Here is a 576716-nt window from a genome sequence, read left to right on the forward strand (position 1 = left end):
TATACTTAGGAGAATGGTGTAAAAATAAAATTATAATTTATTGCAATCATGACAGTACTTTTTTATGTGATAATAATCTACCCTGTTCCTTAGCAAATTTAAAATACTTTCAAAAGGATTGACTACTACATATTTAAGTCACTACACTTGCTCTAACATTAAGGAACTCTTGCAGAAATATATCTCCTATGTATGCACACATAATTACAAGATTCAGGAACTAAGGTACATATAATTATTTGAATCAAATAGAATTTTAAAATTTCTTACATGAAAAGCATAATTCAAAAGTGATGGCCAAGTCTACGTCTCAAATCTTAAAATATTTTCTTTCTACACAAAATATCATAAAAAATAAAGCAAAAACAATGCTGTTACATAACTTATCCCAAACTATACTGGAATGTCTTTTTGAGGATTTTTTATATAGGGCTCATCCTTCAGAGATACAGGCAAATTTTCACTCTAGAGCAAAGGGCAATCCTGTCTACTGTCCATTATAAAAGCTTTGGTGGGAACTTCCTGGTGGCCCAGTGGTTGGGAGTCTCTGCGTTCATCGCCAAAGGTGCAGGTGAAAAATTAAAATACAAGGTGTGAGAGCTCTAAGGTCACGTTTTCCCTCCTGCAGTAGTAAGTGCAGAGGTCCCTGGCTCTCTTTGAATTACCTTTGAGAACTAGGATTTGGGAAAATAATAAATCAGAATGTTATTATTCTGTCTACTGTTATTATTGCAAATAATAAAGTCCTTTTTCTTTGATCCTGGATGGTCTTCTACCAGAACCCATGAAATGCAGTGGGCTAACTTGTTAGCATGCAAATAGAGTGATATTCCAGATTCATCACAGTTTTTGACAACTCATATTAATAATTTTGTATGTGTGTCTATATGTGTGGGTGTCAGTCACTCAGTTGCATCTGACTTTTTCAGACCCTGTGGACTGTAGACTGCCAGGCTCCACTCTCCATGGGATTTCCCACTGGAGGGGGTTGCCAGTTCCTCCTCCAGAGGATCTTCTCAACTCAGGGATCGAACTTGCATCCCTATCAGTAGACGGATTCTTTACCACTGAGTCACTTGGAAAGCCCCATGTGTATACATACACACACACACATACATATATATGAAATGCAATGCAGCCATAGATTATGCTAATATTCTGGGGAAGGGAGGAGAGAAAAGGGAATGGGATCAAGGAAAATTATGTTAGGCCCTCCAGTAGTATCTGTAATGCTTTATCTCTTTTAAATGGTATATTTAAAATGGTATATTTCTGAATAAAATGGTATATTATTAACTACCCATTGGGTAAGTGCTTATTTGTTGTATTCTTTATCTTTTTGCATATATTTTAAATATATTTTCATAATGAAAACTAGGAAATGTGATGAACTCTTATATAACTATTGAATTCCATGATTGAGCAGAAGGATCTAGTTACCTAGTAATGCAGTTACTCTCTATTTAATTCTCTTTTTTCTAAGATAGCCCTTCCAAGGGCCCATCAAACTTATAACTAAACCACTAGAATTACAAAAGCCTTTTTATTTTTCTGAGAAAATGCACTGTATCTTTAGGAAATAGTCATCACTGTTGGAAAGACCCTCTTTAATTTTACCCCAAATCTTGCATTTTCTAATAGGGGGCATCTGGAGGGTCATACACACATGCACACAGACACATACACACATGTAGGATCTGGAGTCAGATCTCAGTTCAAACGTAGAACTTGCCACTTTGACCATTGTGTCACAGTACCAAGGGACCAGAACCCTTTCGACTTTAGTGGTTTCACATATAAGGGCTTCCCTGGTGGTTCAGCGGTCAAGAATCTGCCTGTCCATGCCAAATGCGGGTTTGATCTCTGGGTCAGGAAGATCCTCTGGAGAAGGAAATGGGAACCCACTCCAGGATTCTTGTCTGGGAAATCTCACATACGGAGGAGCCTGGTGGGCTACAGTCCATGGGATTGCAAAGAGTCAGATATGACTGAGCATGCACAGTTCGCTTATAATCCTGGAATGACAATATCTGTCCTTCTGTGACTCCTGCAGTTGTTTTGAGGCTTGAGGTCATTTATGTGAAGATTCTTCGTGAGTGTTGTGAAATATAGTGCTTTTAAAGATGGTAGTCACGCTCTCTTGCTTTTATCATCTGCTCAATTTTGTTTTATTCCAGGCAAACAAATTCAGTTTCACTAACCATTCAGTGTAAAGACTGCTTCAGTCACCTCCCACCATCTTGATCTTTCTCCCCTGAATGTGCTGAGCACAGGACTGCCTCCTCCCTAAAACTACTTAAAATACAAACTCAAAACTATTCAAGGACAAAAAAGGCAATATAGTGTGAACAACTACGTTTAAATCTAAGATGATCAATCATAAAAGGACAAGTGCATTTTCTCGCTACTTTTCTAATTACAAAGAATAGAATGTTATTTTAAAACATATCAAAGTGGTTTTAGTCTTGATGTAAAGCCAAAGATTTAAAGAATTTATTTTTAGGATAAAGATAAGATGTAAAGCATGACTGTAAATGTAAGTCAACAAAAATAGAGTACAGCTGAGATTCATGGCTTTGGAATCAAATCTGGGTTCCAATTCTGACCTAAGTTTTAACCAGTCTAAATATTGGTTTTCTTCTATATGAGGAAATATTATGAATATTACCATATTCATACTGTAATGATAGCAATATTGCAACATTTCAAATTATTAAGCCCAATGATTTCCAAGTAAGCAGTCAAGAAATAATGATATTATTATAAACTAATTCACACATGTTGCAGTCATATAGACATATTTCAACGCTGCACAACATGTGGGTATTCTTACATCCTCTATCTTAACATTGAAAAATTATGGAGAATTTTACAATTTATTCACAATTTCTGAGAATTAGCTTTTCAACACTTTCTCATTTTCCTTCCATTTTATTTTGAACAGTTGTAAAACTGTGCTTCAAAGTTTCTAGTGTTTAGAAGATTTAGTTTCTTCTTTCTATGGAAATTCTTTCCCTTCTTAATACCAAATAATCTGTTATCTGATGAACCCTCAGACTCTAGGCTACAATTTAGCAGGCAATTTAATATTGAATTAGATTTTTTTTAAATGTGAACAAAAATTTCAGGTTTCAGTTTTGATAACATTTTCATGATGTTTTAGAGGTAGTGAAGTCTGAGATATATACCGTTTCTCTACATAATTTCCAGAAAGCCCCTTTCCTTTAATATTCTGAAGTATATTCTATGCACAACAAAGGTTTCAAGTATAATAACTCCATCAGTGACAATTGGTTTTATAGTTCAGCACATTAATGAACTGTATTTCTATATCATATCTTAGGTTAAAAGTAATCTAGGTTTAAAAATTCTTAAATTCATCTCTTTAAAAATGTTTTTATCTTGATAGCCATTTTCCCCCCTTCCCTTTGATATAAGGTAATTTTGAGTTCTTTTTGGAAAGTAGGCACAGGAGACCTATGCAATGATAAAAGTTCCTGCTCTATAAAAATCTAAATTGTCTGATAGGGTTAGAAGGAGAACCCATGGAACATTATTCTCTATAATAAAACCTGGTATGATGTTGATGCACATCAGTAAGTTTTCAAAGTAATTAGGCCTGGATCCTGATCTTGGGTAAGCGACATCTTTTTTCAAGGACTTTGATTTCCCCTGTGTGAAAGAAAGATATTGAACTATACTGGTGCTTCCCAAACCTGAGTTACTCATGTACTGCCCTTATAATTGTTGGACATCCACAAATTATTTATCTTATTTAATTTAAATAATTCACTTGAATCACATATATGCCTACAATCTATTATACCATAAGTGGAAACTGTAATATTCTGCCATCAATGAAAGCCTGTATTACATTTTATTAATTGAAGGTAATCATAAAATTATAATTAAAATAGAGCTGAGTAGTCTTACACAGGCAAGACTCATTCTGTTGTTTGATTTCTCTTTGGGGAAAAGGAAGATTAGTTCCTGTTAGAGCAATGTCAAAGACAACTTGACTCAAATTATCTCTTTCCTAAACATAATCCAAATACTCAAAAGGGAGTTAAAAGGGGGATAAACCTCTTTTGTGTTTATTTAATGCAGCATCTATCAGCTGTAAGCATCTCACCAGGCTCAGCGATGTCTCACAAGTTCTCTCCTTAATGGCCGATGCTCCTATGATTTAATTGCAGGGAAAATTTAGGTGTACTAATTATAATGATGTTAGTACTGATAATTACTTAGCTAAATGTATTGAGCTCTTATTGCATGTCAGGTAATGATCAAAGGACCTCATATGTTTCTCCCACTTACTCCTCGTGACAACTCTCTGAGATGAGTGGTATTACAATCTGTATGATTTTAAAAAGGAAGACAGACTAGGATTGCAGTGCCTCACCAGTGAGTGGGCAGGGAGTTTAATGGAAATGAAATTGAAGACAATAAAGTCTGAAAAATATAATGTGCTGAGAAAAGCTACACATGAATCTGGTAGTAAAGACATTTCTGATCATATTTCTCAAATCACCTTGGAATTATTTTGTATTGTTTCGAGGACACATAAAAGGCACAAACATCATAATATCACCAGTGCCTAGCATAATGCATGACATCGTTGGAAAGCAGGTAGGTGGAAAGGAAGGAAAGAATTAAGAAAGTGAAAACAGCAACAAGAAAACAGAACAAAGGGCTGAGTAGATCTGAAAAACTTGACAAGGAATATCAGGACATTTAGGGCCTGGAATTAATTCTGGTAACATCTGAACTATGCTAAGTGCACTAAGGCCTTGGATAATCAGCTTCCCAAGACTTTTTCAATCTTTCCCCCAAGTGTTGGGTCTGCCAAGCCAATGGGAATTCTTTATATCAGTGATACAGGCGGAGAATTCTGGATGGTTCTGGAGAAGTAGGCACAAATCTGTAGTCTAAAAGAATATTTTATTTTAGATTACATGTCTACTATTATTCTTATATTGAGCCAAATAATACTTTGAATTTATACGCTGTGGGTGAATTGTTAATAGGAACATGAGATGAAGTTGATTTAATTTGCCTGGAATAAGAATGCTATAACAACAATAGAAATAGGGTTTCTGGATCTTAGCCAAACAATAAAACAAATTGATGGAAATTTATTTTTCATTATGTTTTGGATTCATTTATATTGACATGACTATAGATATAGATCTCTGTGAGTAGACGAATCACAATTCAGTGAAAGGCTATTTGGTCCAAAAACAAAAATTAAAATACAGATGAGCTCTGGAATCCCCAATTGCTTTCTTTCTGAAGACTTCAGAACTCTTTTTTAGTTTTCCAACTAAAATATAAGTTGGAACTGTTTGTAAAATTTTGTATGTTGAGTAAAAAAGGGAAACTGTGTGGTTTCTTTCATCTCTAAACTATCAATCATTAGATCCAGGAATAAAATACACTTCTGTAATTTTAATTAACTTGGATTTCTTGCCAAGTTATGCTAATTATCATTGCTTTAAATACAGTGAGACAATTTTTCTAGATATCGCTTATCTGTCATTAAATATCTGGAATTTAGACAAAAACTCAGAGATAAGAAATAAAGTTTCTCATGAACTAGAAAGGAAGTAGGAAATGAAATCACTAAAAGCCCTACATATTATTCACAAAACACTCTAAAGTTTCTCCTTTTTTCAGCCTTTTTTTTTTTTTCTTATTTTAGACTTGAATCTAATGAGACTGTTCAATTGGTTTCTTAAGCCACAATAAAAACAGAAAATTAGAAGAGGGTAATTTTGTGAGAAGCTGGCAAATTAACAGTTCTAAGACTTGGCAGCTGAAAAATTAGAAGAAACAGTTAAAAAAAAAAAATACTGCTCAAGTAGAGAGAAGATATTAGAACATGACAGTCCAGGTATTTATTGAACAGGTATTATTGGGAACTTGCTAAAATCAAGAGAGAGTACATATCCCAATTAATCAAAGCAGAAGTCTATAACACCAAGAGCCAATGTGTTTCATATTCCCTATGTATATTCAAGGTAATTATATTAACTAACTTGAAAGTAGTACTTATACTGAGACAGTGACTGGTGAGACTGTTTTTTTTTTTTTTTTAGAAAAATCTGAACAGATCTAGAACATTCATTTCTGGGTGACAATTTGTGACAGACAGAAGGTCATTGCAGCCACAAAATCAAAAGACACTTGCTCCTTGGAAGAAAAGCTATGACAAACCTAGACAGCATGTTAGAAAGAAGAGACATCACTTTGCTGACAAAGGTCCACATAGTAAAAACTATGATTTTCCAGTAGTTATATACAGATGTGAGAGCTGGACCATGAAGAAAGCTGAACATTGAAGAATTGATGCTTTCTAATTGTGGTGTTAAAGAAGACTCGAGAATCCGTTGGACTGCAAAGAGATCCAGTCAGTCCATCCTAAAGGAAAGCTGAATGTTCATTGAAAGGACTGATGTTGAAACTGAAGCTCCACTACTTTGGCCACCTGATGTGAAGAGCTGACTCTTCGGGAAAGATGCTGATGCTGGGAAAGATTAAGAGCAGGAGAAGAAGGGGACGACAGAGGATGAGATGGTTGGATGGCATCACTGACTCAATGGACATGAGTTTGAGCAAACTCCAGGATAGTGAAGGACAGGGAAGACTGGCATGTTACAGTCCATGGGGTCGCAAAGAGTTGGACACAACAGAGTGACTGAACAATCTCAAGAAGGTCACAGCCAGAAGGCCACTTCAAAGGGGTAGAAGCCTATTATGACTTTATCTGAGGCATATTCACAACAAATACTAATTTTATTACCTTATTTGAGGCATAGTCCATGGGAAAGCACCTCTCAGTAGTATCAATGTTACACCCATTTGTCCAAGGATCACATGTTTGAATTGTTACAAAGGATGTACATTGTTTTGGTAAAATCTTGCTATATAAACTGCAATCTTTGTACCAAGTGGTTGAACTTCAACTGAATGTTTGAAAAGTAGAATCCTAGTCCTTAGCTCAAATTTCCTGAACCAGAATCATAAAGCAACATTTAACAAGCTCCCAGATGATTTATATCTGTGTTAACATTAAAGAGGCACTGTCAAAAACAGTGGCATGCTGATTTTGTGATAATTTGATTAAAACTTACTGTTTATTTCAACATTTTCCTAGGAGGTTAATTGTATGTCACTTCCTTGAAAACTTTAGGACTATGGAGCAGAACTTTACAATGAATGTTCTGAAACAAAAGCATGTCTTCATAATTTAAGGGATGCCATTCTATTAAAACACAATCAATTTTCACAGAGGCTATGTAGAGTCATGTGAGTAAATCTTAGTTAAATTATATTAACTGAATTTAACATGGTTTAAACATTTATACTGAAATAGTTCTATTTAAAATGGTTAAAATAATCATCTTTGTATCCATGTTGTATTTTACATTGCTTTCTAACTTGCTTAATAACCAACGTGATACTTTATGTCATGCAGGTTTTGAGCACCAAAAAGGAGAGATGTATTTTTTGTTCTCAAACACTTAGCCAGGTTTCGGCTCAGTTTAGTTTAGTTGCTCAGCCATGTCTGCCTCTTTGTGATCCCATGGACTGCAGCACGTCCAGCTTCTGTGTCCATCTCCATCTCCCTGCGCTTGCTCAAACTCATGTCCATTGGGTTGGTGATGTCATCCAATCATCTCACCCTCTGTCGTCCCCTTCTGCTCCCACCTTCAGTCATTCCCAGCATCAGGGTCTTTTCCAATGAGCCAGTTCTTCACATCAGGTGGCCAAATATTGGAGTTTCAGCTTCAGCATCAGACCTTCCAATGAACACCCAGGACTTATCTCCTTTAGGATGGACTGGTTGGTTCTCCTTGCAGTCCAAGGGACTCTCAAGAGGCTTCTCCAACACTGCAGTACAAAAGCCTCAATTCTTCATCAGCCTTCTTTATGGTCCAACTGTCACATCCATATGTGACTACTGGAAAAACCATAGCCTTGACTAGATGGACCTTTGTTGGCAAAGTAATGTCTCTGCTTTTTCATACACTGTTTAGATTTGTCATAGCTTTTCTTCCAAGAAGTAAGTGTCTTTTAATTTCCTGGCTAAAGTCACCATCTGCAGTGATTTTGGAGCCCAAGAAAATAAAGTCTCCCACTGTTAAGGTTTACCCATCTCAAAATACTATTAATTTGTTCAGATATGACATGGATCATTAGCTTTCTAAGTTGAAGACATATTGGAGAAAATAAAGCAAAGCGAAAGGAAGAGGGAGATATTAGAATAGAGTTCTTGAGAAATCCTATTATCGCATTCTCAAGAATCTGAAAACTAAAGCTTGACAGATCTATATTTGTTCTTTTTCTGCTTTTTGTAAATGCCACAGTCAAATGTTTTAACACTGGAATACTGTGACACGTATATTTAAGTATCTATATTTTATGCCTGCATCTGCATGTGTTTTAGTTGCTTAGTCATGTCCGACTCTTGCAAACCCATGGACTGTATGTAGCTTGCCAGGCTCCTCTGTCCATGGAATTCTCCAGGCAAGAATACTGGATTGGGTTGCCATTCCCTTCTCCAAGAGACCTTCCCCATTCAGGAATCAAACCTGGGTCTTCTGCCTTGCAGGAGAATCACTGTCTCAGCCACCAGGGAAGCCCGTGATTTAAAATATGGTAGTTTACATTTCTTTACCATATTGCTGAGGCTCTGCAAACAGGCAGAATCAAATGATCAGCAAGTATTTAGTGGGTATTTAAATTACCCGTTAAATATCCAGTTGATATTCTGCTGTATGCTAAACAACTTGGTAAAGTTTATAAGACATATATTTCGATTTTTATGTTCTTTCTTATTAGGTACTGTAGAACCTAGTTTCAATTCTGAAAGCAGGGATAAGTTTATTTGCCAATAAGATGACATTAATGTTATATAAAGTAATAGATTAATGGAAGGTTAACTTGCAAAGGAACTAAATTTTTCACTATATCATTAAGAACTTAATGATATTTCAATAAAATCCATTCACATCTTGGTAAGTACAAGATTAACAATGTATAAGAACAGAGAAAAGGAAAAGATGTATTTAGTCAGCAAAAGATTATTATACACAAGTATTTTGCAAGTTTGCATACAGCTATTGCATTTCAACTCACCATTAGTCCTAATCTATTAAAATTTTTACCATAAATATCAACACTTAAGACCTCTAGTATGATACTATATACTATTTTAAGTTCTTTGGCTCTCAATTAGAAAGCATTTTTTTTGCAATTAACTTCCACGAATGGTTAAATTGTAATTATTAAATTGCACTTCTCATTAAGAGTGTACCAATTTCTGAGGAGATGTAGTTTAGATTTGGTTTCACTTGATAAGATTTAATTCAAAAACACTGATTGGTAATTAAAGACATTACTCTCTATATGGAGCAGAACACTGTAACTGAAGCTTTTCTGTCTTCTTTCACTTTCTAATTTCCTTTCCCTCTCCTTAGAGAGAATTGTTTTTTTTTTTTTCCTCTATTTAAAACAGATCCACATAAAAATGTTTGTAGATATTGATGGAAATCAAATCATACTATACAGAAAATAAACATGTTGGGCAATGTTTGCACCACATATGAAATATACCTCTTTTTTAGTGAATTAGTATTTGCTTTGGTCCTTATTGAAACACTGTAATTTTGACCATGAAGTGCCCAGGTGTTTGAAAAACATTATTTGAAGGAACAGAAAAGAGTTAAAAAGCCTATTCCAGCACTGATTTTAACTTTATAACTTTTCCATTTTTGCAAAGGTAGTTGGGGAAAGGGAGTTAAAGTGGTTTTAGCTAGGCACTGGAGTCATTCACTGAATCATAGTTTACAGTTTTCAAGAGCGCACTTAAATCCCTAAAGTAGCTCATGGCATGTATAGTCTAAAGAATGGTTCTGCATATTAAGTGATCATTATCTGAACAGCAAATAAATAGCTGGTGTACTTAAATGAAATCACAGTATCATTGAAATATACATTCCCTAAATGTATTTACCAATTGTAAGAAACTAGCATTTATAAAAATTGAATTTAGGTAAAAATGGTGTTTTGGGAGCAAACCACATGTTTTCTCACATACATTTAATATACAATATCTGACATTATATCTTGAAGAGAATGCTATTTTATTTGCATATTTGAAACCTGTTTTGGATGTTAACTCAAAGATCACCTAGGTGGGATCTACTCTGATCATATTATTTTAAACTGCAGAGGACTGGCATTACCAATATGTTGGAATAAAACCCTGAGGTCTTCCCTCCCTACAACATCCCCAACACATCAATTCAAAAGCAACACGAAGATCAGTGCCCTTTGTGAGATATGCAGAAACTAGCCAAGAGGAGTGCTCCAGAGGAGTGTGAAAGAGCAACAGTGAAAGGGCAGCAGAAGGGAGACACTCACTCACCAAAACCGGCACCCTGGCACGGTGCTGTATGATTGGCAGGGGACCATCCACCCCTAGCTTCTACCAAAATCCCAACTGCATTGCTTATGAAAATAGAAAAAGCAATTCTGAAATTCATACAGAACCAGAAAGAACCTCAAATAGCTAAAACAGTCTTGAAAAAGAGCCAAGCTTGAATCAAACTTGACTTAGTAACTAAACCACTAAGCTTCATTCTTGATTATAAAATACATGACAAAGCCACAGCAATTTAAAAAGTATGGTATTGGCATAATGAGAGGTATACGTATCAGTGTAACACAGCAAGAAGTCCAGAAATAAATCCACACAAATAAGGCCAACTGATTGATAAGGTACCAGGAATACACAATGGGGAAAGGATAATATCTTTAGCCAATACTGCAAAAGAATGAAATTGGATCCTTCTCTTTCACCATATATAAAAATCAACACAAATGGATTAAAGACCATAAAACAATTGTATAGATCATGAAATCTGAAACTGTACAACTTCTAGAAGAAACAGTAGGGAAAACTTCATGACATTAATCTTAGTAATGATTTCATGGATTTTAAACCCAAAACACAGGCAACAAAAGCAAAATAAACAAGTAGAACTACATAAAACTAAAAAGCTTCTACACTGAAAAGCAAATAGTGCAAATAGTGAAGGTAATCTTCAGAATGAAAGAAAATATTTGCAAATCATATATTAGACAAGGGAGTCATTTACAAAATATATTAAAAACTTCTACAACTCAATAGCAATATAATAATAATAATAATCTGATTTTAAAATGGGCTAAGGAGCTGAATGGCTCAGTGGGTAAAGAATCCACCTGCAATGCAGGAGATGAAGGAAATGTGGGCTCAATCCCTGGGTCGGAAAGATCCCCTGGAGGAGGAAATGGCATCCCATCCAGCATTCTTACCTGGGAAATCCCATGGAGAGAAGAGCCCAGAAGGCTACAGTGCATGAGGTCCCAAAGAGTCAGACACGCTGAGCAACTATCACTTTCAAACTTGACCTACAATGGCCAACAGGCATGTGAAAAGTTGCTAAACATTACTAATCATCACGTCAATATCCCCTCATACCATTTAGGATGTCTGTTATTTAAAAAAAGACACCTAGTGTGGGCAAAGTTGTGGCGACGTTTGAGCCCTTAAACACACAGAGCAGAGGAGGTGATATGAAGACAAAGCAGAAATTAGAATTATGCGACCACAAGCCAAGGAATGTTAAGAATTGCCAGCAGTCCCCAGGACCTAGGAGAGGTGGAGGAGATTCTTCCTGACCATGTCAACACCCTGTTTGAACTTCTGACCTCCATAAAGAGCAGAAATACATTTCTATTGTTCTAAGTTACCAGGTTTGTGGTAATGCTATGGCATTCTTAGATATACACCTTTTATATATGGGATAAATTTTTCAATAATAGTAGAAGTTATCCACAAAGTTCAAAATCTTTTAAAATGCTGCTACTTCTTTCCCCCACCCCAGTCAATATTAAAGCCTTTGTTGTTTTGGTACTTAAAAAATATGCTCTAATAGTGACCAGAACTGAGCAGTAACAACAATGTTGACGGTCAAAACTGCCACCTTCATGTGTTGAAGAGAAAAAATACGTTAGCTCCTCATGAAGTTCATGTCTACATTAACTAATGATGCTGTGTACAGTGACAATTGGCACAGAGGAAAACAATTTCTCATTGTGTGTGTGTGTGTGTGTGTGTGTGTGTGTGTAGACAGGATATTTAGTAACTCCATAAATTTATATGGAGTTTATTAGGGATTATCTGTAGGGCTGTTTTCCACCTTTCTCTCTAAGTTCCTTGACTGAGAACCTTAGCAGAAGTTCTAAAACTTTATTAACTTTTGTTGTGTAAAATGACTTCTTCCTCAGAGCTCCTACCACACATATGCTTTATCTAGAAATGTATCCTAACTTTTCTTATGTCAACCCCTCATTTATTTCCATAAATGGCCATGCAGATATTTTATTAGTATTTAATATCTCTCAAGTATGTATAATTTTCCCTCAAACAAAGCACATTTGTGGAAGCAAAGGCCCTATTTTTCACAGCATGTAGCACAGTGTTTTGTATAAACAAAGTGCTGAAACAGGGTTGGTTTGTTTTTATTAAAAAGGAATTCTGAGCTCTTATTTGCACAACAAAAGTATTTTTTGTAGCAACATTCTCCATGACTGTCCTTGTGTCAATTATTTTCTACTATTATTATTAACGCATTTACCTCTGCCTTGTATCTTTGGAGGGTATTAGATTAGTTTGGAAAATCGGAATTTCAAGAATTGAGAAGGGAAATTTCAAGAATTGGAGCTGCAAAATAAGGTGCTCCAGTTTTATTTCTAGAGAAGATTATCACTGCAAATAAGAAAAAACCAGGCTGCTTGCTAGGCAGCAGGGCTCATTCCTCTTACATACTCCAGAACACCCTCTAGCAATTCTTTCACCACCCAAATATAAATAGTAAAATCATCAAACAGAGAAACAAATATATACACAGACAACAGTAGAAATCTATTTTTGCTGACTCTACATGTATGTCTTAAGGAAATCCCATTGGCTCAAATTTCAAAATGCAATCAGAACTGGATTTTTCTTTATCACTATATCATTACCATACTGGTCTGAACACCATCATTTCTTGCCGAGATATTCGCTGCCAGTGATACTTCGTCAACATGATAGCCAAGGTAATCCTTTAAAAAAAAATTATGTGAAATCAAATCTTCTGTCATGGGGCCTCTTTTTCCTCTGAGTAAAAGTCTAAGCCTTTACAGTATGGAAGTCTTATAGTAGGAGATGTAAACATTTTATTCCAAGGGTGCTTTCTGAAGTCTGGTTAAGCCTATGAACCTTACTTCAAGTTAATGTTTCCAAATGCAAACTATTTCAAGATTGCAAAGGAACTCAACTATATTGAAGTGTTGCTATCAAAACATTCAGTATATGAAGAAATTTATGGTACAGCAATGATATGCTTTTTTGGTAAGGTATTACATAAAGTTAGTTTTCCCAAGTGCTGGACCTGATAACTACTGCAGTTTTGAAGTGATCATGGCCATAAACAATAGTTTTAGATACTTTCATAAACTGACACACTTTCACATGACATAAAAATATCCATAATTTATTGTCATGATAAAGTCACATATACTATTAATTCTCCTATATTAACATAATTCATTTCAGTTAGAAATGTATGTGTGCATGCTGAGTCATGTTTGATTCTTTGTGATCACTTGGACAGTAGCCAGCCAGGTTCTTCAGTCCAAGGGATTTTCCAGACAAGAATACTGGAGTGGGTTGCCATTTCCTCCTCCAGAGGATCTACCCAACCAAGGAGGCCAGCTGCATTCTCCTCTGCCTCCTGCTTGGCAGGAGGCCTCTTTCCCCAGCCACCTGGGAAGCCTGTTAAGCTGCTTCACTTGCGGTAATTTGTTACAGCAACAGGAGAAACCACTATATGTTTCTATGGCTTCCCCAGTGGCACAGGCACTAAAGAATCTGCCTGCAATGTGGGAGACCTAGGTTCGATCCCTGGGTTGAGAACATTCCCCTGGAGAAGGACGTGGCAACTCACTCCAATATTCTTGCCTGGAGAATCCCATGGACAGAGAAGTCTAGCGGGCTATGGTCCAGGGACTCGGGAAGAGTTGGACATTACTTAGAAACTGAAAAGCGTCAACAGATTCAAGGTGTTGGTGAGGCTCTGCTTCTTTTGGAGGCCCTAGGGGAGGATCTGTTCCCTTGCCTTTTCAGCTTCTAGAGGTCACATACATTCCTGGGCTAGTGGTCCCTTCCTTCATCTTCAAAGCGTATCTTTTCTATTTCTGCTCCTTCCTCTAATTTTTTTTCTCTAACTTTGATCCTTCTGCCTCCCTCTTTTATACACCCCTGTGATTACATTGAACTCACCAGGCAATCAAGGATAATCCCCATGTCAAGATCCTTAATAACATTTGTAAAGCACTTGCCAAGTTGTAAGATAAAACATCCATAAAAGTTATGGAGATTAGGATGTGCATATCTTGAGGGGGGATCCCCTCTCCAGACCACCATAGTGAGACTGAAAATAATGTTTCCCATCACAATTCATGAATACTCTCTCGGTTTTTTTCCCATGCTAGGGTTAAGAAATCTTGCCCTGTAAAGCGTTTGCAACTAAAATCTCTGACTTCATCTTCTATTACCTTCTTTCTTTGACAAGACTGCCAAAGTGGAAGTGAAAGTCACTCAGTCATGTCCAACTCTTTGAGACCCCACGGACTATGGGATTCTCCAGGCCAGAATACTGCAGTGGGGAGCCTTTCCCTTCTCCAGGGATCTTCCCGACCCAGGAATCAAACTGGGGTCTCCTCCATTGCAGGCAGGTTCTTTATCAGTTGAGTTACCAGGGAATCCCCTGACAATACTGCCCGTGTGTACTCAATATTTTATTATGTTCTCATTTTTCCATTCCATGTATCACTCTCTAGCATACAATTTGATTCATTTATTTTTTTATTGTGTGTCCCATGTGATTTCCCTCTGAAACAAAAGCTCAGCAATAACAGGATTCTTAGTTTTAGTCATTTATTTATCCCAAATTTCTTGGCAGGATCCCAGCATTTAATAGATACTCAATAAGTATGCCCTAGAAATCATCTGAATTAACCATAGACTCTTACAATGTTGAGGACACTATCATATAAGAAAATGCTAGACTTTCGCCTCTATTTCTAGCTTTATTTCTTCAGTGAATAAATATGCATGAGACGAGAGGCACAGAAAACAATAAGATACACTAGAAAACATCAATCATAACAACAAGTTGACTAGAAAAAAGGTTAAGGCAGGAAAAGCCATTACTCTCTCCTGCATGCTGCCTTTGTTTCAAAAATATAGTATCAGCCTGCTCAGGCTACCACAGCAAAATATCACAGTGAGTGACGTACGCAATGGACATTTCCTTTCTCCGAGTCCTGGAGTCTGAAAGTCTAAGGTTAGGGTGACGGCATGCCTGGGTCCTGGTGAGGACTCCGCAGTCAGCACGGCCTTCTCACCGGTGCTCGTGGGGGCCTTCCTCGGTGTGTGCATGCGCGGAGATTGCGCTCTGCGCTCTGCTTTTTCCCATACCAAAGAATTCTCCGGGATCGGGGCCGTACACTTACGACTGTATTAACCTTAATTACTTCTATAAGGGCCCTATATTCAGACAGTTGCTGGAAGGGTGGAGCTCCGACACGTTCACTTGAGGAGGGAGCACAAACTTGCAGTCCATCCATTTGGTGTAACCAGCGTGTTAGCAGCAAGACCACGTGAGGGCTTCATATTGATCACACTACCATCTAACACAAATCAAGCTTTCAAGTGGAAGATGGATCCCTTCATGTTAAATATGAATTCTTCTCAGGGGAATAAAAGGTGATGGTAGACGGGGACAAAGCTATTAATAACTGTAGAAACGTTAGCGAGAATTTCAGATGCCTCTGTCAATAACAACGACGGCATGGCTCCTATCAGGAGAAAATTGTGCCTGACAAATCTATCGGCTTTCTTTGCAGGATAAATATTCTTGGATAATGAGGAAAATAGATAATACAATTTCTTCAAACTTTTAAAATGTCTTGAATGAGTTATCATACCTAAAGGTACACAAAAATTACAGGAACGGTAAAATGCAAGGTTACTGGCTTGTCATAGATAGGAAACTAGCTTAGAGACAGGACACAAAGATGAGTAAGTATTGGGAAAGTCCGATTCAACACTTTAATGAATTATTTAGATGGTGGAGTACACAGTGAACAGCAAAGCAAGAATAAAAAATTGAATACTTTCTTGGAATACGGAGAGATATTTCATAGACTCTTAAATATGACAGATGCAAAACAATGATTTTAATAGAAAATGATGCATATTTTATTTATACAAACTTTAAGTTGAATGTTAAAACTCAAGACTTGCCTTACTCATTAAGTGAGCTGTTACTCAAAACCAGTATCATTGTGAAGTTACTTTTAGCACTTTCCTCTCTGTATCCTTCTTAAATTAGAACAAGAGTGTTTGTGTCACCCAGTCATTTCTCACTCTGTGACCCCATGGACTGTAGTCCACCAGGCTCCTCTGTCCATGAAATTTTCCAGCAGGAATACTGGAATGGGTTACCATTTCCTTCTCCAGAGTATCTTCCCAACCCAGGGATCAAACCTCGGTCTGCACTGCAGGCAGATGCTTTACCATATGAGTTACTAGGGAGGCCCAAATTAGGGCAAGAGGGGATGTAAAATAAAATTTTAACAATATTTTTATATAATAAAATTCTAAAAAGCACATCACATGGAATAGCATATGAACTTTTGAATACAGAAAATAGGTGTGTTTATAAAAAACACCAACTGTTTCATTTTCTGTGACTTGACATTTGAAAATGACTGCATTAAGATTGCTCTTTTTGCAGATGATAGCAACATTTCAGCTTGTGTAACAATCAGCTTTGTAACAATTTAAAAGGGAATTATTAACTCATCTAACTAAGAATCCAAGGGATTCCTTTCTTCACTGATTAGATGGTTAAAATTCCCTGTAGCAGGAAATATACTTCTATCAGCCTCCAGACCCCCAGCTTTGAATTGGCCAGAAACAGCCTGTCCTTCATCGTTATCATGGGCATGTGTTGGGTGATGGGCCCAACGTCACACCAGCCACCTAGATGGACCAATTATCTAGAATATTCTATTTAGCTGGGCCCAGGTCTCCTTGCCACATTCCAGAAAGGGATCAATCCCACCCAAACTGCATATAATCGTTTCCCCTCTGAGAAAAGCATCCATCTGTTACCAGAGTAAAGGGTGGTAGAGAGAACTTTTCAAATAAACAAACAAAACAAGTAGCGAATCATTAGAATGAAATTTCCAATGTGAGCAAGGGGAAAGCAGTAGAAGGTGGGCAGTCTTGAAGTAAAGGAAGGCCCCCCACACTTTACAAGGGCTTTGCAAAAGTAAAGCAAGATTTGAAGCCAATCATGTCAGAGAATGTGGCCCAGGAAGCCTTGAAGAGGGAAAATGTTACAAACTGCTTTCTCTGCAATTATGGATACTCCATAAGAGGGGTGGGGAATGCCCTCCTTGGCCACATTGTTATATGACTTTCCAGAGATCAGCTTATTGATCACCTTCTCAAAAAATTTTGCTTCTTGACACCCCAAATATTTCTATGGTTGCTTAATATCATATCTTCATATTATTTAATTATCTCAATAAGTAAAACAAAATAAAGTGTCTTCAATTACCATCTGCTCTCACTTTAAAGATACAAACATAATACAATTAGGGACTGTCTCCTCTTGCTTTTTACTTTCTTTCCAGAACTGAACAACATAGTTTAAAAATACTAGGTGGAAAAAAATTTGCATCCATATGCGCCCGAGAACCCACGCTTCAAAATGCTGAGCCTCAAAACCAAGCTTCAAAACCACAGAGCCTCCAAAGTGATCCTCTGGACAGCAGCTCCTTCTTGTATATCGAATAGCTTTGGTTTAATGTGGAGGTTAGAGTTGGACCATAGTCTTTAAAAGGCAACATAGATAAGTTATTTACAGACACCTGGTGTTGGAGTTGTATTTCAGAGGAACCTTAGAGGTGCATTCCCAGAACAAGTCCCTCGTGTATATCACCTGAGCTGAGAATTGGAACTCTCATCCTTGTTGAATAAGAATCTCCAGAAGCCCAAGTACAGAATGCTCACAACGCATCACCTATAATAAAGCATTGCTTGAGGAATTATGATTTACTAAACGATGTACTTAAAACAATGATCCGCCGGTCTGGTTCATATTTATACTCCTGATATTTCATAGAGGCATCCATGTGCTACAGACTTAATCCTCACAACATCTGAACCGCCTATGGATGGAGAATACTTCTGCACAAACTTAATTTTTACTTGAATATCAGTTTCCTTAGATTTGTTTAAAGCTAGAGTAATTTACTTAGGACAATATGAACAGCAATTTTAAGTGACGCCAACTTTGGAATGTGTATTAAAATAACATACAATTACACGATTTACCTGGGAGATAATTTAGAGAAGAGTTTACAGACCCAGCTACCCATTGGAATAGAGGAAAGAAGAGAAAGGAGGGAGAGAGAAAAAGAAAATTAGGGGAAGAGGGTGGGGGAAGGGAGAGGAAAGGGAGCATGTGTTACTCTAACACCTCACTGAAGACCTGTAGAGCCTATCTGGGTGCAATATAAGACATAAATATTGTTATAAATCTCCCTGAGTTATTGTGATAAAGCCAGGTAGCCAGTTTGGCAGCACTTCATGAAGTGTTGTTAACATACTAGAGATGGAGACATTCATTCATTAAAATTGACACTGGGGGAAAAAAAAAAAGCAAAACAAAAAAACCCTGACACTGAACACAACAATGTAATACACACATCAAATGAAATCACCCAAGATTAAAAGTGTCTTCAAGCCTGCCATCCTTTCATCCCCATTGCTGACCGCAGTAAGCTTGCCTGCCAGAATCACTCTTCCAAACAGCCAGCTCGATGAATGGCAGTCAAGGGCGGGTAACGATTGCTTTAAGTTTGATATATGTGTTGACAAAAATGGCTTTCTTAATACTCTTTGGATGAAAAAAAATACTGAAGTAAAAAATTCATACATAAACAAAGCAGATGTAAGTCATTAACTCATTTATCATTTGCCTTTATGTGTGAATTATAACCGAAACTCACTGCATTTTTTTATTATGCAAAGCTACTGAGATGCAAGCCTTCTGTTCTTTGTCTGCAAGACTCAGGGAGAGCATCACGTCACCGCGCCACCAAGCGTGCCCAACCAGTATCTGGGCATCAGTTTCTGCTCCCTCTCAACCTTGCTCACCACCCTCTAACCCACTGCGGTAATTGTCAATATCCAGTCAGAAGGAACAACAATAACAACAGAAGAAAAACGGCCCAAACATTTTCTCTTTTTGAAAAAGAAAAGTCTTTAAAGGATGGAAATTTGCATTTTGAAGTCTCCAAAATTTCAGGGTATATTCCGCTGATTGAGAATCTACCCTACGGTCATTCTCTTACATAGGATAGCCCTCAGCAGATAATATAGTTTGTGAAAGTGAAAGTCACTCAAAGTGTCCGACTCTTTGTGACCCCATGGACTTAGTTCATGGGATTCTCCAGGCCAGAATACTGGAGTGAACAGCCTTTCCCTTCTCCAGGGGATCTTCCCAACCCAGGGTTCGAAGGCAGGTCTCCTCCAATGCAGGCAGATTCTTTACCAGCTGAGCCACTTAAAGCTCAGTTTGTAAAGAATCATAAAGCATAGGATTTTATAATAAATGTAAGCTCAGGACCTGGTTTATATCTTCTGGGGGTTGATATTACACTAGGGAGCATAAGGACAGGAGAGACTGCAATAAGGGGGTTTAACACAGATGGAAAAGCTGACATGTATCAGTCAGAATTTCTTTTGGATACAAGTATGAAAATACTTCAAGTGGCACAAATTCGAGGTTTTTTTTTTTCCCCTCAGATACTAAATAGTCTGTGGATAAGAAAGGGTTGGCCTAGGTTCTTCACATAAAGATTCAAAGATTTTGTCCAACTTATGCATCCGTGATCCACTCTCTTCTTCATGGCCATCCCTGGGTTTTCCTTCCCATATTCCAAGCATGAACTGGCTGTGCTGAGAATGAGGACAGCCTCAACCCCTTCTGTTTCTCATAAGTAGGTGACTCCAGCAGGTTTCCATGTCCAGGCCCTCAGTTCGTGTTGAGTCACGTGTTCCCTCCTGCAGTGGAGGTGGCAAGAAAATAAATATTTAGCTTTTCTAGTCCTTGGGGTGGAAATGACAAGGAAACCTTCAGTGAGCTAGGTCTTGAGTCACCCAGACTGATGGTAGGTACATGTGACAGAAAGCTTATTAAAATCCTTAATATGATTCCTTCTGTTCCTGAAAGACTGTGAAAAAAAAAAAAAAAACAACAGGTAAGAGAGAGAAAATTAGGAAAGCTGATACCAGGGCCTAACTCTGGTAGATGAAAACAGTCCTGTAGATATAATATTTAGACCTCTATGGAGAAATTAAAGACTTTAGGCTAACAACTTTTTGTCTTGGACTTAACTTGAGAAAGATGTCTGCGCTTAGGAGAATTTGAAATATTGGCTTGGCATCATGTCCAAATTATGTGGGAGAAATAAGAAAGCACCAGTGGAGGGAAAGAGGTAGAAAGAAGGTGATTAAGACAGTGTTCTTGATTCCCAATGTCTTTTTCTGGATACTGTGAATATCCTGGCTACAGAAGCTTGTGAATGAATGTGAAGGTGATTGTGTAATGTCATTCACATTGTGCAATGAATGTGAATGCTAATAGGAAGAAGTGAATGCCACAGATGGGAACATTGAGGCCAGGCAAATTGCTGGGGCCAGCTGGTCCAGTGATGAGACCAGTCACACCTGAATGGACACCAGCAACAGTCAATTAAAATGCAAAAATATGGGGCAACCTGGGGTTCCCTCTCTTCTCTTCTTGAAAACACAGTAAATCTGTCCCTCTTCCTTATACTCAGATACCACTTTAGTGGGGGAAAAAAAAATGAAATCTAGTATACTAAGCTATTCAAAGGAGCCTAAACCAACTTTGATGGTAAATTCAGTCTGAAATGGAAAGATATTTTTTTCTTTCTGTTTTGTTTTTTAAACTATGGAAGTATAATAATGCATTTACAGACTTCAAAAATACAGAACAAAGGTACACATAGTTCCACTATATATTACAATTATTATTATTTTTTTTAAGTAGGCAAATCAAGATTTTTAGTTTGGAGTTTCAACATCAAACTCTCAAAAATGAATAGAATGAATAGACACAAAAGGAGAAGGATATAGTAGACTTGAAAACACTATGAATGAAATTAACAGAAATTTTAAATTGAAAAGATATTGTTTAAGCCTAAAAAGAATGGAAAACAATTTTGATTGGAAAAGATTAGTGTATCAGCTACAGAACAACAGGACTTTAAGTAATCAGATCAGTTAGAAGCAAAGAAACTATATTCTCTACTCACCGAAGTACAGGGTGAACAAATGGATTACTTCACTATTCCTCATCTGTCTTTACCCTCTCTTGTTCATTCAAGCTTTGCTCTCCCTTTGCTGAAATCAGCATATGATATGTGCTGTTAACACTAATATATTTATACTGCATTTCTGCCCAAAGTCCTCTGCCACCCTCTCCACGGAAGAGCTGTTCACAACTCATCTGCTCTTTGTGGATCCAACACTTCACTTCCCGTTTGCTCTGCAAACCATTCCATCAATGGACCTAGCTTCCTCTCTAGAACTTTGATGAAATTGCTCTTGCCAAAGTCACAAAGACCTCATATTGCCAAATTCTCTGGAACCTGAATTCCTATCAGTTTAATCAGAACTAGAGAGAGCTCGAGAGAGAGCTCATGGGGCGGCTGGGGAGAGGGAAAGAGGAACAGGAAGACAGAGTGGGGAGGTTGGGGTGGGAGGGATAGAGATTAGCATGAGGGGCCATTCCATTGTTCCTAAACTTCTCTCTTTTCTGAGCTTCTTTAATAATGTACTTTCTCACATGATTCATTGCTTTAGGCAGCACTCCATAAACCTGATCATTATACGTGAAATGGCTTGGGGCTGCGTGAGAGACTAGATGCTCTTTCATTTTTCTATTCCTTTCCATCAATTTCAGCGGCATTAAATCCCAAATGTCTTCTGCATCAGATCCTAGACTTACATTTCTAACTGCTCACATGTCCCTTGAGTGGGCTCTTATGCATGTCTATGGGCAAGTGCTCCAGACTGTATATTCCCATACTGCTTTAGGTCTTGCCACTTTCACTGCAACATGTTAAATTGGACCTTGTCCACCTTTAATTATCACCTATTTTCTCAAGATTCTCTGGTAAGTTTCCCTTAAAAGCCCAGGCAGATCTTCTCCCACCATCCCTTAAGCATCCGTATCATACACTACCTCCATATGCCTATCCAAGAATTCAAATTCACCAGAACAAATGATTTAAATATTTTCAATGATAATATTTTAAAATATTATTAATAATTAGCTATAATAGAAAAATGACCTTTTTTTGTTTGTTTGTTTAGGAAGACATTTTTATCTTAATGCATTCCTGGCTACTATTTTTAAACCAAAACCAAGAATAAAAATAATTTAAAAATTGCAACATCCAAACATAAAATACTAAAACAAGATTAAGAAAGCAATTATTAGTTAAAATGAGATATTAAAAGAAAAACATGACAACAGAATTTGCAATTTAACTTCATTCTATAAATGAAACATCATTGGATGCTTACTAAGGGCCAAGATTCAATAGTTTTGTAAGTATTTTATATGTATCTAATTTAATCTTCACAACAATGTTATTAAAACTGTTGAGTGTTTATCCTTATTTTACAAGTTAAGACATTGAAATACAGGGTAAAATAAAGTGTCCACATATGAACAACTAGTTAGTGGTGGAATGGAACTGAATTTGAAAACCAGGATTTTTTAATCCAAGACACACACTTAATTTTTTTTCCAATATGCTATATTGATTATAAGATTATATTATTATTTGTTATTTTGCAATTTTAATTTTTAAATCTATTATTGAATTTATTTACATATTTTATCATTTAAACATGTCTTTTTAACATTGTTTACCACATATTTAGCTTTCTTAAGTCAGATTATTTTATAACTTATGTTCAGGAGAAATATCAAAATTGTTTACACAAGACAGGTGTTTATTACTCTTTCACATAAAATAAGCTGAGGTAAGAGGTTCTGAGCTTGAAAGAAGCTGCATGCTTATTCAGAGACCTAGATTTCTTCCCAGCTTCTGCTCCACCATCTTGGAGAACAGAGGTCAACTCAGCTTGGACAGTAACTATCAGACCTCCAGTTCCAAACCTCAGGTGAGAGGGGATAGAAGGGCAAAGGGGCAGAGTCTTAGCGGAATAATTTTCACAAATTTCTATCACCTTGGTGGGGACAAGTCAGGCTGGGAAATTCACTTTTTATGTAAGTATGCTGTTACCCAGAAGTCAAGAGATGCCTGGAGTAATAGACACATTTGGCCTTTGAGTACAGAATGAAGCAGGTCAAAGGCTCATGGAGTTTTGTCAAGAGAATGCAGTGGTCATAGCAAACACCCTCTTCCAACAACACAAGAGATGACTCTACACATGAACATCACTAGATGGTCAATATTGAAATGATTGATTATATTCTTTGCAGCCAAAGATGGAGAGATGCTATACAGTCAGCAAAAACAAGACTGGGTGCTGACTGTGGCTCAGATCATGATCTTCTAATTGTAAAACTCAGACTTAAACTGAAGAAAGTAGGTAAAACCACTAGACCACTCGGGTATGACCTAAACCAAATCCCTTATGATTATACAGTGGAAGTGAGAAATAGATTCAAGGGATCAGATCTGATAGAGTGTCTGCAGAGCTACAGACGGAGGCTCCTAGCATTGGACAGGACATCCTGGCTGAAATCATCTCAAAGAAAGGGAAAAGCACGAAGGCAAAATGCTTATCTGAGGGGCCTCACAAATACCGTAGAAAATAAGAGAAGTGAAAGGCAAAGGAGAAAGAGAAAGATATATACAACTGAATGCAGACCAAGGAATAGCAAGGAGAAATAAGAAAGCCTTCTTAAATGAACAATGCAAAGAAATAGAGGAAAACAATATAATGGGAAAAAGACTGCTACTGCTAAGTCGCTTCAGTCGTGTCTGACTCTGTGCGACCCCATAGACGGCAGCCCACCAGGCTCCCTCGTCCCTGGGATTCTCCAGGCAAGAACACTGGAGTGGGTTGCCATTTCCTTCTCCAATGCGTGAAAGTGAAAATGAAAGTGAAGTCGCTCAGTCGTGTCTGACTCTTAGCGACCCCGTGGACCACAGCCTACCAGGCTCCTCCATCTATGGGATTCTCCAGGCAAGAGCACTGGAGTGGGGTACCATTGCCTTCTCCAATGGGAAAGACTAGAGATCTCGTAAACAAAATTAGAGACACCAACGGGACATATCATGAAGGATGGGCACCATAAAAGACAGAAACAGCAAGAACCTAACAGAAGCAGAAGATATTAAGAAGAGCTGGCAAGAATACTCAGAAGGACTATACAAAAAAGGTCTTAGTGACCCAGAAAAGCCACAATGGTATGATCACTCATCTAGAGCCAGACATCCTTGACTGCGAGGTCAACTGGGCCTGAGGAAGCATTACTATGAACAAAGTCAGTGGAGGTGATGGACATCCAGGTGATCTCATTCAAATTCTAAAGATGATGCTGTTAAAGTGCCGCACTAAATACGGCAACAACTTTGGAAGACTCAGCAGCGGCCGCAGGACTGGAAAAGGTCAGTTTTCATTCCAGTTCCAAAGAAAGGCAATGCCAAAGAATGTTCAAACTACTGCACAATTGTGCTCATTTCACCTGCTAGCAAGGTAATGCTCAACATCCTTCAAGCTAGACTTCAACTATATGTGAACTCAGAGGTTCAAGTTGGATTTAGAAAAAGCAGAGGAACCAGAGGCCAAATTATAATATACAATGGAGCATAGAAAAAGCAAGAGAATTCCTAAAATAAACCCCAGAAAATCTACCTCTGCTTCATGGACTACACTAAAGAATTTGACTGTGGATCACAACAAACTGGGAAATTCTTAAAGAAATGGGAATACTAGACTACCTTACCTGCCTCCTGAGAAACCTGTATGCAGTTCAAGAAGCAACAGTTAGAACTGGACATGGAACAAAGGACTGGTTCACAATTGGAGATGGGGTATGTCAAAGCAGTATATAGTCACTCTTACATGTTTAACTTACATTCATGCATGCCAAGTTACCTCAGTCATGTATGACCCTTTGTGACCTTATGGACTGTAGCCCAGCAGACTCCTCTGTCCATAGGATTCTCCAGGTAAGAATATTGGAGTGGGTTGTCATGCCCTCCTCCAGGGGATCTTTCTGACCCAGGGATTGAACCCATGTCTCTTGAGTCTCCTGCATTGGCAGGCAGGTTCTTTATCACTGGCTTACATGCAGACTACATTATGTGAAATGCCAGGCTGTATAAATCAAGCTGAAATCAAGATTGCTAATATCTGCTGGGTCACAGAAAAAGCAAGAGATTTCCAGATAAGTATCTACTTCTGCTTTATTGACTATGCCAAAGCCTTTGACTGTGTGAATCACGACAAACTGGAAAATTCTTAAAGAGATGGAAATACCAGACCACCTGACCTGCCTCCTGAGAAACCTGTATGCAGTTCAAGAAGCAACAGTTAGAACCGGACATGGACAATGGACTGGTTCCAAACTGTGAAAGGACTATGTCAAGGATGTACATTGTAACCCTGCTTATTTAGTTTATATGCAGAGTACATCACATGACATGACAGACTGGATGAGGGACAAACTGGAATCAAGATTGCTGGGAGAAATAACAATAATCTCAGATGTGCAGATGACACCACCCTTATGGCAGAAAGCAAAGAAGAGCTAAAGAGGCTCTTGATGACATTGAAAGAGGTGAGTGAAAAAGCTGGCTTAAAACTCAACATTCAGAAAACTAAGATCATGGCATCTGGTCCCATCACTTCATGGCAAATAGATGGGGAAACAGTGACAGACTGCATTTTCTTGGGCTCCAACACCACTGCAGGTGATTGTAGCCATGAAATTAAAAGACACCTGCTCCTTGGAAGAAAATCTATGACAACCATAGACAGCATATTAAAAAGCACAGACATCACTCTCCTGAAAAAAGTCATTATAGTCAAAGCTATGGTTTTTCCAGTAGTCATGTATGGATGTAAGAGTTGGACCATGAAGAGGACTGAACGCTGAAGAACTGATGCTTTCAAACTGTGGTGCTGGAGAAGACTCTTGAGAGCCGCTTGAATAGCAAGTCAGTAGAAATGAAAAAGAAATCGCTAAGATACTGTCAATCCATCAGGATCAAGAATAAGTTCATTTAATTATTCTCCTGCTTTTCAGCTGAGTTAATATTCACTGTTGCAGAAGTGTTTGATTTCATATAGTTACAAAAAGAATGTTGAATGTCAATCGTACAACAATTGTGGTAAATTATTATACATAACCCATTTGTTAATTCATAATAAATTTTACCATATTGCAATAGTCTTTAGGGCATGATTAGATAAATATCACTCTCTAGGGTAAAATATCTTTTCTGAGGCAATGTACTCTTTGGAATATAGTTTTGAATCTTTGAAAAACTGTATTATTTTTCCTTTTCTCTGTTATGATCGATCCTTAAGGAGAACAGACATAATTTCAGCTAAGGAACTATTAATACTTTATAACGGTTTAATCATTAATTATACCCACCAGCCCCTTGATCACATAAAACAATTCTAGTTTTACAAATGAGACTGCTGAAGTAAAATAAGGACCCATTCCTTGCTGGAAAATTCACTCCGCTATTATTAATCCTGAAAATGTTCTTGTTAGTAGATGAACTGCATAAGAGACTTTCTAATTACCCTAAGTTCCATTAAAGTATTTTAATGCTTCATTAAAGCTGATGGATGGTACACACCTTTGATTATTCAGGTGCTGATTACTTGTGAAAAACACTTACACCACCAAAGTGTCAGCTAAATAGAGTTCACATCTTATGATATGTTAAGGCTGTGCCTGCAAGGAATAGATAAAGTCAGTCTTAGGAGCTCTCTCGGGAATTATTTAAGAACTATTTTTATCGTCATATTTTGTTTTAGTATTTCCATTAACGTCTGGAAGTTTAAACTAGGGAAACTGTAAAAAGGCAGACTTTAAACTTGCCAAATGTGTGAATAATAATAAAAAAGATTAAAAACAAAGAAACAAAAGATCATAGGGTTATTTCTCTACCCATTATAACACTCTAAAATATGCATTTGGCATGTCTTTACCTGAACACTGATTTTACTTTTAAGAGAAAATAACTCCTTATGTGAATTGGGAACATGACCAAAATAAAACAGAGGAAGGAAGAATAACACAGTTGTGAAATTCGTTTATAATAGCAAAATCTTTTCATAATTATTTTCTCCAGAGTCTGATAATTTAAAACTCTATGCCAACTAGCAATCAATGAATTATATACAATCAAAAACCAGCTTTTGAAATATCTCTAGTTTCAATGAGCAGTGGGCTTCCCTAGTGTTTTTCTCTTCTTGAAATACATAGACGGCTCCTTTGCCTTTGTTATATTTTATCTGTTGGTCAATTCAAATATTGATTGTTTTTTTCCAATATGTGTTGCACAGCTTTAAATGTTCAAATTTATCCATGATATATATATATATATATATACACATATATATATACACACACACACACACACACATACATACATAAAATAGATTAATGCTTTAAGAATAGAGTATATTATCACTTTAGGGAGGAACTTGTGTCAGAATGGGTCAAAATGTCTTGTAGACATTAAAGATTTTGAGAATTGTCTCTACTCTTTTTGATCTCAGGAAGAGCTTAATGTCTCTGCATTGTTCATGATGTTTTCTGCATTGTTCATGATGTTTGCTCCATTGAAAGGACTTCTTAAATTGCTCATTTATAGTGGCTTATGGTAGCATATTGGGAGTTGACTTAGATTAAGTTCCTCATGACACCATATTTACAAACAGTTTCTGTTCAAACAATCCTTTCATTGCTTTGGAACCCACAGAAGAAGGGATGTCCCTAAACTATATATTTCTATGGCAGCCTGGAATTTAATTGATGTCCTTACTTTACTCTATAAGCATAATATGCTGTAAAACCATTAAGATGTAATTTGAGAGAACAGTTTCTGTCAGAAAGAATTAGTGGTTTAGAGTATAGATTCTGGATCCAGGCTGCCTAGGTTTGAAACCCAGCTCCAGCTTTTATTAGCTTTGCAAAATGTCTTTTTTATTCAGCTTTATTAAGGTGTAATTGGAAAAAAATGTAATATATTTGAAGTGTTCAATGTGATGATTTGATATATGTATATATTGTGAAAGGATTTCCCCCATCCAGTTAAATATTAATAACATTTATCACCTCACTTATTCTTTCTTTTTCTAGTGAGGACATTTAAGTTACACTCTCTTTCAACAAATTTCAATTATACAATACATTGTTATCAACCATATTCTCCAGTGATATATGTTAGATCCTCAGACCTTACTCATATTATAGCCACAGTTTGAACCCTTTTACCAACTTCTTTTTCCATCACCTACCATTCCCTGGAAAGCATCAGTCTGCTCTTTACTATGAATTTGTCTTTCCCCCTCTCCACCAGATTTCAAATATAAATGATAATACAGGCGGTATTTGTCATTCTCTGTCTGACTTATTTCATCTGGCACAATATCCTCCATCTTCATTTATGGTATCACAAATGACATGGTTTCCTTTCTTTTTAAAGCAGAATAATATTCCATTGTGTGTGTGTGTGTGTGTGTCCACTGACAGTTTCCGTGATTTGGCTACTGTGAAGAATGCTGCAATGAATATGGGAGTTCAGATATCTCCTCAAGATAATGGTTTAGTTTCCTTTGCATATATATCTGTAAGTGAGATTATTGGATCATATGGTAGTTTTATTTTAAATTTATTGATGCGCCTACATACTGCTTTCCTGATTTATTGAACACCCAATGGTGCATTTCCTGACAGATACTTTCCTAACCCTGTCCATGAATTTTAAGTCACTATTCTTGAGATTTTAAAAAGTGCTTCCTCTTTGAAATACCTAAAATGCTTTTGTTTTCCTAACTGAATTCCACTTGAAAGTCATAATGTACAATGCTAAGAATATGGACAAAAATATATGGATGTAAAATACTATAATGTGTTGGAGACATCTGAAACTTGAATGACAAAAATGCCATTTCATAGTCAAATAAAATTCTAAAGAGCACCCTCCGCTATTCATAAAAGAGAAATTTGTGTTGACATTTCTAGTTATTCAATATTTTATGATAATTAGAACACTGATACCCAAACTGAGATTAGAAAAGATATTCTACTATAGCCAATGTTAATAGAGTTCATATCTGAATTACATTTAAGATGCTATCTGGGCTTCTCCATTGGAGCTAAACACTCATCAGGTGGCCAACTCACTACCAAAACATAGGTGCTTATATCAAGAAGATATTTCACCTCAATCACTGGTACCATAATTTGTCTAAGGAAAATAACTGCATATGTGTATGAATATATATATGCATACATAAATATGTATTTAAAAAGATACATATATATATGCACACATAAATTATTATGTATGCATACATATACTGCTTCATATGATTGTTATTCATTAATATAATAGATAAATGTTTATCCATTCAATATATGTAATATGGAAGATGAAAACTCTGACCATGATCAAAAATATGTTGGTCTGCAAGAGAATGGAATCTAGGGGATAAAATTAAGATGAGGGAAAAGAAAAAGAGAGGAAGTGTCCAGCTGTGTGTAGCATGAATCATATGTGCAATCTATAAAGATTCATCTTATTTTATACCAGAATACTTGATGTGATTGGAGTGTGTGTTGTATATGCCAAAGAACAGCAGAAGGAAACTTTGCTTGCAGGATGATGTAGGCAAAAAAGAGTTAGCTTGTGAGAGCACAGATGCCATGAGCAATCAATAGTTTGAAACTATCCCCTTGGCAATTTTCAAATACTTGAAAATGCTTTGGGCTTTGCCAGATCATGGATCTAAAGTTTGAGATAAATTTTACCTGGACTTTTGAGGTGCATATTTTACAAATGTCTTGGCTACATAGCTCCAAGCTAATCCTGAAAGATGTCAGAAGGGCACAAGATCAAGCAACAATAAATACTTTTCCACCTGCATCATGTTAGTAGGCACAAACATTGTTGCTGTTATTCTTTTAAATAATTATAGAAGCATCAATAGTAATTTTAACACTGATATCAATAGCTTATAACTAGATTTCATATATTTTTCCTTTAAGTTACTGAATAATTCTATAATAAAGTTTAACCTCATTACTATTTTTAAAGGAATTACACGGTGTTTTAATTGTTAAACTGTCTGCTTCAGGTTAAAAATGTTGAGTAGAAGAACTGGAATTAGCATGCTCTTTTTATTATGACTCTCTAAGTGATTCATTGTTCTGGATTAAGAAAGGGAAGAATTGAATGATTTTTTTACTTCTAAAAAATACGGTGGATGTAAATTCACAACTTATATTTTCACTGTGCTGTCAAAAATGACTCTGATAGGAATCATTTAAGTTACTGACAACCAGGTTGATATTTTTGCTTTATTATATTTCATGGTCACTTATTATTAAAATTGTTTCTGAAAACAGGGTTTTTAATATAATTCCATTTTTTTTTTGTCTCATGCAACAAAAATTCCATCTCAAAATCTGACACTAACATTTCTCTTTTCAAAAAACTGGAAAATCAAACCCTAGAGCCTAATATCAAGTATGCAGCATGATTTTTGAAATTTGCAAGTGGTTAGTTGAATACTTTCTGTTCTCATTTTTTTTTAGGCTTTTAGAGTAAATATTCCTGCAAGGCTATTTTTTAAAATCAATTCATAACTGCTACTTTTATATATTGCTCTTTCCCCAAATGAAAGTATTTTAGTCAGAAGATTTGTACTTTTGCAAATAGTGCTTTTAACTTATATATTAACAAAGATGATTCAGTATTAAGACAGTCAGCTCTGATAGTTGTCGATTTTTAGTTTTCTATTTAAAAATAATTTTTGATTGAAAGAATTGCTCATAGAGTTTACATCATATAATTTCACTCATCTTCAAATGTTAATAACTTACATAGCCATAGAACAATAATTAAAAATCTATGAGTTTGTATCTCTTGATACTAGAGAAATATAAAGCCACTCTAAACTTTAAATGAATATGAACCTTGGGAACTTATTAAACATAATAGCAGAAAAATATAAAGTTTAAGTCAAGTTGTTTATTTGGTTGTTTTTCTTTTAACCTTTGACTTACAACTAATTTATTTAGAGCACAACATCTGATGGGAAACAGAATAAGGATGAAGATATGAATTTATCTTTTTGTGCAAAATTAAAAATATATTTCACATTCTCTTCATTTAAGATGCTATTAAAATATTTAACATAATTTGGGCAAGGAGATAATTTAAGTGTTCTGCTCTTTTTGATCATCTGATTCTCTTGGATTAGACACGTTTGTGTAATTCCTTCTGAAGAATTCCCAAAGCTGAGTGACCACTATCAAAGTCTTTGAAGCAATGAAAAGACTTACCTTGTGTGGGATTATTTTCCTTCACTGTGTGAAGTTTATCAGTTCATCACTAAACATATACTCTGAATATTCTTACCCAGTAATACATAGTTGTAAACAAATATGAATATGCTGAATAACTATAATAAAAGTTAAACTCATCATAATTTCATTTTAAACTTGGTCCATAAATTGCCTGAGTGTTGTGAAAAAGCTGTTGATAATATTCATTCATTTGAGTCACTACATTGTACCTGTTACCTCTCATTTGCTCCTCTAGACCTCCTTCTAAGATTCTCGTCCTACTTGGCGACTCTATGGGTTATGTCATTGGGATCTGTTGCTCTATCATTTCTGGGGGCTGGTAAGCAGTCAATGGCAAACGCAGGCAGGAAATGAGAGATAGGAAAGTATGATCAAAGGAATCGTTCCCTCGACTTCTTCTCTGAAGGGTCACCACAAACCAGCTCCTTTTATCTGAAGGGTCGCCCTGACTCAGCTCTCCCTTCAGCTGCCAGTAACCAGTACTGCTGTCTCCCACCTCTGCTCTGGCTTGAGATGTCAAAGCTGCCCATTCATAGTAACCCCGTGACTCTGCACTGTTCTCTGAGATTCACCTAGACTTTGCGCTTCGTGTATGCGTGTGTGTGTGTAGGGGGAGAGAGAGATACAGGAAAACAGAGAGGGAGAGGGAGAGAGACGAGACAAAGACATACAAGAGGAGCTAAAGATAGACAGAGGGACACAGACAGATTTCAGAAATCAAAGCTCTAAGTTTCATGACTTTTGATAATGCAAATAAAAGAGTATATACAACATAGACCAAGAAAGGAAGAAAGCCTGGTCAAATCCAGAGGCTCCTGAGCTAGTTTAAAATCTTAACCGTAAAGAAAGGTGCACAGACCAGGTACAGGATCTAAAAAATAGGCTAATTTACTGATACTAATTTTTGATTCCTGCCTCTGTTTCCTTGTTTCGGTGCATCTCCTGCAGACCAGATTCTGTTCCCCTCCCCCCTCTCTACCTCCAGGAATACAGGACTTGCCACATGAGGGGGTACCATTCCAAAAAGTAACCTGGGTAAATCCCATTCTCAGCATTTCCATTCTTTCCCGAGTTAAGTTATTCATCTCATCTCACCCGTATATGTCAATATCACATATTTTTCACTTCTATTTCCAAGTTTAAGAACATATTACGGCAGTTTGACCTGGAACTAAAATTGTCTTATGCTAGAACGCTTAGTGTCTAAGATATCAATAATTTAAAGCCCCCAATTAATATGGTTGCACTTCAATAATAATTTTCTATAGACCTAAGCTCATGGATGATGAAAATATCAGATCTTGGGTATAAATTAGTTGCAATGCTTGAGGGGCAGAGTTCTATAATCAAAATGGAAATGATCTAGGGCACAAAGTCCTGGGTGTGTATCTTCACTGGGTGAGTATCCTGGATAAATCCTCCCCTATTTAATAAAAGCAAATATTCTCTAGTTACTATAGCCTTATTAAATTCTATGCGGAATGTTCTGTCATCCTTTAAATCACCCATCTGTTCCCTTACTATCACATCTGTCCTTGAGAATCTCTGCCCTCAGATGATTCTGTATCATGGAAAATAATTTTCCATGTGAAAAAGTGATGATAAAGCTGAAAGTTATGTAACTAAGGAAGACGTGTAAAATCAGGTTAAAAAATACATTTCAGTACAAATTCCCAGGTAGCTCAGTGGTAAAGAATCTGCCTGCCAGTGTAGAAGCCGCAGGAGACATGGGTTCTATCTCTGGGTCACGAAGATCCCCTGGAGGAGAAAATCACACCTCTCTCTAGTATTCTTGACAGGAGAATCCCATTAACAGAGGATCCTGGCAGGTACAGTCCATGGGGTTGCAAAGACTTGGACATGACTGACTCACAGAGAAAGCACACATGCAATAATACCCAAGAGACTAAACCAATAATAAAATAGTTAACAGTGAATGCTCAGGATATGATGTCTAGACAGTTCAGGAACAATTTGAATCATTGTATACAGTAAGTACTTAATAAACATTGGTTGAATAGGTTGAGAAACATCATGGGGACCTGTAACATGCAAGTGATAATCCTTGAGGCCTCATCATGGTATAATCTAGAGGAGTATATTGAGAAAACCTATTTTCATATCTGGCTTGAATATTTATCATTTGGGATTATCAGTGCCAACATCGGTCTATCTCTTCCTTGAAGAGGGGAAATTTCACAGTCTATTATTCCAAGAAAATGACTGAGTTCTCTTTCTTACCTGTTTATTTTATCTGCTAGAGGATATGTGCTTCCTGAAAGAACTCACCTTGTTCCCAAGAACCAGACTATCTTTTGTGCTGCTTATCTGGGTTTCTTGCTTCTTGACCAAAAGAAAAGAGTCAACACTCAATACGTGTTTGTAGAAAGCAACCCTATCCTTTGTCGTATGTCTGCCTATCACACACTTTACATGCAAAGCACTAGCTAAATACCTATGTATACATTTTGGACTGTAAGGAAATCAAACCAGTCAATTATAAAAGAAATCAACCCTGAATACTCATTTGAATGCCTGATGCTGAAGTTCCAATATTTTGGCCACAAGATGTGAAGATCCAACTCATTGGAAAAGACCCTGCTGGTAAAGTTGGGGCAGGAGGAGAAGGGGGCTTCAAAGGATGAGATGGTTGGATGGCATCACCAACTCAAAGGACATAAGTTTGAGCAAACTCCTGGGAGACAGTGAAGGACGGGGATGTCTGGTGTTCTCTAGTCTATGGGGTCACAAAGAGTTGGACATGACTTAGTGAATAACAACAACAATGAATCTAAATACACAGGCATACTCTGCTCCCTAATCTACTCTTCTCCCATCACATACATTTATTTTACTCTTCATTGCAAATCAATGCATGATTCAGAAGTATGGTGATTTGTCTAATGCTTCTAACTAGGAAATATGGAGCTAGGATTTAAATTTAGATTCTTCACAGCACATTAGTAATAGGAAATTAGAATACAAATTGCGTGTTCTTAATCTAATGCATAACTTTCTTTTTAATAAGCTCTGCTTCTTGTATGTTCGTGTATTTGTGTGTGCTCAACTGCTTAGCCGTGTCATACTCTTTGGGACCCTGTGGACTGGAGCTCGTATTTTCAGCAGTATCTATAATTTTCTTATTGACACTTTTATTTATTTCAGCCATTCAACATTGGTCCTACTATTACATTCCACACTTAAGTTTTTTTTTTTTTTAATTAATTCATGTGTTTGGATCTGGATAAAGCTGAAAAGAAAAAAATAGGGATTTGTGGATAGAATACAGGCTGAACATTTGCATGAGGCAGTTAGAAAGACAAATGGCCCAATGCTAAGTTCTACTGGAAAAAAAAAAAAGGAAAAGGGGGAAAAGGTGGAAGGAACCAGCTCAGTGTGAATATTTGAGCCTGCTGTCCTAGCTGGCAGAATATCCATGTGTGGGCAGTTCTTATAGCTTAAAAGCATTCATTTACTCCAGGTAATAAATGCTTAATCATACATTTGCTTTACTTTAAAAGTTCAATATTTTTAACTTCCAATGAGTTTCAAAAATGTAATCCTTAACATAAATCAACACTTTGACTGGGAAAATCTGTGAAACGCTTTTCTCACCACGCTGAAGATGATTTCATTTATAAAATAAATGACATGCCATCAATAAGTAGGGTTGAGCTGACAAAGACAAGCCTTACTCTCTATAAATTATATATATATATGCAACTTCTTTATTGCACAATTCATCAAAATGAATTGATTTTAATTTTTGTCTCCAATCATTGCCTTCTATTATGCTTCCTTGCATCTTTTTCTTTCCCTTAATTACATTTTGTACAGCTCCCATTACTTTGTGTTCACGTTCAAGTAAGTAAGATGCCTAGTCAAATTAAAAGAATATCCTCCACGTTCACTTACTGTAAGCTGTTCCCTCTCCCATCAGCACTGGGTAGCCTTTAGGAGGCGGGATTGGGGAGAAAAAGCAGACTGTATTCTTTTCCTGAAACTGCCCCCTCTGTCACTCTTCTTTGTCCCACTCCCCCACCTTTTTTTTTTTCTGGGTTTCCATTTCCCTATCAAGTTCATGTGGAAAGAGCAATAGGTCTGAGATGCAAGTACCTTGTGCATATCTAGTTGTCCACTATTGAAGACCCTGGCTTGCTCCCATTTCTTTTCTGGTTAAGACAGAGTATGTGTGTTCTGTGTGAGAGAGGGAACAAAAAGTTGTTTATCGAGAGGATGCCATGTGTGAGTGAATACTTGAGGGAACCCTGCAGGGGAAGAACCTTCCACAAAATTTCCCAAGGTAAGAAAAGTAATAAAGCATGGTCCACAACGACCTACAAGACAGCATTTTGTTCAGCTGCCAGCCTTCTAAGTGGTGAATCTGAAGTGGCTTCAAAGTGGAGTCTTTGCACAGGGTTCACTTGAGCCCTTGGACATTTCCTTTATCTTCAGCATTCTAAGACAGTGCAATGCTGGCTGTTCCCCTGGCTTTCCCATGTCTACATTCTCCTTTTCAATGATACTCTCTTTTCCAGGTTCAAATAATAAGCCCAGGGTATAGATCCGTCAGTGAGTGCATAAGTAGACATCTAAAGGGAAAGATGCCAGTCAACACAATTGCTTCAGTCCTTATTTATAACAGAATAATGATTGTATATTTAAATCCAGTTGCAAGTTCTAGTAGCCAATTTCAGTAGGATAAGAAAAATACCAGTTAACATGACATAAAACATAAAAGCAAATAAAATCATGTTTTAAAAGAGATGAAAGAACCTATTGATTCTGGAAAGCAAGTGAAACAAGAAAGTTGAATTGGATGGATGTGTTTAAATTTTGTGGTCTATGGAGACATGATTAGAAACTTACAGGTCAGGGTGTTAAGCGCTACCTGTAGGAGAAGATAGCATTAGGCTTAGTAGAAACAGGCAGCTAGAACCAAGGCCGGCTTTGCTCACAGACTAGAAAACTGAGACCATCTGATCCACACGTGAAGTCAAGGGAGGAGAATCAGTCATGAGAAATTGGACACAGAGTCTGTCACTCATGGATGTGAGATCTGGAGTCGTATTGCAACCTGAGAATAGAAGGAAACTCCAAAATTAGATAATGGCCAACAGCATGTTCAAATTCAGTTGCTACTTTAAAACAATATAAGCCAGAGTGACAAAATGATTTTGAAGGAAATGTTTTTAGAATGAACTCATATGGAACCCTCTACAGGGGGGAGCAAAAAGGTATCACTCTTCAAAGATGAACCAAAAATTGACAAAGCCATCTCTTAAGCCAATAATCTATCATGAAGGAGAGTTAATTCTATAAACAGGAGATTTAGCAGTCCCAGGAAATAGCTAAAGAGATTATAAAAGCACTATAAAATTATGAAAAATATTAAAGACATAGAATGATAAATGCTGCTTATTCATTGATAGGTAGTACAGAATATTTGAAAAATAACTCAATATAACTTCTAAAATGGAAAATTTAGTAATTAAATTTTAAATAGCATTTAAAAGATATATACTATTATATAACAGATTTGCAGTAATAACTCAGGTAACGTAGTGTAGGAATTTTGAAGGTGGAGAATACTGAGGGGATGTTAAAAGTGCTAAGGATACACTGAGACAATCCAGATGGAGGAAAAAAAAAAGAAGTGCCAGCAATACTGCAAGATAATATTCAGTGTTTTCTAGGGGCATAGAGATTACTGAATCCTTACACTGACTGTACATCAATTTCAAACATAAAAATCTAATCCTTACCCTATATACATTATAGAGAGAATGCAGAACATTAAATTTAGAGAAAATCAAAAGCACTTCAATAGACTGACAGAATACTTCTCACTAATAAGAATAGATGCCTGAAGACAAATGATTAACATGTTCAAATAGCTGAGGGAACATCAAGCAGTCACTAGACTTCTATGTCCATTTAGATTATCATACAGTAATAAGAAAAGAAATAGCTTTTAGATTACATTAAGAATTTCATAAATAAAAAAATACTAACAATGAATTTCACAGGAATAAAAAAGGAAGAAGTTTCATACAAGGGAAAGAAACAGTAAATCGAGGAATCAGTAAATATATTAGCTAACTTGTTACTCATTTTCTGAAAAATTTCAGATAATTTAAAACAGGTCAGAAATAATATTAATACTATGTAAAAATAATATGAAATACCAAAGGAGAAGATCTGAGATAAAACATTTTATGTTTCCTGTACTGTGCGGTAACTTCTATTTTGTCATAGTCAAGAGTGCATATTAATAATTTATAAAGACAAATAAAATTCAAACTAGAGTGTCTTTAAAAAGAAGAGTAATGAAGAAAACACGATGCATCCAGAGGGAAAGCAAGATTGGAAAATATAAACTAAAATGGTATACAAAGAAACAAAATAACATAGAAAATGTCCAGACATATCAGAAATACCATGTAAGTGACTTGAGGCCTTCCCATGTGGCTCAGCTGGTAAAGAATCTGCCCGCAGTGCGGGAGACCTGGGTTCTGTCCCTGGGTTGGGAAGATCGCCTGGAGAGGGGAAAGGCTGCCCACTCCAGTACTTAGACTTCCCTGGTCGCTCAGGTGGTCAAGCATCTCCCTACAGTGTGGGAGACCCGGGTTTGATCCCTGGGTCGGGGAGATCCCCTGGAGAAGGAAACGGCAACCCACTCCAGTACTCTTGCCTGGAGAATCCCATGGACAGAGGAGCCTGGTAGGCTACGGTCCATGGGGTTGCAAAGAGTCAGACACGACTGAGAGGCTAAACTTTCAACTTTCAGCAGACTTAAGGGCTTCTCTTGTGGCTCAGCTGGTAAAGAATCTGCCTGCAGAGCAGGAGACCTGAGTTGGATCCTTGGGTTGGGAAGATCCCCTGGAGAAGAGAAAGGCTACCCACTCCAGTGTTCTTGGTAAGGGCTGGAGCAGTGGCTTCATGGTGCTTCAGCAACTTTGAGGATATGCCAGGCCCAAGAACAAAGGAGAAGTCGCTGCAAGACAGTAGGAGGGGCGAAGTTACATTAAGAATCAAATGCCACTCCCACCAGAGACATTCAGAGGGCTCAAACAAACCTGTGTGCACCAAGACCCGGAGACCCCACAGGGACTGAGCCAGACTGTGCGTGACTGTCTCCTGTGGAGGCACGGGACACCAGCGCACTGCGGCAGGGGCAGGGGCTCTGGGCGCAGCAGACCTGGGCATGGCATAAGCCCTCTTGAAGAAGGCTGCCATTAACCCCACCATCAGTTCAGTTCCGTTCAGTCTCAGTCATACTGACTGCGACCCCATGGACTGCAGCATGCCAGGCCTCCCTCTCCATCACCAACTCCCAGAGTTTACTCAAACTCATGGCCATTGAGGTGGTGATGCCATCCAGCCATCTCATTCTCTGTCATCCCCTTCTCCTCCCACCTTCAATCTTTCCCAGCATCAGGGTCTTTCCAGTGAGTCAGTTCTTTGCATTAGGTGGCCAAGCCACAAGAACTTACACAGGTCTGGGGAAACAGATTCTTGGAAGGCACAAACAGAACCTTGTGTGCACCAGGACCCAGGAGAAAGGAGCAGTGACCCCACAAGAGACTGACCCAGACTTGCCACAAGAGTCCAGGAGTCTCCAGCAGAGGCGTGGGTCAGCGGTGGTCTGCCGCAGGGCTGGGGGCATTGAGCGCAGCAGTGCCTGCATGGGAACATTTGAAGGAGGTTGCCGTAATCTTCATTACGTTTGGCCCCAGGTAAATAACAGGGAGGGAACACAGCCCCATTCACCAACAGAAAATTGGATGACCCATTTTCCCTCTTGCTCAGTCTCTCCCATCAGGAAGATTCCATAAGCTTCTTATCTTCTCCAACAGAGGGAGACAGAATGAAAGCCACAATCACAGGAAACTAACCAACCTGATCCCATGGACCACAGACTTGTCTGATACAATGAAATATCAGCCAAGATGTGTAGGGCCACCCAGATAGGTCATACTGGAGAGTTCTGACAAAACGTGGTCCACTGGAAAAGGGAATGGCAAATCACTTCAGCATTCTGGCCTTGAGAACCTTATGAACAGTATGAAAGGCAAAAAGATAGGACACTGAAAGATGAACCCCCCAGGTCGGTATGTGCCCCATATGCTACTGGAGATCAGTGGAGAAATAACTCCAGAAAGAATGAAGGGATGGAGCCAAAACAAAAACAACACCCAGTTGTAGATGTGACTGGTGATAGAAGCAAGGTCTGATGCTGTAAGAACAATATTGCATAGGAACCTGGAATGTTAGGTCCATGAATCAAGGCAAATTGGAAGTGGTCAAACAGGAGATGGCAAGAATGAACATTGACATTTTAGGAATCAATGAACTAAGATGGACTGGAATGGGTGAATTTAACTCAGATGACCATTATATATTCTACTTGTGGGCAAGGACCCCTTAGAAGAAATGGAGCAGCCTTCATAGTCAACAACAGAGTCCAAAATGCGGTACTTGAATGCAATCTCAAAAATGACAAAATGATCTCTGTTCGATTCCAAGGCAAACCATTCAATATCATGGTAATCCAAGTCTATGCCCCAAACAGTAACACTGAAGAAGCTGAAGTTGAATGGTTCTATGAAGACCTACAAGACCTTTTAGAACTAACAACCAAAAAAGATGTCCTTTTCATTATAGGGGACTGGAATGCAAAAGTAGTAAGTCAAAAAACACCTGGAGTAACAGGCAAATTTGGCCCTGGAGTACAGAGTGAAGCAGGGCAAAGGCTAATAGAGTTTTGCCAAGAGAACGCACTGGTCATAGCAAACACCCTCTTCCAACAACACAAGAGAAGACTCTACACATGGACATCACCAGATGGTCAACACCAAAATCAGATTGATTATATCCTGTGCAGCCGAAGATGGAGAAGCACATTAGAAAGCAGAGACATTATGTTGTCAACAAAGGTCCATCTAGTCAAGGCGATGGTTTTTCCAGTGGTCATGTATGGATGTGAGAATTGGATTCTAAAGAAAGCTGAACACCAAAGAATTGATGCTTTTGAACTGTGGTGTTGGAGAAGACTTGAGAGTCCCTTGGACTGGAAGGAGATCCAACCAGTCCATCCTAAAGGAGATCAGTCCTGGGTGTTCATTGGAAGGATTGATGTTGAAGCTAAAACTCCAATACTTTGGCCACCTGATGTGAAGAACTAACTTATTGGAAAAGACCCTGATGCTGGTAAAGTCTGTAGGCAGGAGGAGAAGGAAACGACAGAGGATGAGATGGTTGGATGGCATCTTCGACACAATGGACATGAGTTTGAGTAAATTCCAGGAGTTGGCGATGAACAGGGAGGCCTGGTGTGTTATAGTCCATGGGGTCGCAAAGAGTCAGACATGACTGAGTGACTGAACAATCCTGATCTGAACTGAAGTGATTTCAGGTTGCCTCTTTATAAAGTTATATTTAGATAAGATTCTTGAGTTTAAGACATCAGACTTGAATAGTTGCCATTGAAGCTAATGTTGAGATATGGCCATGGAAACTGAAGAACTGGAAGCAAGAAGTCAACTGTATGGGATACAGTAATTTTTGTCTACATGGAGCTTTAAATTCACGTGATGCTTAGAAGTGTTACTCACTCAGTCATTTCTGACTCTTTGAGACTGCATGGGCTGTAGCATGCAAGTCTCCTCCGTCCGTAGACTTCTACAACCAAGAACACTGGAGTGGGTAGCCATTTCCTTCTCCAGGGAATCTTCTCAACCCAGGGGTCAAACCCAGGTCTCTGGCATTACAGGAAGATTCTTTACCCTCGGAGTGACCAGGGCAGTCCTGAATTCACCCAGGTTTATACAAACTACAGTCTAGTAAGGCAGATTTTATCTTTAGGTGATGACATAACTATTTAAGTAAGAAGATCTTACCTAAATATTGATAAACAAAAAGAAGACAGACAGGTATCATGAATCTGAAGAAGGAGAAATTGGAAGATACTGAAGCACGAGATGGACATTGTCTTTACTTCAAAAAGGCTATGCTGGCTTTGGTTGAGAGCAAATGTAAACTGATTGCTGCAGGATTATGAAGGTATGGAAGAGTTTGTAGACTACATTTAGGAAGTGACTGCTGCAATTGAACTGTACGTAAGTTAATTTATGAAGTGTTGAGTCTAACAGTTAAAGAAGAGAGATGTGTTGTTTGTGGGTTATATCAAGCTGAAACACCACCCTATATGCTATCTGTGTTTCAGAAGTAATCTGTTTCACTTGTCTGCAGACAAGAGCATCAGCTGATGTGCAATGAAAAATGAAGCCCTTGGCAAAAAACCAAGATCAGTCGGTGCTTTGGGAGACAATAATAAAAGTATAGGTATTTACTAGATCTATTTTAATTTCAGTTGATTAAAAATGTAAAGCTCTCGCCATATACGTATTCATAAATTTTGCCTTCTCGGCAGACTTCAAAAATTACTTGTTATATATAGATGATCATTTCTGCTGATATCACATTGAATTTAATTGAACTTTGGCCTTCAAAATTCATGAAGCATATTATAAATCTTTTAAATAATTCATGCATGGAGCATAGCATAACACGCATGAGGCATACAAGTATTTTCAAGTCTAAAATTTACCTTACACCACTGGTTTTTGAGACATTAATAGATTACTTTTATTTTCCTTCACTTCACTTCATATGTCCCTATGCTTTATAACTGTTCATCTAATTAAGTGGTGCTTACTCTTTTCACACATATGAAGGCCTCACACTTAATCTGTCAAGGATAAAGAAACTTGTCTATTTTGATCTAGAAGTGTTTCCTTTTATGTGAATTTTCTAGTGGTAGTATTTCAGTGATAATGAATGCAACTGGCTTAAAGACAGGCAGAAAAAAAATTCCTTAGCAAATATTACTAGGAAATGGTAAAATGTATATCATAAAGAGGAGCATATACTTTATGTTCTGAACTCCTGCCCTATGAAGTACTGATATAAGTAATTTTGATTAAATACATCAGAAGACTTGGGAAAAGCTCCAGGATCTATTTGCCACTGACAGCAAAGATGAGGGATGAGTATTACATAATACTCAATGTGATATATAAAACTTCATAATAATAAGCTGATACTCTTCAATCATCTTGAAGAATCTTTAAGGTCCTTCTAGAATAGTATCATAAAAAATAAACGGTGGGCAGGGAGAATAGGCAATTGTGTTGTTGTGGATAAAAGGAAAGCACCACCCATGAGTATTAAAGAAGACAACTCAAATCAACAATCTTTATGTATAGTGACTCTATTTAGGCTGTGATTTTCCTCCCACTCTTTAGGAAAGAAGAATCAGGATTAAGAAAGTCTCCAAAGGAGAATGAAAGGGTCAATGAGAAAGCCTGTGGAAGTGACTAACAATACAGTGAAATTATAAAAATGGAAAATACTGAGTATGTGAGTTATTTGAATTTTTGTTATATTTTTTTGTTATTATCTAGCATATTCAAATGAAAAGGGTAAGTCAGAGAATTTCGTCAAATATTTCCATCACTGATATAAATAAAAGTGGAAAAAGAAAATACAAAACGAGCATAGAAATAATTCAACGTAATCTTGTAGGGGAAAAAGATGGAAATATAGAGGACATTAAACAATAAAACTAGTATAATAGAAAACTAGACAAATCCACCAGTGAGTGAAGACATAATTGGAAACTGAAAAAAACCTAGAGAAACATAACATCTTTTTTCATCTCAATCATATACCATTATGCTTCAATTCAATATGTAATTAACACTGCTCTTGTAAATATACCATTTAGTAACTTATTCGCCAAGAATGTTTTCTAAAACCTGTGGAAAGGCCAATAAAAGTAATTTAAAAAGTTGAATGCTAGCTATAGTTAACATTCACCTCTTTCCACATAGGAGTCTGCTGAAAATGGGAGTATGGAAAATGGATTGTGTCACTATTCTTTCCTTTTGAACTGTGGTATGTTGCTATAAATTTATTGCAAGAAAATAAAAATCACATGACTTGGAAGTATTAATATATACATATTTTGATTATTTTTATCATATTCTACATTTTTTAAAATAAATTTACCAAATAAAAGGCATTTTGTTGACCCAAACTACATAAACTTGTATGTATATGAAAGTACTAACATATGTATATATACATGTTCATATCCATACACAAGTTAATGAAGTCCAGGCCAACAAAATGCCTGTTCTTCAGCAAATTAAAAACATAACTATGCATGTTTTATATATGTTAAATATATGGTGATCTTGTCTTACATCTATTTAGTTATGTGTTTTTCTTTTTTGTTTATGCTATTGGAGGCTCATAAGGAGTTAATAAATGATTCTAATTACCTGCCTAATATTTTATAGCACGTAAATTAATATGGCTTTGTACCAAAAATTTTATTTGAGACAAATATTGTTTTTGGAGGTAAAATATTTGAAGGTTTTACTACAACAGTCTTACAACTACTGAGTTTTTAATGGGAGAACTGCTCAATGGAGTAAATTATAATTGGCAGTTAAAGCTGCAAATATTCACAGAGGGAATCAGCATATAATTTTAAATGGTCAGTTGTCCGGTTTAACATTTTGGTTCTCACATTCTCAACACAGGTGCCCAGCAGAAGCATTGTAGGGACTCTGGAGAAGAGGGCTGGTCAATATTCTATAGTTTAATTTTCAATTGGTTCACCAGACATAAATGCCATCTTTTGTTTTAGTGAGCTTTGCTGACCATGCAAATGCATGTGTGTGTGTGCTAAGTGGCTTCAGTCAAGTCTGACTCTTTGCAACCCCATGGAATGTAAGCCCAACAGGTTCCTCTGGCCTTGGGGATTCTCCAGGCAAGAATACTGGAGTGGGTCGCCATGCCCTTCTTTGGGGGATCTTCCCAACCACGTGGGATGAAATCAGCATCTCACGTCTCCTGCGCTGGCAGGCAGGTTCTTTACTACTAGGCCACCTTTGAAGCCCCAAAATACAAATGGGATGTTTCAAATTACTTTGGCTTTCCTAATCATTAGTTTTTAATAAAACCATAAAAGCCATAATAATTTTATGGCCCTAAGGTAGAAGCAATTATTAAAAAGTGATATGCCTTATTAAGAAAATGTGAATGCTCTTTGATAAAAGTTAGAGGATAAAATTTAGAGGAGTGTATTTAGTCAAGTGTAACAGCAACATTTTAATTAAGTTAGTTTACTCATGAAGATTGAATTATTAATTGTAAAAAGTTTACTAGGTGGTATACTTTTCTATATAAAAATACTTTGTAAAATAAATGAGTAGGCTCATTGTGTTATTCTGGAATAATTATTTATGTAATCATTCAAATTTTATCAAGAGCAAGGTTACTGGCTCTAGAGCTAGTCTGCTGGTTCTTGAATCCTGCTGATCATGCTGACTGTCATTACTGCCTGTAGAACCACTGGCAAGCTATATAATCTCTCTGTGCTTCAGATTCCTTATCTATAAAATTGGGATAAAGATGCACCTAATAAGCATCAAAAATTACTTCACACAACAGCTTGAACAATAAATGTCAGTATATCATTATGATTACTATTGACGATTCTTATTCAGGAAAATTGAAAGAAACTATGGTCATAAAACATTTTCCATCATGAATTGTTTTAAGCAGCCTTTTAAAATGCTTAAGTGGTATTGATAATTCATTTGTTCACTGTCAAGATTCCCTTTCTTCAAAGGAAGGACACACATTTTTAAAGAAAAGAAAGAGAATATTTTCCTTAGGTGGAGATACTCAGTTGATAGTCACTCTTCTCTGTTCTAATTCACTACTTCCCAGACAAAACATGCTAAATGCATACTCATTTTCAATGATAAAGCTCACTAAGCATTGATGGGTGAATAAGAGATATGTTAAAAAAAGTGTTTTCACATAAGTGGATGTTAAGAAATCTCTTTCCAACTTCCATAGCTAAGATACACTAGCTGTAGAAGCTGATGACCTGCACAGTGCAAGAATAAAGTGAAACTAAAACAGCACTATAGCTATGAAATTCTTCTCTAGATTTTTCAATATCATCACTTCCCTTGTTCTTGCTTCTGTATATTTTCCAGTAAACTCTAACCTGCTTCCTTCCGATAAAGTTGAAAGTTACAGAAGTCTACTCAGTGATTTTGGCATCTCCTGTATTCTCAGAAATCATAGAATGCAATCACAGAGCGGGTAATTCAAGCTCACATTCTTTCAAAGCAAAAATAAGATTGAGCTGCATTTAGTATGAGATTCCTGTATTTTGAGAGCATGCATTTGACTGAATTGAGAAAAAAAAAAAAAAGCATCTCTCTGCATCTTTTTGCTCAATTCAGTCAACCATATGGCACATATTTAAGAGGTCATCTCTATGTTGGTTCTCTTCATAATTATTCAAATACCCGTATTTTAAAAACACATTTTTTTCAATTTACTGTAAATTCTTTTATTAGAGCAATGCATTAAATTTCATATATTGGTAACTGAAATTATGGAATCTATAAACACATTTTCTAGACTGACCAAGTATACTATTACATGGACCCCCAATATTGGATAAAAAGTTTCAGAGCCTAAACTTGCCCTGCTGCTGCTGCTGCTGAGTCGCTTCAGTCGTGTCTGACTCTGTGCGACCCCATAGACGGCAGCCCACCAGGCTCCCTGTCCCTGGGATTCTCCAGGCAAGAACCCTGGAGTGGGTTGCCATTTCCTTCTCCAATGCGTGAAAGTGTAAAGGGAAAGTGAAGTCTCTCAGTCGTGCCCAACTCTTCGCGACCACGTGGGCTGCAGCCTACCAGGCTCCTCCGTCCATGGGATTTTCCAGGCAAGAGGACTGGAGTGGGATGCCACCTTACAGGCCCTAGGAGCAGCAAATTCATTATTACAAACCCACAATACAGATATAATTCAACAAGATCATGCTCCAACATCTGAAGGGAAAAATTCATACTCGCAGCACATGAATAAGTTGGTACTTCTTTTTTTACCTAGAGGGAAAAGTCAAAGCAAGCTAAAACAAAACATATCCTTATAATGGTGCAGACAGATGCACACAAATGTGTTAGGGAAGTGCAGATAGCAATCGCAGCAAATTTCTAATAGATCCTTTTATTTTCAGCGTGACAGAGCAGATAGATCTGTTTTAGAATAGCTAAAGCCTTTTGCCTTCGCAGTGCCATCGTCTATATGGATCATATAGTAATAACAGATCCTAAAAATGAATATAAGCGTTATTATTTTATAGAAATATGCATGGTTGTGTGTGTGAGTGTGCGCACACATTATGGGAAAGGATATAGCTTTTCTATATAAGTGGTTTTAGTCCAGCTTCATTTTGAACACTGGCTTTCTTTGGGTGGTGTTTTTCTTTCTAGGTGATATCTTGAAATGTATTCTGTCCAAAACCCAAGACTTCAGGCTAATTTTAAGCAAATTTTTCAAATGTATAAAAAGCTTACAACGTCCTTTATTAAACAGTTTTTTACTTGTTTTTATTTATTTTTCTAATGATTGATAGGAAGATAGAAGCAAAGCAGTGGTTCTGATTTTACTCAGGATAAAGAAAGTACAGCTTTAATTCTACTAACAATGAAACTATGCATTCCAAAAAAACTAGGTTAATGATGATGAAATTATTTTGTATCTCAAATGTGTTGTAGTCACACCACTGTTTATACTAATCAAAACTCAGCCTGTACATCTAAAAAAGGTGAATTTTACTGTTAAGTAATGTCAATAAACCTAAAATAAGTAAATGAAAGAAAAATATTAAAAAATATTATTATATCTTTAGCATTTCTAGTGCTTATTCTAACATTTGTGAAATTAGTGTGATTATTGATACTTCGTTATAATTAAATCATCATTAATAGTCTATATGCATTAATTTTCCGTTGTTGTCTAACAAGTCACCACAAAGCCAGCAGCTTAAGACAACACCCTTGTTATTTCACAATTTTTGTGATTCCGCTTCTGTCTGAACACAACTTCAGCTGGGTCCTCTGCTTCAGACTCTGCAAAGATGTCATTAGGATTGAGGGCTAAGAGCTAGGGGGGATCCACGTCCACTTTTATGTGGTTATCAGAATTCAATTCCTCCTTGGTGTTAGAGTGAGGGTTTGGGTTCCTCCTGGCTGTTGGCCATGTGGGCCTCCCACTAAGGTAACCTCCTTATGTAAAGTAATGACAGAGTGACACCCGATCACCTTTGCCGTCAAGTACTAGCTAGAAGCAAGTCACAGATTCCACTCCCCAAGACTGTTAGCAACAGGAAGTGGAGAGCAGAGTGGCTAGAAGCTACCACACCAAGTTAACACAAATGCAATTAACATATGTGTATGCATAGCATTTAGAAAATCGGTGCCTAAGGCACATGAAGATGATTGGCGTGTTAGATAAAAAATAAAACGATTCCACATATTAATATTCTGTTCCATATTTTGTCAAAAATAAATGCTAGGAAATCAATAGTTTACCTATGCATTCCATTAGTCATTGAGATATTAATTTTCTTTAAACAAATATATGGCTCTGCTTCTGAATACTTAATTCTGTTCTGACTCAGGCATGAGGTATATCTAATTCATCTTAATTTCCCCTTTTGTTATGTATTATTAATGTATATCTAAAAGATTTTATATCTTAGAAAACTGTATCTTTGAAACCAATATCTATCATTGTATTTATATGCTTTCTTGTCATTAGTAATTTATCACATAATTTTAATTAGTATACGATCAAGCAAGTTGTCAAGAATTTTACTAGCTAATTTCATTAGTTAATCTCAATACATGCAATAACACATTAAGCTGACTATAAAACACTAATTCAAATTTGGTCCAAAAATTTTATAACATATGCTGAAAAGACTTTAGCTAAAATTTTTGAAATTATTTCTTAATGATATTTTATTTTGATTACTCTTTCTAAAAGATACAACTAAAAATACAGGAATTTATAAATCCCTATCAAAGAGTATATCTTCATTTATTTTAAAATTTTCTTTCTATTCAATTTATTATTTTATATGTACTACTTTACATTTACTGTTCTAACATTGCTCTTTTGATATCAGATCTATATTTTTACATTCTTTGCCACTTATTTATATGTATTGATACTTCTAGGTCTTTAGACATTCCTGACCACTGTTTCTTAATCTAAAATTTATTCTGCAATATTTACTTACAGTCTTTATAATATAAAAGACCATATTTTATATGAAGCTATAAAACTTTTTTCTCCAATTAAAAAGTTGTTTAATGTTTTATAGCATTTTTAGGCTTTTTTTTTACTATTTCACTACCAAATATTTTATCTTTGATTATTATAAAAATATAATTATATTAATAAATACTATATAATAAATATTATTATAAAATAAATAATAAAATATCATTATAAAATATTTTTATTTTATCATTACAAGATATTTATAGTTTTAACTAGATAGTCTATCTCTGGCAAGCTGAGGAAAACAAAAAAAAATTCTACTCCATTGTATTATTGAAAACAAGATTTTATTTTATTTTATTTTTGACCACACTACACAGCTTACAGGATCTCAGTTCCCCAACCAGGACTGAATGTAGGCCATGGCAGTGTAAATGCCACTAGACCACCAGGGAACTCATGGATGTATTTTAGTATGAATAATCATTTTGCTTCCTATCAAACTTGTGTCAACATATCAAGAGGATGGAAGTTGCTGCGCTGGAAGGACATTCTGTATTGTTTTCTGCACACTAAATTACTGTTTGACTTTTTGGACTCTGAAGTATTTATGTCTTTTAACTAGATACGACTAAAATGATATAATAACAGATATTTTTACTCTCGAAAAAGTGTTTCAGGATAAAGCAGGATGAGGCTGTTAGCTTTCACATATATATTACTTTTTCAAATCATTACATTGAAAGATATTTACAGATTTAGTCAATTATTCATTAAAGGATTACTTATTGAATGCGTATTACATGCCAGACATTGAGGATATAACAGTGATCAAAGAAAATTCTGCTCTTATGCAACTTTCATTCTACTGTCTGGGGAATATGTAAAATAAATATATACCTGTCAACTAATGGCATAATTCTTCAAAGATAAAAGAAGAACTGTGCACAAAAAGTAGAGGTTTGATAGGAAAGGGACTAACAATACTTAAAATTCCTCTCAACTTCTTTTAAAATTGTTATGGAATTTTAGGGGATACAGGGACATTCAGAGATCATGAAATCCAAGCTCTTCATTTCACACTGAAGATGCCCAAAACAGGTAGGGGAGTGATCCACCAACATCTTATTTAATCATATATCGATAAATTTGACATGGAAACTAAATCATGTGTCCCCAAATATAGCATCTGCATTACATTGCTAACCTGTTGCAGAATGTCCCAAGTTTGCTACCAAAAATTATGCCTGATGAAAGGCCAGGACCTTTTTCCTGTACTACCCTCCCGACATCAGGAAGAGTGTTGTCTACTTATTTTCAGGCTTTTTAATAGCATTTTTTCATATCATTTTTGTAGCTCCAATCACATTCTTCTTTCAGTTCAGTTCAGTTCAGTTGCTCAGTTGTGTCCGACTCTTTGCAACTCCATGGACTGCAGCAGGCCAGGCCTCCCTGTCCATCACCAACTCCTGGAGTCCACCCAAACCCACGTCCATTGAGTCGGTTATGCCACCCAACCATCTCATCCTCTGTCGTCGCCTTCTCCTCCCACCTTCAATATTTCCCAGCATCAGAGTCTTTTCAAATGAGCAGTTCTTCATATCAGGTGGCCAAAGTATTGGAGTTTCAGCTTCAGCATCAGTCCTTCCAATGAATATTCAGGACTGATCTCCCCTAGGATGGACTGGCTGGATCTCCTTGCTGTCCAAGAGACTTTCAAGAGTCTTCTTCAACACCACAGTTCAAAAGCATCAATTTTTTAGCGCTGAGCTTTCTTTATAGTCCAGCTCTCGCATCTCTACATGACCACTGGAAAAGCCATAGCCTTGACTAGACAGACCTTTATTGGCAAAGAATACTCTATATTAATTCATATGGACTCTTATCATGATTATAGAACAATGGAGGGTAAAACCTACATTAATGTGTGTGCAGGTGTAAATGTGTGTGTGTGTGTGTGTGTGTATGTGGCCCCAAAATAAAGCTGCTTAATAAGGATTATTCTTTTTATTCAGTGACTGAGTCATGTCCAACTCTTTGTGACCCCATGAACTGCAACACGCCAGTCTTTCCTGCCCTTCACTGTCTCCCCGAGTGTGCTCAAACTTGTGTCCATTGAATCATTGATGTCATCCAGCCAGGTCATCCTCTGTCTCTTCCTTCGCCTTTTGTGCTCAGTCTTTCCCAGCATAGTTGACACCTAGAACACACTTGCCATATTTATGAGGTACTTACTCAACTAGGATTATCGTAAGAAATGTTCCAAACATAAAATGACTTACATATATATTATGACTTGGGTCTCCTTCACTGCTTCCAATCGGGCCTCAGGAAGCACCTATTTACAAACCTGGGAAGACTTCAGGGAAAGATGAGTAGAGTTGAAATTGGCTCATTTCTTTGGGTTCTTAAAACATCAAGAGCAGCCGAGGCCACAAGTGAGGCTTAAAATCTCTGTTGCTTCAAGGGCACATCTGGCTTATAAGGCCTTCATGTGGGCTCAAATTTATCCTGCTCCATTTAAGTACAAATTGGAGCTCCCAGCCATGAGGAATAAAAATCTTTAGGGTAATTTAAGGATGTGATCAGTCAACTGGAAGTTTTTTATTGTGTAGTCAGTAGCCATCTGCAGTCAATAAAAAAGTATCGGTTGGCCTAAATATCCAGAAGCACACTGGCCACTTGTGTTTGAGGAGGAGATTTGGTCCTGTGCCCGCATGCACCTGTTTATCCATTTGCAAACCCGATCGTGTAGACTGGAAGAGGCCGTGAGGGCTACACTGCCACCGAGCTACACAATACACCTGCAAAGAAGCGTGTTTAGATTTTCCTCCACACTTGCTTCAGAAGAACGCTTCTCCTAGTCAATGAAGGCATACCAATAAGTTTACACCTGCCAGCCAAACTTCAGTTACAAAAATGAAATGTAGAAAAACACAGATGAATACGGTCTCCACATACCTTGATTTCATGAAAATATATGTTTAAATCAGGATTGCAAAAACAACTCCATAAATTGTTTCAGGAATTACAGTGATTCAATATAAATGAAGTCACAGCTGGCATTGATGTAAGACTGCTGTGAAGAACAGCTTTTCTTAAAGGTGCTTCCATATCTTGGTCAAGGGTTGTTTAAAAGCAGATAAAAGGGCTGTGGTATAAAAGCAATGAATACTGGAAATGAATAAAATAGAGAGAAAGCTATTGGTATAGCATGAAAAATATAAAATCCATTAAAGTAATAACAGTCCAATTTACTAAAATTTCTCAAAATATCTTGTAAAATAGCTCTGCGTGATTTCTCTTATTTTCAGCTATGATGCTCTGTATAAATGGGTTCAGGTTCTATTGCTTGTACGATAAAGTGAAAGCTCAACTTGCTGTCAGAAAACTTAAAATCAGAAAACAGGAGTTGTCACTGCTCAGGTGAATTTGAGAAATAGCTCAACTTCAGCGGTCAGTAGTGTGTTGATTATTAAAAGTAACATAACAAGTTTTTTTTTTTTTTAAAATAAATGAAAAGACTCAGCCCAGAGGCAAAGCAAGTTGCTTTAGGTCATCAGATGAATCTTCAGTGGTGAGACTAAAAGTTTACATGTCCAGACTCTGTGTTTAATGGGTTTATTCACAGCTTTGCTCTTCAAGGTAGGGCCCCTGGAGGAACAAAATTAGCATGACTGGGGAGCTTGTTGGACAGGCAAGCTGTCTAGATCCCAGACCCATTGGTCTATAATCTACATTTTAAACAGATCCCCAGGTAATTCCTCTGCACACTAGACTTGGAAAAGCAACACTTTACAATATGCTGTCTTCTCACTGCATGGTTGACATGGGGGAAGATGATCTGATACATGCAAAACATTAATTGGCATGCTCAATCAATGCAACATGTTGTTGTTCAGTCACCAAGTCATGTCCAACTCTTCGTGACATAATTTTTCTTAATGGTGGTTCTAGGAGTGCTTTTAATTAAAATTTAATTCAGTTCTAAGTGTGATTTTAATTCAAGATTTGGAATTAAAGAATGTCCTTGTAAAAATTTCAGTAGTAATAACCTCACATTTTTCAAACACACATATGCCAATGAATTAAAAGTTCTTACAAAGTTAAACTGAAAATCACTATTTCAATTAAATATTCCTAAAGTATGAAGCAATATTTAATTCACAAAAGATTCCATCCAAGGGTGCTAGAAGAATTTACAGACTGCATAGTTTATTCCCTCTCAAAATTTGTTTACGATTACATGGAAGCAAAGTTATAATCTGAGACAGCTTGCAAGTGGCAAAATTGTGTAAGAAGTTAGTAATAGAAATGAATTTTCACACATTCATTTCTGATATATTCACAATAATGTCTAGTTCTTAAAGTAACAAAAGGAGTCTATCAATCTTAACCTCTCTCTGTTTAGGCAACATAAGTATGGCCATTGTGTCTTTTGAACTATGAATTCCTAGTGTCAAACATGGTGCTTGGCTATACTAAGTGCCATATATATATATATATATGTACATATATATATAGTAAGAAACTAGCAGTGAGAGGGGGAGGTGCAGAATTTTGCAAAAATTTTTTTTTTCCTATTCACCTAAATAGAAGGAAGAAGGAAATGGGATCTGACTGCTATTACAACCAGAGGGAAACATGACAACCCTGAAAACAATTGAAGCTTAAGATTCTCATATATATATATATATATATATATATATATATATATGATTTTGAAAGGAAGAAACAGTAATTTGAGAAAACACTGCACTACCATGATTGAAAACAGTTTTATGCTCTTCTAGACACTGGCCAGAATAAACCCAAAAGTATACTAATCTCTACTGCTGAAATTAAAAATTGGAAACAAAATAAAACAAAACAACATGGAGTGTTAAAATAACAAATACTGAACAAGTTGATGCAAGTTGGACTCTGATAGCTTTAACAACAAATGCAAATATATGGAAATACAGTAAACCAAACATTTTAAATAATTTTGATTCCAGAGGGCGGTAAACAGGATCACGTCTGCCCAAAGACATCCACTTTAAAGTCTCTGAAACCTGTGATAGGATACTAACATGGCAAAAGGGACTTAACAGAATAATTAAATTTATGGATCTTAAAATAGGAGATTGCCATGCATTATACAATTTGGCCCAATGTAGTCACAAGAGTCCTTAAAAGCATAGAACTTTCTCCAGAAAAGTACTGAGATGTGGCAGAAGGTAAAGTCACATAAATTCCAAATATAAGCAGATTCAGCGTATTGCTGTTGACTCTGAAATGTTACCCAGAGGAACCAGAGACAAGACTCTAGGAGTTAAGAGTGGCTAAGGTAGGCAGGAAGCAGGTACTCAGTCCTACAGTCACACGGATTTAAATTATCCCAGCCTACTGAAAGGGTTTGGGAATGGATTCTTCCCCAGAATTTTCAGTAAACAAACAAACAAACAAAAAATGTATCCCTGTCTATACTTCAATTTCAGTCTTCTGGGATATGTTGCAGAGAAATAAGCTGAGTCACAATATGCCTAATGTGCACATTTTGTTTGTTTTTTTTCCAATTTCCACATGAATTATGAAATTTAGTTCAAAGGCAATTAACTTAGCATTAATAACTGGAGCTGGAAGGTAAAAATGACTCCATTTTTCTTAGATAACCTTAACTAGAAGTCATGGCAGTAGGTCTCAAACAAGATTACTGTGGGTATATATTAAGAGACTTACATGTCGGACTCAAATCAAGATGGTAGAATAGGACACAAACTCACATCCTCAACAAACACACCAAAATATGCATCTACCTGTGGGTCAACCTTCACTGAACACTGAGTGGAGACCAGCAGAAAGACTGTGCAACCACAGCAGTAAGTAAGACACGGGAAATTGAGGGAAGGGAAAATAAGTGATCAGGTCAGGACTGGTGCCCTGGGAGAGGTCTCAGAGGAAAGGGGGAGCTACATGAGGGGAGAACCACCCTGGGGAGTGAGCTGTTCAAGCCACAGATTAGGTAGCTCAGCTCTGGGGTCCAATGGGAAGATGAGCCCCTTTGGCTGATTGGAGGGCTGGTGGGGCTAATAGAAGGGCTGTAGAAAGTGTGGACTAGGCTTACGAGGAACACACAAATGTTTGCTTGCTCCTGAATCAGGGTAAAAGGGTGGAATGAAACCACATGATTGTCTGACTCTTTGCTGTCCAGACAGAACCCACAAATTATCTCCATGCACACCTCAGCTTGAGTCAAGCAGACACTCCTGAACCACTTACTTCTCATCTCAGCTCCACGTGGTAGTGAGGACAACCATGACCCAGGACAAAGCTCGGCCTTGAGATGCTGTGACAGCGCGTACCCAAGGGGTACCTGAGCAGGCAGGGAGAAGCCATTCCTGGTGATTGCTCTGTGTCTCAGAGGCAGACCAGATGTCTGGCCGTGATCAGACCACCATCCCCTACGTGCGACCTTCACTGAATGCCCACGCCAGCCACTCTTACTCCAGCGTTGCTCCCCTCCGAGGCTGAGGATCCTAGGAGCGGAATAAGGGAGAGCACACACTTAAAGAGAACTGAGTCTGCTGACGTCTTCCCCTTACGGCTTCTGCTCGAGCAGTTGGGGACTTGACACTGCTCCTGACAGGGGGTGATGGCCCTGGGCGTGGGGAAGCCCTGCCTCCAACTTGGCTCCAAACCTAGTCCCTCTGCCTCTAGCGTGGCCACCTGCTACCAAGGTGATAGCTGCCAGAAAACTCTGAGGGAAGACATGACGTGCTCATACCAAGTCCAGCTCTCTCACTGCAGCCTCTGGGCACACAGATAATGTATAGGGATGCTCCCACTTAAGGGTGCCTCTTCAAGACTACCAGAGGGAACTGTTTCACCTAACCTCATAAAGATAGAAAAGATAACATGAGAAGACAGAAGAATGTGTCTCAATTGAAGAACAAGAGAAAACCCTCCAAAGAACAACTAGTGAAACAGAAGTAAGCGTTTTACTAGGTAAAGAAGTCAAAGCATTATTAGTAAGAATGCTAACTGAATTAGGGGAAATAATAGATGAACACAGTGAAAATTTTAATGAGAAACAAGAAAGTATAAAAAAAAAAGGCCAGTCAGAACTGAAAAATGCAGCAATTGAAATAAAAAACATAACTGGAGAAATGAAAAATGGACCAGGTAATACAGATGATTGCATAAATGATCTGGAAGATAGACAAGCAGAAATAACTCAGAATAGAAAAAATAAGAGAAAATTAAAAAAAATAATAGTACTATAAAGGATGTTTGGGATAATATCAAGCATATCAATGTTCCCATTGCAGGAGTCTCAGAAGGAGATAAGAGAGAGGGAAGGGATTGAAAACATATTTAATTCAATTGTAGTTGAAATATTCTCAATCTTGAAGTAGAAACAGACATATGTACAGCATGCCAAACAAAATGAACCAAATAGATCTACATCAAGACATATTATACTGAAAATGGGAAATGTGAAAGATAGAGAATTCTAAAAGCAGACATAAAAACATCCATATACAAAAGAATTCCCATAAGGTTATCATCTGATTTTCTTATAAAGACCTTACAGATCATAAGAGAGTGATGATATATTTAGAGTGCTAAAAGGGGAAAAAAACCTGCAAATCAGGGCTTTCTACCCAGGAAGATCATTATTTAAAATCAAAAGAGAGACAAAGAGCATTTCAAACTAGGAAAAGCTAAAACCATTCATCAATACTAAACAGATCCACCCAAAATGTTAAAGGGCCTTCTCAAAGTAGAAAATAAAAGGCTATAGCAAAATTTAAGTATCCGTAGAAAAGGTAAATACCACTACTCATGACAAGTATGTAGTAAAGACTGGAGATCAACAACTTGAATAAGGTAAGATTTAAAGTAAAAGACAAAGAAAATGTAATCAGGAAAGAGATAAACATGAAGATTAAAATATGACATAAAAAACACAAAGTGTGGGGGAAGGGGGCAAAACTATACTCTTTTAGAGCATGTTTGAACTTAAAGGACAATCTATTTAAAATAAATAGATATAGTTATAGATAAAATAATACAATCCCCATGCTAAACACAAGTCAAAAACCACAAACAGAGAAATAACAAAACTACAAAACAGAGAAAGAACAAAAGTATAGTACTAAAAATATCAAACTAGAGCAAAGAAACTAAAGTGTGATGGGGGGAGGAGAACAAAGAAGAACTAACAAGGGAAAAAAACTGGAAAAAAAGAAATAAAATGGCATTAAGTACAAACCAATCAATAATTACTTTAAATGTCAACAGGCTAAATGTTCCAATAAAAATATATAGGTGGCTGATTACGTAAAAAATAAGACTTCAATATTCTGCCTACAAGAGACTCACTAGACACACTCAGATTGAAAGTGAGGGAATGGAAAAAGATATGTCAGGCAAATGGAAGCAAGATGGCTGTAGCAGAACTCATATCAGAAAACATATCTGTTAACATATGCTGCTGCTAAGTAACTTCAGTCGTGTCCAACTCTGTGCGACCCCATAGATGGCAGCCCACCAGGCTCCCCCATCCCTGGGATTCTCCAGGCAAGAACACTGGAGGGTTCTTGCTATTTCCTTCTCCAGCTCATGAAAGTGAAAAGTGAAAGTGAAGTAGCTCAGTCGTGTCCGACTCTTAGCGACCTCATGGACTGCAGCTTACCAGGCTCCTCTGTCCATGGGATTTTCCAGGTAAGAGGACTGGAGTGGGATGCCATTGCCTTCTCCACTGTTAACATATATACATCCAATAAAGGAGCACCTAACTATATAAACTGACAAAGATCCATCTAGTCAGAGCTTTGGTTTTTCCAGTAGTCATTTCCGAATGTGAGATTTGGACCATAAAGAAAGCTGAGCACCAAAGACTTGATGCTTTTGAACTGTGGTGTTGGAGAAGACTCTTGAGAGTCCCTTGGACTGCAAGGAGATCAACCAGTCCATCCTAAAGGAAAGCATTCCTGAATATTTATTGGAAGGACTGATGCTGAAGCAACTCCAATACTTTGTCCACCTGATGTGAAGAATTGACTCATTGGAAAAGACTGATGCTGAGAAAGATAGAAGTCAGGAGGAGAGGGGGACAACAGAGGATGAGATGGCTGGATGGCATCACCAACTCAATGGACATGAGTTTGAGCAAACTCCAGGAATTGGTGATGGACAGGGTAGCCTGGCATGCTGCAGTCCATGGGGTCACAAATAGTCAGACACAACTGAGTGACTGAACTGAAATATATAAAGAAAATACTAACAAATATAAAGGGAGAGAGTAACAGCAGTGCAGTAATAGCAGCTACCTTTACCATCCCACTTACTTCAATGGCCAGAATATACAAACAGAATACCAATAAAGCTATACTGGTCTTAAATGACACAATGGACTTGTTGGACTTAATAGGTATCTGGACAACATGTGTGTGCATGTGATCAGTTGCTCAGATTGTCAGCTCATTGCAACACCATGGATTGCAGTCTGCTAGTCTATTTTGTCCATGGAATTTCTTTTGAAAAACAGCAGAATATACCTTCAAGTTCACATGGCACATTCTCTAGGAAAGATCACATTCTAGGCCAGGAAACAAATCTGATCCAGTTTAAGAAGATAGAAATTTTATAAAACAGTTATGAGACCACAATAATATGACACTACAAATCAATTATGGGAAGAAACATGGGTTAAGCACAAATTCATGGACACCAAAAAACATGACACTAAAAAGAAAATCACTGGGTAAATAAAGAATTCAAAGAGGGATTCACAAAATACTTCAAGACTAATGAAAATACAGACTTTCCAAATGTCTGTGAGATGTAGAAAAAGCACTTCCAAGAGGGAGTTGATGTAATACAAGCATACCTTGAAAACAAAACTCTCAACAAATGACCTAAACTTTCATCTAAAGGAATTACTAAAAGCAAATGAAAGACAAAAGCCAGCAGAAGAAATAATAAGGATCAGAGAGTAAATAAATGATACAGGACAAAAAAAATAGAAAAGGTCAATGAAACCCAAAGCTGATTCTCTGAAAAGATCAACAAAATTGCTAGACTTAAGCAAGGCTCATTAAGGAGAAAAGAGAGAGGACCCAAATAAAAAGCAAAAACTAAAGGATAAGGAATAACAATTTATACAAAAAAACACATGATCGCCTTAATAGAGAGATAAAGAAAAAGGATTTAACAAAATTTAACATTCATTTAAGGTAAAAACTTTCATCAAAATAGGTACAGAAGGAACATACCTCAATATAATGAAGAACATGTGTGAGAAGTTCCGAGTCACTTAGTTATGTTCGAATCTTTGCAACCCCATGGACTGAAACATGCCAGGCTTCCCTGTCCATCGCCAACTTGTGAAGCTTGCTCAAACTCATGTCCATAGAGTCAGTGATGCCATCCAACCATCTCATCCTCTGTCATCCCCTTCCCCTCAGGCCTTCAATCTTTCCCAGCTTCAGGGTCTTTTCAAATGAGTCAGCTCAGCATCAGCTGGCCAAAGTATTGGAGTTTCAGCTTCAGCATCAGTCCTTCCAATAAACATTCAGCACTGATTTCCTTTAGGATGGACTGGTTTGATCTCCTTGCTGTCTGAGAGACTTTCAAGTGTTTTCTATAACACCACAGTTCAAAAGCCTCAATTCTTTGACACTCCAATTTCTTTATAGTCCAACTCTCACATCCATACATGACTATTGGAAAAACCATAGCTTTGTCTAGATGGACCTTTGTCAGCAAAGGAATGCCTCTGCTTTTTAATGTGCTGCCTAGATTGATCATAGGTTTTCCTCCAAGGAGTAAGTGTCTTTTAAATTCATCACTGCAGTCACCATCTGCAGTGATTTTGGAGACCAGAAAAATAAAGTCTCACACAGTCTCCTCTTGTTCCCCATCTATTTGTCATGAAGTGAAGGGACCAAATGCCATGATCTTCTTTTTCTGAATGTTGAGTTTTAAGCCAGCTTTTTCCCTTTACTCTTACACTTTCATCAAGAGGCTCTTTATTTCTTCTTCACTTTCTGCCATAAGGGTGTTCTCATCTGTGTATCTGAGGTTATTGATATTTCTCCCAGAAATCTTGATTGCAGCATGTGCTTCATCCAGCCTGGCATTTTGCATGATGTACTCTGCAAAGAAGTTGAATAGGGTGACAATATACAGCCCTGACATTCTGTTTTCTTGATTTGGAACCAGTCTGTTGTTCCTTGTCCAGCTCTAACTGTTGCTTCTTGACCTGCATACAGATTTCTCATTCAGAGGTAAGGTGGTATGGTATTCCCATCTCTTGAAGAATTTTCCACAGTTTGTTGTGATCCACACAGTCACAGTCATGGCATAATCAATAAAGCAGACATAGATTTTTTTCTGGTATTCTCTAACATTTTCAATGATCCAATAGATGTTGGCAATTTGATCTCTGGTTCCTCTGCCTTTTCTAAATCCAGCTTGAACATCTGGACATTCACGGTTTATATACTGTTGAAACCTGGCTTGGAGAACTAGCATACTCAAAATTTTGAGCTAGAATACTTTCCTAGCATCTGAAATAAGTGAAATTGTGTGGTAGTTTTAACATTCTTTGGTATTGCCTTTCTTTGGGATTGGAATGAAAACTGACCTTTTCCAGTCCTGTGGCTATTACTAAGTTTTTCAAATTTCCTGGCATATTGAGTGCAGCACTTTCACAGCATCATCTTTTAGGATTTTAAATAGCTTAACTGGAATTCTATCTCTTCCACTAGCTTTGTTTGTAGTGATGCTTCCTAAGGCCCAATTGACTTTGCTTTCCAGGATGTCTGGCTCTAGGTTGGTGATCACACCACCGTGATTATCTGGGTCATGAAGATCTGTTTTGTATTGTTCTTCTGTGTATTCTGTCCACCTCTTAATATCTTCTGCTTCTGTTTGGTCCATATTGTTTCTGCTGTTTATTGTGCCCATCTTTGCATGAAATTGTCCCTTGGTATCTCTAATTTTCTTAAAAAGATCTGTAGCCTTTCCCATTCTATTGTTTTCCTCTATTTCTTTGCACTGTTCACTGATGAAGGCTTTCTAATCTCTCCTTGCTATTCTTTTTATACTCTGCATTCAAATGTATATGCCCTTCCTTTCCCCCTTTGCCTTTAGCTTCTCTTCTTTTCACAGCTATTTGTAAGGTGTTCTCTGACAACCATTTTGCATTTTTGCATTTCTTTTTCTTGGGGATGTTCTTGATCACTGCATCCTGTACAATGTCATGAACCTCTGTCCATATTTATTCAGGTATTCTGTCTATCAGAGCTAATCCCATGAATCTATTTGTCAACTCCACTATATAATCATAAGGAATTTCATTTAGGTCATAACTGAATGGCCTAGTGATTTTCCCTACTTTCTTCAACTGAAGTCTGAGTTTGACAATAAGAAGTTCATGATCTGAACCACAGTCAGCTCCTGGTCTTGTTTTTGCTGGCTGTATAGAGCTTCTCTATATTTCTCTGCAAAGAATATAATCAATCTGATTTCAGTGTTGACCAGCTGGTGTTGTCCATGTGTAGTCTCCTCTTGTGTTGTTTCAAGAGGGTGTTTGCTATGACCAGTGTGTTTTCTTGGCAAAACTCGTTAGCCTTTGCCCTGCTTCATTTTGTACTCCAACACCAAATTTGCCTGTTATTCCAGGTATCTCTTGACTTCCTACTTTGCATTCCGGTCCCCTATAATGAAAAGGACATCTGTTTTGTGTGTTAGTTCTAGAAGGTATTGTAGGTCTTCATAGAACTGTTTAATGTCAGCTTCTTCCGCATTACTGGACTTGGATTTCTGAGACATTGAATGGTTTGCCTTGGAAATGAACAGAGACCATTCTGTGTGTTTTGGGACTGCACCCAAGCACTGCATTTTGAATTCCTTTGTGGCTATGACGGCTACTCCATTTCTTCTAAGGGACTCTTGCTCACAGTGGTAGATAGAATTGTCATCCTCGTTGAGTTCTCCCCTTCCAGTCCATTTTAGTTCACTGATTCCTAGGATGTCGATGTTCACTCTTGCCGTCTCCTTGTCCATGTGTGACAAGCCCACAACTAATAGCTAATATCATGCTCGATGGTGATAAACAGAGAAGATTTCCTCTAAAATCAGGAACAAGACAGACACGACCCTCTTATCACTTCTATTTAAGATAGTATTAGAATAACTAATCACAGCAATCAGACAAGGAAAAGAAACAAAAGGCATTCAAATTGGAAGGGAACAGGTAAAACTGTCACTTTTGCAAATGACATGGTATTACATGTAAAAAAGATATCCAAGTGTCTGACAAAATCTATTATATTAGAACTAATGCATGAATTAAGCTGCAGGATACAAGATTAATATACAGGTATCTTTGCCATTTTCATACATTAATATTGAACTATCAGAAAGAAAAATTAAGGAAACCATCTCATTTACAATCACATCAAGGAGAATAAGATACCAGCAATAAACTCTATCAAGGAGGTGAAAGATCTATAATCTGAGAACTATAAAACACTGATGAAAGAAGTTGAGAATATTGCAAAGAAACGGAAAGATATTCCACGATCTGAGATTGGAAGAATTAATAGTGTCAAAATGTCCGTACTACCCAAAGTGATTTACAGATTCAGCTGAAACTCTATCAAAATACTCATGACATTTTTTTCCCCACAAATTAGAACCAACAATCCTAAACTTTATACAGAGCTACAAAATACCGCATGGTCAAAGCAATCTCGTGAACGAAGAACAAAGATTAAAGTATCAAGCTCCCTGACTTCAGCCTGTAATACAAAGCTACAGTAATCAAAACAGAACTGTACTGCAACAAAAACAAAAGCACAGACCAATGAAACAGAAGAGAGAACCCAGAGAGATCCACCACGCTGTGGTCCATCTAAGAAGGGAGGCAAGAATTTTCAAAGGAGAAAATTCTCTTCCATAAGCGGTGCTGCTTGGAAGGCTGGACTGGTACAAGCAGAAGAGTGAGATTGGAATCCTTCCTCACAACTATATAAAAAAACCAAATTCAAAGTGGATTAGAAATGGAAACATTAGACCAGAAACTATGAAACTCCTAAAAGACATGGGAAGTACACTATGACATAAATCATACTAATGTTTAGGTCTGCCTAAGGCAAAAAATATAAGAGCAGATAATAAACAATGGAGCCTAACTAAACATAAAAGCTTTTACAAAGCAAAGGGAACCGTCAGCAAAAACAAAAATACAATCGACAGACTGGGAGAAAATATTTGCAAAAGATATGACTGATAAAAGTTAATATTTGAACTTATAAACAGCTCATTCAACTAATAATAAAGGACCTAATAAAAAAGGGACAGGAAACCTAAATAGTCATGTTTCCAAAATAGATATGCAGATGGTCCAGAGGCACATGAAAAAATGCTCAACATTATTTATCATTAGAGCAATGCAAATCAAAACCGCAATGAGATAGCGTCTCACACCTTTTAAAATGCTATAATAAGAATGCTTACAACTAACAAATATTGCCTAGGATATGGGAAAAAAAAGGAACAGTAGTACACTGCTGTTGGAATTGCAGATTGTTTCAGTCACTGTAGAAAGCAATATGTAGGTTGCTCAAAATCTAAAAATAGAACTGTCATTTAATCTAGCAATTAGCCTTCTGGTTACATAGCCAAAGAAACCAAAAACACTAATTCTAAAAGATAAGAAGATTGTGTGCTTCGGTGTTCACAGAAGCATTATTTACAGTAGACAAGATATGGAAGACACCTAAGTGTTCATCAGCATATGAATGGATAAAAAAATATATGGAGTGTGTGTATATATATATATATATATATATATACATACACAATGGAATAATATTCAGTCATAAAAAGAAATTCTGCTATTTGCAACAACTGGCTGCCTACAGAGCATTATGTTTAGTGAAATAATTCTGACAGGGAAAGACAGATACTCTATATTATCACCTATATGTGGGATCTAAAAATATCACAAAAATCTATATCACAAAACAGTAACAGACTTGCCAATATAGACAACAAACTAGTAGCTACCAGTGGGGAGAGGGAATAGGGGAGGGGTGAGATAAGGGTAGGAGATTAATAGATACAAACTACTAAGAATAGAATAAGTAAGCAACACGGACATACTTTATACACAGGGAAATATAGACACTGCCTTGTAATAAATTTAAATGGAGTAGAATATCTAAAAATACTGAATCATCACATTGTACACTTAAAGCTAATATAGTATTATAAATTATCTATACTTCTTTTTAAAAGCTGAATTATAAAAAAAGGAAAGAACCTTACAATACCAGACCTTAGTTCCACAAGCTGAGTTAATAGATCTAATGAGAGTAGGGAAGTTGAATTTTGAAATGGGTAAATTTTTTCTTATATATGCTTATCTACCCTTTCATTGACACTACACTGTAGTTTAAATATATAATCAATAAATTACCAGAAAACTTAATTAGAATTTACTATATATATATATATATATATATATATATATAGTACAAAGCATTTTGCAATTTTGATTATTAATTTTGTAGTAAGATGTGAATGAAAGCTTTATTTAATATAAATCTATTTATTTCTAAGGCTTGTAATAACAATGAATCTGGACCTAAACAGTGTACTTGATGGAACAATGGATACCATTGGATTAAAAAAAAAAAACAGTGCCTATATCCATAATCCAGGAGAGAAAGCAAAAAGAAAATAGAGAACTCTAGGATTCTATTTAGTGGAAACAGAAAAACACAAGTCTTTAGGTAATAGATGAAACAAATTCCTTAATGTATATAGTTTTTACAATAAAATAAGATAAAACTGAATGTTCACAGCTAAACGATCCTTGGATTGGCTTGAAGAATTGAATTAGCTTATTGCCGTCACATGAAAAGACGTACGCATCATTGTTAAGAACAACTGATCTTGAGAACATATTTTGACTTAAATTACAATAGCAGGGCTTCCCTGGGGGCTCACTGGTAGACTCCACTAGCCAATGCTGGAGACACGGTTTCCATCCCTGACCTGGGAAGATCCACATGGTGTGGGACAGCCAAGCCTGTGAGTTGCAAGTACTGAGCCTGTGTTCTAGAGCCCAGGAGCCACAACTCCTGAGCTCACGCACCACGGCTCCTGAGGCCTGGGTGTCCCGAGTCTGTGCTCCACAACAGGAGGAGCCACCGCAAGCAGAAAGTCGTGCACCACACCTGGAGGGTAGCTCCTGCTCGCTGCAACTCGGGAAAAGCTCACTCGGTAAAGAGGACCCAGCACAGCCAAAGGACATAAAAGGAAACGTTTATTAAAATTGGTAACAGTAAATGAAATGCTGAATCCACACACACTGTGCACATCCCTTGTCTGAAATTCTGTGATCCTAAACTCATAAACGATGCCTTTGTTTGTTTCTCTTTTGTTACAACCAGATAAGAGTAAAAACTACCTTTCAAGAGGCAAACATGGTGTGTGCAGCAGATCTCACAGATGTTTTCTTTGCACTGAAATGTCTTTACTGGGAGCATTTCAGAACACCAGGATTTCCCAGCTCATCACCCTATTACTATCACAAAGGAGAGACCAAGAGGTCAACAAAGAGAAAATTTGAATACAAATTTAGGATACATGCCTTCCTAGTTACGACCTATACTACAAGTGAACTCTATCTATAAAGTATTAAAAATAGCAGTAAATATATCAAATGTACATAGGGGGTTGTGCCTTTTAAAGCACATTAGGGAATTTTACATTCTTTTTATTTGAACTTCATTACTTTCTCTTCAGTTCAGTTCAGTTCAGTTGCTTAGTGGTGTCCGACTCTTTGCGACCCCATGAACCGCAGCAGGCCAGGCCTCCCTGTCAATCACCAACTCCCAGAGTTTACCCAAACTTATGTCCATCAAGTCTCAAATTAATAATTTGTTATTTAATCCTCTCAATGCAGTTTAAATACATTTTTCCTCATGCTATTATTTCTTGTTAAATAAAGGAAAAATGACAGCACACTAACCAGCAATGAGTGCAGCATATCAAGAGTTCACTTAGGCCTATCTGAAATTCCATTTGGCATTTTTTGTATCCAATTTGTGTTATATTATTTTATTTAACTTCTCCTCATACATAATGAAAAGGGATCCAAATTGGAAAAGAAGAAAAAATGTCACTCTTTGCAGATGGTATAATACCAGGCATAGAAAATCCTAAGGATGCTATCAGAAAATTATTAGAGAATATTAATGACTTCAGTAACATTGCAGGATACCAAATTAATATACAACAATATCTTGCATTCCTAAACATTGATAACAAAAGACCAGAAGGAGCAATTCAGGAAACAATCCCATCTGTCATTGCATCAAAAATAATAAGATAATTAGGAATAACCCTACTTAAGAAGGCGAAAAACTTGCACTCCAAAAACTAAGCTGCTGATGAAAGAAACTGAAGATGACAAGATATACTATGACAAACAGAAATATATATCTTGTTCTTGGAGTGGAAGAATTGACATTATGAAAATGAACATACTACCCAAGGCAATCTACAAATTCAAAGTATTTACCAAGGGTATTTTTCACAGTAATACATTTTTAAAAAATTTTTATGGTAACACAAAGATTCTGAACATCCAAACAACTTTGAGAAGGAAAAACAGAGATGGGGGAATCAAGATCCCTGACTTCAGACTATATCACAAAGCTACAGTCATAAAACCAGTATGGTACTGGCACACAGACATATAGATCAATGGAACAGGACAGAAAACCCAGAAATAAACTCACACTCTTATGGTCAATTCATCTGTGACAAAGGGGCAAGACTATACGATGTAGAAAAGACAGTCTCTTCGAAAGTGGTGCTGGGCAAACCAGTCAGCTACATGTAAAAGAGTGAAATTAAAGCATTCTCAAAACCATACACAAAATAAACTCAAAATGTATTAAAGACCTAAATGTAAGACCAGATACTCCTAGAGTAAATCATAAGCAGAACCCTGACATAAATCACAGCATCAACTTTTTGGATCTGTCTCCTACAGAAAGGGAAATAAAAACAAAAATAAACAAATGGGACCTAATTAAACTTAAAAGCTTTTGCACAGGAAAGGAAATGATAAACAAAATAAAAAGCCAACCTAAAGTATAGGAGAAAATATTTGCAAATGGCAAGGAATTAATTTCCAAAATACACAAACTGCTTTTCTAGTACTATAGAGCCAAACAATCCAATCAAAAAATGGGCAGAAGATCTAAATATACATTTCTCCAAAGAAGATATACAGATTACCAACAGACACTGGAAAACATGTTCAACATCACTAATAATTAGAGAAATGCAAATCAAAATTATAATGAGGTAACACTTCACACCAATAAGAATAGTCATCATCATAATGTGTACAGATAATATATATTGGAGAGGATGTGGAGAAAAAACAACTTTCTTACACTAATGTAAATTAGTGTATGGGGAACATACACATACTATGGGGAACAGTATGGAGGTCTCTTAAAAGCCAAAAAATGTAGTTCCATATGATCCTGCAAATCCCATTCTTTGACATATATCAGAGGAAAAGTATGATTAGAAAAAAATATGTGTACCTCAATGTTCATTGCAGCATTATTTAAAATAACCAAGATATGGAAGCCACCTAAATGTCCATGACAGATGAATGGATAAAGAAGGTACAGTATATGTACATATGGATATAAAGAGACTCACAGATAGAAAAAACAAGCATTGTTATCAAAGGGGAAAGAGAGTGGACTGATAAATTAGGAGGTTTGGATTAAAATTCACACACTACTGTATATAAATATATAACCAACAAGGACGTGTTGTATAACAAAGAGAAGTATACTCAATATTTTGTAATAACCTATAAGAGAAAAGAATTGAAAAAGGAATATATATATATATATATATATATATATATAGGCAACTGAATTACTATTATGTACACCTGAAACTAACACAATGTTAAAAAAATAATGAAAAGGGAAAATAATCAAAAGAATTGGAAAGCAGTTTCCTTCTGTTTTACTTTCTAATACATGGTTTAAAATGATTATACACCTTCATAACTCCTCCTAATAATTTTATTTTTTCTCAGGGCCAGCATCATCCACAATATAAATATTAATGACCCTTTTCTACATAATAGAGATTTTTCTATAATACATAATACAAAGTGGCTCCTTATGGAATTTGATAAAATCATTGACAATGACCAAAAAAAAGATGAGAATTATTATAATGAGCACAATAAAAATGACCATAGTTACTATTTTTGAATACTATTGATTATGAACTTGGTAGATAATTAGTAGATACATCCATACATAGGTAATTTGGTTAATATTTACTTTCATATGTAATACTCATGGCAATCTGTAATTTATACACTATTAATATCCCCATTAGGCAATTAAGAAAATAGATTAGAAATGCTTATTAAATTAAAATGTCAACTATTTTTAGATATATTAACTTCTACATTATCTTATAATGTAGATATCTTACCTAATTAATTTATAAATTAATCAGTTTCCTTAACAAGACTGATGACCATTGTTGTACTCCCAAGCATACAATTTTTTTAGTACTGATTATATTCTCAATACTACAATAATTTTTTTCAAATCTATCTCAGATGATCTTTAAAATATTATAAAATTCATTTTATTCTTTTCCTGTTTAATAGACAATGAAACAAATTCAGAGATATTCAGTTACTTAAAACAAGGACCAGGGGTCCAATTCAATTCTGACTCTAAAATTTAAAGCTCTGTTTATTACTATAATGTTTCCTAGCAGTGTACACTACTTTGGTTTTATAAGTATTTCATGGGATTTTGTTATGTCAAAATATTGAAAAATTCTGTTATCTTTGAAAGACCTTAATAAACAAGAGTTTTTGCCGTTTATGTGAATAATTGTTAGTTTTGTTTTGATTTAAGGCACTAAATGATAAATAAGAGCAAATGACATCTGAGATATGATGACAGGTTATTCCAAATACTCTAAATATATACAGCGATATTTCAGAGAAACACTTATAGATCATATTTTGTTAAAAGTGGTAGTGAAAACTGCAGGAGCATGCTGGTTCTATACTTTCCAAGTGTGATGTTCTGCCACATAATGCTCTATTACCCAATATGACTCAAATCTCTAAATGATTGGGAGTAGCTTTCATTTCCTGGTGGATAAAAAAATATAATGATTGTCAAAATTAATTATCCATACAGCATAATTCTGTATACCCTGCTCAGAACTAAGTGTGACAGCCAGGAAAATATAGTTCCGGGTTACCATACTGATGCTTTTGAACTGTGGTGTTGGAGAAGACTCTTGAGAGTCCCTTGGACTGCAAGGAGATCCAACCAGTCCATCCTAAAGGAGATCAATCCTGGGTGTTCATTGGAAGGACTGACGCTGAAGCTGAAACTCCAATACTTTGGCCAGTTCATGCGAGGAGTTGACTTATTGGAAAAGACCCTGATCCTGGGAGGGATTGGGGGCAGGAGGAGAAGGGGACGGCAGAGGATGAGATGGTTAGATGGCATCACTGACTCAATGGACATGAGTTTGAGTAAACTCTGAGAGTTGGTGATGGACAGGGAGGCCTGGCGTGCTGCAGTCCATGGGGTCGCAGAGAGTCAGACACGACTGAGTGACTGAACTGAACTGAGCCATGCTAGACAGGCAGGTTCAGCTGCCACCTGAGGGTCCACCGCCATGTCTGCACCGAGGCCATATTTCTACCTGTCAATTTCCAAATATGGTGAAGATACTGTACTCTAATAGGAGCCTTTGGCTTAAGGAATTCACATCAGACTGACTGAAATTTTCACCGTGCTGCGCGGGAGTCTGGCTCCACCTGTGCATTCTGCCTCCCCCTGCCCTCTACTCTCACCGGTGTCAGACCTGCTGATGGTCAATGGGCTCTCTCTGGCCACTCTTGCCCCTTTATTCTTCACAAATATATATTGTCCTATCCCATTCTGTGTCTGCATGGCAGAGCCCCAGGCTGATACACGAGTCAATAAATCCTTACCTAGGAGGAGGACTGAAAATGAATCAAACGTGAACTACTGAAGTTTATTTTGAACCTCATTTCTAAGACCGTTTGTTGCAGATAGGCACTTGGAAGTAACTTGAAAAAAGAATCTGTTAAATTGCCTGATGAATAAAGTGTTCACCTCCAACCTTGAGAAAATATGTGATTCTTACAGGTCAATCCTCTTTAAGGAGAAAAAAACCTGGCTTTCCAAGTTCATAGCTACTCAGGTTAAGGGTGGCAGCGAGGGTTAAGGGAGAGCAAAGTGATTGAAAATGCCCTTCACAGGGCATACTGCACTGTTCGCTGGAAAGAGATACTGCTCAAAACTGATTTCACATGGAAGCTTTGTGAGTTAAACTCCTTTTGCTAAGAAAAAGAAAGGTATGAAGTGGGTTTTGGTTCAGGGATCTACGTGGAAAAGTATCTTTTTATGTGCTTCAAAATCAAGAAGGCTATATAAGCAGACACTTTAGAGATTTCTACAACCAAATTAATTTATCTGTGCACTCATTCGTTCATTCATTCAACAAATATTGAGCTTTTTAAAATTAATTTATGTTAATTGGAGGATAGTTACTTTACAATATTGTGATGGTTTTTGCCATACATCAGCATGAATCAGCCGCAGGGGCACGTGTCCCTCCGACCTGAACCCCCTCCCCACCTCCCTCCCCACCCCATCCCTCTGGGTTGTCCCAGAACACAGGCTTTGTGTCCCTTGCTTCACGCATCAAACTTTCACTCTTCATCTATTTTACATACGGTAATATACATGTGTCAATTCTAGTCTCTCAAATCCTCCCACCCTCACCTTCTCCCGCAGAGTCCAAAACTCTGTTCTTTTGACATATAGTGAATAAAACACAATCCTTTCCATAGATTGATTAAAATGTGAGGCAACCAAGTGAACATTTTAAATAGTGTGCAAGCATTTGTGATAAGTAAGTAAAAATGTGAATGCAACATAAAAGAAGATCACCTATTTCATTGTGCAAGTATTAGGAAAGATATGCCTTAGGAAGCAATGCTTCTGATGAATTCTGAAAGATAAACAGAGCTAGTCAAGGAGGCAAGGTAGTACAGTCTTATCACTGACATCATGGGTGTGAGAGAGAGTGCTGGTAGAAATGACTCTGAAACCATAGAAGTACAAAGTAAGTGTTAATTCAACTGAGAAGAAAATGTGTGTTGCAGATAGATAAAAACTAGAAAGGAGCCTGCATGCTTTATAATGTTGAATATTACACTTTGGTCAGGGTAGAGCCTTTTGTGCATTTCAAGAAGGGGTTTGAGAATAACCCCTTTTCTCACAGAGAAAGCATAACACACTACTGCAAGAATCCAGGTGATTAAGAATGAGTATCTGAATCAAGATGGTAGGATCAGAGAACAGTCAATGGCTGAAGGTAATATATTTATGGGAAACGATGGAATTTAATGACTGCTAGATTTATAGGAATTACGAAAGAGAAAACTCAAAGATGATTTCCCAAGTATCTAGCTAAACTAAATGGTGGATGATGCTATTAAATGAGGTAAAGAACCAGAAAAGGAAAAGAATTTTGAAAGAAAGATAAGGGCATTTTTGGAGATACTGAGTTTATCTAATGCACACATTGGGATTTTAATTTGGACCATCTTACAATCAATGAATAGCCATGAAACAATTTTTCCTGAGGTTAATTATGTTTTTTAATAACTAAAACTTTTATCATAATTCCCTGCATAATGGAAAGATGGTGCAATGCAAAAGGTGATTATATATTTTCCCTAGTAGGTTAAATCTAGTCCAGAATCTTGTGAGACAGCTCCACAGATAATAAAACTTCATAAATAACAAAATGTTTTATGAAGTCTGCTCGCTGTGAAATTTAAGAGTGTGTGATCATTCAATGATATTATCCTGAAATCTTCAAATTATCAATATGACACCCAAAACTTCTTCAGCTGCATAAAATTTCATTTAGATTTTTAATATTTAAAAAAATTTTTGAGATAATTGTATATTCATATGCAATTATAAGAAATAATACAGAAATGTGGTACATATTGTAATAGAATATTAGTCATAAAAAGAATGAAATTTTGCCATTTAAATGAACATGGATAGATCTAGAGATTATCATAATAAGTGGAGTAAGTTCGACAGAGAGACAAATATCATGATGTCATTCATAAGTGAAATTGCAAGTCGTTCAGTCATGTCCGACTCTCTGCGACCCCACAGACTACAGAGTCCATGGAATTCTCCAGGCCAGAATACTGGAGTGGGTTGCCATTCCCTTCTCCAGGAGATATTCCCAACCCAGGGATCGAACCTAAGTCTCCCGCATTGCGGGCAGATTCTTTACCAACTGAGCCACAAGGGAAGCCCCAGTGGAGGTCACTATAGAGCTGAAATTCCCATCCTTGCCCAGTAGTGACAGGAGTCTCCCTTTAATAGATATTAATGGAGGCTGAGTGGAGACCTGGACCTCTATCCCCAGTTGTCACCCACAAGGCAGAGCAGTCTACTTCCCTTGCTGGAGGACTCTCAGGAAAAGCAAACTAAAACGGAAGACTCAAATAAGCCACCGAGCATTACAACATAATACTCAAAACGTCAACGTTTCCATTTAAGAAAATATCATTCAACAAATCAAGAACCAGGACAATCTCACATTGAATGTGAAAAGATACTGAATAGATGCCAACACTGAGGGGAAAGAGATGTTAGAATTATCTGAGGAATACCTTAAATTTAAATACTTTAATCATCATAAAAATACTTGAAGAAGCAATTATAAACAAGCATTGAGAATTAAAAATAGAGATTCTAAGCAAAGAAACAAAGATGTCGGAAAAATAAATAAAGGAGAGCCAAATATAAATTTTATAAAATAAAATAGTACAATAACCAGAACAAATAATTATTGGCTGCTCTCAACAATAGTATGCAGAGGAAAGAGAAAAGAATTAGTGAACTTGAAAATGGATTAATAGAAATTGCTCTGTAGAAAAACAGAGTAAACAGACAATAACAAAACAAACAAAAACACCAGATATGTTAGTACAGGAATGTGTGGGATTATTAACAGAAGACTAACCTGTGTCAGTGGAGACTGAGGATGGGAAAAAGAAGACATGGCTGAAAAACTATTCAAATGGATGAAATTTTGGATGAAATAATGGATGAAAATTTACATTTGCAAAATATATAAATCTACAGATTCAAGAATCTAAGCAAATCCAAATAGGAAACCTGAATTAAGGATATATCAAGGCATATATCACAAATTTCCCCCTCCAAAAATATATCATACAAATATTAAATCAATGAGAAGAGGTTTTATTCATATCAGGTAAGGTAGACTTCAGAACTAAGTCTTAGGGACATCAATTAATAAAAAATAGTTAAAGAAGAATGAGGTTAATTTTACATAATTTCTTCTAGAAAATTCAAGAGGGGGAAAAGATATATAAATTTTTCTTTTTTATAGTATTACTCTGATGCCAAAGCCAGACAAAAATAGAAAAAAAAAATTAAAGAGAAAATCACAGATTTGTCTCCCATGAATATAGATCGATATCTCACAAGCAAAAATCTTTCACAGGAAATAATAATTGATATATATAATATATTTATATAATTTTATTTTTATATTATTTTATTTTTATATTTTTATTTATATATAAATATATTATTTTATATAAATATAGATATATATTTATTTGATTATATTATTATATTATATTTATATATAATACAAAATATATTATATTTTATAATAACTGAATGGGGTTTACTTTAGTGATGTAAGTCTGGTTAAATATTCAAGAATAGGTTAATATAACCCACCATATTAGCAGGATAAAGAAGCAAACTCATGATCATATCAGTCAATGCAGAAAAATCAAAATTCACCACCCACACATGTTAAAGCCTTCAGAAAAATAGGAAAGAGGGGTGGCATTCTCAATGTGATATGTAGCAACCACAGAATATCTATAGCTTTTGTTAAACTTATTGAGAAAAGACTGCTTTCACAGTAAGGTCAGTCCCAAGGCTAAGCTGGCTATTGATATTCTTATTTAATATAGTGCATCAGGGCAAAAATCAGAAACAAAAGTCATGGAAACTGAAAAGAAATAAATAACACTTTATTTGCAGATAGTATATTTGTCTAAACAGAAAAATCTCTCAAAATCTGTTAAAACAAACTCTCTTAGTTAATGAATGAATTCAGCAAAATTATTGGATGCAAGATAAACCTAGAACAATTAATTTCATTCAATATGCTATGAACGAACATCTGGGCACTGAAATGAAAAATTAAATATCTGTGTAATCCCTTAAAAGTAAAATGATTAGATGGCTAGCTAAAAAAAACTGGTACAGAACTTGCATGCTGAAAATTACATATGATGACAAAAGAATTAAAAGCATATATAAATAAAAGGAGAGATATGTATACAATGTTCATAGATTAGAAAGAACACAGTAAAGTCAATTTACCCATTGTTATATGTGTATAGCAGAATTCCTATAAATATTTCAGCAAGACTTTTTGGAGCTATAGACAAACTTATTCTAAAATTTGTATGAAAATTCAAACTAAAATGTTTAAATCAATTTTGCAAAATAATTATGAAAGAGAAATCAGCCTACACAGTTTAAAGGAGTATTATAATATATAATATAGCTAAAGTAATCAAAATGTGCAGTATTGGGTTATAGAAACACAGATCAATAGTACAAAATAGAAAACTCATAAATACACACCTACCAATATACCCAACTTATTTTTTTGGACAAGAATAAAAGACAATTTAATGGAGGAAACAGCATTTTCAATAAATGTTTTGGGAGCATCTGGACATCCATTGGAAACAAAAAGACCCTAAGTGCAAGATTCACACATTATGCAACACTTAGTTAGCCATGTGCTTAAACGTTACATAGTTTTACATTTTGAAAAACTAAAGGAAACCTTGGGGTCTAGAACCAAGCAAAGAGTAATTAGAACTAGACCCCTAAAGTAAAGTCCATAAGAGGAAAATTTATATATTGGACTTCATCAAAATTAAAAACTTTTATTCTGTTATAAAAGAACCTGGTAAGTGAATGAACATTCTGTCTACAGGCTTGGAGGAACCATATGCAAACCACATATCCAACAAAGGACTAGATCTTCAATACATAAAGTTCTTAGATCTAATCCTAGTTTCTCGAGCACAACATTCAAAAATAAATAGCATAGAATATAGGCAAAAGACACAAGCAAACATTTTACTACAGGAGATATGCAGACAGCAAGTATGAACTTGAAAGATTTTCAAAATCTTTAGCCATTAGTGAAATCAAATTAAAACCACAATAAGACATACACCTATCATAACAGCTAACTAAAAGTAGGGATAACACCAACTTCTAAGGAAAGAACTGGATCACTCATACATGGGTATTAAGGATGTAAAATTGGATAGCCACCTAGAAATCCAAGGAGCAAGCATCTTTTAATTTCATGGCTGCAATCACCATCTGCAGTGATTTTGGAGCCCAAAAAATAAAGTCTGACACTGTTTCCCCATCTATTTGCCATGAAGTGATGGGACCAGATGCCATCATGATAGTTAAGAGCAAATATTAATACAGTTATCTTTCAATAGATGCATAGTGAAACACGCTGGTACATCTTTACCATGGAATATTATTCAGTAATGAAAATAAACAGTAGCTAAGTAGATTATCAGAAAACTATACTGAGTGAAATCCCAATAGCTTATCTTCTATATGATTTCATTTATATAGCTTCTTAATAAGACAACATTATGGAACTAGGGCTTCCCTTATAGCTCAGTCAGTAAAGAATCTTCCCGCAATGCAGGAGACCCAGGTTCTATTCCTAGGTCGGGAATATCCCCTGGAGAAGGAAATGGCACCCACTCCAGTATTCTTGCCTGGAGAATCCCATGGACGGAGGGGCCTGGCTGGCTACAGTCATGGGGTCTCAAGAGTCGGACACGACGTAGTGACCTAACTACTACTATACTATGGAAATAGGGGCAGACAAGTGGTTGCCTGGGTTGGGTTAATGAAACTTGGGACCTGGAATGAAGTATGTGTGATTATAAAAGTGCAATCTAATTGATCCCTGCAGTGATGCAAATCTGTATCTTCACTCTGTCAAGATTCATATCCTGGTTATGATACTGTCTTTTAGTTTTTTAGGTCTTCCCTGGTGGCGCAGATGTTAAAGAATCTACCTGCAATGCAGGAGAATTCAGGTTCGATCCCTGGGTGGGGACGATCCCCTGGAGAAGCAAACGGCTACTCACTCCAGTACTCTTGCCTAGGAAATCTCATGGACATAGGAGCCTGGCAGGCTACAGTCCATGTGGTTGCAAGAATTGGACAAGACTTGGCAACTAAACTATATATGACCTCTCTGTATCATTCCTTTTTTTTAAATTTTAATTTTATTGGAGGGTAGTTAATATCCATTGTTGTGTTAGTTTCAGCTGTATAGTTTCAGGTGTACCAGCTGTACTGTACTATATTTCAGTTATACATAAGCAATAGTCATTCTTTCTTAAGATTCTTTTCCTATAAATGTTAGCACAGAGTATTGAGGAGAGTTCCCTGTGCTAGACAGTATGTCCTTTTTGGTTACCTATCTTATATATAGCAACGATTGTATTTCATCTGAAGCTCCTGATTTATCCTCCCCCACCTCCCACATTTCTACTTTGGTGACCATAAGTTTATTTTTGATACCTGTGAGTCTGTTTCTGTTTTATAAATAAGTTCACTTGTATCACTTTTTAAAATTATTTACATATATGAATGATATCAGCTTCCCTGATAGCTCAGTTGGGAAAGAATCTGCCTGCAAGGCAGGAGACCCTGGTTTGATTCTTGGGTCAGGAAGATCCGCTGGAGAAGGGATAGGCTACCCACTCCAGTATTCTTGGGCTTCCCTTGAGGCTCAGCTGGTAAAGAGTCTGCCTTCAATGTGGGAGACCTGGGTTCAATCTCTGGATTGAGACGATTCCCTGGAGAAGGGAAAGTTTACTGACTCCAGTATTCTGGCCTGGAGAATTCCAGAGACTGTAAAGTTTGCTGTGTCTTTGACCGAGGTGCTAAGTCACTTTAGCAATGTCCAACTCTTTGCCACCCCATGGGCAGTAGCCCACAAGGCTCCTCTGCCCATGGAATTTTTTAGACAAGAATACTGGAGCAGGTTAACTCAGGATTCTTATTTATTTTATCAGTATCTATGAAACTATGGCATGTTAATTGGTGAGATTGCAATTATAGACCCAAAGAACAATATGGTGATGAGTTCCCTGGGTTTTATGTTAGACAGGCTGTATATTATTACCCTGCTTATTTAACTCATATGCAGAATACATCATGAGAAGTGCTGGACAGGATGAAGCACAAGCTGAAATCAAGATTGCTGGGAGAAATATCAATAATTTCAGATATGCAGATGACACCACCCTAATAGCAGAAAGTGAAGAAGAACTAAAAAGCCTCTTGATAAAAGTGAAAGAGGAGAGTGAAAAAGTTGGCTGAAAGCTCAACATTCAGAAAACTAAGATCATGGCATCCGGTCCCATCACTTCATGGCAAATAGATGGAGAAACAGTGGACACAAGAAGTATAACTTTCCAAAACTGAACCAGGAAGAAATAGAAGATCTTAACAGACCCATCACAAACAAGGAAATCGAAACTGTAATCAGAAATCTTCCAGCAAACAAAAGCCCAGGACCAGATGGCTTCACAGCTGAATTCTACCAAAAATTTAGAGAAGAGCTAACACCTATCTTACTCAAACTCTTCCAGAAAATTGCAGAAGAAGGTAAACTTCCAAACTCATTCTATGACGCCACCATCACCCTAATTCCAAAACCAGACAAAGATGCCACAAAAAAAGAAAACTACAGGCCAATATCACTGATGAACATAGATGCAAAAATCCTTAACAAAATTCTAACAAACAGAATCCAACAACATATTAAAAATATCATACACCATGACCAAGTGGGCTTTATCCCAAGAATGCAAGGATTCTTTAATATCTGCAAATCAATCAATGTAATACACCACATAACAAGTTGAAAGATAAAAACCATATGATTATCTCAATAGATGCAGAAAAAGCCTTTGACAAAATTCAACATCCATTTATGATTAAAACTCTCCAGAAAGCAGGAATAGAAGGAACATACCTCAACATAATAAAAGCTATATATGACAAACCCACAGCAAGCATCACCCTCAATGGTGAAAAATTGAAAGCATTTCCCCTGAAATCAGGAACAAGACAAGGGTGCCCACTCTCACTACTACTATTCAACATAGTTTTGGAAGTGTTGGCCACAGCAATCAGGGCAGAAAAAGAAGTAAAATGAATCCAGATAGGAAAAGAAGAAGTGAAACTCTCTCTGTTTGCAGATGACATGATCCTCTACATAGAAAACCCTAAAGACTCTACCAGAAAATTGCTAGAGCTAATCAATGAATACAGTAAAGTTGCAGGATATAAAATTAACACACAGAAATCTCTTGCATTCCTATACACTAACAATGAGAAAACAGAAAGAGAAATTAAGGAAACAATACCATTCACCATTGCAACAAAAAGAATAAAATACTTAGGAGTATATCTACCTAAAGAAACAAAAGACCTATACATAGAAAACTATAAAACACTGATGAAAGAAATCAAAGAGGACACAAACAGATGGAGAAATATACCATGTTCATGGATTGGAAGAATCAATATTGTCAAAATGACTATACTACCCAAAGCAATCTATAGATTCAATGCAATCCCTATCAAACTACCAATGGTATTTTTCACAGAACTAGAACAAATAATTTCACAATTTGTATGGAAATACAAAAAACCTCGAATAGCCAAAGTAACCTTGAGAAAGAAGAATGGAACTGGAGGAATCAACCTGCCTGACTTCAGACTATACTACAAAGCCACAGTCATCAAGACAGTATGGTACTGGCACAAAGACAGAAATATAGATCAATGGAACAGAATAGAAAGCCCAGAGATAAATCCACGAACCTATGGTCACCTTATCTTCGACAAAGGAGGCAAGGGTATACAATGGAAAAAAGACAACCTCTTTAACAAGTGGTGCTGGGAAAACTGGTCAACCATCTGTAAAAGAATGAAACTAGAACACTTTCTAACACCATACACAAAAATAAACTCAAAATGGATTAAAGATCTAAATATAAGACCAGAAACTATAAAACTCCTAGAGGAGAACATAGGCAAAACACTCTCCGACATAAATCACAGCAGGATCCTCTATGACCCACATCCCAGAATTTTAGAAACAAAAGCAAAAATAAACAAATCGGACCTAATGAAACTTAAAAGCTTTTGCACAACAAAGGAAACTATAAGCAAGGTGAAAAGACAGCCCTCAGATTGGGAGAAAATAATAGCAAATGAAGCAACAGACAAAGGATTAATCTCAAAAATATACAAGCAACTCCTCCAGCTCAATTCCAGAAAAATAAATGACCCAATCAAAAAATGGGCCAAAGAACTAAACAGACATTTCTCCAAGGAAGACATACGGATGGCAAAAAAACACATGAAAAGATGCTCAACATCACTCATTATCAGAGAAATGCAAATCAAAACCACAATGAGGTACCACTACACGCCAGTCAGGATGGCTGCTATCCAAAAGTCTACAAGCAATAAATGCTGGAGAGGGTGTGGAGAAAAGGGAACCCTCTTTCACTGTTGGTGGGAATGCCAATTAGTACAGCCACTATGGAAAACAGTGTGGAGATTCCTTAAAAAGATGGAAATAGAACTGCCATATGACCCAGCAATACCACTTCTAGGCATACACACTGAGGAAACCAGATCTGAAAGAGACACGTGCACCCCAATGTTCATCGCAGCACTGTTTATAATAGCCAGGACATGGAAGCAACCCAGATGCCCATCAGCAGACGAATGGATGAGGAAGCTGTGGTACATATACACCATGGAATATTACTCAGTCATTAAAAAGAATTCATTTGAATCAGTTCTAATGAGATGGATGAAACTGGAGCCCGTTATACAGAGCGAAGTAAGCCAGAAAGATAAAGACCATTACAGTATACTAACACACATATATGGAATTTAGAAATATGGTAATGATAACCCTATATGCAAAACAGAAAAAGAGACTCAGATGTATTGAACAGACTTGTGGACTCTGTGGGAGAAGGCGAGGGTGGGTTGTTTCAAGAGAACAGCATTGAAACATGTATATTATCTAGGGTGAAACAGATCACCAGCCCAGGTTGGATGCATGAGACAAGTGCTCGGGCCTGGGGCACTGGGAAGACCCAGAGGGATGGGGTGGAGAGGGAGGTGGGAGGGGGGACCAGGATGGGGAATATATGTAAATTCATGGCTAATTCATTTCAGTGTATGACAAAAACCACTTCAATGTTGTAAAGTAATTAGCCTCCAACTAATAAAAATAAATGAAAAAAAAAAAAAAAACACAACAGTGGACACAGTGGCTGACTTTATTTTGGGGGGCTCCAAAATCACTGCAGATGGTGACTGCAGCCATGAAATTAAAAGACACTTGCTCCTTGGCAGGAAAGTTATGACCAACCTAGACAGCATATTAAAAAGCAGAGACATTACTTTGCCAACAAAGGTCCGTCTAGTCAAGGCTATGGTTTTTCCAATGGTCATATATGAATGTGATAGTTGGACTCTGAAGAAAGCTGAGCACCGAAGAATTGATGTTTTTGAACTGTGGTGTTGGAGAAGACTCTTGAGAGTCCCTTGGACTGCAAAGAGATCCAACCAGTCCATCCTAAAGGAGATTAGTCCTGGGTGTTCATTGGAAAGACTGATGCTGAAGCTGAATCTCCAATACTTTGGCCACCTGAAGCAAAGAGCTGACTCATTTGAAAGAACCCTGATGCTGGGAAAGATTGAAGGCAGGAAGAGAAGGGGATGACAGAGGATGAGATGGTTGGATGGCATCACTGACTCAGTGGACATGAGTCTGGATAAACCCCGGGAGTTGGTCATGGGAGGCCTGGCAGTCTATGGGGTCCAAAGTGGTGCAGTCTATGGGGTGGCAAAGAGTAGGGCATGGCTGAGTGACTGAATTGAACTGATGGATAGATGCTTGTACCTGCAGTGGTTAGAATTACAGAAAAGGAACCATAAGCTTAGGGCACCAGACAATCTGCATGCCTGCCCTTTGCTCTAGAAGGACATACTGCCTATATCATCTCCCAAGGAAATTAAAAATAGACTTACTGGAAAGGTTTATCTGGAGCAAAGGGCAATCAGCAGCATTGAATGATATCTGTGGTGCAGATTATATTACTAGTGTGTCTTCATTCTTTTTCATCAAATTTCTATGGCTACACTATTGGGACCAAAGTGCAAAATGAGTTTTTCTCTTTTTATTTATTTTAATTAAAATCAGTTTTTTCATTGTTTGGTTTTTGTTAATGGGAGTTTCTACTCTGACAAACTTTAGTGTGCTGGAAATCCAGTCTTAGACCTATTGATTTACAAGTCGTGTCTGTTTATTTCTACCATTTTAAGTATTCAACTTTATAAATGGGTTCACCTTTGCTAGTACACGTTTTGTTCTCCAGGTATCCTCTAGCTCCTTGCTTTTATTGACTGATACATACTATGGTCAACCATTATCTATGCCAACTTAGCTTCTATTAACTGGCATGAATCAAACTCCCTGAAAATGAAAGTCACTCAGTTGTGCCCAACTCTTTGCAACCCCATGGACTGTAGCCCGCCAGGCTCCTCTGTCCGTGGGATTCTCCAGGCAAGAAGACTGGAGTGGGTTGCCCTGCCCTCCTCCAGAGGATATTCCCAACCCAGAGTTTGAACCCGGGTCTCCTGCATTGCAGGCAACCCAGAGATTCTTCACCATGTGAGCCACCAGGAAAGCCCAAACTCCCTGAGGCCTGTGACTTATCATCTTGGAACCGTATAGTTCCTTTGTTTTAGTCCCAGGTTTCCTCCCTGTTTCTGCTGATTTTGTATTTGTTTCATTTTTCATTGTGGCTATGCCTTTAATTATTATAAAGTGTACCTCTCAAATGTCTTATTTGTGATGTTGAGATAAAACAGAATTTAAGATCAGTGCTGACAGTCCATTTTGACTAGAATTTTGTTTTACTACTTTAGGAAAAAAGCATAGTTTCCCACTTTGGGTGGAAAAAACTTAAGATCATCATCTCATTAGTCATGATGATGTAATTATTATAAATTGAGCATAAAATTATACATAAATAAATATGCTAACTAATCTCCTTCAGTAAAACACTATTGAAAGCACTATTTAATGAAATCCTTTCAAATGTTAAATATCATCCTTGCATTTCTTTTTATATTATTTGTGATTTTCCTTTGTTTAAAACAGAAACTCCATTGATTTAGGATTATCTATTCAAATGTTAATCCATAAGCAGATATATAGTGATTAATTTGCACATGGCTAGCAGCATGCTAAATGAGAGCAATTAACACATGCACACAACACACACTCAGATTACTCAAGAAACTTCAGAATTGCTTACATTAAAGCAATGTAAATTTCCTGGTTGTTACAAAATAGGCAGATCAGGAATATCATAATCGTGCATCATTTTTACAGATACCAATGGCTTTAATTTTCCCTTTGTCAAAATATCAACCGTGGTTATAAGACCCAAACTTTGAGGCTAAAATATTTCTATTTCTAGATAATACAAAAGACGAGCAAAGATAGGGTCATATAATTTCTGTATCATTTTGCAAAATATATATATATACATACATATATATGTGTGTGTTTATATATATATACATATATATATATACACTACAGCAACCCATCCTTCATTTTGAATCATTGGTCTCTGGATCCTTCACTATTTCCTTTTCCTCTTAAACCCATCAAATTTACTAAGTGTTAGCAATTCCCCCACAATACTGCCTTGAAAATGATTTTCAATCATTGAAACAAGTGACTTTTTCAATGAGTGTAAATTTTACTACAAATCTTGTCCCCTAAGGACTTGTTTTGTTTAATACTTTATAGGAATATTTAATTTGTCTAATAGGAAAATAAATGATGTGTCTCTTCTATTGAAATTTATATAGAAATACTTATAGTATGTTTTGATGTTCATTATCTCTGATGTGAGGCTATTATCAATGCAGAAAATCAGAGAAATATGCCAAATATAATTTTTCAAGCTTTTAGCTTGCTTTCCTTTGTTAGTGTCTATTCATGAAAGATCTCAGGCAACAAAAGACAGTATGTTCCAGAGACAATAAAAGATAATTCAACAGATTAGTTAACTTTATGTAGATGTGGGTACATCATGAAAAATTCTGCATCATGTCAAAGACTGCTGTCTATTTGCAAACATTACACCTGAAATCTTGAAAGTCCTCCATTTAAGTATGATTTCCTCAATCAAGCAAAATTGAGGTCTTTTAGGAGGAAAACAAATGAAAGAAAAGGTTTAGATGAGATTGGCATCACTTTTACCTAGAATGATTTGATTACATATGCTCACATATTCTGACAGGTTTTATCTAGAGGTACATGAGCATCATTTGACAGTTTAACATTATGAAACAATACAAAGTACAGGCATGCTCTTTATATTCAGCACACACACATGCAGATCTTGTTGGTGTAACACTTTAGGAATCTGAAATCATCAAGATATTGTTTTGTTGTCTTACTTCCTTGCAAGCAAGAATTCAAATTATGTGAAATAGCATTATCTATATAGTCCATGAATAATTTTAGAGCTCTTTGTTAGGCCTGTTGAACTTGAATCAGCTTTTTGTTGGTGTCTTACACAATCAAATACAATAAGTGCTTGTTTCCACACTAATCAATAAATGCTACATAGCATTATCTGGATACAAATGAGACCTCTCATAGTTTGCATGTGCTTTTAGGTACTCAAGTGTAGTAGATAATTGTTGAAATTTTAAAAAAACAAAAATAAAAACAACTATATATGATCTATCTATAGATGCAAACTATATAAATGTAATATTTAATAATACAAAAAGAAGAAATCAGAATTGGTCAGAACTGTGGTGGCCAGTTCATTTTATTATTTAGATGTACTACAGTCAAATTAGTTAAGTAAAATTCCAGAATAATAAAAATAGCAAGTGACTAATTATAAAAATAGCAATATTTAATGATCTCTTCATGCAGGGTTTGATATAGCACAGGCCAGAGAATAATGAAATGAAAGCAGAAACCATTAACTAATCAATTTGGAACAAATTCAGTTGGATTTCACAATATGTGGTTTATAACTACAGCTCTACATATATACTGGAAGCCAATTCTGTGTGTAGGTTTTTAATAATTAAGAAAATTTGAAGACATCAATTCAATACATTTCTGAAGCAAATATAAATTAATTTCTAGGTATCATCAAATGAGTATTACAGACTAAAAAGGCAGCATAACTGAGACAGATAATTTTATATGTCAACACAACTGAGTAATGTTGCCCAAATATGTGGTCAAAGATCATTGGAGATGGATGTTTCTATAAGGGTGATTTTGGGGGAATGAGAGTACCATTAAAATAGGTAAAGTAGATTACCCTCCATGTTATACGTGGGCCTTATCCAACCAATTGAAGGCTTTAATAGAAAAAAGACTGACCTACCTTGAGAAAGAACGAATTCTGCCAGGAGACTATATTTAGACTCAAGCTGTGACTATTCCTTGGGTCTCCAGCTTGCCAACCTACCCTACAGATTTTGGATTTCTTAAACTTGCACAATCTTATGAGCCAATTCCTCAAATAAATGTCTTACACACACACACACACACACACACACACACACACACACACATATCCTGTTGGCTCTGTTTTTTGGAAAACTAATAATGATTTTGGTTTGACTGATACAGGTCTGGAAAGACTAGGTTTAATACAGATGAGAAAGACCCAGAGGGATGGGGTGGAGAGGGAGGTGGGAGGGGGGACTGGGATGGGGAATACATGTAAATCCATGGCTAATTCATTTCAATGTATGACAAAAACCACTGGGGGAAAAAAAAAGTCCATTAACTTTTTCTAAAGCTGAAAAAAGAAATAAAATAAAATAAAGTGAATAAAGGATATAAAATTACAAAAAAAAAAAAAAAAAGAAAGAAAGAAGGGTGCTTCTGTAATGAATACCAAAATATGTGGAACTGGATAATGGGTAGGAGGTGGGAAGTGTTTTGAGGTGCACATTAGAAAAAAAAGCCTAGACTTGGAGAAGTTGTTAGTAGAAATGTGGATGTTAAAAGTTCTTATAGTGAGGTCTCAGATGGAAATGAGGAATATGTTATTTCACACTGGATGAAAAGTGAGCTTTGTTATAAAGTGACAAAAAATTGAATCGTGTTCTAGTGTTTTGTGGAAGGTAGAATTTGTAAGAGATGAACTTGGATAGTTAGCAATGTGAAATTTTAACAAGAAGAATTTAGTATGTGTTGAAGGTTCTGTCTGAGTTTTCCTTACTGCTTATATTAATAGTGAAATATGAGAGGAGAATTATAAATTCAAGAAAAAAAAATAAACTTAAGTGAAAGGGAGCCAGAACTGAAAACTTTTGGAAATTCTCAACTATCCATATTGCAAAAAATGAGAAACTGTGTTCTGGCAAGAATACCAAGGGGGTGGCTGCACAATCATTTAATATAGAAATCATAGATTTAATTAGCTATATCAGCAGAAATCAGGACTTCCCCGATGGCTCAGAGTGTAAAGCATCTGCTTACAATGTGGGAGACCCGGTTCAAGAAGATCCTTTGGAGAAAGAAATGACAACCTACTCCAGTACTCTTGCCTAGAAAATCCCATGGATGGAGGAGCCTGGTAGGTCCATGGGGTCACAAAGAGTCGGACATGACTGAGCAACTTCACTTTCACTTTCTTTAGCAGAAACCAAGAACAGAGATGGGAAATCAAGAACAGAGATGGGGTTATACCAGAACTAGAGGAAACACTGCCAGCTTGGATGGAAGGGGACAAGATAGGGCAAAATGAAGGAAGGTTGCTGGACTTTTGAGATTCTATGGTATGAGACTATAGAGCTATCCAAGAAAATGAAGACGACCCTTAAATTGATCTGTATTAGCAAGCCCGCTATTGCCACCACAGAACCAGAAGGCGTAGGTCCAACTCAAGGCTGAATCCTGAGTTCCTGAGAGCAGGGCCACCTCAGGAACAAATTTCAGCAGGCTGCTGCTCCAGTGGGTCTAGAAGTGGGAGTACCATTCTGGGGGCTGATAATTCTCCATCATTAAAATTGTATGGAACTCGCCTTATTGGGGTTTACATTTGTTTGATTCCTGTGACCCTTTTACTCTTTCCAGTTTATCCTTTTTGGAAAGGGAATATCTGTCTTAAGCCCTTCCTACCACTTATTTTGGAAGCAGATAAATTGCCTGGTTTTACAGGTTCACAGCTGAGACAGGAATTAATGCAGAATTGATGCTTTCAAACGGTGGTGCTGAGAAGACTCTTTAGAGTCCCTTAGACTATGAAGAGATCACACCAGTCCATCCTAAAGGAAATCAACCCTGAATCCTCTTTGGAAGGACTGAGGCTAAGCTCCAATACTTTGGCCACCTGATGCGTAGAGTTGATTCATTAGAAAAGACCCTGATGCTGGAAAAGATTGAAGGCAGAAGGAGAAGGGGATGACAGAGGATGAGATGGGATGGCATCACCGATGCAATGGACATGAACCTGGGCAAACTCCAGGAGATGGTGGGGGACAGGGAGGCCTGGTGTGCTGCAGTCCACGGGATTGTGAAGGGTCGGACACAGCTTGGTGACTGAACAACAGCAATTGGGAGAGACATTTTCCTCAGGGTGAAAGTAGTGAACGCTCAGTCATGTCCGACCCTCTGCGACCCCATGGACTATACAGTCCATGGAATTCTCCAGGCCAGAATACTGGAGTGGGCAGCTGTTTACTTTTCCAGGGGATCTTCCTGACCCATGAATCAAACTGGGATCTCCTGTATTGCAGGCAGACTCTTTACCCGCTGAGCTACCAGGGAAGCCTCAGAGTGAATCACATCTCAAATCTCAACTATACTTTGACTTAGATGAGATTTAGAACTTGGAGGTGATGCTGAATTAAGACATGAGTTGTTAGAGTGGGGGTAGATGTAACTGAGGAGGAGATAAATTTTGGAGCTCAAGACTCCAGAGTACTGTGGGTTATCACATCCCCCAAATCCAGAGTACTGTGAGCTAAACACCTCCCCAAAGGTATTAAGTTAATACCTTAATCCCCAGTACCTCAGAATGTAACCGTTTAGGAGAAGTATCCTTTAAAGTTACGTTAATAAATAAGGCTACTAAGATGAGCTCTTATTTCAACCTGGTGTTCTTCTAAGAGGAGATTTTGACATGCATAAACAGAGGCACCAGGAATATGAACCAAAAGAGAAAAGATCATGTGAGAACTCCACAAGGATGTAGCCGTCCGCAAGCTGAGGAGGGGGGGACCTTAGAAGAAGCCAAATCTGCCAGCTCCTTGATCTTGGACTTTTCTAGGCACGGAAACAGTACATAAATGTCTTTTAAACTACCAGTCTGTTATGTTTGGGGATAGCAACCCTAGAAAGCTAATAAAATCACCATAACATTACCTGATGGTCAATAGAAACTCAATAACTTTCAAAAGTGTCTTGATATCAGGATTCACTTGCTGGAAACAGTCAATGAGGAAGACTTAAAACTACAGACATGATTATATTAAAATTCTTCTGGTTGAGTCTCTGAACATGCTCATATACTTAAATCAGAAAGCTCTAAAATTAGCTTATACTCTCTAGGAATTTGAAGTAATGTAAGAAAGTATGCATTTACACAAATGATTGCAAGCTAAATAAAGTCATAGCCTTGAGTAGTAGCATTCACCGTGGGGGAGTGTAAGAAATTATTATAGAGGCATTGGCTTCACTGCAGTACACCCCTGACGTGTGAGACGGGCATTGCTGAGGAAAACAACGCTCTCTTCATAAAGCATCGCTTGAGAAGTGTACAAAAACATTAAAAAAGAGTGCATTACCCATTCACTCACACAGCACAGAATTTCTAAGATTCCTCAGAATAAGTTTTTTGTTAGAGGAAAATATTTCCTCTTCCCTTACCCTGTGAGTCACATAATTGGACAAGCTCTCTCTGTAAGTCTTCTAGGGGATACTCAAAAAGAATTATCTTCCTGTGGAATTTGCCACAGGGATTTTATATATCTCATCAAACTTTAAAATTATTTTGGCAGCTGATGGGGAGAGCGTGTAAATGAGAGCACAAAGTCGAATATTTCAAAAGATCAGGTCATTCTAGTCAGAAAGTAAGAAAACTGCAGATACTTAACTTCTTATGAGGCAGTTAGATAAATTCAGTTAAATAACTCTCCTAATGCAGTCTTCTTAATGTTCTTTAAATGCATTTCTTCTTTCTTATGTTGTTATTCCCCTAGTTCATGTTTTTATATCATAATCTTACTATTTCCATAGTCTCATTAATTTTATAATATTTACACAGACATATTTAAGACATCTTAATACTTACCCTATCAAATTTTACATTTATCACTGATCATATATATAATATATTGGAAACTACATAAAGTGAAGTGAAGTCGCTCAGTCGTGTCCGACTCTTTGCGACCCCATGGACTGTAGCCTACCAGGCTCCTCCATTCATGGGATTTTGCAGGCAAGAGGACTGGAATAGGTTGCCACTTCCTTCTCCAGGGGATCTTCCTGACCCAGGGATTGAACCCAGGTCTCCCGCATTGCAGGTAGACACTTTACCGTCTGAGCCACCATGGTAATTTTAAATGAGCTTTATCTTTCTCAAGCTCAGCTCCTCACTGGAGAAAATGTGAAAGAAAAGACTAGAGGGTGTGAGGTGGAACTAATACTTGTCAAATAAGACTAATATTCGAAAGGGGATATGTGGCATTTTACTGATGAGATTTATTTTAAGTGACTAAAAAATATTGGGGCTCAAAAATTGAGATAAATCATATTTCACGGATGATTAATAGAATCATGGATTTGTTTTGAAAGGGAAAATATGAAGTTATTTTTGTAGACTACTTGTGAAAATAAAAATGCTGTGGAGTTTTTTGTAGGGTTTTTCAGTAGGCAATTGAAATAGAACTCAGGAGGCCTATGGTGTAAAAGGAGACTCATTACTTTAAGGTTATAGTTGAAACACAAAGCCAATAAGCTCCCTAAAAGAAAAGACAAAAAAAAATTATCTGGACTTAAGGGCACATATGCATTAGTGATAGATTTTATTCTCTTGGGCTCCAAACTCAGTGCAGATGGTAATTGCGACCATGAAATTAAAATATGCTTGCTCCTTGGAAGAAAAACTATGACAGACCTAGACAGTGTATTAAAAAGCAGAGATATCACTTTGCCAACAAAAGTCCAGAGTGCCAAAGTTATGGTTTTTTCAGTAGTCATGTACAGATGTGAGAGTTGGACTATAAAGAAGGCTGTGTGTCAAAGAATTGATCCTTTTGAACTGTGGTGTTGGAGAAGACTCCTGAGAGTCCCTTGGATGGCAAGGAGATCCAACAAGTCAATCCTAAGGGAAATCAGCCCTGAATATTCATTGGAAGGACTGATGCTGAAGCTGAAACTGCAATACTTTGGCCACCTAATGAGAAGAGCTGACTCATTGGAAGAGACCCTGATGCTGGGAAAGATTGAAGGCAGAAGGAGTAGGGGGCGTAGAGGATGAGATGGTTGGATGGCATCAGCAACTCGATGGACATGAATTTGAGCAAACTCCTGGAGATAGTGAAGGACAGGGAAGTCTGGTGTGCTGCAGTCCATGGGGTCACGAAGGGTCTGACACAACTGTGTGACTGATCAACAATGCATTCGTGACTATCGAGGAAGAAGTGGAAGCATAGCCTGTACCATCTGCGTTTCTTTATCGTGTTTACAAAAGAAAAGCTCACTGAAATGGGGTAACAATATGATTATTCCCAACTTCCAGAAGCAGATAAACTACCAAAATTGTGTGATCAGTGCTATAATGTGCTGCAAAATTGTCTTAGAGTGGTAAATATTCCAATGGATTGTACAATTAACAGGAAAATGACAAAGTTCAAGAAAGCAGAAACTGTGTCTTTGTAGTGATCTATTTTTAAAAGAATAAAGCGAAATTCTTTAGTCTAATTTGCCGAAGTAGAAAGCAAAATAAGTTCGTAGATGATAAAATATTCAAGGTTTTCTGCTTTTCTTGGGAGATGAATTATACCCTCAAGGTTTAGAGAAGGAACACCCAATTAGCTACAAAATACAGTGTTTTATCTACAATTTTAAGGATGCACAAAGCCACCAGGCATATTAAAAAGCTGCACCTTTTTCTAGAATTTTCTCCACAGTTACATACATTTAAAAAATGTTTTGTTGTTAATAAAGCAACATATCCTTATTCAAAAATTTTCAAAAATTAAAGATAGTAAAACAAATACTATAATTTCTTATTATTCATTAAGAGTGTCCACTTAAAATAATTAGCAAAGTATGAATTAATGTGTACCTTTGAGTGATTTTGTAGCAGGACTCTAATGATTTGAATACTCTCTCAATTTATGAAAACAGTAACAGATCTTTGCTAAATGACTAAACAGATAATAAAAAAATAGCTATAAATTATTAAATATATATTATGCTTAGTGAGGGACTATGTTAGCTATAATATGTTTAGATATAAATATATTAATGTAAATTAAATAATGTAAACTAATGACATATATGGCAATTTTGGTATTTTAAAATTGCTTTATATAGATAATTTTAGAATTTACCTTAAATTATTTTATTCATAACTTTTTGGACAAAAATATAAAATCTTTAATAATTTATAAGACCTTCTGTCTAAAAAAAAATCCATGATTATTTAAGTTAGATTATCAGTGCTGTATTTCATGGGTTATTTTTGTTACCAGCTTCTGAAAATACTCATAGATCCTCTTATTCACATGAAATAACCTTGTGTTGACAGCCTAATAATACTGAAAAAAAAAAGCTTTTAAAATAATATCAATTTTCCATAATACATCATGCATGGTGCAAGATAATCAGTCACTCTACAAAACAATTTTTGATCATAATCTTTTCCCTCTCATACCTTTTCCAAGTTGATGCATCATCAAAGCATTATTTTTTTCTTGTAAGTTTCGAAAAAGAAGAATTAAAAAAATCTTGTGACCTTCTCTGCAATTGGCTGAAACTTTCAGGGGTTTCATTCAGGTCTCCATTAGTGGAAAGTGGTTTTAGCTAGCTGTTCTCAAGATTTCAGTCAATTACCAGCTTTTATCTTGTTGTTATCATAAAGGGCCATTTCTTTCCTTAAATGGTCAATTAAGTTCATGAAAATAAATGGTGAGGAATATACAATTTGTTAGCCGTTCTGTCAGGAGTACTGGTCTCGGGGAAAAAGATTTCAGAGGATTTCTTAATGAATAGAAATAGCTTTCATCAGACTAGATGTTTGTTCGCAGTTCTGTTTTCTCTGGCCACAATTCACAGTTAACAACGCAGTAATTGAGTATTTGAAAGCTCTTAAAATACCCACCATATACTTAAAGAAGAGTCCCATGTTTTTGCTTAACTACTCCACTTTTTTCCGTTTGTATAAAGTGCATTTTAGAATCAATGGAGGCAGTAGGTTTTACTTGAAAAGCATCAGGAAAGGTTCATTTTTCTTACCTGGGAAAATAGAATAAAAGGAACAAGGATTTGGAGAAAATTAATCAAGTAGGATACACTTTAAGTAGACAGAAATGGTACAGCAATGAATATAAAACTTGAAAATATAAGAGAAAATGATGGACAGCGGACTGAATTTCCATAATTATATAACATTGTTGGTGCTCAGAACAAGATTGCAGGCTTCAATAGTGCTGCATTCATTTCCTTATTTTTGATTAATTCCTACTTTGGTTCTTAAAGTAAAAGTTCTTACCATTTGCCACACCATTCTAGGCCCAATGGATATTGTAGTATTAATAATTAGGCAAAACCATGTAAGTTATTTCTGGTTATGTGGCATCTTCCAGTGTAGACTGGGAAATGCATCCTATAAAAGGGAATTTTGACTAGCATCTTTCTGGGTTATGAGTAAATGCTGAATGGTTAGTAGTAAATCCATAAAGAAAAAATAAACTGTGTATTTTTTGTTTGTTTCATTATTGCAAATATTTTCTCTACAAATATTTTAACTAAAGAAACTTGTGACACATTCTCTCTCCTAGCAAAAGTATTCAATGCAGTGTCAAAGAAAATTTATGGAAAGAATAAAATCACTTCACCAAAATGATTTTTCATCCCTCCCTTTGCATTTGAAAACCAGAAGTTAGGAGATTGCTCGGCCCCTGTGAGTGTTTCTGGGTGTCAGCTTGTCCAGGCCACCATACACAGATATAAATGTCACTCTGAAGATACCTTTTAGATGATAATTAACGTTTAAATCAGTACTTTGAGTAAAGCAGATCATCCTCCATATGGGTGGACCTCATTCAATCAGTTGATGACTTTAAAGGAATAAAGACTGACCTCTTCTGAGAAAGAAAGAATTCTGCCTTTGAGACTGAGCTACAACGTCAACTCCCCCCTGGATCTCTAGCCCACCAGCTGGCTCTGAAAACTTTGGACTTGCCAAACCCCACATGTAAGCCAATTGCATACATGTGTATATACACATACATATATACACACATACATTCACACAGGTCTCCTTGTCTCTGTTTCCCTGGAGAGTCCTAACAGATTTTTACAAAGGTGGTGGTACAACAACCAACGTTAAAAATATCACTGGGCGTGTGTGTGTATGTTAGCTGCGTAGCCATGTCCAACTCTTTGCGACCCCATGGACTATAGCACCACAGGTTCCTCTTCCATGGGATTTCCCAGGCAAGAATACTGGAGTGGTTTCCATTTCCTTCTCCAGGGGATCTTCCTGGCCCAGGGATGGAACCTGCGTCTCCTGCATTGCAGGCAGATTCTTTACCATCTGAGCTGTAGGGAAGTCCCCCCTTTCCTTCTCCAGGGGATCTTCCTGGCCCAGGGATGGAACCTGTGTCTCCTGCATTGCAGGCAGATTCTTTACCATCTGAGCTATAGGGAAGTCCCCCCTTTCCTTCTCCAGGGGATCTTCCTGACCCAGGGATCAAACCGTGTCTCTCAAGTCTCCTGCATTGGCAGGTGGACTCTACCACTATCACCATCTGGGAAGCCCTCTGAAACCACAGAGCTGTTTCCAAAGCAGACTCCTGCTCATGACACTCTTGGCTACAGAAGCAGACACACGCCAGGGCCCTCCAGCTCTGCACACTCCTCCAAGGCCACACAGGAGCAGGCATTTGATCCCTGCTCCGTGGGAGGGGGGCAGCCTGAGGGCTCCCAAGGGCAGACCTGGAGAGCGTGGCAGGAGGAGGGTCTCCTGGGGAGAGACCATGCATCCTGCCAAAGCAGGCCCAAGTGCAAAGCTTGCTGGCCTAGAGCCGTAGACCCGGGCTTCCAGAGCCGCCTCCCCAAAGCCGAGGGTCACTCTGAGGGCCCCACCTGGTGCATCCCCCTGTCGCCTCCCTCAGTAGACACAGGAGCCGGCTCTCCAGGGAGTCTTGATGCAAATAGACACTCAAGGTAATGAGACTCTGTTTGCAATTTATAGTAGAAAAGCATCTAACTCATATAAGTGCAATGAGTTCAAATACATATCAAGACATCTTTGATACCCTCACGTGAAGAGTATACAGATACATGTGAACATGTGTTACCAACTTTTGCAACAGTCTTGAAAAGTAGATAATCACTGGATGATATCACTCAATGAGTTTGTGTAACTAATACATTTGTTTAGAAGCACAAATACAGTAACAGCAGAAGGTGACTATTTTCTCCAAGGAAATTAAGTTAACTGCATCTTTCTTCTTTTAATTTTATTTTGGCTCCAATGACCTGGTCTTCTGAAGTATTCAGCTTTATACCAGATTTCTCATTTGTACATTCTCCTCATCATCTGCCAAATATTTCCCTGAGCAAAAAATGTGAAAATTTGTTCTGCATTAACTTTTCTCAAATGTGTAAAATGATCATGGCCACAACTACTGACACTTAGTCAACTGTAGACAAAATGCCAAAAATTCAACTCTTTATCTTTAAACGTGTTACTGTTGCAGAGATTTTCTCTCTCAAAGATATAAGGTTCCAATAAACAGCAATTGGTTGATTAATAATGGACCAACATAATCAATATAAATGGTTTCAAAGTAATGCAATTACACTTTTCATTGCAAATGTTGCCTACATTTCTTTTACAAACTAGTTTCATATCCTTTTATGAAATTTTGCCAACTAGGATATTTGTGTGGGTAAAACTGAGAGACAGAAAAATAAAAATAGGAGTCATAAGTGGAAGTTGACAAATATTATACGTAAAGTAGGGAATGATTCAATCTTCACCAGCAATGATATCTCTCCAAGTTGAAGATTGTGCCTTTAACTCTCCTTTTTATATTTAGGATCTAAAGGATTGCTTCAAATATCATGGAAAAATAATTATTTGTTAAATAAACTCATAGGAAGAATAATTAAGAAAAATCAAATTTACTACCACAACCCATAGTCTACTTTAAATTCAGAAGTTATTTAAGTAATCTAAATAACTTTTAGCTGAAAGTATAAGAGCCTTCCCATTTATTAAAGCATTTGCTCTTATATACAGAAAATAAAACATCCTTCTACAATATCCTGGTACAATACCACTAAATTATTCCCAGTCTGTTAAAGACTTAGCCTGGCAAAATGTAGAAAATGCTACAGTTTAGATATATGAACAGAAAGGGTAAAAGAAAAATAACAATATTTCATAAGTTGACTAGCCATCCAAAACTCAAAAATATCAAAATCTAAGTTTCAGAAGTAAACAATGACTGTCTTTCATTTATTCTTCTTCTAATTTAGATTGATTTTTATTATTGGCTTCACTTTAGTAAATCAATGTTAGTAGTTCTCAATAAAGTAAGACAGAGTCCTAAGAGAAAATAGATTTTTAAAATAAATTTTTATAAATTTTGCCATAAAGCCTAATGATTTTAATGTCTACTAGGAACTAAGTTTCTATTTTCTATTTGCCAAGCAGATTTAAAACAAGAGAATTAATATAATGGAAGCCAAGCATTCATTTCTGACATTTTTAATTTGGTTGCTTTGATTCATTTTTTAAAAATTGGTTTTCCTTATTTCACACACCCACAGAAAGATTTGAAGACACATATTCATGACCCAACAATATTAATTTAACTTTTGTTTTACAATGTTTATATTTTTGGTTTCATTCTATTTATTATTCTGTCTAAAAAGACTGAGGCTTTCATCTAGACACTTGTAGTATCCAGGTCAAATGATCTTGACAGTACTCTGAAGATGGGATTTTTGTATTTTAAAATATTTACATAAAAGCTTCTCATTACAGGCAAAACACATGGTACATTTTATACACAACAAAGGCTCACTAAATCTATATTCATAAACAATTGCAAATTAAAAGTGGAAAAGAAACATTTTAATGAGTTTAGTTACAAAGCTGTAATAACTAAAATAATAAATGTTTCCTTGTTTCTACTCATTTTTCTTTTTAATAATTTTTAATTATAAGGATGTTGATTTTTAAAAAGTGACAAACTTTTCCATGTGTGCTTTCTGTTAAAAATAAGGAATATTTTATATATATAAGGAATGTTTCATTATGTAAACACAGAACCTAAAAAGGGAGCTAAATATTTAGCTCCATTCCCACTCCATCACTCTAATCTGATGTTTCATTAAGGGAAAAATAATCACACTGAAAACTAAGGAAGGAGTTGAGGGAAAAGGACATTGAGGGAAAAAAAAAATATAAAGTTCAATACCTGGCAATGCAAATTTATGGAACAGAAATTAGCAAAACTGTAATATATTTATTCATTCAAAACATTATTTTCCAATAAAATATACATATTTTAGCTTAAAAAGTTACCTACCATAAAGCAAAATTAAAGATTTTTAAATGAGACCGAAGAAAAATGATAGAAAAATACAATGAATCAATGAACAAACATTTGGTTATTAAAAAATTGGTACTACTATATACTTGCTAGTGCTGGTTCAAAAATAAGGGTCAAATCTGGTTAGCAGCCAATACTAACTGAACGTTCTATAGCCAACGCTATAGAACATAATAGGATCATTTATTACTAAAAGTGAAAGTTATTCAGGCATGTCCAACTCTTTGCGACCCCATGCACTATATGGTCCATGGAGTTCCTCACACCGGAATACTGAAGTGGGTAGCCTTTCCCTTCTCCAGGGGATTTTCCTAACTCAGGGATGGAACCCAGGCCTCCCACATTGCAGGCTAATTCTGCACCAGCTGAGACACAAGGGAAGCCCATTTATTACTAATGCACCTGTTAATTAACAATAGACAAGAATCTCTGTGTTCCAAGATCCTTAATAGATTCTTTGATCCATAGTTAAAACATCTAGAACCATATCTTAAGAAAATAATAAGAAATGTGAAATGATACTAACATTTTAAAACTCTTTATCAATTTGTCCTTTGTCATAGTAAAATATTGGATAAAATGTTACATTTCGCAAAAAGAAAAAGGGCTAAATGCACTTTGGCTTAGCCACATGATGCAACATAATGAAAACATATTGATACATAAAGTACCAAAAGGTTTAGAAAAAAAAAAAAAGTGAAAAGTATATTGTTCAGGACCCCATGATTCCGGCTAGCTAAAGCGATTCACTTGAATGACTCAGACAACTCAATGAGTTACGTAAAGTTCATTACAAGGATACAATGATGCAACAGCAAGAATAATATTGCATTACCCTGCTACGACTGCAATAACAAAATGCTGTAAAGTAGCTGACTTAAACAACAGAAATTTATTTTCTCACAGCTCTGGAAGTCGAAAGTCCAAGATCAAAGTGCAGCCAAAGTTTGTTTTTCCTAGTCTCTTTCATTGCCTTGCCAATGGCTGTGTTCTCCAGATGCCCACATGGAGCTATTTTTCCTGTGTGCACACAGCCCTAGTGTCTATTTTACTTCTTATGTCCTTACATTGGCCTTACTGGATTAGGATACATTCCCATAACCTTAATTAATACGAGTTACACCTTTAAAGGCTCATCTGGATCATTTCATGAACAGAGGAGCCTGGTGGGCTTCAGTCTATGGGGTGACAAAGAGTTGGACACGAGTAAGGCACCCACGCACACACACACACACACACACACACACACACACACATCTTCAAGTGCAGCCGTATTCTGGGGTACTGAGGGTTAGGATTGTAACATGTGAATTGTGAGGGACATGATTCAGCTCACAAAACACATATGCGAGGTGAAGGTTTGAGAGGATAGGTTTGTGAAGCTTTTTCTTCACGTGGTTCACGTGCATTCACTTTTCCCTCCAGTTGTAAATCATCCCACTGGGGAAGTCCCTTGGCTCTTAGCGTGCTGAGTTTTTAAGAGACCCAAGAACACAGCTATGGGTGAACACCAAACCAAATACCGGTTGCCTATCATGACTCTTACTGTGTATTTTCAACAATGCTCAGAGCCTAGTACATCCTGGTCCACTGCTTCAGATACACAGAAACATTTCCTCATCAGTGGTTTTGTGAACATTCCAGAACTTTCTTTCTCAGAGTTCAGCCAAGGGTCTCTACCATGGTTTTAGACATTACCACTGATAGGCAGGAACTGGAAAAAGACAGACCTGCTCTCATAAAATGTACAGGTTTTTCTTTTTTTAATCTTAAATATAGAAAAGAGCTTTAAAATAGAGGATTAGAGAGAAGACTTAAATTTTATAAAATATCCACATGGTTTTCTATGGATGGTGAGATGATTTTTATGCTGCTATAATGTAATATCTAAATTTTGCATACAGAAGATAAATGACTGCTTATTCAGAAAATATTTACTTTTAAAATATTAAGTAAACATTCAAAAATGGTAAAATGTTAACATTCAACACCAAACTTCATAGATATTCTTTTTCTAGTCTTTACCTGTGTTTAAGGAATCTAGTATCTTTCTCTTCCTTACAAGTCCCTTCACCATTTTTTTTTTTCCCTTGACCTTTATCTGTATGGGTCCCAAGATGATGCCTGATCCTACATGTTTTCAACCTTTCCCTTTCATGTAAATCACAATCATGAGTAGCAACTGGTCTTATTTTCTTGATTTACATGAAGAGTTTTGCCTTCCCTAAAATGACTATTCTCACTAACGTACCAGTATGCCTGAATATGATTTAAAAACTATTTTTTGAGTGAGAAACATTATATGGAAACATGAATGTAATCAAAAGAGATAATTATTTGCTGCCCTAAAGAAATGTACATTGAAGAGTACATATTTGAGGAGATATGTGGACTCCAGGCTTATTTCTGCCACTTACCCTGTCCTAGCTAGGTGTAAATCATTGAGAAAAATAGAGCTGGTTTTGCCTCCTCTATTTCCTGTTATTTCAACAAGGACTGACTCTTAAAAGAGGAGACAGGGAGAAAAGTGAATCCGCTCTATTGACAGCGCCTGTGAATTGATTTGGCAATCAGGAAAGCCTGGTGCTTTTACTGACCTGGGTCTAGAAAAGTGTAGCGTTGCCACAGTGTTAAAGGACTTTCACAATCACACATCACCTGTGTGCTAACGGAGGGACCCTTCAATACAACACAGAGGTCAGTACAGGACACCTCCCTTGCCTGTCCATCCCCTTCACTCTCAATGCACATGGAGTGCTCCAGTCTTGACAGATCTCTGTTCTCTGTGTGTTTCATCCTTCTCTCAGTTCTATGGTTTGTACTATGTTGTCTAGAATTCCTTAGAATTCACTGGGTGCATTCTCAAGTTAGGCCAGATATTCTTTTCTCCCTGCAGACTTCTGCAGTATCTCCCATCCCTTGTCCCAGTGAAGATCATCTTTGTGCACGCTTAGAAGGCACTGTTCCACTGCACCATTAACTATAACACATTGCAAATCTATAGTTCAGTTCCTAATAATTACTCGAGGTCCAGGACCTTGTTTTAGTATTTCCCTATCTCCAATGCCCAACATGGAGTCAGCTGTATACACTACGTGCTGTAAGATGTTAGTTACTCCATGAATATATGGAAGCAGGTTTACTTATAAACATTCCATCATGACAACTAACAGATGTCAAGCAATAAGCAAATAAGGATTCTGATGTCAGGACCAGATGAGACAAAGGAGGCTTCTGAACTTCCCTCTTCCCATGGATACACTGAATGTTCAGCTACCGATAGAGCAGTTCCTTCTGAGAGAAAGCCCAGAAAACAGCTAAGTGCCTCCCCGACACTGGGCCAAAGAGAGAACATCCACACTGAAATGAATGGGAAAGGCTGAAGCACACTCTTGCCGTAAACCCTAACCCTGGCACAGCACTGTTAAATCAGAAGGGGAACCCCAACCCCCAACTGACCTCAGAGGGTTGAAGGGTGTGGACCACACACCCAGTACCTGAACTTTTAAGAACCCCACCCGAGAAATGGGGTCCCAAGCCATCAAGCTCTAAAAGCCAACAGGGCTTATGTTCTGAGCCCCGCAGAAGCAGCTCTTAATGGACATGTAAGTACTCACCATGGCCATTCCTATTTGTGCTTAGGAAAGAAGGAGCAGACACAAATGGCCACTCCCCGCTTTTTATTCCTGAAAGTGGTTTGACTGCATGCTTTATCAATTGTGGTCTGAGGTTCCGGCTTCCAAAGGCTGACTGATCCTCTCTAGCATCCTAGAGAGCTGATGGGCTCTTCCTCTGCCTTCTATCTTTGGCTCATATGACAGTAAAACCAAGCCACTAGTGTCTCCCTGGAAAAAGCTTGCCCACACATCTAGAACCCTAACCCCATTTTTCTGCCTTTAGAATATTTTATTTGAAAGTTTTACACAAATTCATTAAAATATATGTTAAATATTCCTCAATTTACTTTTTAATATGCTATAATTTGTTAATAATTTCATAATATATTTTGTACTATGTCCTATATACATGGCCTCCTATTTCCTCCAGTTTACTGAGTGTGCAACAAAAGTATTGTTTTTCATGTTCATGTGCTTATAATGTAAAAGAGGTTGGGAAGCACTGTTTTAGGAGGGAACAGTGAGGACATTGTGCATAAGTGCTAAGTCACTTCAGTCGTGCCTGACTCTTTGCGACCTTATGGACTGTAGCCCACCAGGTTCCTCTGTCCCTGGGGATTCTCCAGGCAAGAATACTGGAAGGGGGTTGCCATGCCCTCCTCCAGGGGATCTTCTCAACCCAGGGGTCAAACCCATGTGTCTTATGTCTCCTGCATTGGCAGATGGGTTCTTTACCACTAATGCCACCTGGGAAGCCTGGGAGAACATTATGCTAGGTGAAATGTGCCAGACACAGAGAGAAAAATACTGCACTATCTCACTTAAATGTGAAATCTAAATAAGTGAAACTCACATAAGCACAGAATTGAATGATGGTTGTTAGGGGTTGAGGGGTAGGAAAAATAGAGAGATACTGGTCATAGAGCAACAAATTTCATTATGCAAGACAAGTTTAGGAAATCTAATGCACAGTATGGTGACTATGTTGCAGAGAAGAACCAATCCTGGTTCCATGCTGGAACTGTTTCTTTTACTTGCTTTTTGTTGCTGTTATTACATATACATAATGGCCTGTCTCAGAGGACCCTGCCTCTCTGCCTGACTATTAGACTAACATGGCTTTTTTCAGCTCACAAGGAAATAATCTGACTCTGCCCACCTATGAAAAGAGATTAATGCCCCTTCTAAAATCTGGTCATTCCCAGAGATGGAGCTGTTTGGCAAGACTGATGGCCATTTTCGCTTTACTTCCTCACCACCTCTCCCTCTTTATTCTACCTTTTGACTTTAGTTCTTTGTCTTCCCCGACCTCTGCATTCTATAGAAGAAGCTGGCATCCAGGCACCACTGACAAGATGGTTATTTAGAGACATCAGTCTGCCATCTTTTTGGTCTGCTGGCTTTCCCAATAAAGTCATATCCCTTGCCTCAACATCTCATCTCTAGGATTCATTGACCTGTCCTGAGGTGAGCAGAGCAACTATAATGAAAGAATACTGGATGAGATACAGGGTCTCTAGATATCCATGAGGGACTGGTCCCAGGACCCTCTTAGAAAGTAAACTTTGAGTAATGCATATGATCAGTGCACATTTTCCTGTGTGTGTGTATGTATATATATAGGCTTTAATGTTTTTATTTTGCAAATGTGGAAAAACAATCACATGTTATTTGTATATGTGTGGAAGTGAACCACATATTTTGTTTTATAGTTTCCACTCTTACTTAATACACATTGACCAGTGTTCACATGGGCTTCCTTTATCTCCCTTTTATTTCTGTTATTGATCAACTTTCTCTGCATATGTGTTTTCCTGAAACAGTACCCCAACCTTTACAGTTGGCAACCAAGGCTCCAACTGCAAAATCACCTAGCTCTGAAAGGCAAGGAGGCTTAGATTAACAAATCCTGGGGGACATTATCAAACAAAGAAGCAGTTGTTAGTAGGTACAAAGCAACCCACATAGGTATATACCAGGAATTAGCACTGAAGGAGCAGGCAAAACTTCCATATTCCAGTTTCTCCCTAGAAAGGGCTTATTTTCCAAGCTTAACGATTAAATTTCTGACCTGTCTGCATCTAGGTGCTGACTACAGCTTTCCCCTTTGGGCCACTAGCCAAAGCACAGTTCAACTACTAGGAGTTACTAAGAAAAAGGATGCTTGGACAATCAAAAGATTTGAGAAATAATTAGGAGTTTGAACTGGGTCAACTAACAAGGACCGTTTCCTGTAAGGTACCAATCTGTCAGGATTGAGAATGGGGGCTGCTTCATCTGATGCACAGAAACAGAGGGCCATGGAAAATGAAGCAACTGGGAAATACAAGGCACGAAATCACTCCACAGAAGCTAACTTTAATGAACTGGGGATTAAGTGACTTACATTGTGAAACAGAATGCTCCCCATGTCAGCAAACAAGGAGGTCACAATCTTTAGTGACTGCAGCCCACCAGTGGGAGCTGCTGAGTGCTGAGGGAGCTCAGGAAGGAGAAGAATGCCTGCTTTTCAGCAGTCACTGGAGGACATCCACTCCCCTGAGCCCTGAGGCAAGGAAGCCCAGGAAGTGAAAACACAGGATGCTAGCCCCAGAGCTGAGCTGCATATGAAAAGAAGGACTTTAGTGAGCCAGACTCTTGCATCTCCTGTACACAGAAAAGCACTAAATTCCTTAATTTAGGTTATCTGGTTTTCTTTAATTAACAATAATCTTTTGATGTTCAGACTACCTGTTTATATTGGTCTAAAGTGTCACTGTACTTTGGACCAGATAGATATTCCATCCAATAGCAGCAGAAAAAAATAAATAAATAAGTATATATGAAGCAGGATGATATGTTAGGATACAAAATACATCAGAAAACTTAAAAACATTGAAATCATATCAGACACATTTCTGCCCACATGTTCATAGTGTGAAACTAGAAGTCAAATACAAGAAGGCAAACAGAAAATTCACAAAATATGTAATTTAAATAGCATGTTCCTGAACAACTAACAGGTCAAAGAAAAAAAAATTAAAAAATACCATTAGACAAATTAAATTGGAAACTCAACATACCAAATATTATTTTATGCAGCAAAAGTATACAATAGTTCTAAGAGGAAAGAAAAAGGAAAGATCACAACAAACAGCTTGTTTAAGAAACAAGAACGATGGGTTTGCCTTGGGCTCAGTGGTAAAGAATCTGTCTGTCAGTGCAGGGGATGCAGGTTTGACCCCTGATCCAGGAAGGTCCCCCGTGCTGTGGATCAGTTAAACTGGTGCGCCCCAACTTTTGAGCCTGTGTTCAAGAGCCCAGGATTCATGACCTGCGGAGCTTCAGCACCTGCAGCCTATGCTCGGGAACAGGAGAAGTCACAGCAACGAGAAGCCCACACACACAGCTAGAGAGGCACCCACGTAGCAACAGGGACCCAGCCCAGCCAAAACAAATACATAAGTAAAATTATTTCTTTTAATAAATTAGAAAGGGCATTCTTGACCCAAAATAAGAGAGAAGGGAATAACAAAGATCAAATGCAAAAAGAAATGAAATGGAGACAAGGAAATCAACAGAAAAGGTTAAGAAACCTAAGAGGTGCTATTTATTTTTTTTCACCTAAAAGATAATTCTAATAGACAAAACTTTAGATTTACCAGGGTGGGGGGGGGGGTGGCAGGAAGAGAAATCGTAAATTAATAAAATTTTAAATGAAAGAGGACCTTATATGAAAACTGCAGAAATGCCAAGGTTCCTAAAGAAAACTATGGACAATGACAGGACTTGCCTCAAGATTGGATAACCTAGAAGAACTGGATAAATTCTTTGAAATGTACAACTAAGGAGACTGAATGATGAAGAAATAGAAAATTTGAAAAGAACAATGAATGTAGAGAGATTGAATCAGTAAACAAAATTTCCCAACCAAGAAAAGCATAGGATCAGATGGACTCACTAGTGAGTAAACTGAATATTTAAAAAAACTGATATCAATCCTCTTCACAGATTCCCAAAAAAGTAGAAGAAATAGAAGTGGGAACACTTCCAAACTCGTTTCATGAGGCCAACGTTATAGTAACGCTAAAGCCAGCCAAGGACAATACAAGACAGACACAATTACAGTCCAGTATCCCAGATGGACACTGATGCAACATTCTTCAACAAGATATTAGCAAACAAAATTAACAATGAATTAAAATGATCATACACCATGATCAAGTGGAGTTTATTTCAGGGGCTAAGATGGTTCACAACCCACAAATCAGTAATTGTGACATACCACTTTAACAAAATGTAGGAAAATAATCATATAATCTGACTAAATACAGGAAAAAACAAACTTTTGACAGTATTCAATATCCTTTTACGATAAAAAAAAATCTTAGAGTGAGTACAGAGGGAACAAAGTTCAATGTAGTAGAGAACATATATGATAAGCCTAGAGCTAACAGCACATATAACAGTAAAACGATAAACACTTCTCTTATAAACTCAAAACAAGACAAGGATGTCCACTCTAACAACTTTTAATCAGCATAGTACTGAAAGATCTAGTCAAGCATATAATCAAGAATAAAACCAAAGAAACAGTCAAATAGGAAGAAGAAAGCAAAAGCTTTTGCATATGACATGATACTTTACATTGAAAACTAGAGTCCACCAAAACCTATTAGAACTAATAAATGAATTCAGTAAAGTTGCAGTATATAAAATCACCTTGTAAAAATCAGCTGTGTTTCTATTCACTAACAATAAACCATCTAAAACTCAAATTGTAAAAGCAATCTCATTTATAATAATTAAAAAAAAATAAATACTTAACAATAAATTTAATCAAGGAGGCTAAAGATCTAAACATGGAAAGCCATAAAATACTGATGAGCATAGCTGAAGAAAATACATACAAATGGAAAGATTTGTTTAGGGGGTTGTAAGAATTAACACTGTCAAAAGTCCATACTACCCAAATGATCTGCAGGTGAAATATAATTTCTGCCAAAATTCCAAACTCGTTTTCACAGAATAACTAATTCTGAAATTAATATGAACTACAGAGAACCTTGAATACCAAAAACAATCCTGAGAAAGAGCAAAGTTGGAGGTATCACATGTCTTGACTTCAAACTGTATTACAAAGCAATAGTAAACAAAACAGTATGGTACTAACATTAAATAGATATTTATAATAAAGCAATGGAATAGAATGAATAGCCTAGAAATATACTTATGAAAATATATTCAATTGGTTTTAGACAAAGGAGTCAAAAACATATAGTGGGGAAAAGATAGCCTCTTTATTAAATGGTGCTGGGAAAACTAGATAACCACATGGAAAGAACTAAGTTGGTTTCCTATCTTACATGTGAAAATGAACTCAATATGGATTAAAGGCTTGATTGTAAAACATGAGTGCATGCCTGCTAAATGCTTCATTTGTGTCTGACTCTTAGCAACCCAATGGACTGTAGTCTGCCCATGGGATTCTCCAGGCAAGAATACTGCTGTAGGTTTCTATGCTCTCCTCCAGGGCATCTTCCCGAGCCAGGGATTAAACCCGTATTTCCTGTAGTTTCTGCATTCCGGGTGGATTCTTAAACCATAGAGCCACTGGGAAGGCCCCTGAATTTAAGACATAAAGCCATAAATAGTGAAAGTCACTCAGACATGTCCAAGTCTTAGCGACCCGTGGCCTATACAGTCCATTGAATTCTCCAGGTTAGAATACTGGAGTGGGTAGATTTTTTCTTCTCTAGGGGATCTTCCCGTCCAGGGGATCAAACCCAGGTCTTCCACATTGCAGGTGGATTCTTTATCAGCTCAGCCACAAGGGAAACCCAAAGCCATAAATATAAAACCTCTCAAAAGAAACATGCGGGGTAAGTTCTGTGACCTTCTTGGCAATGATTTTTTGCATTTCCCACGAAGAAAAGTGAACACACGAAATTATAAACAAAAGATATTATCAAACCAAAATGCTTCTACACAGTGAAGAAAATCATTAATAACATTAAAGAAAACCTTTGCAATAAGGGGAAATATTTGCAAGTAAGATATTGATAAGCCATCAGAATATCTGACTTTGAAAAATCAGTGGGACTTGCATTCAGTAGAACCAGAGGTTGGAGACTCAGCTCTTAAAAGGTGCACACAAATTCTCACACACTCTGAGATGCAGGGCAGAAGCAATAATTTGAAAGAGCCTGGGTCAGACACTCCTGCTGATCTTGAGAGCTTCCTAGAGAGGCAGGAGGAAGTTAGAGTCACTCTGGGGACAAAGATGCTGGTGACAGCCATACGTGGGAGCTCAATGCGCCATGAGGACACTGGTGCTGGCAAGCACCCTTCTGGAATCTTCTTTCTATATTATTAGTCCTGGGCATGGCTTTCTCCTACTTGCAGCTGGCAGTCTCTACATTAGACACGACCTAGCAATCACTGGGTCAGGGACCAGTCACACCTTCCGGCACTTCTGCAGCGGTTGTTCCCACCAAAACAAAGGCTCACATAACTCACAAAAGGGAACCCCTAGAACATCAACTCTAGTGAACAGAAGGAATCAGAATAGAAATAATTGATGTGGGGGCTAAAAACAAAATAGAAAATATCATTGAAATGAAAAGCCAACTCTTTAAAAACTCAGCAACGGGTAAACCATTAGCCAGGCTCATCAAGCAAAAGAGAGAGGGCTCAAATGAAATAAAAAGAAATTAAAACTGATGCCACAGAAGTGGATCATAAGAGACTATTACAAGCAATCATATGTCAATAAAATGGACAACCTAGAAGAACTGGGCAAATTCCTAGAAATGTACAATCTCCCACAATGAATCAGGAAAAAATAGAAAATATGAGCAGGCCAATTACCTGTAATGAAATTAAATAATGAAGGAAAAAACTCCTAACAAAAAGAAGTTCAGAAGCAATTGTATCCCTGGTGAATTCTACAAAATGTTTAAAGAGTAGTTAAGTTTATCATTCTCAAGTTATTAAAAAAACAGTACAGGAAGCATCATTTCCAAACTCATTCCATGACTGCAGCATCACCCAGATTCTAAACTGGAAAAAGTGACCATGAAAAAAGAAAATTATGGGGCAAATTATTGATGAACAGAGAAACAATTATCCATAACAATTATCCAACATTATCCATAACAATTATCCATAACAAAATATTAGCAAACCAAATCCAACAATACATTAAAAGGACCATATACTATGATAAAATGCGATTTAATCTGAAAGATTCACGTATTGCTCAGTGGAAAAACAAAAGCAATGTGATACCCACATTAACTAGTTGAAGAATTAAAATCATATAAGCCACTGAATAGTTGTAGTAAAAACTTTTGACAAAATTTATGATTAATGTATATTAAAAAAAAAATTTTTCCCCACAAACCGGGTACAGAGGGAACATAATCAATGTAATAAAGGACATATATGACAAGCCCACCACAATATTACATTTAATGGTGAAAAACTGAAAGCATTTCCTCTAAAATAAGAATAAGACAACAAGGCTTACTTTCACCAGTCTTATTCAACATAGTACTAGGAGTTGTAGCCACAGCAATCAGATAAGGAAAAAAGGAATATAAGTTGTAAAGGAAGGAGTAAAACTACCATTATTTGTATATGATATTATACCATATCTAGAAAATTCTAAAGAGGCCACTCAAAATTATTAGTACTCACCAATGAATTTGTAATATTGCAGGATGCAAAATTAATATACACAAATACCTTTCACTTCTATACACTAATGACATACTATTTAAAAGAAAATTTAAGACAATAATCCCACTTAAAATCACATAATTAAGAATAAAGAGTCTAGGAATAAATCTAACTAAGTTGCTAAAAGATCTGCACTCAGAAAACTTTAAGACACTGATAAAAGAAATTGAAGACAACAAAATAAATGGAAAGATACATTGTGCTCATGGATTGGAATAATTAATACTGTTAAAATGACCATGCTACCCAAGATAATCTACAGATTCAACACCTATCAAAATATGACATTTTTTCACAGAATGAGAACTAATAATTCTAAAATTTGTATGGAGATACAAAAGACTCAAACTGCCAAAATAACCTTGAGGAAAAAAAAAAAAAAGAACAAATATGGATTTCTTAGGTACCCTCATTTCAAAATATACTGCAAAGCTACAATAGCCAAAATAACTGGCTCAAAAATAAACACAGAGATCAGTGGAACAGAAGAGAACCCAGAAATGAGCTTACACTTACACGGTCAATTGACTGATGATGAACAAGTGAACAACATACAATGGGGAAATGTTAGCCTCTTGAACAAATGATGTTGGAGAAATTGGACAGGTTCATATAAAATATTGATAATTAAAAATTAAATCAAAATGAATCAATGACTTAAATGAAAGACCTGAAACCACAAAACTTCTTAGAAGAAAACATAGGTGCAATGCTTTTTGACACAGATCTCAGCAGTGTTTTTCTGAATATGTCTACTCAGGCGAGGCAAACAACTATAAAAATAAGTAAATGAGATTACATCAAACTAAAAGCTTTTGCATAGTGAAGGAAATTATCAACAAAATGAAAATGCTGCCTACTTACTGAAGAAAGATATTTGCAAATGGTTTATCTAGAAAAAGGTTAATATCTAAAATATACAATGAACACATACAATGTAACATCAAAAAGAAAAACAGCCCAATTATAAAATGGTCATAGGATCTGAATAGAATTTTTTCCATAGAAGATATACAGGTGGCCAACAGACACACGAAAAAATACTCAACATCACTAATCATCAGGAAAATAAAAATCAAAGCCAAAATAAAGTATTATTGCACACCTGTCAGAACTGCTATTATCCAAAAGACAAGACATGCCACATCCTAGCACAGATGTGAGGAAAAGGGAACTCTCCTACACTATTTGTGGTAACTGGTTCAACCACTATGGGAAACAGCATGGAGTTTCCTCAGAAAATTAAAAATCGAACACCCATGCAATCCATCAATTCCACTCCTGGATATATATCTGAAAAAACAAAAGCACTAATTTGGAAAGGTGTTTGCCTCCCTTTGTAAATCTTAACATTACTTACAGTAACAAAGATATGTAAGCAATCTAAGTGTCTACTGATAGATGACAGGGTAAAGATGTGGGGTGTGTGTACACACACACTTGGTGATATTTCTTAGCCATATTACAAATATTCCTTAGCCATGAAATGAATAGGGCTCTGCCATTTGCAACAGTGATGAGCCTGGAGGGCACTAAGCCAAGTGAGATAAACCAGAGAGAAAGATACATGTCATGGTTTCACTTATATTTTATGTGGAATATAACAAACAAATGAACCAATATCATAGAACAGAAACAGTCCTAGACATAGAGAACAAACAAGAAATAGAGTGACACATATGTGAGGCAGATTAAGAGGTACTAACTTTGAGTTACAAAGTAAATGGGGGATAAAAATTAGAGTGTGGAGAACATAGTCAACAGTAACAGTATCTTGGTATGGTGACAGATGGTAACTCGAGTTGTAGTGGTGGTCATTTTGAAATGAATAGAAATATTGAATCACTCTGCTGTGTACCAGGAAAAACACAGTGTCTTGTGCCCATTATACTTCAAAAACAAGCTCAGAACAGTAGATAGATTTCTGGTTACTGCGGACAATGGGTAGGGAGAGGGGAAATTGCATGAAAGGGGTAAAATGCACAGCTTCCATTTTTTAGATGAATAAGCACTAGGGACATAATGTACAACAAAATAAATATAATTCACACTGCTCTGTGTTATAAGTGAAAGTTGTTAGGAAAGTATTAATAAATCCTAAGAATTCTCATCACAAGGAAAATATTCTCTTTTTTTTTTTTCCTTTTAAATCTATGTAAGAAGATTGATGTTCACTAAATTTATGGTGGGAACGGTGGCTATGTGCAAATTGGAACTAGTCAAATAGGAGATGGCAAGAAGGAACATCGACATTTTAGGAGTCAGCAAACTAAAATGGACTGCAATGGGTGAATTTAACTCAGATGACCATTATAACTACTACTGTGGGCAGGAATCCCTTAGAAGAAATGGAGTAGCCATCATAGTCAACAAGAGTCCGAAATGTAGTCCGTGGATGCAATCTCAAATATGACAGAATGATCTCTGTTCATTTCCAAGGCAAACCATTCAATATCACAGTAATTCAAGGCTATACCCCAACCAGTAACATGGAAGAAGCTGAAGTTGAATGGTTCTATGAAGACCTATAAGACCTCCTAGAACTAATACCCAAAAAAGATGTCCTTTTCAGTATAGGGGCCTGGAACGCAAAAGTAGGAAGTCAAGAAATACCTGGCTGCTGCTGCTAAGTTTGCTTCAGTCGTGTCTGACTCTGTGCGACCCTGTAAACAGCAGCCCATTAGGCTCTCCCGTCCCTGGGATTCTCCAGGCAAGGACACTGGAGTGGGTTGCCATTGCCTTCTCCAGTGCATGAAAGTGAAAAGTGAAAGCGAAGTCGCTCGGTCATGTCTGACTCTTCGCAACCCCATGGACTGCAGCCTACCAGGCTCCTCCGTCTATGGGATTTTCCAGGCAAGAGTACTGGAGTGGGGTGCCATTGCCTTCTCCAGAGATACCTGGAGTAACAGGCACATTTGGCCTTGGAGTACAGAATGAAGCAGGGCAAAATCTCAAAACGTTTTGCCAAGAGAACACACTGGGCATAGCAAACACCCTCTTCCAACAACGCAAGAAAAGACTCTACACTTGGACATCACCATATGGTCAATATCAAAATCAGATTGATTATATTCTTTTCAGCCAAAGATGGAGAAGTTCTATACAGTCAGCAAAAACAAGACTGGGATTTGACTGTGGCTCAGATCATGAACTCCTTATTGCCAAATTCAGACTGAAATTGAAGAAAGAAAGGAAAGTAGGGAAAACCACTAGACCATTCTAGTGATTGACCTAAATCAAATTTCCTTAGAATTATACAATGGAAGGGAGAAATAGATTCAAGGGATTAGATCTGATAGACAGACTGCCTGAAGAACTATGGACAGAGGTTCATGGTAGTTTACAGGAGGCAGTGATAAAGAGTATCCCCAAGAAAAAGAAATGTAAAAAGGCAAAATGGTTATCTGAGGAGGCCTTACAAATAGCTGAAAAAGAAGAGAAGCCAAAGGCAAAAGAGAAAAGAAAAGATATACCCATTTGAAGGCAGAGTCCCAAAGCATAGCAAAGAGGGAGAAGAAAGCCTTACTCAGTGATCAATGCAAAGAAATAGAGGATAGAATGGGACAGACTAGAGATCTCGTCAAGAAAATTAGAAATACCAAGGGAACGTTTCATGGAAAGATGGGCACAATAAAGGACAGAAAAGGTATGGACCTAACAGAAGCAGAAGATATTAAGAAGAGGTGGCAAGAATACACAGAACTGTACAGAAAGATCTTCATGACCCAGATAATCACAATGGTGTGATCACTCACATAGAGCCAGACATCCTGGAATGTGAAGTCAAGTGGGCCTTAGGGAGCATCACTACGAACAAAGCTAGTGGAGGTGATGGAATTCCAGTTGAGCTATTTCAAATCCTAAAAGATGATGCTTTGAAAATGCTGCACTCAATATGCCAGAAAATTTGGAAAACTCAGCAGTGGCCACAGGATTGAAAAAGTTCAGTTTCATTCCAATCCTTAAGAAAGGCAATGCCGAAGAATATTCAAACTACTGCACAATTGCACTCATCTCACACACTAACAAATTAAGGCTCAAAATTCTCAAGCCAGGCTTCAACAGTATGTGAACCACTAACTTCCAGATGTTCAAGCTGGATTTAGAAAAGGCAGAGGAACCAGAGAACAAATTGCTAACATCTGTTGGATCATAGACAAAGCGAGATAATTCCAGAAAAAAAAAAAACATTTATTTCTGCTTTATTGACTATGGCAAAACCTTTGACTGTGTAGATCAAAACAAACTGTGGATAATTCTTAAAGAGATGGGAATACCAGACCACCTGACCGGCCTCTTGAGAAGCCTGTATGCATGTCAGGAAGCAACAGTTAGAACTGGACATGGAACAACAGACTGGTTCCAAATCAGGAAAGGAATATGTCGAGGCTGTATATCGTCACCCTGCTTATTTAACTTATATGCAGAGTACATCATGAGAAATGCTGGGCTGGAAGAAGCACAAACTGGAATCAAGATTGCTGGGAGAAATATCAATAACCTCACATATGCGGATGACACCACCCTTATGGCAGAAAGTGAAGAAGAACTGAAGAGCCTCTTGGTGAAAGTGAAAGAGGAGAGTGAAAAAGTTGGCTTAAAGCTCAACATTCAGAAAACAAAGATCATGCCATCTGGAACCATCACTTCATGGCAAATAGTTGGGAAAACAATGGAAACAGTGACAGATTTATTTTCTGAAGCTCCAAAATAACTGCAGATGGTGATTGCAGCCATGAAATTAAAAGATGCTTGCTCCTTGGAAGAAAAGCTATGATCAACCTAAACAGCATATTAAAAATTAGAGACATTACTTTGCCAACAAAGGTCCGTCTGGTCAAGGCTATGGTTTTTCCAGTGGTCATGTATGGATGTGAGAGTTGGACTGTGAAGAAAGCTGAGCACTGAAGAATTGATGCTTTTGAACTGTGGTGTTGGAGAAGACTCTTGAGAGTCCCTTAGACTGCAAGGAGATCCAACCAGTCCATCCTAAAGGAAATCAGTCCTGGGTGTTCATTGGAAGGACTGATGCTGAAGCTGAAACTCCAATATTTGGCCACCTGATGTGAAGATTTGACTCATTGGAAAAGACCCTGATGCTGAGAGGGATTGGGGGCAGGAGGAGAAGGGGACGACAGAGGATGAGATGGCTGGATGGCATCACCAACTCGATGGACATGGGTTTGGGTGGACTCCAGGAGTTGGTGAGGGACAGGGAGTCCTGGCGTGCTGTGGTTCATGGGGTCACAAAGAGTCAGACACAACTGAGTGACTGAACTACATTGAACTTAAACTTAAGGTGGCTATCATTTCATGGTTTATGTAAGTCAATGTTATGTTGTACACCTTAAACTTATACAGTGGTATTTGTCAAATAGATTCTCAATAAAACTAGAAGCAGAAAATTTGAAATGTACAAGGAACTCAAGTGACTCAATATCATAAGAAACAAGCAACCATTAAAAATGGTACAGGACTTAAATACACATTTTTTTCAAAGCTGATATATACAAATGGTCAGTGAGTACATAAAAAAGTGGTTGACATTACTACTCATTGGGCAAATGTAGATCAAAGTCATGGTGAAGCATCACCTCATATTTGCTAGGATGGCAATTACAAAACAGACAATAGGCAAATGATTGTAAGGGTATCACGTAAGGGAAACACTTGTATACCATTAGTGGGAATCTAAACTTGTATAACGTTAGGGGAAACAATACAGAAAATGCCTGAAGAAATTTAAAAAACACAGCTACCATATGATTTAACAATCCCAATTCTCGGTATGTATCCAAAGGACATGAACCCAATATCTGTAAGAGATATCTGTACTACATCTATAATCACTGCAGGGCTGTTCACAATAGCGGGGGTACGTGAACCATCTAAGTGTTGGCCGAGAGGTGTTTGGATAACGGAAACGTGACACACACACATTCACACTATGGAGTATTTTCAGGTTTAAAAAAATAAGAACATTCTACCTTTGCCACAGCATGGCTGAATCTGGAGGACATTATGCTAAGTGCAGAAAAGCAAAGAATGATAAATACTGCATGAAATCACTTATAAGTGGAATCTTAAAAAAGAAGAAGAAGAAGAAGAAACCATAGGAACACAGCGTGGAATAGATGCCACAGTGGCTGGTGGGGGGTAGAAATAGGGAGAATTTGGGAAAACTATAGTTGTTAATATTGGACTGTATAACAAAATTGCCAAGAGAGTCAAACCTAAGTATTTTCACCATAAAGAAGTGTAAACATTTTAAATGAAAGAAATGTAAATATTTTAAATGAGCAATATAAAAAGAGATTTTTTTTTTTTAACTGAAGTCACTGGGGAAGCTGAAGTTCCTCAAAACATAGAATAACTATCTTCTTGCAACTTGCTAGGAGCCCGAATAAGCAAACAGAGCCCCAAACTTTGCTCATTTCACAGAATGAGGCCTCTGTCCTTCTTCATTAACTACCTCTTTTTCTCCTGTGAAACTCAAGTCCTTTTTTCTAAATCTCTTCAGAGAAGAGTGGAAGATGAGAAAGGAAACTGCTTTGGAGATCAGCTTCTGTGCCATTAGCCTTTTAGTTTTGGTAAAATATGTTCACTAAATAGTGCCTGCCTACCTTCCCTGCTCCTCTTCACTCCCCCAAAAAATATTAAACAAGTGAATGAAAATAATTTATCTTCTCAAAAAAACACTTCAGCTCTTAGAAAAATATTATAGACTGTTCATGGAAAATGTCAAGAAATAGCTAATAGTATTCAATCAATTTAATATATTTAAACAGATTGCTACTTCAAAAGGAAAATATGTTTAAAAATAAAATTGCTTTAGAAGAGGCAGAAATTATTAATATTTAAAAATTAATTTTTAAGCAGGCTATTCTACTGAAATAATTTTTCCATTATCACATTTCTTTAAATACATTTTTTCAAAATCTTATTCAATCTAGTAAAAATACCGCATTTTATTAAAACAGATGTGCATGCAGGTTAATAAATGAAACAATGAAAATTCTTCTCAAGAACTGAAAACAAAAGCAAGAGTCTACCTCTTATAAATAGGAAAGGAGTTTAATTGGTAAAAGAATATTCTGCTGTATTTTACAGATGTAAATCGCCACTTTTAAATTAATCAAACCTCTGAAAAAAAGATACAGTCTTTACCAACTAAATATGTGAGGTGTCATTTCTGTCTTAAATGCATAATGGAAACAACAATACAGATTCAAATTTAGGTGATTCCTTAAAAGTGTCAGACCCCAAATTTTGTCCCAGAAACTTGGAATTTTCCCAGTTCTTAAGTCATTATAGAATAATCTTACACATTATATTATAGTATTACTCTTTTCTACTAAAATGATGCAGTGTGTAATGACCAGGCAATTGGGGAGAAGAGTTTTTATTATTTAATCAAACAAATAATCCTAATGGCTTATAATGAAAATATAAAAAATATCTTAAAAGTAATTATATCTGGGTACTCAATTATCTTTTAGGTTTCTTCCAAACATAACTTATATTCTAAATTGTCAATCAATAATCAGAAAGTCTCTTTAGAATTAAATGTCTTATTATTTTTTCTTGGATGCATAATATTTGCCTACCTACATGCATTTATTTTTAAACCACTTAGTTGAGGTATTATACTTTGTATACCTAAGATTCACAGTCAGATTTCTTTAATCAAAAACAGAAGTTATACATTATGCCTGCTAAGGATTTTTTTTTAGCTAGAATAAAATTGGGACAAAATACTTTAAAAGGAGTACATCAAGGCTGTATATTGTCACCCTGCTCACTTATTTGCAGATTACATCATGAGAAACGCTGAGCTGGATGAAGCACAAGCTAGAATCAAGATTGTCAGGAGAAACATCAATAACCTCAGATATGCAGATGACACAACCCAATGGCAGAATGCAAACTTCATTTTTTGGCAGGGGTGAGGTGGGGTTGCTCCAAAGAATAGTGGTAAGTTTAGGCAAGCAAGTTTCAGCAAATGAATTCTGGAGACTGTAGAAATCCAATAACAATTCAAGGCATGTGGGATTTCTTGCAACAGAAGAGGGAAGACCAAATGTGAATGTGTTCTAGTTGTACTAAACTCTCTCACTGTTAGTAGGTTTTCTTAAAATTAGTCAGTTCATATACTAGTTTTATCTTTCAGACCTTAAATTAGCTTTTCTTTAATAAAGCACAAGCGATTCCAGAATATTTGCGTTGCCTTATCATTTACCATTAATACCTGTACACATATCTGAATGTTTCAATATTTTAAAATAATATGCTTTTAATGAGAAAATTCACATAATCATAATGTAAAATATACTATATAAAGAATATGCTGTACCATATACTATATAAAGGAAAAGAAAATTAATCTGCTCCCTTAAGTTGTCATCCCCCAATTTTCTCCATATTAGAAATAACAATGATTGAAACATCCTATCTGGTCCAAAAAAAGGCAAAGCTGGGTATTTTTTCCCCCGTGGCCCTTCATTATTATTTGACCAAGCAAGATAATGATGAAGCCTTTCAATCAAAACCCTATGGGGTAAACACTGCAAAGCTAGTTGGGATTTAACATTTTCCTCTAGGGTTCTCTTGCAATGATCTTACTCCTAAATCTGAATCTTCCCTTTCTACTTTGTAAAGGCATTCTCACATGTATATATTTTGGAAGCAATTTTATAAGCTAATATTCTATTATAGTTTTAAAATTTTATATTCTTTGTTAAATTGAAAGATTTAAGATGAACCAATTGTTTCATTAATTTAAAAATTAATCTCTTTTTTAAAATACCATACAGTGTCATATAAATATACTTACAGTCCAATGCCCAACATACAGTTGGTGATTTAGTCACTAAACCATGTCTGCCTCTTGCGACCCCATAGACTGTAGCCCACCAGCCTCCTCTGTCCATGGGATTCTCCAGGCAAGAATACTGGAGTGGGTTGCCATTTCCTTCTCCACAACATACAGTGGATGTCCAAAAAATATCCATTAACTGAATGAAGACTCACACTGCTAACACTTGGGCTTGCTTTTGCATTATGTGTGTTGCTGTTTGGTTTATTTGTTTGGATCTAGAGCACTTCAGTGCTTCACAAAATGCGGATTAAGTTAGGCCTCGGTGGCTCTAATCTTTGGCAATAGCCTCAGAGACTCAAGATGAAAAGTAACCATGAAGTCACATATTTCTCAAAAGCCCATATTTACTTTTTAATTGCCCATTTTTCTCAGTATTTATTCATATTTAAGGGTGTCGGAGAAAAAAATGTTGTAGATCAAATTTTTGTTTCAAACCATCATAACTGTTTATCCTTAACAATCCGTATGTGCTAAATAGCCTCATTCATGTCCAACTCTTTGCAACCCCATGGACTGTATGTAGCTCACCAGGCTCCTCTGTCCATGGAATTCTCCAGGCAAGAATAATGGAATGGACTGTCATTTCCTACTCCAGGGGATCTTTCCTGCCCAGGGATCAAACCTGCATCTCTTAATTCTTCTGCATTGGTAGGCAGATTCTTTGCCACTAGCACCATCTGGACTAGGACATACATTCAATATTTTATGAAGAAACTAAAGAACAGCAAATAAATATCTGTCAAAGGCATGCATGGCTCTGAACCATGTAGGAAGTTCTTATAATAACTTATCTTCCATATGGATATTATATTCCGTGTTATGATTATTGATGCTTCACACACAGGCCTTTAACAAAATAAGCACTAGAGAATATAAGCAAATATGTTTCTATTTCCTTTTTCCTAAATTTTGTTTCCATCCCTGCCTCTGTTAGCTTATCTTCTGAAACAGTTCCAAGATCAACTCAGTAGTAAATCAAGGGATTTCTTCTTTCCCTTCAGAAATAATGGGTGATTGATAATTTATTAAGTAACTATTTTAAAGTGTTTTGAAAATCTGAAAGCACTAAGAAGATACTGAGTCACTGGTTTTATTATGTATTCTCTTTCTTTTTAAACACAAAAGTGCTGAGTAACAACAGTTCATGCTCTTGCAGTAAAAATAATTAGACGCCCGCCTAGGACTGCTACCCATTATTTGACTTTGCTTTTGAAATGCAAAGTGACACAAAGGTTTAATATGTTCCTTCCTGAAAACATCCCCCCCCCCCCCCCAATTGTCTTCCCAGAGTCCTCACAGGCTACCTAAGATTGCATTAAAGTCCTGAGACAAAGATAAATGACGTTCCTGCTCAAGGTAATACAAGACCAATTAGCAACATATAAAATATAAATATGATCATAAATACATTAAAATAGAGCCTTTAGGAGAAGTAGGTCAATGGCAAATTTTGAAAATAAATGAGATTTACAAGGTTAAATACCCCAAAGGCTATGAAATAATAATTTAGAAGAAAGTACCATATATTATATTTTTAAAATTGTATTTTATAACAGAATTTGATCAACTACAAACAGATGCCCTCCAAATCCTAAAGTTCTAAATTAGGCTTATCATTTTTTAATTTTTTCATACCTCTCCACTGAAACCCAACGCAACTCTCAACACTCTTCAGTTTCAGAAATTTAACTTGCTAAAAAAATAATGTATAGTGTACTTCATTCCCTCTTAATGACACTTACTATTTTCACCTGTCTATTTTTCCTCCCCAGGGAAAAAATGTGTATGTATACATTCTCTCCCAGGTCATGTTCCTTTATGTACACATATTGCTGTCTAAGAGACGTTATCCAAGCTCTTAGAAGAATTAATCTTTTCCACTTTTTCTTCCTTTCCCACTCCTCTCCCTCTCATGCTTGTTTTAAATTTCTATTTCTTCCCATTATAAATACAAAAGGATGGTCCATACTTAATCTTCCCAATTCCTCATGTTATTAGCACCTCTGGTAGAACTATCACATAACTTAAAGCTATCACCTCTGCATTAACAGTGAGAATTAAAAGTACTCACCCTATTAAAAAAAAAAAAAAGGCTACTGTCAGCTTTGAAACAATGGAAACACTTCTTTCTGCCTCCAGGATTCAACCAACTCCTTTCAGGAATACTCCTGCATTAAAAGTGTTTTCATTGCTAAACTCAAAGGCTCCTAAAACCTTATATAAGAAGAGATCTATGCTTTGCACAGTAAAACTGTACCAGACAATTATGAGTCTTGATTCCGCAAGCAGTACTCTCACCTTTTATTTTCAGAACTTTGCACATTCTTACTTTCCTTGAATAAATATCTAGAATTTCAGTGTCTGGGTCACATGAAGAATGTATGGTTATATTCATAAGGAACATCTACTGGTTACAGCCTCCATCGTTAGTAACACTAACGTGCGTATCTCAGCTGCAGCATCTCCATCCCTTCCATCCTTGTCTCCCTGCTCTATGTGCTCCATGTTCAGCTGTGTCCAGCACTTTGCAAGCCCCTGGAAGGTAAGTTTCCAGGCTCCTCTGTCCATGGAAGTTTCCAAGCAAGAATACTGGAGTGGGTTGCATTTTCTATTCCAGGAGATCTTCCTGACTCAGGAGTTGAACTCAAGTCTCATGCATCTCCTGCATTGGCAAACTGATGCTTGGCCACTCAGCCACATGCGAAGATCCCTTGTCTCCCTGTTGGCCAAGAAAAACACAGTAGTGTTTGTTTGTTTTTTTTTTCAAATCAGAATCAGATTATGCCATCCCCCCATTCAGGACACTTCAATAAGTTTCCCCTATTCTTATAATAAAATCTGAGGTTGCCATCATAGGTCCTTGGTTATCTCTAAAAACTAGACGCAATATTCTCCAGTCACAATTGGTTGCTCTTCCTCAAACCTGTCAAGTATGTCACAAATTCAGGACTTTAACCTGCTGTTCCCTCTGCCTAAAAATTCTTCCTCAAGTATTCTTACAGCTTCTTTCTGACTTCCTCAAATTGCTTTTTAAATTAAACTTTTCAGATAGCTTGATGTAAACAAACCAACTTTAAGAACATACAGTGTAGTCTTTAGCTGTGTTTGTTTTCTTTTATTTATAGCATTTCCTGCTTGCTAACATATCATACATGAGTTTGTTTGTTTACTATCTGCCATTACCGCTAGGATTTGAGTTCCAGAAGGTGAAGGGTATTTTCTTTATTCTTTTTTTGCACTGTGTTTCTTTAGTACTTAGAATAATACTTTGTAAACAGTAGGAATTACATTTGTTGTGATAACCTATCCTATCTTTTCTCCCACGTGTTTCTGAATCACCACAGGCTTCACTGAAGGAGGTAGGAAAGAGAAAATGTATAAAATGCCATGATAAAACTCAATCCAGTACCTCAAAATATTTTTCCATTTTTTTCTTATCACGTCCTCATTTTCTCTTGTATTCAATGAATAGAAATTATAAATCAGCTTTGCAACTGGCTCAAGTCCTCAGTCTTTGTTTCTTTCAGTTAAATTACCTAATAAAGCCCAAATCACAATGAGCTCAATATATTGCATCTTCCATACTGACCTCTGATTGGGTGAGCCCTGCTTCTGAGAATCATATATTCATATTAGTGTCCAAAAAATGTTCAAGATCTTTAAGGTCAAACTGATACTTGCAAAATTTCCGTGCAAATCAATCATATTTGTCTTTTATTTCATCTTTGTTTGGCAAAAGCTATTCTCATGCAAGTTATAATGTCAAATATTAATTTGTTGTCAAACAGAATCTATCAGAATGGAGGGCTTTCCCTTCATTTCAATATGTGTTAAGATCTACCTGTTCAGTAAGCACATCTTCCTTTCAACCCTATTTCAATAGAAGAAATGCTCCTATTTCTCTCAGTATCAAAATCTCTCACTGCCCACTGAAAGTAAAATTGTTAGTCGTGTCTGACTCTTTGCAGTCAGACAAATGCAACTGACACTCAGTTGTGTCTGACTCTTTGCAACCTCATGCACTATAGCCCACGAGGCTCCTCTGTCCACTGAATTCTCCAGGCAAGAATACTGGAGTGAATTGTCATTCTCTCTTCCAGGGAATTTTCCTGACCCAGGGTTTGAACTTGGGTCCCCTTCATTGCAGGCAGATCTTTTATCATCTCAGCCACCAACCTCTTCTATTTCATTAAATATTTACCTCTCTTTGCATCTATGACAGGAGTACCAAATCCTAACTTTCCTCCTGATATTTGATTATCTTATCTCAGTCTCCAATTGGGCTTCCCTTGTGGCTCAGCTGGTAAAGAATCTGCCCGCAATGCGGGAGACCTAGGTTCGATCCCTGGGTTGGGAAGATCCCCTGGAGAAGGGGAAAGCTACCCACTCCAGTATTCTGGCCTGGAGAATTCCATGGACTGTATAGTCCATGGGATCGCAAAGAGTCGGACACGACTGAGTGACTTTCACTTTCATTTCAATGTGTCACACTCCCAGAATGGGAGCAAATATTCCTACAAAAGACACACACAGAATCACACTCTCAGATAGATATGTGAATTCACCTACAAAGACAGATGTGCACATCTCAATACTCATTCCTGTACACATATGTACTTCCCCACATAAACATACATCTTGCATACAAGCATGTGAATATCTCTGTAAATACATACTCATAGAAACTACCAAAATGTACTCTATAAATGTATGCACACCACTCCCCGACATATGCATTCTCCCACCCAAAGTGGCACACACACATTCGTCACACACATTTACTCACACACACACTCACACACACATATATGCACACCTGTATACCCCACCTCAACAACTTTCTATTCACACACATACACTCACGCAAAGATAAATTCACCTCACATACACATTCACACATATACATATGCAAGTCCCTCACTCAGACACTCACATGTACTTTCAAGCATACACACCACATTCTTTCAGACTTGGAATATATGCACATATACCCAAAATGAAATTGTGAGGATTCAAAACCTATCTTCAGATTCTGATTCATTTTCTAAAAGAAAAATTTAAGTCTGTTTTTTCCTCTCAATTCCATCCTAACTTTCTCACGTGATATGACAAATTCCTTCTCAAAACTGTGCCTATATATTTCCTTTTTTTTTTTACCACCTACCAAGAAAAACCATCATTGTTTACCTACCTCCTCACATTTTTCAAGCTACCTATTTTGCTCTACCCAATCTATTACAAATAACTTAAAATTGTAACTATTTCAGAACATGTATGGATTATGCAACTATTAACATTTAAATTCATTCACTGTCCATCAACTTCAATATTCATTATTAAAATTAGCCTATATTGAATATATAATGTTGGCAAAGACATGATAAAATAGGTACCATCTATTTTAGGAAGCACTCTAAATGATTTAACAATATATTTGCTAAAACTTTTGTAATATATTTCAAGATAAAAAATGGCAGTATAACATTTCACTTATAGTTCCATTTCAAAGACACAATGACAAAATTGTATTAAATGCTATGAAAGTATCATGAACAAAAACAAACATTATAGAACTTCCATAATACAGAATATTCAAGTAATATAAAAAGACATTAGGAAAATAAACCATGAAGCATACCCTCAATAGAATATTACATATTCATGAAAACATTTCAGAATAATTCTTACTTCCATAATCAATGCTTATCATAGGTTTATGGTATATGAAAGTGTTGGATTATTAAGTATATAAGTATGTTGACTCATGTCTGTAATACAGTCATAGTTCAATCAAAACTAAACCAAATACAAAAGGGATATATAAAAATATTAGAAGTGGTAATATTTCAGTGATTTAATCACTTTAGCTTCCCTCCTCTTTTGCCCTTACTAAGTCTAAATTTGTTGGACTTCCAAACAAATTGGTCTTACATACACACTCTCAGGATGGGATTAGGGTTAAAATTAGGGTTAGGGTTAGGGTGTAGGGTTAGGGTTTTTATATGTATTAGCCATTATGAGAATGTGTAAAAGAAAAAAAAAATTAACAAAAGAATTATCTTCCTCTTTTCTCTAACCTATGACAAATGGAATAAAATTAGTTAACGGCAATCTCTAGGATTTACATTCTTTTGTAGTCTTTTTTGTAAATTTCAGTCTTTTTTTTAAGTTAGGAAAATAAATCTCAGATGCATTCTCTATTTACTTGAAAGCATCCTTTAAATATTTATAGTATTATTTATTTATTTATTTATTTATTTATTTAAAAGCACCTTAATCAAAAGCCTGACTAGAATCAAAGTTCAGTTTGAATGATGGCATAATTAGGATGGATATCAATTTAAAAAGATAACTTTAAGATGTTACTGGGAGTACTAATAGCAAAATGTAAGTACATATGCCAGACAAAATTAAATGCATAACAAAACTTTTAAGATATTCTGTTATTCTTCCATTATTTCATTACATAGTGTATTATGAGAGCATGATATTGTCAGAGGTGGGTTCTGTGAGCAAAGACTCAGGTTCTGAGATTTGGGTGCAGGAGATTTATAGGGATGTACTCTAAAAATGCCACCAGTCAGGTGTGAAAACAGTGGGACTGGGCGGAGGAAGATTTTGAACTACAGAATATTTGCAACAGCAGATAAGGTTATCCTAAGAGTGGCCCTAGAACTGGCATAGCCCCTCAAAGCTGTCCCAGTTGAGGCAAGAGCAGTGGCTTTCCATAATGACCAACTCTCATTTACGGATTACCCCTGAAATCGGCTTCCCCGGTGGCTCAGACGGTACGGCGTCTGCCTGCAATGCAGGAGACCCGGGTTCAGTCCCCGGGTTGGGAAGACCTCCTGGAGAAGGAACTGACACCCCACTCCAGCACTCCTGCCTGGAAAATCCCCTGGACGGAGGAGCCTGGTGGGCTGCAGTCCATGGGGTTGCTAAGGGTGGGACACGACTGAGCGACTTCACTTTCACTTTTCACTTTCATGCACTGGAGAAGGAAATGGCAACCCACTCCAGTGTTCTTGCCCGGAGAATCCCAGGGACGGGGGAGCCTTGTGGTCTGTCGTCTATGGGGTTGCACAGAGTCGGACACGACTGAAGCGACTTAGCAGCAGCAGTAACCTTGGTCTAGGTAGCTCTTTTCAACAAGGGCATTTACCAGAAAGTACACAGACTCAGCTACCAACACCTGTAGCAGTTAGGGGAAAAAAATGCTTCCTTCTTGAAAGGGTGATTGGGGTGACATACAGAAGTGTGGCACAGAATCTGTTATATGTGTTCAAGCTTGTTAAACTTATTGTTCTCCTAAAGTTCATATTCTCCTAAAAATCATGTTCACCTATGCTAAAAATGGTGATTATTGTCTTAGATTTCCTAATATTTCACGAGGTCATGTTCCTACTTCACACATACCATCCCTGAAATAAAAATCAAAACATAATATTCTCTTTCTCTAAAGTAGGGTGGAGACTGATTTTTTCTAGGACTTTTTTTTAAATTTAACTTTTGAGGCCATAGAAATATCTTATAGAGTATGTGAACAATAGATATTTCTTTTCTATGCCTAGATACTCTGATTTAGCCTTTCATGGGCAGTAAGAGAATATAATAATTTAAGTAGTATGTTCTTATTTTGTGTACTTTTCCTGTACTCAAAAAGCACAATAATGTTTGCAGGAAAAATAAATCTGGGGTAGTAAAAATTGCATGGAGGCATAGTAGAGAATTTCTAGAACTAGAATAGAAACAAGTAAACCCAGTGACCATTGTTAGTTTCTACATGGCATTTTCCAATAAAAAGAACCAGTAATCCTTGGAGAAATGACTGTTTCTATGTTGGAGCAGAAAGTAAGTAAAAGCATAATAATAATAACAATAGCAACAACAACACTTGAAGAAAACTGAGGTCCTTCTGAAAGATTTCTCAGTGTCCAAAATTAGAACAATTTCTCAACAAAGTAATGCTAATTTCCAGTTTTGGCACAAATATAGAGAGCTTAGAGGTTGTCATTCTCAATCTTGCATGGAGAAAAAGCTGAACAGACTGAAAATAAATTATTTTTCTTGGATTTGTAAGGGAACTGAGATTTCAAGACAAACACTCACTCCCACATCCAGAGAGACAGCTTACTAGAGAGTCACAGCTGAGATCGGCTTCCAGGGCAAGGAGATACAGGAGCCATGAACTGGTGGTAGCCCTTGGTGGTGCCTTTTATGAACTGCTGGATGCTGAGTGTGGAGGATGAAGTGGAGAGTGATAAACTGGGGGTGCTCCAGTCTGGGGTGACAGGCCACATTTGGGAAACAGATCAAACTCTAGGAAACCTAGTAGGTTCCATAGTGCAGTTCCAAGAAAGATCTCCCGACTCTGGCAGAGGTAAGGGAAGAATAACCATCGTGAAATATACCTAGAATGTTCTCCATTCCAAAGTCCTGCTCTCCATGCGAAAATATTTTCCCTGCGCCTGACTCAGGTCGGTGTACGGCAAAAACCATCACAAAATTGTGAGGAGGTATCCAAGTAAAGAAAATTAATATATAAAAAGATTTTACTAGAAACTCAATCCAGCTGTAAAAGGACATACTTTTCACACCAGCAACCCCCTACATTTTCTAACAGGGAAAAACAGAAGTTCTGGCAGTGAAATAGCACTGATGGTGGACAATACCCAGACACTAATTGCTTGAGGCTTAAATATTAGATTACAAAATGCTTAGCTTACCTAATGACTAAAAAGCCAATGAAATGACTTTCAGGATAGCAGTAGATTACAGCTGGATAAACAGTCAGATACTGACTCTCTTTTAGGAAGGAAGACATGTCAAGAGCAGAAGCAAGGAAGCCTAAAAGAGGGGTGGTCTGTTTGCTTTAGTCACCCAGTCGTGTCCGACTCTTTGTGACCCCATGGACTGTAGCCCGCCAGGCTCCTCTGTCCATGGGATTTCCAGGCAAGAATACTGGAGTGGGTTGCTATTTCCTTCTCCAAAAAAGAGGGGTTAAATGGCTCCAAAAGGATAACAGATTTCTCTATTTCTCCTTTCAGTTCTATCCATTTCTTCAATTCAGTTCAGTCACTCAGTCATGTCTGACTCTGTGACCCCATGGACTGCAGCATGCCTGGCCTCCCTGTCCATCACCAATTCCAGGACCTTACTCAAACTCATGCCCATCGAGTTGGTGATGCCATCCAACCATCTCATCCTCTGTCATCCCCTTCTCCTCCCACCTTCAATCTTTCCCAGCATCAGGATATGTTCAAATGAGCCAGTTCTTCACATAAGGTAGCCAAAGTATTGGAGTTTCAGCTTCAGCATCAGTCCTTCCAATGAACACCCAGGACTGATCTCCTTTAGGATGGACTGGTTGGATCTCCTAGCAGTCCAAGCGTCTCTCAAGAGTCTTCACCAACACCACAGTTCAAAAGCATCAATTCTTTGGCACTCAGCTTTCTTTATAGTTCAACTCTCACATCCATATATGACCACTGGAAAAACCATAACTTTGACTGGACAGACCTTTGTTGGCAAAGTAATGTCTCTGCTTTTTAATATACTGTCTAAGTTGGTCATAACTTTTCTTCTAAAGAGCAAGTGTCTTTTAATTTCATGGCTGAAGTCACCATCTGCAGTGATTTTGGAGCCCCCCAAAATAAAGTCAGCCACTTTTTCTATTGTTTCCCCATCTATTTGTCATGACGTGATGTGACCGGATGCCATGATCTTAGTTTTCTGAATGTTGAGTTTTAAGCCAACTTTTTCACTCTCCTTTTTCACTTTCATTAAGAGGCTCTTTAGTTCCTCTTTGTTTTTTGCCATAAGGGTGGTGTCATCTGTATATCTGAGGTTATTGATATTTCTCCCTGAAATCTTGATTCGAGATTGTGCTTCATCCAGCCTGGAATTTCACATGATGTACTCTGCACAGAAGTTAAATAAGCAGGGTGACAGTATACAGCCTTGATGTACTCCTTTCTTGAATTGAAGCCAGTCTGTTTTTACATGTCCAGTAGTAATTGTTGCTTCTTGACCTGTATACAGGTCAAGGTTCAACCCAGGGACTGAACCCAGGTCTTCCACATTGCAGGCGGATTCTTCACCATCTGAGTCACCAGTTAAGCCTATCCATTTCTTACTATGCAATTTTTATTTCTGGCAATTTTCCATGTTCTGAAACCTTTTTGTTGAATTATTGCGGAGTAGACTCAACTATATGCTGTAAATAAGAAACCCTTTTTAAATATAAAGAATCAGATAAGCTAAAGGGAAAGTAAAATATACATTTGTTGTTCAGCTGCAAAATCATGTCCAACTCTTTTGGACCCCATGGACTGTAACCTGCTGGGCTCTTCCATCTATGGGGTTTCCCATGGAATGGGTTGTCATTTCTTTCTCCAGGGGATCTTCCCAACCCAGAGATTGAAACTGGGGCTCCTGCCACATCTTTTGCATTGCAGATGGATTCTTTACCTCTGAGCCACTGGGGAAGCCATAACATATACATTATGCTAACACTAACCAAAATAAGCTGGAGTAGCTATATTTGAGTTTTACACAAAGACCTCAAAACAAGGAAAATTGTCTGGAAAAAAGGGTAGCATTAAATAATGAGAGTCAAAAACTGACAGAACTGAAAGGAGAAAGAGAGATCAACTATCATTGTCAGAGACGTCATTATCTCTTCATTATTTAGATAAAAAGGGAAGAAAATATGAAAAGATAATGTTAACCCGAACAACATTATTGATCAACTTAATGTAAGTGATATTCATATAATATTCCACACCCAGTGAATAGACATTTTTCTCAAGCTCTCATAGAATATTCACCAGCATGGAACACACTGTGGGCAACAAAATAATATTTTCAGAGACTTAAAAGAACATAAACAATTTTTAAAAACTGTTCTCAGATACGAAAATTAAACTAGTGCAATGGTCTAAAACCTTTCAATGTGATGACCTTAGGAGGTAGGGGTTTTGGGAGGAACTTAGGTCAGACTTTATTTTTCTGGGCTCCAAAATCACTGCAGATGGTAATGCGGTCATGAAATTAAAAGACACTTACTCCTTGGGAGGAAAGTTATGACCAACCTAGATAACGTATTAAAAAGCCGAGACATTACTTTGCCAACAAAGGTCCATCTAGTCGAGACTACGGTTTTTCCAGTGGTCATGTATGGATGTGAGAGTTGGACTGTGAAGAAAGCTGAGCACCGGAGAATTGATGCTTTTGAACTGTGGTGTTGGAGGAGACTCTTGAGAGTCCCTTGGACTGCAAGGAGATCCAACCTGTCCATCCTAAAGGAGATCAGTCCTGGGTGTTCATTGGAAGGACTGATGTTGAAGCTGAAACTCCAACACTTTGGTCACCTCATGCAAAGAGTTGACTCATTGGAAAAGACCCTGATGCTGGGAGGGATTGGGGGCAGGAGGAGAAGGGGACGACAGAGGATGAGATGGCTGGATGGCATCACCGACTTGATGGATATCAGTTCAGTTCAGTTCAGCTCAGTCGCTCAGTCGTGTCTGACTCTTTGCGACCCCATGAACCGCAGCATGCCAGGCCTCCCTGTCCATCATCAACTCCCAGAGTTTACTCAAACTCATGTCCATTGAGGTTAATACTGAACATGAAAAGAAGAACTGGTTCCAAATTGGGAAAAGAGCACATCAAGGGTGTATATTGTCACCCTGCTTATTTAACTTCTATGTCAAGTACATCATGAGAAATGCCAGGCTAGATGAAGCACAAGCTGGAATATATATTTCTGGGAGAAATATCAATAAACTAAGATATACAGATGACACCACACTTATGGCAGAAAGTGAAGAGGAATTAAAGAGCCTCTTGGTAAAGGTAAAAGAGGAGAGTGAAAAAGCTGGCTTAAAACTCAACATTCAAAAACTAAGATCATGGTATCTGTTCCCATTATTTCATGGAAAATAGATGGAGAAACAATGGAAACAGTGACAGACTTTATTTTTTGGAGCTCCAGAATCACTGCAGTTGGTGACTGCAGCCATGGAATTAAAAGATGCTTGCTCCTTGGATGAAAAGTTATGGCCAATCTACAGAGCACATTAAAGGGCAGAGACATCACTGAGCTGTCAGATCCACCGAGTCAAAGTCTAGTCTCATCAAAAACTACTGGTTTTTCCAGGGGTCATGTGTGGATGTGAGAGTTAGACCATTAAGAAAGCTGAGCACAGAAGAATTGATGCCTTTGAACTGTGGAGTTGGAGAAGACTCTTGAGAGTCCCTTGGACTGCAAGGAGATCCAACCAGTCCATCCTAAAGGAAATCAGTCCTGAATAGTCCCTGGAAGGACTGATGCTGAAACTGAGGCTCCAATACTTTGGCTACCTGATGCAAAGAGCAGGCTCACTGAAAAGATCCTGATTCTGGGAAAGATTGAAGGCAAGAGGAGAGCTGAATGACAGAGGCTGAGATGGTTGGCTGGCATCACGGACTCAATGGACATGAGTTTGAGGAAGTTCCAGGAGATGGTGATGGACAGGGAAACCTGGCGTGCTGCAGTCCATGGGGTCACAAAGTGTCAGATACAACTGAACAACAACAAAATTTCTGTTGTTTATAAACTACCCTTACTCAGGTATTTTGTTATACCAGCCCAAAAGGATTAAGGCAACTAGAAATCAATAATGGAAAGATATCAGGAAAATTTCTAAATATTTCCTAAATTTCAAAGTTTCCAAATCTGAATATTAAACAATACACTCCTAAATAACAGTAGGTTAAAGATGAAATCTCAAAGAGAAAGTAAAATTATTTTAAACTAAATGAAATTGAGACTATAAAATCAACATTTGTATGGAGCTTGATAAAATTTACAACATTATATATATATATATATATATATATACAAATATTTTCATCACAAAATTAAACCTCTATTTTAGGAAAGTAGAAAAAGAAGAGCAATATAAATCTAGAGTAAATAGAAGAAGACAAATTAAAAATTAGATCAGAAGTTAGTGAAAATGAAAACAGAAAAATGACAGAAAATCAACAAAACCAAAAATAAAAATATTGTCTGAAAAGAACAACGAAGTTAAAACTTTCTAACCATGTTAAGAAAAATGAGAGATGACACAAATTACCAATATTAGGAATGAAACTGTCACTGTTGATTCCACAGACATTAGAAGAATACTAAAGAAAACTTAGGAACAATTCCATGGTCCAAAATTTGACAACTTAGAAAAAATGGACTGATCTCATAAAGATGAAAAAAAAAAAAAATCCCACAATAATGGATAAGTTAAATGGGCCTATTTTTGTTTAACTTGAACCAATAGAATCAATAATCAATTACCTTCCAAAACAGAAAGCTTTAGGCCCAGAAGTTTAATGGTGAGCTCTAATAAACTTTTAAATGAAAAATATTAATAATTATCTACAATCTTTTCTCAAAAATTTAAACACATGTTGTGAGGTTAAAATTCTAATACCAAAATAAGACAAAAAGATTACAAAATAGAAGAAAAAAACTACACAATCTCTCTCAGACAGAAATTTCCCTACTAACTATAGTTAATAAATCCAGCAATGTATAATAAAAAATAATACATGTTGACAAATGAGATTTATTTCAGGTATGTAAGGCCAACTAAACATTCAACAGATTTTACTGGAACAATTCAAAGTCAAATGCAAAGAATTTTTTTGGAAATTTCAAAACCGATGCCCAGTAATTTAGATACATGTTTTGTACTTTTCATAAAAGTGAATTCAAATCAGATCATATATGTAAATGTAAATAAAATATTGTAAAAGTTTCTAGAAGAAAACACAGGTGAAAATCTGTGTGTCCTGGGGTTTGATGAGTTTAGGTAGAAAATAAAATATGATCCATGAAAGAAAAGAATGATATACTGGATTCATTGCAATAAAAAGGTTTGTTTTGCAGAAGTTAGCGGAAAATGGAAAGACAAGCCAAGATTGAGATAAAGTATCTGTAAGATACAGATGTGATAAAGGAATTTTATCCAACATGTACAAATACTCTGTAAAGAAGACAGCAGCTCAATTAAAAATGGGCAAAATATAGAAGCTGATATTTAAGTTATTTGGCTAAAGAAGATGTAAAGATAGAAAACAAGCATATGAAAAGATGCTCAGAGTTGTTTGCCAAGAGACAATTGCAAATTAAACTACAGAGATACCATTTCATACCTAGTAGGACATTTGAATTAAAAAAACACTGATAATACCAATTGCTTGCAAAGTTGTGAAGCAACATGAATCCCCATTCATTGTTGCTGGGAATGCAAAATATCACAAGCACTTTGTAGCCTACATTCAAGCAATCACATTCCTGATTTTACACAACTGATTTGAGAACACAACAAATGCTTATACCATTTTTATTTTACAAAATTGGAACCAATTAAAATGTTCTTTTAGGTGAAGGTGATAAGTTGCAGTAGGTGAAGAGATAAGTAGTAGGTGAAGGGATAAATTGCAGTGCATACATATCATGGAACAATATTTAATGACCAAAAATGTTCTATCAAGCCATGAAAAGACATAGGTAGATTATAAATGCATATTAAGAAGTGAAAAGAACATATATTCAAAAGTTTCTATACTATGTGATTCCAATTATATTACATTTTGGAAAAACATCTGACTCAATGAACATGAGTTTGAGTAAACTCCGGGAGTTGGTGATGGACAGGGAGGCCTGTGTGCTGTGGTTCATGGGGTTGCAAAGAGTCAGACACGACTGAGCGACTGAACTGAACTGAAACATCAGATGAATCCTAATTGAGGGATAGTCTACAAAATACTTGAACTTTACTGCTTAAAACTGTGAGGGCCAATAAAGACAAAGTCTGAGAAATCAATCAGAGCCAACAAGGGCCAAAAGAGACTTGTCTACATCCTCAATGAGGGAAGTATGAAAAATTGTGCTGATCTAAGAAATCTTATCAGTAAGTGGAGCATGTAAGACTAAAGGCAAAAGAAACTATAGGTGACCTTGAACAACATGGGTTTGGACTGTGAAAGTCCACATATGTGGGGATTTTTTCCAACACACACGTGTCCCAGTACTACATGATCTGTAGATACAGAATTGCATATACAGAGGGCTGACTATAAATTATAGACACATTGTCCCATGTGTGGGATTGGCATCCCTAACCCAAGTTGTTCAAGGGTCAACTGTACAGATCAGTCACACAGTACACGTTAATTGTAGGTTTCTTCATGCTGGTACTAGTTAATATTTCTGATTTTATTAAGATATGTATACTAGAATCATACAATTAAATGAATGAAGAGTTAAAGGTGGTAGCCAGGTTTCTCAATGTTGGAGCGGGAAGTTAGAGATGAACAAGTGTATGTATACATATGCATATGTATTACACATATATACATGTGTGTGTGTGTGTATATTATGCATGTATATTATGGATTAGTATACATAAATACATACAACTCTATGCCGTGTCAGCTGAGAGGGCCTGGAAGCAACAACATGTCAGTAGCTATAAACACACTCGTTGCCTCGATCTCAGTTCTAATATCATTTTCTAATGAGAGAAAATGGGGCTTCTTGAATAAACAGCTGATTCTAGCACCAGGGAAAATGATATACAAGATGAACTTGAGAATCGTATAGGCCAGAAGGGAAGGGCTCTTTGTGTCTCTCACAAAAGCACACTTAATAATAGGGGTGTGCAAAGTAACAGAGGAGCCAATTAAAATCAATATGGCCAAAACGAGAATAATTTGAGGAAAACATAAAATGTGGCCGCATTATGACATCTATAGTACATGCACATATATACATGTGAACGCGAACGTATATGCAAACATAATAAACATGAGTCTATACCAAAATGTATCAATGCCTGAGTAAAGGAGAACATATACAAGTGGCTCAGGTAGAAAAGTTCCAAATAATGTATGTGGCTATTCTTTCCTTCACCAGGTGGAGTATAGCTCATTGCTTGTAAGTGTGAGTGCATCTGAGGAGTACGGTATTAAAGGTCAACAAAAAGAGTAACTTAGGGCCCCGCATTAGTAATGCCTCAAGGGTTACATCAACCGCGATAAGTCAAGATGCTACCCTTGATATGACACTTGTCAGGTCTTCCTTAAAAACCTCATCATAGTCTGTGTTTAGTTATAAAGTAAACATCAGATGAATCCTAACTGACGGGTAGTCTATGCAATACTTGACCTGTACGGTTTAAAACCTTGAGGGCCAATAAAAACAAAGTCTGAGAAATCAATCATAGCTAACAAGTGCCAAAAGAGACTTGTCTACAAGATTTAACACTGTATACTCTCGGGATAATGGAACAGAGAAATGGCCTTATGTAAAAGGCAGGAAAACTTGAATAAAGTATGTACTTTAGTTAATAATTTATGAATACTTATTCCTTAATAGTAACAAATATACCAAACAAGCATAAGTTTTTCATAATAATGGAAACTGGTACAGCATATTAAAATTCTGTGTACTATCTGGCAAGTGTTCTATAAGAAAGATACACTTTCTGTAAGAAAAATACACTTCCAATTTTTTTTTCCTGCTTTCACCACTTCCATTTATAATTGTATCAGAAGTTCTATACAGAACTTTTCTTTATTAAGGAAAAAAGAGAAAGCCATTTTCACTGGAAATGAAGTAAAAATATCTACATTCCTAGATGGCATGATTCTGTATTTTAAAAATCTGAAGAATTCAGAAGAAAAAAATACTAAAGATAATAAATTCAGCAATGTTGAAAAATTCAACATTGTGAAATCAAAACATGTTGTGTTTACATATATTTAGCAATGAACAATCTGAAAAGGAAACTAAGATAATAAGTCTGATAAGGTTTAAACACACAAAAAAGAAAAAATAATCCATATAGCTCAACAAAAAGATACAATCCAATTAAGTATCAGGCAAAGGACCAATCAGATATTTCCATAGATGACATATAAGTACATGAAAAGATTCTCCCAAGCATTAGGAAATGCAAATCAAGCCACAATAAAATAATGTTTAAACTCCTAAAATTAAGAAGTTTGAAAATAATAAAGTTATTAGAATAGAATTCAAATAATGAATTAAGTATACATGTTTCTATACTGCTATAAATAAATAAAGTAAGCTTCAAAATGCTTACTTTTGAAATGACAGCCACAGTAAATATAAAACATATTTTGTTTGAGAAAGCAATATTTATCTGATAGTGTTCAAATATGTATAACAAGAATGTTGGTAAAATTCATAATCCTTTGGTTAAGCTCATTGATACATAGTGAAAGACAATCTCTATAATAATTCATTTTGTTATAGGGTATTATTTTGAAGGAGTATGGCAGAAATTTCTGGAAAAGCATTACCAGTATCATAGATTTTTAATACTAATTCAGTGAAGAAACATAGTATTTCTTAATAAATTGGAAGCAATTTGGTTGAGGAAGAGAGAGTGGGGAGGGAAAAGATGTCAAAATAAAATAATGTAATATTCATATTCTCTTGCCTGGAGAATCCCAGGGACGGGGGATCCTGGTGGGCTGCTGTCTATGGGGTCGCACAGAGTTGGACACGACTGAAGCGACTTAGCAGCAGCAGCAATATTCATATTCATAGTTATATATTTTAAATACATCACAAGAATTTATATTTTGTCATGCATACACAATCTTAGCCAGCAGTAAATCGCAGTTTTCCTGGAATGACTGAGGTAACACAAAAATATGTGTAATAAAGGATAGAACAAATCCCACAAAGTAGATGAAAGTCATTTCCCATGATATAATAATAAAGAATAGTTGTTTACATACAGCATAAGCTCAATATCTCTTGAATTGAGCTGAGATTTGATTTATTTTCTAAGCATAATACTAGTTGTAATGATTTAAATTATTACTTGGCCATTTTTACTTATACTGCATCATAATAGCCATGTATGTCATTAAATGTTCCTCAGATTAACTTTTGATTTGATTACGACTTTAAGATCTACTAAGATATATCTAGGCTTCAGTCACACTATGTTAGGAACCACAGTGGTAAGCAGGTAGGACAGTGTGAAAAATGCCAGTGGTGTGGTCAAGATGCTGTAACAACTCAAGAAAGAGAGAAAAAACCACATTGATGTAACAAAATCTTTCTGATTCATCATTGTTTGTATGCATACCTTTTTAAGAGAAAAATCTAAAAGTGAAGTTGCTACATCACAAGATAGATGTTTTACAGATTTTTTTGACAGTTATTGACAAATCTCCCTCAAGTGTTTTATTTGCTCACATACGTACTAACAGTAGACATCAACATCACCATTTTTTTAATGTTTATAAACCTGAAAAACAAAAATATATCCCAAACTTTAAGCTTTTGGATTTTAAAGATTTCTACATGTTTCCTGCTTATTTGTATTTCTTTTTCTGTGATTTCTATATGCATCCCTATAAGTTCTATTGTTTTAACTCAGTCACATGAATGAGTAAAATGCACTAATATAATAATGGGATTAACTGTTTATGTGCACTGATAATGTTTTTTAAATATATGTTTTTAAAATTTAGTGTAGAAATATTCCACACAGATAGTTTAAATAATGCAATGAAGTCACAATCTTTACTTTTAAGGAATTTGCCCAAGTTGTAGCTCCTGAAAAGTATTCTTTAGCACAAATATTCACCTAATTAAGGATAAAGGGGTTAATCTAAATCTATCCCTTTCTAATTTCATATTTGTACTACTATAAAGTACTATCTTTATATAGAAGAAGTATTTATACTTCTATAAAATATTATCTTTATATAGCTTATATACATAGCAGAAATAATATCTGAATAAGTATTAGTATCTTGATACTTTTATATAATACAAAGCCTGACTCATTAATGTCATATGTGAAGTAGAAAAGCATTAAGTAATAATGTTGAAAATTAATATTGGTGAGTGCCACCCTTAGACACTTGATGATTATTTAGAATGTAAAAATGTAATCGTATTTTATGTGGAAAAACACATGGGCTTTTGAAGTTTTCAAATTTTATTCATCCCTAACAACTGACAGGTCTAAATTACAGTGTTCAACTGGTCTGATGCTTTCATTTAATGATGGGGAAAGTGCACTCAAGAGCGCTTACTTGGTACACAGAAGACCTCACAGCAACAGGGGCAGAGCAAGAATAGCATTTAAGACATCCTCTGTTCTTTGTTTTAGCTCATGTTTGCTAATATGCTCATAATAGAAAGAAAACCTGAAGTAATATTGGTATAAGCAGTAGGATACCAAGAAAATCAACACTTAATTAAATGGACTCAATGGAATGATTTCATTCCGCCCCCCTCCACCCAACAAACGCCTCTTTAGAATTCCCGAGCAACGCCTTTGATAGCACCCTGGAAATACGTAAGAATTTCATTTTGAAATAAAGTTACAAAGTTTTTATTTAGCTATTAAACATGTTTTCTTCAATTGATTTACATGTATCTAGAGATCTGATAAAACTGAATAGAATATTTTAAAACCTTTCAGAGGTAAAGAAGTATGTAAATGAAAGAATTGGGTTAAAAAATTCATAAAAAATGACATATATTTGTGAAAATAAAGAGCATCAAGCTTATCTTCTGAAGGCTTTTATAGTTTATACTTAATCCTATATGACTTCACAAAAATTTTTCAAGAAAGCTCATTTTAATATGTGAGATTAAATGCACCTTTTATGCATTCATAGTTCATGGTTTATCAGTGTTATTATCCAAGACTGTCATAATAGGCATCTTTTTATTGAAATCTATAAGAATCTAATAAACATAAAAGGAATTTTCATACAAACCTTTCAATATGAAATGACCCTTAGCAAACAAGAAACTCTGGAAGGAGAATATGCAAGTTGGATATGAAATAATCCATGCACACATATATAAGACATAAAGGCATATGTATCTACAGTAAATGTAATTACTTACATTTATATTATATAAATTCAGTAGTATATAAAGAAATATAGTGTGTATGTATTTGTATGTGTGTATGAGACAAAGAATAGAATACCGGCCTTTTTTTTTTAAATCAATTCCCAGACTATCTCTGAAAATAATTTGTAATTCATAAAGTTATTGCTCAGGAATAGTTTACAGTGTCTGATTAAACATGTAACATATTATTCAGAGAGAAATGTGTGTTGTATTTATTTAGAAAGCTTTACAGCATTACACCATTATCTAAATGAGTTAAATATCATTGAAACATACTTTGATTAATGTGGTTAGACTGTATTCACAGTAAGTTTATGTCAAGACAATATCTTCCTCATCTTGTCTTCCTCTTTCTTCTTTGAAATGTCTTAATTACCAACAACTTTCCAAACTTTAACTTTTATTGTCTCTACAACTATTATAAAAATCTGACAAAACTGGTAATTGGAAAAATGAGTATTTCTCTGGATATAAACTGCAGTTCCATTTTCAATCTAGAAATCATTTCACTGCTATCTCTAGCCTACCTTCTGAGTACGATGTAACACTTTCTCACTTCCATCAGGTGTCAATATCCCTGATTTAAGGATACAGAGAATTTGGAAGGGTAGGGAAGGGTTGAGAAGAGGCCCACACACTAGTATTTCTATTTCATTCATTTATTTTCCTTTACAAGAACTGTTTTTACTTATATACATCAGTGGAACTTATGTATATTATAAACAAACATATGTTTTATATAAAAAATTGTATTAAAACATTTTATAGATAAATATTCAAATTTGTTTACACATTTTAATAGTAACAATCCTTAATAATAGAATGATCTTTGTGCTTTTTGATCAAGGTTTTTATGCCATAATTAAGCAAGTTTAAGAGGACACTGTTAAAAAGTATAAAAAACAAAGCAAAGAGCAGCAGTAAGTAATAAAAAGAAAATACTCTCAGAGGATCAACTATAGTTTGTTTCTAAAGGGTCTTTCAATGCCAAGGGGAGTTTTATTGAAAGAAGCCTGTTCTTTACTTTTTAATAACATATTTACTGTAGTGTACAGTTTAATAAAAGTTTTTAGAGTTTCAAATCCTTTAAGCATACTTCGCAGTGTCTCAAGAACAAGGTGCACTGTGGCTAAGATAACTTTTGGTACAAAAATAACATTGTATAGATCTTTTATTTAGTTATTGACCCACTCCACACCTGCACATTTTTTTTTTTTTGTTTTCTGCCACAAGGCTAAAAGCAAAAACTATTCAATATATACAATTGAAATGAACAATTTTTATACCTGCTGATTAAGGATATTTTCAAAATAAAAAATTGTCTAACGTATTTCATAGATCATGGTTTCTCCAACTATTTTGTTCCAAATCATATTCAGCTTTTTGTTAATTTCATAGGCTGATGAAACGTTTCCAATAAGCAGTAAGTCCAAGCTATCAAATTCTCTGAATAGTTATCCAGTATTTGAGTTTCTTGCTGATAAAATATTACAGATATTAACATTCATTTTCAAGGCTAGCATTTTCCCTAATGTTTCAGTTTTGTTACACATTTAATTGCTCATATTCACTTGAAGTTCAGTTCAAGTCTGTGATACTACAGTAGCAATTTATTAAGAACTGGCACTTTAAAGGTTCAGTATTAAAAGATTAACAGTGAATTATAGCACTGAGTGCACATTAAACTACCATCTTGTGCAACAAATGTTGCAGATAATCTGCAACCTGAAATATTAATATTTTACTGCTTTGGAGATTACATTAATTACAGTCACTTTAAGAATGCAATAATTAGACTGTTTTATGGTAACCACTAAGGTCAGTTTATGTAAGTAATTATTCATCTGCTACAAAGCTTCATGAAAGTATTAAACAATCATATATGTACACTTGTATATTCTGTGTGTCTTAAAAATTGTGATGTTTATAAAGTATAACACTGGTGAATGGCATTCCTGTGACAAAGAAAAAAGCATTTGAGATAAAAATGAGTAATCTCTGGCATCAAATTTAAAAAACAAAACTTAATGCCTATACATGGATGACATAGGCTTGAATGTGCATAATTTACTCCTCATCAATGAAATTTTTACTGTGTATTAAAAGATTATGATGAATGGAAATCATTTTTAGCAAATATTCCTGGAAAATAACCCATTCCCATGGACAACCAAGGTTAAGTTGTTGTAATATTTATCTGAATAATTAGCCCATCAGTTCTGCAGAAAACTATCAATGCTACTTTTTTATTAATGTATATTACATTGTTAATATAATATTGACTGAATTATCTAATGTGATGTATGGAAACACCACTTATTAAAAAAAGAATCATAACACTGAGTGAATATAATAAGAGTTACAGATAGGAAGTTAATAGATGATAAATATAAAAGGGGAAATGTTGCTATTAATATGGGCTATAAAAGGCATTGTAAAGCTCAAGCTGAAATAACCATTAAGAAAATGGCCCAGGTGAGCAATGAGCCAGGCTAAATTCTGAAAGAATTATGAAATTGCCCTGTGTGTGTACTGTGTACGCTCCAGTTGTGTTTGACACTTTGCAACCGTGTGGACTGTAGCCCACCAGGCAGCCCTGTCCATGAGATTCCCAAGGCAAGAATACTGGAGTGCGTTACCATGCCCTCCTCCAGGGGAGTTTCCCAACACAGAGAATGAACACTCATCTGTTCTTTACCACTAACGCCACCTGGGAAGCGGGTTCTTTACCACTAACGCCACCTGGGAAGCCAACTGCTACAATATTTTATATTGTCTGACTACAGCTTTCAGGCAATTACCCCTAGGGACATAATAGAAAATATAGATTTCAGAATTTTACCCACAAATAATAAGTAAGAACCTGGTGACTTAATGGTAAAAATTTGCCTACCAGTGCAGCAGATGTAGGCTCAATCCCTGGGTCAGGAAGACACCCTGGAGAAGAAAATGCAACCCACTCCAGTATTCTTGCCTGGGAAATCCCATGGACAGAGGAGCCTGCTGGGCTACAGCCCATGGACTTGCAAAGAGTAGGACATGAGTTAGTAACTAAACAACAACAGCAATGTATCCCAGAACCTAAACAAAGTGTTTCATATGCACATAAAAGAATTGTTGAGATATATTTTCCACATGAGCTTGTCTTCTCCACTTCCTACTTTCTACCCTGCAAGAACATATTCCTATACTTAATGCTTCAACATAGAAGTATATTATTAGAATATACTACATGCACCATATGTTTATATGATAAACACTCCTCCTCAGAAACATGTGCAATTATACCATTTTTGTGTGTGCATGCTCAGTCATGTCCAACTCTTTGTGACCCCATCCATGGAATTTTCCTGGCAAGAATACTGGAGTGGGTTGCCACTTCCTATTCCAGTAGATCTTCCCAACCCAGGGACAAGCCTGCATCTCTTGCATCTTGTGCATCAGCAAGCAGATTCTTTACTACTGTGCCACCTGGGAAGCCCATACCATTCTTAATTAGGCTTAAAAATCAAAAGTGGAAAAGTAATTACCTAAACTCACTGTTTCCTGGTAATTTATATTCTCTGATATGGTTCTTTAAATTTTATAATCTAGGTTTTTTTTTTAATTAATGGACTGAGCTCTTTGATTAATTATCTTGTCTTTAAATGTATAGATATTATGCATTTTTCAACCTCCTCATTTTATTTACCTCCTGTCCTCATGAGCAAATATAGTGTATTTGATGCAGTCTGAAACATTTGACAAATTTATACATTAGAACCATCAGGAAAAGATCAATGATACCACAATTCAGGTATTTTTTTCTCAGATCTTATTGTGTCCTTTTTCAGGATATCATAGCCTCTTATGCCCATTGTGAACTCTCAAAGGTCAATTGAATAACTTTTCTATTTCAAAATTTTTAGCAATATGTATTTCAAGTTAGTCTTCCCCCCAACAATTTACGCTAATACCAAATATATGTCATTCTTTGTGGACAGAGAATCCATGATAAGACACTGTTTGACAGATAAAACTGAGAAATACTGAGAGCTGTGATAGCAAGGAACACTGGCAGAAACAAATTAGACAGGTGTCACTTACGGGCACAAACCAAATACCTCCTCCTGTTCTAAGAGAAGTAACTCCAAAGTAGCTATAATCAAACACAGTATTAAGTAAAAGAATGGGCAGAGGTATGAAATTGAGGCTCTTCCTATTTCCATAAACCGTATCTGACCAGGAGGGTAACATGACTGTTGTGTGAAAAGAGAAATACCACACCATGAAAGACAGGATATTTTCTGACAGAGTGAAAGAAGCACGCTACCATGGAGAGATTTCTGATTAAAATAAGAGTTTGTTGATTTTGACTTAAGTTCTGTGTACAAATAATTCGTCCACTATATTCAACTGCTTCATAACTGAATTTCTGAATTCAATCAAGCTAAAATAATTAATTTTTTCTCTGTAATGCAGAGATAACTAGCTATAGACTCCCCATATTATTTTGTGAGCATTCACAAAATCTTACAAGGGAAGAAAGGGTTTTTCATATCCATGAATACTCTGATCAGTTAAATGTTTTATTTACTGAGTCAAAAATTGTTCCTAAACTCATTCAAGTTAGCAACCATTCCATTATATGGTTGCTTTCAAAAATGATTGTGGAGAATTTCAGATGAAAAGAAAAAGTATTTTTTGATCAAAACTGTAACATTCTCATAAGTTAAAGAAAATAGGATTTCAGTTTTAAAAGAAATGCTCAAAGGGCACTATCATTATCATAACAGATTATTATAAACACCTTAAATTAAAAATGTTTCAATGAAATAATTATCACTGCAAGATTTTTCACAGATGTAATAATCAGAGGAAGGCCAATGGACTGAGATCATATGAAACACAGGTAGGATTATCAGTAGAAAACTCCCATAAATCAAATGATCATGTGTCATTGGATATATATATTTATGTATCATCTGGTTGAAATACATTTCATCTAAATTAAATTTGTATTTTGTATTTTATGCTTATATATATATAGCTACTTCTCATCATTAGAACTGTACATTTTATACTTAAGCTTGCACAAAACAGCTGCTTAGCTTTCAGTCACTTTCCTCTAATCAATTCTATAGTTCTTCCTAAGCCTTCTTCCTGAAGTACAATTAGATCACATTAATCCCTGGTTCAGAAAAAGGAAAAAAAAATCAATGATGCCCCATTGCCTGAGGAATTAAAATCTTACTCGTTAGGCTCAGATCTTCTTAAAGTCTGGTCTCAGCCTCAATTGGAAAAAAACATGCTCCATCTCTACTCATGCTGTGCTCTCTAGCAACAAAATCAAATACAAAAAAGCTCACATGTAGCAAATGATAAACTATTTGGTTTAGTAAAGCCATGCTTTTTTCGATCTGTGATTTAAGGATAATTAATGATCATTTCATACTACTACACAGGGGTAGGTTTGGGAGGCATAGTGAACATTAGGAATAATAAAGAGGCCACAGTGGCAATGATCCACATTCCTCACCCTGATTTGTTCATGGCTAACAGTTCTTTGCATACCCCCCTACTTTCAACTTTGTATAACTTTTTACATTTTACTTAGAGCATAAGCTCCTTACTCGTGTACATGGCAGTTCATATACAAAAATGTATATGTTTACATCTATACATTCAAAATGACTATTTATACACAAAATGCATCCCTTTAACTGAAAGTGAGTTTACAGAACTAAATGTTGACTTTCTGCATGTTTCTTTATGTCTTCAGCACGGTTTCTATACATGGATGAGAGTTGGAGATTCGTCACCTAGTTTAACCAAGGTGAAGACACAATAATTCTTCCTCTCTATGAAACTGTGAGCTGAAAAATATCTTCCTGCTTAAAAAAAAGAAAGAGCTTTCTCTCTGCCGAGTTGTAGCTGTATCATGGATAAGCCATAGTAGCTAATAGTTAATAAAACAACAAGCTGGGTCTGGTTTGGTTCCCATGTACAGGGCTTGGAACTTGCCACTCCATCCTAACAACTAGGAAACTGAACAAACTGAAAAAGTGAACACCTTTCCTTGGATTCATAAGAGAGGGGAGGACACACGGCAAACTGCTGTCCCCAAGACTGGAGACACAGGTGAACATGGCAAGTCAGGACTTGTCAAAACAGAAACTCATAAACAGAAATCAGTGCTGGGGAGGGAAAATCTCAACTGCAATTGTTGAGTTAATGGAGCTTCAGCATGAACAAGTCTGAGAGTGAAAAATTCCACTGGGATCTAGTCATGGAGGATGTGCGTGGGGTACTCACAGTTTTTATACTTTTGTGACTTACCACCAAGAGCCAGACTAGGTTTTCACAGTAAACGTTGAATAAAATCTCTTTATGTTTCTGGGGTGGGGCGAGGAAAAGGAGTAATTTTGAAATATTCCAGAGCACATTTTCTTCCTAACAAGGTAGGTGAAAGTGAAAGTGAAAGTGGAGTCGCTCAGTCGTGTCTGACTCTTTGCGACCCCTTGGACTGCAGCCCACCAGGCTCCTCCATCCGTGGAATTCTCCAGGCAAGAATACTGGGGTGGGTTGCCATTTCCGAGGTAGGTACTCAGGAAAAATGATTTAATCAGAGCCTAACTTGTTGTGGTTTTTGTAAAAGACTAACTGATCTAGGCAATGGGAAATATCCAGCTCCAGGCAGCTCTTAACATTCCATGTGAGAAAGGAGAAATACTCAAGTCTAGTCCCTCGAGTCATTTTGCCCAATTAAAGGAAGAGGAGGGAAAACTGAGATGCACTTATGAAGTTCACAGCCCAGGGGGTATAGGCCGATTGAAGACTAAGACCTAACCATAAGACTATAGAATACTTCCCCTCCCTCCGTCTCCTTGCCACCGCATTACTGTAGGTCTGTTTACAACAGATACTTTTATCTATTGCATCGCATCTACCTATCAAGAAAATAAACAAACAAACAACAACAACAAAAAAAAAACCCACTATAAGGCAAAAGGCAATAAGCACAATCTGAAGGGACAGGACAAACTTAAGAATCAGGCATGACAACAATGTTGGAATTATCTGATTGGAAATTTGAAACAACCATGAACAGAATGCTAAGAGCTCTAATGGATAAAGTAGTTGTTGTTCAGTCACTAAACTCTGTCTAACTTTCTGTGACTCCATGGACTGCAGTATGCCAGGCTTCCCAGTCCTTTAGTATCTCCCAGAGTTTGTTCAAACTCATGTCTATTAAGTTGGTAATGCTATCCAACCATCTTTTATCCTCTTTTGCTTACTTCTCTTCCTGCCCTCAAACTTTCCCAGCAACAGGACCTTTTGCAGTCAATTGGCTCCTCAAATCAGGTGACCAAAGTATGCATCACCCTCAATAGTGAAAAATTGAAAGCATTTCCCCTGAAATCAGGAACAAGACAAGGGTGTCCACTCTCACCACTACTATTCAACATAGTGTTGGAAGTTTTGGCCACAGCAATCAGAGCAGAAAAAGAAGTAAAAGGAATCTAGATAGAAAAAGAAGAAGTGAAACTCTCGCTGTTTGCACATGACATGATCCTCTACATAGAAAACCCTAAAGACTCTACCAGAAAATTACTAGAGCTAATCAATGAATATAGTAAAGTTGCAGGATATAAAATTAACACACAGAAATCCCTTGCATTCCTATACACTAACAATGAAAAAACAGAAAGAGAAATTAAGGAAACAATACCATTCACCATTGCAACAAAAAGAATAAAATACTTAGGAGTATATCTACCTAAAGAAACAAAAGACCTATACATAGAAAACTATAAAACACTGATGAAAGAAATCAAAGAGGACAGAAACAGATGGAGAAACATACCGTGTTCATGGATTGGAAGAATCAATATTGTCAAAATGGCTATTCTACCCAACGCAATCTATAGATTCAATGCAATCCCTATCAAACTACCAACAGTATCTTTCACAGAACTAGAACAAATAATTTCACAATTTGTATGGAAATACAAAAAACCTCGAATAACCAAAGCAGTCTTGAGAAAGAAGGATAGAACTGGAGGAATCAACCTGTCTGACTTCAGACTATACTACAAAGCCACAGTCATCAAGACAGTATGGTACTGGCACAAAGACAGAAATATAGATCAATGGAACAGAATAGAAAGCCCAGATGAACCCAAGAACCTATGCTCACCTTATCTTCGACAAAGGAGGCAAGGATATACAATGGAAAAAAGATAACCTCTTTAACAAGTGGTGCTGGGAAAGCTGGTCAACCACGTGTAAAAGAATGAAACTAGAACACTTTCTAACACCATACACAAAAATAAACTCAAAATGGATTAAAGATCTAAATGTAAGACCAGAAACTATAAAACTCCTAGAGGAGAACATAGGCAAAACACTCTCTGACATAAATCACAGCAGGATCCTCTATGACCCACCTCCCAGAATATAGGAAATAAAAGCAAAAATAAACAAATGGGACCTAATGAAACTTAAAAGCTTTTGCACAACAAGGGAAACTATAAGCAAGGTGAAAAGACAGCCCTCAGATTGGGAGAAAATAATAGCAAACGGAGCAACAGACAAAGGATTAATCTCAAAAATATGCAAGCAACTCCTCCAGCTCAACTCCAGAAAAATAAATGACCCAATCAAAAAATGGGCCAAAGAACTAAACAGACATTTCTCCAAAGAAGACATACAGATGGCTAACAAACACATGAAAAGATGCTCAACATCACTCATTATCAGAGAAATGCAAATCAAAACCACAATGAGGTACCATTATACACCAGTCAGGATGGCTGCTATCCAAAAGTCTACAAGAAATAAATGCTGGAGAGGGTGTGGAGAAAAGGGAACCCTCTTACACTATTGGTGGGAATGCAAACTAGTACAGCCACTATGGAAAACAGTGTGGAGATTTCTTTAAAAACTGGAAATAGAATTGCCATATGACCCAGCAATCCCACTCCTGGGCATACACACTGAGGAAACCAAATCTGAAAGAGACACATGCACCCCAATATTCATCACAGCACTGTTTATAATAGCCAGGACATGGAAGCAACCTAGATGCTCATCAGCAGACGAATGGATAAGGAAGCTGTGGTACATATACACCATGGAATATTACTCAGCCATTAAAAAGAATTCATTTGAATCAGTTCTAATGAGATGGATGAAACTGGAGCCCATTATACAGAGTGAAGTAAGCCAGAAAGATAAAGAACATTACCGCATACTAACACATATATATGGGATTTAGAAAGATGGTAATGGTAACCCTATATGCAAAACAGAAAAGGAGACACAGATATACAGAACAGACTTTTGGACTCTGTGGGAGAAGGCGAGGGTGGGATGTTTCGAAAGAACAGCTTGTATATTTTCTATAGTGAAACAGATCACCAGCCCAGGTGGGATGCATGAGACAAGTGCTCAGGCCGGGTGCACTGGGAAGACCCAGAGGAATCAGGTGGAGAGGGAGGTGGGAGGGGGGATGGGGATGGGGAACACATGTAACCCCATGGCTGATTCATGTCAATGTATGACAAAACCCACTGAACTGTGAAGTAATTAGCCTCCAACTAATAAAAATAAATGAAAATAAATAAATAAATAAATAAAACAGAACTAGATGTTTTTCTGGAAAAAAAAAAAAAAAGAAAGAAAGAACCAAAAAAAAAAAAAAATGCTGAAGATAGAAAACACTGTAACATAAATTAGAGATGTCTTTGATGAGCTTGGGCTTCCGTGGTGGCTCAGAGGGTAAAGCGTCTGCCTGAAATGCAGGAGACCTGAGTTCCATCCCTGGGTTGGAAAGATCCCCTGGAGAAGGAAATGGCAACCCACTCCAGTGTTCTTGCCTGGATAATCACAAGCACACAAGAGCCTCGTAGGCTACAGTCCAAATAGTCAGACACAACTGAGTAACTTCACTTCACTTTTGATGAGCTTATTATCGGAATGGCATAGTTGAATAAATAATCTCTGAGAATATATCAATAGAGGCCTCCAATACTGAAAAACAAAGAGAACAAGATTGGAAAAACAATGCAAAAATAGAACAAAGTATGCAAGAATGGGGAGACAATTCTAAAAGGTGCAAGATATACATTAATGGGAATAACAGAAGGAGAAGAAAGAGAGAAAGAAACAGAGAAATATTTGAAATAATAACGACGGAGAATTTATCCAAATTAATGTCAGAGACCTAACCACAGATCCAGGAACACCTCATGGGATGACTGCTAAAATAAATCTACCCATTGGCATATGCGCTTCCTAGGTGGAGCTTGTGGGAGAACCCACCTGCCAATGCAGCAGATGGAAGAGACTTGGGTTCGATCCCTGGCTCAGGAAGATCCCCTGGAGAAGGGTATGGCAACCCACTCCAGTATTCTTGCCTGGAGCATCCCATGGACAGAGGAGCCTGGCAGCCTATAGTCCACAGGGTCATAAAGAGTTGAACACAACTGAAGTGACTTAGCACAAATAGGACAACTTGGCATATCATTATCAAACCACAGGACATCAAAGTTTAAAAATTCCTGAAAGAAGTCAGAAAAAACAACAGTAGCAACAACAACAAATTACTTTAGAAAGCAAAGGTAGGAATTGCATCTGACTTCTCAAAACCTGTGCAGACTAGAGAGAGCGGGGTGGAACAATAAAAGTGGAGACAAACAGCAACCTACAGGTTTTTTTTGTTTTTACCCTGCAAAATTATTCCACAAAAGTGAAAGGGAAATAAAGATATTCTCAGGTAAACAAAAATAGAGGGAATTTATTGCCACCTGCCTTATAAGAAATGTTGAAAGAGCTTCATTAGAGAAAAGACGTGATATTGATTAGAAACTCAGATCTACATAAAAATGAAAAATATTGAAGAATAAGTGAAGGTAAAATAAAAACTTTTATTTTTCCATTTCATTATAATGTTCAGTTCAGTTCAGTCGCGCAGCCGTGTCCAACTCTCTGCAACCCCATGAACTGCAGCACGCCAGGCCTCCCTGTCCATCACCAACTCCCAGAGTTTACTCAAACTCATGTCCATCGAGTCGGTGATGCCATCCAACCATCTCATCCTCTGTCAACCCCTTCTCCTCCTGCCCCCAATCCCTCCCAGCATCTTTTCAAATGAGTCAAATCTTCACATCAGGTGGCCAAAGTACTGGAGTTTCAGCTTCAGCATCAGTCCTTCCAATGAAAACCCAGGACTGATCTCCTTTAGGATGGACTGCTTGGATCTCCTTGAAGTCCAAGGGACTCTCAAGAGTCTTCTCCAACACCACAGTTGAAAAGCATCAATTCTTCGGTGCTCAGCTTTCTTCACAGTCCAACTCTCACATCCATACATGACCACTGGAAAAACCATAGCCTTGACTAGATGGACCTTTGTTGGCAAAGTAATGTCTCTGCTTTTTAATATGCTGTCTAGGTTGGTCATAGCTTTCCTTCCAAGGAGTAAGTGTCTTTTAATTTCATAGCTGCAATCACCATCTGCAGTGATTTTGGAGCCCAGAAAAATAGTCATCCACTGTTTCCCCATCTATTTCCCATGAAGTGATGGGACAGGATGCCATAATCTTAGTTTTCTGAATGTTGAGCTTTAAGCCAACTTTTTCACTCTCCTCTTTTACTTTCATCAAGAGGCTTTTTAGTTCCTCTTCACTTTCTGCCATAAGCGTGGTGTCATCTACATATCTGATGTTATTGATATTTCTCCCGGCAATCTTGATTCCAGCTCGTGCTTCTTTCAGCCCAGCATTTCTCATGATGTACTCTGCATATAAGTTAAGTAAGCAGGGTGACAATATATAGCCTTGACGTACTCCTTTTCCTATTTGGAACCAGTCTGTTGTTCCATGTCCAGTTATAACTGTTGCTTCCTGACCTGCATACAGGTATCTCAAGAGGCAGGTCAGGTGATCTGGTATTCCCATCTCTTTCAGAATTTTCCACAGTTTATTGTGATCCACACAGTCAAAGGCTTTGGCATAGTCCATGAAACAGAAATAGATGTTTTTCTGGAATTCTCTTGCTTTTTTGATGATCCAGCAGATGTTGGCATATTGATCTCTGGTTCCTCTGCCTTTTCTAAAAACATCTGGAATTTCACAGTTCACATATTGCTGAAGCCCGGCTTGGAGAATTTTGAGCATTACTTTACTAGTGTGTGAGATGTAGGTTTTTCAAAATAATATAGAAAGACATTGAATTCTGTATGTTTATAGACACATCATACACACACACACACACACACACACACACACACACACACACAAAGCTTCCCCAATGGTTTTGTGGGTAAAGAATCCGCCTGCAATTCATGAGATACAAGAGACAAGGGTTCATTCCCTGGGTTGGGAAATCCCCAGTATTCTTGCCTGAAAAATCCCATGGATGGAAGAGCCTGGTAGGCTACAAACCAAAGGGTCTCAAAGAATCGGACATGACTGAGTGGCTCAGCACATCACATCACATATATATACACACACACACATACACACACACTTACATGCTTATATGAAAGTGAAATAAATGACAGCAATGATATAAGGTTTAGAAAGGATTAATTACGATTATTGTGTTATGTTCACATTACCATTGAAGGCTGTTTTTTCACAGCTTTAAAAAAATCTCATGGCTAGAGTTTTAAAACCTTGTGAGTTGATAAGAGAGTTTAGAAGATGGAATAAAGTATAGAATTTATATTCCTATGCTTAAAAATAATTTAATATGAAATTACCACAAAATAAATATGCTGTGATATTTCAGAACATGAAGAGTGAAATCAATGGTTTAACAAATTGTGTCATACCTCCAGCACCATGGGATGCCATCCAGCAGTGAAAAGGAACAGCTATCAATATCTAATGGTGGTCCTCATGGATCACAATTTAATTATGCCTAGCAATAAAAGCCAGTCTAACTATTAAATGCTGTATGATTCCATTCATACAACAATCACGAAATGACCAATGATAGAGACAGATAACAGATTAGCTGGTTCCGGGGCTAGGGAGGGGGCATGAAGGGAGGTGACTATGGCAAGTTCAGTAGCGCAAGGGGCTTGACTGAAGTGTGGCTGTTGTGACAGAAGTCTGCGTGCCTTGAAGTGGCACAGAACTAAATATGCATGCACAGTATGTAAAGCTAATTAAGTCTCAGTAAGATTGATGGACTTTATTAATGTACTTTTGTGAGGCATATGAGTTGTAATACTGTACTATAGCTATGGAAGATGTTGGGAACCGAATGAAGTGTACATGGAGTTTCTCTGTGTTATTTCTTACAAGTGTATGTGAATCTACAATTATCTCAGGAAAAAAAAATTAAACTAAAGGGCAAGATAAAGAGCATCTGAAGAAACACTAAAACATTAAATACCAATTCTGAAAATGAAACATAAATTCATTAAACAAATTCATTACAGTATTTTTTAGGTTGATGACAAGTTCTGGTTCTGAATCCAACTATTTCAGTTCCTATAAGCCATATTCAAAAACAAGTTGAATAGAAAAAACAAAAAACAAACAGAAGAAAACATAACATATTAATTGAAACTAGCTGGCAGGAAATATGTGATTGCTCTACTAATAACTGGTACAAAAAATACAACTTCAAGTGTTAATAATCCAAAATGAAATTGCAGCATGCATATAAAAGAATGTGAAAATAAGTATTAAATATTCTCAAAGAATAAAAAAAACAGACAAAATTCATCCTGAAATACAGGAATATTATGCCACAACAATCCTACATGAATTTGAAAAATTAATGAAGCAATTACAGTTACGATGATACAACTCAGAGCAAACACAGGAATTCAGATAGGCAAACAAGAGGTGGTGTGTAATACACAGAGGATGTGAAGCATGAACTGTAAGATTTTAGGAAAGAGATAGAAGGGAAACTTATTTCGGACATAAAAAATAGATTACAAGAACATGAGAAAGAACAGACCCCATAGAAGCTCAACAGTTAATATGGAGTATAGAATGAGAAGACAGATAAAGTGAAAAAGAAATAAAGGAATACCTGAAAAAATTCAGATAGGATAGAAGTGTAACAGACACTTACGGTGCCTTCCCTCGTCTCGTGCCTTACCATTTCAGAGCATCAGCCACACTTTCACTACCAGCATCTCTTTTCCTGAAAACTTTTTCAACTCCTGGAGCCCTCTCTGCCCGTGCAAATGTAAGCTGGATGTGTGATAAAGATATAAGTTCTGAAGAGCAGACCTTGATCCATGCCTGATAGAATTTCTTACCCCTCCACTGAGTTTATCCTGAGGCTTTTTTTTTTTTTTAACTACCTTTGCGTTCTTCAGTGGGTTGAGTTCATGCTGCCCATGATGGCAGTTGATGATAGATACCCTTTATTAACTGCCTTTCTTTTCCTGTTTTCCTTCCTCTTTCCCACTACTTGTGTTAACTATGGCCTTGCCCAAATGTTTCCTTCTAGCAAAACCCAAACTAGGAAAGGTACTAGCAGTCATGAACTTTTGAATCAGTTTTTCAGGATATAATTTGGACATTGAATCTTCATTGTCCAAATGACAACGATTACATTTCTGGTGCTAAGTGGATGGTGATAATCCTTGGTGGCTGAATCATCACAAGTAACATACTTCTCGCATGTGGTGCAGTGGGATAAGTCAGATCTGGAGAAAGCTCCGTGGCTTATGCAATAAGCCAGTGGAGAGATAGCAGGGCAGTCGGTGATTGTAAGGACTGTGGAGTTGGTTAAGCACCACTGAAGCTGTGTTTCGTGACTAACTCCTCAGCCGTGTCCAGCTCTTTGCGACCCCAGGGACTGTGGCCCACTGGACTTCTAGGATGGGGGTGCGGGTCAAGCTCAGGTCAGTCAGCTACTGACTCAAGTGTGGTATAAAATGTACAAAAGAGACCTCATCACATTGTAAAGAGAGCCCGATCTCTTGCATCAAAAGGCAAACCTGTGCTCAAATTCCTGCCGAAGTCCTAATTTTAAGGAGAGACATGCGACAAATAAGGCAGAGTATAGAGCACTGGCAGGCCTCTGAGACTAAATTAAGGATGAGGACGTGGATGGAGCAGGACCATGAGGCCTGAGGCAAGGGTACCTGCGCAGACATCCTTGAGCACTCAGACCCCCCAGAGTTCTCTGGGACCTCTGCTCTTATAGAAGTCATCAAGAAACCTACCCTTGACTATGACATGCAAAGACATCACATGATGTCTTGCAAGGCAATAATTCATCATATTCAAGGTCTGAAGTCACTACCCTTGATTGTTTCTAGATAAATAACTATGGCCAAATTTCACCATGGAGTAACTGGAGAAGCATTGTGCCCGACCCAGAAGGTAAGAGGTCAACCACGAAAGGAACTGAAATGACTGGTTAATGAATCCTGGAAGGTAGTTGAAAATATGCATGGGGAATTACCTTGAATGTAGTAGACCCCGAGGATGGAATATAAATCTGCATAAACAAGAGTTTAATGACAGTGGGGCCCTTTCTCCTTGTTCATTATTTAAAATTCTGGTAGGAATATGGCACAATGATATCCTATAGTTAATAAAGTGGAGGTTCTGCCACTGCCTTGACAAAGTACTGAGGAATATATTCTGAGATACAGGTATGCTAGAGCAGAGTTATTATGCAAGACTGGAAAACTCCACTCACCATGTGAATCTCATTCAAACAATAACAAATGCACTAGAGAAGGGGCCGCTAGTATCACTAAGAAGCTCAGCAGCAGGGCTCCTCTGTAGGGGAGCCCTGATTATACAGATAATTGCTGTTGAACTTGATTGGAAGGTGTCACTGCCAACTGCAGAGTTCTGGAACAGCTGTGACCTACTGTCAGCATTCTTAGAAAACTCAGCAGTGGCCACAGGACTGGAAAAGTCAGGTTTTATTCCAATCCCAAAGAAGGGTAATGCCAAAAAAGTTCAAACTATAGCTAAAACTGGGCTCATTTAACATGCTAGTAAGGTAATGCACAAAATCCTTCAATCTAGGCTTCAGCAGTACATGAAGTGTGAACTTCCAGATGTACAAGCTGAGTTTACGAAAGATAAAGGAATCAGAGATGAAATTGCCAATATTTGTTAGATCATGGAGATAGAGAATTCCAGGAAACATCTGCTTATGCTTCACTGACTACATTAAAATCTTTGACTGTGTGGATCACAACAAATTGTAGAAAATTCTTAAAGAGATGGGAATACCAGACCCCCTGACCTCCCTCCTGAGAAACCTGTGTGTCAGTCAAGAAGCAGCAGTCAGAACCAGACATGGAATGGACTAGTTCCAAATTAGGAAAGGAGTACATCAAGGTTGTATGCTGTCACCATGCTTATTTAATTTATACGTAGAGTACATCATACAAAATACCAGGCTGGATGAAGCACAAGCTGGAAGCAAGATTGCTGGGAGAAATATCAGCAACCTCAGATATGCAGATGACACCACTCTAACGGCAGAAGTAAACAGGCACTAAAGAACCTCTTAATGAAAGTGAAAGAGGAGAGTGAAAAAGATGGCTTGGGACTCAACATTCAAAAAACAAAGATCATGACATCGAGTCCCAACATTTCATGGCAAACAGAAGGGGAAAAAGTAGAAACAGTTACTGATTTTATTTTCTTTGCCTGCAAAATCACTGCAGGCAGACGGTGACTGTAACCATGAAATTTAAAGATATTTGCTCCTTGGAAGGAAAGCTATGATGAACCGGGACAACATATTAAAAAAGAGACATCACTTTGCCAACAAAGGTCCGTATAGTCAAACCTATGGTTTTTCCAGTGGTCATGTGCAATGTGAGAGCTGGACTATAAAGAAGGCTGAGTACTAAAGAATAGATGCTTTCAAATTGTGGTGCTGGAGAAAACTCTTGAGAGTCTCTGGGACAGCAAGGAGATCAAACCAGTCTATCCTAAAAGAAATGAACCCTGAATATTCATTGGAAGGACTGGTTCTGAAGCTCTAATACTTTGGCCACTTGATGAGAAGAGTCAAATCATTGGGAAAGACCCTGATTCTGGTAAAGATTGAGGGTAGGAGGAGAAGGGGGCAGCAGAAGATGAGATGTTTGGATGGCATCACCGACTCAATGGACGTGAATTTGAGCAAACTCTGGGAGATAGTGAAGGACAGAGAAGCCTGGCATGATGCAGTCCACGGGTGGCAAAAAGTTGAACATGACTTAACGAGTGGACTGCAACAGTTGACCACACTTCAGTATCAGAGGTTACACATAAATGGTACCATGAAGGATTTGGCAGAAGCTCCGCACAATGTAATTTCTACCACTGACTCTTCTAACAACATAAACTTGTTTCAATCATTCAGCCTAAAAAGCGTGCTCGTTACATAAGTGCATAATTTTCAATGCCAGATTTTGATCTGAGTGTCACGCAAGTGTTGCAGTCTTCCAAATTTTCCAATGAAAAAGCTGCAGTAGTATTTCCCTTTGTGGAGAACAGCATCTTCAAAACTCAAGCTGACCTACAAGTCACGTGCTCTTTCTTGGTGGTAGGAGATGGGAAATATAACAGCTTGCCCTTTGGGAAGATGACCCAGTGGATGGTTCCACTGGAAGCACTGTGTGTTTGAAGTGCTGCCTTACAGACCTGGCATACTCTTGAAAGAATTGATATCGGACCCCTGGTCAGTGTGATGGTGTGTCTTCAGCCAGGGAGTGGAAGGGGGAGATTCCCTGCTCATCATCCTTCCCAGTGATTCACCTGAGAAATGTGAGCTTCTCTTCTCCACAACTTTTCTCTCTGATGAATGAGAGTTCCAAGTTCCCAGGGAGGAATAATGCTCTGTGAGAAGCTATGGTATGGGGCTCCACTAAAATTAACCCTAATGCCACCTCCCATTTTGTGCTCCTCATACCTGTAGTCAAAGAAAGGAGTTATTGAAACTCTCAAGTGTTACTGATCATGGTTATCAGGAGGAAAATAGCATTTTTGCTGCCTAGTGAGGGCAGAAAGAATCGTCAAGGTATCCAGAAGACTCAATGATATGCCTATTAGTGTCAAACAATGACTATGTTAAACCTTATATAAGTCTTCCCAAAAGCTAATCATAAAAGGAGAACATAAAAACTAATGTGGATACCTATGTATAGATGACCAAAAAATACACATCAACTAGGATGCACCAGCTGCAAAAACCAGAATCATCACCCTGGTTTAAGCAATGAAGTGACTATGTATTTTCTATATGAGAACCAGAGTTAGGAAGTTCCAGGTTGTTTTAATAACTCAATATTAAGTCACTATAATTACATCTATTATTTTATCATCATTTTCTCCCCCTGATGGTTACAATGTAGCCACTTTGTATCCAAATGGCACAATCTTTATTCTAGCACTGGACGCAATAGAGGAGAGGCACGGTGTAACTTCTTTCTCAGTGTAAGGTATCCTCTTTACTTTCCTATCTTTTTTCCCAGAAAGGTGCCAACAAGTTATACTGCACATGGCCTCAACTTTGAAATTTGATAACATACTAAGATTGAGTGCCCAAGTAACCCCTGGCCTTGATTTGGAATACCTAGAGAATATTTCTTTGGCAGTTTGAATAAAGGTGGCCAAAACTAAGAAAAGTAAAAAAGAAATTAATCTCTCATGCAATCCAAATATTTTAGAATATGATCATACTGATGGAAAAATTGTGAGGCTGATGGGAATTGTCAACAAATCACCAATATAAATCCTAAATGTAATGAAGCTAAAAAAGATATATAGAGGCAAAAGAGGCTAGAGAATAGCTTTGTTAATGGATCTCTTTGGTTTACTTATAAATCAGGCAATGAAACAGTCACTTTATTAGCTAAACATTATAACTTGTAGAGCATGGTTGTGTGCCCTGATTATCAAATGTTATTAGATGTTTAAGGATAAAATTATGCATATATCTGTAATTTATGCAGAACAAATATCAAAATAAATCTATAATGAATGTTTACAACACCATCATATTTGATTTATTTAATATACACTTAAAATGAAATCATTTTAATTGCTTCTTCAAGCAGATTAGCTCTTCAAACAAACTAATAGAAGTCTTATGATTATATTTAAACATACACTTTTTGTGTAATTAAAACATCCCCTTTATGAAATTCTTTATGTAATAGCTTAAGCAATACCAAAACAACAAATTCATTTGTTGTTAAATGTAAAGCTTCTAACATAAATACCTATACAATTTTACTCTACAAGTTAGAAAAATAGCTATCAGCAGTTCTCTGAATCCATATCTGCTCTATTTTATGATATATGTATTTGCCTTTGCACTACAATTCACAGAACAGTATCAATTATCATCAAGTAAAAACAAATTCTAAATACTGAGGTAAGGACTATTAATATTACTTGGGAATTTATAAGATATTATGTGATTCAGTCAGTTTATTCATTTAATGAATATGTGTGGTATAAATGGGTAGTGTGCTGTATATGAACATGAATAATGCATCCTTTAAAATATAAAATTTTCACTATAATAAATAGTTATAGATGCAGTTGCATCATTTCTGATGGAAACTATAGAGACTCTCTGCCTTACTGAAAATGTATGTTTTTTCATTGTACTGGGCAAATGTTTAATGATAAATCATAGCATTTTAAAATCACTGGTAGCAAAAAAAAAAAAAAAAAAACCCAAAACTTCAGAATGTGATTTTAAAGCCAACTTAAATCTTGATTAAGGATAGCTGAAGTAGTTTTCTGTAGCCTGTGGACCTCACTTTCCATGTTGTCTCTGCCTAAATAAAAATTATGAGAGAAAATTCATGCACTGGTTATCTATTTTAAAAAATTGCAGATTTAGGAGATGATAAAAATGGTACCCCCCCCAAAAAAAAATGGTCCCTAGATTTTGTGAAACTAGAATACTGGTGATATTGTATTTTTCAAATTTTCAGCTTCTGCTAAAGTTGATGTAATGTAAAGAAATCACTCGGTCGTGTTGACTCTCTGTAACCCCATAGACTGTAGCCCACCAGGCTCCTCTGTCCATGGGATTCTCCAGGCAAGAATACTGGAGTGGGCTGCCATTTCCTTCTCCAGGGGATCTTCCCGACCCAGGGATTGAACCCAAATCTCCTGCATTCCAGGCAGATTCTTCACCATCTGAGTCACCAGGAAAGCCTAATTCCCTCAAAAGCTGTCTTTGCATGTCTTCTATTTTTCTCTGCCTATCAAAATTTAACCACTCTGCTCTGTTGGACCAGCCTATATTGACACACCACTTTTTTAGAATTTCTACATGATCTACTTTTCATTTAACTTCTCTGATTCACATCACCCAAGGGAGTGTTTCATGCTATAAAGACCCTGAGTGAAAATAGTGATAGAACAGACTTTTATCATTACTGGGATTCATCCAACCTCATGGGACAGATTAAGAAACACCAAAATATGATAAGAGAAAGATCTGGAAAAAGAATGAAAGATATCTCACTGTGAATTTCCTTAATTTTGACCAAGTCAAACTTTTGTCATTCAGATTTGTATTAGTAGCAAATGATCACCCCACCCAATGAAGATGTTCATGTTTAGATTATTTCTGGATTTTATTTCGGGATGGACTACAGCATAATTTTATTTTTATTTTTATTTTTTTAGCATAATTTTAAAAGAGGGAAAATTTGGACACACAATGGTGACACAATTAGAGAGCATACAATGAAGAATCCTTTGAACCATAAAGAAAAAAATGCATCTTTTAAATTAAATCATACACCCAAATACTTAAAAATCAAAAATACTATGTGAGAACTTCAGGTTACAGGGTGGGAAATTAAATATATCTCTTTACTGTTCATAGAATGCAGTACACAAGTTTCCATGCCTTTGGCCAGGGAAAGACGCCAGTCTTTGGCCAGGAATATCATAAATTAGTATGCTAGGACACAAGCCCACAGAAATCAAGCCATTCCTCTACCTTGCCTAACTGGCATTTGCCACCATTTACAATTAATTTTAGTTGGACTTTCAAGCGCTTGTATCTCTTTCAGTATATAAATGGATTTTTTACTTATATGTATTTGTTTAAATTCCACCCCCCAAATGCCACAAATTATGCAGACCAGTTTTCTACATTTGGGAAAATCACAAGGATTCCGGATCCACATCCAGAATGCAATGGATGAACCTCGCCCTGGGAAAACCATCTTCCTTATCATGGTATCTCCACTGTTGAGTATTCAGTATAATAAATACATTTTTTTAGATTCTTTATGATGTGGACCATTTTCATAGCCTTTATTGGATTTGTTGCAATATGGTTTCTATTTTACATTTTGGTTTTTTGGCCACAAGGTACATGGGATCTTAGCCCCTTGACCAGGGATCAGACCCACACCCCTGCACTGGAATGTGAAGTCTTAACCATTGGACTGCCACGGAAATCTCAATAAATGAATTTTTTAAAGTAAATTATTTTTTGAATAAAATACATACTCATAAAATTGCACAAATCATGAACACCCAGTTTAATGAATTTTTGCTAACTAAACATATTCATCCACCCGGTAAGCTGATCAGGAAATTGACTAAATTGACTAAAAGCAGCACATCTGAAACTCCCCACATATGCACGTTCAGGTGCTAAACCCAATAATCTGAAATCTGAGACAGAAACATTTAACTGAAAATAAAATTATCATAAATTTAAAAGAAATATTTTTAAATAAATATTTATTTTATTTGTTTAGAACTAGGTTAGTTGCTCAGTCGTGTCCAACTCTTTGCAACCATATGGACTGGGGGTCACCAGGATCCTCTGTCCATGGAATTCTCCAGGCAAGAACACTGGAGTGGGTTGCCATTCCCTTCTCCAGGGCATTTTCCTGACCCAGGGGTTGAATCCAGGTCTCCAGCATTGCAGGCAGATTCTTTACCATCTGAGCCACAAGGGAAGCCCTTTATTTATTTGTTTTATTATAAGTACAACAAAAACACAATCTAAAATGTTATACCATATATATAATAAAGCAACTCTTCTTACACAGCACATACTATATAACATATATAATATTAATTTTAAATTGTGATAATTTTATCAATAAGTTTTCTGTCACATTTGGTTTTAAATAATTGATGGACAGAAATTACATCTTATTCACTGTATAGTTCCTGAGAATTAGTAAAACACTTTGTAGAAAATAAATAAAAAAATATTGATTGAATTTTTATTTTCTCAATTTCATCTCTGTAGTATTTTTATTTTTTGAATTTGCTAAGCTGTCACATGCTTTATACTGCATTTAATGTGCTGCTACTGAAAACTGGTTAGTGAATAGGTTAATTTTATTCAGCTGCAAATTATCTCAAACTGTATAATTGTCTGATATAATTTTAAGATAAGATTTTTCTTTCTTTATTATCATTTACATTTGCATATTAAGTTTTGGTGAGCTGCTCATTTTTTTAATTATTAAATTTCAGCCCTATTATATTTTGTAATGTTATAACTTAACATCAAAATATTAATTTTTATCTTTTCTATCAAGATCTATGTTGAGTCCCTCAAATAATGCAATCTTAGAAATAATGCAATCAACTGAGTGCATTCCTGGTAAATTTTTCATGGTCAAATAAGATTTTTTAAATTATCTAAAATGAGATTTTTAAAAATAAATTATCAAAACAACCACTTTAGTGGGAACCTAATTAAAAAGATCATTAAAAGTGAAATAATTGCACTCAAATTTAATTATAAATCTGCTCTTTTTCCTTCCTCAACATATTGTGCTATAAATGTTTATAACTGGTTAACCTGTATTTAACAATGTTTATTATTGAACTGCTCTTATTTCAAATAATTACCATGGCAACGTTTTTATCAAAGATGGTTGAATTTAGAAGACTACAAGTTAAAATAGAGTAAACCACAAAAGACTGTATACTCTATCTCCAAAGAAGATATTTTCACCCAATTTTTATGTTAAACATTTTCTTTCAAACTTAGTCATATTTTGCATATTTTATATTTGCTCTTTGTGATATATGATTTAATGATCAAAGATTACCCTCATTCTACCATAAGACTGTCAAAATTTTAAGGCACAATTAAAGAATCCTGGGAATAACAGTACCCTATGATCCAGCAATCCCACTATTGGGCATATACCCTGAGGAAACCAAAGTTGAAAAAGATACAAGCACCCCAGTGTTTATTGCAGCAGTACTTTCAACAGCTAGGACACAGAAGCAACCTAGATGTCCCCTGACAAATGAATGGATAAAGACGCTGTAGTACATATACACAATGGAATATTACTCAGTCATAGGAAGGAAAGCATTTGACTCAGTTCTAATAAGGTGGATGAACCAAGAGCCTATTACACGGAGTGAAGTAAGTCAGAAAGAGAAAGAAAAATATCATATATTAATGCATATACATGGAATCTAGAAAGAGGATGCTGGTGAAGGTGTCTGCAGGGTAGCAGTGGAGACACAGATGTAGAGAACAGGCGTGTGGGTACGGGAGAGGAAGGAGAGGGAGAGACACATGGAGAGAGCAGCATTGAAACGTATGCATTACCATACGCAAAATTAAACAGCCAGAGGGTATTGGCTGTATGATGCAGGTGCTCTGTGACAACCTACCGGCTCCGATAGGGTGGGAGGTGGGAGGGGGTTTCAAGAGGACATACCTGTGGCTGACTCATCTTAAGAAGTGGTAGAAACCATCACAATTTTGTTAAGCAATTATCCTCCAGTTAAAAATAAATAAATTTAAAAAATGCATACACAAAGGAACAAATACAGATACATCAGGAAAAGTGGAAGAAAGTGGGAGATTTAAAAATGATACACAGAAAACACTTATTAGAAATAATAACAATAAAATAAATATGAATGGATTAAACAATGAAATTAGAAAGCAAAAATGACGATGTCAAGGGAGATCGTCTAGACGTTTGTAGGTGAAGACATAAGTCTAAACATTGCTATATAAAAAAAAAATCATAAACCAATTTATGAAATAAAGGGATGACAAAGCAACAGAATTATCATATATCAAAATGAAGTGAAGTTTATAGCCAAGTTTCTACTCTGTTATTCCCGATGGTGGAGACAGAACTCAGACATCATTGAGTGCACACTTTAAGTGCTCAAGAGATGGAAGCCAACTGCATGTCATATTATGAAATTTCGTCCGAGTTAGGACGTGGACAAGTGCCTGCCAGTATAACCACGAGGACGTGTTATGGTAGGACCGGAAACTGACTGAGTGTGTGGTTACCTTATGGACAAGAGCACCAGGCTATCAAGTCAGTCATGAGGAGTCAGCCTGCTACGACCACCCATTCCTCCTTACGGTCAGGAAGGTGGTACTTTCCTCTGGACAGTTCAGCCTGCTGAGTTAACACACTGTTAAGTTACCAGGGCAGTCACAGGGCGAGGGAGGCCGTAGGAAACAAACGGCTTATGTCTGTCCCCGTATACATTGTAGGAATTCGTTTCTTAAACAGTACATAAAGTGACTGAAGATAAAAGAACTATGCTATGGATCGCAGTCAAGAAAATATGCCATAAATAAACATAAAGTAAGTAGGAGAAAGGACCAACAAAGCCAAATAGGTTTAAAGAAACAATTTTAGAATAGTGATGAAATAAAAATTCATACTCTAAGTCAAGGAAAATCTGAACCTAGGCATGTGCTTTCTCTCCCCTCTGTGTGCATTGTATGGCTGCATTAGGCATCAGCCAAACTCCCCAAGGGCAGCGAAACCTGCTCAACTATAAAGAGCAACATTCCCCTAGCTTCAAGGAGACAACTCCTTCGGAGATAACCTTTTTTCATAATCTTTTAAGGGGCTATGATGACCCATGACCCACTACTCTGTGCATGTAGCCCTGGATTGTGTAAACTGTCAATAATATGTCATTTAAAGCACGATTCTCTGTCTCAAAGACTTAGGTAACTGTGCTTTGACCTTATTCGGTGGAACAGTTTCAGAGCTTTCTCTGAAGCTGACCCCAGGGTTATAAACCTCAATTTGGCTCAAATAAAGTTTTCCATATCTTTCTTAGGTGGCTGATTAAATTTGTTGTTAACAATAATACAGTAGTTGGAAATATTCTATGGGAAAATATTTTGCTACTCACACCTAGAATTTACAGAGAAACTATAAAAGCATCATTTAACTTGTGTGTCTGAACTCTCTTTCACACTGACACTCTCTCTGTATATATATATACATAGGTACCTTCAATGACACTGCTCTCTTATTTAACAATGGAGCCCACATTTTTTATTTGTACTGGGCCTCATATGTTACACAGTCAGCTATGATCCCTAAAAAAGAAATAAGCTCAGGGTTACTTCCTCTTGGTTGTTCACTAAGTTGCCAAATAGCAACAAAAGCAAGTATATTCTGGAAGGAAAATCCTCAACAATATTTCTCAGAATTAGAGTGGGGAGAACCCAGTCATGCACAAAGTGAAATGGCCCTTACCAAGTCTCTGCGCCCCTGGATTTAAAATCCTTCACTGTCAAAGTGGCAAAATCATGAAGTTTCTGGCAATATATGTGCATATACCTGGTATGAATCTACTAGATAAATATTACTTTAAAGACTGGACTCATACATACAGTTTTGTTTCATACATTTTTCATTTTAACCAGGAAACAATGAATTTTACCCTTTCACGGCAATTACTTGAGTAATAGTTTTAAGGACAGCACAATATACCATCTGATACATATGTCATAATTTATTTGTCCATATGTGTGAATGTGTAGTTTCAAAAATAAACAATCATATTTTAAAACTGCCTTCAATTCTGATTATTTCCTAAGAAAAATCCCTAAAATTAGAATTATTGCAACCTGTTGGTTGTTTTTTTAATTTTAAAAGCATTTCACAGATTGTGGATATTCAATATTCACTTAGACGTTTTATAATCACTACTATATTTGTCGTGATTTTGTTTTGATGAATTTATTGTCTTGATCATGTATTTGTAAAAACAATCTGCCTTTTCATTTGAATATTTTGAAAACTTATTAGTTATAAGAATATTTAAATATTTACAAGTTGTAATCTGTGAATCTCTTAGATTTGTGAGTGTGCACTTGATATGAGTTTGGCATTGGTTAGGAGTTGAAGATTATTCTTTCATTTCCTAGTTATTACTGGATTATTTACATTTATTATACATTATAAGATTATTACATTTATTATGGATTATTTCTTTTTATTACAGATTATTACATTTACTATAGATGTACAGATAATCCATATACATGGATTATTTACATTATTATTGGATGATATATGTATTCCTTATTTATAACTGGATTATCATATATTAAGGTGTTTCATTAAAGACTCTCTATTATGTTTCAGAGATTTGACTGCAGCAAATAAACAGCTGTTAAAATTATAATCTTCCCTCAGAGGGAGCTTGTACCCATTAACAATCAGTTTATATTCCTTAAACTACCAGTGTGCAGTGGTTTGGAGCACCAGATTATAGAGTTTGGCTGCTTGGTATCTGATCCCCAGAGCCACCACTTACAAGGTGTGAAGTGTTGGGTAGGTTCCCTAAGTATTTCTGTCTCAGCCTCATCATAGTCAAAGGTGCAAGAGCTAACTTTTAGTTCAGTTCAGTTCAGTCACTCAGTCATGTCCGGCTCTTTGTGATCCCATGAATAACAGCACACCAGGCCTCCAGTCCATCACCAACTCCCAGAGTCCACCCAAACCCATGTCCATTGAGTCAGTGATGCCATCCAACCACCTCATCCTCTGTCGTCCCCTTTTCCTCTTGCCCTCAATCTTTCCCAGCATCACGGCCTTTTCAAATGAGTCAGCTTGCCGCATCAGGTGGCCAAAGTATTGGAGTTTCAGCTTCAACATCAGTCCTTCCAATGAACACACAGGACTGACGTCCTTTAGGAAAGACTGGTTGGATCTCCTTGCAGTTCAAGGGACTCTCAAGAGTCTTCTCCAACACCACAGTTCAAAAGCATCAATTCTTCGGCACTCAGCTTTCTTTATAGTCCAATTATCATATCCATACATGACCACTGGAAAAACCATAGCTTTGACTAGATGGACTTATGTTGGCAAAGTAATGTCTCTGCTTTTTAATATGCCGTCTAGGTTGGTCATAACTTTCCTTTCAAGGAGTAAGTGTCTTTTAATTTCATGGCTGCAATCACCATCCTCAGTGATTTCGGAGCCCAGAAGAATAAAGTCAGCCACTGTTTCCACTGTTTCCCCATCTATTTGCCGTGAAGTGATGATGATCTTCAGCATCATAAAACCATCAAAACCATCTAAATACCATGATCTTAGTTTCCTGGCTGTTGAGCTTTAAGCCAAATTTTTCACTCTCTTCTTTCACTTTCATCAAGATGCTCTTTAGTTCTTCTTCACTTTCTTCACTTCTTCACTTCATCTGTATATCTGAGGTTATTGATATTTCTCCTGGCAATCTTGATTTGAGCTTGTGCATCCTACAGCCCAGCATTTCTCATGATGTACTCTGCATATAAGTTAAATAAGCAGGGTGACAATATACAGCCTTGACGTACTCCTTTTCCTATTTGGAACCTACTACTGTGGGCAGGACTCCCTTAGAAGAAATGGAGTAGCCATCATAGTCAACAAAAGACTCTGAAATGCAGTGCTTGGATGCAATCTCAAAAATGACAGAATGATCTCTGTTCATTTCCAAGGCAAAGCATTCAATATCACGGTAATCCAAGTCTATGCCCCAACCAGTAATGCTGAAGGCGCTGAAGTTGAACGGTTCTATGAAGACCTACAAGACCTGCTAGAACTGACACCCCAAAAAAGATGTCCTTTTCATTATAGGAGACTGGAATGCAAAAGTAGGAAGTCAAGAGACACCTGGAGTAACAGGCAAATTTCGCCTTGGAGTATGGAATGAAGCAGGGCAAAGGCTAACAGAGTTTTGCCAAGAGAACGCAGTGGTCATAGCAAACACCCTCTTTCAACAACACAAGAGAAGATCCTACACATGAACATCACCAGATGGTCAACACCGGAATCAGATTGATTATATCCTTTGCAGCCAAAGATGGAGAAGCTCTATACAGTCAGCAAAAACAAGACTGGCAGTGGACTGTGACTCAGATCATGAACTGCTTATTGCCAAATTCAGATTTAAATTGAGGAAAGTGGGGAAAACCACTAGACCATTCAGGTGTGACCTAAATCAAATCCCTTATGACTATACAGAGGAAGTGAGAAATAGATTTAAAGGACTAGATCTGATAGACAGAGTGCCTGATGAAGTATGGACGGAGGTTCGTGACACTGTACAGGAGACAGGGAGCAAGGCCATCCTCAAGAAAAAAGAAATGCAAAACCTCTTAAGAAAGATGCAAAACTTAAATGAAAGTATGAACACCATCACACATGTGTTAGTTGCTCAGTCATGTGTGATTCTTTGCAGCCTCAGGGACTCTTTGCAACCCCACAGCCCACCAGACTTCTCTGTCCATGGAATTCACCAAGCCAGAATACTGGACCAGGTTGCCATTCCCTTCTCCAGGGGATCTTCCCGACCCAGGGATCGAACCAGGGTCTCATGCTTTGCAGGCAGATTCTTCACCATCTGAGCTCCCAGGGAGGCCCACACACACATAGGCACTGAAAATTGATTATGACATTTAAACATTCAGTAAATGCAGGCCTGTTTTACTGACTCTAATGTGCATTTTTCTGTCTATCTATCTATCCACTTAGCATTTATTGCTTCCAAAGCCAGATGTTCAAGCTGGGTTCAGAGAAGGCAGAGGAGTCAGAGATCAAATTGTCAACATCTGATGGATCATCGAAAAAGTCAGAGCTCCAGAAAAACATCTACTTCCTCTTTATTGACTACGTCAAAGTGTTTGACTGTGTGGATCACAACAAACTATGGAAAATTCCTAAAGAGATGGAAACACCAGACCCCCTTACCTACCTCCTGAGAAATCTGTATGCAGCTCAAGAAGCAATAGTTAGAACCAGACATGGAACAAGAGACTGGTTCCAAATCGGGAAAGGAGTACGTCAAGGCTGTATATTGTCACCCTGCTTATTTAACTTATATGCAGAGCACATCATGTGAAATGCCAAGCTGGATGAAGCACAAGCTGGAATCAAGATTTCCGGGAGAAATATCAATAACCTCAGATATGCAGATGACACCACACTTATGGCAGAAAGTGAAGAAGAACTAAAGAGCCTATTGATATAAGTGAAAGACAAGAGTGAAAAGTTGGCTTAAAACTCAACATTCATAAAAGTAAGATCATGGCATCCAATCCCATCACTTCATGGCAAATAGATGGGGAAGCAGTGACAGACTTTTTTTGGGGGGTTGGGGGGACTCCAAAATCACTGGAGATGGTGACTGCAGCCATGAAATTAAAAGACTCTTGCCCCTTGGAAGAAAAAATATAACCAACCTAGATAGAATGTTAAAAAGCAGAGACATTACGTTGCTAACAAAGGTCTGTCTAGTTACAGGTATGGTTTTTCCAGTAGCCAAGTATGGATGTTAAAGTTGAACCACAATGAAAGCTGCAAACTGAAGAACTGATGCTTTTGAACTGTGGTGTTGGAGAAGACTCTTGAGAGTCCCTTGGACTGCAAGGAGATCCAACCAGTCCATCCTAAAAGAAATCAGTCCTGAATATTCACTGGAAGGACTAATGCTGAAGCTGAAGCTCCAGCTCCAATATTTCGGCCACCTGATGTGAAGAACTGACTCACTGGAAGAGACCCTGATGCTGGGAAACATTGAATGCAGGAGGAGAAGGGGATGACAGAGGATGAGATGTCTGGATGGCATCACTGACTTGATGAACATGAGTTTTAGTAAACTCCAGGAGCTGTGATGGACAGGGATGCCTGGCCTGATGCAGTCCATGGGGCCACAAAGAGTTGGACAGAACTGAGTGACTGAACTGACTGAAAACCTTTAACTTTTATTTCAATTATATTTCATAAAGTTGTCTCTTGTTTGTATTGGTTTTTGATTAATTAACTAGTTATTTAACTGTAACATATATATGTAAGTTTCTGTGTGTTTCTCTAAATTCTCTCACTTCACTTTACCAGTTACTGTCCAAAATTAGTCATATTTTTTTATTATGGTTTCTAACCAAGTGGGTTTCCCTTGTGGCTCAGCTGGTAAAGAATCTGTCTGCAATGCAGGAGACCTGGGTTCGATCCCTGGGTTGGGAAGATTCCCTGGAGAAGGGCAAGGCTACCCACTCCAGTATTCGGGTCTGCAGAATTCATTCCATGGGCTGTATAGTCCATGGGGTCTCGAACAGTCAGACACAACTGAGCAAATTTCACTTTCTAACTAAGGAAAAGATTCCTAAACTCATCCAGTCTTCCTTTGTTCTTGATTTCAGAAAGCATTCTACTTGTGTTTACTTAATTGCAGAAAGTATTCTTTATTTTTGTGTGTGCCTGCTACGTAGCTTTAGTTATATATGCAACCCCATGGGCTGTAGGCCATCAGGCCCCTTTGCCTATGGAATTTTCCAGGCAAGAATACTGAAGTGGATTGCATGCCCTGCTCCAGCGGATCTTTCCGATCCAGAGTTCGAACTCAGATATCCAGAATTGTAGGCAGATTCTTTATCTTCTGACCCACCCCCAACCCCACAACCCAGGAAAACCCTCTATCTTTGAGGTAAACCCACAAGGTCATCACTTTGTATTAATTGCGTTCATATTTCTAGAATCACGTGTGATTTAGTAGATGGGGTCACTCTTTGGTTTAGTCACTTCAGTCATGTCCAACTCATTGCAAACCCATGGACTGTAAACTACCAGGCTCCTCTCTCCATGGAATTCTCCAGCAAGAATACTGGGATGGGTTGCCATTTCCTTCTCTCAGGGATCACTCTTATTTTCTTCCAAATTTTCTTGAATTACATATTTTAGTTCTTTAATAGCAGTTTTATTTTCAGAAATGCAAATTATGCAAGTGCTAGATCTACTTTTTCTCTCTTCTAACATTTCTTTTGTTTTCTCTAGGCAGTTTACTTCTTCATTCTGTATTTTGCCTAGTTTTCTGAAGTCTGCTCTGTGGGTTTGTGGTTGCCTTTTTATGATGTCTTTTCTTTTTTGTCATTCTGTATGGCTTTCATGTTTGTCTGTTCCCACTCTTCTTGAGCACTGATAGCTTATTTAATACTTTTTGCAATTTTTAAGTGATTTTTCCAACAATTCCTCTAAATTGGGGGGGGGGGTGGGATTTTTGAAGGTAATTCTCATCTCTTCTTTAATGAAAGACTGTGTGCATATTCCTCATGTGTCTCCTGTTACCTATTCTAATTGCCATTTCTGTTTCAGTACTTTTGGTATATGCTGTTCCCATATTCCCCTCTCTGCTGGTACCGCATCTTCATATATATCATGGTAGCACTATGTTTATATTTCTTTTTCATCAAAAGCCTCCTCACTTCTCTTTTTGTTTTTAGTTTTCTTCACAGAGTAGAAGAGGTTAGTTTTCTATAACCTATAAAGAAATTGAATGGTCTAGTTTAAAATATCTTTTAAGAAAAGACAACATCTCTGATGTAGGAAAGGAATTTGAAATAAAGTAAATTGTTTTTGAGTTACCATATCTATTTTCACTATGTGAATAGTGAATGGTGTGGACTAATATTACTAAGTCTATTAATCTAGGAGATCCAAGTAAAGTATTTAAGAAATTCTTTTGCTTCTTGCTTTTTAATAGGTATATGTGACACTTTGCCTTCTTGTGCTAATATCTAAACTTACACTTTAATTTAAAAAAATATCAATACTAAGCAGTTCATGGAGAAATACATTTATTCATTCAAATATTCATTCATTACTAAAAATGACTATCTGCAAATATTCATATATTTCATCTTTTTTTATTCCAAATAGTACACAAATTTTGGAAGCTCACAGAAGCAATCAGAAACTTGATCCTTATGATATTTTATCCCATAGTTCTATTCCTAGCTTCAATATGTATGTTCTGTATCATCCTGCAATATCTATTTTCCAAATACACTTTGTACATTCTTAGGACTTCCCTGTAGCTCAGACAGCAAAGAATCTTTCTGCAGTGCAGAAGACCTGGGTTCTATCCCTAGGTCAGGAAGATCCTCTGGAGAGGGGAATGGCAACCCACTCTAGTATTCTTGCCTGGAGAATCCCATGGACAGAGGACTCTGGCAGACTACAGTCTATGCTGTCACAAAGAGTCGGACATGCCTGAGCGACTAATACTATTACTATTAGAGCCAGGCATTTCCGTGTTTTTTCCTTAACTTAGAATACTTCCCACACAATGATCTATTGAAGGCCTGTCTTCCTTCTGGGTCAGCCATTACATCATTTGAGGACTCTACCAACAGGTCCTGTTGTTGGCAGAATTCTTTAAAAAAAAAAGAAAAAAAAGACAGGTCCTCTTAGGATTCCACACCGTAATCCCAGATGAATAGATGAGCTGCCCCTGCTAAGTCGCTTCAGTCGTGTCCGACTCCGTGCGACCCCCTAGACGGCAGCCCACCTATCACTCCCTTGATAACATGGTTTTATAATAGTTGTGGCTTCCCTGGGGGCTCAGATGGTAAAGTGTCTGCCTGCAATGCTGGAGACACGGGTTCGATCACTGGGTCAGGAACATCCGCTGGAGAAGGAAATGGCAGCCCAATCCAATATTCTTGCCTGGAAAATCCCCTGGACAGGGGAGCCTGGCGGGCTACAGTCCATGGAGTCACAAAGTGTCCACCCGACTGATCAACTTCACTTTCACTTTTGACCTTAAGATAGAGTTGCTAAGTGAGGCTGATCTAATCACACAAGCCCCTTTAAAAGCATTGACTTTTCTCCGGTTAGTACAGAGAGGAGGAAATCAGAATGATTTTGAGGCAAGAGAAGCGTCTCACCCACAGTTTATAGAAATACAGATGAAAGGGGCCTCATGCCAGGGAAGGTAGGCAGTCTCTAACTGCTGAAAGGTCTCTGGCTGACAGCAAGGAAACAGAGATCCCAGTCCTACAATTACAAAGAAACGTTTGGCTAACAATTTGCATATGTTTGGAAGAGAATTTCCCCCAAGTGCCTCCAAAAAAAGAACCCATCTAAGCCAACACTTTCAGTCTGGTCTTTGGAGATTCTAAGCAAAGGAACCAGCCAACCCCACCCATACTTCAGATTACAGAACTGTGATATAAATAAATGGATAGTGAATATTATTTAAGACAGCTAAATTTGTGGTAAATTTTTTATACAGTAATAGAAAACTAAAACGCCCTCCCCGAATTAAACTCTTTCAATCTTTCCTTTCAGTATGAAAAATTTCTTTCACTCATGTATCATCCTTCTACTCTTCCAAGTCTCTCCCCCTCATAAGAAAATCTTAAGAGTATAACGGATATACCTTTCTCACATTTATTTGTATCTCATATGTAAGACACTGTCTAAATGTAGCTATTCTATTGAAGATATTTTAGTAAATATTATAAATACTGTTCCTTATGCTATTCTTCTATATTTGGTGTTGCTTCTAAGAGAAAGTGCTTCAGCATAGTATCCAAATGACAGTTTGCATAGTCTTCTTCCATCTAATACATCTATTCTCATTAAAACATGTAAAAGGTGACTCGAGTTTCCTAAATGTGCAATTTACTTCATAGTACTTGATGTTCTCAACTTAGATGCCCATATACTCAGGTTTCAGTAAGGTAGAGATCTTTTTTTTTTTTTTCCCCAATACAAAAATACAAGTCTTCTTCAGAAATTTGATGAAAGTAAAATAGTTCTTTATATTTCAGGAAGGAAAAAATTTTAGGATCCTTCTCAATATTGTGTATTTTTGATGCAAAGGATAGAGGCATCATTTCCTGTTATATTGTTTCTGTACTTTACATATCAAATACCTTATAAGTAAATTGTAAAAACCATAAATAATCGTCAAGACTTGCTACGCTGTGATAAATTGCTAAATGTGATAAACTATATACTTGTCAGGAAAAACTGCATTTAGATTATTATGGGTATGAAAAATTTGATTGAAATACCACTCCTATGTAGTAGAATCCTCACACTGATAGTAGTTACTCAAAGTAAAAATCTTTTTATCCATTAACTACATACTTCATATAATGTACAACTTTCAAGGCCACTTTGCTCATTTACCCTTTTAGTTTCATAAAAGTACCTATGTTATTAACAACAGTCAGAACTTTAATGACTCTACACACAACATTTTTCTGAATTATTAATGTTTGAAGTAAATATTTAAATTATTTCAAAATACTTGTGAAGATCGGGGAAGCCTGGCATGCTGCAGTCCATGAGATCTCAGAGAGTCGGACATGACTGAGCAACTAAACTGAGTAAGTAAACTGTATCCAAACTCGAATTCTTTTCTACCTCCAGAGTAACTAACTGGCATATATACACCCATAGTCATGTTCAAACTGACAGAAACCAAAACAAAACATTATCTTACTTTGAGGCACATTACCTCCAAGCCCCTTGAAGGCATATATTTTAAACCCCACTTTAAAGGAATCATTAATTCTCCTTTTTACCACAACACACAGAATATAATAATGCTATTTGAATCTTCTTCAAAATTAATTATACATGAAGACTTTTCTCTCTACCTGAGTGTTATTTCTTACTAGGTGTTATTTCTTATTAGGTGTTTTACAACTCTCCCTTTGAGGTGCTTGGCATTAATTGAAATGTTTATTGATCACCTATTATGTGCTGGGTTTTGAGGATGCAGCACTGAAAATAACCAAGTCCCTTTTCTTGAGTTTGTTAGTAACTTCCATGTGGTATGAAAGGCTTGATAGTAAAGATAAACTAGTGCCTGGGGGAATAAGCCAGTCTCACAGTAAGAGATATCCTAAACCAAGTAATCCCCACTTGATAACCAAGTTGAAGTTTACCTTTGTACTCAACCTCTGAGTACTTTTTTTCTCTTTATCAGGCTTTAATAAATGTATGGTCTTTTTGCATATCATGCTATTGCTTGAAATATTATTTTTGTTCTTACCTGAGCTCATATTCTTCTTTCAAGCACCTCTTGAAAGCTCTATACCACATTCACAACTTTTTTGTTCTGCGTCTTTTATCTGCTTAGATTATAGCTTCCATCCTAATATGCTCTTCTTTATTTAGATTCTTTTTCTCTAACACACTGAAGTGAGATTTCTATATTTCCAGAGTTTAGATCCTCTCACTCAGTAGGTGCTTGGTGATATTAATTTCAGCAATACTAATGCAATAATGAAGAGCTAATATATTTGAGGCTTAACTTATACCAGTTAAAGTGCTAATAGCCTTATCCTGTTAAACAAGATCTGTTTTATTTTATTTTTTTTCTTCCTCATTCCATACTTAAAAGAAGAGAGGAGAGTGGAAGAGTGGGAAACTTGCTCAAGGTCACAGAGCAGACAAGCATCAGATGGGATGGAACCAGGACACTTCTAACTCCTAAGCGCTGGCTCAGAATCATGGTTATGCTGAATGATCAACAAAAGTTATATAGGATCAAAGTAGCCTTTACAGAAAGGGTACTTCCAAACTTACATGTCTGATTGATCCCTTTTCTCTTTTAAACTGCTGAAAACACAGTCTTTTAGAGAGTCTCTTAGCCTTACTGCATCATTCTGGTGTGTGCAGTATTTTTTTCCCCCTGGGTTTGTAGGGAATAAGTCAATCTATATTAACATGGTAAATTGAATTTTGAGATACAGGATGAACATTTTGTAATTTTTTTTTTTTAGTTATAGCATTGCCTTTGTGGGTTGTTGAGATCTAGCCTAGCAAACCATTGATTCTATTCATTCGCTTGTTAATTCTATAAGCATGTATTACAGTCCCACTGTGTCTAGAGTTGTCTTAGTTGTTGGGGAGCTTATAGAAGGAGGATATTACACAAGGGTCACTGTTTGCAATACAATCCTATGATCCTATGATGGAGGTATATGCATGCATAAAGAGGCATTATTATATTTTGAGCAGTCCAAAACACAGAGTATTTTTAATATAGAAGTTTTACAATATAGTCAGTTTTGACTCGGCTTGCAAAGCCTGAAATGTTTACTATCTGGCCCCTTAAAGAATGTTTGCTGACGCTTTCTCTAAGGAGCAATTAAAATATTTAATTAAGAGATTATTAAGAAAGAAATGGGCGTGATTAATGGGACGAGCAGGGAAAGTAAAGCACCCAGGGATTAGAGAGCACAGGAAGGTGTTATCGTCTTGTGGACCTGAAGGGCACAGGAGAGGAGATTTTACCAGCATGCAGTTGGAGATACAGTCCCAGAAGTGATGCTGCTTCACAGGGGCCATGAAGTTAAGGAATACAGCTACTGGCGAATCTCTTCACAGCAGGGAGGAGTAAATCTCCAGACAAGTTTGCAGAAAGGACATTCCCCTCTCTTTCTCCTGTCTTTCTCAGTCTCTCACAGTGCCCCTTGTTGGTCAAATCCATCAGAAAGTCAGGAGGCAAGGGAGCCCAGGACTCCACAAAACAGTTTCCCAGGACCCAGAGTAGGTTGGCAGGGAATGGGGGCTGGATTTGTAGTGACAGAAAGAGGATTCCCAGCACAAAATGCAAGATGTAAGTAGGTATTTGGATATAAACATATAGAATGCAGAAAAGAAAACTGGGCAGAACACACAGATTTTAGAAGCTTTGGGCAGTTGGTGGTAATGGAATTTATGGATCTATATAAGGCTTTTCAAGAAAATTACTTCCAGTTAGAAGAGGATGTGGGCTGAAAACAAACCCATAGGTAACAAAGGCATTTAATAAATAAAGAAAAATTGCTTGCAGAAAAGCTATAAAGAGGAAAAAATATTAAAAACTAAAAAGAATGCCTCCTGAATTATATAAATTTAATAAAGATACATGAATTAACTGCTATCCAAATGCTTGTGGCTTAAAAAGGAAGATAAATAATATATGACTTCAACTGCTTTGGCTCAAAATGTATATATGTGTGAATAGAGATCCAAATTTCAAAATAATTATCAAACTCTATCATCCTTTACTATCATTATGACTAGCACCTTCAGGATGAAACAATTCTTACCTTATCTACTGCCATAGAGTCCAAGCTGACTTAATTTCCACATATGTTCTACAATGTATTTATTCATCACCCAATGGCCTGGATGAACTTTCTTGACAAATGTCACTTTATTCTTCTGTTTCAAACCCATTTGAAACATTTTCATCACATTTTAAACCCAACCCAAACTTCTTCTTACAGCTGGTCCTCAGAGAAAAGGAATTTTCTGTATTGAAGACCTCTCTCTGTTTCATGGATGTCATTCTATTTCACTCTTTTTCATAGACTTTATAACCATTTAAAATCGTGTTTATTCATGTGTTTTCTTCTTTATTTTCTGCATTTTATCATAAATAAGGCTTGTTGAAGATAACATAATAATTTCCCTGTTTGTGTCTCTATCTCCAGTGTTTATCTATCAAGTGAGTGGGGCAAATTTCATCATAGGCAAGTAGCTTGATAGCAGCATCCACCATTCCTGAATCTCAATAAAGTGCATCTATTAAAAAGATGGATTATCAGATGCATGGCTATACATATTTACTAGTAAGGATTAAAGACAAAGCAACAGGTGAGAAGTGATTGGAGGTAAGCATGAGGAAGCCATAACTGTTTTGTGCCTGTGTATTTTATCAGCAGAAGCTGTATTTGTTCTTTGAGGTTCGTCTTGTTTCATAATTAATTTCTGGTAGTTCCTCTGATATGTTTACATTAATTGCTGGCCCAAACTCATATCGCTATCACTTCTGATCAGTGTGGGTTTTTTTACTAGTTTTCATAAAACTTCAAACCACCTCATCAAGTCGTTTGACCTTGTTTCTAGTTCAAGTGTAGACCCAAACCACTTCCTTAATTTCCCAAAAGCCCAACAGAGACCAAGACTGTCGTCATTAATGAACCGCAGCCAACACTGTATTCAGGGACCCCTCTTCTAACATGTCCTAATAAGTGAACCTCAGGACTTCTTCCTAAATCCACTTAGATCCCTGTATAACGGGAAACGAATAAAAAAACTGTTGTATCTTTACTTTCAGAGACCAAGTTTCCAAATTATTCAGGCCTCAAAGTCAAAAGCATCCTCTCTTTCTCACATAAGGTGTTTGCATTCTACAGCAGAAGGACCTTAAGTGAGGACACTCGTATTCTCCAGAAAAATAATCCACATCCAAAAAGTGGTTGATTTCAAGGGACTAGAATAAAATAGAGTAATCAATAGTGCAATTTCCCAAAGTCCAGATTTTGATACATTAAATAAATTATTTTACAACGTTACATTTATGTAATATCTGACCTAGTGCATAGTTATGAAAAATATATTCCTAATTCTTCAAGGGCACAGACTGCCTAAGACAAATTTAATAGATGTTTCTCAACAAAGCACATTAATATCTCTCAGTCTTTAGCTTCTGAATTCAGATTTATAGTGACGTCTCACTTTTCTCCAAGAATAATAGGCAGGCACTTGCTCTAAATTAGTCTAAAAAAAGGCCCACCACGGTAATTTTTTCCCAAAACCCAGGAATTCCCTTCCAGAAGTAATTTATTCTCTTCTCCTACATGCTGAAACTGCCAACAATCCATTAATGTCATTTTCCTCAATTTGAACATACCAAGAAGTTAATAAATCAGTGCATTTCTCACCAGCTACCCAGTTATAACATATATCATATAGAATCACTTCCTACTGCTTAACAAGTCTTGCAAGTCCTGTTTGCCTATTCAGTGAGGTCTAAAACCCTTAACTTATTTCATAAGATGCTTTGTAACATTTCTTCAACATCCCTATTTTCTTTTTCACATTTCCCCCATCATCCAACCAGTCAGTTCTCTAATCTCTTGCCATACAGAAAAAAAAAAAAAAAAATATATATATATATATATATATATATATATATATATATGCATTTACCTCTGCATATATTTAAGTATTTCTTAAGTGCAGAGAATGAAACATGCCATGCTGTCCAGGGGCTGGGGATCCAGTGAGCTTTAAGTTTAAATCTCATTCATGGCCTCAATGAACTGAAGATCTGATACATAAACATGAGAGTTTTAAAAAAAAGGAAAGGAAGAACATGATGTTTCAAAAATTTTAGCATGGGAATGTAAGCTAGTTTTGGACTTCAGGGAGAGCCACGATGTAGAAATATTCTTATCATGAGAATTAAAGACTGAGTAACATTTTCCCATATTCAGTGCTTAGGGAATGGGGGTGAACTGCTCAAAAAGAGAAGGGACATTTGACACTTGTTTGTTTTGCTGGCTTTCTCGCCAGTGAGTTCTCTCCTGTCTTTGTGACCTTTTACAAAATGCAACCTGCATTTTAAAACCTTCCTAACATCTCAACCTGAACTTATCATTCATAAAAGCTTTTATTTCCACTGATAGAATCATTGATTACATATTCTATATTGACCCCTAGATAGGAATGTCTTTAAGAGTGGAGAATCATACCAGGGTTTAGCCTCTCTACATTCTTCTTCCAGGCCTTAGTAGAGTCTCGTAGATGACAGTAATATGCATTCAATCAAGGAATGTTTTGGTCTGAAGAGCATTTGGTCTAGGCCAAACAACAAGGCAATGTAAAGTCCAGATGAAACCTAAGCCTTCTAATTATGAATCCAGTATTTTCCATCAATAGTTCATGAGGTTATTAGTTTTGAGACTATTGCCCTGATTTTCAGAGTTTCTGATTCTGTGGAAGATATTTTTTAATGGATATAGAGTAAACAGTCCCAAGTCAGGAAGCTGAGATCATGAAACTTTGTCCTGAGGTAAGAAAACACTGGAGTGATATGTTCATTTTCTCTACCCTCTGAAACCTTGTGTTAATAACAGGAAAGCTCGCTGCATGCGTTAGCAGGGTTTTGTGCAAAGCACTAGGGTTGCCTTCCCCAGATTTGTTCTCCTCTCATATGGTTCAAAAACAATAGTGTTAAAAAAAATCTCAGCATAATATGTAGATAAGATACCATTGTGCATGTAAATTAAAATCTGCCAGTTAGATGCACTTGTGTGAAAATCAGGCGGTGAGATGGCTAATAGCATTTTCAGATGCGGTCGGAAGACAGAAGTGCTCTGAGAGATGTGAGCGGTTGCGGAACTGGCCTACGCGTCCTCCTGTTCCCTTACCAGCTACCTGGGTGTGGCGTCTGCAACCCTGACCTCCTGCTTTTTGGCACTGGGGGTGGTGAGGTCCAAAAGCCGCAGGCCGAGAGCCCTGCGAACTTGTCCTCGCTGCCCATTCCAAGTCCCTGGGCTCAGCTGTTCTCTGATAGAAGTACTTGGCAAGCTTGTTTTCTGAGTCGTTCTGACTGCACAGAGTGATCGATAATATTTGCCAGCAGATTCACCTTTTAAAAAAACTTATGTGATCAGTGTGTGTGTGTGTGTTTCATTCTTTGAGTATTGTCTACAATGCTATGGCTCTGTGTTAAGGTATGTGAGATGATACAGAGATTGTTAGATATTTCACAGGAGCTGCCACTAAGAACCAAACTAAATCTGGACCTATTTTCTGATTAAGAGGACTTCTGTGGATTTACCGGTAATCCTCAAATGCATAAATAACAGTGATTAATCAAAATCCATTTCAAAATTCCCCAAACTGCTTCTAATTGATTAGGCTCTTCACATAGTATTTTAGAATCTTAAATACAACTCTCAATTATTATGCACTTTTATTACCTCCAAATATAATACTTGAGTGACATGGAACATCTTCAGAAAATAGTCTCCCACTGCTTCCTAAATGCTGAGGCAAAGGCAAGGACTTTAGGAAAGATAAATGAGGTAAAGCTGAGATGTTTACTCTCAAAGCAGGAGGCACTAATCTTGTAACAATGCTCTGTTCCACTAGCATTGTTATTGCTGCCACAGGGAGTGATTGATGGGGATTTAATCATTTTATCTAATAGCTCCAGGTATTGGAGGATGGTATGTGCTACACTACAGCTTTTAGAACAGTTCAAAGTTTTCCAAAAGTAAAAAACCAGGTACAAAGCTGCAAAATTTTTCCTTTCCTTCACCTGAAGTAATTTGGACATTCTCTGATACTAATTACAGAGAATTTAGGATTACATGTCATTCTTTTGGAGGCTAAAAATAATAATCAAGCCTGAAAGTTAGATAAGTCCTACTGACATATGAAAGTAACATACTCCTGTATTTCAAGTGATGAGCATTTAAAACAAACAAGATAATTTAGCACTCATCTGAGCACACTACACATTTGAAAACAAACTCTTGTAAACATAGGCTATATATGAATGACATTGGTCATATTCCTTTCTAATTTTTAAAAAATTATTTTTATTAGTTTAAGATATCTAGATAGTTTAACTTGTACTTGGTCTACTTGATGTCAAACAAGCAAATCATATCATATGTTACACTATTAGTAATATCCAGTGTCAATTTATTTAATACATAGGAGAGAGATTGAACTCAACTCTAATGATATAAGAGATAGGAGAGATTTAAAGAGCTTCTAGGGGACATTGAGGCAAGCTTGGTCACTGTGATCACCAGATCTGTATTTTCTAATCAACTTCTACTAAACTGGGGTCTTATCTTCCCACAGAGATTACACAAGAGAGGCTCTATATCTTTCTTAATGATTATATTTCAAAGGGATGGATTCCAGGTCTTGAGAAAGACATTCTTGAGTTTTAAAACTGGCAAGAGACTGGGAGATTTACATGTCAAAAGGGCAGAGAAAGAATTTACAACTGCAAATTCCCTCAAGTAAATGCTTGAAGAAAAGAAAGGTCAGGGACCTGAAGTCAAGAAGAAACCTGCTTAACATTTAGCGCAGTTGAAGGGAAGGCTAAGACCAGACCCTCCTGGTCACTAACCTTAAGAAAAATTGTCAGTAATAGATTGGAAAACTTTTATTTCATTTTAAAACCATAGCTTATTAAGTTAAAGAAAACAAGAACTTAAGAGTTCTGTTTAGCAAATATATTTTTGAAGTAACATGTTTATAAATTGTTTCAAACACACTATTGCCAATTTGCTGAGATTTCCCTTTTAGGGTATGTAATAGTGTGCCCTTTAAGTCACTTTAATTACTTATCCACTCATCCATCCATCCCTCCATCCTATATTATACTGACCTATTCCGAATTTAAGGCACATAGCAAATATCTTTAAATTCCTCCCCATATCCTGCAACCCACTAATTTAACAAAATTCCATTCAAGTGATTTCATATTTTTTTTTAATTTTTATTTTTTGTGATTTCATATTTTGACATTTAAACACAGAAAATATATATGCTATATATTTACCCATGCTGAGCTTATTTTGTTTGCTCTAAATTTATGTTTCCACTTCAACAAATAATCCTCTTTTCCAGTATCCTGGTTATTTCCTGGTAATGAGACTCTTTTGCCTAAAGAGTACATCTCTCTCTCTTTTTTTTTTTTTTTTAAACAGTACATCTTAACCTATGTGCCCACTTAGCTTTATCTCTTCTGGCTGTATGGTTTTAATCTTGTGAAATTTTTTTCATTTGAAACTATATCTTCATCCCGTTTCATTCTTTTGTGTACCTTTTCCAGTTCTGTTTCCTAGTTCTCAAAATGTTCTAGTAACAAGTTTTGTGCTGATCAAATGCTTAAACAAGGACTGTTGTTCAGCTGCCCAGTCATGTCCAACTCTTTGCAACCCCATGGACTGCAGCATGCCAGGCCTCCCTGTCCCTCACCATCTTCCAAAGTTTGCCCAAGTTCATGTCCATTGCATCAGTGATGCCATTCAGCCATCTCATCCTCTGATCCTCTTCTTCTGCCCTTGATCTTTCCCAGGATCAGGGACGTTTCCAGTGAGTTGGCTCTTAGCATCAGATGGGAGCTTCAGCTTCAGCATCAGTCCTTCCAATGAGTAATCAGGGTTGATTTAAGATTGACTGGTTGATCCCCTTGCTGTCCAAAGGGCTTTCAGGAGTCTTCTCCAGCACCACAATTCAAAGGCATCAACTCTTTTGCATTCTGCTTTCTTTATGGTCCAGCTCTCACTCCGTATGTGACCACTGGGACGACCATAGTTTTGACTGTATGGACCTTTGTTGGCACAGAATGCCTCTGCTTTTCAGTATGCTGTCTAGGTTGGTCATGACTTACCTGTCAAGCTTACCCGTGTGGATCCCCACAAAGTGTGTAAAATGCTGAAAGAGGTGGCAATACCAGACCACCTGACCTGCCTCCAGAGAAACCTGTATGCAGGTCAGGAAGCAAGAGCTAGAACTGGACATGGAACAACAGACTTGTTCCAAATAGGAAAAGGAGTACATCAAGGCTGTATACTGTCACCCTGCTTCTTTAACTTATATGCAGAGTACATCATGAAAAACCCTGGGCTGGAGGAAGCACAAGCTGGAATCAAGATTGCTGGGAGAAATATCAGTAACCTCAGATATGCAGATGACACCACCCTTATGGTAGAAAGCAAGAACTAAAGAGCCTCTCGAAAGTAAAAGAAGAGAGTGAAAAAGTTAGCTTAAAACCCAAAATTTAGAAAACTAAGATCATGGCATCCAGTCCCATCACTTCATGGCAAATAGATGGGGAAACAATGGAAACAGTGTCAGACTTTTTTTTTAAAATTTTTTTTTTCCCACTGGAAAATAATTTTATTGAGATTCTACCAGCTCTACAATCTGTTCTATTAGGCCCCTTCTTCCTTGGCAATTCGGTCCTTCTTAAGCGGTCCCATAAAGGCTTTCTTCTCCTCCACGGTATGGAAGCGACCGTGACCAAACTTGGAGGTGGTGTCAATAAATTTGAGGTCGATCTTCTCCAGGGCCCAGCTTTTGGTCTGCACTAGCAAGGACTTGTGCAGAGTGAGCACTTGCTTCTTGGTTCCCACCACACAGCCTTTGAGCATGACAAAGTCATTGGTAACCTCACCGTAGTGAACAAAGCCACCCAGAGGGTTGATGCTCTTGTCAGACAGATCGTAATCAGTAGAGGGATTGTTCTTGATCAGTTTGCTGTCCTTGATGAGGTAGCCCTGACCGATCTTGTAGATCTTCTTGTTGATCTCGGTGCGGTGATGGTAGCCTTTCTGCCCAGCCCGAGCCACAGAGAAGGCCACCCGGGCGGGATGCCACGCCCCAATACAGGCAACCTTGCGCAGCCCTCGGTGGGTCTTACGGGGCAGCTTCTTGGTGAGCCACCGGCTGGTGACCCCTTTGTAGCCTTTGCCCTTGGTCACCCCAATGACATCAATCATCTCATCCTGGCCAAGTACTTGGTTCACAGGGACCTGCTGCTCAAGCCTCTTGTGGGCCCAGTCCAGTTTTTCAGCCACAGTGCCTCCGTTCACCTGGATCTCCATGAGGTGGGCCTTCTTCTGGTGCAGAGGAAGCAGGCGCATCTGGGTGTGGGCAATGACACGGATGACGTGACAGTACTTCTTCATGCTGCTGAAGTCCCTCTCCAGTTGCTTCTTGCCATCTATGTTCTGCCATTTCTTGCAGTATTTGGTGAAGGCCTTCTTCTTAGATTTATGCCAGTTCTTGTAGAAGCGCCTTTTGCACTCGTCACTGATATGCTCAGCAAAGATGGTCTTAAAGGTCCGGAGGCCTCGGGGTGTTTCCACGTAGCCCACGATGCCCACAGTCACCATGGGTGGAGTCTCCACGATGGTCACAGCCTCCACACTTCCTTCTTGTTCACCTTGGACCCTGGCCTATCGACCTCCCTCACAATGTGGGTCATGCCAGCCTTGTAGCTGAGGAAGGCAGTGAGGTGCACGGCTTGGAAGAGTCATCCTTGGAGAAGCGCTTCACCTTCCCGCGGTGCCGGCCGCTGCGCTTCCGAGGCAGGAAGCCCAGGGACCCGTGCCTGGGAGCGAGAACTTCCTGTGAGACATCCTGCCATCGGAAGCTGACGGTAGAGCCAGACTTTATTTTTCTGGGCTCCAAAATCCCTGCAGATGGTGACCGCAGCCATGAGATTAAAAGACGCTTACCCTTTGGAAGAAAAGTTATGGCCAACCTAGACAGCATATTAAAAAGCAGAGACATTACTTTGCCATCAAAGGTACATTTAGTCAAGGCTATGGTTTTTCCAGTGGTCATGTATGGATGTGAGAGTTGGGCTATAAAGAAAGCTGAACTGAACTGAACTGACTCTTTGTGACCCCGTGGACTGTAGCCCACCAGGCTCCTCCATCCATGGGATTCTCCAGGCAAGAATACTGGAGTGGGTTGCCATTTCCTTCTCCAGGGGACCTTCCCAACCCAGGAATCGAACCCAGGTCTCCAGCATTGTAGGCAGATGTTTTAACCTCTGAGCCACCAGGGAAGCCCCAGGGAAAGAAAGCTGAGCGCTGTCCAAAATGACTGTCAAGAAGCCCCAGGGGAAAGAAAGCTGAACCTGGAAGAATTGATGCTTTTGAACCATGGTGTTGGAGAAGACTCTTGACAGTCCTTTGGACTGCAGAGATCCAGCCAGTCCATCCTAAAGGATATCAGTCCTGAGTGTTCACTGGAAGGATGGATGCTTAAGCTGAAACTGCAATACTTTGGCCTCCTGATGCAAAGAACTGCCCCATTTGAAAAGACCCTGATGCTGGGAAAGATTGAGGGCAGGAGGAGAAGGGGATGACAGAGGATGAGATGGTTGGATGGCATCACTGACTCAACGGACCAGAGTTTGAGTAAACTCTGGGAATTGGTGATGGATAGGGAGGCCTGGCATGCTGCGGTTGCAAAGTCCATGCAGTTGCAAAGAGTCGGACATGATTGAGAGACTGAACTGAACCTGTCAAGAAACAATTGCCTTCTGATTTCATGGTTGCAGTCACCATCTGCAGTGATTTTAGAGCCCAAGAAGAGGAATATCTGTCACTACTTCCACATTTTCCCCTTCTATTTGTCATGAAGTTACAGGACTGGATGTCATGAGCTTAGCTTTCTTTCTTTTTTTTTTTTTTAATTAATATTTAGTTTTAAGACAGCTTTTTCACTCTACTCCTTCACCGCCATCAAGAGACTCTGGTTTCTCTTCACTTTCCGCCATTAGAGTGGCATTATCCACATATCTGAGGTTGTTGATGTTTCTCCCACCTTTCCTGATTTCAACTTGTAACTCATCCAGCCTACTATTTCTCATGATGTGCTCAGCAAATAGGTTAAACAAACAGACAGACAGCCGACAGTCCTGTTTTACTCCTTTCTCAACCTTGAACCAATCAGTTGTTCCATACAGGGTTCTAACTGTTGCTTCTTGACCCGCAAACAGGTTTCTCAGGAAACAGGTAAAGTACTCTGGTATTTCCATCTCTTTAAGAGCTTTCCACAATTAGTTATGATCCACACAGTCAAAGGCTTTAGTGTAGTCAATGAAACTGAGCTAGATGTTTTTCTGGAATTCTCTTGTTTTCTCTATGATCCAGTAAATGTTGAAAATTTGATCTCTGGTTCTTCTTGCCTTTCTAAACCCAGCTTGGACATCTGGAAGTTCTTGGTTTGCATAATACTGAAGCCTCTCATGCAAAATTTTAAGCATGACCTTACCAGCATGAGAGATGTGTTCAATTATCTGATGGTTAGCACATTCTTTAGTACTATCCTTCTTGGGAACTGAGATGAGAATTGACCTTTTCCAGTCCTGTGGCCACTGCTGGGTCTTCTAGATTTGCTGATATATTGAATGCAACACCTTGATGGCATCATCCTTTAGGGTTTGGAATAGCTTTACTGGAATTCCATCATATTCATTAGCTTTATTAACAGCAGTGCTTCCTAAGGCCCACTTGGCTTCATACTCCAGAATGTCATGCTCTGGGTTACTGACTATACCATCGTAGGCATTTGGTTCATTAAGATCCTTTTTGTGCAGTTTTTCTCTGTGGACTTCCACATCAGTTCTTCAGAGTGGCTGAAGGGTGTGTCCCTGCTAGTCAGGGCCTGATAAAACATGATCCACTGGAGAAGGGAATGGCAAACCACTTCAGTATTCTTGTCTTGAGAACCCCATGGACAATATGAAAAGGCAAAAATAACATATATAGGAACACATGTTTTGAGTACCCATTAATGGCCAGATGTTATGATAAGCAACTTACATGAATTACCTCATTCAGTTCTCAGGACTAGACTATTATGTATTTAGTTTGTAATATAATATTATCATATTTACCATTATTAAAGTCTATGAACCTCATGCTCTATACTGCAAAAAGTAAAATCACATTTGAAGCTTGCTAAAACACAGGTTTTCTGAATCCAACAAGAGAGACTTAATTTGATATAACTGGAACTTAGATATACACATTTAATACTTTATTACTTGTCCCCAGGTGATTGTGATGCAGATGAATTTCTAATCAGACCTTAAGGAAAATAGTTCTACAGGAAATGATTAAAAAATAATTAGTTCATCAGCTTTATATAGAATTTAAATCAAGTATAAGGAATAGTATATATGTAATGCCATAATCTTTTGATATTTCTCAATATTCTATGTAGTACTCATATTAATTAAAGTTAGAAATATTTTAATAAAAATTGTTTTAAAATTCCTTTCAAATTAAGTACCATGTGTAAATTTCACTAATTCTCCAGTCATCTTTTTGCCTCAAGTTTACTTGGTTACAATTAAAAAAAAATAGCATTTCATAAGTCAAAATCAAGATATTCAACTTTTATATTAATTCACTGTTTAGTTTATTCACATGCATCCTAAAAGAGCTTTATTGGATTACCTTCCCTGGTGTCTTAGATAGTAAAAAATCTACCTGCAATGCAGGATACCCAGGTTTGACCCCTGAGTCAAGAAGATCCCCTGGAGGAGGGAATGGCTACCCACCCAGTATTCTTGTCTGGAGAATGCCGTTGGACAGAGGATCCTGGCAGGCTACAGGCCATGGGGTCACAAAGAGTCGAATATGACTGAGCAGTGAACACTTTACATCCTTTGAGACTATGTGTTCATCTTAGATGATTTGAAAGTGGTATAGTGGAGTGTGTGTGTGTGTGTGTGTGTGTGTGTGTGTAAGAGAGAATCAAGTCTTTATTCAATCAACAGAAATGAAAGTTGTTCAGTTACTCAATCATTTCCATATCTCTTCCAAATAGATTTAAGTGACATTCACTGAATATCTTCTAAAATTCCTATGTCTTATTCACTTTTTTTTCTTACTTTCTCAGTGACAATTAAATAGTCACATAGAGTCACAAAAGCAGGTTCTTTAAGCCCTTCTTTCCCATTACTGTGGATTTCCCTCTGGGAAAGAAAGATAATGACATAGCTTGTTTTAAAATCTACACGAGATTATAAACACACTGATGATATTTACTAGCAAGAGATTTTCTGCAGAATGCTTTTAGTAGGATGTACCTAAATCTGTCTAAGATCGCTTATGGTAACCTGGAATGTAGAGGTGTACAGACCACGGTTCTGGGAAAATGTCCTAAAAGCTGTGTAACTACATGTTTATAAAATGCAGATGCTGCATGGTCAAAATAGCTCCTGGGTCTTAAGGTAGACGCATTATTAAAGAATATATACACATTGGCCATACTACATTTGGATGTGGCAAAGAAGAATCTGCAGAACAGTGGAGAGTTATCCTTTATTTCTTCCTGCTTCACTAATGATTTACAACTACTTGTATCCTTGATACATGATAAAATTATTTTTGAGTCTGATTTCAAAATTTAATTCTTTGTGTTTGCTCACTTACATATATGGCATGCTTTCCATGTGGTTGTAATACACGCTATTAATCAAAATGATAGTTTATTATACTATGGTGGAAACATTTATCAGCTTAAATACCTACAATCATATCTATCAGTATTTTTATTTGTCCACCTGTATTTACTTTTGTCTATATCTAAACTGCATATATCTATTGAACCTAGGTGGGTCTCCTGCATTGCAGGCAGATTCTTTACCATCTAAGCCACCAGGGGAGCCCATATATTGATAGAGAAGTATGTTTTTATGTATATATAACAGTGTTGGAGAAGACTCTTGAGAGTCCCTTGGACTGCAAGGAGATCCAACCAGTCCATCCTAAAGGAGACCAGTCCTGGGTGTTCATCGGAAGGACTGATGTTGAAGCTGAAACTCCAATACTTTGGCCATCTGATGCAAAGAGCTGACTCGCTGGAAAAGACCCTGATGCTGGGAGGGATTGGGGACAGGAGGAGAAGGGGACGACAGAGGATGAGATGGCTGGATGGCATCACTGACTTGATGGACATGACTTTGAGTAAATTCCGGGAGTTGGTTGTGGACAGGGAGGCCTGGCGTGCTGCAGTCCATGGGGTCACAAAGAGTCGGACACGACTGAGCGACTGAACTGAACTGAACTGAACATATACTTGGTCTTCCTGGTGGCTCAGACGGTAAAGAATCCGCCTGCAATGCAGGAGACTGGAGTTCAGTCCCTGGGTTGGGAAGATCCCCTGCAGGAAGGAATGACAACCCACCCCAGTATTCTTGCCTGGAGAATCCCATGGGCAGAGAAGCCTCACAGGCTACTGTCCATGGGGTTGCAAACAGTTGGACATGACTAAGTGGTTAACCCTACCACTACTAATATATGCGTATACTTTCTATCATGAGTATTCGTGTTTTTTCAGTGAAAGCAAAATATAACTGTTAATGTGTCTTCAGGCACAGATAATTATAAGTTTTGAACGCTTTGCATATTTGCAATCTAATAACAAAGTGTGGCAGGGTCATTTTTGGAGTCTAACTAGTGGTAAATCATCAGTCTCCACCACTTGCTAATGGGATGTAATTGAATGGAACCGCAAGCAAGGAAGTAATGGACAAAAAGTATATACTTCATCTTGAAAAGCTACTGGGATGAACATTTATTCCTTTCAGAGATTAAGGGATAGGATTTCATTAGGATGGGCATTTTAAATAAAAGATGTGTACTTATCTTGCGTAACTGACAGACTCTAGTGCGCTTCATGTGTCTAACAATTTCCTGAGATTCTTTCAACCAGCGTTAACAAAATAAATGTCCATGAATCCTCATTTCATTTTCTCAACTATCCTACTTGTCTTCATATAAAAGGTAACTCAAACATGGTAAAGTCAGAGGCAGTTCTTTTGATGTCCGTTCGTTTGTTGTATTACTTTTAATTAACATAAAGTTAATAATTTTAATTGATTTCTTTCTTAATCCCTGTCCTCCCTCTTGCTGAAGAGGGGTGATAAAGATTAAGAGACAAATAATAGCACAATCTGATTATTATGTAATTTTACTCTAGCCCATGGAATTAGTAAACTCAGATATACTTAGTGTCTTATGAGAGTAGCACTGGTGTGAATTTAACAAGCAATAAATTAACAAGCAAGCTCATTATTTTAAATATCCGGGGTAAATATCCACTAATTTTGTTGAGGCATTGTAAGACTGTATGAACCTCTCTGTATTGATCACAGAAGAGGGGTATTGCTTTAAATCCTGTGATTCCCCTGAAGTTTATACAAATCTTTTAAGAGCTATTGCTCCCTAGAACAGTGCTATACAATGTGTCATTCAGGATTGTTCCTAGTGACCATGAATTGTTTGGTTTTGGTCCATGACGACTTAAGTACAGAAATTGAAAGTAAGTATTTAGAAACTTTTATAGCAATTTGACATTGGTGCAACAACCTAAAATGGGATCAGTGAGCTTGTCTTATTGAACAAGTTATAGACCAGTCAGAGTGCTGTCAAAATCACAAGTGGTGAAAATTATGTGCTGGGATCATTTTACAATACAGAAGCTTTAAGGGAAGCTTGCCATATGTAAAAATAAATAAATAAATAAAAGAAAGAAAAGAAGGAGAGAAAAAATAATACAGCATCAAAATAATTTCGTTAAAAGATAAGTTAATTTTAGTGACTATTGAAAGATTGAAGATAGGCATGAAAAGTATAACATCACTGGGTTATTTTTGAACAAAAATTGAACTAATTATTCTGTTCTTTTCTAAATTACCTTAAAAATCTCCTTACAGATTCCAGTGGATTGGAAATTTAAAAAAATAAATAAATAAAATACAAACTGGTCATTCCACACATATTGAGAAGCCCTGGTCTATGGTGTAGCTTCCGGCCACCTAAATCAAAGTGGCAAAAGCTCACTTGGGGTTAGTTTGGATCCTATGCCTAAGAAAGTCCCAGTGTCTCAGTGGTGAAGAATCCGCCTGCCAGCACAGGAGACGTGGGTAGGTTTGCTGGGTTGGGAAGATCTGGGTCGGGAAGATCTGAGTCAGGAAGATCCTCTGGAGAAGGAAACGGCAACCCACTCTGGTATTCTTGACTGGTGTACCCATGGACAGAGGAGCCTGGTCACAAACAGTTGGACGCAACTGAGGGTCTAAGCACCAGTTGTTAATTAGAAAAATAAGGACCGGGAGTAACTGCAAAATGGGTGAAGCAATGATCAGACCAGAGTTAACTCATCTCCAATATATATATGACGGGTATTAACCTCTTCATTGCTTGTGTTCATAAATAAACCACCTATCACTATTTTAATCCAGTACTTCATCAATTAAGAAAATAAGTAACACTGATCATCAGCATACAATTGATGGCTATATGTTCTAAATGCAGGCGGATACTATAACCTTCAAGAATTGAAATTTTCAGCAGAAAAAAATTTAGATATTAAACTTTAGAGGATCTCCTTATCAATAAAATGAAAAACTTTTAAAATATTTGAAGAAATTGTTCAAGAGGAAGCTTTTACCTAATTGTCAAAATATGTATAATAATTGGAGGAAATTACTATCAAGTCTAAATATTGCTTCTAATATAAAAATACCAAATTAACCAATGGCTTACAGAAATGGTATAGACATATTTCTGACTCATCTTTTTCAGTATGGTGGCAATGAAGCTACAAGGGTCATCAAGGCCTGTGATCTGCATCAATTCTCTTCCATTCACACCAGTTTCTAATTTTTACTTCCCCAGAGCCAATCCATGTTTCTAATTTAGCTGCTTAAAGCATAGAAATAGGATTTATAAATTGGTATACAATCAGAAGATAAATAATCCATCATATTGTGATAGATAACTCAAACTTTAATTACACAGATAAAACCACTTTCATTAAAAAACATGTTATATATTATACAACCAATTCCCTTAATTAAATTTTATTAACAAAATTAATAAGCAATTCACCCAATGTATTGCTCTCTTTATCACTGATTTTCCTTGAATTATTAAACAAACCTCAGAGTACAGGACCCCATATGAATTTCAAATACCACATATTTATTTAACCAATAAATACTGCACATACTTTTTGTAGGCATGTGAAAAATTCCAGTATTTGTTTATCTGTTCATGACAATAGAATCACCTAGATTTAAATTCAACTAATAAGTTGTGCTAAAGAATAGAAGGGGGAATAATAAATTCAGATGCCAACTAAGTGATGACCTTCACCTTCTCCAGCGACCCCTGGGGAAAAAATACTGAAACTTTTCTATTTTTCTGTTACAGCATTGCTTTGCTATTTACTAAGCATCCCAAAACAGGGTCTGCACAAGTTAAATTTTATCCTTTGCTCTCTGTAGTTTTGTATTCTTTAAAGATGTGAGCAAAAGAATAGGAGTGTAATAACAATGCTTTGAAACTGTAGATGAGATCCAACCTTCAGAGTTTCTAATATTTCTCCTCACCTTCCTTGAGGTTTCCTCATTTAAAATGCCAGTATCTCTTGTACAAAACAAACCACACTGTTACAAAATGCAGTACTATCACACATAGATGGTTGGAGTAGTCCAGAGTAGTTTTCAATATGCAGCTTATTTCATCAACTTGTAGGTAAAAGTTCAGAGGAGACAAAATGTTGATTGCTTTCTAACCAAAAGCATACTGAAATAACTTAAAAGAAGGAAGCAAACAAATACTTGCCATATTGACATTTTCCCTCAATTGCAAAATAGAGAAAAACGTTTTTTTAAATTAATTTTGGTGCCTTAAGTTTTGCCCCATCTTTACTTTTGCCAGGATGAAATAGAATTTAACAAGATGTTTTATTTTAGTGACATGCTTTTAAAGTTTTTATGACAGTTATAAGTTGCATAACTCATCATTAAGACCAAAACAAAGAATTAGAAATTGTAGTTTTAGTTTTATTTTTTAAAAATCACTCAAGTGTTATCAATGTCATACTTAAAATTCAGCTCAAACTTGAACTTCACATAAAGCTTAAATCAATCTTATGTTCATGTAAATACACCTGTACCATAGGTACATACAAAGAAAAATGCTATGATTACATAAGGATATCTTTTAAATTCACAACAAAATACTTTAACATAGAAAATTCCTATAAATGCAAATTAATTAATTAACAAAAGTATCAAATTTGAGAGTGTTAAAAAGTTCTGAATTTTTAAACCATAGGGGAAAGAAACATGAACACAGATTATTAGAATCTGGCCCTGAGATCCTCCTATTTTTCCTACTGAAATCAAAGTTTTGCCATTGACTTTCCCAGATGTAGCTTCCTAAACCCCAAAATGTCTTTCTAGAAAGTTTCAATCTCCAGGTGCAAAGAGCAGAGTGAAGGAACAAAATTAGGTTGAAATTTCTTCAGAACCTACCATATTTAAGAAGGAACATCTAAAATTCTGGAAGGGCTTTAAAATGATCATGTTCATTAAAAGATAAGAAAATGGAAGTCCTCTGAAATATATTTTATCAATTTATCTTCACTTAATTTTTCTACCCCTCTAACAATGGAAGCTGTGATTAGCTGTCAGTTTTTATTAATTTGATAAAGAAAACTCCTCTAACTTCAAAGTCAAAAAATGAAAGAGGATACCAAGGAACATTGTACTTTTAAAAAAAGTAAAGGACGAATGAAAGCCACTCTTCTCATTGAGATTGCAAAGTTAATTCTATTGCCTATTTCATGATGAATTATATTATTACATTATATCAATTTTTTTCAAATTACATATATAACACATTTTCATGTAAATAAATTCTTATATTTAGTATCAGGAAATAAATGTCATATAGCCTTGGCTTTATTTAAATAAACGCATTTTGCTCTTTGCTTTACTTATCAAAAAAAAAAACAAAATTGAATATAGTATTTAAGGTAAAAACATAAGGCAATTCTCAAGCACCTTGTATTTATACTGACATACCTACAACGTATGAAATTTTTTTAAAGTGTATTATTACATAATGTGTTTTCCCTACAGTAATAATTACATTTGTAACAAAAGGTGTGCATATACAACTCAAGTTATTTCAAGATTTATTTTCTTTTTCTTGCTGTTTCCATTTCTGGAATATTTTCTATGTGTTTCAGGATTAAGATAATTTTCCTCTGTTGAAAGTAGCTGGGCTTCAAGGTGAACGCTCAGTGTTAACATGAGTCCTACTATCCTTCACCCTAAGTCCTTAAATATTTTGCTACTCCAATTATCTTTCTTCTCAGTGTAGTCACTTGTAAAGGTTTTGTAACTCCCATTTTGTATAGAAGTCTATTTCAGCATTCATAGTATTTTAGATCATATGCTTATTTTTCATATGAGAATACAAGCTCAGAGAAATCTTATGATTTGCAAAGAGTCCAGGCCAAAAATAAAAACGTCTCACACATGTTTACCATGCCAGAGTTCTGGGTTTCTTTTCTGATATATGAGTGACATCAGGCTTCATAGAAAAAGAGTTCCAAATAGTTTCAGTTTACGGGCCAACATTTTACTTCTCATAGCATTCTACAATGTCTTGAGAAGCAAATCATAAAGTTAGTAATTTCGTATAAAGAGGATTGTGACTCAACCCAAATGAAGGGCTGCAGCTTTCTGAAACATTCTAAAATAATGTCAATGTGTCAATATCTCATTGTGTTTTACCAAAGAGGAATGTTTTTAATAATTATTACTTTTATAACTAAATTAGGTTCTCAGTAATACACTGAAGACTACTGCTTCCAGCCAAAATGCAGAAAATGGCATGGGATTCATCTTCCCATTGTAAACAACCAAAAAATTAAGACAAAAAGGAGAATGATCATTGAGATGTGAGAAGGAAATGATACTATGATTGCTCCGGTTTATTGCCCTGAATTTCCAGGTTAGGAAACAGGAAACTCACAGGAAACTGAGAAGAATTTCTGAGATGGAAGAGTTGAAGATTCTACTGAAAGGCAAAGAGTTTTCAAAAAAATGTAGAGGAGAATAAAATCCTATGCAGACAGAGAAATCTAGATAAATATGAAGGACTTCCCTCAACTATTTGAAAGAATACTAACTGAATTGAATACATGACAGAAAAGTACCCCCCAATGGGTAAATAAATGATAGGATTAAAGTTAAGATTGTCCAGTGCTTACATAGGCCTGAGAATATGGTCTGTTCCCATTTGATAAACTAGGAAACTTCATAATTCATGAGGCAATGAATGAAGTACACGAAAGGATCCATGAACAGAGAGGAGAGAGCCATGAACAGAGAATAATTAGTACTAGGCTAACCACCACTCTCAGAGAAGGAAATGCAACCCACTCCAGTACTCTTGCCTGGAAAATCTCATGGATGGAGGAGCCTGGTGGGCTGCAGTCCATGGGGTCGCAAAGAGTTGGACAGGACTGAGCAACTTCACTTTCACTTTTCCATTCATGCATTGGAGAAGGAACTGGCAACCCACTCCAGTGTTCTTGCCTGGAGAATTGCAGGGACGGGGGAGCCTGGTGGGCTGCCGTCTATGGGGTCGCACAGAGTCGGACACGACTGAAGCGACTCAGCAGCAGCGGCAGCAAGCACCACTCTGGTGCTAAATCCCAAAGCAAGCATCAAACAAAGTTTTCAGTGAACTTACATCTTAGGAAAAAAATCATAAAAATCTATAGAGAAAAAAAGCCAGGAAATAAAAGGGTAAATTCACAAAACATGTTATAAAAGATTAGGATAGGGAGAACAAGATCAGGGAGAAGTAGATGAAGTGGAGTGCATCTCTGTCCATGGATACATTAGGAATACAGCTTCAGACACAGAACTGCATGCAGAACAGCTGAGAGCAGATAGGAGTATCTGGCCAGCAAGAAAGATTATGTAGAACCATGTAAAACTCAGTAGAATGAAGGAACCAGGGAGAAAGAGAGGAGTGTTATTGGCGGGTGTGGGACCTGAAGCAGGGGTCCGATCCCCACATCAGGGCAGTTGTCTGAGTCAGAGAGGAGACGTTTAAGGCTGAGAGTGAGACAGCTGATCAACAGCAGCCTGAATGGGATGAGAACCAGACAGTCCTTGTCACAGCCATGAATACCCGGGACAGGGACGCAGGTCCCCGAGAAGGCGCAGCAACTAGGAGCTGGAGTTTAGGGACTGTGGGGCGATCCCAGGGCGAAGGCCGCTGTTGACTGCGGAGAGACAGGCCAAGAAGATGTGAGGGAGGAGACTGCTGTGGGGAAGGCCCCCGGAGGAAGGCCAGGCAGACAAGGAAGCAGGGCGATACTGCTGAGTCACGCGTAGGGGATGGCGCCATCACCAAAGCCTCTCTCTCCCCGCACGCCAGCAGCGGCGCGTGAACGACAGAGAGGCTGGCCCACTGAGCGTCTGATGCACCCAGCTAGAGTGGGACCCCACCCACGGTGCTCCTTTAAGTGCCTCATGCGCTGATCTACAGCCAGGACACCAGTCAGGGGACCCTCTATGCTTCAGGGGGGCCCCTCTATGTGCCTGACGTCCCGAACAGCAGAGAAGGATCCCAGGCAAGGGAGTCCTCTAAGTGCCTGAACGGCAGAGAAATGGAGACAGATCAGCCACGGAGAACTTCTGGTCACCAGCCACTATACGTGTGAAAAAAGACTCTGATGGGGCCCTAACTCCTGCAGCTGGGGCCGTCTGTGGCCCTGCCCACTTGGAGCCACCACGGCCCCCATGACCCAAGCAGCTGCCCCACTTTCGTGCTCGACCCTCACTGGGGCAGAGCTGTCACAGGCGAAAAAAAAAAAACCAACAAAAAAGTCTTCCATCTATACACGTGGGATTATTTTGGTCATGTCCACCTCTTTGCAACCCTGTGGGCTATGACCTTCCAGGCTTCTCTGTCAGGGGGGTTCTCCAGGCAAGAGTCCTGGAGTGTATTGGCCAATACTGGTTGCTATACCCTTCTAGAAGTAGTAGTAATGTTGTGTTAGTTGCTGAGTCATGTCCAAATCTTCGTGACCCCATGGACTGTGGCCCGCCAGGCTCCTCCGTCCATGGGATTCTCCAGGCAAGAACACTGGAGTGGGTTGCCATTCCCTTCTCCAGGGGATCTTCCCGACCCGGGGATCAAACCTGGGTCTCCTGCATTGCAGGCAGATTCTTTACCGTCTGAGCTACAGGGAAGATCCGACAAGGAGAATGCCCTTCTAGAGAGCTATATTTCCTGCTGCCCTAGCCGCCAACTCCCCTGAGTACCTGGTGCTGCCAGAACCCGGGCCACTCAAGCAGCCGCACCACCTCCACACCTGGCCCTCGCTGGACAGACTCAAGCCCTCCAGGGCAGCCTCAGGAGCAAACCCCACTGGATGACCCACAGGCAGAGGTGGAAATGAAACCACAGTTGAAACCCAGGGGCAGTGTGGCTAAGGAAGAAGACCCCAAACCTTCCCACAAGATGCAGATTAAATCCACAGGATCAACTAGGCAGGTTCTGTGTTTTCTTTTAGACTTTGTTTTTCGCCCCCACCTCCGTTGTAGTTGTCAGTTTTATTGGCACTATGAAACCTAATTAAGTTTTTGAGCTTTTTTTTTTTCCTAATCACACTTTTTACTGTTGTTATAAACCTCTGCCTCTGCATTTGCAGTTCTCTGTTTTCCTTTTTTTTTCTTTTCCCTCTCCTCTTTCATCTTCCTTTTTTTTTCTAATAATTTTTAAATTTTTAAACCTTTTATTATTTTTGTATATTTATTCCTTTGTTTTCTTTTCCTACTGTTCTTGCAGTTAATTTTTAATGTATATAAATATTCTTTATCTACGTCTATTTAACTTTGAGTATCTATTCTTTCTTTCCTTTCTTTTCAACACACTTGTTAATTCTGTTTTCACTGCTTTATTCCCCACTTGGCACCTTGCTTTAGTTTTGATTTCTAGTTTTTGCTTTAGTTAGTTTTGTTCTTAACTGGTAGATATAATCCTTGGTTTTTGTTTGCTGGATCAATCTATTGTCCTTTATTTTCATTGGACTGCTTTGATTTTGCCTATGGATGTATATGTATACGTGTATACTCCATTATTTAAGTTATTATTTGCCTGATTTTGTAACTGCCATTTGCCTGTGGCTCATCTTCAGTTTCTTGTTTTTGGGTGTGTGTTTTAATCTCACTTAATGCCATAACAAACCCCTTGTGGAATCTTTGTTCCTGACCAGAGACCAAGCCCTGAGCCTTTGGAGTGGGGGCCCTGATGCCAAGACCCTGAGAACTAACCCTCGGGAGGGTCAGACAGTGGGGATGCTCTCAAAGGAAACCACCCGGATACAAGGCCTGGCACAACCCAGCCGCCAGTAACACCCTGTGAGGACACCTCATCCAGAAACAGACAAGCAAAAATACAAACCCAGTCATGAACAGACAGGATGACCACAAACCCAATCATGAACAGACAGGATGACCACAAACCCAATCACGAACAGACAGGATGACCACAAACCCAATCATGAACAGACAGGATGACCACAAACCCAATCATGAACAGACAGGATGACCACAAACCCAATCACGAACAGACAGGATGACCACTTCACTCAGCCTTGCCCTTCAAAAAACAAAAAAACACCTCAGCATAAACCTCACCCTATACAATGCTTACACAAACCACTGGACCAAACTTAAGGGGGGTGGAAACCAAAAGCAAGAGCAATTTCACCCTTGAAACCTGGGAAAAGGAGACCCCAAACACAATAAGATTTTTTTTTTAATGAAAAGGCAGAGAAGTACTGTACAAATGAAGGAGCAAACTAAAAACACAGAAATCTAAATAAATGAAAAGAAAATATGCAAACTACCTGAAAAAGAATTCAGAATAATGATAGTAAAGATGATCAAAAACCTTGAAAACACAACGGAGAAAATGCAAGCATCAATTAACAAAAACCTAGAAGAATTAAAGAATAAACATACAGAGACAAACAACACAATTACTGAAAAAAAACCAAAACACTATAAAAGGACTCAATAGCAGAATATCTGAAGCAGAAGAAATCAGTGAACTGGAAGATAAAATGGTAGAAATAACTTCTGAAGAGCAGAAGAAAGTAAGAAGAATGAAAAGAACTGAGGATAGTCTCAGATATCTCTGGAACAATATCAAACACACCAACATTTGAATTATAGGGGTCCCAGAACAAGAAGAGGAAAAGAAAGGCTATGAGAAAATTTTTGGAGAGTTTATAGTTAAAAATTTCCCCAACATGGAAAAGGAAATAGTCAATCAAGTCCAAGAGGTGCAAAGAGTCCCATACCAGATAAACCCAAGGAGAAACATGCCAAGACATACTAATCAAACTACAAAGATAAAACACAAAGAAAGGATATTAAAAGCAACAAGGGAAAAGTAACAAGTAATATACAAGAGAAACCCCATACATTTAAGAGCTGATCTTTCAGCAGAAACTCTGCAGGCCAGAAGGGAATGGCAGGATATATTTAAAGTGCTGAAAGGGAAAAATCTACAACCAATATTACTCTATCTGACAAGGATCTCATTTAAATTGATGGAGAAATCAAAAGCTTTTCAGACAAGCAAAAATTAAGAGAAAAATTCAGTACTGCCAAACTAGCTTTACAATAAATGTTAAAGGGACTTATATAGTCAAGAAATACAAGAGAAGAAAAAGATCTATAAAATCAACACCAAACAATTAAGAAAATGGCAATAGGAACATATATACAAATAATTACTTTAAATGTAAATGGATTAAATGCTTCAACCGAAAGACACACATTTGCTGAATGGATACCAAAACAAGCCCCATATATATTCTTTCTATAAGAAACCCACTTCAGACCTAAAGACACATATAGACTGAAAGTGAGAGAATGGAAACATATATTCCATGCAAATGGGAAGCAAAAGAAAGCTGGAGTAGTAATCCTCATAGCAGACAAAATAGACCTTAAAATAAAGAAGATTACAAGAGGTAAAGATACCACATAATGATCAAGGGATCAATTCAAGAGGAAGACATAACAATTATAAATATTTATGCCCCCAACATAGGAGCAACTCAATACACTAGACGAATACTAACAGACATAAAAGGAGAAATTGACACTAACACAATAACAGTAGCAGACTTTAACACCCCACTCACACCAATGGACAGATAATCAAAACAGAAAATTAATAAGGAAACACAGTCTTAAATGATACATGAGATGAGATGGATCTCACTGATATCTTCAGGACATTCTCCAGGATAGGTCACATCTTGGGTCACAAATCAAACCACAGTAAATTTAAGAAAATTTAAATTATATCAAAAATCTTTACCAACCACAATGCTATGGGACTAGATATCAATTACATGAAAAAAACTGTAAAAAACACAAACACATGGAGATTAAACAATACATTTTTGAATAATGAAGAAATCAAAAGAGAAATAAAAAACATTTCTAGAAACAAATGACAATGGAAGCACGATGACTCAAAACAGACAGGATGCAGCAAAAGCAGTTCTAAGAGAGAAATTTATAGCAATACAATATCAAACTGTTCGGTTCATCTCAGTCACTCAGTCATGTCTGACTCTTTGCCATCCCATGGACTGCAGCACACCAGGCCTCCCTGTCCATCACCAACATCCAGAGTTTACTCAAACCCATGTCCATTCAGTGGGTGATGCCATCCAACCATCTCATCCTCTGTCATCCCCTTCTCCTCCTGCCCTCAGTCTTTCCCAGAATTGGGGTCTTTTCCAATGAGTCAGCTCTTCACATGAGGTGGCCAAAGTATTGGATCTTCAGCTTCAGTGTCAGTCCTTCCAACGAACACTCAGGACTGATCTCCTTTAGGATGGACTGGTTGGATCTCCTTGCAGTCCAAGGGACTCTCAAGAGTCTTCTCCAACACCGCAGTTCAAAAGCATCAATTCTTTGGTGCTCAGCTTTCTTTATAATCCAACTGTCACATCCATACATGACTACTGGAAAAACCATAGCTTTGACTAGATGGAACTACCTCAAGACACAAGAAAGAAACAAGAAAAACATCAAATAGACAACCTACTTTTACATCTAAAATAACTGGAAAAGGAAGAACAGAAAACTCCCCAAATTAGCATAAGGAAATCATAAATTAGAGCAGAAATAAATGAAAATGAAATAAAAGAAACAATGTAAAAATTAATAAAACTAACAGCTGGTTCTTTGAGAAGATAAACAAAATTGACAAACCTTTAGCCAGATTCATCAAGAAAAAAAGAGAGGAGAAACAAATTGACAAAATTAGAAATGAAAAAGGATTGGTTACAACAGGTAATGCAGAAATACAAAGGAATATAAGAGATTATTATGAACAACTATATGGCAATAAAATAGATAACCAGGAAGAAATGGACAGATTCTTAGAAAAATTCAATCTCCCAAGACTGAAACAAGAAGAAATAGAAATCATGAACAGCCCAATTACAAGCACTGAAATTGAAGCTGTGATCGAAATCTCCCCCTCCCCCCAAAAAAAAGCCCAGGACACTGGAGAATTCTACAAACATTTAGAGAAGAGCTAATGCTTATCCTCTAAAACTCTTTCAAAAAATTGTAGGGAAAGGAATGCTTCCAAACTGTTTATAGTAGGCCACCATCACCCAGGTACCAAAACCAGACAAAGACAATACAAAAAAAGAAAAGTACAGACCAATATCACTGATGAACATAGATGCAAAAATTATCAACAAACTTTTTGCAAACAGAATTCAATAACACATCAAAAAGCTGATACACTGTGATCAATTGGAGCTTATTCCAGGGATGCATGGATTCTTCAGTATATGCAAATGAATCTATGTGATGCACCATATTAACAAACTGAAAGATTAAAACCATATGACAATCTCAATTGATGCAGAAAAAGCCTTTGACAAAATTCAGCACCCACTAAGGTACTGGCAACCCACCCCAGTACTCTTGACTGGAAAATTCCATGCATGGAGGAGCCTAGTAGGCTGCAGCCTATGGGGTTGCTAAGAGTTGGACACGACTGAGCGACTTCACTTTCACCTTTCACTTTCATGCACTGGAGAAGGAAATGGCAACCCACTCTGGTGTTCTTGCCTGGAGAGTCTCAGGGACGGGGGAGCCTGGTGGCTGCCGTCTGTGGGGTCACATGGAGTCAGACATGACTGAAGTGATTTAGCAGCAGCAAAAGCAACGATTAAAAACACTTCAAAAATATGGGCATAGAAGGAACCTATAGCAACATAGTAAAGAGTAAAGGCCATATATGATAAACGCACAGTAGGCATTATTCTCAGTGGTGAAAAACTGAAGGCATCCCCCCTAAGATCAGGAATAAGACAAGGGGTCCATTCTCATCACTATTATTCAACATAATTTTGGAAGTTCTAGCTATAGAAATCAGAGAAGAAAAAGAAATAAAAGGAATTCAGATCAGAAAAGAAGTAAAGCTCTCACTATTTGCAGATGACATGATACTGTACATAGAAAACCCTAAAGATACTATCAGAGAATTACTAGAGCTAATCAGTGAATTTAACAAAGTCACAGGATACAAGATCAATACACAGAAATCACTTGTATTTCTATATACTAACAATGAAAAATCAGAAAATGAAATTAAGGAATCAATTCCTTTCACCATTGCAACAAAATGAATAAAATATCTAGCAATAAACTTACCTAAGGAGAAAAAAGAACTGTACACAGAAAATTTTAAGACACTGATGAAAGAAATAAAAATGACATAAACAGATGGAAAGATATTCCCATGTTCCTGGGTAGGAAGAATCAATATTGTGGAAATAACTATACTACCAAACTCAATCTACAGCTTCAATGCAATTCCTATCAAATTACCAATAGCTTTTTTCACAGAATTAGAACAATAAATTTCACAATTCATATAGAAACACAAAAGATCCCGAATAGCCAAAGCAGTCCTGAGAAAGAAGAATGGAGCTGGAGGAATCAACCTTCCTGACTTCAGACTATACTACAAAGCTACAGTCATCAAGACAGTATGGTACTGGCACAAAGACAGAAATACAGACCAATGGAACAAGATAGAAGGCCCAGAAATAAACCCATGCACATATGGGCACCTTATTTTTGACAAAGGAGGCAAGAATATACAATCGGGCAAAGACAGCCTCTTCAATAAATAGTGCTGGGAAAACTGGACAGCTACATGTAAAAGAAGGAAATTAGAACACTTCCTAACACCATACACAAAGATAAACTCAAAATGGATTAAAGACCTAAATGTAAGACCACAAACTATAAAACTCTTAGAAGAAAACATAGGCAGAACACTCACATGTAAATCAAAGCAAGATCCTCTATGAATCCCTCCTAGAGGAATGGAAATAAAAACAAAAGTAAACAGGTGGCACCTGATTAAACTTAAAAGCTTTTACACAACAAAGGAAACTCTAAGCAAGGTGAAAAGACAACCCTCAGAATGGGAGAAAATAAGAACCAATGAAACAACTGACAAAGGATTAATTTCCAAAATATACAAGCAGCTCCTACAACTCAATACCAGAAAAACAAACAACCTAATCAAAAAGTGGGGAAAAGACCTAAAGAGACATTTCTCCAAAGAAGACATACAGATGGCTAACAAACACACAAAAAGATGGTCAATATTGCTCATTATTAGAGAAATGCAAATCAAAACCATAATGAGATATCCCCTCATACCAGTCAGAATGGCCCTCATCAAAAAGTCTACGATCAATAAATGCTGGAGAGGGTGTGGAGAAAAGGGGACCTTCTTGCACTGTTGGTGGGAATGTAAACTGATACAGTCACTATGGAAGACAGTATGGAGATTCCTTAAAAATCTAGGGATAAAAACACCATATGACCTAGTAATCCCACTCCCAGGTACATACCTTGAGAAACCAAAATTGAAAAAGACACATAAATCCCATTGTTGATTGCAGCACTATTTACAATAGCTAGAACATGGAAGAACCTAGATGTTCATTGACAGCTGAATGGATAAAGAAGTGCGGTATGTATATACAATGGAATATTACTCAGCCATAAAAAGGAATATATTTGAGTCAGTTCTAAAGAGGTGGATGAACCTAGAGCCAATTATGCAGAGTGAAGTAAGTCAGAAAGAGAAAGAAATACTGTATTCTAATGCATATATACAGAATCTAGAAAAATGGTACTGAAAAATTTATTTTTGCAGGGCAACAGTGGAGAAACAGACATAGAAAATAGACTTATGGACATGGGGAGAGGGGAGGAGGGGGTGATTCAGAGAGTAACATGGAAACTTGCATTACCATATGTAAGACAGACAGCCAACAAGAATTTGCTGGATGTCTCAGGAAACTCAAACAGGGCCTCTGTATCAACCTAAAGGGGTGGAATTGGGGGCGGGATATGGAAGGGAGGCTCTAAAGGGAGGGAATCTATGTATACCTATTGCTGATTCATGTTGAGGTTTGACAGAAAACAACAAAAGTCTGTAAAACAATTATCCTTCAATTAAAAAATAAATTAAAAAAGAGATTAGGATGAAAGATTGATAAAAGATCACCAGTAAAGCAAAGAATTAAAAAAAAAATATTGACCAGTACTGAGAAGGAAAATCAACCAAGGGAAACTCACTCAGAATTTAACTAAATGTGTAAATTAATAGACAAGGACATTAAAAATGTTATTAAAAGTGCATTATGTATATTCAAAGAATTTATATAGAGACATAGAAAATGTGGAGGTTAAACATCTGGAGGTTAAAACTATGTCTTTGATGAAAAGTATACTAGATGGAATTAATGGTATTTTAGACATTTTAGAAAAAACAAACAAACAAAATTTACTGAACTTGACGCTATAACACTACAATGTTTGAAAATGGAGAGAGTAAAGGAGAGAAATTAAAAATCATTGATAGGCTAAGAAAAAACATTGAATGCCATAAAGGCCTAATATACATGTAATTGGTGAGTCCAAAGGGGAGAAAGAAAAAAAAAAAACTTTGAAAAATAATGGCCAGAATTATTCCCAATTTGATGCAAACTATGGTGTTGGAGAAGACTCTTGAGAGTCCCTTGGACTGCAAGGAGATCCAACCAGTCCATCCTGAAGGAGATCAGTCCTGGTGTTCTTTGGAAGGACTGATGCTGAAGCTGAAACTCCAATACTTTGGCCATCTCATGCGAAGAGTTGACTCGTTGGAAAAGACCCTGATGCTGGGAGGGATTGGGGGCAGGAGGAGAAGGGGTTGGATGGCATCACTGACTCGATGGGCATGAGTTTGAGTAAACTCCGGGAGTTGGTGATGGACAGGGAGGCCTGGCATGCTGCAATTCATGGGGTCGCAGAGTCAGACATGACTGAGCGACTGAACTGAACTGAACTGATAAACCTATAGTTCAAAGAATTTCAGCAAACTAAAAGGGCAAGCAACATGATAACTACAGCAATGTGCATTCTAACCAAAGCACTTAAAACATGACAAACGTAACATTATAAAAGCATCCAGAGGAGAGAAAACGTAGTACATCCCCCAAAATCCAAAGGTGAGGATCCAAGAAGAATCCTTGTAAAGTATGCAAGCTGGAAGACTATTGTTAAAGAACTGAAAACGAGAAAAACAATGTCAATCATGAACTCTATGCCCAATGAAATTTTCCAAACAATTTGTAAATAAAACCTTTTTCAAACATACAATAGTTGAAAAATTCATTACCAACAAACTCAAACTTTAGGAAGTGTTGAACAAAATCTTTCAGGCAGAAAGAAAAATGAGAGCAGATAGAAATATGGATCAACACAATAGGATGAAGAGGACCAGAAATAGTAAATATGCAAGTACATAAGTGATTTATTATCATTTAACTATCTTTTAAAAATAAGTCCCTTAAAAGGGTAACATTTACTGTGGGGTTTATAACTTATGAGTAAGTCAAAGACATGAGAAAATTGGTAATTATGATATAATGGTTGGAGGAAGGAAATGGAATTATAATACTGTATGAATCTTATACTGGAGGTGAAACAGGATAGTATGACTTGTAGACAAGTCGTGATGTTAAAAATATATATTGTAAATCCTCAGCTAGTCATTAACAAAACAATTATAGCTCAATTTGGTGAACAAAGGAGCCAAAACAATCATAAAAATACAAAAGATGGAAGGAATAAAAGAGAACTGATGGACATATGTTTTCCCAAAAAAGCCAAGATGATAAATTTACACCTGACCATATAAATGATCACATTAAATTAAATGATAACAGATTCAAAATAAAAAACTGATAGAATTTTAAAAAATAGATAAATGTACCATTTTGTCGATGATGTCCGTATTCCCCTATCAACAAGTGGTAGGATGTATAGATAGAAAATCGGCAAGAATAAGAGTTGGAAGTCACTACAAAGAAAGTTGATATGATCCACATCTTACAGTACACCACTAAACAACTATAGAGGCACTTCCCTGGTGGCACAGGTGGTAAAGAATCCGCCTGCAATGCTGGAGACCTGGGTTTGATCCCTGGGTTGGGAAAATCCCCTGGAGGAGGGCATGGCAACCCACTCCAGTTTCTGCCTGGAGAATCCCCTGGATGGAGGAGCCTGGTGGGCTACAGTCCACGGGGTCGCAAAGAGTCAGACATGCAACTGTGCACCTAAGCACAAACAAACTACAACAACTACAGAGGACACTCAAGTGCACTCAAAGCATTCTCCAAGGTAGAATATATTACAGGCATGAAAACACTCAGTAGTTAAATGATTCAAAATACTGAAAGATTTTCAATAACTCCAGTGCAATTAAGTTAGAAATTTATAACAGAGAATTATGCAAAATCACGAAGCATCTAAAATCTATACAACATACTTTTAAATAAACCACAGTTCAAAACAGATAAAGGAAATTGCAAAGTTTTTAATTGAATGAAAACAGAACATATCAAAGTTTACGGGATGCCACTAAAACAATACCTAAGAGCGTATTTATGGCATTAAAAATGCATTCTAGTAAAGAAGATCTCAACTTAAAACCTTTGCTTCAACCTTGGAAGCTAGCAAAGAAAGGGAAAATTAAGTCCAGAATAAGTGAAAGGAAATAAAACTGAGAGCACGAGTCTTTAAACTAGAAATGGAAAAGAGAAAAAGTGAAGTCAATGTCAGTTTCCTTGAAAAGATCAATAAAGTGATACACTTCTAGAGACTGACGAGGAAAAAACAGATAAGAGAAACTGTTAATTACATGAATGCAAAGGATGATATCAAGTACAAAGAAGGTAAAATTAAGACAGCGTTGCACCACTAATATTGATGATTTACAGGAGAATGACTAATTCCTTCAAAGACATGAATTACAAAGACTGCTCTAGAAAAAAAATAAAGCTACCATGAAGAGTTGAATTTTACTAAAGAAAATACTTTTTATAAACTCTCCTACAAAGAGAACTTTAAGCCCAGTATGCTACACTGGTGAATTATAGCAAACATATATGGAGAACTATTATATCCTAAAATTTATATTACTACACAACAATTCTTTAAAGTCATCAGCTACCTCCTACTAAGCCAGACAAATATGAAACAATAAAGGTCAAAAATGAAATATGGAGTTTGTCCCAGTAATAAAGGTGGACTACCCATTGGAAAAATCAATTAAATCCATCATATGAACACACACACACAAACAAATGATGATCTCAATAGACAGAAAAAGAACAGGTGACAAGAACTAACATCTAAGAAAATGAACAAACAAAATTAGAAACAGAAAGGAAATTCTTCAACCTGAATAAGTCCTTCTACAAAAAAGCTACAACTAAAAACTCAAGAGAAATATTGAACGCTTTAGCCCTAAATTCATGAACACTACCGAAAGCAATGGATATTAACTATTAATACTCTCTATTAAACATTGTATGGGAGATTCCAGCCAGTGCAATATGGCTAGACATAAATTAAAGGCTTCAAACTGCACAGAAAGTATTGATAAAACTGCTTTTGTTCCCAGATGATATCATCATCTATGTAGAAAGCCTAATGGAATATAAACAAGAGGTAATATCAATAAGTATGTTTACCGAAGTTGTGAGATAACAACCATAGAGTATCAACTACCTTCCTATATACTAGGAATAACCAATTGAGAATCTAAATTAAAAAATATAGCTTATTATCAAAAATATGAAACTTCTGATAAAAAATATATAAGATCTTTATACTAAAAACCACAAAATTATGCTGAGATAAATTACAAGCTGATGGAAACAAATGCAGTCATTGGCCTTATTAAGAAGTTGGAAATTTTAATACAGTTGTGAATTTTCTCCTGATTAGTTTATGAATCCAATATAAATACAGCAAAAAAGAAAAAAACAAACAAAAAAACCCAGCCAACTGTTTATAGTAATTGTTAAGCTGATTTTAAAACTAGTCTATAAATGAAAAGGAAATACAAGACTCACAACTTAAAAAATGTGGACGACTCAAATTACCTGAATTATATATATATACATATGTATATATACATATAGATATATGTAAGCGCATTACTCAAGTTAGTGTGTTATGGGCATCCAGATAGAGAGATCAATGAAATAGGACAGAGTTCAGAGATAGACATAAACATATATGGACAACTAATTTTTGGAAAATATACAGGTAATTAAATGGATAAAAAATTGTTTAATAAATCTGTACTGAAACACCTAGAAATCCATAAGGAAAACAACAGGCTTTGATCCACACTTCACACACTATACATATACATCACAAAATATGCCATAGATCTAAACCTAACAATAGCATTTGGAGAAGAAAAGATAGGAGATCTTGGGAATTTAGGTTAGGGGAAACTTGGATATGATACCAAAAGCACAGTTATTTTAAAAACATATCAGATGTAATAAAGATTAAAACCTTCTGCTGTTAGAAACACACAATTAGAGAAAGAAAAGACATGTTATATAGTGGGATAAAATATGTATGGTTCATATATCTCATTAAAGGAGTATCTAAAATGTGTAATCAAAATTCCATAGTAAGAAAACAACCCAATTAAAGTGGGTCAAATATTTGAACCAACACTTAACCAAAATAGATACACAGGTGGCATATAAGCCTAAGAAATAAAACTCAACTTCATTAGTTGTGTCCGACTCTTTTGCAACCTCATGTATTGAGACCCTCCCAGCTCCTCTGTCCATGGGATTTCCCAGGAAAGAATACTGTAGTGGGTTGTTATTTCCTCCTCTAGAGGATCTTCCCAACCTAGGGGTCAAACTCCGGCAGGCAGATTCTTTACTACTAAGGCACCAGGGAAACCCAGATCATCTATCACTTCAAATAGAACATACTGTTCTTTTGGATTTTTATCTGGTAGACCCCAACAATCTTGATCCATAAAAGTCCATGCAGTGCAGACTACTATAATACATGCAAAAATCATAGTTAGAGCTAAAAGTAAAATGATCTAATTACTTTAACAGTATGATTTAGTAGCAATATCATATGCAGATAATAATACTAAAGAATCAACTTTCATCTCTTAAAATGACTGTAGACTATTATTATAAAACACATACTTCAAATAAAATCTTCTGATACAGAAACTTGAGAAAGTTGAGGCTAAAGAGGAAAAATTATTCCTGGGAGTTAAGGGAAAACATCTGGTTCTGCACTTCCCCTCTGCCACTAACCAGTCTTCAGGACTCCATTTCCTCAGCAGTCATGGAGACGGTTTGGACAGAATAAAATGCAAATAAAAGAAAGTTCTTGATGGCGCCACCCAATTCAGGCAACTCTCCTGTCTAATTGTAGGCTCACCTGGCAACTTTCTGGTCATCATCTGTGTGACAAATAGCTTTGCTTTTCAACAGGAGAAAAAGTGTCATCATTCTAAAAGCTCCTTGGAGCTATATTGATTACAGGTCAATAAACTGATATGAAAGATCATAAAAAAATAAAGTCAGTGATTTTAAATAGTGGAAGGAAACTGGTCTAAGTGACAAAGGAAAATAGTTCAGTTTTCCTAATTCAAAACACATCTATACTCTATATATCAGCACCCATCAATGTTGAATCATCCATCAAGGAAGGGAAGGCAGTTTTCAAATCTTTCTTGGCCAGGGCCCACATCATAGTCCTTTAAACTATTCCTCTTAAGGGAAAAATATACTAAAATACTCCAAAGATGTCCAAAAATAATTATAGCTTATTTTAATGCACATAACAATTATTTCTGCTTGGAGAAAATGATAGCATTTGAAAGTCTGGGAATATGCAGAGGATTTAAGAGAGTGAAAGAAACAAAAGGGGAAGCATCTGACCGATCATGCTACCTTTTCTGAAAACACTATCTTTAATTTGCTTTTAGGACAAAACTTTCCTGGCCTTTTCTTTGCTAGCTCCTTCTCTTCCTGAGGACACCTCCCTGCCCCACAATAGAACAAACATATATACACACAGGAAGAAGGAGTTTTAAAAAATCAATTCAGGCATATATTCAAAACACTGTAGAGAAATCTAGATCCTTCTCCAAAGCCTACAAGGAGACAGGCGATTTAGCAGAGCTGTCTTCCCTGACCTCACGTCCTTCCACTCTCCCCTTGATCTCTGCACTCCCAGCCACATCTCCTCCTTGCTGACACACACCATGCAGGTTCTGGCCTCTGACCTTGACCTTTATTTGTTCCACTGCTTGAAAGAAGCATCATCATCTTTGCATGACTCCATCCCTCCTTGCATTCAGGTCTCGGTTCACAGATTCCAGCCGACAGGTCTTCCCTGGTCACTATGATAGCGTCCCTCGCTCCTTCACTCTTCTTTCCTCCTGTGCATCACCGCTGGACTTGCATCTGTAATGTGTGCTGTCTGCTTTCCTCTGGAAGGCAGTATCCATTAAAACAGGGGCTGCATCAGTTTTGTTTCTGTATCCCCATACCTAAGAATAGCACCTGGCATGCCAAAGGCACACAATGTTTGTTGAATGGAAAAATAAAGTAGGACTACAGAGTGAGTTATAATAACCTCAGATATGCAGACGACAACCACTCTTATGGCAGAAAGTGAAGGGGAAGTAAAGGATCTCTTGATGAAAGTGAAAGAGGAGAGTGAAAAAGCTGTATTAAAACTCAACATTCAAACAATGAAGATCATGGCATCCGGTCATATCACTTCATAGCAAATAGATGGGGAAATGATGGAAACAGTGAAAGCCTTTATTTTCTTGAGCTCTAAAAATCACTGCAGATGGTGACTGCAGCCATGAAGTTAAAAGACGTTTGCTCCTTGGAAGAAAAGCTAAAACAAACCTAGACAGCATGTTAATAAGCAGAGATATTACTTTGCCAACAAAGGTCCATCTTGTCAAAGCTATGGTTTTTTCAGTAGTCATGTATGGATGTGAGAGTTGGACTGTGAATAAAGCTGAGCACCAAAGAACTGATTCTTCTGAACTGTGGTGTTGGAGAAGACTCTTGAGAGTCCCTTGGACTGCAAGGAGATCCAACCAGTCTATCCTGAAGGATATCAGTCCTGAATATTCATTGGGTGGACTGATGTTGAAGCTGAAGTTCTAATACTTTGGCCACCTGATGCAAAGAACTGACTCATTGGAAAAGACCCGGATGCTGGGAAGAGATTGAAGTGGGAGGAGAAGAGGACAACAGAGGATGAGATGGTTGGATGGCATCACCGACTTGAATGACATGAGTTTGAGCAAGCTCCAGGAGTTGGTGATGGACAGGGAGGCCTGGCGTGCTGCAGTCCATGAGGTTGCAAAGACTTGGACACAACTGAGTGAACTGATCTGAATATTACAGTAAAAACAACCAAACTCAATTTTTTTTTATATGTGCCCTTTGCCAAAATATCTAAGTGGTCAATCCAACACATCTGTCACACTATGAGAAAACCGCTGTCTGGTCCAACAAGTAAATATGAAGCCTGTGGATGCCCTGAGTCACATATTGACGAGGTGCCGGCAATACTGTGATGGGTTTCACTCTGTGCCTGCTTTCAAAGATCGCACAGTCTCCCAGGGAGGATAAAGTAAGTTTTCTGAATACAGATGAGGAAGGAACAATTAACCTAGGCAGCTGAGAGGTACTCGTCAAGGAGCTAGAAGTCATTCCAACTGTGCCATGTATCCTGTGAACAAGTCCACACAACCCATAGGAAAGAGGAATAAACCATTACTCCCATTCTCACCTTCCAAGGAACCAGAGGACTCCATTGCTTTTCCTAATTGCTGGTTTTTCCCAAGTTGGCATTCTTCCTTTGACAACTGTTTCAATATTTCTCACAAACCCAACTGGAGTCATTAAATGACATGCCCGCACACACACTGAGGTTTTGTGAAACTTTCTGTTAGTAGTATGCAAATTAAAAGCAAAATAAAACACTATGACACAATGATTTTAAAAAAAATAGCCAAAATTTAAACTCTGATTGTATCACTGCTAGTGGGAATGTAAAATGGCACAGTTTGAAAATGGCTGACAATTTCCCTAAAAAGTTAAACATACACCTATCATGTGATCAGCCACTTGACTATTAGGTATTTTCCAAAAGAACAGAAATAAAACTTTCTTGAAAAGACATGTATGCAAATTTTCTAAATGGCTTTATTAATAATAGCTCTAAACTGGAAACAATCCAAAGGTTCATCAACAGATGAACATATAGGTGGCACGTTCTGGCATATCCATACAGTGTCAAACTACTGGGGGACTCTAATATACACAACAACGTGGATGAATCTTAAAATCATTCTATTTGAATAAAAGAAGCCAGACAAGAAGAATATGCACTGTATTATTGCATTTATATAAAAATAAGAAAATGCAAACTATCTTAAAGGAGAGAGAGCATAGCAGAGATGCTCGTGAATGTGGACAGCTGGGGTATAAAATAGAAGGGCAGGAGGATTATAAAGAGCATAAGGAAACTTTCGTTGTAATAAGCTCATTGTCTTGTGATGATTTCACATTTGTAAACATATATTAAAGCCTACCAAGTTATATAGTTAAATATTTGCAATATATGGTATGTAAAGTATACTTCAATAGAACTGTTAAAAAATAATAATACATTGAAAAGTTACTGGTCATCTGCATGGCAGCAAAGAGCTGGATAATCCCAAACAAAACCAGTGGGGTGAGGCTATGTTTCATTATCTGTGTGACTTTGGTTCACTTTTCTAAGCAACTACCTCTAAGTAGCTACTAAAATTCTAGACCTTAGTCAGTGCATTTGAAAAGAAACGTCTCTAGTGAGTCAATTTACCTTTATGAACACAAGCGTATAATAACATGCTCACAAAAGAACACATCTAATCCTAGCATTGGATTCCAGTTGAGTGTACCCTCAACAAGGTTAAACTTAAAATAGAGGTGGTAGAGCAAATCATTCAGATGGTGGAATTAGAAAGCATGAAGGCATTTTGCACTTAAAATACAGAATTGTCAGATGACAGGTAACAACACATAAATTTACTGATGAAACTTTCTAACCAAGTAAAGACAGGCACTATTAATAGTTTTAATGATATGCCTGAACTTATTTAAAGAAATGTCAGCATGCGGAAGTTAGTAGAATGTCGTGATTAAACAACATTAAAGTCACCATAAAACTACTCAGCTAGATGCATGAATTTGAGCAAGCTAACCTCTTCGAGACTTGGTTCTATCTATAAAATGACTTATAAACATGATAAATATGTTATGAGGAACAAGTGATACCTATCCATAATACTTTTAATACATAGCCTGCCACTTAGTTAACATTTAATAAAAGGTAGGTATAAATAACCATTACTATTTTCCTGATAGTGGTTCTTTTAAAGATTTGTAGAAGTGACAAAGTTCCACTTCTAAAACGAGTTGTCAAAAAAAAAAGTAAAAGAATCTGAAAAAGAATATAAAGATATGCACATAAATTTGAACCACTTTGCTGTATACCTGAAACTAACAATATTTTAAATCAACTGTGTATGCATGCTAAGTCACTTATTTCGTGTCTGATTTTTTGTGACCCCATGGACTGTAGCTGCCCAGACTCCTCTGTCCATGGGGATTCTCCAGGCAAGAATACTACAGTGAATTGCCATGACCCCCTCCAGAAGATCTTCCCAACCCAGGGATCAAACCCGCATCTCTTATTTAATTGGAAAAGAAATATGATTGTTCTATTTTTATAGAAAGATTATAAAACATAAATCCAATTTATAGAATTTTAAAATAATATTTAAAAATCTTCTTTTATTATTATTCCTCTAGAAACTCATGAATTTAGTTTTCTGTGGGTTAATAGGCTTTCAAAATACATAGGTTGCTTTATAAATTACATATATCCTCTTCATCTAATATCATTATCCATCTAAATACTTATTACGTATTAAGCTTGAGGTGAAAATTGTAAGGACAAGAGCTCAGTGAAATATAAAACAAAAATAAAAAAGATACTGCTATAAATAGAACAGCTTGCAAGCTGGGTATTTTCTCCTTAATATTCTAATGCCCACATTTGCCTCCTGAAGTCAAAATCACCTTTATCTGTTTAAAAATAGAACTTCCTGTAGTTATTTTGTAGACTTAGAAATCAGTTCAGTTTAGTCACTCAGTCGTGTCCAACTCTGCAACCCCATGAGTCGCACAGGCCTCCCTGTCCATCACCAACTCCTGGAGTCCATCCAAACCCATGTCCATCGAGTCGGTGATGCCATCCAACCAACTCATCCTCTGTCATCCCCTTCTCCTCTTGCCCTTAATCCTTCCAAGTATCAGGGGTTTTTTCAATGAGTCAGTTCTTTGCATCAAGTGGCCAAAGTATTGGAGTTTCAGCTTCAGCATCAGTCCTTCCAATGAACACCCAGAACTGATCTCCTTTAGGATGGACTGGTTGAATCTCCTAGCAGTCCAAGGGACATATATATGGAATTTAGAAAGATGGCAACTATAACCGCATATGCAAAACAGAAAAAGAGACTCAGATGTATAGAACAGACTTGTGGACTCTGGGAGGAGGCGAGGGTGGGATGTTTCAAGAGAACAGCATTGAAACATGTACATTATCTAGAGTGAAACAGATCACCAGCCCAGGTTGGGTGCATGAGAGAAGTGCTTGGGCCTGGTGCACTGGGAAAACCCAGAGGGATTGGGTGGAGAGGGAGGTGGGAGGGGGGACCAGGATGGGGAATACATGTAAATCCATGGCTAATTCATTTCAATGTACGACAAAAACCACTGCAATGATGTAAAGTAATTAGCCTCCAACTAATAAAAATAAATGGAAAAAAAAAAGTCTTCTCCAACACCACAGTTCAAAAGCATCAATTCTCTGGTGCTCAGCTTTATTCACAGTCCATCTCTCACATCCATACATGACCACTGGAAAAACCACAGCCTTGACTAGATGGATCTTTGTTGACAAAGTAATGTCTCTGCTTTTTAATATGCTATCTAGGTTGGCCATAACTTTCCTTCCAAGAAGTGTGTTTTTATTTCATGGCTGCAGTCACCATCTTCTGTGATTTTGGAGCCCCCAAAAATAAAGTCTGACACTGTTTCCACTGTCTCCCCATCTATTTGCCATGATGTGATTGGACTGGATACCATGATCTTAGTTTTCTGAACACTGAGCTTTAAGCCAACTTTTTCACTCTCCTCTTTCACCTTCATCAAGAGGCTCTTTAGTTCCTCTTCACTTTCTGCCATAAGGGTGGTGTCATCTGCATATCTGAGGTTATTGATATTTCTCCCAGCAATCTTGATTCCAGCTTGTGCTTCTTCCAGCCCAGCGTTTCTCATGATGTGCTCTGCATATAAGTTAAATAAGCAGGGTGACAATATACAGCCTTGAAGTACTCCTTTTCCTATTTGGAATCAGTCTGTTGTTCCATGTCCAGTTCTAACTGTTGCTTCTTGACCTGCATACAGGTTTCTCAAGAGGCAGGTCAGGTGGTCTGGTATGCCCATCTATTTCAGAATTTTCCACAGTTTATTGTGATCTACACAGTCGAAGGCTTTGGCATAGTCGATAAAGCAGAAATAGATATTTTACTGGAACTCTCTTGCTTTTTCGATGATCCAGCGGATATTGGCAATTTGATCTCCTCTGCCTTTTGTAAAACCAGCTTGAACATCTGGAAGTTCTCGGTTTACGTATTGCTGAAGACTGGCTTGGAGAATCTTGAGCATTACTTTACTAGCGTGTGAGATGAGTGAAATTGCACGGTAGTTTGAGCATTCTTTGGGATTGCCTTTCTTAGGCATTGGAATGAAAATGGACCTTTTCCAGTCCTGTGGCCACTGCTGAGTTTTCCAAATTTTCTGGCATATTGAGTGCAGCACTTTCACAGCATCATCTTTCAGGATTTGAAATGGCTCAAGTGGAATTCCATCACATCCACTAGCTTTGTAGACTTAGAAATATTTATTTTAAATTCATTTAAAAAATTCTATCAATTTTTTGAGAGTTAAACTTTTCTCTGGGCTTTAAAATTTTATACCTGTTTTCAGGGATTAGAATAATGTAGATCATTGTTAATAAGTGTATTTTAATTATGTGAGCATGCATTTTATTTTTTACATAAGTTAAGACATGCATGGAAAGTGGAACCAATAATTTTCAATATATTTAACAGTCAAGTCATTCTTTATGTCAATTTTTCTTTATCAGAAATACATTGTTTTTAGCTGGTTTTGAAGCACATTTTTACCATATTTCTCTCAGACACATTAGCTTACAACATTTCTGAAAGGAAGCTCTGATTCTTTAATGTTATATTTACCTATATACAAAGATGGGCTAATTGTCTTTTGATCAATACCCTAATCAGTTATTAAGAAAGTAAAGAATAAAGTTGATGTGATTATAGTCAAGAATACGTGATTTGAAAGGAATTCCTAAATTGATGTTTAGTGTGGTTAGCAGATGACACCCTAGATTTTAATTCAAAAAGCTTTGATAGGACTTTGGTGATGGCCGGGAGATTAAGAATTCACCTGCAGTGCAGTGAAGACGGGTTCAATCCCTGGTCCAGGAAGACTCTAGATGCCGCAAAGCAGCTCAGCCCACTGGCCCCGACTGCTGAACCCACGAGCAGTAGCTCCTGAAACCTCACCGTCTCTTACTGAGCCCGCAACACCACAGCTCTGGAAACCACAGCGCCTGTGCCCTGCACCAAGAGAAACCACCGCAATGGGAAGCCCGCGCATGCAACTAGAGAAACCCCACGTGCAGTGATGAAGACCCAGGGCAGCCAAAGATACAATAAGCAAACAATAAACAAAAAGGTCTGATAAACGGTGCGTTTATTACTTCTACAGGGCATTTCACACTAATTATTAAGAGCTGAAACAAGCTACTGGGGAAGTCATTCACTACTGATATTATTTTCGTTTTATCTTGCATTCTAAAAACATAAAAGACTAACAGAGAGATAATTCTATACACACTGCCTTTCATCTTCATTATTCATTTCATAAAATAGCATTAGGGTAAGTATACAAAAGTTGACTGTACTATTATAGACAGCAGAAAGGGATAGCGCCCCCTTTACAAAGAAAGGGAATAATTTCATATATGTGCGATACATTGTTTTACTTCAATTGTCACTTTTCTGAACGTAAAAATACCCCTCATTCTTTGGGAAGCCCAGATTGTTGTCCAATGCCATTGAAATGGTTTATATTCTCTTCCAAGAAAAAAAGATAATGGTAGTTAAGTGTAATTTGAAAAATAGTCACTTTCAACAGTAAAAGAAAGAGTAGAACTACATTTAAATGTAAATCCTCAATTCAACAGATTGTGTCAACAGTATAAATATGTGGTAATAATCAACTTACCAATATCAATATTGTACCTCCCCCCTGTTATCCAGAAAAGGAAAAGGGATCATCTCCACTCCAGTCCATTCTCAATAATGCCTCATCTGCTCAATGTATATAGGTGACTCAGCACCCTAGAATCTAAGGTCTGTATAAGGGTTATGCAGAGTCAAATTTTCTCACAATATAGAATCCTCTGTAATAGCACTTCCTGAATAAGTTTTTCTGGCTTAACTCCAGAAGAATTTATACTCATTTCCCTCTTATTTAGACTTGAATTATATATTATCTGATTATTTCACTCAAAATCATCATGTCAAGTTTCTTAAACACATTTTCATTGACTGGTATTTGGGACAATGGAACTATTTAATAAATATTGTCCAATATTAGTAGTTAATAATGGAAAGCTCCTTAATTCTTCATTTTATTTTTCTCTCATAGTATACAGATATTTTCTATTGTGAAATGATCAGCTCTTATCAATAGTAGTGTTTACCAAAATCTGATTTCCCTTAAAATCAGCATCAGATTCAATTAAAAATATAATTTTTCAAGTTCTCACACCAAAGTAAATGAGTCAAAAACCTCTAAGATTAGAATATAAAAATGTGTATTTTTTTAACATAATCTATCCTAGAGCTTAATATCCCTTTAGAGGAAAATTGTTTTTATACATATCTAACTTTACACTATACTATTACACATTACTTTTATCAGACATTTTTAGCCATGGACCTCATCAGGCAAAAACATATTAATTATATATGGGCAAGATTACAAAATGTATATTATTGAGTTCATATTGATTACAAAAGGCTGATGCCATTTAATCGTAGCGATCCTAATGTTATTATCTCTCTTTAGCAGAAGAGGTAACTTAGCTTTAGGAAGTACTGAAACTTCACAAAGTCAAGGCGCTTGTCCTTTGAGCAACCAGAACTGAGACTCAGGGCTCTCATATTCCGAACGCTATGCTCTTTCTGTCCTGATATCTACCTTTTTCTTACAAAAGTGTTAACCACCTTTGGAATTTCTATTGAGTATCTGGTACAAAATATGGACACTTTTGTCTATCTTGAAATGCTGACTAAATGAATCATTTTTCAGTACTTCCTGGAGACTGGGGTAAGGAGCATTTTCTTTTTCTGCCAGAATTCATGTCATGAATTACTTTTGCTTGACTCTATAAAAGTAACAAAGAACATGCTTCTCAATAGAATAAATTGTCAACTAACTGAGGACTATCTAATTATATTATATAATAAAATTTTCTAATTTCTCTTTCTATAAGTAAAAAGTGACAGATTTACATGCACATAAAATTAGGAACATAATTAAAAATAGAACTTCTATGATACACATTTAATCAATTTTCAACATAATGTGTGTGTATATATATAGACACACACATACAAAGATTTCTCACACTTAACACTCTAGATAACAAAACTCTTGGAGAACACTGCAATAGTTTGAAATTATTTGTTTCTCTCAAAGGCAGAAAATAAACTAGAGCATCTGAAATGTTTTCAAGTGCATGGATTTTTTAAAACATAAGCTAAGTACATATTTTAAGAACACTGAGGGTATATTAAAAATTTGGGACTGAACAGTTTGCAGTTCACAATTTACTGGGATAATTGTAGGGCTAATATATGTGTGTGTTATGTATATATTTAACAAAATACAAATTCATTGGAATTATGAACTGTTGGACTAAGAAAAATTACCACAATTCACATAAAGATGGGGTTATTCTCATTGCTTTTTAAAAAATGCCAAGGGATTTTTATCTGGATATTCTCCAAGGACCATAGAATAAGACCTTGGTTTTACTTTCCTTTCAAAATGTGAAGCCCTTCCACAGAAAGTCATTTCTCTTAGCTGTGTGTGTCAGCATGTGGCAACTCCAAATTTGGGACTGGAATTTGTGAACTGAAGCACCAAAGAAAAATGTGCAAACATATACATAATTTTATACAGTTTTAGGGTACTTAGAAAGAAAATATGAGCTTACTTGTTTAGGGTAGCAAGATAACTCATGTTTTTCTAATTAATGATAGCAAAATTGAACATGTTTTTTCTTACAGTAGGCAGTTGATCCCTGAGGAGTGCAAGAATTAAAATAAATCTTAAAATGTTGTTCATTCATCTTATAAAAATATACTCTTAAAGAAGCTGAAGTGCTAACAAACAAAGCTAGCAAAAACTCTAAGTAAATTCTTACATATTTTACTGTACATTTATTATCTTATAACATGCATAAGCATACATATAAAATAATATATAATAAATGTATGTATCAATATTGTTTATACTCTATGAACTTAGAAAAAAAGCTATATGATTTTCATACTGAACTTTAGATTAGTAATAATGGAATGACTGGAAATATGAATTTACTCTAGAAACATGGAGACTCCTTACAGTAAAAAGTGTCTTGCTGTGATTTAGGATATAAATGCTTAATCCTGATAGGGTTATATAGGAAAATGTGAACTAGATCTGCTACTTCACAGAAAACTGATAGAGAAGTGTGAACACATCTCTCTTTTCAGTTATACGACCATTATCTCACAGGTTTTATAAAAATTTTAATATATTTTTAAGTGATACACAATAACTTAATATCATGATTATATATGATATTTTATAAGGTCCTCTTCTAATGCCTGTTGCAATTTATTTAAATAATATTTTTGAATTAATTAATAATTTTTGATGTTACCTTATAGTCTTTAAAATTATTTATTTTTTATTCAAGAATAATTGCTTTACAATTGCAAGGTTTCTGCCAAATATCACCATGAATCAGCCATTAAAAGAGTCCAGTATTTAAAATTTGTTACCTAGTAGTTACTCGCAGCTGTTAAATTATTACAATAAATTCAGATTTCATGGTTGAATATGCATGTAAAACAATACTATATATTGTAACAGTAATTACAAGTTAAATATCAAAATACTATAAAGTTGGAATGTTCCTTGTGTCATAATTTCTAACAGACTTTTGACCGCTTAGGAATTGTAGTATTTTTCAAATTGCTAATGCAAACCTTTTGCTATTATTTGCATTTTTTTTCTATAACTATGAAGAAGTGGAATACTATCATCTTTGAAATTCTTTCCTCATCAAAAGAATTACATTTATTCCTACTGTGTATGATAAATAATGTTTCCTCTGGTTATTCATCCAATATATATACTGAAGACTTAATGCATGTCATATGCTTAAACAACAACAACAATAATAACAACAACAACAACAACAAAAAAAACCCTATTCTACGTCCCTCAATTGCCCACATAGAGTGAGAGTAGTGCAGGAACAGCAGTAATAACAAAGAAGATGATGAGCTGGCTCTCGGAGGCTCACTTATTACAGCGATTCCTTAAAGTCAGACATTTGGCAACACAGGTGAAAGTATAACAAGGAATCAAATTTGATAAACAGGCAGAAGCATAAAGTGACACTATCTGCTACCCAAGCCACATGTGATTGGATAAGTGGTGAAAAAAAGAAAGGCAGCAATGAATGGATAAATGAGACTACCCAGGAAATTTGAAAAGGCGACATCAAAATTACAGTCAATGTTTGAGCTTTCACTGGTCAATCATGGTAGACTGGAGTCAGAAGAGTCATATCTGAACTGTAGGAACAAAGTAGGTTCATAAGTAGGAACAAAGATGTCAGAGAAAATAAGCAATAAAATGAGAGGGGGAGATAAGAATTAGATTATACATATTTTAAGTACATAAAACAGGATTGAGAACCAGAGAGATGGCAACATGAACAGATTTTAGTTTTGCTACTGGTTCTGAAGATGGAAAAATTGAAGCTATGAACCAAAAAGTGAGGCACCTAGAACAGGAGCTTGCACAAATTGGTGCTGAAGAGAAAAAGTGGTCCAGATGGTGGAGAAGACTCAGCTCACCTCCTCTCTGGGCACAACAAAATTGCAACTAATTGTAAGTGACTGTTGATGAGAAAGACTTGAGGACAAGCAGAAAAGCAATGGCAAGCTAAAAAGCTTTTGTACAGCTAAAGAAACAATCAATACAATGCTGAGGCCACCTCATGAGTTAAAGAAGATATTTGTAAACAATACATCCAGCAAGAGGTTAATAGCTAAAATACACAAAAGAAGTCATCCAACTCTATATACAAACAAACAACACAACTGAGAAATTGGCAGATGACCCAACTAGATATTTTTCCAAAAGAAGACATACTAATGGCCAATAGGCATATGGAAAGATGCCCAACATCATTCATTATCAGGGAAATACAACTCCAAGCCACAATGAGTTATGACATTACATCTGTCAGAATGTCTATTATCAGAAATTCTAATAATAATTACTGGCAAGAATGTGGAGAAAAGAGAATCATCATGATTGTTGGTAGGAAGGTAAGTTGACATAGACACTAAGGAAAACATATAGTAATAGCTCAAAAAATTAAAAGTATAACTACAAAACAATCCAGCAATTCCCATCTTGGGTGCTTATTTGAAGAAAATGAAAACACTAACTGGAAAAGATATATGCATACCTATGTTAACTGCAGCATTATTTACAATAGCTAAGATATGGAAACAACTTAAGTGCCACTGATTTGATGAATGGATACAGATGGATATAAATGCACAATGAGATATTAGTCATATAAAGGAGGAAACACAGCCATTTGTAGTAACAACATAGATGCATCTAGAGGTATTATGCTAACTGAAATAAGTTAAAGAGAGAAAGACAACAACTACATCATTTTGTTCATATATCAAATATCAAAACAAAGCAGATGATGTAACTAAATGAAAACAGAGACATAGACACAGAGAACACACAGGCGGATGCCCCAGGGAATGGATTGGAGGAGGAGACGGGTACATGAGTGAAGTAAGATGTTGAGTTACAAATAAATATCACAGGTATAAAAGGTGCAATGTATGGAATACAGTTCACAGTCATGTAATATTTTCATATGGTGACAGATAACAACTAGACCTGTCATGGTGATGATTTTGAAATGTATAGGAGTCACTGTGTTGTGTACCAGGAGTTAATATTGTCTTATAGATCAATTACACTTCAAACACAAACCCAGAAAAAGAGTCAAAGAAAAAGGGATGGTATTTGTGGCTACCAGAGGTTGGAGGAGGGTAAATTGGATGAAGGCCGTCAAAAAGTGAAAACCCTCTATTATGAGATGAATAGGAAAAAATGACAGTACTTCTTTTCTTTTTCCCATTTATTTTTTTATTAGTTGGAGGCTAATTACTTTATAATATTGTAGTGGTTTTTGCCATACATTGACGTGAATCAGCCATGGATTTACATGTGTTCCCCATCCCTATCCCGCCTCCCACCTCCCTTCCCATCCCATCCCTCTGGGTCTTCCCAGTGCACCAGCCCTGAGCACCCGTCTCATGCATCCAACCTGGGCTGGTGATCTGTTTCACCCTTGATAGTGTACTTGTTACAATGCTATTCTCTCAGAACATCCTACCCTCGCCTTCTCCCACAGAGTCTAAAAGTCTGTTCTGTACATCTGTCTCTCTTTTTCTGTTTTGCATATAGGGTTATCATTACCATCTTTCTAAATTCCATATATATGTGTTAGTAAGCTGTAATGTTCTTTATCTTTCTGGCTTACTCCACTCTGTATAATGGGCTCCGGTTCCATCCATCTCAATAGAACTGATTCAAATGAATTCTTTTTAATGGCTGAGTAATATTCCATGGTGTATATGTACCACAGCTTCCTTATCCATTCGTCTGCTGATGGGCATCTAGGTTGCTTCCATGTCCTGGCTATTATAAACAGTGCTGTGATGAACATTGGGGTGCATGTGTCTCTTTCAGATCTGGTTTCCTCGGTGTGTATTCCCAGGAGTGGTATTGCTGGGTCATATGGCAGTTCTATTCTCAGTTTTTTAAGGAATTTCCACACTGTTCTCCATAGTGGCTGTACTAGTTTGCATTCCCACCAACAGTGTAAGAGGGTTCCCTTTTCTCCACACCCTCTCCAGCATTTATTGCTTGTAGACTTTTGGATAGCAGCCATCCTGACTGGCGTGTAATGGTACCTCATTGTGGTTTTGATTTGCATTTCTCTGATAATGAGTGATGTTGAGCATCTTTTCATGTGTTTGTTAGCCATCTACATGTCTTAAATGTCTGTTTAGTTCTTTGACCCATTTTTTGATTGGGTCATTTATTTTTCTGGAGTTGACCTGGAGGAGTTGCTTGCATATTTTTGAGATTAATCCTTTGTCTGTTGCTTCATTTGCTATTATTTTCTCCCAATCTGAGGGCTGTCTTTTCACCTTGTTTATTGTTTCCTTTGTTGTGCAAAAGCTTTTAAGTTTCATTAGGTCCCATTTGTTTATTTTTGCTTTTATTTCCAATATTCTGGGAGGTAGGTCATAGAGGATCCTGCTGTGATTTCTGTCAGAGAGTGTTTTGCCTATGTTCTCCTCTAGGAGTTTTATAGTTTCTGGTCTTACATTTAGAGCTTTAATCCATTTTGAGTTTATTTTTGTGTATGGTGTTAAAAAGTGTTCTAGTTTCATTCCTTTACAAGTGGTTGACCGGTACTTCTTATTTAAGGTTTTTACAACTCTGCAGTAGAGCAGAGATTGGCCCAACATTGTCCATCAATTATACTTAAAAAAAAAAACAAACCCAAAGATTGAGTATTACAGAGGAGTGGAGAAAAGAAGAAAATATAAGAGACAGATATAAACAAAAAGTAAATGTAAGGTACAACAAAAAATAAAGACAAAAAGAGAACAGTGCAATATATAGATAAACATGCATTTGAGTTGTACAAGCAAGTATAACACATTATGAGCAAAAGATAATTGTTATCTTAAAATCATTGACTCTAAAAATCATGGAAGCAGACAATAAATTAAAAACAAGCTAACTGTAGAAAATAATATCAATGAACAATGAAATATATTTAAACTGTTTAAAACTTTATTTGTTTAATATTTAAAAGTTTTGTTAGTGAATTGGCTTTGATGGTAACTAAAATAATCCAAGAGACCCCTATGTGCTAGTGTTTATAATCAACATAGCTCCCTTCTTCTCTACTGCTTGATAAAGTAGATCCAAAATGCTAAGGAACATATACTAAATGTAGTCATAACTGTAAAATCAGCCTGAGTCTTCTTTATTTTTTGCTAAACAGTAATATATATATTAACCTCTAAGTGTTACTATAAGAATCAAGTGGATTCTATGTAGCTCTCTAATATATTTTAGGAAGCCAACTAACACCATCTCCCTTTTCTCCTTCATGCTTTGCCCTGTGACAATATTGTTTTAAGGTAATTTCTAAGTAAATATGATCATTAATCTTTCATATAAGTGAAAGTTATTTCAAAACATTTCCTGGGATTGATTTTTAGATATTCTAGGCAAATTTATAGGACTCAATTGAGATTGGAAGACAGGTCCCTTGGAGATTCCCTGTAGAAGTAGAATTTATCTCTCACATTAGTTTAGGAACAATATATATCCAGTTTCACTAGACAAGATTCAGTGAAGCCCTAGATACAAGGTTTATCTCCACTTTGCTTTGCTATAATTATGCAATATGACCTGGGACTTTATGTAATAAAATTAATATTTTGTGCATCTTCAATTGAGAGTCTGATACTCAAATAGAACACCATAATTATTATTATTGAATGGTGTTTACCTATACACCTACCTAGTGCAAATGAAATCTCATAGACTAGCTAAGGTCAGATAGATGTTAAGACAATACAATTCTATATTTTGGACCACCTAATTCTTACATTGAAATATATATCTCCCAGGCTTCCCAGATGGCACAAAGACCCCACCTGCTAATGCCGGAGACAGAAGATTGCAGATTTGATCCCTGGGTCGGGAAGATCCCCTGGAAAAGGAAATGGCAACCCACTTCAGTATCTTTGCCTCAGGACGGAGGAGCCTGGTGGGCTACAGTCCATGGGTTTGCAGAGAGTCGGACACGACGGCTCGCACATTTAGTAGTATCTATCTCCCAGTATCACTGAAAACTCTTAAATAAAAGACAGAACTCACTGTGGGGGTGTTTTAGTCTCTAAGTTGGGTCTGACTCTTTTGTGACCCCATGGACGGCAGCCTGCAGGCTGCTCCATCTATGGGATTTCTCAGGCAAAAATACTGGAGTGGGTTGCTATTTCCATCTCCAGGGGATCTTTCCAATCCAGGGATCAAGCCCACATCTCCTGTGTTGGCAGGTGGATTTTTTATTGCTGAGCCATCAGAGAAACAGATTTTTTTCTAATCACTGTGTTCAGAGAAACAGGGTCTGAAGCAAATAATTATCCAAAATATGTATTTGCATAAACAGAGAGCGTGTCTGTTATCAAGTGTATTTTATCTAGCATATTAGGAGTTCAAGTAAGGATTCAAGGGAAAAAAATTCCCTCATCCATATAAAACTCTCTCACTCTGTGAAAAAAGTTAAATTTAAAAGAATAATTAATGAAAAGTCAGGCTTTGTGCTTATTTTTGAAAGCAAATTATAAAAATTAACATTTTCTCAAGAAGAAGAAGAATACTTAAAAATTAACAATATTATACTTGGTCAAAATTTCTATGTCACTTAAAATTTAAGATGTTATAAAATGTCCAGTAAGGACACATATACTAATGTTTTTATCTTATTTCTGTGCTGTCAACTGATGCCATGCAATTTTTATTAGTAGTATTTAGAGAAACAGATTCCACGAATACTCTATATGATTTTTTAAAACAAGTACTACTATATTGAAAAATAGTCAACATGCATTCCAAATTACTGGAGAAAAACACTAAAAGAAAGCACATTTATGGACAAAAAAATGAAAAAGAAGTAAATAGAAAACAAAGTCTCAGAGTAAAAAGTTACATGCAAAAAAAGACAATATGCTTGAGAAACAGGATAATGTATGTTTAAGACTTTAAGACTGCAGGGCTTTACTGTAAAGGTTTGAAGTCTGCCTCAGTTTCTTCCTAAATGTATAGCTTTAATATATTACTATGTTACAGTTTATTATATGTAAAATAAAAGTAATCATAAAATATACCTAGACTTGCTTTGTAAATGATTGCCTATGTTTTGTGAAGGTCAAAGCTCTTAAAAGTAGTGCCTTATTTTTATTATTAGCACTTATCTTTGTATATAAAAGGAACAAATTAAGCACACCTATTAAAAAGAAAATTACTTTTAGAGTCAAAATATGATTTTAAAAGATTTTTTAAAGATTATATAGTTCACAATGATAGACTAAGCAAAGAAACAGAATATGAGGGTTTCAGAAAACAGGGACCCAATACAAGAGGAATGTGAAGGCAATTAATAAGTTAACAAAATTTTACAGTTAATCAAGAGGCCCATTAATCTGTTGTGATGAAGACAGAGGACTCTAGAAGGGATATCTCTAGGGGAAAACATCTATTAATTTGTTTTCAATTTTACTCTAGGAAATATGTAAATGCATGCTATGGGAAGGTAGGGGGAGACTGGTCAAATATAAAGAAAGAAAAGACAAGAAGGGAGAGGAGGAGGAACTAAACTAATAAAACAGCAAAGTGAAAGTGAAGTTGCTCAGTCATGTCCAACTCTTTGCGACCCCATGGACTGTAGCCCGCCCAACTCCTCTGTCCATGGGGTTTTTCAGGCAAGAACACTGGAGTGGGTTGCCATTTCCTTCTCCAGGGGATCTTCCCAACCCAGGGATTGAACCCGGGTCTCCCGCATTGCAGGCAGACGCTTTACCATCTGAGCCACTAGGGAAGCAGGAAATTATTAATTCCAAGGATAAATGAGACTCCTTGCTCCTTGGAAGGAAAGGGATGACCAACCTAGACCACGTATTAAAATGCAGAGACGTTACTTTGCCAACAAAGGTCCGTCTAGTCCAAGCTATGGTTTTTCCAGTAGTCATGTATGGATGTGAGAGTTGGACTATAAAGAAAGCTGAGCACCAAAGAATTGATGCCTTTGAACTGTGGAGTTGGAGAAGACTCTTGAGAGTCCCTTGGACTGCAAGGAGATCCAACCAGTCCTTCCTAAAGGAGATCAGTCCTGGGTGTTCATTGGAAGGACTGATGCTGAAGCTGAAACTCCAATACTTTGGCCACCTCATGCAAAGAGCTGACTCATTGGAAAAGACCCTAAAGGTGGGAAAGATTGAGGTCAGGAGGAAAACGGGACAACAGAGGATGAGATGGTTGATGGCATCACTGACTCGATGGACATGGGTTTCAGTAAACTCCGGGAGTTGGTGGTGGACAGGGAGGCCTGGTGTGCTGCAGTCCATGGGGTTGCAAAGAGTCGGACACGACTGAGTGACTGAACTGAAATGAGAGCTGTAAAAAAAAAAAGGGAAACAGAATGTAATCATGGTACTGAATAGCACTTGACTAAACAGTAAATAGTATTAGGTAACTGTGTAAGCTAATATATACACCAAACACAATAAAATATAAACAAACATCTTCAATATATGAAATGAGAGAATAGTGTATTCATTTTAATCAGAAATTAGTCAGAACAGATAGCTTCAAGATTTGCTTCTTTTTCCATTTACCACTAGAACTGAGAGTAAGAAGAGGAGGAATGTAGGAATGTTATTTGGGTCTTTAGTAATAGGGTTTGGAGAAGGCAATGGCACCCCACTCCAGTCCTCTTGCCTGGAAATCCCATGAACGGAGAATTCTGGTGGGCTGCAGTCCATGGGGTCACGGAGAGTTGGACATGACTGAGCGACTTCACTTTCACTTTTCACTTTCACGCATTGGAGAAGAAAATGGCAGCCCACTCCAGTGTTCTTGCCTGGGGAATCCCAGGGACGGGGGAGCCTGGTGGGCTGCTATCTATGGGGTCGCACAGAGTCGGACACGACTGAAGCGACTTAGCAGCAGCAGCATCAGTAATAGAGTTATCAAGTGGCCAAATATTTCCCATGGTGTCTATTGCTAAACTGTCCTGCCATATTATCATGTAGTAAGGAGACAATAATTCCAACCAGATTTAGACAATTTATTATTTACAGACATGGCTTTTCACATCAGCTTCCCTTGCTCCTAAGTTCCATGAAGATGATATTAAAGCAGACCAGTTAGGTCCTACATAGTTCATCAAAGTTGTAGCTCAAGAACACTCAGCTTATGATACCTCCTTCCCCTTTTAAAATATTGCTGTAAACCTGATCATTATTACCTCTCAAGAAAAACATCATCTTTCTTACACCAAAAGTTAAGCAAATCTTTTGCTAGGAGGCGAGAGATAGACCTCTCCCCTGGGATGTCTCTACTGAGACCTTCTCTATTTTCATTATCTTTACCTCCCTGGTAGCTTGGAAATAAAGCGTCTGCCTACAACGCAGGAAATCCAGGTTCAATCCCTGGGTCGGGAAGATCTCCTGGAGAAGGAAATGGCAACCCACTCCAGTGCTCTTGCCTGGGAAATCCCATGGATGGAGGAACCTGGTAGGCTACAGTCCATGGGGTTGCAAAGAGTCAGACATGACTGAGCTACTTCACTTTCACATAAATAAATCTTTTACAGGAAGACTTAATGACTGAACGTGAATTAACATGATTGAGAAATTTCTCCCAAAATCTGCTGCTACCTTCTTCCTAGAATCTTTCATCATCATGTGAAAGTGAAAGTTGCTTAGGAGTGCCTGACTCTTTGTGAGCCCATGGACTGTAGTCTGCCAGGCTTCTCTCCCCATGGAATTCCCAGGCCAGAAGTGGAGTGGGTAGCCTATCCCTTCTCCAGTGGATCTTCCCAACTCGGGAATTGAACCAGGGTCTCCTGCATTGCAGGCGGATTCTTTACCAGCTCAGCTACCAGAGAAACCTTTTCATCTTCATGCATAGTGTTAAAATATTGTAACCTTCCTTCTGGAAATTTAAAATGATATAATGATGCCATCTTCCATTTCCATTTCTATTCAGCATTCTGAAGTTACCAGACAGCATAACATAATAACACAAAAATAAATATTAATAAGAAGGTCATAAAAGTAATATCATAATTTTGATGAAATAATTGTCTAGAAAGATTATCCTCAATAATCTAAATTAAGGTTTTAGAATTAAGTAATTCAACAAAGATGTTGAATAAAACTTCAGTACACAAAAATCAATGAATTTTTACATATTAAAAATGAGTAGTTAGAAGCTGAGAGCCATTCTATTTAAAATTGACTCAAAAACAAAAGCAATTAGGAATAAATCTTGTGAAAGATAAACTAAATGGGGTAATGTGCCATATTTGTAGTTGAAAATCAATATTTTAAATATGACAATTCTACCAAGTTACATTATATTTTCAACCTTATCTCATCCAAAATCAAAGCACTTTTTTTCCCACAAAAAAATTTTAAGTTGATTTTACAGAATAAATGGAAGCTCATGGAGCCAAAAATAGCCAAAGCAATCCTGATGAAGAACAATTTTAGAAGAATTACACATCAGACACAAAGAGAGCAAACCAGTCAATTCTAAAGGAAGTCAACCATCAATATTCACTGGAAAGACTGATGCTGAAGCTGAAGCTCCAATACTTTGGCCACCTGATGCGAAGAGTTGACTCACTGGAAAAGACCCTGATGCTGGGAAAGATTGAGAGCGAGAGGAGAAGGAGACGACAGAGGATGAGATGGTTGGATGGCATCACCGACTCGATGGACACGAGTTAGAGGAAACTCTAGGAGATAGTGAAGGGCAGGGAAGTCTGAAATGCTGCAGTTCATAGAGTCGCAAAGAGTCGGACACAACTTAGCAACTGAACAGCAACAACAGAAACAGACAACACTAGTCCTAATGGATAGCTTGCAGAAGAAAAAGTGCAGAGTCAATGCAATTTGATATGAAAGAGTGGAGGATGGGGAAGAACAGAAAGACATGAAAGAGGATAGAAATAACTGACTGTTATATACATATATGTGTATATATCTGTCTACCTTCTTACCTATACTGATACAGTTGAATCCATCAGTAGTATAGCTACCACCCAAACTGCAGCATCCAGAGTTACTATAGAAGGGAAAAGGATCTTTGACCTTATAATGTCAGGTCTGTGATGTACTAAGTACTGTTGTGTAAACAAAGATATCAGACAGTACCAACAACCTTCATAAAATGTTGTTTTATTTACCTGAACATGTCATTCATTCAATAAATTATGAAGCATATATCATTTTCCAGGCAAACAAAACAGGGAAACTTATTGCTTTCATGCCAAATACATCATAATTAGTGAGGTGAATAATACCCAAATAAGCAGTATTTTTAAAAATAAAAATCGCCATGAATTCAAATGAATTATGGTGTGGGTGTAGAATATTGAGAGTTCCCTTTCAGATAAAACAAATGAACAAGAAGACCTGATATTTCAGCAGAGGGCCTAGTTAAAGGAGAGAGTGGGCTATGATATATCTGCTGAAGAATATTTTAGACAGAGGAGAACACAGCAGCAAAGACTGAAGGAGGGGAGACTGTAAGGGCAGCATTAAAAAGACTAAAACATGGGATGCCATCAAGCAGTTCAGGATCAGATTTTGCAGAGCAAGCTAGAAAACATCTTTGAAATTTCTCTTCACAATTGATAAAATGCCATCAGATGAAGGTGGCGCTAGTGGTAAAGCTCCTGACTGCTAAGGCAGGAGACATAAGAGATGCAGGTTCCATCCCCGGGTCGGGAAGATCCCCTGAAGGAGGGAATGGTAAGGCACTCCAGTATTCTTTTTGGAGCATCCCATGGACAGAGGAGTTTGGCAGTTACAATCCATGGGGTCAGAGTCAGACACAACTGAAACGACTTATCATGCACATACACGCATCAGATAAATTTGGTTAGGGAACAAGCTCTGACTTACCAATCAAAGGAGCCAACAGGACTGTTGTAGAAAAACAGTGAAAGCAAAGAGGAAGTTAGGAAGATTTTATCATAACTGAGAAAATGTGATGGTGACTTTGACCACTGAGGTATCAGCAGGAGTGCTAGAAATTTCTTGTTTGGCAAATATGTCAAAGTTGGAGGTGGCCAGCATTTCTGATATACTGGATATGTGATGTAAAGCAAAGAGAGGAATATAAAACCTTTTGCTTAAAAAATAAAACTGGAAATATAGAGGACTAATTTATTTCAATGAGAAACGGTAGAGGAAAAAACTGATTTAAAATGATGCTTACATTAAATATAAGTACAAAAGCTGAAGATACTATTAAATTTCTGTTTCTTTTCTTTCTTTCTTTTGCTTTTTTTACAGAGGTGTTAATGCTGGCAACCATTTACAAAGGTGTGGGAAACATATTCATACAGCGGAAGGTTTGCTATGTCGTCATTCAGTTGCTCAGTCGTGTCCAAGATTTTGCAACCCCAGGGACAGCGTGATGTCAGGCTTCCCTGTTATTTGCCATCTCCTGGAGTTTGCTCAAACTCATGTCCATTGCCTTGGTGACACCATCAAACCATCTTATCCTCTGTCATCCCCTTCTCCTCCTGCCCTTTATCTTTCCCAGCATCAGGGTCTTTTCCAGTGAGTCAGTTCTTCTCATCAGGTGGCCAAATATTGGAGCTTCAACTTCAGTATCAGTCCTTCCAATGAATATTCAGGGTTGATTTCCTTCAGGATGGACTGGTTGGATCTCCTTGCAGTCCAAGGGACTCTCAAGAGTCTCCTCCAACACCACAGTTCAAAAGCATCAACTCTTCAGCACTCAGCTTTCTTTATGGCCCAACATTCACATCCATACATGACCACTGGGAAAACAATAGCATTGGCTATATGTACCTTTGTTGGCAAAGTAATTTCTCTGCTTTTTAATATGCTGCTACTTTTGTCAGGGCTTTTTTTCCCCCAAGGAGCAAGCATCTTTTAATTTCATGGCTGCAGTCACCATCTGCAGTGATTTTGGAGCCCAAGAAAATAAGGTATGTCACTGTTTCCACTGTTTCCCCATCTATTAGCCATGTAGTGATGGGACCAGATGCCATGATCTTTGTTTTTTGAATGCTGAGTTTTAATCCAGTGTTTTCACTTTCCTCTTTCACTTTTATCAATAGGCTTATTAGTTCCTCTTCACTTTCTGCCATAAGGGTGGTGTCATCTGCATACCTGAGGTTATAGATATTTCTCCTGGAAATTTTGATTCCAGCTTGTGTTTCATCCAGCCCAGCATTTTATATGATGTACACTGAATATAAGTTAAATAAGCAGGGTGACAATATGCAGCCTTAATGTACTCTTTTTCCAATTTGGAACCATTCCATTGCTCTATGTCTGGTTCTAACTGTTTCATCTTGACCTGCATATGGATTTTCAGGAGCAGGTTGGCGGTCCATCTCTTTAAGAATTTTCCACAGTTTCTTGTGATCTACACAGTGAAAGGCTTTAGCATAGTCAATGAAGGAGATTTTTTTTTTAATCCCCTTTCTTTTTTGATGATCCAGTGGATGTTGGCAATTTGATCTCTGGTTCCTTAGCCTTTTCTAAATCCAGCTTGTCTATCTGGAATTTCTCAATTTATGTACAGTTAAAACCTAATTTGTATGATTTTGTGCATTACCTTGCTATCATGTGACATCATTGCAATTGTATGGTAGTTTTAACATTCTTTGGCATTCCCTTTCTTTGGGATTGGAATAAAAACTGACCTTTTCCAGTCCTGTGGCAAAGGTGGAAGGTTAATGTCATGCTTATTAATACTGTCCATAAATTATATCCAGATTCCTAACAATTTTGGAAATAGGCATGGCCAAGTGACATTCTTGGGCTAATAAAATGTCAGAAAGGAGCTCTTCTTCACCTCTGCCACAGTAGCTAACAATGTTCTAGGCGGTGGATGCATTATTCCTTTGTGTGTCTGGTTTAGAGAGACACGAAACAGTAACCCACAATTTTCCAGTGGTGGATATGTAGTCTGAATAATAAATATACCAGTCAAATGCTGGGGTTCTTTATTATGGCAGTTTAAACTATTACTTCCTGACTGATAATTTGTAACTACTGAAAGATTAGTTAGCAATTTGGAGAAATGAACTTTTGTCAGATGGACAAAGATTTGTCTCCAAAGCTATGGTTTTTCCAATAGTCATGTATGGATATGAATCTTGGGCTATAAAGAAAGCTGAGCGCTGAAGAACTGATGCTTTTGAACTGTGATGTTGGAGAAGACTCTTGAGAGTCCCTTGGACTGCAAGGAAATCAAACCAGTCAATCCTAAAGGAAATAAGTCTTGAATATTCCTTGGAAGGATTGATGCTGAAGCTGAAACTCCAATACTTTGGCCACCTGATGTGAAGAACTGACTTATTGGAAGAGACCCTGAAGCTGGGGAAGATTGAAGACAGGAGGAGAAGGGGATGACAGAGGATGAGATGCTTGGATGGCATCACCAAGTTGATGGGCATGAGAAAGCTCTGCGAGATGGTGATGGGCAGGAAAGCCTGGCTTGTTGCAGTCCATGAGGTTACAAAGAGTCGGGCATGACTGAGCAACTGAACTGAACTGCAGTTGAAGAAATGGATTGTTTGTTTCTTTCTTTCCGCATTTAGATCTTTAGCCTGGGTCTTCCATTAGAAAATGCAATGTGGAAGCCAGCTGGCAATGCAGATAGGAAATGTAATTTATGTTTTCTAACCTGAAGTTAAAATGAAGTACGGAGGGGTGGGTTTGACCATAAGAGACAAGAGACTATTTGGCACTGTCCCCTATGTTGGTTTTCCAGTGGAAGGGAATAACCGAGTTTCTTCCTAATAGGATGGAGCTATCCTTCTTCCAGAGGAAGATAAGGTACTCTTCCAAACAAGGAAGACCAAAGCCTTCAGTCACTTCATTTACCTCTGAGTAATAATTTATCTTCTGGTCTATTTCCCACTAATAAGTATATCATCACTTTTTTCAGCCTCAATCACATTAGCTAAGTTATCTCCAAAGACCTGTTTCCTCGGAGCACTTCTGGCTCCAATATTTTTATCAGTCATTCTTCAATCATGCAAACAAGTTACTCAAGGAATATAAATGAAGGTAGTTTAGATAACTTGTGTTTCAAAAATGTGATTGAAGGACTGAAGAAGCAACAGGGGATCAGTAAGTTTCGTAAACAGTGAACAACTCCTGGAAGACACTGGTACTCAGAGCCGGAGCAGCAAAGGTAGAACAATGCCGCTTCACACCTGGGATTGCTTTTCCCAGCTGAGTTTGTGCTGGCTAAGCTCGAACTGGCCAAGCACGAGGCCAAGGGCTCAGCCGCGTTCCCTTTGGTACGGCTGCTGCCACTGCCTGAGGTTCGGCTGCCGCACGCCTGTTGCTGTCTTCTGCTCCTCCTACTTCCCACGCTTTTCTCACAAATGCCATTTCCACAAGCGCAGCTGGGACAACCGTGGTTAGAGACACTCAGAAGCCATAAAAGCGTCTTATTCTTACCATCTTCCAATCTCTGGCCAGAGGCTCGCTTTAGCAGTGCCTAACAGGAAGGCATCTGGCAAGAGAATCTGCATAATTTGTATCATCCCAGGAAGAAATGGCACCTGGGTTGGATAGATTCCTAGGATACTAACAGATATCAGATAGGAAACTGCAGAAGAGCAGAATGAAAAAAAAAACCCAACTCTTGAGACAGCCACATTTGATACACTGGGTGGATATAAATGTCTAAAATTCAAGAAAAAGGTCTGGAATGGAAATAATTATTTCTCTATAGATGATGATCACTCAAAGAATAACTGTAAAAAGAGAAGGAATTTTGTGACAGGACACAATCTGAGGTTACTCTTCAAAACATACATTAACAAGTAGCAAGCCTTCAAAAGAGGTAAAGGATGGTGGAAAAAGCCACGGTGCTGCTATTGCAAAATTTAATAAAAGTGACGCTACGAAAATGAGAAAGCAATCATGTCAAACGCTGCTACTCTTGAGAAAAAATGAGGGCTGAGAAATAACCCACAGTTTGGACGTCATGGTGGAATTAGTAACCTGGATGGTAGCTGCTGCTGGCGAATGCAGGCAACAATGAGATGAGATTTAAGGAGACTAGGATAAGAAATCCTGATTCTGAACATGTACAGTATTTAAGCAATCTCATTTGAAGTGACGAAAGCATATTAAACAGCTATAAAACTTGAAGGAGAATGAAGATCAAGATAAAACTGTTCTTTTATCTTCATTTTTAAGGTGGGAGATAATGTGAATTATTTGTATGCTTATAGGAGTGATACAGTGTAGATGAAATGTTTTAGAACACAGAATAGGCTTTTTTTCCCCCAAAATAGATGTACAGATGGCCAACAGACATGTGAAATAATGCTCAACAAATGGAAATCAAAACCACAATGGGATATGGTCTCATATCTGTAGAAGAGCTATCATGAAAAAGACAAGAATGAACAAGTGTCAGGAAGAATATGGAGAAAAGGGAACGCTTCTCCACTGTTGGGAATATTATAAAATGGCAGCCACTATAGAAACAAGCAAACAAGCAAACAAACAAACAAAAAAACACAAAGCTTCCTCAGAAAATTAGAAAAAAAAAAAAATACAGTTCAGCAATTCCCTCCTAGTATTTATCTGAAGAGGATGAAAACACTTATTTTCAAAGATATATGCACCACTTTGCTTGTTACAATGTTATTTATTAAAGCCATGACGTGGAAGCAATATAAGTGTCCATGGATAGATGGATGGATAAAAAATACATGGTAAATATATACATTAGAAAACTCAGCTGAATAAAAAAGAATGACATCCTGTCATTTGTGATGACATGGGTGGGCTTTGAGGCTATTAGGCTAAGTGAAGTAAGTCAGAAACCAAAATATAATTACTGTATACTTTCAGTTAGATGCAGAATCCAAAAACCAAAGAAATAGACAAGCAAAACTAAACTAGAAGATACAGAGAACAGATTGGTAACTGCCAGAGGAAGGGGGTTGAGAGGTGGGAAACTGGTTAAGGAGTCGAGAGGCAAGCTTCCAGCCATAAAAAATATGGAGATGTACATCGTGGTGACATCTAACATGGTGCCAATAACATTGTATGGCATTTTAGAAAGAGTGAATCTTAAAACTTTTCATCATAAAAAAAAAATTTCTGTAGTTTTAACATATTTATTATGGAGACCAGTTTGTAGTGCATACAGATATCAAATCAAAGCTTTGTGTACCTGAAACAAGTATAATATTACATCAATCACACCTCAAAAAAAAATATATATATATATGCTTTAAAAAGAAGAGAGAAAAGAAAACTGTAGGAGGAAGTTCCTTGGCTGAGTGATATGGGGTAGAATTCAACACATAGGGAGAAAGGCTTGCCTTAAAAAGGAATAATGTTATTTTATATACATAGCAGAAACTAGCTGAACATGTATTTATTTCAATATTGTATATCTATATTTGGTACTGGAAGATGTAGAGGTTCTCTTCTGACCTACACTTTGTTCTTATTTAATGGAGAAATGTGAAAGAATCCCCTGATATTCAGAATCAACTAATAATAACAGCAAGCATTCAGTGTCATTAGGAGCTGACCTGGCATTCACAGTTATGTCAAGATGTTATCTTATTGAACATTAGCAATGTCGCAGAAATAATATTAGAAAAGATAACACTGGTGATGGGCATTTTCTATATTTTGACTTTAGTGGAAGTTATACAACTGTATTCAATTTTATACCTTAATAAATACTGAAAATAAGTCAGTGAAGTTAAAAAGGAGTCTTTTTAAGTGTATTAAGTGAATCTTTAAGTGTATTTCTGAGAGCGCAAATCAAGATAACTAATATTGGGTGTAGCATAAAGTAAGCACTTCAAAATGAAATTAATTCTTACTTCAGAGTATTATCTCACCCGCATTCCACTCCAGTATACAGTACTAGGTTTTCTTAGTTGAGCAACTCTAATTCAGAACTTAGATACAATTGTGTCTATGTAGTAAGGTCCAATTCTACTTAGCAAACAAGGTCCAATTAATGTCAAAAGCATAATTCCTTGAAAAAAATAAAAATGCATATTGCATGGGCATTTAAAATTGTGATTATTAAAAATATGTGGATGCTAGCTCAAAATTGGATAAACTTTAACTTGGGATTTTATGAAGAGAATGCCATCCTTGGTAGCCATATTGTCAACTTTTTCTAATGCCAAGTTTTCAGAGTAAATTGATCTCATATGCAGTTATTTATAACTATTCTAAATTAATAAAGGGCATGTGTGGGTGGGATTACCTTTCTAGAACTATGGTGAAGTGAGACTGAAATACAAAAAATAAACATTGCCTCATAATCTTGTTCAAGCACGGACAAATTTTGATCACTGTGTAAATTACAAAAATACCAAATATCCCTAGCGATTATTGGCTTCAGGGCACTGACAGTGGAAGTTTACTGGTTGATAAGGTGGATTTTGGAACTTTAAGGAGATTTAAAAATATAACCTAAGTGAAATATTCACCTAGGAGAACAGGATTATTAACTAACTTTGGTTCTAGAAAGAATAAGTTTTAAATATTGCAGATAGTGCTTCAAGGATAGGGTAATTGAAATGGAGATTTGGAATCTGTTGCATTTATCATAATGACAAGTTTTAGGTTATCATGTTAGGAGCATAAGATGGAGGGAAAAAAATCAATAAAAGTAAAGACAAGGAACCAAATGGACAGGATGTTGGATGGATTATTCAAATGGTAATGCGATTTGAAAAATGTTGACCAGGACAAGGATAGAGTAGATGTCAGTAAGGCAGATACTAAAATTATCCCCGAACAAGGAGAACTGACCAGAAAGATCACACAAAGAGTGATGATAGGGGTATGTGTGGTCTTCTGTGAATTTCAGTGGAGCTGAGACATTGTGGCTATGTGTGTACTGTGTCTCTGAGGCACAACAGGCTAAAAGTAGGCATTAAGAGTAAGAAGAATCACCTGCTTGGAAGTGGAAAGGTTAGCCATCTGCAAGGGTGTAGTGTAATCAGTAAACCCAGAAGACAGCCTGGATCACATTACAGGAATAAGTTAAAGTGATGGCTCAGAGACACTTCTGAGGATCTGAGACATGCCTTGGTGAAGGCATAGTGAGAGGGCTTGCAGACTGGGAATGACATGGGATATAAATCAGGTTTGGGGGCATGTGAAGTCCTCGGAGGGTGAGAATCCGACTATTTCAGACTAAAAAGACAGAATTCTATTTCTGGTGATGCTAGAAATAGCAGTCATAATTAAACAAGACCAGATGACCCCTACAGGGAAGCGGATGACCAGGTCTCAAACGAAAAATCACTTAACGGCAACTGGTTTTCTCAGAATTTTGGAAATTGTGGTAAAAAGTATGAGAAAGAACAACAAAATTTTAATGTAGTAAGGAGCATGCCTTAAATTCCTTTTAGAAGGTAAACAATGCACATGAACAAAATATTCAGATTATTTGGCAAAAATGCTAGGAAACTTTTTCCTGCATCAGGAAATTGATGAAGCAAGCAAAATCTGAAAAGATTCAGGGTACAGACACTCTGATAAGCGTTTGGAACCAAGAAAGGTTGCAATTTTTTTTTCTATAAAATACATACCTTACAGAAAAATGTGTTAATACTAATAAATCCATTTAATATAAAAATAAAACCAGGAAGTGAAAACACTGAGAAACTATATTGTGTGAAACTTCTAAAATTAAATGCCTGATAGTCTATGCAAAAACCGTTTAAACAAATTTTACTTCTATTTCCATTAGATTAGCTTTGAAACTTGAAATAGTGAGTATAATAAATTCATCATCTCAGGACTTGACTTTTCCCAAATTCATTTTAAGATTTTCTTTCTTTCTTTCTTTTTTTTTTTAATAAGGTGCAGACAACTTCTAAAGCACTGCCTCTATCAAAAGCATTTCAAGGAAACCAGAGCTAGATGCTTATAGACTATGTTAATTAAAATACCCCAAGCAGTTTTCACTTTTTAGAACAGAACATTTAGCAAAGCAATGTTTCAACAACTCTCATGAATTTATTCCCTTTGTGTAGGGGGGTGTGTGCATGTTCATGGACATGTATACACACACTCATGTGCATGAATGTGAGTTATGTATGGAGATGAGGTTTAGTAAAGCCTTAAAGCACAGATTTTCGGTTTCAGAATAGCAATCCATATTTTTTGACACTGTATCTAAGGTACATTTCTTAGGAGGTAAGTGCTTCATAGTAGCTGATATACCTTAATAATACTGACACAGTGAAGGGAGGTTACACTGAGGAAGAGATAGATTAAGTGACATGCTTTTAATATTTGAAAGGATCACTGTTATCTAGGACTACATGCTTCTCTTACTTCTCTTTTGCAGTAATTTCCCTTCATTTCTTATACAATAGTGTACCATGAAATGACTTCCAGGAGCATGTCACAGATTAAATCAAGGGGGAATGACGCAGCACTGCCATTCCCAGGAGGGTCGGAGCACCTCCGGGCATGATTAAAGAGCGGGGCATTCCCTACTGACTGCTGAGGTGAGGTGTATACTGTGGAGAGGACAGTCCTATTGAGCAGGTGTCAATTATAAAAGTGTTTGAAAATAGCAACCTTTCTTTTTCTGAGGATATTTCAAATATGTGGCTGTTATATCTGATATGCTTGTAGCACAGGCCTGTAATTTCCTCCATAAACTTCGAATGAAAAGCTGTGAGGCAGCATCAGGCCAAGTTGATATATTTACTCTCTGATATTTCCAATGATTTTTTAATCAAAGTGTATTTTGATTCAATGAAATTAATTTTATACTGTTAACAATACCAAATGTCAGATGAGCAAAGCTAAAAAATTCATTAGCTGCCTTTTTGAGATTGTTAATCCACTTTAATTATATTTTCTACAAACCCTTTTTCTTTACAATACCTTGTATTTAAAGACATACTGAGCTATTCTTGATGGAAGTAAGTTAATATTGAGTTCAGTTCAGTCATTCAGTCATATCCAACTCTTTGTGACCCCACGGACTGCAGCATGCCAGGCTTCCCTGTCCATCACCAACTCCCAGAGCTTGTTCAAGTTCATTTGCATCGAGTTGGTGATGCCATCCAACCATCTCATTCTCTGTCGTCCCACCTCAATCTTTCCCAGCATCAGGATCCTTTCCAACAAGTCAGTTCCTTGCATCAGGTGGCCAAAGTGTTAGAGTTTCAGCTCCAGTATCAGTCCCTCCAATGAACATCCAGGACTGATCTCCTTTAGGATGGACTGGTTGGATCTCCTTGCAGTCCAAGGGACTCTCAAGAGTCTTCTCCAGCATCACAATTCAAAAGCATCAGTTCTTCAGCTCTAAACTTTATTGTCCAACTCTCACATCCATACATGACTACTGAAAAACCATAGCTTTGATTATGTGGACATTTGTCGGTAAAGTAAGGTCTTTGCTTTTTAATATGCTGTCTAGGTTTGTCCTAGCTCTTCTTCCAAGGAGCAAGCATCTTTTAATTACATGGCTGTTACACTTATTTTTATACTGGCAATATACCCAGAATAGAACTATTAGGTTGTTTATATGTGAAACCTTTTCTTTGGTTTCTTTCGATCTTAAAGAAAAACAAATAAACAACCAAAAAACCTCAACTGGACCCATGTATTCATAAGCAAATTTCATAAAGCTTTAAGTCTTGCTATTTGAGTAGCTTTGTGGGGAGAGTTTTGAGAGAAAAAGATGATTTTGTCTGAATGGGACATGTGGCTTGCATCCAGTTCATAAGAGCACTGGATGTGCATTTCAATTTCATAAGTGAAATATGCAACAAAGTTCCAAAAGTTGATTATTCACTATTCAGATATGATGTAAATCTTTATTTTCAGCTGGAACTATTCAACCAATTCCAAAAGATGTCAGTCAAAGAGAAAGATTCAAGGGGTAGGGGGTAGTCTGTGATTGCATTTTACTCAGCAAGTGTAAGATACATATAGGGATTATAACTGGATAGCTAATACCCAAGTTTATTGCTGACTTTTGCTTCTGCTTTATTTTAGAATAGTCTCCCTCTCCAATAAACAGGGAAATACTATGTAAGAGATTGATAAAGAAATAGACATTATAACCATTGCATGTATATAGAGGAAGTGTTAAAAAAAAACTTATTTCCCAGTGGCATCTGGTAAATTTCCTTTCTATTCTAACCGAAATTTATTCCCGCCCATCCCGGAACCCGTATGCATGTCCCCAGGCCTGTGCTGCCTGACTCGGCCTAAGTTCCTGCAGAAGTCAGGGTCGAGAGAGACAGGACAGCCGTTACAACAGTTAGCTCCACATCTGCTTTTCAGGGTGTCCGACCTCCCACTAGTATTAGGGCTTGTGATTGGAAGGGATGAATGCCAGATCATGTATTCCAAAGCAATCATTTATTTTTTAAAATGAATAAGCTGAAAATCAAGGAAACTCAAGGGCAAAGAGTCTGATGAGTCTGAAGTGAGCTAAGTTATGAAAAGCACCTTGGTACAAGACAAGAGCGCTGTCTGCCTCCTCGTCTCAGAATCATTGCCACTAAACCCTGTAACCAGTCTGCGTGTGGCGGGGATGATTCAGTACTTCCTCAGTCTTGTGGAAGGGAAGATATCCCCCCCCCCAAGTTACACTAACATCCCTTAGACCTTAAAAAGCTTTAATGTTTAAAGCAAGTTATTAAAAATTAATAACATGTTATGCATATAAGGTTTAAATGTGGGGGACAAGTCAAGGGCCAGACAACGCTGAATGCTGTTTATCTCTGGCCTTTTTTGTTACTCTTGGGCGCTCATTCTCTCCCTCTTTTCCTTCCCCACAGATGAGATTCTGTTAACCCCGTATCCTGTGCGTGTGTGCTCAGTTCATTCGTGTCCAACTCTTTGGGACCCCACGGACTGCAGCCTGCCAGGCTCCTATCCTTGGAATTCACCAGGCAAGCATACTGGAGGAGATTGTCGTCTCCTTCTCCACAGTATCCTATAGATTTGCTATCAATTATTTTTTTCAATTGTAGATTTTATCAGGTGAAACTAACCTCATGTAAAATTCTAATAACTGAACAAAATGTCTAACTGAACAAAAGGTCTGTAAATTCATTTCATAATATACATGCATTAAAGACATTTGGAGTGGAAGATACAGTATTTTATAATCTACATTATACATAAACAAAAGCTGTCATAAGATCTAAGCATCTAAGACTATATTTGGCAAAGATACAAAATTTGTAATAGAAAACAAGCAGAGAGTGAGGGAGTATATTTTGTCTTCGGCGTATGGAGTAAGTTCAAAGCTGGAAATGGCATAGAATGATTATTAATTACTATTGGATATGATTCAAAATGTAGTTAATAAAGGGCACATATTAGTTCACCTGTCTAGAAAAATAACTGAGCTTTGAAATAAAATGAATACATTAATGGGACATTGTAATTAGTGATATTATTATGTGTACTTAGGATAAACTGTTTGGAGAGGGCACTGGTTTAATTATCCACTGGAGGATCGAGCAGTAGATGATAAAGCTATATATCATCATTGCCAGGAACACATTTGCACATTTGCCAAATTCAGCACTTTCTTCAGTGTTTCAGGGACTAACCTACATTTTAGGTTTTGATTCATGCTCTCTCTTTTTTTTTTCTTTTTACAGAGATTTTTAAATATTCAAAGTTTCAAATAAAGATCCCTGGAAATTAAATATATAAAAATTGAAAATTATCATATATTTCCAACCCCAAAATATACAGCTTATCTCATTTTATATCTTTTTTTTTCCAAGAAAAACTTCTCACTCAGTGTAGGCCAAATCCTGAACTGCATGCTCTACCATCATGCTTATCTTTTTATAAACTGTCATCATACTTCTTTTCCAAAGAGTAGGATAGAACTCATTTTAATGTACTATAATTTTAACAAAAGTGCTGGTTTTGTAAGATTAAAATGCTGGCAAGGAAGATATAAATGATGTTTATGAGCCTTTTTATGTCAATTATTACAAAGGTTTTGTGCATTCTAATTCATTAATAAATGGGAGAAGAGGGAAGTCATGTTTTATATCCTACCATTACTGTAATAAAATGAGATTTTCTTTCAATGACAGTATTTAGGGAAATTGCCAATTTCCATTTTTTTCCAGAAAATCCATTTCTACAAATTGATCTTGGTTGTAACCTACTCCAAAAGAAAGAAATTTTGCTGTGGGTTTCATATCATCTTCCTTATGTTTTCCTTATTCAACTCCAGTAGCAGTTGTGAGTTTAGGCAGAGCTCATTTTTCACCTGTCAAATATTCTAAAAATATGATCTATTATTGTTTGAATATATCATCATACATCATCTCTTCAAAGTACTTAACTGTCAATACAATCATTTTGGACTTTATAATGTCCTATTTTATCTTCATAGATTCACAAATATATAATTGTCTGATGGCAGGCACTGTCTGGAATCAAGGTGATATCAAGCATGCTGGGAGAAATACCAGTAACCTCAGATACGCTGATGACACCACCCTTACGGCAGAAAGCAAAGAAGAGCCAAAGAGTCTCTTGATGAAAGTGAAAGAAGAGAATGAAAAAGTTGGCTTAAAATTCAACATTCAAAAAACTAAGATCATGGCATCTGGTCCCATCACTACATGGCAAACAGATGGGGAAAAAATGGAAACAGTAACAGACTTCATTTTTGGAGGGGGGGGGGTGGCTCCAAAATTGCTGCAGATGGTGACTACAGTCATGAAATTACTTGGAAGAAAAGCTGTGACCAACCTAGACAGCATATTAAAAAGCAGAGATATTACTTTGCTGACAAAGATTTGTCTAGTCTAAGCTATGGTTTTTCCAGTGGTCATGTATGGATGTGAGAGTTGGACTGTGAAGAAAGCTTAGCACCAAAGTAATGTCTCTGCTTTTTAATATGCTGTCTAGGTTGATCATAACTTTCCTTCCAAGGAGTAAGCATCTTTTAATTTCATGGCTGCAATCACCATCTTCAGTGATTTTGCAACCCAGAAAAATAAAGTCTGTCACTGTTTCCCCATCTATTTGCCATGAAGTGATGGGACTGGATGCCATGATCTTAGTTTTCTGAATGTTGAGCTTTAAGCCAACTTTTTCACTCTCCTCTTTCACTTTCATCAAGAGGCTCTTTAGTTCTTCACTTTCTGCCATAAGGGTGGTGTAATCTGCATATCTGAGGTCATTGATATTTCTCCTGGCAATCTTGATTCCAGCTTGTGTTTCCTGCAGCCCAGGGTTTCTCATGATGTACTCTGCATATAAGTTAAATAAGCAAGGTGACAATATACAGCCTTGATGTACTCCTTTTCCTATTGGGAACCAGTCTGTTGTTCCATGTCTGGTTCTAACTGTTGTTTCCAGACCAAGAGGCAGATCAGGTGGTCTGGTATTCCCATCTCTTTCAGAATTTTCCAGTTTATTGTGATCCACACAGTCAATGGATTAGGCATAGTCAAGAAAGTAGAAATAGATGTTTTTCTGGAACTCTATCACTTTTTTGATGATCCATCGAATGCTGGCAACTAAAAAAAAAAGGTTAGAAAACTATCCTTTCAGGGATCATTTCTATAGTTCATTACTAGAGAAGTTTCTCTGAACATGTAAAAAAATGAGATGGCAAGATGTAGTAATCTGCTCAAAGTAGATATTCCCAGCATGATCTTACTGCCTTCTAATCAAGTTTTCTATCCGGTTATGTAAGGTGAAATCATCAATAAGCCAGGTGACTCTTGGGGCTACCAGGGGAATTTTGGACTTGAAGCACATCCCCAGAAAAGAGGGTGAGGAATTCAAGGTCCAGCTGTAAATTACTTCTACAAGTCTACCATCAGACTCTTGGTCAAAACTGTTACGTTATAAATAGCAGTATGTTTTCTTCTCTTCCACTTTTTGCACCATTAAAAGACATGAAAGCAAGGGAAAAAAAAAGAAATTGCCAAAAGATAGTGTCATTAAATTATTTGCTATTTTTTGATAGCTTTAATTTTACTAAATATTCCAGCACAAACTCTTCATAATTATGCACAAACCTGATAAATCTTTTGCTTCCTTTTGCGCCTATATTTGAACTTTAAGAAAGGCATCAATGTACTTCTCCCTCAACTGCAGCCATAGCATCATGGAAAGTTTCTTATGGACAACTAATAAATTAAGAAAATGCTATGTTTGGTCTGTGGGTTAATGAAAAAACACCAAATACACCTTTTGTACAGCAGTTCTAATCAAGTGCAGCCCTACCAAAAAAAAAAAAAAAAAACAGATTAAGGGGAAATTCCCCTAATTGGAAAGCCTCAGGTGGTACACTTGATCAAGCACTTTGTTATTGTTCAGTCACTAAGCTTTGTCCAACTCTTCGAAACTCCATGAACTGCAGCATGCCAGTCTTCCTTATCCTTCTTATCCTGGATTTTGTCCAGACTCATGTCCATTGAGTTGGTAATGCCATCCAACCATAATTTGAGTAGAGGAAAAAGTGGTTGAATTAAGGATCTATCATATTTTGGGCAGTGGCAAATTGGCCAATCTTCAAGCACTGTTTTAGATGGAGATTTGTGTTAGAAACAAGGTTTTAGCAGGAAGAGCAATGAAGATTACGCTATGGAGTGTGGGATTGATGAAGTTTCGGTATACTATCTGTAGTAGTTTGAATGGTAACCCCCCTGAAAGAAATGCCCACATCCTTGTGCCTAAAACTGTTAACGCTACCTTATTTAAAAAAAGAGGTCTTTTCTGATAAAATTTAGCTAAGGGTCTTGAGATGAAGTCTTCCTGGATGAGCCCTAAACTAAATGGAAGGCACTCTTTTTAAGAAGTGGAAGATGAAAAAAGACTCAGATGGAAGAAAAAGTTCACAGGAAAATAGAGGAAGAGATTAGATTGATGCATCCACAAACTAATTACTGTGGCCAAAATCCTAAGAAGGCAAGGAGTGAGATCTCTCCTTGAACTTTGAGAAGTAGCATATCCCTGATGACAATTTGATTTCTGGCCTCAAAACTGGGAGGAAAAACATCTTTGTTTTAAGCTGCTCAGTTTTTGATAAATTATTATAACAGCCATAAGAAATTAATGCAATATCTTTAATTTTTTATTATGATGAAAGGAATTTTTCTAAAATTTAAATAAATATATTTGGAATTGAATTCATCAAAGTGCTGTGAGTTCTGATGTTATTGTTTTAATTAATATAGTTATGCTTCATGAACCCCTCTCAAAAGAATCTACATTCCCCCACCCGCTTTCCCTTGATTTAATTCTGAAAGGTTTAAATAACCGGCAGTTTCTTGGAGAAACTTTACTCAAAAAATTTCAGTTTATCTGGTCAGAATTAATAAAATAGAAGTGTCAGTACAGGAGAAAGATAACATCTATTGCAACTCTGGTCTCCAATAAAAGTTGCTGAACCATAATTTGTGTGTATTTTCACTGTGACAATGAGTTTTTACAGCACTGTCTAGAGGATTAAATAAGTCCATGATTCACTTGTTCACTAAACCATTGTTTATATGCCAAAAAAAGATGAGGAATAGCCAAAACAGATGGTAGCTATAATAGCTTCTCTGCTCAGAATAGATCATGTACAGGAAAAGAGCACCTAATTGTGTATCCCTGCAATGCAGACCAACTGGCTAGGCACATTTGGAAAGCACTTTTGGTGAGGTTACTTAAGTGTTGAATAGAAAATGTTATGATGTCTTTGAGACCTGAGAGATGTTTACATTGACTCAGTTACATAGCAGGGAGTCCAAATTATTGCTCACTAGCCCTATGCTGCAGTAACTATGAAGAAATGATTTTTATTTTTAAAATAAATAAGGAGATACTACTATGATCAAGGATCACTGTACATCAAATAATGCCTTTCAGTATGCATCTGAACTTCACATAAGTAAACATTCCTTGTAAGTTCTTTGCTAAGTTACTACCTAAGGTTCTGAATTCCTTCTTTATCTTTGAGTAACAACATTTGCCCCAACTTTTCCTCAAAGAGTTAGTCAAATTGAAGTGACTTTGCACAAGGAAAATATGCCAGTGATAGTTTAAACTGTTCTGTGCCATTGGCTATACAAGAAAAAAAATTTCTTATTAAAGAATTAATTAAATTATTAGGAAGTTGGGAAGGACCTGTTGGAATATTTAAGGGTCTCCATTAACCAGCAGTCCACTCCCCCTGCCCTCTGGGTAACTGGATAACAGGGTGTTTCCTCCTTTTTATGATTATGATTCAAATTTAATATTTGGCTTTACAATTCCTTTCTTGGCAACTGGCCTATGAATAGTCAATCTGAGTAATCAAGTGGGTAAGTGCTATTAAGTTGGTATATTTAGTTTCCTCATATGAAGTTTCAATACCATACTTCATGATGATAATAGCAGTAATAATTGCTTCATTCTGGAATAATTACATTGAGTTAGAAATGTTTTATGTATCAGAAAAATACATGTTTCCTAGAGGATAGAGAAAAAGCATGTCATCCTTTGCTTGCATGTGCTGTTATGAGAAAATCTTGACTGTTTAAGATATGTACAATAATTTAGTATTGTTAACACATTTTACAAGGAAAATAAAATGAATTTTTCTGTAACACAGCGCACGGGGCTGGCGCACTGGGATGACCCAGAGCGATGGGATGGGGAGGGAGGTGAGAGGGGCCTTCAGGATGGGGAGCACATGGAAATCCATGGCTGATTCATGTCAATGTATGGCAACAATCACTACAATATTGTAAAGTAATTAGCCTCCAACTAACAAAAATAAATGGAAAAAAAATAAAAAACACACCTAATTTAAAAAAAAAAAGTACTTCAGCAAAGCCTAAAGCTATACTCTAAGCATGTTAAAAGGTATGGATTATAAAGTAAGGTGCATAAGAAGTGCGAAATAGTGTTTTTACTCTTTTTGTCTGACAGTTATTTTTATGGAACTAAAATGGACTATCTAGTATAGGATGCTTTTTCAACCAAATATTAAGACAGATATTATAGTAAAATAGATATGAGTTCATTAATGGTGTGGTGAGTTTCAGAAAGAATTACAGGTCTGTCAGACAGTGCAGTAATGTGAATAATAATCAACCATAAAAGGGCACATGGTAAATCTTCTATAGTTATTATTTTAGTCAAAGATATTCTTATGATTAAATTTATATTTAACCAATTAGGGTGCACAGAACTTTTTAAAGGACACTGAGATGATTCAGAGTTTAGATACCTGAAGAGAATTTGATGGAGTGGGATTTTTATGTTAAAGGGATTATGTCATGCACCTCTGGTCACCTAATCTATGACAAAGGAGGCAAGAATATACAATGTAGAAAACATAGTCTCTTCTTTAAGTGGTGCTGGGAAAACTAGATAGCTACCTACAAAAGAAGGAAATAAAAACTCTCACGAACATCACATACAAAAAAATAAACACAAAATGGATTAAAAACCTATATGTAAGTCTGGATACTATAAAAGTCTTAGAGGAAACAGCAAGACTGCTCTCTGAGAAAAATCACAGCAAGATCATTTTTGATCTACCTCCTAGAGTAATAAAAATTAAAGCAAAAATAAACAAATGGGACCTAACTAAATTTAAAAGCTTTTGTGTAGCAAAGGAAACTATAAATAAAATGAAAGTACAACACACAGAATGGGAGACAATACTTGCAAACAAAGTTAACAGTCAAAAGATTATTTTCCAAAATATACAAAGAGCTCAGTTCAGTTCAGTTCAGTTCAGTTGCTCAGTTGTGTCCGAGTCTTTGCAATCAAAAAGACAAACAACCCAATCAGAAAATGGGCAGAGGATCTAAATAGACATTTCTCCAAAGAAGACAAACAGAGGGCCAAGAGGCACCTGAAAATATGCTCAACGTCAGTAACTATCAGAGACGCAAATCAAAACTACACTGAAGTATCAACTCACACCAGTCAAAATGGCCATCATAAAAAAAATCTACAAACAATAAATGCTGGAGAGGGTGAGGAGAAAAGGAAGCCCTTTAACACTGTTGTTGCAGATATAAATTGGCACAGACACTATGGAGAACAACATAAAGATTCCTTAAACTAGAAATAAATTAAAAGACGCTTACTCCTTGGAAAGAAAGTTATGATCAACCTAGATAGCATATTAAAAAGCAGAGACATTACTTTGCCAACAAAGGTCCGTCTGGTCCAGGCTATGGTTTTTCCATTGGTCATGTATGGATGTGAGAGCTGGACTGTGAAGAAAGCTGAGCACCAAAGAACTGATGCTTTTGAAGCGTGGTGTTGGAGAAGACTCTTGAGAGTCCCTTGGACTGCAAAGAGATCCAACCAGTCCATCCAAAGGGAGATCAGTCCTGGATGTTCATTAGAAGGGCTAATGCTGAAGCTGAAACTTCAATATTTTGGCTACCTCATGCCAAGAGCTGACTCATTGGAAATGACCCTGATGCTGGGAGAGATTGGGGGCAGGAGGAGAAGGGGACAACAGAGGATGAGATGACTGGATGGCATCACTGACTCGATGGACATGGATTTGAATAGACTCCAGGAGTTGGTGATGGACAGGGAGGCCTGGCATGCTGCGATTCATGGGGTTGCAAAGAGTCAGACACAACTGAGCAACTGAACTGAACTGAAAGCTACCACATGATCCAGCAAGTCCACTCCTGGGCATATACCCAGAGAATACCATAGTTTGAAAAGATGCATGCAACCCAATTTCAGTGCAGCACTATTTACAATAGCTAGGACATGGAAGCAACCTAAATGTTCATCAACAGAGGAATGGATAAAGAAGATGAAGTGTAAATGTGTATGTATCACACAATGGAATATTAGTCATAAAAGAATGAAATAACACCATGTGCACCAACATGGGTGGATCTAGAGACTGTCATACTGAGGGAAGTCAGTCAGAGAAACTAATATATGATATCACTCACATGTGAAATCTAAAAAAATATAGTACAAAGGAATTTACTTACAAAACAGAAATAGAGTCACATGTATGGAAAATACATGGTTACTAGGGGCAAGGGTGCAGAGAGATATACTGGGAGAACATTGAGATTGACATATACCTACTACTCTGGTGTCCCAGAGAGTCAGACATGGCTCAGCAAGTGAGCAGCTGTATAGCGTATGGACCCTACTCAACGAACTCTGTAACGACCGATATGGGAAAGGAGTCCAGAAAAAGAGCAGATGTGTGCATAACTGATCGACTTCGCTGTGCCGCAGAAACTAACACAACACTATAAATTAATTATGCTACAATAAAAAATGTACCTAAAAAATAAATATGATGGATCATGGGTTTGAGTGCCGCATTTAATTCTTTGAAGAAGATTCATCCCCTTCTAGGTTCTTAACAGTGGAAGATTTCTTTTCCTTCCTACAAAGTAACATTAATTGTTACTCTCCTTGTTCTTAGATAGATATCCATGTTGCCCAGATCCACTTATTGGTTTTAAACACCAGTCACGTACCGAAATGCGTGAGAAAATCAGCAAGAAAATTTCAAAATTGAATTTTCCAAGGAAAATGTGATGGTAAGGAATTATAGGCTTTTGTAATCGTATTTTTGAATCTAAAAAATTAATTTGCAATCCTGGTTATGTATTAAGTTTAACTTATAATCTTATAAGATCTTGGTTTTAAAAATGCAGATATTTTATAAGTGTATTTTAAAATACAGATAATAAAATTCTGTTTTTAAGACTTATGAAAGCCATATATTAACACATTTCACATCTAAATTTCACCTGTTATATTAATTCAGTTGTAGCTTATTTTGATTCTTGAATCATAAATTTTGTGTGTAAATATATTACAGCATAATCATCCATTCTCTGTCAAATAGATTTTTGGATTGATCTCAGCTCCAGTGTTTTGTTATTACAAGTTATGTTTCTGAGTGCAATTTTGTACATGTCCCAGTGTATATTCAAAGAGGCTGTTTTACAGTTTAACTTCCTACAGTAACTGTTCTTGGTGTTCTAATTCCTCAATAACACACAAAATGATCAAACTTTTTATCTGTTTTTGGAATTCTAGTGGGTGTAATATAATAATTATTTACAGTTTTACTTAATTTCCCTTATACATTTGGAAAGTATACTTCTTTCCATATGCTTAAATTCATTCATATGAGAGTGTTATTTGTTAACATGCCTCACAGACATTCTATTGTCTCTAAACTAATAATGATGGTGGGAAATTTGTGTCTTGTTTTTCTTAATTACTGAGTTATAATTTATACAATTAAATGTATTCATTATTATAATTTGATAAGTTTGACTATATGTATACATTTGTGCAACAACCAATATAAAAATATATAAAACATTTTAGTAGGCTTAAGAAAGCTCCCTTGTGACTCTGTCTATTAAATCCTGGCCCATCACAGATTACAAACACCAACATAGACTATATTTTCTGCCTAATACAAAATTCAATCATGCAGAGTCCTAACCATATGAAATTAAATTGGAAATAAACAAAAAGATATCTAAAAAATACAAAAATATTTGAAAATTGAATAAAAAATCTAACATCCTATATATGGGCAGAGTTTACCAGAAAAAAAAAAAAATTCCTTGAAGTATATGCCCTTGAAAAGATGTGTGTCCTATTTTGTTGTTTTTGGGGACATTGATCTACAAATATCAAAAAGGATAATTTGGTCACTAATGTTGTAATCTTCCTAATCCATCATGATTTTCTACATACTGTTTAATTTCTAGGAGAAAAGTGTTTGTTTCTTCTTTTATGTCAGATTTTTCATCATGTGTTATAAAACTGTTGGATTCACAGATGTTTAGAATAGTTATGTCTTCTTGATATATCAAATCTAATGATCATACATGTTCCCTAGTTACATTCCTTGTTCTGAAGTTCAGTTTGTATGATATTATAGTTGTTTAAACTTTCTTATGCTTAATGTTTGCATGGTACATAGATTTATTTCCTTCTGTATTAAATGATTTATGCATTTTAATTTATTAAAAATGTTTTCCCTCTTTTGAGGTATATCCAATTAACAATATTGTGACAGTTTCAGGTGAAGAGCAAAGGAACTCAGCCATACATATGAATGTACCCATTTTTCTGCAAACCTCCCATCGAGGCTGCCACTTGACATTAAGTAGAGTTTCATGTGCTATACAATAATCCTTGTTGGTTATCCATTTTACATACAGCAGTGTGTACATGACCATTTCAACTTCCTAGGTATCCCTTCCCCTCTGCAACCACAAATTTGTTTTATACATGTTGAGTCTCTTTCTGCTTTGCTTTTTATTTTGAGGACCATAAACAGACCAGGCTTCCTTTTTATGCAATATGACAATTGTTGTCTTTTATTTAGAGGGCTAATGATTAATTGGATCATTTGGAATTAATACATTTTTAGATCTGATAGGATTTAAGCCTGTTATTGGGCTTCCCAGGTAGTTTTAGTGGTAAAGAATCCTCCTGCCAATGCAGGAGTTACAGGAGACATGGGTTAGACCTCTGGGCTGGGAAGATACCGTGGAGAAGGGCATAGCAACTCTCTCAAGTATTATTGCCGGAGAATCCCATGGACAGAGGGGCCTTGTGGGCTACAGTCAATCGTCTCACAAAGAGTCAGACATGAAGTGACTTAGCATGCACTCAAGCTTATTATGTTGCTATATGCTTTCTATTTTTCTTTTGTCTTTCCTTCCTCAATTTTTTGAATAAGTAAATTATTATTGTTACTTATATTTTGTAATCAGTTTTATTAATGCATTTTAACATAAATTCTTCTTTGGCATAATTCCTACCTCTCATGTCTCAAATTCCAGATTCCTCAGCCTTCACAATCTCCAAAATCAAATTTACCTAAACCCACCAACCTATCAGACTTATTATTACTTTTAGTCCCTCATAATTTTCACAAATTATTTCCATGCAGAATTTTGGGGTTATTGTAATATACATCTTGTTTGTTTCACTTTTAACAAGGATCACATTTCCTCAGTGCTCAGTTTGAGAACTGTTGCTTTCTTCTCCTCATTTTACTAGTGGATAGGGTGAGGATTCAGTTATTTATGGTTGCTTCATCAATAGCCAGTGGTGGGAGTCTGTGTGCACTAGTCTTAACTAAGTCTTAACTACCTACATCCGAAAAGTTGGTAATTGAAGATGCAACTCATTCATATGCACTAAAGAAACACGAATGATGAGTCTGCATGGGAGATTTAAATACCACAAGACCACTGTTACACAGAATAATAATTAGCAAGACTACTGTTGATTTTATTTTCCATCTTGACATACTGGTGTTCATAAAATGTGTATTTCATAGATATATTGACCTTTGCCTATATTTTTTTCTAGTGGCTTGTCAGCCAACAGATCAGCATTTTGAGTGTCATTCTATGCCTAGTCTTCTTTTCATTACTACATTCTCCAACGGAACATAAAATACATTGCAGCATTCTCAAACCACACATTTTGTCGGTCATGTTATCAATATATTTTTGATCTGTTTCACTGTACCTTTCTCAGACAGAGCTTAACCAGCAGAGAGATGCCAAGTCATTAGCCATGCATAGTATAGGGCTGTTCTTATGACTATTTGTCAGTAAATATTGGGGGGCATGTGTGATAGAATCACATATTGGACATATCTGATTACAAGCAAGGAAACACGCCTCACACGTGCCTCTTAATGCTGTTTCTTATAAAAACAAACTAAAAATTACAAATGGCCAAATTGATTAAACCTCCTCACAGTATATACAGATAGAGATATGTAGAAATATCTACATATAGATATAACTACCCACCTATTTTATTTATGTACATGTAAATAGCTTAATAATTAGAAATATGATGTCTATATCCCATGACAACAATTCTCACTTTTTTTGGAGAGGCACACACATTATATTTTTAAAATCTCTACACGTTATTTGATACAGAGCAAGACTGAATATAATAGAACCTTTTCAAGGACCTAACAACATAATTTTATTCCTTTTTTAGAGGAAAGATGAATCAAAGGGATTTTTTAAAGTACTCATCTAGGTAGTGAAGATTTATCTTCTAAGAGATTCTAACTCATTTCATTTTTTCCTACACAATGTTGTTTTCATTCTTAGAATTTAAAGGTTCATTACTGAGGAAATCGATTACGTTTAATGCTTGACAGAGTATAATTCTGTTTCTGCATGAATTTAGTTTCCTTTTTGAATACAGTATTTCTCCTAATCATTTTAACAGTTATTATATTAAGTACAGAGTAAGAATAACAGCAAGAACAAAGGAAAAAACACTCAGGTTTTAAATGTCATTTTAAAGATACAATTTCAATTATATCTTGCTACTTATTCTCAATTTACATAACAAGGCTACATGAATTTATATTGTGACTTATATTGTCATGTAAATGTATGAAGAGTTCATAAATTTAAATGCTTTTCAGAGATCTGTTTGACCTGTTGTAGAAAGTTTTTTTCCTCAGGGCGAAACATCTACTTCACATTTGCTAGAATGACACTTTTTTGCATTATATTGTCAAATTTTAGAAACGAAAACAGTAGAACCTGATTGTGAGAACAGACTGCCAACAAATGGGTAAAACTCTAATTCCAGTTTGGGAAATGATTTGAATTGAGCATGTTATTCAAAGTTCAAAATGTCATTTTATAAAATAAAATTACTGAATAAAAATGAGAAACCTAAATTCTAACAAACAAAAGACAGCCAAAAAGTTGTCTTAAAAATTTTAACCTGTTAACTCAGATGGTTAGAGGTATGTTTACTATTTTCTTGTCAATTTAAAAAATCAATAGAAAGACCACTATAATAAAAACATTTCATTTTAAATTTTGAAAATATGGAGAATATTCAGAAGATGTTAACGAGCAGGTGATCAATTTGGAACTAGACAAGGTTAGTCACTATGAAAATTTTGTTTCACGTGTCAGAAAAAAGATTAATGGGTTTGAGGATATAATTATCAAAAAGAGTTTGTTGCTAAAAATTCAGTTTGGGCGTCTGGATATGTCTGCTGGTCATGTCCTTGGGCAGGTGGGATCATGATATTACCAAACACGCCCAGAAACCTAAACTGAACTGACTGGTGAAGATGGTCTCTACCCAAATATAACCTGTGAAGTCTGGAAGAAGAACTCAATGAACATGAACATGAACATGAACAGACAGGGTAACAAGTATCATGAAGAACCAGGTAAATACAACATTAAAGGAAAATAATAAAGCTCTAACAACTGATGCTAAAGAAATGAAACTCTATTTACTATCAAAGAATTCAGAGTAATCATGTTAGAGTTCAGTAAACTACAAAAACACAGAAGCAAGCAACTGAAAAAAAATTAGTCAAAAAAAATGAATGCAGAAAACAAGAAATTCAACTATTGCAGTAGAAACTATCAAAAGACAAGCTTCCTAGAGTTAAAAAATACAATAGTTGAACTGAAAAACTGAATAGAGACTTTCAAAAGCAGACTCAGCCATGCAAAAGAATCAGCAACCTAGACATTAGATATTATCCAATTAAAGGATCTAAAAGAAAAATAAGAATAAGGAAGAACAAAGAATGCCTAAGAGACTCATGGGACACAATGAAAATAAACAATATTGGTGTTATGGGGACTCCAGAGGGGAAGGTAAAGAGAGAATGTATATTTAAAGCAATAATGTTTGAAAACTTCTTGAACCTAAAGAGAGAAATAGATATCCAGATCCATGAGGCCAAAAGGAAAAGAAGTGGATTGAGCTTGAACAGGGCTATACCAAAAAACATCATAATTAAAATTTTAAAAGTCAAACACAAAGAAACAATTTTAAAAGCAGCAAGATAAAAGAGAAAAGTTGGGACATGGGAACCCTCATAAGATCATTGACAGACTGCTCAGCAGAAACCTGTCAGGAAGGGAAATAAATGGCATGACATTTTCAAAATATTAGAGAAAAAACTATCAACCAGTAACTCTATACTAGGTAACACTGTCCTTCAGAAAAGGAGAGATGAAAAACTTTTCTAAACAAACAAAAACTGAGGTAGTTCATTGCTACTAGACCTGCCTAACAAGAAATGCAAAAAGGAGCTCTTAAGTAGAAGTAAAAGGACAGTGTACAACTCACTGACAATGGTGAACATAAAGTCAAAGCTGGAGTCCATACATTGATAATAGTTGTGCATAATTCAATTGCAACTCTGAAATATAAACAGATGCAGTAAAAATAGCCATAACTCTAATAATCTGTTATTAGCTATACAATGTACTGTAACAGCAACAATCCAAATGTGAGTGGGAGAAATAAAAGGGAAAAATTTAGGAATTCTATTGAAGTTAAGTTGTTATAAACTTCAAATAGGGTTTTAAAATTTCATTTTAAATGTTTTGCGCTTAATGGACATTGATAGATGCCCATCAGCAGACGAATGGATAAGGAAGCTGTGGTACATATTCACAATGGAATATTACTCAGCCACAAAAAAGAATGCATTTGAATCATGAGATGCATTTCTAATAAGATGGATAAAACTGGAACCCATTATACAGAGTGAAGTAAGCCAGAAAGATAAAGACCAATACAGTATACTAACACATATATATGGAATTTAGAAAGATGGTAATGATAACCTTATATGCAAGACAGAAAAAAATACACAGATGTATAAAACAGACTTTTGGACTGTATGGGAGAAGGCGAGGGTGGGATGATCTGAGAGAATAGCATAGAAATATGTATATTATCAAGTGTGAAACAGATTGCCACTACAGGTTGAATGCATGAGACAAGTGCTCAGGGCTGGTGCACTGGGAAGACGCCAAGGGATGGGATGGAGAGGGAGGTGGGATGGGGGATCAGGACGGGGAACACATGTAAATCCATGGCTGATTCATGTCAATGTATGGCAAAAACCACTACAATATTGTAAAGTAATTAGCCTCCAACTAATAAAAATAAATGGAAAACAAACAAACAAACAAAAAAAATTTATTTATAAATATAAACAAATATCTAAACATATTTAAATATATAAATATTTATAAATAAAAATAAAATATTTTATATTTTATTTAGATATTTGTATAAGCATCACATGAAGAAATCTGCAGAAGTTACACAAAGAACACTGTAAAAATGTCAAAGTGTACTGATGCCAAAAGACAACAAAATGTGAGAAAAGATGGTAGGGTAAGAAGCGAGGAACAGTTGATCTACAAAACAACCAGAAAACAATGAATAAAATGTCAATAGTAATACTTATTTATCAATAATTTCTTTTTAAGTAGATTAAATGATGTAGTCAACAATATAGAATGCTTGAAGAACTTAGGGAAAAAAAAGAAAAGAAGATCCAGAAATACGTTTCCAATGAGTCATTTTAGCTATCAAGACACAAATAGGCCAAAAGTAAAAGGACAGAGAAAGATAATTCTATTAAGTGGCAACAGCAACAACAAAAGCAGGGGTAGTTTTACGCATGTCAGACACACACACACACACTCTCAATTTGTGAGGAAATACAAAAAACCTCGAATAGCCAAAGCAATCTTGAGAAAGAAGAAAGGAACTGGAGGAATCAACCTGCCTGACTTCAGGCTCTACTACAAAGCCACAGTCATCAAGACAGTATGGAACTGGCACAAAGACAGAAATATAGATCAATGGAACAGAATAGAAAGCCCAGAGATAAATCCACGAACCTATGGTCACCTTATCTTCGACAAAGGAGGCAAGGATATACAATGGAAAAAAGACAACCTCTTTAACAAGTGTTGCTGGGAAAGCTGGTCAACCATGTGTAAAAGAATGAAACTAGAACACTTTCTAACACCATACACAAAAATAAACTCAAAATGGATTAAAGATCTAAATGTAAGACCAGAAACTATAAAACTCCTAGAGGAGAACATAGGCAAAACACTCTCTGACATAAATCACAGCAGGATCCTCTATGACCCACATCCCAGAATATTGGAAATAAAAGCAAAAATAAACAAATGGGACTTAATTAAACTTAAAAGCTTTTGCACAACAAAGGAAACTATAAGCAAGTTGAAAAGACAGCCCTCAGATTGGGAGAAAATAATAGCAAATGAAGCAACAGACAAAGGATTAATCTCAAAAATACACAAGCAACTCCTGAAGCTCAACTCCAGAAAAATAAATGACCCAATCAAAAAATGGGCCAAAGAACTAAACAGACATTTCACCAAAGAAGACATACAGATGGATAACAAACACATGAAAAGATGCTCAACATCACTCATTATCAGAGAAATGAAAATCAAAACCACAATGAGGTACCATTACACGCCAGTCAGGACGGCTGCTATCCAAAAGTCTACAAGCAATAAATTCTGGAGAGGGTGTGGAGAAAAGGGAACCCTCTTACACTGTTGGTGGGAATGCAAATTAGTACAGCCGCTACGGAGAACAGTGTGGAAATTTCTTAAAAAGCTGGAAATAGAACTGCCATATGACCCAGCAATCCCACGCCTGGGCATACACACCAAGGAAACCAGATCTGAAAGAGACACGTGCACCCCAATGTTCATCGCAGCACTGTTTATCATAGCCAGGACATGGAAGCAACCCAGATGCCCATCAGCAGACGAATGGATGAGGAAGCTGTGGTACATATACACCATGGAATATTACTCAGCCATTAAAAAGAATTCATTTGAATCAGTTCTAATGAGATGGATGAAACTGGAGCCCATTATACAGAGCGAAGTAAGCCAGAAAGATAAAGACCATTACAGTATACTAACACATATATTTTGAATTTAGAAAGATGGTAACGATAACCCTATATGCAAAAAAAGAAAAAGAGACTCAGATGTATAGAACAGACTTGTGGACTCTGTGGGAGAAGGCGAGGGTGGGATGTTTCAAGAGAACAGCATCGAAACATGTATATCTAGGGTGAAACAGATCACCAGCCCAGGTTGGGTGCATGAGACAAGTGCTCGGGCCTGGTGCACTGGGAAGACCCAGAGGGATCGGGTGGAGAGGGAGGGGGGATCGGGATGGGGAGTACATGTAAATCCATGGCTGATTCATGTCAATGTATGACAAAACCCACTGAAATGTTGTGAAGTAATTAGCCTCCAACTAATAAAAATAAATGAAAAAAAATATGGACTTCCAATGCAAAGAGTCGGACATGACTGAGCCCCTGAACTGAATGTAGGGTGTGTGGGTTTGATCCCTGGTCAGGGAGCTAAAAATCCCACATGCTTCAAGGCCAAAAAAACAAAAACATAAAATTCTGTTTGTTACAATATTGTAACAAACTCAATAGAGACAAAAAAAAATGGTGAATTATTTTATAAAGGTAAAAAGAAACAAATAAGGTCATTATATAATGGTAAAGAGGTCAATTCACCAAAACAACTATTTTAGATATTTATTCATTCAATATTAGAGGACCTAAATAAAAAACAAAAATACCACAGACAAAAGGAGAAATAAACAACAATATGATAACGGTTGGGGACTTTAAAAGTTCACTCTCAATGATGGATAGATCAATCCAGACAGGAATACCTTTAAGAGCAAAAAATTGCCAGGTATTTTCTCTGACTACAATGGCATAAAGCTAGAAATCAGTATCAAAAAGAAATTGGAAAATTCTTGAATACATGAAAATTAAACAATGGTCTCCTAAACAACCAATGAAGAAATTAAAGAGGGGATAAAAATATTCCCTTGAGACAAAATTGGAAACACAACATACCAGCATGTATAGGATGCAGCAGAAAGATCTAAAAGGCAAGATTGTGGCAAGAAATGCCAACATCAGACAAGTTTGCCAAATAAATAACCAACATCTATGCCCTAAGGACCTAGAAAACAAGAAACTGAACCAAAAGGTTTCAAAAAATAAATTAGTAGAAAGCTTCTGCACAAACCATCAACAACATATGAGGTAGGGAAAATATACATTAAATGGTTAACATTCATAATATTAACCACCAGAGATTCTCTGGTGCTCAGATGGTAAAGAATCTACCTGCAATGCGTGAGATGGGGGTTTCATCCCTGGGTAGGGCAAAATAATAATATTCTATCTAAATATGGCTTATATAAGCAAAACCCCCCAAACCTTGCTGTAACAAATTCCAGATATTGTTAAAACATAAACACTGGAAAGAAGAAATTTTTAAAGCTTGGAATAAAGAGTAAAGGAAAGAACATTAACAGAAAATTCAGGAGAGAAATAGGGCTTCCCTGGTGACTCAGTGGGTAAAGAAACTGCTTGCAGTGCACGAGATGCAGGTTCGATCCCTGGGTCAGGAAGACCCCCTGGAGGAGGAAATGGCAACCCACTCCAGCACTCTTGCCTGGGAAATTGCAAGGACAGAGGAGCCTGGTGGGCTACAGTCCGTGGGGTCACAGAGTCAGACATGACTGAGTGTGTACACGCCACACACAGAATTCTTAGATAATACAGGCAAAAATCTGCTAGAACTAGAACATGATGAATAATTCTTAAACATGATACCAAAAACACAATCCGTAAAACAACAAATCGATAATCATCATAATGAAAATATTTTTCTCTCTGAAATATACTAGATAAGAAACAAGCTACAGAGTGGGAAAAAAAGATCTTCCCACTAAATTAAAAAGGACTCCACAGTAAAAAACAGAAAATTGGCTAAATACATGATGACACATTCTGCCAGTTATCACATTCCTAAAAGAGAGAAGTGATGGCTTATGTCCATTCAGGAATGTTTATTTGATCATTTATGACACTTTGACTTGTAATAGCCCCAAACTGGAAGCAAACAAAATAACTTTCAGCAGTCTAATGTTTGAGTGGTGCATCCATACCATGGATCACCACTCAACAGTGAAAAGAGTGAAACATTACTACATGTAACAGCTTGGATGCACCTCAACAGCATTTTGCCCAGTGAAAATAGTCAATTTTAGAAGTTCACCTACTATATGTTTCTTTTTATATAAAATTATTAACTTATATGCAGAATACATCATGTGAAATGCTGAGCTGGATGAAGCAAAAGCTGGAATCAAGATTGCTTGGAGAAATATCAATAAACTCAGATATGCAGATGACACCACCCTTATGGCAGAAAGTGAAGAACTAAAGAGCCTCTTGATGAAAGTGAAAGAAGAGAGTGAAAAGGCTGGATTAAAGCTCAACAGTCAGAAAACTAAGATCATGGCATCCAGTCCCATCACTTCATGGAAAATAGATGGGGAAACAGTGACAGACTTTATCTTCTTGGGCTCCAAAATCACAGAAGATGGTGACTGCAGCCATAAAGTTAAAAGACACTTGCTTCTCGAAAGAAAAGCTATGACAACCCCAACATATTAAAAAGCAGAGACATTACTTTATCAACAAACATTCATCTAGTCAAAGCTATGGTTCCAGTAGTGTTTGATGGATGTGAGAGTTGGACTATAAAGAAAGCTGTGTGCCCAAGAATTTATGCCTTTGAACTGTGGTGTTTGAGAAGACTCTTGAGAATCCCTTGGATGGCAAGGTCAAACTAGTCCATTCTAAAGGAAATCGACTCTGAGTATTCATTGGAAGGACTGATGCTGAAGCTGAAACTCCAATACTTTGGCCACCTGATGCAAAGAGCTTACTCACTGGAAAAGACCCTGATGCTGGGAAAGATAGAAGGCAGGAAGAGAAGGGGATGACAGAGGATGAGATGGTTGGATGGCATCACTAACTCAATAGACTTGAGTTTGAGCAAGCTCCAGGAGTTAGTGATGGACAGGAAGGCCTGGCGTGCCTCAGTCCTTGGGGTCACAGAGTCAGTCACGACTGAGCAACTGAACTGAACTGATAAAGGTGGAAGACGGATTAATGTTGCCAGCAGTTAGACATCCTGGGGAATTTGGCATGACACTATAGGGAGAACTCTGTGATCACTGAAGAGTTCTGTATTTTGATGGCAATGTTGGTCACAGAAGGTTATGTATTGCAATCAAAGACATGCAACATTCTACCAATTTCACTTTTCTGATTCTAGTATTATACTCTAAATATGTATCATGTAACTTTGCGGGAAATTGGGTAAAAATTTAAGGGACCTCTTTGTAGTATCTTTGAAACTTCCAGTTTATCTATGATTTTGCAGTAGAAGCAGGGCATCAAAGGAGACAGAGACACAGAGAACAGAGTTGTGGGCACCTCGGGGGAAGGAGAGAGTGGGGCGAACTGAGAAAGTAACACTGGAACACGGGCATTACCATATGTAACACTATAGGTCATACATGGGACCTAGCTGTATGATGCAGGAGCTCAAACCCAGGGCTCTGTAACAGCCTAGAGGGGTCGGATGGAGTGGGAGGTGGGAGGGGACGTGTGTGTACCTGGGATACCTATGGCTGATTCATGGTGATGCATTCCAGAAGTCAACACGAGATTGTAAAGCCATTATCTGCCCACTAAAAATAAATTAAGCAATATAAGACCTCATAAAATGGTACTGAAAACATAACCATGATACACGGTACGGTAGACTCTGACCAGCCAGGATTCACTTATATGGAGAGTGGGTATTTTTTCAATAGGCATGTGCTACTGGATGAGCAGTTCATTGTTATTTGAATCTGCAGATGTAAAACACAGATTGGAAGGGCTGACTCTAAAGTTATAGTTGAATTTTCAACTGCCAGAGGTTATCTGGCCTAACCTCCATGCTGTTCCAGGGTCAACTACAATACTTCTATGTATTTGTAAGGATATTACATTTTTAATAATGATTTAGCCCAATAGTTTCATATCTTGACATACCAAAATGAAAGTCAATATTCAAAATTAACAAATCAGAAGACAGCAGAAGAGGTGGTTAATATTTCATGAGATGTAGAAGTGTAAATCTCATAGATAATAACTGAATTACCAAAACGGTGCTTCAGAGGATATGTATAGGAGAAAATGGGGAGGACAGGAAGAAAAAACAACTGATGTTTTTACAATCAACTTGTTCATTATTTAACACTTAAAAATGAGGGTTAATTTTTTTTTCTAAAGAAAAGGATAAAACAAGAAAGAAAGTAAAGGCATGTTTTAGTTCAGTTCAGTCACTCAGTCGTGTCCGACTCTTTGTGACCCCATGAATCGCAGCACGCCCGGCCTCCCTGTCCATCACCAGCTCCCGGAGTTTACTCAAACTCATGTCCATCGAGTCAGTGATTCCATCCAGCCATCTCATCCTCTGTCTTTCCCTTCTTCTCCTGCCCCCAATCCTTCCCAGCATCAGGGTCTTTTCCAATGAGAAAGACATGTTTAGTATAAGTAATTGGAGAAAGTAAACACGTTTCCTTATTTAAAAAAGAAATGCCCACATGGGGAAGACAAGGGGACGACAGAGGGTGAGATGGCTGGCTGGCATCACCAACTCGATGGACATGAGTTTGAGTAAACTCCAGGAGTTGGGGATGGACAGGGGGGCCTGGTGTGACGCAGTCCGTGGGGTTGCAGAGAGTCAGACACGACTGAGCGAATGAACTGACCTGAACCTACATAAGAGACTAATACAAAGTTGTAACCAAAATGACTTTCAGCTGGTTGCTTCTTCCATTAGTGTCTATTTTGAACATTTGTATGTTTATATATGTACATATGTATTGCACTTACTCTTGCATTTTCTTATATACCTTTAATCCATAATGAAACCAATTCTCAGTGTATATTTTGACCTTGCAAGTCAGAATATTAGTTATTTGTTTTAAGCGACTTAACATCCTCAGTCGCTCTGGGCTTTGAAGAAAAATGCTTGGAGTCTCTATCATGTTTTCCTTCCTTGTTGCTGTCTGTTCCCTTTCCCTCACAATGAGGATTTCAGTCATTGGGAATTAAATAGCATTGTCTCTTTAGATACACAGGAATAGTGAAAATGAGAGGATTCTGGATTAATACTAAAGTATCAATAGTTTCTGAATCTTATATTATTGAAAGATTATGATCCTTTTTTTTTTTAATACAGCCATATCATCTTGGCCAGATGACTTAGATTTGTCGGTTCCAATATTATTTACACAAAATACATTTATTGATTCTTATACACACACACACACATATTCTTACATAAGGTGTCTCAGGCACCTAGGACACAAAGGTATTATAAGAGTCACATCTCATTTTGGCACATGATACATGGCAATGCTAAAATGAAATAATCAGAAATAATCCCCAAAACCACCATGTGAAATGTAAATAAGTTACATGGACATTTAACTTAACTTTATCTCCATAAAAACAAAGTTGTTATCACTAAATTATACATGGACATATTTTCTCAGATTAATTTTAAATTACTTTGAGTGAGACTGAATATGTATGCCAATTCATTTCTATATTCTACAAAGATATTCTAATTATACAATGGGTACAAGAAGGAGCAGAAATTAACCCAGAGCTTACTCAGGGGATGATTTTTTATTTACAGAGTGACTATTTATTTATTCTCTTCTTAATATCTCTAAGTCCCTCATTAATTTTCCTTAAGCTTCCAATTTGAAATGGAGTTGCAATACCCTAAGTTTATCTCCTCGAAGGGCACCAAGAATTTAATATAGCATGCTATGCCCCAAGGCTATATTCTAGGACTATTAAGCACATTTTTTCAGTATTACTAAAGCACATAATGAACTGTTAAACATTAATCAAATATTTAAGTAAATGTATTTCACTGGATGATGGTATTGCTAAGAACTATGGTTAGTTTGTGAATCCATTGATTAAATCCACTAATTATTTTAATTGAGCTATTTGATGGATTCTTTAATCACAAAGTATTTGTTAAAAAATTAGAGAACCATAAAATAATTTTCTACTACTTTAAATGCAATCTCTTCAGATAAAAATGCTTTCTAATTAAAAAGTTTAAAAGTTCAGAAAAATTTGTATTGACAATTTGTAATAGTATGTAAGATCTAAGAACCTGCTTTGGAATATTTATTTACAGTACTTACACACATTGGTTTCTAGAAAAAAAAAATGTTATATTTAATTGAAACAGCCACAAATTTAGCTGGTTGATGAAAAAAAAATATGTACATTTTAGCTGGCCTCTGGAAAGTTGTATTGATATATTGAAATCTTTAAAATAAAGCATTAGAGAAAGAGAAATAAGTACTCCCCCCAAAAAGACTGACTTTTATGTTTATTGTTGAATTAAGGACTTGAGTACCTAACTGATTCGTTAAAGAACTCCTTAAAATATTTTTAAAACCATTTTACACATATTTCTTAAGGATTTCAATTGTTTCAGGCACTGGGATATGTACATCTTGAGAATAAAAACCTTTATCTTCCACTTCAGACTTCAAGTGAGAGAAATGTGATCTGGTTTGCATTTTCTTCTGCTTATCATGTAAAGATATATTTGCTATATTTTAAAGTTATCATGTGAAGGATAATAATGTTTCCCTCTGAGAATTATACTTGAGAGAAAGGAGCATGAAACAGATGAGATTAATTAATCAGAAACTTTTATATTTTTATATATTTATTATTCCTTCATGTAAGGTATGAATATTTGGCATTATGTCACAATGTGAAATATTTGCTGGCTCCACTAAATTCTAAATGATCTCTGATCTCTAGTCTTGGTAGCAATATTATTTAAATTTACAAATTAAAAATAAATGAAATCATTAGTAAAATTTTATATCTGATTATCAATGATATATTTTATTATATGTATTAAAGATATATCAGGTTTCAGCAAGATTTTGGTACTTGAAATTTTTTCAAAGATTGTTTCTTATTGCTATGTATTGCTTTTTATTGCTACATGTCTTAACTATACAATTAGGGTTATTATTTTCATCACTGAGCAAAAATGAAGTAATTTTAATACATTTAAAATTTTAAAATCAAACTGTTAATATTTTAGAGAGCTTTTAGAGGCAAAATAAATAATACAAATGCCAGAGAATTGACAAGAAGAAAGTACAAGGTCATATAAATATGCATAAGTGGGTAAGATTTAATCTCAGGAAGAGTGAAGAAAGAATTAGCTGTAATAAGTAGGTTAAATGATGTATATCAGCAAAACCCTCAAGTAAACAGACTAATGGAGTTCAGTCCTCTATCAAATATTGAGAAATATATGTTAAGTGATGCTATTTTAAATTAGATATAATTTCATGAAATATGTTAAAAATGCATTCTAGTCTTTCTTTACAGGAACCTTGGAACTAATGCAGAAATTAAGGCATCACTCTTCTAACTGAATCCAACAATCAATGCCTTGTAGTAACTGAATAATTAAGAGACTTGTTTTTGAATTGGCAAAGATTTAGTGATGAAGTAGGCATATTGTAGGATTATTTACAACTCAAATACAGAAAACTATCTTAATTTATAGACTGTTATTGGGCTTCCCAGGTAGCACTAGTGGTAAAGAACACATTTGCCAATCAGGAGATATATGAGATGTAGATTGGATCCCTAGGTCAGGAAGAACCTCTGGAGCAGGGCTTGGCAACCTGCTCCACTATTCTTGCCTGGAGAATCCCATGGACAGAGGAGCCTGGCAGACTACAGTCCATAGGGTCATAAAGAGTCAGATATGACTGAAGCAACTTCACATGCATGGACCCAGAGACTATTATTAGTGTCAATATTTTTAACTGGAGATGTAGAAAGTGAATTGGTCAGAATTTTTATTCTAAAAATGTCAGAGGATATGATAACCAAGAGATAAAAACAAACAAACATATAAACCAAAGGGTAGATTCAAAATGTTCAAAAATATTGTATGATATCAGTTATATGTGGAAACTAAAAAAATACAAACTAGAAAATATAACAAAGAAAGCAGAATCGTAGATGTAGACAACTATCCTAAGTAGTGGTTTTCAGTAGGTGGGGCTTTGGAGAGAGGAGAAATTTTGTAATAACTATAAATGGAAAATAATCTTTAAAAACTGTATAAAAAAGACAATAGAAATGGTAAAAGGTTCAAAAGGAGGAAATAAAATATAGGCAATAAAGAGTTTTAACAGACCTTGTTTCTAGGGCCAATATTCAATTGAGTAGCTTTGCCTATGGTCTCAAACACCCATGGAAGATAAGAAAAATCTCATTAAAGCCTTATTTGAAGAGGAAACCTTCAAAAGATGTTTATCTCCAAATCACAGTGTGTTTTCTAGTCTTCTCTTTGAAAACCTAACACTTGGCTCTTACTTTGAACATAGAGAAAGCCTTATAGAGTCTACTTGTGGATATGAGGTCTCATTATCATAAATAGTTCATTGTAAGATTAGATCTCTGTTAATAGAAATGGTCCTCAATAAACACAATTTTTGATGATGGGTTTAGTTGATTATCCTGTCCTCTATCAGATAGACAGGAGTATGATACACCTATGCCAGATTTATGGGACTACTCAAAACAGAAATAATAAGGCCCTTGCCTTTCAGTTCAGTTCAGTCACTCAGTCATGTTGGACGCATTGCAACCCCACGGACTGCAGTACGCCAGGCCTCCCTGTCCATTACCAACTCCTGGAGTTTACTAAAACTCACGCCCATGAAGTTGGAGATGCCATCCAATCACCTCATCCTCTATCGTCCCCTTCTCCTTCTGCCTTCAATCTTTCTCAGCATCAGGGGTTTCTCCAATGAGTCAGTTCTTCACATCAGGTGGTGGCCAAAATATTGGAGTCTGTTCAGCTTCAGCATCAGTCCTTACAATGAATAATTCAGGATTGATTTCCTTTGGGATGGACTGGTTGGATCTCCTTGCAGTCCAAGGGACTCTCAAGAATCTTCTCCAATACCAAAGTTCAAAAGTATGAATTCTTCAGCGCTCAGCTTTCTTCACAGTCCAACTCTTATATCCATACATGACTATTGGAAAAACAATAGCTTTGACTAGACAGACCATTGTTGGCAAGTAATGTCTGCTTTTTAATACACTGTCTAGGTTGGTCATAGCTTTTCTTCCAAGGAGCAAGTGTCTTTTAACTTAATGGCTGAAGTCACCATCTGCAATGATTTTGGAGCCCAAAAAAATAAAGTCTGTCACTGTTTCCCCTGTTTCCCCATCTATTTGCCATGAAGTGATGGGATCAGATGCCATGATCTTAGTTTTCTGAATGTTGAGTTTTAAGCCAACTTTTTCACTCTTCTCTTTCACTTTTATCAAGAGCCTCTTTAGTTCTTCTTTACTTTCTGCCATGAGGGTGGTGTCATCTGCATATCTGAGGTTATTGATATTTCTCCCGGCAATCTTGATTCCAGTCTGTGCTTCCTCCAGGCCAGCATTTCTCATGATGTACTCTGCATATAAGTTAAATAAGCAGGGTGACAATATACAGCCTTGATGTACACCTTTCCCTATTTGGAACCAGTCTGTTGTTCCATGTCCAGTTCTAAATGTTGCTTCCTGGCCTGCATATAGGTTTCTCAAGAAGCAGATCAAGTGGTTAAGTTTTCCCAACTCTTTAAGAAGTTTCCAGTTTGTTGTGACCCACACAAAGGCTTTGGCATAGTCAATAAAGCAGAAATAGAAGTTTTTCTGGAACTCTCTTGCTTTTTCAATGATCCAACAGATGTTGGCAATTTGATCTCTGGTTCTCTTGCCTTTTCTAAAACCAGCTTGAACATATGGAAGTTCATGGTTCATGTACTGTTGAAGCCTGGCTCGAAGAATTTTGAACATTACTTTGCGAGCATGTGAGATGAGTGCAATTGTGCGGTAGTTTGATCATTCTTTGGCATTGCCTTTCTTTGGGATTAGAATGAAAACTAAACTTTTCCAGTCCTGTGACCACTGCTGAGTTTTCCAAATTTACTGGCATATTGAGTGTAGCACTTTAACAGCATCATCTTTTAGGATTTGAAATAGTTCAGCTGGAATTCCATGACTTCCACTAGCTTTGTTTGTAATGATGCTTCCTAAGGCCCACTTGACTTTGCATTCCAGGATGTCTGGCTCTAGGTGAGTGATCATACCATCATGATTATCTGGGCCATGAAGATCTTTTTTGTATAGTTCTGTGTATTCTTGCCACCTCTTAATATCTTCTGTTTCTGTTAGGTCCATATCATTTCTGTCCTTTATTTTGCCCATCTTTGCATGAAATGTTCACTTGGTATCTCTAATTTTCTTGAAGAGATCTCTAGCCTTTCCCATTCTATTGTTTTCCTCTATTTCTTTGCATTGATCACTGAGGAAGGCTTTCTTATTTCCCCTTGCTATTCTTTCTTTGGAATTCTGCATTCACATGGAAATATCTTTCCTCTTCTCCTTTGCCTTTTGCTTTTCTTCTTTTCACAGCTTTTTGTAAGGCCTCCTCAGACTACAATTTTGCCTTTTTGCATTTCTCTTTCATGGGGATGGTCCTGATCACTGCCTCTTGTACAATGTCATAAACCTCTGTCCATAATTCTTCAGTCACTCTTTCTATTAGATCTAATCCCTTAAATCTATTTGTCACTTCCACTGTATAATTGTAAGGGATTTGTTTTAGGTCATACCTGAATGGTCTAGTAGTTTTCCATACTTTCTTCACTTAAATCTGAATTTGGCAATAAAGAATTCATGATCTGAGCCACAGTCAGCTCCCAGTCTTATTTTTGCTGACTATATAGAGCTTCTCCATCTTTGGCTGCAAGAATTATAATCAATTTGATTTCAGTATTGACCATTTGGTGATGTCCATGTGTCAAGTCTTCTCTTGAATTGTTGGAAGAGGGTGTTTGCTATGACCAGTGCATGCTCTTGGTAAAACTCTCTTAGCCTCTGCCCTGTTTCATTCTGTACTCCAAGGCCAGATTTGCCTGTTACTCCAGGTGTCTCTTGGTTTCCTACTTTTGCGTTCCAGTCCCCTATAATGAAAAGGACATCTTTTTGGGGTGTTAGTTCAGAAGGTCATGTAGGTCTTCATAGAATCATTCAACTTCAGCTTCTTCAGTATTACCAGCCGGGGGCATAGACTTTAATTACTGTGATATTGAATGGTTTGCCTTGGAAATGAACAGAGATATTTCTGTTGTTTTTGAGACTGCATCCAACTCCTGCATTCTAGATTCTCTTGTTGACTATGAAGGCCACTCCATTTCTTCTAAGGGATTCTTGCACACAGTAGTAAATATAATGGTCATCTGAGTTAAATTCACCCATTTCAGTCCATTTTAGCTTGCTGAGTCCTAAAATGTTGATGTTCAGTCTTGTCATATCCTGTTTGACCACATTCAATTTGCCTTGATTCATGGACCTAACATTCCAGGTTCCAAGGCAATATTGCTCTTTACAGGATCGACTTTGCTTCCATCACCAGTCACATCCACAATTGGGTGTTGTTTTTGCTTTGGCTCCATCTCTTCATTCTTTCTGAAGTTATTTCTCCACTGATCTCCAGTAGAATATTGTGTGCCTACTGACCTGGGGAGTTTGTCTTTCAGAGTCCTATCGTTCTGCCTTTTCATACTGTTCGTGGGGTTCTCAACACAAGAATACTGAAGTGGTCTGCCATTCCCTTTTTCAGTGGACCACATTTTGTCAGAAATCTCCATCATGACCCATCCGTCTTGGGTGGCCCTACATGGCCTGGCACATAGTTTCATTAGGTTAGACAAGGCTGTGTTCCATGTGATCAGATGGGTTAGTTTTCTGTGATTGTGATTTTCAGTCTGTCTGCCCTCTGATGGAGAAGGATAAGAGGTCCATGAAAGCTTCCTGTGGGAGAGACTGACTGAGGGGGAAACTGGGTCTTGTTCTGATGGGCGGGGCCATGCTCAGTAAATCTTTAATCCAATTTTCTGTTGATGGGCGGGGCTGTGTTCCCTCCCTGCTGTTTGACCTGAGGCCAAACTATGGTGGGGGTAATGAAGATAATGTGACCTCCTTCAAAAGGTCCCGTGCATGCACGGCCATGCTCAGCGCCCCCGACCCTGCCGCAGGCCACCGCTGACCCGCGCCTCCGCTGGAGACACCTGGACACTCTGGGCAAGTCTGGGTCATACTCTTGCGGCGTCACTGCTCCTTTCCCCTGGGTCCTGGTGCACAAGGTTCTGTTTGTGCCTCCAAGGGTCTGCTTCCCCAGTCCTGTGTGAGTTCTGGTGGCTCTCTGGGGGGGTTCATGGTGACCTCCTCCAAGAGGGCTTATGCCAGACCCAGTCTGCTGCATCCAGAGCCCCTGCCCCTGCGGGAGGCCACTGCTGACCCGTACCTCCTGCAGGAGACACTCAACACAGTCTGGCTCAGTCTCTGTGGGGCCTCTGGGTCCCGGTGCACGCAAGCTATGTTTGAGCCTTCTGAGAATCTCTGGAGGGCATGGGGTTTGATTCTAAATGAGATTTCGCCCCTCCTACCATCTTGCTGGGGCTTTACCTTTGCCCTTGGACAAAGGGCATCTCCTCAAAGTGGGGTATCTCCTCAAAGTCACTCCAGCACCATGCAGCTGCCTCTCCCTTGCCTTTAAAGAGTTAAAAATCACAGAGATAAATTAATAAGTGATTAGTATTATAATACAGGCAAGTGTAAAGGGAATGCTATGGGAGATATCAGCTACCATTTAAAACTAAATCTCTAAAATTAAAATAAAAAGTAAGAATATCTGAAAATTGTTCTCCAATTTTTAACTTATTTTTAAACTTTTAAACTTGTCTTTAGGAACAACCAGTATAACATAATATTATAAATTCACTTAGCAAAAACTAAAAACTCCTGAAATAGTCTGCCTGCACTTTAATCAGATTGTACACTGAAATGAAGTGGCAAAATATGCCGGAACACCTGGTCATTACCCCCCGTGGCTTAGACACTTTCCAAAAGGTTGGCATTGATGTGTCAAAGTAAGTAGCAGGTGGTCTCAAAGTCTTCGTTCCCTCTGGTGATGGATGTCAGTTGGTTCTTAATTTTTCCAAAGAAGGTGCCCTAAGCAAATTAGCAAGCAAAACCTACAAACCCTTTTGACCATGTTTATGCAAAAGAAAGTCAAGAGAGCATTTTCACTCATCATAAAATGACGTATTAACCCATTAAAAAGTGTTTCAGCTTGTCACTGGCAGGTCAAGGGACGATACCTAGGAACTCTACCACTCCGAAGCAACTTTTCTTTACTGTGTAAAACAAAGTTTGGATTTCTTTCTAATCAAAAGTTGATCACACTTCTGTTACATGTTCTGTTTGTGCATTCCTTTATGTCTTAGACCTGGTTTTTGTTTTAATGGTTATGTAGCACTGACATGGTAGCAAAAACTGTTTTATGTGATTGATAAATATGAACTCAAATCACTTAGCCACTTTATGAACTAGGTGTGGCTATTATTTCCATTTACAGATAAGGCATAGAAAGGTTAGCTAGCTATCTCAAGGTCACACAGCTATGTAACAGAGTTCGGATTTGAACCCAGGTCCACTGAATTCAGTTCAACTCCACTATCTGTTGTTGGTTTTTACTCACAATTCACTTTCCTAATTTAATTCATCTCTTAGGATTTGGACAACTTTTCATTACACATCTTAATGACAAGATAAGCTAAGTATAGACTTTGGTTGGATATGAAAACTGAACGTTGGTCTCCTTTTTCTCACACCTTACGATCATATATATTGATTTAATGTTAAATAAGGGTATCCTGATGAACTGGTTGAAAACCTGCTACTCATCATAGGTTTAAATATATAGGTAAGGGGTAATGATGTTGATGTAGAATTTGATATTCTATTAATGCCATGTTGAATTTCTAAATGTGAAATATAGGTTAGTTTTAATAAAGTTTTCTGGTCTTTGATAACACATAAAAATTCTTAAGCTTCACAATCTATACTTATGAATTCCATGGACGTTTTCCAATGGAATTTAATATTATCTCATACTTGGAATACTTGCATTCTGATGCCATATAAGGTTTAAGGTTATTTTCATTACTCTTACTACAAAGACCTTTAGTTATGCACACTTTTGCATTTTTATATCGTGTTTTAATTGTATTGATCAACTAGTCTGGTCTGCATCAAGCCAGTTCTGAAAACAGTTGTACATATTATCTGAGGCAATAATGGCAGCTTAATCATAGAGAATGATCTTAAAACACCCACCATCAATGTCACTGATCACAAATTCGTCTATTCATCACTGCATTTTTATTTTTATAAAATTCAGTGATCTTCAGTAATAGAAAATGGGTCTCAAGAGTTAAAATAACAGGAACTAAAAACCAAATGTATCAATAAACTCTGATTTGCATTTCCCTAAATGTAAAGAAACCAATTATTTTATTGTGTTCTTTGTTCTATATCACCTAAAATACTACCTTTAAGAATTTGTTATACTATTAACACAAATAAAATGTTATTGTTGTTTAAGACATCTAACTTATTAAGAAACAAGGCAATATATTCACAAAACAAGTACTATAAAAAAATAGCTTCTTTGTGGGCTACAGTCAAGAATGATTATCTCAAAATGAAGTAAAGCCACTTTTTACATATAAGTTAGTGAATAAGATGAAGTGATGTGAAGTGTAGTGTAAGTTGCTCAGTCAAGTCTGACTCTTTGCAACCCCATGGAATTCTCCAGGCCAGAATACTGGAGTGGGCAGCCATACCCTTCTCCAGGGGATCTTCCCAACCCTGAAATTAAACCTGAGTCACCCACATTGCAGGCAGATTCTTTACCAGCTGAGCGACAAGGGAAGCCCAAGAATACTGGAGTGGGTCGCCTATCCCTTCTCCAGCGGATCTTCCTGACCCAGGAATTGAACTGGGGTCTCTTGCACTGCAGGCAGATTCTTTACCAGCTGAGCTACCAGGGAATCCCTGTGAATAAAATATATAACTACAAATATAAATTAAATTTTATTTACCAATGTTCTTAAATTTATTAAAATTTCCCTACAGTGACATAATTCACAGTGTTATAAAAACATCTATAACAGCACTTTCCTAATCTTAACACATATGTGATAACAATATATATAAACTTTATAGTTGGGTATCAATACATAATTTACATTATCATTCTTTCTTTTGTTAATTTTATTGTACATTATAATAATGAAGAAGGATTTAGGAAAATTTCCAGCCAGTATTTTTCTATGCTCTTTTCTATGCACTTATGTGGAGACCAGAAAGTGGTTTTGTTAGTTATTTCTTTGTGTGATCTTCCGGGGTCTCTGTATGAGATGAACTCCATTAAATAGCATAGTAAAAAGCAATTTTCCTGCTGTAATTCATTTCTAAGGTAGAAGTTAAACTAACAAAATGTGCATGTTCTTCCTGGTTTTACCCTGACCACAAGTCTTAGAAACCAGAAAGGTTCCTGAAAATCTTCAGAAACCAGATAGGAACTGTGCCTTATATGTGTTTACTGTTCCATGTATATTTGTGAGATTGGGCTGAATTCAAAGCGTGGTTCATTTACTGTGTAATTGTACACATTACTACTAAGACTGTGACAGCAAATCAACACCACAGAATGATGTGAAGAAGAAAGGATTAATAAATTATCATTTCTTGGTGTTGTTACATAACTAGAGCCTGATAGTTCAGTAAGACTTATCTCTAGATGGGCAATATTCTCAACATAGTTTTTTCGTTACCTTTGATACAATGCTATAATAGTTGATCCCAACTCAGTATATGCATGGCCATTTATATTAAAAGAAACTAGCTTTAAGAAGAAATAGCACAAACTGATTTTATAACTTTTATGTTTTTTTTTTTTTTAAACTACCTTGAACAGTTTGATTTTCTGTGTAAGGCTCAGAATTGAGAAAACAAATTTAAGAACTCTTCAGTTATTATGGACACAACTACAAAATCTGGCAGTTTTGTTTCAATTTATAGATTCCAAATATAGTCAATTCACACTATGACCCTAAAATCCATTCATTTTCTCTCTCATATGCAATACATATTACATTTATATATATATATGTTAAATTACTCATAAACATATTCATAAACCACCACACATTCAGAATATGTGATTCACAGGCAATTGAAGTACAGAATTGTAGGCAGCTGGTGTTCTGTAAAGACTGGGCAACAAAAATAATGCTTTTAAGTATATTGGAAAACAATATTCTCAGTATTTTTATCACCTCTTATTTACTCTACATTGAGATATTTTATCTAAAGAGAGTATAGACTACCATATTTTAGTTTAATGTCCTATGAGATTGTATTTTTCTAAATATAGAGTTCTTCCATGCTTCTAATTTATAGTTACAATTATGAGTTCCAAAGATTACATAAAATAAGTAAGACCATTGGCTGGCTGGCTTCACTTTTGATTACTGAAATAATCCAATAAGTAGGCAACTCTTATAAGTAGCAGTAAAATGGCATGGACATGGATGTGCCTATTAACCAGTGGAAGTGACACAAATGTTTAAAAATATTTAGCTCATATCCGTTGTGAGGTACCTCCTTTACAGAGTCATTCTAAGTGCTAATACAGGGCTCTCACTGTATAAGTGATCAATAAATATTGGTAAACTTTGTAAATTTGGTGTGCCTTTATTTGTGGAAAGTGAAGAGAAGCAGAGTCAGAAAATTAGATCTCAGCAAAGAACTGGACATACCAACTATATATAAGATGTTTAAAAAATTATTTTTGTGACAACAATGAAATGTTGGTTTTAAATCACTATGATATGTTGTTCAAATGATATTAGTTTAGTAACAAAGAGTAATAAATGAGAAATGTTGGTAGTAGAATAATGAACAAGGTTATTAGAACCATGCAAAAACTATGCTTCCCTGCACTTAACCTAACACCTAGCAAAGTTAGGCTCTTACTTACTCTGGTCAATGAAATGTTGGAAGTAGGGAGTCTCACTTTCTTGCATATAGTTTCCAGCCAGTGTGAAATAGAGCCCCGCTAACTTCACCCTGCTGCGGCGACCTGTGGCACGTTTTAAGAGTTTCCTTCAGCCTGGGTCTCTCATGACCACCTTCAGCAGAGGTCCCCTGCTATCCCGTAATGATGAAGCTGCATGAGTAGGAAGGAAAATGCTGTTGATCCCAAGTTGACCCCACTGAGAAGTTGAAATCATTTGTTACTGCTGCAGACCTTAGTCTTTCCTGACTGACATTGCTCAAATTGGAGAATTTACATAACCCAAACTCAAAATATAGGACATCGGCTTGGGGATGTGTAACAAGATCTAGAGAAATAAGTTGGAACTTTGAAAAAGGACTTTCAGTGAAATGTTATGTGGGATAACATTTATGCCATAAACCTAATGATCATGCATCCCTAGATAAAAAGGCTGGAAATTTGAACTGCCTGGGTAGGTTACATACATCTGTGTTTAGTAAAGAATTAGGAAAAAAAAGGTGGGTGAGAAGGAGAGAGAGGAGAACAAGGAAAGAAAAGAGAAGGAAAGAGGAAAGTGAAGAGCAGCAGAATCAGAAATTTGATCTCAGCAAAGAACTGGAGACTAAGCAGGGCCCACAAATTAAGCAACAAGCAGTAGAGACAGAAGCGGCTGTTTGTCACCAACATGAAAAAAGATTTCGATAGAAAAGCACCAACTGTAACTGGTCCTGATGAACACATCAAGTTGAAGGCTATAATGGCTATTTCCATTTTTAAGTGTCTGAATAAATTAAGATATTCAGCAGTAGAATCTATTCCAGAATATAGCATCCAGTAAGCCATTTCTTTTGAACAAAGTATCCAAGGACTTGACTGAATACGTGGCTATTTCTTCTAAAATCTAAAAAAAGAAAATACTTATGATTAACTCAAGAAAAAGACATATGATGTGATGGGGTGCAGAGAAGCAAGGGAATATAGTAAATCTAATACTAATACTTGAAAAATAATTGTAGATTTATCTACTGATATGTGTTACTGAGTTCAACTTAATGAGAAAAAATTTTAGTGAGTTATGTTTGCAGAATACGGATTCTTATACATTTACTCTGAGAGTAAATTCATAATTTAGATATTATCATAGATATTTCAGTAAATGAAAGATATCTCAAGATCAAATAAGGACTGAAGGGGTTTACAGAGTAATGAGAAAAATATTAGAGAGCAAAAATTAATAAGAAATATTTGTAAAGGGGAATACTAGTATAAATATGTTCTAAATAATTTAATATACAATCATATGACATGTGATAGCTAAAGGTACTACTTAGAATATTCTTTTATCCAAAAACACTTGCTAACCTTCAGGATGCATTTTCTTTGCCTTAACCATGTTGGCAATTCTAATATAAATATGAGTTTTCTATGGTGCTCTTTCCCTTGGTAGGAGAGCAAGATGAATGTAAGCAATGTAGAGTAAAGTAGTTTGATGAGAAGAGCAGCTACTGATAAAATGTCAACCTGATTTTCTACTCTCTAATATATATACCAATCTAACACAAAATCTAATTCATGATTGGATTATCATACTTAGGCTCTAAAGTTTGATATTGAGAACTTGAAATATCATCTTTCAATTTCTACCTAAATTTAATTGCAATCCAATAGCTGTCCATTTTTTTAAGTTAATAGAGAAATTTTTGCAAAGGTCTCTAGGGTTGCGAGTCTGTTCTAGAAGTGCTGATCGTATTGTCTATATGAAAGAATAATGCAAAGGCTACTGCATTGGGAAAAGAACCTTTGAAAAATATACTAATAATTCCGATTTTAAAATTATATATGTATGTGTTTATACATGTTGTTTTATATGATGTATGTATGTATCTGTGTATTTTAATAAGTACAAACATATGCATATTTATTTTTTTCTGAAGCAAACCAGGTAGTTTTATTCTTGTATTATAGTCTATTGAACAACAAAAGTCTGTTAGTTTATCATTGTCTAAGTGGTCACTTGAGTGTTAGATGATAATAAATACAATTATATAAATAGGCAGAAAAATGTCACAATTTCTGCAAAGATCTCTAAATGGAAAGGGAATCATCTCAAAGGGAAATAAGATTTATTTTACTCATTTTCCTACATTTCAAGCAATTAAGAACAATAGGAAACCACTAAGCTTTTTGAAACCTTTCAAGAGCACAGAGTAGTTTGCAAGACAAGGTAATTTCTGAGTATTTTAAATTGAAGTAAAAAACATGGAAGAGGACAAAAAGATGAAAGGAATGTTATCAAATTCAGAGTCAGTAATAAGGAATAAACAACCTGTTAGGAGCACAATTTCTTTTAAATTATACTTAAAATATTTGGGCACAAAATGATGTAAGAATTTCCTATTACTTATTCTGTCTTTGAGTACTTATTTCTTGCTAACTATGACAACTAAGCCAGCAAAAATAAATTTTGCTTCAGGTCTGTTAGAAGGGTCAATGAACTTATGATTTGAAAATATGATTAAGATCTTGAGTGTTTTATATATTTGAAATTAGGAGAACTATGTCAGATCTAGAAAAGTTATAAGAGGAATGGAAATAACAAGCCCTAGAATTTCAAACATAATATTTATTGAAGGAATAAACAATAAGAGAATTTAATCCATTAGTGCATATAGGATCTGCAATTACATTTAAGATCTGGTAATAGTTTTGCTTTTAAATAAATGATTTATCTTTTAAAATAAGCAAGAATTAAGATAAACATTATATATCTAGTTTTAATTAACAAAACATTATGTGTATCTAATTGTTTCTTTTTTTTATGTGTATCTAATTGTTTCTAACAGTCAAGCAGACATCATTAATTGATACTGAGGTGCTGAGCTTGATAGCAGCCATAGAATCCACATACTATATATTTTTTTTTCAAGAAAATGCAAATTAAATGAATTTGGAAATAAAAAATATTTTGGATATATATCAGTGTTACTTCCTTATAGTCATTACAATTAGCCACAAAGCTCAAAATTTTGGTGCCAGAAGTTTTTTGTTTGTTTGGTTTTCTCCTCCATCTCTCAATTTCCTTCCCACACTTTAGTATATGCATATAAATATTGTGAGTGTGCATCTATGGAGAGCGAGATAGGAGAGAGAAACCAGGTAAATACTACTGTCATTCAAGTATTCTCCATGCTATAGAAAATCTTTCAAATTTCAAAAGCAATTTTAACATTTACTATAAGGTATCTTACTAAAGTAGAAATTTAGCACACATTTGGAACATTTGGACAGCTATGATAGACCTTCTGTATACTTCTGTAATCAGTCAGTGCATATTTGTTTTTATTCAGAGATACACTCGAAATATTTTAATGAATAGCGGGTCAATAGGGGATTATTTTATACCGAGGTAACCTGCTTTTAGAATTTACACTGTAAAGGACTTCATCTTTCTAATTGGTGGTGTGTGTGTGTGTGTGTGTTGTCTCACAGTTGTGTCCAAGTCTTTGCAACCCCATGGACTATAGCCTGCCAGGCTTCTCTGTCCATGGAATTTTCCAGGCAAGAATACACAGTGGTGGAGAGGTACTGATATGAGTTAGAGGAAAGACCTTATTCTAGACTGCCCATGTTATTTTCCTTGATTTAAGGTTTTGGGTATATGTGAACTTTATTTCTATAAAATGAGCAGTCTTATAGATTTTGAGAGATTTCTAAGCCTATATTTCAATTGTGGATTTATGTTGTATCTGAAATATAATTGTATTATAACATCAACTATAGAAACCATTAAGTGAAGCAACAATTTTGAAAAGTTCACATTTTATCAACAATATAATATATACCTTCTAAAACCTCCTTTTATATCAAAACACTTTATTCTATTAAATTATAAGACATTAATAAATCTATCCAAGGACTTAAAATCACAAATTCATCAAAATAAGTTTCAGCAGGGAATGTCAGCAGGGAATCAGTTGTTAAATATGGCTAAAGCACTTTTCCATCCCTGACATGATACAGTCTGGATTACGCATTGTGAAGGAAAGTGTATATGAGACATGTTCAGCACAGTGGAACAAGAAAGTCTGCCTAAGGACAGTGGAGTGGAAAATAAAGGGCAGAGGAGTGTGGTCGACCAGACTAAATAGCAAAGTCTTTGATGGATTAGTAAATACAGGCACTGTTTAAAAAAAATAAAAAGGAATTAAAAAATAGATTTTAATTCCTTATTGAAATAAATTAGTACACAACTGCTTCATGATATTCTAATATCAAAGAGCTTTTTGCAAAGTTTTATTTATAAACAACAGCTGTATCTTCAAAATATATACTAAAATGTTTGAAAAATATCTTCTGTCATACCCTTAATTGCAAGCATCTTGACCAAATGAACTGGGGAAAATATTTACCAATTTCTATCAATCTTACAGTCTTTACTTTCCTATTGCAAATCACTTTACTTTGATTAATGTGATTGATGCCAATGTGTAAAATTTTAATTAAATTATGGATGCTTCAATATTAAAGAACTAAAACTCTTCTGAATTTCCATCATGAGGATTTACCAGCATTTTAGGAGTCTTACAATGTTGGCTGTGCATTCATGTCTTTTGTCTATTTCGAGTTAATTTTTGAATTTTAGTGCTAATAAGGGTTTTATTTTTTTAGCATGTGGATGTCCAGTTTTCCCAATAATATTTTTTGAAAAGATTGTCCTTTATCCATTTTGGCACCTCTGTCTAAAATCATTTAATAATATATGTAATCATTTATTTCTGGGCTCTGCATTTTATTCTACTGGTCTAGGTTGGTGCAAAAGTAATTATAGTTTCAGACCCTGAATTTTAAATCATTATAAGAAGGCTTAAACACATCTTTATTAATCAAAATAGGAATAATTACAATCAACACACTTTGCCAATGAGAACTAAGTTTGTTTATTCCTGTAGCATAACCATCTGTGCTTTGGGGTTCAACAAACTCTTGGAAAGCATTTTCTGCATCCTGGTGGTTGTGGAAGCATTTCCCTGCAAAGAATTGGTTGAAATGTTTGAAGAAGTGCCAGTCGGCTGGTGAGAGGTCAGGCGATTATGGAGATGGGACAGAACTTTTGTAGCCCAATTCATTCAACCTTTGAAGCACTGATTGTGCAATGTGTGGTTGGGTGTTGTCGCAGAGAAGAATCGGGCCCTTTCTGTCAACCAATGCTGGCCGCAGGTGTTGCAGTTTCCAGTGAATCTTGTCAATTTGCTGAACCTACTTCTCAAATGCAATGGTTTCACAGGATTCAGAAAGCTGTGGTGGATCAGCCTTGCAGCATACCATCAAACAGGGAACAGGACCTTTTCATGGCACAAGTTTGGCTGTGGGAAGTGCACTAGAGCTTATCAATCCCCTTTTCATCACATGTCACAATCCAATCAAGAAGTGGTTCCTTGTTGTTGCATAGAATAAGAGATGATACATCAAAATGATATTTTGGGCCAAATGTGTTGATGTTGTGAGTTGTCTCTGCTGCTTTATGACCCGTCTTGGACTCAAACAAGAAAATTACTGAAATTTGCTTTTTGTCTAACACCATTTCCATGTTTTAAAATAAATATAAACAGCAAGTAATGTCATTAGCAATCAAAAATAAAGCAACAAATGTACAATAAAATGTGTAACATGACCACATTTATGTAGTATGTATTCCAACAGCAAATGGAACATTTCCACAATGCAAAAACTGCAGTTACTTTTGTACCGACCTAATATTTGTCTTTTACCAGTTCCACACTGCTTTGATTTTATCACACTCAATTGTGAAAGACTGAAAATTGTCACTCTAAGCTCAAAAATAAGGCAAAAATGCCTGCTTTTTTCATTTCTACTGAACATGGTGCTGGATCTTCTAGCCAAAACTATTAGGCAAAAAAAGAAAAAAAAGAAGAAGAAGAAGAAAATGCATTCAGATTGAAAAGTAGTAGTAGAATTATCTCTGTTCACAGCATAATCTTAGAAGGAGAAATTCCTAAAAAGTCCACTAAACATGTGAGAAATAATACATCTACAAAAGTAGCAAATACAATGTTAGCACTCAAAGTTATGCTGCATTTTTATATTCTATGAACAACCTTAAAAATAAATTAATGAAATAATTCCTTTTATAGCAACATCAAAGGGAATACAATACTTAAAAATTGAGCAAGGGACGCAAAGAGTTGTACCATGAAAACTACAAAATCCCATGTTCATGAATTGGAAAAATTAATATTGTTAAGATCTCAATACTACTCAAATCTTCAAAATAAAAGAAATCTCTTTCAAAATCCCGTGATGCTTATTGAGGCCTAGAAAAACCCATCTAAAATCCATGTGGAATTCCAAGAGAACTTGTGTACACAAAACAATCTTGAGAAGGAATAATAAAGCTGAAGAGTTCATACTTCCTCATCCCCAACCTTAAATTTATAGTATAATTGCTTTTTATATTTTGTGCCATGTGTCTAAGAAATATAGAAGTTATTGAACTAATTTAGAGGAAGGACCTTGTTACTTTGCGCTTTTATTGTGTTCCCCATTCCTTTAACACATATCATTACACAGAGCCTATAATAGCCCTCCACAGATTTATAAACACTCATTGAAAATTAAAAATCAAAAATCAGGGTTCCCTGCTGGCTCAGCTGGTAAAGAATCCACCTGCAATGCAGGAGACGTAGGTTTTGATCCCTGTGTTGAGAAGATCGCCTGGAGAGGGAACAACCACCCACCACAATATTCTGGCTTGGGGAATTCCATGGGCTGTATAGTCCACGGGGTCACAAAAAGTTGGACATGACTGAGCAACTTTCACTTCACTTCAGGGTTTTGATATTCCCTGTAGCTCAAACAGTAAAGAATCTGCCTGCAATGCAGGAGATTCAGGTTCGATCCCTGAGTCAGGAAGATCCTCTGGAGAAGGCAATGGCAACCCACTCCAATATTCTTGCCCGGAGAGTCCCATGGACAGAGGAGCCTGGTGGGTTATGGTCCCTGGGGTTGCAAAGAGTCAGACACAACTGAGCAACTAACACTACTATTACTAGTGTAAGTCAGACGCCTGGCTTACTGGCTTACAAAAGATGTCACAGCTGTACCAAAATATTAATAAAATGCTTAGTGCTAATTTTGAAAATAAAAAAAAATATTTTTGTTTAAGTTTGAATTTTAGGGAATTATCATTAGATAATTTATCATTCTATAACTGACATAAATTAAATTTATACTTTTCAATTTATCTTTATAATGCCCAAGCTGGTCAAGCTCAAGATGGATAACAATTTATGAGGATGTTCCATCTCCCCATGCCTATGAACCCTTCATTGTGAAGTTTGACTTGGACTACTCAAACCAGAGTAACTGATCTCCTCCAAACCAATTTTGTTAGCATCAAATATTCTCATGAATATTTCACTAGAATAATTATTTCACAAGAATAATTCACTAAACGACATATACTCTTATTCCTCTTATTGCCACCTCAAAGCAAAGCACTTTTCAGGAAGGAAGCCTGCTTTGCTACTTCATTTTGAGAGAATATATGGAAGAATCATGAGTAACTGCATAAACTTTCACAAAATTCATAATTGGTATTTGAGATTGGGGCCCACAGTATGATCATGCAGTAAAAATACACTTCAGTGGAACAAATTAGCTTCACTGATTCAAAAACTGAATACATCGACATGAGAGATGAGAAATTTACTCCCACCCCAAGAGTTATTTGTATAATTAAAAAGAAAAGTAGAAGTCAATGTCTGACTTTTGCTAACTTTGTTGATGATATCAATTTTATTGGATCATGAATTTATGTTGAATAGACTTACTGGAAAACTGTTTGTGCTTTTCTTTTCTATAGAAAATGTAAATCTAGCCTGTGTTAGGTTGTTGTACATAATGGATTTGACCAATGCAATCACTAGCAGTCACTAAACATAATAATCCAAGGTTCTGCATGCATAGATGCTTCTACTTAATCAAGAAATGAGGGGAAAAAAACTACAGAAACCATCAGGTACCTTGCATTCCAAACCATCAGTTTAGGCTTTCTAAATATTCCTGTCTGTATTCACCCTCTCAACCTCAATGTGGTATCGTCTTGTTTCAGAATAATCATATTGCAGTACAAAATGGCAAATATCAAATTCAAATGGAAACCCCATTGTTCAACAACAGGGTAATCAGTCTATCAGGGAGATTTACTAGTGCATCTTTTAATCTGGGCTTCTCAGGTAGTGCAAGGGGTAAAGAATCTCCCTGCCAATACAGGAGATTCAAGAGACATGGGTTTGATCCCTGGGTTGGGAAGATCCACTGGAGTAGGAAACGGCATCCTGCTCCAGGATTCTTGCCTGGAAAGTTCCATGGGCAGAGAAGCCTGGCGAGCTGCAGTCCATAGGGCCACAAAGAGTCGGACACAACAGCTTTTACTGTGCACTCTTCTTAGAGTTGCCTTCACACATCAGTTTTGGACTATTCCTTTAGCTTTTCCTTTTGGTCCTTACCTGTGAACCTCTAAAGTCTGTGTGGTATCCATGGGTGATACTGACAATATGCCTGCTATGCGAAGACTTGCCTTTATTGTGTTCCAGTATCAATGATGCTGATATTATTTTGATCATTATCTTAATTGCTAACAAACTATACTCCACAGAAATTTTAATTTAAATTTGGTGTCCAGAAATGTCACAAAATAGCTATACGCCAAGAGCTGTGTGTTTAATAATTCTCCCTGACAATAACATAATTGACTTTATTTTATTTTTGGTCCAGGATGTGTTATTTTCTATTGGTTTGTTTCTTCTAGTCTTCAAATTTGGTATTCTTATGAAATACACTTTGATCTACGTGGGTTTAGTACAGCGTATATATGATTGCTAATTCAAATCTCATCTTCCTCATAAGCCCCTAATTCCATAAGTGTTTATTTTCTCAATATTGAGATCTTTATTGTTTTACTACCTACCTAGTAAATTTTTCCTTGGGCAGTTCTTTCCTCCCAATTACCCTTATTATCATAGTAGCCTCTTTTACAGGGGCTTATCTTCGTGAATATCACAACACACCAAGTTTTAGATTTGCAAAGTTTTCTTCCGTTCTGAATTATGTGTCTCCTGTATGCCACCAGTTCTATTAGCTATTACACGCATCTACTTTTAGTGTTGATTTTTTTCTCATTTACCTTTAGATTCTTGATTGTTTGCTTGATGTTTTCATCAAAGCAGTAACTTAATTTCCCTTTTAATGTATAACAATACTAAAAAGTTTACCTCTTTTGAGGGATGGATGTATCTACTGGCAACTTTCTCTGTATGCTTAAGCAGAAGAATCATGCTGCTGCTGCTAAGTCGCTTCGTCATGTCCGACTCTGTGCAATCCCATAGATGGCAGCCCACCAAGCTGCCCCGTCCCTGGGACTCTCCAGGCAAGAACACTGGAGTGGGTTGCCATTTCCTTCTCCAATGCATGAAAGTGAAAAGTGAGAGTGAAGTCGCTCAGTCTTGTCAGACTCTCCGCGACCCCATGGACTCAGCCCACCAGGCTCCTCCGTCCTTGGGGTTTTCCAGGCAGGAGTCCTGGAGTGGCTGCCACGGCCTTCAGGACGTTATGCTAACTACTCTCAATTCCCATCAGCAGTGTCAACGTTCAACTCTGTTTCAACCGTCTCTAACTCGGAAACCTCAGACCCGCCTAACAAAGCACAGTCTTCTTTCAGGACTAATTCTCCAGCTTCAGATTGGTGGTCAGCACATGATCTGTGAATGTGATATGGAAGAGAAGCAAGCCTGAGACAGTCTTGCTTAACAGTACTTTAAGATGCCTTTTCAATTTTGGTCCCTTTTGTCACTCCTGCTTATGACAACTGAGGATATCCAGGGTTTCTGCAATACTTCCTACTACCATACATCTTTCTTGCAATGGGAAATTTAATTCCCCCTTTTAATAGTCTCATTACTAGGCTGATATATCTCACTTTTCCATCAGTGCTTTTCTGAATATATTATTAAATATGTTAAATGTGATTTTACTAGATTTGGGTAAAATAATCATCTATGCAAACCCAAGCTACAGTCAGTTATAGAAGGATTTAGTTTCTTCATCTATGTAGAAGCCATTTTGAAATATATGAAATTTTCAGTCAGAAAATGTTACTTTTAAATAGTTCTATAAACAAATATTTGTTACAGTATATGGCAATCCAGATTCAGATTCTTCTTTGCTTCAATGATGGTGTTAAATAATGTTATTGGCATGTTCTTCTTCCTAGAGCAAATAAAATTATATGTTCTTTTAGATAATTTATCATATTAGTCATCCACACACATGAATTATCCCTATTTGTTTTAATGAGGTTCATTATCTGGTGGTTATTCCATAGTAGAGAAAGTTGATTTAGGGTAGAAAGCTTAAAAAATAAACTGACAATCTCTATGATTTGTATACAAATGTGTCTAAAATATGCATTATAATTCCTTTTTTAATTTTAGGAATATGAAAACTGCTGAGGAGTACACTTGGTAAATGATATCACAGACATGAAAGTGGAGAATACATTCAGTAATGTTCTTGCTACCAGATTTTCTTCATTAAAAAGGTAAAATATTTTGGACTAAAAATATTTAGTAAATTCTAAATGTGTGTTGTCAATTATTTTCCAAAGCATAGCAGATGCTATAAAGAAACAGTAATAAAAGTAACTAGAAAATTATACATACATACAAGTATAAATAATGCCTTCTATTACATACTGCATCTGGTTCAAAGTACTAATTATAGAATGAGGCCTATCTGAGTCATTTTTCCATGTTCTGCTTTCTACTAGCCATGGCAACTTGGGCAAATGAATCACATTTAGACTTGAATTTCTGACACTTAGAATGGGGAACAAAATTATACCTACCCTAAGGTTGATAATGCAACCAAAGCATTTAGCAAGATCTTTGCCGTATTTTATAAATCTTCAGTGAATGTTATCCCTGTGTTTCACTCTTAGTAATAATAACTACTTGTAGAGTCTCATTTTACTATAGACTGTCACTGTTATACCATTTTACAGATGAGTAAGATGAGACTTTTAGGTTAAGTATTATATCTAATACAGGATCCAGTATACAGTATATGTATACAGTATACAGTATACTGCACAGGATATAGTATATGTCACAGCAAACCTAATGACCTTGTGGTATTTGATTCCAAAGTTCATTTAATGAGCTATAGAGATGATATTCTGTTGCCCAGTTAGGATTCATCTGGGTTCAGTGGCATAAGCAGGGTATGAAAAAGGACAAAACCTTTGCTCTTAAATAATTTATGTTGTATGAAGAGTATAAATAGAGAAACAGAGCACTATATCAGTATGAGCAGGTTGCTGTTTCCTGTGGGTTAAATTATTTGTTTTAAGTCTCTCTGCCGAACATACTACAAAATGATAAAGTGTGTTTATCTTTTCTTAAATCATAGAAGCATCAAAAGGCAAGTCTAAATATTTAGTGAAACAAGAATCCAAATGCAGATAAGCATGAGAGCCATTCTTGTCATGAGGGCATTTCCCTTCTCTGCACATTAAAAACTGGTTTTCAAGGAGCTCTAAGACAAAAAAATATCAAAGCTCAGCTTACAGCCAAAGGGATGAATAAAAGACAAGACCCTTTCCCTCAAACTCAGAAGATCAAATGGCAGCAACTTTAGGGTAAAGTAACCCATGCAAAATCATAACCCAGTTCGAATTCTGTTATTGTTTAGTCGCTCAGTCATGTCCGACTCTGTGACCCATGGACTGTAACCCACTAGGATCCTCTGTCCATGGGATTTCCCAGGTAAGAATGGGAAGTGGGTTGCCATTTCCTTCTCCAGGGGGTCTTCCTCACCTGGGTCTCCTGTATTGGCAGGCGGATTCTTTACCTCTGGAGCCCAGGGAAGCCCAGATTCCCTAGATGCTACCCAAAATTCGGATCTTGAAAATGGCTTAATGTGATCTTTAACTGAAAACGGCACCAGAAGCCTCATAGAAGACAACAGAAATCCTCTTTGAATGGAAAGAACTTTACTGTTGTCCTCAAAGTATCTACATAAATATATTACATTAAAATATTATGTTCAGTAAATGGTCAAAATCAATAAGCACATGGAAGAAACTTAGACTCTCAAACTTACTGAGCCAGCCAAACCACCAGACATCCTTAATTTCTATTAATTCTAGAAAATGAATGTGTATATTGAAGTAAGATTTAAATAAATGGATTTAAAGGCAGAAGGGGAAGAGTGATGTGGAGGCTATCACAGCAAATTCTTGAGAATGAACTGGAAGAAGAGAGAGAAAATGGAAAATACAGAAGATACCTGAATCTGGCATAGGGAAAATGAATTCTGATGAAGAAATCATAACATTCTTGTTGCTTTGTTTATATAGGTCTAGGTGGAGGAATGTCAGAATGTGAATACTAATACATTATGTTACGGATTTAGATGAAGGGACAGGTTTTAAAAAATCATGAAATAGAATCCACTATAAATATATTTAAGTGGTGATGGAGAAGAATTAATTGAGAATTACTCCATGTACTCCAGCTTAGAAGATTGGACAAGCTCCAAAGGATGGAAGTATTCATTTTCCCTTGTATTAAATATAAGATAGTTGAGTATCTAAATAGACATTTTGAAAAATAAGGAAATAAGGCTCTGTGAATGAAATGGAGGTTTATCCATTTCAGTACAGATTATTGTTAAAGTGATGAAAGCAAATAAAACAATTAAGAAGAGGAAAAAATAAAAACAGACAAGATGACCTTAAAGGGAATCAGGGGAGTAATATCTCCCCAATTTGGGCTGTCAAAAATTCAAAGGGGGAAAGGATCTCAGAAGGAAAGACTGATGAAGTGTAAAATGCTTAATATTTCTGGGAAGGAAAGAAGAAAAACATTTAAACTGGTCTTCATATTTTAGAAGAGAGTTCTAAAGATGTCTAGAGATACTGTGTAGACAAATGAAAATCAGATACAGGTAAAATGAATAGAGACTGAACACACACAAACAATAAAAGATCCAAGGGGGAAAGGTAAAAAAAAATAGGATTATCTCCCAACATTCTAGGGATGTTTACTTTTCATTTTATATCAGAGACATGACAAAAACATGACCACCGCCCCCAATAAAAGTAAGCCCACAACTTCTTTGTAATATTTAGAAAATCTCTTAAAATGATTTCAGCTAATTTACTTGATTCAAAGATGTCCATTTTTCCACATTTGCTTTCCTCTGAAATGTAGATTGACCTTACCATTGAAATGATAAGAAATCATCATACCCTACTTTGATCAGTAGATTTGCTTTTCTTATTTGGTAGCACCTAAGATGATAATGCATTTTTATAACAGGTGTAATTTTAGATTTAATGAAATAAAGACAAAGTTATCTGACTACTGATCTTTATAGTTAATTATTCTTGATTCTGACCAAATATGCTGTTAGTAATAATATATATGTACTACTTGCATTTATCAATTTAGATCCTAAATTCCTATGAGAAAATATTTCTATCAGTTTCCAATTTGATAATTACTGCAGAGCCTATAACTAATAAATGTTATAAAATATTTTACCTTAAAAATTCATTACATTTTAAAATTTAAAGACTTTGATTTGATATAAATATAAAAAATACTACAAATATCATAAATCAATGATATCATATACCATGAAAAGTTCACATACAAATTCCATTATCTGTGTGCTTCACTTATTCTCCATAGTTCTAAAAATATAGAAAAAAACTGTTATAAAATATGTATCAGTTCTTGCTTCCTTCATTTAATTAGTGTATGAGTTAAGCATCAATAGTCATTAGGTAATTCTCGTTCTAATTTGTTTCTTACATTTCAGAAGTCAACAGATATCATACTCCCATCAAGCACCAGAAAATGATTTAATTGTTCAGTATATGTACTATTGCTGACACCATAAACTGTTCTGCAAAACCTGAAAATAAATATCTTTCAGTGACACTGAACAAAGGGGTATGAACCTCAGCTCATCTAAAAGACACATTTCACCAAATGCTTGAGGTTTATTATTTAGAAGAGATGGTTAAATAAATACTAATGATTTCTGTTGCTTACTCAAATCCCTCCTTTTATTGTATTTTACAGGTGCTAAATTTAACATTTCAAATAAGAGATATTAAATAAATTCCAGAAAGCATAGCTCAGATGGCTGGTATAAAAGGTTTGAAAGAATTTAATATATACTAAATTAAACATGAACACTTTAAATTAGAATAGGATTGATAATGTTTGTTATTTTGAGGCTTAATATAACCAAGGCACACATTTTTCTAATGTGCTAAATTCAAGAACAGGATTTTAACATAAAAGTAAATGTAAGAAAACAAAAATAATTCAGCCACTAATTTATTCAACTCAAGGAGTATAATAAAGAAAAATAAGTCGTTTAAAATCTACTTTGAAGTCAGAAGTGAAACATGTTGATGTAAGTTACTGATTTATTGTGTAACAGGCCAACTGGCACTGGAGAAAAAAATATGAACTACTAACTGGCATCACTTCATTGGTTATCAAACACGCCTAAAGTGGACTCATTTATTGCGGCAGTGTTTAAAGAGGAGAAGTGTCATCACCCATCACAAAACCCCTAACATGAAAATCAATCATTCATTTAATAGACTGTTCTTGAAGGGTTTTCTAATCTGTTTAATCACTATAAAAACAAAGTGAAAAATAGTAAGTCTTCAGTTCAGTTCAGTCGCTCAGTCGTGTCCGACTCTTTGCGACCCCATGAATCGAAGCATGCCAGGCCTCCCTGTCCATCACCAACTCCCAGAGTCCACTCAAACCCATGTCCATCGAGTCGGTGATGCCATCCAGCCATCTCATCCTCTGTCGCCCTCTTCTCCTCCTGCCCCCAATCCCTCCCAGCATCAGTGTCTTTTCCAATGAATCAACTCTTCACATGAGGTGGCCAAAGTATTGGAGTTTCAGCTTCAGCTTCAGTCCTTCCAATGAACACCCAGGACTCATCTCCTTTAGGATGGACTGGTTGGATCTCCTTGCAGTCCAAGGCTTACCAAGATATTATTTTATTGCATCTTTCTAATAACTCGATAACTACTCATTATATACTTTAAAGGGACTACACAAACTCTAAATTCAATAAGAGAGAAAAAATACAATTAGGTAGTATAATTATGCATTTATTCCTCTGGCTTGATGACATGCTCCTATGATATGTTATATAGTCTGTGCACTTAGGAACATCAGTACTTATATTGTTGTGTAAAATGAACAGCTACTGAGCTCTAATGGGCTTCATTCTGTGTTTTTAAATTCCTCAAAATGACTTTGTGATCATTAGCTCTGTAAGCAATAATGCACGCTACTGCTCGTAAAGGAGTGTAATAAAGAAAAACATGAGCAGCTAACCTCAACGTTGCCTTAATTCTAGAAAGATGAAATGTGTACACGTATTGTTTTTTGTCATCAAAGCAAGGATTATGATACATATCATCCCTTTTTTATATTTAAAAACAGTTTTAAAAAGGGATACTGCATGCTTAACAAGCAGAATTTTCCCCGGGTACATTAAAGGAACTGTTCCGTGAACCTTTGCTTGAACTTTATTTGGACTGCAGTTTAAGTTACCTCTCTGGGATTGAGGTGATCACTATCTCCAGTGACAGGCTATTAGCTCATTTACCTTTCCTAAGTATGAGTTTACACATTTTTTATTCATAAGAAATTGTGTTTGGGGAAACTTGCATTTACTGGTAGATCAGGCATCACTTTGGCATCACTCGCGGGTACCTCTAGTACCCTCTCCCGCCTCTACTAGCAATATATTAACTCTAGTGTGGCCTTGAAAGTTTTGTTCAGTTATTTGAATTTTTACATCACACCCGTGGCAATGGAAATTTATATGTACACAATGTATTTACATTCTTTAAAGTTTGCCAAACATCTAATATTTCAAGAGAAAGGAAATAAAGTCCCTTCAACATTAAATCCAGATGATATGCTAAGTTTCCACAGACTGCCACCCAGAGTCTTGGACTGCTACATAAAAGATAACCAATCCGTGACAGTTACGAACTGTATAGTCTTGAATTAAGTGTTGCTCTGTTATTGCCAAATAGCATAACCAAATTAAAATGGCAAATTATTTTAACATTTATCTTCAAATTGGAACAAATATGATTTTCTATGACTGAAATGGGCAAGGATGACATTTCTAAATTTCTGTGACAATAGTGTTTAAAATTATGATATTAATGATTTAAAAACAAAACATCTTCAAATTTAAATATTTTTTCCATCAAAACTTTGGAGTTTTTATTTATAAGAAATTAACTTTCCTGAATTTTGGTCAACATATTGTATGTACGTTTGTGGCATTGTTGAAACAAAAACAGTAATCAATATTATGACCTAAGTTGAAATTATTTTGGGGGGGGGGCTCCAAAATCACTGCAGATGAGGACTGCAGCCATGAAATTAAAAGATGCTTTCTCCTTGGAAGAAAAACTAAGATCAACCTAGACAGCATATTAAAAAGCAGAGATATTGCTGATAAATTCCATCTAGTCAAAGCTATGGTTTTTCCAGTGGTCATGTGTGGATATGAGAGTTGAACTATAAAGAAAGCTGAGCACCAAAGTATTGATGCTTTTAACTGTGATGTTGGAAAAAACTCTTGAGAGTCCCTTGGACTATAAGGAAATCCAACCAGTCAATCCTAAAGGAAATCAGTCTTGAATGTTTATTGGAAGGACTGATGCTGAAGCTGAAACTCCAATACTTGGGCACCTGATGCAAATAACATACTCATTTGAAAAGACTCTGATGCTGGGAAAGATTGAAGGTGGGAGGAGAAGGGGACAACAGAGGATGAGATGGTTGGATGGCATCACCAACTCGATGGACATGAGTTTGAGTAAACTCCAGGAGTTGGTGATGGACAGTGAGGCCTGGTGTGCTGCAGTCCATGGGGTCGCAAATAGTCAGATATGACTGAGTGACTGAACTGAAGCTTAAATGACTGCATTAAAATATATTATCTGTTTCATTATCATAACTGTTCATCCAAGTAAGCACAGATTTATTGAGTTTATTCTCCTCCTTCTCTCCCACCAAAATACAATTACTCTGTCAATGACTAAACAGGAAAAGCATTTTAAAATGTGCTTCAGCATGAAGAGACAGGAGAGAATGTTATCAATACCTAACAAGTGCCAACAAATTTCTGCAAGATCAATTAGATATTTGATACATTTTCATTAAGACAGAGATAACTAAATCATATGTTCCATTGCTTAATAAAATTTACTGGAATTAAATAGAAGAGATATTAGTAGAATATTTTCACATGTTCTATTTTGAAGAAGTGATAGTTGTAAATCAAACAAGGCCATGAGAAAAGAGAAATTATCTTCTTAAATGCTTTTTCACACGTTTCAAAACCAACTTAAGTAAGATGCCTCGGACACATAAGCCCACAAAATAACACAATCAGATGACATGGAAAAAATATCCCTCGTCTAGATTTTTCCTGAAAATATAGGTTCCTTTTACTGTCATGTAGAACCACATAAGGAAGACAGTGGAATGTACCACAAACGGAATATAAAATGGAGAATGAACTATAAAAAGCCTAGAAGTCAAGAATGGCCCCTTCTTTTAGTCTTCACTGGTTAATTCTGAAGATGCACAGCTAAACTTAAATGATTTTGGACAGAGAATGATTGGTACTTCTTTAAGGTCTTTGTAATAGTACTCTCAGTATAGCTGTAACAGCAAAGTTAATCTTAACAGTCTCAAAAGTTAAATAAATTGGTAAGCCCGATTCATATATAAGATGCCAATGGAGTATTAACATATTTCTATGTAGATTCTTTAGGAACTCAGTGTTGGAAAGAGAACGTTAACATAATGCTATGTTCTGAATACTGACCTATTTACTCATCTACTTAGTATCCCTGCACTTGTTCTTTCGACCCTATTGATAATAGTTACAGAAGAGTGCTAAGAGAAAGCACAGAAGTTTTCCCTTTATTTCCCCAGCTACTCAGATAAACACATTTTAATGCTGACATTGTAATACCATAAATATGAAAACTTTCTCTTTTCAGAACATAGTCTGAATAATGTAGGACAAATGCAGAAGTCAAGGTTTGTATTTTCTCATCTGGATATATAATCCTTTAAGAACCATTTTTTGAGAAAGCCATCCTATCTCTACTGTACTGCAATGTCACCTTGATTATAATTAAAGTGATTTGTATATGTGTATTAGTTTGTTATTGAACACTGTTCTGTTTTTCACTGATGTGTTTTTGTGTTCATATCACACTGTCTCATTTTATAATTAGGTCTTAACTATTTTATAATTATGCCTTATAATTAACATTTCTTTAATAGGATTAATAAGGATAAAATCCAATGGCCAAACCCAGGAAACCTGATTCCCAGATTTCTTTACAGAAACTTTGAGAATTACTTAGTTTTATTATATAGAAGACATATGACTATTCAGATCTTCTTTTTCTTTTTCAGTGTGTTCTAAGGTGGTGCTTGTTTTAAGCAAACCAAATACTTGGTTGTGATTGGGATTAAAGTGAATCTAAGAAAATTGTGCATCTATCTATGTATTTATTTTTAAAAATTCAGATACTGTTTTATATTTCGGGATAGAGAACATGCACATCATTTGTTAGCTTTGATGGTAGGCACTTAAGTGTATTCATACTATTATAAATGGAACCAGTTGTTAAATGTCATCTATTTGTATAATTTTAGTTAAATGACTTCAACTGTGGTCTCTGTCTTATAGCTAGCAACACTCTCAACTTTATAGTTGAAATGGCAAAAATCTGATTTAGAATTACTATAATATGAAAATGTTCAGTTTTCAACAGTAAGAACAACAACAACAAATTTTAAAGAATAATGGCAATATATCCTCTTAAAAGAAAGGGAACACATTTTATAAAACTATCCCTGAGGATGGCTTAGACATTGGACTTACCAGGCAAAAACTTCACATCAACTGTCTTAAACATTCTCAAAGAGCTAAAGGAAAAACTAAAGGGAACCAGTAAAGTAATTTTTGCATAAAATGAGAACATCCATCAAGAGATTAAAATCATAAAAGGGAACCATGTGGAAATTCTGGGGTTACAAAGTACAGTAGTTGAAAATTTCACTAAAGAATTGAACAGATTTAAATAGACATAAGAAATAATCAGCAATTTGAATATAGACAATTGTGATTATTTAGTTTGTAAAACAGAAAGAAAAAAAGAAAAACTGAACAGAGAACAGAACCTAAGCGATCCCTGGGAAACGACCAAGAGAACCAAGGAACACGATGTGAATCCCAGAGGGATGAGTCTGAGAGAAGGAAACAGAGTGTTTGCAGAAAAGGCCAAAGAATCCAGAACTTGATATGACACGTGAATTGACACAAACAGGCTATTTAAAAAACTTCATGTAGGATAAAAAATCAGAGAGAGATCCACAACAAAGAACAAAATTATCAAACTGCTAAAACTCAAAGAGGAATCTTGAAAGCACTAAGAATGAAGAAAGAAAAATGCCAATGAAGATTTCTCTTGGCAGATCGGACAAAATGAGGGCTAAAATAAGGGATTTCCAGATAAATTCTTTGCCTTTGTTTGCTAATATTAGACCTTCCCTATAGAATATTAAAGGAAGTTTTTTGGTTTAAAATGAAGAAACACTAGACAAAATCTGATGCTGGTAATATGTTTTCTCTCTGCCACTCCATCATTCAATGTATTTCTAAAACTCAAATTTTGGCTTGCTAATTTCTTTATTGTTCATTTGTTCTCCATTTTATAAATTTCTTATCATTTTCATTATTTCCTTTATGTGCTTATTTAATTATGTAATTGATAATGAGTCTTTCTCCTTTCAAATATACACATTTCAGAGAGTAAATTGCACTAGTAACATATCTTAAGTTGAATTCTATAAAGTTTATGGTATCTTTTAAAAAGTTTATGACACATTAATAATATTTTCTAATTTACATTATTATCTTTTAATTTACAGCATTTAGTTTCCAAAATTTTAGGAATATGAACATTTCTAGTTATATTCCCCTGTCATCTCAAGCTATATTCATAATTTTTTTTTGAAATTTAAGACACTACAATGAGATGTCCTCTGTTTTCAAAAAGTAACTTTTCAATGTTAAAATTATGTTTTATACCTACCAATAAGGATATACCTGTTAAGCATGTTGCATGCATCTTAAGAGTGTCCATAAATTCTACTCTAAGCTTGCTCTATATTTAGCATAGTACACTAATAGGTATGGTAATTTTATTACAATTAAAGAACCAATATTGACATATCAGCTAATTTCCATGTTTTTTTTAGGTTTCCTTACTTTTAACTAATATCTTTTTCTTTTCCCCATAATTCCATCCAGGAACTAAATTACATTTAACCATTTTATTTCCTGTATTCCCTCTTGACTGATAGCTTCTCAGGCTTCCATTGTTCTAGATGACCCTGACAATTTGGGGGCCTACTGTGCAATGATTTGGTAGGATTTCCTCTATTTGAATTTGTATGATGTTTCCCTCATGATTAGAATGAAGTTATTATTAGTATTTTTTGGTAAGTAAACCATTGAGGTAATTTGTCATGCTAATAACATCATATCAAGGTCAAATAATGTCCATATTTTTAAAAGACTCTATTTTATCTCAATTTACATACTTTCATTTTCAATGTTTTATATTATATATAATGGTATACTTTTTGAAATAGCATATTTTAAAGATATTTTAAGGTAATTTTACTCATTTACACTAATTTAATTTGCTTTGTTCACTTAACTTTTTATGAGTTTGTTATATCTACCATGAAACTATTTTTCTCACATAAATTTCCTTTTCTTTCTGACATTTTATTCCAAATTCTTTTGGGATTGTTCACATGTAAAAGTATATATTAGACTAGCAGAAAGTTCTCACACTATTATTCTTAGGTTCCACATCAACAATCTAGATTAAAAACACGAAATAAAAATAGAACAAAAGGAAGAAAATAAAATAGCAAAAATAAATTGAATTTAAAAAAGAACACATATTTAGAAAACTCGGCAAAGCAAAACGTTGGTTCTCAGAAAGAGCAGTGAAACTGCTACAAAGACTGACAAAGCACAAATTACCAATATCAGGTGTAAATTATAAACAGCAAAAGTATAACACAAAACATTATCAACAGCTTACATGTTTAAATTTGATAACTTAGATGAAATGCACCACTTCCTTTTACTAAGGAATTTGATTTCATAAATTAAAAGCTCCCCCAAACAAATCCCCAGGCCCATATAATTCCACTGAAGAATTCTATCAAATGTTCAATTAGTTAGAATCAAATCCATATATTATCTTTCAGAAAATTAAAGGAGAAAACACTTCCAATTTATTTTAGGACACTATTATGTTCTCAGTTTCAAACCAAATAAAGACAATACAAAAAGGAATGATATAAACTGATACCTGTAATCAAATAAGCACAAAAGTCCTAGGCAAGATATTATCAAATAAAATTCAGTAATATATAAAAAGAATTACTCATCATGATCAAATGGATTTATTCTAGAAGTCCAAGACTGGTAAAATATCTGAAAATCAGTATAATCTGACATATTAACAAAGATACCCACTGTAAGCTCACTTAGTCAACATAGTGCTGGAAATTCTAGAGTTTAATAAAGCATAATAGGGGAGATAAAAGGCACATAGTTTAGAAAAGAAAAAAAATTTAACCTGGTCCTATTTTCAGATGACATGATTGTCTACACAGAAAATCAAAAATTGTAATATACATGAATAACTAATTGGTAAGTTCATTCAGATCACAGAATACCCAATACACAAAAAATTTATTTTGAAACACTAGCAATGACCAAATATACACTGAAATTAAATACATTATCGTTGCATGTGCTAATGAAATTCTCTGATGTGAATATAACGAACATGTACAGGAATTTGATGCTGTGAATGACATTGGTTAAGTCCGGTGATTGAAATGAAAAGCATACTGTTTTCATGGATGGGAAGACTCAATCCTAAAATTTCCAATTTTCTCCAAAGTAATAACATTTAAAAAAATTGCTCTCAAAATCACAGGCTTAATTTATATACAAGATTATTTCAAAATTATATGGAACAGCAAACAGCACTGGAATAGCTCATACAATAGCTCCTAAAAGTCCATGCAAATTCATGACAAATCATCAGTTCAGTCACCCAGTTTTGCCTGACTCTTTGTGACCCCATGGACTGCAGCACACCAGGCCTCCCTGTCCGTCACCAACTCCCAGAGTTTACTGAAACTCAGGTTCATTGAGTCGTTGATGCCATCCAACTATCTAATCCTCTGCCATCCTCTTTTCTCCTCGTGCCTTCAATCTTTCCCAGCATCAAGGTCTTTTCCAATGAGTCAGTACTTCAAATCAGGTGACCAAAGTCTTGGAGTTTCACCTTCAGCGTCAGCCCTTCCAATGAATATTCAGGACTGATTTCCTTTAGGATAAATTATATACCCATAATAATTGAGATTGTTTGGAATTAATAGAGGGGTAGACATATAGACCAATGGAATTAAATAAAAAGTTGGGGAGACATTGAAAGAAGGATGCCCACTCTGTCAAAACAATTCAACAGAGGAAAGATGGTATTAAAAAAAAAAATGAAGCTGGGGGAGTTGTACTCTCAGAGGTTAAAAAGAAATGAAACTTACCCTAAGTCTCACCTTAAAAAAAAAAACTGCTCAAAATTGTTCACAGACCAAGATGCAAAATATAAGACTGCTTCATTTGCATGCAAAAATGGAGAATATTTGAAATTTAGGGCTAGCAAAAAAGTCTTAGATTTGGCAACAAAGTGTAAAAGGAAAAACTGATAAATTGAGTTTTTTAAAAAAGCAACTACAAAATAGTAAAAACATTTCAAACTACATTTTTGACAAAGACTGGTATCTAGACTATGTGAATAATGTATCAAAATTTAATAAGAAAAAAGTTCCAATTAGAAAATGGGCAGAATACATGAAGAGACTTTTGACAGAAGATAATATATAGATAACAAATAAGCACATGAAAAGATCTTCAACATCAGTTATTTGGGACATGCAACATAAAATACCACAATGAAATGGCAGTATATACCTGAGTGGTTCAAGTTTAAAAAAATAAATAAATAAAAAGTACAAACACAAGTGTTACCAAGGGTATGGAAAACAAACAAACAAACATCATACTATACTGCTGGTGGGAAAGGAAAATGGAAGGTCCTCTCTGGAAAAGATTGACTGTATCTTGAATGTATACACTAAATGACCCCAAAGGCAGCAATGCATTCCATGACACTTAGCCCTAAGAAACGAAGAACTACATTAGTAACTACAGTGAAGTGAAAGTCACTTCGTTTTGTCTGACTCTTTGTGAACCCATGGACTATAGCCTGCCTGGATCCTCCATCCATGGAATTCTCCAGGCCAGAATATGGGAGAGGGTAGTTGTTCCCTTCTCTAGGGGATCTTCCTGACCCAGGAATCGAACTGGGGTCTTCTGCACTGTAGGGGCATCCTTTACCAGCTGAGTCTCCAGGGAAGTTTAGTAACTAAACTTGTACCTAAATGTTTTTAGCAGCTGCATTTATAGTGTCCAAAAACTAGAACCCACACAGATTCCTTTCAATGAATGAATGAATGAATGGTTAACCAAACTGCTTAACATCCATACCCTGATACACTTTTCAGCCATCAAAAAGGAATAAATTATTGATATGCACAACAAATCAGATGAGTCTTCAGGGAATTATACTATGTGAAAAACAATTAGATATCATACAATTTCTTTCTTTCTTTCTTTTTTTTTTTTTTTTTTACAAGTATCTGTTGAATTGACAAAATTGTAGAGATAGAACACCTCAGTACTTGCCTGATGTGGCTATAAAAGAACAACATGAGGAGTCCTTGGGGTGATGGAAGTATTTTGTATTCTAATTACATGAATTCCAATATTCTAGTTGGGATATCACACTACAGTTTTGCAAGACATTCTCATTGAGGGAAAGCGTACATGTGTTCTTGGCATTATTTCTTGCAACTCCAGGTGAATCCACAATTATATCAAAATTTTAAGAATTTAATTGACATCAAATCAACTGTAGTTTTTCACTCATTTGATATGTACTCTGATTGGACACAGGGTTCAAGCAGTTACGATTAGAGTCAGTTCCCTGTATCAGGTGCAGCATCTCTAGTTCCATTATCAGGAACTGAACTTTCAGCTGCAGCTGCCTATTTCATACCTACAGCACACCAAGCCCATGTTTTTTCCACCACTTCAATTTCTGTTCCTTTTGGTATGAACATTGTCTCTGAGCCCTACTCCTTCAGTCTATTCTTAAAAATTAGTATTTGGTTACCTCTGTTCCTATATTTTCATGCATACTTATGTCCCTCATATTATTGATTTACTATTTGATCTTCATGAGATATATCCCAATGAGAAAATCTTTAGAAAATGCCAGGACCCAACATTCTTGCTCAGTGTGGAGTATAAAGAAATGTATGTTGTGGTTACTAATTATCAGAATAGAAAATATGCTTGTAATCTAAAGTGTAAAAGCTTAAAATTTAGTTACTTAAATTAAACTGTGGCTACTTGAGATACTGATTTTTTTTTTTTTTAAACCTGTTGTCCGTGTTTCATCAGCATGGGGAAACCAGATGGGGAAATGTCCTGTTCCTCTATAAACAACTACTAGAGACCAGTCAGGGAGTTGGATGAGCATAATTTTAGTAAGACATAGTATTTTGGGTTGAAAAGGAAGAAGAAAGGGAGGTTTTACATAACCTGTTGAAGGATTCTCTGAAGTGTCAGTTTAGACGAGATCTGAATATGAAGAATAGTCTCTTGATGAGCTCATTTGTATAGTTATTTTCAAACAGAAGCAGCAAGTAGAATTGCTAACAAAAATTATGATTCTATTTGTGTTCAGAATGTATTTCCATAGGATAAATACAAAAATACATTCTTGTTAAATTGTTAATTATTAAGAAAGATAAACTTTCTCTCCTTCCATTTATGCTAGTTCCTCAGATCTGTTTTTTAGATGTGAGAATTCCTAATTACAACCAAGATAAGTGGAAAGTCACACAATTGAGTTGTCATTTCCCAATGAATAAATACACATTAAGCAGCTATGTTTATTTCTGTTAAAAGCATGTTCTAAATGTTAGAAACATCTTATCTTAGTTAAAAATGTGGAAAAGCTGAAACCTATGTAATATATACAAGCAAACTTTTGTGTCGTGTACTCTAAACTATGTTAATACCTATCAATATTTCCTCATTAAGATATAAGGTGGTCTGATGAATACAGCAAATATGGAAAACTTAGCAGTGGCCACAGGACTAGAAAAGGTCAGTATTCATTCCAATCCCAAAGAAAGGCAATGCCAAAGAATGCTCAAACTACCACACAATTGCACTCATCTCACACGCTAGTAAGTAATGTTCAAAATTCTCCAAGCCAGGCTTCAGCAACACGTGAACCGTAAACTTCCAGATGTTCAAGTTGGTTTTAAAAAAGGCAGGGGAACCAGAGATCAATTTGCCAACATCCGCTGGATCATCAAAAAAGCAAGAGATTTCCAGAAAAACATCTATTTCTGCTTTCTTTACTATGCCAAAGCCTTCAACTGTGTGGATCACAATAAACTGTGGAAAATTCTGAAGGAGATAGTTATACCAGACCACCTGACCTGCCTGTTGAGAAACCTATATTCAGGTCAGGAAGCAACAGTTAGAACTGGACGTGGAACAACAGACTGGTTCCCAATAGGAAAAGGATTAGGTCAAGACTGTATATTGTCACCTGCTTATTTAAATTATATGCAGAGTACATCATGAGAAACGCTGGGCTGGAAGAAGCACAAGCTGGAATTGCCAGGAGAAATATCAATAACCTCAGATATGCAGATGACACCACCCTTATGGCAGAGAGTGAAGAGGAACTAAAAAGCCTCTTGATGAAAGTGAAAGAGGAGAGTGAAAAAGTTGGCTTAAAGCTCAACATTCAGAAAACTAAGATCATGGTATCTGGTCCAATCACGTCATGGCAAATAGATGGGGAAACAGTGGAAACAGTGTCAGACTTGATTTTTTAGGGTCCAAAATCACTGCAGATGGTGATTGCAGCCACGAAATTAAAAGACACTTACTCCTTGGAAGGAAAGTTATGACCAACCTAGATAGCACATTAAAAAACAAAAGCATGTCTTTGCCAACAAAAGTCCATCTAGTCAATGCTATGGTTTTTCCAGTGGTCATGTATGGATGTGAGAGTTGGACTGTGAAGAAAGCTGAGCGCTGAAAAATTGATGCTTTTGAACTGTGGTGTTGGAGAAGACTCGAGAGTCCCTTGGACTGCAAGGAGATCCAACCAGTCCATCCTGAAGGAGACCAGTCCCAGGTGTTCACTGGAAGAACTGATGTTGAAGCTGAAGCTCCAATACTTTGGCCACCTCATAGGAAGAGCTGACTCACTGGAAAAGACCCTGATGTTGGGAAAGATTGAGGGCAGGAGAAGAAGGGGACGACAGAGGATGAAATGGTTGGATGGCATCACCGACTCAATGGACATGGGTTTGGGTAGACTCCCGCACTTGGTGATAGACAGGGAGGCCTGGTGTGCTGTGGTTCATGGGGTCGCAAGGAGTCAGACACGACTGAGCTGAACTGAACTGATGAATACAGATCTTTCATTCGCAGTTTCCTGGGAACAAGAATATGAGTCAATTCATGAATGATATGGATATTTTCCTAAGGCTAATGTGTCGAATAAAATTGTACAGGATAATAGCTTACTCCACTGTTCTCTACCACACTCTAAAGATATAACTTACATTTGAGCATCAGCTGACATTAATAATCCATGAGGTAGGTAATAGTGGAGGACCAGGCTGACAGACGTGAACAGAAAGGAAACAGAACAAACCAGGAAGAAAGGGAAGAAAAGAAACTTGAGTTGTTATTGTCAAGTGGAAAGGATTAAAAATTAAGTGCTGCAAAAATGAACATAGTCTAGCTGTATAAAGAAATTTAACACACAAGCATATAAAATTAAAATATGCTAAGTGCCCTCATCACTATCCTTTTTATAGTTATGATTGCTATTATTTTTTATACAATTATATTTAATATTTTACATTTTTAAACTCAGGAGAAACAGATAAATTTTCACTGTAACTGTATTCTAACAGGAAAGATGAAAATCAAAACCAAATATTGCCATACACCCTTAAACATGAATCCTTGTTTCCTAAGAGATAATGGTAACCGTTTGGGTATGTTCTTCATAAGTTTTCTATTCAACATGTTGAGGATTCAGCATGTTTTGGATTTAGGCAATACATGACTTCACATCTTTTACCTCTCCTTTCATAGTTTATGTTTCTGGATTCCTCCCGTCCACCCCCCACCCCGGATAATAGTACTAGTTAGTTATAAACTCCAGTTCATCCGGTCTGAAAAATTAGAATTTGAGAGTATCTGATTTATAAATGTGTTCAATTTACTATATATCTTACAAAGTAGAAGATATACTCCTTGTCCAAGATAAGGAGCAGCAGCTGCGCTTTGCTAGAGCAGCCGTGAAGAGAGACCCCACTTCCAAGGTAAGAGAAACCAAGTAAGAGGGTAGATGTTGCGAGAGGGCATCAGAGGGCAGACACACTAAAACCATAATCACAGAAAACCGGCCAATCTGATCACAGGACCACAGCCTTGTCTAACTCAACGAAACTAAGCCATGCCATGTGGGGCCACCCAAGAGGGTCGGGTCATGGTGGGGAGGTCTGACAGAATGTGGTCCCCTGGAGAAGGGAATGGCAAACCACTTCAGTATTCTTGCCTTGAGAACCCCATGAACAGTATGAAAAGGCAAAATGAGAGGACACTGAAAGAGGAACTCCCCAGGTCAGTAGGTGCCCAATATGCTACTGGAGGTCAGTGGAGAAATAACTCCAGAAAGAATGAAGGGATGGAGCCAAAGCAAAAACAACACCCAGTTGTGGATGTGACTGGTGATAGAGGCAAGCTCCAATGCTGTAAAGAGCAATATTGTATAGGAACCTGGAATGATAGGTCCATGAATCAAGGCAAATTGGAAATGGTCAAACAGGAGATGACAAGAGTGAATGTCGACATTCTACAAACCAGTGAACTTAAACAGACTGGAATGGGTGAAATTAACTCAGATGACCATTATTTCTACTACTGTGGCAGGAATCACTTAGAAGAAATGGAGTAACCATCATGGTCAACAAAAGAGTCCAAAATGCAGTGCTTGGATGCAATCTCAAAAACGACAGAATGATCTCTGTTCATTTCTAAGGCAAACCATTCAATATCACGGTAATCCAAGCCTATGCCCCAACCAGTAATGCTGAAGAAGCTGAAATTTAACAGTTTTATGAAAACCCACAAGACCTTTTAGAACTAACACCCAAAAAAGATGTCCTTTTCATTATAGGGGACTGGAATGCAAAAGGAGGAAGTCAAGAAACACCTGGAGTAACAGGCAAATTTGGCCTTGGAGTACAGAATGATGCAGGGCAAAGGCTAATAGAGTTTTGCTGAGAGAATGCACTGGTCATAGCAAACACCCTCTTCCAACTACACAAGAGAAGACTCTACACATGGACATCACCAGATGGTCAACACTGATATTAGATTGATTATATTCTTTGCAGCCAAAGATGGAGAAGCTCTATACAGTCAGCAAAAACAAGACCAGGAGCTGACTGTGGCTCAGATTATGAACTCCTTATTGCCAAATTCAGACTTAAATTGAAGAAAGTAGGGAAAACCAGTAGACCATTCAGGTATGACTTAAATCAAATCCCTTATGACTATACAGTGGAAGTGAGAAATAGATTTAAGGGACTAGATTTGATAGACAGAGTGCCTGATGAACTATGGACAGAGGTCCATGACATTGTACAGGAGACAGGGATCAAGACCATCCCCATGGAAAAGAGATGCAAAAAGGCAAAATTGTAGTCTGAGGAGGCCTTACAAATAGCTGTGAAAGAAGAGAAGTGAAAAGCAAAGGAGAAAAGGAAAGATATTCCCATTTGAATGCAGGCTTCCAAAGAATAACAGGAGAGATGAGAAAACCTTCCTCAGTGATCAATGCAAAGAAAATAGAGGAAAACAACAGAATGGGAAAAATTAAAGACCTGTTCAAGAAAATTAGAGATATCAAGGAACATTTCATGCAAAGATGGGTTCGATAAAGGACAGAAATGGTATGGACCTAACAGAAGCAGAAGATATAAAGAAGAGGTGGCAAGATTACACAAAAGAACTGTACAAAAAAAGATATTCACAACCCAGATAATCACGATGGTGTGATCACTCACCTAGAGCCAGACATCCTGGAATGTGAAGTAAAGTGGGCCTTAGGAAGTATAACAACGAAAAAAGCTAGTGGAAGTGATGGAATTTCAGCTGAGCTGTTTCAAATCCTGAAAGATGATGCTGTGAAAGGGCTGCACTCAATGTGCCAGAAAATTTGGAAAACTCAGCAGTGGCCACAGGACTGGAAAAGGTCAGTTTTCATTCCAATCCCAAAGAAAGGCAAGGCCAAAGAACGCTCAAACTACTGCACAATTGCACTCATCTCTCATGCTAGTAAAGTAATGCTCAAAATTCTGCAAGCCAGGCTTCAGCAATACGTGAACCGTGAACTTCCAGATGTTCAAGCTGAATTTAGAAAAGGCAGAAGAACCAGAGATCAAATTGCCAACATCCGCTGGATCATCAAAAAAACAAGAGTTCCAGAAAAACATCTATTTCTGCTTTCTTGGCTATGCCAAAGCCTTCAACTGTGTGGATCGCAATAAACTGTGGAAAATTCTGAAAGAGATGGGCATCCCAGACTACCTAAGCTGCACCTTGAGAAACCTATATGCTGGTCAGGAAGCAACAGTTAGAACTGGACATGGAACAACAGACTGGTTCCAAATAGGAAAAGGACTATGTCAAGTCTGTATATTGTCACCCTGCTTATTTAAATTATATGCAGAGTACATCATGAGATACGCTGGGCTGGAAGAAGAATAAGCTGGAATTAAGATTGCCGGGAGAAATATCAATAACCTCAGATATGCAGATGACACCACCCTTATGGCAGAGAGTGAAGAGGAACTAAAAAGCCTGTTGATGAAAGTGAAAGAGGAGAGTGAAAAAGTTGGCTTAAAGCTCAACATTCAGAAAACTAAGATCATGGTATCTGGTCCAATCATGTCATGGCAAATAGATGGGGAAACAGTGGAAGAAGTTTCAGACTTCATTTTTTGGGGGTCCAAAATTACTGCAGATGGTGATTGCAGCCATGAAATTAAAAGACGCTTACTCCTTGGAAGGAAAGTTATGACCAACCTAGATAGCATATTAAAAAGCAGGGACATTACTTTGCCAACAAAGGTCTGTCTACTCAAGGCTATGGTTTTTCCAGTGGTCATGTATGGATGTGAGAATTTTACTATAAAGAAAGCTGAGCACCGAAGAATTGATGCTTTTGAACTGTGGTGTTGGAGACGACTTTTGAGAGTCCCTTGGTCTGCAAGGAGATCCAACCAGTCCATCCTAAAGGAAACCAGTCCTGAGTGTTCATTGGAAGGACTGATGCTGAAGCTGAAACTCCAATATATTGGCCACCTCATGCAAAGTGTTGACTCATTGGAAAAGACCCTGATGCTCGGAAAGACTGAGGGAAGGAGGAGAAGGGGATGACAGAGGATGAGATGGTTGGATGGCATCCCCGACGCAAAGGACATGAGTTTGAGTAAGCTCCGGGAGTTGGTGATGGACAGGGAGGCCTGGCGTGCTGCGATTCATGGGGTTGCAAATAGTCGGACACGACTGAGCGACTGAACTGAACTGAACTACAAAGCAGAAAGAAGGCACACTGACTTCTTAACCAGATTCCAAAACTCTGTGACTAGGAGATGTCCTATGAAATGTGATCCAGGTTTAGCTCCAGACATAAAAGGAAGCAGTTTCTCTCACACTGAGTAATAAACAGATTGGAACTTATTGGAATTCATCGCCCCCAAGAGGTGGTGCTGGCAGGAAATAAAAATGCCTTCCAAAAAAAATAAATAAATAAAATCTCATATAAAAAATAAATATTAACATTTTTAGATAATTGACATTTTTAAGGATTTATGAATACCTGAGTCTTGCCGCTAATGACACCCCCATACCTCCTGACTCTAGATCATTAAGGACTATCAATATTCTCATAGAGTACCAATCATAATAATACTTTTGGAAATATGTTGTAGCCACACAGGCCACAACTGACATCTCTACTGAGCAAAAGCAGATATGTGAAGCCTCCATTTTTACTCAAGTTCATGAGGCTAAACTCCATGGCAAGACATTCATACTCCTTTCTCCCTGACATGTAACCCATACTTAAAAATTATATTTCATTTTGGCTACATGAATGAGCTGTTGCTCTGAGCCCTGATGACCAGCTAAGGAAAATGATCCTTAGTAGGCCTCTTTGGGCCTTAATGGTTAAATCTATGAATGATCCAAAGAAGCCTCTTGTGAAAAGGGAGATGAATTGCACAGTAGGGAAGGCCTGCCCAAAACTTCTAAGTACTTGTTACTACAGTTTAGAAATCTTGAGCAAATTTTGGGTGGTCCAGGTGTTACTTCTATTAATAGAAACATATAATATGTCAAAATATGACTTTAACTTTACTAATGTAAAGGATTTTACTCTATTTTACTGTCTCTAAAGCTGTAGCCAACTAAACTGTCTAATGTAGAGGGCTATAAAACAAATATAATGTAAAAAACTGAAATTCTGGGCAATAACAAATCCCTCCACAATGTTAGAGATGCAAACTGAAATACTTATAAATAAGCAACTTTATAAGTCTCTTATTAAATTTCTTATTTAGTCACAGAGTCTTAATAAGGGATAATTTTTTTTCAGCTGCATTGCGAATCATCTCCAAATGGAAATTATATGTTCTATCAAAATCTCCAAGGAAGGGATATATAGACCTCTGCATTTTCACATTTTGAAAAGCATAGAAAATTTCAAGTTATATTCTCTGAAAAGTATCTACATACGTATATTATAGATTTATATTTTAATAGTAATTTGAGCTATGTCAAGTAATACAATTTGCCTGTCAAAATGTAGAAATCTATCAAAACTTGCTTGCACAAAATGGAGAAGCAATGAAGTATCCATATGAATGTATTTATCATAAATTATTTCAAAATGCATAAAAGACAAACAGATATTTGTATATTTTCTTGGTGCAAATTTAACTGACTAATGCATATACTTATTGAAAAGAAAATCCACACTATAAAACCTTAATAATGCATTTAGATAAAATATAACTTTAAATAATATAAGGGCTTCCCTGGTGGCTCAGAGGTTAAAGCGTCTGCCTGCAATGCAGGAGACCTGGGTTCGATCCCTGGGTTGGGAAGATCCCTTGGAGAAGGAATTGGAAACCCACTCCAGTATTCTTGCCTGGAGAATCTCATGGACGGAGAAGCCTGGTGGGCTACAGTCCACGGGATCACCCAAAGAGATATTTGTATATTTGCTTGGTGAAAATTTGACTGACGAGTGCATATACTTACTGAAAAGAAAATCTACACTAAGAAACCTTAATAATGCATTTAGATAGAATATAACTTTAAATAATATAAACTAATAAACTATTAAAGGCTCTGTGGTCACAAAATTTCTCCTGCATAGACAGCTGAGTTGCTTTAAGACATTTTAGCTAAAGAGTTTTAGCATTCAGTTTTCATGACTACATTAAATATATTCGGATTACTTTTGGAATTGTTGGCTCAACATCTTCCTAGCAATGGTGAGATGAGAAAACCAGTGTGGTCTATCAGTGATACTCCTTATTTACAACACTATGTAAAGGAGCTTATAGGATAATACATTTCTCTCCACTAAATGGGAAGGCAATGGATCCATGACAAAAAAAACTTGAAAATCTAAAAATTAAAGTAGCATTTAAACTGAAAGTTTTAATTAAATGGACCCCTGCATTAGCCTATTGAAAATTATTGTCTGATCACAAAGGCATGACTCTTCATGACCTTGAACTGGCTTTGATTCTTCAATACATACTTTCCCCAAATCCCCTGGGACAAATAAGAGCCAAATTTGCATAAGGGTAGGTTTTCAGTATCTTGATATGAGCAAAATGAGCTGCCTACTGTTAATTTCCAGCTGAAGCTCCAAACATTATAGAACTAAGAAAAGCCATCCCTACTTGCTATATGCAAATAGATGACTATGAGTATAATGACTCTGTGTACAATAAAATGTTTTACAGCAGTGTAATTTGTTGTGGAGTAACAGTATATGGAACAAAAACGTTGCAAGCATGAGGGAAAAAGCATGAGGCAAATTCAGGGTTACATTGGGAAAACCAAGAGCAAATAGAAGACAGGATTTATGGAACCACCAGCCTTACAGGTCTTTACAAAGACTAATAAGATTAGGATGTCTGTGATAGTATGCATTTTTAGTTATTATTAATCAGTCCTCTAATATTTTGAATATTTCTCCTTCAGTGTAGAGTTACCCAAGTGATTAGACAAACGTTAGGAGTAAGCTAAGAGAATACTGTGCATTTCTATGCCCCTTTATAGACACTGAAATGAAGCAAATTCAATTTGACTTCTTTCACAAGCATTTCCAAATAAGAAAGAAGAGCCACTACCAAGTTCTTTATGCTTTTGTGACAGATGAGCAAGTAATGCAAGCCACTGTTTCCACTGAATACAATTAGAAAATCTAGGAAGCTGATATTTAAAGAAATAAAAAAGGGAACAATACAGTGAAGAATCATCAAGCATTCTATAAATCATTCACACAAGTAAATTTAAACAAACTCTTTTAGGAAATAAAATAAAGTGTTTTCTAATATATTTATAAGGCCAGAAATATCATGATACCAAAAACAGACAAACAATAGACCAAAATCTTCCAGGCACACATAAAAATTCTTAAAAACCACAGTTTAGTTTGGTTCAGTCACTCAGTCATGTCTGACTCTTTGCAACCCTATGGATTGCAGCACGTCAGGCCTCCCTGTCCATTACCAACTCCTGGAGTTTATTCAAACTCACATCCATTGAGTTGGTGATGTCATTCAACCATTTCATCCTCTGTGGTCCCCTTCTCCCCCCATCTTCAATCTTTCCCAGCATCAGGGTCTTTTCTAATGACTCAGTTCTTCATATCAGGTGGCCAAAGTATTGGAGATTCAGCTTCAGCATCAGCCTTCCAATGACTATTCAGGACTGATCTCCTTTGGGATGGATTGGTATGATCTCCTTGCAGTCCAAAGGACTCTCAAGGGTCTTTTCCAACACCACAGTTCAAAACACCAATTCTTTGGGGCTCAGCTTTCTTTATAATGCAACTCCCACATCCATACATGACTACTAAAAAGCCATAGCCTTGACTAGACAGACATTTGTTGGCAAAGTAATATCTCTGCTTTTTAATATGTTGTCTAGGTTGGTCATAACTTTGCTTCCAAGGAGAAAGCATCATTTAATATCATGGCTGTAGTTACCATCTGCAGTGATTTTGGAGATGAATAAAATAAAGTCTCTGTTTACATTGTTTCCCCATCTATTTGCAATGAAGAGATGGGACCAGATGACATGATCTTAGTTTTCTGAATGTTGAGTTTTAAGCCAACTATTTCCCTCTCCTCTATTACTTTCAGCAAGAGGCTGTTTAGTTCTTCTTTGCTTTCTGATATAAAGGTGATGTCATCTGCATATGTGAGGTTATTGATGTTTCTCCCAGCAATCTTGATTCCAGCTTGTGCTTCAAGTTCAGCGTTTCTCATGACATACTCTGCATATCAGTTAAATAAGCAAGGTGACAATATACAGCCTTGACCTACTCCTTTCCCAATTTGGAACCAGTGTGTTGTTCCATGTCCAGTTCTAACTGTTGCTTCCTGACCTGCATATAGGTTTCTCAAGAGGCAGGTCAGGTGGTCTGTTTTTCCCATCTCTTGAAGAAGTTTCTACAGTTTGTAATGACCCATAGAGTCAAAGGCTTTGGCATAGTCAATAAAGAAGAAGTAGACGTTTTTCTGGAACTCTCTTGCTCTTTCGATAATCGAATGGATATTGGCAGTTTGATCTCTGGTTCTTCTGTCTTTTCTAAATACAGCTTGAACATCTGGAAGTTCACCATTCATTACTATTGAAGCCTGTCTTGGAGAATTTTGAACATTACTTTGATAGCAAGTGAGATGAGAGCAATTGTGCAGTATTTGAGCTTTCTTTGGCATTGCCTTTCATTGGGATTGGAATGAAAACTGACCTTTTCCAGTCCTGTGGCCACTGCTGAGTTTTCCAGATTTGCTGGCATATTGAGTGCAGCACTTTCACAGCATCATCTTTCAGGATTTGAAATAGCTCAAACTGAAATTCCATCACGTCCACTATCTTTGTTCATAGTGATGCTTCCTAAGGCCCACTTGACTTTGCATTCCAGAATGTCTGGCTGTTGGTGAGTGATCACACCACTGTGTGAAAGTCTTTTTTACATAGTTCTTCTGAGTATTCTTGCCACCTCTTCTTAATATTTTCTGCTTCTGTTAAGACCATACCATTTCTGTTCTTTATTGTGACCATCTTTGCACGAAATATTCCCTTGATATCCCTGATTTTCTTAAAGAGATCACTAGTCTTTCCCATTCTTTTGTTTTCTCTATTCCTTTGCATTGATCACTGAGGAAGACTTTCTTATCTCTCCTTGCTAGTCTCTGGAACTCTGCATTCAGAGCGGTATATCTTTCCTTTTCTCCTTTGCCTTTCATGTCTCTTCTTTTCAGAGCTATTTTTAAGGCCTCCTCAGACAACAATTTTGACTTTTTGTATTTCTTTTCCTTGGTGACAGTCTTGATCCCTGCCTCCTGTACAATCTCATGAACCTCCATCCATAGTTCTACAGACCTACTATCAGATCTAATCCCTTGAATCCATTTATCATTTCCACTGTGTAGTCATAAGGGATTTGATTTAGGTTATACCTGAATGGTTTAGTGGTTTTCCCTACCTTCTTCAATTTAAGTCTGAATTTGGCAATAAGGAGTTCATGATATGAGCCACAGTCAGCTTCTGGTCTTGTTTTCACTGACTGTTAGAGCTTATCCATCTTTGGCTGCAAAGAATATAATCAATCTGATTTCAGTGGTATTGACCATCTGTTGATGGCCATGTGTAGAGTCTCTGCTTGTGTTGGAAGAGGGTGTTGGCTCTGACCAGTGCATTCTCTTGGGAAAACTCTATTAGCCTTTGCCCTGCTTCATTCTGTACTCTAAGGCCAAATTTGCCTGTTACTCTGGGTATTTCTTGGCTTCCTACTTTGCATTCCAGTCCCCTATAATGAAAAGGACATCTTTTTTGGGTGTTAGTTCTAAAAGGTCTTGTGGGTCTTCATAGAACCTTTCAACTTTAACTTCTTCAGTGTTACTGGTTGGAACATAAACTTGGATTACCATGATATTGAATGGTTTGCCTTGGAAAGAAACAGAGATCATTCTGTTCTTTTTGAGCTTGCACCCAAGCACTGCATTTCAGACTCTTCTGTTGAGGCTGACAGCTACTCCATAGGGATTCCTGCCCACAGTAGTAGAAATAATGGTCATCTGAGTTTAGTTCACCCATTCCAGTCCATTTTAGTTCACGGATTCTTAAAATGTCCATGTTCAGTCTTGCCAACTTCTGTTTGACCACTTCCAATTTGCCTTGATTCATGGACCTAACATTCCAGGTTCCTATGCAATATTGCTATTTACAGCATTGGACTTTACTTCTATCACCAGTCACATACACGACTGGGTGTTGTTTTTGCTTTGGTTCCACCTCTTCATTCTTTCTGGAGTTATTTCTCCACTGATCTCCAGTAGCAACTGGGTACCAACCAAACTGGAGAAACCACATAATCATCTCAAAGGTGAATAAAAAAGATTTTTTATCAAAAGTCAACATCTAATAATGACGAAGAGCACTAGGTTATTTGGGAATGAAGACAATTTTCTTAACCTAACCAAAGACATTTCTGTGAAATCTATGTCTGATATCAGGCTTAGTGATAAAACAACTTTCACCTCCTAACCAAGAAAAGAGGCAAATGTGTCGAATCAGTTTTCAATAGCTGTGGCTCATGAGAAGTGTTTTCAAGATTCTGCCATAACATGATGAAGTACAAATAGACTGCTCTCCCAGTAAATCACTACTGAGAAAATCTCCCTAAAGAAAAATGCCGCAAGTGAAAACTTACGTCCTAGGAACGTTGTCTGCATCTGAGGCTCTCTGGTAGAAAATCAGAAACACGTGTAGAATAGGGGCAGATCCGCAAATAAGTTGACACTGAGCAGGCAGATATTAGAGATGCTTAGTCCATTAAGTTATAATAAAACACGTATTCAACTTTCAGTTCTGTCTGCAGTTGGCTGCTTTTGAGTAAACCACTTAGGATGATAGCATCCAAACTCATGCTACCGAGACCAGTTTGTATAAGCTGACATTTATGCTTCTTTACTGCTCTAAGATTGTTAGGTAAGTAATCAGCATTTACATATGTTGATGGAACTAATTTCCCTTCATCAGGCCTAAAGCTGAGCAGATGCTATTTCTCCCTTTCTTCGCTTTTTCTCATATGAAAGCATGTAATTCTGCAGTGAAACTAAGCTGGAAAAATGTGGATTTACTACTTTATAGTTCACAGTTGACCTTGTGACTCACTTAAAATTGCTTTTTTGAAAGCACTGAGGCTGCATAGATGAGGAAGGGGTTCAGCTCTCCTCTCTTTATGTGAAAAAGCTTACAGCTTTAAAAAAAAGGTTCACTTTAGTTTTCACATAAATGTTTTTCAGAATCAAGCTTATATACAAGTTCATTCAAAATATATAAAATTCTACATTGATTTTGCTGTTGTGATATTCTATTTTCTTTCAGAGAATATTCAATTATAGCATTTGTAATCATGACAAAAATTTCAAAAGCTATAAAAGCACTTTGACTTATTAGATATATCTGTGCTGATTAATTTCAAGCCTTGTTAATTTGAAATAGAGGATGTTTATGCACTGTCCAAAGATTTCTAAATGATCCTAAGGACTTCATACTATATAAGCATTTCACACTGTCTAAAATTTTAAGGTAGTACAACTTTAAACTGTTATTTTCATAGTTCATTTAGTTTAATATCTTTATTCTGTTACCTTGGGGTTCCCTTGTGGCTCAGCTGGTAAAGAATCCGCATGCAATGTGGGAGACTTGGGTTCGATCCCTGGGTTGGGAAGATCCCCTGGAGGAGGAAAATCCTACCCACTCCAGTAATCTGGTCTGGAGAATTCCATGGACCGTATAGTCCAGTGGGTCACAAAGAGTCGGACATGATTGACGGATTTTCACTGTTACCTTATTGGTACGTTGATTAATGTTACACAAAATTTCATATAAAATTAAACACACATTTAAATGGTGACAGCTGTGATCTGTATGTGAGGGTTCACTCATGTACCCTAGTCTGTACTGTGGTTATTTATTTTTTCATTTTCACAAGTCTCTTAAACTTAGATTGATTTTCATTTTTGAGCAAATGCAACTGCTTATCTGAGCTCTATCCCACCAAATGCCCAGCCACTGTATTTTACCAGTTTGTCTTGACCCAGTGGAACCTCTGCAATCCGTGTATAGCAGCCTCTGGCCCTTAGGATTCTTATGCAATACAAGATAAACTTTCCTAGGGGGTGTGCATGGCCAGCACCTTATTCTAGGGGATTTTGCAGCATGACTGAAAGGGTCATTTCAGTTCATTAAACTGATAAGTATTGTTTGGATTGCTGACTTTAGGAATTATCTGAGGTGACTTGTTACAACTTTTGCATTGGGAGCAAATGCCATAGGAATGGTCCAACATGGCACTTCTAAAGGTATAAATGATTCATTGGTAGAGACATCATTTATCCTTTCTGCCTTTAAAAGTAGTGATTATAAATGGGTGGTTTTTCTCATCAGACCTACAGCACACTTCAAACTTTTCTCTGCATATAGTCATCTCATTTGCAAGTCACAGGTGGGAAAATGCCACTTCGTTTTCAGCATAAGCCCTTATGAAGAAGAGCCTCTTTATCCTAATTGTTTAACCTAATACACCTGAAGCCTTAGCCATAAGAAGGGCTTGAGTATCTGTTACTTATAGCTCAAACAAGATTGTCTTCAGCTGTTCTAACAAAGGCTACTATTTGCTGTTTGTTCTTTTTATTTTTTCACTTAACCTTATTACTAAATAAACTAGTAAATTTCATCTATCATTGATTCCAGAAAAATCTATGAACACCTTAGCAGTAACTCTTTAGCCCCAACAAAAGTTTACTAGAGTTTAGAAGACCAGATATTCCAACTCTCACCTATACTTCCGTAACCTTTTAAAAAATCACCAGCCACTGTCCCTGAAATTTCTCTTTCATTTTAAATCCACCAACCCTATTTCTAATAACCTGTTTATACACATGAGATAACATTCAAATTTGTAAAAATTGACTCAAACATATTTAACTCTCAATTGTGTCCATATGCCACGATGTTTTCAAGCTTATGAAAGCAACAGAGAATATGAAGTGCTTATTTCTTTATATGTCATTATTTCGAATTTTTAAGTTACAAATTAATCTAAATCCCTAAATCAATATTTTGGTGCATGTATTATTTTCCATATGTGTAAATACAACTTTAGAATAAACTCCCAGATTTGGAATTATAGAGAAAAATGCATATTTAACTTTTGGATATTACGGTAGAATTGGCATAACTAAAGCAGATTTCAGACAGGCTCACTTTGGAAACTCATATGTTATGTGTATTTTGTCCTTCCTTCTGCTGTGATACAAAAAGTATAATGTATTGAATTAGTTTTCAATTGACACTTTAACAAATTTTCAAAAGCTTAGTGGCTTAAAAACAAAGAAAAACAACTAACAATTCCGTAGGTCCGAGGTCCAACCTGGGTTTCACTGGGGTGAAAGAAGATGGGGTGTCAGAAATCTGTTTCTTTTTTTTTTCCTGGAGTCTCTAGGAAATAACCTGTTTCCTTGTCCTGTCCAGCTTTGAGACACTGTCTGCAGCCCTTGACTCACTCCCCCTCCTCCATCTTGAGTGACAGTTACACCTCTCTCTGCTCTTCTTCAGCAGTCACAGCTTCCTTTGATTCACTCTCCTGCCTCTTTTCTACTTTTAAATCTTCTTGCAACTAAACCGGGGCTTTTCCAGGTGGCTCAGTGGTAAACAATCTGCCTGCCAATGCAGGAGACACAAATTCCATCCTTGGGTAGAGAAGATCCCCTGGAGTAGGACATGGCAAGCCACCCCAGGCTTCTTGTCTGAAAAATCCCATGGACAGAGGAGCCTGGTGCCTGCAGTCCATGGGGTCCCAGAGTCAAGACACGACTGAGGGAATGAGTGTGCGAACACTCCATTAAAGGAGCCTCCTGGATGATCCTGGGTAATCTGCCTATTTTAAAGTCTGCTGAGTGGTAAATTTCATTCTGCCTCCAAATTTAATTCCCCTTTGTCACAAAAGTGCATATATTCACAGATTCTGAATATTAGAATCAGGACATTATTCTACTGACTTTATGTGTGTGTGTGTGTGTGCGCGTGCACATGCATGTGCATGCTTAGTCCTCTCTGACTCTTTGCAACCTCATGGGCTGTAGCATGCCAGACTCCTCTGGCCATGGAATTTTCCAGGGAAGAATACTGGAGTGGGTTGCTATTTCCTCCTCCAGAAGATCTTCCCTATCCAGTGACTGAATGTTGGCAGGTGGGTTCTTTACCAGCTGAGCCACTGGGGACTGCATATATAATAGATTTAATTTCCATTTATCTTATTTTAAATCAGATTGTATTTTAAAGAAATATTTTGATTCTTATTGCTTCTTTAATAAAAATTAGTGCCCCATATATTTAATGTATTTTATTTTGAATGTTATATAAAGTTGGAAGTATAAGACTGTTCACCAAGGTAAAAAATCCTTCAAGAGGCATGGAGGTATCTTTCATTTGAACTTAAAATAATAAATTTTATGTCTGTAGGTTTAAGGGAAAATAATTTTCTGCCACGGATCCCCTTAAAACTAGTGAAAGGGAAATTTGGCTTCAGCTGAACTATATCAAATTCAGTTAATTTCCTCCATCCTGGTTTTTAATTGGCTGCAAGGATGGATTAAGGAGGGACTAAAAGTAACAGCCATCCTCACATGAGCTTTAACATCTGCTTCTAAGTGCACTGAGGATAGGCTTCCCTGGCGGCTCAGATGGTTAAAGAATCTGCCTGCAGTGTAGGAGACCTGGGTTCGATCCTTGGGTTGGGAAGACCCCCTGGAAAAGGGCATGGCAACCCACTCCAGGATTCTTGCCTGGAGAATCCCATGGACAGAGGAGCCTGGTGGACTGCAGTCCATGGGACCACAAAGAGTCAGACATGACTAAGGTATAAGCGTATGCCACATCCTGATAGGGCTTCCCAAGCAGTGCTGGTAGTAACGACCTGCCTGCAAATGCAGGATACATAAGAGGTATGGGTTTGATCCCTCCAGGTAGATCCTTGGAGGAGGGCAAAATATTAAAATTTGATTATTTCATTGGTTTAAGCTAATGTTTGGTTCATGTGAATTGGAATTCATTCACACAATCAGAAACTAATGTGTATATTATAAGATTAAAACAGTGAAGAGTGCCAGAAAGAAATAGTTAATAGCTGCAATTTATTCTACCTATAAAACAACATAGAAAAGCTTCCTCATGGATTCTAATGTCTCTGTCAATTTTTTGCTGATGCCTTTATAAATTTTCATAATAAATTAACTCTACATTCACTTACTTTTGATTATTTTCATAATACATAGGAATGTTTCCAAACATTTCCTCTATAACACTGGATAGAAAGATAACAAAAGCATTGCTTACCATAGTTATGTCCTTGAAAATATATTTAAAATATTGGCAGACCTCAGAAAAGTAAAATGACAGGCAGTATTCACAGAATGCAGTATTTCAATTAGTATTTTAATTATCCTCTGTGAAATCTAGGGATACTTTTTGATTTCTTTAAAATAAATGAAGTAAATCTCATCAGAATTATCTACTCCTATGGATAGCAATTTATATGATAAACCACTTTGATCTACAACTGCATTACAAAAACCCAATTGACTCATGCTGTTCGTGGAAGTCAGTAATGGGACACAGACTGTGATGCTATTAAAGCAATTCAATAACAGAATATTAGGATGTCTACTAAAGTGTCACAAATTAGTACCAGAATTTTACATAATGCTGTAGAATGTTATAATAGTGTGGTGTTTCCTTTTGTTTAACTGTTTAGACAGTAACTAATATTACTAATTATGTTTCCTATTCATAGAATCCAAATTGAGCCCCAAATCATATACTGTATTTATCATACAAAGTGAAACTCTTTCCTCTTCTGATTTTTTAAAATTTATGCATGGTTTTCAAACTGAAAAATTTTGTTAGATTTGTATGTACTATATATTGACAAACTATGGACTAAGTATAAAATCTTAGTAAATTTTGTTAAACTATTTCAAAATATGTCAAAATCAAAGCAGCATTTTATTGTTAAAAGTTAAGTAAAGCAATATTAATGTCAAAAATGAAGAAATTATCATTTCACATGGCTGTGAAAATATTTCTCTGAATATAATTTGTCTACTATCTTCCTATCAGAAAATCCTCCCTTACTTTTTCAACAATGTCAACACCAAAGTCATTTGAACACAACAGAAAGTGTTCCAATTTTAAATGCAAAGAAACTGAGGTAATAATATTCAATATTTTTTTCAAAATCAAACTCAGTTTTGGACTTAAAGAATTCATTCTAAGGTGCTGCTTAGTCATCAGAACAAAGGCACTCTTCCTTTTTCATGGTAGAAAAATATTTCTCTGGCGCTTAGACTAGGAGAGAGATATTATCAGTTCTAAGGATTTTGGTATTGATCGAGTTTATGGTCAAAATTATTATTATGGATTGTGGGAGTGAGCATGATAAATAATTGTGCGGGTGGTTGGAGGAGGAAGCAACCTAAGAACAATTAAATTATTTAAAAAAAAAATACATACATCCATGTGTGTACCTATGTATAAATAAGTTGCAATACATTGTGGAACACATTGCATTCCACTGGAAGAAGATAGGACTTCCCAGGTGGTGCAGTGGTGAAGAATCCACCTGTCAATGGAAGACATGCAAGAAGTGTGGATTCTATCCCTGGGTCAGGAAGATCCCCTGGAGTTGGAAATGGCAACCCACTCCAGTATTCTAGCCTGGGAAATCCCATAGGCAAGAAGAGCCTGGCGGACTACAGTCCATGGTGTCGCAATGAGCAGGACATGGCTGAGAAATAGTTTAGCTGAATAGGCATGCTAAACATTGTCACTTTCAGTGTTCACAGTCGCCTACAAAATAATAGCCTTTGGTCATTTTGCACACTGCCAGCCCTTTTACCCTGATAAAATTCACGAGCAAAACTGGACAGACATGCTTCTGAAAATAGACCGAGACAGTTGTCATAATCCTAATAAAAGCTTGGTCAAACTTAAAACTATCTCATAAGTCTAGATGGACTAAGGTTGTACTGTAATGCTTGCTGGTTCTGTAGTTACCTATGCTACTAGCTTCTGCAAAAGTGCTATACGGTATGGCATGCTTTGAGGCAATATAAGATTTCTATAGAAATTAAGAATGCTTACAATGGATCTTTTGAATTCCTCAAAAATAAATGTGGATAATTACCCAGTGTGGTGTTTGTCACTCAAAATGCTCAAGAGATTTCCTCTCACACAGCAGGATCTACAACCTCTCACCCTCCTTCATGAACAACACAAGTTTCTTCTGTTTGCAGTAAGGTACTTGTTTAGCATTTGACCGTGGATCAGAGCAGTCTAAGTCACACTTACATGGCTTACCGGATCTTTTCTTTTCATGCAGAAATATATCTTAAAAGCCTAAGCTAAGTTTTCTATTCTTTATGCATAATGATAAATCTGCATTCCTGCTGTGGGCCACTTTCTCAGCTTCCTTGCCAGTAATTAAATGACCGCCAGTAAGCATATTGCTCATATAATTTAAGGAATCAAAACATTTTTCTTAACACCCCTTTTAGCAAAAGTGATTTTATCATTTTTCTTCTATTTTCTTGATATTTTAAATAAATTTACTACTGATTAAAGCAAGAGTTATTTCTTAGCACTGTTTAATCTTCTTTACATAGTTAATTAGCATAAAGTATTTCTACTTTCCTGTTCAAATTTGTTGGAGTATAAAACTCTGTGGTGTGTCTTACATAAATATGGTAAAGTTTTAATAATAAAATATAGAGTATTAACAAAATAGGCATCTTTTGAGTTAACCATTTTTGAATATGAAAAAGGGTCTGAATCATTTCTTCAGTCAGAAATACTTACCTTTTTATTTATTTATTTTTAGAAATACATACCTTTTAAGAATTAAAAACTATAATATTTTGTTTCTTAATAGCATGTGATGAAACCACATCTTGCAAAAAAATTGAAATTATATTTTCCATATTTTTTCTTGCCAAAGACTTATCCTTTATACATCCAGTGATCATGCACATTCTCATATGTGATGAATCTAACACACACTGTGAGACAACTATTAAAGATAGTTAAACAAATTTTACCCTTGAAATTTAGTGGAGTAAGGGCAGGAGAAAGTGTCTGAGGAGCCCTGAGGAGATTTAAATATTTATATGAGAAAAACACATAAGATCTAGAGAGACAGATACTTAGTGTGGTAAATGTTCATTTGATATTGTGCTCAACTGTCAGCATAATGGGTTAGTGGGTTCTTCCAAGGGAATCAAATAAATGTTTAGCACCATCAAGAACATAAGTGAGATTATATACAGAACTTGGTACAGAAGCCTCACTTCTCAGCTAGGAGGCAGGCTGGCTTAAGGGAGGACTCTAGGTTCTAACAACAAAAATTGCATTTAACTTACTAATGTTTATATACTGCTCACTGTTTAGTATCTTAAAGTACTTTTTAAATCTTTATAACTCTTTGAATACTATAATGCCAGTAAACTGCATCAGAGCGGTAGAAATAGAAACCAATAAAATGTAAAGAGATCGCAAAGAGGAAACAGTTCTTAAAATAGACAGTGGAGGGATCACGGAAAAAGCATGGGCTTCCTAAGAAGCTATCACAGTTGTTTTATCTCACAAATCAGAGAATATAGATGTGACATTACTTAATCATTCCATACTGCTATATTTTCAATCTAAAAAAATTACATTTTAAGAAACAAAGAAATGTATGATTTTTAAATTGCCAAATTCAAATAAATTGAATTTGAAATCTGCTTCTGAAAATTTTTTATTATTACATAGATCCTTTTAAAAATCCCTAGAATAAATACACTATGTTAATTCCAAATTTTTTAAAAAAAAAAGTAATTTTGGAACATCTTTGTTTTCTTTATTTAGAGAGTCTAGTAAATAATCAAAGACTTGGATCAAGATTCTTTTATCTTGTTGTAGACTTTTATATTTAAAGATCCTTTGGTAATAAACATATATACTTTAAAATTTATTTATTATATGTATTTTTTCTCTCCTATTCCAATTATTGTTAAATTATTTATTTCAATTATTTTCTATACAATTAAACCTTCTGCATATTTTAAAAATAGGTTGTGCCAACCTTGATTTCAAGCTTTTTTGGGAAGTTGAAAAGTGTTATTCATAAAGATGAGCTCTTCTCTAAGGACATTTTTATATTTTCCAAAGAGAAATATTCTAGACACAGCTACTGGAAGGTAGATCTACACACTTATTCAGTTTCATTTTCTTAAGAAAATGAAAAACCATTAAAAATCATCCTACACTATTTTTTTTTTTTTTAGCAATCCTGTAATATCCTTTAATTTGATGTGTTCTCTGCTATCTTCACAAAGCTAAGCAGAAAGTCTTCTCTTAATGTGGTGGAATTCTCATCTCTTAAAAGAAAGAAAAGTATTTGCTTGGAGTATGACTTTCCAGTTGCTTTTCTACTTTATTCACTTTCTTCTAAATCACTAAAAGGTTGGGAAATAGTAGGAAATTTCAGAGTTGCACAGGCACATGAATCAAGTCTTCAAACTTAATGGTGAAATAGTATTGTGTATGAATCTGGGTGTTCTGATGAAGGGTTATTTTCAGTAAACGTTGAAAGGTTGACAGTAGTCGCTTTGTAGATGTGGAAAAAATTCGAGTTGATACCAATCATATAAAATTGCTCGTTTAATGGTAGGAATTTTTTAAAGAGAAAGACTTTCTTTGGAGTACTGACTTTAAGACAGGGAATACAGTTTCTGGAAACTTCTTACAAACTTCTTATAATAGACTAAAAAATGTTAGAAAAGAGAATAAAGTAATACAAAATTTGCTCTCTTTATGTTCCTAATTGTATACTATTCTTTCTCTTTAGCTCTATTTTGCTATGATAAAGATAATAGTTGAGAATTAAGTAGCCAAACATCAGCTTATGTTAACACACTTTTAGCCTGTTGCAACTAAAACAGATTGACAAACCAAACTTAGACTATAAATATGTTAAGATTATGATGCCAACTATACCCACGTTCAGAAAACTCAGCATTAAAAGCAGTGTTATTTTCAGGGGAAAAAAAAAAGTTATGATTTGTATGTAAATTTTATACTCACTGAAAGATAAATTCTTTACAGGATAGAGGGTGAGTTGTAACTATATTCTCTAAAACTATTATAGAATTAAACATGGAAGAAGTAGCATCAACTTATTCAAGAATGACCAGTGATTCTGATAGAGTGTGGTCTCAATGTTCCTCTTTGTTTATCATCTTCACTAGGAGCATGGCTTTGGAGTTACTATTGAGGGTAATGATGGAAATAGAAAAGGAAAGAAGAAAAGATGGCAAATGAAGGAGAATACAGAAGACAAAAGTGTTATCTTTAAGCCTACTTTAATGACTACTGTAAAATTTCTTTGAAATTAAACAGTTGCAGTCCGTATTTTTCTTCTTTACTTTCATAATGTATTTACCCATTTCTCAAACTTACAGTATACTTAAAATTTTTTGCCTTCCTCTTTAAAATAAACATTTTTTCTGAAGTAAATTATATCCTTTTAATTTTAAAGTAAAAAGAATCATAAAATTCTTAAATATAAAGAAAGCTGTTCTATTTTAAAAAAATCCCAGGATAAATAATTGATAACAATTCCATATTCTTTCTTCTTTAATATCTAGCATAATATAGATACAGGTAATTTAGGTGTAACCCTGGCTTTATGTCAACAGAAACATATTGAACTGTTCTCCAACCTCATTTATTCACTGAATATAAAATCCTGGAAATTTCCCCATGCACATAGTTATTAGTGGTATCCTTGTTTATAACACGTGACTTGACTTTAAGTGATGACTTTTTTTTTAATTTATATCTCAAGTTAGTAATGTCTGGCAAACCTAGTTATCCCCTTGCTTGCTGACCTTCTGCCCTTGGATATCTTATGGGCTACTCAGTTTCAATGTCTAGGTATTCCTCAACTCCTTACTGTCGCTTCTAGACCGCCTACCAATTTACAAGATTCTACTCAATTGCATTGCTCATGACTAAAACCTTGTTGTCTTCCCTAATAGATCTACTAATATTTTTCTCTCATAACATAATGCTACAATTTCAATAGATCCCATTGTATTAATGAGTTTATCATCCAGAAGATTTTAATATTTCCTACCTCTCATATCAGTTTAGTGACCTTCTTTCCCCAGTGGCAATAAATTAGTTGATAGGCCATCATCATCTACTATAACAAAGTCTTGCCAATATCACTACTTTCCATACTTCAAGGCTGATTAACCCCTGTCATGGTCCTCAGGTTAATAACATTTTTAATCCAGTGAATCCATTCGTTAAAGTGTTAGCATTGACAAAATCGCAGATACACAATGTAAGGACAAGGTGACCAAGAGTAGAGATATTTTCCAAATTCTAATTAATGCCCAATACTTGTGACAAACTTTGATTTTATTAACTGTTATCTTAACCTTCTATACTTACTTTAAACCTGTTCTCCTAGTAATTTCAGAAGGTCTAAATAATCATACTTAAGCAACTGATGTCCACATACATACTCAGGGCAACAATAAAGCTTTCAGTTTAATGTTCCTGTGATATGTAAAAAAATAAAATAATTTCAATTGAAAAAATAATTTCAATTTAATAACTCTTCAAAAAACAGTTACATGTTTTGCTGTGAATGAAATATAACCACTGGAAAATGGGTCCAAATAAGTCAAAGGGCGTAGAATGTTTGTCTTTGGCTAAAAAGTGAAAAGTATTAGTTGCTCAGTCATGTCCTACTCTTTGTGACCCCATGGACTATATATAGCCCACCAAGACTGCTCTGTCCAGGAAAGTCTCCAGACTTCTCCAAACAAGAATACTGGAGTGGGTAGCTGTTCCCTTCTCCAGTGTTTGACTAAAGGAAAGCATAATTCTGCCTTACTTATTTGATTAACCAACATTGTAAGAGTTCAGTAGTCTACTGTGCCTGTAAAACAGACTTCTCAGCGTGTCACAGAAGTCCTTACTGACGTGTCTCCTCTCCTGGGTCCAGGTCATCGCTCCCTGTTCTTGCCTTCATGTTGTGTTTCAATTATAATGAACTACCTGCAGATGCTCAAACACACACATGCTTTCACATCAAGGTGCTTGCACCACTACTTAAAGCATAGATTTTTTTTTTTTTCTCTCTCTCTTCACTCATACATTGAGTCTCAAATTAGAGATTATATTCTTCTTAAAATCTTCTTTTGACCTATAGGCCAGTCCTAAGTATGTTCTCTGTATATTACACTTACGGCATGTACAGTTCACATTACTTTTCTTTAGATGGCCTAGTTTGTCAAATTCTTGAAGTTTAACAAACATGCGGGACTCCACAAGGTGTGAACTGGGTTTGTTTGAAATGGTGAATTTGAAATAGAAGAAGCATTAAAACTACACTGTAGAAATAAGAGCATATAAAGGAATGTATTCACTTTTTCAAGTGAACAGGATTGATTCAGAAACCAGGAAATTTAAGGTGTGATAGGTCGTGCATGTAGACTCAGATGATTTAAAAATTATCAATAATTCTAAAAAATTTCAAGTTCCTATCTAGAAGATAAGATTCAATATGCTAAAAAATGACTACTGTAGATTTTTTAAAGAGAATGTCATGGAGATATGATTCTACTGAAAATTTACTTACTTACCTACTTTAATCAAGTATCATTGCATAGATTGCTACAGACAAGTGTTATTGATACAATAGATCATTAAAGTAATACAGAGATGATACACTATTACTGTTTACAGAAAAGGGGGAAAAGTGGGATATTTAGGAAGTACTTCAAACAATAAGACAATAATATATTGTTCAATAAAAGGTTCCCTGATAGCTTAGTTGGTAAAGAATCCGCCTGCAATGCAGGAGATCCTGGTTTGATTCCTGGGTCAGAAAGATCCCCTGGAGAAGGCAAAGGCTACCCACTCCAGTATTCTGGCCTGGGGAATGCTGTAGACTGTATAGTCCATGGGGTCTCAAAGAGTTGGACACGACTGAGTGAATTTCACTTTCTTTTAATAAAAGGTAATAGGTAATGGCCAGAGAAGGAGGAAGCAGTTGAAAGGGTTATACGTTTGCTGTCTATTTGCATCAACTGGACTCTGTCCTTTAAAATATGTTATTCCAAAAGGAAAGGAAATTGTTGATACTTTGCATCATTACTTGGTATGCCCTTCCTGTTTATCCTGGGGCAGATCCTGGGTTTGATTCATTATTTATATTATCTTATTATAAGCAATGATAAGATACTATACTATCATTATTACTATAATGATAGTATAATAACATTATTATATTGATAGTCAATTATATTATCTAAATAATATAATTATCTTATCAATAAGATAATTATTTACATTATTTTATTCAACTAGTTTATACTCTAATTCCCACAGATCATGGCAACAGAAAAGTAAAATACAGAGGGTGCAAATTATCTTTCTTAAGTTAATAACGTATTAGTCTTTTATTTATCCTCATATATTTTTTCACAAATTGTTGTTTTTAAGTCAGATATACATGGAATATATTTTGCAAACATTTGTAAACACCAGAGATTGTTTTAAGCCATTTTGAATGATAAAGCTAATTGCTTAAAGAATATTCTAAAAGGATTAATTTTTCTTCTCCTATTAGATGTAGGCTTTTCTATAAAATTAGTTAAAACTGCTGTTTATATTCAAGACCATTTGTTGTCATCTTGCTAAAGATTCCTTTAAATGTATGAAACTAGAATAGTGATAGCACATAAGTTTAAGCTATATATAGAAACCTTCTTTTTAATGAATTTAGCCTTATTTATTTTTTGTAGAATATAAAAAATGTAAATGCACTGTAATTGATATGCAAGGAGACTGCTACTGTATTTACTAAGTGATGAAAGTGACTTGATTTTCAGATTATTTATTAAGTCAAAATGCTGAAAGTATATGTTAATCTTCCAGAAACCCTTCTATTTTCACATTTCAGGAGATAAATAAAGACCAACAGGCTCAGAGTAAATATATATCTGGTATTTTTTAAAAAATCTTTTTTCTTAATTTTCTTCTCATAGCTGCAAGAAGAACAGATGAAAACTGTTTTACACTTATTTTGTGTTCATTCTTGTTAATATTATCCCTATCTTCCTCTTAAGTTGCTATTTTCATATCTCAGTTTATAATGAATAAAATCATCTTTACCAATCCAGGGCTTTTTTTTAACATCCTTAGCCATTTTTGTTTTTGTTTGTTTGCTTTTTAATAGCTTCTAATACTCAGTGAAAAAATAATTACTAATTGTTAACTGGTGGATGTATTTTTAATTGATAATCATAATGATCATACATTTATTATAAGTAGCAAGTGAAAAATTTTTAAATTGCCTCATGAAAAGCAATATATAAAAAAAAAGAAAAGAAAAGTAATATATATAGTAAATGGAGCATAGACTGTCACCAGGTTTGATCATTTTTTTACATGAAATTACCATAAACAAAATACTAATATGATGGTAAATGCATCTTCAATGAAGTTTCATTGAAAGAAAGAAAATTTATTCTATTCTCATGTTCCTCTCACAAATAGAGATATAATTTAAGAAATTATAATAATTCATTGCAAAATAAAATATTGATATATTGAGGAAATATCCTACAGTTTTATTTTTATTGTAAATTTCAGTTTTGCTCAATAATGTTGAATTTATATATATAACATACACTCTAACATTCTAGAGAGAAAAACAAAAGATTTTTGGATTTCTCTTTTTGGTAAAGATTAAATAACAGAACCAGATTTCCACTCCTGCCTGACAAATGTTAAAAAGAAATCATACTTATATGAAACAATGATTTTCAACACATTTGTCAACTACGAATTGGCACCTACCCAGGGCATCACCAATGACTTAACAGCAAAGGCGTTTGCCATGTGCTCTTCAGAGACCGACCCCGCGCTGCTGTAGCTGTTGACCTTCAACTGCCCCTGAGGCAGTTCCAGGTGCAGTGAGCACTCTGTGCTCCAGGGGACCTGCTGGGACAGGGAGTGAGGACTCTGTGCTCCAGGGGACCTGCTGGGACAGGGAGTGAGGACTCTGTGCTCCAGGGGACCTGCTGGGACAGGGAGTGAGGACTCTGTGCTCCAGGGGACCTGCTGGGACAGGGAGGGAGGACTCTGTGCTCCAGGAGACCTGCTGGGACGGGGAGTGAGGACTCTGTGCTCCAGGGGACCTGCTGGGACAGGGAGTGAGGACTCTGTGCTCCAGGGGACCTGCTGGGACAGGGAGTGAGGACTCTGTGCTCCAGGGGACCTGCTGGGACAGGGAGTGAGGACTCTGTGCTCCAGGGGACCTGCTGGGACAGGGAGGGAGGACTCTGTGCTCCAGGGGACCTGCTGGGACGGGGAGGGAGGACTCTGTGCTCCAGGAGACCTGCTGGGATGGGGAATGAGCACTCTGTGCTCCAGGGGGCCTGCTGGGATGGGGAGTGAGGACTCTATGCTCCAGGGATCCTGCTGGACAGGTCTTTAGGGAGTTGGATGTCTTTAAGAACAGATTTTATGGTCTCAATCCTTGCATCTTCTCATATGTTCAGTTCAGTTCAATTCAGTTCAGTCACTCAGTCATGTCCTACTCTTTGTGAACCCAAGGACTGCAGCATGTCAAGCCTCCCTGTCCATCACCAGTTCCTGGAGTTTACCAAAACTCATGTCCATTGAGTCGGTGATGCCATCCAACTATCTCATCCTCTGTTGTCTCCTTCTCCTCCCGCCTTCAATCTTTCCCAGCATCCGGGTCTTTTCAAGTGACACAGTTCTTCACATCAGGTGTCCAAATTATTGGAGTTTCAGCTTCAGCATCAGTCCTTCCAATGAGTATTCAGGACTGATTTCCTTTAGGATGGACTGGTTGGATCTCCTTGCAGTCCTAGGGACTCTCAAGAGTCTTCTCCAACACCACAGTTCAAAACCATTAATTCTTTGGTGCTCAGCTTTCTTTATAGTCCAACTCTCACATCCATACATGACTACTGGAAAAACAATAGCTTTGACTAGATGGACCTTTGTTGACAAAGTAATGTCTTTGCTTTTCAATATGCTATCTAAGTTGGTGATAGCTTTTCTTCCAAGGAGCAAGCATCTTTTGATTTCATGGCTGAAATCACCATCTGCAGTGATTTTGGAGCCCAAGAAAATAAAGTCTGTCACTGTTTCCATTGTTTTCCCATCTATTTCCCATGAACTGATGGGACCAGATACCATGATCTTAGTTTTCTGAATGTTGAGTTTTAAGCCAACTTTTCCACTCTCCCCTTTCACTTTCATCAAGAGGCTCTTTAGTTCTTTTTCACTTTCAGCCTTAAGTGTGTTGTCATCTGCATATCTGAGGTTATTAATATTTCTCCTGGCAATCTTAATCTGGCTTGTGCTTCATCCAGTACAGCATTTCTCATGATGTACTCTGCATATAAGTTAAATAAGTAGGATGACAATATACAGCCTCATATCTAGAGAAGCACTAAATCCCTTCATGTTGACATCAGATCCTCATGACCAACAAAAAATCTTTTGCAAATGAGTGCTTCATGGTACTGCACTCCCCCTTCAGCAAAACCTTATGTATTGACCTCCCCCACTGCCGCTTTGGAGCGTCTCTCAGAGCTATATGAGATACTGCCTTCCAGGCTGCAGTCCTCATTTCTCCCCAAATAATACTCAACTCGCAATTCTCAAACTGCTACATCTTTTTTAGCAGACACATTGAACATTAAAAAAATGTACAGTGATCTCAGGGTGAAAAAATAGAAACTAGCAAGGAGAGTCCTAAAGTCACCTAAACTTATGGTTTAAAGAGAGTTTCCAGACCCCTGTACAAGGTGAGGGAACTCAAGTGAATCTCCATGATCTCAAGAGTTAAGGAGACACAGGTGTGAGTCCAGGAGATGGAGGTGGCCTAAATCCACAGGACAACATATCAAAGAGAAGAGAGTTGCACGAAAGAACACTCAGCCTCTCAGGAAGAGTCTCCCTCATGGCGTCAGACATGTAAGAGAGCATATTTTGGAAAACTGGACATTACCAAATAAAGAATCACCTGAAGGAACATTACAGGTCTCACACAGAATCATAAATAGTTCCTGTCCCCAAAGACTCTAGGGGAGAACTCCATAATTCATAGGGAGCTGTGAGTGTACTGAGAAGATCGTGCCTCAACAGTGGGAGAAAACATTCCTGGAAGAAATGTTGCTTTGCTCCTACGTAAGACACTTAAAAACTCAACACAAAAAAAATTAAAGTTCAAGAATTATAGTATTATAAGGTAAACTTCCAAACTCATTCTATGAGGCCACCATCACCCTAATTCCAAAACCAGACAAAGATGCCACAAAAAAGAAAACTACAGGCCAATATCACTGGTGAACATATATGCAAAAATCCTTAACAAAATTCTAGCAAACAGAATCCAACAACATATTTAAAAAAAACATACATCATGACCAAGTGGGCTTTATCCCAGGAATGCAAGGATTATTTAATATCAGCAAATCAATCAATGTAATACACCACATCAACAAATTGAAAGATAAAAACCATATGATTATCTCAATAGATGCAGAAAAAGCCTTTGACGAAATTCAACATCTATTTCTGATTAAAACTTTCCAGAAAGCAGGAATAGAAGGAACATACCTCAATAAAATAAAAGCTGTATATGACAAACCCACAGCAAGCATTACCCTCAATGGTGAAAAATTGAAAGCATTTCCCCTAAAATCAGGAACAAGACAAGGGTTTCCACTCTCACCACTACTATTCAACGTAGTTTTGGAAGTTTTGGCCACAGCAATCAGAGCAGAAAAAGAAGGGAAAGGAATCCAGATAGGAAAAGAAGAAGTGAAACTCTCGCTATTTGCAGATGACATGATCCTCTACATAGAAAACCCTAAAGACTCTACCAGAAAATTACTAGAGCTAATCAACAAATATAGTTAAGTTGCAGGGTATAAAATTAACACACAGAAATCCCTTGCATTCCTATACACTAACAATGAGAAAACAGAAAAAAATTAAGGAATCAATACCATTCACCATTGCAACAAAAAGAATAAAATACTTAGGAGTATATCTACCTAAAGAAACAAAAGACCTATACATAGAAAACTATAAAACACTGATGAAAGAAATCAAAGAGGACACAAACAGATGGAGAAAAATACCGTGTTCATGGATTGGAAGAATCAATATTGTCAAAATGGCTATACTACCCAAAGCAATCTATAAATTCAATGCAATCCCTATCAAGCTACCAACGGTATTTTTCACAGAACTAGAACAAATAATTCAAAATTTGTATGGAAATACAAAAAACCTCGAATAGCCAAAGTAATCTTGAGAAAGAAGAATGGAATTGGAGGAATCAACCTGCCTGACTTCAGGCTCTACTACAAAGCCACAGTCATCAAGACAGTATGGTACTGGCACAAAGACAGAAATATAGATCAGTGGAACAGAATAGAAAGCCCAGAGATAAATCCGCGAACCTATGGTCACCTTATCTTCGACAAAGGAGGCAAGCATATACAATGGAAAAAAGACAACCTCTTTAACAAGAGGTGCTGGGAAAACTGGTCAATTATGTGTAAAAGAATGAAACTAGAACACTTTCTAACACCATACACAAAAATAAACTAAAAATGGATTAAAAATCTAAATGTAAGACCAGAAACTATAAAACTCCTAGAGGAGAACATAGGCAAAACACTTTCTGACATAAATCACAGCAGGATCCTCTATGACCCATCTCCCAGAATACTGGAAATGAAAGCAAAAAAAACAAACGGGACCTAATGAAACTTAAAAGCTTTTGCACAACATAGGAAACTATAAGTAAGGTGAAAAGACAGCCCTCAGATTGGGAGAAAATAATAGCAAACGAAGCAACAGACAAAGGATTAATCTCAAAAATATACAAGCAACTCCTCCAGCTCAATTCCAGAAAAATAAATGACACAATCAAAACATGGGCCAAAGAACTAAACAGACATTTCACCAAAGAAGACATATAGATGGCTAACAAACACATGAAAAGATGCTCAACATCAGTCATTATCAGAGAAATGCAAATCAAAACCACAATGAGGTACCATTACACGCCAGTCAGGATGGCTGCTATCCAAAAGTCTACAAGCAATAAATGCTGGAGAGGGTGTGGAGAAAAGGGAACCCTCTTACACTGTTGGTGGGAATGCAAATTAGTACAGCCACTATGGAGAACAGTGTGGAGATTTCTTAAAAAGCTGGAAATAGAACTTCCATATGACCCAGCAATCCCACTCCTGGGCATACACACCGAGGAAACCAGATCTGAAAGAGACACGTGCACCCCAATGTTCATCACAGCACTGTTTATAATAGCCAGGACATGGAAGCAACCTAGATGCCCATCAGCAGATGAATGGATAAGGAAGCTATGGTACATATACACCAAGGAATATTACTCAGCCATTAAAAAGAATTCATTTGAATCAGTTCTAATGAGATGGATGAAACTGGAGCCCTTTATACAGAGTGAAGTAAGCCAGAAAGATAAAGACCATTACAGTATACTAATGCATGTATATGGAATTTAGAAAGATGGTAATGATAACCCTATATGAAAAACAGAAAAAGAGACACAGATGTACAGAACAGACTTTTGGACTCTGTGGGAGAAGGCGAGCGTGGGATGTTTCGAGAGAACAGCAGTGAAACATGTATTATCTAGGGTGAAACAGATCACCAGCCCAGGTTGGATGCATGAGACAAGTGCTCTGGCCTGGTGCACTGGGAAGACCCAGAGGGATCAGGTGGGGAGGGCAGTGGGAGGGGGATCAGGATGGGGAACACATGTAACTCCATGACTGATTTATGTCAATGTATGGCAAAACCCACTACAATATTGCAAAGTAAGTAGCCTCCAACTAATAAAAATAAATGGAGAAAAAAAAAAGAATTATAGTATTATAAACCATTCAGCTTCCCAGAACAAAAATCAGAATATTTATAAGAATACAAAAACATTTAGCCCCCAAGAATGCAAATTAAAATATCTGATATCTAATCAAAAATTGTCAGCCTCTAAGGCAATAGAAAAATAGCTGACTCATAATGAGAAAAATAACTCAATTAAAATCAGACGTTACACAGCTACAACTAGTAGGTAAGAATATTCTAACAGTTACTATATGCTATTACTATGTATATAAATATAACATTTTATATACACATATATATGTATACCATATGTATGTTGTTATATATATAAGATCTATTATATTATAACAGCTTTTATAAGCTCCTTCTATAATTTCAAAAAGCTAAAGTAAAGGTTGAGTATGTTAAATACACAAAGGCATAAAAAAAGACCGAAATCAAACATTTAGAGGTGGAAACTACATTATTTAAATTAAAGAGATTTTTAAAAAGAAGATCAAGAGCAAGTTAGACGGAGATAGTTTGAAAAAAAAAGGAATAGAAACTATCCAATTTAAGCCTGGTATGAAATTTTAAAAAGACGAGAGAAAGAAAGAGAGAACACCAATTGAATTTTAAGTGGTATAATACATATGTAATCGGAGTCCCTATGGAAAAAAGCATTATAAAAACCTTGAAAAAACAATTTTGAAATATAAAGGATGTTTTATTTATTAAAAACATGTTTTTGAAAAAAAAGGAAATTGTTAAGTCCCTAGAACCAAGAAACTCGAACATACAGTATATTAAATAGGAAAAGATTTAAACAATGTGCATCATAATCAAATTATTTAAAAGAAATGATAAAGACTAAAGCAGTAAAAGCATCCACAGAAAATGACTCATATTTACAAAGAAATCAAGGAAAACATGACAGTAGAAATCTTAGTGGGAAAAAATATACATTCACTTAAAAATACTAATATATTCATTATGTTACAGTGACAGAACATATATTTACCAAACATTACTATATTTTCCAAAACAAAATATAAGTAATGCTATAATGATTTGCTTCACATTTTTGTAAATATCTTTCATATCTGGTTTATTAGAAGATACCTGGATAATCATATCTGCTTCCAAAATCAATTTGCTGTGTTTGTTTGGTAGAAGTATATGAAGAAAACCTAGGCTCAAAAAATTAAGTTGTAAGAAAATGAAGGAGCATTGGATAATAACCTTTTCAGATAAATGAGGGAATTTTCTCCCTTAGTAAACACACAAAATTGACAAGTGGTACCTTATAATAATAGTCATAGTATGAATGTGAAAGAATATTACAAAGCTTTTTTGCATTCTGTTACATTCATATCCAATGATCCAATTTGCACATTGAATGGATCTTATATTTATGTATTCATCTTGTAACATCAAGCATGTGTCACTTCGGAATAATGGCCAAGAACCAGACAGAGAGAAAAGCTTTGGAAACAGTAGGAAAAAACTTTCATTGGTGGAATAATATGAGAGAAATTAGGAAACAGTGGTTGGCATCTTTAAAGTGTTGAAAGAAAATTTAAGCACACACTGGAGAAGAGGTAAAATAATTCCAGAGGTAAAATAATTCCAGTTCCAGAGGAACTGCATAAAGGATTGAAGAGCATTGTAAAGCTTAATACATGGGCGAACATAAATGAACATTGACAGTTGAAAATATTAATAGTGTGTTTTATACAGCCTTAAATACAAGTTAAAATGCATGACGAGTGAAAGAAATGAAGTGAGTAGAACCCATGCAAAGAAAAAAAAAAAAGAAGTACTTTCATTACACTTTTATCACTCTCAAAATCTGTGTAACTGCCATAATGATAAGATGCACATATAATCTCTAAATTAACCACTAAAATCAATTTGAAAAGACGGAGGGAAATGTTACAAATAAAAACCACAGATTAATTCTCAAAAAGGAAAACTAATCTTGAGACATGTATGTCAAATGAAAAACCTATTATAAGATATTCAATGAAAATATAAATATAAATGAACTAAATATTCCAGCATCCAATATATGAAGCTGAACTTACAGTTATTCTGGCAAATAATAATGACATTTATTTTCATTCTTACTCTTTTTCTCCCGAAGGTAGGGCTTATTCATAGTTCAGTTCTTCCCATGAACATAATTTTATGTGCATGAGGAGAATATAGAGCTATTTATAATAATGATTAGAAGAGGAACTAAAAAGCCTCTTGATGAAAGTGAAAGAGGAGAGTGAAAAAGTTGGCTTAAAGCTCAACATTCAGAAAACTAAGATCATGGCATCCGGTCCCATCACCTCATGGGAAATAGATGGAGAGACAGTGGAAACAGTGCCAGACTTTATTTTTGGGGGCTCCAAAATCACTGCAAATGGTGACTGCAGCCATGAAATTAAAAGACACTTACTCCTTGGAAGGAAAGCTATGACCAACCCAGATAGCATATTAAAAAGCAGAGACATTGCTTTGCCAACAAAGGTCATCTGGTCAAAGCTATGGTTTTTCCAGTGGTCTTGTATGGGTGTGAGAGTTGGACTGTGAAGAAAGCTGAGCGCCGAAGAATTGATGCTTTTGAAGTGTGGTGTTGCAGAAGACTCTTGAGAGTCCCTTGGACTGCAAGGAGATCCAACCAGTCCATTCCCAAGGAGATCAGTCCTGGGTGTTCATTGGAAGGACTGATGCTGAAGCTGAAACTCTAATACTTTGGCCACCTGATGCGAAGAGTTGACTCATTGGAAAAGACCCTGATGCTGGGAGGGATTGGGGGCAGGAGGAGAAGGGGACGACAGAGGATAAGATGGCTGGATGGCATCACTGACTCGATGGGCATGAGTTTGAGTAAACTCAGGGAGTTGGTGGTGGACAGGGAGGCCTAGCGTGCTGCAGTTCATGGGGTCGGAAAGAGTCGGACACGACTGAGCGACTGAACTGAACTGAACTGAGTATATTTAAAATGCCATGCTAAGTAATTATAAAAATAATGTATATACAAAAATAACTATGACATTGCAAAGCAGCATGTGTTAGATACAGTAAAGGTCATATAGATGATTTTTCTACATATAGTTTAAGATTAACGGTGTGTGTGCTAAGTCACTTCAGTCATGTCCAATTCTTTGTGACCCCATGGTCTGTAGCCCTCCAACTCCTCTGTCCATGGGATTCTTCAGGCAAGAATACTGGAGTGGGTTGCCATTTCCTTCTCCAAAGGATCTTCCCATCCCAGGGACTGAAACTGGGGCAGATTCTTCACCATCTGAGCCACCAGGGAAGCCCCAATCTAGTGGCCTCCTATACAAAAAAAAAAAAAAAAAAAAAACCTTTTGAGGTTAAAGGTACAATCTTGCCTTGAGCAAGTGTTCTCTGTTTTTGCAAGAAATGTTTAGGTTGATTTAGGTTGACTTATTTTCTGGGTTTGGAAGCTGAAATTTTCATCTCTAAAAATGGCTTCAAGTTAGCTAAGTGAAGTAATGATATGGGAGACCATTTCAAGTTTGCTGTGATGCTTAATCATGCACTTTAATACAGTCATTTCTTTTGTTATATTTTCACATTTGTTTATGGTCAGACATTTCAATAGCCAACTCCTCAGTCATCCTGATTATTTTATCCTCCTCTGGAACTAAATCTAAAATGACATATGATCGGTTGAATTTTCAATTTCAGTTGCATAATTTTTCACAAGAACTTAAAAAAAAAAAAGACTCTTTCAGAGCAAATTAGAGTCAAGAAAAGCTTCACCAAAACTGCTGCTATTGAAATAATGACATATGTAGAGATTAAAGAAGATTCCTTATTTTCCCACAGACAGATATTTCATAAATTTGCCAAAACATCTGGCAATGTAAATAAACTTTCAATTAAATTAATTTTGAAATATCTATATTTTGCTAATAATTTATTATTAATATAAAAACAGTATTTATAAAACTTTGCCTGTCAAAAATGGCCAAAAATTTCATTTTTTCATATCATCTGTTTGTTTTTAAGCCATTGTGAGGACAATATCATTATTATCATTTTATAGATGAGGAAGCTAAGGTTAAAATACAATAAGGTGCATAATGTTAGCTTCCTAATATGTAAGTGGAGTGAAAATTCAAACAACAATCTGACTCCATTGTGTTGATTTTTATTAGTCAATTAAGTGTCAGATATGAAGAACAGCAAGTCTGTGAGCCAGATAACAGTAATAGAAATTGTCAAAATAATTCATACTTTAATGGTAGAATGTGATGTATCTAAAAGAAAAACCAATTTCAACTACATGTGTTATAGAATTCAGTAAAATTGAAAAACTAAAAAGAAGAAAAGGTTTTTGTGTATTTTTTCAATAAAAAGCCAGGAAATAAATTTATAGCTACCTCTTAAGTAAGACTTATTTTCTGGATCACTGGTGTTAAAGGGCACAGTTTTTGTTAAGTCACTAGTTGAGCATGAAGTACATTTATCATGTAAAGAATAAAAAGGAAATAAAAATAAAAATTCCAAGGAATAAAACAGGGATAAAAAGAATCCTCCATCTGTAGTTCAATCAGTGAAAATCTTTAGGCAAAGTAGATATTCACGGAGTTACACAAGGAAAGAGGTCTAGGAATTAGAGCCTACTGTAAACTATTTCTGGCATATCTAACAGTCATCATGTTCATGAAAAGCATAGTAAAAATGACTAATATTGTGAGGGATATGTATCACTGAAACCAATTTGTGCTTATTTGCTCAGTCACTCAGTACTGTCTGACTCTTGGCAACCCCATGGAGCCCACCAGGTTCCTCTGTCCATGGAATTTTTCCAGGCAAGAATATTGGAGTAGGTTGCCATTTCCCTCTCCAGTGGATCTTCCCAACCCAGGGATCAAACCCACATCTCTTGTATCTCCTGCATTGGCAGGTGGATTATTTTATCACTGTGCCACCTGGGAAGCCTATAAAACCAACTTAATGCAATGTTAAGAATATAGGGTCTTGAATTTCAAGGCCTAGGTTTGAATAAAGCTCTGACATATGCTATTCTGCAATGCAAATAAATGTTCAATTAAGTCAATTTTGAATATTTTGATATTGATAATCATTTATTATTAATAGTTTAAAATATTTATTTAGCATTATCTCTCTGTCCAAATCACTTCATCTTTTCTGTCTCTATTCTTTAACTCTTGAAAGCATCAACCCAGACAAAGTACTCAGGTGACATGTCTGAAAGTGTGGAAGTTGCTCATTCATGTCTGACTCTTTGTGACCCCATGGACTTTAGAGCCCATGGGACTTGTCTGAGCCTCACTGGAAAAAACAGCACCCTAAACATTTACAGCATATTAACTATCATCGAGACTTCACACTAGCATAAAAGGAAAAAGCTTGAGTGATCATGTTTAAATTTAGCCTATAAAAAATGTTTATACTCAGTAAATTGATATACTACAAAGTGGATCAATATCTAACTAAAAGTCAGGAGGCCTATTTTCTAGGCTTTCTCCTTCTAGTCAATTTTTCTGACTCCTTGAAGAAATAATCCTGCTTGAAATGGTAACATCCCTTTATAGCTTGTTCTTCAAGAATCCCTGGCTGTCTCCTTTTCTTCTCTCCTACTTAAGATGACAGAAAAGGAGTTGTATTTTACTACACTCTGTGATTTTTGTGTCTAGAAACATCTGTGGAGATGGTAGACATTGATTTGGTTACATTTCTGAAGCTAGAAAATGTACGTTTTATCTGATCAAATAAAAAGACAGTAAAAGGGGGGTAAGATATGCACAGTGATTTCTGCTGGCTTTGACTCTGAATGATTCATGCAGGCAAAAAGTATTAGGAAGTTCAGATACTTCAGAGATTACTTACTCTAAAACTTTTATACTTTAAAAGAGAAAAACATGGCCCCCAAGATTACGAAAATAGAATCTCTGAATAGTTAGTGAGAAATCAAAGTCACAGCTATTGAGTGGAAAGTGTCTCCTGAGTTTTAGTTAATATTGGTTCCATTTTTCTAAATGTATTCTAGTTACTGATAATAGAAACGTACTGCTGCAGACTAATTTTAAAATAACTCAAATGAGTATGTGTATGTGTACATACTGTAAAATGATACATAAATTATAAATTAGACATTTTTTAATTCAAAGAACCAGCACTATTTGAATTTAAAATATCGATACAAGATAGTATGCATAATAAAAACTGCAGATCCCTGAATCTGGGATATCCCCTGGAGGAGGAAATGGCAACCCACTCCAGTATTCTTGCCTGGAGAATCCCAGGGACAGCAGAGCCTGGAGGGGTGATAAGTCCATAGGGTCACAAAGGGTCAGACACAACTGAAGCGACTTTCCATTCACTCAATAAATATTTATTAAATGAATACATTTCAGTATATATCAATGCTTCTTAATAATGTTGTATGCAATATATAGAGAAATTTGGAAACATTTTAAGATTTCACAAATGTGAATGAAAGATGTATGTTCTAACAGTATCACATTTTAATGTGAATAGAGTAGTGAAAGTGAAAGTGTTAGTCACTCAACCGTGTCCCACTCTTTGTGACCCCATGGACTGTAATTGTCCAGGCTCTTCTGTCCATGGAATTCTTCAGGCAAGAATACTGGAGTGGGTAGCCATTCCCTTCTCCAGGAGATCTTTCCAACCCAGGGATGGAATCCGAGCCTCCTACATTGCAGGTAGACTTTCCCATTTGAGCCACTAGGTGGTCAGTAGAACATTTAGAAAATTCAAATACATATTATTTGGGAAAATGTCATATTTATCTTAATTACATTATTAAAAGTTAAATTATAAAATTTTAAAATCAGTAATTTAATTTAATTTAATTGATAGGTTTTAAAAAATTATCAACATTGAGACATATATAACCTGTGGAGTTGTGTATTTTTTGGCTATAGAGAAATAATAGCAGTTAAATGTGTTTATTATGGCATTTTTATTTAAAATAATAAATAAATAAAATAAATAAATAATAAATAAAATCCTAAAGTATAGAATTGTTTATATTTTAATTAAAATTCTTAGTCATTAAGATATAATCATTTCTAAAATATATCTTCTATCTGCATTATCACAAAATAACTGAATGTTGACACTACACTTTAAAATTTATTTTTAGTTTTCTGCCATGTAATAGCATATTTAATATCTGATATAGAGTTACCCTTTCACATGTTTTTACCACAATAAAATAAATCAAATTTTACAAAGGACTTTGGTTATAGATTCTTTCACTTCCTATTGAAATACTTGTTAAAGAAGATAATAAGATGGAAATATAAATAACTTTGAAACTAGAAAGTGAAAATGAAAGTGAAAGTCACTCAGTTGTGTCTGACTCTTTGTGACCCCATAGACTATACAGTCCATGGAATTCTCCAGGCCAAAATATTGCAGCCGGTAGCCTTTCCCTTCTTGAGGGGATCTTCCCAACTCAGGGAATGAACCGAGGTTTTCTGCATTGCAGGCAGATTCTTTACCAGTTGAGCCACAAGGGAAGCCCAAGAATACTGGAGTGGGTAGCCTATCCCTTCTCCAGTGGATCTTCCCAACCCAGGAATTGAACAGGGGTCTCTTGTATTGCAGGGAGATTCTTTACCAGCTGAGCTGTAAGGGAAACTAGAAATTCCAACACAAATCTTCTTGATTTCCTGTGGACTTTCTACCTCCCAAGGAAAGATGGAGCACTATATTTAGAAGGTAAACAGGCAAGAAAGAAGAAAGAAGAATTTTTGTCTCTAAGTATACTTCATTGTAAGATGATGCTGTTAAAGTGCTTCACTCAATATGCCAGCAAATTTGGAAAACTCAGCAGTAGCCACAGGACTGGAAAAGGTCACTTTTCATTCCAATCCCAAAGAAAGGCAATGCCAAAGAATGTTCAAACTACTGCGCAATTTCACTCATCTAACATGTTAGCAAAGTAATGCTCAAAATTCTCCAAGCCAGGCTTCAACAGTACGTGAACTGAGAAATTCCAGATGTTCAAGCTGGATTTATAAAAGGCAGAGGAACCAGAAATCAAATTGCCAACATCCATTGGATTATCAAAAAAGCAAGAGAGTTCCAGAAAAGTATCTACTTCTGCCTTATTGACTGTGCCAAAACATTTGACTGTGTGGATCACAAAAAACTGGAAAATTATTAAAGAGATGGGAATATGTGTCTGTTTCAATTATGGTTTCCTTGGTGTGTATGCCCAGCAATGAAATTGCTGGGTCGTATGGCAGTTCTATTTCCAGGTTTTAAGGAATCTCCAAACTGTTCTCCATAGCGGCTGTACTAGTTTGCATTCCCACCAACAGTGCAAGACGGTTCCCTTTTCTCCACACCCTCTCCAGCATTTATTGCTTGTAGACTTTTGGATAGCAGCCATTCTGACTGTCCTGAGATGGTACCTCATTGTGGTTTTGATTTGCATTTCTCTGATAATGAGTGATGTTAAGTGTCTTCTCATGTGTTTGTTAGCCATCTGTATGTCTTCTTTGGAGAAATGTCTGCTTAGTTCTTTGACCCATTTTTTGATTGGGTCATTTATCTTTCAGGAATTTAGCTGTTGGAGCTACTTACATATTTTTGAGATTGATTATTTGTCAGTTGCTCCGTTTGCTATTATTTTCTCCCATTCTGAAGGCTGTCTTTTCACCTTGCTTATAGTTTCCTTCATTGTGCAAAAGCTTTTAAGTTTAATTAGGTCCCACTTGTTTATTTTTGCTTTTATTTCCATTACTCTAAGAGGTGGGTCACAGAGGATACTGCTATGATTTATGTCAGAGAGTGTTTTGCCCAATGTTCATCGCAGCACTGTTTACAATAGCCAGGATATGGAAGCAACCTAGATGTCCATTGGCAGATGAATGGATAAGAAAACTGTGGTACACATACACAATTGAATATTACTCAACTATTAAAAAGAATGCATTTGAATCAGTTCTAATGAGGTGGATGAATCTTGAGCCTATTATACAGAGTGAAGTAAGTCAGAAAGAAAAACACAAATACAGTGTATTAATGCATATATATGGAACTTAGAAAGATGGTAACAATGACCCTATATGTGAGATAGCAAAGGAGACACAGATATAAAATACAGTCTTTTTTTGTGTGTGTGTGAAAAAAGCAAAGTTTATTCTTGCTTTTCCACCAAAAGCTTATTTATTTTATTATTTTATTTTATTTTTTATTAGTTGGAGGCTAATTACTTTACAATATTGTAGTGGGTTTTGTCTTACATTGACATGCATCAGCCATGGATTTACATGTGTTCCCCATCCCGATCCCCCCTCCCACCTCCCTCTCTGCCCGATCCCTCTGGGTCTTCCCAGTGCACCAGGCCAGAGCACTTGTCTCATGCATCCAACCTGGGCTGGTGATCTGTTTCACCCTAGATAACATACATGTTTCGATGCTGTTCTCTTGAAACATCCCACCCTCACCTTCTCCCACAGAGTCCAAAAGTCTGTTCTATACATCTGTGTCTCTTTTTCTGTTTTGCATATAGGGTTATCATTACCATCTTTCTAAATTCCATATATATGTGTTAGTATACTGTAATGGTCTTTATCTTTCTGGCTTATTTCACTCTGTATAATGGGCTCCAGTTTCATCCATCTCATTAGAACTGATTCAAATGAATTCTTTTTAATGGCTGAGTAATATTCCATGGTGTATATGTACCACAGCTTCCTTATCCATCTGTCTGCTGATGGGCATCTAGGTTGTTTCCATGTCCTGGCTATGATAAATAGTGCTGTGATGAACATTGGGGTGCACGTGTCTCTTTCAGATCTGGTTTCCTCGGTGTGTATGCCCAGAAGTGGGATTGCTGGGTCATATGGCAGTTCTATTTCCAGTTTTTTAAGAAATCTCCATACTGTTTTCCATAGCGGCTGTACTAGTTTGCATTCCCACCAACAGTGTAAGAGGGTTCCCTTTTCTCCACACCCTCTCCAGCATTTATTGCTTGTAGATAAAGTACAGTCTTTTGGACTTTCTGGGAGAAGGCCAGGGTGGGAAGACTTGAGAAAATAGCATTGAAACATGTATATTGTCATATGTGAAACAGGTTGACAGTCAAGGTTTGATGCATGAGACAGGGTGCTCAGGGCTGGTGCCCTAAGGGATGGGATGGGGAGGGAGGTGGGAGGGGGATTCAGGATGAGGAACACATGTAAACCCATGGCTGATTCATGTCAATGTATGGCAAAAACTACTACAAAATTTTGAAGTAATTAGTCCCCAATTAAAACAAATAGATTTAAAAAGAGGGAGAGAGAGAGGTGGGAATACCAGACCACCTTACCTGCCTCTTGAGAAATCTGTATGCAGGTCAGGAAGCAACAGTTAGAACTGGACATGGAGCAACAGACTGGTTCCAAATAGGGAAAGGAGTTCGTCAAGGCTGTGTATTGTCACCCTGCTTATTTAACTTATATGCAGAGTACATCATGAGAAATGCTGGGCTGGAAGAAGCACAAGCTGGAATCAAGATTGCCGGGAGAAATATCAATAACCTCAGATATGCAGATGACACCACCCTTATGGCAGAAAGTGAAGAAGAACTAAAGAGCCTCTTGATGAAAGTGAAAGAGGAGAGTGAAAATGTTGGATTAAAAGTCAACATTCAGAAAACTAAGATCATGTCTTCTGGTCCCTTCACTTCATGGCAAATAGATGGGGAAACAGTGACAGACTTTATTTTTTGGGGCTCCAAAATCACCACAGATGGTGACTGCAACCATGAAATTAAAAGATGCTTGTTTCTTGGAAGATAAGCTATAATCAACCCTGACAGCATATTAAAAAGCAGAGACATTAGTTTGCCAATAAAGGTCCATCTAGTCAAAGTTATGGTTTTTCCAGTTGTTATGCACGTATGTGAGAGTTGGACTATAAAGAAAGCTGAGCACCGAATAACTGATGCTTTTGAACCATGGTGTTGGAGAAGACTCTTGAGAGCCCCTTGGACTGCAAGGAGATCCAACCAGTCCATCTAAAGGAGATCAGTCCTGGGTGTTCATTGGAAGGACTAATGCTGAGGCTGAAACTCCAATACTTTGGCCACTTGATGCAAAGAGCTGACTCATTGGAAAAGACCCTGATGTTGGGAAAAATTGAAGGCAGGAGGAGAAGGGGATGACAGAGGATGAGATGGTTGGATGGCATCACCGACTCGATGGGCATGGGTTTGAGCAAGCTCTGAGAGTTGATGGTGGACCAGGAAGCCTGGTGTGCTGCAGTCCATGGGGTGGCAAAGAGTTGGACACGACTGAGCGACTGAGCTGAACTGATGTATAAAACAGGTAACTAATAAGAACCGACTGCAGCACAGGGAACACTACTTAATATTCTGTAATGGCTTATCTGGAAAAAGAATCTTAAAGAAAAAGTGTGGCTATATGTGCAACTGATGCACTTTGCTCTACACCTGAAAGTAACACAGCATTGTAAATGAACTACATTCAAATAAAAGTTTTAAAAGACAGAGAGAAAGGCAAAACAAAATGAAACCACAAACGTTGTGAAAGCAATTTTAAATATTCATTTCATATCTTAATATTCTTTTAAAAAATCAGGATATCTTGATACATTATTCAATTGTTTATCCTTCAGGGTTTGCGATGTTCATATGAATGGTGAAAATGTCTGTTAGCACTTCTGTATCCCTTAACTTCAAAATAGAATGATTTCAAACCATTAAACATAACAGTTTTCTAACTGCAAAAATTCTAGGGAGTGAGGTGTGAGATAGGATCCTTGAATATGATCAGAAAGGGTGACTTTCATTAACAGTTTTCTTTTGACCCTGGTTTATCAATTTTAACCTCATTGTTCCCTATTATTTGTATTGGTACCTGTGCGATTTATAAAACAGAAGTTTATATTGTCTAGATAGATTAGTAAGTATCTAATACCAAAATTTCATAGGAAAATTGTCTTAAAATAAATATGTTTATACTTACCTAGATAAAAATAAGGGAAAAGCATAGAGTGTATCTTTTAATCTAAAATAAATGCTTAGAATTTTAATAAACCATTCCTTTTGCATGTTTTATTTCTCTTTTCTCTTGGTATTCCAAATATATTCTTTGAATTTTACTTTGCTGCTGATGACCAATTACAAAAATAACAACAGACCCTATGACCACCGATTAAGTCAAACTCTAGGCAACCTGACCCTTTGGTTCATTTTAATTAAAAAAAAAAAACAACAACATAATTTGGGACAGCAAATCAGGCTGAAACTAATAGCATAAATATATAATTTTCTTACATATTTTGCATATCTATAGCCTATAAATATGCTGCATGCAAAAATGTGGCTCAAAAATAACACAGCTTCAGCTTTACTATCCTCCAGTAATCATGGAAATGATCTAATATATTTAACCTGAAAAAATGTTTTATGTAAGCTTTGCATTTTTTTAATGCTTTATTTTGCCTCAAAGCATCAGGTGTATGTACAAGAACATAAATTCTAGTTACATTTGAGTGCCGTTGAATTAAAATGCATGTGTCTAGAAACTAAATGTAAATAAGTCAGATTCTCCTGGTATTATGCTCTAGTCTGTTGCAGTGTGTAAGGTTATAATCTTTTCTTAAACCACAGACAGTCTAGAGAATTTTTCAAATTCTAGTGTATATATATATACACACATATATACGAATGCTTTGTTATCAAGGATGGAGTGAAGGTTTTTGAGTTCAGAGATATTTTTTGGATGTGTATTTCCTGGTGAACCCTAAGGGTTCTGCTTCAATAGCTAGTGCACATAGCCTACAAACAGTGCGCGTTACATACAGGTCTCCACTGGTACTCTTGTTCAAGACCCAGCAAATATTAGGGCCAGGCTGCTCATGGGGATATCATTGCAAGAAAGAAAACATAGGGGTGACTCATGGTTATTATCCTGGGTAGAAATCAACTGCACTCGTCTAGTGAATGGGTCCTAGAACAACTTATTTAGGTTGATGCTAAAGGTTACACAAGCCTTTTTTCCCATGTGATTCTTGACTTAAAATTCTTATGTTTTCCCAAATGATATTAATATCATTAGTAATTAATTAATTAATTAATATCAACATTAATATTAGTTCTAAACCAGACCATGTGACATTGTAGATTTGCGCCACTTACAGCTGAATGCCTCCACATCATACCCATGCCTATGTTCAGGTTGCAGAAAACTTAATGAAGGAAACAGAGAAAAGCACGTACAATGTCTTTATGATTTCAGGGACTCCAACTTCAATTGAGTCCTCATTACTGCTAATTAATTTGTCTTCATTTTCATGGCTGCTCCTCATTCACATTCTACCCATCAGTTTATGAAAACTTTTTCTCACGCCTTTAAATTCCAATTCTTTTGTCCCATCCCTCAGTCTTAAGGAGGACCTTCCTTCTTGACACTTCCCTCTAAGACTATAAGAAAACAAGTATCAGAGGAGATACTATCAGATTCTCTAAATAAAAAGAAAAACACCTATATCTTTTGCAAAATTTCTTCTTCTGAGTATCATTACTTCACACATCCAATAGGGCTTATCAAATTCCTAGACTTTCAATGATTTGCCTCTGTCTCTGTCTCTTACTGTCTCATAGTTCCTTTCATTAGTTTCTGGCATAGAAAGAAATAGTACAAAAACTCCCTTTCAAGCAACATACTCCTCAAAGGTATTTGTGCAGGTTTTCTCTTTCTATTTTCCAACCTGCCCTTTATTCTTCATGCACTACATACCTCTTGCTATCTTAATCTATAGAAACCACTCTTATCTAAGACACCAATCATTCTTTCCTAGTTCCCACTTTATACCTCATTTGAATTTTGACAGTATCCATTCTATCTTCCGGTTTTTGTTTTCCCTTTGCCATCTTAAAATATATACACTTTGGAAATCAATTCTGAGTACTCTTCAGATCTCATACATGCTGTCTACATAATCTCATCAGTCACATATACAACTGTGGCTATTGACTACAGCGAGTCAGCAAACGGGTTCTATAAAGAGACACAAAATAAATATTTCAGGTTTGTGAGTGGTAGGATCCCTGTCTCACCTATTCATCTCAGCTCTAGTGGTATGACAGCAGCCAATACATAAACAAATGTATATGATGTGTTCCAATAAAACTTTATTCACAAAACAACTGGCAGACCAAATGGGTCCTATAGGTAGTAGTTTGCACACCAGTGTTCTATACTATGGTAATTCACAAAATTTATGAGTTTCAGAACTGAATTAGAGAAATAACTGGACACATGATCAGTTTTACTCAAGTCAGCCTTATCTATTTCACCCACGGGCCTGGAAGCAGTGATCTTGTTAGCTCATTCCTGTTTAAAAGCCTTCCACAGCCCCCATTTGTGCAAACATTGAAAATGGTTTACTCATAATTGTCACCCCTTCCTTTGGGTCTAACTGTTGCCATTTTTATCTTTCAACCTACTCTTGAATAACAGCAAGGATCTTTTTATCTATTGACTATTTCTATGACTTTTTCTCTGTCTTCATTGAGGGATCATTGTATTTTATCCCTTATTTTGTTTGCTTTTTACTCTTAGATTTGGTTTTTGTTTTCTTAATTCCTTCTACCTATCTTTGCATATAGTGACCATTTGATAATTTCTTTGTAAATGAACAAAATTGTGTTATACATTTTGTGGAAATATTTAATTTTTAGAAGGCCATAAAATCTAATCAACTCACAAAACCACATTAAGATTAAGCTGCAATACTCACCTTGCAATTAATTAAGGGTGACACTGGAAGGCTGTGTTCCCAGAGACACTTATGTAATTGTTCATTATTCTTTCTTTATCAGAGTATACCTCTTTATGTAAAAGTATTTAATATTTTAATTTTAATATTTAAAACAATTTGTAACTCAGGCATATTATTTAAAACCATTTGTTATACTTCTGCAATTTTTACTGGGAAATATAAGAAATTTGGCATTTATTCATTAACTATGCAGCTAAATATATAAAATTAATTTCCATCTTCTGTACTGGCAAGCTTTAAAACCAAAACACCATTTTTTGTGTTTTTCTTCCTTATCACTGTTAAGAACATCTTAGTCTTATGTAACATCAATTGCTTGAACATTCAATAAAATAAAATGTGTATTTTTTTACTTTATAAACATTTTAAATTTATTATTGGAAGTTCAAATTTATGTTATCAATACAAATCTTCCAAGAATTTATAAATGTTCATAATGCTGGTACAATAAATAGCTACTATGTGTTCCAAATATTCCAGATTTCCATTTGCAATTTAACCTGTAACTTTGCTTTAAACCATATTTCAAAACAGGCTAACAGAAGGAGCCCATAAAAACCTGGGTAATGTTGGCTGTCCAGTTAGACAGGTGGCTCCCCACACACTAAAATTTAATGTGATCAATTCACTATCATTTAGACTTTGGTTCCCAGGATTGCCCTAAATTTTAATTTGTCATGCATACAAATTGATTACAACTGAGTATGATAACATGCAGGCTAAGTCACAAGAGATTAATGTTTAAAAAACAGTGTATTCATCTATTAATTTACAGTGAGAGTAATAACTGCTAGTTAAACGGGTTAATCTTGTGTTCTCTTAACAAAGAAACTTCATAAAAATAATACTTGTTGAGCTCGAAAACTAAATGTGGGGAATTATTTACATGAGTTGAATGTTCAGTAGGACTAGGACATGATCTACTTATGGATTAATACTAACAAGATGGTAGTCATCCAAAGAATAGGATGCTTTATTAAGAGGGCACATCGTTTTTTGTGTGTTTTTTTTTAACATTTATTAGATTATTTTGTGATGCCATTAGATATATGTTCCTGTTATTTGCCTATAAACTCTTCAAGAACCTTTAAAAATCTGACTGTAAAATTGGAAAATAACTGTAGGAATCAATCAATAATTGTTGGAACTAAACTTGATGTTTCTTAAATGGGCTTACGAATAATAGTCTCCTGAATTCTTCTATACATCATATTCTTTTAGGAATCCACAATTTTATTTAGATATTATAGAACCTGATGGTTTGGATTGATGCTTTTGAACTGTGGTGTTTGAGAAGATTCTTGAGGGTCCCTTGACCTGCAAGAAGATCAAACCAGTCCATCCAATTGGAAATCAGTTCTGAACATTCATTGGAAAGACTGATGCTGAAGCTGAAACTCCAATACTTTGGCCACTTGATGCAACGAACTGACTCATTTGAAAAGACCCTGATGCTGGGAAAAATTAAAAGCAGGAGAAGAGGATGAGATGGTTGGATGGCATCAATGACTCAAGGGACATGAGTTTGAGCAAGCTCCGGGAGTTGGTGATGGGATCACAAAGAGTTGGACAGTACTGAGTGACTGAACTGAATTGATGGTTTTGAGCAAAGAAGTACTTTTTATACTGTTCGTATCAAAATTTCAATAGCATACTTAATCATGAGATCTTATTTTGACTGGGCACCTTACAAATAGAGTTCATGTGATAATAAATTGGTTGGCAGAGTATGCCAACAGAGACATACTTTTTAAGGATACATTTGCTTGTATTTAGGATATTTTGAAGTAATATAAAGTATTCATTTTCTCTCAAAAGATGAAATTGGAGATACTGAGTCCACAGTCAGCCATGGCAACAACTAGATGGGGCTGAATACTAGCCACTTACAGAAAGATATTACAAAGAATAAAAATAAACTTTCATATTCATAGGAGTTCTTAACACTCTTAGTTATATAATATTTGTCCAGACTCATTTGCTTATGATACTGTTTGGTAACTGTGTTTATGACCCCTATATTTCAATGATGTCAGATTATGAAATTTTTCACAGCACTAGATTTGTGAAACAACGCAGAAGTTAATCTCTAAGATGTCTTTAAGTACGAAGGATATGGTAACCAGATAAAGCTTGAGTTTTCTTTAATTAGAAATTATGACATACTCTCTAAGTCTGATATATGCTTATTTTGCCTGGACTGTAAAACCAGGTTGATCTTCTCTTTGTAAATACAGGGAAATGGTTTTTCATCAGAGAAACCAGAAAGGATGGAATTCTGTAGGGAGGCCAAGATAGAAATATACTGTTAGATGACTGAGGATCCCAGAGAAACTGCCCAAGGCAATTGCTCAGACTTGTCAAGGAGGTTTGGTATCAGGTAAGTATCAGATAAGTACTTTGCTCTTGGCCTCAGAGGATAGAGGCAAATTATTAAGATGATCTTAGGCACATAGTCTTCTCTGTAACTTAAGGTTAAGATCAGAGGTCTCCAGCATGGAGATTGGATGCGTAGTTATCAGCTTTATGTTTGGCTATAATCCAGCCATGTGGGACTTTGAGACTCAGGACTGTTGATTAAAATGCATGTCCTATCCAACAGCATAAGGAAATGTGAAGGAAATGAATGTAAGCATGCAAGAGAGCTGAATAGTCACTGTACTATTTAAATCAAAATATATTGTGAGATAAGTGGAATTGATTTGGTTATTATCCCTTTTTCTTACCTCCAGATAAATTTTGTTAAAAATCAGATAAGTGCTGCAGAATTAATTTGTTTCCTGTTGGAAAATGTGCTATTCTAATTATGGAAATATTTTTCATAGTTCAGCAGCTGAAGCATGAGAGAAGACAGGCTAAAAGATGAGAAAAGAACAATCAGGTATTTTGGGGGTAAATTAAATAGACTGGCCTTACATTTTTCATCTTTCCTGCTTTTTTTTCCTTTTGTCCTCTCCCTCCTTCCTTTCTTTCCTGTTCCCACCTCTTTCTTCTCCTTTTCATCACATTTCTTTGCTTCTTTTGTGTCCCTTATTCTGTTACACATCTAGACTAGATGTTTTCTGTATGCCAGAACTGATCTGAGGCACTGTCAGTGAGACTGCGCCTTGCGAGCATTGAAGAAAGTATTAGAAATGGCACATTCAAGGCAGACCAACCGCTGTATACCTCATCTGTGACAGCACATGCAGAAAGGCCTCTGGTTAGAATCTAGCGACTGTTTCTTTCCATTTTATCTTTGGCTGTTGTGAGTGACCCAGAATTGCTTTTGAAGACTGAAATTTCCCTCGGGAATGCCTCGTGCCCATCAAAGATGCAGGAAACTAATGTTTTCTGTAATATTAATCCCTGTTAATTATGTATCTTCTCATAACTTTGACTTACTATTGTGGGTAAAGAAAGGAGTAAAGAAATGCATGTTTTCAATATTTCCAGGAATGGAACAATAATAGTTAATTTAAGCTGTGTTGTTGATCATTTGAGTGATTTAGTTTGAATTGTCACTTCCAGAAATAGTTCATTACTTTCAACAGAATTGAACTGTAAAGTTAGAAAAGAAATATATATGTATTCATTAAAACATAAGGGATATTAGCTCTATATTACCTTTGAGTTACATAAATAGGTACTCAAAGACAACAGATTTTTACAGACGTAGCTATATATGATAAAGTTTATGGGTTGTAGGGCAAGTAAAGGAAACATTCTTGAATGATAGAGATGGTTACATACCTGCCATGATCTCAATTAAATCTGTCAGTCCTTCCTTAATGATAGCTAAATTTGAATATGTAATTATTGCTATTTAAAATCGGGCTCATTTTTTAATACTTACCTTTAAACTTGACCCAAAATTAAGAGATAATTATCTACTCGGATTGTATGAGATTTTATAACTGGCCTTATTTTGACATAAACTATTGATAGATAGTTAAACAATCAAAGGCAATAATGGAGGCTTGCCACATAAATAATTATGATATATTATTTTCAAATAGCAGTTTCTGATACTTGAAGAACATTAAATTTAACATTCACAGATCAGTATTTCTTTTTTTTTTTTTTAATTTTTTTCACAGATCAGTATTTCAATTTGAGGTTAAACTATCTTAAGTCCCTTAAATGAAATCCCATATGATATATCAAATGTAATTTACATGCAATTATTAAATATAAAAAAATAAAGTTTATTATATCTACTTTAATGAAGTTGAAAATATACAAACAAGTCTTTGTTGTATTTGAGCATCAATTAACTATGAATGCAGCTCTATATATTGCAAGGGAAAAGTTATGATTTAAATAAATATACTTTTAATTTTTTTATTGAGGCAAAATTCACATAACAATATTAACCATTTTTAAAGTAAACAAAGTGATATTTAGTATGTTCAGCTTGCTGTGAAACCACCTTTCTGTCTAGTTCTACTGTGGACTGAATTGTTTCACCAAAACCACATATTGGAACCCCAACCCTTGATGTGACTGGTAGTAAAGGTTAAATGAGGTCATAGGGTGTGGCTCTAATCCAATAAGACTGGTGTCCTTATGAAAAAAAGGCAAGTATGCCAGGAGTGTGTATGCACAGAAAAAAGACCATTTGAAGAAAGAGGGAGGAGGTGGCCAACTACAGTCAAGGAGAAAAGTCTCACGAGAAACTAACAGTGCCTGCACCTTGATCTAGGACCTCCAGCTTCTAGAACTGTGAGAAATACATTTTTATTGTTTTAAACAACCCAGTCTTTGGTATTTTGTTACGGCAGCCTCAGTGGACAAATACAAGTTTGAAAATATTTACATCATTCTAAAAAGAAACCCCATACCCACTAAAATGTTATCCCCTATTCCCTAGTCCCCTAGTCTGTGGCAAGCACCTATATATTCTCTATCTCTATGGAGATACCTATTCTGGATATGTAATATGCTATGAATATTGTATGTGAACTTTTTTGTTTGACTTCCTTCATTAACATAACTTTATGAAATTTATCATTGTCATCACATGCTTCAGTACTTTTTATGGGTTTAACTGTGTCCCTAAACAAGTAATGTTGAGGTCCTAATCTCAAATACAAAAGAATGTGGACTTATTTAAAGACAGAGCGATTGAGCATATAATTAGTTAATGTAATTCGCTAAGAGCAGAGTAGACCCTTAAACCACTATGACTGGTGTTTTTATAAGACAATATGAAGATATGGGGGAAGAATACCATGTAATAACAGAGTTGCTTCCCTAGTGTCTCAGCTGGTAAAGAATCCTCCTGCAATACAGAAGACCTGGGTTCGATCCCTGGGTTGGGAAGATCCCCTGGAGACAGGAACAGCTACCCACTACAGTATTCTGACCTGGAGAATTCCATGGAATGTATAGTCTGTGCGGTTGCAAAGAGTTGGACACGACTGAGTGACTTTCATTTTCACTTTCAAAAAGAGTCAGAGACTGAAATTATGCACAAAAACTCAAGGAATGTGAAGGATTTCTTGCACTACCAGAAGCTAAGCAACCAACATAGAAATGTTTGTCTCCTAGAGATTTTGAGAGTGTGGCCTTGCCAACTTCTAGATCATTTCTCGTCTCTAAGATAGTCTGAAAATAAATTACTTTTGTATTAGGTCAGCTAGTTTATGGTACTTTGTTATGGCAGCCTTAAGAAATTAATATAGGCTTTGGCACTGGGAGGTAGTTTGCAGCTATAACAAATACCTGAAAACATGAATGTGGTTTTGGATTTGGGTAATGGTGATGAATTCTTTTACTTCATTGATTACACTAAAGCCTTTGACTTGGTGGATCAAATGAACTGTGGAAAATTCTTCAGGAGATGGGAATACCAGACCATTTTATCTACCTCCTGAGAAATCTGTATGCAGGTCAAGAAGCAACAGTTAGAACCGGACATGGAACAACAGACTGGTTCCAAATCGGGAGAAGAGTACAACAAAGCTGTATATTGTCACCCTGCTTATTTAACTTATATGCAGAGTACATCATGCGAAATGCCAGGCAGGATGAAGCACAAACTAGAATCAAGATTTCCAGGAGAAATAGCAATAACCTCAGATATGCAAATAGCAGACAGCAAAGAGGAACTAAAGAGCCTCTTGATGAAGGTGAAAGATGAGAGTGAAAAAGCTAGCTTAAAACTAAACATTCAAAAAATGAAAATCATGGCATCTGGTCCCATCACTTCATGGCCAAAAGATGGGGAAACAATGGAAATAGTGACAGACTTTATTTTGGGGGGCTCCAAAATCACTGCAGGTGGTGACTGAAGCCATGAAATTAAAAGACACTTGCTCCTTGGAATAAAATCTATGAGAAACCTAGACAGGATATTAAAAAGCAGAGACATTATTTTGCCTACAAAGTCCATGTAGTCAAAGCTATGTTTTTGTCAGTAGTCATGTATGGATGTAAGAGTTGGATCACAAAGAAAGCTGAGTGCCAAAGAATTGATGCTTTTAAACTGTGGTGTTGGAGAAGACTCTTGAGAGTCCCTTGGACTGCAAGGAGATCCCACCAGTCAATCCTAAAGAAATTAATCATGAATATTCATTGGAAGGAATGATGCTAAAATAGAAGCTCCAGTGCTTTGGCCACCTGATGCTGAGAGTCAACTCACTAGAAAAAATCTTGATGTTGGGAAAAATTGTAGGCAGCAATACAAGGGGACGACTCCGGATGAGACAGTTGGATGCAATCACTGATTCACTGGACTTGAGTTTAAGCAAGCTCCAGGATTTGGTGAAGAACAGGGGAGCCTGGTGGGCTGCAGTCCATGGGGTTGCAAAGAGTCAGACACAACTGAGTGACTGAACTATAACAATGGTGATGAAAGGAGGAGCTTTGAGGCGCATTTCAGGAAAATACTTAGATTGATTTGAAAGCACTGTTCATAGAAATTTAGATTTCTAGCAAAGTCTCAGGAGAAAAAAAATAGAATGCTGTAGAGGAAGCTCCTATCATCTTAGAAAATACATACATTATGGTGAACAGAATGTTCTTAGAAATATGAATGTTAAAAGTGCTTCTGATGAGGCATTAGATTGAAATGAAGAACATGAGATTTGAGACTGGAGGGAGAATTATCCTTGTTATAAGTGGCAGAAAACTTAGATGAATCATGTTCAACAGTTTTGTAAAAAGTAGAGTTTTTGCCTGATTGAAATTGAATATTTTCCTGAGGGGATTTTCAAGCAAAGTGTGAAAGTCACGGTCTGGTTTCTCCTTGCTGTCTATAGAAGAATATGAGAGGAAAAACATAAATTGAAGATGTATCTGCTAAGCAAAAAACATCTTCACTTGATGACTTCTAACATTATCAACCTATTTAGAATACCTTGATCTGGAGGTAGGGGTAAGCCTGTGACTGGATAAACATCAGAAAAAGAGATTGTGTGCGACTTATGGATTCAGCTGTCCTCTCAGCAGGAGGCAGGAATAGAGGTATGTTTACCCAGGAAGAATCTGCGGAGAGTGCTTGTAACTAATGGTGTGGATTCCCACAAATTCCACAGAATATAAGCAAGGGGTGACCAAGGTTTCTGAGGGTTTTGTATGAGCAGAAACACTGCCAATTCATGGGAAGGAACAGAGGTGGATGAACTAAAAGAAGAATGAAGCTGACGGCATGGATTCCCAGAGCTGGGTGAACAGGACCTTCCTGATTCCAGAGCGTGGAGCCGCCACCCAGGACCAGGTCACTTGGATGCATCTTCACACTGTTCACCCCTGTGTGTGTGTGCGCGTGCGTGCATGCGTGTTCTCCCTTTGCGTCTTTCTTGCAAGGATGACCTTTACCCTCACCCGGATAACCCCAATTTTTCCTCTTAATTCAAGATCTCTAATCATATTTGCACAGAACAGACTTTTTCCCTCAAATGAGGTGATATTTATAGTCTCCAGGAGTTAGGAAATAGACAAATCTTTGGGAACCTTTATCAGCCTACTGCAGCTGGATTTCATCATTAAGTACATTTTCAAAAAGGGAAAATAAATATATACTACATGGGTCCTAATTTGAGTGTAAGTAGATCCTAATATTCAAATTGCTTTTATCACTATTAAGTCATTTCTTTTACATTCATTGGATTGAATAACAGCTTTGTTGGCTATGACTTTGAAGACCCATGAAAGCTAAACCCTGGCATGCACTCTGACACTGACTGTGGCGAAAAAGAAGTTAAGAAGACCTCAAATTTTGTCCTTTCAAGTTTTTTGACTCCTATGTATATATATTATATAAAATACATATTATGTTTAAGACAAACTATTATTCAATGCTTTTCTCTCTTGCTGGAATCTTTTATAATATATATCTGCATATCTAACAGCTATCTCTACATAGAAATAGATTACATTTACTTTTATTAAACAAAAGTTCTTGCATTCTATAGATTCAGGTATTTACTTATAAAAGTTCTTATCTATTCTCTCTAAATAATTCATTATCTCTTTCATTGCATTTGAGAAAAATTATTATTGCTTTACATGTTTTATTTTCTTCTCTTTAGAGTTTACATTCTTAGTGACCTTTGCTCCTCTACACTTCATTTTTTTTTTCTCATTTTTTTTTCCTATCACTAATTTCATTTTCAAAAGATCTATTTTACATTCCAGTTATTTATAAAAGTATTTGTTATAATGCTCACTGTAACTACTAGGCTTTTTACTTCATTATTTTGCAATTATTGATTTCTTGTAATTTTTTAAATCAATTTTTAGAGTCTATATTGTGTTTTATGTGTTTAGAATATAGAAATATTTTGAAATCTCTTTGTTTATGAGTGTATCTTGCATATATTCTTCAACTGTCCTCTTCATGTTATGTTCCTTTTATTTTGTGGAAGGGAATTTATAATCTCTGGGCATTCTATCTGGATCATTTTATTAGTTATTTTAAAAGGTAGATCATTCAGTTTGAATCTTTTACCTTCTTGTTTTGAGTTAATATAAAAAGGTGTTCTAAGAACATACTACGTGGCTGACATGGAAGCTGGGATGTGCACCTTAGAACATCTACTCATAGATTCTATTTTTTTTTTTTTTTCCCCCTCAGCTTTCTTCAGATAGTAGCTTTTTTTCGCCTCAGTTAAGACTATGTCCTGGATAGAAAGACACTTAAATAACTTTCCCACACTCATCATTATATCAGTAACAAGTATTGATACAGGAAAGAAACTTCTGAGTAATTCAGCCTCATATAAATCTTGTGTGTAACAGTCAACTTTTAAGTAGCATAAATACAAACAGGCTGACTTTTTAAAGGAGGTGCCTAATGAAACAAGTCTTGCTACTTCCATTGCTTGTCATACATTTGGAACAATATATGAAACAAAATCCAACAGTGAAATAAATCTGTCTAGGAAGTACGTTTTTAAAATTTTGAAAATACTTAGCATAACTTCTATAGTCCCTTATGTGTGTTGGTGGAGCAGCCCCCAAATCGCCTTTCCCATGCCTGGAACTAAAACAAAGATCCGCTAAGTCTCCAGTAACTGAAAAACCTTATGTCAGCCAAGGTCTGAGAGAAAAATTGCCAGTGCATGCAAAAGGAGGATCAAGTAGAGCTTAAAAGAAGAGGCTATTTAAAGCTGTAGGCAAGGTTAGGAGGAGCCTGCAAGGTGTGAAGCTGGCATCCGCAGGCCTTGGTCAGATCTGGGGTCCGAGGGGCTTGGGGAGAAGCAGCTGTCTGAACAGAGAGAGAGCCAGAGTTGGGGGAAGGACCCAAAGGATGTTCTATCCAACATCCACTCTCCTGCAAAACCCAATGCCCACACACACACACACACACACACACACACACACAGTTGATGCATATGATAGTCTCCTGGGAGCAGAGCATTGCCAAGAATGTGGATTGAAGATTTCAAGAGGCAAACAGAATATATTACATAATCCATAGTACTAAACTGCCTGATGTATTTAGTGAGTCAATATTAGGGAGAAGTGTGAAGGCTCCCAAACCTGAAGTCGCTGTGGATGAGGTCAGATAGATATTCTTGGTGTTTGCTTTCTGGCAGGACTAGACTTGGACGAGGGCTTCCAGGCAGTGCGAGTGTTAAGAACCTGTATGCCAGTGCAGGAGGCATAAGAGATGCGGGTTCAATCCCAGGGTCAGGAAGATCCCCTGGAGAAGGGAATCGCTACCCACTCCAGTATTCTTGCCTGGAGAATCCCACAGACAGATGGACTCTGGCAGGCTTCAGTCCATAGAGTCACGAAGAGTCAAATATGATTGAGGTGACTTAGCAGACACCCAGACTTGGATGAACTTCTGGATTCAGACATGTTAGCTTCTCTATTTGGACAGTTTCTACATTTAAGTTACTATATTAGAAAATGTTATCAGTCTGTTAGATGATTTGGCCTAAATGTGCTTATCACATAAAAAAGAAAATACTATTTAAGCAAACATTTCTTGTCTGATCAAGAATATGAATAGGACAATAGGACTTAATAGAACAACAGGAACTCAAAGTCCAGGTTTAAAGTCAGAGCTCTGTGATTAACTAATCTGGATCCATGCACACATATTTCATCTTGTTGAATCTCAATTTCTCTCATTTGCTAAAAGAAGAATTTAACATACCTATTACCTACTTGAGGAAGATTGTTAATATAAAGAATTACAATATTAACTGAAGTCTTAAAAACTAATGCAAAATAAGCTAGATGACTGATATATGAGAAATAATCAAATGAGCAATTCAATTGTAAAATAACATCCTACAAGAATTTGATCTCATTTACTGGAGATATTTTAAAATGTCCCAGATAAAGCAAACATACTTCTCCTTCAGGATACATTTCTATAATAAGAGATTATCAAATAATTTATATGACACTATATATTTCTAATATACGTGGTTAAAATAATTTTTTTCTTTCATTTTTGTTAGCTTGAGTCATACCAAAAAGGACCTTTAAAAAGCATACTGTGTATTCTTTATGAAGTTATTTCAATTCTGTGAATTATCATGTATTAAAAAAGACTACTCAGTGCTAGAGTTGCTCTTATTTTTATATTAGACTTCAGAAAAATTATTTGAGGACAACAGAAAAAGTGTAATTTAGAAGAACATAGAATATAGTACACTTTTGTAATATTTTAACTAGGTAATTTCCTTCACAAATCAGTTTATTGCAATATTATTTTCAAAAGTAAAGTACTAAAAACATCCTGAAAGTCCATAAATAGAGAAATGCTAGTCTAAATTATGGCTCCTTAACTCTATGAAATAAAGTGATGTTTATATGTACTGACTTGAAAAGTCATCCACAATGGAGTAGCGAAAAAAGCATAGCAGAGGAATATATATCATGCAACTCAATTTTTATTAAAAATTAAATAAATAAAACTGAATTAACTGGTTGTACATTTATATAAACATTGAAAAATAAATGAAAAATCATACTCTTTATAGCATTGTTTGACTTTTATTGCTGGGAAAATTAATGGAGAAGGGGAATAATTTTCCTCATACACATTGCATTGTTTGGAATTGTTGCAAATAGCATATATTGTTGTATAACTTTTGAACTCACAAAAATTATCATATAAATTAAACTATAATGGCAATTCAAGAAAGCACCTGAATATTTTGTAATGTCTGATTAGTACATTTGTTAAATTACAAATAGATTACAATATTTGTCAGAGCATCTATAGGTAATGATGAATTTTAATTTTTTATGCATGTGCACAAGTATAGTTAAAATAAGAATACCCATTAATATTTAGGCTCAAAAATACAAAATAAGAAGTGATATCCAAGGACAGTCATTCACACCCTATCATCACTGTGACCAGGAAAATAATAAAATAAATAAGCAATACTAATAATTTACTTTCTCCTTTCTTTGCTTATGTTTCAAAATCCATATGAACTTTCTACAACCAGAAATATTTAGGGGCATTCAGAAGAAGCAAGATAATATTCCTTACCTTATACAATGTAAAAAGCCTCTTAATATCCTAGCAACCCCTATCATTTTCATAAAACAAAGTTAACATCATTAAAATATCTAATGTTACTTTATTTTTGTTAGAGCAGGGCTCCAAAATAACCTAAGCAGATCATCCCTGTCACTGAGGTAAAGGTCTCGTGGGACCAGGTCAGTTTCATGCTTTGTTCTGGAATAGCAGCATCTGAACACCTCAGGATGTTGGCTAATCATGCCAATGAATATGAAAGTGCGCACTGCAAACTTAGCAAAGATATATGTCAGAGGAAAATTTACTTTGCAGTTTAATTAACATCTGAAAATATGATTTAGCAAGAAATAAAATCTTGAGGACCTCTGTTAAATAGCAAATGGGGATCTCGTTATTGTCTTCATGTAGTGGCATAGCTCCTTAATAATCAAGTATGCCAATAAACTACAGTGAAAGAATCTGGAGGACAGTCTTTCAGATCACAATACTTAGTTTTTCCAAAACTTATAATAGGAATTCTCAACTATATAGTCAAGGGTGGAGACACCTATGAGAAAATTTAGGGGGGTTTCCCTGGTGAGTGAGTGGTAAAGAATTTGCCTGCCAATGCAGGGACATGGGTTCGATCCCAGGTCAGTTCCTCATGCCTCAGAGCAACTGAGCTGGTGCACCCCAACTATCTGGCCCGTGGTCAAGAGCCTGGGAGACCCCGCTACTGAGCTCAGTCGTAGTAGCAGTTCAATGCTGCAACTCTTGTAGTCCATGGGCTCTCGAGCCGTGTTCCACCACCAGGGAAGGTACCACAGTGAGAAACCTGTGGACCACATCTAGACAGTAGCCCATGTTCGCCACAACTAGAGAAAGCCCACACACAGCAATAAAGTCTTGGCACAGCCAAAGAATAACTAACTAACTAAATAAATCAGTGAATAAGTTTATGCCCAAGGTTACAAGCTCCACAATAATTCCATAGAGAATCCTGGAGTAAGCTAGAGATTAGACATTCAGTAAATATTTCTGAGTTCACAGTTAAACTTTTCATGTTCTGGTCACTCCAGGAACACCCGCCAGCCTACTCTTCTTTTGATGAGGTTACCATTTAGTCTTAGGATCTAAGAAACCTTGAGCAAAGACATAATTTGGACCAGAAACTGGTTCATATTTTAGTTACATTATTGCTAGTCTTTATGTGTGTTGACTTCTGTATTCTGCATCAGTCCTCACTAATTAGAACTGCGGTGTTGCTCACTATCTCATCTACTCAATAAGTACACATTATTGACAGTAATGATAACTCATCTTCAAAGAAAATCATTGATAATAAATATAGAATTAAATGATTAAAGTCTCTTTCATGATGCACAGAATAGTCAAAGCAATTTATATTCTTATTCATTTGTATACTTTTAAGCAACTGTTTATGGATGTTCCCTTTATCCCAGTCCTGAGTCTAGGAAAAAAAGAATGAAGAAATATAGAATTTAAACTTAAGTCATGCTACCAAGAAGCTTTCATTCTAGAGTCAGTGATTGCAGACAAATTAAGTAGTCAAACAAAGAATCCAAACAAAGAAAAGTGTGAGAGCTAAGGCCCTAAAGCATTTGCAAAATGGATAAAAAGGAGGGTGGTATTGATGAAATATAATGATCAAAAAAGAATATGGTACAAAATGAGATGATAAGGGTCAGGCAAGGGTCAGCCCATGAAAGATGTTTATTATAGGCTGTGTAAAAATATTTGATGCCTTAAAAAATCCAGTTGGAAGCTACTGAAAATTCTTAAGCATGAAATTATTCATATCTGTATTATATTTTTTAAAAGGAGTTGGGCAAAGTACTGTGACTATGATGGAGGGTGAAATTTGGAAGCAAAGTCTTAAAAGGATATTGTAATTGTGAAGAAAAGAATTGAGAGCTGCTACAAAATGGTTTTCCTGGTGGCTCAGATGGTGAAGAACCCACCTGCAATGCTGAAGACCTGGGTTCGATCCCTGGGTTGGGAAGATCCCCTGGAGGAGGGCATGGCAACCCACTCCAGTATTCTTGCCTGGAGAATCCCGTGGATGGAGGAGCCTGGCAGACTCCATGGGGTTGCAAAGAATTGGACATGACTGCGCACACACAAAGGAGAGTAGTAATTGGAATGTAAAGTGGACATTTTGGAGATAAATTTAGAGGTAGAACTCAAAAGAATCAAGAATACTGCCTTATAGTTCATCAAAATTTAAAATGCCTACTCTTCAAAAGACTTCATTGAGGGAGTGATACACAAACCACTCGCAAATGACATACTTGATGAGAGAATTATATTGAAATATGCAAGCATGATCAAAGCTAAACAGTAAGAAGCAATACATAAAATTGGGTATAATGTATTTATTAGTGAATTCATAACTTTAACAAAGAATATGTACAAATCACAAATATGTATATGAACATGCCAAGCATCTTTAGTCATCAGGAGAATACAAAACAAAACTGGGATGAGATACCACTTTGTTGCTGTTGAGCTGCTAAGTCACGCCTGAATCTTTGTGACCCTGTGGACTGCAGCCCACAAGGCTCCACTATCCGTGGGATTTCCAAGGCAAGAGTACTGGAGTAGGCTGTCTCTTCCTTCTCCAGGGGATCATCCCAACCCAGGGATCGAAGCTGTGTCTCATGTTTCTTGGCAGGTGGATTCTTTACCCCTGAGCCACCTGGGAAGCCCACTACATGCCTTTAAAACTGGTTTATATTAAAAAGCCTATCATATCAAGTGCTGACAAGACGTGGAGGTACACGACCTTGTAAGATTAATGGTAGGAATGTAAAATGTTAGAAACATTCTGGAAGACAGTTTGACAGTTTCTTGAGAATACAACTTCCATGTGATCCAACTATTTCACTGCAAATTATTAGCTCCCTAAGAAAAAGAATGAAAATTTGTCCATACAAAGATGTATACACAAGCATTCATAGCAGCTTTATTCTGGTAGTAGTCCTAAAGTTTAAACGACTTAAATATTAATCAAAAGGTGAATGTACAAATTGTGCTATGCTGCATAAACTATTACTACTCATCAAAACAAATTATTTTATTTGATACATGCAACAAAATGCTTACATTTAAAAATAATAACGCTGTATGAATGTCCAACATAAAAGTTCATAAAATTCTAGAAAATGCAAATGAATTTAAGTGATAGAATATTTCAGCAGTTGCTTGGAGGCAGGGATGAGAAAAGGGGGAGAGAGGTTGAGACAGGGTAGGACAGAAATTATGAAGGGCATGAGGAGGCTCTTGGGGTGACATGTGTGTTTATTATCTTGGTTGTGTGATGGTTTTGAAGCCATATATATATGCCAAAACTTGTCAAATTGTACACTTTCTACATACCCACTTTACTGTACATCATTTGCTTTTAAGAAAAAAAAAATCTATTTTTTGCCTTCAGCCAAGGAGTAGATTGTTTGCAGTTTCTGAAATGAGATAATACACTAAAAACAAATCAGTTGATACAAGAAAGAAATGTAAAATTTTATTCCAACCAAAATTGAGAATTGTAACATGGGAAGAGCACCTTAGGAAGCTCTGAGAACTGTTCCACATATCAGAAGTCAAGGCAAGTAACATAAGTTTTTGAGACACAGGGCTGTATATCAAATGATGTCTTACTGACAATTTACACAATCCAGATCTAAGAGTCAGTTTGTTGTGATCCACATAGTCAAAGGCATTCGTGTAGCCAATGAAGCAGATTTTTTTTCTGGAATTCCCTTGCTTTCTCTATGATCCAAAGGATGTTGGCAATTTGATCTCTGGTTCCTCTGCCTTTTCTAAATCCAGCTTGCACATCTGAAAGTTTTCAGTTTACTTGCTGTTGAAGTGTACCTTGAAGGATTTTGAGCATTATCTCACTAGCATGTGAAATGAGCACAACTGCATGGTAGTTTGAACATTCTTTGACATTGACCTTCTTTGGGATTGGAATGAAAACTGACCTTTTCCAATCCTGTGGCCACTGCTGTTTTCCAAACTTAGTATATTGAGTGCAGCATTTAACAGCATTGTCTTTTAGAATTTGAAAAGCTCAGCTGGAATCCCATCATCTCCACTAGCTTTGTTCATCCTAAGGCTTCCTAAGGCCCACTTGACTTCACACTACAGGGTCTCTGGCTCTAGGTGAGTGACCACACCATCCTGGTCATCTGGGTCATGAAGATCTTTTTTGTATCGTTCTGTGTATTCTTGCCACCTCTTCTTAATCTCCTCTACTTTGGTTAGGTCCTTGTCCTTTCTGTCCTTAATTGCGCCCATCTTTGCATCAAACGTTTCCCTGGTGTCCTCAATTTCCTTGAGGAGATCTCATATTTCCCACTCTATTAGGGCTGATTAAGGCTGAGACACAGGGCTCCTAGCAAAGAGAGTGTGGGAAGGGAGGTGTTTGGGCTATGCATTTACTCAGCTGCTCACAAAAGGAAACTGACCAGCCTCTAACCTCAACCTGAACACTGGGTCAAGACAGCAGTTTCAAAAACAAAAGCTTCGATTGCATTGCTTCCTCCCACAGCTAGCTCTGTCACTCATCTTTTCCAAATGCTCATGATTTCTCCTCTTAATTTCAGGTTTTATCAGATTCCAGCCCTCATACTCAGTTCTTTAATGCCTATCCTTTTTTTTTTTTTTTTTCCAAAGTGAACCCATTCATTGTGTATCCTTTGATTCTCTAACATGGAACAGGAAATCAGGAGGCCAGATTAAAATGCTTCATATATCACAAATGAACAAAATTCAAGGGACTCTAATTATAGTTTTTAACTTAGAAATCTTAGCTTATAAATATACAACCTTGAAAAACTAAAGCGGACTACAACATAAGGCTTGCCACTTTCCCCATTACTGTGGCAACAAATAATGACTCTGCTTTATAACCTAGTATTTGTATCAAGTCAACTGATGGGCATCTTAACATATGCACTAACCCCTGCATTTCACTGTAGATCTCATGTATATGCACATTTTCTCCTTCTACCATCAAGTAGCCCCAGACAACTGCAACCACAAAAGGAAGCATAGCTGGCCTTGTATCGCCTCAGTATGAATTACATCCCAGAGCTCTGCATTTCTTCTCTTATCTAATCTTGAAAGCATCCCCCTGGATCCTAATGTGGATAGCTGACTCTTCCATTAGTGAATTGTCTCATTACTACTAGAAATTTGGGATTCAGAGCAGATCCCGCGACAATAGAGTCAAGTCTCTGTTATGTGACAGATGCTGTCTGATGTAAGTTATCCATGTATTGCTAAAACTGACATCAACTCATAAAACAAGGATGACTGTACCCCCTTTAAAGATAAAAACACTGAGATGAAGGTGATATGCCCTAGGTTACAAAACAGTAAATGTAGAATTTTAATACAGCATCTATATTTTTTCCATTAAGCCAAACTGATTGTTATCTTTTTCACTTAAAGAGACAAGATCCACTGTCTAAAATTTCCACCAATAGTTTTACAATCCTGACTATTTACTAGTCAGTCGCAGTTTTAGGAAAAATTATCCTATAGTTTGCAAATAAAATAAGTATTTAAAACAAGGTGTCATGAAGCATACAGTTCTTTTGGGTCTGAGTGCATTTTGAAAGGATTTTGACAAAATTGACAATTTATGTTCATAGAAAATCCTCTATTTATGCATAAATTTGACATATGCTATTTCCCCCTTTTCCTTCACTGTGGACCATGACTTAATCATCTTAGTAGAAACCAAAATTTAAGGTAGAAAATGTATTGTGATTAAATTTACTTTGGCAAATTTATTGTCAAAACCACTGAAACACTGACCAACCTTTCGGCACTAAGAGCTAGCACTGAGTAAAATTCTGGAAAGATGTTTAATCAGACAGTTAAGGCAAGTCATTCCAGGAAGATTTTCATTCAAATAAGAATGGCAGATCTCAGCTTCCTAGCCCTCTCTCCACTGTACCTCCGCACCCTCTAAACCCACAGCACAATTGACTGATTTCTTATAATTAGGATCATAAAAAAAATCAATTCATTTGAAAGCCAGGCATTGAAAACCAGTAATACTAAAATGCCGTCAGATTTGAGTCATCCACCACCCCTTTGCCCAGGGCCCGAAGATCTTCTTGAAGGTAAACAGTGAATATTGGTTAGCTTAGGTTCAAGTGAGACATTTGATACCCAGAGAAAATAAGCAGGAGAGTGAATAAAGCAGTAGTCACATTTCTGAAGAATGAAATCAGTAGATTGCAAGTGACAGGTTCAATTACTGGTCCATGGACCACTGACACATCCGCCTTAAACTCTGAGGAATGGGCAGTGGGAAAAGGATGAATAACTCTTAAGATTTAGAGAAAATATGTAACCGCTCAGGCAGAAAATTAGCAATTACATTTCGTGCCATCAGTAATAACTATTTCAACAAAGATCTTAGGTTAACGTCAGACTGTGTGACAGTGTATCAACCGTTACACCTGTGTTCAATCAACACCCACATCCCTCAGCGCGATCCTGAGCTGTTTGGTTCAGATGTGGCTCCTCCAGTGATAAGCAAGATGGCTGACATCCGGTACGGAAGCATTCAAAAGCAATTTACTTCACAGTTTTGATGCCGACTGTTGAAAAGAGAAAAATTCTGTAAAATTTGGACAGTTGTGGTTTGTCTTTTCAGGTTTTCCTTTGATTTTTTTTTTTTCTGGTTATGAATAAAATTACAATTTTCGTTGGAGATAAAGCTGCAAACGACATCAGTAAGAACTTTTTGTAGTGAGATTTTCAGATTTACAGTTACATGAAATATTATCTTTAATAAAAATCATGCATTCATGAAGCATCTCATTTCTGAGTAAAGAACTAAAATAATAGATGACACATTTTTAAAAAGAGATAGACAAATGTGCACATAATTAATGCATCACTTCTCTCTTAATTTAAATCTGGTTTGACACTATAGAGCTAACTGGTAAGCTTTTTTTTAATTTGCATATGTATTGACAGGGATGATAAACGATTTCTCGCCAACAGATAAATATACTTAATTTGTTCATGAACCCTACTGCCTTATAGTTTTACTCCAAGAATAAGCTAAATAAAAATAATACAAAGAATCAAAAACAAAATGTAAAGAGGATTAAAGATGACTAGCAACCCAACAAATGGCTAGTCAGAAAATTATAACAAAAAATCTATAAGCATGTTACTTATTTGAGATAATAAGTGACCACAGTTATAACAAAAATTCTATTTGAAGATAGTGTTAATAAAATATGATAAAGGAGAAATAAGATGTTACTCATGAAGTTTCAAGTGCACAACAACATATACTTTGCTATCATGGTAGTCACACAGTTACAAACTTTTTAAAGTATTTGTGGGTGAAAGTAAATTGAATTGCTATAAATTAAATCAGTAGCTGAAATTTATTATGAACTTTATTATCATAAGATTTATGTTCTTAAAGCCTCATACTTAGAGATTTCTTAAAAGTAGTTTAAACTATTCTCATATAATATGCACTCATTCTAATTTGTTATGGCTGGTGTTGATTCAGTAATACATGTGTTCACACATAGTGTGTATTAAATATAATCACATAAAATATCCACAATGCATAATATGTTGTATATGATATCAAGAATGGCTTATTTATGAATTGTCCTAGAAGCCAGAGAACCACCTGTTCGCTCATGTGTGACCTTCCTATATAACTCTAGAGAAACACACACAGAAATAATAATGATGATGATGACAATGATATATTAATATACTATGTAAAGTGCTACAGAAAGCATGGTATCTTGTGCGATTACACAAGGAAAATTATAAATGAAGAAGGATTGGAAGGTATGTTGCCTTACTAAATGGATGTTTTTTTTAGACCAAATATTTATAATTCAAAGACATTGTACATGATCTAAAACCATTCTATTTAAATCATTTACAGGGAATATTATAAAAGTGATTACTATATTTATTGTCTCTTGTGTTACGCTGATAAGTTCAGAATACATGTGTTTATATGTGTGTTCTCAAAGCAGGTACATCTAAACAGACTTCATAAATACAGATCCATGCCCATTATGGGGGTGATATCTCAGCACCCTTCAACATGAATGGTGGTCCTCTAGGTAAGGAAGAGAACAGAGAATAAAATGTTTTTCCTCAAATGTAAGAATGCCACTGAATGGTTTTACAAGCGCAGTCTTTCATGAGCTCAGCACACTCCCTCCAATAATTGTTCATCACCTGTGATTCAATGTCTTGGTAACACTGTAAATTGTGTCACTTAATCTCAGCATTCTCTCATTTCCCTTTTATTGTTTTCCTCCTCATCTTGGTTCCCAACATGATTCTCTCTCATCTAATATCCTATCAATGCTCAATCTCAGATAATTGTAATGTTGGAAAGGGTTTGAGTGACAATTTCTCATTAAGGTATAAATGATTGATCGATTCTTGTACTGTCTTTTCCGGGCCATTTGCATTTTAATAGAGGATAATTCCTTCATTCATGGAGAATGAGTTCTATAATAGTGTCATTTCAAACCGGAGTAATAGGACAGGGTGAGGGAAATTTGGATTGGGGAAATCTTCCTTATTCTTTGTCAAGATCATATTCAATTTCTCATTAATTCAAAACTTTACCGTACATCTTGAGTTCTAGCATCTCCAGAGTCGGCGTTAGTCTTTCCAAAGCTGGAATTATTTTCTGGAAGTAATTTAAACATAGACACAATCACATTAATTCTTTCCCTTCACTGAGGTAACCTTAAGTGCTTAGGAGTCATACATCAGAAAGTCTCTGAAGGAGACAGAATCAAGAAACAAAATAAAGTAAGCAAAAAATAACAACAAACACATATATAGAGGCAGGGAAAGTGCAGTGAGACAGCCTAATCAGCGTCCGAGTGGTGATATTTATAGACCTCCCAGCACTGCAGTAAATATTGTTTTATGCACAATACACTATTCCTTCAGTCTCAAGGAGGGATGAGATTTCTAGGCACTCTCTTGCTATACAACCCTAGTAAATAAAATGTACAGTACTTCTAAAACTATCCCAGAGAGACATGGAGATCACATTGTAGGCATTCTTATTTTCCCTTAAAACAATTTTTTATGAATTATAAATCACATATAATTCTGGGGAAGCAAAATACATGTGAAATTTACTGAAAACTTGGTTTTCTCTATATCACAAAGAACCAAGTTTTAAATTACATTATCTCATGTATCACCATATTGTCATTTCATTTATAGTAAAACTACAACTGTTCTATGGTAACTTTTTAAATTAAAATATTATACGTAGGCTGAATCTATGTATATTGTCAGATTGAACTAAGATAGAAAAGTCTAGTCAGCCAAATAGACACCCTAATATCTACTGGAACATTCCAAAAATGAATGCACTTTCAACAGGTTTAAGAAAGTTTTAGTTAAAAAGCTAACACTACCCAGAGTTGTAATTCATCCAGGTCATTGAAAAAGTCATGTCATCAAATTACATATAAATAAGATAAATTTATAAACATTTTGCAAGTAAGTATTCTATCTAGAATACAATCTCAGATAAATAGAGGTGTTTCAGTTGTCTGGCACCATTTGGAAAAGTATAGATATTCCAGGCATCAGAATTTTGTATTTTACAAAAACTTTTAGTATACATTTTTACTAATATTTAGTGTTCTAAACATGTTTTAAATGTCTATGGGTTGGCTAGAGTTTAGGATCAGAGACAGCAGTTTATAATCCCTTCAAGCTCATTTAATGATTTGAAGTTATTTAGCTAGAGTGCCAAAGTCTGGAAAATGGCTATTCCATTTTACATAGATTTTCTGATGAACCTGAAGGTAAATTTGCTTCTCAGAGAAGCTTTCTTTGTATTTCTGATATCGCTTTAAAATAGAATGTCAAATATGAAACTCAAGTGCAAAAACTATATTTTAAAACATTTTGATTGCTAAAATTCCACCCATTGAATAATAGGGATATCAATTTAATAAACTAATAAATAAGTAGATTTCTTTGATTTCACTTGCAATAATTTGTGGGCTCACTTGAATTATGACTTTTAAATAAATTATTCACTTTTAGAACAAATGCGTTGTGCTGTTCTAAGGCCCTTCATTCTAAGTGCCTTCAGAGTCTCTGATTCTTTGTGACCCCATGGACTGCAGCCTGCCAGGATTCTTGGCCCATGGGATTTCCTAGACAATAATACTGAAGTGGGTTGCCATTTCCTTCTACAGGGCATCTTCCTGATCCAGGGATCGAAGCCAGGTCTCCTGCATTGCAGGCAGATTCTTTACCATCTGAGTTACCAGGGAAACCCTTAGGAAAAATATAGAAACCTTAAATCCTGACAGTTAAATTTTCCTTTCTTTATCTCTATCCTATGGAAATAACAAAAGATCAGCAATTACTGACTTAATCATAAGTACACTGTTTGCAATTTCATTTAAGGAAATGTTACAAGAAACTGCAGCATGACTGCAGAGTCACGTGAGGGTGACTAAGGAAAAGAGGAAATTAAAAAAAAAAATCCCCATTTGGTTGAAGGAAATATTCCTTAGTGAATAACAGAAAAAAGATTATTTCTTCTCTCCTAATGCACACTATATTTTCAACAGTGCATTCAATTCAATTTCATTTGAATTAAAATGTCATTAATGAGAAAATAGTTGACCTGCTAACTAAAAGAAACTGCTACACAGAGGTTAAGCAAAGTATATCTACCTCAATTCAGCTTAACAATTGGTCAAAATAAGTATTCTCTTCTAAGCATCCATTCAATTATGTTTTTCAAAAAACTTAAGAATGTGCTCATTGCACAAATCTTCATGTAAAAAATGGGTTGTACTTAATATGTATCAAAGGTTGAATTATCTACTCAAGATATTATTGTGCTGACAGGTTTCAAAATATAATTTTTTTTTGGTTTGTTTTAAAAATCAACTTTTTAAAAAACAATCTTCTAAATTTAATTTTATTTAGAACACTTTGCTTTCAAACATTTATTACTCTTGATTGTGATATTGATATTTTATAAACAAAATATTCATGAGTAAAGATCTAACATTTTTGAGGATATTTACTTAATGAAATTTTGCTTTAAGAGCCATTAAATGTATTTCCAAGTATTTCTCACATTAAAATGATTTCTAGAGCACAGAAATGTACAAGGACTACAGAAGTTAGTTAAGATTTGATGATCCTATACAACAGTTGTAAAGCTCAGCAGTTTTGATTCAGGTGATCAGTCAAAGTTTATTTTATTAAATCTAAACATAGAACTTATTTTGTTTTCCTTTTTCCTAGGGCTTTCCTCATAGCTCAGCTGGTAAAGAATTTGCCTGCAATGCAGGGGACCCTGGTTCAATTCCTGGGATGGGAAGTTCCCCTGGAGGAAAGATAGGCTACCCACTCTAGGAGTCTTGGGCTTTCCTGGTGGGTCAGATGGTAAAGAATCTGCCTCCAAAGCTGGAGACCTGGGTTCAATCCCTGGGTTGGGAAGATCCACTGGAGGAGGGCAAGTAACCCACTCCAGTATTTTGTCCTGGTGAATCACCATGGACAGGGGAGCCTGGTGGGTTAGAGTCCATGAGGGCCCAAAGAGTTGGACACAAGTGAGTGAGTAAGAAAAGTGTAGCACATATATAACTGCAGTATAGCCATATAATGCTGTATATATAGTTGCAGGTATATGGCTTGGCAATTCCAAGTTCCTTTATAATTGTATCTCAGTTCAGTTCAGGCGCTCAGTCGTGTCCGACTCTTGGCGACCCCATGGACTGCAGCTGCCAGGCCTCTTTGACCATCACCAACTTCTGGAATCTATTCAAACTCGTGTCCATTGAATTAGTGATGCTGTCCCACCATCTCATACTCTGCCGCCCCCTTCTCCTCCCGCCTTCAATCTTTCCCAGCATCAGGGCCTTTTCCAATGAGTCAGTTCTTCACATCAGGTGGACAAAGTACTGTACTTTAAGTTTCAGCATCAGTCCTTCCAATGAATATTTAGGACTGATTTCCTTTTGGGTGAACTGGTTGGATTTCCTTGCAGTCCAAGGGACTCTCAAGAGTCTTTTCCAACACCACAGTCCAAAAGCATCAATTCTTCAGCTTTCAGCTATCTTTATAGTTCAACTCTCACATTCATGCATGATCACTGGAAAAACCACAGCTTTGATTAGACAGCCCTGTGTTGGCAAAGTAATGTCTTTGCTTTTTAATATGCTGTCTAGGTTGGTCACAACTTTCCTTCCAAGGAGCAAGCTTCTTTTAATTTCATGGCTGCAGTCACCATCTGCAGTGATTTTGGAGCCCAGAAAAATAAAGTCTGTCACTGTTTCCATTGTTTCCCCATCTATTTGCCATGAAGTGATGGGACTGGATGTCACGATCTATTTTTCTGAATATTGAGCTTTAAGCAAACTTTTTCACTCTCCTCTTTCACTTTCATCAAGAAGCTCTTTAGTTCTTCTTTGCTTTCTGCCATACGGGTGGTGTCATCTGCATATCTGAGGTTAATGACATTTCTCCTGGAAATCTTGATTCCAGCTTGTGCTTCTTCCAGCCCAGCATTTCTCATGATGTACTCTGCATATAAGTTAAATGAGCAGGGTGACAATATACAGCCTTGATGTACTCCTTTTCCTATTTGGAACCAGTCAGTTGTTCCATGTCCAGTTCTAACTATTGCTTCCTGAACTACATACAGACTTCTCAAAGAGGCAGGTCAGCTGGTCTGGTATTCCCATCTCTTTCAGAATGTTCCACAGTCTGTCGTGATCTACACAGTCAAAGGCTTTGGCATAGTCAATAAAGCAATAATTGTATCTAGATGTCTTTTAGATCAGAAGATCTAGACAATGGAGAAAATTGGAAGAACTCTCACTGTAGCAGTGGTTGAACACATTCTGGTTCCAAGAACAGTTAATGATCAGAACCCAGAATTGAGTATTTCAGAATCCTCAGTTAAAGAGTTTGTGGTGTGTGTGTGTGTGTGTGTGTGTGTGTGTGTGTGTGTGTGTGTGTCTGTGTGTTAGTCGCTCAGTCATTTCCAACTCATTGTGACCCCGTGGACTGTAGCCCACCAGTCTCCTCTATCTATGGAATTCTCCAGGCAAGAGTACTGGTGTGGATTGCATGCTCTTCTCCAGGGCAATATTCTTGACCCAGAGATTGAGCCCAGGTCTCCAGCATGATCAGGCAGCTTCTTTACCATCTGAGCCACTGGCGAAGCTTAAGCAGCAAGGTTTACTGTCTAGCACAGGGAACTATATTGAATATCCTGTGAAAAACCATAATGGAAAAGAATATAAAAAATAATGTACACATGTGTAAAACTGAGTCACTTTGATGTACAGCAGAGATTGATCCAACATTTTAAATCAAGTATATTTCAATAAAAAGTTAATAAAAATAATTTAAATGTATTCAAAGTATATACTGGAAAAACAGAAAGACTAAGGCACAGACCATTGTTTATAATTGGATAAAATATAAACATTGTTTCCATGACCAATTTTTGGTTCTTGTTTGGTATTTTTACAATGAATATACTTGATGAAGATAAAATACTTTGCCAGTTGCTAAAAGCCAAAATAATGGTGAAAAAATTCGCAGTCAATATTTGAGTGGAAAAGAGAAAAAGAAAGACATATGAATGTATGTATGTCTGGGCCATTTCAAAGACAGATTAAAACTGCTTAGGAAAAGATTGTTTTGTATTATGAATACAACATCAATCAATGTTTCATTTACCAAGGACACTATCATTTAAAGTTTAGTTTGTGGTTTTCTCTTTGTATTAAACTGGTAAAATATTGTCATATTTGAAAAGATCATTTTTTAATCTTCTTCCAATACAATGTGCATCAAATTCCTTAGAATGCTTATAGTCTTTGACCAAATATTTCCTTCTCCAGGGAACCTATCTTAAGATGAGGTAAAAAAGTATATATGGAGTATTATTATTATAGGAAGTTTTCAAATATTAAACATTCAGAAACAATATACTAGGGAAAGAGTAATTTAGAATATAACACATCTATAAGATGAAATAGCATTAAGACTAATTAACTTATGTTTAACAATATATTGTACGATTGATGTCATGGTCTGCTCAGAAGCCATAATGAAATACCACAGGCTGGGTGACTGTAAGAGCAGAAATTTATTTCTCACAGTTCTCAAATCTTGGAATTACAAAGTCAAACGGGGCAAGACAAGTTTGATACTGAAGTGTTTTTCCTTGGCCTGGAGAGGCAGGCATCACCTCGCTGCATGCCCACCTGGCCTCTTCTTCAAGCATTCTCAGAGAGAGTGAGGAGAGGAAGCTCTGTGATATCTCTTAGTAGAAGGACACAATTCCTATAAGAGTCCTGCCCTCATGACCTCATTTAACTTAAGTTACTTCCTAAGAGGCCACATTTCCAAATATGTCTCTTAGTGATAAGTCTTCAGTATTAGTATTCGTGGGGCAAGGACCACACAACATTCAATCCATAATATGAAGAAAACATGTTTGTGTAACATTATGGGGACAATCACTAAAGAGTTTAAATACTCTGTTATCTTGCTTTTATAAGTACTAAATTATTTTTACATAAAGGAGAAAAGCTAGCCAAAGATCCACCCATCATAAAGGGTAGCTGTCCATGGATGTTGTTATTTGTTGGGACTTTTGTTTTCCATTTTCTAGCTATAGTAGTCTATATTTTTAAATAATCATTATGTGTTGGCTTTTGATAAAAATATTTCAATGCCTGTGAGATATTAAATGAGGGTCAAATTGAATAAAATGAAATAAAGTATATGAAAGCATCTATGGCAATGTTTTAAATACTCAAATAATTCCTTATGATTTTAATATATTTGTTTTGGTAGAAAACCCTACTGCCAATGCAGGAGATGTAAAGAGACATGGGTTCAATCTCTGGGTTGGGAAGACCCCCTGGAGGAGGGCATGGAAACTCCTTCAGTATTCTTGCCTGGAGAATCCCATGGACAGAGGAGCCCGGCAGGCTACAGTTCATAGGGTCACAAAGAGTTGGACATGACTGAAGTGAGTGATGTATAGTGTACCACAAGATAATTATATTTTCATTATTTGAGCCAGAAACTAATACATATCATATGAGAAATGATGATGAGATTTTAAAAACTATGATATGCTTAGACTATATGGGTGGGTTCCCTAAAAGCAGAAATCTAATGTAAATTGATTATATTAGAAATGTTTTAAAATATTCTCAACTCTCAGATAACTTGTCATAAGAGATAGTCCATTGTTTTTGATAGTACTTTAACAATTAGCGTAATTATATCACATGACCTATTTTTCAACTACTTATTGAGTAATTTCTATTTTTAAGAAAATACACTCAGATCTTTGAATACTTTGGAAATCTACTGTCCTCTGAAGATTCACTACCAAGTGAAATAAATCACTTTTTCAGGATGATAAATTCAGGCAAAGAGAAAGGATTTAGGATAAACAGCATAAATGGCAGATAATTTAGCAATATTTAATTGAGAAAGAAATACGTAAATTAGGTTTTAAAGGGTAATTGCAACAGCAGTCACAAAAACAAAAGTCAGGAGGCACAAGAGGGGAAGAAGTCAACTAGACTAGGAATGCCTCACATCTACAGCTAGGGGACCCTGGGATTTTCACGATGGTGTCTTCTGCAATACAGAAAATATTGTAAGGCTGTCAAATGTGAGCTCAAAGACGAGCCTATCAAAATGAGAATTTGGATACAAATAACGTTAGTTGCTGTCTTAGAAATTATTGGCAATTTATCCCTCTGATTGTCCTAATGCCCTTTTCTCACTTTTCAGAATTTTAATTTTTAAATTGTTTGTATGTGCATTATTAGAACATGGATACCTTTCATATTCTTCTGTTGTTTTTAATGCTGTGCTATTAATTTATTTCTTGATTATCAATGAGTGTACATGAATTAAATAATAAATTTTACAAAAATAAACAAAATCTTTAATATTAAAAGTGTGTGCATCACATGCTATGAAAAAAGTAAAAAGAAATCAATGCTAACTTTAACTATCAAGCAACTTTTTTACTTTAGTCATACGAGAAAAATAACAAAGCAAAATCTTGCAGTGCAATCAATGTTTTTCATGTGTAAAAGCTGTAAATTTGTTTTCATCAGTATGGCTAGAAAACATAAGGGAAATGTCAGCATGAACTCTTCCAAAAATAATTTTAAAATAATACCTTAATAAAGTAAACTAGATTAGAAACCAAAAATTTTTAACAAAGTGTGAAAATTCAAGTGAGAAGATTAGGGTCTAATGTCCCACCTGGCATGGGAGGATTATGTTGATGAAGTTTCTTCACAGATTTGCACCATTAGGATAATGCAGAGTGCATTATTTATTTTTTTAATGCTACTATAATTAAATACAAGATTAGCCATTACATATATAAGTCATTGGAGCATAGCTCAAGACAATAATTCCCCTGTAGAAATCAGTGAAGAACAGGGGAATGAGAAACATACAAAGTCTTCAACAAAACCTCTTAAAACTTGAAACACAAAAGCTTTACGGATGTAGAACAGCTTTCAAAAGTATGGAGACAAGGCAGGAACAGTTTAGAGAAGAGTGAAAGTGAAAGTCGCTCAGTCATGTCCGACTCTTTGCGTCCCCATGGCCTATATAGTCCATGGAATTCTCCAGGCCAGAATACCGGAGTGCGTAGTCTTCCCCTTCTGCAGGGGATCTTCCCAACCCAGGGATCAAACCCAGGTCTCCCGCATTGCAGGCGGATCCTTTACCAGCTGAGGCCCCGGGGAAGCCCACTAGAGAAGAGAATATCACTAAACCTCAGGAAAGAGTCAACTAGGTTGATTTCTCCAGGAAAAAGGACACATTCTAAGAAGTAAAACTTAAACATTTATTTGCAGCAGTGGAAATAAGATGAGTCAAGGAGTTTCAGGGCTCCAGTTAGAAATGGGGAACAGAGAACCAGTGCTTGAAGACAATCACACAGGTGGGGATTTCCGGAGAGCAGTCTTGCGGTCTCTTTCTCTCTCTCACTCTCTTTATGTCTACAAGTGAGAAGAGGCACACACTGATTTCCTCACAGCTCACACCTACCTATTTCCATTTACTGGTTAAAACGTATGAGCTAAATGAATTCACAAACAAAACCCTAGATCAGTTCAAAGCCTACAACAGGGCTTTGGCGCTTTCTTTATCCCAATCGGCTGACAAGAGAACTATTAAGAGAACACGACTCCTTCAATAACGAATCATCAAAGGAATCATACAGAATATATGCAAAGATATTAGAAGAGCATATCCAAAATAGGCATAGAAAAATCAAACACCAAGTAAAAATACTCGCCAGAAAGCCAACAGAAGAATAGATGAAAACTCTATTAGGATTCCAATTTCTTAAAATCTTACTCAAGAAAGTGTTTCTACCAATCAAGTCAGAGTATAATTGGAGCTACAAGAACTTAGGAAAGAGATGGTAAGAAAATATAAGGAGAGAAAATGTGAGCTGAGTTTAATTTTAAAAAATGAATTAAAAAAATGCAAAATAATCACATGACAAGATAGGAAAATTTAATGAAATATAATGGAAAAAACATAAAAAGAAACATGGAGGCATAAAAGATAAAAGTAAATAACATAAAACAGAAGCAGATAATTTTAAATTATCATAGGTAAAGTAATAAATCTGTGGAAATAACATAGAAATCAAAGCATGATATACTGTTGAAACCATTATTGTAGAAACTTACAAGTATTTAGATCATATTTATTTGTCTGAGTAATAAGTTAATTGTTTAAAGTAAATTGTAATAAAATTTTTATAGCCATTATGTTCCATTTCTGGATCTGCCGAGATACGGAAGTCACCTAAATGTCCATCAAGTGATGAATGGATGAAGAAGATGTGGTACATATATAAAATGGAATACTACTCAGTCATATAAAATAATGCAATGTTGCCATTTGTAGCAACTTGAATGAGCCTAGAGATTATCATACTAAGTTAGGTAAGTCACAGAGGACAAAAAATACTATATGATATCGCTTACATGTGGAATCTAAAAAAAATACAAATGAACTTATTTACAAAAAAGAAATAAACTCACAGACATGGAAAACAAACTTATGGTCACAAAGGGGAAAGAGGAGGAGGGATAAATAAGGAGCATAGGATTAACAGATGCACACCACTGTATACAAAATAAACAACAAAATTTACTCTGTGTGTGTGTGTGTGTATTATAGTTGTTCATATCATTTTCTATTACAGGTCACTACAAGATACTGAATATAATTCCCTGTGCTATACATATTGCTCTATACTTGAAACTAACACAGCATTGTAAAACAACTATTGTCGTTGTTGTTTAGTCACTGAATTGTGTCCCAGCGTTTGTGACCCCACCGGCTGCAGCGCACCAGGCACCTCTGTCCTTCACAACCTCGCAGAGTTTGCTGAAATTCACGTCCATTGAGCTGGCTATGCTAGCTAAGCATCTCAACCTCTGCTGTCCCCTTCTCCTCCTGCCCTTCATCTTTCCCAGCATCAGGGTCTTTTCTAATGAGTCAGCTCTTCACATCAGGTGGCCAAAGTACTGATTTAAAAAACTGAAATTCTGAGCATTATTATTGTGCTGATAAAATATGTTATGAAAGTAATATATGGGAGTCAAAATATCTGAGAAAACTCTCATTCCACCATATATTATTATGGATGTTTGAATATATATATATATATATATATATGTATATACTTAATCAGCTTTAGATCATCCAAGGATAATTTTTATCCTCTTTAAAGTGAAGATAATATATATAAACATCTTATATAAATATAAAGATATAAATATCTTATATATATATAAAATATATATAAAATTGTGATAAAGGATAAATGAAGCAATTATTAACAAATTTTACTTTAAATAAGTTTAACTTCTATTATCAAAATTTCAAATAATGTATCATAATATTGATTTTAAATAAAGATTAAATTATACGTAATATGCATATTTTTTGATTTTTGAAATAAAAGTAATTGTAGATAAAGATTTTTAAAGTTATTCCAGAAAGAATAAAAATTATTCCAGTGAGGGGATTAAATTGAGAACAACACTAACTGAGGGATGAAAACATTTTCTGTCCTTGATAACTTTATATTTAGTGTCTCTTTTTATCAATTGGTAAAAACCGTAAGAGCAGCACTTATATCATCTGAGTTGTACATAAAGGCAGAAAGACATGTCATGTGCCTGAAAACATGCTGCCATGTTTTTGAAATGATATGACACATCAATACAGTATTTGAAAGGTATAAATATAAAGATATAGTCTTTGCATGAAAAATCATTAGTTTAAAAACCTTTAGTATATAACTTAACAGAGCATATGAAAAGAAAACAACTATTTTAAGATAGTCAATGGTAGTTCAATATTTCTTTGCTTTCACAAAAATAACAGAATTTGCTAAGTGTAAAAATACAAAGACAGCTATTTAGAATTGCATAGTTCTTAGTATGGATTCCGTTGAAAGCAGACCATGAAATAAGGATTTGTATGCTATTGCATATTTGGCAGAATATTCATGGATTCAGCAGCAAAAACAAAAAAGAAAAAGGAAATTGAGAAGAAGCTAGAGGACACATATCAATCAAATCATGATAATAAGCATGTTATAATGATGGGCAACTGGAGACCCTTAGAATTCTTGTATCAGAGAAAGAAGATAAGGCAGCACTGACCCATCAATTCCCATTCTGTATTGACTGACTCCTCTGAACTTCCGGGTTGTGCTTGCATACAGCTGGTTGGCCTTGGCCCTCTGAGAAAGCAAAACAGAGAGACTCTACTAAAATCATTTAGTGTGTGATATTGAACATAGTGGGGGCTTCCATGATGGTTCAGCAAGAAAAAATCCACCTACAGTGCAGGAGATGCAGATGTGGGTTCTGTCCCTGAGTTAAGAAGATACCCTGCAAGAGGAAATGGCAACCCAGCCCAGTATTTTACGTGAAAAAATAGATGGATGGAGGACATTGGTGGGCTACAGTCCATGGGGTGACAAAGAGTAGGACACAGCTGCGTGACTGAGCACTGAAAAATAATACCCAGGATTTTTCATCACAGACGTACTAAATCAAATAGGCTGGAGGGATACAACTGCTGTTATCACGAGTGTCTAATACACACATTTTCTCTACAGTGCTATACTATTCGGTCAACACATGATTGCCATCCTAAGAGGCCTCACTATAGTAACAGGAATCCAGTCAATGTAGAACTCATCACATAAAAGTAATCTGCATATGAAAGATCATTTCAACCAATTTAGTTTCAGAAAGTGGCAATGTCATGTATGTTTTGTGATCAGTCCCTCAGTCCTGTCAGACTGTTTGCAACCTTATGGAGCCCACCAGGCTTCTCTGTCCATAGAATTTTTCAGGCAAGAATAATGGAGAGGGTTGCCACTTCCCACTCCAGGGGATCTTCAAGACCCAGGCATCGAACTGGCATCTTCTGCATTGACAGACAGATGCTTTCCCACTGAGCCGCCTGGGAAGCCCAGTATTATGTATAGATATCATTATACTTGGGGGAAATATCATAGAAGGCTTCAAATACTGTATTTGAAACTTTTCATGAGGAAGATAGAATGCGTTTCTTTCATCTGTATAGCTAAAAGCATAAAGTTGAGGCAAAAGTGTGAACATTAAATGGAGACAGATTAAGCATGAAATAGGAATGACTACACTGTGAAATTTGTGTAATAGTGAACTGGGTTAAGTGAAGGTCGCTCAGCCGTGTCCACCTCTTTGCAACCCCATAGACTATAGAGTCTGTGGAATTCTCCAGGCCAGAATACTGAAATGAGTAATCTTTCCCTTCTCCAGGGGATCTTCCCAACCCAGGGATCAGGCCCAGGTCACCCACATTGTAGATGGATTCTGTACCAGCTGAGCCACAAGGGGAGCCCAAGAATACTGGCGTGGGTAGCCTATCCCTTCTCCAGCGGATCCTCCCAACCCAGGGATTGAACTGGAGTCTCCTGCATTGCAGGTGGATTTTTTACCAACTGGGCTACCAGGGAAGCCATAATAATGAACTGGGAGCAGCCAGGGTTGATACATGTCCAATTACAGAAGGTTTTCAAATGGAGACTCACTGACCTCATAATTTTCAAAGATGTTTATAGCAGAATCAACCGTCATATAGGTGGATAGATCTACCTCTTGTACATGCCATTTCAACACATATTATATAATTCTATAAATGTCAGAAGGATTCATGCTCAATTATTATATTTTTCACTAAAAAATATTTATGGAGAGCTGAACTAAACATCAGGTGTCTGATGATGGGACAGAAATATATTGAATGATTCTTAAAAAGATATTCAACACACAATAAATACATGGGTTATCATTTCTGTAAAGGAAAATAACAGCAGAATGAAATTAGATCATGCAGCTTGGACTTATTTTGAAGGCTTGAGGAAGTCCTTAAACAAGAAGAGAGCATCTAAATTCAGACTGCAAGGAAACTAAAAAGGAGACAGCCACAGTAAGAGCTGTCAAATTCTATGGGACAAAATGCTCTATAATTCAGGATTTAGCACTCTATGAGTCTCTACAGTCATATATATTTATGTTGGCATGTCTAGCACCTAATCATATGACTCAAATGCAATGTATTACAGGCATACACTTTCCATTACAGTGTAAAATTATATTGACAATTTACATTTGATAGCAATACAAAATTATTCTGCACAAAATAGAGGTTTGGTTAAAGCTTAATGAACTAGATAGCTATGATGGTGTGGTCACTAACCTAGAACCACACATCCTGGAGTGTCAAGTGGGCCTTAGGAACCATTACTACAAACAAAGCTAGTAGAGGTGATAGAGTGCCAGCTGAACTATTAAAAATCCTAAAAGACAATGCTGTTAAAGTGCTACTCTCAATCAGTTCAGTTCAGTCACTCACTTGTGTCCGACTGTCTGCGACCTCATGAACCACAGCACGCCAGGCCTCCCTGTCCATCACCAGCTCCCAAACTCATGTCCATCGAGTCGGTGATGCCATCCAGCCATCTCATCCTCTGTCGTCCCCTTCTCCTCCTGCCCCCGATACCTCCCAGTATCAGGGTCTTTTCCAATGAGTCAGCTCTTCACATGAGGTGACCAAAGTATTGGAGTTTCAGCTTCAGCATCAGTCCTTCCAATGAACACCCAGGACTGATCTCCTTTAGGATGAACTGGTTGGATCTCCTTGCAGTCCAAGGGACTCTCAAGAGTCTTCTCCAACACCACAGTTCAAAAGCATCAATTCTTTGGTGCTTAGCTTTCTTTATAGTACAACTGTCACATCCATACATGACCACTGGAAAAATCATAGCCTTGACTAAACAGATCTTTGTTGACAATGTAATGTCTCTACTTTTCAGTATGCTGTCTAAGTTGGTCATAACTTTCCTTCCAAGAAGTAAGAGTCTTTTAATTTCATGGCTGCAGTCGCCATCTGCAGTGATTTTGAAGCCCCCCAAAATTTCCACTGTTTCCCCATCTATTTTCCATGAAGTGATGGGACGGATGCCATGATCTTAGTTTTCTGAATGTTGAGCTTTAAGCCAACTTTTTCACTCTCCTGTTTCACTTTCATCAAGAGATTTTTAGTTCCTCGTCACTTTCTGACATAAGGGTGGTGTCATCTGCATATCTGAGGTCATTGATATTTCTCCCAACAATCGTGATTCCAGCTTATGCTTCCTCCAGCCCAGCATTTCTCATGATGTACTCTGCATATAAGTTAAATAAATACGGTGACTATATAGAGCCTTGACATACTCCTTTCCCAATTTGGAACCAATCTGTTGTTCCATGTCCAGTTCTAACTGCTGCTTCCTGACCTGCATATGGATTTCTCAGGAGGCAGGTCAGGTGGTCTGCTATTCCCATCTCTTGAAGAATTTGCTGTACTCAGTATGTCAGCAAATGTGGAAAACTCAGCAATGGCCTCAAAACTGGAAAAGGTCTGTTTTCATTCCAATCCCAAAGAAGGGAAATACCAAAGAATGTTCAAACTACCATACAATTGTGCTCATTTCATAAGCTAGCAAGGAAATGCTAAACATTGTTCAAGTCAGGATTCAGCTGTACATGAACCAAGAATTTCCAGGTCTACAAGCTGGAATTAGAAAAGGCAGAGAAACCAGAGATCAAATTGGCAACATCCATTGGATCATGAAAAAAGCACAGGAATTCTGAAAAACACCTACTTCTGCTTCACTGACTACCCTAAAGCTTTGACTGTGTGGATCACAACAAGCTGTGGAAAATTCTTTAGGAGATGGGAATATCAGACTACCTTACTTGCCTCCTGTGAAACCTGTATACAGATCAAGAAGCAATAGTTAGAGCAGTACATGGAACAAAAGACTGGTTCAAAATTGGGAAAGAAGTACGTCAAAGTTGTATACTCTCAGCCCAGAATATTCACTGGAGAGACTGATGCTAGAGCTGAATCTCCAGTACTTTGGCCACCTATGTGAAGAACTGACTCATTGGAAAAGACCCTGATGTTGAGAAAGACTGAAGGCAGAATAAGGGCATGACCAAGTAAGAGATGGTTAGATGGCATCACTGACTCAATGGACATGAGTTTGAGCAGACTCTGGAAGATAGTGAAGGACAGGGAATTCTAGCATGCTGCAGTTCATGCAGTAGCAAAAAGTCAGACAAGATTCAGAAGCTGAACAAAAACTATCTGTTAAAGCAGCAAATAAATGTCCAGTGGAAAAGATTAGAAATTCTCAAGGAAAAATATTTATTTTGTACTGTTATTTAAAATAAGTGTTTTTTTAAAAAATATCATTAAATCCACCTTTACTAGTAGTTTCATCTCACATGCTGGCAAAGCAATACTGAAAATTCCCCAAGTTAGGCTTCAACGGTATGTGAACCGAGAACTTCCAGATGTTCAAACTGGATTTAGAGGAACCAGGGATCAAATTGCCAGTATCTGTTGGATCATAGAAAGAGAGAATTCCAGAAAAAAAAAATCATCTATTTCTGCTTCATTAACTACACTAAAGCCTTTGACTGGGTAAATCACAGCAAACTGTGGAAAATTTTTCAAGAGATGGGAATACCAGACTACCTGACCTGCCTCCTGAAAAATTTGTGTGTAGGTCAAGAAGCAACAGTTAGAACCAGACATGGAACAATGGACTGGTTCCAAATTGGGAAAGGAGTGCGTCAAGGCTGTGTATTGTCAACTTGGCTATTTAACTTGTATGCAGAGTACATCATGTGAAATGCCAGGCTGTATAAAGCACAAGCTGGAGTCAAGATTGCCAGGAGAAAAATCAATAAACTCAAATATGCAGATGAACCCACCCTTATGGCAGAAAGTGAAGAAGAACTAGAAAGCCTCTTGATGAAAGTGAAAGAGGAGAGTGAAAAAGCTGGCTTAAAACTTAACATTCAAAAAACAAAGATCATGGCATCTGGTCCCATCACTTCATGGCAAATAGATAGGGAAACAATGGAAACAGTGAGATATTTTATTTTGGCGGGAGACTTTCCAAAATCACTGCAGATGGTGACTGCAGCCATGAAATTAAAGCATCCTTGGTTCTTGGAAGAAAAACTCTGGCAAAGGTAGACAGTGTATTAAAAAGCAGAGACATTACTTTGCCGACAAACGTCCATCTAGTCAAAGCTATGGTTTTTCCATTAGTCATGTATGGATGTGAGAGTTGGACCATAAAGAAAGTTAAATGCTGAAGAATTGATGTTTTTGAACTGTAGTGATAAAGAAGTCTCTTGAGAGTCCCTTGGACAGTGAGGAAATCAAGCTAGTCAATTCCAAAGGAAACCAGTCCTGAATATTCACTTGAAGGACTGATGCTGAAGCCGAAGCTCTTATACTTCGGCCCCCTGATGCAAAGAACTGACTCATTGGAAAAAACCCTGATGCTCAGAAAGACTGAAGGTGGGAGGAGAAGGGGACGACAGAGGATGAGATGGTTGGATGGCATCACCGACTCAGTGGACACGAGATTGAGTTGGTGATGGACAGGGAGGCCTGGCATGCTGCATTCCACATGTTGTCACAAATAGTTGGACACATCTGCGTGACTGAAATGAACTGAACTTTAGAATTAAACAGCAGAAAAACAAACAAATAAACAAAAACCCAGTTTGAAGTTATTTTCATCACTAGAACAATCTAATTTTTATTTATTTTAGTTTCCTTGTTATTTTTCAGTATACAGTAGTAAAATTATTTAATCTCTTAATAACTTCTGTGCTGTTATGAGTTTAACCTTTAGTCCTGGCAATTAGAATTTTGCCATGTACTGAGCAAAGAGTGTTGCATTTTGCAGTAAAACATTAGTGTGAGAAAATGAATTTTGGACACAATATTATCAAGCGACACATATGATCTACTAGCATGTAATATATATCATTCTTAGGAAATAATCTTGCAATTTTCTCATAATATAAAATTTAAGAAGGTATAAATTGTCTTAGGAAACAATCAAGCTTGTATGTTTGTTCCATACTATGAATCTTCTGTACATTCTTTTCCCCTCCTGGTAATTACTAAAATGAAAGATTTCCATATCATTTCCTAAGTAGTTTACTTTGTAATATGTTGCATTACAGAAAAAAATTGTTATTTTTATTATTGTTTTATTATTTTTAAATTGTATTACTATTTAAAATTGTTATTATTAAGCATTGTGAGAAGGTTCTAGGTTATTAACTAACAAGTCAGACACAGAATTTATTTAGCTGAAATTTTAAGAAGTAATTATCTATATAGCATAAATCAGTTCTGAAAAAAATTCTTTTAGAAAAGATTATCTGTACAACACTTTTATAGTATTCTATTTATTTTATTCCTTTGAAATATTTTCTCTTTATTTCCTTTTTGACAGAAAGTCCATGCTACTCACAACATTCCTTTAGCCTGATTTCTAAAACTCTATGCTTATTGTAGAATCACTCCTACAGTGCTTCTATTGCTGATAAGTCATTCATATTAGACACTAAATATGTTTAAACCATGTTTCAAATTCCTCTTCCCATCTTATAAGAACTTAAGAACTCACAATTATAATTGTTAATATCTGCTCACGTCTTCTGTGTCCTTTGCTTTCTTTCCAAAGGAATATCATTTTAAACTTCCAGAAGGGCAATTTCTGACTAGTACACTATCTGCTGTTTACTGTATGGCCTTACCCAAATCACTGAGAACTTTTTCTGTTTTCCTATGTGTAAAATGGAAAATCGTGGCGATTATAGTTGAATACACTGAAACATATGTTTAAAACACTCAGCTCGCGTTATATTTACTTTTCTATTATAACAGTAAAGGGAGTGCTTGTCTTGATAAAGGATAATTATATAATTTATTTCAGTTATATTTTTAAACTAAAATCAAACAGAAAAATTTATTCCAAACTAAGAAAAGGTACTGCAACTTTCAATCAGTCTTATGAACTCTGCTAAAGTGACATTCTTCCACAGGTGGTACATGAGGATGGAAATCAAATCCTGTTTGAAATTATATAAAAGGGCTAATTTTAAGTGTAGAACCTCAGATTTTATTTAGAACAAATCAAGGAAAATAGACTTATGTAATTTACATATTGCTTTCTTTGTTAATGTTTGTAGGGTCACCATCTATAGGCTCCTTTAAGAGTTTCCTTAGTGTTTTTAGATATACTTATAGATATATCTATACTTATAAGATATACTTATAGATATACTAAAGTAAAGTAAATTTTCCTTATGACTCTGAAAACAAGTTATTACTCATTTTGACAAGGTGTGTATTTGCAAAGCTGAATCATTAGCTTTTTAATTTAAGTAAGTTACATTATTGGCAAAATATGATTCCATTTTGATCTAATTTTGTAGAGAGTTATCTAAAATTAAGCCAAATTAGAAGACTCTGTCATTAGCCTCATGTTCAAAAATTGCAAAGATCTGGAAGATCTATTTACACATCTCATAAAATTTTTGTTTATACATTTTCATTCAATTTGATTATTATATTTATCAGAAGTTAGATTTGTCCCTGTGTCACTGTTTTAAGATTGTTAAAAATTCCAGCTGCTATCCTGCCTCCACTTTCTATTTCCCAAGTAACTCAAGAAGAATAAATCAAATTTTCATATTAATATCATTGATGGATTAGAAACATATAAAACATGAGCACAGTTCTTCCAGGACAACTTATTTTTTTTAATGAGTCACTGAATATCAGTCTTAAAAATCTTTTGGCAGAAGGCTTAAAACATGAAGTTGAAACTACCATTTGCTGAAACTCACTCCTGGTTTCTGCCTATAAAGGATGTTGATAATTTCACTGATTTTTTTTTTCTAACATAATTGTTGTCTAGTTCTACAAAAGGTGGGTATATTTTTATGGACTTAAGTAAACAAGTATCACCTGCTTTTTGAAAAAGTTCACTTTACGCCACTTAGCTTTCATGAAAGATCTTCATTAGTACCCATTATCATTAATTAAAAACAAAAGAGGACTTTCACTTTTACAAAAATGGCAGAAAGCCTTAAATATTTGTTCTGTAGTGGGCTTTTAAAGACAAAGCACACATCCCGAGCACCGAGAACACAAGATCAAGCTTTTCCTGGGAATTGCATCAGGCATCTCAGCTTTGAGTCGTGATAGCTTTGAAGTGTGTCTCTGAGGATCTGTGCTTTAACTTGATTCTGTGCATCCATTAGCAAGAATGTGTCCTAAGGTAACTGCTTCTTCATGTCATGCCATTTCAGTTTATGAAAGGTTGGAAGAAGAATGCCCTACTTTTGGATATCAGAGAAAATCTTTAATATGATGCACTTATTCAGCCTTTTCCACATACAAATACAATATTGCAGCTAGAACTCAATCATGCTAGTGAATATAAAGACAAAAAAGGAGAAGTAAAACTGTCATTATTTGCATATGATAGGATACTATACATAGAAAATTGTAAAGATGCTACCATAAAACTACTAGAGTTTATCAATGAAGTTGGTACAGTTGAAGGATACAAAATTAATGAGCAGAAATTTTTTGCATCTGTATACACTAACAACAGAAGATCAGAAAGAGAAATTAAGGAAATAATCCCATTTACCATCACAACATAAAGAATAAAATACCTAGGAATAAACCTACCTAAGGAAGCAAAAGATCTGTGTCCAGAAAACGATCAGATACTGATGAAAGAAATAAAAGACAGCACAAACAGATGGAGAGATGCACCATGTTCTTGGACTGGAAGAATCAAAGTCAAAATGATTATACTATCCAAAGCAATCTACAGATTCAATGCAATTCCTATCAAATTATTTATTTCTCTATCTATTTGCCATTGAAGGGATGGGACTGGATGCCATGATCTTAGTTTTCTGAATGTTGAGCTTTAAGCCAACTTTTTCACTTTCATCAAGAGGCTCTTTAGTTCTTCTTTGTTTTCTGCCATAAGGGTGATGTCATCTGCATATCTGAGGTTATTGATATTTCTCCCGGCAATCTTGATTCCAACTTCTGCTTCATCCAGCAAGATCAGAATATATATGAGAAAAGACAGTCTCCTCAATAAGTGGTGCCAGTAAAACTGGACAGCTACAAGTAAAAGAATGTTATTATAACACTCTCTGACACCACAAACAAAAATAAACTCAAAATGGATTAGAGGCCTAAATGAAATACTGAACATTATAAAACTCTTAGAGGAAAAAATAGGAAGAATACTCTTTGACTTAAATCATGGCAAGATTTTATTTTATCCCCCATTAGAGTGATAATAATAGAAAGAAAAATTTTTTAAAATAGGCTTAATTAAACTTAAGCATTTTTGCACATCAAAATAAACCATAAATAAGATGAGAAGACAACCCTTGGAATGGGAGAAAATACTTGCAAATAAAGCAACTGACAAGTAATTAATCTCTAAATTCTACAAAGAGCTCATGCATCTCAATATCAAAAACAAAACAAAACAACCCAATCCAACATTGAGCAGAAGACCCAAATAGATATTTCTCCGAAGAAGACATACAGATGGCCAACTAACACATGAAAATATGCTCAGCCTCATTTATTATTAGAGAAATGCAAATCAAAACTACAATGAGGGTCATCTCCCATCAGTCATAATGGCCATCACTACAAAATCTACAAGCAATAAACACTGGAGAGGGTGTGGAGGAAAGTGAACCCTCCTGTACCCTGAGAATGTAAATTGATACAACCACTATGGAAAACAGTATGGAGCTTCCTTAAAAGAACTAAAAACAGAACTATCACCTGATCAAGCAACCTCACTCCTGGACATATATGCAGAGAAAGCCATAATTCAAAAAGATACATGCACCCCAGTGTTAACTGCAATGCTATTTACAATAGCCAGAACATAGAAGCAACCTAAATGTCCATTGACAGATGATTAGACAAAAAAGATGTTGTACATATGCACAAAGGAATATCACTCAGCCATTAAAAGGCATGAACTGGGTTATTTGTAGAAATGTATATATTCAAATATATATGTGGAATCCAGAGTAGTGGAACAGACAACTTATTTACAAAGCAGAAATAAAAGCACAAATATGAAGAACAAATATATGGAGGCCAAGAGCAGAAAGGGGATTGGACGAATTGGGAAACTGGGATTGACATGCATACACTGCTATGCTTGGAATGGACAGTGAGTGAGAGCCTGCTGATCAGCGTGGAGAACCTGACTCAGTGCTGTGTGGGGACCTAGATGGGAGGGGAATCCGGAGGGGAGAACTATGGCTGATTCTCCTCGGTGTTCAGCAGAAATTAGCACAGTCTTGTGAAGCAACTGTCCCTCCAATTTAAAAAATAAAAAATAAAAACAAAATTGTCTACAAAGATAAATTTACCAACAGCTATGCAAAATTTCAGGTATTTTAATAAAAATTCAGTAAGTTTATAGCAACAATGAAAGAAACTGATGATTCGTCAAAGAGTAGGGTTAAATTTCAGATTTATAACCATACACACAAACATACACATTTCTCCCATGCACTGAATAGGAATACACTAAGGTTTTATTTTACTTGCATTAATTATCCTTTCAGTTAAGTCCTTTATTATTTCCTCTGAATTAATTTGTTTCTAAAAAACTACCTTAAGGATCTTGCTTCCTTTAGCAAACATTTATATGTAAACTCCTTGCACTATGAACCTGTGTTCTTCAGTTTAGAACCCAATTCATGTCAACAGACATTGTTTACATTTTCAGGTTTCAACTTTATGTGTCTGTACTTTTGCATTTAATATTTATCTCAATGGCATATTTAAATTTAATTTAAATGAAAATTTGTTGTGTAGCAGAGATTGACACAACATTGTGAACCAGTTATACTTCAATTATAAAAAGGATCATGGATTTTAAATATAATGTTTATGCCAATGTTGCTTTACTTTTGTTATTTAAGAATACAGAAAATGTCAAGAATTAAATAACAATGAAAAATAATTCAAATTCTAGAAACTGATTAGTGTATTTATTTCAGCTTTCAACAAGTATACAATTTAAAAAAACATGCAAATAATGCTGATTATTTTTTTTGCTCTTTTTAAAATTTATTTTTAATTAAAGAGCAATTGCTTTACAATATTGTGTTGGCTTCTGCTGTACAATGTGAATCAGCCATACCTGTACATATGTCACCTCCCTCTTGAACCGCCTCCTTACCACTTACACCATCCAACCCATCTAGATGTCACAGAGTAGTGACCTGAGCTCCCTGTGTTATGCAACTATATAATTTTAAAATTAAATTATCCTTTAATCATTCTATCTCAAACTTTAGAAATAAAATTATTTTGTTTTATATATTCTGAGTAATTTTATTCTTTTGTACAAATCTGCTTTTCAAAGACAATTTTTTTTTAATGGTGACTTTTCAAATTTAATTGTTGTCACAAGAAAAAACAATATTTCACTCAAATCCATTTTGTTTTCTTCTTGAATTCTACAAATAATGTATGTGTATCTAATTTATCTCTAATTATTATTTCAGTGTTTGATATTTTTGTTAGTTCTTTTAAAAATGATTTTAAAATAAGAAAAAATATTGTTTTATTTCTTTTTAAGTTACAAAATCTTGCCTGCTGTATGTGTTGCTTTCTCATATTAAATCGAAGCGATGGTGCTGTTTATCTTAAGAATATGCTCAGCAATGTCTTACTTTCACCTCACAATTAATATGCATCTTTATAAGGAAAATGTACAGTACTTTTCCCTTTTTTTAAGTTAATATGGGGTTTTAAAATAAGGGCATAGAACACTAATGGTTATATTGATTACTAGGAAAAGTCCTGATGAAAATGAACACTTATTCAATTGAGTAAATATTTATGCTACTCAGGACTTTTCTGCTCCTTGAGAAAAGGAGAGACAGAGAGATACACAGTTTCCCTAAATTATAGATTTGCAAAGACTTTTCAATAAGGTAAAAGTGTGGCTATCAATAATTTGGTATATACTGAAAGAAAAATGAACGTCTAAGTTTAATTTTTGTAGCTGCAAAAACATGTTTAAAAAGGCAAAGTTTAAGGAATCTGACACCAGAAATGTGGAGGCCTTTAAAATTGATCATAGAAAGTACAAAAATACCTTCAAACGAGTTCCATATACAGATTAGCCTGAGTCAGACTAAAGCAACAATAACCCCATAAGTACTATTCTGTTTTACAACAACTTTTGTAAAACAAAGAAAATTAACTAACCCACACAAAAGTGTGAGAACTGCAAACCAACTGGCCATACTGTTAATGCTAGTTCCTCCAAGTGTCTATTAATAACTTCATATGTAGCATAAAAACAAACGAAAACCCTGCTGTAGTAGAATTGAGGACAGGTTCTTTGAAGAGTCAAAACCCAGCTGATAATGAGGTCTGAGAGAAAAGACTGTAAAGCAACTGTCAGAGATAGCAAACACCAACTGGTGACCAGAGGAAACACTGAACTTAATACCAAGCAACACATTCAAGTGTAGTTATTGAGACTGGTCCCAAATAGGGAAAGGAGTAGGTCAAGGCTGTGTATTGTCACCCTGCTTATTTAACTTATATGCAGAGTACATCATGAGAAACGCTGGGCTGGAAGAAGCACAAGCTGGAATCAAGATTGCTGGGAGAAATATCAATAACCTCAAATATGCAGATGACACCACCCTTATGGCAGAAAGTGAAGAGGAACTAAAGAGCCTCTTGATGAAAGTGAAGAGGAGAGTGAAAAATTTGGCTTAAAGCTCAACATTCAGAAAACTAAGATCATGGCATCTGGTCCCATCGCTTCATGGGAAATAGATGGGGAGACAGTGGAAACAGTGTCAGACTTTATTTTTGGGGGCTCCAAAATTACTGCAGATGGTGATTACAACCATGAAATTAAAAGATGCTTACTCCTTGGAAGGAAAGTAATGACCAAGCTAGACAGCATATTAAAAAGCTGAGACATTACTTTGCCAACAAAGGTCCATCTAGTCAAGGCTATGGTTTTCCCAGTGGTCATGTGTGGATGTGAGAGTTGGACTATAAAGAAAGCTGAGCACTGAAGAATTGATGCTTTTGAACTGTGGTGTTGGAGGAGACTCTTGAGAGTCCCTTGGACTGCAAGGAGATCCAACCAGTCCATCCTAAAGGAGATCAGTCCTGAGTGTTCATTGGAATGACTGATGCTGAAGCTGAAACTCCAATACATTGGCCACCTGATGCAAAGAGCTGACTCATTTGAGAAGACCCTGATGCTGGGAAAGATTGAGGGCAGGAGGAGAAGAACACCACAGAGAATGAGATGGCTGGATGGCATCACCGATTCAATGGACATGGGTTTGAGTAAGCTCCGGGAGTTGGTGATGGACAGGGAGGCCTGGCGTGCTGCAGTCCATGGGGTCACAAAGAGTCGGACATGACTGAGAGACTGAACTGACTGACTGACTGACTAATTGAGGTTACTGCTAAAACGGAAGCCAAAGACAAAACAAAACTTTCAACAGAGACCTACTGGCTAGCACAGGGAACTCTGCTCAGTATCATGTAACGATCTACATGGGAAAAGATTTGGAAAAGGATAGATACAAGTGTACTTAAAATTGAAGCCCTTTGCTGTACACATGAAACGAATGCAGTATTGTTAATCAACTATATTACCTCAATATAAATAAAATGTTAAAAAATGGCATTTTATTTAAAAAATACCCTAGGTAGGTGACCCACAAATGGGAGGATAATTGCAATTTCAGAGGTTCTTCCCAAGGTGTGAGGGGGGTGGAAATCCCACACTGGGCTCCCTAGTCCAGGGATCTGGCCCCAGGAAGAACCCCAACTCTGCTTGACTTCTGAGAGCTACAGTGATGCAGGAAACGGAGACGCCTCTCTTAAGGAGCACACACACAATCTCACACACCCCAAGACTGAAGGCAGGCAGCTTTTCAAAGAGGAAATGCAGATAGATGACCACCAAGCATATGGAAATAGGGTCAACATTGCTAATTATCAGGGAAATGCAAATCAAAACACAGTGAAATTTCACCTCACAATTGTCAGAATGGCTATAATCCAAAAGAACACAAATAAAAACATTGGTGAGGATGTGGAGAAAAGGGAACTCTTATACATATTGGTGGGAAAATACATTGATGCAGCCATTGTGAAAAATTGTATGAAGACTTCTCAAAAACCTAAAAATATCAGTAGAACTACCATATAACCCAGCAATTCCCATGCCTGGGTGTTATTAAGAAAAAAACAACTGGGACTTAAAAAAATATACCCCAATGTTTAAAAGCAGCGTTATTTACAATTGCCAAAATATGGAAGCAACCTAAGTATTCATCAATAGATGAATGAATAAAGGAGAGGTGGTATGTATACAATGCAGTACTATTCAGCCATAGAAAGAATGGAATTTTGTCATTTGCAACAACACAAATGGACTTGGAAGGCATTGTGTTAATTGAAATAAGCCAGACAAAGATAAACATTGTATGATAACTCATACATGTGGAATCTAAAATATGTAACAAACTGGTGAATAGAACATCAACAGCAAGAAAGCAAATCATAGGTATAGAGAGCAAGCTAGCGGTTACCAGCTGTGGGGCATTCCAGCGGTGGGAGAAGGGCAGGTAAAGACAACTGGCTGTAACTCAGGCTCAAGGACGTATGTACAACATGGGGAATACAGCTAACATTTTGTAATAACCATAAATGGAAATTAACCTTCAAAACTATGCCAACTATGATAATGAAGTGAAAAAGCAAACAAAACAAAATCTTTCTAGCTCTTCAGATATCCCATTTTTCCTGATAAGTGGAATTAAAGAATAAAACAATAATAAAACTACATTGCAGAATGATGTCATTCTTTACTGTTATACTACACTAGAGTACAGGGCGTACCAGGATTCTGAAAAGAGATAACCCCCTAGAAGATCTGGGGAAGGACTACAGCCCTGCTCTTGCTCACGCCCCACCCTCTTCCTACTCACCCAGGGCAGGATGGGGTTAGGAAAGTAAAGGAGTGGTTAGCACTAAGGTTGTTGACATCAAATGAGTTGAAAGGGACTTTATTTTTTTATATAATTCAAAATAGAGAAGAATTGAGATTCTCATTCAGAGTAATAAGGGTAAGAAATTCAAGTCCAGATGGGATATTCTTGGTGGAAATCAATTTTATATAGAGAACATATGGGAACTTTCCGTAATATAGCCAGAGAGTGTCAAACCTTCATAGGACATCAAAGATGTCCTATGTTAGCTAAACTGGGGAAAATAAAGCCTGTGTGAACCTTCATGTGAGAACGCATATAAAATGGGGCTATGGGTCTTTATTTCAACTATTATTCTCCAAAACAGTCTCCATACAGTTATGAAAAACTACATAAAGAACAGTTTTTCAGACATTCTTGCCCTTCATTTGCAGAAAATGGTAGTTGAGGCAGGAACCTGAAGAGGGAAATTAGACCTGATCACAGACAGACGTGAGTGCTGGCATCACTGAGGATTTCAAAATGCAGAGGCATTAGGATGGATTCTCCTTGCTTTTTTAAATTCCTCTATCACCATATACCCAGCAGAGACTTATAGCAGATATAGGATTCAAACTGCTCCAATTGTAAGTGAAATAGCAACATCTTTGCTATGTAGTCAATAAATGGTACAATACTGCAGATGATACTACAGTAAATATGTTAATTTTATGAGAGTCATCAAATAAGAATATGTTTAGTTGTAAGTAATCTAGATTATTGACAAAACATGTACTTTTTTACAGAGTGTGATTTAGAGTATGGTTGTTACTCTAAGCAAAAGACTTAAAGGTAGTAAGCTACCAACAGGATGATGGTTTGTGTGTATCAAGAACTCAAGAATTGATGTCTGTGAGATGCAAAGATTTCAACTCTAGTGTGCTCTTATAATTTAAGACATTCACAATTATCATCACTCAATAAATAAAAATAATTCTAAGATATCATTAAAGAATATGCAAATAGCTACAATTCAAAGAAGAGTAAAATGAGAAAATTTAGGAAACTGATATTTGTAAAAATATATGGAATATTACCATGGAATATTACTCAGCCATTAAAAAGAAATCATTTGAATCAGTTCTAATGAAATGGATGAAACTGGAGCCCATTATACAGAGTGAAGTAAGCCAGAAAGATAAAGAACTTTACAGCATACTAACACATATATATGGAATTTAGAAAGATGGTAATGATAACCCTATATGCAAAACAGAAAAAGAGACACAGATGTACAGAACAGACTTTTGGACTCTGTGGGAGAAGGCAAGGGTGGGATATTTTGAGAGAACAGCATGTATATTATCTATAGTGAAACAGATCACCAGCCCAGGTTGGATGCATGAGACAAGTGCTCTGGCCTGGTGCACTGGGAAGACCCAGAGGAATTGGGTGGAGAGAGGTGGGAGGGGAGATGGGGATGGGGAACACATGTAACTCCATGGCTGATTCATGTCAATGTATGACAAAATCCACTGAAATGTTGTGAAGTAATTAGCCTCCAACTAATAAAAATAAATAAAAAAAAAAATCTACTGAAGATTTTCTGACCCACTGGAATTTAGCTCCTGAGATCTTTGGGGAACATTCACATGTATCAGTAATTCTTTAATCAAACTCTGTTTCTATTGTGATGACAAAGGAGCTCTAAAATAATGAATTGAGATGCTAGGTTATGGAGTATATAATTTTGGAAAAGAGCAAATTTTTCCAAACGCATGGAAGATCTTGCCAATCTGATGAGATTCCAATCTTGATAATCTTGTCCTATCCATTTTAAAACTCCTCATTGGAGATTTTCTTTAGAATTTGCTGAAATTTTGGCTCTTTTTACAGAGTAAAACATTTTTAGCTTTTAGATGTAAATTCTTTAAATAGACATCTTATTTAGAACAATGTTTAGTGAATAAATATATTGACCTATGTAATACTTTTAGAGGTAAGAAGGCAAGTGAACTGAGTTCTGAGAGCAGTTCCCTTGTTACATTCATCAATTGATTCTGAAAATAATTTTGCAAAATTTTTAGAAATTTTTTTAAAAATAGTAACATCAATGGGAAAGGTAAATGTCTTCCCACGTAGCAATTATTATGTTTTTCTTTATAACATTCTAATGTTTCTTTCTCCAGAGACTAGTGAATGAAAGTTCTTCCTCTTCTTTTTTAGTTAATAGTCATTAGACTTTTCAAGTTAGTTCCATTTTTTGACTGTATCTATCTCTGACTCTATGCTATTTATTCCTTTTTTATGTATTAATATTGCTTTCACTTTATTTTTATTTTTTATTGGAGAATAGTAGATTAACAGTGCTGTGTTACTTTCAAGTATACAGCCAAGTGATCCAATTATACACATATATTTATTTCTTCTTTTTCAAATTCTTTTCCCATTTAGGTTATTATAGAATATTGAGCAGAGTTCCCTGTGCTAGACAGTAGTCCTTGTTGTTTATTTGTTTTAAATACAGCAGCATGCACATGTCACTCCCAAACTCTGAGTACCTCCTTCCCTATGACAGTTCCCCCATTCACTCCAAGGACTCATCATATCTTTCTTGGTCATCTCTGTAGTTTCGGTAAGTGTACCATTTAAAGGACATCACATAGTTTTATAATGTGTCTGCTTAGTTACTGTCCTTATGGATAGGATTATTCTAGGGAAATAAGTTATAATTCATTCAACTTTGCATTTCAAGATCTTACTTCCTGGTGGTCTTATTTCAGAGGGCTTGGCTTTACTTGAACTATATAACAGAGCAAAGAGAAAAGAAGAAAGAAACAGCCTATTGCAAAAAGAAAAGCGAAGGTGATTTTCTTCACAGGTATATAGAGTTAATAGATTAAAACCTCAATCTTTATAGCTTAAAATTCAGAAGTGATAATGGAGAAAATATGAATATTCATCTACAAAGTGATTAAAAATATCTTCTTGGTAAATGAAGAAATCAGGAAATCTAAAGGAAAAAAAAGAACAAAACTCTGGAGACCAATGTTAGGGATTTAAATAAAACAAAACAAACAAACGAACAAAACTTTAAAGTCACTCTGGCTTTTGTAAACAGGAACAAGAATAGCACAGTTTGCAAGGAGACAAAGAATTATGTAGAAATATGTTCTTCAGGGAAAAATATCAGTGAGTTGAAACTGGGAAGTTTATTTCAAAGAAGTGAGTCATATAGCAGGTATGCTTTAGATAATAGGCTCAATTGTTGTCTTGCCAAATAGGCTGAAAGCTTTGCCATTATTTGCAAAAGTTAAAGTGTTCATTCTAAATTTAATTTCAGTTGTGTGCCTGACAATCATGGTTGAACGACTTGAAGTCTCTTGACTGGGCAGAAGGAAGGAAGAGAGGGAAAGGGGCTTATGTTTTCTCAGGGGATTTTTAGGTGATAAAGATATAAAACATGAAGTATTACTGAAATATGTTTACTCTAAAGCATTTCTGAATCCGTGCTGGCAAGAGCAAGGATGGCAGTGTTGGTGGTGGGATTTGGGTGGGTTCTGTTCAGAGTCTGCTTCCTCTCTTCAACGGTATCTGGGGGAGAAGATGACCCGCCACAGTCAGGACACCAACAGCTCACTGACAGCGATACCTATCTAGACAGTCTCAGTAGTATTTCTAGGACACACTGAAGTTCAATAAATGAGTGGGGTTTAACAGGATCTTTATATTTCATAACAATGTAAAAATATTGTTAATTTCATGAAGAACTGCTTGAGAAGAGAACAGCAGATTAAAACCAACACAAAAAGGGACATAATAAAAACAAATGAAAGGATATATAAGCTAAAGAATATGTAAAATATAGATATGTAAATATACAGAGGCCTCCAGGAAAATGACAACCTTGACAAGCTGTTCATTTTTACTTCCAAGTCCTGAGATGTAGTTCCTTAGCCAATTAGCATCTGGGGCCAATGGGCAGGGGAGAACTCAGACGCTGCTGGAAGGCTGGTGCGGTGTTATCTTCCCCTGTTAGATGTGAGCACGTGATCCCAGGGCTGACAGTCCTGTGCTGAGAACCACAACAAAGTGGATCCGGGGTCAGATCCGGCCCACTGAGATTTGTAGACTCCCCCGGAGAAGAGGGAAATAATTGTGCACGAAGGTTTCTGAACACTTTTAGTTGGTGTGGAATCAAAGAGTCTGTCTGAATCCTTTCCAAATCTGCAGCTAGAGAAATGTGAAGAGACTGAAGAGCAGAAGACTTTTGATCTGACAGGAAACTTCCAGCCCACCGACTACAAGCATAGACAACTCTTTTGAGATGTCTGCATTACCAACACTCTTAATCCAACAGAGGATGATGACATCTTGTGGGAAAACTTAAACAATTCATGACTCTGAGTTGAAGGCATTAATAGCAAGTGGCTTAGAAAATGAAGAATTTTCAGTAACATCTTAAATCAGGCTTATAACTTTTTTGATATATTGAGTGATATATTAAAATATTCTTAATTAAATAGCTTTATAATGTTATTTTAGCCTTTGCAAAATTAAAACAAATCTAGGAAATGAGAGCACTCTGCTATAATTTTATGAGAAGGATTTCATTCCTTTATAGATAAAAAAATAAATGTACTTAAAATAATGTCGTGTCTTAAAATTGATAATACCATGAAATGCTATATACTTTTAGATAATGAGATGGTATGGGAATGTATTGCATGAGTGTTTCATAACAATTCTTGAAATAGAAGAGTAATGAAATACAAGAGTACTGATATAAGGAAATGTTTAAAAATATTTTTGAAGTAAAACACTTATTTAATTAGAGAAAACAAGAAATTGTACATATGGAGGAAGAGAAAAGGAATAGAACTCCCAGAGTTTCATTTCGAGTAGGGGAAAAGAATACCACTGGGACATTAAGTGTTCACGTATCTCATATTTAAAATATTTAGCTTAAAAAAAAAAAAGAGACATAGATGAGAGCAACATGACTGAGAAAAAAGATTTTCTAACACATAATTTTGAAAAGGTTTTCTCATGAGTCCTGAAGAAAGGGAAACAATAATTAGTGAAAGCACAAATAAAATGTTACCCAAGGTAAGCTTAAAATTAAGATATTAAAATGATATTTTGTTAAAACTAGGGGAAAAAGCAGAAATTATAAAATAACAAATTTAAACACATAATAAGTAGTAAGAAGTATCAAAGGAATAAAGTCAATTATATTAGTTGCTATATTAAGTATAGTAGTTCAGTTCAGGTTAGCTGCTCAGTCATGTCTGACTATTTGTGACCCCATGAACCGCAGCACACCAGGCCTCCCTGTCCATCACCAACTCCCAGAGTTTACCCAAACCCATGTCCACTGAGTTTCGGATGCCATCCAGCCATCTCATCCTCTGTCATCCCCTTCTCCTCCTGCCCTCAATCTTTCCCAGCATCAGGGTCTTTTCCAGTGAGTCAGCTCTTCGCATCAGGTGGCCAAAGTATTGAAGTTTCGGCTTCAGCATCAGTCCCTCCAATGAACACCCAGGACTGGTCTCCTTTAGGATGGACTGGTTGGATCTCCTTGCAGTCCAAGGGACTCTCAAGGGTCTTCTCCAACACCACAGTTCAAAAGCATCAATTCTTCGGCGCTCAGTTTTCTTTGTAGTCCAACTCTCACATCCATACATGACTCCTGGAAAAACCATAGCTTTGCATCTCCTGTTTGACCACTTCCAATTTGCCTTGATTCATGGACCTGACATTCCAGGTTTCTATGCAGTATTGTTCTTTACAGCATTGGATTTCACTTCCATCACCCACCACAGTCACAACTGGGTATTGTTTTTTCTTTGGCTGCTTCCCATCATTCTTTCTGGAGTTATTTCTCCACTGATCTCCAGTAGCATATTGGACACCTACTGACCTGGGGAGTTCATCTTTCAGTGTCCTATCTTTTTGCCTTTTCACACTGTTCATGGGGTTCTCAAGGCAAGAACAATGAAGTGGTTTGCCATTCCCTAGTAAGCATTCTTCAAAGATGAGAGCAGTCAGGTTAGATTAAAAACGTGCATTCCCACAAGTATGTAGAAGCTCCAATCCCTCATCTCCCATTTGCCTAGCAATACCAACGTCATTGACTTTATATTTGACTTTTCAGAAGCCATTCCTGCATATATGAGCATACGCAGATATATATTTGAAGATGAGTCATTTTTGTACAAATAGGATATCATTCTAAACTCTTACTTGAAATCTGTTTCTCTCACTAAAAATACATTGATTTAACCCATAATACATACAGATTTATGTATGTATTACATACAGATTCATGCATTACATACAGATTTACCAAATTAAAAAATTACATGGGTTACAGGTCAATTATTTAATCAATACATTTTTAAAATATTTTCTATGAAGATGTGATTCAGATTTCCTACAACAAGTAAATATAGCTGATTGCAAGTCCCCCCGCTGCACTCTGAAACTTGTTGCTATATGTCCACCACGACCATGCTTCCTATGGACTGCACCCAGCTAGTGACTGAGTGTGGCAGGCCCATTCCTGGGGGACACGTGGATTCACTGCTGTGTAACTGTGGTTTGAGTTCTTCCCAGCAATTTTGCTGTACATTTCTCAGATTTGCACCAGTCTACAATGCTTCCCCACGACCTTCCTTTCTCTCTTCTCTCTCCTCATTCTAGCTCATACTTGCCTCTGACAGCTCTCCCAGCCTCAACTGGCTACTTTCATTTTCCCTTATTAGCATTTCTAATAAATTTCTTGAACATTTATTCTTATCTCAGGTGTTTCCTCAGAGGGCCCAGATCAACACAATACATTTAATTCTTCTCAGCTTTTTGGTGATATATATATACATATACATATATGATATATATATATATATATATATATGATGTATATTTATACATATATGTGTGATGTATATGATATATGTGTGTGTGTGTTTAATTTCTTTTAAAATATGCTGTTTTGTCATCTTAAGAAATTTTAATCTTAAGATTTACCACTTGTTCTCATCTATTATGCTCAGATCTTTCACACCTAGGTAGGGTTGAGTTACATAAGATAGAAAGATTTGATTGCCCTTTTCAGTACTGCTCATTAAAACTATGTTTGTTTTTAAGAGTTGTTTGTTTTTAAGAGTTGTTTGTTTTACATCTCCCAAAGCTATGCCACTTAACATGATTTATTGATATAGAGAGCAAGACTATTTGTTATTAATTATATCCTAAACAATAACACTTCATCAATAGTTTATTTAGTGTTAGTACCAGTCTAATGGGAGAAAATACTAAATCAAACTAATTGTCCTGTCTTCATTTCAATCTTTTTCTCTCTCCTTAATTGCAAATCACAATACTTTGTGATATTCTGCTTTGAATCTCAAACATTTTAACATTTTTCTTGTGTGAATTTATAAAATAATTAAAATGTTATTGGACTAGTAAAATATTGTTTAGGCAGTTTAGTACAGAATTTCGTTGTATTATGGTTAAAAGAACAAAATGAAAGTATCATATAAAAAAGGGTTATTTGAGTAAATGAGCCCTATTCAATGATTTACAGCTCATACTAAAAGGTCTGTGGGATGTCCTTACAAGTCAGACTAGTGATTGCCACAGGTATTAACAGAAAATCCTGTACACTAAGTCTAAATTGTCACATTTCAGAACCTGAAATTGCTATGGAAAGAATTAGCAGAATGAAAAATTGTTGCCAATTACACTTCATTTATTTGAACATTAGTCTTCATTTAACCCAAGAATCTCTCTGTTGACTATTAACTCTGACAAAGACAAGGTACCAGTATTCTTTAAGCAATTATAATTCATTTAACTATTTAGTGAACAAAATATTTTAAAGGCCACCCTATCATGTAGCATTAAGTAAGCCAGTTTTTAACAAGTACATTTTTAGTCAAAGTTAGCCAAATTTCCTAATAGTCAGATGATTAACCTGAATGAATAAATGTGTAAATTTAGGTTTAGTCTAGACTAAAGAAAATTTAAATAAGCTGTTGCCATGTTTCCCGGGCGCATGGGGAAATCAAATCCAATTTACAAATCAAAAGATACCAAATAAATACTATAGTAGCAAACTAAATAAACAGGCATGGCAATCTTGTAAGATCAATAAGTAAATTTGTAGGAGAAGAAAATACCCAATATTGATTAAAATAGTCTCACCTTCCTGCTATTCAACAATTTACTTGATTAGCTAATGATTATATTTTAGAATGGTCTAGATTTCTCAACCTCATATTCTAGACACATATATCTTGAAATTATCTGCTATATTTATAACACAATTACTATCACGGAATTAGTTTTTGTTCTTACATTGGTAACAAGAATAAGTCTAGTACTTCTATAACAACTCCAATAATTCAAAATTCTTATGACTTAGTAAAATAGATGAAATTGAACCATATGAAAATTTAAAATTTCAATGCTTCAAGGATACAGTCAACAGAGTGAAAAGCAATCTAGGGAGAGGGAGAAAATACTTCCAAGTTGTATATCTGAAAAGACTATATAAAGAATCCCTACAATTCAACAATGACAACAAAACAAGCTAACAAAAATGGGCAATAAATTTGAATAGATATTTTTCAAAGAAGACATAAAAATAGCTAACAAGTACATGGAAAGATGTTCAACATCATGAATCATTGACTGCAAATCAAAACCACAGTGAGATGCCATCCTTCCCCCATTAGCACAGTTACTATCCAAAAACCAAAAATAAGCACAAATTAACAACAGACTTCAGAAAACAGCAAGGGTTAGTATGGATTTGGGGAAATTAGAACTCTTATAAACTGTTGGTAGGAATGCTGAAAGATGTTGCCAATACAGAAAACAATATGGTGGTTCCTCAAAATATTTAAAAACGAATTATCATATGATCCAGCAATTCCACTTTCAGAACTGAAAGCAGGATTTTAAAGAGATATTTGTGTACTCATATTAATAGCAGTATTTTTTATTTTTTACAAATATCCAATAGGTAGAAGCCCCCTAAGTGCCCACTGGTAGATTAATGCATAAATAAAATATGGCATATAAATATATTAGAGAGTTATTCAACCTCAGAAAGGAAGAATATGTTGATGTAGCCTTTCTGATATGTTCTACAACATGGATGAAACTTGAGGGCATTGTGCTGGGTGAAATAAGCCAGTCAGTCACACACAGATACAATAAGATTCCCCTTGATAACTAAGTATAGATACTCTTGATACCTAGGTTTAGGTACTTAGAATAGTCAAGTACATATGCACAGAAAGGAGAATGGTGGTCAACAGTTACCAGGAGGAAAGGTGAATAAAGAGTTGCTTAATGGGTATAGAGCTTCAGTTTTGCAAGATGAAGGTTTTGGAGATTGATTGAACAGCAATGTGAATTTACCTAACACTGCTGAACTGTACACTTAGCATGAGTTAAGACAGCAAATTGTATGCTATTTGTATTTTACCACAACCGAAATTTTTAAAAATTTCATTGAATATATCCTATTATCAGCAATATATACATATATAGGTATGTGTATATATATATATATTCTTATAACTAATGATGAACAGGTATCAGTAGGAACATAAAAATGCTGGTTTTAAAGGCTTTTTATTTTACAGTAAAACACTTTTACCTAGCTTGGCACCTTCTAAAAGAGATTTAAGTCATAAGAGCCTCCTCAAGACTCCATTCGTCCTATTTTCTGCCCCTCAGTGCCTGAGGTTTGAGTCCTCTTCTTCACCTTATCTCAACATTTTATTAGAATTTTTAGTTTATTTAGAAAACATTTTTCAGATCAAATTAAATCTCTTTAATTTATATATACTTACAAACAACACAGTAAACACATTTCCTTTTTCTAGCTTCCTTTTATATTACTATTTTTAAGTTAATAAGAATTATTTTTGTTATAAGTTTTACAATGAAGATTTTTTCACTGTTTAGATAATTGCTCATTTTAAATTTCAGTAATTAGAATTACTGCCAAGAATCATGTTTGTTATTTCTACCAATATTCCCAATTGAAACATGCAGCTTTTAAAGTTATCAACAAAATGTGACCTTTTTCTTTGCAATTTGGACAATTATTTTTATGCTTTAAGTACCAGTATAAAATCACTGAGTTGGGTAAAAACATGAGTGATTGTGTTTATTTCTTATCTAATCTCTGAAAAAATGTGTGAAAAACCTCTCAGATATTCTAGACTTGCTCTATGGACCAAAATGCTTCCAAATACTCTGCCTTTAAGTAATAACAAAGAGAAAATCACCTGCTCACACAAACAGGATAAAAATCTCAGGGTTTCATCACAACTCAAGAATTCTCTTTCAAAAGATGCTTCACCAACATCTGAGTATCACCTGAGGCGAGATGTGCAGAGGATGTTGCCCTTTATTAGTTAAGATGAGCCTGTGAGGGGTGTTTGAAGCTCCCTTTATAAAGATTCCATGATGATCATATGACAGGGTTTTCCACGTCATTTTAGTGGAATCGCAAACACTTGGAAAGCAGGAAGCCTGCAGAAGCAATGTCTGAGAAAGAGTGATTTAAGTGGATGCAGTGTGTCCTGTTAGAGCTGCTTCCACCTGAAAAGCTGAGAGTCAGTGCCTGTAACTTTGAATAAACTGTGAAGGTAGAAAGTGATAAATAGAAAAGATGTTGGGTCAGGCCTTACTGCAAAAAATGACTTTCACTGGGAGAAACATTGTCATTAGTATTGACAACAGAAAACAATTTATTAAATACAGCTGTGTAAGTGTAATTCTAAGGTCAGGAAAATGATTCTGAACATTTCTGTTTCCTGGAGGGAAAAACATATTAATTTATTCTCTTTGGACAAATCTGAGACAGAAAGTACCTACTCCATCATGTCCCAATCATATCAAATTTCTAGGAAGGCAAGATTACAGTCAACTAATATTTGATATTAATTATGATATATAATAATTTTGTGTAAAGATGATGATGCAGGAAAGTTGTATTTGAAATGCTATATGTAGTTTATTTATGGCTGCATTCACCAATATGCCCCCGCTTCTATCATTTAAAATGTAAGAATAAGGTGAGCTTCCCTGGTGGCCCAGAGGTAAAGAATCTGCCTGCCAATGCAGGAGACATGGGTTTGATCCCTGACCCAGGAGGATCTCACATGGCATGGAGCAACTAAGCCTGTGAGCCCCAACTACTGAACCCTTGCTCTAGAGCCCAGGAGACGCAACGTCTGAGTCCACATGTTGCACTACTGATGCCTGCGCACCCTAGAGTCTGCGCTCGCTTCAAGAGAAGCCGCTGTTCTGCGAAGCCTGCGCCCTGCAGCGAGAGAGCAGCCCTACTCACTGCCACCAGCAGACCCCGCACGGCCAAACTAAACAACGAAGTGAAAAGAATCGCTGTGGGCTGAATGTCTGGGTCCCCCTTACCTTCACATGGTAAGATCCTAACTCCCAAAAGGATGCTCTTAGGAGGTGGGGTATTTGGAAACGTGCTTAGGTCACGAGGGTGGAGCCCTCGTGAAGGAGATCAGTGCCCTTACAAAGGAGGTTCCACCGAGCTCCCTGACCCCTTCCACCGTGTAAGCAGACACTGAGACGGAGCCAGCTGTGATCGGGAAAAGGACCCCTCACCAAAGTGCAGCCGTTCCGGCTTCTCGAACCTGGGTTTCCCAGATTCCAGGAAATCTAGAATTGGGAGAAGTAAATTCCTGTTGCTTATAAGCTACCTAGTCTGTGGCATTTTGTTATACCCACTTAAACAGACTAAGACAATAATTAAGAAAGCTGTAAAAGCAGCAATGAATAAGGTAATGAAATGTGATTTCAATTTGAAATTTAAGAAGAGACAAAGAAGATGTTTCCAGCCTGGCTACACATTTAATTCCAAGAAGAGCTGCAACAGAAAACAAAATTAATTGTCAACATTCTGAAAATTAGAACACATTCTTTGGGCTATAAACACAAGAATGCAGAATGGAAGAGCTGGCGGCTCAGGAGGGACTCAAAATATCTGTTATGTTAGACATTCCTATGATATAATGTGAGCGTTTTAGCGGAGGCGAGAGAAGTCGCTGCTTCATTTCTGCATGGTGAACTGAGCTGAATTTCTAAACCACAAGACTATACACATTCATCGGAAAATAACACGACCAATACCATTTATTGAAAAGTGCATAGGATATGTGAGACAATTTCAGAAGAGAAAGCAGAAAGCATTTCTATCAGTTTTCCAGGGCCGACAAATCAAGTATCACAGTGTGGGCTTAAATGACTGCAATGCTTTTCACACAGTTCTGGTTGCTACAAGTCCGAGATCGCAGTGTTTCAGACTTGGTTTGCCTCTAAGGCCTCTCTGCTCGGTTTGTAGATGCGTGTCTTCTCCCTGTATCTTTACATGATCTTCCTATCTGCATGCCTATGGCCTCATCTCCTCTTCGTATAAGGACAGCAGTCATTGTGGATTATGACCCATTTGAGTATGCCTTCATTTTAACTTAATTTCCTCTTTAAGTGTCCTTTGTTATTCAATCATTCAGTCGTGTCCGATTCTGCAACCCCCTGGACTGCAGCACACCAGGCTTCCCTGTCCTTCATCATCTTGTGGAGTTTACTCAAACTCATGTCCATTGAGTTAGTGATGCCATCCATCATCCAACTATCTCATCCTCTGTCATCCCCTTCTCCTCCTGCCTTCAATCTTTCCCAGCATCAGAATCTTTATCAATGACTCAGCTCTTTGCATCAGCTGGCCAAAGTACTGGAGTCTGAGTTTCAGCATCTGTCCTTCCAATGAATATTCAGGGTTGATTTCCTTTAGGACGGACTGGTTTGATCTCCTTGCTGCCTAAGGGACACTCAAGAATCTTCTCCAGCACCACAGTTTGAAGGCATCAATTCTTCAGTACTCAGCCTTTTTTTATTGTCCAGCTCTCACATTCCTACATGAATACTGAAGAAACCATAGCTTTGACTACACAGACCCTACTTCCAAATATAGTCACATTCTGACTAATGGGAGTTAGAGATTCAACATGAGAAATCTGGGGCAGAGGAACATAATCCAGCACATAATAGCACTATCCACTGCTGCAAGAAAGGACTACATTTAACACCTATCGATTATTTTCCTCATTTAGTTTTGCTTCTTCACAATGGCAGAGGACACACAACACAACACTTCATCTTTAAGTTGCTATTCAGAGAGTAAACAGTTCTCATTTATAGTGGGAAGAAAATCATGTAGGACACACACATTAAGTCAGAACAATTTGAAAATTTGAACAAAGTTGCCGTATTAATGTTGAGAAGATTAAAAAGAAAAAAGCATGTGGTACAATGCAAGCATGAGCTAATTTTTCTAAAGGAAAATATAGAATTTTAAAAATTAAGAAATTTCTCTTTTAAAAAGTATAAAACAGACCAAGTTGAAAAGAAAATATGCAATGACAGAGAAGAAAAAATATAAATTTCCACAAAATAAATACAGAAGAGAAACTTAATAAGAAAATTCACTAAAACTAGAGGTCCAAAATAAGGTAATAATAGAATGAGATAAAAGGGTGAATTGGGGTTAAGAAAAAATAATGAAATTTCATAACAACACATTACAGAATTAAGAGTTTTCTCCAGCACCACAGTTCCAAAGCATCAATTCTTTGGCACCCAGCCTTCTTTATGGTCCAGCTCTCACATCCATTTGCGAGGGTTCTACTCTCATGACCTGAACCACCTCCCAAAGCCCCCAGTACCTAAATCCATCATTTGAGAAGTCAGGCTTTCAATACAAGAATTTGTGGGGAGCACAAACATTCAGTTTACTAGCTGACACTAAAAAAGTTTGAACTATTCATTGTGAAGTAAGAAATAAGAGATGACTTGATTTAAATAATGAGAAAGAATGTCATAGAACAATCAAATGATCACAGTTTAGGACTGTGACCCACAAAACAGAGAGGAGAACCTCTTTTAGAATCCCTAAACATGCCATAAAGTTCTCTGAAATTTAGGAGGGACTACGTCACTGAGAGTGCTAATTATTCCATGATTAAATCTTCTATCTTGCAATGGAGCCATCTGCCCTTTCTGACACAGTGTTCTCCAGCTGGAAGATGCCCTTCCCAGGCTCTGCTGAGTTATGTGTGAACCCTGGCCGAGTTTGTGCACTGAGATGCCACCAAATGTGAGATACACAACTTTCAAGTCACATTTCTATAAGTGATATTTTTAATCTTTCTTTTTTTGAGAACTCATTAGATGATAATAAAATAATTAAAACTAGAATATGCAGAGAAAAGAAATTGATCTACCAACATGAGTTTTCAATGACTTTCTGTGATCCAGGAGAAAGATAAAACTGCTAAGCAATAAGTAGAGCATGCGATTTATTTTATTTTTATTTTTTTTGAGCATGCGATTTAAAAGGTCACTGGATATAGCATAGCTTTCATTCTTACAAGACTCAGAGGATCTGATCTCATATGATGGATAAGGTAATATGGTAAAATAGCATGGCTCCCTGTTTGTACCACTGAGAGCCACTCACACCAATAAGGTGTCGTCTCTGGTCCCACCAGAGAACCCATGATGAAGTAAAATTCTCAGTGGGTGCAGTCCAGGAAGGGCCTGGACATGGACTTCTCCGGTAAGCAGATGACATACACATGAGGTTCTTTGGTCTGTGATACAAGCAATGTCAGCAACATAGGCTGGTGCTTTAACATCGCTGAAATATTCCTGAAACTTGTGAACTCCGCTCTGGCCAGAGAGCAAGACAAGCAGCCGTGCGGGTAGTGGGGGAAATCAAGCCAGTCTGGAGCAGTGGGTAATTTGTGATGCCCAATTTTTCAAGCTGAGGGATAGTTGCAGACTCTGAATATGAGATTGGCTAAGACTAAATAGGAGATTTGCTAAGATTAACAAAGTAAATTACTGTCCCCATGTTCATCTGGTTCTGGGTCAAAATTGATATTTTCTATTTCCTATCTGTACCTCTCATTCTAGATTTCTTCATACTGGCTAGCTCTTAAGATAGCCTAGGTTGCTTGCCTGGTAAGTTGTTCCAGAGTTTCTTCTCCAAATATTTTAAAATATTAATTGCCTGATCTCAGTTGATCTACATTTTTTTTTAAATTTTCCATTTAGATCTATCATTAGCTGTAATCCAGGTAGATCCTTTGGATTCAAAACCATACTCTTCCCTGATCAACTTTTCTGTGACAACTAACTTTTCAAGATAAACCAAGTTGATTTACCATGGTAATATCAGTATTCTTGTCATTGTCTAATAATTCAATAGGATGAAAAATTCATAAATGGTCAGTTAATGAAACTTTCCAATTAGTGGAATTCTCTCTGTGTCTCTTGGCAGAAACACACTTCCTTACCTATAAATCATGACTTCTTACCCAGGAGAGCCTACTTTTCAAAGAAGAGAGCAATTAAAAGGATTGGTAATAAAAAAAGAACAAAGCTATTTCTGTCTCTGGATTCTTGAACTAACGTATTTCAGCTCTTAAGGACACAACACTGTGCATTTCCTGTTTATTAAGTGCCTATATCACAGCCTATAAGACTATACACCAAATGTACAAAGTGTTGCTTGAAATTAGTACCTTAGTTTTATCCCTGACAGGCTATTTTGTGATTTTTTTTCAAGCCAGCAATTTCTGGGGTTTGGAATAAAATGGGGAAAAAAAAAACAAAACACAGTATATTCTGTGATTATAAGTCAATTTTTTCTTTGCCAGGAACTAATTCTTTGATCTGAATCAATGCTCTGAAGGATAAAATAGAATGTTGTCTGTCATTCAATAAGTCCTCAAATGGTGGTGACACTTAAAAATTTCAAAGTCAGGCAAGGAAAGAGCGAATCTAGAGTATCAGTTCACTTCAGTGCGGATACATCACTGCCCTGTCCAGACCAGAAGGAATTCAAAATACCTGTTAAGATCCGATTTAGGTAGCTGCTTTCCTGAGCAATCATCGAGGATGAAAGATAAGCCTCTGATGCGAGTCATTTGGATATACCATAGTAGAAGCAACTTATCTCTGACTTGCTAACAGAGGGTTCTGTCTGTGTCAGTGAATGCATTGGGAAGTCAAATCATTTGGGCTCCACAGGATGGGCCATCCTGTTCACCCACTTATAACATCCTCCTTGAGTAAATGCTCCCTGGTAGTCACTAGAGTGAGAGAAATATCTGACAAGTGTTCCCCATGCCCAAGTCCATTCACATAAATATGGCTCATAGAGCATTTCCTGACCACTTGGAGTTATTTTCCTAAGCTTCTGACCAATGTCCCAAGCATTTATTACAGCTGAGAATTCAGTTCAGATTTCTGTCTCAGGTCACCTCTGTGCCTCCTTAAATGGTCAATCAAGGGTACCACTCACAGTCTGCACCCTGAATCTCTCTCTGCTTCCCTTCACGGCGATCCATGAAAACAGCTATAATCCAGAGCAGTCTATTTCTGGCTAGAGTTGACATATCACTTCTTTTTACTTGTAGACCTAAGTCCTTCTTTCCTCTGCAATTGATCATAGAGAATGTCCTAGGAGACCACTGTGTGTTCTGGGAGCAAGATAAGTAAGTGACAAGGGAAACCAGACCACTGACTCATCTAATTTTTTCGTGCCATCTGGAAAGGCTTAGGCCTGATCCTTCATCTACCACTTCTATTTTTAACGGGCAGTTGCTGCGTCTGCTCTTGCAAAACATGTGACTCAGTTGATCTGATATCAGCCAGCTCAGCATTGGATGTTCTTCCTCTCATTTCGTTGATGTTTCAAGTTTAGTTGCTCAGGGTCTGTTAGAGCCTAGGGCATTCCAAGAGCAGAATCTACTCTAAGACTAGAGAAAGATGAGTCTCTGCTAAAGCTATCATAGAAGCTGTCTTTTTGTTTGTTTGTTTGTTTGTTTGTTTTGGCTTTCCTGGTGGCTCAGATGGTAAAGAATCCACCTGCAATGCAGAAGACCCAAGTTCAGTCCCTGGGTCGGGAAGATCCCCTGGAGGAGGGCATGACTGACTACCCACTCCAGTACTCTTGCCTGGAGAATCCCATGGACAGAGGAGCCTGGCAGGCTGCAGTTCATGGGGTCACAGAGAGTCAGACATGACTGATTGACCAGTTTTCACTGTCTGCTTAAGATGACAATACACTGCCATTCACTTGTCAATCTTTTCCAGACTTACGTTGCCATTAGAAACAGTCAAGCCACGCTAGTATCTTTGTAGTCATAACTGTGTCAGACCCATCAGTCATGTGCAGCAGTCACCCAATCTACTACTATATTTTCGACATCTAAGCCTCCATGATGTCATTACATATGAGGGATAATCACCATTTCTCCACCAATAGCACTGTGGTTTCTGTTGCTTTCAGATTGGAAAGCAATACAAGTTTAAATCCCAGACCTCAAGAGTCCACTTTCTAGCATGATTCTTGGTGCCAATTGTACGAATTCTTAATTCCCTCAAAAACAAGTCCTAGGGGGAAAAGAAAAAGAATATATGTAACACTTCATGAGGACAGGGGTGCAATTTCAGAGAAGCAGGCCTCAGAGAAACAGGGAAGTGAGACAAGAGAAGGAAGCTGATTCCTCAGGGCTGCGTTTCTGAACCAGCCACAGCCTCACAAACGGGTGTTCGGCCTCACTGGCCATCTCCAGACAGCCTGTGCAGATCTGCTGAATCTTGAAATAGGCCGTGAAAGAGGGTGAGGAAAAGCTATTTATCAGTGGTTCTTTCCCTCGTATTCCCGTGTCTCCTTGTTAAAGTCAAATCCACCAGTCTGAACTCTGCCTAATTTCCAGGTCGTATTGCCTGACCAAAGGACAGCATCTGGTGAAACCAGAGTCTTTGCAGCCCAGTCTGGCCAGGAGGTATGCCCAGGGGCTCCTCCACACAGACACTGCTTATGGAGCTCTTCGGTCTACGGGAGTGCCATTGTCCACAATTTGACAACCACTGAAATGGCATGGTGCTTTGCGAAAGCTGTTCTGGTTGGGCAACACGGCCAAAAGCTGAGGCCTGAGAAACAGAGGATGAGAAGTTCTGGGAAGTTCCCTAACCTGGGTCTGGCAGAGATCTGCAGCTTACATTCAAATGATTCAGGACTAAAACAATAGAGGGGCAAAGCAAATATGGCAAGACAGTACCTGCTATTGATTCTATAAGATACACACACATGCAAACACCAACATTCAGATTTTCTATGCTGGAACATTTTCATAAGGCAAAGTTGAAAAAAATAATAAAGCATTATTTCTGAGAAAGAAAAGCGGTGGAAATAAAATTTGAGGAACTTTCACAAAATAAATCTACGAGAAAGCGTTCTTGAAACTATAGGCGCTGTATAGGATCAGTCTATAATAGTTCTTTTTTTAACATTTAGCTAATGCTTTTTTGGATGTTTTATTTAGAATTCAATAGACGCTGCAATCTATTTTAAACGCACTTCTGTAATTCTATCTGTATGTATACACGTATCAAGTTAAGAGGAACTCTTTCAAACCCAGGTTCAATTGAGTCATGGAGGCGATGGATGCTAGTCCAGTCCAAAGTGAATGGTGTAACCGTCCACCATGACAGATCTTATAGCAAGCGCTCATAAACCTCTTAAAAGTTACTGACTAACATGGAGAGAAAATAAGGGTAAGGTTTTTGAGAGACTGGAGAGCTTTTGGGTTTTGAGTTGAATTGGTTTGGAAAGTTTTGTGGATTGCTCTCCAGGGGAAGGGAGCTGGCTGCACTTCACAAGTCCGCTGAGTGGGCTTTCTATGGGAACTTGGCCCATGTCCCCTGCGGTTAGTGGGCACAGCATCCTGAGGTGTGGACACAGCATCCTGAGGTGTGGACACAGCATCCTGAGGTGTGGACACACTTAAGCACACTAAGAAAAGAGAGGCTGGCTACAGCACCACAGTAACAGAAGTGGAGAAGCTCATTTGGGAAGCGGCTGCACACCCCTCCGATGACGTGACATGTGTGTAGAACTTGTGGGAAAAGATATGGAACCCACACAAGGACTTGTGGCCTGAGGCCCCTTACAAGTGAAGTGCTTCTGATTAAAGCTTCTGAAAAAAGAGATGCCAGCCAATATTCAGCTTCATCTGGGAAGACAAGATGATTTAACACTAAATTAGTTATTACACTTGCTAGCATTTTTATTGATTGAATTGGGGCATACTTTGCTCTTAAAGTGACCAGAAAAATTTATGCTACCTTAGAGAAAGAAGAAGACACAAGAGGCCTACACATATTATGATTTATGAAGAAAGATACATTTAGAATTTTAAGGGGCAATGTTAGACCAAGATATTTCTTATTGCATCTTATGATTATTGGTTCAGTCGACAAGACTTTTCCATAAATATAGATGAAAAGTGTTGCAATTTCCATGCAGACATTTTTGCTTATTTCTCTGAACTTAGCATACTTAATTGCTTTTTTCTTTTTAAGATTTTATTTTATTTTTTCCATTTATTTTTATTAGTTGGAGGCTAATTACTTTAAAACATTGTAGTGGTTTTTGCCATACATTGACATGAATCAGCCATGGATTTACATGTATTCCCCATCCCGATCCCCCCTCCCACCTCCCTCTCTACCCAATCTCTCTGGGTCTTCCCAGTGTACCAGGTCTGAGCACTTGTCTCATGCATCCAACCTGGGCTGGTGATCTGTTTCACTATAGATAATATACATGTTTCAATGCTGTTCTCTCGAAACATCCCATCCTCGCCTTCTCCCACAGAGTCCAAAAGTCTGTTCTGTACATCTGTGTCTCTTTCTGTTTTGCATATAGGGTTATCATTACCATCTTTCTAAATTCCATATATATGTGTTAGTATACTGTAATGGTCTTTATCTCTCTGGCTTACTTCACTCTGTATAATGGGCTTCAGTTTCATCCATCTCATTAGAACTGATTCAAATGAATTCTTTTTAATGGCTGAGTAATATTCCATGGTGTATATGTACCACAGCTTCCTCATCCATTCATCTGCTGATGGGCATCTAGGTTGCTTTCATGTCCTGGCTATTATAAACAGTGCTGCAATGAACATTGGGGTGCACGTGTCTCTTTCAGATCTGGTTTCCTCGGTGTGTATGCCCAGGAGTGGGATTGCTGGGTCATATGGCAGTTCTATTTCCATTTTTTTAAGGAATCTCCACACTGTTCTCCATAGTGGCTGTACTAGTTTGCATTCCCACCAACAGTGTAAGAGGGTTCCCTATTCTCCACACCCTCTCCAGCATTTATTGCTTGTAGACTTTTGGATAGCAGCCATCCTGACTGGCGTGTAATGGTACCTCATTGTGGTTTTGATTTGCATTTCTCTGATAATGAGTGATGTTGAGCATCTTTTCATGTGTTTGTTAGCCATCTGTATGTCATCTTTGGAGAAATGTCTGTTCAGTTATTTGGCCCATTTTTTGATTGGGTCATTTATTTTTCTGGAGTTGAGCTTCAGGAGTTGCTGGTATATTTTTGAGATTAATCCTTTGTCTGCTGCTTCATTTGCTATTATTTTCTCCCAATCTGAGGGCTGTCTTTTCACCTTGCTCATAGTTTCCTTTGTTGTGCAAAAGCTTTTAAGTTTCATTAGGTCCCATTTGTTTATTTTTGCTTTTATTTCCTATATTCTGGGAGGTGGGTCATAGAGGATCCTGCTGTGATTTATGTCAGAGAGTGTTTTGCCTATGTTCTCCTCTAGGAGTTTTACAGTTTCTGGTCTTATATTTAGATCTTTAATCCATTTTGAGTTTATTTTTGTGTATGGTGTTAGAAAGTGCTCTAGTTTCATTCTTTTACAAGTGGTTGACCAGTTTTCCCAGCGCCACTTGTTAAAGAGGTTGCTTTTTTTCCATTGTATATTCTTGCCTTTTTTGTCTAAGGTGTCTATAGGTTCATGGATTTATCTCTGGGCTTTCTATTCTGTTCCATTGATCTATATTTCTGTCTTTGTGCCAGTACCATACTGTCTTGATGACTGTGGCTTTGTAGTAGAGCCTGAAGTCAGGCAGGTTGATTCCTCCAATTCCATTCTTCTTTCTCAAGATTACTTTGGCTATGCGAGGTTTTTTGTCTTTCCATACAAATTGTGAAATTATTTGTTCTAGTTCTGTGAAAAATACCATTGGTAGCTTAATAGGGATTGCATTGAATCTATAGATTGCTTTGGGTAGTATAGCCATTTTGACAATATTGATTCTTCCAATTCATGAACAGGGTATGTTTCTCCATCTGTTTGTGTCCTCTTTGATTTCTTTCATCAGTGTTTTATAGTTTTCTATGTATAGGTCTTTTGTTTCTTTAGGTAGATTTACTGCTAAGTATTTTATTCTTTTTGTTGCAATGGTGAATATATTCCGAAGTATTTTATTCTTTTTGTTGCAATGGTGAATGGTATTGTTTCCTTAATTTCTCTATCTGTTTTCTCATTGTTAGTGTATAGGAATGCAAGAGATTTCTGTGTGTTAATTTTATATCCTGCAACTTTACTATATTCGTTGGTTAGCTCTAGTAATTTTCTGGTAGTGTCTTTAGGGTTTTCTATGTCTGCTTGCATCGTTTGTTTCCATGAAAAGTGCTTCTACAAAAATGAGTTGTTTCCTGTTCTTGAGACCAGTGAATTGTGCCTCCATTTAGATTATGAGTAGAGAAATGGAGCCAAAGTACCTTAATTTCCAAATAATTGCATACATAGGACCATTGTATAAAACATATTTTACAAACAAATAAGCAATTTTAAATTTAAGTTTTATTTTGGATTGTTCAAAGTAAATGTGTTTATAAACCTATTGTCCTGAGTTTGAATCATTAACATCTGAAATCATTATGGACAATCCTGAAGATTATCATATTAAGTCAGAGGAAGACAAATATCATGTGATATTGCATATATGCTAAATCTAAAAAAGATGACACAAATAAGTTTATTTACAACACAGAAGTGCACTCACAGACTTAGAGAATGAATTTACAGTTACCAGGGGGGAAGGTGGGGAGGGAATGACTGGGAGTTTGGGATTGACTTGTAATAACCAACAAGGACCTACTATACAGCACAGGGAATTCTGCTTAATATTCTGTAATAACCTAAATGGGAAAAAAAATTTTTGAAAAAAAAATAGATACATGTATATGTACAAGTGATTCAATTTGCTTTATACCTGAAACTAATACAATTGTCAATCAACAATACTCCACTATAAAATTTAAAGAAAATTAAAAAATATTTTATAATTATATTAAACAATGGGTAAACTTAAAAAGCAAAATAAAAATAAAACTATTGTGTATATTTATAGGTTCTTTTATGATATTTTATCAAAACCTTGAGGAAAATGATTTTAACAGCCTTCCTTTGGAAAACTATAATCCACTTTTGAGATATTAGGATTCTAGTAATGGGAGGAAGGAGCTGTTTACTTATCTATTTCTAGAAAGGCTAGAGAAATTGAAAAAGGTCAGAAAAAAGCAATTGGGGAAGAAGAAGTAAGTTAGATGGCAAAGCAGGGAGTCTGATCCTCATGCAAATCCTTTTCTTTCTTTTTTTTTTTTAAGGAGTCACACTTAATCTGTGAAATAAAGCAGAGGTACAAACTGCTGGCTTATCCTGTGCCTTGAGAAACACCCCCATTTGGAAGAAGCAGCTCCAGCTGCAATGTCATTTAGCTTGCCTCTCTTCACACGAAGTTCTGAGCAGGGCTCTCCCTTTGGATCAGAAACAAGTTCTCCTCTCTTTTTTCATTCCCCACCCCTCCACCCCCCCAGGTGCCACTGAATTATATCTGGACTGAAATGTTCATAGGCAAGTATCTAAGGTACTGAGCCCAAGTCTTAGGACATCTCTCTCATCTCTATTAAACACACACATACACAAAGACCCTGGCTTACAAATCATGTTGTATAATCATGAGCAAGGCATTTAACACTGCTAGTTGCAATTCTCTTACCTACACACATTTTAAGTATAATTACACTGGCTCTAAAACCTGTTATATACATAGCAAGTGAGATATTTGCTATGTGCAAATATTTGCTATGTGCATTTAAACACAGAGGTTTTGTACATAGGATTTTACTAGTAATGATACTACAAATATTAAAAGGCAACAGTTTATCATGAGGTTTTTAAACTATATTAATTCAGAAAATTATCTTAATTCAGAAAATGATCTTAAGTGAACTGAATTTTAGCCAAGTATAGCCTGTGTTTTGTTTTTAACCAGAGGCTGAATCCAGCTTAGCATACATAGGACATTTTATAGTATATTATTTTAACATCTCTGCAGTAAAAGAAATGTGCAAAGTACAATGCTGAAAGTACCATGGAAATATTTTAGGTGAATTAATCTTTCTTTGTGTATAAAGAAACAGACAAAAATGTTATTTAAAATTGAATAACATCTACCAATCTGAAGTCATAATGACTGCACAGCATTGACCATCACAACATTATAGCCTTTCTCAGCAAAAGACTGATGAGTCTACAATACATATTAAATAGTCAGAGAAAATTGACAAATTTTTATCTCTACTTTTATAAATTTTGGCCTCAGAAAACCTATGATAAAAGGCTACTGTACCTCAAGATTTTTTTCTATTCACTTTTGAAATGTAATTAAGCTTCAGCTCTATTATTCCCTGACAATGGGAAAACCATTGATTGTGCTGCTTTTGAAATCCTGTATCACATTTGGCACTTTCTAATAATGATGCCCTTGGCTTAAGAAGAAGAGAAAATTGACTTGACCTAATTAAAAACTCTAGAGAGCCTCTCTATCATCTCTATCATTTTTTTCATAAAACTTATTTGGGCCATATGCCAATTAAAGGGTGAACATTAAAAAAAATCTGTCAGATGGAGATAAAATAAAATGATATATGTTAAAGTAAATCAGATTGTAAGAAGTAAGATTTGTCAGACTCTATAAAATTTCTAAGCAGAATGAACATCAGTGAAGTTTCAAAATGGGAGCACATTCATCTCTGGTAGTCTCGAGTGCCTTAGATCCAAGGGAAAGGACAGGGTCGTGCCAAGAAAGGTGATTGTGTAGCATAAAAGCCTCTCTCTTCAAGCATAATCACTGCAAACTTCAGCGAATAATGAAGACTTTCTTGTTATCTTGGCACCATCTCTGTATCTCCTTCCATTTTCTCATACAATGGGATAACCCCTATTATTACCTCTGAGTGAATCCAGAGCGGGGAAGCTACAGACAGCTTGGAAGGTTTTCAACTTGCAGTTTTCATTCAAAGTCAGAACTTCTTAAATTCACGTGATGAGCAAGCCAAAATGTGAAATAAAGTTCAGTCTCCTGTTGCGCTCAAACTCTAACCATTGTTTAACACATCAGAAATTCTTTGTGAAGTCTCTGACATCTATCTTTCTTTTTATCTTACACATTTAGAATTGTCTATTTTTTCCACTGGGCTCTGTGATTACCTACCGCATTGTATAAAATGGTAAAACAACATATTTTCTAGGTTTTGTGCATAATAATTTATGTCAATGCATTTTTTCTTCTGTTAATTCTGGGCCATATTCATTTTCCTAATAATTTTTTGTCTCAGATATGACTTATTTAGGTATGACTTCATACATGTAATTATGTAAGAAATACTTGGTGTTTCATTTCATTTCATAAAATCATATTTTAATATAAAATTATAAAACAGATATATTAGACAATATGATTCTAATTTTTCACTGATTTCCAATTGGCCAGATAAAAAATTAAAATCCTTCCACTCTTACATAAATGACTTTCTACAATATGCCCCCAAATTATCCTTCTAACTAGTTTCCAATGAAAATTTTTGTCTTACTTTACACACTGGCCAAAATTCAAAATGAAAGTTTGGAATTGATTTCCCCCAAATTTAGAACGCCACTCCGTATAACGCCAGTGTCTTTGTGCTAGTCTCTTTCACCCAGTCCTTGAGGCTCTCTGAATGTCAAATAGTCAGTTCTCAAAATACATTGTTAATAGTGCTTTTATAATTTAACTTTTCTTATCTGTTCCTTCTAGGGGAAAGCTATGACTTTTTTATTCTCTTAAAACCCAATAACAGAGCATTGGTACCCCTTTCATGATGCATCACCAACTTTAATAACTCCTTATATGTATCAGGTCTTTAAGTATAAGCTGTTCATTGAATTTATATATTCTAAATGACACCGAGAGATTATTTTATATATACCACCTATATGTCATAGTTGTGAACTGCACACCTATAAGAGGAACCCTGGCTTCTGTAAAGGAAAATATGAGTAACTAATCTCTCATACTCAGGAGGGCAAGATACATAGGGAAAAACTTAAACAATGTTAATTAGTACAGTACAGTTAAATCAACAGGGCAAGGTGGGGAAATGGAAAGGGAACAATTATAAAAGAAGAGTGGCTTAGATATAGCAACAACAAAAAGGAACAAAGGGTCTTCTTACACATAAGAAGCAAACTTCCTAAGCATACGACGGTGGGGTGCTCTGGAAAAGATTATAGTGCAATTTTACACGTGCACAAAACTATATTCACCTGACACTAAACAAGGTGTGTACAAATGAGATACTGAATTGGCTGATGAGTCTCAGGTTACTGGGTCAATGCAACACAGGATGAATAAAAATAAATGGTAAGAAAATTTGAGATAATCCATAAATATATGGCAATGAAGCAAATCAACTTCAAAAAAAGTGGCTAACAATAATGCATTAATGAAACTACAACTATCACTATAATTTGAAATTGATTGGTATTCACTAATAAATACAATAAATTATTTAAACAATGAACTGTGTGAACCTGTTTAAAATAATGAATAGTAAATATAAAGCAAGTAAAAGGAAGATATACTTCAAAAATAGGCAGCAAATGTTGAAAATCATTGACTGTGAAGGGATTATGTAATCCTAAAAATGCAGCAGTTCACCCGAAATTTATAGTGATGCTAGTGCAAATACACCAATATAGCAGTATACTTTATTATCACATGCATTTGAATTTAATAAATTTGCTTCTGATTCTCTCTTTCACTAGTCTGTAATTGTCCAGTGTCCAAATGAGAGTGTCTAGTATACAGTGTAATAGATGCTCAGTAAAAACTTGATCAGTTTTCATTCCAATCCCAAAGAAAGGCAATGCCACAGAATAGTCAAACTACCATACAATTGCACTAATTTCACATGCTAGTAGAGTAATGCTCAGAATCCTTCAAACTAGGCTTCAACAATATGTGAACCAAGAAATTCCAGATGTACAAACTTGGACTTAGAAAATCCAGAGACACCAGAGATCAAACTGTCAACATACATTGGAAATAGAAGAAGAAAGGGAATTTCAGGGGAAAAAAACAAACAAAAACAACTACTTCTGCTTCCCTATGATAAAGCCTTTGACTGTGGTCAATTCAGTTCAGTCACTCAATCACGTCCGACTCTTTGAAACCCCACTGACTGCAGCAAGCCAGGCCTCCCTGTCCATCACCAACTCCCGGAGTTTACTCAAACTCACGTCCTTTGAGTTGGAGATGCCATCCCACCATCTCATCCTCTGTCATCCCCTTCTCCTCCTGCTCTCAATCTTCCCCAGCATCAGGGTCTTTTCAAATGAGTCAGTTCTTCACATCAGGTGGCCAAAGCATTGGAGTTTCAGCTTCAGCATCAGTCCTTCCAATGAATATTCAGGACTGATTTCCTTTAGGATGGACTGGTTGGATCTCCATGCATTCCAAGGGACTCTCAAGAGTCTTCTCCAACACCCCAGTTCAAAAGCATCAATTCTTTTTTTTATTAACTAATTTATTTTAATAGGAGGCTAATTACTTTACAGTATTGCAATGGTTTTTGCCACTACATTGACATGAATGAGCCATGGGTGTACATGTGTTCCCCAGCCTGAACCCCCATCCCACTTCCCTCCCCATCTCATCCCTCAGGGTCATCCCAGGGCACCAGCCCTGAGTGCCCTGTCTTATGCATCGAACCTGGACTGGTGATCTGTTTCACATATAGTAATATATATGTTTCAAAAAAGCATCAATTCTTCCACGTTCAGCTTTCCTTATGGTCCAACTCTCACATCCATACATGACTACTGGAAAAGACACAGCTTTGACTAGATGGACCTTTGTTGGCAAAGTTATGTCTCTGCTTTTTAATAAGCTTGTCTAGGTTGGTCATAGCTTTCTTCCAAGAAGCAAGTGTCTTTTAATTTCATGACTGCAGTCACCATCTGCAGTGATTTTGGAGATCCCCCAAAAGTAAAGTCAACCACTGTTTCCACTGTTTCTTCATCTATTTGCCATGAAGTGATGGGACTGGATGCCATGACCTTAGTTTTCTGCGTGTTGAGTTTTAAGCCAGCTTTTTCACTCTCCTCTTTCACTTTCATCAAGAGACTCTTTAGTTCTTCTTCACTTTCTGCCATAAGGGTGGTGTCATCTGCATATCTGAAGTTATAGGTATTTCTACTGGTAATCTTGAGTCCAACTTGTGCTTCCTCCAGCCTGGCATTTTGCATGATGTACTCTGCATATAAGTTAAATAAGCTGTGTGGATCACAACAAACTGGAACATTCTTTAAGAGATGGAAATACCAGACTACTTTTCCTGCCTCCTGCGAAATCTGTATGCCCATCAAGAAGCAACAGTTAGTAATCAGAATGTTATTCAACTGTATATTGTTTACTTTATTGTAAATACTGGTGAACAGTGGTCAATAAATAGTTTTATATTCCTTTAAAAAAAAAAAAAAAAGAAGAAGCAACAGTTAGAACTGGACATGGAACAACACACTGGTTCCAAATCAGGAAAGGAGTACGTCAAGGCTGTATATTGTCACCCTGCATTTTATCTTCCATACAGAGTATATCATGAGAAATGCCAGGCTGTATGAAGCATAATCTGGGTTCAAGATTGCTGGTAGAAATATCAATAGCCTCACATATGCAGATGACACCACCCTTATGGCAGAAAGTGAAGAGAAACTAAAGAGCCTCGAGATAAATGTGAAAGAGGAGAGTGAAAAACTGGCTTAAAACTCAATATTCAAAAAATGAAGATCATGGCATCCCTTCCCACCACTTCATGGCAAAATGATGGGGAAACAATGGAAATAGTGAGAGACTTTATTTTCTTCAGCTCCAAAATCACTGGAGATTTTGACTGCAGCCATGAAATTAAAAGACACATGCTCCTTGAAAGAAAAACTATGAGAAATGTATACAGTATATTAAAAAGCAGAGATATCATTTTGCCAACAAAGGTCTTTACAATCATAGCTATGATTCTTTCAGTGGTCATAAACTGATGTGAGAATTAGACCATAAAGAAGGCTGAGCACCAAAGAACTGATGCTTTTGAACTGTGGTGTTGGAGAAGTCTCTTGAGAGTCCCTTGGACTGCAAGGAGATCCAACGAGTCCATCCTAAAGGAGATCAGTCCTGGGTGTTCATTGGAAGGACTGATGCTGCAACTTAATCTCTAATACTTTGGCCACATGATGCAAAGAACTGACTCATTTGAAAAGACCCTGATGCTGGGAAAGATTGAAGGCAGGAAGAGAAGGGGATGACAGAGGACGAGATGGTTGGATGGCATCATTAACTCAATGGATATGAGTTTGAGCAAGCTCCAGGAGATCATGAAGGACAGGGAGGCCTGGCGTGCTTCAGTCCATGAGCTTGCAAAGAGTTGGAGATGACTGAACGACTGAATAGTAACAACATTGATCAGTACATCAATGAATCAAACACTTAGGAGATTCTATGGGATGCACTATATTCTTCAACATAGCACACAAGCTGAATATTAACTTTGAAACATAGTCAATGGAAACACTTAAAAACAATTTTTAATGAGAATATTAGAGTGCATGCACAGTGGATCTACAGTCACTATAGCATGGGGCCTCACTCATCTGAAGTGATGCTGATTGTAAGCACCAGTCATGACAATACTGTGTGTATAAGTAGATTAACAGTTCAGTTGGATCCAGCTAGGACATGCTTGCATTCCCATTGTGTGCCAAATTCAAAGTGACCTCCTCGGCTAATTGTTAATTACCCAGTTTAGGATACTTTGTGCCTTGGCTATGCCAAAGCTAGCAGTTAGATTCCAAGGTAGTTAAATAAGTTCTCTTAAGCTCCACTAACTACCTCTGTACCCCCTTGTTCAGTTCTCTGAAAGTTCTCGTGCTTAACCAGAGTAGTCAGTAAGCAGAATAAATGGACAAATCACCTTCAATCTTTTAATGATAAGATTCAAAGTAATTTTTTTTTTTTGGCTACTGAAAAAGTGGAAGAATATTTATGTTGCTTTATTGTGTTTTGATTAAAAATATGTTACATAATCATTAAGACTGTTCAGAAAATACTGTTGTGAAAACCATGTTGTATAAAAGCTATACTTGTATATGTAGCACAAATGAAGGATGATGAACGTGGCACCATTACCTAAGAAAATTTTTCACTACTCTGAAACTGATATACACATAGCAATGTCATAAGTTATGAAGCTTATGATGAACAAACAACAGTTAGCCAATAAAAACATCTCAAATTGAGTTTTCATTAAATATTAGGAACCATGAAATATACAAATACATACACACATCAAATATCTTTATTGCCATTACAAGCAATGTGCCTCATATTTTTTAGATTACCATGAATTATTCATGTGCCTTTGCCAAGGCGTGGCTAAAGCTATTGTATACAATCTTAGAGTGAATTCAGTTGTTATACTTTGAAAAGTATAGTGTATACAAAAAAAAAAAAAGTACATGTACCGTTTCTGTCTTCAGACCTCTGTTTCCTGGGCTTTGCAGTATCATATAAAATTACATTTAAATTATACATGCTTTCCTAACTTGTGGAAACCAACTGTCTACTTACTGGTGGTTTTCTGTTTAATGTTGTTTTTCCTTTATGCACATGTGGGTTGGTGTGCAAATGAACTCGGATTTTTAGTAAAATCTCCCCACATTTCCATTCATGATGCAGGCTTCCCAATTGAGGTACACAGCACAGTGAGTCAGCTATACAAATCCTTACTAAAATAATTAAATCGTAATTGGGGGAGTTAAAAACTATAAAAATGAGTTCAGAAGACAATAAGTTAGTCAGAACCTGAAACATTAAGCAGATTCAGCCCTACAATTTTGCTTAACATGCACATTCAGAAGCCAGAATCAGAGGGGAAATTTCATACAGGCAGATGAGCACTTGTGAGCAACTCACAAAATAAATGCTATTTAGTCTGAAAAGCCTTGTGATTTGGGAGCCAATCTACAAGATAGATGCCAAATTAACTGATAATTGCCCTAAGCCGAAACTAGCCATACTGTCTGGTACTGATAAGTACTTGAAAAATAACATTTTCATAATTGCATGAATCTCTATTAAATGAAATAAACCTGTAAAAATCAAAGCAACACCAAAAACCAAACGTACTGCTAATGCAAATTACTCCTTTGTTAGAGAATAATATCTTTTTTTTTTAAGCATCGCTTAAAGAGATTCAATTGAAAAGCTAAATCCACAATGATACAGCACCTTATGCTTGGATAATGACTCCATTTACATAGTCCGTGCACACCCACACATGGATGCCACACTGTGGCTGTGGGGGGGGGGGGTAAAGGAGTTTATAAGATAAACAGTTGTTAATACTTGGCATTCATAAAAATGATTGGTTTCGCCAAGCTCCAGAGTAAAGTCATCTGTATCGGTTTCTCCCCTCCCTCCTGAAGATGACCCCTCCTGTAGAATGCTTGTATAGTCAAATATACAGCCCCCATATCATATATATGGTTCTTATTACTATGAAGAAGAATATAGACATAATTTTATTGCCTCTCAATTCATGTGAAATTTCTCCAAAATATGAACTTGTCTCTTTAGGTAATTATTTTTCTCCTATAGAAAATATGATGGCTATGCACTTGCAAATTAGAGAAGCAAAAAATGAGTTATAAGATTTTATACTTTAGAAAAATGTTTACTCATAATTTCTACTACTATATTGCCATATTTTCTTATATAACCTCACTGTGAAATGCTAGTACCTAACTTTCTGTGTAACTTTCTCTTGAGTAGAATAACTGTTTTTAAATTAAAAGAAGAGATGCAAGCTAACTTGTTTAAATGTAAGACAATTTAGCTATAAACATATTGATGAAATTGTTATTTACAGAAGGTGCCATTTTGAAATGTCCGTGAAGATAGGGATGGCAGATGGGGAGAGGTAGCTTGTTTGGACAGAGTCTGAGATACTTACATTCTGGTCAATTAATGTAAGAAATCAAATTAGTTTGCCACTTGGACTTTGAAAATCAAAGTAATATTAAGTTACATATTCTCTATGGCTGTAAAAGAAATATATCACATGGTGTAACCCATTTCTACATGATGCAAGATTTTTGATCCTAAACAAACCAAAGCACCCAGTTTTCGATGTCTTCAATTCTGTGATATTGATGGTATTAGAAAATACTTCGTTCTCCTTTTTTACCACTCTAATTTTTCCACAAAGAAAGTCTGCTATCCAACATCTAAATCCTAATATATGACAATACTAACTCAGTAAATGCTCAAAAACAAACAAAAAAAATCCAATAATATAATTATATATCTATAATCAAATCTATGCCAGCGACCATGTTGTCTGGGATGTAAACAGTTACCCTGTGGTTGTTCTCCAATGCTATTATTTGTTTTCATCAATGAAAAGACACTGACAGAACAGACTGGGTGTAAATGAAACAGGAGGTGGAACTTATGGTTTTCAATTCTGTGTTGAAGAGTGATACAAGAGTTAAGCACCGTGTTGTCAGTTAATAACATATAAGTGTTTTTATTCCAGTGATTCCTCCATGGTGTTAATTCTATGCAAAGTTTTTTGGTTTTTTTTTAAGGCAGGGATACAGGTAGAATCCTCTGCCAAACTCTTAACATATTCATATCTATGCTTCTGCTGGTAAATAAATCCAGATTCCCTGAGCACAAGAGAGTAGGTACTCATATCTCCTTTCCTGAGTATACATTGTCTTTCTAACCTCTGTCAGTTATTGCTTTTTATATATTAAAGATGTATTATTAAGCACAAACATATACATGTTAAGTACTTTTAGATGATTAATCATTTATTTTATGCATAGCCTTTATTAATTTCTTTAAAATTTATCTTCTCTAACAAGACTATTTTTATATCAGCTTTCTTTACACTAAAAACAGTGCTTTGGATTAATTTACTGCGTGATTCCTGTAAATCTTCATTTCAACACAAAGGTATCAGTTCAGTCCAGTCACTCAGTCATGTCTGAACCTTTGAAACCCCATGAACTGCAGCACACCAGGCCTCCCTGTCCATCACCAGCTCCCAGGTCTTGCTTAAGCTCATGTCCATTGAGTCAGTAATGCCATCCAACCATCTCATCCTCTGACATCGCTTCTCTTCCCATCTTCAATCTTTCCCAGCATCAGGGTCTTTTCAAATGAGTCAGCTCTTCACATCAGGTGGCCAAAGTATTGGAGTTTCAGCTTTAGCATCAGTCATTCCAATGAATATTCAGGACTGATTTCCTTTAGAATGGACTGTTTGATCTCCTTGAAGTCCAAGGGACTCTCAAGAGTTTTCTCCAACACCACAGTTCAAAAGCAGCAATTCTTCAGTGCTCAGCTTTCTTTTTAGTCTAACTCTCATATCCATATATGGCTACTGGAAAAACCATAGCTTTGACTAGACGAACCTTTGTTGGTAAAGTAATGTCTCTGCTTTTTAAATAATCTGTCTAGGCTGGTCATAGCTTTTCTTCCAAGGAGCAAGTGTCTTAATTTCATGGTTAAAGTCACCATCTGCAGTGATTTTAGAGCCCCCCAAAATAGCTTGTCACTGTTTCCACTGTTTCCCCATCATTTGCCATGAAGTGATGGGACTAGATGCCATGATCTTAGTTTTTTTGAATCTTGACTTTGGAGCCAGATTTTTCACTCTCCTCTTTCACTTTCATCAAGAGGACCTTTAGTTACTTTTCGCTTTCTGCCATAAGTGTGGTGTCATCTGCATATCTGAGATTATTGATATTTCTACCAGCAATCTTGATTCCAGCTTCTGTTTCATCCAGCCTGACATTTTGCATGATGTACTCTGCATAGAAGTTAATAGAGCAAGGTGTCAATATACAGCTTGACATAATCCTTTCCCAATTTGGAACCAGTCTGTTGTTTCATGTCCAGTTCTAACTGTTGCTTCTTGACCTGAACACAGATTTCTCAGGTGGCAGGTCAGGTGGTCTGATATTCTTCTCTTGAAGAAATTCTTCTCTTGAAGGATTTTGCAGTTTTTTGTGATACACACAGTCAAGGTTTTGGCATAGTCAATAAAGCAGAAGTAGATGCTTTTCTGGAATCCCTTGCTTTATCTATGATCCAACAGATGCCAGCAATTTGATCTCTGGTTCCTCTGCCTTTTCTAAATTCAGATGAACATCTGGAACTTCACAGTTCATGTACTGTTGAAGCCTAGCTTGGAGAATTTTGAGCATTGCTTTGTTAGTGTGTGAGATGTGTGTAACTGTGCGGTAGTTTGAGCATTCTTTAGCATTGTCTGTCTTTGGGATTGAAATGAAAACTGACCTTTTCCAGTCTTGTGGCCACTGCTGAGTTTTCCTAATTTGCTGGCTTATCGAGTGCACCACTTTCACAGCATCATCTTTTAGGATTTTAAATAGCACAACTGGAATTCCATCACCTCCACTAGCTTTGTTTGTAGTGATGCTTCCTAAGGCCCATTTGATTTCACATTCTAGGATGTCTGGCTCTCGAGCGATTACACCATCTTGGTTACCTGGGTCATTAAGCTCTATTTTGCACAGTTCTTCTGTGTATTCTTGCCACTCTTGTTAGTATCTTCTGATTCTGTTATTCCATACTGTTTCTTTCCTTTACTGTATCCATCTTTGCATGAAATGTTCCTTTGGTATCTCTAATTTTCTTGAAAAGTTTTTCCCCATTCTATTGTTTTCCTCTATTTCTTTGCACTGATCACTTAGGAAGGCCTTCTGATCTCTTCTTGCTATTCATTGGAACTCTGCATTGAGATGGATATATGTTTCCTTTTCTCCTTTTCCTTTCACTTCTTTTCTTTTCTCAGCTATTTGTAAGGTCTCCTCAAACAACCATTTTGCTTTTTTTGCTTTCTTTTTCTTGGAGATTGGGGCTTTCTAGGTGACACTAATGGTAAATAACCTGCCTGCCAATGCAGGAGATACAAGAGACATGGGTTCAATCCCCAGCTTGGAAAGATCCCCTGGAGAAGGAAATGACAACCCATTCCAATATTCTTGCCTGGAAAATTCCATGGACAGAAGAGCCTGGCAAGCTACAGTCCATGGGATCATGAAGAACTGGATACAACTGTGTGGCTAACACCACTTTCTTGGAGATGATTTTGATCACAGCCTCCTGTACAATGTTATAAACCTCTGTCCATAGTTCTTCAGGCACTCTGTCAGATCTAATCCATTGAATCTATTTGTTACTTCCACTGTATAATCATAAGGGATTGGATTTAGGTCATACCTGAATGGTCTAGTGGTTTTCCCTACTTTCTTCAACTGAAGTCTGAATTTGGCAATAAAGAGTTCATGATTGAGCCACAGTCAGCTCCCAGTCTTGTTTCTCCTGACTGTATAGAGTTTCTCCATCTTGACTGTGAAGGCATAGCCAGGTTTTAAAAATAAGAGATATGAGTCTGAGATATTTTGAGGTTGGGAGTAGTGTCCTCTTCCTTGGTATGTGGGACAAGTTCATACAGAAACATCACTCTTGGAGAATTTTCCCTTTATGTACCTGCTAATATAATCACTGATATTAATTATTTCTCATACCTTTGTAAAATGGCAACCCACTCCAGTATTCCATACACAGAGAAGCGTGGCAGGCTACCAGCCATGGGGTCGCAAATTACATTAGGGGAGGAATGCTATTCCCCATCTCTATCAAGACACAAGCTCTTGAATTTAACTTTGGTTCTAGTTTGGTTTCCTTCCCTCTTTAAATATATGCCTGTGAACTCATTTTTTACGTTAACTTGCTGTGCCAATTAACTTTGCCAGAATAAGTCACTTGAAAACAACCACAAACTCTTTGTGGATAAGACAACTATTTATTTTTGCATATGTTCAAGCCCACTGTGTTTTATCTTTTTCGGCTGGATTTGATCCAAAGCTCTCCAAGTTTGGTGGATAGGATATAGCAGCTCTACTTCCCACATTTTTCCTCCTTTGGACTAGTAGGCTGTGTGACCGGGATATGTTATTTTTGTAATGATGGAGCTACAAAGGAGCAGGTTGAAATATGTGTGATGTTTTAAACCCTATTATCAGAATTATCTGCTGATGCAAGTCATATGGCCAGACCGAAGTTAAAGAATGGGAAATTAAATCCTTCCCTTTAGTGCAAACTAAAGCATGACAAAAGTTGTAGATTCCAAGAGGATTAAAGAGTGGAGATCAATGATGAATCTACCATATGTTCTTTCCATGCCTCTGGAGTTTTTAACTCTCTCATCTGCTTGAGGAAACTGGAGTTAGTTCAGTGCTCAGGCAATAAATGGTACATTGGATTTCTATTTTTGCATTACTGGGAAATCACAGAAATTTGTCTTTTAGTTGATATTCCATGAGAATATTTGGGATTTAATACAAAATAGGATTTATAACTAGATGATGGTTATGCCTGATAAAATTAATAGACACATAATATATACAATCTGAAGTCATTAAATATTTATGTTGACTGACTTGCAAAATTTGTCTTATTTCCATATAGCTGTATGCTCATGATATTAATCAAAAACCACTTCTAAGTACTGGGAAGATTTTAATAAGTATGTTGCTGATGAACCTCTTTAAAAACTCTTTAATAATTTGCCTTTCCTTGTTCCCCCAATAAAAAATATTTCTTGTCATCCTTTGTCATAAGCTTTGCTAATTTCCTAATTGGTTTCCCAAGATTTTTACTATGAATTTTGAGATGAGAATGCATCTTTAGTGTGTTTATCAACTGCATCTCTGCTTTAGATGTTGAATAGACAATTTATGCTTTTATTTCATTTTAAACTCTTAAACATGACAACAGTATTATGTGTATGGATATGTATAAATACATGTGTGTGTACCCGTGTGTATATATCCCTCTCATTGTCTCCCGAATTGCTCTTTATAAAGAGCTGAAAATAAACAAACAAAACTCAAAATTTCAAATATGGTGAATTTTACTTTTCAAAACTCACTCTGTCTTTGCCAGAGGTTAGAAATGAGGTGTTACTTTTAGCTTAAATTCAGCATAGAATTGTATCTCTCTGATAATTTTTGCTTCTCTGTCACATTATCTTCCTTTGTTCATGTGGACCAACTGAAGAAGTGCAAAGATTTTCCCAATTCCAAAAATGGAAGTTAAATGGGGAAACAGACTAACCCTATCCTGTTTGCGTTGAGTCATTTCAGTCATGTCCGACATGGTGTGACTCTGTGAACTGTAGCCCACCAGGCTTCCGTGTCCATGGGATTCTCCAGGGAGGAATTCTGGAGGGGATTGCCATTTCCTCATCCAAGGGATCTTCCTGACCCAGGGGTCAAACCCACTTCTCTTACGCCTCCTGCACTGGCAGGCAGGTCCTTTACCGACTGGGCCACCTGGAAAGACTATTAAAAAAAATTGAATAAATAAAGAGAAAATTATTGTGATTTATTTCATCTGAGGACTCTAATATCCCACACAGGCCTTAAAATTTTGCACATGGAATTTGTCAGTATGCAAATCTAATCATATTAGACAATTTAAAAATGCTTTTCTTCTATTTAATATTATTTGTATACTGAAGAAAGTATATTTGAAAAACAAATCTCTTTATGTTTAACCCCTTACTAATTTTGTCTTTTATGCAGCAACTCAGTAACATAATGCTATTGGAAGTAGAGATGATGAGTCTTTGAACTAAAAGGCATAAATATGTACATGTGTTATATATTATTTTATATTTATAGTAATTGATTTATTTATTTATTTGCCTCTGTCAATATTCATGTGGATACTTGGGTGGTTTTTATATTTAACTCTAATGTTTTGACTTCAATTACTAAGAGAAAACTTGATAGCAATTTTAGAAAATATAAATACTGTGCTAAGGCTTCCAGTACTTCTCTGCATTTTAGAAGGCCTGGGTCACGGAGTTTTTCGCTATGATTTATAACTTTAGGACAGGTGTCTTCAGAATCTTCACACAAGAGTTATATTTATTTACATACATATGTCAAATACAAATTGAGCATGTAAATCTGGGAGACAGTCTAGGTGAAATCCAGCTCTAACTAAAATTCTTTCCTATATCCACTCAAAAATGAAAACCTTAAATTAGGGAGAAATTATTTCCCACTTCAAGTGATTCCAATTACTTTACTTTGCTTAGAATGTTATAGAGGCATTATTTCTAATTCAAAAACAGCAAAGATAGATTAACTTTTAATCCAAACTGCCATGTGTCTAAGTAAATAGACTTGGTAAATTCATTGAGATTCAGTGTTTAGAGTATGCATATAATATATCATCTTATCATTAACTGAATACTAAAATCTGTGGTACAATTTATGAGTTTTTTCCAGAGTTGAAAACATTGAAGCTCAACGTAGATATCCCAAGTTCACACAACTGGTAGGAGAAGCCATTTGAATTCTAGCCCAAGTTTCTTTTAAATCTGACTCAGTGCTCTGAACTATTCCTTACATAACATCCATAAAAAGAATACACATTTGGGTAGGGAAAATATCTTAACTGAATGTTTATATAGTTGGCCTTCAATTAAGGTTTTCATTTAAATGGCTTTCATTGCACAACACCTTTTCTGGGAGCTGTCATTTTTATCTTCTTCTAGGTGAGGAATATGAATTTGGGAGAGATTAACCAATTTGCACAGCTAAACTCATAGCATAACCATGTAATGAACACATGTCTTCCAGGCGCAGGTCTGTATATTTTTCAACATCTGTGCTTCTTGTCATCTGTTCTAATATAACATGATTATTTTTCCCGAAATAGAGACAAATCAAGTAGCTGGCACTTTTAAAGAAAACTTCATTTTTTTTTTTTCAAATAAGCAGTCTTTCCCCTAATAATACTGGTATTGCAGGATATGATAGAAAGTCCTTTATACTAGAAGAGATGAGACCTTAATGGATGTGTCAGATTGGTTCACTAATCATTTACTATAGGATATTGCTTCATTCATTTCTAGTTTAGTGTTATTATAAATAAATCTGCTATGCAGCACAATTTGGGATATGTTTTTGAGTGGACATGAACCTCCATTACTATAGGATAAATGCCCAGGAGTGCAATTCCTGGGGCAAGTGGTAGTGAAAATGGAAGTCGCTCAGTCATGTCCAATGCTTTGTGACCCCATGGACTATACAATCCATGGGATTCTTCAGGCCAGAATGCTGGAGTGGGTAGCCTTTCCCTTCTCCAGGGGATCATCCCAATCCAGGACTCAAGCCTGGGTCGCCTGCATTGCAGGTGGATTCTTCACCAACTGAACTATCAGGGGCATTTGATAAGTTTGTATTTATTTATCTTTTAGAAACCACCAAATAACTTTCCAGGGTAACATTTTACATCCCCAGCAGTGGTATATGAGTGATCTAGTTTCTCCACATTCTCACCAGCATTTGGAATTGTCACTATTTTTTATTTCCAGCTGTTCTAATAGCTGTGTAGGGAACATATGGGATAGTTAGAATAACTGTTTTAATGCGCTTGTCTAAAAATGACATAATCTCTATCAAATTCTAGACTTTTTAGATAGATTGGTTTTTCTCCTCCTTATCAATGGTGATTTCCTCTCTTTGAATGGCTGGAGTATTAAATTAGTTTATTCTAGAGGACCTAGAAACTGCCTCAAGAGGTGTATTTTGGTGTAATAGTAACTCCTGGACAGAGCATGAAATGTATGATTAAACAATATTGTTTTATAACTCTGGGTCTGACTCAAGATTCTAAGTGGTTTTGCTTGTCTCAACTAGCACAGCAGTATTATTTGATGATAAAATCATGGTTGATAGCTTGTATATTGTTTTGACAAGATTCTCAAGGGTTAAAACTGGTCACATAGCAAGATCTTAGCCAGGAAGTTGTGTGAAATCCAAGTTAACATTTTATCTGAGCTCCGTTGACCTTGGATCCTAGGTGTCCTGTGAAGAAGGTGGTGTTTTCATGTAGGAGAGGAAACATATTCTATATACTCTGTAGGGGAAGGACCACTGGATCTTGCTTCTGCAAAACCGCTGGTAACCAGCTTTTAGTTGTGACATGTACTCATTTAATGTTCTTACTGTATTCTATACTTTTCTTGAAATAAACTTGAAATGCTCAAGCATTGTTGTTTTGGCTCCTATGCGTGCTTTTCTACAACTGAAATATGATTTACCACCGCAGTTTGCACATCTGGTAATTTTTTATCAGATATCAGACATTAAAACACGCATTTGCTGGGTGTGGGAAAATTTTTGTGTTCCTATAAATATTCATGAGCTTTTATCAGGAGAGCAGTTATTCGATCCTGATCAGCACCAAAATTTGACCCTTTTGGTTCTTGATGCAAGAATTTTAAGTCAGAACCAGAAATATTTGTTATCATTTTTCATTCACAAAGTCATGTCTGCCACCCCATGGACTGCAGCACTCCAGGGTTCCCTGTCCTTCACCATCTCCTGGAGCCTGCTCAAATTCATGTCCTTTGAGTTGATGATGCTATCCAGCTATCTCTTCCTCAGTCATCCCCTCCTTCTCCTGCCCTAAATTTTTCCCAGCATCAGGGTCTTTACAAATGAGTTGTCTCTCCGCATCAGGTGGCCAAGGTACTGGAGCTCCAGCTTCAGCATCAGTCCTTCCAATGAACACCCAGGACTGATTTCCTTTAGGATGGACTGGTCTGGTCTCCTAGCAGTCCAAGTGACTCTCAAGAGTCTTCTCCAACACTATAACTTAAAAGCATCAATTCTTCAGCTCTCTGCCTTCTTTATGGTCCAGCTCTCACATCTGCACGTGATTAATGAAAAAACCATAGCTTAGACTATACTGACCTTTGTCGGCAAACTGATGTCACTGTTTTTGAATACACTATTTAGGTTTGTCATAGTTTTTCTTCCAAGGAGCAACCGTCTTTTAATTTTATTCCAGCAGTTACTGCCTGCAGTGATTTTGGAACCCAAGAAAGTAAAATCTGTCAGTGCTTCCTCTGTTTCCCCATCTACTGGCCATGGAGTGATGGGACCGGATGCTCTGAGCCTAGTTTTCTGAATGTTGAGCTTTAAGCCAGCTTTTTCCACTGTCCTCTCTCACCCTCATCAAGAGGCTTTTTAGTTTCTCTTCAGTTTCTGCCATTAGAGTACTTTCATCTGCATAACTGAAGTAGGTGGTATCTCTCCCGGCAATCTTGATTCCAGCTTGCGCTTCATCCAGCCCAGCTTTTTGCATGATGTACTCTGCATATTAGTTAAATAAGCAGGGTGACAACATACAACCTTGATATAGTCCTTTCCCAATTTTGAACCAGTCCATTGGTCCATGTCTGGTTCTAACTGTTGCTTCTTGATCTGCATACAGATTTCTCAGGAGGCAGGTCAGGTGGCCTGTTATCCCCATCTGTTTCACAATTTTCCACAGTTTCTTGTGGTCTACACAGTCAAAGGCTTTGGCATAGTCAATAAAGCAGAAGTAGATGTTTTTCTGGAATTCTCTTGCTTTTTTGATGATTCAGTGGATGTTGGCAATTTGATCTCTGGTCGTCTGCCTTTTTAAAATCCAGCTTGAACATCTGGGACATCTGGAAGTTCTCAGTTCACGTACTGTTGAAACACCTCTCTAGATTTCCAGGTCTATCCCCAGAATTAAGGCATATCCTGCCTGAAAGTCTTCTTCCTATACCTCAGAGAGTAAGATGTGACAATCATACAACTCTCTTCATCTGTTTCACCTCTTAGGAATCACTATATTTTGTTTCCTGTTGCCCAATGAATCTATTATTTTTGAGGATTTTTCCCCTTTTTAAAAAATTTTAGGAGAAGGAGATCAAATCTCTTCCTCTTACTCCATCTTGACTAGGAGTAGAAGCCTCAGAAGAATATTTCCTGTCATTTTGAGACCGCATTAAGAATTTAAGAATGCATTTCTCTCAATAGGAATGTACTGGATCTTTTTATTTTTCAAAGTTTTTTTTTTTTTTTTTTTTGCTAAAATGCTATGTGATAAATATCTTTTAGAATTCCATAAAAGAAAAACCTTATTTATGGTAAATAATGTTTTCTTCTTAATTCCATAGCAATAAATTGGCAAGTCATTTCTTTTCTCCCTTTTCTGGCTGAGTTGCAAAGAATTGGTGATATGAATTTTACAATGAAATGCAAAAGTTATAACTTAGGAGCCTATTTCAGTTATTTCTCTTTATAACTGCTCCCTATTTATTATTTGTCCCTTACAAACATTAACTTTGCCTCAGTAGCTCTCTTGTATCTATCCTCTTTGCCAAGACAATTAAGGAATTTAGGCAGTATAAATAATAATTTTTTAAAAAGTAGTATTTGCATAGAATTCAACCAAAATTTTAACAGTGCTGTTTCTGGCAGCCTATACACCACTTCCTGTATGTCATGTGAGTTATCGGTGTCTATAACAGCTCTATGCTCTAGTATATGCTACCCTTCTGGAGTAAACCTCCCATTACAACTTCAAATTTGGGGTGAATACAATAGCTGTTGAATAAATATCTTTTGGATTAATGAATTAGTGAAGTAAATCAAGTAGGGATTATAGCCTCATATTGGAATCACAGAATGACACATTGTATTATATGTAAGCATGGCAAATTCCAATTTTGTTGTAGATTTTAACACCCAAGAAATCCTCAAAAAGAGCAATTTTTTGATTGTTTTCTTCACAAAGAGAAAGTGACTGTAGAGAGTTGACCTGTAGATTTATATACCACACACTCCTCCAGTGGCATTTGTATAACAATAAATTTAAGTTTTGTCACCAATACCTAGGGTCTCACAGTCCTCTCATGTGTGTGTGGTGTGTGTGTGTGTGTGTGTGTGTGTGTGTGTGTAAATAAAGGTAGAGCAGAGACACAGAACTAGAAAGGAATAATAGAAGTAGATATTATACCTGATCAGAGTTTGGTTAATTCCTTAGAGTTCTTTATTAGGGGAAAAAAAAAAAAAAAACTGCCAGTGGGCCTCTCAGCATGTCAGACCATTGGGCTGCTTCCAAAGCAATTAATTCTCAGTGGGGTGCAAGTGAATTCATTAAAATAAAGAATTGTATTGCCTCTGAGGATTTGTGGGAAGGTTCAGATTTTGAGAAGAGTAACAGCTGAATGAGCAAGTAAAGCCAATTGTAACTTTTCCAGTTTCTCAGTTATAATTCAGGTTGGTTCAGGGTGAAATACAATTAAGGATGGGGAAGGGTAACGATTGTTTTATCTTTACAGCTGAGTAGAACCACCAACTTATATGTATATTTGTACAAATCTTTCCTTTGATTGATGCCATAGATTAAATCAGAGAGACAAATGGAATAGATCAATTTTTTAATAAAGAAAGTCTGAGGCAGGAAATTAGTTTATCGTAAGTTGCCTCTGAATCCTCATACTTTTGTGATTAGCTCTAAATAGGAGTGAATCTTTCTGCAGGAGTGAGTCCATGAGTGCTGAAGCAAGGATGCCTGTATCCTAGGGGGTGGGGTGGCTATGTAAAAACGCACAACAGATTTCAAGAAAACCAGAATATGTTCCTGTCACACTTCTCTAGCACCAGTCCTAAACTTCAGTGACAAAGATGAACGTGAAAAGATGGGTGTATTGAAGGGTTTGATTCTAATGACAAATCAATCTCCTCTATAAAAATCATGAAGGATTACCAGAAAGCATCCACCTTTATTTTACATGTCATTTGTCTTAATATTGATTTCTGATTTCCTAATATGATATTTATTTTTTAAGTAAAATCTGAAATGTTATGGGATGACAAAGGAATTTCATCCAGAAACTATTTATATTTTAGTAATCTGTTACTATCATAATATATTGGGTTGGCAAAAAAAAGTCCTTTTGGGTTTTTCAGGAAGATGTTATAGAAAAATCCTAACAAATTTTTGGCCAACCCAGTATGTTGATATATTTAATAGCTTTATCTTACTTATTTACTTATATATGTCTGCATTAGTTCAGTTCAGTCGTTCAGCCATGTCCGACTCTTTGTGACCCCATGAACCTCAGCATGCCAGGCCTCCCTGTCCATCAACAACTCCTGGAGTCCACTCAAACCCATGTCCATTGAGTCAGTGATGCTATTCAACCATCTTATCCTCTGTCATCCCCTTCTCCTCTTGCCCTCAATCTTTCCCAGCATCAGGGTCTTTTCAAATGAGTCAACTCTTCGCATCAGGTAGCCAAAGTATTGGAGCTTGGGCTTCAGTATCAGTCCTTCCAAAGAATATTTAGGACTGATTTCCTTTAGGATTGACTGGTTGGATCTCCTTGCAGTCCAAGGGAGTCTCAAGAAACTTCTCCAATACCACAGTTCAAAAGCATCAATTCTTTGGTGCTCAGCTTTCTTTATAGTCCAACTCTCACATCCATACATGACCACTGGGAAAACCATAGCCTTGACTAGATGGACCTTTGTTGACAAAATAATATCTCTGTTTTTTAAAATGCTGTCTAGGTTGGTCATTACTTTCCTTCCAAGGATTAAGCATCTTTTAATTTCATGGCTGCAATCACCATCTGCAGTGACTTTGGAGCCCAGAAAAATAAAGTCAGACAGTGTATCCACTGTCTCCCCATCTATTTCCCATGAAGTGATGGGACCAGATGCCATGATCTTAGTTTTCTGAATGTTGAGCTTTAAGCCAACTTTTTCACTCTCCTCTTTCACTTTTATCAAGAGGCTCTTTAGTTCTTCACTTTCTGCCATAAGGATGGTATCATCTGCACATCTGAGGCTATTGATAGTTCTCCCAGAAATGTTGATTCCACTTGTGCTTCCTCCAGCTCAGCGTTTCTCATGATGTACTCTGAATATAAGGTAAATAAGCAGGGTGACAATATACAGCCTTGACGTACTCCTTTTCCTACTTGGGACTATATGTCTGCATAGATTCATTAAAATCATAAAGAGAAAAGCATATTATATGGATTCTAAAGAGTTAAATATGCTGTATGATAAAAATAAATATGTTAAAATTGCTACATGCTAAAAAATATGATAAAAATGAATGTATGTGAATAATGAATTCCTCTCCTTTCTGTGATAAATAGGGCTCAGGTACTATGTGAGTGTGTATGTATTTACTATGTGAGTGTGTATGTATTTACTATGTGAGTGTGTATGTATTCCAAGAGACAAATGTATTTTCAAATAAAGTTACTATAGACCTACCAATGATATTGTTCCTCTTAAGAGAAAATGTTCAGACAGACATTCACTGGAGAAGGCTTGCCTCAGTATTCTAGGTGAGGATTGGTTAACCTTGCTGTCACTTTTACTACATAATCTTTTGACTCTAAAAGGCTACTAGTCCAGCTAGCTGGCTCAAGGCAAAATTGCCATGTGAGCACAGATTTATTTTCAGTCTTTCCTTATCTTTTCTTGGCCATTCACTTGTCTCCCACAGACACCCAGTGGTCTTATGCTGCGGTTCTCACCTGTCACTTTGTAGAAAAATGACAACTCAGTTTCCTTAAGGAAAGGCCCATGGATTTATTGCACTTAAATGTATCACTCTTCCCAGAAGCCTCTGCTATCTAGAGAAAGATGGCCAGGGTGTTTTTGTATCATTCATTCAAAAATTTCAGTAGAAATCCTCTGACTCTTCCTCAAATAGTGGCATGCCTTTTTAGAAAGGCAACCCGATGTCTAACTGCAAGCTTTTTGACTTCCATTAGGCACTGCAAAGAAATCAACATGTTACTTAAAACACAGCTTTTTCTTATGAAACTCACTGTTGAGTTTGTACCTACTATACCTCATTTTTCCCTGATGCATCTCTGGCTTCTATTAATTTGTGGATAGTAATTTTCTTTTCAGTTTAACTGGTCATCTTCCCAGGGTCCAGCACAGTAGGTGTATGATACATACTTGTTGATGAAGCTACCATATACCACAATATCTGACCTAAGATTTCACTTATGTTTCTCCAGATACTGCTATTTAATTGCTTTCAATTATCTTACCCCATGTTTACCCAAGAAAAATGAAGTGGTGAGTCAAGCAACTGTATTGTGAATGGGATCAATACAGAAATTCAATATGGATAATTAAGGGACCCCCTCTTACTCACTTTTTCCTTAGTAACAAGCTTTCTTTTCACCAGAATTGTTCAGATAATTGCCTCAACTGTTCATTTGACTTTGCATCATAGACACAGGTCTGTATCTAGCTTAAGGGACCATGGCAAATCTGAATGGTCAGTGCAGTTCAGAGAGGGATCACCACCTGGTTCATTCACCTGTGATGCTTCTGAGTAAATCAAGGTGATGGCCTTGGAAAACTGCATTATTTCTATCTCTTCATGGTGGAGGTCCACAGGACAGAGAGATATGGTCTGGCTTCTGTGTCCTTGAAAAGCTTCATGTCCACCACCGTTCCCATGTTCAGCAATTGACAACACAGAGCACAGGAAATGTGTGGTGAGTAACTGATTGATTTGTATCATACAAGGCACAACAGAAACATTTTGGGTCACAAATGGGTATTATTCAGAGTATGACAAAGTAAAAGATAAAACTTACATAATGTCACCAGACATATGCAAATATTTATTCAGCACTTTAATTCAAATATTTGATAAATACCCCCATTTGGTTATCTCTGTATTTCCTTTTTAAAATTACGGACTAAATGTGTAATGAGCTATTTGGATCATGTGACTGTAGTATTATTTTTCCTATGTGCTCAGACGCTCAGTCATGTCTGACTCTTGGAGACCCCATGGACTGTACATAGGCTCCTCTGTACATAGGGTTTTCCAGGCAAGAATACTGAAGTGGGTTGAGATTTCCTTCTCCTGGGGATTGTCCCAACCCAGAGATCAAAACTGGGTCTCCTGGGATCAAACCTGGGTCTCCTGCATTGCAAATGGATTCTTAACCAACTGAACCACTAGGGAAATCATGCATTTTTCCTATAGTTTTCTGCTTCTCCTGACAAATCTGGTTACATGGCATTTGTTTTATAAAAGACTGGAAGAGGCAGTTTTTGTTTTTGTTGTTGTTGTTGTTGTTGTTTGTTTAATTCAGTTTAAGAAGAAATATTTAAAGAATAAATACAGAGAAGGTAAAAAACAATGGCTAGGAAGGATGAAGTAAGATGTATAATAAAAAGTCTGAGCAGATTGAAAGAAGTTTGTTTTTTTTTTTTTAGTAAGTGCACAAATATTTTGGATTCACATTTCTTTACACTTAGGCCCTTAACCTTTTTGTTTCTAATGAAAAAATATTTTATATACTTTTTGGCTATCTACTGGTCTTTGCAAATGTATACTTTAATAGCATGTTTATGAAAGAATTAGAAACATATTTTCATCATAAAACACAGATGGCCTTAAGTTTTTAGGGAAAGCATCCTTAGAAAAGCAGATTCATTTTAAATGAATTCAAACACATTAAACTTAGTTTTAGATAAGCATTGAGCCATCTCAAAACCTGGCAGTATTTCTCATTACATACCCAAGGTAAAGATTTATAAAGGAAAGGAGGAGTACAATGACCATAGTAAATACCAAGTTGTGAACTTTTAAAATATTAATCCTGCATCTAAAATTTGAGTTTTTCAATGATTCCCCTCCTTATTTACCTCACTCCAAATGTTCTAAGCTTGCATTTTATTTCCATATAAGCAAATGAACATACCTTGTGCTAAGAAGTATGTATTAAATTTAAAAAGACAAAACTCTTAATTTTACCCTGAAATGACTTCCTTTCCATTTCACCAGTTGATTTGCTTGAAAATTCTTAAAGAGGTGATTCCATGTGTTTATTTCCTATGTTTGCCTAACCAGGTTGGGTTTCCTGTTAAAGCTGATGATTTTCAAAGTGCTTGAAATACAAGGCAAGCACCAGCCAGACCCAAGCCAGATCGTTCCTGTCATAAATAGAAATGCCTTCCTTACTGACTGCTTTAAACAGAAGTCACTTTATGTGGAAACAATCCTTTACAAAATGAAATCGTTAAACCAAAGAGCATTTTATTGTTGCATTATTCTGGCAGCTTACTACTGTCAGACAGTATTCCAAACCATTACTGAAAGATGATATGTAAGATAGTAAATGTTACATAGCGTATTACAAAATTTAAAAAGAAATTCTAGTGATTATTTATATTTAACCAATTCCACTTACTGTAAACCCATAAATACACTAATTTTCATTGGCCTAACTCTGTTTGGTTTATTGGGCTTAGTAACCAACTGTGTTTTTGAAGAGAAGAGCCCATTAAAAACAATTATGGGCCTAAGCAAGCTACATATCCTGAATATCAAAGCATGCTTATTATCCAGTTCTTCGAAACCCACAGAGACCAGTTGGGTAGCATTACCACCTTTTAGCAAATCTCACTAAGTGGTATGCTAAAGATTGAAACATTTAGCAGAATAAGCTAACTAAAATTTCATCAGTGGACTAAGGGAAAATTTCAAAAGTCTCTAGGTCTATGAAAAAAGTTTGACATGGTCAAGTAAACTTTAAAGGTGGAATTTTGATGATCTAGTAGATGGCCTAGTATGTGTATTCTATCTGTAAGATGGAAATATTTGTTCAGTGATAACAGATTGGTATCTTGAAATTGGCCACACAGAGTGTGTTTTATAATGGGAATAAAAAATTCTACAAATCAAGGTTTCATTTGCTGTTTTTTGATTATATAGAAAGAGATGGAGAAAATGTTAATAATGCAGGTTAAACACAAATTTGCATTTACATTGTAAAAAGCATAATAAATTCAGGAAATATTCTTTCAGTACTCAAAAATGATTCTCTGGCTCAGTAAAAATGTTTCACTCATTGAAGAACAAGTAAAGTTCCAACATACAACTGTGTCATTTTCTTAGATGTTAATGTAAACAAAATATCAACCATTATATATTAGAACTACATTTATCAGCTAATGTAATCTTACGCTTCTTATATTCACAAAATTTGAAAAAAAGTCAGTGAGAGCTTCTGTGAGAATTAATTGGCGATACAGAATTTACAAGAAGAATACATACTATAATTATTTACATGCTACACATCTATTATAAAAGCCCCAATAAACTTGGTTACACAATTATATGCATATATGTTTTGAAGAGGTCATTGTTAAATATTTGTTAGCATACCATTGTGTAAACAATCAGTCAAACAAAAAGTATCAACCTTGAGTTTGATACTGAAAACTATGAGACTTTGCCTTGGAATCATTAGGATGGCAAAGAAAACTATTGCCAACACTGTCCCCCATTCAAACTGTAGGCCCTATTTTCGAAAAAGGATGATAGGAAGAAAGGAATTTGGAGATTGGACCATGTCCATGTTTGCATGCTTTAAAATATCCAGGACTTTCAAATATAACTGAATGCATTATTTTTCAAGCTAAAGCACAGCATCATTAAACGGTGTAATTCAGATAAGATTTTTTTTTCTGTGGAATCTAAACTGATTGCTGGTACAAACGGAGGGGCTGCAAGCAATTACTCCCGGGTTACTCAAAAGCAGTGATTGCAGCAGCAGGCGGGGGAGCCAGCACTTGCCCACGTACGGAGCAGGGAGTGGGAAGTTAAATGGGTAAACCACTATTCAAAGGCCCATTTTTGCAAAGTGCAAACATAATTGCAAGGCCAAATCTTTAACATTTACTCAGACTTTATTGTGTAAAAGGTCTGTCTATATACAAATTTTAGAAGGTATTCAAGTGGATTTGTGGAGTTACTTTGATGAAATAGTTCAAAAAAATACAAAACAGAATCAAATGAGTATTCTGTACATGGTTTTGTCTGCAGAAATGGACACTGGAAACATTCAACAAATACTTTTTAATTGATGCTGATGCTTGATATACAGGCATATATTTGTTGCCATTGCTTTATAACAACAATAATTTGGCTACTGAATCCAAGGTAGACTTATTGTTACATTTACCTAAATTGGTGGAGCAGTGAGTTTTCTATATAGAATGTCTTAAATGTTAAATCATAAAGAATAATTTATATGCTATTCTTGAATCATAATGTCTATATTTCTAAACAATTGGAGAGTCTTAAATGGAAAACCATTGCTGTTTCCAATAATTAATTCTGTTTTAACTTTAAATGTCCATGATATTCACATTCAAACTTCAAACATATAAAAATTTGTGGGTGGTGTTATTACCAAATATTGATGACACATCTAATTGGAATAAATTGAAGAATAAAACTTCAAATGATAGCCATATGTCATTTCTGCTAGTAATGTTACACCCCCACAAGTAAAGAATAGTTGTCTATAAAATAGTTTATAACTACCAGAATAATTAATAAAAGCATAAAAGAAAAAAGAAACCGTTGCAAAAGTTAACTCCTTTTTTGATTACTTCTCTTGTTCTTACAGATACACTTACAAAAATCAACCAATTAAACAATAAAAGCAAAGTCTAACTCAAATAATTGTCAACTACTTGGAATGAATATGAGTGCCTGGAAGAAACTAGAAATAGCTGTGGTTTACAAAATTACCTAGGAATAGAAAAAATGCTTAGAAAAAGAGAGAAAAAATATTTTTTTAAAGATTATTGAGGTTAGAAAGCCCCATAGATCAAATATGAATATCGGTTTGGGGTAGTAAAATGCTTTATGTTTTTAACATTCAACGAACATCTTCTATGAGTCTGACATGTCCATTGCACTTATAATATAACAACAAGCTAAACAGCAAGGATTTTCCCTGGGGAAACTACATTTTAATAAGTGGAAGCATTGAATAATAAACATAATAACTAACCAAATTATAATATTTTAGAAAATGTTAGGTACTACACAAAATGTATAGTAGGTTAATGGTGAGTTGAAGCCCAGATGTTGTAACGTTTCATAGTGTGATAAAGGTTAACTCTTTGAGAAGATAAGATTACATTTGGAGAGAAAATTAGTCATGGCTAGAGCAAAGAGTGGGCTTCCCAAGCAGCTCAGTGGTAAAGAATCCACTTGCCAATACAAGAAACTTGGGTTTGATCCATGAATCGAGAAAATCCCCTGCAGGAGGAAATGGCAACCCACTCCAGTGTTCTTGCCTGAGAAATCTCACGGACAGAGGAGCCTGGCGGATGCCGGTCCTTGATGACTGAGCAACTGATGACAGACACACACGCGCAAGGGCACACACAAGCAGCCAAAAGCATAAGATGATAGTTTTATAGAGAGGCCAGTGCAGCTGAAATAAAGTAAGCAAACAAGAAATGGGAAGGTAATTGCAGAGGTTACTGGGTGAAGATAGATAATGCATGCCCCTGCAGGCCAAGGTAAACACTTTGGTATATCTCACTAAGTAAAATTGGAAGTTTTCAGAAAAGAATGCAGTAGAGTGACATGATATTACTTATAAATGTTACCAGTTTAAGCATATTTAAATCACATTGTTGTGCCACCAGCAATATCATCCTTCTTTTATCTTCCCAAATTGAAATTATGCCCCTAAAGCAGTAACACTCCACTCTCTCTATCCACTGCCAGTCCCTGGAAATTACAATTCTATTTTCTGTCTTTATGAATTTGACTATTCTATGTACCTTATGCAAGTGAAATCATACAGTATTTGTACTTTTCTGACTGGCTAATTTCACTTAGCATAATGTCTTAAAGATTCATTCATGTTACAGCATGTGCCAAAATTGTCTTTCTTTTTCAGGTACATTTTAACATTTTAAAAAGAATCTTTCAGGCTTCTGTGTTGAAAATAAACTATTGGGATGCAACTTAGAAGCAAGGAGACTTTTTGTTATGAATATATTAAAATAATTTGAGAACAAGATGTTGTTGACTTGGATGTTAGCAGTAAAGATAGACAGAAGTGACCAGATATTGGTATATTTTATAGAAAAGGAAAAAAAAAAACAAAAACAAAAAGGAGATGTTGACAGGTTGGATAATGGGTGTGAGAAAAGGGGGCTGGGGTCAGGGAGATCTAGGTAGTGAGTGGTGGCATGTGTCATTTTTTAACTCTGGAATTTAATGGCTCCCTGTTTCAAATAGTGGTTGTTCCATTGGTATCAGCTCCCAAGTGAAGGCCAAGCAAAGAGGAGACTCCAAATGCCTGGGATAAATGTGTCAAAGAAAGCACAGACATGGATGATTTTTAACACAGTGAGGCTGGGGTTTGGTATTTTACTGTTTCATAGCCCAGCTAATTCTGACTGATATATGTATTAAGGAGAGGTAAGTAATCAACTGTATATAAAGCTGCTGGTGGTTTCTGAAAGATTAAAGTTATATAATAGCCAAAGGATTTGGCAATGAGGCAATGGCTGGTCATATTGAGAGTCATATTTTAGATAGAAGACTCTTCGGCAGGGAAATAAATTTGTTGCTAAGAGAATATGGAAAAGAATTGAAAACACTGGCATAAAAAACTCTGAGGACTTATACAAATTTCCATACAAATTGTAAACATTTTTGTATAATTTTGTGAAAAATATAATTGGCAGTTTAATAGCGATTGCCCTGAATCTGTAGATTGTTTTGGGTAGTATAGTCATTTTTGCAATACTGACTCTTCCAATCCAAAAACATGGTCTATTAATATGGAAGCACAAAAGACCCCAAAAAGCCAAAGCAAACATGAGGAGGAAAAATGAAGCTAGAGGAATGAGGCTCCCAGACTTCAGACTGTACTACAGAGCTACAGTGATCAAAACACTAAATTCTGTCATTTGCGGAGATGTGGATGGGCCTAGAGACAGTCATGCAGAATGAAGTGAGTCAGGAAGACAAAAACAAACATCGTGTGTCCATGGAGATATGTGGGGTCTAGAAAAATTGTACAGATGGACTTATTCACAAAGCAGAAATAGACACGGGTGTAGAGAACAGATGTATGGATATCAACAGGGGAGGAGCGTGGGGTGAGTTGGGAGGTTGGGATTGATATATACACTATTATTTTTATGTATGAAATACATAGCTAACTAGAGCCTACTGTATAGCACAGGGAACCCTGTCTGATGTTCTTTGTTGTCCTAAATGAGAAAGAAATTCAAAAAGAGTGGATATTTGTATACACATAGCTGATTCATTTTGCCATACAGTAGAAATTAACACATTATTATAAAGCAACTATATTTCACTATCATTTTTTTTTTTTAATCTGAAGAAACATGTTGCAAACTATAGCAAAGAAATAGGGCAGCAACTGGCAGAGGAAGTGGGATCAATGAAATGTTCTGTTTTTAGACAGAAAAAAAAATTGGCATAATTCACTAAGAAAAATGATTAAGCATAGGAAAGAAAATGATATGTGAAGGAGACTATACAGTTGAGTAGAGATGACTTTGAGTTGTCAAAAATGGTAAGGACTCAATGCAGCTGTAAGTGGTGTCTCTGGACATCGTCATGGGTGGGAGGATGTGGCTTCAGGTGCCAGCAAAGAGGTAGCCACGGACGGGATTCTCCTCTATCGCTTTCATTTTCTCAGGAAGGTGGAGAGTGAGGTCAACCGCTGAGAGTAAGGAGCGCAGGACTGAGGAAGAAGGAAAGTCTACGAAACAGTGTTCAAGCCATGAAGACACCATGAGTTTGAAATTTTGAGCTTATAGAAATCCCGAAACCTCTGTTTTTCCAAGCTATTGTCTCACAGGTCAAGGAATTGCTGAAGACTAACTTGAGAGGAAAGGAGCAAGCTTCAACTTAATTTTTGATAGGGCACAAACCACCATTTGATCACATGTGCTAACAAATAAAAGAAAATACTTAGAGTGTGTTGTAAAGAGGCGTAACCTAGGAGGTAAGAATAGTCTAAACATCTGATATCCCTGTGACTGACCAAATCAACTCTTGGGACCTTTTTTCTTCACCTTGAAAAGTTAGCAATTTCAACTAGTTTGGTAGTCTTTTATTTATGTAATTTTGGAAGTAAAATCTCTGGAATTCGTTGATAATAAAGATGAATTCCATTGTTTGTAGTAATAACTATAAAAACACGAGAATGAGTCCCTCTTAAATACTATTTATAGCTATTATGAAGATTTTAAATATGTAGTAATTAGTTTTTAAAATTCATATGCTCTGTCTTATTTTCTAAATATAGTCATTTTTAGATGATCTGATTTGTACTCTGGATCTTCTAACTAAATATGGTAGTGCATTAGGTTGTGGTAATTCCTTTAACTTTTAGCCAGTAACTTCTCAGAAATTGCTGCTAAGCAGTTCAGTCCACAGTTCAAGTCAATAACATCATAAAAGACCACTAGAAACAATCCTGGTTAGATACAGAAAGCTACATTACAGCTGTGGGTTTGCTTGTTCTTAAATCTTGAAATTTAAGAACAATGCCTTATATCTTTTGCTTAATAACTCTATTTTATACAGAGTAAATCATACCTGCTCTACTTGATACTCAAAACTTTCCTGGAAGAAATCTCTTTGCCCTTAATTTCCTCTGAGGCAGTTTGTTTAGCAAAAGATATTATTACCTGGCTGATTTTACAACAGCCCTAAATGAAGGTTGCTCTTTTTACATTGGGTTAAAGTATTATTTTAATTGAAATTAAAAGGAAATTTCAAGACTCTTAAAAGAAGTCTACCATGGGGTTCACTTCCACTTTAAACTTTTACTAAAATAAATACTCACAACATACGTAGCTAATATCGGCCTAAAGGTTGACAGCTAAGTGTCCAACTGGCTCTGAATGCCAGTTGGCGTTGCTCATTCTTAGAGGTGGCTTATGAAAAGATGTGTGCCAGTCACTCAGTCATGTCTGAATCTTTGCGACCCCATGGTCTCAAGACCCCAGGCTCTTTTGTCCATGGAATTTTCCAGGTAAGAATACTGGAGTGGGTTGCCATTTCCTTCTCCAGGGAATCTTGCCAACCCGGGAATCGAACCCAGGTCTCCTGCATTGCAGGCTGACTCTTTACCATCTGAGCCTGATGGGAAGATCCTGATAAGATGAGTGTCTGCAATTTCCAGACACATTGTTCACCTAGTCCAGTAAGGGGGATTTCCTGATTTGGATAAATAATATTTCTGAGATTTGATATGGTAGGGTTATGATATAATAAGAAAATCTAATCACAGCTCTCACTCACCCTGCCTCAATCCCACTAAACTTTCTTGAGTGATATCCTAAACCAGGTTACATGTTGAGTTCCTCTCCCGAGGAAGGAACAGCCTCTCCCTAAAAAGATTAAGGAGATAAGCTTTATTTGTATGAGGCAATAGCAACTTATTATTACCTAATTATTATCCTAATTACATTCATATTGACATTACATTATCGATGAACAGAAGTACCTATGGAATACACACTGTTTATAACCATTAACTTGAAAATATTTGTTTCTTTGCTTTTTCCCTGGCTTCTACCACTTTTCCACAAAAAACTTGTCAAGCTCTCAAGAAATAAACACTATCTTTCAACAACGTCTAGGCTTCCCTGGTGGCTGAGACAGTAAAGAATCTGCCTACAATGCGGGACATGAGGGTTCAATCCCTGGGTCAGGAAGATCCCTTGGAGAAGGGAATGGCAGCCCACTCCAGTATTCTTGCCTGGAGAAGCCCATGGACAGTGCAGTTTGTAGGGCTACAGTCCATGGGGTCGCAGAGAATGAAACACGGCTGAGTGCCTAACACTTTCAACAACTTCTTATTTCCTAGTATGAAGCCCATGTTCTGTTTTCATTGTATCGCCTTGTGTAATAGATTTGTTAAAATATGAAGGATATTTAATAACAATGTAAAACATAAAATTCAAAATTTTGACTTAGGTATTCAACACTGAAACCGTCACTCTTATCAAGATAATAAGTACAAACATGTCTCACGAAAGTTTTCTTGGTCCACTTTGAAAGTGTAAGTGAAAATGAAGTCTCTCAGTCGTGTCTGATTCTGTGCAAGCCCATGGACTGTAGTCTACCAGGCTCCTCCATCCATGGGATTTTCCAGGCAAGAGTACTGGAATGGGTTGCCACTTCCTTCTCTAGGGATTGAACCCAGGTCTCCCACGCTGTTGGCAGACGGCTTTATTGTCTGAGCCACCAGGAAATCCTGATTCACTTTATAATCACTTTATTCAACCACATCCAGCCACAATCCCAGACAAGCAAGGATCCATTTTCTGTCATATATATTAGTTTTCATTTTCAAAAAGTATAAATATATGGCATCATATAGGCACCATTCTCTCTGATTATTCAGCATCATTTTTTGGAGATTATTTTGTTTTGCGTATCAACGGTTCATTCTTTTTATAGCTGACTAGCATTCTTTTGTATGGATATACAGTGATTTGTGTGTCCATTCATCTATTTCTGAACAGTTAACAATTCTAGGTTTTGCTGATTTGAAATAGAGCTTCTGTAAAACATGCACATATAATTTTTTACACTTTTTATGCTTTCACTTCTCTTTAGTAAATGCCTAAGCATTGAATGGCTGGTTCATATAGTACGTGTACATTTAACACCGTTAATAAAGTGGTCAAACTGACATCCAAAATGGCTGTGCAACTTTACAAACCATTTGTAGTGGTTTAAGAGTTTCTATTGTTCCACTTGAGCTAATTTGAAATAAAGTATGACCCTGATCACTTTCTCCAACAGTTCCAATTTCCCAGTTCTGGAAACTTGGGGTTAGATGTGGCATGGTAGCTCATTAAAAGAGAGAAATACACTATACTTCTAACATCAGCAAGATCAGGAAGATCTCAAAGATAAGAGCAGAAAGTGGGAAAATAATAATAATTTTAAAAAGCATACTAGCCAAATGAACATAAACTTGAGATTCTTCCATTAGTAATTGCATTACTGTTGCAACGATAAGATATGTTTAGCTGGAAAAAGGAATTTTATTTAAACGAGAGATAGGAGAAAATGTAGAGTAAATAGATTTTACAAAAACTTTCTTAGAAAGAAGACTTAGCACATGGTGACCAGAAAATTCAGGGCTGGAGGGCAGCTCTGAGCGTGGAGGACCCTGGGAAACCAGGAGACAATCTACATACCCTGGATGAATAGACAGCATGATTCAAAGAGCCAATAACAGATTTTGTCCCTGGAGAAATATAGAACTAAATCCTTTAGTTTCTCAATGGAAGGAAAATGCCATTGAAAAAGGCAGATCGTTTTTGAAGGTTGCAGTAATGAGCCTCGCAGTTCAGATTCAACAGGTTTAGAATTGTGGGGTTTCCTTGTAAGCATGTCACTAAAATTGAGTCTGGATTTGTGGGAATCTCTAAACACTAGGCTTGTCTTAACACTTGAAGAAAGTTTCTCTCTTTTGCCTTTTCACAAATGTAAAAAAGTCCGAATCAGTCAAGCAAGAAAACTGTTTTGAATACCTAAGTGGCAAAAAGAACACCTAGAAGGTAATCAGCACTGAGAAAAATGGGCTCAGTGGGATTCAGGCTGCTCTTTACGCTCTTATTCACTCATTTTTCCAGCTACCAGATACAAAGCGGGACTCACTGACACTGAAACAAGAGGTCATTTTCTGCCCAGAGAACCTCCTCATTAAGTTTCAATTATTTTGCCAGTTTGTAAAACTGCACAGTTTTTCTGTATTTCTTACATTTCTAACACATGTAGGTGGTTAATGTCTCTTCACATATGTTTCACAGCAGGATCTGAACTGTTAGAACACTTTCAGCTAAAGTTCTTTTTCAATAGAGCATGTAAATGTGACCCCTGATGGGTGGTTTTCTTCAGACATGATAAGAATCACTGACGCCACCACTATACCTAGAAAGGGGAAAGGTAGCAGACGGCTTACTTATTAAGGTCCCATTGGCAGTGGATAATAACAGACCACACATAATGCTCCATGATGGGTGCTGTGTTTACACAAATAACCTAGAGAAATAGATAAATAGGTGAATGACAGATCATCAAACTGCCTTCCAGATATTACATAGCATGAAACAACCAGTATTTAGATGATTTCTACATATCTATTCATGGAAGTGACCTGGATTTGTCAAAATATGATGTGGCAGAAAGTTGATATCTTCAGTGAAATCAGTCTTAGAAAATTTCTGCTTGATTGAATTTCTCTTCTGAGATATACTAGCATCCCTGGAACTTCATCCTTATTTTTAATAGTAAAAAAAAAAAAAAATCTATACACATATAAGGGGACTCAAACAAACATGAGTTTTCAAATCTTATACATTTTAGTCTAATTGGACCCAAAAGCAGATAAATAGGGTATTCCAAAATATTTAACAAAAACAGTTTTTAAAAATTTATAAATCTATGAATCTTCATTTGCTCATTCGATTCTTTCAAGAATCCTGCTGAAGTTGAATGGAGCAGGTAGTCAAGTGCTTATTTCAAGAATGAGGAAATGGAGCCTTAAGACCAACAAGATTGTACAGCCAGAATACGGTTCATCTCTGCATGTTAGCCACTGGAACTTTGACACCATGCTATATTACAGCATAAAGTTTGTTTTCTCTCCTGTGGGTAGAATGATGATACAGATAATTTTTCTATTTTCCTCTTGCAAATGCCCTTCCAATAGCCAGGTAACTGTTAATCTGTCTAAGATCTCAGACACACATTCACACCTCTTGCAAGAAGTTAACTGTTTCATGAAAAAAGAAACTTTTGAAGAATGTGATTAAAGAGTTTACCAGTTAGTGTTCTCACAGGAAACAGATAGCAAACTCAATATACCATAATTATAATTCTAGAAAACTTTATTTATAATCATTTGCAAAGATAAGAAGAAATGAGAAATAATTCACCACCCCAAGGCCCTCGGGGATGTAGGGATGACTTGTATTACCAGAGGCTGGGATCAGAAAAAAGGGGATAGGGTCTTCCCGCTTGAGAGAAAAGTGACCTTTGGGAGTTCAAGGAAATCTTCCAGGGACAGGCCTACCCTATTGTTTAGACACATGACGGCATATTAGATACACTGATGAGTTTGGGGCGGGATGGCCTCTGGTGGAGAAAAAAACAAAAACATGAAGGATGGAGGGAGATTTAGAAGGGGGAAAACAGTAACAGGAAAGACATCGGATGAACACACCGCTTAGAATATTTCTACCTAAGGGTAAGAAATCTTTTCTCTACCGCCTTCCTCTTGGCAGAGGTGTGCTTTGTACTAATTTGTAACACTGATCGTGACTAGTACCTGTGCGCAGACACGCAAGGCACCTGATCCCAAATGTGTAAGATGCGGAAAAAGCCAGGCAATTGTTCTGCCACTGTACCCATCATGCAAACGTAAGTGATGTCACATGTGGTTACACATGATGCTCATTTGGTGACAGTTTCCAGGAATATAAGTTCAGGTGACATTAAGATCCAGCCAAATACCATGAAAGAGTAAATCTTGCCAGATTTAAGGAGAGGAAACATTTTACAGTAGGATTTAGTATAGCGACTTCTATTACTTCAAATTAGACAGGGGGATGGCTGCAATTTTATTTTCCCCTTCTACTGCTAATTGAAAAGGAGGAAATGACCACAACAACACACACAAACGTATCATCAAAGCCCCGGCAATCCAGTTGTAATCCATTCCTGCTGAAGAAAACTTGCTGTATCTTCTGGCTGCCTGCTAATTTCAGGGGGGACCCCGAGAGCCCTGGAGACATCCCTGTGGTCCGGTGAGAGAAGCACCTCTGTTAGAGGCTCACAGGGAGCCGCAGCTTCACAGAGGCGGCAAGATTTTGTGTTCGCTTAAGCAAGCTACCCTGAGGAAGTGACTAAACGGCATTTCATTTTGTGAATGTAAAAAGGCTGCACTTTGGGTCATGAGCTGAGTATACGTTATCCGTTGACGCAGTAGCGTTGCCTGACATAGCACCCACCACCAGAGGCACACAACAGAAAATGCTGGCGTCTGGCAGGTCTTGCAGTTTTCACTGTTCTCCACCAGGCTTAGCAGTTATTGCTCAAGCCTCACTTACTCTTTGAAGAGTATTCCCAGCTGGTTCTGCTAATGCAGACAGGGTTCACACAGCTGGGGCGTGACAGCTGATCTGCTTATTGAAGATGGTCTCAGCTAGGTTGATCGGGGCAAGTCAGATGTTTCATGTCTCTGTCTTCCAACAGGTTCCATGGAGCAGGTTCTCCTGGAAAAGGGAGGAGCAAGATAAGTACCAGCCTCTTTGCAAGCATCTCATGCTTCTTCTTGAGTCACATCCACTAGCATCTCATGGGCCAGAGCAGGACTGAGGTTTCCTTTTCAAAAGTCTATTTGGGTTTGGTAGCAGTCTTTTTACTCAAAGTGCTCCAGTTAATGAAATATTTTCTGGAGTCTTTGGAAACCTAGAGAGAGGGAAGGGGATAAGTATCTATAAAGCAACTAGAAAAACTCATCTAGTCAGCTATGGAAAGAAGAATATGTTTATGAGAAAGAGGAAAGGATTTTATTTTTCTTTCTGATCAAGAAAAGACTTCTGTGTTGGGCAACCTCCCACCCATTTCAGAGAGATGATAGAATACCAATTGACAAAGCCTCAAATCTAGGCTGGAGAGGCCTTTACACATGTTCAATGTTTACTTTAGAAAGAAACGTTGGGTCTGTCAGAACTTGAAAGTCTGGGGTTTAGTTGACTGACTTCATGATCTGATCCTAGGGCTTGGCTGAGCTTCTGAATTCCCTCTGTCTTTTTAAATCATACTCATTCTTTGAGGCTTCCCTGCTGGCTCAAAAGAATCGGCCTGCCAATGCAGGAGACATGGGTTCAATTCCTGAGTCAGGAAGATTCCCCTGGAGAAGTAAATGACAACCCGCTCCAGCATTCTTGCCTGGGAAATCCCATGGACAGAGGAGCCTAGTGGGCTACAGTCTATAGGGTCACAAAACAGCCAGACATGACTTGACATGACTTGTCTGCTAAACAACTCATTCTTTAATGCTCAGTTCACTCCCTTCTTTACTCACTTCTGTTGTTTTTCCATACTGCTCCAGCCTTTTTAATTCCCCCAATTCTGAAATCTCAATGTGTATTTTAAAATTCAAACTGTAACATTTACTTCTCAAAAACTACTGTTTGTTTTTTAATCTAGTATCTAGATAGGTGTTTAATATGGTGTTTAATATGTATGGTGCATGAGATATGCCTGCTTAAAAAAGAGAGATGCTACAGTGTTTGTTCAGTAATGTATCTTATTTCCAAAAATTATTTGAAAGATGAAGAGACAGGAAAACCAAAAGCACATTTTAGTTATAAACAAAGGGAGACTTTGCGCTTTAATTTACATTACTTAATAACGGCAAAGAATTGAATGCAGAGAATCTAAGTACATTGGCCACTAAAATTGACTTCGGTTTGGGAATTCTGAGAATGTTTTCCTCTCAAATAGAACATATATCAATTTTGGCAACACTAAATAAAAAGTTTACTTTGAATTTTTTTGGAACTCTCATTTGCCTCTTTCTAAAGTCAATCCTTTAATGAATAAGTAACCTAGAATGAGAGCATCCAAATGGCATTTAAAATTTTCCAGAGAAAAGTCCATTCTTGACTGGCACATAAGAAATGAAGAGGGGTTGCTGAAAACGAAGTAGGATGCAATTTGGGGAAAACCAAAATGCCTTGCCATTTCTGGCAGAACAGTCATTTCTGGCACCAAATCTTTGAGGTCCTAGATCTGGAGAGGAGTGAAGTTACCAATATTGACAGGTATAAGCCTGGTGCTTCGTGTGGAGGACAGACTGCACCTATAGAAGTTTTGTTTCCACCAGGGGTCCCTTGAGCAGCGAATACATGAAAATCAAGAAGGTTTCGCAGAGGAATAAAGGAGTTCTGAAAAAGAAGATGTGAGAGGAAAAAGCATCTTCGCTTTGGGAGCTGTTAAAGACAACTGGAGTGTTTCGTTCTGTAGTTCCTTGAGACGCTGGATAGCAGAAGAAGCAACACAAATGAACAGAACATGGGCTAAGTGAAAATCTTCCAGTGAAAACCTGGAGAAGGAGACAGGAAGCTCTGGGAAAACCGGCGTGTCCCGGGAGCCTGGGCGGCCACCCACAGGCATGGCCTGCATGGTGTGTCTGCTCAACAGCGGCCTGAGCAGGCCCTCGGCCGAGCTCCCCCCCGGCCAACCCCGAGGCTCCCACGTGCAGGAGGCCAGGGCTGAGACACGGATGGGAACGGACTCGGAGAGGCGGAAGGCACGCCCCATCATGCAAAAGGGCTTCCTCAGCATACGCTGTCCTTCAGGTTGAAATAAAGGAACGCCAAGCAGCAAGTCCTAAATTCACTACAACTGAGTGAACACAGAATTTGAATCTACATGAAGAAAGGAAAAGGACCATCAAGATGCACTGACTAAAGAAGTTACAAATGCATTCTGGTTTGTAATACTCTTTCTCATATCATTTCAGAGAAAATTCCTTAAAGTAGTACATTTAATTCTACATTTTAGGGCACACAATGTATAATGATGTAATTTTTAGAATACTACTACAAAGGAGAAGGTGCAAGCAGAGCTATATAGGGGAAATATTTTGTATATTATTGGAAGTAAGTTGGTATTAACCTGATTGTTTATAAATTGAGATGTTAATTGTAATCCACAGGGCAGTCATTAGCAAAATAAATTTCAAGCATTTTAAATGATGAAATAATACAAGATATCTCCTCTGATGAAAATGGAATCAAATCATAAGCCTGTTAATCAGGAATTAACAGAAGGTAATTTGGGAAATTTACAAATATGTGGAAATTAAACAGCAAGCACATAAATTTAGAAATGGCACAGAAAAAAATCACAGCAGAACTTAAAAATGCTTTGAGATTAATAAAGCATACCAAAACTTATGGAATGAAACTAAGGCAGGGTAGCACTTAGAGGGAATTGTGTATCTGAAAATGCCTTAGTAAAATCAGAAGAAAGATCAAATCAGCAACCCAACTCTTCAACCAAAGAAACTAGGAAACAAGAGAGAGCTAAACAAAAATCAAGCTTAAGTAATTTTAAAAGGTTGGAGCAGAAATGAATGATAAAAACAATAGAGAAAGTCAACAAAAACTCTGTTCTTTGAAAACTGACACATTGTTAGCTGGATTGCACAAGAAAACAACACAAGACTTAAATTACCAAACTCAGAAATGCAAGAGGGAATGCAGACCTTATGAAAAGAAAATAAATTATAAGAGAATACTAGGAATAATCACATGGCAAAGAATTAAATATCTAGATGAAATGGAAGAATTACTCTAAAGATACATACTACCAAACCCAATCTAAGAAGAGACAAGAAGAACAGAGCAGTAACAAGTAGAACATTCCTATGCCAAGTAAATTGATTGAATGTTGAACATAGTTATCATATGCAGAAATCCCTTTCCTGGACATATACCTACAAGAATTGAAAATATATGTTCATAACAACATTTGTAAACAAATCTGCAAAACAATATTCATAGAATATCATAAATGAAAAGCAAGTCAAATATCCATTAGCTGGTAAGTGAGGATAAACAGAATTGTAATAGGTCCATATAATAGGATACTTTTTAGCTATGAAGGGAATAAAACACTGGAGTGGGTTGCCATTTCCTTCTCCAATGCAGGAAAATGAAAAGTGAAAGTGAAGTCGCTCAATCCTGTCCGACTCTTCGCGACCCCATGGACTGCAGCCCACCAGGCTCCTCCATCCATGGGATTTTCCAGGCAAGAGTACTGGAGTGGGTTGCCATTACGTTCTCTGCATTTACTCATATTTTAATTCTTGGATATGTTGATTTGGTATCTTCATTTTTTTAATTTAATTTTGTGCTTTTCACTGTATATTTTATACACTTATTATTCAATTTACCCCTTATTTTATATTTTTGATGGTATTTAACTAATATTGCACTTATTTTACTTTCTAATTGTTCAATGCTAATATATGGAAAATAGTTTTCTTGTATTAATATATTGATAAAGTATATTCAATTATTAATTCTTATAACATTTTTCTTGCTGGCATAGGTTCCACAGAGTTCCCTGCATAGTTGATCATGAAACCTCTAAGAGAGTTTTATTTAGTCCTTCTTAATTTGTAAGTATTTTGTTTCATTTAAATCTATTGAGCCATAGTAGACTTTTGTTTTTGTCCAAGAATAATGTGTAACATTGGTATATATCCATGTGTACTTAAAAAGAACTTACTTTCAGGTTGACTTTTCTATAAATGTCAATAAGTTCACAGTGTTCCTTTTAAGTTTCTTTGTGTTAATTATTTTAACATTTTTTGAGAGAAGTGGTGTTGAATCTAACTATAATCGTGTCTATTTTTCCTTTTAGCTTTATTCATCATTAGCTTCATATATTTTGAAGTTATCTTGCTAGTTTTATTATTATAATAGCTCTCTTGATAGAATAATTATGGTGACAGCAAATTGACTGCTTTACCATTACAAAATTTTCTTCATCCCAGTAATATTTCTTACTTTAAATTCTACCTTGTCTCTTACTATATCCCCTTTAGCTGTTTTTATTAGTGCTAAGCATGGCATGTACTTTTTCTATATTCTTTTTGTTTTTAAACATGCTTAAATTAAAATATAGTTAAAATGTGTTAATTTCAAGTGTACAGCAAAGTGATTCAGTTATACGTATCTAGGTATACATATATCAAGCCATGAAAGTAACCATATAATCTGCTAATTATTCTCTCTGGTGAAACTCTGATCAAGCCCACCGTGAATATACAGCAAGCATGGTGCTAAAAATAGTCCAAGAATGCGCTTTTCATGTTTAAAATATAGGGAGGTCCATGATGTTAATTACTGTGAGTTTTGGCATAATTTGAATAGCTTGGTTTTTATTCTATAAGCAATAAAATATTAACTTCCCACATACATGAATATCTAAAATAAAAGTGGATCATATTAAACTGCATTATGAAATGACATCATACATATTTCTAATAAAACTCCAGTAAAACACAGAGTAATAATTTCAAACTGATAAGTTTAAGTGTCCAAATTGGAGACATTCAAACTACAGCTATATAGATAAATAGATGGAGAGATAGTTTAATAAAAAGTAATTATTTACTTTAAAGATAGCAAACTCTTGAAACAATACCATCTTTCACTTCTCTGTCACCATTATGTTTCATATGCTGCCAGGTATAAAGAAAAGTTTAGAATTTATGCAGAGAACAGTAGGGCACAATTGGATCAAAGATGGAACTGAACGTCCAATTCCATCATTATTTTTGCCTCCTTTTTAGAGAGCTGCTTTCTCTCTCTCTTCTTTTATATTCTCCATGTAAAGCAAGAGCAATTCCGAGATACAGATCAAACCCACACAGATATGAATCAATTAACTTCTTCACTAATTAAAATATAGCAGGCTTTGTTTAGTGTGTCCAGCGTGCCAAAACACACGCTGTATTGAGGATACAAGGATACGTTTCCTCTGCCTATGGTGACCACACTTTCTCAATCCACAGGGAATTTTTGTGGCAGTGAAAATTATAGGAGATTTTAAGTATTTGTTAGGTTTCTAAATTTGCATAAAAAGCTAGGAGATTCAGAACCACTATTCTAGGATATAAAATTTGACTAAAACCAGAAAACCTTTACTATTGCTCAAAATCAATAGTAGGAAAAACACTTGATCTTTTATTGAGGCTTAAGAGTTGTTTAAAAGTTTAGTGATCATTAAATTCAATGCCTTGGAGTTATAAAATAATATTATTGCTTTTTCACTTTGTGAAATGGTGCATATATTATTTAAACTGCTGCTAATTTGTGAGCCACACTGAAATAATTGCTCTGGAGTTCATATTATCATTTGTTGAGAAATCAAGATACCAATGCTTCATTAGTCTTAAATTCAATCTTAAAAATTATCCTTAAAAGGCTTTGATTTGATTAAATACATATCTAAATTATAACTAGGAAATGCAAATAATATTTTCACATATTTACTGAAAGACTAGGATTTTTAAATTATTACAACATCGAAATAAGCTTCTTCAGAATATATATTTTCATCTACTTTTCATCAATATAACTGTTATAAAACTGAGCAAATAGAGTTAAAATATGAGAATATGGAAGAGCAAAATTGTGAATTTGAAAATCATATTTCAAATAAATGTCATGTATTCGTTATCAATTAAGTGGAGAATTTCATTTCAAGGTAGCCTAATAATATACACTTTATTGGAAAATACTTGGCTATTGAGAAAACATATAGGCAACACCTTACTGTGTTGGCTTATTTAATACTCACAGCAAGCTTACAAGGTGCATACTGTCATTATACACATTTTATAGTTAGAACCAAGTCCCAGATATTGGTGAAGTTTCTCTTGACCACATGCTCCATGTTGCTCTTACCTTTATCTCAGAAGCAACCACTAGCATGAGTTTGAGGTATGTCCATATATTCATTTTTTTAAATTTTACATTCATATATATATATCCAGAAACAATATACAACAGTGTGTTGAGTATTTTAAATGTATATAAATATTATCAAACTGTGTGTGCTGTTTCAAAAATTTTTGTCTCAAGAATTGACCTTGATAGGTTGATATGTTTCATTTATTCTTTTTAATTGTTATCTTTTAGCCCAACCAATCTAATTTTACAAATAAAGATGTGGGGAAAGGTGAGAAAAGTATTTTATTTAATAAGGTTAATTTAGTGAATTAATATTCAGTTCCCTTTATTGTTGGGCCAATACCTCTTCCACAACATAGCAGTCACTTCTACTTGCATCCTATGTTATCTTGCATAATGCACTATTCTGGATTTCTGCATTCTCATCAGCATAGTAGATAATACAGTTGAATTTGATGGTCTTTACTTTCAAAAGTCTAAAAGTAACAATTTTGAAAATTATGTTTCATTGGGATGATTTTTTTTATTTCCTCATAAATATGTTAACTTCCTGATATGACATTTTGTGTGTTCTCTTGAAACCGCTCATATTTCTGAGCACGTACATAGGGAGGAATCAAGGTTTGTGAAAGGTATCTGATGACTTCCATACTTTCATGTATTTTTAATGTCTTTGACCAGCCTTTCCAAAAGAGCATTTCTTTTGTGTTTACTATGCTTATTCTCTTTATTTTGTCTCAGGGACTTAGTGATATTAAAAAGAAATAATGACTAAAACCTTTGAAATCATCTTTTCTTTTGCCACGGCTATTAAAATCATTCTTTGCACTTAATTTTATGTGTATGTGTGTGTATGTATATATGTGTGTGCAGTTTCTTGCACTTTAAAAAACATTTAAAGAGCAAATCCATTAAATGATAGTTTTCTATAATCTGTTGAAGGCTCATGCTTCCATTTTAATTCCAAATATATACTTTCTAAGTGACTTTGTATACTGTGATAAAACCCTTAAGGTCAAGAAGTGCTAGGATTTTCTTTATTCTCTGAGTATAATATTTTTAGTCTCCAAAGTCCTTACAGTCTCTCATTTCTGATAAATAGCCAGAGGATTAATGTTTTAGTGAAAGCTAGCTTGTCACCTTCAAAAGGAAACCTCTTCAAATCAAAGTCTCTTATGTGGCTTGACTACTAAGTGAATTTTAAATAAACACTCTAAAAAGAAAGAAAAATTACCTTTCCAACCATTTGTCTCTCTGTACCAATTTGTACCTGCGTTATATACACACAAATATATAGATATCTTAATGTGTACAGTTGCTAGCAGAAATTTTTTATTAATAGATATTCTTGTAAGACAAGCTTCTGTTAAGTAACAACAATATCAATAGAACTAAATGACTGTACTTTAAGTACTTTAGCAATCTATAATCTATACCTTAAGGTAATATGCATTCAAAAAAATACACTGTGAACAGATCTATAAAAATTATTCTTCAGTCTAAGGTTGTTGGGTCCATGTTAAAATTTGATTTCTCTAGCATGGTAAGTTTGTAGATCCAAAAAATTTTATTGCATCTCCTAAATGCTGATCACATAGAGTTAGCCAAACAGGAAGACAAAAATACAACTGTTTCATGTCAATAAAGTTCGGGAATACTGTGAAAGCTGTCACTCAAGCTATTAAATCTAACGTTTCTTCTCTTCCCTTAGTTTCTGACTCATTAATTTCCAACCAAATTCCAAGGTGAGAAGTAAATTTATATGTAAACACATGCTGAAAGGAATCATTGTAAAGAATAAATCAAAAAAGTTTCAAAAAATCTATCCTGATTCTAGTGACCTGACTTGATTTGACTTATCAGAGAAACGTGGTGATTTTATAATCTTAAAATTATTTACCATTTATCTATTTTCTGAGATCCTTTTAGCTTTCTGTTTTTCTAATACTTTGGGGTGGTTAATGATGATTCAAATTCTTTTGTCTAAAATATCTTATTGATCTACACATACATGTGTGCATTCTCCTCCAAACTGCCCTCCCACCCAGACGGCCGCATATCACTGAGCAAGCTTCCCTGCACCGTAGAGTATGTCCTTGTTGGTTATTAAGTTTAAATATAGCAGCATGTGCATGGCTGAACCCATGCTGCTCACCTGAAACTATCACAGCGTTGTTAGTCTGCTATGCTCCAATGCAAAATTAAAAAGTTTAATAACAAGCATAAAAAACTAAAAATCTTCTTGATCTAGAAATCACCAGTTCCCCCTACAGCGTCAATACCTTAGAGATTGTTGAATTTATCATCACAAAATCATACTACATAGTGTAAGTGTAATTTAATAACCTACCTGACGAACTGATGGGTTTTTTAAAATACATTTCAATTTGACTTCTTAATAGCATCCAGGGAGGCACCTTGAATGTTTCCAAGTCCGTTTTAGGCAAGCTTCTTCTAGGAAGTTTTCATGTTGTTAGCTAATCTCATTGCTAATGATTTAATTATTATTTAACAACAACATCAAAGAAAAAGTATTATTGTCCTGAGATTTACCTGTCGCCCCTTTTTATCTAATGCTCAGTGCCAATCCAGCAATGACCCTCGTGGGAGATATAAAGTATTCTGTAGAGTGGACTCAAGTAAAACATGAGGTACATTTGCATACTTGACATAAAAATAATCATGACCAAATAATTTACATAACAGTGTTTAATATTTTGGTATTTTACCACATATATGTATGTGTGTGTGTATGTGTGATTTTAATCCTTTCCCCTGTAGAGTGCTAGACTAAGGCTTCTCTCGAATAAAATGGCAATATTATTTTAATATATGTTTACAGTCTCATTACATTTTCAAGAACTGTTCTCATGCTAATGACATGTTACAATTTTAGCTTCATGACTTAATGAAAGAGTTATGTATAACGAGTAAGGATACACTAGGAAGGAGTTTGACCTAAAACAGAATGTTCAATTCAGTTCAGTCACTCGGTCATGTCGGAGTCAGTGACCCCGTGGACTGCAGCACGCCAGGCTTCCCCGTCCATCACCAAGTCCTGAAACTTGCTCAAACTCATGTCCAAACTCAGGTCCACACACAGAATGGGAATCTCCTAAAAACTGTCTCAATAGTAACTTCCACAGACATGTCCAAGAAAAGAATAGTGTATGGTAGGATAATTTGTGAAGCACTAACAGATGTCAATTGTATTCATTTCCCTCACAATTTTCTATATTAACTCTGTATCATTTCCTTGTTTTGGTTTATGAAACATGAACTTAGCGTTGCCAGAGGGATGCCAAATCTTTGAACCAAAATGCCAAATTCACGGTTTTACATTTGAAGAACATTTGCCTGGCAAAAGATATAGCTTAAATAAAATAAAATTAAAATAAATAAAATGAAATATGCAGGGAAGAGAAGCTATCTGCCTGCATCAGCAGATAGCTCACAACCCTCTGCCTCTCTCTCCACTCTTTAAAGGGGAAGCTTGAAAGGAGTGCCCCAAGGGATACACCCACGTCACGGACCGGCGTGTTTCTCGGTCCTTTGGCCCAAATCTGAGGTGAAGACAGTCGAACCTCCACATAAATGTAAGACTCCTGAAGAAAAGACTTGTACCCACACTTCATGTGGAATTCTGGGAGCTGACAACTGTAAGATCATCCCTCTCACAGCAAACAGTTGGAAATAGTAGAGTAAAATGGCTGTGTGGGGTGTGAGAAAGGGATGGGGCCTGGTTATGGCTTCGACAGAGAAAACCACAGTCTTCTCAAAGCCAAGAAGACTGTGGGATAGCTACAACCGCAGTATGACCTATGGCCTGATCAGCCACGGCTGGTTATAATGAGAGACTGAGGCCACACCTTATTCACTCATACTTCAGAAGTCTGAATGAAAAATAGGGTAATTCCATATATACACATCTGGAAGGGGATATGTTAAATTCTGTGACATCAAATGAAATATTACTTGGTACAGCATTGCTGAAATGTTACTCATAGTGGGGAGGAAAAAAAATCAATTTATAATTAAAGTACAAATATCAATACTCTATCTCATAAACAAAAAGGAGTTCTCCTAATAGCAGCATTATAAAACATCTAATTTAGAAGCACATTAAATATCTAGATACATGAAGTTTCTATATATCTAATGCCTAAAATTATTAAAAATTCATCCATTTTTTAGAGTCAAATACTATTATTTTATTATTTTTAGATAATGATTGTTTGGGCAAATACTGTGGTCGATTTCAAACTGTTTAAGATAAATGAAAGTTTGGGTGATTAATTACAATTGCTGTTAGACATAAGCCAGATCTCTACACATAGAGAAAAGTCACTTCCTCAATATTGAAAGACTTTTTAAAAATGTTTTGGTTTTAATTAGCCTTTCAATGTGTGATTTTTTTCTAGACATACCAGATCAAAATTGTCCTTTATCACAGTTTTATTCAAATATTTCAGATTTTTTAATAGCTATTTTTCTCCCCTTGTGTTGAATTCTAATGAACTCTGGATAACTCCCAGTGCTATTATTTTAATGTACAAGTACTGTGAAGTTTCTAGATCACATGCAATAAGTTAAGCTCATCTGGTGGCTCAGGTGCCTGCAATACAGGAGATGTGGATTTGATCCCTGGATCGGGAAGATCCCTTGAAGAAGGGAATGGCTACTCACTCCAGTATTCCTGCCTGGAGAATTTCAAGGACAGAGGAGCCTGGCAGGCTACAGTCCATGGGGTCACAAAGAGTCAGACACGATTGAATGACTAACACAACATACACAAGGCCAATGGTCTACCTGACTCAAAGGATGTAGGCACAAAAGAGTGGTCAACGGGCATGGAAAAAGCACTTAATATCTGGACAGCCTGAAAGCCCATGTGAATTCTGGTCAGAGAGACGGATGCCTAATTTTGTCAAGTCACTATTTCTCCAGGTTTGATAAGTGTAGGTGTGTTAAACTAGGATACCAACTTAATCTGAACACATTACATTCAACATAGTTGACTGTAGAGGATACACCTAACACGTTCAACTTTTAATAACTGTAGAAAGTGGATAAAGAGTGAGATATTCAAAATTGCTATTTTCATGTCTCCACAACAAACACCTTTAAGAAGCAGTGGCAGGATTATAGTGAAAGGATATTGGACGGTATTTCATTTTTAATTTATATTATTTTGCTTAGTTTTTAACAAACATGAATTTTGTCATTAAAGCAAAGTAAGTAAGAAAAAGAAAAAAATGTCTTTGAGCTATCTAATCTACATTACTTGAATCTAGGAAGATAAAGTTACTTTCTACTTTAAATATAAATTAGTTATTCCAATTTAAGTAAGTTTAATATTTATGCTCAAGGCCAAAATTAAAAGACCTTTAGTCATGTTAATTATAGAAGAAGAAGATTGCTGATGAGGGTCCAATTTCTGTTACAAACTCTAATATTTTCAACTTTCCTTAGGATTTTCAGCAATATGTATGATTTTACAGTTTTAAATTTTATAATTAGGTCTATTACACATCTGAAAATGAATTTTATATTGACATATAATATAACATGTGAGTTGAGGTTTATTTTATATGAATATTTAATTGATCCAACATCATTTATTCAAAAGACATTTTTCCTAACTTCCTTCTCTTTGTTTTGTACATATGAATTTATTCCTAGACACTGTATTCTATGTTATTGATCTAGATGTCTATTTTTCTGCCAAGCCTCTGCTAGCTTAATTAGTTTGCAATTTTTAAAGTTTTTTGGTTAACATAGCTCCTCTACACTTACATATAAAATTTTGAATTGGTTATCAATGTCTACAAGAACCCTGCTGATATTTTAATTGGAATTGCATTGAATTTTCAACTCCATAAACTCAGTAAATATCTGTTTACTTGGATCCACTATAATTAATCTTATCAGTGTTTTATATTTTAAGCATGCAGTCATGTTGTACATTTTCTTTAGATTTATAGCTGTCTATCTTATTAAAACCACTACCAAAAATATTGTTTTTTCTACTACTTTTAAATATCACTGCTAACATCTAGAATGCATTTGACTTTTTATTGATCTTTTGTTCAGAAACCCACATAAACCACTTAGTGTGAGTTGGGTTTTCCTCTCAGATTATTCAGAGTTTTCTCATATAGGTGTTCATGTTGTGTTTCTCCCCTCCCCTAATCCCCTTTCTCTATTTCTCTCTCTCTCTCTCTCACATACACACAATCAGTGTTATCTCTTGTTTTCAATGGTTATGATTTTATTTGTTTTTCTTACATTATTTCACCACCTAGGAACTTCAGTCTGTTGTTAAGTAGAAGCAGTGAAAGTGAGCATCATTGCCTTGAAATTTTAAGGGCAAAGTATTCAGTCTCTCACCATTAAGTATGATGTAAGTATATTTCCCATAAATTACCTTTGTCAAGTTGAAGAAGTTGTCTTTCATTACAAGATGCTATAAGTTTGTATATTGTACATATGTTAAAATTTGTCAAATATTTGTCTTCATCTATGCAGATAACCATTAATTTTGAAACAAATAGGATGAATTACAATAATTGTTTTCTAAGTGCTGAACTAATTTTGCACTCCTGAAATAAATTCCATATTGTCAAGGTTTATTATCTTTTAAATCCACTGCTGAAGTATACTTGCCAATACTGATGAAAGATTTATGTGTTCATATTTATGAGGAATATATAGTCTATAGTTTTCTTTTCCTGTAATCTCTGACACTGATATCAAGAAAATGCTGAATTCATAAAATAATCCAGGAAGTGTTTTGCTAAATTCATAATATGTATATTGTGAGTTGATGCAAATTGCTATGCAAGGTATCTGGCCTATCTAAAGGTCTCTGAGTTGGCTGTGTGGCATAGCAAAAAACAGAATGAAATTTCTGTACTTTCTGAGTTAGTATTAAAACTATTTTGTGATGACTGTTATGCCTGTTTTGCGATAAGTAATATACAGCTGTCCACTATATGGGACAAAAGTAGGAAACGATGAGAAATCCAGAGATACATTTTATACTATGGACTCTATACTCTGTATAGAGAAATATGTATTTTTGTAAAGTAGACATTGGACTAGTTTTATTAACTGAAAGCATTTTTACTTTTTCAGAGTTTTTTTAGGAGAAAATTAATAAATTGAGTCTATTTTAACATTATGAAATATAGAGGGGGAAGTACTTAGGATTTTTAATAACTACACAAAAAAGCTATGGAAATGTGGATGCAGCTAGTTTGGAATAGTTAAAAGATGTTGCAATCTTATATGAAAAACTGTGCTAAAAATAAATATCTCCATTCATGAAAAACAAAATCATACTAAAGCTATAATCCTTTTCCTAATAGGAGTAAGAAGAAATATGTTTTAAGCATGGTGCAAGTACATCATATGTAAGACATATGGCTAGAAAAATTTTTATCAGGAAAGACAGCATAGTTCAGTTTCTTTGAACTGCAAATGGCCAATCTCAATGATCACCCACTGTGCCAGAGGAAAATTAAATTGAATTTAGTTTTGCTTCAATTTATTTGCAACTGAGGGGACAAACCCTGTGCACACCCATAACATCTTATCTTTGAACCAATAACTAAAAAGTCTAACGTTGTTAAGGCATCTTGTAAAAGTCGAGAGGTCAGTGAAGGGTTTGAACCTGAATAACATAGCACTCTTTCAATCTTTTAGTTCAGAACAAACAGAGAAGGCCTGGTAAGCTCACTGATAGAAAAGCTGTTCTATTTCTCCAGTGTAGATAATTCACATGACCTGTTTGGGTCACCTCTCTCTTTTTATATAAATAGAGTACTCCCTTCACCTTCAGATCCTTCTGTGCAGATGGCCTGTGGGACTGTCCTTTCCGTTGGTGCCTTACCACGGTGCGTATGGTTCTGCAAGCAGTTTTCTATTGCAATTCTGAACAATTTCTTTAATACTGCTATTTTACATGTGTGCTTGTAGGAGAGACAAAAATGCATTCATCAAAAATGTTACAGGAAGCATTTGTCAGCATAATTCAAGGATTAAACAAATATTTCTTGAGAACCTATCATGTATTAGTCAGTGTTTTAGGCAGTAGGTATACAGTGGGTCTCAACTACGCCCATCCAACCATGTACACATACACATACAATACAAACACACACACACACACACACACACACACACACACACACATACACACACACACACACACACACACATACACACACACACACACACACTACTGACAGTGCTTTCATAAACATCAGAGTCCAAGACCTTAGTGTTGCTTAGTTGTGTCTGACTTTATGTGACCCCATGGACTGTAGCCAGCCAGGCTCCTCTGTCCATGGGATTCTCCAGGCAAGAAGACTGGAGTGGGTAGCCATTTCCTTCTCCAGGGGATCTTCCCCACCCTGGGACCGGACCCAGATCTCCTGCATTGCAAGCAGTAGTGGCCTCCAACAAATCTTCTCATTGCAAACTGAGTTTGATGTTTAGATTTAGCATGTGTGTATGTGTGTGTGTGCGTGCACATGTGTGTGTGTGTGTGTGTGTGTGTGTGTGTGTGTATGCGGGTTTATAGTCACTTAACTTTTGGAAATTTGAATGACATTATAAATATTACATTTTTATTGCTTAATGTTAGAAATTATAGCATGTATTAATTTTTTCTGTTTCACATATCATTCAAGTTGAACTTCACAGAAAAGTTTCTATACTCAATTATGCTATATTACCACTTTTCATTTGCCCTATAGAACTGTTTTTAAAATGTATTTACCTCCCAACTCTATACTTAATTTTCTGTTCCCTTAGGATTCAAGATGATATGGCTTCTGATTCTGCTAAAAGCTGATGTATATGAAAGTCTTTGTGAAAAAATGCAATTATAAATGCAAGAATCTGGTAATTGGGCGCAACTGGGCTCATATTACATTAATTTAAGGCAAGAGAAACCATTAAGTACATTTTAAAGAATAACTTATTTTATCCTTAATATTAAAATGAAATGCTCTTTAAAAAGTAACATAAATATTAAAACAAATATGTTAATGTATTTAGTGACTGACATTTTTGATGAAGCATGTTCTCTGTAGTTTAAAGTCTACCAACTTGTTGTTTCACATTCTTCCTACTCACCTTGTGTTTTAGTATGTTTCTGTAGCTTAACTCTTAATTTTTTAGAGGATCTTTTAACCTACTGTTATCATTCACTAAAATAGAACTAATATTTCATAATCACTTGTTTTACTTCTATAATTTAGTTGCTCGTATTTGTAAGTTGAAAGATAATAAGATTTCTAAGAGATAATTTAAAAACTTAAAAAGGTAAAAATAATTCATGCTTTAGAATTTCACAATATGAACTTCATGTGAACCTATAGCTCAGAGATATTACCAACTCAACAGTGGCATAACTTACTGGCATTGCTTAGATTACATTTAAGATTTCTTGTAACAAACACAGTTTATGAAATGTATCTGATACTCAAGTAATAACTTATACAGCACATGTAAATATTTGTATGAATATGATATGACCTACAGAACAAAGTAATCCACATGCATTGCTTAAATTCTTCAATAATCTAAGATATTTTTATAATGCACTGTCATTTTAGATTTTAAAATGTGGCTTAAAATATATTTTGCAACATCATATTATCATTATTAAAGCTGTTAATCAAAATTAAAATGTACTTACCTTTCAAAAATACATTAAATATGCTTAGATTGCAAAAACTATTGACTATAGAATTCTGACATTATTATACCATTAATAATGCAAAAGTAATATGTGGTTAATTTTAATTGTTTAGAATATATGGTCCTCATTTGTTTTCACTGGTTTAAATATATCACTTCTGATACTAAATATTTCCACTGAGTGAATAATAAAAAACTTAAAAGCCTATAATTATTATAATACATAAACCTATTTTCTAAATATGTGCAACATTTTTTCTCAATTTTAAATGCAGGCATAGTCTGCAACTAGAGTTAAAATATATTAAGTTATCCTTCAATACTGAAAGACTTTTCTTACAGAATGCAAAGTGGGATTTAATTCAACAATTTAGTCAAAAATCCAAAGTTTGCATGTAAGCTCCCATGTAACCATGATACTCCATGAACTATTTGACTTAATTTGAAATATTACTAAAAGCTATCAATTCCATAGTAGCTAACTAAGGTCCAGGCTTTTTTTGCAGTAATATATTAACTGGATGTAGTTTGAACTGATAATATATTTATACTTTTTAATCAGTTTTAGTGAACTATGGTGACAGATTAGATACTGTCTTAGTAACAACTTCGTCAGAGCTACTGTTTATGTACTTATTATTTTAATAGAGGAATCAATCAAACCTAAAATTATTAATACATTGATATGATTTTTAAAATAAAAATATATAAAGGAAAACTATTTTGCCCATTACCCAACACTTTCTTATTAGCATCTATTTTAAAGTGTTTTTTCCAATTTTTGGTGGCCAATTTTGATTTCTAAATAACATATTATGCTTTTCTTTACTAATTTATGAAGTTTAAACATTACCTGTTGAATGTATACTGTAGTAGAAGAAAATTTGTCTTAATTACACACTTGAACTGTCCTTTTCATTTATATATTTTTATCATTCTTTTAAGTTCCACAGATCAAATATCTGACATAGAATAATAATTTTTTATTTCCTTTTCTATCAACTATAGACAGCATTTCTTGAATTCTCTCTTTGTAAAATGAGACTGATTTTTCATATTATGTTCTATTAAGATATTATCATTCCCACCTCCTAATCTCTGTCAAATAAACTTCTTACAGTGTTACAACTGGTTCACTTTACATTCTGTTCTTTAGTCATAATTAAACTTGCTGAAAAAATTATGTATATATGTATATATTTATATATACATACAAGCAACATGTTACTGAACAAAAGAATATATAGGGATTCATTTTATATGTGAAAAAAGTCAGTATATGTATTGTTTGCATTATTTTGATTCCAAAGTCTCTCATCATATATCAGTCAAGTAATTCAAAATGATTGCATTTCCTTCCTAAGATACTATGCTACTAAAAACATGTTAAGTTCTAATGAAACTGTACACATGTCTGAATTTACTTTATGAATCTAGTTTCCATTTTGATGTTACTGTTTAAATAAGTTAGATATGAAATTAACATATTGAAACTCTTTTGCCCTAGATAGAATATATTTACTTTATTCTCTGCCCACTCTCCCTGAAAAAAAAAGAGCTAATCAAAAAGAAAGTATCATTTTATTTATACTGATCACAGTGGATTTTTTTTTTGTTATTTGAATAAAAACTTTTGTATTTCCTACTTTCTTGATTTTTTGGTAAGCTGATTTGACATTAAGAATTTTGAGTCCACTTCCATTTCATTGAGCTGTAAATACAATATGGCACGTTTCTAAATTATATTATTAAGTTTATCTACTTAGACTAGTTAGAGGTTGTTTTGATTTTCTATATTTGTTTTTCATCAAAGTTGATTCACACAGCTTACAGTTTTGAAATTAACTCCTCAAAGTTCCTTGCTGTGTAAACAAGGATAAGGTAAACATCTTTCATAAAATGCACCTTTTAAGCTGTGTCATATTTGATTTGTTGAATCAGTGTACCCTTGTGATCAAGTGATTAAGCTATTTACTGCTCTTGCACAGAAAGCCACTAAATAGATCATAAACACAACATTATGGAGTGGGGGTCTGGATCTTTGAATTCTACTTACCAGTTAGTTGTGTGACCTTGAGCAAGTCACTTAATCTTGTTGACCTCAACCTCTTTCCATACATAGCAAGGGCAGAAATTATCTCTACGGGTCTCTTCACTTGTAAAGCTCTTTGATTTTATTCTACAATTATCTCTGGAATGGATTCAGCGTGAGGGAGGAAAGCTTCATCACAATGGTTATGCAAATAATCTCATATGTATTATGGAGTTAATTTAAAAAGCCTCTTAGCTTTTGGGGGGGGTAATTTTCAGAAAAAGTAAATATTCATTTAAAAAGATATGCACTAAAGATTATTTTTAGTGGAAATGTAAAATATTTCCTCCTATAACAGTATTTCTGGCAGCTGCTTATTAATCATGAGTTTCAAACAGTCTGTAGCTGTGATAGACAAAGTTCTACTTTACTGGTACTAATATTTAAAGAAAAAAATAGTAAAAAAAATCTATTTCATTATAAATTTGTTTTACTTTCTCTAATTGTCTACATATAATTTCTTAATATAACAACTTACCCATATATTTATATACATATTTATGAAGTGCATTTATAAGGAAAAAAGTAAATTTTGATAGGTAAATATTTTTATACAATCGAAAAAAGAGAGTCACAGTTTCTGAGGTCTTGCCCTTATTTGACTGTTCTTGACTTGCTGGGTGGCCTCAAGGCAAGCTGATCAAGTTACTATTTTGTAAAGCTTGCCAAACATTGTCAGGGATTTGGAGAATGTAATGAAATCACAAGTGTAAAATGCTCTACAAATAGAAAGGTCAAAGACCAACATATGTGAAACACATTTTCATTCTTAATGAGCAGTTGGACACACTTAGTAGGGAACGCTAAAACATCTAATTTTCAAGAGCCACTTCATTTTGGAGCAGCGCTGAGAATTAGCATTATTTACTGAGTCAAGTTGTCACATCATTATTTGAAATATCAGTATTTATTTGCGTGCTTTAGCAAAAATGGCATTCATGTTAATATTAAAGCTAATAGCTAATAATGAAGGTTATTAATGATGTGTTAGCAAAAGCAGAGGCTGAAGAGTTTGAGAGACTAGGTTCAAGTTACAAGGTCACTACTTACTGACTCTCGGGGTCAAATTTCTCTGCCCTTCTTATCCATTTGACTGTGTGGTGAAGCTGTTTTAAAATAATTTCCTAAGAGGAAACATGGCCTTGCCAGCGCCTCAGCTCAGGACAGACTGAGGAGTTCTCTTCTGGCACAAGTCTTCATTAGCCTCTGAACCTTCTCAAAGTCCCTTCATTCTTCTTCCACAGTGGCCGCAGCATGTCCGTACCTGTGAATCTCTTCTCAGTTGGCAAACTACACCTTTGGAGAGTGAGGCATTTGCCAGAGTTAAGTCTTGCGCTTAGCATAGCCCAAGATTTACCTGATGTCCAGTTGAATTCAGTTGGCCTACTCTAAAATCTTCCCCTTAGGTGACAACATTACCTTCTACTCTATTTCCTCCTCTCAATCTTTGTCTCAAAATGTACCTGCGGATAAATTGCATTTGTACATAAGCTGCCCATCTTATATTGATGCTGAATATATATTAGATAGGAAGTTAGGCATGAGCTGAATAATATATTAGATAAGAAGTTAGGCTTGAGCAATGCGGGCGGACGTAGCCTAAAATGATGAAAGTTGATCTCTACACCCCACCCCAAACATGGCCAGGAGAGCTCACAGATATGCTACAAAACTAACCACAGAGACTTTTCCAATTCTTGGGCATGTGCCCCAGGCCCAGAGCGAATCCGAACTAAACACTGGGGGGCTTCCCCAACTCCACCCCATGTGCCCTTGATGCAGAGTTGTGTCTTCCAAGCAACCTCAGGCAGCCAGGAGCCCATTAACAGTTCATAAATATTCTACATAGCTGATTGTAACAGACTGAATTATGCGAAAGACAAACACTTGAGTCTATTGTCATGTAACGCGAAACTGTCAATCAGAACGCTCAGCCCAGGCTCGCCTAGATGGATGTGTAAAAGCCGTTTTGCATGGGCCCAGATATGCCCCCTTCTCTGATTGGCCTTGAGGGTACAGCTATTTGCATTCCCTCTCCTGATTGGTGGTTGGTACCAGCCCTATTTTATGCAGGGCAGAACCCAGAGGTATAAAAAGGGAAGCCAAGCCGAGTCTTGCTCTCTCCTTTGGAGGCGGCCCACTCTCACGTCTGGGGAGTGTACTATCCTGTCTTTTTAATAAAAGTTCGGGCTGCTGGTGCTGTTACTGAGCTGTACCTAGTCTGCTGTTTAAAATCCTCGCTGCAAGACCAGAGCCACGAAATCCTGCCCGCTTGGGCTGTAATTAGTCCACCATTCCAAATCTTTGTTATGATGAGATTAGAATCGTGGGAAAGAAATAAACAGTACTAATGTTATAAACAAACACAATACAGCGTCTATCAGATAAGCAACCAACATAAAACAAAAGGCTTATTAAACTTTTACTTATATTAAATGATTTGCTAAATGTGTAATTTAACACTGCAAACATTTTGATGAAGATTTTAGAGAAAATTTTTGTATCAATTTCTTGGCCTGTGAGTTTTGAATTTCTTCACGGAATATGCTTTCCTTTTAGACATATGAGTTGCAATGGATACAATTTTCCCCTTCATGAATTTTTACACAAATGTGTGAATCTCCAAAAGTGTATAGGTGGAGATTGTCATAGCATGCATTTATTCCAAAACTCATATCATTTTTCCCTCACTCTAATTTTTATCTTTTCTTTCACATACCTTTCTTGTATATTGTATCACTTTATAATTTTTTAATGTTTCTTAAGTAAGTAATCTGATATCCTTCTGAAAAAGAATAGGGTATAAATCAATCATTTAAGTAATTATACTATATTAAAGGAGCCAATACATTTTACAAATCAATGCATATAAGGCCAGTTCTGTGTTGAACTAACTCTAAAACACATAACAATAATGAAGTAAACTATTGCCAGTGGGAGTGAAAAAGGTTTCTCTCTTGGCTCTTTTCAGCATTTGATGAGAGCAAACTAAATCCAGAGGGCAAGTGAACTGGTTGAGGAATTCTGTATAGGTCAGCCTTAAGGGACAAAATCTAGAGTGAAGAACTAGGAGTAGACCTACAAGGTCAAATCAAAGCTATGTAGGGCAGAGATAGTCTGAGACAAAAAGACAGGTCATTATTCATTCTTCCCTTTTAAAGAGCCTATCTAACATGTCACATGTCAGAGCATCTTTGGGGATGATATCAGAATTTTGTTAATGTGACAATTCTGTTAGCTGTATACAGTATGTTGAGGAACATTTCACTTAAACAGCAAATATTTCAATTGGAGACCAACTTATTAATCATCTACCACCACACTGAATAATAGGTTTACCTGGCTGGATTTGATCTGTCACTTTCTAACTGCAAAACCAACTGAATGCAGTCTGTCCTCAACATCTTATCTAATGAAAGAGATCTATAAACTAGTAATGTCAGAAGAATGCAATATTGTAATTCATCTATTAGTTGTAAGTCTCCTCAACAAACTATAATCGCTTCAATATTAGGTATGTCAAAGTATTATTTTCAAAAATATTTATAATGTGACTTGCATTCAACACAAAATGAACATATATCAATGTATTATTTGTCAGACTGATTAGAGAAAAGGCAGGATGATAAAGTTAGTTCAAATGAGAACTTGAGAGAATGAGTATATATGAACCTGAAAAAAGAATGCAGTTATAAGATGCATAGGTCAAATATAAAATAAATTATTCTCCTACAGGGCAGTAATGACACAGAGTTAAAGATTTATCTTTACCACAACACAAATTATTTTCATTTCTATAGGAAAACATCTACACGTTAACATGAAACTCTATAGAGTCTGGGTTCCAATGAAGGGTAAGTAGTAAGTCAAAGGTACTTTCCTATAGAGAGTTAGATAACCCCTTGGTCTACCTATTCAATAATATTTCAGTGTGATAGTGAACCAATAACCATTCATATATTTCTCTAAGTGTTACATAATTTTCTTCTATGTGGACATATGTTTTTTAATGTAAGTGAAAATACATGTGAGTGGATATGAATGCAGCTTTTGTGAATCTGTGTAGCAGGCACATAGCACAAATATGGCTCCTGGCTGTATGTAGGCAGAGTAATGTGTTAGTGGTTTATGAACAACTACTTTAGCAAATTTAAAATAGTAGAGATGCATTGAGTAAAACTGATTTATTTGTGTATATATATATATATATATATATATATATATAAACACAGGATCTGTGTGCTTATACACAGGATCAAAACATCAAATAAGGCTCATGAATCAGAGATGTCACCCAGAATAAAATCTACTAATGATTTAAAAAAAAAATGTAGGTAATCCAGAGTCAAAGACAAAGAAGATAAACCTTAAATACCTGAAACATCCCAACTGTTTCTCCAAACAGGGGTTACCAGTTAAAATATGAGATACCTAGTTACATTTAAATAGTAGAAACACAAACACAGTTTTTAGTATGAGTAACTCCTAAATATTGCAAGGGATGTACTTTCAAATTTGTCCAATTCAAATTTAACTGGGTGTCTATATTTGTACTTGCTAAATCTAGCAACTCAACTGTATCCTTTCTTTCAGTATTGGACACTCTCTCTCACCCAGAATAATAGATGAGGTTTCCGAAGCTCTTGTGGTTTTTCCTAACACAGCAGGAGGACTTTAAGTTAAAAAACATCTCTATTTTATACCCACAGAGTTGTATGACTTACATGATATTCTCCAGGGAACCATTCCTCATAAATCCAGTGGTTGTAATTTTATTTACTATAGGTAACCCTTTAGCTAAGGGGTTCTATAGATAAGATCTGTTCCTCCTAGTAAATATCATTAGTCTATTTACGCAGAGGTCCAGTTGACAAGGAGATTAGGCCAGGTTGCCTGCCCTCTTTTTTTCTTTTCCTCTGATGTTGTGTGCTGGTAAGGGGAATAAATGGATCTCAGGTCAAACACTTTAATTGCTTGCTTGCCAAGTACATTCATGAATTTAAGGAAAAACATATATCGATTTAGGCCAGAGTAAAATTAATAGCAGTAAAACTTCCATTTTTATGTTAGTCACCTAACATCCTTCAACTGGGGAATTGTTCTTTTTTAATATAACCATAAACTTGACCCTTAATAAAAACTTTGTTGTACTCCATATATAAAATTTTTAGCACTGAGTAAAGAAGTTAGAGTAACTATCTGAGAGGAAACAGTGAAGAGCAGTCTGTTAGTTCCATCAGATAGACCTTCTATTTCTCCAAAATTGTGTTTAATCAAATATATGACATCTAGTAAGTATCTCAAAAGAAGTATGACAGAAATAAAAAGAAAAAGGACAATCTGATGACTAGCTGCCATGGAGACCAATATATTATCCTCAAACCAGTGAATATAGATGTAATAGATTCTGAAAACTCAGAGTGAAACTCTTAGCTTTAACATAGGCTACATAATTTATGTACAACAGCAATACAAAAGATTCTGTCACGTGCACAATTAGAACTATAGCGATATAATCAGTAATGTCAAAATACTTTAAAAAAACACAGTTGCATGGCTTACATTAGAGGACCGAAAATCTCTTCCATAAAATGTCCTTTTCTTTTCCCTTTCCATGTTCAATGAAGAGTGGGGAAAGGTGTCGACTGTAGCCTTTCTGAAGGGAAAACTGAAAAGCAATGTCAAGGCAGCAAATCGTCCTTGCAGATGTGAAAAATGTATGGCTCAACCTCACGTCTTAAAAATTGTAGCACAATATTTTATAAATTAGTAAGAAATGAGCAGTCACATTTGAATAAAATCATGGTGGAAGAACATCTTTCCCTTTTCTATATGGATACAAACAAAATATGTCAGAAGAATTTGGAAATAGGAAAATTCTCCTCTCCCATCCATCCCCAAAAGTGCTCTCTGTCTAGAATTTAAAAGGAAAGGACAATAGTCTGAAATTAGAGAGAGAGAAAGAAATGTTTTCTTTTTACTTTTTGTTTGGGAACTTCTCATTAACTTGTATGATCAAATTTAATATACTGATGAACTGATATCCCCACAGCAAAATTTGAAGAACACTTAATAAAATACTTAATAAAGCATTGATAAAATTCTTTACAAGATGCCAGCATCTAGAAAGTACTAAAAAATATTGAAAGGCATAGTTAAATATTTAGATATATCCAAGTCTAAGGATTGTTGTCATCATTTATTTTTCATAAAGCATACTTTTAACCTAGAAAATTCTTGACTTGAATATAAAATAGTAAAAACAAATATAATAACAAAATTAAACTTTTCACAACTATTTTAACAACTCTGAATCTCTGATGTTTCATATGTAAGACAGGTTATCATAGCTAAATCAGCATTTTGCCCAATTTCTAGGACTTCCACCAACATGGAGATATAATGAAGATGGGCTAAGACCTGATGGTTTTGCCTCTTATATAATTTTTGAATTTTTCTGTGTTAAAATAGAGCAATGAATTTCATTTTTAAAAACTTCAATAAGCACATTCTTTTGCATATTATGGTTTTCTTTGATACATTATTAGTTATATAAGTAATTTTATTTTTCTCTTGCTTTGGCGTAAACTGGTAAGATATATCTTCATATTTATATAACTTCTACTAGTTTTGAATGTGTTCTCATCATTAAACACATTTTCATCTTACAACAACTTTCTGTGTAGGTAAAAAAAATATGTATTTTGTGATGTCATAGTTGAAGAAATCCGGTATTAGGTCATTATTAGTCCAAGGTGACACTGCTAATGTGTAGGTCCAGAACCAAGTTTCAGGACTCTGGGCATATTCAGTGTTCTTTCCACAAAAGGGAACTTTATCTTCTTTAAGAGCCAATAGATTTTTAACAGTCAATGAATACTATTCAATGATTGTCCCTTCTTCTAACAACCCTGACTTGAAAAAAAAGCAATATGTAAAATAAATCACTTGAACCTTTCCATAAATTTCTGTCTTTGTACCTTTTAACAGGAGGAAAAAAATTGCAAGGAATTAAATGTCCTCAATATTTTAGTATTCTTACCTCCTTTAAATACATCCATCCTTACCCGAATAGCCATGCTTCCTTTATCTTACCCTATATAATTTCTGTTCAGTGCATATAAGTGTTAATCAGAAACTGTAAAGGAACTGGGTTTTTGCTCTATTGCTAATTAGCCAGCCAGAATGCTACAGATATGGATACACACACATACACACGCGCACACACACACACACACACTGGATATAGACATATATCCTGGAGAAAAAGTCCTCTAGATTTACTGTTCTGGGATATAAGCAAATGTCTCTGGGGAAGAAGACAAACAGAGATTTATTTTTACTACCATGGACATCTCCATGCATATATCTTTAAATCTTTCCAGAGGGAAACATTCCCTCTAGCTTCGAAGGCTGCTTGTTCAACTTATCTTCTGCTCAGACTTGACCTGTATACAAAGCTGAGAAATCCATGGAGAATTTTCTTCCAGTAGTGATTTTTTATAAACATATATTCATTTATTTATTTGCTGTCTTTTCCTAGAAATGTTTGCAACATGAGTGTCCAGATTCTGTTTTGTGGTTCTGAATCATATTGTATCCCTAAAATATTCCTTGGCATGTAGTAGTAGGTATTAGTTTATATATAAATGAATTAGCAAATGAGTGAGTAGATGGAAAATAAATATTCCATTAATAAATTTTTTAAATGCTGGCTAATTTTTTTTTGTTTGTTTCTGTTGCTGTTTTTGTTTAGCTTTCCTCTTTGGACCTGTTCTGAAAGGTTTTATTGACCTGTCACTGTTGATAAAGTCATTCTCAGCAACTTAGGGGTGTATGACTCTGTATAATAAACTCAATGTACTTGTGGAGCTTATGTTTCACATGTGAATTTTGAGAATACTTCAGGCAAAAATGTATGAGAAAGTGCAAGCGTAGGCCTTCCTTGTTAGACATTTTAAGAAATAGCAACAGATATAAAAAAGTTTTACTCGTGTCAGAGAAAATGGTCAAAGTTGTCCAGTGAGGCAGGAAATGGCTGCCATTCTAAAAAGATGAAATAAATTGTTGTTCATGTGAAAATTGGGGCAAATAACAAATAGAATCATTTGGCAGCGAAATATGAACACAATAGCACCAAGATGGTGATAATCATTCTATTTTACACACACAAACAAACAAAAAAATTCAAAGTCAAGCACCAACTACTTCCTAGGAATCCAAGAAGACAAAGGGAAAATTTCAAATTTCAGTGCTTTAAACATATATTATGGAGAAGGCAAACAAATTTCCAATCAAAATTCTGTACATTAACTACAGTTAATCTAGTTGAAGGGAAGAAACATTAAAAAAGGCTAGAAAAAAGAGATAATGTATTGATGGTAGGAGCTCTATAATCTCAATATACAAATCTAAAATCCTATCTCTTCTTATGGACTATGTTACATGGGACAAATAATCAAATCCTTCTTTATTTGAACAAAGGAGGCAGTTATTTAAAATATGAAATCATATTGGTAAGCATCTCATAAGAAGGACTTCTGTCAACTTTAAATCAGTATAGGCAGTGGGCTTAGAATAGTATTTAGGAGCTTATGGATTCTAAAATTCTAACTATAATTTCAAAATCGGAAATGCAAAATTGTGTTTTGGCCAGATAAAGATGAGACCCTTTCTGATACAGTTACTTAGAAATACTGAGGCTATTTACACACAGATGGGTAAATGGATGGATGGATAGGTGGATGAATGGATAGACAGAAAGAAGAGAACAGATTTCAATAGACAAGAGGAGAAATTCTCAAGTTCCAGAAACAAAAGATTCTGAAACTAGTTATCTAGAAACGTCTTCAGAGTCCAGAACTGGACTTTGATGGGCAGGAAATAGAACAGTAGACTTACAACAAAAGTGTGATATTGAGGGAGAATGAACAAATTTAACTGAAAGGTTTACAAGCACACTAAATGATGGAAAAATAGAATAGTTTTAAAAATCATATGTTTTCTTTTTTAAGGCATAAAAACATAAAGATGAACCATATGGAAGGAGCAACCATGGTGGTTAAAATCCTACTAGAATGTCTATTGAAAAATAACCATGAACATGGCTTTTACATATAATTTGATGCTTCCTGATAACTCTTGAGTGTGCATACACACACACACACACACACACACACGTGTGTGTGTGTATAATGTTGTTGCTCAGTCACCCAGTCATGTCAGACTCTGCTACCCCATAGACTGAAGCACATCAAGCCTTCATGTTCCTCACCATCTCCCAGAGTTTGCCCAAGTTCAAGTTCATCACATTGGTGATGATCTCCAGCCATCTCATCTTCTGATGCCCTCTTCTCCTATGCTAGATCTTTCCCAGCATTGGGGTCTTTTCCAATGAGTCAGCTGTTTACATCAGATGCCCAAAACACTGGAGCTTTAGCATCAGCCCTTCCAGGGAATATTCAAGGTTGACCTCCCTTAAGATTGACTAGCTTAATCTCCTTGCTATCCAAGGGACTTTCAGGAGTCTCCTCCAGCACCACAGTTCAAAAACATCAATTCTTTGGTGTTCCCCCTTCTTTATGGTCCAGCTCTCACAACTGTACATGACCAGTGCGAAGACTGGTCATGTAGCCTTGACTACATGAACCTTTGTCAACAATGTCTCTGCTTTTCAACACACTGTGTAGGTTTGTCATTGCTTTCCTGACAAGAAGAGTAAATCTGTCTGTCACTACTTCCACTTTTTCCCCTAAATTTGCCTGCAGCAATTGGTTTGGATGCCATGATCTTAGATTTTTAAAAATATTTAGTTAAATATTTGCCATTCACTTCATGGCAAATAGATGGGGAAACAGTGGAAACAGTGGCTGAGTTTATTTTGGGGGGTGGCACCAAAATCACTGCAGATGGTGACTGCAGCCATGAAATAAAAAGACACTTACTCTTTGGAAGGAAAGTTATGACCAACCCAGATAGCATATTAAAAAGCAGAGACATTACTTTGCCAACAAATGTTCGTCTGGTCAAGGCTATGGTTTTTCCAGTGGTCATGTAAGGATGTGAGAGTTGGACTATAAAGAAAGCTGAGCACTGAAGAATTCATGCTTTTGAACTGTGGTGTTGGAGAAGACTCTTGAGAGTCCCTTGGACTGCAAGGAGATCCAACTAGTCCATCCTAAAGGAGACCAGTCCTGGGTGTTCATTGGAAGGACTGATGCTGAAGCTGAAACTCTAATACTTTGGCCACCTGATGCAAAGAGTTGACTCAGAAAAGACCCTGATGGTGGGAGGGATTGAGGGCAGGAGGAGAAGGGGACAACAGAGGATGAGATGGTTGGATGGCATCACCGACTCGACGGACATGGGTTTGAGTAAACTCCGGGAGTTGGTGATGGACAGGGAGGCCTGGCATGCTGTGGTCCATGAAAAGAGTCTTACACGACTGAGCAACTGAACTGAACTGAACTGAAATGTTTATCTTTGGGGAATACGGGTGAATGGTTAATGAGAATTATTTCTATTATTTTTGTAAATTTCCTGTACATCTGAAATTATTTCAAAATAATGTTTAAAGACTCTTTACCACAAAATGCCATATTTTCTCCTTTTGTGGCAGAATTATTTTCACTTTCTCTGTGCCTTTAATAAAATATGAGATATGGAGAAGTTTGAAACCAGCATTCTGAAATTGGCACTTAAATCAGCAAGTACTTCAAAATATTATTGACATTACATGTTTGCTAAGTTTATCATAAACTGCCTGCAGGAATTGGGAGTATACAATTTCTGGACTGTCAAAGTCCTTATTCAGGCAGAAGCATCAGTGAAGCCTAGAGGCAAACTAGAAAGAGAAAGAAAAAATCACACATAGGTTTCCCTATCTTCAAATTTAGCATTTGAAATATTTTGGTTTCAAAAGTAAATGAGCAAAGGGGGATTGCACTAACAAAAGTAAAATACTCAGGGAGTCAGGGAAGTGATGGAACCCTTCCATGAAGATTAGAAGTTAAAACGATCAATTGAGATAATGAAATACAGTGAGTGTTCTTTGATGTGTGTAGAGAAAGAATTGTGTTCTGACAAGTTTAAAGAACCCATGAATTGTAAAAATCAATCAAAATGCCTATAGGACATGGAAAACAGCTATCAGTTGAAGCCAGCTTAGTATAGCTATTATTTAAAATAGAGCTATATCTAGCAAATACACACACATCTATTCAATTCAGTAAAGAAAAAAAATATCAGTTTAGTTTAAAAAAAAAAGCTATTTCCTGCAATATTGTCATCTAGACACAACAACTGAGTGATGAATAATGTAAAGTTATGTTGTCAAAACTCTTTTTGTAAGAGTGATTATTAATGCATGTTACCTGGTACTAAATTAAAAGCAAAACCAATGGATAGTCAAAAGTTGTAAACTTCTAGTATAAGATAAATATAAGTTATGTATCTTTTAAATAGCTAGGAATGTAATATACAGCATGGTAAATAGTCAACAAAACTAACACTGCTGAATATTATATAAGAAAATTGTTAAGAGAGTAAGTCCTAAGAGTTTTTATCACAATGGAGCAAATTTTTCTATTATTTTGTATCTATATGAGACATATTATATCTATATGAGATGATAGATGTTCACTAAACTTACTGTAGCAATCATTTAATGATGTATGTAAATCCACTCATTATGCCTTATACCTTAAAATTATAAAGTGTTGTATGTCAATTTTATCTTAATAAAACAAAAAGAAAAGCAAACATACTGCTACCTTTAGAAGCAGTTTGCTTAATCGGGAGCTCAGCAGTAAAGAATCTGCCTGTCAGTACAGGAGACATAAGAGATGTGGGTTCGATCCCTGGTGCGGCAAGATTCCCTGGAGGAGGGCATGGAAACCCACTCTGGTGTTCTTGCCCGGAGAACCCCATGGACAGAGAAGCCTGGTGGACTATGGGCCAGGGGGTCACAAAGAGTCGGACATGATTGGAGTGACTTAGCACATATGCACATATGTCAATTATATCTTAATAAATCAGAAAGAAAAACAAACATGCTGCTGCCTTTACACCGTCTTTTCTTAACTGGGAAGGTAGGCATATCAACAAATACATGCTATTTAGTGTCGAGTCTGAAAACAAGAGGTATGTAAGGTATAGCTGTAGCACATGAGAGGGACCCGCCAACGGTGCCTGGGATGTGATGGAAGAGGTCTGCAGGATAACGTAAGCAGGTCCTCTGGCTTTGCTCAGTCATGAGACCTAATCAGCCATCAGGAGAGTCTCTAGGACTCTATTCTCCAGTGTATATCTTTTTCTTTTTTTTTTTTTTAAGTTTCAAATCTATTTAGTTAACTTATCAGGTCCACAAAATGTGTATTTCAAATATTTAAATCAATCTACTTTTCTGAAACATATGTTTACCTGGCAGACAAACAGAGGATTTCAAATAACTTCTGGTACCGTCCATCATCCTGTACCACTGACTGAGGTAGAGTTCGAAGGCTATTCATCAGCTGCTGAAGCTCTGGGTATTTCCTGGGAACTGCTTCAGGGGACACAAAAAATACGAAAGCCAAAGAACAGAAGCCCTCCTTGCCTAAGGTTGAAGGAAGAGGGTCTCAGAAAGATCTAAGTGTTACATATATCAGACAATGTGACTTACTTAGTTCTACAGTTAGTAATAACATGCTGGCCTTACCTGGCTGATCAAAATATAACCAAATCTGATCTCCTCTAACTTGTAAGCACTCCTGAAAGCTTTTAATCAATGGTTATCTTGGATTTCCAAGACTCCTGTGCTAACTGTGGTCCATGTTGTCCATCTGTCAGTTAATCATATATGTCTTATGAAATCTAATACAGCAAAACATTGAAGTTTACTTTTAAAACAGCATTATTTGTGGGCATGCCTGGTGATTCAGTGGTTAGGAATTTGTCTGCCAATGCAGGACACACACACACACACACACACACACACACACACACACACACGTTCCATCTCTGGTCCAGGAAGATGCTACATGCAGTGAGGCAACTAAGCTCGTGTGCCAGATCTACTGGATCCTGGGTGCCCAGGAGCCCGTGCTCCACAACAGAAGAAGTGACAAACCTGTGCATTGCAACTGAAAAGTAGACCCCACTTTTCATAACTAGAGAAAGCCCACGCACAGCAGTGAAGACCCAGCACAGCCAAAAACAAACAAATAAATATTAAAAGCAGTAGGTATGTGTAACCTCAAATATTCATGTCAAGTCTCTCCAACTGTACATGATATCAAGCTCCAAAAGAGTAAAAATGGTAGTTTCAAAGTCTCCGTTTCCCATATAATCCTAGAGATTATGTTTTTTCAGTTGTTAAGCAAACGCTTACTGATTGGTTAGTTTACATAAATTGTTCAATTAAAAGTGACAAGAATCTATACTACATGAACGGCCATGACAAAATAAAGCAGGGATTCTGTTTTAGAAAAATAGACAGAGTAGGATCAGCCACACCTGATGACTGCTTAACAGAGGGCTGAGGGCTAAAAGACAGCTGAAAGTGCTCAATGTAGCCTAAGTAACTGGACAAAGAAGGTCATATTTAATATAAAAGGGAATATAGGAGGAGGATGTTTGGGGGACAAGATACACGTCATTTTCTCAATGTGTAGGAAAAGCCAGGCAGAGTCAAGCAATTTGTAGTCTCATAAAACCTAATACCGTTACTCACTCCTGAAACATGGCAAATACAAGACTCAGAATCCAACATCACTTGAAAGAATGACTGAGATTCCAGCCCAGATCTGACTACAGTGTCTGCTTTTCAGTCTGAGCTGCTGCATGGGTTCTGTGCTAGCAATTAAATATGAGTACAAAGGTTCTGTAAAATCTCACCTAAGCAGTTTCTGCAGATTAATTTTCATAATACTTGTGAACAGACTTGAGAATTAAAAATAAAAGGTTAGAACATTTTTGAAATACTACTTAGTGAAACATAATACCAAGGATCTTTTTCACTTTGTCAAGCACATTCACCTACTTTCCATCTCAAGCACAACACCTACATGATTCAGAGTTAAGTTTCAAACACTTAGTGTAATGGTTGGCACATAGTAAATACTCTGATAATTTTTGTTGGACAAATGATGAATGAATGAATTAAAAAATGGCACAGAAGGAAGGCATAGAAGAGGCCATTACTTAACTACCTTATGTTTCAGTTCTTCCCTTAAAAGTGGAAATAATAACACTTATAATATGTTCATTATAATAATTAAAAAGGTTATATAGAATTAATGATCTGCTAATAATAGTTCATATATGTATGGATTAGTATTGTTATTACAGTAAGGAGTAAAGCTGATGAGATAGTTTTTAGTAGGTATATAAGACTACAAGCTCAAAGATATAAAAACACATTGGTTAAGGATGATTGATTTCTCCATTAAATATTTATTTTTTTGCCTTATGAGTTCATCATTAACTACAGGAAAGCTATGCAGTATAAGACATGATATAATCATTATATGCTCATTTAAACCAGAATACCTGTGATTATACAAATATACATTTGTATTAACACAAGATTTTTGCAATTAATTAATTTTATATACTCTACAATTCCCAAAGAAAGTTCCAAATATCATTTAATATAATTAAAAATAAGATTCTGTATTTTCACTTTTCAGAGAAGAATGTAAAACAAAAATAAAATTAATTTCTTATTTTATATATATATATATATATATATATATATATATATATACAGTATTTCTTAACAAAAAGTAGAGAAATGTTATGGTCTTCAAATATTCAAAAAAATGAACAAATGCACAGGCAAATAATCAAAAAAATTAAGATAAAATTCAGAGTGATTTTTGAAGTATAATAGATACACAATGGCTAATTTAATGTCTCATTAATTAAGAGAGGTATCCTGGGGACAAAACAGTGGTGTCTGAATCTGTTGCCTTAATTTCTTTTTAAAACTGGAAGATCAGCAAAGGTCACTTAATGGTAATGAGGTTGAATGGGAGGCATACCATATAATTATTTTTAACAAGTACATACTCCTTATTATGTGGTCAGAAGATTACCATTGTAATAAAAGAAGAGTAAAAGTGGAGATGTTTATTTTACATTCAGACTTACCATTTGCTTTAAGATACTGGGATTCTTCAAGGGCCATCATCCCCCCCCCCACACTTTTTTTTTTTTTTTTTTGGCTTATGGTGTGCATTATTAATGTTTTTCAAAAATATACTGATTTTTAAAATTCATTTACATGTCCACACTCAACTCTTATATTCCTCTTTAAAGTTGGAAGTAGAAATCAAAAATCCAGCCACTTGAGTATGTTATTTTTATGCTCATGCCTGCAGAAGTCTAATAAGCTATTTTCTGCATTATTTTTAAGGTACAGCCTCCATAACTGTATGATGAATGGTAACATCTGAGTGCAGACCTAAGAGAAACACATGTCCATCACTTTTAGGAGATGAAGATGATGGGTCATGTCTGTTACATTTGGCCCATTCTTCCAATTTTGAAGTATGTGCCAGATTTCCAAGAAGAAGGCATAAGGGAGTCTTGAATAAGGAATTGTTGATTGATTTGTAGTGTACAATATAAAGCCCATTCTCAAACTGGAAAAAAAAAATGCCAAAGTTCAAAGCAATTTCATTTCAATAATCATTTTTATTCAATAAGAGGACATACAATCTTAAATATTTTGGTAAATAATTTCAATATGTAGAATCAGATAGAAATGAAACAGAGAAAATAATAAATATTAAACTATTAATAAATAAATATTTATTTATGAAGAGAGATAAAAAGAAATGAAAGCAGAGATAGACAAATTTAAAGGCACATTTGGATTTTGCTGCCCTGTAATAAGAATTATTATAACAAGTAAAAATTCAGTAAGACTATAGAAGATCTGAGGAATTTTATCAACTAACGAACTAATTGATACACTTACAAAATGCTTATGTGTAAATAACAAAATATACATTTTTTTTTGGTGACAGATCTCTCTAAAGTGGATGATATTTTACATTAAAAAGCCTCTATAAGTGTCCAACTTGGAAAATCACTTCTATTCTTTGGCCATAATGGAATTAAACTAAAAATCAATTATGGAAAGAAATCTGAAAATTGTCCATATATGTGGGAATAAAATATACATTTTACATAAGCCATGGGCCAAAGAATATCACAAAAAATTCTTTAAAAAAGCAACTGGAAATGAAAATATAATGTCAAAATTTTAGAAATGCCATTAGTCATGCTTAGGATAACATTATAACATAAAATGCTTATGCTAGAAAATAAGGATTCAAATAAACACCCAATTTTCTATTTGAAGAAACCATAAGTTAAGAAAAAGATTATGCTTATGTATATGCAAATATATGTTATGTTATATGTAACATATACAAATAAATAGTATATATATATGCATGCACAGAATAGAGAAAACTCAAGAAAATAAAAAATCAATAAAAATAGAGATAAACAATAAAATCAAAAATTGCTTCTTTCAAAGGACAAGTGAATTCAAAATTCTATCTCGAAAGCTAATTATGAAAAAAAAAAAGAGAGAGGGAGAGAGAACAAAATTTAACAATGTCAGAAAAGAGTGAGAGAAAATTGCAAAACCTGTAGATATTAGGGTAATAAGCCATAATTATAAACAATTATTGCCTTATGTATTTGAAATCTTTGAGGAAAAACACAAACTGTCAACACTCATTAAAAAACTGATAGATAACCAGAATGGGTCTTTATCTATTAAAGGAGTTAAAACTTTCCCATAAAAACAGCAACAACCCCCTTTATGCCAAGTTGCCTCATAATACAAGCTTATCAAACATTTAAGAAAGAAATAATTTTAATTCTATACAAACTCCATCACAGAATAAAAAAGGATCACTAAAAAATAATTTTATGATGCCAGCAGTGTCCTGACAATACAACTTTTCAAAGACATTACAAGAAAATATAATTATTAACTAATATCCCTCAGGACAAATGTCCTCACCAAAACTTTAACAAGTTCATCTCACAATACATTAGACAGATAATATCTTATGACTAATTAGAGTTCACTTTAGGTTGGAAAATTGTCACTGACATTTTAAAAACAATAAAATTATTATATAATAGATGAAATAATAGAATTCACATAACAATTTTAATAAATAAGAAAGACTTTCAATAAAATTCAGTTACCATTCATAATTTTTCAAAATCTCCATTACTTAGAAGAAAATATACTCAAATTGATAAAGCTGTGTCTATAAAACCTAATTTTAACCTTATCCTTAAGAAATAAAAGACTGGATGCTTCTTTATAAGCTCAGGAACCAGAAGAGGAAGTTTGTTTGATTATTTCTATTCACCTCATAATGGAGGTATTAGGCATTGCAATAGATCAGAAATAAATAAATCCATACAGAGTGTACAGAAGAAATAAACTGTATTTCTCAACAGCATGGTCACCTATTCAGAAAGTCCTAAAGAATCTCAAAAAGCTCCTGTAATTTAGAGGTACATTTAGAAAGGTTGAGGATTCAGTCAATATGCAAAGATTAGTCATATTTCCATTTCAAGAAATGAATACTTGGAAATTGAAATTTTAAGAAGGACCATTTATAAGAACATCAAAAATACAAAGTACTTAGGCATGAATATAATGAAATATGAATATAACCTCTACATTGAAGACTATAAAATATTGCTCAGAGAAATTATAGAAGACCCAAATAAATGGAGAAAAATATTATGCTCATAGATCAGATACAATGCAATCTCAATCAAAATCCCAGCAGGCTCCTTTCTATAAAATTGACGAACTACTTCTAAAATTTTTATGAAAAGACAGAGGATCTCAGAAAGCCAAGCAACTTTGAAAAGGAACAAAGACAAATGATTCACACTATGTGCTATCAAGACTTGCAAAAAAGTCACAAAAATTTTGAGAGTGTGGTATTGTTTTAAGGATAAATAAATAGATCATTGGAATAGATTAAGGAGTTCAGATATAGACAAACACATACAAGGTCAAGTGATTTTTCAAAAAGATCCCAAGGTTGTTCATCGGGTAAAAGAAAGTCTTTTCAATGAATCATACTAGAATATTTAAACATACACATACATATAAAGGGGTTTCCCAGGTGGCGCTAGTGGTAAAGAATCAGACTGCCAATGCAGGAGACACAAGAGACACGGGTTCGATCCCTGGGTGGGGAAGATCCCTGGAGGAGGTCAAGGCAACTGACTTCTGTAATCTTGCCTGGAGAATCCCATGGACAGAGGAACCTGTTGGGCTACAGTACAAAGGGTTGAAAAGAGGTGAACATGACTGAACTGACTTAGCATACATACTAACAAACAAAAATGTAGCTTCTACACTTCTAACTGAAATCAAAAATTAAATTGCATCCTAAACCTAAACTTAAGGACTTGTATATATAATGTACAGAACTTGTATATAGAGGTATAGAACTTTGGGGAAAAATTATGTGTGATATTGAATTAGGCATACATTTCTTAAAAGATTTGAATAAATACATCTCGAAATAAGATGCAGATATAAGAATGGCATTTAAGCACAAAAAAGTACCCATTATCAGAGGTTTGAGCAAATTCCAGACATCCTCAGGACTTACTGCAGAGACTTTTCATGGAACATTTCCAGTCTCCATCTTAAGCAGGGAAATGATGGCTAAAGAGAAGGAATTATTTGAATTCTGTCTTTAATGAACAGCTGAGATATAAATAAAATAATATATATAAATAAAATAATGAAAATAATTTTAATAAAAAATTAAAACAGAAATATAGTCAAAGTTTGAAAATACAGTTTCTGATAAGATATCACATTTAAATAATTTTAACCCTAAACTTTATCTAACATGTTGAAAAGTCTTGAAGGAAAACTAAATCTAAAATTTTTATAGTTTCATAAATATCACTTTGACACAGTGTGCTCCATTTAAAAAAAAACACTAGGGAAAGGCCTACCATAATTCTTATAAATAAAGTTTAGGTTTCATTAATTAAAATTATTATAGATTTTTATAAATTTCACATCAAAAAGTATGCATGTACTTTAGTTAATAAATGTTTTTTTCTCACATACCGATAATGTCTGGATTCTAAATTATTTACTTTATCCTTTGTCTGAAATAAAATAAATAGGTCTTTGTATGTTAAACCCAGAGCTGTTTGAGAACACTTCCCAGAATAATAAAAAAGTTAACTGGTTCCCTTCACCATATTTAGTGCATGCATGTGGTTCTGTCTTTTTTTGCCTTGATTTCACCATTAACAACCTAGTATATGAAAAAATTCAGAATCTAATCTCCTTATTTTTATCCTCCATATAATATTTTAAAGTGTTCATAACATACACTGTCTGGCAAACACTTTTATTTTTCTTAAGGAACTGTGATTTCTTATTTAATAACAATCAAGACCTTTGTGTGTGTGTGTGTGTGTGTGTGTATTTTAAATATATGTTTTAACATAATAGTTGTTTCATGAAGGGTATGTTGATATGGAGAAGCTAAGATGAACTATTATGAGTAGCTATATTTACAATTTATCTGGAGAAACAGACCAGATGAATAAATTATTACTTATATCTGTGACATTTTATGAATTGTAACAGAATTCTTAAGTTTCTTACCATGGCTGAAGTTGTGTTTCTTCTTGCAAATCTGTGATTCAACATGAAATAACAAAAATGTTTTATTTTAACTGGGCTAACTGGGCAGGGAGAATTGTACTGGTTCAGCACATTCCTCAACTCTGAAGGACACATAACATTTACATCCTCATAGTATAATAAAAATTTTCAAAAATTTTGACTGCAAATGGTTTGATTCCTAAATTGAATGTACACATATGTATGTAACCATAGGCATCTCTTTAGGCACATAAATTTAAAATGCTAATAACTGCATATAAAAGTCGTATGAGTCATGTGATGTTTTATACAGAGTAGTGTTATTAGAACACATCTTTGTATTTTTTTTCTAAATAAAGGGATAAGAAGGTGATGACAAAGATCTTTACTTTGAGCCAGTTTCAATTAGGTGCCTTAGCTGCTTAGAGTTTCTGCTAATGAGGTCAAGGTTAAGGGTCTAATCCCCACATGGGCCAATTAGCATTGTTCTGCTTCCAGTTCTCAAGCTATGTATCTTGCAAAGTGCCCCACTAACAAATGGAAAGCAAGGCGGTTAAGTGTGGGAGGATCAGTAAAATTCAGAAAGTCTCTGCTGGCTAACACTCAACAGCACTGGCCCCCTGTTAACACTGTGATGTTCCAACTGAACTGATCATTCCTAGTTCCAAAATCATCTTCTCTGATTTTCAGCTTCTTTATGCTTTTAATCCTCTGTTGTTCATATCTTACAAAATTAAAATTCTTCTTATCTCTTAAATGCTAGGGATATTTGGACCTCTTCTACAAACCATTAAAGCTTTATTCTCTCAAATTATAGGACCCTTCTTTGTAGCAATGATGTGCTATTGGTCTGACAATTTACATGCGTGCAAGTGGCAGAAATCCTCTAGGAAAATAAATCTTTGAATCAATTATACTGTGTTGTTATTCACCTTGATATCTGTGTGCCCTGGACATTTTCTATTTCTATAAACATTTGCTGAAAAATGGATAAAAGAGATAGTGAATACATGAAAGAATGAATGTAGTTCTGGAGTTGCAATTAATTACCTGACCACTAATCCAGAGCATATATTGCACTTCAGAGCCTAAGTTTTTAATGTTGAAAAACTTGAAGAACTTTTATTACAAAATGGTTTTTATTATGAAAAACTTGTCTCTATGCCCAGTTGTGTTATATCTCTAATATTTATGAATAAAGTTCAAGCCTTGGCCATGGTTAGTTTTTTTCACTTTTATCCAAAATGTTTATTATGCAATGAGTAGAAGTGTTTCAGCTTCAGCTAACATTATCAGACATTGTCTTCCTCTCAAAATATAATTGTCGTATAGTTTGGAAGGATATCAGACTCAGAGAAACAAAGGGAATGGGAGAAACCAGATTTGGAAAATACGTTTTAAATTTAAAAGTCAGCAAACGTAGACAGCCACAAAATCATCTTTAATGTGGAAAAGTCTAACCAGAAACACAGCACATTACAGCTATCACTACAGCTCATGATTTAACAGAGCTCCGTAGCTACATTCCTCTGTATTATTCACTCAAGATTCCAAGTCCCAAGGAGCAGGGCCCTACAGATGGGACCTTAACTACCAGGAGGTGGAGAGAGGCAAAGCTCTAGGTCTGCCCTTTTGGTATGACAGCCACTAAACTTAAATGTCAATTATAGCCTCTGAAATGTGACAGGTCCTAAGTGAGATGTTTTATAAGTGTAAAACACACTAGGTTGTGAAAGCATGATAAAAATGAAAACAATGTAGAAATGTCTTCATAAAATATCTCAATATTTGTGTATTGTTCAATGTTGAAATTGATTGAATGGAATATATTTATAAATTTAATTTACCTTTATATTTATTGTGACAATTGGAAAACCTAAAATTATATATGCAGTACACTTTAGATTTATTTCTATTGAACAGTGCTGCTGATTCAGATTTTGTAGGCATTTTTAGTAAGAAGTAGGGTGGCGGCTATCACTGGGACCCAGACAAGTCTTCACAGAGTGGTGAAGCAGGAGGTGTGTGGAGGCTATTTGTGTGCCTCATGGTTTGGAAAAGAACATGTAATTTGTGGGAGACTGACATCCTGAGAGTGAAGCTCTGATATCAGTGGGATCATCATTCCACTTCATGGAATGGATGTCACAGAGATATTAAGATTTTAGCCTTTGACTTTTGGTTCAAGTAAGGTGTACCTAAGTCAAATCCCTTAGGATTATAGAGTGGGTCTGGCAAATAGATTCAGGGTTAGATCTGATAGACCCAGTGCCTGAAGAACTATGGATGGAGTTTTGTAAAACTGTATAGGAGGCAGTGACCAAAACCATCCCCAACAAAAAGAAATGTCAAAAGGCAAAAGGATTGTCTGAGGAGGCTTTACAAATAGATGAGAAAAGAAGAAAAGTGAAAGGCAAAGGCAAAAAAGGAAAGCTATGCATGTTTGAATGCAGAATCTCAAAGAATAGCGAGGAGGGGAAAAAACTTTACTAAGGGATAAATGCAAAGAGGAAAAAAATAGAATGGGAAGATGAGAGATTTCTTCAAGAAAATTAGAGATACCAAGGGAATAGTTCATGCAAAGATGGGCACAATAAAGACAGGAATGGTATGGACCTAATAGAAGAGAACATATTAAGAAAAGGTGGCAAAAATACACAGAAGATGTTAATGACCCAGATAACCACAATGGTGTGATCACTCACCTAGAGCCAGACATGCTGGAGTGCAAAGTCAAAAAGGCCTTAGGAAGCATCACTACGAACAAAGCTCGTGGAGGTGATGGAATTCTAGTTGAGCTATTTCAAATCCTAAAAGATGATGCTGTGAAATGCTACACTCAATAAGCCAGCAAATTTGGAAAACTCAGCAGTGGCCACAGGACTGGAAAAGGTCACTTTTCATTCTAATCCCAAAGAAAAGCAATGCCAAAGAATGCTCAAACTACTGCACAATTGCACTCATCTCACATGCTAGTAAAGTAATGCTTAACATTCTCCAAGCCAGGCTTCAGCAGTATGTGAACCATGAAATTTCAGATGTGCAATCTAGGTTTGAAAATGGCAGAGTGACCAGAGATCAAATTGCCAACATCTGTTGGATCATTGAAAAAGCAAGAGAGTTTCAGAAAAACATCTTCTTCTGCTTCATTGATTATGCTAAAGCCTTGGAATGTGTGGATCACAACAAACTATGGAAAATTCTTCAAGAGATGGGAATACCAGACCACCTTAACTGCCTCCTGAGAAATCTGTATGCAGGTCTGTTAAAGCAGGTCAGAAGTGACAGTTACAGCCAGACATGGAACGGTTCAATACTGGGAAAGGGATACATCAAGGCTGTATATCTTGACCCTGCTTATTTAACTTATATACAGAGTACATCATGTAAAATCTGGGCTGGATGAAGCACAAGCTGGAATCAAGATCGCTGGGAGAAATGTCAATAATCTCAGATACTGAGATGATACCACCCTTATGGCAGAAAGTGAGGAGGAACTAAAGAGCTTCTTGATGAAAGTGAAAGAGGAGAGTGAAAAAGCTGACTTAAAACTCAACATTCAAATAACAAGGATTAGGGCATCCAGTCTCATCACTTCACGGCAAATAGATAGGGAAACAATGGAAACAGTGACAGACTATTTTCTTGGGCTCCAAAAATCACTGCAGATAGTGACTGCAGCCATGAAATTAAAAGACACTTGCTCCTTGGAAGAAAAGCTATGACCAACCTAGACAGCATATTGATAAGCAGAGATGTTACTTTGCAAACAAAGTCCATATATTCAAAGCTATGGTTTTTCCAACAGTCATGTATGGATGTGAGAGTTGGACCATAAAGAAGGCTGAGCACCGAAGAACTGATGCTTTGAACTGTGGTGTTGGAGAAGACTCTTGAGAGTCCCTCGGACTGCAAGGAGATCCAACCAGTCCATCCTAAAGGAGATCAGTCCTGAATATTCATTGGATGGACTGATGCTGAAGCTGAAACTCCAGTACTATGGCCACCTGATGCGAAGAGCTTACTCATTAGATAATGCTGGGAAAGACTGAAGGTGGGAAGAGAAGAGGATGACAGAGGATGGGATGGTTGGATGGCATCACCAACTCAATGGACATGAATTTGAGAAGCTCTGGAAGACGGCGATGGACAGGGAGACCTGGCGTGCTGCAGTCTCTTCGGTCACAAAGAGTCAGACATGACTGAGTGACTGAACAACAGAAAGGTAAAACATGACAATACCAATGTCATATTAAGAGAAAAACATTAAAGTACTCACTAATCTTTAACAATAATCTTATTGGATTTTAGTGCCTATTAAAAGAAGTCTTGTTAATGAATAATTGTGTTATGTTATTTTGTGTGTGTATATTAAAGTGTTAATGTGCTCACTGTATGCATTTAATTTCCTCATGGTATATATTTAAAGTAAAATTTGCATATGTATTCACTTCTGTGAAATTCTGTGTATAGTTGTCAGAGTTTCATGTTGAAAAACAAATCCTTACTTTAAAATTCAATATTTCTTATTAAAATTAGATGAATTCATGTCTTCTCTATGTACCTATCTTCCTCTTTTCCATTAGTATTCATTAGTATTCCAAATAGTTCCTTTATTTCTTTTTACCTGCATAATACCACCTGATAATTCCATGAACATACATACTTTCTTTTCTTTCTTTTAAAATGTTATGGCTAAAATGCTACTGTATTAGTTTTATCCCCCATCTCTGATGAGTGCATAAGATATACTCAATTAAAAGACTATCCTCAAAGAAGAAAACATGCAGTGCTAGAAAAAATAAATTAATCAAAAGTAAAAGAAAAAGAAAAAGAAAGCCATGAAACTCTAAGAATTGCACTTCAAACCACTTCTCATCATGGAAACTAATTTCATAATTAGGATTTGGAAATCAGAGGGAAAGGCCCTGCCTCTTCTGTTATAATAAACATTTTTTTAAATTTAATTACTTCATCAAGGTGAAATTTCTGTGTGGGAATTGACTGAGTACTAATGTGTCATCTGTATAAGGGAATGTTTTCTACTGACTCCCAAATACATTCAAATCTCTATAAAGCTTATTTTTCTTAATAGGATTAACACATTGCTGCTCCTGTTTAGTAGGAACTCTTTTTCAGTCTTATGGGGCCCACCAGGCTCCTCTCTCCATGGGATTTCTCAGACAAGAGTATTGCAGAAGTAGGTTGTCATTTTCTTCCCCAGGGATATCTTCCTTACCCAGCGAACGAGCCCATGTCTCCTGCACTGGAAGGTGGATTCTTTATCATTGAGCCATCAGGGAAGCCAGGATTAAACATACTTCATGTTAAATACAATATGAAAAAATATTTCTATATGTAGCTTTATTTTGGAATGTTATCTGTATCTGATGTTTCCATGGGCATATCCTAAACCCTATTAACCTTACTAAAAACATTAAGATAATTTTGCATTTGAATTATACATAATATGACTCTCTTTGTATTTTTATTGATTTTCTTTTCTTTTTACAGGTTCTTTTGGTATTATGGTTATATGATCCACTGTTTTCAGTTTACAAATAATCACATAGGGTAATTATAATGGAAAAGGGTGAGTATATCATTGATCTGTTAAGATTATTGGAATACATGGAACTATTTCCTTATATTGACCTCCAGAGTGATTTCCAAGGCAAAAGACATAGTTTAAAAAGAGGGCAAGTAGAAAAAGAAGACCTTAAAAACTCATCTTGTTGAGGAAAGTAGTAATCACACATCTATACACACATGCTGGAGCTATCTCACAAGATAAACTTGGTATGGAGTTTTATGTCTGCACAAATCAGGAAATCTAACAGAAATTATAAATTTAATCATATGGCGAAAATATAACTATAGAAGAACTTCTGATTTAGATTTCTATGCTAGGGTTATTAAGAAACTAAGAAATAGCTATTTTTACTAGAAAGGGAAAATATTTCTACTTTGAAAATTCACAGAGTATGTTGTTTGAAAAAATAAAGTGAAATTCTATCACTAAGAAGTAACATATTTCTAATTATTCTGTACATGTATATACTATATTTACATAGAGCTAATTTGTATGGTATTACTGCTTATTTTATACATAAAGTATTATTATACTATGTATTATACTGTATTATATGAAATTATAGGTAAGTATAACAGATATTCCATGACATATAGTAATATCTATTTCAACTTTATATAAATATTGATGCCACCAGTAATATCTAGTCCCTCAGTCGTGTATGGCTCTTTGCGACCCTGTGGACTGTGGCCCATTAGACTCTGTCCACGGGATTTCGCGGGCAATAATAGTGCAGTAGGTGGACATTTCCTTCTCCAAGGGATGGTCCCAGCTCAGCGACAGAGCCTGAGTCTCCTGCGTTCACCATCTGAGTCGCCAGGAAGCCCGATGCTACCATTTCAGGGAATTCCAATGTAACATAATAACCCAGTTTCTTATATGCAATATGTCACAATTCTATTTTAAAATATATGCAGATTAATTTTATATGCTCTTTACCTCACCCTCTACAATCTCATATACGTAAACCTGATGTCATCAATCTGACTGCATCCTTCAACAGTTTTCTCTATCCTTGTATGAAATACTTTGCACACATGTCTGTCTCCAAAATTACTTCATTACAGTAGTTTCTGTGACATGGACTGTGCTCAGTCATGACTCCTTGTAACCCAGGCTCCTCTGTCCATGGGATTCCGCAGGCAAGAATACTGGAGTGGGTGGCCATTTCCTCCTCCGGGGGATCTTCCCGACCCAGGGATCGACCTCGAGTCCCCTGCATCTCCCACACTGGCAGCAGGTTATTTACCACTGTGCCACCTGGCTTCCCACGCAGCCACACTTATTCTTTAGCTAGTATCCCACTAAACATTAAGATGTAGATGTAAGCAATCTTTTGGAATTATGAAAACATTACATGGAATTAATATTTTATTCAATCATTTATTGAATTCATTTATTTAATAAATAAATAAAATATATTTAATAAAATCATTTATGTTATTCAATCAGTATATTCTTTTTAATTAGTATTTTTATTACTATAGGCAAAACTCTGAAGAGAGAGATTTCCTGGTCAAAATGTATGATTAATTTTAATTTTAATATACTTAAGAAGTCAGAATTATTCCTTGGGAGGTTTCACAATATCTAACTTTCATGTCAATGAGAGAATCTCTTTCCTTTAATTCTAATAGCTAAAAAAGCTATTTCTAATTTCTGAAAAGAAATTCTAATTTCTTTCTTTTGAAGAATCAACAAAGTTAAAAATATATCTCTTTTCCCCTTCAATTTACAGTAGCCTAGCTTCTAGAGAAGTTATACCTTTTAAGGTTGAATAACAAATACTCTCCCTTTATTTAGCTGACACTGCTAAAATCTGATCATATTAATAAATAAAAGGGAGTGTTTGCATTAATTAGAATTCATATACTGCTACTCCCTTCAGTAAAAGAAATAATATTAAAATGTTAAATTTTATATTTTCATTATTATATTTTAGTCTTCGAGCAAATCTTATTTTACAAACAAGATAAAAATTACATATTCATCCTATCTTCAAGAAGGTAAAATTTAATTATTTCAAGTTTGATTATAGTAACCAAACTGTGATACTATCTATGCATATAAGGATTTTATTTCTCTGTCCTCTTTATATCAGTAGTCTAAGAAGAACTGGAAAATATAAAATTCTGTTTAATAATAAGCATCTTTGCATATGTGTTTTGCTTATCTGAAAATTTTCTGAATTATGTTTTTCCAAATTCTTTTCCTACTTTCCCTTTTTCTCTTTCATGTTTAAGTATTCTGCACATAACCAGGATATTAACATGATCTTAAATTTATGAACTATATTATAATTAATATATTTATAATTGACACTTATCTCAGATATAACACTGAATAAACTTTAAAATTTTAAGAAAGCAATTTCAGGTATATATGACTATTACATTTTGGAAATTAATGAAGATTTTGACAAGAGTTTGCCACTTTTTCAGGGTCAAAAACATAGGCAACTCTTCCATGGAGTGAAAAACTGCATTAATGGAAAATAAGTGGCAGATTTTTAAGGTTACATTTTGTAGAAATTCTAATACTGCTTTAAAAAGCTTGAATAAATAAATTGTCAGAAACATGTTTTATCAGCATTATTGCCTTCTTATAATCTACCAGTATCAGTATTAACATACTAATTTGCATGACTTTCAAGCTCCTGCCATGGGCTGCAAAATCACTGTGGACAGTGACTTCAGCCACAAAATTAAAAGACACTTGTTTCTTGGATGGAAATCTATGACAAACCTAGACAGTACATTCAAAAGCAGAGACATCACTTTGCTGACAAAGGTCCATGTAGTCAAAGATATGGACCAGTTGTTCCAGTAGTCATCTATGAATGTGAGAGTTGGACCACAAAGAAGACCGAGCATCAAATAACTGATGCTTTTGGTGCTGGATTTTGGTGCTGGAGAAAACTCTTCAGAGCCCCTTGGACAGCAAGGAGATCAAACCAATCAAACCAGCATACCCTGAATATTCACTAGAAGGACTGATACTGAAGCTCCAATACTTTGGGCACCTGATGTGAAGAGCTGACTCATTGGAAAAGACTCTGATGTTGGGAAAGGTTGACAGCTGAAGGAGAAAGGAGTGACAGAGGATAAAATGGTTGGATGGCTTCACGGACTCAATGGACATGAGTTTGAGGAATCTCTGGGAGATAGTAAAGGACAGCAAATCTGGTGTGCTGCAGTCCTTGTGGTCGCAAAAAGTCAGACACAGCTCAGAGATTGAACAACAAAAATAAGTGACCTTTGCTGCCTGGCCATAGCCATCAAGTGAATACTTATCTAACTGAAAAAAGAAACATGTCACGTCTTATACATATATGTGTGAAGAGGAGATGATTCAGATCAAAGCTCTGGATCCATTCTCACTGCCCTTCCTCCTTGCAAAGAGGCACATCAGAGCTCGCCACATGGGGCTGCGGTGTCTGGGGCAGCAGTGGTTGGTTGGGAGATACTCGGTGGTCAGCATGGGATTTTTAGCATATTTAAGAGGGATAGTGAGATTACTCCAGACTGTTTGTATGAAGAAATTGGAGACTGGCACATCTATCTAGCCCAGAATATGCAGAGGTTCTAATCACTTGGGGCAGCAATACATCCCATTTTGTTAGACTTTCAAGGAAATCATTGTGTCCAAAACGGTCAAGGATCAAGTCTGGGCAGCGTGGTCTGGACTGAGAAATGCAGGGAGGTGTATCTCTGCCCTCACTGATCAGGATCCCTAGTTCACTTTGGTGATCAGAGTAGTCCACCCACTCCGTTACTGTATGCTAACTCACTTTACTGGTGTCCGACTCTTTGTGATCTATGGATCGTAGCCTTCCAGGCTCCTCTGTTCATGGGATTTCCCAGGTAATAATACTGGAGTGGGTTGCCATTTCCTTCTCTAGGGGATCTTCCTGGACCTGAGATCAAACCTGCATCTCCTGTGTTAGTAGGCAGCTTCTTGACTGCTGAGCCACCAGGGAAACCCCAATAAAAGTGCAGTTTGCATAAAATGTTGGGGGAAAAAAAAGTAAGTGAATGACTCAGAATTTAACAGATCACACTGACTTTTCCCCTATTCAAGCAAAGTAAAACACACCCAGAAGAACTCGTCTTCTAGCTTTAGGATGCATAGCTGCAACCAAACATATATAGTAGAACGGAGAGCATCAGGGATGTGGCCGTGTATTGATATATTCAATATGCTACTATACTTGCTAGTCAATACACACATATATGGATCCTTCGCTCTGTTTATTTAAATCAAGCATTTGAAGAAATGAGTGAAAGATAGAAGACTTTCCAAGTACAGCATCATAGTGAGATTTCTCTTTTGATTATTTTCTGTACACTCATTTATCTTGTGGTTAGACATATGAATACCTGCTTAGTTCAGTTCAGTTCAGTCGCTCGGTTGTGTCCGACCCTTTGTGACCCCATGGACTGCAGCACGCCAGGCCTCCCTGTCCATCACCAACTCCCAGAGTTTATTCAAACTCATGTCCATTGAGTCTGTGATGCCATCCAACCATCTCATCCTCTGTCCCCTTCTCCTCCTGCCTTCAATCTTTCCCAGCATCAGGGCCTTTTCCAATGAGTCAGTTCATTTATCAAATTTGTGCTACTTACGCTCTAATTAGGGCTTCCCTGGTGGCTCAGGAGATAAAGAGTCTGCCTTCAATGGGGGAGACCTAGGTTGGATCCCTGGGTTGGGAAGATCCCCTGGAGAAGGAAATGGCAACCCACTCCAGTACTCTTGGCTGGAAAATCCCATGCATGGAGGAGCCTGGCAGTCCATGAGGTTGCAAAGAGTTGAACACTACTAAGCGACTCACATATATACACACACACATATTAATTAAAATGCTGGATTTGTATCCCCTTTATTGAATTAAAGATATTTTGCAGTTTGTGGTCTTTTAGTCCCCCAGTTTACTTTCTTGTTCATCCCCTCATCATGGTTCTGTTATGCCACATTCTTGAATTGTATTTAAAATCAAATAGAGGGAGTTGGATCAAGACGGCAGAGTAAGACAATGTGGATCTCACCTTCCCCTACAAACACATCAAAAATCCATCTATATGTGGAAAGATTGTTGTGGAGCGCTAACTGGAAACAGAGAAGAATCCTTATACAATTAAAGATGCAAGAAAAATCTCCCTACAACTCAGTAGGTTCAGGGGAAAATAAGGCCTAGGGTAGGGACCTACGCCCCTGGGATGGATCTACAAGGTCTGTACAAGTGGACCATCACCCTGGGGAGTGAGGTCAAGCCAGGCTGGACACCCCACTTCCGGAGTCCAGCATGCAGGAGACAGTCCTTCCGGCCTGGTGAGAGATGATGAGATAGATAGAAGGCTGGAGAAGACTCGACTCTGCTCCAGGAGTACACCCGTGCCAACTTGCTGACAATCAGGGTGGAGAGAGCCTTCTGCTGCCAGTTGCCGTCTTTCCAAATGTAGTGATCCAAGGGGTGAACACCCCAGCTCCACTCACTCCACCACATAGCTGGGCCTGGGATCTGGGCAGGGACTCAGTCGAGCTGCCCAGAGACAGATCAGGGTGCCTGGTGGCCACTGCTAGATCACACACGGGGTGGTGAGTGTAGTCATGGGGGCCTGTCAGCCTACAGACTGGGTGGCACCCCAAAAGCCTGCGGCAAGGAGGCACTGAATCTCAGGCAGCCAGGCCCGGGGGAGGACTCACGGAGACAGGAAGGGGGCAGCTGGGTGAGGCCATGAGGACCACGGCCAGGGTTCTCGGGGGGCACATCAGCTCCTCTCCCAGCAGAGGTGCCCGCCTGCCCCAGGCAGCAGGGCGGTGCTGGAGTGGGGGCAGAAGGGTCCTGGGAATCATCTGCCACGGGGTGGCCCCCATCTCCGGTGCAGCATGGGGCACCTGCAGCCACCACGCCCCGACCCCCAGCCCTCGCCTGTTCCACCCTGCGGCCCTGTGCTAGACCTGGGATGAACACGGCACAGCCTTGGACGGCCTCCGAGCAGAGCACGTGTGCGCGCTGAGGGCACACGGGCCCTCTGTGACCACACGACCGCACTTGCTTTAACGACTGCCTGTGTGCAGTGGGGCACACCCTTGAAGGCTTGGGCCGTGATCAACCTGGCCCTCGTGGGGGAGGAGACCCCAGCCTGACGGGGTGGCAATAGCCACGGTGTGGAGAGGAAACCCCACCCCACGTCAGCACAGGCTGTAGATGCTACGACTCCAACCACACCCCTACCAAGGGGAAAGGGCCAGCTCACCTTGAGGAAGCACGTGGCTGGGGGCCAAAACCAGCCCTGGCTCCAAAAACCTTGTACAAACAGGGTCTACCCAGGGATACTCCCACAAAACAACACCCCTTCCAGACCAAACTTGGGAACTGTTTCTCCTAAATTTATAGCAACATAGAAAGTTAAGAAAATGACAGCTGCAGAGAAATACTCCCAATTCAAAGAACCAGAGAAATAATTCCCTGAAAGAGCAAATCATGAAAAAGAGCTCACTAATTTACTAGACCCTGAGTTCAAGCAGAGGTAGTAAAAATTGTAACTCAATTAAGAAAGATTATCAAGAGAAATCAAGGAACAAGAAAGTATAAAGATGTACCAATCAAGATTAGTTCAATTGCTGAGATAAAAAGCCTTCTAGAAGCAATGACTAGAGGACCGAATGACAGAGAAGAATGAACAGGTGATCTGGAAGACAGAATAATGGAAATCACTGAATCAAGACAGCAAGCAGAGAGACAATTTTTTTAAAAAAATATCAATTTGGGGATCTAACATAGGACAAAATTTGAAAACTACACATGATAGGGGAAGGAGAGAAAAAAAGTGTTCAAAAATGTATTTGAAGAAATCATGCTGAAAACATCCCAAACCTAAATAAGAAAACAGATATCCAAGTTCCAGAAGCACAGAGGATCCCAAACAAGTTGAATCCAAACAGACTCATACCAAGGCAAACCATAATTAAATGGCAAAAGTTAAAGAGAAGATCCTAAAGACAGTAAGAGAAAAACAAAACCAATTGTAGGTGAACCCCCATAAGGCTATCAGGTGATGACAGAAACTGCAGGCCAGAAGGGAGTATCGTGATATATTCAAGGTCTTGAAAGGGAAAAATTTGCAACCTAGGATACCCTACCTATCAAGATTAGGCAATGGGGAAAAGACAGTCATTTCAAAAAGCGATGTTAGGAAAGCTGGACAGCTGTATGTAAATCAAAGAAGTTAGAACACTTCCTAACTTCATTTGTACTTCCGGATATAAAAGTAAACTCAAAATGGCTGAAAGACCAAACTTCAGACATCAGTCAGGTCAGTTCAGTTCAGTCGCTCAGTCGTGTCTAACTCTTTGTGACCCCATGGATCACAACACACCAGGCCTCCCTGTCCATCACCAACTCCCAGAGTTTACTCAAACTCATGTCCATCGAGTCGGTGATGCCATCCAGACATCTCATCCTCTGTCGTCCCCTTCTCCTCCTGCCCCCAATCCCTCCCAGCATCAGGGTCTTTTCTATGATTCAACTCTTCGCATGAGGTAGTCAAAGTATTGGAGTTTCAGCTTCAGCTTCAGTCCTTCCAATGAACACCCAGGACTGATCTCCTTTATGATGGACTGGTTGGATCTCCTTGCAGTCCAAGGGACTTTCAAGAGTCTTCTCCAACACCACAGTTCAAAAGCATCACCTCTTTGGCTCTCAGCTTTATTCACAGTCTAACTCTTACATCCATACATGATCACTGGAAAAACCATAACCTTGACTAGATGGACCTTTGTTGGCAAAGTAATGCCTCTGTTTTTTAATATGCTGTCTAGGCTGGTCATAACTTTCCCTCCAAGGAGTAAGAATCTTTTAATTTCGTGACTGCAATCACCATCTGCAGTGATTTTGGAGCCCAAAAAATAAAGTCTGACACTGTTTCCACTGTTTCCCCATCTATTTCCCCTGTTTCTGCATCTATTTCCCATGAAGTGATGGGACCAGATGCCATGATCTTAGTTTTCTGAATGTTGAGCTTTAAGCCAACTTCTTCACTCTCCTCTTTCACTTTCATCAAGAGGCTTTTTAGTTCCTCTTCACTTTCTGCCATCAGGGTGGTGTCATCTGCATATCTGAGGTTATTGATAATTCTCCCAGCAATCTTGTCTCCAGCTTGTGCTTCTTCCAGCCCAGGGTTTCTCATGATGTACTCCGCATACCTGTTAAATAAGCAGGGTGACAATGTACAGCCTTTATGTATTCCTTTTCCTATTTGGAACCAGTCTGTATTTCCACATCCATTTCTAACTGTTGCTTCTTGACCTGCATACAGGTTTCTCAAGAGGCAGGTCAGGTGGTCTGGTATGCCCATCTCTTTCAGAATTTTCCACAGGTTATTATGATCCACACAGTCGAATGCTTTGGCGTAGTCAATAAGGTAGAAATAGATGTTTTTCTGGATCTCTTGCTTTCTCTATGATCCAGCGGATGTTGGCAATTTGATCCCTGGTTCCTCTGCCTTTTCTAAAACCAGCTTGAACATCTGAAAGTTCACGGTTCACGTATTGCTGAAGCCTGGCTTGGAAAATTTTGAGCATTACTTTACTAGAGTGTGAGATGAGTGCAATTGTGCAGTAGTTTGAGCATTCTTTGGCATTGCCTTTGTTTGGGATTGGAATGAAAACTGACCTTTTCCAGTCCTGTGGCCACTGCTGATTTTTCCAAATTTTCTGGCATATTGAGTGCAGCACTTTCACAGCATCATCTTTCAGGATTTGAAATAGCTCAACTGGAATTCCATCATATCCACTAGCTTTATTCATAGTGATGCTTTCTAAGGCCCACCTGACTTCACATTCCAGGATGTCTGGTTCTAGGTGAGTGATCACATCATTGTGAATATCTGGGTTGTGAAGATCTTTTTTATACAGTTCTTCTGTGTATTCTTGCCACCTCTTCTTAATATCTTCTGCTTCTGTTGGGTCCATACCATTTCTGTCCTTCATTGAGCCCATCTTTGAATGAAATGTTCCCTTGGTATCTCTAGTTTTCTTGAAGAGATCTCTAGTCTTTCCCTTTCTGTTGTTTTCCTCTATTTTTTTTTTTTTTTTTTGTTGTTGTTTTCCTCTATTTCTCTGCATTGATCTCTCAGGAAGGCTTTCTTATCTCTCCTTGCTATCCTTTGGAACTCTGCATTCAAATGGGAATATCTTTCCTTTTCTCCCTTGCTTCTCACTTCTCTTCTTTTCATAGCTATTTGTAAGGCATCCCCAGACAGCCATTTTGCTTTTTTGCATTTCTTTTCCATGGGGATTATCTTGATCCTTGTCTCCTGTACAATGTCATGAACCTTCGTCCATAATTCATCAGGCACTCTGTTTATCAGATATAGTCCCTTAAATCTATTTCTCATTTCCACTATATAATTATAAGGAATTTGATTTAGGTCATATCTGAATGGTCTAGTGGTTTTCCCTACTTTCTTCAATTGAATTCTGAATTTGACAATCAGGAGTTCATGATCTGAGCCACAGTGAGCTCCCAGTCTTGTTTCTACTGACTGTATAGAGCTTGTCCATCTTTGGCTGCAAAGAATATAATCAATCTGATTTCAGTGTTGATCATCTGGTGATGTCCGTGTTTAGAGTCTTGTCTTGTGTTGTTGGAAGAAGGTGTTTGCTATGACCAGTGCATTCTCTTGACAAAGCTCTATTAGCCTTTGGCCTGCTTCATTCCGTACTCCAAGGCCAAATTTCCCTGTTAACCAGGTGTCTCTTGACTTCCTACTTTTGCATTCCAGTCCCCTATAATGAAAGGACATCTTTTTTGGATGTTAGTTCTAGAAGGTCTTGTAGGCCTTCGTAGAACTGTTCAACTTCAGCTTCTCCAGCATTACTGGTTGGGGCATAGGCTTGGATTACCGTGACATTGAATGGTTTGCCTTGGAAACGAACAGAGATCATTCTGTCATTTTTGAGATTGCATCCAAGTACTACATTTCGGACTCTTTCGTTGACCATGATGGCTACTCCATTTCTTCTAAGGGATTCCTGCCCACAGTAGTAGATATAATGGTCATCTAAGTAAAATTCACCCATTCCAGTCCATTTTAGTTTGCTGATTCCTAGAATGTCGATGTTCACTCTTGCCATCTCCTGTTTGACCACTTCCAATATGTCTTGATTCATGGACCTAACATTCCAGGTTCCTATGCAATATTGTTCTTTACAGCATCGAACCTTGCTTCTATAACCAGTCCCACCCACAACTGGGTATCATTTTTGCTTTGGCACCATCCCTTCATTCTTTCTGGAGTTATTTCTCCACTGATCTCCAGTAGCATATTGGGCACCTACTGACCTGGGGAGTTCCTCTTTCAGTGTCCTATCTTTTTGCCTTCTCATACTGTTCATGGGGGTCTCAAGGCAAGAATACTGAAGTGGTTTGCCATTCCCTTCTCCAGTGGGACCACATTCTGTGCTTTGCTGGAGTAGCCGTGAAGAGATACCCCACATCCAAGTTAAGAGAAACCTAAGTAAGATGGTAGGTGTTGCGAGAGGGCATCAGAGGGCAGACACACTAAAACCATAATCACAGAAAACTAGCCAATCTGATCACAGGACCACAGCCTTGTCTAACTCAACGAAACTAAGCCATGCTGTGTGGGGCCACCCAAGATGGACAGTCATGGTGGAGAGGTCTGACAGAATGTGGTCCCCTGGAGAAGGGAATGGCAAACTTAAGACATAACACAATGAAATTCCTAGCAGACTACACAGGCAAGATATCTTGAACATAGATCCTGGCAATATTTTCTTAGATTAGCCTTCCCAGGCAAATGAAATAAAAGCAAAAACAAGCAAATGGCACCTAATCAAATTTATAAGTTTTTGCACAGCAAAGGAAACATTAACCAGACAGAAAGACAACTGATGGAATGGGAGAAAATATTTGCAAATAATGTGACCCACTGGAGTTAATGCCCTATTTACAAACAGCTCATGCAACTCAATATCAAATAAACAATCCAGTCAAAAAATGGCAGAAGACCTAAACAGATATTTTTCCAAAGAAGATGTAGATGGTCAACAGGCAAATGAAGAAGTGCTTGACATCACTAGTTAATAGAGTTATGCAAATCAAAACCACAATAAGGTATCACTTCACATGGGTCAGAATGGCTATAATGAAAAGTCTACAAATAATAAATGCTCAGAGGGCGTGGAGTAAAGGGAACTCTCGTACACTGTTAGTGGAAATGGAAATTTCTGCAACCACTATGGAAAATATTGTGGAAGTCCCTTAAAAATCTAAAAATAGAGTTACCATATGATTCAACATCATTTCCATGCCTGATTATTTATCTGGAAAAATGAAGACCCTAATTTGGAAATATACTTACACCCCCAACATTCACAGCAGTACTATAAACAATAGCCAAGACATGGAAACAACTCAAATGTCCACTAGTGGATGATTGGCTTAATAAAATGGGACATACATCATCTGCTAATGGGCATTTGAGTTTTTTCCTTGTCTTGTCTATTGTAAGTAATGCTGCTATGAAAGTTGGGGTGCATGTATCTTTTAGAATTAGGGTCTTTTTTTTTCAGATGGATAATTAGAAGTGGGAATGCTGGATTGTATGGTAACTCTATTTTTAGATTTTTAAGTGACCTGCATACTGTTGTCCATAGTGACTGAATATATATCTAGATAAATGAATCACTTTGCTCTATACCTGAAGCACAATATTGCAGTCAACTATAAATCAATAAAAACATCAAACAGACATTAAGCCTTATTTATTTTTCTTTATTTTCCTTTGAGAGTATGGGATAAAGTTAATAAGTACATAATCAAGCACTCTGAGAAAGGTTTAGATAAGCCGTATGAGTTCTAGAAGTTTTAGAGAACATGACTTTGGAGGTCATATAGAATTTATCTCCTTTTGTCTTAGCACAAGCAATTTTCTTTCATGAATCTATCAAATATGAGAAAAAATAAAGTTTTAACTTTTACAGTCAGCTCCCCAACCAATTTGTAATTCAAACGGCCTCAGTTTTGAGGCAGGTTTTGTGTTCATTGTTTTTCAGGGTCTTACTAATTAAACTGTTTACCAGATACTGCTTTGAAGACTATATCAGTTTAAAGTATAACATTTGTATTAAAAACTTTAACTTTTCCACTTGGAAATAGGAAAACCAGAAAATCTGCTTGAAAATCCACAGAAATAGCGATCAAGATCTGAAATAACTTTGGAATGGACAAGTGGAAATGAACTTCACTCTAAGGTTATCTACACCGATCCAAAGATACTTAGGAAAGATTTTGATGCTGATAGTTTTTCAACAAAATAACTTTGATGATGTCTATAATAAACAAATTCATCTGGTAATTGGAGACAAAATGAACCTCATTATGGAAATAAATCTGCATTATTTTTGGTGCAATTGGATTGGGAAAACTTTGCAACAATATGTCGCTGTTCACAAAAGCAAAACAACTCAATTCATTCTTTTGCAGAGGAAAATAGTATCTGTCCAGCAGCGGCAAGAGGGTTTAGCTGAGCTCCATAAATACCCCTGCCTGAATGTGAAGCTTGAAGCTTTAGTGTGAATGCGTGTGGTCCCACATTTGCAGATGTCTGTGAACAAAGAAAAGAACCAGGGTCTTTCATTACTGAAGTTTTCAGTCAGTTTGGTTGAGTTGCTCAGTCGTGTCTGATCTTTGCGATCCCATGGACTGCAGCACACCCGGCTTCCCTGTCCATCACCAACTCCCGGAGCTTGCTCAAACTCCTGTCCATAGAGTTGGTGATGTCATCCAACCATGTTTCAGTAGGGTATAAAATTCTAAAATGTATTTGAGAATCAGTGAGGAACTATTTCTCTGTATATTACTCATAAATTACAACTGACTAAAGAATTTGGTGCTTAACAAGAGTTACTCTTAGAATTGTAATTTTTGAATTAGAGCATTAGAATCAAGGACAATAAAAATATAGGACATACTTATAAGACTGAAATGTCAACACATAGGTACATAGATGGTAAATACTTCAGAGTCCCTATTCATAAACTCAAAATATGGCTCTAAGATTCTTAAATTCCCAAAGAAAACACATTTTATTGTGTGATTTTCTAGTCTTTCCTGACTTCTAGGTGGAAATGTTAAAGTTTTGGATATAAATATTATATATTAAACTGATATAGTCTTCAAAGCTGATTGGGTTTATAATACTGATTAATATAATTAACTGGAGAATGAGAAGCTGTCCCAAAGATATATAGGAACTGTTCCCCAAATTCTCCAGTCATAACCATCAGTCTTGAAAATTCTCACAGTTCTACAGTGAAGCTAGGTGAAAACAAGAAGTATTATTTGTGTCAATGAAATAAAAAATGATCTGAAAGAATATAGACATTGTTTTAAAGCCTGAATGCTCTAGACAAACCAAAGTCAGTCAAGAGGAGCAAACCCCATGGCCCCATTCAGAAAAAATAATATCCATAAATCTAGAAGTCTTTATGTCTGGAATAGATATTATAAGCCACTAGGATCTCACCATTCAATACAGCATAGAGTAAACTCAAAAAGCATCAGAGATAGTCCTTATTGAGCCACAAGACACTGCCGTGATGGCCCAAATCAAAAGTAAATGCAAAACCATACTTACTGGTGCTGAGACACTCTGTCCTTTCGAACACCTTGCCTCCTCCTTCCAGTCCACCTTGGCCTCGGATAGTCTAGGGAGAGTAGTGATCAGTGATGCAGCTAGAGCTCCTTGTCTCTCAGAGGGGATTCAAAGGTCATAATCACCTTATTCTGAGTACCGTGAGGAATTCTGGGAAAGGGAGGGACTCAAACTGTGGGTTCTATTGATTACAGACGCCAAGTCACCAGGCGCCTGCTCCTGTTGGGCGTGTGTGCTCAGTCGTGTCTGACTCTTTGTGATCCCCAGGACTGTAGCCCAGCTGCCCCTTTGTCCATGGGATTTCCCAGGTAAGAATACTGGGGTGGGTTGTCATTTCCTCCTCCAGGGAACTTTCCTGACACAGGGATCAAACCGGTGTCTTCTGCATCTCCTGCATGGGCAGGTGAGCTTTTTTTTTTTTTTTTTTTTTTAAACCACTGAGCCACCTAGGGAGGAACTGAAATTTAACTGGTGGATTTGGGATAAGAGTCACAGCAAGGAAGGGAAATTGAAGGTATCTTGTGGGTGAAAGTGAAAGTTGCTCAGTAGTGTCCAACTCCTTGCAACCCCATGGACTATACAGTCCATGGAATTCTCCAGGCCAGAATACTGGAATGGGTAGTCTGTCCCTTCTTCAAGGAATCTTCCCAACTCATGGATTGAACCCAGGTTTCCTGCATTGCAGGCAGATTCTTTACCAGCTGAGCCACAAGGGAAGCCCAAGAATACTGGAGTGGGTAGCCTATCCTTCTCCAGCAGATCTTCCCAACCCAGGAATAAATCCGGGATCTCCTGCATTGCAGGCAGATTATTTACCAACTGAGCTATCCAGGAAGCCCATCTTCTGCATAGGGACCTTTAAAATGATTCATGCACTATTGTGACTTCTGCTGAATTTTTAATTGTGATCAATGTTTTACATGCTTGTAATAAGAATATTCATAAAGGATCAGAGGGGATTCCCCGATTGGAAATAATTGAGTGTGAGGAAGTTAGTGGGATATGTAAGTCACTTTCAAACCACCTCCCTGACCCTTCTCTCATGGCTCAACAAAAGTGATATGGAATGCCAGGGAGAGAAAGGGAAAACACAGCCTTGATTAGTACTTAATATCAGCAAGAATAATCAGAAATGAAATATTTCAACACAATAGCCATGATGCCAGTGAAAAAGGCTCATGGGATCTGAAGACTTAAAGTAGGTTACTGTCAACTGAATTTAGTTGTTTCACTCACAGAACCAACTATTCCAGAAATTGTGATTATAACTGCCCAGGCTGATGGCACTGGGTATGCAATCTTAGACACTCTGAACAACCTCTTTATGTCCTACCAGTATCCGAGGGCCAAGAACAATTTCCATTCATGTGGCAAGTCCTCTAATAAAGGGTTGTAGCAGCTTTCAAGGGATAAGTATTATTGTATGTTCTTTAGCACCAGAAAGCAAGGGTTAAGTCATGTTTGAGTGGGGGTTAAAAGACACACTAGCATTAAACTGAAAATTTTTCATAGAAAGATTGTAAAGAATTGAAATGGGAATAACTTTCTCACTATGCTATTGAGAAATAGCATAGTGTCTAATTGCTAACTGTCTAATGCTGCTGCCATGTAACAGCTAAAATCATCTTGAGAATCACCTCATCCAATATCCCCATAATTTGGGAAACAACAGTGTCAATACATGACTCAGAAGACCTAGGTCCTTTGCTCAATTCTGTCATTTACTAGGTGTGCGACTTTGAGGCAAAATCTTCCTCTGTTTTTGTCTCATTTCTCCCATTTATAAAATGGACTGTTATAGGCCCTTCATACTTGACAATAATGAAACTTCCTGCTGTTGAATGTAAGTCACACTTAGCCTTCAGAAATTTCCCTTTCAGAAAAGACTTTGGTTCTTCTTGTGTAGCTTACTTTGCTTCTCTTGTCTAGAATAGGAGAGAGAGAGACAAAGGGAGGTCTTAAGAGAGACAGGCAGAAGTCAGCAACAAACAGCAGATCAGCAGGCCAGGGACAAGCGAAACAGAGATATCAGCAAAGCACAGGTTCTAGAAGCAGCAAAGGTGGGTTTGAATCCTGGTTTCTATACACACGTTTACATGGGACTATGCAAGACACTCAGTTTTCAAGACATCTGTTTTCTCATTCAATCTGTTGAGAGGCTAATCCTTAGTATACAAGATTGCTGTAAAATTAAATGGGTCACAGTGTAACTAGGTTGAAGAAGGCATGTCTGATTCCCATAGGGGGCATATACATTTGAATGCCTGAAATAAGGAACGTTGACCCTGTTCATCCTGTCAGCCTCAGTAAGTCGGTTATCCCACCTCACCTCCTGAGAGTATCAGACTTAGAGTGGGTATTAAAGAAGACATTGCTCTTACTAATATTAATATATTTAATAGATATATTGGGGTGATGTCAACTATTAACACTGATGAGAAAAATAAAGCCTAGACTATGGTGATTTCTGTGTGATGAAATAAATGTTGAAAGAAAATTAACTTTTAAATTTATATTAAAATTAAGAGGGTAACAGGAAAGACATGGCTGTTGCTTAAGTATGTTATAATGCTATTAAATGATATGAACTGGAATAATGCAATTCAATTCACATTGTGCTAATTACTTATAAGGATGGTTATAGTTATATTTTAAGATATATAATTAATATTAGAAAGAGAGGATTGATATTCAAGGTAGTCGAAATTTTAAGAGAGGATACTTCACTTCTCCATGTGTCCATGTTTTATATATACTGTGTAAAACATCATAATATAACTATTTAATTCATGGGTTTCTTTTGGAATTTAAATTGGATAAAGTTGTAATAGTCATGTCAATATCAAAATAAAAGAGAGTCTAAAGTTCCCAAGAATCCCAGAAACCACAAGTGATTTATCGCCAAATATTAGGATAACTATAGTATCTACTTCATGAGATTCTGGTGACAATGAATGCTATAATATATGTCAAGTATTGGTAATAACACTGACACAGTAAGAACTTACTTGGTGTTATTTATTGATATTCTTAATATGACTTATAAATCCTTATCTATAATTCCTGAGAAGTCATGAATAATAAGTGAGGTATTTCATGTCAGAATGTGGGTTAGCATGACAATTTTTTAAATTTATTTTTTTTATTGAAGGATAATTGCTTTACAAAATTTTGTTGTTTTCTGCCAAGCCTCAACATGAATCAACCATAGGTATACACATACCCCCTCCCTTTTGAGCCTCCCTCCCATCTCCCTCCCCACCCCACCCCTCTGGGTTGATACGGAGTCCCTGTGTGAGTTCTCTGAGTCACATAGCAAATTCCCTCTGCTGTCTATTTTAGACATGGTGATGGACATTTCCATGTTACTCTCTCCATACGTCTCATCCTCTTCTCCCCTCTCCCCCAAGTCCATAAGTCTGCTCTCTATGTCTATTTCTCCATTGCTGCCTTGCAAATAAATTCATCAATACCATCTTGCTAGATTCCATATATACACATTAACATACAATATTTCTCTTTCTCTTTTTGACTTACTTCATCATAACAGGCTCTAGGTTTGTCCACCTCATTGAACTTACTCAAATTCATTCATTGTTATGGATGAGGAATATTCCACTGTGTATATGTACTACTGCTTCTTTATCCATTCATCCATTTGCTGTATGGCTCAGGAAACTCAGACACGGCCTCTGTATCAACCTAATGTGACAACTTTTAAGAGAAAAATATAAATTTGTTAAATATACACCAATGATTTTGATGTTGATAACCACAAAAAGTAATAGACATGGTTATAGAATCTAATCTATACTATACAAGTTATATAACTACAAATTTGGACATCTTTAGGTTTTAATTAGCCTATAAAAGGCATGACACAGTTGTCATTTTGAGTATAGGGTAGTGGTGCAAATGAAGCCTCTGAAGCCAGACTATGAAAATACAACCTCTCCACTGATATAGAAAAGCGTTACCTCTAGAAAACAATAAATCTATTGGTCCCTCAGTATCATCATCTATGATATGAAAGAAATACAGGTACCGACCAAATTTTCCAGTGAGATTTAAAGCAGTGCCTGGCATAGAAGTACCCAGTAAATGTAAGCTTTTTTGTTACTTTTCAGAACTCATGAAATATTTTGATAAAGTTCTTCTAGGTTTTTGTAGATGGGACTAGAAGTGACACTCATTTTTTTAAATTTTAGTAATTCATAATTCATAAATTCATAATCCCAGCCTTTGGCTTCTAATTCATTGTACATTACTCAGTGATATGCAGATGACATCACCCTTAGGGCAGAAAGTGAAGAGGAACTAAAGAGCCTCTTGATGAAGGTGAAAGAGGAGAGTGAAAAAGCTGACTTAAAACCCAACCTTTGCATTTTCGCAACGGGTTTGTTGACGGGACACAGGTGTCGTGAAAACCACTGCTAATCCTAAGCAAAAATGGGAAAGGAAAAGACCCGCGTCAACACTGTCATCATCAGGCTCATAGATTCAGGGAGGTCTACCACGACTGGCCATCTGGTCTACAAGTGCGGCGGGACTGACAAGAGAACAACGGAAAAGTTGGAGAAGGAGGCTGCCAAGAGGGAAGGGCTCCCAGGTGTGCCTGGGTCTTGCACAAACTGAAAGCTGCTCATGAGCGTGGTATCACCCTCGCTATCTCCCTGCGGAAATCTGAGGCCAGCAAGTGCTGTGTTACCATCATTGATGCGCCCGGACAGAGCCTTCATCAAACACCTGATTACAGGCGCCTCCCAGGCTGACTGTGCTGTCCTGCCTGTACTGCTGGTTTCGGGGAATTCGAAGCCGGCATCTCCGAGAGCGAGCAGACCCGTGAGCATGGCCTTCTGGCTTGCACTCTGGGTGTGAAACAACTCATTGCTGGAGTTAAAGTGAATTCCACGCAGCCACCCTACAGCCAGAAGAGATACGAGGAAACTGTTAAGGAAGTCAGCGCCTACATTGAGGAAATTGGCTACAACCCCGACACGGTAGCATTTGTGCCAGTTTCTGGCTGGAACGGTGACATCCTGGAGCCAAGTGCTAACAGGCCATCATGGTTCAAGGGGTGGAAAGTCCCCCGTAAGGACGGCAATACCCATGGAACCACCCTGGCTGAAGCTCTGGATGACATCCTGCCACCAACTCGCCCAACAGACGGACACTGGTGTTTGCCCCTCCAGGATGTCTATAAAGTTGGTGGTCCCTGTCCCTGGGGGTGGCGTGGAGACTGGTGTTCTCAAACCTGGCATGGTGGTCACCTTCGCTGCAGCAATGTAACAACTGGAGCGAAGTCCGCAGAAATGCACCGCGAAGCCCTGAGTGAAGCCCTTCCTGGGGACACCGCGGGCTTCCATTGCAAGGACGTCTGTCAGAGATGTTCATCATGGCAACGTGGCGGGTGACAGCAGAAACGACCCCCCAACGGAAGGCGCTGGCTTCACGGCTCGGCGGATTGTTTTGAACCATCCAGGCCAGATCAGTGCTGGATATGCACCTGTGCTGGATTGACACACAACTCACATTGCTTGCAAGTTTGCTGAGCTAAAGAAGATTGATCGTCGTTCTGGAAAAAGCTGGAAGATGGCCGTACATCCTTGAAATCTGGCGATGCTGCCATTGTTGACATGGCTCCTGGTGAGCCCACGTGTGTCGAGAGCTTCTCTGACTGTCCGCCCTTGGGCCGTTTTGCTGTGCGTGACGTGAGACGGACGGTCGCTGGGTGTCATCAAAGCAGTGGGCAAGAAGGCAGCTGGAGCTGGCGAGCTCACCAAGTCTGCCCAGAAAGCCCAGAAGGAAGGCTGAATGAATAGTATCCCCAATACCTGCCACCCCAGGCCTTAATCAGTGGTGGGAGAAGGGCCTCAGACCTGTTTGTCTCAATGGGCCATTTAAGTTTAATAGCAAAAGACTGGTTAATAACAATGCATCGTAAAACCTTCAGAAGGAAAGGAGAATGTTTTGTGGACCATATGTTTTTTGTGGCAGTTTAAGTTATTATTTTTTAAAATCAGTACTTTTTAATGAAAACAACTTGACCAAAAATCTGTCACAGAATTTGAGACCCATTAAAAACAGTTTAATGAGAAAACAACAACTCAACCTTCAGAAAATGAATATCATGGCATCCGGTCCAATTACTTCATGGTAAATAGACAGGGAAACAGTGGAAACAGTGACAGACTTTTATTTTGGGGGGCTCCAAAATCACTGCAAATGGTGACTGCAGCCATGAAATTAAAAGATGTTAGCTCCTTGGAAGAAGATCTATGACAAACTTAGACCGCATATTAAAAAGCAGAGACATTATTACTTGCTGCTGCTGCTAAGTCGCTTCAGTCGTGTCCGACTCTGTGAGACCCCATAAACGGCAGCCCACCAGGCTCCCCATCCCTGGGATTCTCCAGGCAAGAACACTGGAGTGGGTTGCCATTTCCTTCTCCAATGCATGAAAGTGAAAAGTGAAAGTGAAGTTGCTCAGTCATGCCCAACTCTTCACAACCCCATGGACTGCAGCCTACCAGGCTCCTCCGTCCATGGGATTTTCCAGGCAAGAGTACTGGAGTGGTTTCCATTGCCTTCTCCGTTACTTTGCTAACAAAGGTCCATATCATCAAAGTTATGATTTTTTGAGTAGTTATGTATGTATGTGAGAGTTGGACCATAAAGAGGACTGAGCACTTATTAAACTGTGGTGTTGGATAAGACTATTGACAGTCCCTTGGACTGCAAAGAGATCCAACCAGTCAATCATAAAGGGAATCAATCCTGAATATTCATTGGAAGGACTGATACTGAAGCTAAAGTTCCAATACTTTGGCCACCTGATGCAAAGACCTACTCACTGGAAAAGAACCTGATTCTGGGAAAGATCGAAGGTGGGAGGAGAAGGGAATGATAGAGGATGAGTTGGTTGGATGGCACCACCGACTCGATGGACATGAGTTTGAGCAAACTCCAGGAGAGAGTGAAGGACAGCAAAGCCTGAGTTGGGAAGATCCCTGGAGGAGGGCATGGCAACCCACTCCATTATTCTTGCCTGGAGACTCCACATGAACAGAATAGCCTGGTGGGCTACAGTCCTTGGGGTTGCAAAGAGTTGGACATGACTGAATGACTAAGCAGAGAGAAGCCTGATGTTCTGCAGTCTATGGGGTCGCAAAGAGTTGGACATGACTGAGTGACCACCACCACTCTGAGATAGAGCTCTTATTTTCCTGCTCACTTTTTTCCTGTCCATTTTTAGACATTTTAAAATATAAATATATAGATACATATATACATATTTTAATATATATTTTTGTCTGTTAGTTGCTCAGTTGTGTCCAACTCTTTTCAACCCAATGGATGTGGACTGTACCCCACCAGATTCCTCTGTCCATGGGATTCTCCAGGCAAGAATAGAGAAGTGAGTAGCCATCCCTTTCTCCAGGGAATCTTCCTGACCCAGGGGTGGATCAAATCCTCTTCTCCTGCATTGGCAGATGGATTCTCTACCACTGAGCCACCAAGGAAACCCTTAAATATGTATATGTGTGTATGTGTGTGTGTGTGTGCACGCACGCGTGTGTATGTGTATTTTTTTTTTTTTAGTATATATTTTTTGAACAGATTTCAAAAGTCTGGTTTTAAACAGAGTTGATCAGGTGGTCAGGAAAAAAAAAAGACTCAACATATTTGCATTTGAAGACGTTTTATCTCATTCATTAGCCACATAACTCTATAATTAGATCAGAACTGCAATTATTGTAGAATCACAGAACTACAGGGTCTTAAATACTACTTGGAAATCTGTAGTAATGAATTCCAGATACAATTCTATATGATTTAAATTTTACAGAGTTCTATCCTAGCATACCATTGGAAAAACTTACCTTTGAAGAAAAGGGCTATATCCCAGCTTCAGCTTGCTGAGGCTGTTATTGGGTTGCTCCCAAGGATAATTTCTAAGATGTAAAATAAAGATGTAACTTATCATCCAACTTGGATAACTTGGAGACTGGAGAAATTACACTGAGATAATGAAAATAAACTGGGGTGATCTGGAGGCAAGTGGGAGGTATGCTAAGTCTTCTGTTGTGCATTGAACACTAGCAACAACTAGTAGTTTATGATGTAATTATTGTAAAAGTTTTCTCCTTTAGTTTTATGCATAAAACTATTACAGCCTCCCAAATAAATATTCGTATATTTCCCCACCATCATATTTACCTATTGGCATCCTGTTGAGTGTCTAAATCAAGAACTTTTTCGCAGAAACAAATCAAAATTGCTATGTGTAAAGTTTTAATTTTCCAGTTCCAAAGCTTAGAAGAACCAATAAGCATATGATCAATTTTAATTTAAATTGAAATCCACAGCTGTATTTACTGTAGATGGTCTTTCAGGGAACTGAATCTAATACAATTTCTTCACTTATCTAATCATATTGAAGGGATGTTTTGGCCAACTTGTTACGAGGAGAATGTGTAATGAAATAGGAAGAGATGATGTTATGTTTTATGATGTTTCATATTGTTCCGTTACTCTTCGATTGTGAGAAGTAGTGAGTCATTTGGATTAAACATGTCAGAGTATATAATGACTGCTGATAATAATACAAGTAAAACCTGACATTGTGGCTCTGAATGAAATTTCAGGCAATGTTGTTACAGATGTCCACACATGTAGTACACTGTCAAGCTCTTGGACATAATTAGACACATAACTCACTTAAATTATAATGTGAAGCTTTCCTCCTCCCCCCAGAGGTATGTGTGATTCTGCTGTTTTATACCCAGGATTTAACAGATTGTTTCAATATGAAATCTGGGGAAAAAAATCTGGCCTTTTAAAAAATTTACTTACTTGATTTAAGTTTGTCCTAGAGACTTTCAGGAATACAAGTGCTATATCTGGGGGCTAAAGAGGGAATTGATGGCAAAACTTAAAAAGCTTTAAAACTTTCCTAATGGAATGAATGAGCAACCTATCATTTTAGGGAAAAACAACTGATAGAAATGATAGATGATAGATAAAATGGTAGGTAGTCAATAGGTAAATTAATTGATTGATAGACAGGGACAGACCCAAAGAATGTTGGTTCTCAGTGCTTACCATAAGTGCCCACTAGACATGTAATATTAAAAATGCATAGCTCTAATGAATTACCGTACCAAAAAGTGGAAAAACTTAGGAAGATCTGGGCTATTTCCAGAATAACAGTGGCAGTTCACAATCTTATGGGGAAGACTCATCTTTAAGATTCAGAGATTAAGAAGGTCATTCTTTTAGGATGGGAAGAATTTGTCACCCAGGAAGTTGAAGTTGTCCTAAAGTTTCAATTGATCCTAGATGGAGAGAGGGTTATCGATCTAGGTTATATTTTCCAGATGTTAATGATGGTACCTGGCAGATCCAGATCCAGAAAAATGAATTGATGTCTTTTTTTACATGATATGATATCTTTTCATTTTAATATGACTGCTAAATAAAAGGAAGTCCTTTGAAAAAAATGCATAGCTCAATGAGCTAAACATAAAATCACAGAATCATAACTCTCTATGTTCTTTTCTCCTCCTTCTCCCTGTTCTTCTTTCCTCCTCCACAAAGCACTCAACCTGCAAAGTTAACTGTTTTCTCACAAGGACTAGCCAGTGATACATATGCAATGGTTTTCTAAAAACAAAACTATGTTCATAAAATAATACAAACATACAAGAGCAAAATTCTATGAAAACATACTTATTTGGAAAATAAACTTTGATTTATAAATAGGGATATTGGGTTTAATTTACAATAGGCAGGATTCTTTAGCTAAATATTGACTCAGATATTAAATGGATTTATCTTACATTAAGAAAATAACTTGGGCCACTGAATGCAAGGTTGATTCAGGGGTATATGTAGAGCCAGCCAGGGGGTTTCTATTATACCTCTGAAATTCATCCAGAAATTTTCTGGTATTCCCTTCTAACTCTGCCATGGTTTTAAAACTCTTTTGTCAGAGTTCTTTCTTATCAAAGGCCTGAGAAATCGGGGAGAGGGGAGTTAACTTTCAGAGTCTGGAGGCCAGACTCAGATATGATACTAAATAAAAGAGGAGGATGGGGGAGACAAAGATAGTCAGGGGAGGCTGGGATGGTTGAGGGATTTTTGTATGTTTTGAATAGTTTTCTTCTAAGTATATTGTTTTGTGGGTAAATTTGTCTTGTTTTCGACGCAATTATCTGAATGTTTTACTTTCAGATATAGCTTATTTTAAGGAAAGTTTTTAGGGAAATCCCTCTCACTCTATTCCATTCTCCAAGTCCTACCAGGAAGCTGGGTTTCTAGGTGGGGTAGAGTTGAGAAGTGAAAGTTGAGGAATTTTTTTTTTTTGGTCCTTTCTTCCTGGAAAGGATGTGAGGTGAGAGAAAATGTTTTAAATCATCTTCTGTTACATTACTTTTGTAGATACTCTAGAAAAATCAGTTTGTATAGGAGACAATTGCTTCTTTCTTTTCCCACCTCTGTGCTCTATGGTGGGGAATATGTAAGAATTGGAAGGTGTACTAGATGAGCTTCTGAATAAATGTTACAATACAGATGAAGTGCCAAATACTTGAATAAAAAATTCCAGAAGTGCACATGCTATAGTATATCACTAATTTAAAATTTCAGGAAATGTCATCTAATGTATAGTGTCAGAAAGCAGATCTGTGGTTTTCTGAGACAGAAGAGATTATTAGGGAAGAGGAGAGGGAAGGATTTCAAGGGGGTACAATAAACTTCGGGTGATGATGAGTGTGTTAATTACAGTGGTTATTTTGTCAATTTTGCGGACATATATGTGTATCAAAACTAATCAAATTGTACACTTTAAATGTTTGTTTATTGTATGCCAGTTTTATCTGGTAAACTATTATATTAAAATAATAGATACAATAAAGAATTGAAAACAATTAGGATGATACTAGGGACAGTTATAACAAAAATTTTGCATGCCTACTTTTGAGATGTACGAAGGAACCCAAACAAAAATTGATGTTCTATTAGGCAAATATTGTTTTCAGACTTTTGCCATTTTCACAGTACTTCTAACCATTTGCTTCTCCTATTATCATCAAAATACAGGTCACTTGAAGCCAAATAGTTCTTAAAATAATGTTATGAATATAATCTTATAACTGCTTTTCCAGTTTCTATATTTCATGGTAATGTTCTTATGGTACAGTGAAGCCAGTTTACATTTCTTAGATAAAATGATTAATTGTGGACCCCTTTTAATCTAAGATTTTTTGTTTAGTTCTTTAACTCTTTAGCCTTCAAAATATACTTATATAGAACAAAGTTTTATTGTTTTAGCTTATGATTTTTTTCTGTTTGACATTTCCTAACCATATCTGAAACTATAACTGGATTATCAATTTTTAGTAAGTAACTTGAGAAATAAAACTGATTTTGACTAGAAAAATCCAACTTTCTTCAGTGGGATTTCCCAGGCAAGAATACAGGAGTGGGTTGCCATTCCTTTCTCCAGGGGATCTTGCCAACCCAGGGATCAATCCTAGGTCTGCTGTATTGGCAGGTGGATTCTTAACCACTGAACCACCAGGAAGCCCCTGTTATTTTAAGTTGGGCTTTTATTTAAAGTTCCCCTCCACTGTTGTATGTTTGCTTTCTTATATATGGTTTTTGAAGTAAGGTTTTGGAACTTGTACATAAACCCTGCTTTATCTCAACCTATTACATCAAAATGCATTTTAAAGTCAACACACAGATCTTCACAATTACTGGATCTGTGTGTGGGCTAAGGCGCTTCAGCTGTTTCTGACTCTTTGCAACCCTATGGACTGTAGCCCACCAGGCTCCTCTTCCATGGGGTTCTCCAGGCAAGAATCCTGGAGGGGGCTGCCATTTTCTCCTCCAGGGGATCTTCCCAGCCCAGGGATAGGATGATGTTTCCAGCGCCTCCTGAATTGGCAGGTGGGTTCTTTACCACTAGCGCCACCATGGCCAGAGTCGATTAGCTTCTCTTTCAAAGTTTGAACATAATCACGTTTTGAGTTTGACATCTTTACAGATTAAATTTGAATGCAAATCTCTAGGCAACAATTCCAAGACCTCAGACTAAAAGAATTCATCTCAGTGGGAAGATATCTAAGCAACACAATGTTTGTCTCATTTGAAATCTGCAAAAATATAGTCAACCAAACAACAACAAAAAATCCTCAAACGTCTACCCCTTCAAGTTTCGACAGTTCCTTTTCAACAAAGCATGGTAAAAATGCAGAACACGGAGGTGAAACAATTGAAACTCATATCAGAATAGATCAGCATGTTGCAGAGACTGAGAAAATGCTACAAGCTCCCAGCTGGGAAAACTTGTAATTGCAGCCAGCCAGAACATTGATATAGAGATAGCAAAATTACTAACAAGGGAAAAAGAAAATTTAGGAGACAAATAGAGGAAGCGTTTTCCTATGTATGACAAGAACCCTAGTAAATATGACAAAGTTCTCGTCAAAAGCAGAATGTTGAACTGGCGTGAAGAAAATATAAAATTGATTACTACAATGACAAGCCACATAAAATGCCATAATAACAGCACAGGAACTCATTTCAAATAAAAGTGAAATAAAAACACTCTTCCAAATTAAGGGGGGAAAATGTGAACAAAACTAAACTTCTTGCTTAGGGCAATTCTGTAACCATTGTCAAAAGCAATCAAGACTAATGGTAACATTATCATAATACAAGAATACATATGGCTCTAGGGATTTCTTCAATATATACATCTACAGTCCCAGCTCCTGAAACATCAGGAAAACTGCAATCTAGGAGCTAATGCCCCATTACAGTAGAATACAAACAAAGCTACGTGATAAATTCATTTCTAAGCCTAAAAGTTTCTCTTCCTTGACTCAGGCGTACCAAAATACAGGGAGGCAGAAATATACTTCAGTTAATGTATTCAGGATGGCAACACTATGTATATAGATGTCGACTCAAAAATTTATCATTGCAGCTATTTATCAATTAATTTTTATTCTAAAGTCAGAGAATTAAGAGTTAGAAAGATTCTAGATCTTACGGCAATGGTTATCCCAGAAAAGTTGTTCAGCTGAAAAAAAAAAAAAAATTGCCTAGGGCTATAAGTGATTGTGAAATATATTATCTGCTGAGTATGAAGACTCTTGCTGTCTTTAGAATTGCCTACTGCTTACTCTATCCAGTCATGTTCTATTGGACAAGATATCTTTTGTTAGAGGGCAGCATTGGTACTGATTATCAGCAATGGATGTATAAAACATTTTGCAAGTTACTAACAATAGTTGCATAATTAATACTGTCCTGTATCAGGCAGGATAGTCCTCATTGGTGTAGGTTCTCCTGGCCTTCAAATTTTGTTGCTTCCCAATTCAACAGACTGGACACTAGCCAAGAAGTGAATAAGCAGAACTGCATGGGATCCTGGCAGCCTTGCCAAGAGAAAGCCTCTGTGAATTAAATGGTGAACTCTGCCCTTGCACACTGGTATTCATGTGGCCCTTTGCGACAATTCTCCCTCCTGTTAGTGCTTCTCTTTTGTCTGTTTTGATGCTGTTTTGGAGAAGCTATTTAGCCCACCTTCTACAAGCTTGAGAAAACAGTCCGCCACAATGGATAGGCTCATTGGTATTTACAGATGCAAAACTCTGAATATATATTCAATTAGAAATCTCAAGGGTGCAAAATCTCTTCCTATTAGTACTTATTATACATCATTTTTATCATTTAATTTCCTTTTTTAGCATGCCCATGTGTTTACTACTCAAGTGATTTCACATTCATGTGTTCAGAAGTGGTGATAGTGAAGTCCCTCTGTCATGTCTGACTCTTGGCAACCCCATGGACCGTAGCCTACCAGGCTCCTCTGCCCATGAGATTCTCCAGGCAAGAATACTGGAGTGGGTTGCCATTTCCTTCTCCAGAGGTTCTTCCCGACCCAGGGATTGAACCAGGGTTTCCCATGCTGTAGGCAGATGCTTTACCGTCTGAGCCACCAGTCAGGTCCTATCTGCATTCAAAATTCTTCCTCAAATTTATTACTCCATGAGATCTAAAAATCTCTGTGATAAAAAATGGCAAAAAAATAAGATACAAATAGAAAATAAAATTCCTCATAGAAATAATTTTATTAAAACAAAAATATATATTTATAGTAAAGTGTTCTATATGATTAAATACATTTTAACTTCTCACTGCTACTATTGACTATCTCTAAAATAATTTTAGAAGATAATATGGATGCCAGACTCTTTACCCCCAGTGCTCAATGCCTTTTTTCTTTCTCTAGATTGCTGTCTCCTTCCATGCATCATTATTCCCTCAAACACACAGGAAGTAAGATATATATGAAAAGCCAGAGCTATACTCATTTTTTTTTTCTCTTTATACTTCCTTACCTTCAGAAGAGCTCAGTTCTTTCCCTTCTGACATTCAAATGAGTAGCGTGATACAGCATGAAAAAGTACTGACCAGTTTAAACTGATTTTGCCTCCTTAAATATTGTTGTTGATTAATCAAATTGAAATGGCACCAGCTTAAACTCAAACCTTAAATAGGTTGTTGATTAAATGAATGTGCTATTTTGCAGACAGCACTGTACATGTGCATGACAGGAACCCATATCTCTAAGATAATTCTGGAAGCCAGAATCTTCCTAACTCAAAGAAGAGACATGTAGCCACAGGAGTCCTTTATTTATTTATTTTTCTTTTAAGTTAATTTATTTATTTTAATTGGAGGTTAATTCCTTTACAATACTGTGGTTTTTGCCATACATCAGCATGCATCAGCCATGGGTGTACAATTGTCGCCCCCATCCTGAACCCCCCTCCCACCTCCCTCCCTACTCCATCCCTCTGGGTTGTCCCAGAGCCCTGCCTCATGCATTGAACTTGCACTGGTCATCCATTTTACATATGGTAATATACATGTTTCCCCTTTCCTCCTCTTTGAGAATTCCAGACCCTTCTCTCCTCCTGGGGGACCCCAGACTTCTTATAAACCTGCCTAGGAATTGACTCCCACCCCCATGGCTCAAGGGGTAGAAGAATCCACCCTCCATGCAGAAGACACAAGAGAGGCGGGTTTGATTCCCAGGTCTGAAGGATGCCTGTGTCCAAGGCATCCATACTTGACCCAGGATGAGCCCGAGGAATGAATGGAACTCTTGAGCCTTCTGCCTTGGTCCACAGACCCCAAGGCCAGCCCTGGAGCTCCACAGCTGTGCCCTGACCTGTCGCCAGCTTTCCAGTGGATCCTTATATTTGGATCCCATCCCCAGAGCCTCTGCCCCACATGGTGGCCGGCGTGCTCCAGGGCCTAAGGGCTTCAGTGCCAGCACAGACGCAGCCCAGCTGGAAGCCATCTGCCCCCTGCCCGTGACACCCTGGCCAGTCCAGAGGCCTGGGGCCACCTGCCAGGACAGGCACATGCCTCAGTCCTCAGGCTGAGCCACCCCTGGCTGGCCTGGACCCAGGACTCCCCACCCTCCGCCCCTCCAGGCTCAGGACTCAGCTGCAGCTGGGATCTGGAACCCTAGAGCCCAGGGTCCAGGGCAGGGGCAGCTGAGAGTAGGAATCAGGGGAGAATCCCTTCGGGATTTTCATAGCCCGCCAATCTGCCTGCACTGCAGGAGACTCAGGTTCTGGAAAGATCCCCTGGAGAAGGGAATGACAACCCACTCCAGTGTTCTTCCCTGGAGAATCCCATGTACAGAGGAGCCTGATGGGCTACAGCCCATGGGGTTGCAATTTTCAGACACGACTGAGCAACTAGCACCCTAGTATTCTTGCCCAGAGGATGCTGTGGACAGAGGAGCCTGGCGGGCTACAATCCAAAGGGTTGCAAAGAGGCAGACAGGACTGGGCGACTAAGCGGACCACTCTGTGTACACTACACTTCTATGTAGTGTGTACATAGAAGTAGAAATATAATATTGTACCTAGGAAACTTTATAAGTCAAAGTAAAGTGAAGTCACTCAGTCGTGTCCAACTCTTTGTGACCCCATGGACTGTAGCCTACCAGGTTCCTCCATCCAAGGGATTCTCCAGACAAGAATACTTAAGTGGATTGCCATTTTCTTCTCCAGGGGATCTTCCTGACCCAGGGATTGAACCTGGGTCTCCAGCACTGTAGACAGACTCTTTACCATCTGAGCTACCAGGGAATCCCTATTATAAGTCAATGTTACCTCAATGAATAATATATTGTTTTTAAAGAGAGCACTATATAATTCTAACAGGCACAGAAATGGATCTAGAGCATGTTTTGGTTCTTAATTTTTATGAATCGACTGCTTTATACTCTAGAGTAGTTGTTCTTGGTATATGTCTCCCCCACACTAGACAGTGACTCTCAGATGACAGCAGTAATGTCTTGCTAGTTCCACCACCAAGCCCAGCTGTTTGTAAGTGGAGAGACCGCAAGAACATGCCCAGAAATCTTCAAACTCAAGGGCTCATGGGAGAGAGAATGCTGATTTTTCTTTTAATGGGAAACTACAAGACAAATGGATGAGAGAGAAATAGCTTGGGTGGACGGTAATATCTGGAGCAAATAAGATTCTAGTATGATGGGGGAAAAGAATAGTAAATACAAAATTAGTAAAATAGTGGGAAGATAAAACTGTCAGGAGAAGTTTTACAACTAAGCTATTTCCAGTGAATAAGCCAAGTTTAAAGAGATAAAGCAATCCATTGGGTGAAAAGCCTGAAAAATAATAGTAAAATAAACCTAAAATTAATAAAATGCAGGAAATAGATGCATTTATGAACTGCTGCATCGAAAAACAAGAGTGTCTACAAATGAATATAGACAAATGTATTTGTAAAATGACTAAGCACAGATTCACCAAGACTCCCCGAGGTTCAGACTTTTAAATACCAATCTCTCAGGGCACTGGATCCTCTCTCACCTCTCACAGAGGAAGAATGTTCTGAACTATCAGCTTCAGACGCTTGGGGAAAATATAACCTGATCCAAGAACATTCCTGAGGTCACCTCTGTAAAACCAGAAAAGCAATTAGCTTCTGACATCTCCAGGAGAATGCCAACAAGTCCACCAGAGAGCTATAGGGCTTATCCCACAAAATGTATAGTTTGTGTATCAAATAAATAAATAAATAAAACATGTTTCACAAGAGTAATGAATAGGAAAACATATATCCAAAAATACAGAGAAACTGTATAAATTTATTTTATAAATTTTATTACAAAAGAAACAGTTTTTATTCAAACTCTTTAAAAATTATAGAAGTCATACTTAATAAAATCATATATCAAAGTGAAGATATCTAGAACAAAAAAACAATGCATAAATGCATCTTTACCCATCCTGTATCCACACCCCTACTTCAAATTTAGGAATTTATTCCAATGAATATGTGGAAAAAAAATTTAAAAAGTGATAGTGCCATGCATATATAAATAACAGGACATAGGATACATTTTTGCTAAATACACACACACACACACACATGATTCTCAGGTGGCACAGTGATAAAGAACCCAACTGCCAATGCAGGAGATGCAAAGATCCCTGGGTTAGGAAGATCCCCTGGAGCAGGGAATGCAACCCACTCCATTTATTCTTGCCTGGAAAATTCCATGGACGGAGGAGCTTGTTTTGCTACAGTCTATGGGTTCTCAAAGAGTTGGACATGACTGAGTGAGCACACACACACACACACACACACACACACACACACACCTCTGTGTGTGTATAAATATACAAGTATATATGCATAATATGTATATAAGTGTAATTGCATGAAGATGGTTGTACAAAGCAAGAAACTCCAGGACATTGTCCTGCAGAACTGGAAGAAAGCCTTTTTTATTTTTTTCTCTTTTATGCACATACTCATTGTCCAGTACCTAGGGCTTTGTCATAAATGATGAAGAATTTGTACAATGACACACCACAGATATAAATGATGCATTACAAAGTAATCTATAAATCAAACAAATTGCCAAATACGGAATTATAGTTCCAATAGAGTTTGAGAATCAAGTCACCTCCTCTAATTCTTACAAAAATAACTTCCCACTTACTGTTTTTAAACTTTACCTATCATGTCTAATTCCAGCTACCATCCAAATGTGACCCTTAACTATGCTAAGAATTTATTAATCAATTCCAGATTTGTTAATTCAGTCAGATTTTGGATTATTGGTTACTTTTATTCATATCATTTTACTTTTTCACTTTATTTCTGAAAAGCATGATAAAATTAAATGGTTGCCTTTGTGAGTCAATTTACACAATAATATTTTCTCATATTAATAAAGAATATGCATTTTGCCAAAAATGAATTACACTTTTTGGTACTTTACACTTAATATAAATACTTTCATTTGCATGATCAGACAGATGTTTTAGTAAAAATTTCTGTAATTTAAATGTTTCTACAAATACTTTATCCACTTATTAAAACTCATCTAAATTTTGTGAGTTCTATGAAGAACATTTCTTAAATATGTAAATTGAACTGAAACAATTTTTTAATATAATTTTCAATGTATTATTAACATATTTACCTAATACAAACTTACATTAAGTGCCTACTAAGTTTAAGATACTGTGTTACATGTTATGAGATATACACTGTGATCTTTATCCTCAAAGAGCTTAGATTCTTATAGAATTCAGGAAAGGTATAAATACATATCTGAGACATCCTGGTAGCTCAGAAGGTAAAGAATCTGCCTTCAATGCAGGAGACCTGGGTTCCAATCCCTAGGTTAGGAGGATCCCCTGGAGAAGTGTAATAGCTACCCACTCCAGTGTTCTTGCCTAAAGAATTCCATGGACAGAAGAATCTGGTGGTCTACAGTCCTTGGGGTCGCTAAGAGTCAGACACAACTAAGTAACTATCATTTTCACTTTTTTTATTTTCATAAACATATCTATAACACAAGCAGAATGTGCTAACTATTTTGAGAGCTTTACAGATTGCTATTAGAACATTGGTGGTGGTGTTTGCCTATTACTTCCATCTGGCAGGATTAGAGACCCTTTAAGGAAAAATAAGCACTAAAAGTTGAAAGATGTGTATGCTTTGGGTGAGTGAAAATAAGGCAAAGGAATTCTACTCTTGGTCAGAGGAAAGGCACCAAGTCGAGAAAGTTTAAATATGGTTCAGGAGCAGACATTACTTATATTTGATTAAATTGTAGAGGGTAGAATTTCTGGGAGACAGGTAAGTTGAGACATGATTAAACAGAAGCTCTCTTGCACTTTGTCTTGCAAAATTGATTCAGAAAACAATTTTTTATCTCATTGTTTCGTTACCTGCATTTAGTGGGAACATTTTCAGGAATAGTTTCAGTGACATCTTTACAATTGCATTGCCTTAGTCATGTACTTAGGGATAACATTCCAACTAAGGAATACTAAATAAAACAGGATTCTTTGCAGAGTGAATATTTCTGATTAGATTAGTAACACCTAACAGATCATTTTTAAATTTCTTTTTATTTGCCCCCTTTATTTAGACTAGTTCTGATAAATTTTTTCTTTGTGTTGACTTCTGAAGTTGAGGTCACCCACCCACTCTTTTATTGACTAATTCTTTTTCTGAAAACAAATATGCAGAACTTAACTACTAATTTAGTCAGTGCAGCTGAATCATCACCTCAGGTGCTCCATATTGTTAATATGGCAGAACACCAGGCTGCTTCCAGGCTTTCAGAGTTGTAGAGACCAATATTTTCAACTTAGCAACTCTTCTGCAGCTCTTGTGATCCAACTGAATTTTATTCTATTTTTCCCTGAGAAGTATTGGAAAAGTTTCAGATCTCATTACCTCATCAACCATGCTTCTAGCCCTATAAAATAATGAAAAGCAAAACAGCTTTCATAAGCCTTCATCATAATTGATTCTCTAGGGTATCTTTGCACTGCCCCGTTAAGATGGAGGTGTTGCCATGATATTTTGCAGCAAGAATGTTCTAAATAATAGATTCATATGGCAGCAAACATGTAACTTTTGCTGTTAAATTGGCCAATGCATGGAATCTCGAAGCTGTTGAAACAAAACAAAATAAAATGTTCAAGCTATTCTTTCTGACAGAGTGTCATCTAAGATGCCAACAAACCAGGTAACGAATATGCATTCACAGCATTGTGCAGTATAATCTATCAATACATTTATTACTTTCAAGGTCCTTGCATCACTTTTAATTTTGCAGTACCACAAAAGTCTTCAGAATTTAGGGCAAACTCCCAAATATTGGGTTACTTATTCTTTAAATTGAAGGTTAAAAACATATCTATGATAAATCTTATTGAATGCTTTTATTTATAGACTTCTTTTTAAAATCTTGCTTGACCTATTAAACATTATTACAGTCTGCATTCAGATTTCTTCCTAAGGTCTTATTTATACTTTAAAAAAAAAAAAAAAAGAAAGTAAAATAGAAACCAGATGGTTTTGTTAGTCTTGCCTTCAAAACAAAGTCACATCAAACTATTGAGCCAAACAGAATTAAAGAAACTGTGCTTGGTATCCACCTTCCCAATCCACATGTTCTCGATACTCGCGTTTTGCCAGAGGTTTTGAACAATATAGCAGGCCCTGAGTAAGTGCTTTCAGGAAGAAAGCCAGTCAGATTCTCTCCGTCTCCTCCAATGGCCCAGGGACACAGAAGCAGGCCCTTTTGTGAATTCCTCACATACGCTTTCTGGTTCGCTTAGTGAACAGGCCGGTCACTGGAGATTTTATGCCCATTGGTTCTCACCGGGCAGATTCTAATCTGGCAAGGGGCCTGGGGTCCTCCTGGTGAGAAGGCTGCTCCTGGCAGAAGCTCCCTCCCTGATGGAGGGAGGTGCTTCCGCCCATGGCTCTGCTCTCTTTAGGCCACGCTTGAGGTCACATCTGTTCCTAGGGCTCCAAGCCCAAGGGCCTCCGAGTGAAGAATCGCCACAGAACCCTGCGTATTCTGGCCACACAGTCTTCTCCCCCGTGTCACGGTGAATGTCCCTCATTGCCTAATGACCCTGACAGTTTTGCTTTCTTATTCCAAGCATGAAATTTTACCTGAGATGTAGCAAGTGACGTTATGTGTAGGATACAGTGGTATAAATTGAACTGCGACATTTCATGCCATATAGAAAAATTCATAGACATACTTTTCCTAATGTGACTGCGAAATCATCAACAAGATGATGTCTTCAGCAGGAAAGACATCACCAACAAATTAAGTATTAGAAAATGGGTGTTCTGCCTATGGAAATAGTTGTTTCTTGTATGAATTATTTTAATCATGAAAATGATTTTGAGTAAATTATGAAACTTCAAATATATGGAATTATTTATGAGTATTGCCAATTCCTCCAGCACTAATACACCAAATTGTTCTCTATTTATACCTGTACATATTGAATACTCAACAGAAAAGTCTGGTGTCCTTTGAACAAAAATATTTAGAAAGTAAAATTTTTGTTATAAGTTATTACCCTATAATTTTTAGGAACATTCTAAAGGAAAATAAAATGATAATAATAATACAAAAAAGCACAAAACAGGAGCAGCTCATTTCATTGCAAACTGAAGGATAGATAGTTCTCTCTAACCGCTCAGTACCACATAGTATTCCTAATCAAATCATTGCAAATATTTCCAATTCCCCATTCATAGCTGTGTGAGAGATAAGTAAATAGTCCTTCCATTTTGCTCCATTAAAGATACTTTGAATTTCCACAATGCCAGGTACTGAACTCAGCCTTTCCTTTGAGACCTCTTCATGAATTACTAACCACTTGAAATGTACTCTCTTCAAAGACAGAGACAATAGCATGTCATCTCTTTGTATGCTTCATTTAAATAGTTTTGTATGTGTGTGAAAGAAAGATAGAAATATTTCTGGGAGCAATGGCAGACAAAGAATGGGCTGTGTAGTATGTGTGTGCTGCCTATGGCTATTTTACAAGGAAATCTACCAGCTCTCAATAATGCGAAAATCTTCTTGAGAGGCACCGTGGCGCAGCAAGCCACTGAACCAGAGAAATTCAATTTGCCTACTGTAAAGTATGTTTTGTCTGTCTCAGAAAGCTCTAATTCAATCCAAAATTACTTTTCTAGAAGCAGTCAATCTGGCCAAGGAAGGGTGTCCGGGGTCTGGAATAGGACAGAATGCCCTGGGCTAAAACTGTCAAAAAGCATCCAGCGCTGCTTCTCGCTGTTGGGACGGGAACCACAGACCCACCTGGAAGGCCACTGCTCTCTTTAAGTTTTAGATCTATGGATATTTGTGACTGAATAACTTTTAGGTTACTTTTATCTTTGATTTACATTGACTCTAATAGTGCCAAGGGGGAAATAGAAATGGCAGATTAATAACATGTGGATGAGAAAGAAAATACATGTTTCCTTGAATTCTATATGAATCATAATTATTTGTGGGTAATTTTGAACACGCCTAATGAGTTTTAAAGCAGTACTCTAACAATATCTTTGTGGTTTTATCACTGGGCAAATGAACCAGCAGTTCATATAAACTAACTCAAAACTTAATTTTCCCCTAAATTACATAGCTAAATTTGTTATCAAAACTTGTAGATTTTGTCAAATATTAAGTCTTACCTCAGCTTTGTCTAAAAATCATGATGCTAGCTCTCTTACGGTAATCTTAATTTAATCAGTTTATAGAATAGGAATTATGGGATTTTCATAATTTTTAAACAAATAATATTAAGTAAATACTGGCTTCAACACTTGAAAAAGTAAGTTTAATATGATTGTTGGATGCTATATTCAAATATATAAGTGATAAAGAGTCTTGAAATTCTCTAAAATCTATAACAGAATATAAAGATAAGGGCTTGGCAAATATATTTAGTAATTTGGTAAAGTTTTTTTTTTTAAACGAAGATTGCCATCACATTTCATTATCTGGAGCCAAATGTAAGAAATAGTTAAATTGTTATTTTTAAGCATTAACTAATAAAATGCAAGAAGATTATAATGGTGGTTCATAAACTTCAATGTGCAAAATTATTCCCTGAATACCTTATTTAAAAAAATGTAGATATGAGACCCACCCTCAAAGATTCTAGTTCACTGGGTTGGAAGCAGATTTTGGCACCACTAGTATAACAAGCAATCCAGCAATTATAATGCAGGTGATTATTTGAATACATTTGGTGGAAAAAAATGTCCTGACATATAAACATCTAAAAACTCTCTGAGAACTACTTTTAATACCAAAAATGTATCCATCTATGTGATGATATTTTAATTCTACTTATACCATTTAAAACAATGTGAAATATTGTATAATTTACTTTCAGGGAGGTGAGAAAAATCAGCAACAAAACAACAAAGACTATAGCTTAAAAAGACATCTCTCCTTCCTTAAAACAGAGGATTTATTTTTTCAATGTAGTTAATCCTTTTGCATTTTCAATAGGGAAATTTTGGATTTGTGGTGGTACAGGCAATTTTTATAATAGCAAGACCTGGTTGCACAATCTATTTCTCTACAACTAAAATTTCAAAGTAAATAACTATTTTAATTCATAATTGGAAATAATATATTTCAGTACTCAGAGGAAAATTCTTGTTGATACTTTTCAGATTTGCACAGCATGAAACTTTCAAGTATTCCAGATTCTTTTAAAATGAAAGCAGGCAAGCATTGCTTTGCTCAGCTAACAATTGTGAGATAAACCTACATATCTAAGGAGAAAACTAAGTTTTAAATTCCTACTTATTCTAAAAGTGAAAAGGGAGTATATGTTAAAAAATTATTAACACAATTGTGTACACTTTACTGCAAAAAATCTGACAAGTACAACAGATTTAAAAAAAATTTTTGTTCAAATTAATTACTACCTTAAGCATTTTCTACAGTGGAAAATGTATAGAAATTAATAAATCTATTAATATTTACATTTTGCTGGCATCTCACAGGGCAATATAAAATGAATAATTTTAAGGACACTAATACTTTTAAGATTTTAAAAGTACACTTCCATATTAAGGGGTTATCAACCAAGAAACAATATGATAAAACACACTCACTATACATTGTTTTTTGCAAGGGAAAAAATCAATTAAATAGAGATACATTTACCAGGAAGCTCATGAAAATTTAATTTTCTGTCTTCTTCCTTTCATGAGTTCCTTCTAAGGCTCACCTTTTCCCAGTCTAAATAAATATTCAGTTTCCTAGGTAATTACATACTCACAGTATCTGTCTTTTTTCCTCAAAGAAGGTGGCCAAATTGGATGACTTTTAGGACCCAAAACTTGGATCTGCAGTTGCATAGAAAGATATATTTTTATACCTGAAAGTAAAGTACAAAATATAAACCTCTCTTATCTGCATTTTGAAAGTTTTACTCTACAGAATATATTAAAACTTATATTTTTCAAAATGGAAAACAGTAAAATGTATGTGCATAGAAGCGAACCAGAAGAAATGGGAGCAAGTTCTTTAAGAAAGAGAAGACACTTTGTTACTATGTTAAGCCCACACCATCTTTTCAGCAGGCACAGCTGAAGCTATAATGTCTGATACTAGTGAGATTTAAACAGGCTAGGTATCACCTGGACTGATGTCACGTTCGCCAACCTGCCATGAGATGCTCATCTCTGTAGGAATCCTGCCTGTGTATTTCCTCAAGTTCCACTAGAGCCATTCTGAGATAACATGTCATATGAATTTTTCAACCTATTTCTAAAGGCTGGATTAGCAACTAAGAAAAGACATTATTTGCCTTTATGGTCTCCATGAAACCAATAAGACTTGGAAATGGATAGGGTTTCAGTTATATTGTTAGTAAGTCATACTTCTGAAGCTCATTCTGTCAAATTTCTTTTATAGAGTCATCTGATTATTTACCTTATTTTCAGTCTTAAAAAACACCCAAACTGAAGTTTAGTTTAAAAAAAAAAGCACACCATATAAAAAAAGAGAGTTGCAAGGAAACTACCCCTTGGACATCATCTTTAATAAAAAGAGTTAACTTTTAGAGGTGAACTCTGAAGCACTGGGATTCATTTTGTAATTGAAAAAATAGCATATTTTGAGCTTTTCTTTTCTTATGTATAAAAAGATGGACTACTTTCTAACACTCAATCTGGCTTTTAAAATATTACAAGGGCTTTGTGAAATATCAGTGAAAATATATTTCATCTCTAGTCAACCTAGAAAAGCAGTTATTTAGTATTGGGGATTCCCTGGTGGCTCAGATGATAAAGAATCTGCCTGTAATGCAGGAGACAGGTTCGACTCCAGGGTTGCAGAGATTCCCTGGAGGAGGACATGGCAACCTTCTCCAGTATTCTTGCCTGGAGAATACTAATACTCAAACCAGCTTTTAAAGTATTTCAGTGGTTTTGTGAAGTATTGGTGAAAATTTATTTCATTTCTAGTCAACATAGAAAAGGAGTTATTTAGTATTTAGAAGGAAATGGTCTTTATAGCAACAGTTTTAGATTGTCTACATTTTCCTAGTGAATTAATTTTCCAATTTTTAAAAAATCACTTTATATGTCTCTTTTGTATATATTTTGCCCCTGAGGGGAAAATAGAAAGATGAAGAATAATAAGAAAGAGAAGTGTAAGGAGAAGGAGAGGGAAAATAAATAAAGAGTGTGGTAATACCTGCTGGATCATCAAAAAAGCAAGAGAGTTCCAGAAAAAAAAATCTACTTTTGCTTTATTGACTATGCCAAAGCCTTTGACTGGTGTGGATCACAACCAAATGTGGAAAATTCTTCAAGAGATGGGAATAGCAGACCACCTGACCTGCCTCCTGAGAAATCTGTGTGCAGGTCAAGAAGCAACAGTTAGAACTGGACATGGAACAAAGGACTGGTTCCAAATCAGGAAAGGAGTTCGTCAAGGCTGTGTATTGTCACCCAGCTTATGTAACTTATATGCAGAGTACATCATGAGAAATGCTGGGCTGGATGAAGCACAAGCTGGAATCAAGATTGTTGGGAGAAATATCAATACCCTCAGATATGCAGATGACACCACCCTTAAGGCAGAAAGTGAAGAAGAACTAAAGAGCCTCTTGAGGAAAGTGAAAAAGTTGGCTTAAAACTCAACATTCACAAAGCTAATATAATGTCATCTGATCCCATCACTTCAGGTCAAATAAATGGGGAAACAATGGAAACAGTGATAGACTTTATTTTTTAGGCTCCAAAATCACTACAGATGTGACTGCTGCCATGAAATTAAAAGACACTTGCTCTTTTGAAGAAATGACAACCCACTCCAGTATTCTTACCTGGGAAATCCCATGGACAGAGGAGTCTGGCAGACCACAGTTCATGGGGTCGCATGAGTTGGACATGACTTAGCAACTAAACTACCACCACCTTGGAAGAACAGCTATGACCAACCTAGACAGCATACTAAAAAGCAGAGACATTACCAACAAAGGTCCGTCTAGTCAAAGCTATGGCTTCTCCAGTAGTCATGTAGGGATGTGAGGGTTGGACCATAAAGAAAGCTGAGCAGCAAAGAATTGATGCTTTTGAACTGTGATGTTGGAGAAGACTCTTGAGAGTCCCTTGGTCTGCAAGGAGATCCAACCAGTCAATCCTAAAGAAAATCAGTCCTGAATATTCATTGGAAGGACTGATGCTGAAGCTGAAACTCCAATATTTTGGCCACCAGATGCGAAGGACCAGCTCACTGGAAAAGCCCCTGATGCTGGGAAAGATTGAAGGTGGGAGTAGAAGGGGATGGCAGAGGATGAGATGATTGGATGGCATCACTGATACAATGGACATGAGTTTGAGTAGGCACCAGGAACTGGTGACGGGCAGGGAAGCCTGGCATGCTGCAGTCCATGGGGTCTCAAAGAGTTGGACACAACTGAGTGACTGAACTGAACTGAATGGATAGAGTAAATGGAGGGGGAAAGGAGGAGAAATTCTTGCCATTTTTAGTATGTTTCAAATAATCTCTTGCTTGAAATAATTATAACATTATTTTCTGATGCAACCCATGTATAAGTCCAGCATTAGAAATAAGACTATTGACAAAATATAAAAATTATTCAATTGCAGTGAAGTTTTAGTTTCTGGAGAAATAGTTTCTATGATTGATTTTAATAATAAATGGCCTCATTTGTATTTGTTTTGTCCCTTTTCTACCTCAAACTCCATTTTAGATGAGAAAATTAGCAATCAGTAAAACTTTCAAAAGCAGAACAACAAACACCTCAGGTTGTTTCTTTATTTTTATATATTTCTTCTTTCTTAATGAATATGCTATAATTAGTGATTGTCAGCCTGAATCACAGTTTTATGTCTTTTCTGTTAGACGATAAGTTTTTGAAAGTAAGAGACCATATTTTATCCAGCACCTAGGCTAAAAATTTGCTTTTAATGATTGTTGTATAAACGAATGTATAGTTTAATAGTATTGTTGAGTTACAATATTATATTAGTTTCAAGTGTACAGCATAGTGATTCAATATTTTTATAAATCTAAAGTTCTTATAAAATAATAGCTATATCTCCCTGTGCTGTACAATATATCTTTGTTACTTATTTATTTTTTCCATAGTAGTTTTTATCTCTTAATCCTATACCATTATCTTATCCCTCTCCACTTTCTTCTTCTCATTGGTATCCACTAGTTTGCTTTTATATTTATAAGCATACTTCAGTTGTATCATAGACATTCATGTTATTACTCTTTTAGATTCAAATGTAAGTAAGACAGTATTTGTTTTTCTCTGTCTGACTTATGTTACTAAGCATAGCATTCTTTAGGTCCAACCATATTGTTGCAAATGACAAATTTCATTCTTGTTCATTACTGAGTAATATTTCATTATACATATTATAGAATTATTAGTACAAAATTTATACATATTATAATCACAATTATATTTATTGTATATTTATACATAATAGAATTATATAATAATTAACATATGGTATAATTGTATATAGAGTATTATGTATAGTATATGTATATGCTACATTTTCTTTATCCATTCATGTATTAGTAGAAACGTGGGTTGGTTCATCTTAGCTATTGTAAATAATGCTGCTATGAATGTCAGAGTGCATCTATCTTTTAAAATTAGTGGGTTTTTTTTTAAAGATATATACTCAGGAATGGGAGTACTACATCCTCATTTGTCAATAGACATCCTAAATATAAGCGGATTGGATTCAATCATCAAAAGATACAGAATAGATGGATGGATTAAAAAACAAACCCTGTTTTTACTGCCTTGAGGAGAATCATATCATCACTAAAAACAAACATAAGCTCAAGGGAAGGGAGGAAAGATGGTACTCCAAGCAAATGGCAGCCAGAAGAAAGTGGGTGTAATCAGATTCATATCAGACAAGACAGATCTTAAGCCAAAAAAAGTAATAAGAGACCAAGATGGGCATTGTATAATGACAAAGGGGACAATTCATCAAAGAAGACACAATACCTATTTATTGATTATATATTCACCTAAATAGGATCAGTAAAATATATAAAGCAAATATTAACAAACCTAAAAGGAGATTTAGCATCCTACTTACAACAAGGGACATATGATCTGGACAGAAAATGAACAAAGAAACACCAACTTTATTTGACACATTAGGCAAGATAAATTTAACAGATGTATACAGAATGTTCTGTCCAAATGCATCTGTGTATACAGTTTTCTCAAGTGTGCATTAAACACTCTCAATGATAGACAATATTCTGGGAACACAAAATAAATGTCAATAAATTTAAGAAAATTGAAATCATTACACATATCTGTTCTGATCACAGTGGTATGAAACTAGAAATAAACTATAAGGAAAAAAGCAGGAAAAATCACCAACAGGTGGAGACTAAGCAAAATGCTACTGAACAACTCTTGGGTCAGTGAAGAAATCAAAATAGAAATTAAAAAACACCTGATGACAAACAAAAATAAAAGTGTAATGTACCAAAATCTATGGTATACAGCCAAAGGAGTATAAGAAGGATGTTTACAGAAATACAGTCTTGCCTCAAACCCAAGAAAAATCTCAAATATCAATTTCATATTACATCTAAATGAAATAGGAGAAGAAGAATAAATATACTCAAAGTTGGTAAAAGGAAGGATATAATAAAAATCAGAGCAGAAATCATTATAATGGAGATTAAAATTATAATAGAAAACAATCATTAAACCTAAGAGCCATTTTTTTAAAGACAAAATTGGCAAACCTTAGCTAGAATAACTAAGAAAAAAAGACAAGACATATAAGACATATAAATAAAATCAGAAACAAAACAGAAGAAATTACATCAGATATCACAGAAATACAAAGGTTCATAGGTGAGTATTATAAACATTTGTGTACCAACAAACATCCAACCTGGTGTCTCAGACAGTATAGAATCTGCCAGCAATTCAGAAGCCAGGTTCTATCCTTGGGTTAGGAAGATCTCCTGGAGAAGAAAATGACAACCCACTCCAGTATTCTTGCCTGGAAAATTCCATGGACAGAGGTACCTGGCAGGCTACAGTCCATGAGGTCACAAAGAGTCTGACATGACTGAGCAACTAATACACACACACACACACACACACACAGCAATCTGAATGACCTAAAAGAAACTGATAAATTATTTTCATCATACAACATCCAAAGACTGAATTTTGAAGAAATAGACAATCTGGATAGACCAATCCCTAGTAAGGAGATTGAAATGGTAATTAAAAATCCACCCTCCAAAAAATAAAAATAAAAAAGTTCAGTATCAGACAGTTTCACTGCTGAATTAAATTAAACATTTAAAGATGATTTAATATTTATCTTTCTTATACCCTTCCAAAAAAACTGAAGGAGGTGGAAATGCACTATATCTCATCTTCTAAGGTCAACATTATCATAACAAAGCCAAATAAAGACACTTAAAAAATGAAAATTATTGGCTAATATCTCTGATGACTCTAGATGCAAGAAATCCTCAACAAAATATTAGCAATTCAAATGCAACAGTAAAATAAAAGGATCGTATACCATGATCAAATGGATTTATTCCAGGGATGAAAGAATAGTTCAACACATACACAACTTCTGTGAGTGAAGTCACTTAGTTGTGTCTAACTCTTTGCGACCCCATGGACTGCAGCCTACAAGGCTCCTCCGTCCATGGGGTTTTCCAGCAAGAATACTGGAGTGGGGTGCCATTGATAAAACACATTAACAAGATAAACAATCAAAAAATCATATGATCACCTGAGTAGATGCAAAAGAAAAGCATTTGAAAAAATTCAACACATATTTATTATAAAAAGCTCTCAATAATATAGGCATAGGAGAAATATATCTCAACATAATAAAGGTCTTATAGGGCAGATTGGAAGGACTGATGCTGAAACTGAAACTCCAGTACTTTGGCCACCTCATGCGAAGAGTTGACTCATTGGAAAAGACCCTGATGCTGGGAGGGATTGGGGGCAGGAGGAGAAAGGGACGACAGAGAATGAAATGGCTGGATGGCATCACTGACTCGGTGGACATAAGTTTGAGTAAACTCCGGGAGTTGGTGATGAACAGGGAGGCCTGGCGTGCTGCAATCCATGGGGTCACAGAGAATCAGACACGACTGAGTGACTGAACTGAACTGAACTGAGGACAGACCCACAGCAAACATCATACTCAAGGATGAAAAACTGAGAGTTGCCCTTTTAAGATCAGGAAAAGACAAGTTGCCCACTTTTACCACTTCTGCTCAACATAGTATTGAAACTTCTAGCCAGAGCAGATAGACAAGAAAGAGAGATAAAAATCATCCAAATTGGAAAGGAAGAAGTAAAACTGTCACAATTTGTGGATAGCATTTTTACTTATGAAAAGCCAAAAAAACTCTTATAAAACTATTAGAAATAGTAAAATAATACAATAAAGAGAAAATATACAAAACAACTATATAGAAAAGTATTATTTCTCTACACTAACAACAAACTTGCAGAAATAAAATTTATGGAAATGAACCAATTTAAAACTACAATAAAAAGAATAAATAGTTAGGAATAAATTTAATCAAGGAAGTAAAAGACCTGTACATTGAAAATTATAAAATATCAGTGAAAGAAATTGAAGAAAGACTCAAATAAATAGTAAGAAAGTTCATGCCCATGTATTGGAAGAGTTAGAATTATTTAAAACTTCATAATATGTAACACAATCTACATATTCAATGTAATACTATCAAAATGCCAATGACATTTTTCACAGAAATAAAATTAAAAAATCCTAAATTTTGTATGGAGCCATAATAACTCTGAACATCCAAAGCAATCCTAACTAAAAAAAACAAACTATGGGAAGTGAGTATTACATTCTCTGGTTTCAATTATACTACAAATCAATAGTAATCAAAACAGCATGGTGCTGGCAGAAAAACAGACAGGTTGATGGAACAGAATTTAAAGCCCAGAAATAAACCCACACAAATGGGTACAATTAATTTTAAACAAAAGACCAAAGAACACACAATGAAAAAAGGAAAGTCTCTTTAATAAATGGTGTTGGGAAAACTGGATAGCTATATACAAATGAATGGATCTAGACCTCACATACCATAAACACAAATTACCCAGAATGGATTAAAGATTTGATTGTAAGTCCTAAAACAATAAAAGTGTTAGAAGAAAAAGAGGCAAGGTAAACAAAAGTAAAGATACATAAATGGGATTACATCAAACTAAAATGCTTCTTCACAACAAAAAGAAAGCCATCAGCTAAGTGAAAATACAACCTAGTAAATGAGAAAAGATATTTGCAAATCATATATCCCACAAAGGGATAATATCTAAAATATACAAATAATTCATCCCAACCAACAGAAAAGAATCAAACAACCTGATTTTAAAAAATGGGCAAAGGATCCGAATATATATATTTTTTGAAAGAAGACTTGTAAATGGTCAACTGGCACATGAAAAAATGTTTAACATCACTAATTATTAGGGACATGCAAATCAAAACCACAATGAGATATAGCCTCACTCCTGTTAGAATGGCTATGATCAGAAAGACAAACTATAACAAGTGTTGAAATGGACACGGGAGAAAAGGGAACCCTAAAACATACATTGCTGATGGGAATGTGAATTGGCACAAGTATCACGGAAAGCAGTATGGAGATTTCTCAAAACTTAGTAAGAGATTTACTATATGAGTCAGTGATTCCAGTTCTGGGTATTTATCTGAAGAACAGGGAAATTCTAATTAGAAAATACATGTGCACCCTTCTGTTCATCAGGGCAGGTATTATTTATAGTAGCCAAGATATGGAAACAACATGAGCGCTCATTTGCGGATGAATGGATAAAGATGCAGTACACACATACAGTGGCTGCTGCTGAGTCGCTTCAGTCGTGTCCGACTCTGTGCGACCCCATAGATGGCAGCCCACCAGGCTCCCCCATCCCTGGGATTCTCCAGGCAAGAACACTGGAGTGGGCTGCCATTGCCTTCTCCAATGCAGGAAAGTGAAAAGTGAAAGTGAAGTCGCTCAGTCGTGTCTGACTCTTCGCGACCGCATGGACCGCAGCTCACCAGGCTCCTCTGTCCATGGGATTTTCCAGGCAAGAGGACTGGAGTGGGGTGCCACTGCCTTCTCCTATTCAAACAAAAAACAGATAAATTTTTGGCACCTGTGGCTTCATGGATGATTGTGGGGACATTATTTTAAGTGAAATGAGTCAGAGAAAGACAAACACGATATGATATCATTCTTATGTGAAATACTTTTAAAAAACAAAGTAAACACAACAAAACAAACACATAAATATAGACAAAAATTTGGTAGTTACCAGAGGAGAAAGGGTGGTGCCTGGGCGAAACGGGTAATGGGAGCCTACTGTATAATGACGAATGGAAATTAGACGTCTGTAGCTCAATACTGTAGTGCATTCAGAGGATAAATTATAATATACACAGGAAACAAAAGTTTTAACCAATATTACCTCAATAATAATAATAAAAATTACCCCAATTCTATAGAGAACAGTAAAGATCTAAAGAAAATGCATATAATTTGTACATGATATGTTTTCTTTGTAATGTTGTTCAGTTCAGTCGCTCAGTCGTGTCCGACTCTTTGTGATCCCATGGACTGCAGCACACCAGGCCTCCCTGTCCATCACCAACTCCCAGAGTTAACTCAAACTCATGTCCATCAAGTCCGTGATGCCATCCAACCATTTTATCCTCTGTCGTCCCCTTCTTCTCCCACCTTCAATCTTTCCTAGAATCAGGGTCTTTTCCAATGAGTCAGTTCTTCGCATGAGGTGGCCAAAGTATTGGAGTTTCAGCTTCAGCTTCAGTCCTTCCAATGAATATTCAGGACTGACTTCCTTTAGGATAGACTGGTTGTACTCAATTCCTAAATGAAAAAGTATAGAAAATCGTTTTTTTAGAAAGACTTTTCCCCCAAAGAATAAGAAATAAAAGGCACAGTTTACAATGTGTATACAACTTTAAGATTTTATAAAATTATAACTTTCAGGTGTTACCACACAAGATCCTTTCTCCTGTGTTCATTTATATTATTTAATTTATTGTACACATGCATACTCTTTTGCTAAGTCATGTCTGACTCTTTGCAACCCCATGGACTATAGCTGTCTGAGCTCCTCTGTCCATAGAATTTTCCAGGCAAGAATGCTGGACTGGATTCCCATTTCCTTCTCTAGGGGATCCTAGTGATCCAGGGGTTGAACCCATGTCTTCAGCATTGGCATGCAGATTCTTTGTCACTGAGCCCCCTGGGACATCCCTTTCTTATTAACATAGCACTTTTACATACATGGCAGAATGTAAGAGATATTGAGAAAATAGTAAACCTAAAGGCTCAAATAAAGGAAAATACAGAATGGGAAAGATTAGAGATGTCTTCAAGAAAATTGGAGATACTGAGGGACTATTTCATGGAAAGATGGGCACAATAAAGGACAGAAATATCAAGGACCTAACAGAAGCAGGAGAGATTAAGAAGTGGTAGCAGGGATACACAGAATACAAAAAAGACTTTTATGACCCAGATAACCACAATGGTATGGTCACTCATCTAGAGTGTGAAGTCAAGTGGACCTTACTACAAACAAAGTCGGTGAAGGTGATGGAATTCCAGCTGAGCTAATTTGAATCTTAAAAGATGATGCTATAAAAGTGCTGCACTCAATATGCCAGCAAATTTGGAAAACTTACCTGTGGCCACGGGACTGGAAAAAGTCAGTTTTTATTCCAATCCCAAAGAAGGGCAGTGCCAAAAGGATGTTCAAAATACCAGATAGTTTCACTCATTTCATATGGTGGCAAGGAAATGCTCAAAATCATTCAAGCTAGGTTTCAGTAGTACATGATCCGAAAACTTCCAGATGTACAAGCTGAGTTTGGAAAAGACAGAGGAAGCAGAGATCAAATTGCCAACATCCATTGGATCACAGAGAAAGCAAGGAAGTTCCAGAAAAACATCTACTTCTGCTTTATTGACTACGCTAATGCTTTTGACTGTGTGGATCACAACAAAATTTGGAAGATTCTTAAAGAGATGGTACTCTCAGATGATCTACCTGCCTCCTGAGAAAACTATATGCATGTCAGAAAGGTACAGTTAGAACATGACATCGAATAACTGACTGGTTCAGAGTTAGGAAATGAGTACATCAAGGCTGTCAACTGTCACTCTGCTTATTTAACTTTTATGCAGAATATATCAGGCAAAATGCCAGGCTGGATGAATCACAAGCTGGAATCAAGAGTGTCAGGAGAAATATTAACAACCTCAGATATGCTGATGATACCACTCTAATAGTACAGATTGAAGAGGAATGAAAGAGCCTCTTGATGAAGTTGAAAGAGCCTCTTGATGAATCTGAAAGAGGAGAGTGAAAAAGCTGGTTTAAAACTCAACATTCAAGAAACTAAGTTGTGGCATCCTGTCCCATCCCTTCATGGCAAATAGGTGGGGGAAAAGTGGAAACAGTAACAGATTTTCTCTTCTTGGACTCCAAAATCACTAGATGGTGACTGCAGCCATAAAGTTAAAAGACACTTGCTCCTGGGAAGAAAAGCTATGACAAACCTAGATAGCATGTTAGGAATCAGAGCCATTGCCTGCTGTAACATCTCCTTTTTCATTTCTAACTTTGTTGATTTGATTTTTCTCTCTTTTTTTCTTGATGAGTCTGGTTAAAGGTTTGTCAATTTTGTTTATCTTCTCAAAGAAACAGCTTTTGGTTTTATTAATCTTTACTATTTTGTTTAAATTTCTTTTTCATGTATTTTTGCTCTGATCTTTATGATTTCTTTCCTTCTGCTAATTTTGGGGGTGTTTGTTCTTCTTTTTCTGGTTGTTTTAAGTGTAAAGTTAGGTTGTTTATTTGATGTTTTTCTGGTTGAGGTAGGATTGTATTGCTATAAGCTTCCCTCTTAGAATTGCTTTTACTGCACCCCATAGGTTTTGGGTGGACTTCCTGGTGATTCAGACAGTAAATCTGCCTGCAATGCAGGATACAGGGATTAAATTCCTGGGTTGGGAAGAACCCCTGGAGAAGTGAATGGTAACCCACTCTGTTATTCTTGCCTGGAGAATTCCATAGACAGAGGAACCTGGTGGCCTACAGTCACAAAGAGTCAGACACGACTGAGTGACTAACACTACTTATGCTAGTATAGGTTTTGGGTGAGAAAGTAAATTGATACAGCCACTATGGAAGGCGGAATGGAGATTCCTTAAAAATCTAGGAATAAACCCACACACGACTCAGCAATCCCACTCCTAGGCATATACCCCGAGGAAACCAAAATTGAAAGAGACACATGTACCCCAATGTTCATTGCAGCACTATTTGCAATAGTGAGAACATGAAGGTAACCTAGATGTCCATCGACAGATGAATGGATAAAGTAGTGGTACATACACACAATGGAATACTTCTCAGCCATAAAAGGGAATTAATTTGAGTCAGTTCTAATGAGATGCATGAACTTAGAGCCTGTTATACAGAATAAATTCAGAAAGAGAAGGAGAAATATCATATTCTAACACATATATATGAAATCTAGAAAGATAGTATTGATGAATTTATTTGCAAGGTGGCAATGTTGAAACAGACATAGAGAACAGACTTACGGATGTGGGGAAGAGGGGAGGAGAGGATGAGATGTATGGAGAAAGTAACATGGAAACTTACACCACCATTTGTAAAATAGATAGCCAGCGGGAATTTGCTGTCTGGCTCAGGAAACTCAAACAGGGGCTCTGTATCAACCTGGCTGGGGGTGGGGGTGGATGGGGAGGGAGATGGGGAGATGGGAGGAAGTTTCATGAGTGAGGGGATCACCTATGGGTGATTCATGTTGATGTTTCACAGAAAACAACAAAATCCTGTAAAGCAATTATCCTTCAATTAAAAAATAAATGAATTTTTAAAAAGACACAGAAGTGAAAAGAAAGGTAATGGTAAACCAAAAAAAAAAAAAAAAGAGAGAGAAGAAACCGAGGCATCACTTTGCCTACAAAGGTCTCCTTCTTTCAAGAGAACATATTCAATGATTCTGGTAAACAAATGCTTTTCAGTCTATAATATAGAGTGCTATCTATGGATTCAATACTGACTTAGAATTTCAGAGTCTACTGTTTTTGAGAGACTAAGAGAAGTATTTTCCCCAGTTAGATTCATGCTATTTTCTTTTACCTCTCATCACTCCTTTGCCTTTTTACATTCTGTGTGTGGAGAGAAAATCTCTGCCTATAGTTTCTTTTGGAACAAAATTATGACCTCAGAATCCAAATGTGTATATTCCTGATAACTTTTATTATGCCTTCAATAGAATCTGTGCTAGGTTCCTAAGAAGAAATCTGGCCACGCATTTGCATTAACTAAAATTAGATTCCAAAAGGCAGATTTTCTTTTTGAATCATTCATTATAAGAAAGTAAACTAGTAATAGTAATATTATTATAGCTTTCAATTTCAGTAAATTTCACTCTAGTACTCTCTTTGACTGCCTATCTTCCTAGCATTAATAATAATAATAATAACATCATCTCACCTTCAAATCAAAAGTGAAAATGCAATATTAATGATCTGAAGCCTTCATTTAAAGCTTTCAGTCACAGTATGCTACTTTTCTTTCAGCAGATAGCAGAGGCCTACTGAAATATAAAACTCCATAGCTGCCCTTTATTTTCTCAGAAAGCAAATCACTGCTAAACTTTGTCCATTTGAGTTTATTATCCAACTCCCGGCACAGTGCTTGGCACTTCTAAGATTAAGAAACATTGTGAATTCATGATGGAAGCATGAAATAAACACCCAGGATGCTTATCTTCCATACAAGGTTAACTTTTAAAAGTTGTCAATACTTCCTCTTTAAAACATTATACAATGTAAAGTTCTCAAAGAATACTCATTTAAAAATATTCCTTTCACTATTGTGACTGTTGGCTTAAACCTACTGCCTTTTCAAAGAATATATTCTAAGTTTGGAACTCTCTTAACAAGTTGTGTGATTTGTCTGTTAGTAAAATGTCGTTACAAACAAATGGATGGCATCACCGATGCAATGGACATGAACTTGGGCAAACCTTGGGAGATGGTGAGGGACGGGGAGCCCTGGCATGTCGCAGTCCATTGGATTGCAGAGAGCTGGACATGATTGGGCAAGGTGCCATTCATAACTCCTGTTTGGTTTCTTTAATTATGAGTGTAAAAAGGAGCCAAGGAGGGGATGGAAAAACCCATGAATACCCTGTCTGTATCCACTGTGACTAATCTTATCTCTCTACAGGTGAGACTCTAGAGGAAAGTTTTCTGGTTATCAGTCAGGTTGCTAGAGCATGCATGCAATTTTTATCATTAAATTGAAAGACAATGATGTTTCATGGCAAGTATAATGCACTCTTACTTTACAAGTATTCACTCAGTGGGAAAGGAGGGATTTGAAAGATATTAAATAGGGACACTTTGTGTTTTGAGATATTGAGGTACTCAGTCTTCACTAAAGATGGAGTTCCATTTATTAGTATCACTGACTTCAACTTTGGTGGTTTGTTCCATAATACTTTATACTGACCTGGATGAGAACAGAGTCATCCTCTCTGAGAGGATAGCGTCACTGTTTCACACCTTCTCAGGAGGACTTCTGCTACCATTGTCTTGTGTAAGGACAAAGTGGTTTAATGACAGAGAGTGCTTTGTACTTCTTAGGGCATGGTTTGCTTATTAATTAAAAAAAAAAAAAGATTAGGCCCCCAAGAACCTCTAGTAATTTGAATAAAGACTTTAGGCAAGAGAGACATTAAGAAAAAGATCAGATGAAATAAAGTCATCCTAAAAACTATAATTAATAAGCTTTTTTTTAGAACAGTTTTAGATTTACAGCAAAACTGGACAGAAGGTAGAGAGTTTTCATACATCCCCTGTTGGCACACATACACAGCCTCACCTACCACTACTGTTGTGTACCAGAGTGGTACATTTGTTACATGGATGTGCGTGCTCATTTTTTAAAGTAAAGTTGTAAAATATTAGAAGCTTTGCATGGGTAGTGTATATTGACTGGTAGGATTGTCATGAAATAATTCACTCAACAGCTGGGTTTTTCATTTAAAGTGAAAGTGTTAGTCTCTCAGTTGTATCTGACACTATGACCCCGTGGACTAGCCCACCAGGCTCCCCTGTCCATGAAATTCTCCAGGCAAGAATACTGGAGTGGGTAACCATTCCCTTCTCCAAGGGATCTTCCCAACCCAAGGATCGAACCCAGGTCTCCTCCATTGCAAGAAGAATCTTTACCATCTGAACCACCAGGGGTTTTTTACTGGGCACACTAAAATGTTATTTCTATATGTTCTTTCTCTAGTCCAGCTTCTCTTGAAAAGTGTCCTCCATGGGTACAAACAGAAGCAACAGTTTTGCAATTGTGCTGGGAAGGAGACCTGGCCTTGAAGTTTTTAGCATTTGTTATATAGACAGAGCACACCTGAAGGCAATAAATCCAGTGTCAGCCTAACCCAGGTGAACCCAGAAGAAATGACTGGTTCGTATAGCTGAGGATTTGGTTCTGTTTGTTTTGCAGCATTTTCATTGCAATAGCTGAAAAAAATAGCTGTACGCAGTAGGTAGAATGATGCATCCCAAATATATCAGATCTTAATTCCTGGAATTTGTGAATGTCACCTTATATGGGAAAAGGGTCTTATTGTTCAGTCACTCAGTCATGTCCAACTCTTTGCAACCCCAGGGACTGCAGCGTCCCAGGCTTCCCTGTCCTTCATCAACTCTACATGGATATGATTGGGTGAAGAATCTTGACATGGGCAGATTATCCTAAACAGGTGGGTCCTAAATACCATTACCCTATGAGATAGGGACAGAGAAAGATTATACACAAAAGGGAAGATTACATACAAAAGGGAAGGGAAGGTTATTTAATGTAGAGTCAGAGATGCTAATGGTAAGGCCACAAAATAAGTAATGCAGCGGTCTCTGGACTCTTCACGAAGCAAGAAATGGAATCTCTTCTAGAGCCTGTGGAGATGTGCGGGTCCTGCCAAGCCTTGATTTTAGTCTATTGATACTGGTTTTGGATATCTGGCCTCTAAAATTAGAATACATTTATCTTTTATTTTAAGCCATCAATTCTGTGATAATTTGTTAGAGCAAGCATAGCTGAGTGAAATCTGATTAACTTATCTTGAATTTCTGCATTGTACTTGACTTGATTTTCCTTTCCTTCCATTTCCATTGTACTAGGGAATTACTTGTGATATGATAATGTAATATTCTATTTTGAATGTACCTTGGATTCTGAATAATTTTTAAACCTTTTTAGCTCCATCTTCCCATCTAAAGTTAACCTTCATTTGAATATGCTCTTTCAGGTTCTTGTTGTCAATTGTTAGGACCTCTGTATCTAAAGGTAGTATTTCACTTATTGCTGTAGTCTAAAAACCAGCCCCAAACTTAATGATTTAAAGCAATACTTTATTTGATTTTATTATCTCTTTCAGTATCTGTGGGTCTGAAATTTGGAGGCATTTTTTGGGAGACAATTTTCCATGTCTATTGCATTTCTGCACACCTTCTATGAAAGAGGCATTGACGATTTTGCTACATACTATTTATTTAGTTCTTCATTTTTATTTTTTTGAGGCTGTTTGGATAGCAATGAATTTTGGAAGACAGATGTAGTGTATCTTCACAGTTCTTAACAGGACTCATTTGTGTGGTTCTGGTTCATGTATCTCAGATGTTTGCAGGCAAACTGTTTTATGCATCAGAGGGGGCTGGAGATCTCTATCTTCACTATTATTCTAGGATCTCCATGAGGATCTCAGCACATGATAGTTGGAGCTTTCAATGCCTCACAGTATCAGGGTAGTCATACTGCACAAGATGTAAGAATGAAGATTCCAGTGATCAAGGCAGAAGATGCTTAATTTATGACTGCATATACAAAGTCATGCAGTATCATTTCAGAAGCATTCTGTTAGTTACAAGCAAATCAGATGTCCACTTAAATTCAGATAATCCCCTCTTTATGATTAGCAGCAATATTTGTGAAAAGCATCTGATACTAGAGCTATCATAATGCCCATCTTTGGAAAATACAATCTACCATAGTGGGACCAGCAAGGATAGAACCCAGAACCATCACATGTAGAAGCTATATCATTTTTGCACAAGTTACAAGCTCTAAGTCTTAGTTTCATATATATTATCACACAGCCCACCATATGATATTTAATGTTTATTTTACTTTGTATGTTTAGAAATAACATTAATACTTTCTAACTTAGTATTATTGCTGTATTTAAATAAGTCATTTCACATACAAAAATTAAACAATTTTTTAAACTACTTTTTAGATATTAAAACCTTTTTTTAAAGGAAAAAATACAACAGAAGTTTGAACTAATAAAACTTACAATAAGGGTTCATTTTTTAAAAGAGTTAGTACAGAAATTCTTTTCCAACGCCTGAAGAGCCCACAGAAACTATGGTGATTTCATAAGGAATGATGGTATGATTAACATTATGTGTCAGTTTGGCTAGGCTATCACACCAGTTATTGACCAAACACCAATCTAGGTGTTTGCTGTGAAGGCATTTTGTGTGTGTGTTTAACAACTACAATCAGCTGAACTTAAGTAAATGGGATTACCCTAGACAATGTGAGTGGGCCTCATTCAATTAGTTGAATCCAATCAATTTGTGTTTAAGAGCAAAAACGGAGGTTTCTTGAAGATGAAGAAATTCTTTCTCAAGACTGCGTCTTAGAGTCCTACCCCAGTTTCCATCCTGCCAGCACTACATACAGATTTCAGATTTTATAGTCTATCCCCTGCAATTAAGTGAAAAAATTCTTCACAATAAATTTCTCTCTCCCTCTCTACAAAGATATACATATGTATCTACATAAACACATATGCAAAGAAATAGAGGAAAACAATAGAATGGGAAAGACTAGAGATCCCTTCAAGAAAATTACAGATATAAAGGGAACAATTCATGCAAAGATGGGCTCAATAAAGGACAGAAAAGGGTAGGGAACTAACAGAAGCAGAAGATACTAAGAAGAGGTGGCAAGAATACACAGAAGAACTGTACAAAAAAGATCTTCACAATCCAGATAATCACAATGGTGTAATCACTCACCTAGAGCCAGACATCCTGGAATGTGAAATCAAATGGGCCTTAGGAAGCATCACTCTGAACAAAGCTAGTGGAGGTGATGGAATTCCGGTTGAGCTATTTCAAATCCAGAAAGATGACACTGGGAAAATGCTGCACTGAATATGCCAGCAAATTTGGAAAACTCAGTACTGGCCACAGGGCTGGAAAGGGTCAGTTTTCATTCCAATACCAAAGAAAGGCAATCCCAAAAAATGCTCAAACTACTGCAATTGCACTCATCTCACGCGCTAGTAAAATAATGCTTAAAATTCTCTAAGCCAGGCTTCAGCAATACGTGAATCATGAACTTCCAGATGTTCAAGCTCGTTTTAGAAAAGGCAGAGGAACCAGAGATGAAACTGCCAACATCCGCTGGATCATCGAAAAGAGAAAGCCAGAAAGACATCTATTTCTGCTTTATTTACTATGCCAAAGCCTTTGACTGTGTGGATCACAATAAACTGTGGAAAATTCTGAAAGAGATGGGCATACCAGACCACCTGACCTGCCTCTTGAGAAACCTGTGTGCAGGTCCGGAAGCAACATTTAGAACTGGACATAGAACAACAGACTGGTTGCATATAGGAAAAGGAGTACATCATGGCTGTGTATTGTCACCCTGATTATTTAACTTGTATGCAGAGTACATCATGAAAAACGCTGGGCTGGAGGAAGCACAAGCTGGAATCATCTATTGTTGGGAGAAATATCAATACCCTCAGATATGCAGATGACACCACCCTTATGGCAGAAAGTGAAGAAGAACAAAAAAGCCTCTTGATGAAAGTGAAAAGGAGAGTGAAAAAGTTGGCTTAAAGCTTAACATTCAGAAAACTAATATCATGGCATCTGGTCCCATCACTTCATGGGAAATAGATGGGGAAACAGTGGAAACAGTGCTAACTTTATTTTTGGGGGCTCCAAAATCACTGCAGATGGTGACTGTAGCCATGATATTAAAAGATGCTTACTCCTTGGAATGGAAAGTTATGACCAACCTAGTCAGCATACTGAAAAGCAGAGACATTACTTTGCCAACCAGGGTCCATTTAGTCAAGGCTATGGATTTTCCAGTGGTCATGTATGGATGTACGAGTTGGACTATAAGGAAAGCTGAGCACCAAAGAATTGATGCTTTTGAACTGTGATGTTGGAGGAGACTCTTGACAGTCCCTTGAACTGCAAGGAGATCCAACCAGTCCATCCTAAAAGAGATAAGTCCTGGGCATTCATTGGAAGGACTGATGTTGAAGCTGAAACTCGAATACTTTGGTCACCTGATGCATAGAGCTGACTCATTTGAAAAGACCCTGATGCTGGGAGGGATTGGAGGTAGGAGGAGAAGGGGATGACAGAGGATGAGATGGTTGGATGGCATCAGTGACTCGATGGACCTGGGTTTGGGTGGACTCCAGGAGTTGGTGATGGATAGGAAGCCTTGGCATGCTGAAGTCCATGGGGTCACAAAGAGCTGGACACAACTGAGTGACTAAACTGAACTGAACTGAAAAATTGATTAGAAATGCAAAAACCTAACAAAACTGAGATAGCTAGTGGGAAGCTGCTATGTAATACAGCCAGCCCAGTCTGCTGCTCTGTGGTGACCTAGAGAAGTGAAATGTGAAGGGAGAAGGAGGCTTATGAGGGTGGATAGATAGATAGATGGATGGATGGATGGATAGATAGATGGATGGATAGATAGATAGGTAGATAGATAGATGAAAGTCATTCACTTTTGTCTGATTCTTTGCGACCACATGGACTGTAGGCCATGGAATTCTCCAGGCCAGAATACTGGATTGGGTAGCCTTTCCCTTCTCTAGGGGAATCTTCCCAACCTAGGCATCAAACCCAGGTCTCCCACATTGTGGATGAATTCTTTACCAGCTGATCCACCAGGAAGCCCTTGAATTATATATATGTATATATATATATAAAATTGTGATATAACAAATTCAGAAAAATTCTTTGAAAGACAATGTTAAATGAATGAAAAGCCATGTCAGAAGCTGTGGGGGGAAAAGAAATTTGTGAGGCATACATCTGATAATGGATTTACATCTATAATAAAGTTGAAACCTATAAGAACATTCTCAACTTAATAAGAAACAACAAAACATTAAAACAGACCATAGAAGACATACAGATAAAAACATACACACGATAAGATGTTCTACTTCATTAGACCCTAGGGAAATATACATTAATATCTCATTGAAATATGCTAGAAAGACTAGAGTTAAACAGGCTACCATACAAGTGTTGACAAAGATGTGGAGAAACCGCAGCTCTTGGAGTTTTCTGGTGATAATGTAAAATATTATAACCACCTCAGGGATCATTTTAGCAGCTCCTAAAAAACGTTAGGCATACACTTAACTTGTATTCTACCCACTTGAAATCCTATATATTGATTAAACTGTTTAAAAAAATGTATATTGGCTTTGGATCAAAATAGTGAAGAAGGAAGGCATGGATTTCAACTCTACACATGGGACAGTTTTCACTGGAATTTAGCTGGAGACTGGCAGAAAGCCTCCTGTACGGCCAGGGCTGCAAGAAAGGTGCACAAGAAATCAGGTAGGTAGGAAGAGAAGTGATTAAATCAGGAGCTGTTCTGATGGGAGGGAATTCAATGGAAAATGGAAGATGCATGGGTGGAGATACGCCCTAAGGAGCAGGTGGTTTGAGCCACATATCAGGCACCCCAGTTCTGGGGACGGACACAGAGAATACAAGCTCCCTCGGCTGGTTGGAGGGATGATGGGACTGAGAGAAGAGCCAGGGGAAACCTGAACCCCACTCCTGAGGAGGATGCAGTGCTGGCTTGCTCTCGAGACAGGAAGAAGGCAGCAGACAGAGGGCTGCTGAGGTGGCTGCCTGATTTCTTGAGACTGTCTGCTGTGCACCTCAGCTGGGGCCAAACATGACATGACAATCCGTTTAGAAAACCTCTAAATTTCCACCAGAAACCTGTGAGAAGTAATGATGAATCCACTAAAGTTCAAGATAGAAGACTAAGATACATCAATCTGTTGCTTTTCTATACACTAACAATGAAATATCAGAAAGAGAAAGCAAAAAACAAACCTCACTTAAAATTGCATCAGAGAGAATATACTTCCAGAGAAAAAGTTAACCAAAAAAGTGAGAGACGAGAGACTTATCTCTGAAAACTCTAAGACACTGATGAGAGAAACTGAAGATGGTACAAAGAAAGGGAAAGATATCCTTTGTTCTTGGAAGAATGAATAGTGTTAGTATTAAAGTGTCCATACAACCCAAAGCAATCTACAGATTTAATGCAACCCCTATCAAAATACCCAAAACATTTTTCACAGAACTTAAACAAAATAGCCTCAAATTTATATAGAGCCACAAAAGACCCCAAATTGTCAAAGCAATCTTGAAAAAGAAGAACTAAACTGAAGGATCCTGTTCTCTCATTTCAGACTACAAATCTACAGTAATTAAAACAGCGTGGTATTGGCACAAAAGCAAACACATAGAATAGAATAGAAATCCCAGAAATAAACCCATTTGGCTGTGTTCAACTGACCTATAATACAGAAGGACGAATATATAATGGAGAAAAGATCGTCTTTTTAGTAAGTGGTGTGGAGAAAACAGGCAGCTATATGTTAAAAAAAAAGTTTAGAACATTTTCTCACACCATATATAAAAATAAGTTCAAAGGGGGTTTAAACCTCAGTGTAAGGCCTGAAACTGTAAATCATCTAGAAAGAAAACAGAGGCAGGATACTCATTTACATAAATCATAGCAATATTTATGTGTATCTGTTTCCTAAGGCAAGAGAAATAAAAGCAAAAATAAACAAATGGGACCTAATTAAACTTAAAAGCTTTAGCACAGCCAAGGAAACTGTCAACAAACCAAAAAAATAGCCTATAGAATGGGAGAAAATATTTGCAAATTGCATGACTGATAAGAAAATATCCAAAATATATAAATAGCTCATACGACTCAGTATCAAAGGAACAAATAACCTGATTAAAAACAGGACCAAGTCCAGTAGATATTTTTGAAGAGAAGAAATACAGATATCCAATAGACACATTAAAAAATACTCAGCATCACTAATCAACAGGGAAATACAATTCAAAATCAAAATGAGCTATCACCTCAAACTTTTCAGAATAGCTCTCATCAAATTTCTAAAAATGACAAATGTAGGCGAGGATGTGGAGAAAAGGGAACTTTCACACACTGTTAGTGTCAATGTAAACTGGTGCAGCCACTATAGAAAACAGTATGAAGGTTCCTCAAAAGTCTACAAATAGAACTATGATATGATCCAGCAATTCCCCTCCTGGATATATATCTAAACCACCTCAAAAACACCAACTTGAAAAAAATGCATATACCCCAGTGTTGACAGCAGCATTATTTATAATAGCCATGATACAGAAGCAACTCAAGTGTCCATCAATAGATGAATGGATAAAGATGTGGCATATGTATAACATAGAATATGTTCAGCTATTAAAAGGGAGATTCTGTCATTTTCAACGATGTGGATGGACCTACAAAATCTGCTTAGTGAAATAAGTCAGACAGAGGAATACAGATCCTGCATGTTATCACTTATAAGCAGAATCTAAAAAATAACAGAAATGAATGTATGTAACAAAACAGACTCATAGATATAGAGAACAAACTAGTGGATACCCTTTTGAGAGGGCATGGGAGGATGAGGGTAAGTTTACAGGATTAAGAAAATCAAACTACTATGGATAAAACAGATAGGCAACAAGATGTATTTGGCAACAACACAGGGATATACATATACACACATAACTATTATTTTATAATATCTTTAAGTGGAATATAAGCTATAAAAATTGCATCATCATGCTATATACCTGAAACTAATGTAACATTGTAAGTAAACTATGTTTCTTTTAAAAAAAAATCTATGTTGTTGAACAGTCTTGTCCAGGTATATTCACATTAGCTTCATTTGTAAAACTGTTAATACTTGAAACAACCCAATGTTTGTTAACAGGGGAAAAAAACCTATTGTGCAGTACCCGTGCAATGGAATCCTATTCAAAAATAAAGATACAATCAGTACATACAGCATGAATAATTCTTGAAATAATTATGTTTAGAAGCCAGTGTCCCACCATGAAATATATAAAACAGACTCACAGATATAGAGAACAAACTCATGGATGCTCTGTTGTAGATATGTATATATCTTTTGAATATCTTCTGTAATGTTGTACACTTTCATTTTTATAAAATTTCAGAAACTATAAACTAACCTATCACATAGTAACAGAAAGCACAGCAGTGGTTTCTTGGGATAAGCAGATAAAGGCAGAGTGGAAGGTAATATGGAACACAAACCACGAAAAAGAAACTGTGGGCTGTAATGAGTTTGTTCACTCTCATGCTTGTGGTAGATTCACGGGCGACTATACACATCACAGCGTGAGAAACTGCTCACTTTAAAGATGCGCAGTCACCTTATTTCAATTGCACACCGATGCAGACATAAAATTAGGGCTGAAGAGATGCCCCTCCCCAAAGGATAAGCAAGATTAAAGAAAATATCTTGCAGTTTTGCATTCTAACTCTAGATCTTAACCTTGTAACCACTGAGCTGTATCACTACATTCCCCTACACTCATGGAAAAAGCAATAATGAGCACTTTTTGCCACCCTTTAAGCCTTGGGTTCCTAGCAGATCACTCTTGAAAGATAAAAACCTCAGACCTAAAGTGAACACTTGCTTCTTACAGCCTTCTTCATTTATCATTGTCCACTCACGCCCAGCAGTGCCAGGGATGGGTGTAGCATTATGTTGACGGTTACAAGTGCTTTCTTCTCAAAATGCATCCTCATGGTCCTGTGACTGGAACAAGAATGAAAAGGCAATTACTGTGACACTTAGTTTTCTCTCTCAGGATATCCACATATGAAAAACCAGGTTCTGTCCATCTTGGAGATTGTCTAGACTTACTTGTAAAGCAGTTCACTTGAAAGGTTAAAAAAAAAAAATGGAAATTTCATGTTTGTCATTGTTTCTACTGCTTCCAAGATCACAGGAAGTCTATCAGGCAGCTTGCAGGCTTATTAGATTTATTTAAGTAAAAAGTCCTTGGCATTATCTGTCCTTTGTACCTCTAATGGGGAGATTTTAGCAGATGGGCTCTAATTTATAACAAGGACCTACACCCTGGATAACGAAACACAGCCGATTAAGAACTTACATAAACAAGGGCTCTAGTAAAATGCCAAAACAAATAATTTTGGCATGTTTTAAAAATACAAGGGGCTTCTTCAAACATCATCAGGAATAAGTCATCTGGTATTTCACATTCATACATCAATGCTGTCGCTGTCACAATGAAAAATTGGACTTTTTGTTTACTTAAAATTTGAAATGCCATAATTTGGTACTTGAAAAATGAGGCGGGAAAAATGAATGTCCTCCTGTTTGTGAAAAATGGGGATTTTATTAGAGCAAAGTAGGGAGGAGGAGAGTGCGTTCACCTGCCCTGGTAACACAGTGTTTACACAGGAAGAAATATAACAATGGGCAGGTCGCTGGGGACATGGGGAGGCAAATCTCTTCGGGAGCTGAAGACCACAGGAGCCAAGAATACAGCCCAAACCCAGAACTGAACCAGCTCTTGGTTCTTACATACACGTAGTGAATAAATGCATCATGAAGTAAGACTCATATTTCACAGCAGCATGAGACTCCCCAGCTAGAATGCATCTGTTAATAATAAAAATCTCCCTTCTGGAATGAGTTTAATAGGTCTTGTTCATGCCTTAAATAGGTGATCACAGCAATAAATCAGCATTATGATTTTAGTAGGTAGTAACATATGAAACATAATATATTTTTTCTGGCATATATTTTGGTCAAAATTAAGCTAAAATATTCACCCAAAGCAGTAGATTGATAAAATAATAATTATTAGCATACAATCCTAAGAAATTTTATACTTTATGCATTCTGAAAGTAATAAATTTAACATATATATTATCTTTGTTGTCATATGGAAAAATATTGAATTAATTTATGCCACTTCAGAAGCCAACTGTTTCAAATAAAATTTGTCAAAATAAAGTTTACACACTTACTATGTTTTATAGGATGTAATCATATAGTCCCTCAGTGAATTCATTAGTTATAAACATATGAGAATATTTGGTAAATTTTAAAGATACATGTTTACAGTTTTGGCTTTAGATGGGTCATTTTAATATTAGATTTGTATGTCAATTCAGTTAAATTTTTCCCATTGCCCCCATCTATTATACACACACATACAAAGACACACACATACTTATGCCTGAATATCAAAATCATCAAGACAGTTCACCTGATAAAAATGCATATGAATACAGGTAGTCTACACATAAATATGTTTGATTAAAACACAAATATATAGGTAAAATAATTTCAAGAGCTATTAGACAGCAAGTTATATATCAGACTTGTCTTTTATAAAGTAACCATACTTTATGTAATATATTGCAAACTCAGTTGTTAATAAGTATTCATGGAGTTAATGAGAATAACTTAGTGGGTAAACTGGGCATTATTAAAGATAATGTTGGCAGACAGGTTGATGGTCTAGACTCATAACCCTCATTGATTCTTCTCGGTAAGTGTATATAAAGCATACTCTTTGCAGAGATGAATATACAATTTATACTACAGTCACAGATAATAGATGGGGAAACAGTGGCTGAGTTTATTTTTGGGGGCTCCAAAATCACTGCAGATGGTGACTGCACCCATGGAATTAAAAGATGCTTACTCCTTGGAAGGAAAGTTATGACCAACCTAGGTAGCATATTAAAAAGCTGAGACATTACTTTGTCAACAAGTTCGTCTAGTCAAGGCTATGGTTTTTCCAATAGTCATGTATGGATGTGAGAGTTGGACTGTAAAGAAATTTGAGCACCAAAGAATTGATGCTTTTGAACTGTGGTGTTGGAGAAGACTCTTGAGAGTCCATTGGACTGCGAGGAGATCCAACCAGTCCATCTTGAAGGGGATGAGTCCTGGGTGTTCATTGGAAGGACTGATGTTGAAGCTGAAGCTCCAATACTTCGGCCACCTAATATGAAGAGCTGACTCATTTGAAAAGACCCTGTTGCTAGGAAAGATTGAGGGCAGGAGGAGAAGGGGATGACAGAGGATGAGGTGGTTGGATGGCATCACCGACTCAAACTGAACATAGGTTTGGATAAACTCTGGGAGTTGGTGATGGACAGGGAGGCCTGGCGTGCTGCGGTTCATGGGGTCGCAAAGAGTTGGACACGACTGAGTGACTGAACTGAACTGACAGATAATACACACCAAATTTCATGCATCCTTGCTGATTCTACATTTCTGTAAAGTAATCTTTACTGAATTGATTGATTATATTTACATTCTGATATTACTGTTTTTATTTTAAAGCATTATTATCTATGGGATTTTACACTGATGCACCATGGCATTTTCCACTAATCAACTTAGGAATTACAGCAACAGTTTATTTGCTGAGTAACTGTTACTCTACCTGATGTATACTTCTTGCTCATGGTATATTATCTGTTTACTATATGTTTATTATGTTATTTTTCATATTTTGATTTATGGTTGTTTTGTTTTCAAAAGAGAATATCTGATGAAATCAAACACATGTAGTTCTATAAAACTGTCCCAAGGCCAATATTTAAAATAGTTAAAATATACCACTAAACTGTTTTCTCATTTGCCAAAATGAAATCACATAAACTTTTAAGAAAAAGTAAGTCCTAACATAATTTTAATGTTTTGTGCTAGTCAGATATACATGCTATTATGCTTGGAATATTAAAATATTCCATTTGCTTATGTAACCTCCTATAAAGTATTATGAATATATAAAATATTACTTTTATTAAAAAAATAAATTAGGTAATTGGCATACTGCTCTAATTACTATAGTTTTATTATATGTCTTACTGTACAGTGACATAAATCTTCCAACTTTTTCCTTAAAAATTCTCTTGACTGTTTTGGAGTATTTCCATGGCTATATAAAGTTACTAATCTAATAAACAGTTACTGCAAAAAGAAAAAATAGAAAGAGGTTAAAAAAAAAAAGAAAGATTACAGATCTTCCTGAACTTACAATGGGTTAGGTCTCCAAACTCATGGTAAATTGAAAATATTATAAGTCAAGCTGAACTTAATACACCTAACCTGCTGATAGCGTAGCTTAGTTTATCCTACCTTAAATGCGCTTAGAACACTTACGTTAGGCTACACCTGGGGAAAGCATCTAACACAAAGCCTGTTTTATAATAGTGTTGAATATCTCCTGTAATTTAGTGAATTCTGTACTGATACTGAAAGACAGAATGGCTGTGTGGGAAGAGGTTGGTTTAAAGTGATTAGGGATTTTACCCCCATGATGGTGTCAGTGTCTCGGAGATGTGACTGCTGACACCACCCAGCATCACAAGAGAATATCACACCTAATAATGTTAGCCAGGAAAAAGACCAAAATTTGAAGTTCAGTTCCTACTAAATATGCATCACATTCTTATCATGGTAAAGCTATATATATATATACATATATATATATATATATATATATAAAATAAGATGAACCATCTTAAGTCCGGAATCATCTGTAATTTGAAATTACATATTACAAATATGTGTTAATGTGAAGAGAACTGTCATCTTTATAATATGGATTCTGACATTTCATGAATGCACCTCATTTCATGAATATTCCTCCACTTATTTATGTCTTCTTCCATTTCCCTGAGTGATACTTTACAGTTTTCTTGTGGAAGTCTTATAAATTTTGTGTTAGACTTATTCCAAGATATTTGATGTTGGCTAAATCAGTTTTAAATGATGTTATCTACAAAGCAAACACTAAATGAAGAAGAGCTAGATATACTTAGTATGTCTGGCTCTTCTATATATACAGGAGTAGATATACTAAGGTCAGACAAAGCAGACTTTAAGAGTAAAAACGCTATTAAAATGAGAGATGCGTGATCGTGTCAGGAGGGTAAGACCAGTGTATCAAACAATAACCCTAAGATTGTCAAAAATTGGCATATGGAAAAATAAAGAAATGAGAAAGAGAGGAGAGAAATAAAAAGAAACTCTACTTAACCTCAGCAGTTATCCGAAGAGCTAAAACTGGTTTGAACCTTTCTTTTCCTTTTTACTTTCTTCTTTTTTTTTCCCCCCTTCCACCTCTCACCTACCACTTCTTTCTATCTCTCTGAACTTTTCAACTACTAGAGACTTTTGGCTTTTGAATTCCTCTTATTTTTTTGTCTAGTCAACAATTGATTTTAAATTTGTGTTTTTAATATTTTTATTCAATATTTTAGATAGTTGTGAAGAGTTTACTCAGTGTATCTAATTGTCTATAATAACCAAAGACAAAAGTGGATCTTTCTTTTTCACTTCAGTAAGATACGAATCTGAGATGGAGGAGTTAAAGTCATATGTATACATGATAACTACAAGGGAAGCTAGGGAAGTCAGTTTCTGGATTTTCCACAGAATTTTCCACTTACAAGGTGAACAATTTCTGAACAATAGAAACAGTAAACAAATACTGATCCCTCTAAGCCAGATGTTTAAGATGGATTACACATTGAGATGTTATCAGAAAAATACAGTTTAAAATTAACATAAAAGTTCATTAGTTCAACTTTTAATGTATTCATATTGTGGATAAACTGGATGATGCCTTGTCATAAAAAAGCATTACCTTGCTTTTAAGAAGTCTGTCTCTTGGCCCAAATCCATCTTTCAGGCTGAACTGCGGGCAATTTCAGGTTTTCCTGGCAGGCCTCAGGAGCAAAAGCTGCCCTCAGCTCATCAGGCTTGGTATGAAGTCAGTGTCCACAGTTTTCAAGAGGCAGCTACAGTCAAATGCTCAGCAGCCCAGGCTAGCCACGCTCAGGAGCAAGCATCATTTCCCCCCCACGCACCACCTACTGGAGATCCACGGTTTCTTTTGTCTATAACTGCAACGACCTCTGTATTAGGGGGCACGACTGAGGTCTCTTTCCCCGATCTGTAAGCTATGCTACAGGGCATCTGATCATTGCCATGTACCCTTCTGCAGGAGGGGCTTCCTTGGTGGCTCAGACTGTAAAGAATCTGCCTGAAATATGGGAGACCTGGGTTCGATCCTGGGGTTGGGAAGTTCCCCTGGAGGAGGACATGGCAACCCACCGCAGTGTTCTTGCCTGGAGAATCCTCATGGACAGGGATATACTGGCGGGCTACAGTCCATGGGGTCACAAAGAGTCAGACATAATTGAGTGACTAAGCGTGTGTGCACGTGTGTGCGCACACACCCACACACACACTTCTGTGAGAGAAAATAGAATGCTGGGAAGCTGGCAGATTTCTCTCTTGCCTCTTGCCTGCTGTGTCACAACGAATAAATAAAGGTTTGCTTGTCACTTTCAGTTGGACTCATTATGCTAAAATGACCACCTGTACAACAGAGAGCTTGCAAGTTTTGCTAACATATATTTTTATTATGCATTGCATTTTATTAAGCACATTAAAAGTATATTATATATACTTTAATTGTGTATTTCTTCAGTTCAGTTCAGTTCAGTCGCTCAGTCGTGTCCTACTCTTTGCGACCCCATGTACCGCAGCATGCCAGGCCTCCCTGTCCATCACCAACTCCCGGACACCACCCAAACCCATGTCCATCCAGTCAGTGATGCCATCCGACCATCTCATAATATACCTTAAGAGTGACTAATTTAGGTTTACATGCAATCAATGCAATCAGTAGTGTAAGATAAACTCTTCAGCGGAATAAATGCTACCCAAGTGTTGCTAAATATTTTATTAAAAGAGAAAAAAAAACCTAAAGAATGTTGTACTCAAATCCCACTGGCCTTCAAAGTCAAATTCCCTGGGATTTCTCAGTCCCTTTGCCAGATGCACAAGTTGGGAAATATGTTGGGGGCCCTAGAAAAATTGCAACAGTGTGTGAAAAAGTCTTTTATAAAATTGTTCTCCAGTCTGTGGGTCATCTGCTCGGTGCATCTATGATGGGGCTAATGGTGACCTCCCAAACTCCTTATAGCCAAGTTAGTACAGTCATTCAGTTGTGTCTAACTCTTTGTGACACCATGGACTGCAGTATGCTAGGTTTCCCTGTCATCACCAACTCTGAGAGCTTGATCAAACTCATGTCCATCAAGTCAGTGATGCCATCCAACCATCTCATCATCTGTCATCCCCTTCACTTCCTTCTCCATTTACACTTAAATTGAAGAAATTGGGAAATAACTTGGCCATTCAAATATGACCTGAATCAAAACCCTTATGATCAAACAATGGAAGTGACAGATAGACTCAAGGATTAGATCTGATAGAGTGCCTGAAAAACTGTGGACAGAGGTTTGTAACATTGTACAGGAGGCAGTGATCAAAATGATCCCCAAGAGAAAGAAATGCGAAAAGGCGAAATGGTTGTCTGAGGAGGCCTTACAAATGGTTAAGAAAAGAAGAGAAGCAAAAGGCAAAGGAGAAAAGGAAAGATGTTCCCATCTGAATGCAGAGTTCCAAAGAATAGCAAGGAGAGATAAGAAGTCCTTCCTCAGTGAGCAATGCAAAGAAATAGAGGAAGACGACAGAATGGGAGCGACTAGAGATCTCGTCAAGAAAATTAGAGACATCAAGGGAACATTTCATGCAAAGATAGGCTCAATAAAGGGCAGAAATGGTATAGACCTAACAGAAGCAGAAGATATCAAGAAGAGATTGCAAGAATACACAGAAGAACTATATAAAACAGATCTTAATGACCCAGATAACCATGATGGTGTGATTTCTCACTATCTCTGGAGTGCAGAGACAAGTGGGCCTTAGGGAGAATCACTACAAACAAAGCTAGTGGAGGTGATGGAATTCCAGCTGAGCTATTTCAAATCCTAAAAGATGATGCTGTGAAAGTGATGCACTCGATATGCCAGCAAATTTGGAAAACTCAGCAGTGGCCACAGGACTGGAAAAGGTCAGTTTTCATTCCAATCCCAAAGAAAGGCAATGCCAAAGATTGTTCAAACAATGGCATGATTGCACTCATTTCACACACTAGAAAAGTAATTCTCAAAATTTTGCAAGCCAGGCTTCAACTGTATGTGAACTGTGAAATTCCAGATGTTCAAGCTGCATTTAGAAAAGGCAGAGGAACCAGACATCAAATTACCGACATCCATTGAATCAACAAGAAAGTAAGAGAGTTCCAGAAAAAACATCTATTCTGCTTTATTGACTACACCAAACAAAATCTTTGAGTGTGTGGATCACAACACACTGTGGAAAATTCTTAAAGAGATGGGAACACCAGACTCCCTATCTGCCTCTTGAGAAACCTGTTTGCAGGTCAAGAAGAAACACTTAGAACCAGACTTGGAACAAAGGAATGGATCAAAATTGGGAAAGGCATACATGAAATCTGTATATTGTCACCCTGCTTGTTTAACTTATATGCAGAGTACATCATGTGAAATGTCAGGCTGGATGAAGCACAAGCTGGAATCAAGATTGCCAGGAGAAATATCAATAACCTCAGATACCCAGATGATACCACCCTTATGGCAGAAAGTGAAGAGGAACTAAAGATCCTCTTGATGAAGGTGAAAGAAGAAAGTGAAAAAGCTGACTTAAAACTCACCAATTAGGATACATAGATCATGGCATCGGATCCCATCATTTCATGGCAAACAGATGGGAAAATGGTGGTAACAGTGACAGACTTTATTTTTGGGGGCTCCAAAATCACTGCAGATGGTGATGCAGTCATGAAATTAAAAGACACTTGCTCATTGAAAGAAAAGCTATGACAAACTTAGACAGCATATTAAAAAGCAGACATATTACTTTGCCAACAAAGGTTCATACAGTCAAAGCTACGATTTTTCCAGTATTCATGTAGGGAGGTGAGAGTTGGACCATAAAGAAGGCTGAGCAACAAAAAATTGATGCTTTTGAACTGTGGTGTTAGAGAAGACTCTTGAGAGTCCCTTGGACTGCAAGATCCAACCAGTCCATCCTAAAGGAGAGCAGTCCTGGGTGTTCATCAGAAGGACTGATGTTGAAGCTGAAACTCCAATACTTTGGCCAGCTGATGCAAAGAACTGACTCATTGGAAAAGACGCTGATGCTGGGAAAGATTGAAGGCGGGAGGAGAAGCGGTCAACAGAGGATGAGATGGTTGGATGGCATCACCGACTCAAAGGACATGAATTTATGTATGCTCCAGGAGTTGGTGATGGACAGGGAAGCCTGGTGTGTTGCAGTCCATGAAGTCACAAAGAGATAGACATGACTGAGTGACTGAATAACGACAATGAATTTGGATACATAATATGTTATTTTCTGCCATTATTGCCATGTAGAATGATGCAGAAAGAATGAGTTTGATAATAGGCATGAATAAAAAGAATATAATCAAAATATAAGATACAAACAAAATTTTTTCAATGAATAATATGTTAGTGCATTACTCTTGATACTGCTAAAAAAGGTCCTTGAGCAATCAGTCAGGAAAAGAAAGAATGAATAATTATTAATTTTTCCCCAGCTGTTGAGGAAGTGGAAGGGACACAATAGACATCAATTATACAGAGCTTTGTTTGTTTGCATCGTTTACTAATCTAGTACTGTATCCTTCAGAACACAGTAAAGTCTTTAATTAACCAAACATACTCTTTAGCAATATAGGAAGTGCAAAATAGTTTATGATAACACTAGTGAAAACATAAATGCAAGCATATATTTAAGAAGAGTATAATGCTTTGAAGATAAACTCAAAATGCCAGATTTCTAGCAAGGATTATATATCATTGACTATAATACTGATTTGATCAGATTCATTTCCCAACTAATGAAAATGTGATTGGAGTTAGAGCTGATAATTAAGAACAAATACCCAACGGTTATACTTTTGGTGTGAGCAATCATGGAGCTGGTAGAAAATTCTCAAGTTCTTTTGTATTCAAAATGAAGAGAGTTAAATCATTTACATGAAGAACATCTTTGCTTTTCTTACACTGTTATGACACATGGAATGTGCCAGATATGATTACTGGCATAGTTTGTTTTATCATGCTTTACTTTATTGATCTTAGTAAATTTTTTTAATTGAAGGATATTTTTGTTTGTGTTTTATTTTTAATTTTTATTGGAGTATAGTTGATTTAAAATATTGTAAATTTGCAAATCTCAAATTTGTTACTTTCTGCTATACAGTCCAGTGAATCAGCTATCCATATACATATATCTATACTTTCTTAGATTCTTTTCCCATATACGTCAATACATCCCATATACACCACAGAGAATTGAGTAGGGCTCCCAGTATTATAGCAGTAGTCCTTATTAGTTATCTATTGAATATATAGTAGTGTGTATATGCTGATCCCAGTCTCCCAATTTATCTCTCCCTCCCTTTCTCCTGTGTAACCATAACAGTTTTTTCTACATGTGTATTTCTATTTTTGTTTCATAACAAGTTCAATGAATTGAAGATCTGTGGCACTCAGCATCAAGGAAGTGTATTAGAGTCATTTTTCCAACAGCTCCCTTCATATTCCTGCCACATCTTAGTAATTATTGCACTATTTCAAACTTTTAAATCACTATTATATTGGTGATCTGTGATCGATGATCTTGTATGGTACTATTGTGATTGTTTCTGTGTGTTTTGCACTTTTAAATTAATGTATGCACATTGTGTTTTAGGTATATGCATGCACTAGCATCACTTAACTGACTTGAACTTAAGCAAACTCAGGGAGCTAGTGGAGGACAGGGTTGCCTGGAGTCCTACAGTCCAGGAGGTCACAGAGTTGGACATGACTTAGTGACTGAACAACAACAGGATTTCCATTTAGACATAATGCTATTACATACTCAGTAGACTGCAGTATAGTATAAGCATATCTTCTTTATTTACTGGAACAAAAAATTTGTGTGACCCACTTTATTGTGGTGGTCTGGAACTGAACCTGCAATATCGTAAGGGTATACCAACAGATTCTGAGTGAAGTGACCTACAAATTTAAATGTTCTTTCTGTGAAACTGCAAAGTCCTTCTCTGGAATTATTATCATGTGGTATTCTTTTGCTCCAGGAAGCAGCATTTCCAGAGGGCTTATGCCACTGATTTGCTCGTTAACTGATTTTGTATTGAAAATCTCATGTAGGCTGTGAGTCCAGGTATGTTTTTTTCCCTTTAAGCACTATGAGTTTAGAAAAATGAATTATAATTCAGGTAACTGAACATATTTTGAAAACTTTCAATTTTAGACTTTCAATAGTCTCAGAAATATATTTGTTTATATATTTTATAGAAAGAAATAAGCCCATGGCTTTTAAGTATCATTCTCAAATTTGACAGTCTGTCAGAAATTTGTATTATTACTGCCAGTACAGTAGGCTTATGCTATTAAAAAAAAAGTAACTTTCTCAATTTTCAAATAATGTCCGAACTAAAGTATCTCTTTCACTCTAGTTCTAAATAGCTATACTGCCATGTTAAACAAATAGTGTGATTCATTTCAGCTATATCAGTGATTCTGGTTTGTTCTTTTAGCATGCTGGTAACTAAGCATTTGGAACCTGCATAATACAGCAGTGTGCATCTGATTGAATTTGTTGTTGCTTTGTTTGTGTTTTGAAGCAATGTCACTTTGAAACCCTCATTTTGAAATAAAACATTAACCAAATCGGAGAGGAGAAGAATCAAATAAATTATAAAGTTTCCTTTAATCATTGTTCTCTTTGAGGAGCCTAGTTTGATATGTTTAGTTCTATAACATGAACACATGGCCATTTTGGTGTTAATTACCTTTGAGGAGCATTAATCTGTTTCATATAATGTTTAACAATAAGATACTTCAAGACAGGTTCGAAAAATGCATTAAAATGTGTCTCAGTTGAAGGGCAATTTAATTACATTAAATCAAAAGCAATGTACTAAAGACAATTTAGTCAGTTTTAATGAATTAATTTATTGATACTAAATGTTTTTCAGATGATGTGAATGGTTTAGAATTTGGAAGATTCTTACAGAGGAAATAGACAGCTCGTGTTCAAGTAATCTAAAATAATATTTGAAATGCATTGTATGCCTTCCTTGGGAGCAGGAATTGTATAGACTTTGAGAAGAGCCTCCTGAGAGCACAGCATCCCTTGCATTTGGTCCCAACAAGGAGCAGCTTAGTACCACACCTCTTATTGACTTGCTGCCTCCTTGCATCATGCTACTCTTATTTCTGCTTCCCTGGTATTGCGCGTTCTCATAAAGTAACGGAACCTAGTATTATGTCTTGGTTCTAATTTCTAGAAGAGCCAAAGAGTTTGTTTTCAAAGTCTCTTTTCTATTCTAACATTCTCTGTTTAGGAACAATATTTCTAAGGTAGAAAATTGTAAGTTCAAAGTCTTTCAATGATGTTGCATCTTCTAAGCAACATCAATGCTACATAACCAATGTAATCGGTATCTCAGAATCAATCATTGTTGAAAATTCAGACTTCAATTACAAAGCTTCTTTCTATTTTGAATTCTGAGGGTATTTGCTTTGGCATACCTTGATGTTGCTCTTGTTTAACCACTAAGTTGCTGCCAACCCATCTGTGAGCCCTTGGACTGTAGCCCATCAGGTTCCTCTGTCCGTGGATTCTCCAGATAAGAATATGGAGTGGATTGCCATTTCCCCCCTGGGTGGATCTTCCCCACCCAGGTATCAAACCGGTGTCTCCTGCATTGGCAGGCGGGGATTCTTTACCACTGGGCCACCACGGGAGCCCTAACAATTATACGTTTAGAACAAAAATTTGTCTTGTTCTGTCTCATTAAGCAGAAGGATTACATATTTTCAAGCAGTGATTACATGAAATCTTCTACAGAAAGGAAAATTATTTGAAAATGACAGTGACATGGAATAAGCTTAAAGAGGCTCTTCTGGATTAAATTAGTAAGCACACTCAGCTTTATAACACATATCAACATTTAATCTTTAAAACTACTGATATTTGGGCAAATACACCTTGAAAAATAGTGTTCACCATCATTGGTAAATTTTATAATAAATCACTTACATAGGAAATATTCAGCATATGTTGGGTTGTGCAAAAATGGCAACTGTTCAAAGTAAAAACTGCCAAATATCTTAGGGTTATTTCCTTTAATTAATGTCAAAATTAGAATTTGATGTTTGTGTATGTCTAAAAACCTGCAGAAATAAGTGTGAATTCATTTCCTTTCAAAGACGCGTTCTATTGTCTCCATAGGTTTCTGGAATTTAAATGCAAACCTCTGAGGTTAAACAACTACATTTCTGATTATGGAGCTTTACCATGTCATGTGAGCACATATTTTAAAAAAATAATCAATATAAAACTCTTTCTTTGTTGTCAAATAAGAAACTAAATTAATTTTCCCTTTGAATTATGTGGAATTGAATTATACAACAAAACGTTGGCAATGTTCCTTCTTTTAATTAATGTTTTGTCAGATCATCAATCTTACTTTCTCCCTGTGTGTTAATACTCAATTTGTTTAGTATTTACTTAAGCCCACATCTCTTTCCTAAAGAGGAATTCTTATCTAGTTAGTTAAGATGTCTCTGAGCAGCATAACAAAAGCGGTGGGGATAAGTTCCACCATATTTAACAACAAAATGAAGTGCCCAGCTCTCCATACTGAAATCCAGAGTGCTTTTTTAATAAATTAGGTTACAAATACACACACAAGTTTTATGGGTGAATATAGAGTGATGGGTGGGTGAATATAGAGTGTGGGTGAATAATAGAGCCAGATTTTTTGAAAAATAATAATCTTAACATGACAAGAGTGTGCTTAATAGTATCTTTACACATCTGAGGCAATATTATTTTTCCTTCAGAAATACGGACTGAGATGACTATTTTCTCAATTTGATCACAAAATTGAAAAAAAAAAAAAGTGTTATCCTCTGGTCATTGGCTTTGCCCACTTCAGAGGCTTTATGCTGAAGATATTAGAAGGTGCAATTACCTCATGGATCAGTGACTACTAAGCTGATATGCCATTGATTTTCTAAATCACGAGGTGAGGCAGAGCAGAGCTGAAGTGGATCAAAATGTCGCAGCCCTGTTAGAAGGTCTTTTTCCCCATGTCTTTGCTAGCTCTATGCAGGGAAGAATCAATCGGGTAGAAAAGATTTTAGGAATATTTAGTCTACAGCAAGCAGAGAAAAAAAAATTATTTTAAGTGTGAATTATAATATAAAATTATAATTGTTTCTACTGAATTGCCTAAGTCATTAGAAAATGATATAGACAAACACTTAGGCATGAACTTGGCTATAAGTAAGAATGAATGAACTCAGCAGAAAATATATTGTTAGTCTCTTAATTAAAAATTGAGAACTCAGTGATTAAACATGATAAATCCCATACTGACTTAGTATTTGGATAGTCATGTAGTTTATACTAATCCTTACAGGAGCCAACTTTAAGTGCTAACACACAGACACACACACAAAGAACAACAAAATTCAGAAAATCCAGAAGGGAAATAAAATGAAATTTATACTTAAAGAGACCAGGATAAAGGTAGGAATTATAACCAATATTGTGGAACAAATCACCTAAATGAGCTCAATCCTGAGCTCAGCAAACTCTTCAAGTTTAATCTCTGAAACAAACTAAAGTAGTTTTCAAATATCTGCTATTCTGACTTCTAGAGTTTATTGGTAAATCAATCAGAATTTTAAATCTGTCACACATACACACACATTTTTTGAACTGCCTAGCCTTGATAAGTTTAATGAATGACTATCACTGACACCGACACCTTTTAATTTCTGAAAGTTAATGTTATTTGCAGAATAGTGCAAAGATAGTTAAAACCAAAATCAGTTTATCTGAAGAAGAAAGCAAAAGAAAAAAAAGAAGAAGAAGAAATGAAGGAGAAGGAGAGGGAAGGAGGAGGGAGGGAAGAAGGAATAAAAGAAAGACTCATAAATGAAAAAGTCCATATTTTTCTCTTAAAATAGTATTTTAAGAGACCTCTCCTAACAAAGATTGCAGCTATTGAACAAATCCTTCATAATGTCAGTACTAAAACTAACCATTTCAGCACTTTTGATAGAGGGAATAGCATTCAGTTAAGTCCATCATTCTCTAAGAGGAGGACAGGGTAGTGGGTTCTGCTCAGTCATGTCCACCTGAGTGAGATCCCACGGACTGCACCCCATCAGGCTCCTCCGTCCATAGGGATTCTCAAGGCAAAAATACTGGAGTGGGTCGCCATGCGTCCTCCAGGGGATCTTCCTAACTTAGGAATTGAATCCGCATCTCTTGCATCTCCTGCATTGGTGGTCAGATTCTTTACCACTGAGTAGTTTGGAATGGGCTTTCCTGGTAGCTCAGACAGTAAAGAAACTGCCTACCATGTAGGAGACCCGGGCTCGATGCCAGGGCTGGGAAGACCCCTTGGAGAAGGGAAATGCTACCCACCCCAGTATTCCTGCCTGGGGAATTCCAGGGACAGAGGAGCCTGGCAGCCTGCAGTCCATGGGGCGGCAGAGTCGGATAGGACTGAGAACCTAACACTCGGGAAGTCCAAGAAAAGTTTAATATTTGATTAGATACTTGAGAAGAAGCGTGACACAGGGAGGAGAGACCACACGGGTGTGAATCACGTGAATTTTGCAAGCTTCTCAATTCTTTCACGTATCTTTTCCCCAAAAAGATAGGGACCCTATTAATTATCTAGAGAATTTCCATGAGTGTGAGCTACAGGGCTCTTGGAAGAGGGTCTGGTATGGAACAAACACTATATAAAAACAATAAAATACAGGCCTTATTTCTTGGACTCCAAAATAACTGTGGATGGTGACTGCAGGCACAAATTAAAAGACAGTTGCTCCTTGGAAGAAAAGCCATGACAAATATAGACAGCTATTAAAAAGCAGAGATATTACTTTGCAGACAAAGTTACCTATGGTCAAAGATTTCCTTGTTTTCTTCCCAGTAGTCATTTATGGATGTGAGAATTGGACCATAAAGAAGGCTGAGCGCTGAAGAATTGATGCTTTTGAACTGTGGTGTTGGAGAAGACTCTTGAGAGTCCCTTGGACTGCAGGAGATCTAACCAGTCCATCCTAAAGGAGACCAGTCCTGAATATTCATTGAAAGGACTGATTCTGAAGCTGAAATTCCAATATTTTGGCCCCCTAATGTGAAGAGCTGACTCATTGGAAAGACCCTGATGCTGGGAAAGATTGAGGGCAGGAGGAGAAGGGGACGACAGAGGATGAGATGGCTGGATGGCATCACCGGCTTGATCGACATGAATTTGTGTAAACTCCATGAGACAGTGAAGGACAGGGGAGCCTGTCATGCTGCAGTCCATGGGGTCACAAAGAGCTGGATACAACTTACTGACTGAACAACTACAAAAAAAAATTATTATTTTATTTTATCTTACTTTTTTTAAAATTTATTTTTACTAGTTGGAGGCTAGTTACTTTACAATATTGTAGTGGGTTTTTTATACATTGACATGAATCAGCCATGAATTTACATGTGTTCCCCATCCTGATCCCCCCTCCCGCATCCCTCTCCACCTGATCCCTCTGGGTCTTCCCAGTGCACCAGGCCTGAGCACTTGTCTCATGCATCCAACCTGGGCTGGTGATCTGTTTCACCCTAGATAATATACATGTTTCGATGCTGTTCCCTCGAAACATCCCACCCTCGCCTTCTCCCACAGAGTCCAAAAGTCTGTTCTGTACATCTGTGTATCTTTTTCTGTTTTTAAATGAAATATCAAGAATACAAAATACAAACTCTGTAAACTACATACTGCCTGTTTGAAAACATTTTTTCCTCAGATTCTGAGCACAAGCAAATCTCTCTTCCTACCATCCTACGATTGTCTTCAGTCTCATTTGCACTATTTCTGACTTTCACAGCCATCCCCTAAACTTACATGAAATCCTCTTCTTGTTTCTGGCTAACTCTGAGTTTGCCTTCCCTGTCACAAACACTTTACCTACAAAGGGCCTCAGTGAACCTTATGTCACGAGTGATGTCTGTATAGGTTTGTCCACCGCCCCCTCCGGCATTATCTGCTTAAGTCGGCAGGCTTGACTGTGGTGACCTCTGCTAACAGAGTGTACTTCTTGCTGAATATGCCAGCAAAGTCATTATCTCTAACTGCCCAAGCTTTCGGATAGACTGGTGTTGCTTAGAACTGCCTTAGAGCCTGTCTCTGGATTCCACACTTTAAACTGAGAAAACTCCCTCGTCGACTCCTCCACCTATCTTGAATGTTTTCCAAAATAAGTACCACAGTATACTTACTCAAACAATCATTAAATGAATCAGAAGGGATAAGCAGACATTACACTTTATATTCTTTCTCTGAAATTGTAAGATATTTGGGTAAGAAGGTTTTAGGAGGATTTCAATGTGAAATTATAAGAATAACAGTTTAAGTAACAAATATATATATTTATTTTTTCAGATAATGGATACACACATATATTTTCTGGAAAAAATGGTTGTCTAATAATTTATTCAAAGACTTTAAATAACCAATATACTAGGTTAATATTACCTCTTATGTTATTATTTTTCCAGTTTATAAAATAATGACTGCTGTATTTCTCCACACATGATTGAAACTGAAACTTAATTGGCAAATTGAATTTCTTAATATTTTCATTTCAGTTTTTGAAACTCGCAAAAACTATCTTTTGTGAGTCAGAGTTAAATTATTAGTTAATTATCTTCTGTTGTTTTATCAGCTTTAAGAGATTTAATTGGTAATGGTGCTTAAAGCATATTGGAGTACAAAATAATAAAGCAAAATATTATGAGGAAATAAAGTTTTATTTCTCTATATAATTGGTCACTAATTACTGCAATCTCAGTTTAATTATGCCTGAGAGTCTATGTCTTTCTCCTGCTATATCCACTTACTTGTCTATGAGAGAACTGAAATTTCAGCCAAATACAAATTTGGCTGAAAACTAGATTTTTAAGCTAGTTAAAGGAAAAAGGTAAAAATAATGTGTTGTAAAGACATTGTTAGAATGGGTAATTTCCACCAATCTATGTTTTGCCTAGGAAGTGCCAATAACTATTCTCTTTAGAAGCTGATTTAAAATTGATCTTTATAAGCAAAATGAGTAAAAAATCAATAAAACTTGTCAGCTTCTATCTGAATATTAGTGTATAATAAAATATATGCCTCCACTGCCTTGTTAATATTGCTATTTCTTCCATTTTCATTTATTCTGTGAAATGCAATATATTATTCACATGCTTTCTAAGATAGCTTTTATAATGTCATGCTAATTCACTGAAGCCATTCAGTATGGCATAGCAGTGCAATTATAATAATGGTATAATCTGTACATCTATACGCCATTGTGCTGGAGAGTCTGAAGATGTACTCATTTGTCCCAACGTGGTAGCTTAGCCAGCGTGTGCAGAAGAGTCATGCAGTGACACACTTGAGACACATGTCCCTTTCTCCGCTGGAGAAATCTATAGGAAAGAGATTGCCCTTAAAATATATAACACACAGGAATATAATAAGCCTTACATGAAAGTCTAGCCCTAAAAGCAGAATGCATTATTTTAAAGCCCCCCCCCAAAAAAAAAGAATGATAAAACTTTGACTTTTGTATACATTTAATGAGTGCGTTGCTATTGTTTTGAAGTCATAATTCCAAAAGCAAACTAACTAACCTAAATAGAGTGGTTTAAGGGTGAATGTTTTTTTTTTCTCCATTGGAGTAAAGGATTAGAATTCTGAAACTATTAAATATATAATATATTTGAGCAACTAGGTAAATATATCTTAGATTATGAGTCAATCTTTTCATTGTAAGAGAAAGAAGTGATGAATAAGGAAGGAGCAAGGCTAGAATGAATGTTGTAGTTTTATTTAATGGAAGTATTGTGAAATTATGGTTTTAAAATATAGATGGATGGATAGATTCAGAAATAAATATAAATATGTGCGCATACATGGGCTACAGTATACATGCTGCTGCTGTTTCATCGCTCAGTTGTGGATGACTCTTTGCGATCCCCTGGACAGTAGCCTGTCAGGCTTCCTGCCCATGGGACTCTCCAGGCAAGAAAACTGGAGTGGGTGGCCATTTCCTTCTCTGGGGAATCTTGCCAACGCAGGCATTGAAGCTAGGTCTCCTGCTGGGCAGGTGGATTCTTGACTGAGCCACCACGGAACCCCACAGTATACATACAATTATCATATTGAATTGTGTAAATGTTAATTTCTTAGTTTCTATAATAACTGTACCATGGTTTTGCCACATTGTTAACATAAAGGCGAATAAGGTGAAATGAATATGGGACTCTGCAGTTTCTATGAAATTTTTCCTTAAGTGTGAAATTAAGATATAAAAAGAGATAAAAGAGTGCATATTTATTCAAGCCTAATAAGTCTTATTTCAATATTTATTTTCTTCTTAAAATCAAAGTTGCTTATAACACGTAAAAGAGCAGTCTGAGATGTAGGATTGATTTTTCATTTAGGCAAGAACTCAATTTGGGGGAGTCACAGGTTAACTCTAAAGAACACGGGAAGAGAGATTCCAAACCAGAGGGCCTTTGTTTGCTGTTTGTTTTTACCATCTTACAACTGAAGGAAAGGAACTATAAATATATCATGTACCTGCCTGCGCTTAGGCGCCTCTGACTCTTTGTGACCCCGCGGACAGTGACCTGCCAGGCTCTTCTGTCCGTGGGATTCTCCACACAAGAATACCGGAGTGAATGGCCATGCCCTGCTCTCGGGGATCTTCCCAAGCCAGGGATCGAACCCAGGGCTCCCACACTGCAGGTGTATTCTTTACTGAGAGACCCACCGGGGAAACCCAAGACTACTAGAGGGTGTAGCCTATCGCTTCTCCAGGGGATCTTGCAGCCCCAGGAGTCGGACCAGGGTCTCCTGTATTGCAGGCGGATTCTTTACAAAGTGAGCTCCCAGGGAAGCCCAAATATATCATACATAAGCATATATTATTTTTAGAGTTAGAAGTTTAAGCAGAATGTAATAAATATATCATTTTCATTGCTATAACAGTTTGAAAACTTGTTCTCTCTCTTGAATATATAATTTCATACTTAAATGAATTTTAATAAATCATTATATTTATTTGTATTTATAAATATTTATATATTTATATTTAACATTAACTTGTTAGGATAGTTTTTAAAAATTTTATAGTAAATTTCAAGCAGCCTTGATAACCTCTTTGAAAATAAAGTAATATTACTTAACATTTGTATTTCATTCCTCATATAAGTTCTTTCTAAACATTAAATTATCTATACATACAACCCTAAAGAGCAAAAGTTTAAAAAAAAATAAAAAAACTAAGGCAGAATTTTTAAAATACCTGTGCAGAATCATAGAAGACATGGTGTTCTAGTTCTAAGGAAGAATCAAATTTCCCTTTGCTTTTAGCTTCTTCTACTTTCTCCCTACTGTGTTATTTTTCAATGGAGGGTTATGTGATGACATATATTTCATCACTGTATTCTCATTCTTTTGAAATATTGATAGTTAATAACAATTATTACCACAAAGCAGACAATTCTTTAGTGACAGGTCTAATGCAATATGTCAATGAAAGGTGAAATTACAACCAAATTATTTTCTTCAGGTATGCATTTTCAGATATGAAGGCATGGAGATTTCATTATGGAAAATGAATGTGAAATATTTCATCTCTTAACTATACCATTCAATTACTATAGTTCTCTACTAAAAGCCTCTTATTCATAATGAAAGAAAAAGAGGGTCAATATGATATTCAAATGAGATTAACAGATAGGTAATTTTAAAGTACTTTGAAAATGTAAGTAAAAGTGTTAGTTTCTCAGTCCTATCTGACTCTTCCCAACCCCATGGACTGTAGCCTGCCAGGGAATTCTCCAGGTAAGAACACTGGAATAGGTAGTGCTCCCTTCCCCAGGGAATCTTCCCAACCCAGGGATTGAACCCAGGTTTCCCATGTTGCAGAGAGATTCTTTACCATTTGAGCCACCAGGCAACCCATCGGAAATATAAATTGTTCCTCAAATATAAAATATTAGAAAAAACATTATAATTTTTTCCAACTAGAATTTTATAACAAAAATCCTAATTTTTAGGAAGACTAGCAGAAAATTAGATTAAAATTTACTGATCATGGCCTTGCCCACCAGAACAAGACCTAGTTTTCACCAGAGCCAGTCCCTGCCATCAGGAGGCTTCCGCAAACCTCTTATCCTCATCCATCAGAGGGAAAGCAGATGAAAACCACACTCACAGAAAACTAACCAAACTGATCACAGGGACCACAGCCTTGTCTAATCAATGAAACTTCAAGCCATGCAATGTAGTTCCACCCAAAATGGATGTGTCATGGTGGAGAGTTCTGACAAAACGTGCTCCACAGCAGAAGGGAAAGGCAAACCACTTCAGCATTCCTTCCTTGAGAGCCCCACAGACAGTGTGAAAAGGCAAAAGCATACGACACTGAAAGTTGAACTCCCCGGGTTGGTAGATGCCCAAAATGCTACTGGAGAAGAGTGGAGAAATGACATCAGAAGAAATGAAGAGGCTGAGCTAAAGTGAAAACAGTGGCTAGTTGCACATGTGTCTGATAGTTAAAACAAAGTCCAATTCTGTAACGAAAAATATTGCATAGGAACCTGGAATGTTAGTTCCATGAATCCAAAGTAAATTGGAGTGGTCAAACAGGAGATGGCAAGAGTGAACATCGACACTTTAGGAATCAGTGAACTAAAAGGAAGGGAATGGGCGGATTTAATTCAAATGATGATTGTATCTTCTACTGTGGGCAAGGATCCCTTGGAAGAAATAGAGTAACCCTCAGAGTCAAAAAAAGAATCATAATGCAGTACTTGAGTGCAATCTCAAAAATATAGAATGGTCTCTGTTTGTTTCCAAGGCAAACCACTCAATAGCACAGTAATCCAAGGCTATGCTCCAACCAGTAATGCTGAAGAAGCTGAAGACCTACAAGACCTTCTAGAACTAACACCAAAAAAAAAAAAAAAAAAGTTGTCCTTTTCATTATAGGAGACTGGAATGCAAAAGCAGGAAGTCAAGAGACACTTGAAGTAACAGGCAAGTTTGATCTT

The 576716-nt window shown here is 36.5% G+C and overlaps 3 pseudogenes; 2 read left to right on the plus strand and 1 right to left on the minus strand.

The window, feature by feature from the left end:
- Positions 1-180104: 180104 nt before the first annotated feature.
- LOC110133577 (large ribosomal subunit protein uL3-like) lies at positions 180105-181364 on the minus strand (annotated as a pseudogene).
- A 60671-nt stretch (positions 181365-242035) lies between these two features.
- On the plus strand, positions 242036-242175 carry LOC139034590 (small nucleolar RNA U3; annotated as a pseudogene).
- A 270086-nt stretch (positions 242176-512261) lies between these two features.
- LOC110128729 (elongation factor 1-alpha 1 pseudogene) lies at positions 512262-513909 on the plus strand (annotated as a pseudogene).
- Positions 513910-576716: the final 62807 nt, after the last annotated feature.

This window comes from Odocoileus virginianus, chromosome 3, assembly GCF_023699985.2.
Source record: "Odocoileus virginianus isolate 20LAN1187 ecotype Illinois chromosome 3, Ovbor_1.2, whole genome shotgun sequence".
NCBI lineage: Eukaryota > Metazoa > Chordata > Mammalia > Artiodactyla > Cervidae > Odocoileus > Odocoileus virginianus.